We start from the raw sequence: 576,716 nt of genomic DNA on the forward strand, positions 1-576,716 counted from the left end.
GGGGCCATCCCTGCGTAGTGTCTGTGCAGTTCAGTCAGTCCAGACTTTGGGCTCTTATCTGTCTTTCAGGGCAGGAGGGATGATGCACAGTGTTGGATTATCACATTCTGTTTCCATCAGAATCCGTTCTCCTTCAATCTGGATGGTTCTAACTGTCATACTCTTGATAAAGTATATAACAACCATAGAAATGACGGCATGCAGCATTACGTAGCAGTTAACATCCGGCAACTTCAAATATTGACTGTTCTCACCCAGCATAAGATTTTCAGAATTGCTTTGCATGTGGTCAGCCAGGTCATTTCCACCAAAATCGCCCAAACAGAAGGGCCTTGCAGCCGCCTGGGCCGGGGGTACGCACCCGATGCCGCAAGGGTCGGCATTATGCAGATCAGTGCCACTGTGGATTAGGCAAGGAAGGGCTCCCTCTTCACGGAAACGGGGACACGCGATGACACAAGCAGCCCCAGCACCACAATCGACTCCAATGCCACAGGCACCACAGATTTATACGCAAGAACTCGTGATGCCGCCGGAGTGAATCTGGCCACCTCTGAGCCGGTGACCTTACAGTCTATCCAGGTGAGGGCAGTAGCGACGGGAGTCATGGGACCCTTAGGATATGGTTGTAGTGCTTTGTTGATAGGGCGATCTTCTGTTGCGATGCAAGGTCTCTTTGTATTACCAGGGGTCATAGATGCAGATTTCTTAGGGAAGATTAAAATGATGGTGTGGAATCCAACGCCTCCTTGTCAGGTGCCATCAGGCGCCCGTATTGCACAACGGGTACATTTTTATGCGCAACGGGTGCCAGCGATGGACAAAGAGAGGGGGGCTGAGGAGTTTGGCTATACAGGATCCCCACACATACTGTGGGCTCCAAAGGTATCACACATTCAGCCAACCCTGATGTTGTGGTTTTGTGATTTTTTTTGTTGTCGTTATTCCACATCAGAACATCATGTGGGCCAGTGGGAGTTAACGAGTTAATGTTCTGGCTGCGTTTACTGTTGTGGACTCTCTGAGCATCCTGGTGGGACGGGAGGGGGCGGCATCTCCGGAGGAGCTGGCGAGAAGAGGAAGTGGGGTGGAGCTGCGGACCCGGGAGCGGCTGTATCTCCCGGTCTGGCCCGGCTCAGCCGTCTCAGCTCGCCGCAGAGAGCGCACGTGCTTTTCCCTCGTACTATGGTGGTTTGACTCTCATTTTTTGATACTCTTGTCTCTCTCGTTTTGTTTGGTTTAGTTAGATTCAGTAAATTACCCTTCCTGCTCAGATCGTTGCCGTTGTGTTTCCTTTCGTTAACACTATCGGCTTGCTCCCTGCCCCCGGTCCCTCTCCGGAGCGCACGTGGCCCGGGGCCGGCCGGGTCGCGGCAAACCGTTCGTACCTTTTTTTTTTTCCTTCTCTCCTTCGCGGGGCCTGTGCCTCCCTGTCACGGACTTATATCTAAGGATAACCCGTGAGACCTGACTTGCACGCTAGAGTCAGGGACTCCATCCAGAAATTTATGGTGTCTAGCATCATGGACACGGGGGCAGATGTAACAGTAATTGCCCAAAGGACTTTGCCATCACACTGGCCCACCTCACAGGTTCATACCACATCAGTGGGTATAGGAGGCCAGACTGTCCGTGTGCAGAGTGCACACGTGATTCAAGTAGTGGGCCCCAAAGGCATAAGAGCCTGTGTTCGTGTCTCTTTGGGGACGGGACTGCCTCTCTCAGTGGGGACTGAATTTGGGGACAGTTTTATCATAGGGGCCTTTGCGGTGCAGCGTACATTAGTATTCATATGGAAGTCATCAGATCCTGCGTGGGTGGGTCAGTGGCCCCTCAGTAGTGAAAAGCTGCATCACTTGCATGAACTCATTCAGGAACAGTTCCACGTAATTCCTACTGCCAGCCCATGGAGCTCTGCAGTGTTTGTGATTAGGAAGAAGAATGGGAAATGGCGTCTGTTGCAAGATTTACGGCAAGCTAATGCTGTCGTGGAAGAAATGGGACCACTGCAGTCTGGACTACCATCCCCTACAATGATACCAAAAGACTGGTGTTTGACTGCTATTGATTTAAGGGACTGCTTCTTCACCATTCCGCTGGATCCTCAAGATGCACCTAAGTCTGCATTCTCAGTTCCCTCCAGTAATGCGTCTGAACCGGCTAAACGATATCATTGGACGTTGTTACCCCAGGGAATGAAAAATAGTCCCAGTACAGGTCAGTGGTTTGTAGCAAGGGCTCTATTCCCTGCGAAGGAAAGGTTGCCCCACACGACTATTTATCACTATATGAATGACATTCTTGTGGCAACCCAGTCAGGGGAACAGATGCAACATGCAATGACCATAGTTCTTGAATGCATCAGAAATCAGGGCTTAGAAGTGGCTCCTGAGAAAGCTCAGGAGAGCTCACCCTGGACATATTTGGGTTGGCGAAATACGAATCAGAACATAGCCTCACAATGTCTAAAAATAAGCACAGAGGTTCGCATCCTGAATGATATGCAGAAATTATTAGGAGCCATAAATTGGGTCAGAACCATGCTGGCCATAACCTGGGAAACGTTGCATCCATTATTTCAGCTATTCAAAGGGGAGGGACACGGCATTCAATTCAAGGTGAACTTTGACGCCGGAAGCGCAAATCGCCATTAAGGAGGTTGCGACAGCCACGTCAGAACGACAGGTTCAGCGATATGATCCAGCTCTCCCCTTTCAATTGTTAATTATGAATCTGGACTTTCAATGGGACGCAAAATTAAAAGCAGAAACTATCACTACGAGGGTTGAAATGATCGCCACCCTCATCATCAGGGGACGGCAAAGACTATTGTCGCTGAGCGGGTTGGAGCCTTCAGTGCTTATTTTGCCAGTATCTGTAAATATGTTACAGCAGTTGTTTCAAAGTTTGCTGTTTTTCCAGCTGGCCAGGGAAGGCTTCCCTGGAGCAATATCAGTGCATCCGCCAGGGCACAGATTATTAACTGTACAGTGGATGTCCGACATTCACACTGTAGAGGGATCTCCACAGACCGTGGACTTAGCTGCGGTGGTGCGGGTATTTCACAAATGGCCTGACCCTGTTAATATTGTTCTGATTTGTGGGGCAAAAGCTACATGTTGAAAACTTGTGGGTTTAGTTTGATGGGTGGTATCAAGGTTTGAGACCGTGGGTCGGAAAGGTGATGTGGATTATTGTGTTTTTTGGTTTTTGCATGTTTTTTGGCGTATATTCTTTCTATTAATAAGGCAATCAAGCAAGTTCTTGTTGTTCAAACTAAGAAAGAAGGGGGAGAGGTGGGACAAAGAAAGACATTATAAACAAAAGACCTTGCAAATGTGTAAACAGGCTTGGTAGCTACTTGTGCCAGATGTAAACACGCACGAGGTGCCTGCTTGGTACATGTGACCAAGGGGTTGTGCGCGGGTGCAAAAGGTTATAAGCACCTACAATAAAGGTCTTTGTTCTGCACCAGCAACGGAGTCTGTGACTTTCCTGCCACAGAACACGAGAGCACCAAGGCCTAAACAGCTTTAAATATCATCCGGAGCTTGGTATGAAGCTGGTTACAACATCAGCGGGGAAGAGCAACCTCATGGCAGTGCCAGCCACTGTGATGGCTCTGAAGAGAAGGTGGATCCTGTCCCCTGGGCCTGGATGAACTAACAGCAAATCCTCAAGGAACTGCTTCATTGGAGACCGTGGGAGCTCCTGACAGCCTCGGCGAGTGACTTAGCGGTATGTGCAAGAACGCCAGGAGGAAAAAGATGCCGAAACAAAACAAGCTGCCCAATCAAAAAGCCCTGCTCTGAGATACCAACAGTATCTCAGAGGATACTGGGGATCTCAGAGGATACAGGGGAAACACCCTCTGAAAATGTGCACTTGTATCAGTGTGTGAAAGAAAAAAGCAATGGCGACTGGCTCACCCAGTTGCTTGCAGTCACCAGCTGAGTTAGGCTGGCTTCAGCCCTTATACGGGCTGGGAATGAGACCATTTGCTTTGTCAGAAATCTCTGAAATCACGGTACAAATCCACTCCGCTGAAAAATGCCCCTACCCAGCAAGTAAGGCCGCATGTGAAATGCAAGACTTGCACATTGCTTCAATCCCCAGAACCATTAAGCCTACAGGCTTAATGAAAAAAAAGAAAGGGGGATATTTGGATATTTTCTGGATTTCTACGTAGCTTTACTGGACCGGTCGCTCTGTGGCTAAGTTTTGTTTTTAAGAAAGCAAATGTATGTGGACGTGGTTGCAGGTGTGGATTTAACTTTTTGTTCCTGAACACGTTTACTTTCTGTTCCACCTCACACGCCTGGAAAGGAACCCTTTTAAGGAGTACCTTTGCCAGTGGAAAGAGTAGGGGACAATCACTTTATTCGGACTGTATTTTAAAAGCTGTACATACATGGTGGGTTGACCTTCGCTGTTTACCCAGTGCACACCATGCTACTCTCTCTCTCCCCGTCCTCAGCAGGGAGAAAATATGATGAAACAGCTTGTGGGTTGAGATATGGACAGGGAGATCTCTCATCAGTTACCATCGCAGCTTTTGGAAGATGAATTCAATTTATTGCCTGTTAGTGACAGGGTTGAACAGTGAAAACTAAAAGCAAAGCTAAAACGCTTTTCTCCTACAACCTCTACTCTCGAGGCTCAACTTCTCACTTGAAACTTCAACCTCCTCCCCTCAAGATGGGCAGGACGGACTGGGAAGGGGGCTGTGCTCAGTCCTTAATGCTTCATCTCTGCTGCTCCTCCGTGGTCTCTGTCTTCCCCCATGAAGGGTGCTGCTGAAGCCAGAACTGATCCTGCATGAGCTTCCCACAGGCTGCAGCTCTCCCAGCACTGCCCCGACACGGTTTTGACCCGCTGGGTATACCTGTCAGGCACTGCTCCACACAGGTCCCCAGTGGGTGGCCTCCAGCCCCACTGCAGTCTGCTCTCCACGGGCTGCAGCTCCAGCCCAGGGCTGCTCCATGTGCTTTGTCCTCCTCCAGGCCTCATCCATTGCTGCACCGTGGGCTCCTTCATGGCTGTACGTGGAGATCTGCCCTGCGCAGTGCCCGTGGGCTGCAGGGGGACAGCCTGCTCCACCATGTGGAGCAGAAATGGCTGTAGAGACGTTTAATGCCTTCCTCACCACTGTCTTCAACACTGATGATGAGCTCTGGGAAGCCCAGAGACATGAGTTGGAGGACTGTGACTGTGGTAAGAATAAGCCCTCAGACAACCCCAAACTTGTGTAGGATGTGCTGCTGCAGCTGGATGCATACAAATCTACAAGGCCCACACGGGCTCATCCCGTGGAACTCCAAGGAGCTCCACAGGACTCCATTTTAGGGCCAGTTGTCTTCAGTGTTTTCATACCACGTCTTGCAGCACCTCATCCAGACGCCTCTTGAACACCACCAGGGACAGTGACTCCACCACCTCCCTGGGCAGGCCGTTCCAGTGCCTGACCACTCTCTGAGAGAAAAAGTTCTTCCTTATATCTCATCTAAATCTCCCCAGGCGCAACTTGTGGCCATTTCCTGCGGTCCTATTTGTTGCCTGGGAGAAGAGGCCAATCCCTTCTTCATCCCAGCCACCCTTCAGGAAGTTGTAGAGAGCAATGAGGTCTCCCCTGAGCCTCCTCTTCTCCAGACTCAACAATCCCAGCTCCCTCAGCCACTCCTCATAAGACTTGTGCTCCAGACCCCTCGCCAGTTTCCTTGTCCTTCTCCGGACACGCTCCAGGGTTTCGATGTCTTTCTAGTAGGAGGGGCCCAAAACCTAACACAGTATTCGAGGTGCAGCCTCACCAGAGCTGAATAAAGGGGGATGATTACCTCTTGCTCCTGCTGGCCACACTATTTCTAATGCATTGGCCCTCTTGGGCACATGGGCACGCTGTCGGCTCACGTTCAGCCAAGCGTCGACCAACACCCCCAGGTCCCTTTCCTCTTCACAGTCATCCAGCCCCTCTGCCCTAAGCCTATAGCGCTGCACGGCGTTACTGCAGCCAAAGTGCAGGACCCGGCACTTGGCCTTGGTGAACCTCATCCCATTCACCTCAGCACAGCGATCCAGTCTAGCCAGACCCCTCTCAGAGGTCTCCCTACCCTCAGGCAGATCGACACTACCTCCCAACATAAAGATATTAAACAAGATGGGCCCCAGTACTGACCTCTGGGGGACACCACTTGTAACGGGTCACCAGTGGCCTTAACTCCACTAACTACTACCTTCTGGGCACGGGCCTATAGCCAGTTCTTTATGCAGAGAAGAGTACACACGTCCAGGCCACGGGCAGCCAGTTTCCCCAGGAGAATACCGGGAGAGACTGTGTCAAAGGCTTTGCTGAAGTCTAGGGAGGCTGCCCCAACAGCCTTTCCCTCATCTACCAATCATCTCGTCACCCAGATGGTCATAGAAGGAGATGAGGTTGGTCAAGCACGACCTGCCTTTCTTGAACCCGTGCTGGCTGGGCCTGATCCCCTGGACGCCATGCACGTGCCGTGTGATCTCACCAAGAGGATTTGCTCCATAACTTTCCCTGGTACCGAGGTCAGGGAAGAGACTGGAGAGAGGAGAGCAGAGGAGTGCAGCGACGTGGCTGTGTTTGTGACAGCGTGCCGGTGATGTGGCCGTGTTTGTGACATCAGCAGACGAGTCACAATGGAGGGTGGGGTGGGGGGGGCCAGAAGCTGCAGTAGAGGCAGCGCTGGGGCACTTTGCCGTAGGCCTTCAGTGAGTGCGGTACGCACCTGCTAGCGGCTAGCGGCTATGGCTTGGGTGGTCTACATCGCCCTGGCGGTCATTGGAATCATCCTTTTGGGAAATCTCCTCATGCACGGCAATGTGCAGTTCTTTGGCATTGTTTGGATCCTTGCAGCGATCCTTGTCGGCCTCCTGAAGACCTTCATCTTCCTACTGAAAGTGGCTCTGATGGTCTTCGTCCCCCTGGCATTGCTGGGAATCATCCATCCGGGAAGTCTCCTCAGGTATGGCAATATGCACGAGCACGTTTGGCTGCATATGGAGCACCTGAGTCGGGACATGGCTCAGCAACTGCACAACATGGTGCAAGTGAGCCAGTGGCAGAGCTGGGCAGCCAAGGGAGCCCAGCTCTTTGCTGCCCTGCAGCACTGGCCGATCTGGGCCTTTCCTGGAGCCTTCGTCCTCTTCTTCGGCTTCCTCTGGTGCATCAGGAAAACGAAATATTTGCCAGGAACCAGCAGCATTGTTTGGATCTGTGCTGCGATCCTTGTCGCCATCCTGAAGACCTTCATCTTCCTCCTGAAAGTGGCTCTGATGGTCTTCGTCGCCCTGGCATTGCTGGGAATCGTCCTTTTGGGAATTCACCACATGTATGGCGATATGCACGAGCACGTTTGGCTGCATATGGAGCATCTGAGTCGGTACATGGCTCAGCTACTGCACAACATGGTGCAAGTGAGCCAGTGGCAGAGCTGGGCAGCCAAGGGAACCCAGCTCTTTGCTGCCCTACAGCACTGGCCGATCTGGGCCTTTCCTGGATTCTTTGTCCTGTTCTTCGGCTTCCTCTGGTGCATCAGGAAAACGAAATATTTGCCAGGAACCAGCAGCATTGTTTGGATCTGTGCTGCGATCCTTGTCACCATCCTGAAGACCTTCATCTTCCTCCTGAAAGTGGCTTGGAAGGTCTTCGTCCTCCTGGCATTGATGGGAATCATCCTTTTGGGAATTCACCACATGTATGGCGATATGCACGAGCACGTCTGGCTGCATATGGAGCATCTGAGTCGGGACATGGCTCAGCTACTGCACAACATGGTGCAAGTGAGCCAGTGGCAGAGCTGGGCAGCCAAGGGAGCCCAGCTCTTTGCTGCCCTGCAGCACTGGCCAATCTGGGCCTTTCCTGGACTCTTTGTCCTGCTCTTCGGCTTCCTTTGGTGCATCAGGAAAATGAAATATTTGCCAGGAAGCAGCAGCATTACTTGGATCTGTGCTGCGATCCGTGCCGCCTTCCTGAAGACCTTCATCTTCCTCCTGAAAGTGGCTCTGATGGTCTTCGTCGCCCTGGCATTGCTGGGAATCATCCTTCTGGGAATTCACCTCAGGCATGGCGATATGCACGAGCACGTCTGGCTGCATATGGAGCATCAGAGTCGGGACATGGCTCAACTACTGCACAACATGGTGCAAGCGCGCCAGTGGCAGAGCTGGGCGGCCAAGGGAGCCCAGCACTTTGCTGCCCTACAGCACTGGCCGATCTGGGCCTTTCCTGGAGTCTTTGTCCTGTTCTTCGGCTTCCTCTGGTGCATCAGGAAAACGAAATATTTGCCAGGAACCAGCAGCATTGTTTGGATCTGTGCTGCGATCCTTGTCGCCATCCTGAAGACCTTCATCTTCCTCCTGAAAGTGGCTCGGAAGGTCTTCATCCCCCTGGCACTGATGGGAATCATCCTTTTGGGAATTCACCTCAGGCATGGCGATATGCACGAGCACGTTTGGCTGCATATGAAGCATCAGAGTCGGGACATGGCTCAGCTACTGCACAACATGGTGCAGGGGAGCCAGTGGCAGAGCTGGGCGGCCAAGGGAGCCCAGCTCTTTGCTGCCCTGCAGCACTGGCCGATCTGGGCCTTTCCTGGACTCTTTGTCCTGTTCTTCGGCTTCCTCTGGTGCATCAGGAAAACGAAATATTTGCCAGGAACCACCAGCATTGTTTGGATCTGTGCTGCGATCTGTGCCGCCTTCCTTAAGCCCTTCTTCTTCCTCACAAAAGTGGCTCGTATGCCGGCCTGTGGCAGCAGCGGCCAGAAAAGGTCCAGAAATGAGGAGGAGGACGACGATGAGGAAGAGGACAGTGACTCAGACGAGGCATGGGACCTGGGCAGAGTTTGGGCCGACCACACCGAGTGGCCAGCACTGCACGTGGCCAAGAAGTGCCAGCTGGTGGAGGAGCTGGTGGATGACCTTCTGCGCGCCTGCCGAGGACAAACCTGCCACAGCTTCACGCCCAGGCTGCAGCCGGCCATCGGGATCTGCGTCTCTGAAGAATGGATTGCCCACCATGAGAACGTCGTCTACCACCTGCTCGTGCCCGTGAGGCCTCCCCCCGGCCACACCTTCCATGTAGAGCTGGACGACGTGGAGACAGTGACGAGCAATTCCTGTGTGCGCGTGCAGCTGGAGTGCACCTGCACGAGGGAGCGGCTGCTGGGGGACATGCTCTGCTTTGTGCACCACAGTCAGGAGGAGCTGAGAGAAAAACAGGAGCCCAGCTTGCTCGACACCTTCTGCACGGGCCCCTATCTGCACGTGGAGAAAAGCACGCTCTGGCTCCAGGACCAGGTGAAAGCAGCCTGGAGGTGTCTGCCTCAGTCGCGTGACTGCCGCCTGGAGCTGCTGCTTTCCAGCCACTCGTGCAAGATGCAGCTGATCACCCCCTCCAACTACACCTTCAACATCGAGATGACTCTTGGGGTGCAGCTTGACGAACCGGACACATTCCTGAGCATTGAGTAGGATCAGGATATGTTTCTATGTTTTCTCAATTTCGGTCTTTCAAAGTATGTCATTCTCTTACTTAAATAAATTGGCTATATTTTTAACACCAGTGCTCCTTGTGTAAGAGTTTTCTTTTTTGTGTCTATAGGACAAATCAACACCTAAGAGTAGTTTTGCTTTGAACATGGCTTTTTTTCAATCTGTTATTTATCGCTAAGGCTCTTTTCTGCAGCTGCCTTTTGATTTCTGGTTGGTAGGAATGTGTTCAATAGCATCAAGACATGCTCAGTGCCACTGGGATGAGGATTCAGGAGGAGCTGGATGTCTCGGGAACTTTGCTGAGCATCGAGTAGGCTGAAGCCAGCTGCGCCAGCAGCATGGTGCGGCCAGAAAACTGCGCTGAGGCGGACATACAGATTGCCAGGCATACGGCCAGGCACGCCCAGCACCCCAGCTTCTACCTCAACTGTCTGCGGACCTGCAGTTGTCTGCCCGTGGGCACAGCTTTTCACCCCAAGCCCTGAAGATGGTTGTGATTCACCACCTGACAACCGTAGCCCTCTGAAGCCTGGAGCAAGAGAAATTGCCCCTGTGGCTGGATGACCTCCTGTGGCACTTCTGCTGCTGCCTGCAGAAGAAATACCTCAATCGCTTCCTCTTGGGATACGAGAGGGGGATTTTTTTCTATGATTTGCAGCTGTAAAATGGGGAGGAAGTCAACAGGCAATCCTTCAGCGCATCTAGGAATGTCAAGAAATCTTCCTAGACCATTTCTTATTAGCGTCATAGAGCTACCTCTTTCATTCTTGTATTAATTTTTGACTGTGCAGCCCTACAGAATTTCTTTTACAGAATTTTCGGTATGTTATATATATTAATGCTTTAGCCAACTTTATGTAGAAAACATAAGGAATCTTACTGTGAGGTGATTGAGATCATTAAGCAAGACTTTCCCCTCGTGAACCCATGCTGGCTGTGACCAGTGACTGTGCTGTCTTTCAGGAGATTTTCAGAAACTCACAGAACAATCTTTTCCGTAATCTTGCCAGGCGCTGAAGAGAGACCGAGAGGCCTGTAATTACCAGGGTCTTCTTCTTGCCCTCCCTTCTTGAAAACCGGGACAGCGTTTGTTAGCTTACAGTCGACTGGAATCTCTCCAGATTCCCAAGACCATTGAAAAGTAGTTGAGAGAGGTCTCATGATGACGGCAGCCAGTCCTTGGAGTTCTGTGGGATGAATCCCCTTGGCCCCATGCGCTTGTATGTACCCAGCTGTAGCGGCAAATCCCACACAAGTTTGGGCTTGCCTTGGAGTCTACTGTTACCATAGTCACAGTCTTCCAACTCAGAGCTCTGAGGGTCCCAGAGTCAGTCACTAGCTGAACAACAACTGCCACTCTCCACCCGCACCCCAGTGAACACCCCTCAGTTTTGTAGTTTTTTTTCACGTGATGCCGTATGGTGTGGGATATCCCTTTGGCCAGTTTAGGTCAGCTCTCCTTGTTCTATCCCAGCTCCCTGTGCCCCCCAGCCTTCCTCGCAGGCAGGACGGTACTAAGAACCGAGTTACTGGAGTCATGTCCTCGGTTCTCTACAGCGCTGCTCAGCAACACCTGAAAGATCCGTGTGTTATCAACGCGGTTCTTCTCCTAAAGCCAAAACATAGCATCATACCAGGCACCGTGAAGAAAAAACTGTCCCAGCTGAAACTAGGACAGTATCCACTCTTTATTCCAATCACCATTACATCACTCTCATGTCCCACAGTTTACATGCAACCCAACTATTAGCCATCACCTATCTTGCTTTTTGATGTATACACACACCTATCATTCTTGTGAGCTAGGGGCCATCCCTGCGTAGTGTCTGTGCAGTTCAGTCAGTCCAGACTTTGGGCTCTTATCTGTCTTTCAGGGCAGGAGGGATGATGCACAGTGTTGGATTATCACATTCTGTTTCCATCAGAATCCGTTCTCCTTCAATCTGGATGGTTCTAACTGTCATACTCTTGATAAAGTATATAACAACCATAGAAATGACGGCATGCAGCATTACGTAGCAGTTAACATCCGGCAACTTCAAATATTGACTGTTCTCACCCAGCATCAAACCACTTGGAGGTCCACCACCAGACATCCCCATCTTTCCGCATTACCCACTGCGTGCACCCAGGTCCTCGAGCACAAGCAGTCCCACGGAGGAGCTTGCCATTGCCCAAGGCAGGAATAACCCAGAGCGTCTGGCCCAGCATGTTCTTTATGTGCACATCCAGAACTCTCTGGACAGTACATGAGGGGTGTGATCGGGCAGGGCCAGCTCTACTGGCAGATCCCAGCGTGCTGACTAACCAGGTGGCGTTTGCTGAATGCGTGTCCCAGTGTTTGAATGTCTCAGCACCCATTGCTCTCAGTGTAGTCCATTGTACTGTTGGACTTCCCCAGAGGTTGGTGCATGATAGCGCATGTGATATACCCACTCGGTGCCACGCTCCTTGGCTTAAAGTATCTATGAGGTTATTTTGGAAATGAGTCCTGTTGTCTGACTCAACTTTTTCTGGGGTGCCATGTCAACTCATAACACTTGCTTTTCAAGGCCCAGGATAGGAGTTTGGGCGGTTGCATGGAGTATGGGATGCGTTTCCAGCCATCCGCTGGTTGCTTCCACCGTGGTAAGCGCACGGCGTTTGCTATGGCGAGTTTGTGGGAGTGTGATGTCATCCTCCTGCCAGGGCCCCCTGTGTTTCAATGTCCTCCATTCCAAAGAGGCTCTGTCTGCTTGGCGTGCTTACCTGCAGTGCATGCTTCACACACACAGAACAACATGACCTGGTCTTTTTACTCTCCATGGCTAATTATCTGGAGCTTGACTGAAACACAAAACCATTACAGTGATGTTAGAACAGGTGATTCAACTCCCTTCTGAGAGACAAAATACAAATTCAATCCAATCTGAGATTTCACCATTAAATGAACGAGTGAATGAGTGAATGACTGAAAGCACATGACAACTGAAAAGGTTTATTAGTCAAACATCTTATTTCCAGAGCTATCAGTCTATGAACGACCAAGTGATGGACCTGTAACCGGGTGTTGCTGTCCCTGCTGTCTGCAGAGGGTCCTGCGCTGAGGTGCTGGCCCATCAGCTGCACCTGCCATGTGGGAGCTGCAGCTGCACGTCGGGCAGTGCGGGGCTGCCTGGGGCTGCCAGTTGTGCGCTGTCAGCATGGCTGCTGCCATCACGGCCATTGCAAAGGATGGGCTACGGTATGACCGGGCAGCCCGAGGAGCCTGCAGCTCTGGTGCGTCTGGGTGTCAGGGAAGCTCTTGCTGTGGTGGGCCAGGTGTAAATCTGGATGCCACAGAGGGCAGAGTGTTGTAAGGTGGAGCAGCAGAAGTGACATCCAGGGTCTGGCTGCTGCTTGGTAGCAGTGGAGACGGGGCCAGAGGATGGCACCGTTCTTTCCCTGCTGCTGCAGCAGGATCTGGCAGGCTTGGAGTAGCGCTGCCACTGCCGGGCTCGGGTGATGGCTTTCTTGCAGCTCTTGAGCAGCAGGGACCCCTGGGTGCCACTGTCTGTGTGCCAGCTTCTGGATCCACTGACAGCAGGCTCCTTCCTGGCCCAGCAGCCGCTCCTTGCATGGACTGGGCGCCTGGGCTGCTCCTCGGGTGGCTCTCATTCGGGTCTTACTGCAAGGAAGGAACAGCCACATCTCTTCTCTTCTGAGCAAGAGCATCTCTTTTCTTGCAAGGCAGTTCTGGGTGATCTCTCTTGAAAAGTGTGTTAAAAAAGAAGAGTAACTGAAAAAGGCAAAGGAGAAAAGCTAGTTGCTATCAGTTCAGGAGTGCAAGACAGCAAGACAGAGGAGCTAAGACTTTCAACTGCTGAAGACAAACAAAAGCATTAAAAAGCTCCATTGGTCAGTTTAATCCCACAGTTTAGGCTGACTACAACAAGATGTGTTGCAAATATACTGAAATAAATAGACTCATCGTATCCTCGTTTACTTATCTTTCCATTCCATGCATTCAAACTCAACCCGAATATATTTTATTCACATTTTTTCAACTCAGCAATACTACCTCTAAAGGGCTGCCAACAGCCAAAAAAAAACCAAAAACATACAATGAAGATCAGTTCATTTTCATTTCTCCTCATCTCTTCTATTACCAAGGTTTATTTTTTGGACTCTCCATCTCTTGCACCAGAATATAGCAAGAGTTGTTTCATGTGTGAGCAACTGATGTACTTTCCTACAGGCAGCAAATGCCTCTTCCTCTGCCAGAAATCTGAGTAGTGAGGGAGGTCTTCTGAAGTCATGTGGTGTTTTGGTGAATCCATACAGATTATGTTGTTGAACAAAACTTTCAGTCTTCATACTTGCAATCTCAAAAACTTTCCAAGGCCCTATTCTTCCCAGTACTTCCACCTGAAATATTACTTCATTGATTACAACACACTTTCCACTGTGACCCCACCAAGTGCTCTCAAATTGATAACTTTCAGCCAACACCCAAAGTTTCTCTGGAAAGCTGAGGGCAGAAAAGATGCTGGGTTTGTCAACGCTTTCTTCAGAAAAAGTATGAGATAAACATTTGGTTTTGTCTTCATCAATAAATATTTCTGACTGCTTTCCATCCATTATCAATGCTATGGCAGCATCACCAGATGTTCCTTGATCCTGTCTTGGAGGATCAGCAGACGTGCAGCCTTAGAACTCAGCCAGGTTCTCTGAATCAGAAGCAGAAGTTTCTGCACATGGTTCACTTTCTCTTGTCTCCATTTGCCCAAACTTTGCACTTGCAGCCATTTCTGCAATGAGACAGTCTCTGCCCTGCTTTTCAGGAAGTAAAATCCAATGGAACTGTCTGAGGGTTCCACTGGGAGATGCTCAAATGTCACCATGGCAGCCACAAGTCACCACAATGGCATCACCGTGTGGTGCCCCAGAGCCTGGTTGGATGCAGCAGCCTGAACATATGTTGCTGACCTGCACTTATTGTTAGTCCTGCACAGAGCCACAGGTATATTAACTTCAGTCAAGAAGTAAATAAAACTGTACTTAAAGGGTACCACTCCTCACCCAGACCTTGCTTGCCCTTCCCTGCACGGTCCCCTGAGTAGCTCCCTTCTGACATCCTTTTGGTTCTCCAGATGGCAGCAGGAATCAGTTTTCCAAGCAAGGCTAACAAAAGAAAATAGCGATCTCTTCCCAGTTTGCCACCACTTCTTGGAGACGTTCTTTGATTTCAATAGCACTGCTTCTGCAGAGCAGTAGCTGTGTGCACAAGCAATGAGCTGCCATGTCAGCAGTCTCCCAGAGGCTGCTCTGTAGATCCAACTAGAACAAGACACCAAGTATGTTTTGCTGATGGCATAAACAAGAGATGTGCAACCCCGCTTTTCTTTGGTTTGGTTCCAATGCTTTCATTTGATATTTTAGAAATCTAGAAAGCAATCAAACAAAACCAGTGATGTTCCTGAAGCCATTTGAATCACGCCCCTTTCTACAGGATTAAGTGCTTTATCTGAAGGGAAAGGTTTGATGTAGAGATGGTGTCTGGATGCAGGACTGGGATGTATGATAAGTTTGAGGATAGCACTAAACTGACAGGAGCTGTTTGCTCCTTCAGAGGCAGAGAAATCTTGCAGAGAGGTCCTGACAAAATGGGCAATCACCAACAGCATGAAACTGAACAGGAGCAATGTTGGATTCTGTACCTGGGATGGGGCAGCCCTGGATGTATGTACCTCCTGCACTGGGTGCAGCTTTGGCTGCCACGATGTCAGAAGGAAATAAAACTGTTAGAGAGTGTCCAAAGGGGGACTGCACATGGGGAAGGGTCTGGAGAGCAATGCTTTTGAGGAGCAGCTGAGGTCCTGTGGTTTGCTTAGCCCAAAGCAGAGGGGGCCAAGGGGAGGCTTCATGGCAGCAGTATGAATTTTGGGTGGTCCTATGCAGAGCCAGGAGTTGACTCAATAATCCCTGTGGGTGCCTTCCAACTCGGGATATCCTGTGATTCTATGACTGTAGCCTGCTCACTGTACCTACACAGCAACTTTCTCATTTTCTACGATCCACCCCATTTGAAAAAAAAAAAAATAATAATAATAATAAAAATTAATGATCACCCTGGGATACTGATTTTTTGTTTGTTTGTTTGTTTGTTTCACAACACCACGGAAATCGCTCACGTCCAACAGTTAGCAGCTTGGCTAACATTTTACTTGGCCGTGACCGTGCCGGCAAGGTTCACCCGCTCACCACACCAGCCCACGGACCGTTGCATCCCCCTCCTCACGCGCCCGCCATTCAGAGCCCCGGAGGCGCATGCGCGTGGAGGCGGACATGGCGGCGGCGCTCGGGCTGTGGCGGAGCAGTGGCCGCGCCTCAGTCCCGCTGTTGAGGTTGCCGCTGCTGAGCGCGGCCCTGGGGCTCCCGGGTAAGGAGGGGCCCCGGGGCTGCCTTGCTGGCGCTCCTTCGCCGCCAGCCAGGGCGAGATAGGAGTGTCCGGGCACGGCGCCGGTCCCTGGGGTAGGAGTGGGGCCGCTCCGCTTCCTAAGGAAGCGCGAGGAGGAGCGGGCGGATGTGTTCGTGTGGGGTGGCGCTTTTAGCGAGTGCGCGGTCCTGCGCTTTGGTCACAGCAGCCCCAGCGTTGCTGCAGGCTGGGAGCAGGGTGGCTGGAAAGCTGCGCAGGGGGAAAGGAGCTGGGGGTGTTAGCTGATAGCTGAATGTGCGCCGGCAGCGTGACCAGGTGGCCGGGGCCAACGGCGTGTTGGCTCGTATCAGAAATAGTGCAGCCAGCAGGAGTAGGGAGGTGATCGTCCCTCTGTACTCAGCTCTGGTGAGGCTGCATCTCAAGTACTGCGTTCAGCATTGGGCCCCTCACTACAAGAAAAACATCTGGAGCTCTGGAGTGCTCTGGAGCGCGTCCGGAGAAGGACAAGGAAACGGGTGAGAGCTCTGGAGCACAAGTCTTATGAGGAGCAGCTGAGGGAGCTGGGATTGTTGAGTCTGGAGAAGAAGGGGCTCAGGGGAGAACTCACCACATTCTACAACTTCCTGAAAGGAGGTTGTGGTGAGGTGGGATCGGCTTCTTCTCCCTTGTAACAGAGATAGGGTGAGAGGGATGGCCTTAAGTTGCACCAGGGAAGGTTCAGGTTGGATATTAGGAAATACTTCAGAAAAAGTAGTGAGGCAGTGGCACAGGCTGCCCAGGGAGGTGGTGGAGTCACCATCCCTGGATGACATTCAAGAACTGTGTGGATGTGGCATTGAGGAACATGTAGTGGGCATGGTGGGGAGCTGATGTTTGAATAGATGGTCTTAGTGGTCTTTGTGATTATATGTGATGATTCTGTGAAATAAGGAGAAGAAAGTATTGGGTAGCTGTGCAGATAATTTATGTTCTCAGCTGTTGAAAAAGAAGTCCTAGCATGTGACTCCAGGGAAGTATGCATTGTAGTTGGCTGGCTGAGGTGATTTCTTTAGGCTTTTGGATTATTTGAGTTTGAATTGCTGCTGGTGTATGCGGAGTAACTTACAGAATGCATAGGATTCATTCATGGAATTGTTTCGTTCTCTTGTGGCTCAGTTTAAACTTTGCTTTGCCTCAGGCAGCTTGAGGTCAGTTCCAGAATGCTGTAGGATGAAAATGTAATGGCCCAGAAGATGGTTATGAACACATATGGGAGAGACATACTCCTCACTTTTTTCTATGAAGTTTAGCAGTTATTGATACATCTCTTAATGACAGGCAGACAGAAATGATTGCCTTACTGATGGAGACAATGCATAGTGTGAATGTATCTAAACAAATAAACTTCTAGTGCTATATCACTTCCCCTTCACGCATCAGTGGGATGAAGAACTGTCCCATCTTTACATGAGAGATAAAATGGCACTTGTACTTGTGCACATGCAAACTGAAACAAAAGATTTGAATATATCTTTGTTTGTGAAAGGAAGCAGCAGAATAACTAAGTGTTGTGGCACTTTCAAAGCTGGTTTTTGTAGTATGTTGACCAGTGGTTATACCACCAAGGTGTCCTGATGTATTTTTTAGGGTTGGGTAGTTTTTGTGCTCCACTATTGATTAATGGTATTCAAGAACCAGTGCTCCTCTAATCTAAAGATTAAGAATGTCAGAGTCTTATCAGAAGTCCTGCCCAAGCTTTCAGTTTAACACATTATCTTGCTGAGAGGGATAATAGAGTGGATTAATTCCTTGTAACACCTCTCTACAAACCACTTATCTTCATCCACAGTAGAGGTGCAGCTGACTGCCAAGTTCAGATTAAATACAGTAGCAGCTGTTGAAACTCAGCATAGTTTTCATTTGGTAGCATTTCCTTTATCAATCTGTTCCTTGCTCGAAGCCAGCTCCATTTGTGGATGGTTGTTAATGCAAATAACAGCTCAGACCTTAGTGTCTTCTTTCCAAATGTGTCTGGGTTGTTGTCTTCGGCCTTAACAAAAATGAAAAAAATAAGTTCTCTGATGGGAAAACTGCTAAGGTCTGACAGTACATTGCAGGTCACTTTGAAAGAAGTTGAACTAAATTATCTTGCATTTTTTAAATACTTGCAAAATATTTAGCTTCTTGTGGGTAAAGACAGAGCCATTTGAGTGCAGGTAGAATTTATCCTCTCCAGGAAGAATGCATAAGACCACGTGATGGGAGATCTTTGCCTCTTTAGGAAACGCATGAGAAATCCATAGGTCTACAACAGTCAACTCTTTCTCCCTTACGAGTTGTGTTTAATACATTTTTTTTCTGTATTAACAGAAAAGGCAGCTTTATTTTTTAACCTTTTGTGCTTCGCGTTTAAGGAAAAAAGTGCTGTTAAGATGAAACAGTTGTGAGGAATTTGACTCAGAGCTCATCACCCTGCTAGTTTTCAGTGTTACTGAATCGTCTTCAAGTAGCAATAGCTGTGAATGGTATTGTGGGAGATGCTGTGTGTTGTGTGTTTCATCCCACACAGTGCTTTAGGTTCAGAATAGAATTATTTGGTATTCACTTAAAAAAAAAAAAAAAAAAAAAAAAAAAAAAAAAAGCCGATGAAGAAGCTGTCATTTTATGAGAGATAAGTAAATATTCCAGATGATATACAATGTGAGGACAAATGAAGCATAGCATATCTTAGTGCTCAGTTTCTGTCAGCCACTTTGCTCATTGCTGAGTGGACTCCTTACGTGACTGATGCTGCTACTGAGCACCTTCAAATCATTATATTACAGTATTGAAGAGTGTAGAAGACACTTCTGTTTTTCTTGTCTCCTGAGCCTAAATATCTTAATTTCACATAACATACATATATTTTCTGAATTCTCATTTTATAAAATGTTATTATTTCTGCAGAACTGTCTTCGTGGTGGTACTTCATAGCTCTCCTCGTTAGTTTGCAGGTGGAAATCATCAGTCAGTTTTCTTACTCGACCAGATCGACCAAATCTAGCCTACCGGAAGCTGAAAGGCAGGAATCCAGGGGTTATTTTCCTTCCAGGCTTGCGGTCGAATATGAATGGTCAGAAAGCAACTGCCCTTGAAGATTTCTGCAGCTGTCTAGGTCATGCCTTTGTCAGGTATGTAGAAGTGTTGTTCTTGAGAATGTGAAATAGGTACCATGCATAGACCTGGGTGTTTATTTGAGGTGCATGTTACGCTATACGCAAACTGATGAGTGTCTCTCCTGCATTTCAGACATAGAATTTCTATCTGATTGAGGTAGATCAGGACAATGTATTTTGAAAGAAATTTATCTAAATTTCTGTGGTCTAGGTAGTGTTACATGTTAAAGATAAGGGCACAGCAAAGAAAAAGAAAACACTTAGAAATGTTAGTTTTAGCATGTAAAATACTATTTTTTTTTCTAAATTATGACTGTATGCATGATTTTTAACTGCTGAATTGTACTGAGCTGTCCCATGCCTTCTGTAGTTGTAGAGAAACATGCACATTCTTGGTAATATGTTTTGAGTATTCAGGCTGAATGCTGAACTTCATAAGTCTTCCTGATTGCATATAGCATTTAGAAGAGCTTTCGCACTTGTAAAGAGCCTTTAATATTAAAGTATGTTGTTTTTTAGTTGTAAAGGAATTTGTCAAATTTCTTGTTTGGGAAATACCCTGATAAATTTGGATATGGCTATATGAAATGCAACTATTTCATCATATGTATATAAATAAATAGTAATATAAATATAATATAAATAATAGTGATGTGCAGAACCAAGAAAGAAAATATTCAGTGCAGTATATTGTCCTCTGTTTAATTTGTGTTAAACAGTACTGCTTAGTTTTAGTTCCTGTGTTGTTGTAGGTAGGTACCACAACTTTTGATGATTGTTTTTTCAGATTTGATTATACAGGATGTGGAAGTTCACAGGGGAACTTTGAGGAGTGTACGATTGGGAAATGGAGAAAAGATGTTCTGTCTGTACTGGATGAACTTACAGATGGACCACAGGTTGTATTTCATTCTTAAATATAGAACATGTTTTTTCCTCAAGATGGAATATTGTACAATCAAAAATATACTGCAGTAGGTCCTGCGTAGAGTAGCTTCTGTTTAATAGCTTGGACCTGGTAGCTGTCAAGCAGACCCATTTGAAATGACATCATTTGTAGGGCTGCTTTTGCAAACAAGTGGATCACAACTTTATGAAGGTATGGGTTGGCAGGAGATGGTTCAGGCTGAGCTGTCACTGGCACTGGGTTACATCAGCCCTGGCCTGGTCCCAAGAGGTTTGGGAAAGGGAGGAGGTTTCACCTAAAGAGGGATAAGGAGCTCCTCGTGGAAGCTCTCCTCATGGAAGAGTGAGGCTTTGTTCCACTGCTGATGTATTTATTGAGGGATTTGCGGAAATGTTGAAAGTTAATATGTTCTATATGATAAAATAGATTTAAAAAAAAAAAAAAAAAAAGCAGCAGAAACAGTGTTTGGCTTCTTCATTTATTTTTGAAATGAATATGAGAAAGTCAGTCTGCATCCCAGAAAAACCTAGTATTGTATTTGAAAAACATCTTATATTCTGAGTTGCTTTTGCTGACCTTTGTCACTGCACAGAGCCTTTGTGATGTGCATTCATTTTAAGAAGGGAAAAAAATATGCGTGCAATACTGAATTGTTTCAACTCTCATTTTGTTTACAGTGTTTCAGTCTCAGAGACCAATAATCAGCCATGTCAAACAAAAAGAATAATAATATTCCAGATTCTGTGGTGCTTACTCAGGCAAAATTTCCACTGGAGGTGACAACATTTCTGCCTGGGTAAGGACAGCAGGATTATGTCTGAGGTTTAAGCAGTTAAATGAGATGAAAGCTGATGCTTTGTAAAAAGAAAATAAAAGCTGTTTCCTATAAAATAACATCTGATTTCTTCTCTTTTAAGATTCTGGTGGGCTCCAGCTTAGGAGGATGGCTGATGCTCCATGCTGCAATAGCACGCCCAGATAAAGTAGCTGCTCTAGTTGGAGTAGCTGTAGCAGCAGACCATCTTGTGACAGCCTTTAAGAGGCTTCCCATTGAGGTAAAGCCGATCGTTGTTTGTTGTGCAGTCAAAAACTTTGTCAAGCTAAATGCTTGAAAAAAAATCTGTTGTTCAAGCTGTACTTTCCCTTCAAGTCTTTCTGTATTTGTGGTGGAGGTAAGCAGAAAATCTATGATAATCAAAGTTTCTGCAAAATACGGTGCTTCTGGTATGATGCTGGTGTGCACCTGTACTGTGTTTATGTTACTGTGGCATATAGGATGTGAAGTCAAATCCCTGTTCAACAGTCTGTTGGATTTCAGTGTTAAAATACCTCATATTTGCATTAAAATTGGGTTGAATCCTATTCAGCTTACTCTATATAAGTTGAATAGGATTGTGCTTTCAAGGGGCAAAGTTTTAGTGTGTTTAGAACAAAAATAAATTGAAACATTCTAAAAAAACCCACTGTAACATCTGTCTTTTATACTTTGCACTTTTTATAGGTACAAAAAGAAATAGAAGAGAAAGGTGAATGGAAGTTTCCAACAAAGCACAGCGAGGAAGGATATTACTCCTTGACCTACGACTTCATTAGAGAAGCAGAAAACCACTGTCTGCTAAATAGCCCTATCCCTATAATGTGTCCCATCCGTCTTATTCATGGCATGAGGGATGGTGATGTCCCTTGGCAGATTTCTATGCAAGTTGCTGATCGTGTTCTGAGCAAAGATGTGGATGTTATCCTCCGCAAAGCTGGCCAGCATCGAATGAGTGAAAAGGAAGACACAAAACTTCTTGTGAATACCGTTGATGATTTAATTGACAAGTTGGCAACGCTAACGTAATCTGCAGAGTAGCATAAATAGATGAAGCCTACACCTGACTCTTTTCCGTCAGTAGCAGAAATCCTGTTCTCACTGAGATTATTCTAGTGGTGTGACTATCACAGTAGGAACAGAGCTCTACCTGCTGTTTCCTTACCTCTGTTTTGTAAATACGAGTATTTTTTTAATGCTGCATTTGCACAGATAGACCAAAATGTAAGGAAGTGCTGCTGCTGGGTGTAGAACCTCTGCTTTACCTCTTAAATCTTTTTTTTCACGAGCTTCCTACCCTTTTGTACTGAAATGCTCACTCAGTTTTGTTACTGTTTGTACGGTACAACTTCAATTTCCCATGTTTTTGATGCTGTTTCAGTACAGGTGTTTTGCTATAATGTCGTTGTATTTCATCTATCTGTGCAAGGCAATGCACAATTTAAGTGTTTACTGAAATTACTGATACTAGAAATAGTGAACAATATGAAGTAAACAGATTCTTTGTCACTGATGGTAGTGTTCTTAAGCACTGTTTACGTTGTAAAATGAAAGGCACGCCCTGGTTGTGTGCTTGGGGTGATGAATAAGTAGTAAGTTAATTTGGGATTTCCTTATAGTATATGAAGACTATGCTTAACAAAGATGAATGCCCCCACTCCTGTTGCAGAGGCTTTAAGAGCTTAAGGACACGCAGCCTTTAGGTACAGGTAGAGCCCTTTTATCTATGCTCATCAGAAGTACTTACCTATTCATGCCTTCCATAAAAAATTATTTATGGGACTACTGTTAAGGGAATAATACATCATCTTGGTGTAAAGTGAGCAATTTCACATCTTCCTTAAGTTTTGAAGCTTTACAACCTCTTGAAGACATACTTTTGAGGAAAATGAACAAAGACAACATACACAAATTGCTCAGCCCTTTCCATTCCTGAAGGCTCAGTTTGTTTATGTATTGTTGAACACTTGCCGTCTATGTGTAGTCATAGGACTGTTGCACGTAATAAAACCTGAAAAGTTTTGTGAGTTATAAAGACATAGGGAAATCAGAATTAAGTTAATTAAAGACTTTCTGCTCGTAGATTAACCATGATAATTTTTTTAAAATGTATTTCTGTCACATCTTTTGGATTGCTTTGTCTTTTAAGAAGTTGAAAAAGGTGCAGTGCAGGAATTCAGGAATAGCTAATGTCAATTAAGGCTTAAAATTAGCAATTATGGTAGATGTCTTTTAGGGGTTTTTTTGTTTGGTTAGTTTTAATTGAGGCTTATATCTATAAACATTCAGTTCAACTGTAGTAGTTCAGACAGGGAAGTGTCTTTATGTGTGTGCATAATTTGGAGCTGTGTAACTCTCTTGAAAGAATTGCACTATATTCTTCCAAAGCTTTACTGTAGTGTTTATTTAATTATTCATATTTCATGGGTAAGGTCATCTTGTTGCAGTGCTTTTGAGCAACATAGTGGAAAACAGATGTGAGGGGAGCAGTTGTGTGAGTAGTTTGAAGTGTGTGTTTTTGTGTCCCCACTGTTCTAACAACATTTAGGTGAGAGAAGGTAGGTGAGCATAATTGTTGAGGATACAAAACTGCAGCATCAGTTGCCTTAATGTCAGCATTACCAAAGGGTCGTGACAGGGGTATTTTTATGCTAGTTGTTTGGTAGACCTGCCTGTTTCCCTTACTTCTCTCCTTGCTAAGTGGCGGTTAGTGATAGCATTTACATTACAGTTACAGCCCTCGCTTGTTATATATGGTGTAAGTGCAAAGGGAGGCTGTACTTCCTTAATAGAGATAGTATTCCAGACAGCGCATTGAGATTCAGTGAATACTAGTGCCCCTCTCTGTTCTCCCTTGCCACTTTATTAATTCAGTATGTATTCCCTTTAAATATGAAGAGGCAGACTTTTTGTAGACAGATGTTTTTTCTTCTAAATTTACCACTGTAGCTCTGTTCTCATTGCAGGCACAGCATTTTCCTTGTGTTCGTGCTCGAAACTGCCAGCATTTTGATCACTGCCAACTTGTGTTCAGACGCCAGGAAGAAGGGATAGATGATAACCAATAGGCTCCAACATGTTGTCAAAGCTGTGCTGCTAATTGCAGTAACAGAAAGTCTGAAGGAAAACAACATTATGGCACAGCTGTCCCAATTCTGGGTCACTCCTGAAACCAGAGATTTACATCGTACTGATGGCCAGCTCTTCACCTTTCAGGAAATCTTGACAATCTTGAGTAATGAAATATTTGTATGTTAGAGTGTTGTCAGTTTATTTTCTATACTATATTTGTTCCCAGAATTTTTGCATGTGGTATCTCCTTCATCTTTGCCAGTAGATGGTCTGGATAATGAATTGTTTTCAATGTTAATGCTTAAAAATAAGTATAATAAGTTAAAAAATAAGTATAAATAAACTTCTGTGGAAATACTGTATTAAACAAGGGTACCACATGTTTGGAAAGAAGTACAAATTAGAATTTTTTGTAATGAATTGTTAGCCTCTATTTGTTTTCTGCATACATCTAATTTGCTGCCAAGTATAAAGTATATTTTATGAATATGTAACATGCACATTTAAACAGTCTTTCATGTTTTCTGGTTTACCAATATAAGCAGCTCTGTCTTGTGGCTCCTGGAGGATTGGTTTTTCTGAGTACCTTACTCTGTCCTTAATTATTTTTGCTAGTACTTGTAGTTTTGTTGTCAGTGTCTTCATTATCCTTCACTTTTGGCAGGTCTGAAAATGACTTCTGGGCTCGTGTCACTGAGCTGTAGTGCAGACGCTGGGGGTGATACTGCTGCCATGTGGAACGTGGAAGCTCTGGACACAAACAGAGCAACTCAGCATATTCTCTTGATTTTGGTCAAACCACCTGGGGTATTTTTCTTCTATGTAAAACTTAACATACAGATCATTAATTCCTTCAAGGAATCAAGTTCATGAGTAAGTAACAAAAAGCCTTTGTAGCAAGTCATAGAAGCTTGATTACCATATAATACCAGAGAAGCAAGTGATAGATGTCACCAAAAGAAACAGAAGCATTAATCACCTGACTTCAATTGTCTCTGTCCTTAATGATGTTTTTGTTTCCAATTTGCTGCAAAAATCTGTGGAACTACTTGAATCATGTGAAACACATTATTCTGCTTTCTGAAGGGAGAGGAATGGTGGATTCTATTGCATATGTGTGTGATTAAGCTCTGCAGTAGATGGTTATGTACTAAAAAAGTCTTTAAAGCATATTAAACTGGTTTCCTATCAAGCTAGCACTCTTAGCCTCTGAATAGTGAGCTGTGCTAATGTAACTTTTTATACATCAATTTTTATCTTGTCTTATATTCCAGTTGTTCTGTGCCTTCTGTTGTTTGGCTTTGTAGTACATGCAGCAGCCTTTTTTTCTTTCTTGGTTGAGTTCCATGGTATGAAATGTACCATACAGCTTCAGTGTAGGCAGTTTATTTTCTCTTGCACAGACACCGAGTACAAAAACATCCTAGCTGGACAGGCCTGAGAGGAACTGCCTCCTGCTGCTTCTTTCTTATGTTAATTTTGATTACATGCTTTCCCTTGGACATGCTTACTCGACGGAACAAAGAGATTTACAGTACTCTGCTTTTCATATCAAGTAAAAATATGCTATAGAGAAGAAACTTTCAACTAGTGATGTTCACAGCTGCTCTCATGTTTTTAGTGCTTTAGCTGTACTGCAGTACACGGTTGAAGCATTTTCTGAACGAGTGCAAGAGCGGAAGGAGAACTGCCTTGGGGAATACTAAGATGTGAAATTCATTGTTAAGTATTACTCAGTTGTGCTGTTAGAGGTCTGCCTTTCACTTCAGAATTATTTATTAAAAAAAAAAAGGAAACAATTATGTTAAAGCTTTATGACCTCTTAGGTCAGTTCACTCAGTTTAGATTGACTTTGTTGCTGCAGGATCTCATCTCTCTTCGGTATGTATTTATAGAATCATAGAATTGCTCAGGTTGGAAAAGCCCTTAGAGATCGCTAAGTCCAACCACAACCTAACCATACTACCCTAACAACCCTCTGCTAAATCATGTCCCTGAGCACCACATCCAAAAGGTTTTTAAACACATCTAGGGATGGTGACTCAGCTACTTCCCTGGGGAGCCTATTCCAATGCTTGACAACCCTTTCTGTAAAGAAGGTTTTCAGGATACCCAACCTAAATTTACCCTGGCACAACTTGAGGCCATTTCCCCTTGTCCTGTCACCAGTGAGAAGAGACCAACCCCACTCTTGCTGTAAGCACCTTTCAGATATTGGAAGAAAGCAATAAGGTCTCCCCTCAGCCTCCTTTTCTCCAGACTAAACAGTCCCAGTTCCTTCAGTCGCTTCTCATAGGGCATATTCTCCAAGCCTTGTTGCCCATCTCCACAATGTCTTTTCTGTACTGAGGTGCCCAAAACTGAATACAGTACTCGAGGTGAGGCCTCACCAGTGCTGAGTACAGAGGCAGGATGAATTCCCTAATCCTGCTCACCACACTATTCCTGACACAAGCCAGGATGCCGTTGTCCTTTTTGGCCACCTGGGCACACTGCTGGCTCATATTCAGCTGATTGTCGATCAGTATACCCATTTGCCCAGTACATTTGCCCAGAACAACAACAACAAAAAGTTACTTAGAGCCTTGGACATGTTAAGCATAAATCTCAATTACAGGACCTGTTGCAGTCTTGTTGCAGACTTGCCATTGTATTTCTCTTTCAAGCCCTGCATTTCTATGTTACACGGTCCAGTGCTTCTACCTTATTAAAGAGAAATGGTTATCCTCTGTATGATCAATAACTGTGACTTGTGATCTGCTCATGAGGAGGTAAGGAAAAAGCATGTTCCCAGCCTGCTGCAGCATCTTGCTTTCTGTTTGGCAAGGACCTCTGGCTAGCTCTGCATTTATATCTGAAACAAAAAGCAGAAGACAGCTGCTAAAACTTCCAGACACTTTGGTTCTGGAACAAAAGTACAGATTTAAAATGTTTTTAGACTGACACTTCAGAAGTTGTACTCTTCTTGAGCCTTCTGACCTGCACCAAGTGGTCTGGTTGCCTCCCACATGGCAACGTGAGAAGGTCAGCACTGCCTTTTGGTTGGGAGCAGGTGCTGCATCTGGACAAAGGTATGTAGGGAGCAGCATGCCTGAGGGGTGAAGGGATGTACATCGGCCACCTAGGCCTTCTTTCTGGGAGAGCAGTCCCTGGGGGATATGGGCTGTTTTGGAGCAGGTTGGCCTTTAGGACGATCCTTTGCATTGCTTCTGTACTCAGCAAGTTTGTAGGGCAGAACATTTGGCATGGTGTGATCCTCCTTAGATGCTAATTCTTGAAGTCCCTAATAGCAAAGCAAAATCTCTAATAATAAGAAGAGAAGATGTATTTGAGGTTTTTTTTTTAATTTTATTTTTATTTTTGGATATGTCTTGCTCTCTGTTTTAACCAATGTTAGATTAAAATAAAGATGTTGTTTTTCTGTTCTTTTGGTGAATGCATATGACAATGTGATTTTCAAGCCACGATAGTTCTTAGAAGGTATTGGTTTTATTGGTGACAGCAAAAAGGTTACCTTAAAGATAAAAAGGTTATTTTACCAAATATACATGTTGATTTTCTTCCAGGGAGTTTGTAAATCTACAACAAGGTTTAGAAGATTCTGAGAATTAAGACTGCTTCTGGTGTCAAGCGGCCTGGAAGGTGGTGAATGGCATGTTGTCTCCTAGGCTCTGATGTCTCTGCCACCTGGTTTGTGCCGTTAAAAGAAGCAATACTCTAATAGCTTTTTGTATGTTTGTTTTCATGTGTAGAACATATCCAAGTATCTTATGACAAAGAAAGACCATGAACAGACCAGGTCTGCAGAATACTTCTCTGTCCTTGCATTTCTCTGCAAAGGCCCTGGGCTTGCACACAGTTCATTTTTATCCTTAACATTATCTGTGTATCTCTAGAAACTGCAACATCAGCACATAGGTGTTTATATAGGGAGCATCTTTCAGCAGCTCTCCAGAAGAGTTTCCTTGTGAAAGGATGTGCTCAAAGTTGTTCTACAGCTTTGGAAACTTTCCAGTTTTATTTTTTTATTTTTTATTTTTATTTTATAACCTAGTTGTGAAATGCTTGCTGTTGCATAGTGGTTGCTGGGGGAATGGAGCCTGGACTTGACAGTTGTTCTAATTGCTGGATTCCTTTATCTGATGGGAGTTGATCCAGCATGCTTTTGACAGACAGCAAAAGATGGGGATGGCTGAAATAACCAGACTCTTTCTATGGAGTGAATTGACAAACAGCAAATCTAACAAAGGTCAAGGGTTGCTTTGTGGGACAGCAAGGTGTACTTTTCTCTTTGTGTTCCAGTTAGAAGGCATTGAAGGCTGTGGGTCTAAGCATGGAAAATTTACATCAGCTTTACTGTTGCTGGCAGCTGTTCACAGATTTACAAAGATTTTTAAACTTGTAATGTTATGATTATCTATATTATTTGAAGCATAAGATGAGCCACGGCGTTTACAGGCATTAAATCTTAACTTCAAGTCTTCAAGCTTCATCTCCATTTGCTAAAAAGAATTCTATTTTAGCTGTAAGTTCCAGTCTGGGCTTCCAAGAAAAAATAAGACAAAATCTACTGGAAACTGTAAGTGGAATATTCTAATGGTAATACCTTTGCTGCTGAAAGTCTGATCCTTTCTTCCATGTCATGATTCTGACCATCAATCTGCTGTATGCATTTGTCCAAGAGAAGAAACTTGAGTTCTCCTTTGCTTTGAAACTATGTGTGCTTGCCATTTCTTAACTTCCAGTTTTGGTGAGCTAAACAGGTAGTCCTTCTTACTTCCTATTTACTGCAAAGAGTCTGTTTGCAGTCCTCTGGCCACTGGAATGACTATTTGAATTTCCTGTATTCTTTCAGCACTTTTTGTGGAGAGTGAGTGTCAGAACCAGCTGTAGTGTTTCTCCTTGCTGCTGCACCTTCTGCACTTTGGTCAGTGGAGTCCTTTGGTCACAGTGTCTAACCCAGGGCTTGTGCCCACCTGATGATCTTCCATCACCCTCTGGGCTTTACCATCTGCTGCTCTGCAGAACAGTCCTACATTCTATAAAGCATTTTCCTGTCTCTGACTATGGCTAGGTTGAGACACCATTTTACCTGCTTCCAGGTAGACTGTTTTCGAGGAGTTTTCATTATTTTTGTTGTTTGCTCAATGAAGCTTGTAAAGCTTATTTTACTAAGAGTTTAGGCTTCTTTTGTGTTTGCTGATAACACATTAAATAGCTCAGGCCTGGAAACACGTTCCTGTACAAACTCGATGAAAATATACCTGACAATTAATTTCTCAATTACATTCATTACAGTTAGCTTTAATTTCTTTACTGACTTGTGTTGCTTTAGAATCAGTTTAGCTCTCTGATCAATAGTGTGCAGTCGCTAAGCACACTGTATGCTTCTAGCTCTTAGTAAATTGTATCATCACCATCTCTTTTCAAGCCAAACTCGCTCCATTGTTTTTCTCTGGCTTGATGACACAATAGCAGGCTTACAATTTGATTACTCGTGCTTTGAAAATATTGGTATGAGTCTGGTGTTTTTCCAATATTCTGCAGCTTTCCTGGGTTTCAAAGCCTTATTAAAAATTGATATTGAAGGACAAGATGGCTTTTCAGCTTTCTTGGCGTGGAATGATCCCTCGAGAACACATTGCAGAGCCAACATCTGTGAAGGAAGAGACCTCTGCTCTGCAGCTCAGGAGGGTTAAATTACCCACTGCTGCCCCCAAGTCAGAAAGAAGGTCAGAGGCTTGTGCAAGGAGGCATGGCTTTAGTGAAGTCCCATTGCTAGTAAGCACACAGTACCCTGATGTGACCAGAAACAAATGAGCAGTTTTGGGAGCTCTATTTTAGAAGAAGAATAAAAAAGATCTGATAGTACAAAATGTAGTTTCTTTTTTTTTTTTTTTTTTTTTTTCCGTAGCACTGGCCAAAGAGTGTAAGGCCTTTAACCATCTTGTGCTGCATTTTACTGTTGCAGCTGCAGTTTGCTCCTACTCCAATCTTCAGGCTTGGTTTGCACTCTTGGTCCTGCACGTTTGCTTTGCATCCAACAGCGTGTTCTCTGGAATGGAAAGTGTTCAAGTAATGGCCTTGTCACGTAACAGACTCTGAGTTATGTAATCCAATATTTCATGGGGTTTTAAAACTACCAGTGCACAGAAGAGAAAGCACTAAATGAAATGCCCGTGGAAGACAACGGTAAATCAGGTCATCTATTAAATTTTTCATCTCTTGAGTTTTTTCAAGCCCAGGAGCATCCTCAGCAGTGTAAATCTGAGAATTTGTGGTCTTAGAATAAGGAAATACTGGATGAGAAGACAATTATGAGACAGATAAACAAGCAGCTGTACCTCTTTCCCCTTATTTTATTTTTTTTCCAAGGCTATAGAAGAAGGAGTTTTTCTGGTAATGCTGACTGTGAATCCATCTTGGGTTTATCATTCTCCTTTCATATCCAGCTGATCGCAATTCATTTGCCAAATGGGAGCTGTTTCATAGCAGGGCTAATGCAGCTCAGACTGGAGTGCAATGATTTTGTTTAACAAAGAATAAACCTGTGCAAATGACATCTGAAGAAGAGTCTTTTCTCTTTCCTCTCTTCCCTTTTCCTCCCACGAATGCAGTGGTACAATCAAAATTAAACCTCCATACATGGGTGTAGCTCCCTTGCTATTGCTGGAAGTATGCTGACTCACACCAACAGAAAGCACAATTTCTGTGCTTTACAGTAGAGTTACTAATTTTCAGTGATTCTCCCTTGTTTTTAGTGGCTCAAGTTATTTTCTTGGGATGATATCTGGTAGCCTAATATATAGTACAGATAGGATGATGGTAATACTCTGCTGCCTGCTTTCTCTTCCTTGGCTTTCCATCTTATTTTCCCTGTACTGAAACTTTTTTGAGCACTTGGGCGGGCTGAAGGAGAAATTATTTTTCATGCTGTAAACCTGCTAGCATCATGCTGCAGAACAGGGAGAAAAAAGGTTCTGGTTCTGCTTCTGCTTCGCAATTAAAAATAAATGAAACGTGGAGTAATTTGTGTTACCTTTGTGTAACAGGGCATATGATGAAGCCTCTCTGTTTGCATTGCTAACTATCGGGAGCTGGCATGCTTGCTGTAGTTTGGGGTGATGCAGACTAGGTGGAGTAAAGCTGAGTCTGTGGGGTGAATAGCACAGGGCTGAGAAAACACGCCTGAGAGCAGTCTGCAGATGGGCGAAATAAACAGATCCCCCAGCTGCAACGGAGGAGGCAGGCCTCTTTAATGGCTCTTAGCAACGCCCCTGCTCTGACCCTCCTCATATGTGAGGAAAATCAAATCAATACACTGTTCTTCAAACCACGATGCTGCAGCAGCAGCAGGGCATTGTGGCAGCCTCTGTCTCTTAAATCCATTGACGCTTTTCAGGTTGCTGATCTGGATATCCATCCCCGCATCTCTGCTGAAGAAGAACCTGACTGCATCTCAAAAGGATTCCTGGAGCTCCCATGTATAACCTTCTTCTTACTGGCAAGCATTAGGTAGGCAATTTTAAAGCGTTTCTGGATTTGCAGGCAGCTTGTAACATCGACCTGAGAACTCTATTATATTCTCTGTAATCACAGCAGAAGCCGTTCTCTGAAACCTACTCTGTTTAAATCTTCGTTTTCACCATCTGTTTTTGTTGTTGGGGTAGGGGAGGGTATTTCTGTTTTCCTTCTTCTTTTTTAAAAAGCAAGAAACGTTGTGGTTGATGTATGCTTTTGGAAAATGATATTTCCCTGCTGATCCCTTCCCTGCTCTGCAGAACAGCTATAAGCAGTGCCATACAGTGACTTTCAGTGTTGATGAACATCTGCTCAACTGCCTAATGTATAGGGCAGGCTGCTCTCGTCTTTATTCTCTAATTTTCCGGTGTCTACCTGACAGCTGCGCACCAAGACCTTCCCCACTAACTGAGTTCTGCTTTGGTTCCAGAGATGGCTAACAGAGGACCGAGCTATGGCTTAAGCCGAGAAGTTCAGGAAAAGATTGAACAGAAATATGACCCGGAATTAGAGTCTAGGCTGGCGAACTGGATTATCGTGCAGTGCGAGGAACAGATCGAACCCCCTCCTCCTGGAAGGCAGCATTTCCAGACCTGGCTCATGGATGGAACGGTGAGCTTACTGTTTAAATCTGTACTTGAGTATCTTTATGCGTGCAGTGAATTAGTATATATTACTATGTGTCCTTGTTTTCTGTCTCCATCCGGCGAAATTGGTCAGAGCTCATGGCCAGTGCAGAAAGAGGTGTCCTAGCATCTGACTGATTTCCTTTTGCTTGTGAACCCTAATCTCAGAAAAAAATAATTATTCTGCTGGAGTACTGGGATTAGTACAGTGCTTATGATTCTTATGAGTCATGCACATTATATATGGGCATGACTCATTCCTTCAGTGCCTTTCCTCATGCAGTTAAATGAGATCTGCTTTTAAAATTAGATGTATAATTTTCTCTTTAAGAAATAGTATTTACAGAAAAAGAAAAAAGGTGAGCAGGTGTTGAAAAACTGTTTTCTTCTTGTGAATCATTCTGTAGCTATAACATTGTATCCCTTTGGTTTATTGAACAACAGGCAGATGCTGCTGTTTGCAGAGAGCTGTAGAAATACGCTAATCATTGAATCTCTGCCAAAGTGACTTCAACAATATTTCAATTGACGTTGCTTATTTTTTTGGCTCGAGCATGTGGTTTCTTCTCTATCAGTTGTTACATAACTTACCAGTGATTGCTTTGCTGCTTCTAGCAGATGAGGATTTATTCGGTCAGGCTATTGCCATTGGTTAATGAAAGCTCTAATACCTTTCTAATATACTTTGACTATTATCAATCTCTTATTTGTTCCTGATAGAAGAAATTATGTCCCTGACAGAAACTGTCAAGATTGAAAGCATTTTACAGCATCATTTCATGTGCAGAAATTTCTTCTAGTTTGGTGACTGCTTTCTCATTTTGTTTCTGTGTTTCTCTCTCAGCTGTTATGCAAGTTAATAAACAGTTTACATCCAAAGGGAAATGAACCCATTGCAAAGATCTCTGAATCAAAAATGGCTTTCAAGCAGATGGAACAAATTTCTCAGTTCTTAAAAGCTGCTGAAATCTACGGAGTAAGAACAACAGATATTTTCCAGACAGTGGATTTATGGGAAGGTAAAAATAATAAACTGGAAGTCAGCTTGCAGTCTTCATTTCACTCTGCTTTGATGTGTTGTAATAGTGCATTTTGTCTAAGGCATATTCTCTAATGTAATTATCTTTTGTTTCTGTTTGCCTTATCTCATTACCATGTTCTTCCAGCGGTGCATTATCTCCTCTGAGGGATTTATATTACCCTGAGGGCATAATGGAGCTTTTCCAAGCTCATGTGTTATCCAAAAGCCCATCATTTTGACAGAAATCCACAGACCTAATAAAACAACTGCTTTCTATGCTAATTATTTCCGAGTAAATAGCTTCTGAGAGCAAATAGGGGAAACCCTTATTTTGTGATGACGAGCTTTTATTACAGTTTTCAAATTATAAGCAAAGCTTAAATTAGAGCCATAAAGCACATTCCCAGGAGCATACATGCCTTTGTAGAGCAGATGAGGCTCCTTTATGACTAGAGAGAGCAGAGCTCACTGCTAGTGTGTTAGCTGGGTATCTCTGCAACAAAACAGTCTTGCCAGAAAAGTCACTATGGCAACAGCAAAAATCTGAGTGCCCTGTATATTCACCTGGAGGTGAATACTCTCCATCCCGGACATGAAGTGGACATTGTGTGTTGTAGCTGCCAAAGAGCTGAGTCATTTGAGTGTTTGCATGGCTGCTTTTGCCACCTCTGTGGTGATGCACTCTTCTGGTGCTCTTGTGAAATGCACTGTGTATCTTGCATCTCTCAGGACAAAATGCAGGAATTCAAAGCACAGACAGTGCCAGGGTAGTGAAAGGCAGGTGTACAGAGAACTGGAAGGGTCAAAAATCTGTTGTGAGAATGAAATGGTGGAAGGAGAGCAATCTATTGAGAAAGTCCATCAGTATCATTTGTGTAGGAACACAGGTGGAGTGAAAACACTGAGATCTGTGGAAGAGATCACTTCTTTCAAGGACAGCTTGAGGTATGAAACACAGGGGAGATCTTTGCAGATAGGTTAGAATGGGAGGATGTACTGACAGACTGCATTACTAGACTCTCAGGGTACTGGGTTTACTGGACAGATCTCACCTTCGGACGCAAGAGCTGGTTGTTTCTTCCAGGTCATCTTTTCGTAATTTTTCCAATCTACCTTTAAATATTTTAAATGAAAGGGTTTTTACTTCCCTGGTGTAACACCCTCTTCCTCAGCCTAGCAGGCTGTTGAAAGGGAAGCTCCATCAATACTAGAACAGATGATATTAGCTCATTTCAGGTGCTTTTGATTGCAGGCTTCTGCATTTCATAACACTTTTGCATAATGCAAATGAAAGAACAGTATGTCAATCCTTATGATGAAACGGACTTGCTTTTAAAGGCAGAGCTCTTAATCGTGGCTGCAATTTCTTCATTTTCTTTCTTTCACTCATCTCCATTCCTCAGCAGATATAAGGGGAAAAGCTGGTAACTTCCAGATGACAGAAAGTCAAAACACAACTTGCAGCCCAGGGGAGAGATGTACAGCACTTTTCTCCACTTTTATTTTAGGCCTTCCCAAAACTGATCTTTGTCTCTTCACTTCCCCATTCTCTTTCCATCCCTTATGCTGCTCATTAGAGTGCTGAGGTGAAGCAGCATGTGCAGGAGTGATCATGTGAGGGCTTCTTGTGCCTAACCATAGCTCTGATCTTCAGCATCAGTTTTGTTTTGAACCCGAATCATCAGAACTTTGACGCATTGGCTAGGCAGAAAGAACAGAATCTTTCATAATTACGTAACTTCTACACTTCATAAAATACTTCCAGGCCACAGTGTATTTAGACACGCAGTAAGCATCAATGTATGTTTACATGAAAAGAAAATTATGTGTGGCTGATAAAACAGTTTCTCTGTCACTGATTATTTTCCAAGAGCTTTTTTTGTTTTGAGATTCTTAGTAATGATTGATGAAAATGTTTTAGTACGCAATCTGCTGTTGGCTGTTTCAAACTCGCTCAGTCCATCTGGTGCATTTCTCAACAGCATCACCTCTCCTTTGGTCCTTCTTGAAGAGAAAGACTGAGCAACATTCCCTAGTCCATGCCCAAGAGAGCATGTTTGTTGTTTTACAGATAGCTCCCTGCCATATTTCCAGAGGGATAAGAGGCAGACGTAACTCTATAGCCCAGCCTGCACAAAAAATGTCTCGGAAATATGGTTCAGAGCAGTTCTCCCTCTGTGGGTCTCATCCCTTCCTCTCTGGCCCTGAAGCAGAAGGCCTTCTGGCCACACTTACCCAGAAAAAAAGGGAGAGATGTGACTGAGCCCCCCCCCCCCTTCTAATATGCCATTTCAAGACTCTCTACAGGGCTTACTGCAAAAGATAAGAGGGTAGAGACACAAGATGAAGCAGATCTGGGGTCCTCCCTGACTGAGTGGCCAATGTGTGTGTGGGAGCACTGGGCCCCACTTGCAGTTGCCCTGCAGCCTCTCCCCTCGCCACCAAGAAGGGAAGCAGAGCTGAGTGCAGAGCATGGGGGAGGCTGCCAGATGGTTCCACCGGGCCCAGAGGGATATTTTGCAACCCATCTTTTGTTTGTTTTCTTTTTCTGTCTGTGTGTGTGTGCTTGCTGTCGTTATTCAGCTTATTCACTTTTAAATCCTTTTTCCACATCTCTCCTCATCCCCGATTGTTACCTCAACGGGCATCCCAAGGACATTATTTGTGGCATCTGTTGAGGCATATGGTACATCTGCTGCTGCGGGGAGCTCCGAGCGTCCCGCCCCACGCTGCTCCCTGTGTACGTGCCGGTGCAAGGGACCGACCCTCAGCTGCCCTCCCTCAAGTAGGGACCATCTGACACAGTCTGGTTAACAAACACGGGCACAGGAGGATCTTGGATGGCTGACGATTTGTTTTCTGTACAAACGGTCCCCTGCAGAGAAGATTCCTGTAAACTGTAATGGGCTATGTGACAGTCACAGCTGGAAGCCTCTAGTCATTTTCAGCTTTAGGGTGTCTCCTTCACCTCAGCCAGTGCTTTATGCAGTGAGGTCTGTGTGAACCAGAGCCCCGAGCTTCATCCACCTGTAAGCAGGGTGATGCTTATACATTGTGTGCTAAGATCCTTTCCTGTGCACTCCTGCTGGTCTACAGTGCTTTTCATTAACACTATTCCATGGGAGGTATTTCTGGAGTCTGCTATCATAGTCATATCTTGAGCATCACATGATTTTGTGAGTAACTTCTTTCCCTATATGAAGAACTTGCACTCAAAATTAGTTCCTTTAAATAAAAAGGTGATTTTAGGAAAAAGGAAAAAGTGGAACAGAAGGAATGCATGGGAAGATTTCCAGGGCATAGGATGGCTTGTGTTGGAGGAGACCTCAAAGATCATCTAGTTGTGACCTCCTGCTGTGGGCAGCATTGCCAACTGCTGGATCAGATTGCTCAGAGCCCTATCCAGCCTTGCCTTGAACAACTATTTCCATTTTCATTAGAGAAGAAAAAAAGGTATATGAAACAAAATTTCCAAAAACTTAATCACCTCACACCATTGCAAAGACGTATGACAGCTCCTAGTGAAGTAGAGTTCTTGCTAGAGAGTTTTCTAAATATCATTGTGTTTGAGTTGGGTAATCAGATAGAACCTGCCTGTTTCTATTTGTTTGCCTGATGTTCTCTGCTCTTTTCACACCAAGCAGCAAAGTGCAGGAGTACCTTCATTTTTCCAAAAACAAAACAAAAACACACACAAAGAAAACCTCACTTGTTTTTTTATTTTTTTATTTTTTTATTTTTTTTAATTAAGTGGAGAAATAAACAAAAGATGTTGATAAAAAAGGAAAATTTACTTGTTACCTTCATTTTGGAAGGAAAGATCAGAGGAGTGGATACTATTTTTTTAAATAAAAACAAATAGTGACAACAGGAATATCAACATCTTTTGGAAATGAGCCTTATATATCAAGGTGCCATCTTGGAAACTTGGTGAATTCTCAAGCAGGTGGAAAGCGTACATCTAGGCAAGTAATTGACAAGTCCATCACCTCACAGTAAAGATGGGAAATCATCCCCTGAGAAGCTTTTTCTCTCTCTGTTGTTTATGGAAGAACGTTAACAAGCAGTGAAGACCAGGTATGGAAATTTTACTTCACAGGGGAGATGAGCACTGGCATTTTGAAATGAAGAATCAAGTGTGATAAGATAAGGAGGGAAACTGTGGAAGAATAATGTAAGTTAGGACTGGATGACAGCAACTGAAGAGCATCAACTTTTGACAGTCTGTGAAGGGAAGCCAGTAGGAAGGATTTGGGAAGTGATTTGATTGGTAATTTGGGAAAGGGTGATGCTAGTTAATCTGCACGAGTCATTTCCAGCACTGCCAGGAACTCTGTCAGCATGAGGACTGTCTGCAACTGCCAGTGGTTACATGATGGAATCAGTTTACAGGTGAAGTAGCAGAGGCACAGCACAGTTATTTGTCACATTGCTCTCCTTCAGCCATGTTTTACTGAGCACATTATCATTCTTTTTTATGCCAAAGTGTTCTCTTCTTATTACAAAATTTAGAAGGGCTTAAAATAGCGAGGGTGAATGCATTAAAATAGCTTTGAAACTTGAAAAGTCCCAAATAGTTAAATTTTGTTTTAACACTGTTTCTTTGATAATCTTTTTCATAATCTCTTGCATGTCAGCGCTTCAATTTGAGCAACTCTAAAATAGCACTTAAAATGCTTCTAATGTACTTTTTCAGAGTAACCAAGGGAAGCAGTTAATGCATTAGATGAAGGCATTGATCAATGTGCCAAGCTATTTGTTATGTGAGGATTTCTTACACTGGTTTTGCTGTTTGCCTTTCCAGGGAAGGACATGGCGGCAGTGCAGAGAACCTTAATGGCTCTAGGCAGTTTGGCAGTCACCAAGGATGATGGATGCTACAAAGGGGATCCATCCTGGTTTCACAGGTAACACCCAAAGCACAGTTTCCCAGAACTGACTTTCATGGAAAGCTGGTATTATTGTCTGTTCTTGGCCTTTGAAGAAATTTAGTGGGGAAGGAAAGAAAGAATTTTTGCAAAATTTCCTTGTAGTGGAGAGATTTTCTCTTTGGAGTGTAGAGTACAGGATCAAATATCCAACCAGGCAGCAGCACTTTCTGTCCTTCACTGGTTCCCAGCATATCAGCCTCTGCCTAACTACATCTCATCAGCCTGAAGTTACACCAGGGCTGCTGAGGAGGAGCCCTGTAGGAGGGGTGCAGAGTGCTTCCATGCAGCTCCCTTTTCTCAGGTAGTCCTCTTCAGCTAATCTCACATGTCTCTCCTGCCCTGGAGCTGGAAAAGTACTATTGCTGCCAGGACTAAGCAGCACCTCACCCATGGCTGCAGCTCTGAGTTCTGCCTGCAGGCACCCCTTCATACTAAGCTGCCCTGGTTTGGACATCTGCGCATATATAGAGATGCTACTGGATTTCTTTCTTAGCCATTTTTTTTTCTTGTGGAGTAACACTTATCTGCAGAGAATTCTGTCTTGGAAAAGATGTTTATTTGCTCTAAAGCCCCATTTGTTTTGGTTAGGGAGGCTGAGAAGAAGGGCAGAAAAAAAGGAAATCCTCCTAAAGTTACCCCTCTTGTCCCACAGACATAGTGTTGAAATGAGGTTCCTCTACCCAAAAGTATTTCTTATGCTAAAACAGCTGAGGCATGTTAATGAAAAGAGTGCTGCCTGCTGGTCATTGGTTTCCCTGAATTTTCTGATAATTAGTTGAGTATCAGCAAGCAAACTTTGCTTATCTTAAAGTTTGAGGTGGTTTAACAGAGGCTAAAGGAGACCGGAAGTTTAGGTGAGCAAGTGTCAACTCCTATACATTCTTCATGTGGCATTCATTTAAATTTACTTCATACAGTCCTCAAAGAGATTTTTACTTCCTGAATATAATAGGTTTTTAAATTTAAATCCAGTTACATGCTTTAATTTAAACCAGACACGAATTCACCATGACCCAGACAGGCTTACTTGTTTTATGTAACTATAACAAACTATAACAAATGGAAACAAATGAAAAATTAATTTTCATCTCTGCTCTTAATTGTGGATGGAATAGTTTTTGTTGGCATACTTGAAGATCATCTCCCTCCTTCCCTGACTGTCTGGGCTACATGGACAGCCAGCCTGTGTCTACTGCAGTCCCTGAAAGACTGTTTTATAGCTGCTGCCTTCAGGAAAACTGCTATTTCTATAAGGAGATAACATATGGCAGACTGGGAGCTACTTTCTGAGTAGCTTAAGAACCCCTTCAGGCAGACCAAGCCCTCTCCCCATCACCCAGCATTATTCATGAGTCAGAGAATTCAGACTGATTCTTAATCGCTTTAAGTTAAACTGAAAGATGTCAAGATTAAATGGAAAAAGAGTATCCACACAGGGATCAGCAGTGATCAATACATCCCCACATATGGGCAAAGCTGCTTAACTTTCCATTGCCTGTGTCTTGCATGCCTGCTTCCATGGGCCTGGCTCCTCTTTCACTGTGTGTCCTGGTGAGGCTCATGGATCCACTGCTGTTTGTTATCTGTGAGTTGGAAGCCTCTGGCTCTGGTGCAGAGTTGGCATGAAAAGTTAACAAGTCTGCACAGTGACAGAGAGAGTGCTGTTGAGTGATGGCAAACAGGTCAAAGACAACTTGTAGCAGCGTGAGATGCTCTCACCTTCTTTTCTACAGCCTTGGTTATGCCTGTTTCCACCAGCCTAAAAGCAAATCACAAGTACCTGCTGTTATCTATAAGACTATCATATTCTATGGGCAGCATTTATGATTGTAAAAATAACACCATATGATCCAAACAATACAAATAATTAACTTTTATTAGCATATCCTTGGTCTCTTTTTAAATTTTTTCTTTGCAGTTCTCATTTTTCTTTCCTAGTCATACTTACATATCAACTTCCTCTGGATTTACTCCACAGCACAGCTGAAAAGTCCAAGGAGGAAAAAAAAAGGTAGATTGTGTTTCTGAGATTTTAATTAAAATAGAGACCGTCACAGTGAACCGGAGATTCAAATACATAATAGGAGTAGTCCCAAAAACATCCTCTCTCAGAGATACTGACAGCGGTTTGCTGCCCACATAAGGATTCTGGAAAATAAATTTTGCAGCAGTGAGATAGAATTGCTGTAGGAGGTTCACAAAACTCTGTGTGCCTGCCTCCAAAATGGCAGTTGGAAAGATTAGTGCAGTGGAAAAGTACAAGATACAAGAATGAAATGGCAAAAGGGATAAAGAGGAAAAGAACACTCCCTTCCCCCATCTCTAAAGATCTAGGCTTACAGGGAAAACTCCTCAAGGAAAGGATCTCCAACCAGAGATCCTTCCTCAGTGCTGGTCAGCTCTTAAATAAGGTCTAAGAGAGGTGCAGCCAGGCTCCACCCTTTCTGGTCACACAGCTGAATTGCCTTCACTTGTGCTCCCAGGGCTGACATGGTCCTTTCCCCAGATCATCAATCAGTGGTTCAGGATGTGACTCAACAGTTCCCATACACATGCTTTCTGGGAAGAGCCTGTGGTAGGCTACCATAAACCCTCATACTCATCTGTACATTGGCATGGGATCCATTCTTGAAAGATCTGAAGTGCTCTTCTGGACTTGAGCTCAGCCACTGCACAGGATCAGACCCTCACAGAGAATTGTGTTGATGGCTTTCAGTCACAGAAGGCACTCAAACTAACATTCCCATCTTGTGATGGAGTGAGGAGAAAAGCAAATTGTAATGTGATGTTATATTGCTAGATAACCTGATGCCAGGACAAACAGACACAGATGGCAGAGAGATTGTACCTGGATGGGAGCTGGCTGAAAGCCTCCCTCTCTTTGAGATTGTAGGTTCTTGCCATTTATTTGACAGCAACAGATTGATCCTTTTCCCCTCTAAATGACTTGTTTTCCCCTCCTTGTGTAAATGAAAGATTAATCAAGTACAAACTTCTGTGCTTCTTTTTTTCCCCAGTGCTCTTTTCAGGGAAAAGAGGCTCTTTTTAAGGTCCAACAAAGATTAATTGATCTAGATGGCTTTTGAGACTGCTAATGCCAAGCAAAAGTGGTCAGTATGTTTTGGCAGAAGATAAAGGATTATCATACAGTTAAGACACAGTTGCAAAGGCCAAAGTCTATTGCTTTAGAGGAGAGAGATCTGGAAATGGCAACAGGGCAATTGTTCTGTCCTGCAGGCAACCATCATCCACACTTGTGAAAATGAGCAAGCCACTTTGCTGTCCCTTTGGACAATGTACCCCTGGGTACATTGTGCTCACACTGACTCCACTGAGTTGAATGTATACCATTGCTGTAGACAGATATCTATTTGTACTACAGCACGGATAAGTATCTTAGTGATCAGATCCCATAGACTACAGCTTCTAAGAGCTATAGGACAAAATACTAACTCTATCACAAGTGGTATACACAGCTCTACATAAATATTTTACCTATCGTAGTTGCTGGGCAAGCTATGATCCTGAAGGTTGTGAGTAGGTGGTACAGCAAAAGACTGAAGTGCTGTGGGTTTGAAGAGAGCACTTCTAACTGCAGGAAAGCAATTAGCCCAGCCAATATTGTTCACCCAGTAGGATGGTGCAAATTAAATACTGCAGTACATGGGGAGGAGCTGTTAACATGAGCCAATTTCAGATTGCTTTTCACAATCATCTGGACATATGCAGACTGTCTGTATTGTTTTTTTGTATGCACCTGTACAGGAAAGCACAGCAGAATCGACGGGGGTTTTCAGAAGAGCAGCTTCGTCAGGGACAGAACGTAATAGGCCTTCAGATGGGCAGCAACAAAGGAGCCTCACAGTCGGGTATGACGGGCTATGGGATGCCAAGGCAGATTATCTAAAAGCACCTCTGTCTGTAGAGAAAACACTCCTGCAGCATGGTCTGTTCAACAACAACAGAAAAAGAAAAAAAAAAAGCTCATTAGTTCTCTTTCTGCCTGGTTTTAATAGTTAGTGCTCTGAGGTGTGGGGTATTTTTGGTTTGGTTTGTTTTATTTGCAGCTACAAGAGTTCATCTAGGAACTTGGGTTTTGTGGTGTTGTGTGTCAGTTCACAGCACGTGCGCACTGCTGCCTCCTACTTTTCACTTCTGAACTATGCAAAGACAATTATTCTGTATTAATTTATTTGCAAAGTGTTATCTTCCATATTTGTCTCACACTTCTCTTGTATCTCAACCAGTAACCTCGTTCTTCAATTCAGTGATGACATTGTTTGATCCAAGAATAAAGACATTAAAACACATCTTGGTCTCATTTTTTCGAAGGAAAGAAAAGCAATTTGAACCTCATAGCATGGTACAATGTTGAGGGGTGACATGTTTGATGGCTCAGTCTTTCTTGCCTCTAACTCCATCCCAGCCAAAGCTGGTAGAGCCAGCAGTGAGTCTTCATGACAGCAATGCAATCCTCAGAGAGTTCTTCACTTTTAAAGGAAAATCTGTCAAACAGAGGTGAAAACAGCTTTTACTTTGTGATAATTGATGTTACATCAAACAAAACACTGCAAACTAAGGTGTGTTTTAAGCTCACCAGAGCATTCACCTGGCCATTAGTGCACATCATACATATGCTCAGGGGGCATGCTATTTTCTCAGCAAGTTTCTTTCCTATTAAGAATTAACTTGCAAATCCCAATCATTTCCTTCCTCTAAGCAAGTAGGAAGGGAAATGAAATAATCAAACTTTCTGAGCTTTTAAAATTTATAACAGAATTCCAAGAAGGCCTGAAGACATAACATCTGGAAAGCTAATAATCTGTTGTGAGGGGCCTACACAGAAGTAATGATGACTTCTGTTTGCCTCATGCTGCCCTGGGTCTGAACCTAGTGACCCCCAGTGGCAGCTAGTTGCCCACTAACTAGCCCTGGAGCCAGTGGCACACACACTGCTTCAGAAATTTCTACTGGTGTGTAAACTGGAAGGGTAAGTCTCCCATCCCAGGTTAAGCTCTAGCCTACTTGTCAGGAGTGTGGGAAAAATACCTACTCACTTAATTCAAGATTTGGTGAAGCTTGATAAAGCACTGCAAGTGAGAAATGATGTAAAGGTCACCACATGAGCTTGGGGCTGAGCTAATCTATGGTAGCTGCTGCTAAAAAAAATCCTGCCCCCATTTGTAGCTTCTCTTGAACTACCAGGGCAACCTGGTTCTTCCTCTCTGCTCTTGTCGAGCACTTTACTTTGGTGTTTGCTACCTGCTTAGGGCTATCTTCCTATTACTGAGGTGAAATAGCTCAGTACAGAGGAGGTGTTTGTCTGAGATGGTGTATTTAGGGCAAGAACTCAACCTGCAGCTGTAGCAGTTTAGCTTGGTGCAGTTTATAACATATAACCTAACTTGCTCATATATACCACACTGGGCATATTATACCTCCTTTTGATAAGGCACCCTCATCTGGGAGAATACGAAAAGCAGCCACCTTCTCCTAACAGAGACTAGGAAGTTGCAGTTAGTACAAACAAAACAGCATGCATTCTTATCAGATAGCTGGGAGGAGCTGGAAAACCTGCCATGTAGGCAAGAGAGGCTCTTAGCCTGCCCCACACCATTCCTGAAAGTACACAGCCTGCAGAAGCCGGCTCTGAGCTGGCTGATCTTGATCTCTCTGTTTGAGAAAGCACAGGAGCCTGGATGAATTCTGTGATCCTTTATTTTCTGCCTGCATCTACAGTTGTTGCAATAAGGTAAGTTCCAGTGTAAGAAAGACTCTGCCTCTGTGAAATGTTCCTTCACCAAACCTACATTCCCTAGTTAAATGTGCTTTCGTTAGGTTTGGCATTTGAACGGCCTCACTGAGGTTACAGAAAACACTGTATGCTTGTGCAACAGAAACATGGTATGTTTAACATGCTCTGTATAGGTAACAACAGCTTGTGCTATAGGAAAGAAAATCTGTATCCTGTGGTGTATGCATAGTGTGGCAGCATCATTGGAAAGCCGTAGCTGGAATGTCATCCTGGAAGGCTTTCCCCAGCTCACAGAACCCTCTTTCATCACCTGAAGGGCCCTAAAGTTGCACTAGGGAGATTTAGTTTGGATATTAGGAAAAATTTCTTCTTGGAAAGAGTGATGAGGCATTGGAACACATTGCCTAGGGGGTTACTGTCTCTGGGGATGTTCAAGAAAAGGGTTGATGCAGTATTGAGCAGCATGGATTAGTGGGCATGCTGGTGATGGGTTGATGGTTGAACTAGATGATCTTCAAGGTCTTTTCCTACGTTAATGATTCTATGATTCTAAAGCCATCAAGCTAACCTATCTATTAATATCTGGCAGGAGATGCTCCAAAGGTTAACTTTATCCTTTTGTGTTCCCATATGATGATGCCAAAATGCAAGCATTATTATTATTTAAATATTAACATGTTCTGACTTATTTACATCCTTCTATTAAAATGTGCTTCTTAACAAGTTCACAAACATCTTAAGCTAAGAAGTAAATTAGTACAGTGCAAGGTGGTTGAATAACAAAGATGACAGGAAGGAAATATGGCTTTTCTTATACTAACAACAAACTGCTGTAAGCTTGCTTCTGTTGCATTAAAAGCACTTAGGTGGGTCTCCCACAAGCCTCATTAATCTCTATGACAACCTTATGTATTGTTCCTGCTAAAAGGCTGAATATATATTAGAAATGTGTTAGTGTTGTCAGTGGTAGAGATGTACTCAACAAATGTCAAACACTGCACGTGCATTGGATATAATTATGCTTGTGTTCAGTGATTCATGAGTTACAGAGAATGGAAAGTTCTGAGGTGGCATGGTATGGGGCACAGGGGCTGAAATGTGAGCAAAATGTGAATTTTGTTGCACAAAGGGAGGAAGTGCATGAACCTTGAGTAGATACAGTGCGGTGTAATGGTGTGCCTGCCATGTGGGTCTGTGTTTACTGTAAGCTACGGGGCTGAACTGCATCTTGCTTCAGGTGTGGGTTCAGTTTAATGGCAAGTATGAGCTAAGGGAAGCCCACTCCCACGTTGCTAATGGCCCTTCTTGAAGCACAGCCATAGCTTAAACAGTGATCTTAGCTTAAAAGCAATACAAAATATTTCTGTAAGCAAATGCTTATATATCAATGCCCAACAGCAGGCTGGGCCAGAAACACTGTTAGCATTGCCATTCTGTGCTTCAGTTTGCTGCAGCAGTAGAAATGTGAATAGTATGTATCTGCCTTCATGAAGGCTTTATGACCACGAGCTCATTACAGACAACTATTTAGTCATTCCTTTTTAATGGTAAGGTGATCTCTTATGTCCTTATGAAGGGATGTTCTATAGGCATCCACATACCTGAGTGTGGAATCTGAGTTCATCCCCATTTATAATGAGAGATGGAAGAAAGTAAATAAAGTCAATGTTAGGTTCAGTCAGCTCAATTAAGCCAGAGCTTGAGGACTGTTAGGCTAACATAACAGGACACGTTTTAAATTAAAAGGAATGAGGGTGCACATCATGAGGAGACCTCACTCTTCAGTAAATCTGCCTGTGGCGTTGCTTTGCAGCATGCCTCTGCTGAAGATGATCTGTTTTCCTGGCTGCTGAGGTCAAGACAAAGCTACAAGGAAGGAAGGAAGGATAGTGGTTCAGTGGCTTTTGTTTCTGTGTTTTTGTAATCGATCGTATTTGGTTCTGCCTGCATTATCTGAAGTTGTTGCCTGTGTCTGTCTTGTGTGATAGCAAGGCTAATACTTAATAAGGATAGGCACAAGCAGGCCACTCAATTGGCCAAGAAGGCCAGTGGCATGCTGGCTTGTATCAGAAATACTGCAGCCAGCAGGAGCAGAGAGGTGATCGTTCCCCTGTGTTCAACTCTGGTGTGGCTGCATCTCAAGTACTGCATTCAGTTTTGGGTCTGTCACTACAAGAAAGACATCAGTGCCCTGAAGCATGTCCAGAGAAGGACAACAAAGCTGTGAAGGGTCTGGAGCACAAGTCTTAAGGAGAGCAGCTGAAGGAACTGGGATTGTTCAGTCTGGAGAAGAGGAGGCTCAGGAGAGACCTCACTTCCCTCTACAGCTGCCTGAAAGGAGGTTGTGGTGAGGTGGGGGTTGGCCTCTTCTCCCATGTAATGGTGACAGGACAAGAAGAGATCACACCAGGGGAGGTTTAGGTTGGATATTAGGGAAAATTTCTTCTCAGTGGTGAAGCATTGGCACAAGTTGCCCAGGTAGGTGGTGAAGTCACCATCTCTGGAGGTGTTCAAGAACTCTGTGGATGTGGCACTGAGGAAAAAGGTTAGTGGGCATGGTGGGGATGGGCTGATGGTTGGACTAGATGTTCTTAGGTCTTTTTCAACTTTTATCATTCTATGATTCTTGGATTGGTGAAATGGCAATATATCCCAATAGAAATGAGCTTTACATGTGTTGAGAAGGCCAGCAAACACACTGCACTTAGCCTGCCCTGTGGCAACCTTGTTGTTTTCCAAGGCAGGGAGCGAGGGCCTGAGGTGAGCACAGCAGATCCCCAAATGCACAGGGAGATGAACCAACAGTTATGTCGGCATGTATCTCTGGTACTCAGTGTGTTTTTGACAGGCAACCTGTGTTGTTCTTGTCAGGGGGGCTTGCTGCTCTGAAGGAGAGGCCATGGACACAGGTAAAAAACAAGCTACTCCTGGGGAAGTGTGCACAGCAGCCACATCTCCTGCTATTTAAGCAGTTTAATTGCTTAAACTTCACAGAGGTTGTTCCTCTCACCTGAATTCACAAATAAAAACACACCATTCAGTGACTAAGCCCGAGCTATAGAAATTCACGAGGTAAAACAGGAGAAAAGAAAGATATTAACTGTTACAGTGTGGGAAAATCACAGCCTTGGATGGAAGGCAGTTTTCATCCTGCCTTGTTCATGTGACAGTAAAACGCGTGATGCTCTGACATTCACGTGAAGATATTGCACTGTTCCTCAAATACAGAAACAAACACATCTGTCGTTTCATTGGATTTATTAAAGAAATTAGTGTAGTGACCTTTCTCCCCAATGAAATTTCTCTTAAATGGCTCACTTCAGAAGAAATGTTACTTGGTGAGTAAGTCCTGCACTGCCCTGCAGCCTGAAAGGCAGGGTAAAGCCTCACACACCAGGTTGAGGAGTGCTGCTCAGCATACAGAGCAATCCCTGCTCTGCCCTGGTTCATGGAGCTGGTTCACACAGTGAGGGGAGACTGCATCCAAAGAGTGGAGGGCATGGCTGGATGCAGGCCATCAGATACAGGCTGCTGAGCATCTCCAAACCCCACTGTAAGAAAGAGAGCACTCTGTCAATAAAGATGGAAGACGGATGAGAGCTTTTGTGTGTGCACAGTCGGCTAAATATCTTGTTTATCGTATTTTTTTATTATTAACGCACAGAAGGAGAGAAGGAAGAACATGTGTAGAGACTGTTTTCAGGGGTTGATTTTACAGCAGCATCGTGGTGAGTCAACACTGCGTGCTCAGTGTCTTTGGATCAGCTCCCACGCATAACACAGTGTAGGTAAAGGGCAACTCTGCCGCTTCCAGTTCCTTTTGATAGATGTTGTTTCAACCCAGCTATTAAATATATTTGAGTGCCTCAGCCATAGACATACCCTAACACCACAGAGCTACTGTGCACCTGACTGGTCTTTGCAGGTTTGGCCCTTGGTAGAAGTGGGCAGTAGTACTTCCCCAGCATGCAGATACTTTCAGTACCTAAAGGGAGCCTATAAACAGGACGGGAGTAAACTCTTTGAAAGGGTAGATAACAGCAGGACAATGGGAAATGGTTTTAAGTTGAAGGAGGGAAGATTTAGGTTGGATGTCAGGGTGAAATTCTTTACTATGAGAGTGGTGAGGTGCTGGAACAGGCTGCCCAGAGAGGCTGTGGATGCCCCATCCCTGGAGGCGTTCAAGGTCAGGTTGGATGGGGCCCTGGGCAGCCTGGTCTAGTATTAAATGGGGAGGTTGGTGGCCCTGCCTGCGGCGAGGGGGTTGGAGATTCGTGATGCTTGAGGTCCCTTCCAACCCAGGCCATTCTGTAATTCAGTGAAAAGGGCCATGACAATACATGTCTGGCTGTGAAGTGCTTGAATGCCACAGCAATGTTATTTTTCTAGCTGAACAGAAAAACTTTTGATGCAAGGAGAAAAATCAATATTTCAGGAAGAGGTTTCGAAGGCTTAAGTGGGATATCGAAGGAATTTGTGCTGGGAGTGATAGCCATCTCCTGATATCCTCTATAAGAACCTTTTGCCCTCATCTGCCACAGCTGCTCAGATGAATCAAGCAGTATGGCACCATTGTGGTGGGATTATTAAAGCAAATAAGCTTTTCTTGAATCCCCCTTCCTCCGATTAGTGTTTGAGAAAAGGGGATGCAGCTGGGTGCCCAAGCAACCAGCTGGAGAAAGTTGTGCTGGTGAAAAGGCAGAGACTGAGCTGTAGCCAGGTGGATTTGGTTGTAAGATTACATGAAGGAACTGCAGTGAAAGGTTTAGTCGTTGCCTTAGGAAAGATAAGGAAAATTCAGGCTGGTGCACATCACCTGGGGAACATTCTACCATCTTATTGTGGAAGGCTTTGCTCTGAGGCAACATCCCTTCAGCAGCTCAGCGTGGCCAGAAGATGCTGGGAATGCAGAAAAGCAGCTTTTAATCTTCCTTGGCTGCTTGCTAGTAAATGTATCTTATTGCTGGATGGTGATGGAGTAGACATTAGCCAGGAGCAGTGTGGCTGTTGCTGAAAATGGAGCATGTGGGAGTGGGGCTGTGTGAAGGCATCTGTCCCCTGAGCATGGCTAGTCCATGCAGGAGCTGCTGGGGACAGCTGGGCTTTAGGGAAGGCTCATGACCAGCCTGTCTTGCCTGCCTCCACCAAGGCCATGGCAGGAAGCCTTAGGGGTGGATCTGAGGCTCCCAAATCCCAGAGAATATTTTTCAGACCTTTATGCGTTCTCTGTCTCTTCATGCATGCTCTATCTCTCATATATAGGGATGTACTCTTTAGGATGTTTTTCAGAGTAATTAGGAAGTATTTCTGCTTGGGTCTCCAAAAGTGAGTTGCTTAAATCAGTGGTTTTTTGGAAGTGTATTATGCAGTCTTGGAAGTCTTGCTTTCAAAAAAAAGTTACTTTCTTTTCTGCTGTGCAATGTTCAGTTGTGTTCATCCTTCCCTTGGAAGTGTTACCACAGTCTGAGCTGCTTTGTGAGGTGCCAAGTACAAAGAATGGAACATGTATAACATTTTTCATTAGTAAGTCAATTTATTGCCATACCCTGTCTCCGAATGAAGAGAATTATTATGTGAAGGTCATTGTTGTGGTATATTTCTGTGTTTTCTGTATACAAACTCCTGTTAACAGTTGACTCAAAGTAAGTAGAGAAAAAAAATGTAGTACATCTGTTGTGATTGATTATTTTCCTTTTTAAATTACTTCTCTCTGTCATTTTCATTTTATATACTTGGTGTAGGATGAGCACCAAAGCCAAAATTAATGTTTACAACAAGATTCATATGAGTCTGTTTTATAAAATGACACCATGAATAATTAAAGTGTTTTTGTGTTGTTTGCTTTTTTGAAGCAGCATTGTAAAATAAAAGCAAGCCATACAACTGCAGTGTCACTGAAGCAAGCTGTGTATGTGAACTTCACTTTGACAGAATATGTTCTGTATTTAAAATCTCTGCCTCTGTGTAATCTGATGAGTCCCTGAAGAACTACCTTTTGCAGTTGGTCTGTGAATTACACTTCCACCACAGTCAAATACATCCAGGCAAATTGGATTATGAGATGGAGATAAATGGGCCCAGGGAGCATTTAATTGGGGGAGGGATGATATTCATGTCCTTCAGCTGAGTACAAATGCTGTCTCCTATAAAAGTGAGAGGTATGGAAAGAAGTTCAGTTCTAAACGTCCGCTTTCTTTAAGATGCTGTATTCTACCTCTAATGGGGTTGAATTGTAAACCTCAAGGTTCATCTAGAATGACTCTTTAGTTTTGAAGAAAATTGGTTTCAGCAAACGTTCACCACTTCATAGCAATTCTGAAATAAAAGGAACAATTTAACCTTGTGTTTTCAGACAATATTCTCAAAATTGTATTGTTCATTTAATCTGTTTTCAAGGTATAAAATGCACAATTAAGGCCAACTGAGAGTGGTGAGCATGCCTTAATCTCCAACACTTTTTCTTGCAGTGCCATTTTTAGAGTATCGGAATCTGAAAATGGAGGATGGGGGCAGCTGGATTTCTTTTGCTTGCTTGCAGTGCTGAGGTGAGTGGTGTGCTACAGACTATACACTGTGTGGATAGCAAAGCCTGGATAGAACTGCAGGGATTGTGATTCTCATAAATGGGGGATGATGCACGCAGTGCCCAAAACAAGCAAAGAAACCCAAGGTATTTTTGATTTCTGGACTCCTTGTTTCAGGCCTGGAAAGGTGAGAAGAATATGGTTTAATAGGAAACAAAAACCTAAAAGCAAATATTCTATGCCTGCTACTGAAATGCCTGTTTTATGGATGCAGTAGGTCATTAGGAAAATAAATGCAATTAGAAAGTAAATGAATTAGAAGAACAGATAGATTTGAAATAGTCTCTCCAGTGAGGAAGCTTGAAATAGCCTATGAAATACAGGGGAAGATAGGCAGAGGAAAAGATGTTTCGAGGGAAATAGAGCCAGAGTGGAAGGAGAGGGGAATCAGCAGCTGTATTACAAAAAGGAACATCCCTTATCTGTGTCAGGAGGGAGTGAATGACCTTTTCAGACAAACATGAATCAGTCAGATTTAAAGTCATCAACATCACTCCTGCTGTCATCGCAGGTCACCAAGGGTCTTGAATTTTAGTTGTCTCTTTGGTCAGTGCTCATATATTTTCAGATAATATTGATGATTTAAGCCTATGAATAACAAGTGAAGGTGAAAAGTCTGCCATCTTGTCTGAGAATGAGGGAGGGTGGACCATTATGTGCGTTAGTGGGAAGCAGTTCATAGCACAGACTGATAATGTACCTTGCTTGAAGAGAACTGAAACTTGTTTGTTTACTTGGCTGTCTAAAAATAAGACTGAAAGTACAGCAGGATGGAAGTGCTTTTTCCAGAAGCTCACCTCTGTGCAGGCAAAGCTGCTTCACTAGGTGAGCTGTCTCATGTCTGGTGGGAGCTGCTGCTCTAAAAAAAGGGAGGGTGCTATTCTCTCTGAAGTCTTTTTATTCTGAGATTTATCCATCATCGAATGTATATCAATCAAAAAGAAACCAGGATCTCTAAAAGAACAGGATTATTATTACTCTTTTTCTTCTGCTCCTTGGAGTGAGGAAAATTAACTCCAAAAATAGCTTTTCACAGAACATTACTTATGGGCTGGGTGCTTGTAACTACATTTTGTCCTTTGAGATAAAGGTTGTGGCTACTGCTATTTGCTCAGTATTCTGCAGAATGAATCATGCTTCCTCCCTTGGGACTCATTAAGAATGCAAAGCACTTCTGAGACTTACTGTGCTGCCTTGGAGTCCTTTAAAATCCTTAGGAAGAGAGAATGAAATGTATTATGGATAATTCTTGAAAAAAAGTTAATTTCTATACCATGTTAAACTGTAGGAATTGTTATATATATTCCTAATGACCTCCCTCAGGAAACATATGTAAATTGGAGCCTAAATATTCTGTTCGTACAGAAATGTTTCAAGCTTTTGTGGCTATGGAGAAATGTTTGAGAAATGATCAGCCTCAGACGAGTTTAGAAATTTGGTCTCTTGAACAGGAAGCCAACAAGGTCATCAGTTCAGCATGTGAGTGTAGTGAAGCCCTTACAGCTGCCTCCTGGTAGTGGTTTTGGAGACAGTATGTTGACAGACCTGCATGTTACTGGTGAGATGGAGAACCAAGATCCCACTAGGCTGTGGAAGATCCTAAGCTAAGAAAGGATGGGTCCAGGCTGTCTGTGTAAAAACACAGGTGCTTTTTGTCTTGTTTGGATTTTTCAGTGGTCGTGGCAGTAAAAGCTCTTGGGAGGATGGTTTTGTCAGTGTCTTGGCTGATCCAAACTTGGCTCAACCCTTCTTGTAACTTAGTGGAACACCATGAGGAACCCAACTCACCTGTTAAAATAAATTCACTACACATTTGGACAGGCATGAAGTAGGAAGATGACCTGTCAATGTGGAATTGGAGATAGGGAGCTCCGCACATCTGGAAGTCAAGGCATGGAAGTTCAGCTCTGTTTTATAGCAAGGCAAGAAGATCAGAGTCTTGGTGGGTTCTGGCATTATTGTACACAAAGGATACAGCATGGGGGATCTTAGCCTGTGCTTTCCAGATAACAAGATACTGAAGGTAAGTGTAGCTATCTTTACTAGACACCATACTGACATATTGATTAGCTTTTCTTTCCTGTGACCACCTTTTGATCCTCATGTGCTGATCCTTAAACAAATCTCCGGCGACTTCCTGATTTTGGCAAGCTGCCGATCAGATTGATTTCCTGAATGGTCTTGAGTAGCTTCATTTTACGTTTCATGATGCATCAGCTCTAACACTGATTGGGTTGAAACTCATATGAGCGGACTGTTTATCTGAAAGAAGATGGAGAAGGGCTGCTTCTGAAAATGAAAAATAAAGTGTTTAAGTTTCAGGTAGGCATTTTGTCCACAGAGCTGGCTCAAGCGGTGTTGCAAAGAGATGTTGATTGACAGAGATGTATAACACAGCAGTACAGGAGGCAGGCCCACCGCTACCTGAGTTTAAGCTGTATGGAGACCTGAGGGCTGGAAGGATGCTTCCATCTTCTGAAGTTCCACACAGCAGGCACAAGAAGCAAGAACAAAACAAAAAAGCCCAGGGCTGTAGGTAAGCTATGGTAACAATTATTAGTCAGGAACATGTGAGTCAAGTCATATACAGCCAGTAGGGTTCTAGCTCTCTCCATCTAACAGTTCTTTAGTTCTTGCAAATTTGTTATGCACTGGTGAGTGTGTAAATACAGTGTGTGTGTAGATCATGAACAGTTCTGGTCTTTTGAAGCCTTGCCGCTGTAAGCAACACACAAACAGCAATCTCTGTAACACAGAACCTAGAAGGAGAAAGGAGAAAAAAATATGGCTTATATCAAATTCATTAACTATGATTCATATATAAACTTGTTTATTTTTTGTTTCCAACAGTCCAGACCTTCTTCTGCCTGTCTTCACACAGCACTGAGCCCAATGGTATGAGCAGACGTTCAAGCTGGTCAGGCAGAGCAGCTGCTTGCAAATACTCTAAGATGTCAGTGTCAAAGGGGATTGCGCTCATCTAGGTAGAGCAACAGGTGCATCTTTGGGGAAAAATAGTATGAACTGGCAACTGTGGGATTTGGTGAACAAGTCAGTACAGTTCTTGGCCAGGTGTAATTCAAACAATAAAACTACTTCTGTTTAAACTTTCCTAGTCAAATTAGTGATGCGTACTCCTTGCTGTCCCTTCCTGTTAGTTAGAGGACTGAAGAACATACATAGCCTCTGCTGGCCTTTTGAGAGCTCTGTTACTAACCTCTGGTGAACGACTGAGGACAACAGCAGTATCAATGGTCCTATGTCACTTCTTGGGGGTGGTATGTTGAGCAGCCCCATAATCCATGAAAGAAGGAATTGAAACTCCATATTCACCAGACTGAGTGAAACATCTTATTTGAAATTTGAAGTGAAATAATCTGTTTAATAGTATGTTAATTCCCATCACTGCTTTAAAACCAAATGAAGGAAACAATAATAATTTTGTTCTGCTCCTTTTGCTCCTACAGCTTAAGGTTGTGACTGCAAGGAAAGCACAATCACGGAAAGGCATGACAATGTGTTATGTTACTGTTTTATAGGGAAATTTATTTGTGGCTCATGGAGAGATAGGCTGGCAGGAGGATTGTGGGCGTGCTGGATATAGTGCTCACTGGGAGAGAGGCTGCACTCCTACACAAGGGCTGCATCTTTGGTTCACTAACATTAGACACTGTTCTCTTGTCAGTTGGGCATGCATTACAGCAACTGACTGCTATGGAAGTGTGGGAAGAGTGATACTTGCCTTCCATGTGACACTTTGGGTTTGATGATGGAGAATAAGGTACCTGCAAATCATAACTCCTTCTAGAGATCTTATTCTCAAGAACAGATGCTTTTGGAAAGCTCTGCTTAGGAACTGAAGCTGTAAGGAACTTAGAAATATTCTTTTTTTGTTCTCTTTCAGTAGGGCATAAACTAAAGTGTGGTTTGTGAGGGAGAGCACAGATACATTCACTGGTGAGCAAGTGCTTTGTCTTTGCATGGTAAATTCTATTCATGCCTGGCCTATCTCAAGAACAGGTGACTGAGCACTCTGATGGATGAGAGATTGAACATCAGGATTTTCCATCACCTGGAAAGCAACAAACACAGCTTTCACTTGGCTGCAGTACTGCTGCAACTTGACTTCTGTAAAGGGTGATATCGTTGGCTTCAGCACCAAGTGAAACAGGTCAACCTCAATATTGTAGAAAACCTTTATTTTTTAGAAGTACGGCAGATATCCTAACACTGTTATTCTCCTAACAAGCCATATTTAATCGAGTAGAATAATCTTTGTTTTCTGTTTTTTAACAATCCTTGTCTTTCTCACTGCCATACATAGCTGTCTAGTAAAAAGAGAGAAATTGAGAGTAAAATTAGCTCGTGGCTCCAGTAAGAGGCGAGTGGTGCTTGGCCATTAACTGATTGAATAGCTAGGGCTTGTCTATCCTTAAAATGCCACAGGCTGATAAATGCAAGCTGTGGCCAAAAGACGTGCTCAAATAGCCTTTTTTTGCTTTAATTAAAATTGATGAAGACACAAATAATTAAGGTGTACACAGTCTGCATAGACAGAGCAAAATAGTTATATTAATGCTTAGGGAAGCTTGCTGTGCTAGGCAGTTGGCTGCTTCCCTTCAGATGATATGCTCTGTCAGTGCAGTTATAGTCTGTGTCTGAAGCTCTGAAAAGAGATCCGTCACCTGTGACTTCCAAAATGACTTTGTTGGAAAGTATTTGTTGCATCAGAGGCCTCTAGTATGCATACATAAACACTGTCAAGAATGGGAAATTAAGGAAGAGTTTAAGGAGGAGAAAAGCATGTATGAACGCTATGATTTCAAGCTTCTCTTCTAGATGTCAAAGATCTAACAAGTAAGCAGCATGGTATTCATTTAATGGAAGAGGTTAAAATTGATACTGAAACATATGTAAGAAATCAACTATTAATCGCTTAATGTTCAGTAATCAATTGCCACTCACTTCCACACTTTGGTAAAGTCTCATTTCAACTTGATCACAGTATAAACTTCCAAAAACGAGTTAAAGAAACATCAATTCTGTGCGTGCTCACTCTCCTGTGAGGGAAGAGATGTATTCAAAATATAAATGTATGCATGCAGATAGACTGGTTATTATCTGTACAAGTTTTTTTGAAAGTATAGGTATTTGACCTTTCCAGGTTCAAACCTAGCTGAATATGTAATTCATCTTCATGAATTGAAAAGGACAGCCAAAATGTTTTCTTCCTCTGGAGGTAATGTCGGCTGTAATTTGAAGAAATTATGCAAAGGGCAGAATGTGCAGTCGTACAGTATTAGATTGTGTCATGCAATATTGGACCCAAGAAGCTTTATGAATGCCTTCTCAAGTGTTATCAGAAATCATCATTTAAACCCTTGCTTAGTCTTACAGGCATATTAAGACCTCTGTATTGATTAAATAAAAATAGTTACAAGCAATATGCAAGAGAATTCTTGTAGGTACCAAAACCAGGTTTTAGTTGAACTAACTGCTTTTTTCGTGGACTCTTTTTCTTTCCTTGTTTTTCTGCAGTTTGCAAGTCATTGCTACTTAGCAATGAAGAAGGGAGAAAGACTGCTTCTGAACTGATTGTGGCAACTTTGGTCAGAAAGGGACAATTTCTATATAAAGAGAGGATTTTGTAGATGATAAGATTGTTCTAGTCTGAGATAATTGCGTCTTTGCTATTTGTATTCAATGGCTAAAGTGTGATTCATCTTCTGTCTTGAATGTGTCTCTTTCACAACTGACTGCAGTCTGTCTAGAAAACAAAATTAGATTTATACACATAATTTCCAGGCAGACTGTAGTAGGTAAGCTGATTCCTATCTCTCTCCTCTCTTAGCAGTAGGTTGTGTAGTGCAAGATGAGATCTTTGTCCTAGAGACTTCAATCACTGGTATACCAGCTTCCTCTGTGAAATCTGTGCAATAGAGTCAGGCATCTCAGCTGTGGCTTGAGGCTGCTGCATAGACTCTCTGCAGCCTTTCCCTTAATTAAGGACTCAGTGGGCTGAGATGGAGGGGTAGGAAGGGATGTCACAGATTATACCAAGCTGCCCCTGGTTATGTCAGAGTCTTGGAGAGAGGGGAATCCAAGTTAGGTTGTCAAAAAAATGTGAAACAGGAAGTCACAACCCTAAGAGAGAATGATGTGTGTAAAACCACGTGTCATGGTTGGTGCATGAATAAACAGAGAAGTCTATGATTTGTAACAGTGGATTCTGTAGTAGTGGGGAAGAATAAGGAGGTGGAACTGGTCTGGAAGCCATGGTAAAAGCAAGAAAACAGGAGGCTTCTAAAACTAATTGACATGAGTATCATGTTGACTCAGGTCAGAAAGGGGTAACAGGCATATTTTGATATGCATTAATTACAGAAGCTGAAATGAAACTGCTTAATTACCAGTTCATGCATGCAAAGTAATGGCTCAAAACCAATGGCCATTTCTGGTGGATGCATGTGAAAGCACATTTCTCAGAAATACTCGTATTAACCTTTCAAGCTGGCCTGCAATCAGCAGTGTCCATCGGGGAACCCAAAAGTAAGCCTATCATTGTGTGGAGATGGCAGGTTTTTTTAACCTCCAGACTTTCTTATATAGGAAACATGTAATTAATGGCTAAAGAAATGGAAGGAAACAGCAATATTCAGTTTAATAATGTGATTTTATTTCCTATGTGTTTTCTGTCTTTTTTCAGTTTGCTAACCTGTGTTATTTTAAGCAGGGGAAAATACACCAAACTATAATTTCGCTATTTAGAAGTAAAGATGAGTGAAGGAAATAACAGGTACCATACCAGTGTTTGGGTCTTGGCTAGCCATCAGATTCCTACTAGCTCACACGTCTCCAAAGCTGGATGTGTGGAGAGAACAGGAAGAACAGGAAAGAGGAAAAAGCTTGTAGGCTGAGATAAAGGCAGGGAGGTTGTTTTGCCTGCAACAGTAATTGGTAAGCTGATTCTAACTGAGGAAAACTGACTTAATTTTTGCCAACTAAAATAAAAATGCAACTGCTAATTTGGGTAGTGGGAAACAAAAAAGACAAACACTGAAATAACACCTTTCCTCCCCTGCTTTCCCAAGTTCATCTTCGCTCCTGTCTCGTCTGCTTGGTTACTTGAGGGGAAATAACCAAGCAGTATTGTGGGAGTTACAGTCAGCATACAGTGGCTTCTCTCTGCCACTCCTGTCTTCTCCATGGGATGCAGTTCTTTAGGAAAACCCATCTGCTCTGGCATGGTCTCCTCTATGGGCTTTGGCATGGGTATCTGCTCCTACAGTAGGAGCTCCCTTTTCTCCTCCTCTAGCCTTGGTTTTTCATCTGCTTCTTGTTCATTTTATTTCCTGATCTTCTCTCCATCAGGCATTTTTTCTCTTCCTGAAATACATTTTTCCAGCAGTGCCACCAGGCTGGTTGATGTGCTCAGCTGTGCCCTGATGTGGGCAAACTGGAGATGACTGGCACTGGCTATATTCAGCACAGGGCGAACCCTCAGTCTCTTTTCACACAGCTGCATCTCCCTGCTGCCAATTCTTTGCCTCCGACAACCAATACAAACACTCAGTTAGGTGCTGTTTGGATAAATTCTATTTTCTGCTTCATTTATTTCATGCAAATGGCTCAGATATGGCCTAGGTATGAGAAAGGTGCATTATGATGTTATTTACCTCACTGACAGGAATGGAAATAACTTCTGTCTCAGCTTGCCTTTGTAACCTGAAGGAAATGGCATACAATTTTCTTCTCAAGTTTAGAGCATACGTCTAGCACTACAGCCTCTGATTGACTTTTATTACTGTCTTAATAACAAACCATGGTTATTTTTGTCTTCTCAAGGAAAAATATTTGAAGTTAAACCGCTGAGGGAAAAGTGAAGTCTGGAGGTGAAATTTGTGCTTCTCTAGAGTAAGAAGAACTTATTGAACAGGAGTGCAATATATTTTAATACTGACAAAGGTAACAGATTTCTATGTACTCTAATCTGTGCTGTGATCAGTTTGGTGAAAGACTTTTCTGAATTACACAAACAATTTTAAGCACTACAGCCATGTGCTCAGACAGGTGAGAAGCTGGGGAGGTGACTGGAGTGTCTGAGGAGTTTTCAGAGCCCTGGCACTCTTGCACTGCATGCGTGGTGACTGGTGTCACGAGTGGGACTGGCAAACGTTGGACAGAGCTGGCCAACCACACAGCCAGTTCAAAACGCAGGGAGCTGCATACTGTGCAATGATTCCTCAAGTCAAGCAGACAGGGCAGGAGACTGTTTTGGTTCAGTAGGAAACTCTGCCTGGAACAAGGGCAGAAAAAGAAAATATGTGACCTCTGTGAGCAATGTTCACAGGACGTTGCTTAACAGGGACAATAGAGAGCTGCAGTTTGCATCTGCAGGGAGAAAATGGGAAAAGCCAAAGTCCAACTTGCGTTGACAAGGACCACTGTGGTGTCAGACAACAAAAATGGCTTTTTCAAATAATATCAGCAGCAAGAAAAGATCAAAGGAAAGCATTAGACTGATATTTGGAGTAGATGGCCACTTAATAAGTACAGAGGAGAAAAAGGCATAGGCACTTCATGCCTTTTTGCCTCAGTATTTAACAATAGTGACAGGTATTGGGCTACCCTGATCTCAGAGTTGGAAGACTGCAACTGGGGGAACACAGACTTCCCACCTATGATCACTGAAATTGTGAGGGACCAGTTATATCAACTCAACATTTGTAAGACCACAGGACCAGAGATGATTCATCCTAGGGAACTGAAAGAGTTAGCAGATGTTATAGCTGGATTCCTGTCAATGATTTAAGTAAGTTCATAGGGATCTCAGGAGATTCCTGCTAACTGGAATCTAACCAATGTTATATCAATCTACAAAAAAGAGCATGAGAGAAGACCTCGGGAACTACAGACTTACTAATTTAACATCAGTCTCCCTGGAAAAGTTATGGAAAAGATTGTCCTGGGGGATGCTTGAAAGGATATTTAAAGAACGAAGCTGTTATCAGGCTGTATGGGAACTGCTGAGTCATGGCCTGAACCTCTGATTAGTCACCTGAGGTGAGCAATGAGTCAGCCCTGGGAGCACAGGTGAAAGCAATTCACCTGTGCTGCAGGAAGGGGTGGAGCTTGGCTCCAGCTCTCCTGCACCCATTTAAGAGCTGACTACCAGTGGGGAAGGATCTCTCTTTCTTCAGAAGATCTACTCCACTGGAGTTTCCTGAGTGAGCCCACGGCATGGGTAAGCATCCTATTTATTCTCTTTGTCTCGCTGTGCCTAACTCTCTTGCTTATTTCATTATTATAACATCTTAATATTATTTGATTATATAATATTCCTTTATATAACTTTCATTGATTATACACATAATATACACATAATAGGCATAGTAGACGTGAGTTCATGAATGGAAAGTCTTGCTTTAGTAACTTGATCTCCAACCAAGAAATGAGTGACCTTGTGATAAAAGAAGAGAAGGCAGCTGTTAAAGTCTTGCTGGATATCACCAAGGTCTTTGATACAGCCCTTTGTGATATCTTTCATGGACAAACTGTCCAATGTGAGATCAAAAGGTTCACTTTAGGCAGTGTGATGAACTGAGTAGATGGTAGAACTCAAAGGGTTGTAGTAAATGTAGTAAAATCTCTGGCTGGTGGCCACTCACTAGCAGTGTTCCCCAGACTTGAACTCTAGGGCCTGTTCTGTTCAATGCCTTCATCAGTGATCTGAGTGCAGGATTGGAGTGCGTCCTCAGAATACTGGCTAATGATAATAATCTAAGAGGTGCTGTTAACTCCTTGGAAGGACAAGAGGCTTTGCAAAGGGATCCTGACAAATTAGAGCACTGGGTAGTTAGCAACAGCATGAAGTTCATCAAGGGTAAATGCCAGGTACTGCACCTGGAACAGAGCAATGCTGGATGCAGGCACATGGGAGTGGTGGGAGAGCGACTAAGCAGAAAGGAGTCTGAGGGTGCTGTGGACAGCAGACTCAACGTGAGCCAGCAGTGTGCCCTGGTAGCCAGAAGGATAAACAGCATTTTAGTATGCATTAAACACAGAATAGCCAGCAGATGAGAGGTGATTCTCCCGTTATGTTTAGTGTTGGTGCAGCCTCACCTTGAATGCTGTATGCTTTTCTGGTTTTCCTAATTTAAAAAGGATGCTAAGGTCTTTGAAAAAATCCAGATAAGGGCAACCAAACTGGTAACAGGACTGACTGGAAGGCAAGCTCTATGAGGAGAGGCTGACGGCACTCAATCTGCTCCATCTGGAGAAGAGAAGGCTGAGAGACAACCTCACTGCTCACTGCAATGCCCTGAGGAGGGACACAGAGGGAGGTTCCAAGCTCTGCTCCTGGGAACTGATGGCAGGGTGGAAATGGCACAGAGCTGAGCCAGGGTAGGGTCAGTTAGGAAACATCTCTTTACCTTGAAGGTTGGCAAACATTGGAACAGGCTTCTTAAAATGCCTAGTGCCTCATGCCTGCCAGCGCTCAAGAGACATTTGGACAATGCACTCATTAAGGTGTTTTAAGTTTTGGTTAGTTTTGATGTGGTCAGGAAGTTGGACTCAGTGATCTCTGAACGTCCTTTTGATCTGAAGTATCTACATGTTCTACTCTAGTTCTGGCAAAATTAAGTGTAATTTAAATAATAAATAAGTGGGAGATGGGAGCAAGCAATTATACATAGTAATGTGTACCTGTGTATGTGCATATATATATATATATATATATATATATATATATTACTAAAGTGTTAATAAGGCCTGGAGCTTGTGGTGTGAAATTATATGGATAAGATACACTGCAGGTCTAGCAGCAACAACAAAAAGTAGATATTGAAGACACTGACATTGTGCTTCAAGGCATAAGCCAAGACTAACCTATAGACAAAATAATTTACAAACACTTCTGTAACTGTAGGATTTCTTGATCCATAGACTGATATTTGAAGAATTCTATTGCTAGTTACAGCTATGGAGCGTAGATTTTCCTTGGAGATTGGTTATGAGGTCTGACTGCATCTTTTCTATCTATCCTATATCTCTCCGTTATTATGTTGCTAATGTTTTTATGATTTTTAGTGTAGGCTTTATGTATTCAGTGATAAATTCAGAAAATGTGTACTTTTTAAAAATAATAAAGTTGCCCTTTCTCCAGTGCCATTTCCGAACTTGACCCAACGAAGGCATTAAAACTGTTAATCACTTAAAAGCGCAGATAGCTCTATAGTTAGTATTCATTGAAAAAGTACTGTTTTACATCCCCTATAAATATTTAATTACCAAAGAAAATAGGATGCTACTATTATGGTACAAGTGACTTCATGCCTCTCATTACAAAAAAGGAGTCTCAGTTTGAAACTTTATCTATTTTAACAATATAAAATATGCTTATTTCTAGGTTACAGTAAAGTAACTAATTTTGAGTCTTCAAAAGGTACCTTATGAAATTCTGATTCAGAATGCTATTTTTGTTTGTAATGGTCATTTGCTACTTGAAGCACTCTTTACTCAAAGTGCTTGCTTTTTTTTTTTTCCCCTTCTTTGTGCTTGCGTAATTTTTCTTTCCTTTGCATTTTATTTGGTATTGTTTTTATTGTTCATGGCAACTGATTTTGTTAGATTTTAATGATGCATAGATTTCAGCACTCTGATTTGATGTGTTAACAAGCTGGAGTCTATTTCAGCTTAAAAAAAAAAAAAAGACTATGAAAAGCCTGTTATATTCAGACTGACTTTGATGTCTAAAGTAACTTGATAGCATCCTTCTAATATTCACAAATGAGCAACAGGGCAGATGAGATTACAACTGGAAACTCATCAAAGTAAATTGATGCCTCTTTTGGTCCTGGTCATTGCTGTTAGCTGTCTTCAGCCTCAGAAGGAGAAGCAGCGCCTGGGGAAAAGGCTTTCTTAGCTGAGACAAGCAATAAAACTAATTTTGCTGGAATGGATGAAAGAATTGATCACCCAGCAGCTAAGCCTGAAGATGACCTAAGTGTAAGTAGGTTACCTTAAGCATTCTTTATTTCATATACTTCTTGGCACTATTAGATCTGTTATGATCTAATTCTCAAGTACTAACCTTGACATTTCAAGATTTCTTACACCTCTACATTTTATAGCTTAATCTGTAAAAGTCCATGTATGTTTGTATTTCTTCCAATTGTAAATAACATATATTTTCTGACAGCTGAAATAATGGGATTGTTAAAGTAACAATGTGAAAAGCTTACAATAGTTACATGGCAGCATGCTTTTTCCAAAAACAAATCTATTTCTAGACAAGGAAGTAAACATTAGAGTAAGTGAAGTGTTTTGTTTTTTGGGTTTTTTTTCCCCCTGAGGTGATACAGAAGAGGATTACTCATGACAAAGAAGTGAATAAATAATTTAGTGATAGTCAAATTGCAATTTTAGCTGGGAAACACTTCTAGAATACGGAAAGTAAGCTGCAGCAGCAGAGAGATGAATTAATAATTGTGATCCCTGTTCAGAGAAGGTAACAGTTTAACTTTGTTATCTTCCTTCCTACAAACTGTCTATGATAAACTAATTTAACTTAGGGAAATATTTAAAATGTGGAGAACAGCATTCAATACTGCTCTGAATTCTGAAACAGAAAACTCTGCTGTACAAGCCTTGATACATGAAGTGCATCTTTCTAAAGATAAGATTACCATTACAGTAGATGAAGTGAAGATATAAACTGTTCCCAGTGTACACTCATATTCCAGTGACATCAACTCCTTGTAACTTCTATTGATCCTGATGGGGATCTCTGTTTCTGTTTTTTAAAAACAAATCTACCTGGTTAGGTGTACAGATATGAACAAGAATGAAATGTCAAGATTTGAGTATAGATTTTTCTTGGGGAAAACATGGTAAAAGCAGCAAATGACTCTATAAAATGACTCATATTTCAGATCTTAAGTATTGTTGAGCTGTGTTAAGTTGTCCTAGTGAACATCTGAGAATATAACTGAACTTTACAGGACAGAACAAAGCTTAAAACAAAAAACAGGCAAATTGTGTTTATCCTTACATTAAATTGTACTCAGTAAGGCCTTACAAATACAATAGGCAAATTTTGTACTTTTTGAGAACATGGAAAATAAGTACTGGTATTATACTAAATAGAAGATATAGGCCAGGACTCTTTCAGTTAAGTTTTTTCACATTTTGTTTGAGGAAATTGTAAAGTATACAACTGGGTTATTATAATTATTCTAGTATTAAACTTACTCATTTCTTTAACTCACTTCTGTACATTCTCAACTCTGCAATCAAAGGTGGCTAGCTGTTGTGTTCGATTGTGGGCCTGGCAGAACTCTTGTCATGATGAGTCTTTGCTTCTGTCTGTTTGGATATACAGAGTTCTCTCGTCTAAAGCATTGCTAGGGCATAATATCAGAGAATCAGACAAGTGTAGGATGGTGAGAACTTCTGAAGGTGACCTACCAAGTGCTATTTTCAAACAGAACAAAGCAGAACAGGTTTCCCGGAGCCTAGTCTCACTGAGTTTTGACCAACTCTAAGGAAGTGCAGCCTTTAGGGTGAAATACTTTATTTTTGATGTATTCAGATGGAATTTCCCCTGCTTCCACAGGTGATTGTTGCAGCTGTCTCTTCATCATGCATCACAGAAAGAAGTGTGGCTGTGTGTTCTCTGTAAGACACTTTAGACAGGGAAATATATGACTAGCATTACTCAAACTGATTTTACTTACAGCTCTCTGATTTTCACAATACAATACAAGCCCTAGACCCTCACCTATTAGTGGCCATTCTCTGGAGCTGTTCTAGTTTATGGACATATCTCTATTGTACTGATGGGAGCAGTACTTCAGATGTGGCTCTGATAGCATTAGGCAGAAGAAAACAAAGACTTATTTCAGATTATATCACAAATGGCTTTTGCAAATGGCTAGTATTTATGCCTAGCGCTTCCTGGATGTCAAGCTCCAAAGGCATACAGTTTTTGTAATCTCTGAATTCATGTAGCAACCTGTGTTGATAATTGGGAGTGCAGTTCTTGGATAGGTGCCTCCTCCAGTGAAATACAATTGGTAGCGTTGAAGAATGAGGCTTGTGCCTATGTCTTTTATTCTACTATAGGTCACGTATTCTTGTACTGCATCTTTTGAGAGGCCTCTAAGAATTAAATGATGGCAAGTGGCCTAGAAGCTTGTTGCAGTCTGTCTCCTCACTGCCTATTCCTTATAGCCCTGTAGAGGCTATGGAGACCTATTCAGCACTGGGAACAGCTTGATTTGCACAAGACAAGGCCTGTACTGATGTATATGTATCTGTTCTGGTATGGCTGTGAGCTCTCCTATGTACTTGAGTAGTCTACCTCAGCAGAGGTAGTAGCCTATCTGCACCCGAGCAAACAATGTGATGGTTGTCATTGGGTCATGTCAAGACATTCCTGATTTAAATAGTTGGGAGATAATGCAACTCTGACTATGTCCCGGCCCACACACAGCATAAAATTGGCTGAAGAGTGAGGGAAATGCACTTTGAAATGGTCATGAAAATTACGCTGTTCTGAAAGACCAAATCAAAAAATGAGCTTTTTCCTTAAATTTGCAGTGGTTCATCTCTGTATACATGAAATCTTGAACCAGGTCTTTTGATCCCAGATCTGTTATGCACTTCATACAAGTCTTCCCACAAAAAGCTCTTGCTGCTGACTTTTGACAGAAGTTTGTTAACACCTCTCTCAAGGAGATCCCACAGCTTTCCAAGCCATCCTCGTGAGTGCCTCCCTCTCACAAGCACCAACATATTTTTGAGATGTTTCTTGAATCTTCCCTATTTATGTGGCAATATTATGTAACTTATAGTTGTGATCTAAGAAGCAAATGCAAGTTTTTCTATAGTTATAATTCTAGATTTAGCTAGGTATTGTGGCCCTGTCTATGTTCATATACAAATGCACTCAGTTACGAAGGCTTCAAATGGCTCAGGAACTTGCCTACTAATCTCTGTGTAGATAAGACAATGAGTCAACATGGAAAGATAGTTGAACCTTCACCTGATGTTGTTAGGAAATATTTGACTATCACAAGAGCTCTCCAGGCAGGAATTTTATGAAATCCCACAGATTTTCCCTGACAGCTCTTGCTGTGCATGTACCAACTGATAGACAGCATTTGTATGCTTACATGCATTGATTTTTTGTGTGGAGAATCCATTTGTACCAGGCACTCCCTCAGGCATTTTCATCTGAAGAACAGACAAAAGATGAATAAATAATGTAGGGAATAGAAACTGCTCCTGTAAATGCAAATACGGTCACATACTAGTCTTTCAAACCGAGTTAAGACAATCAGGAGATATTCTGAATAGTTTAGGACAACTGAGACTGTATTTGAAAATAATCTTTTAAGGGGCTGCAGATCCAGATAATAACTTTGTTTAGGTTCTATCCCAACAAGAATTCTGTTGTTTCCTCCTCTTCATTGAGGAGAATTTCTTATAGGGAACTGGATATGCAGGAAGAGGCTGCCCAAACCCGTGATTTTTCATACTGAAAGGAAGCTGAGTACACTACTATTGGAGTAGTCATGATCTGAAAAGAGAGTGTGCTTTATTTTCGGAAGAGCAGTGATGCTTTGACCATAGGCTTGGGAGGAAGCAAGGATAGTGTGCATGCACCTGTCTCCTGGTTCCTTAGCAGGGAGTTGACAAGCACAGTACTGGGAAAAGGACAGACTGTCTGAACACCTTACTAACACTTCACTTCTATTTCATGCAAAGGGAGGAAAGAATGACTAAACAAGTACCTGATTTTGCACCAAATCTGCATCACCCTAGTGAATGATTGGGTAGTGAGACCACTTGCTAAGTTATATCAGTAAGTTGCCAGTGGAAAGCTGCTGTTCTGTGGTACTTGTCTGTGTATACACTGTAGCTTAAACCAGTAAAAGATAATTCAAGTTTCCTACCTCTTTAGAAAAAAAGAGGGCTAATTTATGCTAATGAGAGATGCACAAGGTATAAACGTTTGTTCAGATGGTTAACTCTAAATTCCTATTGCATAGTAAGCTGTTATCCTAGGGCCCGTTGTGTTTTTACATGCCCTCTGCAATTGTCTGGAAAAAAAATACCTTGCTTCCTGACTGCAATTTAAACTGCTGCTGCATTAATAATGGTTTTGTATGTGCAGCAACAGATAATTGTGTGTGAGTTTCTGTTCAAGCTTTTTATCAGTCAAATGCTTTTACATTTGCTTGTTGTCTCTCACCTTATTTTAGGTAGCCAACATCTCAGTCCAAATGGTATCTGCGGAAGACAAGTTGGTAAAGAGGATTCTGGCAAGGAAAAAACATGGCAAGCTGAAGAAGAAAGAGAAGATGCTGTGGAATTTTCAAAACCAAATAATTCTTTTTACCCTCATTCTGTTTGTTTTAGGAGTTGTAACCTGGACTTTACTGTGGCTCTTCATTGGTGAGTTGCTGAAAGCTCACACCTCTTTCAAATGTCGCTAATAACAATTGCAGTTTGTAGAATCTCCCTTGTCTTGAAGGCTCTTTCTTAAAGAACAGAACAAACAAACCCTCATGAATCTTATTTAAATGGGACATGGAAGAATTTTGAATATCTTTGTTAGAACTTCATATGATTGCCTGCTGCTATCTTTGTAAATTCACAGCTATTGTTTTAGGTATTGTGCTTGGTCTTTTATCAAGGGTTATACAAAGCATATCTTGTGTGCTAGCTGATTGTGCATATAGTTATGATAATTTGATTCCTCATGAATTGTGACTTCCACTGTGTTTCTTGGCCTGCTGGAGGCCAGGTAAATCTTTTGTTCCTTATGCGGGATAGGTTTAAAGAAGAAGGAGGAAAATATAGAAAGCAAATACTTTTTTCATGATTTGTAAAAACACTAGACAGGACAAGAAAAGAAATGATAGTTCCTGTGAAGTGTTGCCTTCATGCTTGATATGGACAGTGAAAGCCTTGGCACTAGTACTGCCTAAGGTTCCTTAGGGACATTCCAGGATATAGATGTTGACACTGCCTTCATTACGCTTGTTCATTCTTACCATTGTATCTTATACTGTGTGCACAAAAAAGGTTCTTAATTAACCTGCAAATCATAGTACTCATCTAAATGAACTGGCCATGACAATTTAGCGTTGATTTGGTAGTTCTCTCCACTGTAAGGCTGAATGGATGAGCTTGGTTTAGAATTTATGCATTATTTAAAAAATAACTAGAGTTTGTTTTCTTTCTTTCTTGCAGTTCAGGCAGAAAACAAAGATGCGCTGTACTTTGTTGGGTTGTTCCGTGTTGCCAACATAGAGTTTCTACCTGAATATAGGCAGAAGGAGTCAAAAGAATTTCTCTCTGTGGCACAAAATGTCCAGCGTGTGGTAAGATGAGTGGACTGCAACACGTAGCAGGGACTAGAGCTGTAAACAGGAGGTGCAAATTTCAGGTGCCATTGAGTCTGCTGTGGTATTCTGCTGCTTTCTTTTTTTTTTTCCCTCCCTCAAAAGACTGCAAAGGTGGCTGTCTGGAGGCAGAAAGGAACTAGCTGCTTATAGCTTGTTATTGTCAAAATAAACTTTGGAGAGTTCTGTTTGACATTTACATTTACTAAAAAATTTACATATTGTCCCCCACAAATCTGAGTCTATGAACAGAACTCTACACAAACCCTTCAAAACTTAATTGCCACTTTCAAGACATTGATGAGGTCTTTTGCATTCAAATTGGTATCTGCTGCCAGTCTTCTGCCTTAGAGCATCTACAATTACATTAGAACTCTCAAACACATTTCCATTTACATTTCTTTCTGATACCAGATATTCTAAAGAGCATTATTCTTCCCAAATGCCTTGATCATTCACTGCAGAAGGAGAGCACAGTGTTGTAGGTATGCAGTTAGAACTACTTCCCAGCTGGAAAGGGGAGGTGTGCATCTCAATTACAAGCAAATTTGCCTTTGAAGACATGTAGTGTGGGCAGGAAAAAAAAACGCTGCAGTCTAGTAATGCAGCACTGTCCACAAAAGGATTAAAGCACTAGCTTTAAAAAAAAAAAAAAAAAAAAAAAGCTAAAACAAGTAAACAAAAAAGTCAGTGAAAACAAGAGATTTCTGAGTAATTGCTAAGTTTTTGCCATCTTATAATATGAACTCATGATCATGTTTTCTTGTTCTATCTTTGATAAGAGGGATGACATTTTTTCCCCTAGAAGCTGTCATGAAAGACTTTGAAAGGAAGCTTGTTTTCTTATCCTGTATGTCAATGTCTCTTGAAGTGCTTTCAGGCCAGAGAGGGAGCTGTACAGGTATTGCCTTTCCCCACCCGCAAAGGAGCAGCTCCAACCAACTGTGGGCCCTATGTCTTGCTCTTGTCCTGGCTTATCTTGCTGCTATTTCAGCACGGGGAGGTGACAGATAAGAGGTTGAACTGGCAGTGTTACCACTTCTACTTGAACATAACTTGGAAATTATTTCTTGTCTCTAAACTTTGCTTGAACTCACCTATAGAATTTTGCACTACTGATGCAGTGCATCTTGCTCCCTGACTATTGGCTAAAAAGGCTGGTAGAGGTGCAGGGGATTTGAGTTTGTGTGGTTTGTTTGCTTTTTGTCACTGAAACTCCTTTGTTTATGATTCATGGCTCTGAGATTCCCAGAACAGCAGCTGAAGAACCTCTCAAGATAGAATCGTTTCCCCTTTGATAGTAACTGTACTGTATAAAATCCCTTGCTACCTAATCTGCAGAAAGATTGAGCTCCACCTATCTTATTTAGGCCCTTAAAAGAATTGTTTGGTCTTCTTGTGTCAAACACAAAAAGTTAGGAGATAACAGTAATGTGACTTTCACAGGCTTTGCCTTAAAAAAAAATCCATTTTAGTCCCTTGAGTATTAATGTTAATGATTAAGCTGCAGGACAGGGTCTGTACAGCTTGAGGTACATGCCACCTGGTGGTATTAGCAGTGTGCCTCCTTCAACAAGAGGAATGAAGTAACATGGCATCAGGACACTCTTAGCTAAAGAACTGGTAGAACTGGGAGCATACTTTCCCCAATAGCAGTCCCACAGCATGAAATGGCAGTTTTTCCTTCTCCATGTATATTGTACAGTATATTGGAAAGAAATATGTTAATGCTAAGCTGCTAATAGAGAAAATTCCCCATTAATATTGGGATGAGGAACAGAACAACCAAACAAAAAACACTGTTTTCTGGTGAAGATGTTCAGGTTGTCCAGAGAGATTGTGGAGTCTCCATTCTTGTAGATAAAAAACCAACTGATTGTGGTGCTGAGCTGTTGTTGATGCTGCTTTGAGGAGGTTGGACTAGATGATTTTCAGAGGCGCCTTTCAACCTCAACTTCAAACCTCAATCTTCTTGTAATTCTGTAAAATAAATAAATAAATATAATAATAAATAATAATAATAAATAATATCTGTTGTATGCTGTTCACTGCATTTTAGTGGTAACGTGCATGTTATGAGTGCCTGTTATTTTCCTGAAGATTGGCACTAAAGGTTTTGCATTTGGAGAGAGAAGGACTTTGTGTTTGGAATTTTTGGAGCAAAGAATGTGCACTCTTTTCAAAACTCTTTTATTTGGGAAAAGTGTTTGCTGTGCACGTCAGCTGGCCTTGTACAGAAGAAATGATGTTCCTGTTAATACTGGACTCAGTATCAGTGCATTGCAGAGCCAATCTGTCCATGTCTATTGCTATATGTCTGGACGTGTGTTGATTTTTTATTCTTGGTGAAAAAGAGGATATTCCTGGGAAAATCTAGGCCTAGAATGTCTCTAGGTATGTCTGATTTTTTGAAATGCTATATGTTTTTCAGCTTAATATTTTTCTCTTTCAGATGAACTTGGTTTACACGACCTCCTCTTTCTCCAAATTTTATAAGCAGTCCACTGTTACAGAAGTCAGGTAAAACTGTGGTAAATGCATTCGTATTTTTGCTGGATGATATGTGATACAATGAGCCCACAAGAGAAGCCTGTTTTTGGTTGCTGTGATTTAATCATTCTGATAATCACTTATACTGATAGCAAAATAGAAGTATAACCTGCACCAATTCCTTTCATGCAAGTAAGGGCAAACTAAAGTCATTTCAACAGTTTGTTTTCTGCAGGGTAAATGGAAATTTAAGGTTAATTTAAGTTACGCAGAAATAATATCCCTGAAGAAGTATGGTGATATTTTGGCTGATAAGTCATCAATACCCTGATGTTTAGCCACGCTAACATGCTGTTACAACAAAACCCTATATTATTTACATTACAGAGTTTGGTGTATTTTATAGGTGTTATTGATATTAAATTGTTTTGTACTGACTGATGTCTTTGTACGGGAGAAAGGAAAAACCTCTATGCTGTGATAAAGTATGTTTACTTTAGTATTAAAAGTGCAGTTGATGTGAAAGGATTAAGTATCTCAATCCTCATAAACTAAGAACAGTTTTGGAACATGAGTTTCTGGCTTATGTTTGATTTAAGGAATTTTCTTCTCATCTGATGGGCAAAGATTGATGTGACCAGTTTCAGCATCTAAAGCATTACCTAAGTAGTGTAGAAATTGGTTCTTGCACATTACAGTACTCAGTACAGCGTGAGATGCACTGAGATGCAAAGTTCTGCATTTCTGGAGATGGCAATTGTACCATTTCTCTTGCGATATTTAGGAGGTAATCCAGTCCTAACTCAAGTAGTTAGGACGTTTTTGGCAAACCACAAAAGCCAGAAAATCATCCTAATCAAGATCCTCAACTGGGCATAAGACGTGTTTTGGGTCTCCTTTCTTCAAAAAATAAAATATTCATTATATCAAACCAACAAGACGATTTGTAAATGAGCCATATTGTTCAAAAGAAGCATGTGTTAAGTGTCTAGTCTTCAGAAAACTTTCAACGTGACAGTAATCTGTAGGACCTTCTTATTTCAGTAACAACAATAATGGAGGCCTTCTTATTCACTTCTGGATCGTATTTGTGGTACCGCAGGCGAAAGGCCAAGCACTGTGTGAGGACTGTGTGGCTGCCATTTTAAAGGATTCTATTCAGACAAGCATCGTTAACCGGACCTCAGTGGGAACTCTTCAGGACCTTGCAGTTGACATGGACTCTATTGTACTAAGTGGTTAGTATTAGTACATGTCCCTGTCCTTGAAGGGACGCTTTATTTATTTTTTTTTACCCTTGGAGTTAGAGATTCTATAAATATACCAGCATCTCTATTCTGTGCTTCTCATGGGGTGAGAGGGGCTGGTGGTGTAGAAAAGACAAGACTGGAAGTCAAATTAAGGTACAAAAGCAATCCTTCCTGTACTTGTTTCTCTTCTAATTCTGGAGCTAAGCCTGACACCATGCAGCCAACTTAGATTTGACTTAGGCTGTGACTTAGAAGGTGCCAAAAAGTGATGGGTCTCTTTCTATGCAAAGATCAAACTTCAACCCACTCCACTGAAAAGGAGATTCTTTTCACACTTTTATTAGAGTTAATAAATAAACAGTATACATATATATTGTAAAGCTGCCTATTCATTAAACAACTTCTATACGCTATGCCATTCCTGTTTAGGGAAGAAATTAGCAGGGAAGGATTCAAGACCCTGTTTAATGTAATTAGTTACAATGTAGGTTAAGATTTTTAGCTCTGTGAACAAAGGACAGATCAAGCTTTATGTGAATAAACCTCCCCAGCTGGAAGCTGGAAAATAACTTGAGATCAAGGGTGAGGAAATCACTTCCTAGGTACCTATGCCTCAGGCCTTCAATTGAATTGGGTTGCTTAATTGAGATGCAGTCCCTTTGTTCCTCAGGCCCTGAGGTTTTGTCTGCAGCTATGACTGATGCTTCCAAAGCAGCTTGCAGGTTTTGCAGAGATGGAATAGGCTCCAGCAGTTTTCCTCATTGAGACAGCTGTTTCATTCTATGTGCTTAGTACTAGGATTAGCGTGATAGAATCAAACACTGAATTCTATTTTTTGTGCAAGTGGGAAGACTCACGTGACCTTTCTTCTGTGCAGCAGGTCTTCGATCAGATTACTGGTCAACAACAGGAACAGGTAATTCACCATTTTGGCAGCTTCCTGGCAGAGGTAGAGAATGAGTTCTAATTCATGTCTTAAGACTCAAAGGTACTGCTCAGTATTAATTTAAAAGGGTTAAATTCAGCCCTGGCATTTCTTGCTTACTTGCTGTTAAAGTGACCAAGAGTTTTGCATGTGACAAATACAGAAACTATCTGCCTTCATTTTGACTGTTAAACTTTGACAGTATCAGTGGCATGGTGGGGAATAAGCTTAGCAGTTGTTTGCCAATTATTCTATGCTGAAAAGAATATAAACTTGTTCTAATCTGGGTGGTACTGAATTTAAATCTGTTTATTGGCTTTTACCCTGAAAAATAACAAAGCTTTTGTCTATCCTTTATCCTACTTACTCCCTTTTCGCCAAGGTTAATGATGCATTTTTCTTTTAAATGAATTCCCTAGCAGAAGTTAGTCCAAGCAGTTCAATTTAGCCGGGGTAATGGGAGACACTGCTTATTCCTGTCTGATTTAGTGTTTTAAACCTCCCTGTGAGAATCTTTGCTGGTATGCAGAGACTTCACAAGCAGACAAGAGGAGTTCAAAAGTAAGTCACGGCTCTGTTTGTTAGCACGTGCAGTAGATACCTAGAAAAAAACACTGCTAGGCTAAGCATTAATATACTAACCAACTTTGATGAGCTATCTGTTAAGTCTTCGATTTAGTGGCTGTCAGTCAGACAGGGGCTTGCTGGTATCTCTTGCTCCTTGACACAGGCTTATTCTTCTTGTCAAATCACACTCTTTCAATTTTTAAGGTCTTTATTCCCCTCCATATCTATGATTTTTGAGACATTAACTTGTATGAGGGCTGCTCTGAAAGTGACGCTCCCTATTTTATTATACTGGCCCACGAAGTCAGAGGCAGATGTTGGTGGCATGGCAGTAGACGCTGAACCTTCTTGTCAATATTCTCTTACATTCTGTTGCCATGTGACAGATGGCAGCAGAGGGGCAGTCTGACAAAATGCAATCTGGCAGTGAATCATAGAATAGAATGACTTGGGTTGGAAGGGACCTCAAGGATCATCAAGCTCCAACCTCCCTGTTGCAAGTGGGATCACCAGCCTCTGTATCTAATACTAGACCAGGAAGTGAGTATGAAACTAAGGTATGTCACTGAATTCCTCACTTTGAAAAAAGTGGCACTCACTGGTGTTCATCGATGCTAGCTGAATGTTTATGGAGACCAAACAGTAGATGTGAGCACAGTGAGGCAGTAGGTGATACATATGGCGACAGTGAGTCACCTCTGCAGATGCGTACAAGTGCAGCATGCAGGCTCTTGTTCATCGTTGGTAAAAATGCATAGCTAATGGTAGTGACTGTGTTGAAAAACAGTGTTTTGTAGCTGAGAATTTACTCTATCAAATAGTGTCATTGTGCTCTTTGTATCTGTTGTAATTTCCAGGGTAATAAATAGGAAATGTTACTTTCAGAGCAACCTACTTAAATTGTATTGTTGCCTTCTAAAATGGTCTGTCCAAACAACACAATCCCACAGACTATTTTTTTCTTAGTATCCTTTTTCTTAATATTTCCAGATGCTTTCCTGAACACATATAGTTGGGAGTTTACATTTAAGATAATGTCATCAGACAAGATGTAATGAAACTAATCTTTCCAGTTATTCCAGAAAAAAATCTGGTAGTAGATTTCCTGCTATGAGAAATGTAGCATCTGATGATCTTTGGTTTATGTTTTGCCCTTCACAGTCAAGTCATATTAGTGCATTACAGACAATCCTGCAGCTGACTTAAATACTTTTTTAGTAGTTCAAATTCCAAAGCTCACAATTTATTGTAATATTTCTTTTGCACATCTCTTTATGGACATTTTAATTACGAAACAGAATTAAATTTGTTGCTCGCTTGCATTGCAACTTCATTTTCCAGTTCAGTGTTCCAAGGCGGAGGAATAGTTCTTAAAATTTCATTTATTTATTGATTAGGATTTAACCTATTATTTTTCAGATAAAGGGATAAGGATGGCCTGCCATGTTCTAAACATCTTTCAAAGACTAACAGTGCTGTCTGTCACAGCTGACAACTGTTATCTATGAGTAGTGCTTGTATCAGTGAAGTTGCAAGAGAACAACAATATGAATTGCTGTGACAGTTCAGAAAATCATATATTGATGCAGTTTCATTTGCTAGGTTCCCTTGATTATGTCTGCTTAGGTCTGTAGAATATGGTGAAAAGATGGAAGTGGGATTAAGTACATCTTCAGCAAGTTTGTTGATGACATCAGGCTCAGTAGTGCTGTTGATAAAACAGAAGGAAGGGATACCACCCAGAGTGACCTTGAAAAGCTTGAGAAGTGGACTTACGTGAACCTAATGGGGTTCAACAAGGCCAAGTGCAAGGTGCTGCACTTTGGCAAAGGCAATAGCAATATGTGTACTGTCCGGGAGAAGAACTCACTGAGAGCAACCCTGTGGAGAAGGACTTGGGGGTCTTGGTGGATGAGAAGCTTGAGGCAAGCCAACAGTGTGTGCCTGCAGCCTGAAAGGCCATCTGTGTCCTGGGCTGCATCAAAAGAGGGGTGGCCAGCAGGGAGAGGGAGGTGATTTTTCCCTTCTGCCTATGCTTGTGAGGCCCTAGCTGGAATGCTGCATCCAGGTCTGGGACTCTCAGCACAAGAAAGACATAGAGCAGTTGGAGCAGGTCTAGAGGAGGCCACAAAAATGATCAGAGAGCAAGAGAATCTTTCCTATGAAGATATGTTCAAGTAGCTGGGATTGTTCAGTCTGGAGAAGAGAATGTCTGGGGAGACTTCTCTAGGGTCTTCCAGAGCTTGAAGGGAGCTTAGGAGGCATATCAACTTTTTACATGGAAAGATAGTGGTAGGACAGGGAAAAATATTTTTAAACTAAAAATGGGAGATTTAGTTTAAATGTTAAGTGGAAATTCTTCATACAGAGGGCAATGAGGCACAGGCTGCACAGAGAAGCTATAGCTTCCCCATCCCTGGAGGCATTCAAGGCCAGGTTGGATGTGGCCCTGGGCAACCTGATCCGGTGTGTGGAAGCCTTGCCCATGGCAGGGTGGTGGAACTGAATGGTCTTTAAGGTCCCTTCCAACCCAAGCCATTCTATGGTTCAATGACTCTATGATTACTTCTAACACCAGGGCTAGGTCTGAATTCTGTGTGTCATGCCCTTTACCAGCAATGAGCTAGTCAGACTGCAATTCACTTCGTAGCAATAATGACAGTAATAGAATTCTAAGGAATTTCTGTTGATTTAAAACTGGCTGCTTTAGGGGGTGAGAAAATATGCAGAAAGAAGTACTGTTAAAAAAAAAAAAAGTTACTGGAAAGAGTTTAAAAAAAAAAAAAAAGGAAGAAACAATAGTTCAACCAAAGCCCCAAGTAGTTATAACTGTAATTGAACTCAAATGGCATGTGACTCTGACAAAATGTTCTCAAGCATTTATAGCATTAGTTTCAAGATTGTAAGTTAAAAGTGGAAGTTGGGCAAGGCCTGCCTCTTCCTATCTTGAACATCCAGCGATTAAAACACCAGCATTCAATCTGAGTTGATGAGTGAGAGCACTGTGAAAATTTGCCCTAATTGAAGTTCCACTAATGTAACTATTTCAGACACTTGTCTCCTTAGGAGGTAGAGATTCATGCAAATATCTGAGTTTTATTTTTGCTAATTTGCTTGTTTGCTCCTTCTCACCTTTCAAAGTGCTATGTTAAGAGTTCTATGTATGACCAAACAAAAAAATCCCTAAGCATTTTGCTGAATGGGGACTGCCACATTTAATTGAAACAAAGACCTCAATATGTTTGACTTGAAAGCCATGCTTTGTTCAACTTAGTTTGAAAATTTTATGTAAGTAGGGTAACTTTTTGGTGATTTCTTTCTAATATATGATATGTTTTTGTAGTTGTTTTTTAATAAAAACAGTTTGTGTAGGATAGGTTGTACTGTCTATTTTTTATAGCACAGAATCACTTCCAACCTGTTTTAATAGGTGAATCTGAACATTTCCTAGGGAATAATTGTTTGTTATTTATCCTTTTAAGGTCCACAGATCTTTGTTAACTGTGGACATGTGCTGCACAAAATGCAGAACTTTTGTACCAGTTAATAGTTACAGCCATTTATTTACTATACTCTTTGCCATGCTCTTTAGCTTTATGAATAGACTTCTCCTTTATCACAGACTCTTAAGTAGAATAAGAACAGTGAGTGACACAGACTCCTTTGTTTTCCTATTTGGATATTATAGTTAGGCTTTTTTTTTTTTTTGTACTCTGCAAGGATTTAAGAGTTTTCGAGCAGGTTTCCAGCACTGAAAATGTGATGTTTCCACAGGAACAAATTGTATGTATGATCTGCATGCTGATCGTCTACATGAGCATTTTCCTCTGGATATCCATGCTACCTCTGGAGGAACTATCTGCTATCTTAAACTGATAGCATTAGTGGGTCATCTTATTCGTCTTTCAGTAGTATCCCTTCAGATTGAAGCAGATAACTGCATCACTGATTCACTAACTATTTATGACTCTTTGATGCCAATCAAACATAAGATACTGTATCGGTGAGTATATGTTCTCACTGAGAATTCATTGAAAATCTTTTCTGAAGATTTGTTGTATGATTATTATTATTTTTGCTTTGTTTAAAATATCTCTATGCACACAATACCAGAAATACTTTTTTTTTAAATCCCTGTAAAGAAGTGGAAAAGTTAAAGAAACCTTTACATATTCTTCAGATTCTTCTTTTTCAAGTAGAGTGCATCTTCACATGCGTTATGAAATATGAAAAGTTCATGCATTAATGGATGGAATTTTCTCTTTATCAGCGGGAAACAGATGTTAACTGGAAGAAAGTGTCATAATTTCTTCCTGTAAGGGAACTTGTCTTCCACATAAGTTGGGCTTGTTTAGCTTGGAGAAGAGAAGGCTCCAGAGAGACCTCACTGGGGCATTCCAGTATTTGAAGGGAGCTTACAAGCAGAAGGAGGACTGAGTTTTTACACAGTGTGATAGTGATAGGACGACTTTAAACTAAATATTTAGGTTAGATGTTAGGAAGAAACTTTTTACTCTAAGGGTGATAAGGCACTCATACAGCTTGCCTAGGGAGTTTGTGGGTGCCTCATCCCTGAATACATTCAAGGACAGGTTGCATGGGATCCTGGGCTGCCTGATCGAGTGGTTGGCAACCCTGCTTATAGCAGAGGGTTTGGAATGAAATGAGTTTTCAGGTCCTCTCCAGCCTAAGCCATTCTAGGTTTCTGTCAGTAGAGATCAGTGGTGTTTCTAACTGGTCCAATTAGAGGCACTTCTGAGTTTAAATGTATGGATTCTTTTTAACTAAGCTTTAAAGTACACAAGCACTGTAGCAGGGAAAAATTCAAAATGGGAACAATGTGTTACTGATGCAAATTACTCCTTTCTTCCCCCCTCTAGGGCTTGCGAACCCGCTGATTCTTTGGTGTCACTTGTGTCCACGAATAATCTGATGCTGGTAATATTTAAGGCAGCACACATAAAGGAACAGAAGGGATTCCATGGCTATTTTGAGGTCATTACGCAAGAAAGTGAGTTTGTTACATGTGGAAATGCATTTGTTGTATTTCCTACCTAAAAGCCCTAAGTGGCTATCATGTTCCTTACTATGAATAAATGACTCCTTACAATTATGTATCTCAGTATTTCCCTATATTCCTATCCCTCCTTTATCTCCTCTGCATTACTAAGTGGCTCAGGAGTAATTTCAGCTGTTCAGATTAGCAGTCTACCAGAATGTAGAAAGCTGAACCAGCATTGACTGAACTTAGTAGTCAGAGCTGCAGTGTGCCAGTAGGTGGAGTTGTTATTCCAGATGTGGCAGTGCTCGGGCCTTTCTCCTGATTTGGGACTCGGTGATAATGTTAAAGGTGGAAGGACCTCAGCACTGAGAATGACTTTTAGAGAGAAAAGCTTCAGTAGCATTTGATTGTTGATCTCTGCTTCCTCAGTACCACAAAGGAGTCAGTTATGTTTGTTCATTAAGACTCTTCTGCCTTTTATTGAATTAAGCTTGAAGAAATGGGTCACAGTCATAAACAGTATAAGGAACCTCAGCCTTGTAGCATAAAGACAAAAGTATAACACAATCCAGAAGTGGAAATGAAGCTGCAATTAAGCTGCTCAAAAAGGCACTGCTTACTTTCAGTGGTGAGAGTGATTAAGCACACTGAAATACCATCATAAAAGCACGTGATTAATTTTGCATCTTAAGTAACTTTATGTTCAGGGTATGTTGTTACTTGTTTGGTTTTGTTTGCTTTTAAACTGTCTAAATGCATTGATATGTTATAAAAATACATTTTGGCTTCCTGGAGGCTGATAATGCTTCACACTGTTTTCTCCTGGTCCCACAGAGCTAAGACAGAAGTCAACATCCCAGTAAAAGGCTCTCTTTAAGAAGGAAAAAACACTGTCATTCCCAAACCTCTGAGATAAAGCCTAAGTTTGCAGTCATTTCTGACAGCCGTAGAGTATCCAGTGGGCAATATGAGCTTACTCTGTTGCATGTGCCTCTCATTAAGCACAATCTCAGCAAGCATTCTTGGAGTTTAAAACCTTTATCTGTTTGCAACACTGGGAAGGGTAATTCATGACAACTTGAAACCAGATAAACATAACTCCTAAGCTGTCCAGTTTTACAGAGAATTATTGGTAAGATTTGAATGCGTAGCTAACTAAATGCTTTGCTGGAAGTTGTTTTACCATCTTTTGTCTCTCTTTTTTTTTTTTCTCTCTATAGGGTGTGGAAAAGCCATATTAACAAAAGAGAAGATTGGCTATGAAGGGAGAATCACAAGTCCTTATTACCCAAGCTATTACCCTCCAAAATGTCTTTGTGCATGGAACTTCCAGGTAACACAGATTTCTAAGTGCTGTTACTTGTTTTGAGAACACAATGCCTGGAAATATAGCAGAAACAATTGAGAAGAGGGTAATCTTCATCCTCATAGATGTGTCAGTTTCTAGAATGGCACAGCTAAATAGCTGTCTGCACTCACTTGGTTTTGTTTTCAGTGCATTTATTCTTAATGTAGAAAACACTCTTCCTAAGTTAACACTCTTCCTAAGTTGTCTGATTCATTACAAATGTAAAGTGCTGAGAAGAAATAAATTTTGACATTTAGCTTGCAGAATTGCTTCACTGCAGAAAATGTAGAAATTAAATATTTCTTCTCCTCTTTCAAACTTCTCAAATTGGAGGAAAAATGAAGAGGATGAAAAGGAACCTTTTTCCTCTAATCTCACTAGTATTGCTGCTTCTCTGATAACTTCTTTCAGTCTATTTTCATTATGCATAATAAATAGGATTGTTCTCTTCTAAGATGGTCTGTTCAAACAACACAATCCCACAAACTTTCTTAAAATCCTTCTACTTAGCTTTTCAGCCACTTTCCTGAACACAAATCACTTGAAGTTTATTTTGGTTAAGATAATTTTATTACACATTTTCTGATGACATTAGTCTTTCCAGTTACCCAAGAAAATCTGATAGTAAATTTTCTGCTATGAGATGATCTTTGATTTATGTTTTGCCCTTCACAGTCAAGTTAGTGTATTACAATCATCCTGTGATTGACTATGGCAAACTTTAGTCATTTTTAGTAGTTCAAATTCCAAAAGTCACAGTTTGTTTTAATGTTTCTTCTTCATTGACCTTCAAATGCATAAACTTATATTCTGCTTGTTTGGATTTCTGGATGGTTTTGATGACTTGTTCTTTATTTAAGGTGTTGCCCTCCTTCTTTATGAGGGGTGGTGTTTCTAAAGTTATGAATAACATATATTAGTACATCATCTTTTGTAGCAAGATCAGCTGTCCAAATTAGGAAAATAAACAAACTGCAAGATTGAGATTTTGGGGAAATTTTCTGGTACTTGTGAGGGTTGTAAGATTTTTCTGTGAGAACAGGGTAATGGGCAGAGTAAAACACATTTTATCCATCTTCCTACTTTAGTTACTGGTTACCCATGTTGAATTGAACCAGTTTAAATGATGTCTAGCTAGCCAAGATCTGCAGCTTTTTCCTCCTCTAGAAAATTATAGTGATAACCTTTTTGCTAAACTTCAGCCTGGACTTCTGAAGTAAAGTTTGCCAACATAAGTCTTAAGAGTTGTCTGTGGTTTTTTTTTTGTCAAAACAGTTTAATTTCCCTGTAGTTTGATGTTGAAATTTTCCGCGTTATATATTTTCTGTAAGAAAGGAGGAAAAATCTTCATTTCTTGATTCTTGCTGTGACTCAGCCCTTGCTTTTGCAAGAGGCAGCAGTGTTTCCTAAAAAGTTTTGTTTCTTTTAATAAAGGAAGTTACAATTAGCTCTTATGATACTGCTAGGCTTAAAATATTTTCCATAATATTAGCAAGTCCTTGGCTGAACATCTGCTAGAAAAAGCCACCATGTTATTGTCGAAATAACTCCTAGCATTTCAAAGGTGGCACAGGTGCAGTGTCTTTGCTAACAATACACTGTGGCTGTCTGTCCCTGTGCAAGTAAATTTGGATGCATTTGAATGCTTTGATCTTGACACAAAAGCTGCTTTCTATCTATGGACAGTGGCTTTTTGAAGATGAAAGGGCTGTTGGCTAGAGGGGAAGAAAGCCTGCAGCTGTGGTGGCCCTTTGCCAGCCTTTGCTTTGACTGAGGGCTAATAGCTGTCAGGTGTCTCAGGTGCTGGCTGTTGAGTCAGGGAAGTCAGCACAACTCCCAGAGCTTGGCAATGCCAAGCACTGTAATTGCTGAGATAAATCTAAAGGCTGTGATGGGCTATGTTCACAAAAGAAAAAGGAACCTGGTTTGTACTGTCCTTCTTACTTCACAACAGACTCCACAGAAGAACCTTGGTATAGCTCTGAAGTTTCATAACTATACCATCAGTGAGAAGAATATTAAAGGCTGTGAGCGAGGATGGTGGAAAATTAATGAACACATGTAAGTACTTCTGCATACGTTATTAAACAAACACTACCAAAATAAACTTTGTTATCACTACCATGGTTCTCTTTGAGGGTTTACACTGAGACAGAAATACTTCACTTGTGTCTCTTACTATTCTTTTTTCACAATGGTTGACAATGTAACTGAACTTTCATAAATAGTGTGTTTAAAAAAAAAAAATCTGAAAATCTTCAGGAGGCTGAAAATAAAGGCCCCTGGTTTTCATCGGAGAGAAAAAAATGAGAAATGTGGTTGAAGATACAGTCCAGTAGACCCTGACTTAAGTCTTTTGGTGACTGTAGAAACCCTTTTAAGTGTAACTGAACTCCATGATTGCTCATGACACCAAATTTAATTGAGTTATCCGTGAAAGGTACTACAATGAGCTTATTGGAAATAAACTCCTTCCTCATTCCAGTCACTGGCTTTTGAAAGAGAAACCACAGAGGTGGGCTGCCAAGGTATGCCATTTTTAAATGCTTTTTATTTACATTAGTACTGCTATTTTCCACCCACTTCTTCTATAATTTTTAAAATCACTTTTAGGTCAATGAATGATGAGGTAAGGCTAAATTTGGGAGGTTGAATTCTAATTTAAAAAAAAAAAGTTCAAATGGAACCACTGGTAAGATCAGACTTGAAAATGAATTTCTGAACTCATTACTAAAACTACAAGTTGAGAAATAAACATTTCCTTGTTCTTTGATACCACGCTGTACTTCTATAGAGACAATTCAGTTTGCCTGAAGCTACTAACATTATATTTTAATGGGAATTGGTGGCCTGATGACACAGGCAAAAGCTGGTAAAAACAGACAACATGGGGGGTGTTTGTAGGTTTCTCTTGGTCGTCTTTATGACATAAGTGAAAGAAATTGAAGTTTTAGAGATTGCTGAGAGATGGATTAAATAAAGGCAAAATCTGATGATGAGTTCATATTACAAGAATTTTCTCTGTGAAAGACCCACTTTTAAATAAGCCTATTCATTAAACGTTTCTCAGAATCAAATGTCACAGTATGACCCTCAGAAATGTATTCAGGGGTTAGTTTTGAAGAACTACAAAACAGCGCATGCTCCCAATTTTTTGTGAGCAAACAAAAAACAGAACACCAGCTCTTCAGCTCCCTGAAATGGCAGTTTAAAACATAAATCGATATAAACATAAAGACTGGAGTTATGAAGGCGGTGCGGATGAGGTTTCTTCTGACCTCTCGAGTCTGAGCTTCGTGCAACCAGAGACAAGAATTGCATGGTTACATTCAGTCCTTGTCTTTCTTCCAGGGGATATAGAAAAAATGTTGCTTTGCCTAGTTGGAGGATTTGCAGTTAATAAACTGCTTTAGCTAAAATTCTCACTGACAGGTTGCCTGCATTTATTGACATGAAGTGCTGCTCTGAAGAAATGCAATAGTTTCCCTCCATTCTCAGCTATCCCTTTTGCATTGCAAAAATAAACAAGAGAAAAATTTACCTCTGGATAAGACTGCAGCAGTCTATTTAACAATAAAATAACTAATTTTATGTTCAAGTTCACTTTAAAGATACTATGTGATTTCTCACGGCTATCAAGCAAATGTATATGCTAAATGTGCTAAGAACTGTTACGGATGCTTTTGTTTTTCTATCTAGAAAAACTATCTACTTATTAGACTAATAAGTACTTTTTTTGACAGAGACTTGAAGCCATATGGTTTTCTTTTAAGTGATGTATTTGGTGATACTTGTTGATGTTCATACAGAGGAAAAGGAGCTTAGCTCTACTTGTAGTACAGCCTAAACAGTCAATTGCCAAAGTTTTACCACACATAAAATTGTATTCAGTTTTCAAATCTTCATCTAGCAACATCTTCCTTTTAAGAGAGCAGTTATTTTGTTGTTGTTTTTTTTTTTTTTTAATTATTATTATTATTATTACTGTTTTTTCCTCAGCTAGAGTAGCATCTAAATGCCTGCTGCAACATTTTTGTCTGCTTTGATGAAAGTGGCAGTGAATGGATTAAATGTCTCTTGGGATCTGTGAGCTTTTAGGTTTCTCTGAGTAAAGGGGTACCTAAGAAGAAGTCCAAGGAAATTATTTGCCAAATGATATCTTAAGGTTTGATGTGTATCCAGTGGACTTTTTCATCTAGACTAGTATTTGAAGATATGACTTTCAAAAGTTAAATTCTGCAGTCTTACTGATGAATGAAAGATGAGCGGATAAGTAGAAATATTTTCAATTTCTCTACATCTTTTTTGCTTTACCCCCAAAATTGTCAGACCAATTTTATCCTGATAAAACTCTGCACTCTTCTTTAGAGGCATTGCTTAAAATGAGAGCAACTAAACTTGGCTCTCCACTGTGTGATATTTCCCTTCACACCAAACTGCTTGTGTCTTCCCAAGAATTCAAATCTTTTTAAAAGAGTTAGCAGCAGTGGTGATGGAAGTACCGTGTTTGACAATAAATTTCTTTATTACATTTCCAGTGCTCTTGACTTTCTGGAAAACATTCTGCTTGTATGCATAGAGGTTATTATACTGAGAAATTAAGGATCACTAGTTGTATGGGAACTGCTGAATCATGGCCTGAACCTCTGATTAATCACCTGAGGTGAGCAATGAGTCAGCCATGGGAGCACAGGTGAAGGCAATTCACCTGTGCTGCAGGAAGGGGTGGAACCTGGCTCCACCTCTCCTAGACTCATTTAAGAGCTGAGTACCAGTGGGAAAGGATCACTTTTGGAGATCCCTCCTCTGGAGTTTTACAGCAAGCTCAGGACAAGGGTAAGTGCTCTATCTATTCTCTTTTTGGTATAATAACCCCTTAGCCAAAGTCTCTTGCTTATTTCATAATTATAACATCTGTATATTCATTTGCTAGTGTTTAGGGAATTTGGATTCTGTTCCAGATTTTGGTTCTTAATTAAGGAATGCTAGTATGCATTGTTGAATATCAGTGATGCTGATGTTTAAATTGGATGTAAGGCAGTTTTGATGCAGATTGTTATAGAAATCTATTGATCCTTTTTAGGTACTGCGGTTTCTATGTTGATCACCAAACAGTCTTCCACATTGCAAGCTCTGCTGTTAACATTGAGCTTCAGTGCAGTTCAAAGGTGTCAGAGAAGCCCCTTCTGGTGGAGTATGGCAGCTATAACATCAGCCAGCGTAAAATCAATTTTTATCTCTTTCAACCTATCTCTCATTTTTAGCCCTATGAAGTAAAACTTATCATGTTTGGTCAGACTTAATTATGTTTATGCTGGAGACTGTGTTTATATTAATTTTTCACTGCTAATCTTACTAAGTTAAGCAGCCAGCAAACCAAGAGTCTTTTCTAGCTTGTCAAGGCTATGTGGCTAAGGTTTGTGAGCGTGTGCAGCATACTCTGGTTTCCTGTACACGTAGAATGTGTTCTCTTCTGCACAGTCCACAAAGCTTTCTGCATGGCCAGAGCATGCATATGCAGTAAGCTTGGTGAGCTCCCGAAGCCTGCATTTCATTCTGCCTGCACCAGTAGCTCTGCTTGTTGTTTCCTTCCTATTTAATAAAACCTGAAATAATGCGAGGTCATCCACTTTAATTTATTGGATGATGAACATCAGTCAATTGAAGTCTGCTTTTCCTGTTTTCACTGCCAAAGTTCTGTTTGCAATCTTCCTGTTACTACAAAGAGCGCTAGGTAATGAATGCAGTATGATGAATAACCAACCACTTGTTCTAATTGGTGTGTAAGTAGAAATTTTTGCTTTTTTTAACCTCCAGCATGTCCACCTGGATATTTCAAGTGTTCTACTGGCTTATGCATCCAGCAGATGCAGCGCTGTGATGGAATAAACCACTGTTTTGACGAAAGTGATGAACTCTTCTGTGGTTTGTATTCACTTACCAGAGATCTGGACTACAAAACCCACACTGTATTCTCTGGTTCTCTGTTCTTATGAGGCAAACAAAAAAAAAAGTTGAAAATTCTTTTAGGAGAAAGAAAGGTGTTTCCAACTTTGTGTGTCCAGGTTCAGGCCGTCATTTGGTCTCTTGAGAATTTTATGAAAAAACTAGGAATGGAGAAGGTATGTTATTGAAAAGCAAAAGGAAAAAAAATAATATGGAAAAATTGTTGGAAGAGATTGTATTTTAGGTTTTCTTCCTGTGATAAACATGAAGTTCCATTCTATTTCAGGTGTAATTATTTTCATGGCAAATTATGTTGTAGATGAGAGTGATAATAAATGCCTATGGTTGAAAGAGCACGAGCCATTCCACGTGGGGCACTGTGTGAACTAGCATAGGTTACTGAAGTCTTTTGCACTTTATTTTCTCCATGTGTAATGTGGTACTTAAAATCATCCTGGTAGAGTGCAGTGAAGCTATGACAGTGATACCTGGACATGGTCAGAGGTGTAGTGTTAGCATTGTGATAATGCTTCTGTAACTGACTTGACTCATGTTTTAAAGTTGTCCCTGAGTGGAACTGTAACTCCAGCTTTGCGATGCAGGATAACTTGCTTGTCTGCAATGGGGTAAACGATTGTGAGAATGGAGAAGATGAGCAGAACTGCACCAACAGTAAGGCTTCTCTTTTGGTTCTTTTTTTCCTTCTATTATTTACTCCATCCTGATTTGAATACTAGATGCAGTATTTGAAGAGTTAAGAGGCAAATCTAACAGAGGCTTTGTAATTCTGTTCAGTTTTCTGTTATGCTTGTAAACAAGTAGTTATTGATCTAAATTGTTGCGTTGTTTTTGTGAACTCATGAACATCTGTTTCAGTGAAATGAGACATGAGAATTAATTACTGTGGATGCGGGATGTGGATCTAGGGATTTAATTCCCAGACTTTATCTCCTTAAAGTAAAATCTTTGGCAAATTATTTCCTGGACTCGTTTTACCATATGTAAAATATCAAGAAAAAGGATTGTTTCTTTGGAACTGTTTTCAGAGTTATAAGACCAGTGCTTTTAAAATGCTGTGGAAGTTTTGTGTTTGGCAAAACATGAATGGTTTGAGACAGCCATTTCTTTAACTTCTCAGAACAAAATGGACAAACTGGCATGTGAAAGGGAGCCCCACTAGCAAGAGCTGCAAGTAACATTTTTAAAGAGATGTAATATTTATGAGCTGCTTAACTTTGACAATCTGTGTAAATGGTCACAACATATTTCTGTCTATCGTGAAGAAAAATAGATTCCTTGGAGTGACATTCCTTATTGCGAGGCAAGGAGAAAAAAAATCCAAGATGGGGAATGCAGTATTATTGGATACAATTTTCCACTCCAATTTTTTTGTTTGTTTTCTGTGCAATGCTGAGATATAGAGGAAGTTCCAGAGTACTGGATATTTTTCCTTTCTTTGCCTAGTGCTTACTCCATTGGCATGTTTTTGCTAGTATATTTATATTCACTAGTCCTCTGGGAACAGATGAGTAGGAATCTGTGTACAAAGGCACCTCCAGCTTAGTACAGTTACTAGTTTAGATGCAGCTCTACTTGAATAATTTCTTCAACTTAAAGACTGGATTAAGCCATTCTAGGCAAAGTGCTTTTCGCTGTGTTCTTTCTAATCTACTGATACATGCATTAATTTTGTCTATGCAGCTGTATGTATGCATGTAAAGCCATTCCAGTATTCATCGTTCTTTTTCCACACAACTATTTCAGGTATTCCTTGCACCAACCACACATTTAAGTGCAAGAATAACGTATGCATTAAGAAACAAAATGCAAAGTGTGATGGGACTGTGGATTGTACTGATGGAAGTGATGAAAGCAGTTGTAGTAAGTCCCTCCTGCTTTTTTGTACTTCGAACATTTTCCATTTTAAAGCCCTTTATTTCTTCCTCTTTTAGAGTATGTATTACTCATGCAGCATGCAGTGAGGTTTTTACTGTATCTACTTGGTGATAGTAGGATGGCAGTCAGCTGTCAGTTTACATCAGGTCTGGTTGCAGTATCTGTGGGAGGTGTGGTTTACGGGTATTGGAAGTTTCAGCAGAGAAGTTAGGGTAATTGCAGAATGAACTCAGCCAGCTGGTAAGCAGTATTCTTACTGCTGCAGCAGAGTCAAGTATTTCTGTTGGAGTCGAAGTGTACTGAGACTGCAGGAGGTGTAATAGAAACAAAAACAGTGAACTTCCCCGTCTCTTGGTGGGAAAGACCTCAATATTTCACAGCATCAGTCTAGATTCTAGTCTCACAATCTTCCTAAATCTCTGTGCAAGTTTTTTGCTCATATTGCTATAAAATAGACAGGTGATTCTTACTGCTGTAGGAATAAAAATGGGATAGGATTCACTTGTTTTAAATGAATGCCCTGTAGTATTTTGTTTGGCCTTCAGCTGTTCCTGCCACAGCACCTGTATGTCAAACCTGCCAGCGCCTGCCTTGGATGCAGTATAATGTCTTAACCATGTGCCTCCTTTTTGTTGTTGTTGTTGGAATCACTAATGCTGCTTTTGATTCTGTTGTTGGGTGCTGGGAAGTGCTGGTATCAGCTTGTGGGAATGTGGGAATAAAACTGCTGAGCAGAGGCTTTATGTGCACACAAGTGTAGAAGCACAAGGTCCTACAGTAGGGTCTTTCTCTACTGCTCTCTGAATTCATGTGAAGCTTTTTGTGCTGAGGGTTTATCACTTCGGACTTAGTAATATACAACACTTTCAGACCTTCTGTTGTCTCTGAGCGAAGTAATTATTGGACCACTTGATTTCTGAAGTATTAGATGACCAAACTACACGTATGTAGCTATTACTGTAAACACCGTTCCCACTGTTTTTGCTGGAAATAAGTGTGTAGGTGTTACTGAACTTACCACCAGGACTCCTTTCAGGTCAGGACTAATAGTAGGAGAAAGAGATGAAGGATTGTCTGTTTGTGCTGCATATGAATTGTGCTGCTTGTTAAATCAATGGATCCCCTGACATTTCTGACACAAGAAAGACTGAAGCCAACTTTTGTAGCAAATCTAGAAAAGAAACTTACCTTATCCATGCCAGTGCCTTTTTTGTGGTGCCGCCTCTTGTTTCAGGAACAGAGTATTGAATATAGGAGTTTTCTGGTTAAAGCAGGGTAAGAAAATAAACTTCAAATAATGTTATATTTTAATATGTTTTGTAGATACCTGCTTCAGCAGGGGTGTTGGACTTGATGAACTCTTGATGTCTTTTCCCACCCTTGCAGTTCTGTGATTATTTCATACTCTATGTGGGAAGCACTCTCACAGGATAGAGACAATAACTTGAAATACCCCTTGCAGGTTGTGGCAGCAGCAAGAGCAGCAATCTTATCTCTCGGATTGTGGGTGGTACAAACACTAAGGAAGGTGAATGGCCCTGGCAGGTCAGCCTCCATTTTGTGGGAGCTGCATACTGTGGGGCAACAGTGATATCAAAAGAATGGCTTGTATCTGCAGCTCACTGCTTTCAAGGGAGCAAGTAAGCAGTCTTCCCTCCTAACTCTATCCCAGACATTGCTAGTGTCCTGAAACACCTTTAGCTTCCAGTTTGAACTGGACTGAAGGATGATGTACCCCACTGCTGGGGTAGATGGTGCATTTTTGGATCATGTTTTTGAAGTTTTGGCACGTGTTATTGTTTCCAACCAGGCTGGCTGACCCCAGAGCATGGCGTGCTCACTTGGGGATGCGAATACAAGGCCGTGCAAAGTTTGTATCTGCAGTGAGACGAATCATTGTCCACGAGTACTACAACAGTAGGAACTATGACTATGACATTGCGTTGCTGCAGCTGAGCAAGCCATGGCCAGATACAATGAGCCATGTCATTCAGCCAATCTGCGTGCCTCCTTTCTCACACAAAGTTCGCAGTGGTGACAAGTGCTGGATAACAGGCTGGGGCCAAAAGCAGGAAGTGGGTGAGTTTAATACCCTCAGCTGCAGGTTTGCGTGCAGGACACCTGCTTCTGAGGCATGCACAAAATTGTAATGTTTTCAATTTGCTCCCCTCTGGAAGTAGGTTCTGGTATGTACGTACCTTCATTTGCTCAGGAAAATCGGCTACCACTCCTGTGGATCTGGAAGACCTGAGTGCTCCTGCTAGCTAAAACTTAAAGGAAGCTGCACTTCCTCCTTCCTGAGTCATACAGCATCATTTTTCCACTTTGTTACTCTTGGAGGTGCATTAACCTGCCTAAATGGACTTTTCCCTGCCTGCTGCAGGGGAATTAAACTAAGGCCTCCTGCCTTCAGCCTCTGCAGGCTGAACAGTCCTGAAATGACAACCTGCCTGTGAGGCACCAGCTCATCCTCAGGATGTGGTGTGATAAAATTGTCATACTACTGACAGAGTGTGTGCCCCACATAACAGTGAGCTGCTCTATGTCAGAGGAAGGCCTGGCCCTCTCACCACCTTGTCTCAAGCTGCCTTTTCCTTGTCACAAATGCTGGTACCTTTTGTCCCTCTTTGTGGCCATACAATGTCGGAGAGAAGAGTTGAGGGGAAGGATGGGGTGATGGTACGCTGGCTGCATGTACTGGTGGTTAGGCTCCATGGTGGTGACAAGTCTGATTGCAGATCTATCTTATTATAGTCTAAATACTTTTAGAAAGTCCTATTTTCTTTCCAAAGTTTAAAAAAAAAAAAAAAAAAAGAACAAAGCTGGAAATCTTGAGGCTTTTTACAAAAGATATTACAAAAAGCTTTTTGGTCAACCTTGTTAAAAGGCCAAGATCACATTATATAAATGCATGATACTTAGAAGTGGCTTTCCTTACTTTGATAGTTGGCTATTTGGAATCTGGAATAGCTTGGAATTCAAACATATGTGCGGTATTTTCTGAAGTCTTCCTGGCTTTGCTTTCAATAGATAAGTAATATGTTAAGCTCTGTTGAATAATCTTCCTTTCAATTTGTTTTCCAGATGATGAAGGTGCTGCAATTCTTCAGAAAGCAGAGGTAGAAATTATTGACCAAACACTGTGTCATTCCACATATGGAATTATCACAGCTAGAATGTTTTGTGCAGGATTAATGTCTGGAAGGAGAGATGGGTGCAAAGTATGTACTTCAACACACCTCAAGTTCATTTTGTCTTTCGTTGTCTCATGATAAGGCATAAGAACTGACTGGCAAGTTGCCTTGTTTTACTGAAACACAGCTATGTAAAGGAGCTATCAACCAGTCTGCAATTTGGGTATTCTCAGAGATTTGCTGCTTGATGAGCATGAATAAGATCATGACATAACATGACATTCATCCTGAAACAGTGGCATATCTTTTGCTTGAGCTACTGTTCATATTTTTAGGCACTGTGTACCTTTAAATATTATCTACTCACTTATATCTACTATAGGACAATAGTTAGCTGGGGGAAAGGAGGGGAGAAGTTTGTTGTTTTTTTGTAAAGAAAAAGTAAGTATTAATATATTCAGTCAAAATGTTTCATTTGCTTTTAATTTGAAAAAAAGTGATATTGCATATTAAACACAATATTCACAGTTTTATTTAAAAAAAGAAAAGGCTTGATATTTGGTGCTCTGAGGTGTGTAACCTCAAAATGGATATACATATTCAGTAGCAGATTCGGGGTTTAGCTTTAAGTTTGAGACTGGGAAGTTGATTGTGAATTTGAAATATAGATCATAAAAAGTAGCATCCTAATACGTTTAAAGAGTGCCAGCTAGCTCTCTCTGTGAAAGAGTAAACTTTGGTAGAACTGTGCAATCCCATCTGCTTCAAGAAGAGAAAAACAAAGCAAAGAATTATAAAGTTAGAAGTATACAGATGGGCAAATATAATCACTGTTGGAATTATTCAATGGGAGATATTTTTCCTGAACTTTGTCCCATTTTTAATTTTCCAGATTTTAAATGCATACAACTCATGTTTTTCAGGGTGATTCTGGTGGACCATTGTCATGTCAAAGCAATGAAGATGGAAAATGGTTTTTGACTGGAATTGTTAGCTGGGGTTATGGATGTGGAAGACCAAATTTTCCTGGTGTCTACACAAGAGTGTCAAATCTTGCCCCATGGATTTACAGACACGTGCCTTCAGTCATATAACTTGAAAGCTATTTTACTGGAATAAAACCTGTGCTGGATATCTTCATTAAAAAGCATGTTAGACTAAAAACTGTTCAGTGTGGGAATTTCTTTGCACGTCTCTCTGATGTCACAGTATTTGATTCTGGAGTGCACGTATGGCAGTAACAAGCAATGTTACTTGTTTTGTTCTTTGAACTTTTGTTCAAACCTTGGGAAAGGAGAATCAGAGAAAAAGGCTGATCTTGAGATTGTTCTATAGAGATATCTGGGGACACTGGAGAGGTGGGAATAAGCACCTGGTTCTTTTTGCTCTTTTTACATGGCACATGTTATGTGTAATCTATCAGGAAACTAAAGATACTGCTGACTATCTGGTGACAGCTTAAGTCTCACTCACGTTTTTCCTGTCAGCTGTGCATACAGTAATCAAGAGTGACATAGCAGCCACTAGTATGTTTGCTAATCCTAGTTTTCCTGCTTTCTCTCAATAGAGAGAGAGAGAAGGGATTGCAGCAAGTGAGTTTCATCCTCTCAAATTGCAGGGCACTCATTTTTGGAGATCAGAAGTTCTGCAGATAAGCATGGAACAAAGCATTAACAATATACCTTTTCCAGCTTCTGTTTTAATTGTCTTCATGCTTTGAAACTACTAACTTTTTTTTATTTCCTGCCTTTTTTTTTTTTCCCCTAGTCAAGATTTTTCATATATCATCCACCTGAGAATTTGAATTCTTTATCTTCAGGCTACCTTGACAAGATGAGTAAATATGATAATGTTTGTTACTGCAGTGGTCTTGCCCTTGTCCACGTGAGACTGATGCTTCTACTCTCTGAGAGGTGTCTTGAATCACCACAGATTTGGGTTCTCTGAATGTACGTATTGTAAACAAAATAATAGATATTGATTTCACTTTTGGAGATGATGAAAAAGAGATTTTATTTACTCTCAGCTCTTCCTAAGGGTTTCTTTTTGCTGAAGGAGAGGGCAAAATGTCGGTCAGTAAGCAGTTTGTACGCATAGTGGAGGTAGACTTGTAGGAAAAGGAGGATGTGAACAAAGCAGTCTGTCTACAGTTGTATTTTGCTTTCCTGACCTGTAATGATTGCTTTCCCGCTAATCCCTTCTGTAGTCACCATGTGACCTGTGTTTGACTTCAGTTGTTTCATTTTTGTTTTCTGGAGTAGAGTTTCCTTGGACCTCTTCTGGGTTGTTGTTTGTATTTTGCTCCCTCTATCCTGCTTTGTTCTTTGCTATATACACAGGAAAGTATCATATGTAATGCGTAATTTCCCCATGTGAATCCTCAATTTTCTTTGTTAGTTTCTTTTATGTGCTGAAGTTGTTGGCTTGTTGACTTGATGCCATTTTTAAGTCTGAATGGGAAATATGTTAATTGCTTTGCAATTATGTTTGTTCTGCTGCATAGGTTTAAGTCTATCACATTTAAAACTGGGAAATTCAGGTGATCTTTTGAATTGTGTGTTTTCTCTCTTTTATAAATACTTCTGTGGATTCCATCAGGTGTTCTTTAGAAATTACACTATTTATTCTAGATCTGGGATTTTTCTTATGTAAATTGCTTGTGTGTCCTTTCTATTTTCAAATAATGGGATCTACATCTTACTCTAGCAGTTAGGAAAACAAAGAGTTACAGTGATGGCAACTTTTCCTCCCCACCTTCTTTGATTGCAGATGAGCTGGCTCCAGCTTACAGCAGTATGGCAAAGGTGAAACGAGAGAAGCCTGGTGTGCGAGCCAGTGAGCAGTGTGCTATTAGTGGTTTATGTTTAAGGAATGAGGTTCATCTAGGATTTTTGTTATTACGTTTCTCAGAAAGCATTTCTCAAGGCATCATGACAAAGGCTTTTCCCTCCAGACGGGTTTCTGTGTACAGCATACCAGCTCCATACCACCCTGAGCGGGATGATGGGCAGGTAAGAGACAACAGTTGTGCTTTACAGCAGGAGCACAGTAAGCAATCTCTCTGGCATCTTCTGTTGCGCACAGACCTCTGTTGGTGTGCACTGATCTCTGCTCTTCATGTGCAATTGCTTCTAACTAAAGTGACAGCAATTCTTTCCTCTCCCCTACCCTGACCTTTTATCATTTGAAATGCGAAAAAGTGAAATGCATGGGTTTTGTGTGTGACATAATATGAAACGCACTGTCTTAATCTATTAATCTCTGATAAAAACTAAAAGAGCAAATATACTGAAAAATGATACAATGGCTCCCTTTGTGTTTTCTTACAAACTGATGCCACCCTTTATCTTTCTTTAGGAAAATCTGTATATTCACTATTGTACATCCTACCAAAAGGACTTGTGTCAGAAGTACTGTTTCTTCAAATGGATGAGACCGTATTTCTGGAGAAGATGGCTTCTAGGAATATTATCTCTAGTTTCTTTATCAGTTGCAGTAATTGTGCTAGTCCTGCACTATTCGTTCTGTAAGTGTTATTCCCCAGCACGGGCTGGATGGGACGGTGGTTTTGAACTGTGTGAATGGTTAATTCCAAAAGCTCTGCATTAAGCACTTACTGTGTGTGCGGTCATTGAATTTCATTTCTCTTTGAAGTCTTTGCTAAACAACAAAATGCACAAAAATCAGCAGTGTTGATAGTTGCATAAGAAGGCATGTATTTTATTCCTAATTTTTGTCTTTGCTTCTGAATACCATCATTATTTAGCTGTTATCTTTCCCAATAGCCTTGATGAATTAACAGTCTGCCTTCCAGTCACTTTTTCAAAAGAGAGTTCGTTCCTAGTTTTCGTATACCTTTTCACAGACCTCAACTCATAGCCATTACAATCATCTCTCTTTAAGAGAGCCCTGCAAAAAGAAAGAAGTTTGAGAATTAAAGCATTACTGGTAGAAATGCTTATCTGAGCCTATACCTCAGTCCTCTCCTTTCTGTTGGTGTAGCAATGGGAATCAGAACTCATGCATGTGTGCAGGTTTCTCTTCAGAACTAATGATGCCAAAGACAAATACATACTTCTGCAATTGTCTTGTTCTGGAATCTTTTCTGTAATGTTATTAGATGTGCTGATTTTTTGATGCTTTTTTTTTTCCTCAGCTCCAGCTTTCTCTTTAATATATATTGGTGGAAGTGTAGAAATTCCTAATCTGACTTACACAAATGATTTCAATGATCCCAGCTCCCAGAAATTCCTTCTGCAAGCAGAGGCAATCCAAAATTATGTAAGTTCCCACAGAGGTATAGCAATAATTTAATATTTATTGCAGAATCAAATTAAGATTGAGGAGAAGACTCCAGTTTGAGTCACAAATTACTTTTTCAAAAATAATGAGTTTAAAACATGTATTGTGGAGATGTACAGCTGCGTCGTTCTCTCTTACCATTAAGACAGTGTTTCTGAGGTCTTCTTGTTTATGGACAAATTATTGTTCTTGAAGGAGTTTGTTCTTCTGTTTTGCTTTTATATATTTGAAAATTCTTCCTTGCTATCTATTTTCTCTTTGAGCTGCTTTTGTTTGTTTTTAATTATTGCTCACATTTAATGCATAATGGCATATTTAATGCCATTTTGATTTGTTCTGCTGTTCTTCCCTAAACAGTGCTTGCTTTCTTGTACTGCTGATGTGCGTTTGTATTTTTGAGATCTGTAGTTTCTTTGCTACTTGCAGTCAGAAGCTTTAAACACAATGCAGTTCTCTGTTAGCTGGTATTTCCCAAAAGGGCTAATTGAGCGTCTCTGAGTGCATAGCCAATACACTTTGCTTACATCCAGATTATATGACAGAAATTGCCACAAATTTTAGGTAACTAAAATATGTGAAGTCTTATAGCAAAATATAAGCAGATTTGGTAAAAGCTTATTTTTCATGGTTGATTATCAAGAGCTTTTTCAATGTTCTTATAAAAGTGATCACTTTTAATGGGAATGTGTACATCTTTATGATCCCTGTTTGAGACATTTGTTGAAATTGTTTGATAGTGTCTGTCATGTGTATGGGGTTTCGGAAGGAAAGAAATAGGATAAGTACTTCCCAACATGAGACACGTTATTGACACTAAGATATAACACTTCAGAGTTACTTTCACATTTTTTTTTTTCTTGTCAGCTCGCAGAATCCTATGAGTGTTCCACCTTGGGAAAGTATTATTTGAAGTCCATAGTGGCTGCTTTCAGGTAGGTACTTTTCCAGTATGTGGTTTAAATATGAGATCTTTAATTGTGTTAGTCTTGTCTTTTTGGCGGATTTTACATTTGTTACTTTGGGATAATATGCTATGATACTGGGATAATATGCTTCGTAACAGGAAATGGAAGACAAGATAAAAACGTGAACTAAGCACTAAGATAATAGTGTGATCTCAGATTAGTGAGAGAAATGAAACCTGATTAATGGTGCCTTTGCTCTGTAATCTGTTCATCCACTTCTGATTGCTGGCATCATAGCCCAGCATGTTTTTTTTTCATGCATAACTTATTTTGGTTTTCTCTATTCAAATGAAACTCCTTTTTAACCTTCCAAAAACAAAATTTAAAAGCATAATGTTGGGCAAGGCATCTATTTAAGGTCCTGCCGAGAAATGTAAACTCTTTGAGCAGATGGCTGTTACTGTCCCAGGTTATTGAAAACTGGAAGGTCAGTCCATCAGCAGTTTCAAAAGGACAATTGTGATGGACTGTCTCTTTGAATCACTGAAAAAATACTTTGTGTATCTGTACATATCACTTGTATCAACAATTGTGTGGAATGTTGTATCAAAGCACAGGCATAAAATTATACTGTTGTGTGGTATGAAGCCTCAGTTAAAATATATCAAGGAAAATGTGTCTAGAACTGGAATACGATCTTTAAGATGTATAGTGTATACAGCAGATATGAAAGCATCTATTTCCATAGAATTATTTGCAGGATTTTGTTTGAGGAGTAGATTTTTGTCTGAGTGTTAATGTTTAAACAGCTTTTTCTCAGTTTTTCGTGTGTGTGTGTGTGTGTTTGTGTGTTTATATAGACATGTATACATAAATCAATTCTTGAACAAGAGAGTTGTTGCCACCATGTTCAGCTGTAATTTTTTGCATGGCAGTTCAAAGGACTAGCAAACTAGTGCAAGCCAGAAATGCAATGGAAATCATGCTCAAAATACTATCTAGAGTGTATTTACGACACTGGGCTTTTTCCCACACAGTGAAGGAGAGTATGGACTTCGAGCTTACTACTGGAATACATTCTGGGCACCACAGGATATTACTGGCTCTCTTAAAAAGTTAATCCCATTGGAACAAAAAGAAATGAGTAGTAAACAAATACCTCACATATTCAGTGCTTCTGGAGAAGGAGATTTTGATCTTGTTACAATGGAGCTTTTTGGTAACAATGTACCTGTCATTTAATATCTATTCTGTCTGTTTTTCTTTCTCCGATTTTCATCTTTGGTTCGTGTAATTGATAGTTACTAAATTTCAGTTTCAGATTCTACAGAATACGATGTGATGCTAAAATCAGGTAATTATTCTTCAATCCCGTATTACTCATATTACTTTTGGGGAAAAAAAAAAAGAGGAAACAACAGACAAAAACCCTGTAATAGGAAAATGGCTATTTCTCAGTTATCCTTGTATTTGTGGGGTTTATGAATCAAACCAAACTAGAGATCTTCGCTGGCTTGAAAATAGCTTACTGGTTTTATTATGATGTTCTGAGTAGCATGGCTGAAATTGAATACTCTGCACTAAATTGAATTGAGCTGTGTCTTTGGCATCTTAAAACAAAAAACAAAAAAAAAAAACTGCTGCATATAGCTAAACAGAATTTTGTTTTCCTTGTCACTAGTTTATTCATAGTTAGTGATCATTCAAATACAGTAGAACTTCAGTTGACTCTTCACAGTTTTTTGATACCAAGCATGTCTGTCTCAAGCTTGGCTTCCTGTACTTAGTGTTCTCATTGCATGAAGGTAGGTCAAGAAATGGCAAAGGAAGAGGCAGGTTTCTGGCAGAGATTGTAGCTGTTGCAGACAAGTCCCCTCCTGCTTGTTGAGTGTGAAATGAGCCAGTGGTGATGGTGAAGCTCTGTGCTTTGTTGTCCAGAGCAGAAGGAGGTGATGCAACCTGGAAGGGGAAGGGGTAGATTTGTGAAAATAAGTCAAAAGGAGATTAAAATAATCAAGAAACGCAGGTAGGTGTTTATTGCCACCACTTCTGAAATTTTCACCAATTATTTGTTTTTCAACTTCAGTTTTTCAGCCACTAATCTAGATTCTTTTATACAGCAGTATCCTTTGACCTGTATGCAAAGCCAGGTAACAACAGAACTCTAACTCTGATGAATCCCAAGAAGTCTTTTTATCAGTGGAGGTTGCGAGTTCCTTCTAACTGCGTGGTGAGATTGGTAGTTACCTCTTTGCATGTTGTTGCTTCAGAGAGCTGTGCATCACACCGTTTGTCTGCGTATGATTTCCTTCTTCCTCTGCAGAACAAGATCATTACAAGGTATGTTAGTACGGGGCAAAGAGGTTCTTGAGCTGTACAGAAGCTGTCTGAAACTGCTGAGTATGAAATTATCTCAATCAGGCTTCCAAAATGTAAGAAATTCCAAATACAACTTAAATATTCTATAAGGTGTATGGTAAAAAGGTCTTTCATATTATCCACCCTATAATCACTTATAAATTTCAGTGGGTTTAATTTTAGATTATGAATCATTTCTTACTATGTGGGAGTTCATAGAATTGTTGACACGAATATACAGACTTTTTTTTTCTTTAGAGTATTGTAATTTTGTAGTATTGTATTAATTGTAGAAAATGCCTATTTTATAGTAGTTCATTCACAGTCAAACCTCTGTTCATAACAGGCTTAGGTCTATGGAAGGTTTCAACCCCAGAGTTACTCTGAAGTCCACTTGCATAAATGAGATCAAACATTACTGTAATTTTCAGCAGCCACACTAATCCTAATCTTTCAGAGTCAAGTTTTATGTGTGGATGTATTATCTACCATGAACAAAATAGACTAACAAACTTTAGAATGGTTTCAATGACAAACAAAAAATAACAGACCTACTAGGTAGAGAGGTAGACGTTAGATGAGCAATACAGATCCAGTTAGTAGTGTCTGAAATGTATTTATTTAGTTGTGCTTTCAGTTTCTTGAAATCAGGAGATAGTTTTCTTCAACTCTCTTGACAGACTTTTGTCTGTTCTTAAGCAACAAGACAATGGATCTCATCATTGTTGGTAGACTGTCAGAAGGCCAGGTTTATATAGACTAATTCCTTTTGTAATTAATTAAACTCTTATTGTCTCCAAATCAACAGCACCGCACATAGTTAGCATACCATGGAGAATCCCATGCCTGATGCTGGGCTGCATACACTCTACTGTTGACTGTGGGTTATTTTCTGAAATGTTTCTCTGTTGTGTAGTGTCTCAGCCTATTATGATCCAGAAATGGATTGTCAACCATGTGCATGGATAGTCAACTTGTGCAAAACCCACAAGTATATAATGCAACATGTTTAAAAAACACTGATGCAGTAAGTCATAAGTAAAATATCAAGAATATGTAAGTGTATTGATGTCTTTCTATCAAATAATTTGATTTGAGCAGCGGAGAAAAAGAATGCTGTGACTGCAATGGCAGTTCTTGATTACTTCTATTGCCAAAGTAGCAAAGGTGCCTTTTTTCTTATGCCTGTTAGTTTTCTACTTGAAATTTTTCACACACGTAGAATTGTAAAATAATGAAAAGAAATAGTAAACACACTGTAGATTTAAAAATACAATAAATGAAATATTTAATGCATCTCTAAATTAACTAGTAACTCATGTCACAAGGAACAGTAAGTATTCAGGTTTCAGGATATAAATGAACTCATAATTATTTCAAATTAAAGAAGAGTAAAAAGAAATAACTGTCACAGATGGAGCTCTACATCTCTTGTAAAAGCTCTTGGGATGTGAAATCAAATTGAATGCTAAAAGGCTCATTACCTGTTGCATAAATGCTGTGCGACACTGCTGAGCTGAGCACTTTCTGGCTTTTTCATCACTACCCATTGCTTCTTAGTACTACAGCTGTTACTGAAATAACTAATCTGGCTCTGCCTTTCTAATATTTCTACAGGTCTGGAAAGTCCAGCGCACCTCTTAAGCAAGAATATCTGTGATGATTAGTCTAAGATGCTCAGCAATGATGCAGGGAAATTAGCATCTCATGTAGTATCACTGAGGTGGAGCAATTAAGGAAAAATAGTAGCTGGGGAAATACTCCTGAAGCAGCTGGTTGGATCGGTGTCATTTCTGCCCAGTTACTCAAAAGGTGACTGGAATGTCGGAAGCTTTTTCTACGCAATTTTTTTAATATTTCAGGTGGTGCGGCTCTGGAGCCTGGACTCCTCCAGTTATACGTTTAACTTCTTCAAGTAATGTCATGTTACTTACCTTCTCACTGGACCGCAGAGAAGAAAGGAATATACTAAAAGCTCACTTTCAAGCAATCCCTAAAATCAGTAAGTGACTAACATAAACAAATGTGTGATGTAAGTTGCCAGGGCATGCTGCTGCCCTGTGTTCAACTTTCCATCACCCAGAACCCCATGGATTATGCTATTTTCAAATTTGTGTTAGCTTATTACTGTTATTCACTGCATACTTAAAGAAAGGCAATAAGTATAGGGGATGGGCATCTAGGAGAGAAACTAAAACCTCATAGATGCAGTTCAAAAGCGATGTATGTTTTCAGCCTCAGAACCAATACATTCAAACTTTTTGGTTTACATGAAATTAGTCAGAGGTATCATTTCAGAGGACTGAATGCTTTCTAACTTCTGAAAATGTTCACAGGAAGACCAGTGGTAAATTATAAGTAGTAGGAGTATTCCCTACTGTCCATGTTTGTTTCTTCTATTTAATGTCAAAGAACTTTTTTATATTAAAAAACAAACAAACTTCCATCAGAAGTATTCCATCTTTAGTTTCAACTGCAATGTGATATTTATTTATTTATTTATTTTTCCCTAAGAGAGCTTAAGAGTGATTCTCTGTTAATCCAGGCTGAAACTGAGTTCAGTCAGTTCACAACCCATAATTCTAACTCTGCACATAGAGAAGTATCCTAGCAGGAGAAGTAGGCTCTCCACTTTAACCCAACTAAGATAACTGTTTTCCCTGCTGTTATAATTCTCCTCCAGTGTGTGGTGGTCATTATATTTCCTGGAATGGAAGTCTGAGTTCCCCTTACTACCCAAGTTATTACCCACCAAACATTGACTGCAGCTGGATCATCCGAGTAAGTCCTGGGAAGTATTCTGAGTTGTGGTGACTTTGCTTTATGTAATATAGACATAAAACTGGGAGAAATGTCTTCTGATATTGGTGAAATGAAGGGAAAACAATAAGACCACTGCACCTGACTTCTCAGGCACCATGTTTTCTTATGTACAAGTACCAGCTGTGGAAGAGAAGGATTTCCAAAAGATTGTGTTTGCACATGACTGAAATAAAATGGTGGACAAGGTGACAATTCCTAGGAGTTGGAGCAAACTACTCATAGTCCCTGGCTTTATTTCTATATCAGACAAAAGAAGATCACGTAACTCATGTCTCAAACAGTACACATTACACTATTTCCTTGAGCTGTGCATCAGAACCTTCTACATTTTTTATTTGACCTTCTAGGAACATGTGGTGGTGCAAACGTACTGTGAACATCAGATACAGCGTTTTCTGCTTGCTGCAGAACAGCTTACATTTCTTATCTAGCACATTCTGGCCAAAGGTGGGGCTAAAAATGTTTCTGTATATGTTCAAGTAAAAAAATTTTGTTTATTCAAAGGTCCTGCTGTGAATAAAAAAAATAGTCATATTTTCAATCCGTTGATAACTAAAGCATGATTTACATACTATCTCAGCAGCAGACTTTTTAATTTTGCGTTTGTGTTTACTTTATTCTTTGATTTTTAGGCACCCTCGCCTGCCTACAAGCTCTCATTAAAAATCCTTGCAATACAAATTCAAGAGAAGTCTCCAGGGTCCAGTAAATGTGATAAAGACTGGTTAGAAATAGATGGAGTTAGGTAAGTCAATATACTATTTTCTGACATGTTATTTTGCACTTCATTGTTCTACACATCATACTAAGGAAAAAGGTCTCACCAGATTTGTTTCCACTGAATTTCAGCAGAATAATACTTACTCCTACTCTAGTACTAAACGTTTGTCATTATGTTAATTTAAGCATACAACTACTTCTACAGTGATAAATATTTACTTTATTGTTTCTCTTGGGAGCAATGATGAAAACTGCAGGATTTTATGCAGCTGCAGTGGATCTGAGTATTCCTGGCTATGATCTCAACATGGGTGTAGGGCTTGTATAATTTGAAATTCCACTTCCTATGCCAGTTACTCTTTAATGGTTGTAACTGTTTTCAGCAAATAATGCAAATGTTTCTTCAGGGAAAAAAAAAAAGAAGTATTCAGAGTGATCTGTCTCTTGGAAGAATTGCATTGGTATGGTAAAAGATGTTGGTTTTAGTTAAATGATTTCCTTAGTAGATATGTAGCCTTTTGAGTTTGTAGACTCAAATGGAAAATCTGAAGTTAAGCATGCTGAAAAGTGGTTGGTATTTATAAAGCAGACTCTGACAATGATTATCTTGCTCTCACAGAAAAGTTGTGGATATAAGAATAGCTTATCTTTATTGCATTGCTTTAAAGCTTTTTGGCATTTGTACCCTTTAATAATAGGAAAAGCAGCTAGGTGGTAATGCTTAGTTTGGTTGGAAATCAACTCCTTTCAATTTTGCCTTGCCAGATACTGTGAAGATATTTCAGAAAATGGCAGAAACAGAGAATATGGCTATTCTGTTGCTATCAACTTCCATTCTGATGAACTAGTCACCCATAGAGGATTTTATATTGAATACAGAGCCTTCGGTCACACAGACAGTAAGAGAATATATACACAGTTTAAAAGGAGCTTACAGAAACCATTTTGGACAGACAACGTATTTACAAAATCAACTTGCCTTTTCGCTTATTTTTGAGAGTAATATTTAAAATGTTATTGTGCATTTAACTGAACAAATATATCTGAGTTATTAGAGGAATGTTTCTTTTAGAAGCTTTTACTTATTTCCAGAAATACTCTCTTTGTTTCTAAACAGACTAACTTCCTTTTACTAATGAAATTCTAGGGAGTGGAAGTTCTCCATGACTTCAAAAGATCACACTTTGAAACCTCAGATCCTCAGCTTGCATGACTGAGTGTAGTTCTTTTAATTGGTGACTTGGAAGTATTTATGTATCTGAGATAGATTCTTTTCTTACAGAGGAATTCCCTGCTTTGAGCTACTAGTACTGGCTGAGTAGTGTCTTTTTCTCCTATCAAGGCAATAAAGAGAAGAAAACAACTCCAAATTGGAACTGACTACATAAATGTGGAACAAATTAGTTTGGTCCTTTAGCCTTGTTTAGCTGTTAATTTACCTCCAGTGCTAGAGGAACAAAAACTAAAGTTGACCTGATCTGAAGAGAAATGACATGTGCTTGCAGCCCCAAATGCCATCAGTATCCTGGGCTGCATCAAAAGAGAAAGGTGGCCTGCAGAGAGGAGGAGGGGGGGATTGCTCCCTTCTACTCAGCCCTTCTGAGACCCATCTGGAATATTACTCAAGAAAGATGTACAGCTGTTGGAGCAGGTCCAGAGGAGAGCCACAAAGATGATCAGAGGTTTGGAGTCACCTCGCTTATGAAGAAAGGTTGAGGGAGCTGAGCTTGTTCGGTCTGTAGAAGAAAAAGCTCCAGGATGACCTAATTGCAATATTTAAAGGGATTTTATAAGCAGGAATGAGACCAACTTTTTACATGGGTAGACAGTGATAGGACAAGGGGAAATGGTTTTAAACTGAAAAGAAAAAGTGAGATTTAAATTAGATGTTAGGGGAAATTTTTCAGTTTTTCAGTTGTGAGGCCAAGGCCCAGGCTGCTTAGAGAAGCTGTGGATGTCCCATCCCTGGAGGGGGTCAAGGCCAGGTTGGATGGAGCCCTGGGCAGCCTAATCTGGTGAAATGTAACCCTGCCTATGGCAGGGTGGTGGAACTGGATAGTCTATAGGTCCCTTCCTACCCAACCTGCTCTATGATTCTATGATTTTTCTAGTTTGTCCTCGACAGTTTGGATACACAGATACAGCATATATTCCTTCATGTAGTCTGTCTGACTAGTGGAAAGGCTGTTCATATGGTAGTGATTAATTAGATAGTGGTAGGGCAGTTATTTGTGTGCACCTGTAATCAGATTATCTTAGGGAGTTTAGAGATCAACTGATAAAAATTGTAAGGTCATTATCTTTAAGCTCGTGTGAAGTGTATGAGTGATGATTGAAAAGTCTGGAGAAGAGACTGTGCAATGTTTTCCTTTAAAGAGTAGGAAAACAGAAGAAATGTAAATTTTACACCAGTCTTTATAAGTTAAACTTCTAAAAAAAATAAAACAGTGGGTAGTCAAGCTGAACTATTTGTAAATGCTGAAAGAATGGTTAAAAGTAAGCATGGAGTTTTTAGTTTTGATTTGGTTGAATACTGTGAGAATGTAAATATAGGAGAAACTGTACATGCTATATTGAGTGAGCATTTCAGGAAGTGTGGGAACTAAGGTGAGAAAAAGAAGTATAGGAAACTGTTTCCAGAAAATGATTGCCAGTGTCTCACAGCCAAAATGGAAAGATATTTATACTGTTGTTCTGCTAATATATGTTACTGGTCATTCCATAATTTCTGTTAGCGATTTAAATGATGGACTAGAGAATATGTTTGTGAAATAAGAAAAGTGCCCCAAATGGGAGGAGTAATGGATTTATGAAAGGAACAGATGAGCTGCAGAACTTATATAAAGAAAATGATCTTCCACTCAAAAAAGATAAAATCTGGACTTCTGTAATCAAATGCACAGATTGCTTACATCACTTTTCTGCTGAAAAATGTCTGATAATCTGACAGGAAAATCACAAAGTTCTACAGTTGTGTATGCTTTATCTGTTAACAACAAACAAAACAAGAATACCAAACAACAACAAGAAAAAAAATCATACTAGGTTGTAAGACAAATGTTTGAAGGGGTGTTCACAACTGCCTGTGGGAAGGCCTTAGATGGAGTGTGATATACATGTAAAAGAAGATGGGAAACAAAGAGATACTGGAGAAAGCAGCCAGAAGGTAACCCAGGTTCAGAGGGCAGAGCATAAGTTAATTAATGCAGTGAATCTTTTCCTTACTAGAAGCTAACAAAAAGATAGTCTGATAGAAATGGCAGGTAACATCAAGCTGACCTGTAGCAAATGAAGATAACACATGGCCACTAATTAGATATTTGGATAAGCATTTACAGACTTTTCTTTTTCAGGTTGTACTCCAGAGCAGTTGAACCGTGGTGATGGAAAATGTAAGCATCAGTATAAGACCTGTGAAGGTGATGATAGCTGCAGGGAGGACAGCAATGAAAACAACTGTTGTAAGTATGTATTTTTTGCTGTTTTCCAAGAGATGGTGGAAGGCAGAAGCGGAGATGCGTTCAATTTAATTTTGAATGGAAAACTTTCTCATTCAATTTGTGAATCTTCCAGTAGACATGCAGATTAGAAATACAGTTGAATTTTCTACATGTAAGAATCCAAACCAAGGGTTTTTTTTCCTCTTCAAGAAGTACTTTTGTAGTCAATGTCCCTCCCTCACACACACAAAAAAACAACAGGCTTCTTAGAGGGTTCTTTTTTCCCACCATTTTTTTGTGAGTTCAACTTGTTTGACTAAGCATACTGTGTACGTTCACATGAAGTCTTTAGATTCGCCTATCCACAGAGAGAGGGTTGGTGAAGGGGGAAGAATGTTAATGTCATCTCCAAATGCCTATTAGTAATCCAGTTAAGTACACAAAATTGAGATGCTACTTTCTGAACTTAACAGATGAATGCATCTATAGCTACTTTTCTGCCATAGCTTTGCTGCTAAGTATTCCCTTCTCTGTTTTGCAACAGGAATGATTCATGCTGCTGTCACAACTGGTTGTCACTGTTTAAGATAAACAATATGCTCAGTCTCCCAGTAAGGACCTGCTGTATTTTAACCTTTCTTCTCCTACTCATTCCTGTGCAAGTACAACATAAGGCGTAACCACAAGGATTTACCGGCATTAAAAATGAATGTTGAGAGGTCCTCAGGCCTATAATCTCAATGACTAAAAGTAATGACAGTACTGTTATATGAGAAATCTGCTTAATACAATCTAATTTGCAAAAGAACATTAAATTCAATTCCCTTCTGATGTGGACCTGTTTTGGTAGTCATCCTGCTTCACATCACCTATTCATATAAAGTGAATGCAAATGTTCTGAATTATTTACTGAATTTAATATTTCTATCTACTCTTTCTCAGCACCAAGTACAAGTTTTGTAGTAGAAAAAACAACATGCATAGTGTAACTAGTTTATGGGAGAGTCTAGAGCAGAAACTAATAAAGCAAAATCAAGGATAACAGTGATTTTATTTGGAAGATCTAACTGTATCTCACTGTGTGTTTCTGTTAAAACGGCAAATTCTCCTCAAATGCTGCATGATCAGTACCAAGTAATATAAGGGACAGAGGCATAATAGTTTTAGGACTGTTGTCCTTTTACCGCATACATGTCTTTATAACACCATTATGGACATTGCTGGTACTGCTAATGTCTCCTTGCATTTTGCTACTATAACGTTTGCCTTGCTTTGAATCTTAGGTCCTTGACGTAGCCAGCAGAATGTCCTTGTTTGCTGGAAAAATCCTTACTGCTATTTCAAGATTGCTGTAAACAACTGATAATTATAGTGTCATAGAATCATAGAATGGGTTGGGTTGGAAGGGACCTCAAGGATTATCAAGCTCCAACCCCCCCCCTTGCCACAGGTATGATAGCAGTGGATAGGTCAGAATTTCTATATAGCAAACTGTGATAGTTATTAACAAAAAATTTATTGGAAATTGCTCAACTTAAAAACAAAGATGACTTCTGAGTAATATCTGCTCTGTAAATGTGTGATTTATAATGCGAATAGTTCTAGCAGAGGTAAAACAATAGATATGAGAAGCCTAGTTTACTTTCTTTAGAGTTAAAATCAAAATGAGTGCAGCTGAAGGCTGTGGTGTCTTTCTTCAGGGATGGCTGAGATTTAAATTAGTGTGATTATTAATCCTTTTCCACAGAGGGAACTGTTTACACTAGCACAGACTATGACTTCAGACAGATTGGAATGTGTGGCTTTGAACAACGCTTGGAACTTAACTCCTTTCTCAGAGGAACGGAGGGCCCCATATGCAGACCAGACTGGGGCCAAAGGGAAGTGTGCTGCCTTCCTGGGGCTCGTGTCAGGGACATAACTGGGAAACTCCCTAAGCTGGTTAGGTCATCTGACTACTTTCCATTGCTGGTAGTTCAGGTGGGCAGTGATGAAATTGCTCAGACAAATCTACGAACTATGAAAAAAGATCTCAGGCTGCAGGGATAGACGACCGGTGGGAACTACTGTTGAGACTCAGGGAGAAAAAGTGTGTCTACACCCTCTGGAAGAAGGGACAGGCTACTTGGGGAGATTACAAGGAAGTAGCTAAGGTATGCAGGGAAGAAGTTAAGAGGGCAAAAGCCCAACTTGAACTCAGATTGGCTACTGCAGTAAAAGACAACAAAAAATCCTTTTATAAATATATCAACGGCAAAAGAAGAAACAAGGATAATTCTCATCCTTTAATTGATGCAGCAGGGAATGTGGCCACTGAGGACAGGGAGAAGGCTGAGATCCTCAATACCTTCTTTACATCTGCCTTTAATAGCCAGACCAGTTAACCTTTGGGCATTTTATGCCCTGATTTGGAAGTCTGGGATGCTACTCAGAAGACACCCCCAGCGATTAAGGTGGAGAGAGTGAGAGAGCTCCTCCTCCATCTCGACTGTCACAAGTCCATGGGACCAGATGGCCTACACCCTCAGGTGCTGAGGTGATTGCCGAGCCGATCTTGGCCATTTATCAGTGCTCCTGGCTAACTGGAGAGGTCCCAGAGGATTGGAGGCTTGCTGATGTGACTCCTATATTCAAGAAGGGCCGTAAGGGGGATCTGGGGAATTATAGGCCTGTCAGCCTGACCTCGGTACTGGGGAAAATAATGAAGCAAATCCTCTTGGGTGAGATCATGCGGCATGTGCATGGTGTTCAGGGGATCAGGCCCAGCCAGCACGGGTTCATGAAAGGCAGGTCGTGCTTGACCAACCTCATCTCCTTCTACGACTGGGTGACCAGACTGGTAGATGAGGGAAAGGCTGTTGATGTAGTTTCCCTAGACTTCAGCAAAACCTTTGACATGGTCTCTAACAGGCTTCTTCTGGGGAAACTGGCTGCCTGTGGCCTGGACAGGTATACTGTCCTTTGGGTAAGAAACTGGCTAGAGGGCCATGCCCAGCGGGTGGTGGTTAATGGAGTTAAGTCCAGTTGGCGACCTGTTTACTGAGTGTACCCTCAGTAAGTTTGCAGATGACACCAAGTTGGGAGGTGGTGTTGATCTGCCTGAGGGTAGGGAGGCCCTTCAGAGGGACTTAGATAAGCTGGATTCTGGGCTGGGGTGAATGGGATGAGGTTCACCAAGGCCAAGTGCCGGGTCCTGCACTTTGGCCACAACAACCCCATGCAGCGCTACAGGCTTGGGGATGAGTGGCTGGATGACTGTGAAGAGGAAAGGGACCTGGGGGTGTTGGTTGATGCTTGGCTGAATGTGAGCTGACAGTGTGCCCAGGTGGCCAAAAGGGCCAGTGCCATCTTGGCCTGCATTAGAAATAGTGTGGCCAGCAGGAGCAGGGAGGTGATCATCCCCCTGTACTCAGCACTGGTGAGGCCGCACCTCGAGTATTGTGTTCAGTTTTGGGCACCTCGCTACAGGAAAGACATTGAGGCCCTGATATCACAGAATCACAGTGATATCAGGGCCTCAATGTCTTTGAGGCCCTGGAGCGTGTCCAGAGAAGGGCAACGAAGCTGGTGAGGGGTGTGGAGCACAAGTCTTATGAGGAGCGGATGAGGGAGCTGGGATTGTTGAGTCTGGAGAAGAGGAGGCTCAGGGGAGACCTCATTGCACTCTACAACTTCCTGAAGGGAGGTTGTGGTGAAGAGGGGTTTTGCCTCTTCTCCCAGGCAACAAACAGGACCTAGGGTCGCAAGTTGTTCCAAGAGGAGGTTTAGGTTAGACTTAAGGAAGAACTTTTTCTCTCAGAGAGTGGTCAGGCACTGGAATGGCCTGCCAAGGGAGGTGGTGGAGTCGCCATCTCTGGCAGTGTTCAAGAGGCATCTGGATGAGGAGCTGCAAGATCTGGTTTAGTAGCTTGTGGTACCAGTGGTAGTGTGAAGACGGTTGGACTAGATGATCTTATAGGACGTTTCCAACCTTGTGATTCTATGATTCTGTGGGACAGAAGAGTACGTGATACTGTCTTCTCTCTCATTTTAGCCTACAAAAGTTGCTTCCCTTATACTTACAAATGTCTTAATGGAAAATGCTTGCTGAAACCAAATCCTGAGTGTGATGGGAAAAGAGACTGCACAGATGGATCTGATGAAATGAGCTGTGGTGTGGTAACAGTTATTTGAAAATAAGTTAAAGACATCACAAATGGAGTTAGGAATTGGTGCCATTGTCAAGTATTACTATATTAAAAGTTGATAACATCAGATGTGAGTTTTTAAAAAAAATTCCCGGTAACTTTTGCATGAAAACGGACATCTTAAATTTTTGTACCTTCTCATTTTAAACTTACTGATCTATTCTGTCTGTGATTATTTCTTTCAAGCAATGCATGTTTCCAGGTTGTTAAACTGGTAAATCTTGTTGCTTGTTCCATCTGAATGAAATGCAAAGACTCGTGGAGCAGTGTATATAGGTAGGGAAATAATAAGATCTTATTCCAGTAAACTTTTGAAAACAGTCCAGTTTAGGATTGTGTTTAAATGTTTTTTTGGGTTACTAACCTTTTAGGGAATCTGTAAGGGAGGATAAGCAGTGTGTGGTTTATTCCTTACGCACCCATTGAGTGAAAATGGGCAAGTACCTGTATCATTTTTCCAGTCGTAAGAAAATACTTCCCCCCAACTCCCCTTCCCTCCACCCCCCCAAAGGCCTTGTGGTATGTAAGTAAATGTTAGTTTGTGTATTAAGCCTAACCAAGTAAAATGACCTTGTTTTCCTATACTACTTTTTCCTTTTATTTCTATTAGCTTGTGGAAAACGCCAGTTTAAGAAAAACAGGATTGTTGGAGGTGAAGATGCACAATCTGGAAAATGGCCTTGGCAAGCAAGTTTACAAATAGGAGCACATGGCCATGTCTGTGGTGCATCTGTTATTTCCAAGAGGTGGCTTGTGTCTGCTGCCCATTGCTTTCTGGATTCTGATTCCATAAGGTATGGAAAGATTATGCTGTCATAGAGTTCTGCAATTTGAAGTTTGACAATTTTTGCAATATTGCTTTCAAACGTCTGTAGTAGGTATATCATGTTTTGATAAATTGAATCAGGTATAACTGTGACATTAGAAGTTCATGAACTCTCAGTGCATTATGCATGCTTTGGAAGTCCCAAATATCTGAAGTAATTTTTCTGCCTCTGTTCTCCAGTGAATCCTGCATGATAAAACACACTGCTTTATTTTTGATTTAAAATAAATGCCTTTTTTCTTTCTTTTCTTTTTCTTCCCCCAGCGTCAATGGCCCTTTTTTCTCAGGAAAATGATTACTTAAGGAATGTGTAAAACTCATCGGAGTTTAGTTTAGCTAGTATAAATTGAAAAGACATGCTTCCAGTGTGTGACAAGGAAGAGAGTTTAGTAATGCACTTTGTGACTTCCAGAGCTCTGTGGTTACATTTTGAAAAACAGAAAGTGATTGAAAGTATTCAGTTGCTGAGAATGAGACTGTATGCATGACAACACACTAGATATAATTTACAGTAAAGATCTTATAGCTTTTTTGTAAGACAATCTGGTACTTGTGCAACATATGGCACATGTTCAGACAAGACTGAGATCATGTTTTTGCTTGTCAAGCACATCATGGTTCTCTTGATGCAATGTGTACATGAGTTCCAGTAATATGACTGCATATTAGTTTTTGAGTTGGCGACAAACATTTTGTATTCCTGTGCTTTACTTTCAAGGCAAAACAATTCCCTTCATGCTAACCATTTTAATAGCCCACTATTGCCCACAGTGTTGCATGTAATTGTGGAAAATGCATTAATGCCCTAAGGGTAAGAGACCACACTGAATAAAGGCTGTAAATACTGCAGAGATGGATACTGCAGTGCACTGCATGTGTCTGAGATGTAATCTAGCTTTTATTCAGCATGGAGAAGGTTTCTCAGATAATTTCCCTGAGCTGTATATATATCCCAGTTATCCTTAACTGAGTAGATGATCTCTCTTTTCATACACAGAAATGTGTTTGTGTGTGAGGATTTTTCTAGTTCTGTATGCTCTGGCGCATCTTGATTTGACCTGAATTCTAGTATCTGAGGCCTAAGAGTTTTACTCCATTATCAAATGAGTGGCTAAATAGCCACTTCCAAGATAATTATCCAATCTGCACAAAATAGTTTTATAATTAAAACAGATGTTATTTAGCAGAATTTTGACCAAGACCCTGAAGAACCATTGCTAGTATGAGAAGAATATGTGCTTTTGAGGCGTGTATGTCAGAACAGCTGACTTTGGCCTGTTTCCTGGCCCAGGAATGTCAATAGCAGTACTGACTTTTACCTGAGACAAGTGTTGTCCAAAGTATAAATGTGCTGATAACAGAGCTCTGAGAAACCCATTGCTAATAGCTCAGTCTCATTCTGCTTTGTTCATTGCCTGTGGGCAGCATCAGGACCGATGATCTACCTGTCCATCTGTGCCCCTCTTTTTTTCACCTATGATATGTTCTAAGGGTATTTATGCAACAGATTTCTGGTGGATCAGTTGGGGTTGATTTCTGTACTGAAAGAAAACCATGCAGTCAATTGCACTACAAAGAAAAACTGCATGATTTACCACAGCATAGCATATATCAGTGTGTTTTCATCATACCTGAATAAAAGAGTCAGCTTTGAAAGTATTGCAGAATACACAGGGTGCTTTGCTTACTGTAAAGATGGCTGAAAAATGTGCTTTTCCAGGAACTGATCTTATAGCTGTAGGACATTATTCATTTTAATATGGTAATTTAAACTACTACTTATTGTTTTAGGAGGCAGAGACTATAAAACATCTATCTTCATAAGGGTATTCTACTCCATTCATTTTGTTTTGATGAATCTTATCAAATACCATACCGTTCATAAAATGGAGTGAACTGAAACTGCATTGCTTTGCAATGGGTTGTTCTAAAAACATTCTCTTTACAGATACTCTGCTCCATCAAGGTGGAGGGCATATATGGGCTTACGCACTGTTAATGAAAAGAGCAATCATGTAGTTATGAGAGCAATCAAAAGGATTATTGTCCACCCACAGTATGACCAATCTATCTCAGATTATGACATAGCCCTGTTGGAACTGGAGACACCTGTATTCTTCAGCGAGCTGGTACAGCCCATTTGTTTACCAAGCAGCTCTAGAGTATTTCTTTATGGAACTGTCTGCTATGTAACTGGCTGGGGAGCCAAAAAAGAAAATAGTATGTTCATTTCCTGGATATACTTCTTGCAAGTTTGGCTTAACTTTAAACATTAACAATGAAATATTTATAGTCCTAAGAGAAAATACTTCTGGTTTACATAATAGTTCTATAAAAAAAAAAAACCTTGAAAATGTCCTATAGCTAGGCTATAAATTCTGAATATACTTCTACTAGGCAGTAAGTACCAATATACATACTGCGTATGGGGGTCAGAGACGATGTCATTGAAAAACAAATGTATTACATTTACAAAAAGCAAGTCCATTTCCATCTTCATAGTTTCATTTATCCAGTGAATAGATAATAATCTACCTTCTAGTCAAGAAAAAAGGATCTTGGAAATACAGAGGAGAAAGACTTTGTCTCTAAGGCTGTGGTTGAGCATATGGAGCCCCTGAAATAACTGCAAGAATATGGTGGCTTTTGGTTTTGTCTGTCTTTAACCAAGGTAAATTCATGTTTGTCCCAGGAGGAGTGTTGACTGCAGATCAGAGCAATGTGCTGCAGTGAGGAGGCAGGAAAAAAAGCAAGCAGAATTAGAGCCACAGAAGAACAAGTAAAATTTTGGCCCTATCGCACAGGAGCCAGCTTTGAGACTTGAATGTAGACAGCTCCTCAGCATTGCATTAGTCTCCACTGTTGTGCTGAAATCAAATCCTTCACAATTGATCAGAAGCCATCTGCTGTGATAGTGTTGGCTTTCCTAACATGCAGAAAATAAGCGAATAAATCTAAGATAACCACTTAGTAGCCTAATAAGTTGCAAATGTTTTTGTTTTTTTTTAATGACGCTGCCTTCTACTATCTTTTATCAAAATAATTTAGGTAATATTTAAAATCAATATAAATGTATGTGGAAAACAACATATTTTTGTCTTGCCTATTCCATTCCCAACTCACCCAAAGAGCCTAATGAGTAAGCAAACTTCTGTTCATCCAGATTGAAAAGGTTATGCTCACTATTGGGCCAAAACATGACTGAGGATATGTAGTTCACAGCACCACCTTATGCCATTGCTTTAGTATAGAATCAAGTTCCTGGTATGTCTTGTGACTTGTTTGAGTTTCAGTCCCCTTTTGCTTCCAGTTTCATTCCTTAGCTCCTTATGGATAAGTGAAAGTATGGGAAACAACACAGGAATTTTCTTAGCTAGGCCATACACAATGTTTAAAGACAACCATAGTGTAAATAAGAACAAAAAGCTTTGGGCACAATTTGAAATGGCATTCAAAACAAATTACATTCAGTGGTATGTTGTATTATTTTTTTTAATTTAATGACTTTTTACTGCTTTCTGAATAAAGACTGAGGAAATGGAAAGGGAATACTGTTGGTGCATGTGGACTACTTGTCTAAAAATGTCTGTGTAGACAGTGTTCAAAAGCTGAGGGCAGGCCACAATTAAAGAGAGGAGAATTACTCTCCAACGATCACTTGGATAGAGTTTGAGTTTGGAGCAATTCTCCTTTGATTTGGCAAGTGACATCCATTATAGAAATCTGTACTACTGTCATCTCTGCAACATTTGTTTTTTCCTAGGTCATCTTGCCAGAACACTGCAGGAAGCTAAAGTGAGAATAATTAATCAAAGCATTTGCAGCAAGCTGTATGATGATCTCATTACATCGCGCATGCTCTGTGCTGGGAATCTTAATGGTGGCATTGATGCATGCCAGGTAATCTGGGGCTTGTTAAGAAACTGAAAATAAACGTTTACTTTCATTGGAAAACTTCAGAGTTTGGGGTAGTATTTTTGTTGCTTTTTTCCCACTCCTTAGAACTAGGAGAGTGAGTTGTCCTGAATTTATGATAATTTAACACGGCAATTAAGGATCTTCAAAATAAGAAAGGAAAATTAGCATAAATGATATCTAAAACTCTTGAGAAATACTACTTCGCAAGACAAGGAGTAAAATGTGTTGAAAACAGTTTTTTCCTCTCTGACAATTAATTTTATTATATAGTAGCAATGGTGTAAGGATAAAGGGAATGAAGCTAAGTCTACCTGTACTTTTTGCTATTTATGTTGACTTTTTCCTTTTTTGATATCCGGGTGTTGGGATTGTAGCAGTTTGATGAGAAATACACTGTTACTGTTGCAAACAAATATGTAACGCAAAAGGTAAATTTGGTAAATGCAATTGAAGTGCTGCCTCTTTGTTTCATGTGTTTATTCATGCGTATGATGATGAGTTTTGATTACATCATGGTATCGTGAGTTATATGACCTAGTTTATTTGTGCACACAATCAGAAACTGTCCTTTGGACATACTACAACTGTCTTAACTCTTCTTTTTCCTTTCTAGTTGTTAGATTACTTGTGCTATTTATCAGTATTTCAGTTTTTAAGTTTACTATGATGAATATCCGCTTTCTGAATTACAAACACAGTCATTTTTTCAGATACTGTGTAAAGGGAGAAAAACATGTTACTGAATTTAGACAGTGGTAATTTGATAGAACTTTTGTATAATATATAAAGTTCACTGTTTTAATGTGATAGGTTATTTTTTTTTTAAAGTATGTAACTCTTAATGGGTCAAACTTCTTTATACACAATGGACTGTTTTTAGGATCCTCTTGCAGTCTTTAAGTTCTTATTCAGTGAAGCATTATTTTTGTTGACTTAATGTTCCGTTTATGTATAATCTTAAACCTTAGCATTGTTTTGTTTAAACATGTCGTAATACACCTAAGGCTTGAAGTTCCTCCAAAATGTGTTGCATAAAATGTGCCCTTAGATTTTTAGATGGGTATTTTAACTGAATTTGCTGTAGACCGTACTGTTTAATCCAGTTTCCAATAAAATATGCTGTGTTGTGTCCCAGTGTGCTGGCTCTCTGGGTCTTTAACTTCTTCGTCTGTAGCAGATTTATTATTTCTTCTTTCTCAAGCATATTTCCTGTGCAGTGCTAGAGGTAAATGATGTTGAGGTTCAGGAAATTCCCAGAGGACCCTGAAAACCATTGTATTACAATTCAAGCCTTGCTGGCATCCTGATTTGTTTTATTTCTTCATGGGCATATAACCTGTGTAGTCCATTCACAGTTAATGTGAATTTTCCAAACAGCTTTCATCTTTAGCTGATGTGATAGTTACAGTGAGAAATAGTGTATATTCTTTCTGGCTTAGTTATCTTATCACTGTTGAGTGTTTGGTTTTACATGGTTCCTCTTTCCAAGATCCTTCCTCTTTCTACCTTCACACAGCTCCTTCTGTCTTTCACAAGCAGCTGTATAATTGGTTAGAATATATAGACTCCTTTCTCAAATTGCCTCTAGATCAGCCTCTGATAATCCAAATTCCCAGTATTATCAGCACCCTTAGAGAGGGTTAACTGCTCTAGCTGCTTCTTTATCAATAGATAGTTTTGGTTGGTTGGCTTTCTGTCATTGTTCCTTTCTGGTACGTGGCTTTCTTCTGGCCTCTTGCATGTTTTAGCTCCAACTGGAGGCAGCAGAAAAACCCCAGGCTCAATTTGGAGGCTGTTAACTGCCTTGTATACATTAGGAGAATCTGAAGATATGAGCTGCGTTTATAAACTGTTTGGAGTTCTGTGAACTATGTTCACTGAAGGCATGCAGTGAAGGACACAAAACGTTTTTGAGCCCAAATGTGTTCTGATCTTGTGCACTGAACTAAACTGAAATCTTTAATTTTCTATGTTATACAAACCAGAATGTTCCCTTTGAGAAACCAGCTCTTATCTGCATGTCCCTTAGAGTCTGTGTTCCTTTCCCTCACTCTACAAATGTGGCTGCAGACTTGAAAATGAAGCTGCTAATAAGCACATCTTTCTTTGGTATCCTTCTGTTCCTGTTTAACATCATAAAGTGTTTTGCTTTCAATTTGAGAACAGATTATGGTTAAATGGTAGTAGAGTTCCCTCTTTCCATCTCTGTCTTTTCTTCTCCCCATTCAAGCTTACGAAGAGTTGCTTCATGAATCCTGTAACAGGACACCAGTGGGGAGTGATTTTTCACCTTCCTCTTGCCTTTGCATTGTGTTGCATAGTGTGCTAATTCTATAAGTTAAAACAAATTGAATAAATTCAGCATTTTACAGTGCTCTGTGTGCAAATGCTAATGAGTAAACTCCCTTTTTTTCAGGGAGATTCTGGAGGTCCCCTGGCCTGCACAGGAAAGGGGAATAGATGGTATCTTGCTGGCATTGTGAGCTGGGGTGAAGGATGTGCCCGACGCAATCGTCCTGGTGTATACACTAAGGTGACAGCACTTTATGACTGGATTCGTCAGAATACAAACTGATGTGCTGCGAAGAAAATGCAGGTCATCTCTATTACCAAAGCTGCTTCCTGTGTTGTCACGTACATGAAAGTGCTGCTGTTTCACTGTGAAAGAAAGCACTATCTTAATGCAGAAATGATTATTTGTCATTCACCTTTGGATTCAGACCAGCTTCAAATAACTTCATGTTCCTTACGGATTCATATATCAGCAGAAACAGAGTTCCCTTACATATTAGATTTGTATCTGGAAAAAAAAAAGTCCAGCCAAATTGTTCTTATCAGATCATCTTCCCTACTTCCACCTTTGAGATGTACGTGCATCTCTTTTGCTATCTACCTTTGCATAGGGATACATGGATATTCATGCTTACATCCCATATATACTCACATATATTCCCTTACTGATGTTACGAGATTCTAAACGTGAGTAATTCCTTTGATTATTTTCGAACTATAAATAATATGATCATGTATAGTAAACAGATTTGAGATGAATCTGTGCTTTAGTTTTGCTGCCACTTCATGGCTGTTCTTTTCTGGGCTGTCCTCTCCTGTGTTTTTCCTAAGATCACCAAATACTTAGCTCACAACTGTTATGATGAAAAAAAAAACAAAACCAAAAAGTAAAAAAAAAAAAAAATATGGAAGAGCATCATTAGTTTCTTGGAACAGTAAATAAGGGGAAATAAATACTGAATTTTAATTAAATAAATGAAAGAAAACTGCATGTAAAAATGCATTATGAATTATGCTTTTTTTTAAGCTTCTAAGAAAGATCTCATAAGCTATCAGTTAATCAGCAAAATGTCAGGAATTTAGAATACCTATCACTACAGGCTGTTAGTGCGTATTTGTGCGTGTAACTGATTAAGATAAAACTGTATATTTGCCTTCTTTAATAATTGTTAATACCAAGGCTATTTATTAATTGCCTTCTTTGATATTAGGCTGTGATGAAATCACCCAAACCAGAATGATTTCCTTTATAAAGGAACTGGCAATTAGATCTCAATTGTAGCGCACACTGGAGTGTAAGTTGGTTTGTATCCAAGACTTGACTATCATTTTTTTTTCTCCATCTCCAAGCAGCTTGAGGGCTCACTTAGCACCCATGCAGAAAGTGGCAGGTGGCAACTGCAGTGGAACTGCATTGTGTTGTATCAGTCTTCAAACCAGCATGACATTGGTCCCTAGGTCATAGAAGGCCAATCCCCAGAAACTGTACATGCACCTGCCTAAAATGAAAGGCTGGAGCTGCCTGAAGAGACAAGGTACTACATTAGCAAGACTGGACAAAACGCACAGTGGCATTTCTCTGGGATCAGCTTGCAAGCTGTTTCAGGACTACTGCTTTGCCAGGAAGTCTGTCTTGTTGAATCCAGTTTTCTAGTCAAAACAAGCAAATAATCTTGCAGCTCTGAGACTCCCCTGATTAACCTAGACACCTTCCTCAGTCTTTATTGCTTTTTTTTTTTTTTACCTTCTCTTTACACTGAGAAAATGCTTGTAGGGTCTAATGTCTGCAATGTGTAACAGGTTAATTGTCTCATCTGTCTCCAACATGCTCCTTCTATTTTGGCATGCTTCTGGTGGGTTTGTGCTACTTTCATTGATGTCCTTGGTCTGCAGTGAACCAAGTTTCAAGGTCACGTTTTTTGTTTTGTCTCTTTTTCTGGCAAAAGTTGTGCTCATGTGACCACACTGCTCTAAAAGAGATGAAAAAGGAATTAAGAGGTCCTTGATCTCAATGAAAGTGGAGGAGGAAATGACAGCCACACTTCTGTCATAAGATCATTGTTTCAATCTTAGCAGTAAATCTAGCTTTGAAAATGGTGAGCCTATAAACCAAATCTAGCTGATTTAAAGATTCCAAAGCTGTTTATGATATTTAATAACACTGGCATTCAATTTAATAAAAGATCTGTCTGTGTTTTCTAGAAGGTCTTAGAATCATGGTGTGTATTTGGAAGTGTTAAGCTTTTAAAAGAGGTGAAATAGATGAAGCTGGTAACTTGAATATGAGTCCTTGCAGGTCACAGCATGCTGTTTTTCTAAAGTACATAAATATGTGGTTTTTATTTAGCCACTGATCTTTGGGAAAACGTGAGAATGAGCTAGTACTGAAATTTTCACACAGTGTGCTTCCTGTGTCTAGCAGGGATACTGCTGCTTCATCCTTTCTTGCTGTGGTTTTGGGCATTCCCCTCACTGCTACCCCCACAGCAATTCTTGAGTCAAGCTTCCTACCTAAACTGTACTCAAATTATATTCTAGGGGTTTTAGTAACTATAAAGGCTTACGTCATTCACTCCTTTTTCAATAAACACATGATAAAAATGTAAATGTCTATGTTTTCTTCATTTGGTTGTGCCTCTGAAACTCTAATCCCTAGATATGGTCAAAATTGCATTTGTACTTTGGATTTTTTGTAAAGCTGAGCCAAACCTGCCTGCACTACAAAAGCATGTATTTAAGGGCATTTGTTTCTTCTCCTTTTTTAGAAACAACAGTTTTCTTCACTTCAGAATAAAACAGCTTTCCTGCTGTACAGTTTGAGATAAGAACCTAGGCCAGAAGGTTCAGATCAGCTCTTAACTTCCCGTTTTATTTAAGAATTTTGCAGTTCCATGTGTCAGAAGGGTCAGTTGCTTCACTGGCAAAAAAAAAAAAAAAAGACACGAAGTGTGAAAGTTAGATCACTCAGACAACAGAAATTCAGGAGTTCATACAGAGTTCCTTCAGAAGAGTGGAATAAATGGACTTTGGCATTTGCAAGCTGAGATCCATAATCATTAACTCACTTGACTTAGAAAAAAGTTGTTGTTTCAGGCAATTCACCAGGAAGGTACAGTCTTATATATGAGTGGAAATGAAGTAAGTGAACCCAGTTTTCAACAGGAATACTGAGAACCAGCAGGTAAATTCCTTTCTAGTGAAGATACCAAGTGAATTCCTGTGGATTCAGATACCTGTTTTGATCTTGATGGCTGCTCAGCTTCATTCTCAGTACTCCAGTCTTTTAAGGATTCTCCACAACCAGAAGATGAGTCGTGGAACTTGTGTTTCTTTTTATTTGCTGATTTAAACAGAGCCTTATGCTCAGCTTCACAGAGTGTCTTTGCCTGGATGACTGCACCGTGACATCAGCAATCCAAACCTCCTTGGGAATACTCTAAGCTTTAGTAGCCAGAAGAGTTGCACAATGAGAAAATCTGAGGGGAAAAAAGCCCATCCTCAGTGTTTGGCAGGGAAAAAAGGAGTGGTGCTGTGAGTGGATGTTCATCCAGCAGAAAAAGAAGTTGTGGAAAGAGGCTTTGTTCCCTTCTTAATGCACTGTCCTCTCTTCTGAGGCAGGAGTGTGAGCATCCTTTTGATCAAAAGTAAGAGGAGTGCTCTGTGGCAAGGAAGAAGAAACCCCAGGAAGGAGTTAGAGCAGAAGAAATAAGAGGAGGTAGGATGAAGAATAATGCAAGGGTGGGTGGGAGGGAGGGAGAGGGGAAAATCAACCCCTAGCTATAGTAAGCATTTTATTTCTTGTGGCAATCTAGTGCAGAACAAATCTCAATTCACACAATGATTTGCTTTGTAAAACCCTCAAGGGCACAAGATAAAATAGAAGGCCATCCCCCTTCTCTCTTCAGATTTGTTCTTTTTTTACATGAAATTAAATTCTCAACTTCTCAAGTTTACGCTCCACAATATGTGAGTAGATATAAACTCTTTGGCACTTGACATGATTTCAGACTATAGAAGAGCTAGAGCAGGCAATTCCCAGCACAAAGCTGAGTAGTGTTCAGTTCCAAATAGACTATACTGGGAGGTTAAAATTGGAAGCATTAATGGAAGATGTAAACTCCTATTGTAGCTCAGCAGAACCACAAGCGATGTGATACTTTCCTTGGTTTATGCTGTCGAGAACCACATCTGTTTGTCTGTATTTCAGTGTTTCAGCTGAAAGCAGCAGGGAAAGCAATCCAGTTGCTTTCAAAATCACTTCAGCAAATGGCAGCACTGCTGAGGGTTAGTCACCTGCTTGTGCTTGTCGAGGGCTGGTACGGTAAGGTAGACAAACTGGAAAACCTAGTCTTGCACTGTGGAGTTGTGGAGACGACGCAAATCGATACTTCCTCTCCCTCCTTTTCCTGCTTGGCTTGTGCAGATGATGTTATTTGTCTTTCCAAGGATTTCCCCTTACTTACTGACGTTTTGAGATCGCTCCTGTAAAAGCTATCCCAACTCTCTCACTGTTACAGTCTCCAGCTTCATACCAGAACTGCTACTGGCACAATTACAGCTGAAACCAGAAGGAAATGAGCTGGCTCCGTGCTTGCTACAGAGACAGAGGTCCTCACACAGAAACAGAAGCTATGAAAAGGCAAAGCTCTGATGGGGAGCATGAGGTTATTGAATTGCAAGAAGTTAATGGGGAGGAAAGTACAGCTGATCATAAAAAGCCTCTAAATTCTCCAGCACCTGCAACGAGCAAGGTAGGAATTTCAGTTGCTCATCTGATGCTTGTGGAGCTCCCGGGGAAATACCACCCAATGACAGAAGTGGCATTTAATAGAAACTTCGTGTAGGGGTTGTTTAATTTGCTTGAGGGATGGGGAAAGGTTTCTCGCTTGAAAACAAAGACTGAAAGCACGTAAAGTGTATTTATTTTATTTTGCACAATGAAACATTCTAGTTTTTAAGTCAGATATTGAGCATTATTATTTTTCAATGCTGTCTGTGAGCTTTATCTTAGGAAATAAAAGTTGTAGTTGCACTTGGTATTCTAAGTTTTGCTTTCTGTTTTCATGTACTGCCAGTGGGACTTGGCTCGAAACTAGAAGGGAGAAATGTTGAAACACATTAAAAACCAACTTTCTGAAGGAACAAATTAATCTGAAAATGGTGCTGCGAAAGAAAGAATCAGAATGTCCTGCAGTAAAGTTTGTAAATCATGCTGAATTCTCACTCTTTGATCTTTGAGTAATTTGTGGTTGCTAACATTTGGGAATTTATACAAGAGCGCCCCAAAGCCTCAATTAAGAGTAGTGCGTGAGTCCTGGGGTAGCCAGTGCCCAGCATTTAGCTTCAAACTATGGGACAGATTAACACTTCCAGATGAGCAGTACTTACTCATGAATGGCTGTGATACAAAATTCTCATTACTTACTTAAGAGCAGGGGGAAAATCTGTGGCAGAAATTCCACATTTCTGCGTAGGCAGATCTTTTGGAAAGACTGAGCCCACCTGAGATCTCGGCAGCATTAGTCATGCTGTCTCTCCCTTCGTGCTCCTGGCCAAGTTTCGTTGTGTGAGCACCATTTATCGTTTCAGAGTTGATCTGTGCCATTAAATAAACATCCTGATTTCCTATACCATATAGGGGGCCAGTTCCTTCTCCTCTGACCTAGTGAGCTGAACCAGCCTGCTACAGGATCAGGCAACTTCTGCAGAGGTTCAAAGAGGAATAGGAGAAAGGGTGGAGGAGAGAGGCTTAGCTGCCTTGAGAAACTGCCTTGAGTTTCTGTTCAGCCTTCCCCTTCCCAGAAATGTGGGCTCTTTCTGCTGATTCTGGAATTTGATTTCCTATCCCATGAGGAATATTGGAAAATTACTATACTCTGCTTCCTGTCAGGCAGCAGATTAATTGCAATGGCCCTGCCCATTTGGAAGAGATTTTCTTCTGTTGCTTCTTCCTGGAGGCCTTGTGACGTTTATGGGCAATGTCCAAGAGTGTGCTGGCCCAGCTGATGAGACATTGTTGCAGAGCTGAATGTCTACTTGACATCAATCCAGTTTACAGACCTTGATTAGCAATTAATCTTTTGTGATAGCCTGAATATGTAACTTGTATTCTAGGTGGGAGTTTGGGCTTGATAATTGACTAGACTGATGATATAAAGTGATTTCATCAGTGTAATGCTAGACAATAGATACCAATTTGTTTTTTTTCAGATAAAAAACTTATATACTAGTGTCAGGTATTAAACTCAAGGTTGTCTCTTTTAATACAGTTTTTAAAAAATGAAAAGGAATCACCATGTATACACATGACCACTTGAATGTGTGCTGTAAGAGAAACTATATTAAGCCAGTTGCTCTTCATTCCCCACAAAAGTGAAGTTCTCCATGGGGAAGTGTCTGTAGAGGGCACTTTGTCCCCCCCAGCTCCTGGAGAGCTTTAAATAAGCTCTTTCTGGGGATATTTGCTCTCTCCCCCTGTGCAACTGCTGTTCCAATGAAGTTTTAAGCCAGCTGGTGGATGCCAGTTCAATTCATTAAAAAGTTTTCTGTTGTGCTAGGTTCTTAGAAAGTTCAGAAGGTGAAGAAAAGGAAACTAGATTAATGCTGCCAGCTAGCAGCTGGTTCCTGCCAATCTACCAGTGTGTATCTCAGACAACCCGTAACACGTGCTTTGCCTCATTTGATGCCAAAGGCAAAAAGACATGGAGTTCATAGGTTTACAGTAGATTGGAGGAGTATAAATTAAAAGGAAAGTATGCATTCATGCTCTTCCTTCAATTTTCTGTCTGTGGAACAAATTAGTTGGTGTTTATTTGTTTTATTATGTCACCTAAACTTATTTTTTTAATGTTAGTACAGCTGGGTTAGCTAATAAACTTGCTCTTAAATCTTAGTAAAAGTTAAATGAAATGTAGGTATTGTCTTTTCGCTCCTACATGAACGTGCATGCAAACACAATTTGTTTGAATGTCATTTGTTTTCCTTGTCATCTAGAACAAGCGAGATTTGTAATAATCTTTAAGTCTACTCAGTAGCCTCCCAGTATTCAATCTTCTGAAGAAAAAGGGAGTCAGCTTTAAAAGTCTTAATTACTCTAATTTTTTTTTAATGCAATAATATCTAATGAATAGTATCTCACTTGCTTTGAGTGCTGGCATCCAGGAACTATGCAGGCTAACAGCATCAACATCACAGAGGTGAATTGTTTTGCAAGTTCCTCCAGATGTGTTTTTAGCTGGGAGACATGGCACGCTTTAAAAGGACAGCCTGTGGGATATGCACATCAAAATGAAATAGTTGACAAAAATTGGAAGCAGTGAAAGAACCTATGTAGCACTTCAGCTTTCTGAGCATTTCAAAAGTTGGAAACTGAACAAACGGGGAGCACTAAATCTCTCAGATAGATAGGCCTACAGGTCTATCTTCTATCTTGCACCAGTAGTTCAGGATGGGAACCCTTGATACAGAGAATTACGTAGTACAAGACTCTCATTTATGTTGGGCTTTTTTTGAGCGTGTTTCTATATGTGACCATAGAGACATGCTTAAATATTCTTCCCACCTCATTTCACTAATCAAAATTCCCTTTCCTTCTGTAACTAGGAAAGAGATCAGTGGAAATCATGCAGGAAGATAATTTTCTGGAAGTGTAAACTATGGATGGTTTTAACTACAATTTTTGTTATTTTGTTCCTGGTCATTCTCATCAGTCTAGTTCTATATTCTAGTAAGTACTCTTGGCTTGTTCTGTAATAAAAATGAGTGATGTGTACAATCTAATAAAAATATTAATCAAACAGCAGCATCCTTTAAAGTCCTGCTGAAAACTGCATAGGAGACTCGGGTGCCAATTGCAGAAGGTGGTGTGCTGAATAGAATTAGTGAAGGCTTTTAATTGAGCAAGAAACCAGTAACTTGCATCCTGATGGGATGGCAGCTCTTGTAGCTAAGTGAGAGAGGGTTACTAGAGTAGAGTGAGAGCCAGGGTAGAAATAATGCTTGTAACACTGCGGCAAGAGCAGTGGATCATTCACCTCTCCTCATGTGATGTCTCTCAGGCTCCCAGAGCAGATGGCTGTCATTGATGGGGTGGGTCACTGTTCTCTGGGTGCTGTCACTTTTCTTTAGGTGACTCATGCTTTCTTTCTGTCACTCCAACGAGTCATTACCTAGCAAGTTTGTGTGAAAGCCACCTTGGAGAAAACCAGGAGGTTGTTGCTTTTTCTTCAATAATTCTGCTAACTGGATCTTTTCCTACCCTTTCTGTCTTCTTTTGGATACTAGATGTTTACACAGATGAAGATGATTATTGGTATACAGATATGCTGCAGAATCATCACAATTTTTCTGGAAAGTTCAACTTACTGTGTGGTCTTCCACACCTTTTCTCTGAAGACATTACTAAGAGGGTACGTGTTGATGCGCTTCTTGGCAAAACAAATTTTCCTTACATGTGTTTTTCCTTTTAAGTGTTTTCTGTTTCTCTGTGTAGCAACTCAGCCACTTATAAGTCCACATAATTTGTTAAATTCTTGTAAAGTATTGTATGTTGTATTTTTGTAAAGAAAAACTGGCTGCTTTTAAGTACATAAACAGTTGCATTTGCCAAGGGAGAGGAAAAAAAGCAAAAAAAAAAAAAAAGCAAAAAAAAAAAACACCTGTTTTTTATTAATTTCTTTTTACTTCTTATTTGAGTAATAATTGAGACATAATCTTCACTTTTTTTCATTGAACCGTTGAATAGCTTAGATAAGGGGAGGCCTGTAGAGGTCTTCTAGCCCAGTGTCAGATTTGCATTGCGTTCTCCTGTAAGTGCATAATGTCAGTCTGGGTTTATATCTGCCATTTACATTGGGCCATTGCTGACTGAGCTGTGGCTGAAATGAGGCATGGCAGTACTGGTTTAGATGTACTGTGGAATGGGAGTCTCAGTTGGGACACCTTTCCCTCTGCCAAGTTAGAATAGAAGGGCTTTTTGCCACTAATAAGAAACCAAGCCAAACAACATAAATTGCTTCTGGCAACATGAGCACATACTTTTAGTTCACCCTGAATGCCTTCCTTTGTGCTAAGGTAATACAATAATCACTCAAACACACAGATTAACTTGTCTGTCAAGCTTAAATGGAATGTGTACCATTTCCAGGGCAGATATTTGCAGATATTTGACCTTCAGCACCTGTGTTTATGGCCCTTAAAACACCTTTATAAGAATGATTCATTGTACTGTCTTTTGTGAGGAAGGTAGAAATTGGATGGAAGAAATACCTTATTTTAAAATTTATTTATTTTCTTTTTTCTCTCTAAGATAACAGATGTCTACAGCTCATCTCCAGCTCTAGGACGCTACTTTAGGTCTGCTAAAGTGGATGTCAGGTAAGCAATTTTTATTACCAAAATTATCAGAAATTTACAAACTTTGGGTGAGATGTGTACCTATGTAAATATGCATAACATTTGAATCTGTGAAAAATAGAACGTTTTGGTGAGGGTGATAAATATATATAGGTAGTGAAAACTTGACAAAGGATCCTCTGGTGTAAAAGACAAGTCCTATTAGTAGTACACAATGACAGTAGCGTTTTGTTGCTGTTGAGTATCTTCTCTGCTGTCTTTGATCCCAAGTGCAGGCCATAATTAGCTTACTCTTCTTAAGAAGAAAATAAGCTACTGGAATCTATGATAGTTGATTACAGATGACAGAGAAGCTCAGCTCATGGTTCCAGAGGAACAGCAGTGGTGGGAAGAAGGGGAAAAGAACACAGGCTTGCCTTGCAGAGGCAGAAGAAAGCTTCAAACCGGAATAGAGAGGAGATCTTACCCTCAGCAGAAACTGACACTGAAGTAAGGCTGAGGAGTTCATTGTGTTTTAGACACTCATGTTTTAAGCTATGAAAATTCCACAGGAGTGAAACTAAGAAGTTGCAGGAAAAATGAGGCTGGAAAGCTCAGCTGTAGTGTGTCCTCTCATGGAGCAGTAGTGATGTGGCAAATGCAATTGATCCCACAGGACTTCTGAAAATGCAGTGTTGCAAAGTGGATAGGGAAAACAGGAGAATATCATGGGCAGAAGGTTAGCAAAAGCCCCAGATCCTTGAACTGGGCCAAGGGGCAGACCTGAGGGCACTTTGGGGAATGTTTTCCCATGCAGCACTAGCCATGGCCACACTGTTCAGTGAGTGAGTTTTAGCTTCTTGGCCTTTGGGGCATACATAATGATTTAGATTAAGTACAAATCTGTAGTACTGTGTATATATTAGCCAATCTGTCTCTCTGCCTCTTTTTCCCTGTGCAATTTCTTTTTTTTGGTATTCTAAATTGTTTGAATAAAATGGAGCTATTTGTACTTAATGGATTTGGTAGATCACAATTAAATCTCCAGAGAGGGACTATAGTTAACTTCATCCGTTCCAGAGCTCGGGCTAGAAGCACAGCTGGGTTGTGCCAGACTCTGCTGTCAGGAGAGCAAGTTTTTCTGTAGGTCTTTAGCTAAGTTGTGTGCAAGATCTTGCAGCAGCTCTTCCCTTATCATTATGTATTTGTTAGGCACAAATGCTGAAAGCCTCATCCTCACATGTCTAATCGCCCCTTGTGCATTGGATTACAGACATGCCTCAGGTATGTGTCCAATTTTTGTTAATGTCAAGAACTGCTTGGAGAAGAGAGGGGAAAAAAAGAAACAGGATGCTTTGGTGGCAGGTTTTATTTCTATTTTTTTTTTAAAGATGCTTTTCTTTAGAAAAAAGCTTAAAGAAGAAATCTGTGCCAACTTTGTGAGAATTCAGCCTCCTCAAGGAAGAATGGATTCATTGGTGACTCACAGGCATTCATTCTTGGCTTTCTATTTTTCAGTAATGAAAGCTCCACTGTATTTTACCAACTAGAGTTCTTTGTACCGCCATCAACAGAGGGGTTTATGGAGAATGTAATGAACCCAGACTTTATAAGGAATGTTCTACTTCAAAATATTTATGATGAAGAAGATACTTCTAATCCCGAGGTATCTGAATGTACCAGGTTAAAGCTTGACCCAGCTTCTCTCACATCAAAATGTAAGTACTGTACTTTAGAGGAACTGTATACAAAGAGCACAATTATTTACTTGAAAAGAGGGAAATCTTTCTAGAAAGATGTTGAGATTTATTAGCTCATGTTTTGCACAACTTTGTTAAGATAATTATAAAATACTCTGTTTACAAGAAAGTCTTGCTATACCTAGCTTATAAACCAGAATTCTTTATTTGGTCCTGTAATGAGTGATGAAGATGCTTAGCTACAGAATCCAACCAAATTCTTCTGATCCCCTCTTGCATTTAACGCACACAGTTAAAAAGGAAATCTCGTGTGTACCATAACGGGGCAAAAATAACTCAAATTGGTTTTCCTCATTTTTAATTTGTATCTAAATCTTTATAAAACAAATTTAAATCCAAGTGAAAAGGATTAGCGATCTGGGAGTGAACTTCTAATGAATTAACAGTCAACAATGAAAAGAGAGAGAATTTTTGGGGAAAATTCTTGTATACACAAAGATATTTTTTAAATGAACCAAATGTTTCCATTTCCACGTTTTCTAGTGAAAAGGCAGTGATTCCACTGTATTTAGGTTTGTCTTCATTGAAATATCAGTATAAGAGTCATATGAGCTTTGAAGTTTCACTGAAAATAATTCAGGGAGCTGTTGTGGTGTTTTTTTCCCCTGAAATTATGAGACATACTTAAGTGCCTTTAGAATAATCCATAAAGTGATTATGGCACAAGGCCTCCTAGAGTTCAAGAAATGTTTGGACAATGCTTTCAGACATGTAGCCTAATTTTTAGGTAGTCTTGAGGAGCGGGGGGAGGGAACTGGAGTTGGATTCAGTGATCCTTGTGGTTCCCTCACAGATTAAAATATTCTATGAGCCTGGACTAACACATCACAGTACATTATATACAAGTAAGATTTGTGCTTAACTCATTCTTTACTTCTTCAGTAATCTCATGAAGGGACAAGAAATTAACAAATCATAAATTCTAATCCTCAATATTATTTTATTCCTTGTATGTTGGTAATATTTAAAGAAAAAAAAGAGTACAAAAAATCCACTGTAACACTACAAAAGGGGCAGGAAAGAATACTCTGAAATATCTAACAAAAATTTAGTGTTAATAATGTATTGTTTTTATTTTCAGGAAAATAATGGACAGATTCCTCATCTTCCTTACCTCCTAGAAGAGGTGGTCTTCTACTGTCTTAGTGATCTCAGGTTAGGGAGTCATTCAACAGGTGGAAACACTTCTAAAGATGTTGTTCTTTAAATGAAAATGTGGTATTGGTATGAGAGTGCTTTACTCCTAGAACATTGCTACCTCCTTTATTTTTGTGTGGAATTATCGGTAAATTTCAATCTTGTGAAACTAACATTTTGCTTGAATAGGGCTCTGTTGGCTTCCAAACCTCTAATTTTTCTTTTTTCTTTGTTTTTTTGTTATTTTGTTTTTAATGAATATGGATTACTTGAATGATCTGTTAAGGCAAATGACTCATTTCTTCTGCTCTTGGCTTATAAAAAATTATCTGCACAACCTCATTCTTAATGCTTACGTTCACCCATTCTCATGTCTTTTCCTTTTCTTCTCTGCCAGCTTCACCTGCCATATCTCTCTAGTACTCTTCTCTCTCAAAACATTCTAAAACTTAAATATACTTTCTGCTTTCTTTAATTACTTGCAAAACTTTTGCACTTCTTTCTTAGGTGAGTTAGTACTCACATCATCCCCTTGTTCATCCTATAGTCTTCCCAGGGAAGGTGGTGTCTGCTCTGTTTTTCTCATCTGTTATGTGAAATAGAAATGAAGAAGGAAGAAGCATTGGAAAGACTCTAATGCATCTGAATGCTGCAGCAATCTTTCAGGGGTCAAATTAGTTGTGTACTTTGGTAATTAAGTACTGGTTCTTGTGAAAAGACATCTGTTGGATTCACATCTCTAAATTCAAAGGAAAATGAGTCTCTGCTCTACTTATACCTCCTGCTCTGGCAGTGATGGGGGGGGGAAACAGATGCAAAATACTTACCTTAACAGGGCAGTGACAGTTGTTCTTGATGACAAGAGATCATATGGGACAGACAGGTGTCAAGAAGAAGATGCTGAGGCGGCTGATGTAGGCCAGTGTAGTGTGAGAGTTACAGCCAGTAACTGACTATAACATGAAAGCTAAAAGTTGAGCATTAACTTCATGAAGAATGTGATAGATTCACTACCATGTTAGTGAAGTATAACTTTTTCTTATGAACATTTTTAGCCAGTATAAATATTAGTATTGTTGCATAGATAAATTTATTTTAACGAACATTTTGTATTGTGAAAAATATCCTAGGGAAAATAGTTTTTCTGTTTTTCTATTGTTACTAGTTTATTTAAACTAAAAACTATACTATGCATTAAATTATTTATTTTTACTCTAAAAGTGATCATTTTCATTCCTTGACATTCTTTCAGCACTTTCAGTTGAAAAATAGCAATGGGAATTCTGAATGCTGAGAGCAGTATGAAGGATCTGTCTGACACAGCCATGCACTCAAATGATTGTTCTAATTTTATCTGAGCTTGGGGTTGGGGGATGGTCTGGAGCAAATCAGGATGTCACTATGCTCACATCTGTGATTAATTCTGACCCCATCTTGATTTTTAAAATGTAGCACTGCCTATAAGTACCATAATTTCTCTTTTCTTGCCTCGTTTGATAAAATGGTATTGTATATTTCTATATTTCTATATTTATTTCTATACATGTATCTAAAAAACAACAGCAACAACAAAAAGATCTACAGATACAAATGCTGTCCGTTATATAGTATGCAGCATACAATTAAAAAAGATAATCTTATTCTGGGGAAGGACAAAAATTCATAGTTTGCATAGTTTATCCCAAAAGCAGAAGCCTATGGAAATGACAGCAGCAAGAAAATAATTTGCCTTTGAGATGCTGCTTGATATTATTGCTCTTACTGCTTAAGGTGACTGAATATGCCAACGCTTCTTTATCTTGATTCTGTTTCAAAGAACAAAAAAATAATCACTTCTTTCTGAAGACACCTCCATGTGCATTAAGAATTAATGAGGAGAAACAAGAACCTGCAAAGCATTCATTTTTTCCCTGCTGTTCTCCTCTGCTCCAGAACTTTTACCTAGGCAATTCACAGGGAAGAATGCAGTAAAATCATAGCATGATGTAGGGCCACTAAGATGATCAGAGTGCTGGAGCATCTCTCCTATAAAGAAAGCTTGAGGGAACTGGGCTTGTTTAGCTTGGAAAGGAGAAGGCTCCGGGGAGACCTCATTGTGGCCTTCCAGTACTTTAAGGTAGCATATCAACAGGAGGGGGGGATGGCTGTTTACAAGGGCGGATAGTGATAGGACAAGGGGGAATGGTTTTAAACTGAGACGGGAGATTTAGGTTAGATATTAGGAGGAAGTTTTTCCCGTAGAGGGTGGTGACACACTGGAACAGGTTGCCCAAGGAGGTTGTGGATGCCCCATCCCTGGAGGCATTCAAGGCCAGGCTGGATGTGGCTCTGGGCAGCCTGGTCTGGTGGTTGGTGACCCTGCACACAGCAGGGGGGTTGAAACTAGATGATCATTGTGGTCCTTTTCAACCCAGGCCATTCTATAATTCAACAGAAAGTTGAATCTTTACAGCATGTCTCCAGATGTACTTTGAACTCTAATTGAAGGAAATTCCAAAAAAAAAAAAAAAAAAAGACGACAGATAGTTGTATCTGGTTTGCCTCTTAGCAGTAAATTGATAATACAAAAGAAAATAACCAGGTGACATAATAAATACCTTATCCATTAGGATCAGAATAGTGTGAAAACATTTCATCAAGTTAGGTAATTTGGGTACAAAAAAAGTTTTTATATCAGCAAAACTGCACGACGCTTTTTTCAAAATGTTTTAATTCAAAAAAAGGGGGGGGGGAAACATGCGGTAGCAAAAACATTGGCACAGAATCACTTTATGATCTCTGGTTAGCAGATGAATATTCAGTTTCAGTCTGGACACGTGTGATCAGAAATGCTTCTTGCAGCAGCTCAATGGGCTGTAGGGAGATTGTGCATTGCCACTTCAGGGAGCAAAACCTAAGAGTCCAGTAGGAGAGAGCTGAAGGTGTTATGTGCCAAAGGCAGCGTGAGGGAATCCCCTGCTGAGAGGCATGCAGTTTCTGCCTGTGTAACTTTGGGATCTTCAGTGGTTTCATGGTCTTCTAGATGGCAGTGGCTTGGAAGAGCCTAGATTTATTTATTTATTGTGTGCAGTTTGTTGCGTTCTTCATTCTATCCAGTTTTGTTAAGACTTCACTCTGTGACAAGCAGTATTGCATTAAGGGTTGTCGAGGAGAACAACTAGAGAAAGGATGCCTTTATCCAGGTTGTGTCTTTGTGTGTATACTGATATATATGAAGCAGGCCAGAGAAACTCTGGAAGAGCAAGATCACCTAGCACAAAGTTTATAATTTTTTTTTTTTTTAAATTTATGGTTATTATTATTATTGAATTTTTGAGATTTCTAAATCCCTTAAAAAAGGCACTGTAAAAATCCTAAAAATCTGGAAAAATCATGAAGCCTCAATTGCTTCTAGCAAAAAGCACTCTGTTTTCTACAAAGAAACATTGCTTTGCAAGGGTAGCTACTGCTGATTCCTCTTGTTTTAATTGTTAAGTCCTGTATCCTCTCCATGCTTTTTTCTGTGATTCCTTTTTTCAGATTTGTCTCATTTAGACTGACTGGAAGACGTAAGCTTTTATAACATAGGAGAGATGCTCTCCAGCTTGTTTGAAGAGCCAGCACAACAAATGGGATGAGAAGGAAGGCTGCGTGCTGCCAACTTAAATATTCATGTAGCTCTCAGGAATGCCATCAGAGCAGACAGGCTTCCTTTCTAATGGATCAGGACATAATCGTATGCGTTCTGGTCTTCAGAGTAGGTGGTATATTGCTTGCTCTTAGGTATGTTGACAATTGCGTATTCTGTCTGAGTTTTGGTGTTAGTTGCATAGGATTCAGGTTTGACATCGTGGCTGACAGTAGAATACCACATTCCACTGGTATTCATAGAGTCTTTTTTGTCACAGTGTTCCTGAGAGCAGGGAGAGGGAGAGAGAGAGAGAGAGAGATGAATCAGCTTCAGCATGGTAATACCCTCTTGCTGAAGAATTTTGCAGTGCTCCTGCAGTGCTGTTAATGCACGTATGTAATATGAGAAGTGTTTGCAGACCTGCAGCTACTTCCCTTTTGTGTGGACCACAGGTGCACACCAGGAGCACACAGCAACATGTAACTGCTGCATGGCTGGATGGTGATGGCCTGATGTGTTCAGAGGTTGATACTGCCTGCTGGTGGTTTATGTGAGAAAATCTTCATCATACCATGCATGTGGGAACACAGCAGCACGTAGAGGGGAGTTTGAATCATCCTCTGCCCTGGCTGCCCCAGGGACTGGGACTATAGGTTAGCTGGCCCATGTGCTTGGCTGCTGGTGCCTGGAGAGATCCAAGTGCCAGCATCCAGCATGAGCTGGGCTCAGGAGCAAGCAGGAGTGAGCGTGAACATGTGGCTCCTGGAAGGAGCCCAAGTGTTGCAGGGGATGCAAGGACAGCTACCCTCTGCCTGGTGGCCCTCTTCTAGCATGTTGCTTGGAACCAGAGAGAGAAACAAGAACCATTCATTAATGAATGAGAAGGTAACATTGCATGAGTAGCTGCCTTCCCAAACCTGTCGAAACTTGCCCATCCTTTTACCTCCTGAGCATGTCTACTAATGTGTTTTGGGTGACTGCTAATCCAGGTAGGCAGAAGGATGACTCATTAAATCTAAAAGGATGCAGTGAACTGGAGCCAGAAGTTAAAAATTTACTTGCCCCCGATGCTTGATTTGAATTCACAGAGTAATAAAGCTAGTGAGTAAATACAGCTTTTCTGGTGGCATTTGCTACTGTCTGGTGCAGTACCAGTATGTTCAAGTGAATTTTGCTGTGATCGTGCTGACATTTGTAGCAGAGCTACTTTTGTGTTCTGTAAGTGGAACAAAGATATCATTTGCATGAGTTATTAAACCCAAGGGGTTATCTTTTGTTTTTCAAATCTAGGCGAGACAAATTGTCATTGGAATCACAGAATCATAGAATTGCTCAGGTTGGAAAAGACCTTTAAAGATCACAAAGTCCAACCACAGCCTAACCATACTACCCTAACTCTAACAACACTCTGCTAAATCCCTGAGCACCACATCCAAACGGTTTTTAAACACATCCAGGCATGGTGACTTAATCACCTCCCACTGGAGCCTATTCCAGTGCTTAACAACCCTTTCTGTAAAGAATTTTTTCCTGATATCCAACATAAATTTACCCTGGTGCAACTTGGGGCCATTTCCCCTCGTCCTGTCACCAATGAGAAGGGACCAGCCCTGCTCTTGCTGTAAGTACCTTTCAGGTATTTGAAGAGAACAATAAGGTCTCCCCTCAGCCTCCTCTTCTCCATACTAAATGGCCTTTCTTCAGTCACTCCTCGTAGGGCATATTAGAACATAATTTTTGAGGAATCTGTCAGATATTCTCAGTTGTAACCATCATTTTGTCTATTTGGGTTCTGCCTGGTGTGAAAGATCTCACAACGTGAGGGAAACAGCACTTTGAAAATAATTCCTCAGTTTTGAATTGAGGCTTTGCACAATTTTTTGATACTTAGAGATTACGGAAGTTTTAAAGAGTGAAGTGATCAGGGAAGACAAGCTTAAGAAAAGGAATTTACTATCTTTCTGCAGAGGCCAGGCTGTCCCTTTCCCTAGCCACTGTTATAAAGAACTGGAAGGGCAGCAGCATTTCTCTTAATGTACCTGAAAATAAGAATAGTTAGGCAGTTTATTTTCATAACTACCTGGCTCTAAATCCACCAAGTGAAGTCTGGAGTGGTTCTTGTTCCTTCCAACGCACAGGTCTACCCAAAACTTAATTGTAGCCACACATTCCAGTGTGCTTGCAACCTACAAGTTCTGCAAAGCTGTTGTCATCGACTTTCTCTTACCAGTGGTGGGAATTAAGTGTGGAGGTGGGGTGATTTGTCCCACGCATTCACAGCACATGAGGAGCGTGTATGAAGACTCCTGGCGCTTTGGTTGAGTCGTTCATTAGCCACAGACTGAGTTTAATACTTGGAAAGAACAATCCTTATATTCCTTGTAATCCCCGTATCTCCCAAGACTGTCTTCACATCTTGCTCTGTGGATCATACTTGGGGCCAAAAAGTCTCAAAACAAGACAGCTACTTGGCAGGTTCTCCATTAGAGTTCCACCCCGCTCCTCTTGTCTTCCCCCTCTCACCCCACACCCACACAAGCAATGAGCTCATTTCATCACACCCTTTTCTGTCATCTTGCCCACCTTCTTAAAATTTTCTGTTAAACACCCACATATCTACAGGCAACTTTTGCTTTGCTGCTGCCTTAAAGAAAATAAAATAAAAAAATAGAGTGGGTTGCTAAATGGCAGCACCTTTTTTTGCTCTCCACAGCTTTTCTGGTGATTGTTTATGATTGGTGATTTAAAAGACAGCTTCCCTTATCCTCTGTTAAAATAACTTTATAAAGCAGAGGTAGCAGACCACAGGTATTCAGCTGCTGTGTTCCGATGCAATCACAGAATCCTCTGAGTTGGGAGGGACCCTTATGGGCTAGTCCAACTACCCTGAAATGAACAGGGACACCTACAGTTCGATCCAGTTTCTCGGAGTCCCATCCAGCCTGACCTTGAATGTCTCCAGCAACTGGACATCCACCACCTCTCTGGGTAACCTGCTTCCGTGCCTCACCAAAAATAATCTCAGCGAATGAATACAATGCACCAGTTGGATGCCTTGGGCAGAAAGGTTCTGCTCTCCCTCCCCTTCCCTTGGGGGAGATGAGCGTGGGCAGATAAGCAGGCACACACCAATGGGTGGCTACCTCTTCAGCTACCTTAGGATGCCTTACCAGAGCTCCTGGATCTGACCCCAAAACAGGGAAGCAAGATGGACTGGGCAATGTGACATCACACCATCCTCCTGCGTGCTCTGTCATGCAGCACAGGCATTTGATCTCTTGTGTTTTGTAAGAATCTGAATGTTTTACTTGACAGTGCATGCTTTGAGGCTTTTTTCTCCTTCTAGAGGCACGAAGGAATTGGCATCAGAAACCTTGATCTGTTCCAGAAGAGATTTAGCCATTCAACAATATTTTTTATATTGGGAAGATTAACCCAAACCTTTTAACTTCCCAGGTATTAAATCTCTTTTATTCTTTCAACTGGAGACTTCTATTGCTAAAGTGAGTTGGCAACAATCCAGATAAAAGGCTTTTTATTAATGCTGAAACATAAACATTTTTTGCAGAAAGCATGCCAGTTTTGATGAAGCTGCAGGCAGGAGAGGTTATGCTGGCTAGTAGGCAGCCAAGGGGAAATGGCTATGATGGGGAGGAGAGGGCAGTACTCCTTAGAAGCTAACAAGGGAAGGTGATGGACATCTCTTTTTTTTTTTTTTTTTTTTTTTTCTGACAGGAGGATGCCTTGGGTGAGCAGTGAAAGCACATGCTTGAATCATTACCTGGGCAGGGCTCGGCGGGTGACTCTCGGTCTGTGCTGGGAAGAGAGGAAGCAAAGAAGTGACTGCCAGTTCTTGTACAGCCAGAGGGATAGGGGGTGTGGGAAGGGAAAACCCCTGGGGTTCTCTCTGGGTGCTAGAGAAATCTGGTGGGTGGTAAAGATTATTTTTTTCTTTGGTTCAGCACACATACCTTGTCATGTTACTCATTGACTACAATGAAACTCAGACAAATAACCTCATTGGTTCATAACTTTGGGCTTATCTAGTAGTTTATCTCTCTGTCCCTTGACACTGGCACGGAGTTCTTTGCTTCATCCTTTCTCGCAGCTTTATTTTCAGCTGCCTATTGGGTTCTTACTAGGAAGTTGGTTGAGCTGTTCGTTGCTCCTACAACATTTCAGAGCTGAACTTTCACTTCTGCCTAAGATAGCAGACCTTGAAGCATGCCTGCTTTGCAACCTAACTGAAGGAAAGGTATCAACCCCTCAGCATTGCATTAGGGCTGCCATTCAGAGACCTGGCAGCGGTTTCAAATAGCATAGTGCTGCCTCGAGGCTGCCATGAGATTGCCAATATACACAAACAAGAAGCTGCTCCTTTTGAGCAAGTTCTCAACGCATGAGAGCACTGCTACATATTATACCATCAGTGCATGAACTGTTTTACCCACTGACAGAAAAGTCTGAACTGAAACCAAGATCTCCTGGTTTATGTGAATGCATGTGATTCCAACCACGAGTCTTCCCTATTTACTTATTTAATATGCCCAAACTATTTCATTAGCAGAACACCTGATGGAGTCCACAGGCTTGCTCTTCATTTTTAATCTTTCAGCCATTAAATACTAATGAAGGTGCTCTGCTAGATGTGTGTTTAGATGTAAAGCCTGAAGACATTTTTGGGCCAAACAGAAAAACATACATCTAGAACCATAAAATCATGGAATACCCCGAGCTGGAAAAGATAACTCATAAGGATTGCTGAGTCCACCTCCTGGCTCCACGCAGGATCAGCCAAAACCCAAACGCAATGTCTGAGAGTACTGTGCAGGCATTTCCTGAGCTCTGGCAAGCTCAGTGCCATGACCACTTCTCTGGGAAGGCTGTATTTGTGCCTGGGTTTCTAGGAAAAATCCTAAGACAGCAGAGTTACATTGGAGCACCCTATGACTGGAGCTGTAGTGCTTCAGGGTGGTTGAGGGTCCCCATTCCCCGGAGTGTTGGAGGAGCACATTTACTTACTTCCCTTGTCGGAGTATCTCTTCCTCCACACGGGAACGCTCATCTTCCACCTGGAATGCAGGGACAATGGCGGAGGGTCAGTTCGGGTGCTGGTTAGACCTCACACTTCACTGCCAACCCCCAAGAGCTTGTAATTACCTGGGCAGCTCCCTCCTGCTTTGAGACCTGTCCTTTACCTGGCCTTTTGGCCTGCTCAGCCTTTCCCCAGTCCTTTCAGGGAGGCAGTGTGCAGTGAGCATTGGGTATTGCAGTGTCAAGCAGCCTTTCTGGGTTTGTCTGTGTTAAACAACTCCATACGGGTAAGCGAGCAGGAAATGCATGGAAGAAAAATGGGAGACCCAACCCAGCTGGGTCTTGTGCATCATTCACATCAGTCTGCCCTTTGGTGTGTCTCAGTGACAATCGGGAGGAATGGGAAGGAAGTGACTGTGCAGCACAGCTACAGGCACAGGGGTGATAGTAAGGGCAGGCAGGCCTGCTCCTCAAAGACCCAAGCTCTGGCCACTGAGGTACTGTTTGCTCTTCAAGCAGAAGGCGATGCAGCTTTAAGTACTGAAATTATCAGGCATATTTAGCCCTTCAAATTACACCTGTACTGTTAGCAAGGTTTTTTGGTAGTAACAACTAGGTTCAATGGAGCAGTACTGTTGCTTATATTTTACAACTCCATGCATGTAAAATTCCTATAACGTAACTCATGAGCATTTTACAACATTGTGTTGGTATCTAAGTGATATGTTTGCACATATTCTAAAAGCGTTCTCAGGGAATATAAAGCTGCCAAATCAATTTGAGACAGGAAATGCTCTTGAGCAAACGGCTTGCTTGTTCATCTGAATAATGAGTCTCTTTCTAATTGCATATTTGCACTGTACTTTCCTTTTCCAGGACCTGAGGTAAATAGGTGTTGCCACTATTATGCTGCTAGAGACTTTCTTACTAAGGTCTTACTTGTTTCCCATGCCATCTAAATTTGGCAACTAACATGAAATGATTTCTTTGTGCACATCTATGGTGTTCTTATCAGAGCAGCAGAAAGTTTCCAAATATTAGTCAATATCAGTTCCCAACTTCCCATTCAGGGGAGAATTTACTTCTCTTGTTGCAGTTGAGAATAAAGATAAAATTGATCTTGCCCTACTTCAGATGGCCTATCTTATTTTCTTTACAAGTTTTATTAAATGCACTGAGCATGAACTCCTCTAGTTTAGCTGGAGAGACCAGCATGAGCACTTCACACAATTTGCTCCTAGAAGTTCTATAAGGGACGCTTTAAATAAAAATGCATATGTATGTTATGTATATTCATAATATACATAATTCATATTGACTATATTGTAATGCGAGATATCACAAATTTGATACCAGTATTTTTGTCTTCTCATCTGTGTCTGATTTATATTCATTTGGCTTCTGATTTTTCAGTTGCTCACTCAGAATGAGAAGTGATACAGGCCATCAGAATTGTAGAATCATAGAATTATTAAGGCCGGAAAGGACCACTAAGATCATCTAGTCCAACCACCAACACAATGCTACTATGCCCACTTGGATAACTCTTTTCCTTGGATAAGGTTTGGATAAGGCTTGGATAGCTCTTTTCCTGGATGGTTGAAAGAAAAATACCACATTTCTGTAGCAGATTAGACCTTTGTACTGCTGCATAACCCCTAGATAAAGTTGTCTTATTTAGTCAATAATGTGGACTCCTCTGGGAAAATATACCGTGATCTGAGAATTTAAAGTTTCTCAACATCTGTGCTCACACAACAGACATGCAGGCTCCACAGCAGGAAATGTCCAGTTGGAGGACTAGAACTGGACTTGTCTGTGGCTGGAGGGGCTTGGGTATTGGGTGTTGCTTGTTGGGTTTTTTAGTTAGCTCGTTTCCTTAGGTAATTATATGTATAGCTTTATCAACAAAAATTCTGGGAAATAGATCTGGCTTGCAGTTTCAAAACAGAAGGAATGCAATTAAAATAGAAGCAAAACCAAAACTGGTTGTCTTCAGCTTTGTAGTTTTGCTTTGCTCTGTGCAGAGAAGCTGTTTGAACTCTTCTACAGGCTTCAGGGCTGACACATGGGGGAAGCGGTCAGAACAAAAATAACAGTGACACGAAAACCTGAGATCTCCAAACAAATGGGATGAAGTGGTGGACTTGGGAATATGTATGCTACCAGCAAGGTCACATACATATTTGTAAGGAAGGACAGCCAGTCTCATGTTCTTCCACAGATATGATGCTCCTAGTCCTCTGATGTGGTGAAGCATTACTGCATGAGGCTTCAAGAGAGAGGACTTCACTGGGGAGCTGCTGCAGCTCTGCTCTCTGTCTAACTTGCCCTCCTTCAACACGAAGTTATGGTCTGGAAGTAGTTTTGTTCCTGCCTGTTTCTTTAAAACCTTGCTAAAACCTTGCACAAGAAAACCAGGTACTTCATGCAATACTGTGGGTTTGGGTCCACAGTAATACCAAACACTGTGATGGACACAAGGTCAGGATGGGCTGACTGCCAGCAGATGTACGCCAGCCCTGACATTTTTGGAGTTGGTGGGGGCACCCCATGCCACCCTCCCTCTGGAGTGTTGCAGGAGTACCTTTACTTACTTCCCTTGTCACAGTATCTCTTCCTCCACACAGGAGGCTGCGGTCCGGGGTTGGACCTACAGAGCACAATGGAGCTGTACCAGGATGCTGAGTCACTGCACGGGTAGAAGAGTTTTCTGAATTAAAAAAACATCCTGCTGTTTTTTTTCATCCCACTGATTTCTGCAAGGCCTGTGATTTCTCGGAAAGACATCAGCAATCAGGCAACTGTGACGAAGGAGTGATATGGCAGAGCTGAGGGCGGGATGGTGCTGCTGACTGACCCAGTCAGGCATGCCGTAGGCTGCTGATATTACCTGTCCCGAGAGGGTAGCTCATTAGTATTAGTGTTCTACCACCTACATCTTCTGGCAGCAGCTTGTTTCTGGAAAGGAGTCAGGAATGTTAAAAAGCAGGGGGAATCCTGTCCATGTAAGCGTTGCAGGCACTTAAAATCATAGGGATTCAGTAGGCTTGGGAGCCAAGACCCTACAGGCACAGGTTAGGACCAGAGGTTTCACATGGCCTCTCTTGGATTTGACTGCTAGTAAGAGCAGGACTTCAAGTTTTGGGAACTTTAAGCCATTTCCCCTAAAAACCACCTTAAATAGTTGTTCCCTATACCTCTGTCAACATGGAGGTGAGGGATGCCTTCTTTTTGGAAATGAGCAGAACATTTAATTTTGGCAACAGCAAGCCTTATCTGAGCTCCTTAAGGCCAAGCAAGCTGTCAGAGTACAGTAGTTTTCCAGCTGTGTTTACAGAGAGTGGTGTTACCAGAGATATCTGGTGACCATCTTTTGGAAGTGCAAAGGCATAGACTGAGGGGAGAATTTAACATCAGCAAGGCTGACACACACATACTTGACAAAGCAATGGCGAGATGGGCTGGGTGGTTGGGTGGGAGAGTCCTCCAAGTGGGGCTGCCTGTCCCAGGCATCTCTTCCTGCATCTGTGCATGTGGGGTAAGGCATCCTTGGAAATCCCAAGTTGCTTTACGGTAGTGCATGAGCCATCGTTTTCCTAGAGCAAATCTGTTTGCATTAGGGAAAGCCACTGCTACATAAATGCAGTATATTTATATATAGTGTAAATATAATCTGTCTATACATCTATCTATGTAGAAGGACACCCTTATGAGATGCGGTTCAACAGATGAGAGATGCCAAGATCAACCTGTAAATGCAATTTTCCCATCTGGAAGGCCAGGGCAGCTGACAAGGATGCTCTACACCTTGTGTATCATGCTTGTAATATCCTTCCCTGCCTCAGTAGGCTCTGAGTGCTGGAAACCTAGGGGTGTCACCTCCGTAAAGAACAGTCCAAGGCAATACTCAAAACCTTACCGTCCATCTTAGTTTGCTTGCTAAATTATCCTTGTTTATTCAAGAAACTCCATGTGGTGCCCTACCCAGTCCTTTAAAGTTGACTCATTGCAGGTACAGTTTTCTCAAATTCTAGTGAACTCACTCTTTTAGATCTATTCTAATGAAGCATAAAATGATATTGAACCTACCTTATTTTTGGTTGACAGTTTCCCATCCTTCCACTGGATCTTGCACTCTTGAGTAGCCGATTTTCAGTGAGGTTTCCCTGCTTTCCAAATTTGCTGTACTGTATATGTTACCAAATGAATCTCACTGATCAGAGAGGCTCCTAACCTCTTCCACTCAGATACTGTACACCAAATAAAACACTCAACCACAACCACAATGTGTGGAGGTGGGGAAAGTAGGAGGGGAGAATGAATGAGTGACGTGGCTTCCTGAGACACCAAGGCTGGAGTGTGTTGTGCTGGTGGCCTCCCCAAAAAGGATGATGAGCTGCACCGTGGACTCCCTCTAGGATCCCTCATCTGAAATAGCAACAGGGAATGCTCTCAACAAGACGAAACCTGAGTGCCTGGCCACCTTGATCTTCCGAGGAATGATCTGACAAACCAAAAGTTTAAAAAAACAAGGTCTCCAGTCCCCTCAAACAAAACAAAACAAAACAAAACAAAACAAAACAAAACAAAACAAAACAAACACTTTTGTTGCTGAATCCTCTTTTGCCTTTTTTTTTTTCTTTTAATCCCTTTTTCTTCCTCCTGAGATAGATGGAGAAGAAAAATAAGAGTCAGAAATACAGTTTGCCAGGCTGATAATTTAATAATCTTATAATTCATTCACTGTAGTTGTAACATTCTATCTGAAGAAAAAGCCTCTAAGACATGAAGTGCCTGCAGCAATTTTGTCTGAGGTATGTAGTGGAGAGGGGGTGGTTAACCAGACAGTTTCACAGTGTCTGCTGTCCCTCAGTAACATATACTTGTATGGACAAATGTGCTTCACCATGCATCAGAACTCAGCCAAGCATCTTCACTCTGGTGCTTCTCTCCCAGGCAGTCCCATACCAAGTCTCAGCACCCGAGTCTGTAATGGGTAATCCTGTGATGTAACTTTTGGCACTCCAGTAGTGGCAGGACTGAATCTACTTTAAGAAGATACCACAGCCCAAATATATCCAAGACAAACACAGCTGAATTCAAACCATCCTTGTGCCATCTGATCTCAAATTTGTGCCCAAATGTGATGCGTTGCCTGTATGCCTACCCGAATGGCCAGCACCTGGTCAAACTGCATCCCTCAGCTGCTGACTGTTGGTCCTGGCAGCAGCACTGGCTTGACTATAAATCAGTCGTTGGTTGTTGCTTCCACCCCAGCATGCTGCTAGGACCTAGAAGGGTTTGCTTTATATATACTTTATTCATAGGTAGGGTATGAAGCATTAGACCTGTGTGATTGCCCGTGGGAAGCTGCTTCCCTATAGCAACAAGTGCAACTTATGGTGTACTGGTGTTCTGCCCTTCAAAACCACTGAAATTCAGCAGCGGGTGAAGCTGTTTCCCTCTGTTTTGTTCCACTCACAGGTAGCATCTTGAGCAGAGGCATCAAATCTGGTGACAAGATGGGTGGCCCATTTGTTAACCTAGGCTTTCCAGTTTATAAATAAAACAGCCAGCATATGATGGCTTGGGTTGGAAGGGATGCCAAGGATCATCAAGTTCCAACCCCACTGCTACAGGTAGGGCCACCAAGCCCCATATCTGGTATTAGATTTGATATTAGATTTAATTTAAGAGTAATTCTACACCTATGATGCTAGAAACTGTACATTGTTGAATGAATATTCTGATAGGAAACATTTAAGTTTACTAGTAATCACCTTCTGTCATTGTCCAAGTTTTAACAGTGCTCTCAAAAGTCACCCATTTGCTGAACAAAAATTGTTCCTTTCAGTTTTCCTGCAGTGCTCTCATTTTATTGTTATCATGGTTATTGCCATTACAATTAATTCCATTGCTTCTGCTGTTGTGTCATAGTCATGATAAAAATCAGATGCTCTTTAACAATCCCTTTCGTAAAAAAAAAAATCAAAAAAAAAAAAACCAACAATCAACAACCTCAGAAGGATCCCCTTTCTCCTCCTGCTGAACTTCTCTCTATGTATGTATCAGATCCAGACCTCAAGGATACCCTTGACCTTCTACAAACAAATGTCACAGCCTTGGCAGCTAAAGTTAAAAATGATAGATCAAGCTGGTGAAGAATATTGCTGTATCATGAGTTTCTGTCATTTATCTTCTAGCTGATACAATAACCATGCATCACTAGAAAAAATATCTCACAATAGATCTGCTACTCCCAGACATAATTGGTTAGAATTTGATATTCTGTTTAAGATCTGGCTGAAGCAGAAACAAACACATCTGGAAACTGACACATGCCTTGAGAGGCCAGTGTAGGGATCCAGTTATATTATGAACTTAATAGAGTAAGTCCTTTCGTAAAGGTACCTCAGAACGGCATTCACTATGTTGGGGAGCACTGTGGCATGACCTCACGCTGGAGGCAGCTGCTTGGTTAGAGTGATTTCTTTATGAAGTTTGTCTGTATTCTGCTTTGATACATTCCATTCTTTTTCATCATTATGCTTGTTCTAGCAGTAGCAACTTTGCCTTCAAATGATATCATTGCTCTTATGGAGTTGCCTTACATGGAATCCAAAATAATATCAAGCTTTAATAATTAAATTATGAAGTAAGTCAGAGGAGGACAGATTTGTACTCAGAAGAACATAAGAGACTACTTGCTTTGTTTCCCTAATTGCTGCATTTGGAAAAAAAAAAAAAAAAAAAAAAAAAAAAAAAAAAAGATTATGATAGCTGATTAAAAAGGAGCCAGGGAGCTCAGGAGCTTATTCACATTTGTCAAGAGCACACAGCAAATCAAGGTTTATGACTTAAAATCAACTTAATGTTTTGTCCAGATTAAATTGAGAAAGGAGGTTGCCAAAATAAGGAGTTCAGAAGAGCACGTGGGACTGGAAGTATGAGAAATGAACATCAGAACTAAAATGAGAAAGATATAAGGGAGAGAGAAGACATTTTCTGCTCCTACCATTCATTTTTATGAGAGGTTACTGAGCAAAGAGTGAGAGAGGAAACACAAGAGCCAGAAACAAAACCAATCCTTCCTGTAGAGCTGCAACAAAAAATATTCATGAGAAAGTTTCCAGTGATGGGAATCCTTTGGCACACACCTGCCCAGCACTATCTGGGACTGCTGCTGAGTCTAGACACCATTGGGAAGGTCATTTTGCTGCTTGATCAAAGAAAAGATGCCACAAAAACGACAACAAAATTAGATAACTAATACTAGAGGCAATCAACAGTTTCTCCATAATGTACACAGGCATTAAGGGCCTCACTCTATATTCTGTGTTTCCAAAGAAAAAATGATGGAATGTATTATTGATAAACTCCACAGAGCCAGGTCCAGCTCACCGGTGCAGCCTGTTGTGTTCTGTCCCTAAACAGTTTACAGACTCTTGGCACACTGAAATGCTGTATGTCAGGTTATCTTTTTAGGGCTGAGGGGGATAGAGAATTTAATTGAGAGCCTGTCCTACATCAGTCAAACCACACAAGGGATGCTAAAAATCTCTTCCACACTTATATACAGCGCTGGCAGAATATTCACATAATGCCATTAAATAACTTTCACTGTGATTCCTGCTGTGTGGAAGATTTCTTGGGGGAAGACGTAAAGGCATATGAATGCCAACTTGACAGGTTAATGGTCTCCAGTGTAAAGGTACATTTGGAAATGTATCATTTCTTGGTACATTGAGAGTGCAGTAGCATGCTCATCAGCATCTTTATACTTAATAATAAATGCTGTTACAGTTCTCTGCTATCAGACATTTTTCATGGACCTTTCAAAAACCTAGGCTGAATTTTTCAAAGATGTCCATGGGGATTAGCTGTTTCCTAGCAATATGTAATGGAAGATATATTTTCTATTTTTTAATATCCCTGTATGGGACATTTATGCTTAGAACTGTTGAAATTTAATCAAATAAGTGACTTTCTATGTTAAAAATACATATGGAGGAACATTTTTAATGAGTCTTTTCTATTGGTTCATGTGACCTCTGCTGTTTTGTGAAACATGTCCCAACCATTACAAATTCTTTTCACTGGGAGATGGAATCTCGGCCAGAACCCCAAGATTATTACTCACTCTATTGAAAGAGTACCTGGAGGACCTTTAATTTCCAACTGGAGATCTGGCAGAAGGACAGTATATTTAACATTTCCTCTGAAGGATGACACCTCTGAAAGTGCCACACGCTGCTTATTTCTGCAATACTCTGAAAGGGAGCCAAGGTCCTAGTATGAGACACAATCCCTCAAGTAGTTGGCTGTAAGGCAGACATGCTACCCAGAGAGTCACCATGACACCTAGTAGCATCTGAGTTTAACAGACTACTTTTTTTCAGTGGCAGTCTCTTGTCTTGTATTTTTATGGTTTGGATCACTGAAAGTTTGCTTTTCAATTCATAATTCAGTTATGGAGAATGACACTTGCTTTCCTTGCATGTATTGCTGTTGGCAACTATGAATAATATACTATCAGTTATGCTCATTTAAGAGGAAACTACAACTAAACGTTTCAGAACTGGTTTCTCTAAGCTCTCTAAATAACCTTTTAAAAAGTTAGGACAAGAAGAATTCCAACATGTTTTAAAAACAAGCTGAGGAAACATCCGAGCCCACAGAAGGCCTCTGGATCCATGGATAGTCATACTGTTTTCAGGTGTTTCAGTAGATCTGAGAACTGAAAACATCCATTTTCAAACACTAAAGCCAAGTTTTTCCAAACCCAAAGACTTTATTTGCTCTTGTGTTTGAATGTTCTATTTGAAATGCTTTGTAAGTGCTAGCACTTTCTGAAAATCTGATCTCTTTAATGTACCTGTTCGTATAGCATAGAATGGAGGGGCTGAAGCAAGGGCTGGGAGAAACTGGTGATGTGACAGGGACAGGGGACAACTGATGCCAGGTTACCTATTTTTGGATACAAGCTGTTGGGAGCCATGGGGGTAAGTGAGGGCACAGATCTGCTGCATAAACTGAGGGGTGGGTCAGCACTGCAAACACCTGTGGCAGAGCTCCCTGGTCCGTATGAATCGTCTGCCACAAAATCCCAGCTCTGCCGCCAGGGGCTCTTTGTACATTTCATTTTCTTGGCTTTTGGTCTGCAAACCGTTGGGCAGCCCTCACCTAAGCACAGATCCAGATTTGCAAATGTCTGGGAAGGGAGCTGAGTGAGTGCTACCCCAAGCCCTCCCAGGCCCATGCCTCCTCACACTTAAATGAGCTTCGTCGTATTTGAGTGTGTGCATAATCCAGGATTAAACTGTGAGAGCTTTGCAATGTGTTTGCTCTCCAGATCTAAAAGTTTATTTTTGATCACAGCTAATAAATTGTTAATACTCGCATTTGATTAAAATAAACCTTTGCTAAGAAAGAAACAAGCAAACCAAAACTTATAAGCCCCTGAAATATCAGAGGGTTTTTCAAAAAAAAAATAAAAATACATAAATAAAACATTAGTGCAGTCAAGGGAAAATAATGTCATTTTGATCTCAGTTAGAAAATATAATTGTCAGCACTTGAAGAAAAATATAAACAGTTCTGGTGGGTAACTAATAGGATTTTTGTGACTGGTGAAGATGATATCACTTCAAAACTGCTATCACTAATTTTTATTTTCATTTGAAGGCGTCAGTTCAAACATGAAGTGTTCCTACAATAAGAAGTTGGTGGGATTTTTAGCTAGGCCCACAGGGACACGTTCTCTAAACAGTTGATGGACAAAATACCCTTCCAGTGGTGCCAGTCCTTATCTTTGGGGTAAACCCTTTGGTTTCCCCAGCACTAGGCTGCTGTGGAAATTCTCTCTGTAGAGAGTAGCTGGGCTACTGGGGTCATCTGCCCTAAGGCAAGCATCAAAAATTAGTATGAGATAGTTAATATGGTTGCTTTTCACAGGGAAAAAGGGGGGGAAGAGGCATCTCAAGAGAGAAGTTCATCTCATTGTCAGATCCCCGTGATCTGAACCATCCTAGACACCAAAGCCAAGTCTGATGAACTGCTGTCTGATGATGCCTGTTTTTATCCACTGGCCTTAGAGAAGTCACAAGGTCACCAACACTGACTTGGATAGATAACTATAGTTATTTGACAGTAAATAAACCACCCAGTATGAGTTGCTTGAAATATGTATGCTTCCTTAGCAAACTACATTTCTAAAAAGAGAACCCTTATCTTTTAAAACTTCCATTTACTTATTCCTGGCAATAAAACCTGTCATAATAACAACATAATCAAGGGTGATCTACAAAGAAAAAATCAGTAGAGGAAACAAGACGAAAAATTGTCTGTGGTGCTTTCTGCCTTATGGTCTTTTCGTTGACTTGTGATTGAAATTTGGTCTGTAGCAGATATTGGCAAGACCATTAGTAATAACAAATAATGAACATACGTTTTTAGAACTCTTATCCTCCCATTCTTTCCGTAACAGTTTTACGCACTCATCAAAACTCTTCATATTCTCAGCCACATAGCGGGGTCCCTATCTGCAACATGATCAGTATGTCTACTTCTGACAACTAAGTAAGAAGTACATTTGCCAGAAAAAATCATTATTGAGAAGTCACTCAGAGATTCATACAACTGCTAAAAGCAAAATAAGAAAAAGTAATCAAGGAATTAACTGTTGGACAAACATTTACCTCTGAGTCTATTAATTAACTAACCAGGCAGTACAAAAGTAATTCTCAGAACTTTAACATCATAGAATCACAGAATCATAGAATAGCCTGGGTTGAAAAGGACCACAATGATCATCTCGTTTCAACCCCCTTGCTATGTGCGGGGTCACCAACCACCAGACCAGGCTGCCCAGAGCCACATCCAGCCTGGCCCTGAATGCCTCGAGGGATGGGGCATCCAAACCTCCTTGGGCAACCTGTTCCAGTGTGTCACCACCCTCTGCGTGGAAAACTTCCTCCTAATATCTAACCTAAACCTCCCCTGTCTCAGTTTAAAACCATTCCCCCCTTGTCCTATCACTATCTACCCTCATAAACAGCCTTTCCGCCTCTTGTTTATATGCTCCTTTCAAATATTAGAAGGCCACAATGAGGTCTCCTCCTTCTTTTCTCCAAGCTAAACAAGCCCAGTTTCCTCAACCCTTCTTCATAGGAGTTTTGTTTGATTTCCTAATTATTCCGTATTATCTCACATTATTTTTAATAAGTTAGTTTTCTTACCTGAATCAAGTTGGCTTTTTTCCCCTACTTCCTCCCCTTCTCTTGGGGGAAGGGAAGAGTGTTGCAGAATAAATTCTAATTGCAACACTAACATTAGATCCATGTTCACCAATTCTATCTTTCTTCCCTACCTGCTAAACATTGAGAAGAAGCACTACAAATTGTTGAGGATGAAGAATATTTGCTTACACTTTACAAATTCTAGTCAAGGATATCTTTCTTATTCTGGCCTTGAAACATCCTTCCCTCCCTTTCTCCTTTTTGCTCTTTATTCCTATGGGAAAACATTCCTATGCTTTAACTGTTCACTTTGTATTGATTAATACAGAACTTGTCATAAATGAGTTTTGGAAAATACGAGATAGACTTTAGGAAGAGTAGAATGTTTTTGGCAAAAAATAAAATGAAGTGTGATTCTATTTCTGTGAATAGAAAGTTATGTAAACTAGGCATGCTTTCATTCAAAGTGCAGTTCCTTTTGTGATCACTAAGTGGTGAGGTTCAGCCGTGAAGATTTCATCAAAAGGATCTGCAAGTTTCTTGAAGTTCTTCTGTCAATGTTTTGTTTCAAAATCATGATAGAGCTAACGTAAGTACACCAGCAAAGCCTGGAGAGCATCTCCACATCCCTATAGAGATCACTCTCATCCTGCCAGGAGGCTTTGATGCAAAAGAATATAGTTCCAGTAAATCTTCAGTGTTTTTCAGTTTTGAAGCTTCTGAAGGTGAAAATCAGAAATTACGTATTTGTTTGTCAATTGGAGGTCTCCATTTCAAAGCTGTCAGTTTACCCCTCTGACATGGTCCAGGGTCTTGCTTCATATCTCAATGGAGCTATTTCCTGTACAATAGCTGTAGAATGGTCTGGAAAACTTCACAGGAAACATATTTCACAGATTTCATGTTCTTGCTTCATTTGATTAGATCAGAATGCCCTTCCAGAAATACTGAGGTAGAATAAGACAATGGAAATAACTCTAGGAAAGAAAAACAAAGTGATATACCTTAAAGGAGGAAGACTATAGTGTGAGGCAGTCCCAGTTTGCAGAATGAAATGAATGAATCACTGTGCCTACTCAAAAGTGCGTCCAAAATGTTTCTTAAGCGTAACAGGAATACCAAAACTCCAGTTATTGTTTTTTTTAAGGTAATTAATTACCACTTGAAAGGAGGAACTATGCGTGTAAACATGCCTCAGAAGTTTTTGTTGTGTTGTGGCTTGGACCTTTTGGTTTTCCCCAAGCCACTCACATGATTGAAGGCTAGTCCGTGCGGCAATTCAGATAAATGATAAACAAAAACATTTCTAATGCAGTCACAGTTATCAGAGTTGTCAGTGTCATCGTCATTTGCAAATACATAAGCCACCTAATCGGAAAACAGAAACTTCAGACTGAGCGTGCCAGTAACAGTTTGATTAGCAAATGAGGTCTCGCTGACTGGTTTGATGAAGGGTGCAGAAGTGACCCATGGGACAAGATTTGTATTGGTTTCGGAAACATGATCCCAGCTGTGAAAAAAAGAAGCACAGAGATAGACATGACAAAGCAAAAATGGCACAAACACAGTGACTCAGAGCAGCTCGGTGAGCCACCTCAACCTGTGCCTGGACCTTCCTGGGCTCCTGGCCTGGCTGAGGCCTTGAGGCACCAGCAGCTCCTGGTGCTCCAGTGCACATGCAGACCCCAGGCTGCTATTCCTCCTGGAGTGGCCATTCCTTCCAGGATGGCTGTTCCTCCTGGAGTGGTCATTCCTCCTACTTCACATTTGGTGCTGGCTCCAGGACCACCCAGCTGTCTCCCAGACACGTAGCCAAGGTAGAGACCTGGGCTTTAGTTTAAGCCCTTGACAAAACCTCATAAGTAAGGTGCTTCTGAAAAACCCAGCCTTGTAAACCCTGCCTCTCTGGTGGTCTGACTGGGAAACCTAGATTTCCAGCTCTGACACTTGTCAGAATTTTTGTTATTCAGCTGAGTGCACGTGGACCAAGAACAGTTTATGAGGCACCTCTTACCGTATTTGCAGAGACAGCGGAATGTCCCCAGAGAGAGAGCAAAAGCATAAAAAAGGGGAAGCCGTGGTGCAATGGATCAGTCGGTCGCTCGTTGGTCCTGGGGACGCAGCTGGGATGATGGCCACTTGCCTGCTCCTCTCCAGCCTCTGGGCCCTCACCTCAGGTAATCTCCCACTCTCTCCTCCCTTCTTAATCATTGTGATGATGCAGAAGTCTTCAGGGGACAAAGGCAGCATCTGTTCATTGATTTGTTGTCAGTGTGTTTGGAAGCTAATGTATGGCTTTGTTTACAAATTCTGCATCATAAACCAGTGACCCACAGAACTAAAACTGGATTTCAACTCCTGATTTAGATGAGACTGGAGCCAGGGTATGGCACTAATTTTCTTTAGCCAGGACAGAGTTATCTGTAAGAATGATACTTTTCTGTATCTGATCTGTAACATGGTACTTTTGGACAATTAGAAGTTCAGATCATTAGAACTGTGGGCATGTTACATTTCTTTTCATATTTACTAAAGCCTGAATTTGTCCTCAAATAATTTCCATGGCCGTGGCTTGTATTCTGCCCTATTCTGCTCTGCTGAGGTCTGAACTGCAAAATACCTACTGGCTCATGGCTGGCTACTGGGTGTTCTGCACATCTCCGCCTGGATAAGACATGCCAGGAGGTCTAGATATGATCGAGGTGGACTTAAGGCACTGCAGACAGCCTCACTCCTCTTTAAAAACAATACTTCAGGTTCCTGCAAATGGAATACATTTTCAGTGCTGTAAGTGTTTCTGGTGCTATCTCCCTTCCAACACACCACAGAGAGATCTGTGCAGATAAATTTTAAGAGCTATCATCCTGTGAACCAAAGAACTTTGGGTCTGGGCTGTTAAACCTGGAGACATTTAGGCACTTGCCTGTCCCTTTGTATTTTTTTTCCCTATGTGGCAGTGAATTGGAAGAGGAGTGATTATTTTTCCCTTCTCCCTGAAGATCCCTAATCACAGCACAGGTAAAGAGCTGCTGAAATGTTTCATAGGAAGCGGTGTGAGAGGTGCCACCTTCAGCCAAATTCCTGTGGAAACTCCTTTAAGTTGTGTTTTTGGTTTTGGTCTGGTAGCACAGACAGGGAAGCCCTCCAAGGGTGACGACTGGGACGCAAAACATGTGCTGGGGTGGGCTGCAGTGGGAGAGTGGAAGATGCTAAATGTGGTCCCTGCTTCTTCAGCAGGCTCTGTGCAGGTGATGCACAAAAAGGTGCAGTCGGTCCAGGCAGGCGGAAATATTACTTTCTCATGCCAGTCAGTCACGAACGAAGACATAATACAAGTGACCTGGCAGAAGGAAATGGATGGGGCTGAAGACAACATAGCAACTTACAGTACAATGAATGGCCAAAAGATAGCAAAGAGCTACGATGGCCATGTGAGCTTTGCCCACAGCGACCTGCAAGCCTCGGCCATCTCCCTTCACCGAGTCACCCTGCAAGATGAAGGATGCTACAAGTGCATCTTCAACACCTTTCCCTCGGGAGCTGTCACTGGCAGGATGTGCCTCAAGGTTTACGGTAAGACACTCTAATTGCAGAAAGGGTATGACATCTTTCTGAGGATCAAGCCATTCCCTCTGGGGAAAACCTTCCCTGGTCAGTGCTCATTGCTAAATCTCTGTGGGAAAGGTGGCTCTGTTTCTTCCCTGGCTCTGCCTTCCTTGTCATTTTTACTTCTGATGGGAAGGCACTGTTGAACACTTCTCCAATTTTCTTCCCTTTTAAGTCAACAGCAGCTGACAGGTGCCCTACTGCTTCTCTGGAGTTCCTCTGGCCCAATACTGGGTTGGCGGCTGTCCCCACATGTCCCCCTGTTGACCTGAATCTTGTACAGGTCAGCATCAGCGTGTTTCAAAGAGAGAGCCAAAGCATGCAGCCACAAGCATCCTCACACACAAGGAACCTTGTGCTGGAGGAAGAAACAGACAACCTTGGCTTATGAGGAATGATGACATAAGCAACAGGGGAAAGAGAAGGGGAAACGTGGGGGAAAAACAGATCTGAAGCAGAAGTCTTTCTTTCCTCTCTTCTGATAAAGCTCCTAGAGCAGATCACTTGATGCTGAGTCACACAGAGGGTAAATGCTGAATCATGCATTACAGGAATATATGGAAGAGCCTAGCAGAGAGATTTCATTCTTGCTTACTATGAGAATCTAAACATGGAGTTAAATTGGCTTTGATTTATTCTGTCTGTTTTTTATCCAAGTGTGGGAAATGATTCCCAAAATTACCAGTTTTGTGGCTATGATCCACCTCTTAGCAGAGCTCAAGGCATGAAAACAAAAGCAACAAAAGCTGGGTGTTTTTTTTTTTCCATTTTTTCTTTTTTTCTTTTTTTCTTTTTTTTTCTGCTCAATGTACTTTTGTCAGCAGCTCTACCTGCTTCTCTCAAAGACACGTCAGCTAGGGGTTTCACTTCCCTGGCAGCTGGCAGCATGCTGCCCCAGTGCTAGAGTGAGTACATAACCAACTAAGTGCTCGCAGAAAGGGTTCGTTTTAACCTAACTGCAGTAACACATTTGAGATGCTCTTAATTTCCTTGATTTCCCAGCCAAGCCTTTCTGCAGGCTGGGAGGGAGAAGATGGCAGAAATGTCCAGGGGCAAGGGGATCGCAGGCAAAGTAAGCAAGCTGACTAGTGGCAGCACTTGAAGCAAATGAGCTGCTGGCATGTGTCTGCCATCTGACAGGGACAGCCAGGGAGTTTACAGGGTGATTATTGCTCTGTTACATCAGCCTTCAGCAGAAGAGGCTATTCCAGAATGGACACAGTGCTACATAGTGTGATGAAGTGAAACCTTGGTAAGAACCAGAAGTGATGCTGGGAAAAATGAAATAGGTATGGGAGACAGAAATCTCAGACCTATTTAGCTGAAAATAACAATGTGAAGCAGCAGCAGTCTTCTATCCCATAACAAATGATGTCTTGGCACAGAGTATTTTCAGCCTGCTTTGCAGGTTTCTTTAGTGCCTGTTCTTTCACCTCCATTTTCCACTAGAAATGTTTTGCTGACTTTTGTTTCAAAAGACGATGAAAATGGAACCCAGAAAGGGGTAGAGTTTGGAGTATGGAGAGAGGGGCATGTGTCACTTGAGTCTAGGCAAGGTTTTGCTGGGTTGAAGACCTACAGACACCTTCTGCTTGCAAGTAGATGGCCCCATCCACATGGAAGTCTCCAGCACCATGGAGAAAGCCATGACACTGTTGACTCAGATCAGGAAGCTGAGGCTGCGTTGCTGACGAGCATCCACATGGATGGAAAAGGCACATGAGACACACTAATTCCTAAAAATGTTCAGCCGTTAATTTGAGACCAAAGTTCAGCCTTGAAATATTACAAGCACATCATGATCTAGCAGTTGCCCTTAAATAACAGAAGCCCAATTGCAGTCAAAGCTGGCACACATTCACTAGAAAGCCACCTTTTCCAATAGTTAGGAGCACCTTCACAGCTCAAGCCTGGAAATGTTTACATTGCTGCTCTGAAGGGCCTATGAAGTCAGGTACAACATGTCTTGTAAGTAGTTTTTCACATGAAATAAATATTTTGATGAAATAGGAAACCAGCAGTTACTCTAAACGTGCATCAAACACCAACTCAGTGCACATGTTAACAAATAGCACGTGCAAGAGAAAGTGCTCGCATATTTTGACTGTGTATCTTCTACAGACATATGGTAAGGCAAAGAGCAACTGTCCTGTGTTTTTCTTGCCTACAAATAATTCCCTGGATTCCAGTGTGGGAAGGCAGAGAACTGTCTAGTGAGGAGAATGGATTTGGCATACATGTATGTCTGCCAAGATGTGATGCTGAGCATTTTTTCTCTTCTCCTCTGTGTGCCTTTATAAGCCAAGATTCACCTTAATCTTTTGTAATTGGTTAAGATTTTAAGAGATTGCCAGACTGGAGCAGTGGCACCAATCTGCCTTCTGTGCTTTTTAAAACAGGCTCTCCGGTAAAGAGAAGAGTGTGTGGCAGTTTTCCTTTACTGCTTTTGGACATCATAACCTAATGTTTGAAGTTAGCACTGTGGGTGGATGTGCTATTTTTATACATCCCGTGAGTGAAAGAAGAAGTTCAGAAACCATTTATTAATCAAAACATAAAGTGTTTATGACACTTGTCATTTCAAAGATGGGAGATTTTGAGAAGTTCCAACTGAAATCCCCCTAAGCCTTTTTTTTTTTTTAGCTCTCAGAGCAACACAAATGGGGTTTTATCAGCTCTGTTTCTAGGGTCTGAATTTCTATCAGAGGGTGATGCAAACACTGAGAAATATCTATTTTATTCTTTTAAGCAGCATAACCATAGTAAATAGTGAGGCAAAGCCATAGGAAAACAAAACATGATTATGTAAAATGTCTTAGTGGCTGTTATGGCTTGGAAGATCCAGTTTCATGAGGTGCATGTAGGATTTTACCAGAGGCATAGGTGCTGCTATGCAGCTGGCATGTGCTGTTAACCCCCTTTAACAGAAACATTTGGTGTCCTTTATATATCATTCATACAGAAACCTTGTTTTACGCCCCAAAATGAAACATAAAATCATTTTTCTTAGTAAGACTAAACAAAATTTGCTGCTTAAAACCAGGATTACTAAAAAATAGTTATTTGTTTGCTGAAGTTTTGGCAAAAATCAATTTCAGCATAAATATTGTTCTGATTGGGTTTTTTTGCTATGTAAAATAGTAATATATGCATCTAGTACTATTAAATAGTACTATTTCTTAGACACTTTTTAAATCAGAAGGCATTCATATTAACTCAAACTTGAACAAAACCAGAAATGCCACTGCACTTAAATTATTTTAAAAGGCAAAATTATCAGAAGCAGACACCTGGAAGTAGAGTATGATTTGGACCCCTGTACTACCAGCACATGCTGGTAGAGGCCAGGCTGATGAACTGTTCTCTGGAAACTTGGGAGATCTAACTCCCAAATGGAGTTATATGCCTTTATAAGTCTTGGCATGACAGTCTGAGTTTAATTGATTGGTTTGAGGAGGAGCTTGGACTAGGTGACTTTCAGAGGTCCTTTGCAACCCAGATTATTCTATGATTTTATGATTTGATTGATTTTCACAGATACAAAGCGCATCCACTTGTGGTAGTAGTGAATAGCAGCTATTCAGTTCTCATGAAAATCCAGCCACTTGCTTAATTTTCAACACAAAAATTTCAGTTTGGCCATTCCGGAAACAGTGCAAGGTTTGGATACTCTGACAATCATCCTGTTGCCTGCTAATGAGTTTGTAGTGTTAAACTCCAAAAGATTTCCCTCCAGGACCAAACACCTTGGTTTTCCTACCTCGTACAATGGAGAAGAGCTCATCATCTCTGCGTTTTCTTCTGCTTTCTTGAAAACAGATCATCTTGTCCAGGGACATGTGTCCTCAGGTGTTCAGATCTTCCCTGGAGTTCTATCCAAGTTGAAGAAAGCTTCTTGCACTTCTCCCATTTCTTTATTTCCTGAAAATACTGCAAATATAAATAGGAATCAACAAGCAGGTTTCACGTGAATATGTGTCAGTGGTGAGAGGTTCATTGCATCTGCTGTCTAAGACTAAATAAGACTGCAGCTACAAATCTTGTAGTGTGTGGAGGAATTTGGAAAACCAATCTTTAAGAAAACTTTTGGAGGTTACTATGACACCCCAAAATTTGACATTAGGGGAAAGAAAAGATGTATAAATACAAAGCCTTCACATCTGAAATCCTGTGGTGTCACTTCATACACATTCAGTTACTGTCTTGCATAAATAGATGCATTTAGTCCCTAAGTGCTCAAGTTTGCATGTCTTAAAAAGCAATAAAACAAACCTTGCAGATGAGCTTAAGGAATAAGAGCAAGTGCTTTGAGTCACTGAAGCAGTTCAACCTTTTTGAAGAGAGGAGGACATGGTTTCACAGTTCCACTGTCTGTTGTTTTCACTCGCCCGTCATTACCACTCATCAGTAGGGCTGCTTTTAGTAGTGAATTTGAAAGCTGTGCATTTCTACCCTCTTGTCCTCTGATTTTGCCAACCTCTTCGTTTTCATAAAGAACTGTGTGCAGTTTCAGGCACCACAATATAAAAAATAAGATAAAACTATTAGAGAGGATCCTAAGGAGAGCTGTAAAGATGGTGAAGGATCTAGAGGGCATTGTATATGAGGATTGGCTGAGGTCCCTGGCTCTCCCTTGTTTGGCACAGAGCAGAGGAGTTGAGGGGAGGCCTGATGGCGGCTGCAGCTCCTCACAGGGAGCGGAGGGACAGCGCTGAGCTCTGCTCTGAGTGACAGCGACAGGGCCCGAGGGAACGGCATGGAGCTGCAAGTCCCTTCCAGCTTGGGGTATTCTGTGATTCTAAGATAACAGTAAATCCAAGTGTTCTTAACTCAATTGATTTTTCTACTTTATGTTTTACAGCCATCTCAGACCCCAAAGTGGAAGCCAAGCTTATACCCAGTCCTGACAAAGGTGAAGTCTCTGAGGTAGTGGTGGGGATGAGCTGCTCAGCAACAGGGAAGCCAGCTCCAAAAATCACCTGGCACCTTCCCAGCACCCTACTGCAGAAACCAAAGGAGTACCACATCCACCTCAGCAACCAGACCATCACTGTCATCAGCAACTTCACCCATGCCCACTCCAAAATCCTCAAGGACTACCCCATTGCCTGTGTGATCCAGCACCCGTCTCTAAATGTGACCCTGTCCCTGCCCATGGACAGTCTGACACAAGGTCAGTATGCAACCTGACTCCTTCCCTGGAATAAAAGACATGGTAACACCTCCTGGGCTAAATCAGCCTCTAAGGGCTGGAGGGCAGGTGGGAAAGGCACCATGAAGAGCAGCTGGGATGGGGAGGGACAGGAGAAGGTGCTGGGGAACAGCCAGACATCCTAGGCAATGATGCAGGCATTTGGCATCCATTTGGAATGCTGTGGTATGTCTCTGGGCCACCAGACCCCAAAAACAGGTCTGTTAGTTTTACTGCTTGTATGTATGCTTGCATATGCCTCTTTACCTCCTCTGACCCAGGGGATCAGCCAAGGGATGTCCAAAATGGGTTTGGGTGTTCTTTCTTCATGAACAAGCCTGCTTGAACACCTGCTACTTTTCCCACAGGTCAGGACAGTATCATGGCACCAACCATGGCCATTGTTGTGGGGGTGCTGGTCTCTCTGATGTTCCTTCTCCTCTTCGTGTTGCTCCTTTGCTGCTGCCTGAGACACCTTCATGATCCAGAGAGAAACCCAGCCTGGCCTTGCTGGGTAGGTCTGTGTTCCCTCGCTGAGGAACAGCAAAGTTCAGATGGCAACCATACCCTTATACCACTCTTCTGCTTGGCTAGGCCATGCTTTCAAGGATGTTTCTTGAACAGGAGGGGGGCTCTGGAAGAGGAGCATGCCACAGTGCATTGCTCAGGATGGGAAACGCAGCCACATGTGAGCTTACAGGGTTCTGTGAAGGATGCAAGTTCAAAACAGGAACAGACCCAGTTGGATGCCACGTGACTAAGTACTATTTTGTGCTGAAGGCTCCTCAGCCTCTCTACAGAATATGCCTGAGGCATGCACCTTTGCCTTTAATTAATGATGTGGAGAAAAAATAAGGCAGTGGCAGGAAGTACAATGCATTTCTTCCACTGATGCTATTTTTCTAAATCCAAGCTGAGGTCTACTAAAGGGGTTGCAAGGGGAAAGGCTCTGTCTACTGTGCTTGAGCACCGACAGACACAAAGCACTATTTGGTAATGCAGGCAGCCCGAGTCTGAACCCCTGCACTTAAGACATACATATGTTTTTCAAAAAAGTGAAATAAAACATCTCTTCTGCTAGGTCCTTGCTGTATGTGCCAAGGAGAGAGCATGTGGACAGTACATGTTTACTGGCAAGCAGGCTACAGCTGCAGTGCCCAACACGTGAGCTCCTGCATGCCCTACACGTGGACATCTTGGACTGTCATGTAGACCTGCTGTGACATCACACCAAAGGAAATAGAGGGGGGAAAAAAGAACGTTTTATAATACATATTTATTTTCTTAGATAATTTCATTCCGTTTTGTAGAAGAAAAGCTGTGAATTATTTATTTAAGACTCTAAGACTGTTGGCTGTATGGGTCTGTAATGCAACTTGTGGTTGGCATTTTCTATGCTGTATTTATTCTTTTCCCATATTTCAACATCCCAGGCTCCAAGCGGATTGAGGGTTTTCTGAGGCAGTGTGGTATTTTGTGGAGCAGTGATTTAGGAGATTCTGCTTCGGGTAGAGGGAAGCAGCAAGTGTGTGGAATTTCTGACATTACTGAGAGCTGCCAGGAACCTTCTCCCCAGCGGGCATGGGAGATGGAGCATGTCTGCAGCTGGATCAGACTTGTAACCCTGGCGGCAGACTCCAAGCCATCAGACACCAGGAAGTTACCACCCTTTCCTAGAAAGTTATTTAAAGGCAAAGAGAAGTTTCCTTCTCCTTCAATGGTTTCCACAGCCAATTTTTCATTTAATCTAACACAGTTGCCTCCTGTTTCCACGTAATCACACCTGCCTGGGGGGAAGAGGTGAAGAGGTGGGGGAATTTAAGGAGTGTTTGGAAGAGTATTGGGCAGAGCAGCCCTCCCTTTACTCCTGTCCTCCTGGCTCCATGCAGCAAGTGTATGCTATCTGGTTTTCCCTTGCACATCTAATTCATGTGTACTTCCCGGATGAAGCAGGTTGTGTGGAGGCCGAAAAGCTGAGTCAAGTGAAATGAAAGAGAGTGGGTGAGCTGAGAATGAATAAACCCACTTCTTGTCATAAAAAGCTTTTATAGAATCCCTAATGCTTAGTAATAGTGATCTGATGATTGCAAGGAAAGGGGAACCAGCTACATACCAGCAACTCTTGCAATTGGGAATTTTTCTCTTGAGCCCCGTAACTGTCAAAGGAGGAAACCTGATTTTTTCCAAACTTCCCCACAACTGCAATTTAAGTTTCCTCCACACCTGTATGGGAAGGGACAAGGGAGTGAAGCAGACCTTCCCCTGGAGTATTTTGTATCCAATGGGTTGCATGCAAAGGAACACTGCTCCAGGGTTCTTGGGCTGTGTCGTGACAGATCTCTCTGCTCAATAGGGTCCACACTTGGCCTTCGGGTGTTTGGTTGTTTTTTTCTAATAATTGTTAAGGTTGTTTTTAAGAGAAGATACTACAAATATTTGGACTACTGGGCTTTTCTTTCTCTCTTTCTTTCTTTCTTTCTTTCTTTCTTTCTTTCTTTCTTTCTTTCTTTCTTTCTTTCTTTCTTTCTCTCTCTCTCTCTCTCTCTCTCTCTCTCTCTCTCTCTCTTTAATAAAATGAAGAGAAAAAAAGAGAAAAGTCGTCTGCAGAAATGGGGAGTCTGGACATGGGAATAAAAAAAAAATTCAGAAAGATGATGAAAAAGCACAAAGGATTTCTTGAATCCTTATTAAGCATATGGAAATTGTAGAAATATGTTTTTGTTTTTTTACAAGTTGATCTAGAATGGGAAAAAACAGAGTTTGAAGTAAAGAAAAGGCCTGCTTATGTGTGTTTCTGACTTTTGCTCTTTTGCTGAATGTTGAACTGTGAAGGGCTTTTGTATGTTTCTGCAACAGAACTAGAGGCTGAATGAAAAGGGAGGACATGGCAGCATAATACTGTGGAAAAAAAAAACCCATGTTATTCATCTATTTGTTTTTTACAGCATTGGGATGAGAACAGCAAAACGATGTCCAAAGGTAGAGCATTTAAAACCAGTGTGCATATTTGCCTTCATTATATACAAATCCATCAGCTGAAATACAGCACCATAAAATACTGTATACTACTTGTATACTACTGCTATTGTGTTTGGCTTCATGTAGCAAAGAGCTAAATACAGGCATCCAGGCTATGTACAATGAACCAGCTGTCAGATGTGGAAAGGAGTATAAAATAGATAGAAACCACCTTTGTGAGAACAAACAAGCATGTGACTGGGGGGATGAAGGTTTTACTGTGGGTGAATAATATCCTAACTGTTGTTCTGAGGTTTCTTTACGATTATCTTGTGCTTATGTCGTTTGTCAAGTTATCTGTGTGAACAATTTGGTAGTAAAACTCCAGCACTTCAGACAGGTTTATTCATATCTTTAGTATTTGTTTTAACAAACAGCATGTCGAGTATGAAATGCTGCAAATTTCAATTGGTTTAGAGAAACAAAAATAAAGCTCATCAGAACTTGAAGCAGAATGAACTGCTCTATATTTCTGCTCCAAGGAAGCAATGTGGAGCAGCTTAGCTTTGAAAGTAAGTGAAAACATAGTGTACAGGAATGTCCCAGGTTAGTTTTACCACCACTGAAATCCCCCAAAGCATAGGTAAAAGTATAGTTACAGCATGCATCCATACATTGACCAAAATTCCCCCTTGCTGCAGGGCCTCACAATGGGTTTGGTTACAGAGGAGATGACTGAGCTGGAGGAAATGAAGATAAGGACAATTCTAACATAGCTTTGCTGACAGCTGATAGGCTGTAATTGAGCCTGAAGCACGTACTCCCTGTAGAACTTTGTCTTGCATTACGTCTCACAGAGGTTTTGGGAGTTTTTTTGTGTGTGTTTCTATTTTGTTTTGTTTTCCTTTGCTTTTTGTGAATTGGACCATACAAATAGGGTTGCCTTTTTCTCTGGGACTTTGATTTTTAGGGAAGGGTGCAATAGGATTTTTTATTCACCTGGAAAATACAGTCAAGTCAAACCAGAGAAAATCCTATGGCATATTGGTGTACTGGTAGTTCATTGGAATATAAAAATCATAGTATCATTTAGGTTGGAAAAGACCACTAACATCATCTAGTGCAACCGTTGACCAGTCATCACCTTATGCCCACTAACCATGTCCTGCAGTGCCACATCTACACAGTTCTTGAACACCTCCAGGGACTCCTTACCTCCTTGGGCAGCCTGTGCCAATGCCTCACCGTATCAGGGGTGGGGAAAAAGGGAAAACAGTTATTGTTCAACTTTTAAACTACAAGAGCCCTGACAAGAGTTTGGTGACGTAGTGCAAAGCATGATGAATGAGCACAATGTGTTCCGCTATCACCATAATATAATATACACTTGTGTTTAGATACAGTCCTTGAATAAGATGTGAAGCTATGCTTTTTGAACTTATTGTATCAGTATATAAAAAAGAATTCTAAGTTTGTGCAGCTTGCCCATGTTTATGCTTTGTCATGGTGGGTTGCTGCAGGAATCTGCCTGCACTGGTGTTTTTTCTCTCTGGGTGCTGGTTCCTGACTCCACCAGAGCAGTAACGCATAAGGACTGAGGATGTGACTTTGAAATGTAGCTGAAGTGCTGCCCTCAAACATTTGACAAGTCATGGCTGAAGCAGGAAGAATATTATTCTATCAAAACCACTACTGGCAGAGACATGGAACTAAATCCATGCAGTGAAAGGGAACTTTGTTTTGGCGAATGAAGTCTGAAAGCACCATTCATCATTTCATTATTCTGTGATGACCCTGAGGAATTATTCATCAACTAAATATCGCATCAGGGAATTTTCTTATGAATTCATACTTGGAAAAAAATATAGCCTATTGTTGTTCACTCCTTTTTCAGCACTGGGCAACAGTAAACCCACTGAAATGAGAGAATTGCCTTAAATGAGTGCATTTTCTTTTTCATAAAGAGGCTATCAAACCAGACAGATAAAAGTCAGACATACTTTTGTTTTCACTCTTAGGATACCAGAAATCACTCGAACTTTGGAAGCCATACAAAAGACTTCCTCATATCTTCACAGCTTTCATCTTTGCTTACATAAAGCTGTGTGTGAAAGAGGCACTCCACTCTTATCCAAGCAGACAGACTGTGCTGTGGTCTGTTCAGCTTTGGGTAAAAGATCCACATGAAATTTCTGGGAAGACTGAGAGAATCCTCAGTCTAAGACCCCTGTACAGCACAAACATCATTACGACTTCCCGAACTGCAATTTTTAGGATGAATCATCCTCAAGAAAGGGGAAGAAAAAACGGCTTGTCTAGTAGAAGTGTACCAGAGATCACATACAAAAATTAAGATGCGAGGAAAAACTGGGGAGGGGGGGGGAAGGGAGTGGGAAATGAAAAAAAAAACAAAAACCAAACACATTTAGACTAAAAGTTAAAATGTTTCTTTTAATTTGAATATTTTATTTGATATTATCCTTCAAACAGATTATGACGGGATGCTGAAAATTCTGTAAATACCCAGTGTTATAATTTAAGCTTAAAGAAACTAACATTTGCCACAGAGGCGTCAAGGAACTATCTACAGAAATAAAGCTACAGTTCTACAGAAATACAGCCAGTTTCATAAATGAGTTTTTTCACCTTTCCATCGGACAGGGGAAAATTAAGACATTTGTTTGCCATAGGTTTATTTCTAAATATCAGAACCCATATACACATACACAAAGATGAGAAAAGGGAAAATCCAATAATGTTTTAAGAACTTTGCATATCAAGTTCAGAACTATTTCGTTTTGAGGATATAAAACGAAAACGTTTTGAGGGTTGTGTCCTTTCTAGAAAGAATTTGTGAATAGAGGCAATGTGGCCATTTTCAACTCAGTGGTTCAGTATTTGTCCATGTATCTTCAGCAGTTCTTCCTAAGAAACAGATATCTTTACTGTAAAGATTTCTGGCCATGTCAAGATCATTGGAAAAGGGATTCCAGGTCTTGGGCTGCAGGGATAAGCCAAGACCTGACTGTCAGCAGAAAGTGCTGAGCTCTCTGCAGGCTCCTCTAGGGTAGAAGCTTTCTGAGTAAGATGCAGAATGAAGGGGACTGAGGCTGGATCATACATAACGATGTCCCAGCCTGAAGGAAGGATGAAGCTGTGTTCTCTGGTGGGATCTGGCCCAGCAAAAGGCACGTGTGGTGACTGTGTAGTAATAACTCTTCAGTCTTAGGTTCATGATTGTATCACCCAACTGTGGATCTGACAGAGATGGATTTTGAGGCCACCATAGGGGAAAAAAATGAAACCAGAATTCACCAGGAAACAACATCAGTTGTTCTGATGACTGTTCTCCTGAAAGGCAAGTGAGAAGGTCTGAGGATCCTCTAACTTCTAGCTGGTTTTTCCAAGTATGTTCATTGCTGATTCCTCTCCCTGATGATATCCCTACTCATCTGACCTTTGAAGATGCTGCCTTCTTGTCTCCTGCACCTTTTCTTTGCTTTCCTTCTCCCTTCCAGGAGCTGGCTGAGCTGGGAAGAACTCTAACATTGTGTTCCTGTGTCAACACCCCAGGACACAAGGAGCCAACCCCAATCCAAGCCCCAATCCTGTGCCAGTTGTTAGCAAACAACTGTGGCAACTGCATAAGGGAACTTATGAAATGGTGATGGCCCTAAGGAGATGGTCCCTGGCCACTTCTCCAGGCTGGAACCAGAAGCATAGCACCTCTGGGCAAAAATGTGAACCAACAGGGAAGGGGAGAAAATGTTGTTTTAAAAAAAAAACCTGCTGATCACCTGCCTTTCCCTTTGCTAGTCATTCTCCTTTGTGGCATAAGTTGAAAGAGAAAGACTAAAGCCTGAAAATGAGACTGACCCCCAGCAAGTGTTCCTTTCAATTTAATTTTAAGGCAGTTCTGCAGACTTTCTTCCTCTTTTTTTTTTTTTTCTTTTTTTCTTTATTTTTTTATTTTTATATTTTTTAAAGAAGAATTGATTAAGGTCAGGCTCTGCATTTCTTAACAATCCAAACATACTGCCTTATCTAAAAGTTGAAAGCTGCAAGGTCTGCCTAGAAGTAGTCCTCCATGGTGGTTGTTTTAAACCAGAGAGCTGCATTACTCAGAGCCTTTGCTAAATGCTTAGGAAGGGAAAGCTAGCCTCTTTCTTTGTATGTACGTAGTTCAGGAATTATGTAAAATAAAAGTAGGAGGGAAGGGGATCTCAAAAACAATGTCAGGGAAAAAAAACAACAGTGGTGTTCAGGAATGAAATTGTTGCTAAAATAAAATTTCCACTTTGCTTCCTGGAAAATGAGATTGAAGGGGAGAAATGGCGTCAGAATTGAAGATAGTTGGGGCCAAGTGCCTCTCTCGCACAGAAACTAACATGAAGATTTACACACACACACCCAGACCCCGCATACTGCTGCCAACAGGTTCTGGGAGCCTCACCATGAAAGTATGAACTAAGAAAAGCCCTGTGCAAGTGTTCAGCTGCCTGTGGGACATGATACTGACCCTCCTGATGAAGGGAAGCGCTGAGTTCATAAATAGCAGAGATGAACACAGACAGAAATTGTATAGTAACTGCTTTGCATAAAGATACTCTTGTGAGATAGGCTTTTCTCTGTCATAAAGGCAAATCCAGAACAAATTCATCAAGCACAGAGGGCACTCTTCTGCAAATACAACCAGAAACCAGCATGGTGCTTGGTCTCACTGCTGCGTTACTGTGTGGCTAAAAGCTGTGAGGCTGGACAATGAAATCCTTGCACACTGGTCCCCAAGCACAACACCCTATCGTAGTGCTGGCTTTAGGTTTCTGGAACTGCATTGGATACAGACACGCTTGGGGAGGGGAATCTTCAGCCAAACCTGCCCTCTGCAGACACCTTTTATAATGCAGCTTGTGTTCTTGAATTTGGTTTGCAGGTTGGAGTGAAGCAGTGGAGTTTCTGGATGTCTCTATGCTGTCTCTGTGGTGGAGGAGCATCCAACTCCTGGTGAGTCCTTGCTGCTGGGTGAGTGGCACTAGGGTGATCTCTCTGGGCACCATGGGGTTGGCTCCTAGCATGGTACTCAGTGAGCTGCTGGGCAATGATCCACGTGTAGTGCCTCTCAAAACTTCTTCCCAGAGCAGAGAAAAACTGGGAGCTGCTGGTACCTTCTTTTCTTCTCCCTCAGGCCACCAGCTACCTGCATTTACTCAGAAGAGTTACACCTGGCAAGGCATGAGCCCTTTGATGGCACTCAGAGCTGAACTTACTAGGGTGGCCTGCAAGGAACCCCAAGCATTCCTGCTCTATTTTTAGGGGTTTTGGGTTATTTCCAAGCCTGGGAGCCCTTGCAGTCCAGGGAATAAATCCGTGTAGCATGACTCCTGCAGTGAGCAGCAGGAGTAGGATTAATTAATGATTGACAAGGTAGTAGGAAGGAAGTGAAAGTCTGATTGGTCTCCTGGGAGACTTTTGAAAAAAGGCGCAAAAGCCAAAGGCCAGCCTCCATTCCACAGTTGTGGGAGAAGTAGCAAGCTTTGGGATACATACAGCCCCACAATGCTTCTGTTGCTCTGTCCGCTGCTGCTTTTCCAGAGCTGCTGGCTGGAGGCTGCCAGGGGTGAGTAGGAATGCCCTTTCCCCATAGAGGCTTTCTGGAGCATGAGCAGCCTTCCTGGGCACACAGAGCAGCTCTGGGGCTAAGCTGAACTCCTTAGCTCCACGGCCTTGCATTTCCAATTCATGTCTCTGAGCAATGCATGTTTCTTTTGGGACAGGCTGGGGCGGGGAGGGTAGTCTCCTGGCTATGGGCCACTCCCTGCCCTTTCATAGATGCCAACGTGGGGGGGCACAGGGATGTTCTCTGGAACAAGAGCTGTTTTGCTGGGGCTTTACAGGACACCCCAGAGCTGTTTGGAGCAAAGGGGGATTATTTTGACAGCAGTGGGATGTGGGCAGGGAGGTGGCTGAGGCAGGAGGGATAGCACCTCTGTCTCATGCCCAGCTTCAGGGTGGGTGGTGGCCCTAAATGTCTGGGGCTGCATATAGGGACCACACATGGGGAGTGAATAGATGACTCAGGTCTCAACTTCTTGTTGTTTTTTTTCCTCAGACACCTTGCCCAAAATGCATGAATAAGGAAACCCAAATGCATAGAATCATAGAATATCCTGAGTTGAAAGGGACCCATAAGAATCATTGAGTCTAACATTTGGCTCCACACAGGACCACCCCAAATCCAAACCCTTTGTCTGAGAGGAGTGTCCAAATGCTTCATGAACTCCGGCAGCTTGAGGCTGTGCCCTCATGCACTCCTCATATGTTTTGCCCTCCTGACCCTTCACCATCTTTTTAGCCTTCCTTTGGACACTATCTATTAGTTTTAAGCCCTTCCTACATTCTGGCACCCATAGTTGCATGCAATGCTCTAGGTTAGGCCACACATCCTGATGCACTCCAGGGTACAGTTGGCCTTTTTGGCTGCCAGAGTATACTGTTCACTCATGTTAATTTGCTGCTGAACCCCAGGTTCAGGGCTATGTATGGCAGGGCTCACTGGTACATCTTCCCATCAGTTGATCCCATATCTTTTTCTCCTCACCAAAGCATTGCTTCGTGGCTAAGAAATGCACACCATAGACTAATCAAGTGATGGCCACTTGCAAACAAAGGTTTCCAAGAATCTCCAAGCAGGCCTTTGTGGACTCTCATTGGAGTTTCAGCACTCTGCAAGATAGGATGATTCAAGGGACTACAACTTTTCCCAGGTAAATTGTGTTTTTGCTCTCCCTCTGATTTTGTGTTCTGGTTTGTTTCTAGGTTTGGAGGAAGCAGTGAAATGTGAAAGCATTACTGAAGCAAGCCTCGGTGAAGAGGCAAATTTCTCTTGCAAGTTCTTACTCCCAATGGATGTCTTACAAGTCACTTGGCAGAAGATAAATGGATCTTCCTTCCAGAACATAGCCACTTACAGCCAAGCCCATGGGCTGCGACTGATAGGATCATTTCGGAGGAAAGCACGTTTCATTAGAGCAGCCCTGAACACCTCAGCCATCACTCTGCAAAATCTCACATTTGAGGATGTGTCCTGTTACAGATGCATCTTCAATACGTTCCCTTGTGGCTCTTTCAGCAGCAAAGATATATGCCTCAACATCCAGAGTAAGTTTTCCACTGGCAGTTTCTCACTTTCTGGCATGCAGCACAGGTGTGATGGAGTCAGAGGGCAGGTGAATTGTTATCCCCTCCATCCAAGGCAATTTGCTACACAGCAGCATCTGCTCAGCAGATATTCTCCAGAATCACCACACCTGTCTATAGAGGTAGTGAAGGTAAATAAGCCAGGGGATGCATTTGGATAAGAATCCTAGTACAGAAAGCTGACCTGTCCAGCTTTGACCACTGACTCCCCTCTGAGTGTAATAAATGTCTTCTCTCATCAATTTCTGAGCTAAGAGAGGAATTTGAGTACCATTTGTTTACCAAAGGTATCCTCACTTCTGTCTGCTCAGCAACAGGAAAGCTTCCCCCAACATCACCTGGTTGGTTAATGAAGGCCTGAACGAGCCCCGCAAGATACACCACATCCAAAACCCAAATGGAACACTGACAGTGGCAAACAGATGCACCTTCTCTGCTAGCTATCTCTACACCTTGGCTTATTTCCTTGACCACCCACAGAGAAGGAAAATGAAGTCATTTCAGCTCACAATAAAAAGTCAAGGCTGAGTTTGCATGGAGAAGTGCAGCTTGAAGCAGGGAGTGCTTTAGAAATCACAATCAGTAGTGACACTGCTAGCCAGCTCAGGGAAACAAAAATATAACCATGTTGTGTGTGATTGCCCATTGTTTGTCTGCTGTCCAGATAGGCAACTGCATGTGCAGTTGTAGTAGTGCAACTTGTCTTAAAGAGTCTTATTAGAGATCTTTTCCGAGAGCACAGACCTTACATGGAATGAAGATTTCTTACTTTGGAACCATACTGAAGACTCCTTCCTATAGTACTTCTGTGGCTGCACGATGTGTGTGTGTGTACATATGTATTATTTACATAGGAATCACCGAATCACAGAATTGCAGGGGTTGGAAGAGACCTCCAGAGATCATCGAGTCCAACATCCCCTGCCAAAGCAGGCTTCTTACATCAGGTTGCACAGGTGAACATACTTACATGCATCTCTGTATGTTTCTATTTATATATAAGTAATTACTTATGTAGGGATGATATTCTCCAGCATTATCCCCAGCTGGAGTGTACTAGCAGAGTAGGCCCTCACTGTTGAATACTGAGGAGCAGTCTTTCACATAGAGATTCTTACAGGAGGACGCCTCTCAGAAATGATTAAAATCTTCCCTAATTATAAAACTTCTTTTTACAGAAAGTGGAAACACAGACAAACCAGAAGTCAAAATGTTGGATTTGCTTTCCCCGAATGTTACAGGTATTTCTGATATTTATTTAAAATGATTAATGTTTCAGTTTAGTAACAACCTCTGGAAGAGGACAGAAGAAACATACTGACACTCCTCCATGTTTTGTGTCTCTTTATAGGTATTCAGAAGAGAATAAGCCTTGTGGTGGTCTTCATAGGTGCTGTCTTAGCAGTCTTGATACTTCTCATCATGGGGCTAATCAACAGAAAAAGGAGAAGGTAAGAGTGATTTTCATGGCTTACCTGTTTTCACATTGCAATTTGCCTTTCTTTTTTCTGTTGGTGTTTTTATATATTTGCACTGGAAACTCACCCAGGTGGAAACACTAATTTTAAAGCAATAAGATTCAATCTAAATGCTAGATTTCTGAGTATTATGTGATGAGCTGGTGTTTTTTTTTCAGACTGCAGAAACAGAGAGCACATAGCACACCTGAAAAGGAGAAAGGCTTACAGCAGGATGTAAGTGAGCAATCCAAAAGCCTGAACATGCTGGAGGACCAAGACAGTGCTTATCAAAATAAGGTAATGCCAGTGCCCAGCACTTCCAGCAATTCTTCAAATCTTTCAGAAGTCTTGGACAATTACTGCGAGGAACATGACAAAAATCTTTTTCAAGATAGAATCGTAGAATGGCTTGGGTTGAAAGTGTTCTTAAAGACCATCCAGTTCCACCACCCTGTCATGGACAGGGTCACTACCCATTAGACCAAGCTGCCCAGCATCTCATCCAACCCAGCCTTGAATGATTCCATGGATGGGACATCACAACTTCTCTGGGCAACCCATTCCAGCGTCTCTCCACCTTCACAGTGAAAAAATTTACCCCTAACATCTCATCTAAATCTCTCTTTTAGTTTAAAATCATTCCTTCTTGTCCTATCAATATTTATACATGTAAAAAGTTTATTTCTCTCCTTTTATAATATTCATTTAATTTGGAAGGCCTCAGTGAGGTATTGCTGGAGACTGGAGACTTCTCTTCTCCAGGCTGAGCAAGCCCAGCTCCTTCAGCCTATCTTTATAGGAGAGATGCTGCAGCTCTCTGTTAATCTTCATGGCCCTCATCTGGATCCTTTCTTACAGCTCAACTCTTACCTGTGTTGGGGGCCCTAAACATGGATACAGTACTCACCTGGGACTTCACGAGAGCAGAGTAGAGGGGGATAAGCACCTTCTTCCTGCTGACTACTGTTCTTTTGCAGCCCTGGATATTGTTGGACTTCAGGGATACAAGCACACACTGCTTGTTCATGTTAAGTCTTTAATTTACCAGGACTCTTAAGTCCTTCTTGGCAATGCTACTTTCAAGGAGTTCTCCTACTCTGTATACGTATCTGGGATTGTCCTGACCCATAATGTAACACCTTGCACTTTGTTAATCTCATTAGGTTTACATAGGCCCACCTTTTGAGTTTGTCAAGATCCCTTTGGATGGCATCCTTCCTCTGTACATATTAACTGCACCACACAGCTTGATGTTGTCTGCAAATGTGCTGAGGGTGTGCTCAATCCCATCATCTATGTTATTGGTAAAGATGTTAAAGAGCACCAGTCCCAAGACAGGCCCTTGGGAGACAACACCCATCACTGGCCTCCACCTGGACATAGAGTGATTGACCGCAACTCTCTGGCTAGGGTCACCCAACCAATTCTTTACTCACCTAATAATCCACCCTTCAAATTGTTATCTCTCCAATTTAGAGATAAGGATGTGTTGCAGAACCATGTCAAAGGCCTTGCACAAGTCCAGGCAGATGAAATTCTTTGTCTATTGATGCTGTCATTCCAACATAGAAGGCCACCTGATTGGTCAGGCATGATCTGCCCTTGGTGAAGCTGTGATGTCTCAGATCACCTCCGTGTCTCACACGCACCTTAACATCTTTTCTGGGAGGACCTGCTTCATGATCTTCCTAGTCACAGATATGAGGCTCACCAGCCTGTAGTTGCTGGGCCTTCCTTTCCACCTTTCTTGAATATGGGAGTGATGTTTCTCTTTTTCTAGTCACCAGGAACTTCACCTGACAGCTACGACTTTTCAAATACAATGGAGAGTGGCTTGGCAACAATACCAGTCATCTCCCTTAGGGCCCTGGGATGCATGTCTTCTGGCCTCATAAACTTGTACACGTTCAGTCTCATGAGGTGGCCTTGGACTTGTTCTGCTGGGGTCCACTTGTGCAGGGCTCTTTGTAGGGCTGTCATGCTAGCTATTTGAGTGTGAAAGCCAGGATGAGCCCTCAGTGTCAAATCTCCACTACTCCAGATAGCTGCAGGGTAGATGGCAGCATACATGCCCCAGCTATGCTCTAGCAATGCTGGGGAGTGCCTGGAGCTTGAAGGAGGAAAACTGGCATGCAGTTAAATGGAAAGGCAGATGAGGTACTGGAAATGCCCAGCTGTGTGGATGGGACGTCCCTTCTGGACAAAGGTGATGCAGCACTGCAGAGCTCAGGCTCTGTGACTGGCAGTCTTAGACAGATGCTTTCCAGAAAGGTTTGTCCTGCCTTTCTGATCACACAGGCATCAGGGTCTACTGGAGGGCTGGTGGCATCCACAGACACAACTGGTGAGTGACTGTGGCTGCTCTTTGGCACCATTAGCCACTTCTCTTTGACCTGTGGGTTTTCTCTTCTTCAAGCTCTTGCTAGTCCTGTTGTCACAGACTGATTATGATACAATTCTGGTTTTAGCAATAATTTAGGGTTTATTAATACTTTCATGACAAATCACAGGGTTGGATAGGATTACTTAATCATAAGCCAATTTAACAATGATTTAATGGAGCTTAATACAGTCAAATACAGTGACTTAGTTAAAGGTTTGAGAATGACAAGGTTCATCTGAAATTTACAGGCAGAGTATTCTGAGGGAAGGTTTCTAAACTCATTTGGGTGAATTACTTAGCATTCCTTTCATCATCTCTCAGTGAATAATGAGATCTGTCCCAAAAGGAACTCCACTTCTTCAGTGTTGAATCTCAAAAATAACCTATGCTGAGAGGTGTCCCAACTCTTGGGGAGATCAAAGATCACAGCAAACTGAGGTCCTTGAGAACTCAAGGGGCTCTTTGCTTAGGAAACCCTTAACAGCAAGACCTTGAGATAATTGACTTTAGTCAGAAAACTTTCTGTTCTGACCACAATTCACATGAGGCAATCTTGGAATTTTCTCCTAGTTGTGCAGTTCCAGTGTTCCCAGGTTGTACCGTTCTGTTACCTCTCACATCAGGCTACAATTCAAGGAGCAGCAGTTCCAGGTATGTTCAGGGAGTGCCTGAGCATCTCAATACATGATGCTTGAGCAAAACCAAAATTGTGCCAGTGGCTTATGCTGAGATCGCAGAGTAGCTTTGGGGTGGCACTACCACACCAGTGCTGTAAACAGGAGCCCTTCTGTTTTCTTGTCTTCAAGATAATGGTCATGTTATTGTCGTTAATTATTGTGCTGACTTTTTTACAGAGGCAGACACCAGGATCTTCACTTCACAAAAAGCCACTAAATCTGAGGAGAAATTTGGAAGAGAACAAAGGAAGAGAAACCTGGAAGAGAAACAAGAGGCTCGTGTTTTCAGAGGAAGCTGACAGCCAAGACAGTGCCATCCCCAACATGGAGCTCACTGAGTTGTGCAATAATGATCTGGGCTGCACACTCATGAAGAACAACAGTGAGACAGAGGCATGTGAAGAGTCTGAATTACACCCTGCCATGGCTACTCCTTGGCCCAGCTCAGGGGAGCAATCAGCCCACCAAAGGCTGTCTCCACAAGTCCAGAGGAGCACTAAGGGCTTCACACAGGTGGGGAATCCAGGCTAAGGCTTCAGAGGAGGAGATAGCCTATACTGGCCCTCCTGGTGCTGTCTCAGCAGTCCTACAGTCACAGAGTTCAGGTGTGTATCCTGTCAAGATAAGCCACCACTGGAGCATCTTTTGAATTTAAGAGTCACTGTTTTATGAGGGTATGGGACATGGGATGGGAAACAATGTACGTTTTTTTATTAAATGACTTTCCATCTCCTAGTAGCATAACTCTCTATATGTTTGTATGTATGGGGGTCTAGTGCCAGCAGCTAGGCTGAGACCATGGTATTGGGGACTAGAAACACCCACATGAGCCAAACCATCCACCAGATTGACCAGGGTCAGCATCTGTGTGGCGTCTGGGGTGAGTGTGGGTGTGCTGTACGAGAGCCAGCAAACATGGAGGTGGACCGGCTTGTGAGTAGATGACATGTGGCTTGGGAGTCAAGGGTGGGCTGGCTGAATCCCACAGCTGAGGAGAAGATGGCACTGTCCTCCTGTCAGAGGCACCTGGCAGTCAGGGTAAGAGCAATGGGAACAAGAAGTTCCCATTCAGTGTGATAAATGTTTTTTTCTTACTGAGAGGGTAGGACAGATATTGGAACAAGAGCCTGGAGAGGCTGAGGAGGCCCCAGCCTTGGACACAGTCAAAATTCACCTGGACAGGGCTTGGAGCACCCTTATCTTCCTAATCCTGCTTTGTGCATGGTCCTGTACAAGGTGACATCCTAGATTTCCTTTAGACTGACACCGTGATGCCATTTTTGGCACTATGGGTATTTCCTCTATTTGAACTCTTCACTCTGTTCTCACTTTCTAGCAAGGCTGTGAGAGGAGAGATCATGGAAGACTGAGTTTACCATATTATTCAACATGTCGCTGCAAGTTCTCCTTTGGTGTTCCACAAATGATCAGGCAGGAGGATCTGTACTGCAAGTGCATCAAGGCCTGTGGGACATTACCAAGACAGATATTTGGAAAAGAGTTACATGTTTGAGAGCTTAGGATGGGAAGCTTCCTCCATAGTTCTCTATTTTATTACATGAAACTTTACCAGCGTGTCTTGGAAGACTTCTGACAGCTTATGCAGTTGCTGGGCAGAGTGCATTTTTCTCCAGTGGCAGAGTACCCTCTAGTGGAAGAGACCAGGAATTGGAGGTGGAATGGAACGAACGTGGAAAGGCCTCCTGTGAGTGCCTTCATAACTCAATGTTCTTGTTTTTATTTTCTGTTCTGACTTGCAAATGGAATCATAGAATCTCCTATGTTATAAGGGATCCATAAGGATCATCAATTCCAACTCCTGGCTCCACGGAGGACCACCCAAAAGTCAGACCATGTGGCTGAGAGCACTGTGCAAATGCTTCTTGAAGTTTGTCAAGTTAGGTGCCATGACCACTGCCCTAAGGAGCCTGTTCCAAGGCTCACCGACCCTTTATAGTGAGGAACATTTTCCTGATATCCAACGTGAATGTGAAAGCTTTGATATCCTGAACATCCAAGATACAAAGAAGATAGTTAATCCTCCCCCAGGCCAGTGATATCCAGGCAAGTATGGAATCACAAGGAGAAATGTGGTTGCTGGAAGTCTGATGGGACTTGGGAAGACATCTAGGGTGCAAAAAACCTTCTGACAAATTCTGTTGTGGGGGTTGTCAGCCATGGACGAAGCAGATAAATTAATGTGGTAATTCTTGGACATGCTGTAGGTGTAGCTCCAACTGGTCTAGCCATCCATATAGGTATATAGAAGTACACATGCACACACATACAAGAGGACTGTGAGTTTACTTTTTTTCAAAGATATTTTTTCCCAGGAAATTGAAATTCTAGAGAGAACAGTGCAGCCGTGAGTGGCAGTGTGTCATGGTTTTATGACTTTTGTTATTGGTATTCCACATCATAACATCATGTAAAGCACTGGGAGTTAGAGTTAATGCTCCAGTTCTCTGGACCGTGGATAGCTCATGGTACCTGGTTCTCAGAAGAGAACTACATATCCTACAAGATTTTCACTGTTCCATTTCCATTTTCCATTCAGAGGTAAAGATAAAACTGCTCACAAGTCACGAGACTGATCTTTCTTTTGCAGCTTCTCTCTGCAGTGTGTGCTTCCTATCCATCTCACCTACAGCTTCAGAGTAAGGCCTTCAGTTTTGGACACTCTCTCACTCTTTCTATTTGATTTATTTCCCTCAATTCCAATTATATTGTATTATATTGTGTCTTGTATTCCGATATCATATTTGGTTAATTAGTTTTTCTCCCTTATCTTCTTGTCGCTGTTTTGTTTTCAGACCCATCTCCCTACCTATTTACCCTTTTTCCTCTTCCCCCTCTTCCCAGGTGTGGGTCCGTAGGTCCCCCCACTCCATTAGTCATGGAAACGGGTCGAACTGGCCCGTTAACCATTGACACAGTGTGTAGTACAGGATTTATCCTCAGTGCAGAAGTGTAATTTTCCTAAGAGTAAAAAGTTAGCTCTGAGTGATTGAGAAGGAAAAACTGAAAATATGATGAAGCGCACATCAAGGACTCAGAAAACAGGTGGACAGGAATAGTCTCAGCTTTTCTAGGAAGTCTCACATCCAGGATTTTTTTTAAATACTTCAGTACTGGATGTCTGCAAGTACAATTAACATGTTGGGTTTTTTTGTTTTTTTTTTTCCTTCCACTAGTGATCAGGTAGCAGTTTAAAAGCACTCTTTTGATTCTTTCTGCTGAAATGGCATTAATTGTTCCTTTTGGTCTTAGTAATCGCAAAGGGAAGTCCCTTCAGGGGGAAAAACATTACCAAGAAACTGAGACCAAACCCAGCCCCACTTACAAGACGCAGATAAAATGCTCAAGTTATCTTTACTTTTTGTGTACCCTTCTCAGGAGTTGAAGGAGGTTCTGTGGGAGGGCAGAAATCTTAAAAATTTGTAGTAGTGGTCTCACCTTTCTTTTGAGATACCTTTCTCCCCAATGATTACCCTGATTTTCTCCCAGTTACCTGTCCCTAGGAAGCCAGAATTCACACCGTCTGGGTGCAAGAACATTTGTTTGTCTCTCCAATATGTGATGTGCTTCTGAACAGGTCCGTGGAGCAAGTCGTGTCCACAGCCCCTGGCTGCCAGGTAGAGAAAAAGCCGCTACATGAAGATTGTGAGAAAGGTGTGAGAAATCATTGAAGCAGAAAGACCAGTGTGTTGCACTGGGAAATAAGAGACAGGAAGAGTACGCCTGATTAGATACTGATATCTTAGATGTATCAAAGATGAATGGTGTGCAACGGCTCCCACTTCTATGAAGTCCATCTAATGCAAAACATCCTTTTACAGCAATGATTAAACATGTCTATTTTACGCTATGAGAAGGACACTGAGAACCTGGAGTGTGTCCAAAGAAGGGCAAAGAAACTGGTGAAGGGTCTGGAGCACAAATCTTATGGGACGATTGTTTGGTCTGGAGAAGAGGAGACGCAGGGGAGGCCTCATCGCTCCCTACAATTAACCTGAAAGGAGGTTGTGGAGAGGTGCATGTCAGCCTCTTCTCTCAGATAACAACAATAGGTCAAGAGGTAATGGCCTTGAGTTGCACCACGGGAGGTTCAGGTTGGATATTGCAAAATACTCCAAAAGAGTGATGCACAGGCTGCCCATGGAGGTGGTGGAGTCACTGTCCTTGGAGGTGTTCAAGAACCGTGTGGATGTGTTGCTGAGGGACATGGTTAGTGAGCATGGCAGTGGTTGGTGGTTAGACTGGATGATGTTAGCGGTCTTTTCCAACCTTTATGATTCTATGATGACACGCGATAGGTGCTCTGAGACAGGCTGGACCTCCATATAAAGGTATCCAAGTATTTGTGAGTTTTGGTAGCATTACTTGAATTTGATGTTTAAGAGGGATATGTGAATTCACAGAAGCGGAACCAGAGGAATGTTAATCGACAGCCCAATAGTCTTAATGTGACTTCCAGCAGCTGATATGGCCTGTAAAGTTCAGTGTTTTTCCCATAACTGAAATCTCTATCACTACCACTGGCCTTAGTCTAACCCTGTATTTTCTCTTCCTGAAAATGACAGCAGCATGAATCAGCTGTACCGTTTATTTCTTTCTCAAACCTGTAAAAGTTTTGCTGCTTTTGGCACAAATGGTTTCTCTTAGAGGAGGTCATTAGCCTAGAAATCAAGGGAAGAACCAAGAAAGGCATTCACAGCAGAGAGTATCCACTGAGAAGGCAAAGGAAAGACTAAAGACTAGAACTCATTCATGACAGGAGAGATCAGATCTCTTTCACCAGCATACAGGTAGCAATGCAGGTGAAAAAATAAAAGGAGCAGCACAGATAACTTTCCAGATTATAGGACAAGAGGCTTCACCACCTTTGTTCTCATTAACTTCTAAGGCTTTATCACATTGAAGCACTGGTGTTGGCTCAGCTACCACTTGCTTTGGGAAAGGCAACAGAGATTGCTAAACTGAGCTGGGATGCAAAAAGAAACAGTTGAAATGGCAGCACAGAACAGAGCTGAAAGAGACTTTTGTGTCTTCTTGTTCCATGATGAATATGAAAAGTTTCTATTTTCTGAAGTTTCTGGACTGCTTGAAGTACTTTCCATTTGCCTCCGTCTGCCCTAAGGTTACCTTTGCTTTTTACCTACTACTTCAGAAATACCCTCTCCTTGCTCAGCTCTGGGTTTTGCCCTCTCTTCAGAGAAGCAGCTCTTTTACTTTCCAGACCCTTTCATCATTTTCTTCTTTCTTCTCTTTGTTCCGCCAACCCATTGAGGGAACAGAGAAACGTAGACAAATAGAAAATTGTTCCACGTCAGAAGATATGAGTTGATGGGTGATCTAATGGATGACCTAATGAAAAATATTCAAGTCCCTTGAATGTCCCCTTTATCTTCATGAAGGGCAGAAAGATGTCCTTGGGACTTCCCTACTTCTGCTGCTTTGTTGGCACAAAGCGCTTCTGGATAAACTTGTTTTAAGCTGTATAGCCTACAGTTCTCTGAAGTCCCTTCTGAAATCCCCTCAGTTGTGAAGGTAGTAAGTACAGAAGATCCACAAACATGGTTTTCTCATAAGGATCATAGAATCATAGAATCGCTCAGGTTGGAAAAGAACTTAAAGAGTTCAACCACAACCTAACCATACTACCCTAACAACCCTCCACCAAATCATGTCCCTGAGCACCAAATCCAGGTGGTTTTTAAACACATCCAGGGATGGTGACTCAACCACCTCCCTGGGGAAAAGAAGAATCTGTGTGAAGAGTACAAGGACATCAGGTTCAAGCAACAGGCAGCAGAACAGTTGCTGGAGCCCAAGCTTGATTTGGAAATCACTCATTCACTACCTGATAAAAAGAAAAAAAAGGGGGGGGGGGGGGAGGAGGTGGGAAGACTGAGAAGGAATGGCCTCAAGTGGTGCCAGGGGAGGTTCAGGTTGGATATTAGGAAAAATTTCTTCTCCAAAAGATGGCCAGGCTGGCACAGGCTGCACAGGGTGGTAGTGGAGTCACTGTCCCTGGAGGTGTTCAAGAAACATTTAGATGTGGTACTAAGGGACACAGGTTAGTGGGGAAATAGTGGTGGTAGGTGGATGGTTGGAGTAGATGATCTCAGAGATCTTTTCCAACTTCGGAGATTCTATAATGGAAGGAAATCTGAGCGATTCAAGCCCCTCCCATTGGAGATGGAAGAAAATGTTGAAGAAAGCTGATGGCAGAGCCCGGGCTTTGGTCTGTTAATGGAAAAGCATGGACTCCAGTAAATCCAGCATGGTGGTGGAGCTATTTTAATAGTTGCATCCTCCTGGAGGAACCATTGTCTAACCATGTTTATCTGTGTCTTAAAAAAGGATGGGGTTCAATTTTAGCTGGGCTGACGACCACTCAGATGGTCTGATGGAGGCAGCTTTGCAAAGGTATTTTGGGAGAGAGGTGAAACTGTGTTAGGATCAGTGTTTTTCCCATGAACAGAGATGTTTTAAAATAGGAAGCCTTCTAGATTCTTCTAACAGAAATATGTAAATTGGTATGAATGACCTGTCAACAGAAGTGTGAAAGTAACAGAGGTGTGAGCTTGGCAAGGCGTGAAAGCAACAGAAGCAGCAGCAAACAGCAGACACAGGTGGTGACAAAGGATGCTGTTTCTAACTGATCAAACTGAGAAATTAGTTATTTCAGACAAGGTTGGGACAAAGATCTGCTGGGGGAAAGTGCCCCAGTCTAACAGCAGGAGGCCATCGAGAGTGGCTTTTGTGCGTATGGGAACTGTTGAGTCACGACCTGAACCACTGATTGAGCACCTGGGGAAAGGACTGAGTCAGCCTGGGAGCACAGGTGAAGGCAATTCAGCTGTGTGACTGGAAGAAGCCTGGCTGCACCTGTCTTAGACACCATTTAAGGGCTGACTGTGACTGGGGAAGGATCTCTGGTTGGAGATCTCTCCTTTGTGGAGTTTTCCCTACAAGCTTAGCTCTTCAGAGGTGGGTGAGTACTTTACCTTTCCCTTTGTAGCACCTTTCCATCACGTTAGTCCCTTTGTCATTATGCCTCCTGTATCAGTATTCCATCGCATTGATCTTTTTGATTGTTATTTTTTTGCCACTCCTATTAATTGGCAGAGTGATTACAGTGATGACAAAAGCTCACTTCCAACGGCACAGAGACACATCCAGATGTGAGCTTCTAATCACCACCAAGGAAGTACCCAGAAGATGCTGGGTATTAAAATCAACTTGAAATCACGCTTGAAACCCGTAGGAATTGCGCTTTGAGCAAGAAGCGGTTTGCGCTGGCATGCGATCCAGAGGAAGAGGCTCTGCTGCGCAGCCGGACACAGCACAGCAGTGGGCGGTAGCTGCTACCCTGCTGCCTCCTTCCCACCGCCCGCCGCGCCGTGCAGCGGGGCCAGCGCGCTCCCTGCCCGCGGGCGCTTGCGGTGAGTACCCGCTGCGCTCCTGCGGCCGTGTGCGAGGAACGGGGACGGCCGGGGGTGCCGGGGGTGGGGCATCGCAGCGGGGTACGGAGCGGGATTCGGGGAGGTGCGGGTTGTGTGCGGGTGAGGGAACTGTTGACAGGGATCTGTTGGAGAGGGTCCAGAGGAGGGCCACAAAGATGATCAGGGGATTGGAGCACCTCCTCTATGAGGATAGGCTGAGGGAGCTGGGCTTGTTCAGCCTGGAGAAAAGAAGGCTGCGGGGTGACTTCATTGCAGCCTTTCAGTACCTAAAGGGAGCCTACAAACAGGAGGGGAATCAACTGTTGGAAAGGGTAGATAACAGCAGAACGAGGGGAAATGGTTTTGAGTTGAGGGAGGGGAGGTTTAGGTTGGACATCAGGGGGAATTTCTTTTATGGTGAGGTACTGGAACAGGCTGCCTAAAGAGGTTGTGGATGCCGGGTCCCTGGAGGTGTTCAAGGCCAGATTGGATGGGGCCCTGGGAAGCCTGGTCTAGCATTAGGTGGGAAGGTTGGTGGCCCTGCCTGTGGCAGGGGGGTTGGAGATTCGTGATCCTTGAGGTCCCTTCCAACCCTGGCCATTCTGTGATTCTGTGAGTGCGTGATTGCGCGTGGAGCTGAGAGATGGGAATGTTCCCGCTTGCACTTTTGAGGACCGGTATGGCGCCTCAGGCATTGCCAAGAGCGTGGGATTGGTGATTTGTCAGTTATGCAGCTCGTGGGCTGAACGCTGAATGGTTGTTGAAGTTGGTTGGGAAAGGGTATTGAAAGTGCGGGGGGGACCGACAGCTCTGACAGAGCGGCTGTTAGTAACGTGGCTGTGGGGAAACAGGTGCAGGTGGATGTAGTTGGGGTGAGTATGGCTTAAAGATTTGTTCTCTGCTTGCTCTGTCTCACGCGCTAGGATGGACGTGTGACTGAAAGGGACTTTTTGTGACCCAGAAGAGCTGTGCAGTATGCTGGTTCCTCATTGTGTATCTTGTGGTTAGGATAGGAGCCATGGTATTTTAATGATTCTACCAGGTTTCAAAGCAAAGAGATAGGTGACTGTTACTGAAAAAGTGCTTTCCTGCAGGTGCAGTGGTTTTTTTTTTCAGTGCTTATAAATGCTTCTGTAACTTGCAGTGACAGGGCCCAAGGGAACGGTGTGGAGCTGTGTTGGGGAGAGGCAGCTGGGGGTTAGGGACAGGGTCTGCACCAGAGGGCGGTGGGCATAGAACGGGCTGCCCAGGGCAGTGGGTATGGCCCCAGGCTGCTGGAGTTCAAGGAGCGTTTGGACACTGCTCTCAGACATAGGATCTGATTTTTAGGTGGCCCCTGTGTGGACCTGGGAGCTGGATTCATTGATCATAGAATCCTTGGAGTTGGAAGGGACTTTTAAAAGCCACCTAGTCTGACTGTCCTGCCGTGAATTGATTGTTATGAATCTCTTCTGACTTAGGATATTCTGTGATTTTATAAATTTTATCTCTGTTTTGCTTTTTTTTGCATATTTTTAGGTATATCTGAACATCTTAGGGAGGTGCTCAAGAATCTGAATGTGCTCTATCACATGGCAAATGCGTTATTTGAGTTTGCTGCTGATGCAGTTGTCTTGTTTCTGATTTCTTGATTTTTACACAACTTGACATCACTATTCAGACATTCTGACAGACCAAAACTTGGTTTGTTAACACAGTGAGTTTGAAATGCAAAGGCAGGCTTGCACAGAGCAAGTATGTTTATGATAATGTAGAAATGCTTTACAGTTTCTGTTTTCTGTTTTTCTTGCATGTTACTAAAATCTGACAGAAGTTGCAACTTGTTTGTGTTCTTGATAAGAGGCACTTCTAAGAAGCATCAGCTAGTTTTGCAGACATTGTCAGGAAGGTGTACATGATACATGTTGCAGAGAGATTTTTTTGTGAAATAATGTTTGCGTGGCACTAGCTACAGTTCCATGCAGATCTACAGTTCAGTTGTATTGTTCAGTATTGCCTGATGGAAGTAGGAGGAACAAGTCAAAAGCTGTCTGCTAAGAAAAGCAGCAGTGCAACCTTGGTTTTGCCCTTTCTCCCTCCTTGGAAATATGTTTGTCTGTAGGAGGGTGCTATATGCCACGTGGGTTCCCCAGTTCATGTAATTGAAGGTGTTAATGTATGCCGTGATCTCATGAGCTGTCCAGGGCAACTGATGCGTTATGCTCTTAGTCAGGCTGCTGGGCACACTGCACAGCTCTCCTCTCAGCGTAGTACTACAGCATCCTTGGATGGATTGTGTGCTAATGGATAGAACATGGTTATGTGCATAATTGTGGAGCAGAATCATTGCCTGGGAAGGTCTGAAGGGAGACTTTCTGGTTACTTTCTGTCATGAATGATTTTCTTTTTTTTAATAGACCTTTCTATGCAATTACATGCAGTGAATCTTTTAGCTGCACATGTCAGTTCCTGAGCTGCAGGCACCAGGCTTTCAGAAGCATGTCCACGTTGAACATTTTGTTTTACGTGTACCAGTTCATCCATGAGCAAATGCTAAATGAGAGAATAAACTGCTGTTTTCAGTTCTGTCCATAAATGTGGACCTTTGAGGAACAATCCAGAAAGCTAACGCCTTTATATCTTTCACCTGGCAATTTTTTGCACCTTGACTTCAGCTCCATCTCTACTGCACAACAGAACGTGGAAAACTTGTCATCCACCCCAGTAAGTTTGTTTTTCTTAAATGACAAAGCAGTGGTTATCACTCACACCATAAGCTGATCTATGATTAAGTCATACATCTCTCATGATCTTTCTCTAGGTGAAGTAGATGCTCTCTTCCAAAATGTCTTTTCAAGCCCTGTTTTTGAGTCTGGTTTGTGTTGTGCTTGGAAAGGCAAAAGGTAAGTTGAATTTCCTTAAATCTGCCTACAGATGTTTGGAGAGTTGGTTTCTGACTCCTAAACCTTCACCAGTCAGAGTAAAGAGCATAAGAGACGTGAAATACAGATCACTGGCGCCATTTGACATGCATTAGACAGCTGAAGCGTAGGCTCGGAGCTGGCAAGTGTGACGCAAGGTCTCCTGGATTAGTATTTGGAAACTGGGGCATGCAGCATCCCATATCTATGGCACTGTTTGGGAACCTTTGTTCACTAGAGATCAGAGCTTCCCATACTGGATTCTCTCCCCTGGAACAAATTACAAATTTTTTTCTTTCGGTCTCTCTCAAATACACCACAAACTCTGAAGCTATGTAGTCTAGAAATTGCCTTTAGCTAGATCTACCCTTCAGTTCTCTGAGAATGGATTTGCACATGCTTCCTTTGTGTATTTAATCTTTCCTGGCTTTTGGGAAGTAGAAATTGTTCATGACTCCACTAAGACTGGGAAGGCGTGAGTTGGTATAATAAAACTGAGGTGGGAGTAGACAGGGATGGGTATAAAAACAGATATGTCTTTTATGTAGCTTGGAATGCACCAGATCTTCATCTGGTGTAAATCATTGTAACTTGATCTCTGGGATGATTCTGGGCAGAGGAAGCTCACATAGAAATAATGCTTTAGCTGATGGCATTGTTAATTCTGTGGGTAGTCCCAGACTTAGAATAGTGTCAGGCTTCTGCATGCTTGTAATATTTGCCCATTTCATTATTTTATGTTGCTGCAGTGATTACGCATTTTGAGCAAAGAGCGGTGAAGGTGGGCGACAGCGTGACTCTCAGTTGTGCCCTGACAGAGCCTGAGAACATCGTGCAAGTGACATGGCAGAAAGACTCTGTAAAATCACAAAGTAACATAGGTACATACAGCAAGTCAGCAGGATTAAAGATTCAGGAGCCCTACCAAGACCGGATGAATTTCACCAGCTTGATGCTCGACAACACAAGCATCACCTTCTGGAGTGCGAATATAGATGACACAGGGTGTTACTTGTGCTTGTTCAACACTTTCCCTTTAGGCTCCTTTTCGGGACGTTCTTGCCTTGAAGTCTATGGTGAGATTCTCTGCAAGGATATGTCTCCAGTAGAAAGAGAGGGGTTTTCTCATCCACAGCATTTCCTTGAGAGAACTTAGAAACCTGAGTAGTAGGAGTATCCCTTGGCGGGGAATGGTTTAGAAGTAGAGCTCTATTGCTGTGAACAAGGCTTTTTGGTGTTGTATTCAAGCCTCTCATGTTGGCTTTGATGTTGGGCTGTCCCGATTTTGCTACTTTGTGAACAACAGCTTAAAAAGTGAGAAAAGGAATCTTTGTAAGCCCTAAACAGTCCCATCTGGAATGTGAGTAGTCCAACACTGCTGCAGCTTCCTTTATGTATTGGCTACACTCCTAGCACTGCAAGCTGCCCTGAGCATTGGCAGACAGGGGAACAGAATAGGCAAAAAAATTGTTTTTCTTAACAAATCATTGCCAAACCTGGACTTTCAGGTAAGATGAAACTTTTGGGGTATATCACTTCAATGTAAGAGGGGGAGCATTGAGTCTTGGGGGTGATGGCCTAACAGTGTTGCTGTGCCATGGGGCAGTGTGAGAATCCTGTGAGCTTTGATAATGGTTCATCTGCCATTACAGTTGCTGGCCAGGTGCTCTTTGTGATGATGAATTGTCTTGTTTGTGTCTTGGAAGGTCTCAATGGATCTATCCATTACAACATTTCAGAAGGTCATCTGACAGTCACCTGTAATGCTGTTGGCCTACCAGAGCCCACCATCAGCTGGAACAGTGTATTCAATTATACTTCTACACAGGAGAAATTCACGTATGACAATGGGGTTGTATCCATCACCAGTCAACTGAAGGTCTATGACTCTCAGTACATCAGCAAGGAGGACTTGATCTGCAGAGTAAGCAACGAAAATGAAGAAATGGAATTGCCCATAAGTATGAAAAAAAGTAGGTGACTGAGATAAGGCCCTGGTATGCGTTCCCTCAGCCTCTGTGCTTCATATGTGGTTGGATAGGAGTCTGCTGGGAAAGAGAGAGTGAAATGACTGTGTGCTGGAAGAGGAGGAAGGCAGCCCTACTCTGCACTGTGGGTGGCTTAATAAACTTTGAAGTGGAAGTTTTGAAATTAATAACAAATTTTCTGTTAGCAATAATTAACCAGATATTTCAGTTAAGCTTATTACAGGTTTTGTTGATACTGCGTTCACATAACCTGTGCGTTATGATTTAGCTTCTCTGACATTTTTGCTAAAAGACATGTTTGTTGCAGTAATGATCAAGGAGGAATGGTATTCCCAGGCAGATAGGTAGGCGATCAATTGAAGATGCTTATAGTGACGTTATAGGGCAATATTAAATGCAGCAGCATAACTTCTGAATACTTGATAGCACTGGTTTAATTCTTCTTCCAACATTCTGTTCTGCTGGAAAAATTTCAAGTCCAGCTCTGTGGATGAGAAAAGCTGAAGTGCCAGCCTCATTTCACAGAGGGGCGCTAACATAGGTGGTTTAAAATGTGTGCCCAAATCCAGTGCCTCAAAGGGAAGATCGCTTTTCTGTTGTGGAAATTAGAAAAACAGGAAGGCAGACTTGGACTGTGGGTTAGTTCCTGTATTACATGCTTGAGATATGATTGTTATATTGAAAATAGTAAAGAATAGCATAGGACTGACTTTTAATCTTCTCTCTGAAATTTCAAAAGGAAATTAGTTCTTAATTGTGAGTCACCCTAATTGCAAAACATTAATATATTCTTTGTCGTGTCTTGAATGCAGTTATTTTGTTTTGGCCTTTTAAAAATTTGTATCTCTAAAAGCAGGAAACAGATATTGCTGTTATTGTCGCTGGGAGATTGAAAAGCCCAGCAATAGTTTGTTGGTTTAGCAATTTTTCATGGTTTAGAGAAGGAGATATTCAAAAGAATAGCTCACCCTAGCTGTTTTAAAAGACTTGATATTTTTTTTTGCTTGATTTGAATAGCTTTTAGTTCAGTAAATTTTCTCACTATCATCACTGAGCACTGAATTTGGGCTATGTGTTATTTGATCAATAACAATCAGATCATGTGGCTGATACTTAACCAGAGAGGGGCATTTACACTAGAATGTTGCTTAGAACTTCTCACAGGCATTAAAACACATCTGCCTTCTTTTTCGAAAGTTGGTTTATCCTTTGCAGCAGTGTTATATTTTTAATAGTGAAAGAAATATCTTTTATTTTACTAACAAAACTTCCAATTCTGGATGAATAAAGGAACACTTTCTAAAGTGTTGTGTATATATCCCAACTGTTGTATTGATGTTTTCTGGAAAGCAATGGGCAGCATCTTTGAAGATACTCATACTTCTAAGCAATTGCTACTTGCATATAGCTTAGCCACAGCTTTTGCAAAATCTTAATAAAGAACTGTAATTGAACAGGCATTTCTCTTGGCTTTTTCTTTTCCTCATTTTCTTGGATAAATCAGCTTTGTTTCTTGTTTGTTTTCTGCATTTATTTATTTATTTATTTTGTTGTTCGTTGCAGAAGAGGGATTCAGGTTCTTGGGTCTGGCTATTGCTGTGACTCTTTCACTTGTCATCTTGGTCCTGGTTCTCACTGCACTGCGTTGGAGGAAGAAGATATGTAAGAGGAGCTGAAATGGTGAGTTACTGTGGCATGGAAACCAGTGCTTTTCATAGAGCCATTGTAAGGTCTTGCTGTCAGCAGGGAAGACTCAGCTCTTGCTGAGCTATTGTTATGGAGAATGGGCAGTCATAATGCCAAGCTTTACAGTGTGTTTACAGTTGAATCAGATTTGCCTCAGTTGCATGTAATTTCAAGAGCTGTTTTGCACTGTTACCACTGAGGACCAATACAAAACTACAAGATGGGGGGGGAGGATACAGGCAGAGCAAGACATACTGTCTGTGTTTTGCTTTCTAATGGAAGTCTTTTCAAATGCATTTCAACAGTTTTCTTTGTCGTAGAGGGACAACAAAGAATTGAGTGCTTGTCTGCTTAGAGAATTTTTGCAGGACACTGAGAATCCAGCTCATGAAGTGTTCTGAGCTCTCGGGGCATGGCTATTTTCTAATCGCGGCACCTTGATGCATTTTAAGACACAATGTGGGACAATGGAGAAGTTAGCTCAAACTTGATGTGTGAATCTGATTCCTAATGCTGAGTAAAGGAGATACTGCTGTGCCTGTAGGTGTGATCACCTGACAATGAATCAAGTCTAGGCATCATTACTAGTAACAGGATAGCAAGGGAGAAATTACAGAAAGGGGAGAATTCATTCAAAAATCACATGAATGATGGACATCGCTAATTTTGCTTTTGCATCACAAGATCAGAATGCTGTGCTTCACTTTGAATTCTTATGAGTATGTTTAGAAATATTTTCAGAAGCCAGCAGACATTAACTCAGTTTTCCGGAATGTTTAAACATGTGCTTCATGATGATAATGTAGTATAAGTTAAAGAGGTATTTCCAGGGATGTCAGACCTGTGTATTGTGAACCTGAACCTATTGCTTATAATGAGAAGGGGGTAACCTAGTAAATCTGCTACTGCCAGGGACACAACTTTTTTGAGGAAAAAAGGAAAATGAATGCTTTTTAGATCCCTTTTACAACTTCCTAGTTGTGCGTGGTGTTTGAGCTCTACATCATTCCTATAAACAGTTCAGATGAGATTTTCTGACCAATCCAGAAATGAAAGGTCAAAGAGTTGGCTCTGTACTTTGGTTCTGTTTTTAAGAGTTCAGAAAGAAAAGATGGGATGGTTGTAGGAAAGGTGTATCTCTGATCTAGAGACACCCCTTCCAAGCACCAGTGAGCTTGTAATCAAGCAGACCTAGGAGGAGACACCCTGAGGCAGGGTGACCTGACAGAGGTCTGTAGTCATCTTCTGGAGTGGATCTGAGAGTGATGGGGCACAGGGACCACTGTGCCATGTAAGGCCACCTTGTTACATACCTGCACCCTTTTGCTGTGGCTGCAGCAGGTGGCTGAAGCAGGAATGTGTCAGTGAAATATATCTGAGTTGGACCAGGTTGCTTGTGTTTAGATGAAGCTAATGTTGCTAACTTATCTTCTGGTGTGATTTTGGCCCTTAGATATTAGCAGTTCCCTTTGGTTCCACTGGTGACGTGTAAGGGGATCACTGCAGCAGGCAGCATAGTTAGTTTCACCACAGGTTCCCCGTGCCCTACACCATCTGCTGTGCATCAGAGGGGAAACTTACTTCAGCAGCACTTAGCAATGGATGCAAGCTGGTTGTATTAGGGTTTGTCAACTGCAGCGAGATTTGGGATCTTCATTTGTTGGTGTTCCTTCTCATTTATGATGGGTTTGGTTAACTCTAGTGCCAGGATGTGACTTATACAGTGGAACTGGAAGTCTTACATTCTCTGTTCTCTTAATGTACTGTGCCTTGTTTAGTGTCTGTTACCAGTCACAGCTACCAGGTTGTAATGAGGAGATCCATTCCATATCCTTACCTCAGCTCTCACTTCAGACCCTTGTCTGTTTCTACACTGGCTTATTTTTTTTTCTCTGATGGGCTGTGAGGTCTGTGTATGTTCCTAAAGCACGAAGATTCATATGAAAGAAAGTAGCATTTAACAGGTAGTAAGGATTTATCCTCTGTTATCCTCAGATGGTGTTGGAATGAGAAATAGTACCTACACACATACTTCTGAACACACTTCTGATAACAGCCTAGCAGAGAGCTGAAGTCACACTGTCTGCAGGATGCCAGTGTCTGAGGCCATTCTCTGGGGCTTCAATGCTGCTTTTTATTCTGCACTAGCTAAAAAAACAAAGCCTTTCCAGTTTTATTAAGATGCCTTTTTTTTTTTCTTTCCACTAGAACACTGACTTTTTATCTGTGTAGCTGGGGACTCTGTCAAAGCTTCTCCTTTCTCTTTCTGCCTCTGTGAGAAGTTTTCTGCTTTGTTTTTTCTCCCTTCTCTCCATGGCAGACACTTGAGAATAAAGAGCTGAAGCTCGAAGATGATATCCCATCCCTCAGACACTTGCCTTAGGTACCATTTATAAAGTACATATGTGTTTTGGTTTGCTGCAGAAGCATCCTAAATGAAACCCCTTCACAAAGCCTTTTGTGTTTCCAAATAAGTGACTTTTTGACAGACAACGAGCAGCTTTCTGGTAAGAATAAATGCCAGAGCATTGGAGAGCTTCCGTCTTCACCCTTGGCTAAGCACAGTGGCAACTAGATGTGCTCTTTACTCTATGAAGGGTGAAGAACTGGATGTGGTAAATCACCTTTCTACAGATGGAATTCTGCTCACACTTGTGGTTTGTCATTGCTACACCTGTGTTTAAAAAAAAACTGCACCTTTTCCTAATTGATTCAGCTAACTGTAAAGCAGTGCAGTCAACAAACCAGCTCACTGGAGCTGGTATTTTGGTAAGCAAAATATAGACTCTTAGGCTCAATGAATTCCTGTGGCTCACCTACCTCATACATGTCTTAACCTGTATGCTTTCCTCAGCATCCGCTTGTTTTTCCAAGACCTGCAGGATGCTCATATTTCAGCCTGGCCAGCTGAAACTTTACAGTCGGTTCTCAGGACTAGCAGTCTCTGGAGGGGATTAAATTCCATGCAAAGGGTTCTCTGGAGATTTGTGGCTTTCTGGGCGTAGATCTGTTTCACATATGCCTGTAGATACCAGCATTGTTGTTTTTAGTTTTAGCACTGGTATCCATGTAGGAAAATCTCAGCTCCTTTGCGTTACGAATGCGTGTTTTGCCACATACAGAGTTTTAGAAATGGTCAAATAGTATATTTGTGTTTAAAAAGCCATAATAACAGGACAAGAATTCTTGTAGTTTGTTATTGAAAGGTATGATGACCTAAGAGGCTGAGCAGATTAGGAGGGCCTGGAAGAATAAAACGTGAAGGGTCACAGAAGAAAAGGCTAGATCTGATTTAAAAACCTGTTCCATGGAAAACTTTTGCATGGCAGTGACTTTCTCTGGTTTGGAAATTGAAATGTTGAAGTTTCCTTTTGTATGAAAATTCTATGGAATTTGTATTTCATACAGTTATCTACTTTATTAAGTGTTATGATTCTCATTTCAAAAGTAGTACTGGTCCTCCCACTACAAGGAAGACATTGAGGTCCTGCTGTGTGTCCAGGCAAGGGCAGCAAAGCTGATGAGGGGTCTGGAGCACAAGTCTGATGGGGATTAGCTGAGGGAGATGTGATTATTCAGTCTGGAGAAGAGGAGGCTCAGGGGAGACTTTATTGGCCAGTACAATTGCCTGAAAGGAGGTTGTGGTGAGGTGGGAGTTGGCCTCTTTTCCCAGGCGACGGGACAAGAGGTTATGGCCTTAAGTTGTGCCAGGGGAGGTTCAAGTTGGACGTTGGGAAACATTTCAGGAAGAGTGGTGAGGCATTGGCACAGGCTGCCCAGGGAGGTGGAGGAGTCACTGTCACCAGAGATATTCAAGAACTATGGATGCAGCACAGAGAGACATGGTTAGGGAGGTGTGGTGGTGGTGGATTGGTGGTTGGTACCAAACTTGGTAATTGATTCTATGATTCTGTGACAAACATTTGTCAGAATACAGCTAACAGACTTTGAAGAGATGCTTAGGCTTCATATGCCTGGAATGTTACATGAGTACTATGATACATAGTGAAAATTTCTCTGAAGCACCAACTAGAAATTAATACCCTGAATAGGAATTACAGATTCCTTGATTTTTTTTTTTTTTTTTTTTTTTTTTTTTTTGGAGCTGCTGAAAATGATACAGATTCAGCCTTGTATTATTGCAAGTAATATCTTTGCTGGTCAGCTATAATACGCAGTTAATAAAAAATCAAATTTGGGGCTGAAGGTGTCCCAGAAGTCTGGGAAATATGGAAGTTTTGTGCAGTGAATTCCAGTTATTCAGGAAACTTTCCAGCAACAAGCACTTGTACAAACTTGCTATTTTTTCTGCCGTGTTTCTGTTTACAATGAAGAGAATTATTTTTTGAGTACTCTTGAGTACTTATTCATTTTTGGAAAGGCTGTGTTCTGGCTTAAGGATATGCAAGTTCTCATTTGATTGGTATGACTTGTTTGTTCAGTGTGCTTTGACTCACTGCCCTGCTTTTTTTTTTTTTTGTAAGAGTGGCAAACCTGTTATGAACAACGCAGGAACAGGTTGGTCTTAGGAGACTTCTCTGAAGAGTTTTCCTGAAATGACAGCTGAATATCAGCCTTTCAGAGGATGCACAGCCAGCTATGTCCAGGGGAATTGTCTCTGGCTGCTGTGGCATTCCGTGGGGGAGGTTAGTCTATGGTAACATTTGTTCCCTCTCTTGTGGCTTCGCTGTGAGCAAAGGATTCTATTTGCAGCCTCATTCCTTTTCACTTCTTAACACAAAACAAAAAAACACAAAACATAAACAAACCCCCAAAACCACAGCTTAAAAAAAATACAACCAAAATACATCGTAACCAAGAAGACTTAAATAGCCTGAAGAGAAAAACAAAAAGGGCCTATACAAACACTCATCAGCAGAATGATAATTTGGAGGCCATCACATGCAGCTGCCCAGGTTTCATGACATAGCTCCTGTTCGATAGTCATTCTAAAATTGTTCTGTTTACAAAAGCACACCCAGCAGTACCTTCCAGTCTGCTCCATACAGAGAGCAGGGTATGGATGCTCTTTCAGAGCATCCTATCTTTTAATACTCCCTGCTTTCCTCACTGTGGGCAGGAGAGCTGATACTCTCTCTCTTTCCCATCATGCTTTCCTGCAATGTGTTCCTTTTGCTGGAGGAGCACAATTTTCATCCTGCCTTTCATCATGGAGAGCAGTGAGCAAGGAGACCTCTCAAAATTGTCTTGCCTCACCAGAGGAGAGGTGCTTAGGCATATACTGCTAAAAATGGCCTTCCCTCTACAGAGGCCTTTGCTAGGTGTGACTACCAGAGTTTCCATTCCGTGCACCATATCTGCTTTTATTTCCCCATGAAGTTTCCCAGTCCTTCCTCCTTCTTTTATGCAAACAGTAGAGCATTGTGCGTAACCAGAGAATGGTCAGCATCTGAAAAGGCTGATAAATAGCATTCCTGTGAAATGTCATTTGGCTGCTTGAACTACTTGTTCTTGGGGAATCAATTTTAAATTCTGAAATGTTTTTCCTTTAAAAAAAAAAAACAAAAACAACTTTAGCTGTAGACAGTGTTGTTGGACAAGGAGGAGGAAACCTTCTTACTCCTCTACGCAAAAAACAATGATGGCAGGGGTTTTATATTTCATGTCTCTACTAAATTTGTTACCTGTCATTTTCTAAGTGCGTTGCTATGTTGTCTTTTGGATAAATTACTTGTCTCTGAAATGAGAGCAAGTGGTAGGCTAGCCATAAACCCAGCATGTTAAGAACTAAGTAGTTTTACAAGTCTTCTCCATCGTGATTTTTTTCCAAGCATTGTTATATTGCATGGGTTTAATAGAGCTGTCCTCTGATTCATAGTCATAATATGTAGTTCAGATCAGTGTTTTACAAAATCTGCAATATTGTTTGAATGGGTGTTCGTAATCTTAGTTTAACAAAAAGAAAGTGTAATAACTTTACCTATTCCTTTGCAGTCGTATTTGTAGGAAATTAAATAGCATTTTTTTCCCAGTAAATAGTTTTATAATATGAAAATTGATTAATAATAATCCTGGAAATTTGTCATGTTGTACTTCCTGTGTCTTGTTTGGAAATGCTTGCTTATTTATGGTCTTCTGTTTAAACGTGTAGTAAGGCCTTGTGTTCAGGTGCCAGTGTAGTTCATCCAGAAAGGGGTGTGGCAGTTCTCCACTTACTTTCAGAGTGATGCAAGCAAATGAATCTCAAGCCGTACTTGCTATAAGCCTCTCTGGTTTATCCTTTTTCAGCTTTTTCTTTGTTTTTTAGGATTGCAGAGGATTTCCGTTCATCTCCTGGATCGTTACAGCCTAGCATCATGAAGTCAACACTAAAAGCAGAGACTTGCATGACTGGAAGGTAGCAGCAGTAAAAGGGAAACACATCAGGACCAAAGCTCTGAGCTCTCTAGTCAGCGTCTTCGTTGCTGAAAGACTAGCACAATGTTTGATTTCTGATCTAAAGACTACATCAAGAGGAAGAGGACCAGAGGGAATGCTTAGTCCTCTCTTCTGCTGCCAGACAATATCTGCTCTGCTTATGCCATTCCTGGTACAGCTAGTCTGCAAATGTATTTGCCTTCTTCCTATGGAAGCTGTGAGCAATCTGGGGGTCCTCTTCCAATGCATAACTACTCTCAGTAAAGAGCTGGGGGGATTATTTTACTAATAGCTTTCTGCATTGTTATGTTTGCAACTCAGCAATTCATCATTTTCTTCCTGTCATCTCCTTTTCTTCTTTCTTACCTAGCTAATGCAGTTCCTTCCTCTTCGCTGAAAGTGTCAACAGTCAGTATTTCTGAGCTACCTGTAGAGATATCTGCTGCTGGAGGTCTCAAACCACACCAAATCTGCCAAAATTACTGGTAAAAGGTCAGTAGGATTCCCATCAGGTGACGGATTAAAGGCACTGGTTTGGTGCCTTTCATGGTGGGGAAAGAGGTGTTTTCAGTAATTTATTTTATATGGCTTTCTTTCAAATCCTGTTTTGATTTGTTTGTTAGTTATTTGATTATTTAATATGTAAATGAGAAGAAGACTGATATAAAGCTCAGTAGTGGAACTACTGTCATACCCTCCTTTACATCTGCTTTGCTGTCATTCTCTCTCTTCCTACTCGTGCAGTGCTGTTAATACCCCAGCCTGTTCCTTGCTTAGTTGTCAAAAAGCATGGGCTGGCCTTCTAGATCATCCTTGTGGTCATCTGATACACTGTTCCATCCCTTATATCCATCTATTCTTATTGCTTGTATTTGAGCAAAGACAAATTGTTCTGTTGGCCAAAGGCAATTATTTCATACCTAGACTTTGTCATATGCAATCCTATACCCCAAACTCTAACCTTGCTACAGCACTGTGGATTTAGCAGGATCAATGGAAAGTTTTACAGAAGCTGAATTTGCTGCTCTGCTATGATTTTGATGGCAGAAGAAAGCATTGTGCTCCTCTTAGAAACTGAGACCTGACTGTTTCTGATGCAGATAGAATTGGAGCCTCTACAGTTTTTTTCCCTTTTCCCTTCTAATTGTCAACCTGTGTCTGCAGGTCTGATCATTTCCAGGCTTGCTCCCATGTTTGCCTGTCTTGTTTCCTCTCACTGCTGCAGTGTGGCTCTGGGAGCATTTAGCTCCCTGCATTGCCTTGCACCCACCTGATTTGCAGAGTGTCAGCACTTAGGAATGCCTCTGCCTCCCTGGGCCTGTCATGTACCTCTGGCTGTACCAACTTCACGGACCATGTCTCTGAAAGAATGGATAGATGCAGGGACTGCAGGGGTCCTCTGTTAATTTCTGCTCTACTGATGAGCACTGATGTTTAAGGTCTTGCTCAGTCTTTGTTCTGTCTTAATATTTGTCAGCTCCTTGGGATCGCTGCTAGTCTCTTGGGTTTAAGTAGTGTTTGTGCATCTGAAGTGCTCCATCTCATGAAGCACATACAGGTTAGGACTGTGCTTCCTCACATGCGTGTGGAATGGTTGGAGCTGGAAGGCTCTGGAGGTGTCTGGCACAAATCTTACCCAAGCACACAAGCCAGCTAAAAAGTCAACAGAGAAGTTTAGCAGGAGCTAAGTTGTATGTTTCAGAACAGAGTTATTTGTTCTGTAGAAGTCAGCCAGAATAATGACTTACAGAGTGGCTGCCACTCTAGGACCAAAAAAAGGTGTGTGGTTATATCTGTGTGCATGAGTGTTGATGTTGACAAGTTGCTGTGCAGGTGCAGTATGAGTTATTTATCTGTATAAATAACTCCAATAAATGTACTTTTCTTGGTTAAAAAAAAATACTTGATCCAGTTCAAACACCAACTGCTCCATAATTTTCTGCTTATAGATTTGCAGTACCTGAAATGCTTTGTTCTAAATCCTGGATCTGCTCAGGTGTTGCTTGGCTCACCAGTTGGGTTGAGCTGTGCTCATGGTGTGGGGTAGGAACTAAGCAATTGGGGCTGCAGGGTTAAATGATCTTAGGGAAACTAGACTAGCCACCCTGCACTTCACAAAAGTTAACAAATGCAGAACAGCAGCCTTCCTGAGGTGAACCCCAAGGTTGTATATAAGATGCTTTTTATGGCTGACAGTCCATTTCTCAGAACCTTTTGAGACATCTGCTTTTATTCTGAAACCACAATGAATGTAATTCCTCCAGCTGCGTCCTCTCTTTGTGTGCATGCTAAACGATGCTACTATTCTGAGTCTTCAGTTGTGCAAACTGAAGGGACAGGAAGGAGCAGGGCTGTGCCAGAGATAACAGTGTCCGTGTGTGACTGCGATGATGGGAACAGTAAAACCTTAGCAGGCAGAGCTTGGCTCCTAGGAAAGAGAGTTTGTGAAAGGAAAGTATCACATTTGTTGAGAGTACTGGATTTTTATTCTTCTTGTTCTTGCACTGACCACCAGCTCAACATCAGGCCAGCTACTTGAGGTACACCTGCATTTTGCCTGTATCCTAACATCGTTTTTCACCGATCCATGAATTTTTACTTCTGCCTAACATAGTTCCGTTTTCCAAGTCTGAAAATACACGTTCTAAATGCTTCCATGTATCTTCTTCCCTGTACTGTAGTCCCATGTGCTGATTAATTGAAATGCCATTTGCTTTGCTAGTAGCTATCCTTATCGTTGTTCAGCATAACAAGATGTTATGCTGAACAGGAGGAAATGCAGGATAATTTTAGAAGCTAAGAGGATGTGTGGTTGGTGTTGTGTGTGTGTGTCTGGATTTCTTTTTCTTAAGATAGGCTGATGTTAGCAGGAAAATTATGCACATTCTTGCTCAGTGCCATTGATGAGAAGTGCTCAGAAGGGCTGTTGAGCTGAAAGATCTTAATGCGAATTTATAACATTGTATTTAGAGAGCCATGTTCACTTCCTGCGCATGGACAGACAGGCCATGGCTGTCCCCTCTTAGGGACCTTGTGCCACTTTTTATTCTGAGCGAGATGTTACTATTTCCAAGGCTTTAATCTCATGCATCAGTCAAACATCAGTCTTCTGCAGATCTTTCTGTACAGGTAACCACGTAATGACTCACTGGTGTGTTGGAAGAAACTCACTTTGCTGGTTTTCCAGCAGTTGGAAACTCTAGAGTGGTGTTAGTGCCTCCTGGCACCAAGTAGTTCTGCCTGTGAGAAGGAAGCACAACCCCCTGAATGTGCTGAACCAAGGGGTAAAGAGCAGGCTGGTAGCCCACACTGCTAATCAGAGTTTCCTTAAGGAAATGGCGGAGTTGGATTTCCTTGTTAATTGCAGTTTAGTAAATCATTTCTGGAAAACAATGTATTTCAATGCGGTAGTTTGACTTTTTTTTTTTTTTTAAAAAAAAAAAAAAGGAAGTAGGGATTTCCTGCTGCTGACTTACAAGGAGAGTTAAGCAGCGCAGGTCACTTTCTTGCTGTGTGAAGCATCTGCCAGACAGGTTGCAGGCAGACTGGATGGAAGTGGAGGTGACTGTCCCCACCCTGAGCAGCTTGAGCATCCTGTCAGGACTCATGGAAAAGATGTGCTACTGTGGGCCTGTGGAGCACTGTGACCCGTGCTTCACTGGGGAGGAAAAGGGAAGCACGCACTCTCAGCTATTGTACTGACGTTAAGCTTGATTTATGTCAAGCAGTTGGGGATTTCTGCTAACTGATTTTTATTTAGGGTGACATACTGGCACAGTTCTGCCTTCCTTACTGGCAGCACAGAAGATGATTAAAAAGTAAGTACAAAATCCTCTTAGTATGGTTTGTTTCCTTTCTGCACTCACCAACAGGGAGCCAGTGCTCTTTGTGCCCTGCACAAAATGCCAGGAAAATGCACCGAGTTTTGATGGACACATTGCAGAGTATTTTCTCAGACGTCTCAGAAGATATAGCAATGAGAAATGCCTGGATGGGAGGGAAACTTGGCATGTTTTCATGGCAACCCTGAGCATCCTAGCAGGATGGGTTACTCGCCTTTTGCCTATGGCTGTAGCTCACTGTGGTTTTGCAGGTGAGGTGATTCCTGTGTGTTCCCACCCAAAAATTCAGTTTAGCACACAGCTAAGGTAGCAAAATCTGATCCCTCCCACATCAAGCTTTTATAGAAAGGAAGTCAGTGCTAAGTGAGGGAGAACCACTGGCCTTAGCTACTCTGTTCCATGTGAAGTTTGTTGCTCTCGGAGTTTCAGATTGTGCTGTGCAGGATGAATCTGTGTAAGAAACTTCAATCTAATGTTGAATTTGGGCAGGATAAAACTCCCTGCTAAGTTTGGTTCTTAAAAGTCAACATGGATATGTTGTTAAGCATTTATTCTTGTCATGTAAGCAACAGTGTGCAGATAGGCTTCCCATCTATGGAAAAACTACTGTGTTCCACAGTAATGAGAGCTGCATTTCTGCCAGACAAAAATGTATTTTCCTCTGTCCTTTCCAACACAATCGTACGTGTCAATCTATACAGTGCAAACAGTGGAGGGGCGCAACTAGCCATAGAAAGCAACAAGCGCACCCCAGAAAATTGTTATGCTAAGTACAGGGAAAGAGGGTCATTTGAGATCAGGGATGGAAGTCTCAAATGGTATAAGTAACTGACTTCACTGATGAGGGCAGAGTTCTGGTTTCTTGGGAGTACTCCTCAGGATATTTCCTGTTGTCTTTAAAGTTAAGTTTCTGCTGTGAGGTCTCTCTTCCTCAGTCATCTTTTTATTAACTGAAATATCAGATTTTAACAGAAGAAAGGAGATACTCCTAGAAACTGCACAATTGCTCCTTCCTGTCCCCTCATAACCTTCTGGGGGAATAAGTGGTAAATAATAGGCATGAAATATTTGCTGTTGTCTTAATCTGTTTCATATGGATGTTATGATGATTTCTTCAACCCTACAATGATTTCTTGAACCCTTCATTTCTTCTTTTGGGGCCCTGGGCAGCCTGGTGTAGTACTAAATGGGGAGGTTGGTGGCCCTGCATGTGGCAGGGGGGTTGGAGATCCATGATCCTTGAGGTCCCTTCCAACCCTGGCCATCCTGTGATTCAGCAGCAACTTTGACAAGTACTCTGCTGAGTGGATTTATGCCACTTCTGGGATAGTGAAAGTAGACTTAACTCCACGCCGTTGCTTCATTTGTGTCTATCTTGTATAGAAAGGCTGTTTTAATGGTATATGTATAATCCAGTCCATTACAGAATGATTATGGGCGGGTACAGCTTTCATATGTGGTGCTGATATATAATTGTTAATCATTCCTCCTGAAAACTTTGGGAGGGTAGTTTTTCAGCTGTGTTTGGAGTTGTGCTCTTTTGAGGAAATATTTAGGTTGGAGTACTTTCTCACAGAGGAAAAGCTTTCGAACAGGCACTCATGAGAAGTGGAGTTGTTAATGCAGCCAATGTCCCAAAACACTGTCTGTCTTCGTTCAGATGTTGTATGACTTAGACATTTAGAAATCATTCTTCTATTCTGGTATGCACATATATGGTATGTATCAGTGTATTTATTTTCAAAACAAAGCTTATAGTTATCTTCTTACAGTTTAAATAAGGTCAAAAAGGAGTACTTCATCTTTGCTGCCAGAAGTTTGCTTCCAAAAATAGGGTAAAAGAAAATTGCAACTTTTGCCTTTCCCACTGAAATGGTGGAGGGAGCCTTCAGTGCTATTAACAAATATTTTGTGGGAAGAATTTCAAGGTTTGAAGGTCTTTATTTTGAAGTGTTCTGTAATGTTTCAGTTTACCTTTATAAACTACTATGAAAATGTTCTGTGTTAAAGGATAGCTTGCAAACAACACTAAGAGTCAAAATTTTACATTACCATTGTCTGCTTTGTTGTGAAGGAAAGCAATTACAGTGATTAAAATGTCCAACAAACCAAATAAGCTGTGCTGAGATTTCAGGTAGGTGCTGGATTTTATATGAATTTCTTTTTCCATTGGTATTTCCAAACCAGCAACTATTTAGAAATGGAGTTGCTGCAGTTTCTCTTAATTGTTAGGAAGAAGAATGATCTCAAAGGACAAGCAGAGTAGAAAACAGTATCTAATTTTCATTCTTAACTTCAGAGCACTGGGCAATGGGTGGTAGTTCCCTCAGGCATAATAGAGGTATTTAGCCTGCCTTCCATTGCTGAGATGCCAAAAAGTATTGGGCTATTGACAGAGATTACAGGAGTAGCAAGCATGATTACAGGATTAATGAAGGATTATAGGATTACAGGGAGGTGTTTAACTTTGTCAAGAGAAGCTAAAGGGGCTGATTCTTTGTGTGATTTGACAGGAGTGCAGGTCAGAGGCCAGCTGCAATTCAAGGCACTGTAGGAGAGCCTCCATGGAGAGCCCACACTTGCACAGATTTGGCATGGGATCTCACTGGGTTTTGTTGTGTATATGAATTCACCTGTTTCCAGGAGAGCTGAAATTGGACATTAGTGGAGAGGGCTGCCCAGAGAAGCAGATGTCTCCTCATCCTTGGAGGTATTTAAGAGATGTGCTGGTGTGGCACTAAGGGGCATGATTTAGCAATGGGACTCAGGCTCTGGAGCATGTCCAGAGAAGGGTGATGAAGTCAGTGGAAGGTCTGGAGCACATGTCTTATGGGGAGTGACTGAGGGAGCTGGGATTGTTCAGTCTGGAGAAGAGAAGGCTCAGGGGAGACCTTGTTGCTCTCTACAATTAACCTGAAAGGAGGTTGTGATGAGCTGGGGGTCGGCCTCTCCTTTCAGGTAACAGTGATGGGACAAGAGGTAATGGCCTTAAGTTGTGTCAGGGGAGGTTCAGGTTGGATATAATGAAAAACTTTTTCTCTGAAAGTGTGGTGAGGTACTGGAACAGGCTGGTGGAGTCACCATCCTTGGAGGTGCTTAAGAACCATGTCGATGTGGCACTGGAGGACATAGTGGGCATGGTGGTGATGGGTTGATGGTTGTACTGCTTGATCTTAGAGGTCTCTTCCAACCTTGATAATTTTATGGCTCTGTCTAATACTGATGTTCTTGCTGATAAACCTTCAAAGAACTCTGACCTTCAAAGAACTCTGACATAGTGGAACAGTTAACTGTTGCTTTCTCTCTGTGTCCCTGCATGCTGGTTCTTGCCTCTAGTATTGATTCCGGACAAGTTGGTGTTTTTCCGCATTGCAGAAAAATGGCACAGTACCTTCTAGCACATGTAAATTTGTCCTCCTGCTTCTCATCTGCTCTCAGCTCCTTTTAGTGCTCTTATTTGGGACCCTTTCCACATAATAGCTTCTAGGCTGCAGCTTTTATCTCTGAAACAGATACAGTTACTTCTAAAAAGTAGATTTCTCTCCTCCTTCCCAAGTTGTAACTAATGGCTTCCCTTCTAAAGACACATGCTACCTAAGTGAAAACAGAAAACCCTAAAAAGCACAGCAGGAGAAATTTTGCTCCCATTGCATCCATGACATTCATCGGCACTAGCTGAACGTTTCTGGAGATCAAACAGTGGATGTGAGCACAGTGAGGTGATGGGTGGTTTGTTTCAGCAGTGGTGACAGCAACAGCGGTCATCTCCACTGCTGCATGTTTTTATGAGCACTGCATGCAGGCTTTTGCTTATAGATGGTGAAAACACACAGGTAATAGTGGTGTCTGTGTTGAAAAAGTGTTTTGTAGCTAAGAATTTACTCTATCAAACTGTTATTTTGCTTTTTGTATCTGTTGTAATTTCCATGGAAACAAATAAGCAGTTCTTTCAGGGCACCCTACATATGATTGAAGCAGTGTAGAGCAGGAAAAATAAAAAAAACCCTAAGAATCATGTCTCTCTGCCTTAACTCCAAAAATAAACAAACAACTCATTTGTCCCATGTGAATAGGAATTAAAACTTCCCATTGAATCTTAATTTTGAGCCTGTGTTTTCTTTCTGCTTCATAATCTCCACAAAACAATCTGGCAGCAATTCTTGAGCTTTTTAGCTCCACATCCTGAGAAAGTTCAAACCACTTTCTTCACACCGTGTCTTTTTCCCTTTCCAAGCACTCGGGCAGGAAGAGGTGAGACCCACCAAACTACAGTTTGCCTTGCTCCCTGTGAGCAATGCTGTTGATATAATGACCTAGCTCAGACAGGCAGGGTAAAGGCTGAACTGTTTTATTTTAGTAGCAAAATTTATTCTAAATGGATGATTTCCATCCTTTGTTTTTCTTAAGGGTTTCTGGTAGCTGCCACTGATTTCCTACAGGCGGGCACTGCAGGAGGGAGGACAAGAGGTGGTACACATGCGTGTAACTCAGTTGGACAACTGTGTTATTTCTCTTAAGTTCTGCCCTTTACTGCTTGAGTGTCTGAAGATTGTCACGGAAGAGCAAAATGTACAGCCTTGAGTTTTAGCTCACAAGAAACAATTAGGACAGAAAGGAAAAGAAAGCCATAGCGTGCTGCTGTTGTAGGTGGGATGAGAACATACCGCAGCATTAACAGGGCAGACACTCGCTGGTTTTCTCTATTTTCTGTGTATCTTGCATCTCCCATGTTCTTGTGTCTTAACTTTTCTCACTACCCACATACTCATTCTTTTTTTTTTTCCTTTCCATCTCTCGTTTCTTTGCCCTTCTGGCTGTTCACTTTCCATTGCCTTTGTACCCTGTCATGCTCAAAGGTTAGACATGGTGCAGGGGAAAGAACAGCACATTCTGGCTCCAAATTAAATGTATTTTGGCAGTACTACTGGGATGCCTATGGATCTTTATGGGCAGACTTCATACAGCTGTGACTGTGAATGGAAAGCAGTGCTTTGAACTGAAGAGAGGTGTAGAGGGTCAAAGGAAGGCCTCATGCTGTGTTTTCATCAATAGACAAACAGGCTGTGAAGGTGTGTCCTGTAAACATCATTGCTTTTGTGAACTTATCAGCTCACCCTTTAAACGAGGACTTGGGGGAGAGGAAGTGGTCAGAAAATATTTTTGCAATTAAAAACCCCCCAAAATCAAGGGCGTCCTATTTTTCCAGTGCCTATTACTGTAAACATGACAATTTTAAAGGAAACAACTGCAGTCTGTACCTCCTGATATTTCACAGGCAGTTTTGAGTGACTCAAACTAAAAAGCGTGGCATTGCTTATTCATTCCACTGTCAATATCTTAAAGTATTCTACACTCAGTTTTGAGATTAATGTGATAAGCTATGACTCTCCCTGTTATTTTTTCCAGTGTTTTTTTTCTCTTTTAATTTAAAATATATCCGTTTTCTCTTGTACTGAGAGCCATTCAGAGGCTTTGAAGATAAGGGAATATTTTGCACCAGCCCTCACTGAGGTTCATTCTGGAAAATAGTTATAGAAAACCAATTGATTTTTTCAGAAAGATCAAAGTGCTTTCAGAGATGTGCAATAGTATCACATTCTTCTTTCGGTTACGTGAGTGCAGCTGTGCTGAAGACCTGGAGCAGCAGTGATGTGGTGCATGCACTGCAGCTACTCCCTTCCTTATTCTCATAGGAAGCTCCTGCATTGAGATAGGCAGAGGTATTAGGTTTTCCAAAAGTTTCTTGACTTCTGACATTATCATCCATGACCTGGTGTCTGTATTTCAGTAGCCCTCTGCTGCCAGCTGAGGCTGAGTGGTCACTCACCTCAGTGGTGCCATCTGTTCTGCATTATGTGATATAAAATACAGGGTGTTCTGCCTTGCCTGCCTGGAGAAAGTTCTTAGTTCATAATAGTTGGTGATAACACCAATCCTTAGGTTTTGTGCTTCTGTGTACCAAGCCAGATTTTTCAGTTTTGTCCAGGAAGTTATTCAACAAGTTATTCTCAAAAGTAGTCAACGTCTGATCTGGGAGTTATGACTCCAAAAATATCAGGCTGATATTATCAAAGTGATATTTCAGGAAAGAATGTCAAACTGATGGATTACAGGAAACTGCAGAGAGAGCTAGCATTTTACTGGATCTTAAGGAGATGACAGATCCATGAGTCCCTGTTTTGTCAAAGTTACAGACATGTATAACTGTAGCTAAAAGTGGTAGCTGCTTTCCTGTTAATGTTTTTTGTCATCAGATATTGGTTTAGATGAGATGTAAACTTGCTTCTTATTACTCAGAAAATCATCAGCTGCCTTCTTCCAGGAATAGTGACTGACTGACAGTGGGACTGGCCCATGTTGGCCCATAGAGCCTGCTGATAGTGAGTAAAGAGGAGCAGTGGTTGGAAGGAGATCTGCCAGCAGCAATGTAATTAAACCAAATATTAAATGGCAAGAGAGTGACAGGGTCCCTAGGTTAGCTCCGTATTTGCTACAATCCCTCTCTAATCAGCAACAAAAAAGAGAAAGCAGAGTCTTACTTCTCTTGCTGAAAGATGCTGTCTTACTCCATAAGTCAAGTTGCAGAGACATCTGTAGATCCCATGGTTGTGGGAGCATGTACATAACATATTATCAAGTAGTCGCTCAGCTCCAGGGATAAAGGCCTGTGCTGACAATTTAAGCTTTAGCCCTCCTGATGTTTCATTTTGTGTAGAGCTTGTGGTTGCTGGGTTTTAAACTGACATTTTTAGTTCAATGAGATTTCTGGTTGGTTTGTCATTTGTTTGTTTTGTGTTTTTTTTAATGTGGGGGCAAGGCTAAGTTACGTGTTAATTCCTGGCATAAAACAGCCACACTTTTCATTTTGTAGTATTATGTTACCTGGATCTATTGTTCAGCTCATACAAAGATGAGGACAGGCATTGGTGGAGGGACTTCTGTATAGCTGTGCAATGTGGTTCAGACTGGACTTCAGAGGTACTGAGCTGATCCTATGAGACTGTACTCTAATTTGTCTGAGATAAATGATTTTTTTTTTGAAGACTTTCACTATGTCTGCTTGCAGGAACACCTACTGGACATCTAGTGCCTCATAAGCAAATTGATAACATTGACCTGCTTGCAGGACCCACTGTAGTAGGTCTTCCAGTTTGAGGCTAAAGTTCAAAAATATGAAGCTCAAAGCAGGTTAAGTGTCAGTTTTTGGTTACGTCTCCTGTCCATTTGTTACTTACACAAAAATACTTGCATGGAGTTTGCTTATTGTATTACTGCCATACTGCCAAAATAGAAAGTTTTGAAAACTGATCTAATGCAAGAGAGGTAAAAATAAAAATAATAAAAAAAGATAATGCTTTTTAACTCCTGAGATTCATATGCAGGGTGGGCTTCTGTTTTAAAAAGGATCTAAATTCAAACATTTGCTCAAGTTACGGACCCCAAGGAGCACAAGACTTTTATAGCAATGATACAACCTTTTGATGAACAGTGTAGAAATCTTTAGGAGTTTTGTTTAAAAATCTGTGGGGAAAAATGTGCATGTGTGTGATTACACAGATGAAACAGAAGCTCTTTCTGTGCTTGAATGGGAAGATGCAGGGAAGCAAGACCTATTTCTTCACTCCTGCTTTAATTCTTCTGCCAAAGAGAATTTTCTTGCCTGTTGGCTGGAACTATCTTCACTTGAGACACCTCTAGTGTTAAAAAAATTATTCTTGAAATGCTCAGATAAGTGTTAATACATTCAGCCTCGAAGAACCCTAAAGAATGACTTTTTTTTGTATGGAAATGCATACTTGAGCTATCTCGTGCAAAATGCACCATGTTTACATGGTAAGGGTCTCTGACCCACAGAGATGTCATGTCTGTGGTAACACTGACCAAGAGTGTGCAAGAACTGAGTTGCAACGCTTCTCATTAAAATAGAAAAACTTCATTAAAACCAATTTAAACTCATGCATCAGCACTTTCTAAACTGTCCTGTAAGCATTTATGAGCTTTTCTTTGACACATTACTGTCCAGGAAAAAGTGTTCATTTCTTATACACTTAATATTTAGCAAAACCTCTTCTAGTTCCCCCTTCCTAATAATTAGTCACTTAGCATCACTTTTAAGCAAAAAAAAACCCAACAAAACAAAACCCTACACTACATAGATGGTATTTCCCAGTCTGAACTCAAGTCAGCAAGACATCCTCTCTTCTGTATGGTTTAAAGATAGAAATTAGTATTCATAGAAGAGTAGTTAGATGACTTTGGAGTGGGGGCTTCCTGAAAGCCATGTTCAAAATGTCCAAACTGAGGTGCCATGTAGCCAGTAACTGCATTTATGTTTGGTGCTACTTAGTTTCCTGGGTCTTGCTTAGATCAGAATTAGTCTGGTGGCACCACAGAAATATTCAGAGGCGCAACATACAGTCTGGGGAGCTGAAGGGAAGGCCAGCTGCCCTGAGAGTGCTGCGGGGAAGCTATTTGCAGCGGGCAGTGTGAAAGAGGGTGTTTGTCCCATGAAGATGATGTCTGCGCTGAATAGGTTAGCAGCAATTTGGGTTCACTTCTTGGAGAGATTAATAGGAACGGGTAGCATGGAATGCCCTAGCAGGGGGGAGGTCAGTGAGCAACGCATGGGAAAAGGGTGTGTAAAGTCCCCCTGCACTTGAGGGTTTGAACTAATTGCATAGAGGAAGGAAAGGGCTGAGGCATCACCAGTGGCATCTGCCCTTGGTATTAAAAAGCGGAAAGGAGGTCCTAAGAGAAGGAGGCTGCCCAGATAACAGGATGAATAATAGGAAGATCAGCTTTATACCTTTATATAAACAGAGATTAAGAAATAAATAATAGACTCAGTTACAAATGTTATCTATGTCTGGCTTCCTTGGGTATGTGAATGAGCAAAGTCTCAGTCTACTTTTTTCCTCATGAGACTCTCCCTCATTCAAAGTCTAGATGTAGATAGCACTCCTACTTTTGTTTGTTCAGGATGTGGCTTTCAGTCATTTTCACTGCTCCAAATGCTTTGAAAGCCCATGCCTTCCGGTCCCCTGTTCCTCCTCTCCTTCCACCTCCTCCTCTCCGCTTCCTGTCAAGGATAAACACAGATAGGTGTTTGCTGTGCTACTGTGAAGGGCCTGAGGAAATGAGTAACATGCAATCAGATTGAGGGGGCTTCCTACTTTTGTCTTCTCTTTCTCAATGGAGCATGAACAACCATGGAGCAAGTTAGAATTGTTATTATGATACACAAATGGTATTTCTTGCTCACCAAACACAGCCCAATGTGCCCTATCCTTTCCTTCAAGTTCTTGTTTGTTCCTTAACCAAGGCAACCACTCCAAAAATAACAGCTAGCTGACTTCATGGGCTATCTGAGTGCTGATAGGCGTGGAAAAAAGAAAAAAATAGTATGTGAGTTTAAAAAGTAAGTTTTTCAAATGAATTAGTAAAGTATCTATTCAGATAGAGGCAAAATGAATTCCTACAATCTTTCAGAAATATTTTTATACTTAATGACCTAAAGTCTGACTGGAGGAAAAAAAAACCAAAAACTTTTTCATCAGAAAACATTTTTTTCTTCTTTCAACTTTCTGGGAGAAATCTTCCTTCTATGAAAAAAAAAGTCAAAATATCACTTATGATGATCACATTAAATGTTGTAGGTAGATGCCTCTGACCTAAGCATCCCTTCTCCTATGGATTACTTCAGAGCATGAGATTTTCAAGACAGGGCTGCATATGCCTTTTGTGTTTGTTCGGACAAAAATGCTACTTCCATGCAGCAATTACTGTGAGGTGACACACTGTCCCCGATGCTATGATGATTACAGGGCATTGCTTTATGCACATCACGCCCTGAATGCAGCCCTTTCATCTGCCACACATGCACCTTGGAAATAAATATGCATTTATTTAGGGAAAATGTAGGTGAAATGGTAGGAAAAAAAAAAGGGTTTTGGTGTTTGTTTGTTTGTTTGAAACTATGAATGTTAAAACCTCTCTTTGGCACTCAAAAGCTGTGTTGTTCTTGCTTGCCATCCCGAAGACCTTCGCAAGTTCTGGAAAGTCTCAGATGACACTAATGATGTTTATTTCTCCTTACCCTAATTATTCCTCTCTGGGGAAGTTCATAGGGCAGTGAAGACTCTGAGCAGGATTTGTTTGTCTTGGAAGTCCAGACATAGGGCCCAGTAATCCCATGACCCGTTCTCTGCTCTGATACCCTTCCCACTGTGCTCAGCTCTGGTAGTCACTGTATGTTTCATGACCCTTGAGTAAACCTGAAGAAAGTCCAGAGTTGCACCAGTGCTGTGTGCTGGGTTGTGTAATTGAGTGAGAGTTCTTGAGTCTTCCAGAGAGCTCTACTTGCCATTATCCACAGAGGTGCTGCTGGAGGTGGCCATGCCAAGCCCGGGTGCCTTGGCTTCCTGGAGGGCAGCAGGTCTCAGCCAGCAGAGCCCAAATCTTGCATGTGGTCATGGCAGCTTTTCTGCATATGCAATTTGCTCTAAGGTATCTGATGGCTCCCATAATGGAAGATTTGCTGCAGTAATGACATTCAAGCAGTGGTGGAGTAACCAGTAAGAAATCAAGTCCTAATTAAAAAACAGGAGCTTGTTAAAACACTGCCTGTGATGATATACAATTTTGCAACCAATTTTTTCTGCATTTAAGTTAGAGACTAACCCATTAGAGGGCATGTCTATTTTGGAATGACAAAATAGAGAAAGAAAGAGCCAAAAATTAATGATAATCTAATCATGTGGCTGTTAATCAGGAGCACATAAACTGGCAATACTGCCCTCTGTCTGGAGGAGTAGCTAGCAAGATGTCTGTTTATAAAAAAAGAATTATGAGAATGTTAGGAAGATTAATTTTAGACATCTTGTTAAAATATCCAGGCTTAAATTTATAAGCCTTCCTCTTTTGTATTTGGGCAAATTGCAGTTCTCTGAGGCCCTGTCATAAAGTGTATTTATTTTTCTGTTCTTCAGAAGAAAAGTGATAGTTAAATGCCAAAAGTATATTTTCTGCTTATGGAAAATTGTACTTCATTGCAGTGGCTGTCCTCTGAGTAACGCATTTTATGAGAATCAGAGTAGTAACTTCAGGGTGGGATATTTCATGCTGCAGTCTTTCTCGGCTCTCCTGCTGATCTGAAATGCCCACTACAAACCAAAGGCTTGGCCCCTCTTTCCTGTGCTCACACTGATCTGCTTGGTGTACCTTGAGTAAATATTCTTCTCTTCATCTCCTTTCTTCCTTGTTTTTCACCTTCTTCACCTTTATTTCTGTAATTTGTAAAAAAAAAAAAAAAGGACTTGTGTTAAGTGATCTTTTGACTTTGTGGATGTTGCTCTGATGGCTATGGCAGGAGCTCTGTCTATGGCTAAGGAAGGCGAGAAGTCATAGCTCAAGTTTTGGTATGGTTTTCCTTTACTCTTTACACTGATACTTGTGTGTTTCTCATGGTTCTCTTTCAGTGACTGCTCTAACAGTAAATCAGGCCTGGGAATGTAACCTTCCTGTCCACACGTATTATAAAGGAATTGTCCTTTTCCATGATGGAAAGGGGTTAATAGCAGTTGCAATGGCCTGTGTGGTATGTCTGCTCCACTTGCTTCCGCTACCGTGGAGCTCGTTGTTTGGACGAACACAATACCATAAAAATACTCTTTTATCATTAATTTTCTTCCTTTTGGTTTATCCACCAGAAGTTTGTCTCAGGAAAAGTTTATGCTGAAATATGTTGGGGACAAACTGTAACTGAACTGTTTTTCTGCGTGACAGAAGAGAAAGCTGGGATCCAGTTTCTCACCACCACTAACCTCTGTACTCACTTTTATCTGCTACGAAAACTGTTATGTCAGACACATCCTCCTTTTCCCTGTTTGTCTGAAAATCTGTGATCGTGCTACAGAAAACAGCGGAACTGAAGCCTGAGGGCTAGACTGAAGCTTTGCAGTCATACACATCTTTGGTTTCCCTTTACTGCTACCTTCATGCTCAGTGGGAAGAAGGTGACTCTGCTTTATATCACAGAGGGGATTCCTCCACTTTTCATCCTGGCTCCTTCCTCTCATCCATTGTACTCACTGCTGCCTCTGAACACCTGGGCACCACACCACAGCGCAGTTTCACTCCCTTGTGTCTGAGAGGCTGAAACAGATGCTTTGTGCAATGGCTTATGGTAACTGTACTCTCAGTTTTTATTCACTGTTGTAGGAGGATGTCCACAAATTAATGTGAATTGAGGATCTTCAGTCCTGGATCTAGGCTCAAAGGATCAAACTCAGAGCCAGCATATTGATCAGGTGAGCAGATATCCTTCTTAGACCTGCTTTGGTTTATCCAAGTAGATGTACTTAGCTGCAGTTGGAAAGGAGGCTTGTGAGCAGTAGAAAATAAGCGTACAGCAGCAGACCAAAGGAAGTAAAATTCTCCCTGGTGAAACTCGTAGCAAAATCACTGAGTTCCTGTTCTGTGTGGGGGAAAGTTGTCTTCACATTCAAGGAGTAAATTACACTCTTTATGATGTGATTCATCCGATGCCCAGTTAACAATAAGTGAATTGGGATGTGATTCATTTTTCTTTAGTGAGTCTTAAGGAAGCCTGTTACTGATTAGCTTATGTCGTGTTCCACTTCAAGTGTCTGCAATGGTCTGTATGCAGTAGGAAGGGTACAAGCTCTCTTGAGGAGTGCTTAATTATATCCTGTGTGGCAGATATAGATTTTTGTTTTTAATTATTATTATTCATTGCTTTTTTAAGGAGAAAGAAGATGAGTAAAAGTGAGCACATTTTGAAGCCCTGTATTTGTCAGAGATGGATCTGAATGAGAGCAGGGAATACCCTGGACAGAACTGTACTCAGTTTTCCCTTCTAAGAAAACCAAAAGTAAGTCTATTCTGTTAGCAGCCAGTTTGAGACAGCTGAGTGAAAGCATTTCTTGAAGTGAAGGCAGCTCATGGACAGGATAGGGGTTGGGACCTATGGCATCCAGCGAGTCACCAGAATAAAAGATGTGCAGCTCACTTGGCTTCCTGTGGCCAGGCCCAAGCAGGGATAGTGATAGTGATGGTACAGGGGGGGAATTTTTCTTCCTTGTGTGGGAATTCTGTGAGTCAAGAAAGACAGAAGTTAAAAGGGATACTGATAAGAAGAATTTTGCTCTTTTTCTGTTTTGAATATGAATTTTTAGTTGACATGGTCTTTCACTAACACCAGAGTAATTAAAGAACATATACTTTGAGAAAATATTTGAAACTCAATCCATACTGTAAAATGGATTGGTAACCACTGTCTGTATTTGGTGTTCTACTGTATCAAAAATCCAAATATAAATGATACTCCAATATATACTACTAAAAACTGCTCTGAGTAAACTTTCTAGACCAGAAACTTAATAGTTTTTTGGGCTTTTCTCTTTGGACATACAGTCCTGAAGGAGAAGAATGCACAAAAGAGTGAGCAACTGAGGATGTAATTTAAGGAACATGGGTTCTGTTTTGTTCTTAATCAATGAAAGCCACTTTTGGTAGTGGCACGTCATCCTGTCTTCCAAAGAACTGCAAAAAAGCACCCACTCTTCCCCAAAAGATCAGGCTCCGTCCATGCATGGCTGCCATGCCACATTTCAGTGCCACTTCAAGATAAGCGTCATGACTTTTTTGATCAGTATGAGAACTCAACGCCAGACTAAAGAAACACCCAAAATATTTTTCCCACCCACAGCCCCACCAAAAAAAAAAAAAAAAAAAAAAAAGAAAGAGAGAGAGAGAAAGTGGAAATTAATTTTGAGGGTTGCTGGTGTAGTAGGGGTTGCTCCTGTGCTTGGGTGGGAGTTGCAGCCATTGAATTTAGGAAGACAGATGATGGCTGGCAAGCGGGCACGAGGCTGGGAGAGATGGGGATCCAGCTGGACGCAGCTGGTGCTCAATCCCTGCCGCTTCCTGCCACCTAGTGGCTAGTCTTCTGCCAGTCTTCTACCCAGCAGTTTGTGGCATTAGAAAAGATGGTCAGAAGAGAGGCAGGATGCTGTGTACTCTGGGGGGAAAATGGGTGAAGCACTGCAAGCGCTCTGCCCCCTCCTAGCCAAGCGACCCCAAGCGCTCCTGCCCTTTTTAGTGAGGCTGTGCCCTCGTGTAACTATTTGGGGATAACTATTAGTCTAGGATGGTGAACTTGGGTGCTGTTGCATATTACAGAAGAAAAACTGGCTCACAAATGCAGGTGAGCAGGTTGGCCTAACACTTTGGTCTCCTATTTACCCATTCACTGGAACTGAATAAGTTGTTCTTTGTCTACACTTGCAGTACGCTGAATGGGTTTCAAGTATTATTTTTTGTTTTTCTGGAAGGACTTTCATCTGCATTCAGCCACTGACACTCAGTGCTGCCTATTCACTATATACAGAAAGCAATCCAGCCCAGTTTCAGTCTCCAGGGTGTTGTTTTTGCAAGCCATTTCAGATTATCAGGGTTTTTAATGCTGTAAGAATGGTTCCCAGAGGAAATAAAGTGCTTAGACATACTCATCCAAAATTTCCACCCATGCAGAAAATGAAAGACAATTGTGTTCTTTACAAGCCAGGTACTTTCCACCTTACCCTTCATGGTAATGAAATAAAGCAAAAACAGGAGTTTGATGTGTCTTGTTAATTTGTATTGTCTTCTGCTCTCCCTGCCCTCCACTCCCAGCAAAATCAGCACATCTAGCAGCAGAAGTATGGAAAGGCAGGTGGTTCCCCCTGCTCACTTCAAGGCAGCATCTGGCACCTCCCTGGGGACAGGACATCTGTCTGGGAGCAGTTAGCATGCAGGTGTTCAAGGCACAGTGTTTACTTCACCTGCCAGGAAGTGGAGAGGACGTGGCCTGTTATGGCCAGAACAAGGACCTCTTGCCAATAGCAGCTCAGGACTGTCACAAGTCCTGCCAAAATAAATGCATATTCTTTGAAAATTGGCTTTTCTCTGCATAAAGGATTTTCACAACCCATACCTCCACTGATGTTATGGCTTTAAAATTGATCTTATATACTATAGTCAAAGCTTGCTAGCGTAATACCTGCTTTCTGGATCAAGAATGCTGTTTCAAATCTTTGAATTCACAGTCTTTTATCCAGCATGGATAAAATAAATAAGGAATTATTTGAGAGACGTTTGCAGATCCAGAGAAATAGGGTCTTACAAGGTAGCAACTTTGGGTTTTTAGGTAATGTGCCTGAAGAACATAGTCAAACAATCTGAGAGCGCAGAGAACAGAATCAAGATTGTTGGTGGGTCTGAGGACAGGCTGAAAGATCTGGAGTTATTTAGTCTAGAGTGAGATGTAATGTCTTCAAATGCACACCTGTAGAGAAGATAGCAGTAAATATTCTCTGCGCCAGCTTGAAATACAGTAAGAAGTAATGGCTTTAAGTTCTTGGATAAATGACAGGAAAAATCTCTGTTGTCATGATAAGATGCTGAATAGATGAGCTTGAGTGACAAAGGAATGTCCATCACCAAAGGTCTTGAAAAGTAAGTTAGAGAAAGCATTGCTTGCAGTGTCTTCATTATTGGGTCATGTCTTCTTTCCTACATTTTTTACTATTTTCTTTTACTCTATAAAATAAGTGATTTCCTTAATTTTACAGCTGGAGATGTAAAGATGGAGTGTTAAAAAGCACCCAGCCCTGAGCATCCTCGTGTGCTTCTGACTCCAGCTGAAGTGCTGATCAGAGGGTCCTTTGCCACTGAGATGTGAGATCCTAAGCATAGGCCTCAGTGACATTCTCAAGAATAGATGTATCATGTTTAGTGTAAGAGCCAAGAATGTGTGCATATGGCTTTCAGGAAGGCAGTTTTGTTTCATTATTGGAATTGATAGCCAGATATTGTCTAATTTCCAAGCAGTTAATGCTCATATTTCCTATATATGAAATGAGTGCATTTTTGTACATGTCAGGTATGTGTTACAAATGTTACTTCAAGAATGAGCTATGTTTCTTCTCTTTTTTACTAGGGAAAAAGTTCCCAGGGCTTTCTGTGCTGGTGAAAGATGCATCTGTGTTAATTCTGATACCGAGTATTCTCTTACAAACAGATGCTGCAAAGCTTATCAGAAGAGCAGAAAAGGAAGACTTGCACCTCTGTCTGACACAGTTCAAATCTCTCCCTGTGCATTTATCAGCTTGCATATCTATGTGAAACTCTGCGCTTCAGCAAGGGTTTAATCACTAGGCAACTACTGCAAAGAAACATGAGTTCCACAGGATTTCAAGGAAGAATTTTTCCTCTACTTTTGTTCACTTCTATTCTGAGTTTGCTTCCTGGCACCCTCTTCCTTAATGTGAGGTCAGCCAGAGTACTTTCGCAGTTTTTCTTGACTGTTTTGTCGTTTGTTTCTGTTTCACAGGCTTACAGCTCTGAAGTCTTTCCAAGAGAGAAGAGAAACCAAACTGGAAGATGAAAGCATTGCACAGGCACCAAATGCTGTTTCTGTTCAACCTTTGTTTCATCGAGAAAAGTGGGTGTCTAAAATCAAAGCACACATTACTTCCCGTCACATACTTACAGTGTGAGACCAGTGTTTTAGTAGAGTCTGCTGCCAGACTACAGAGAAAAGGAAGCTTGTGGATCACTGGGTTTTTCAGCCTCTGAGCATGATAACCAACCATTTTAGGCAACTGTGACGTCGCCAGCTGGGGTGCTGACAGTGTTACTGTAACCACAGTCTTCATTAGTTGAGTGTTCCTCTTGCTCTCCTACTGTGACAGAGGCTTCATGAATTTCTTCAGAAAACAGAGGATCTACTAAAGTTACCACTTCTTCCAGAAAACCGCGGCAGTCAGTAACTAAGTCATGAACAAAGAAAACTAAAAGCTATTTTTAAATTTTATCTCATGTTATTAAGTGTAAAGGAAATGATATTTCCGTAAGGTTTTAGGCCTTTCTGCAGAATTTTTGAAAATGCGGAAAAATGGTGCTAGATCCCCAATATGAAGTTTAAGTGGGAGATTTCCTAGTAATAAACAGCTTTAAAAAGGAAGAGAGTGATTTAGCAGGTGTAACCTCTGCTTCACCATCCTTCCTGTAATCCAGAAATGCCAAAAAGTAGGTGCGTTGAGTTTCTCAGTGCACGCTGAAAGTCAACAAGCCTAGCATTTTTAAATGATTTTTTATATATATTTTTAAACCAATTTCAAGACTGAAATTGTTCTAGTACAGGTTAGAAGAAAGAAAACAAATGTGATCTGTTAAGCCTCTGAGCAGTGGTTTTATGATTATCCTAAGCTCTGTTTGAGGAACAGCTAACTGTAAGACTTACTCACAGGCAGGTGTCAGATGAAGTAGCTCCACAGATTCTGGCTATGCTGTAGTGAATGGTGCTGAGACCTGATGAAACATGTCACAGTTCCATCCTTCCGTCATTAGATACGTTAGTTCATCTGGCTGCTTGCAGAAATGTTATGCATGCAGTAGATGTGCTTTCCTGTGGATACTACGCCAACTGGGAGAGGCAGTAGTCCACAGAAGATATTATAAGCCACAATTTCAGATAGAAAGAAGTAAAGGATGCTTATTAATAAGAAGCTCTTATCTGCAAAGAAAATCTGGGTTACCTGTGAGTAAAAGCCACTTGGATGTAAACCTACTTGCCACATCACTAACTTAAGGCAGAAATGTTACTCTGGCACAAAACTGGCACACAATGATCACTCCCAGGTGAGGCTGATGACATTTCATGCCCAACATATTTTGTGCTCCGAATTTTAGGTTACCAAGTAAATCTCCTCTCAATAGGAAGACTAAAATCAATCACACAAAACATGTATAATTAACTATGCAAGTTTGTTATAATATGAAGACCTTTGTTTCACAGACCAAGATTCATAATATTTAGAAGCTAAGTCTCTTAATAGTGTTTCCAGTATTGATTTTTTTTCCCATTTATTTAATTCTACTACAATAACTATACAATCATAGATTCAGAGAATATCTTGAGCTGGAAGGAACCCAGAAGGATCACTGAGTCCAACTCCTGACTCCACGTGTGACCATCCAAAATCCAAACCCAGTGTCTGAGAATGATGTCCAGAATGGTGGCAGCTCAGAGCCATTCCCACTGGGCAGCCTGTTCCAGGGCCCCACCACCCTCTGGTGAAGAACTTGTCCCTAACTCCCACCTGACCTTCTCCCAACACAGCTCCATGCCATTATAGCATGGAGATTCCTGGAGATGTGCATACTTATGGGAAGGGGAATAAGAATTTGAAATTAGGGTTCAGGCTAGGTAGTGAGTTGCTGTTATTAGGAATGTAAAAAGGGCATGGGAAGATCACCTATGTGAAACTGAAAAGATATGTATGATGACATGCCGCTACCAACTGACCCTTGCAGTTGGAAATATTCAGCCTGAGGGCTTGGTTCACCTGGTTCCTAAGCATTTTCTTTTTCTTTAGGCTTTTTTTTTTTTTTTTTTCACTGAAAATGGTAGTTCTTCACCTTGCAAATCACTGTCTGTACAGAGGGGCATGACACTGGTTCCATATCAGTCTCTGTAGCCAGCTCTTCTTTCCTCTAGGCTCTCGTGGTCCTCCTTGGGAACCCTTTCTGTATACCCATTCAGATCTGTCTCTCCTGCTTTCCAAGACCACCTCCTGACTCATCCCTGGCACCATCTGAGCACTTCTTCCTATCTCTGGTTCCTGTTATCTCTGGGATGGCATTTTTGATCTGAAATGTGCTACGGAGATCACAGAATGGGGAACCCGCTGCAAGGAGCAGGATGGAGAGCAGGCTGGGCATGGAAATGAATACTTGCCTCTCCCCTCAACCTTCTTGTGCACATGGGCTGGTGGTGTGGGCTGGTTCCAAGGCTCAGCTCTAGGTCTGTGTTCCCTGTTCCTTACAAGGATGTGGGATAGAGGGAGACCCAGGGAACATTAGCACATGTCTGGAAGGTGGGAAGGTCCTAGCTGGCAGCAGTGTCGTGGTGTGGAGCTTGGTTCTGTATCTCAAAACATCACACATTGCCATCAGTCTGTGCAACTCCTCTTCTTCTGGAGGACGCTGCCTTAGTGGTGCCTGCAGTGCAGTCTCAGTAGGCCCTCAGTAGGTAAGTGAGTCAGGACAACCAAGGAACACACACTCTGTACACCAGATTTCTTTGGGTTTTGGGAGGACTCCTACCATTTATAGAATCATAGAATCATAGAATGGCCTGGGTTGAAAAGGACCACAATTATCATCTAGTTTCAACCTCCCTACCACGGACAGGGTTGCCAACCACTAGACCAGGCTGCCCAGAGTCACATCCAGCCTGCACACTATTTTAGGGGGGAAACAGCGGGAAACCAACTGATGCAAGCTGATGCCTTTTTCACAGAATTGCAAACTTCAGTTTTCACATAACTATAGCTGTAACTCTTCTTTCTGCTCTCGCCTCGCTGCCTGCTCACCTTACAATGCAAAATGGGCCTTGGGATATTTGTGGTGATGTGGGTGAAAATATTGCAAAAACAGATAATTAGAGAAGCGGGGCTTGGCAAGCTCTTGTTTGACCTGATAATATGGCAAAGTGTATGGTTTACCAAGAGCAGTCCCATCTGAACAGACTTTAGGGAGGACAAGGAGCTGACAGATGAGTAAGCCTCACATGATCACCTTTATTTTTGCTTTCATAAGCAAGCAAGATTCAGAGGTGGAGGGTATAAACAAAAAAAGTGAAACTAGGAGAGTTTATGTGTTTACGGCCTAAGAGCCCACTCCTTCCATTAAGGCTTGTAAGAGGCTTCTGTGCTGTGCAGGTTACTTTGGGAGGCAGGAACTGGATACCACAGCTGCATCTGCCTCTCATACAAAAAGAATGAAAAGCTGCTGAATCATGATACAGCATAGTAATGTGCATTAACAGACCTTCAGCTCCACAGACTTCACACTTTTCCTTCCCTGTGGGTGTGTGGGTCTAACTGACAGCTGTCCAGCTTTGTATTCTTTGGGCTTCTTGTTTGACTGTACCCATGTAACATATTCAGTATAAAAATAGCAAAAGAGAATCAAGAAGTAGCAAATCACCTGGTAAAAGCTGGAGGTCATCAGACCATGTCTTACAGAGGGTGCACAGGTGTTGTACATCCCCCACAAAGCAAGTCACAGCTATTTGTTTTCTGCAGTGTGCAAAGGCCATCCACTGGGCCTTAACACAACTGCTGTTAGGTGTGATGCCTCATGTGTAACATCACTGAGAGGGGCACTGGGTGATTGGGATGAACATGCAAGTTTCTTTTTTGAAAATACTGAATCATAGAATCATTAAGGTTGGAAAAGACCACTGAGATCATCTTGTCCAACTATCAACCCATTACCACTGTGCCCACTAGCCGAGCTACACAGACCTTCTATCCACTGAGCAGTTTAACTGCACTGGGAGAAATATCAATTCTTCTATTTCTTTCAAAAGAGAATGAAAACTGTAGCTGCACTTGACCTGATTGGATTATTTGTACCTAAAGTAGCAGATGTTGCACCTTAAATGGCAGTTTCAGTCAGCACCTTTTGTTTCCTTCCCTCAAAAGACGTAGACTTTCAGTGGTTTTGATTTAAAAAAAAAAAAAAGAAAAAGAAAAAGTAAGCTCCAGTGCTTTGCTTTTCTATACTGGCACATCTGATGGTGAGGTGGCAGGGTGTTTCCTGTTGATCTACAAAAATCTCATCTTCCAAACCAAACCTTGATCTCTGGGGACCTCTTCTTAAGCCATGGTTTGGCCTTGATCTGAGAGTGGAACACAGCATTTCAGATTTCTCTAGCGTTGCACCTGGTGGCTGTGCAGTACATCTCACAGCTGTGCTCGGCCTCCTTTACTCTCAGTCACATGAGCATAATTCTGGGGCAGAGTGCATGATGGGTGGAAGACAAGTGTGCCACGAGCATAACAAATGATCTACGTTATCAACATAGCAGGGTTAATGTGTATCTGATAAAAACTTTGGTGTCAATTGGAACTATGGCAGCGTAAGAGATGAAGAAGCTTGACTTCCTTCCATTAACTGCAAAGCATCTGGTGCGTTATATGCACACTGAGAACTGATCCTCTCTTCCTTTTCAACTGTGGTCTGAATTTTTAACCATGTTGAAGACTCTCTGTTTGCTTCTGCAAACCTCTTGGTGCAGACATTGCTAAATGTAATTTTTCAGAGTATTGAGCTGCAGGAATAGATGCATGATATCCAAACTATAATGAAATGACTGCTGCAAAAGAAGGGCATGAGCATTCTCCTCTAAATTCAAATGACACTTTGGTCCTCACCTCCTTTTCATCTTCTTTCCCACAAACCTGAGCTTGAAGCGTAAGTGTTCAAGGCCAGATAGGATGGAGCCCTGGGCAGCCTGGTCTGGCATTAAATGAGGAGGTTGGTGGCCCTGCATGTGGCAGGGGGGTTCGAATTTCATGATCCTTGAGGTCCCTTCCAACCCTGGCCATTCTGTGATTCTGTGATGTGTGATTCTTGTGCCAGTGATGGGAGGAAAGCTTGGCCTGGCGCAATTGTGCACAGCTACTCATGAACAGAATGTTTTTATTTTGACTATGGCCAGTCACTACTCAGCATTTGTTATTTCCATAGACTCATCATGGACAAAAGCAGTATGCATTAACTTAGCTAACCAGTTTTCACACCAACGGGAAAAAAGAGAACACTCTATGTATTTTTGCACATTATTTGTATGACTTCTTAATAAAAGGACAACAACCATTTATTTTCGATCTTATTGCCTGTTCCCCAGAAGAAGCAAACAAGCAAAAGTATTTACATGATTTCAGTTAATAAGAGGACTATGTGTTCATGATGTTCAAGGAACTCTGCAAGGAGATAAACTGGAGTGAAAAGCGGGATCTTGGTAAGGGTGTTCTTAGAACCTCAGAGAAAATTTCTCCCCCGCGTATTTTTAGTATTTACTTTGGAGGAATTAATTTGGCTCAGTATCATCTTCCTCATGGATTCCTTTTACAGATTTATGACCTGAGAAAGCCCTCCCTTCTCCTCCCCTTTGCCTCTGTTCAAACCACAACAAAAGGTCAGGCTGGAAGCAGAATCCTGAGCAAAGGAAGAACGGGAAAACTGGCTGTGTTTCCTTTTATTCCTCCATTTAATACACAAATACCCCGTGCAATTACCTACCATCTGCATGACACAGGCTGTGTTTTGAATTCCTGTCCATAGTGGGGGAGGTTCTTCTAAACAAAAGGAAAGTTTTCCCGGGAGAGAAAGGAAAGGTATTCTGGAGGGAAGATAAACCTAAGACTGCACACAAAATGGCTGTTTGGTGAAGTCTGCCATATTTATTTATTTATTTACCTTAATAGAGGCATATTCTATAAATTCATCTTCTATAGAGAGTTTCCTTCTCTGGTATTTATTTGTAGAAGCAGAATGTTTTAGTGAGGCATATATGAGGACATCTTGGCTTTCAAGTGAAGCTGGGGTGGAAGGATCATTACAAGGTGAGTTAGATGCTGTCTCCTGAGCATTACAGTGAGGAACACTGTCATAAATCTTGTTGACAGGCAAGAGCTGAGGTGGGCTAGACATGGAGCAGTAAAGTGAGGAGCTTTCATCTGTTTCTGGAGTTGTCCCAGCAGCGTGGGATGGAAGAGCTGATGGACTTCTGACCTGCAACAGACAGGACAGGGTACAGCTCTGTGCATGTCTGGCTCCTGCTAGATAAGAAGTGGGTAAGATTCTGCTGGTCTTGCTGCATTCCTTTAAAACTGCTTTTAAAGATGGGTATATTGGACTCAACTGATCACTGATTTTCTTTTGATCTTTGAAATAGCTAGAAATCATACTCATGTCTCCAGTCTTCCTCCACTTCCCTTCCCAAACTCAGTCATGTCTTTCCTTGCATGATTTCAACATAAGGCAAAACTGATTTATCCTCTTGAAAGCTCTTTTATGCCACTCATTCAGGCTCTTCTTTCTGAGCCTATTAAATCCTCATTTTCACCTCCAAACCCCAAAGTATCATAGGATCATAGAATCACAAGGTTGGTAATGACCTATAAGATCATCTAGTCCAACCGTCTTCACACTGCCACTGCTACCACAAGCTACTAAACCAGATCTCGCAGCTCCTCGTCCAGACGCCTCTTGCACACTGCCAGAGATGGCAACTCCACCACCTCCCTTGGCAGGCCATTCCAGTATCTTTCTGATTGCCCTTATTCTCCTATTTCCAGATCACTGACCGATTACCTTTTTTTTCTTTTCTTTAAATTATTCTCCAAATAAATCTCTCTTCTTCTCCCAACTCTGCAAGTTTCTCCATAAATCCATCTCTCTCTAAAGAAATCCCCTTTTGGCATCCATTTTTTCCAGCCACTTAGAACATACTACTTTCAGTTTTCTTTCCCCCACTTTGTTTTTCGGGAGCGCTGCAGTCCATTTTGTGCCCTTTGATCCCTATCACAGCCTTTCTTTTGAGTGACTGCTGCCAGCTCCTGTTACATCTTTTGTGTTCTGCCTTCTGCTCATCTAATTTCTTTGGTACCTATTGCAAGAATTGTCTGAATTCATGCTAGCTGCATAGCAAAGCCCTTCTTCTCAATCATTTCCTGACCCTGCGGATGACTTTTTGTCTTGTGCAGTCAGAACCAGGTCAAAAGAGGTGCTTTAGGTGCCTAAACTCCTACTGGAATGTTTTTACAAATTAATGCACTTTAGAAGGAGTTTAGGTGCTTAAAGTACATTTGTGGCAAAAACACTGAGTTCTTTCCCTTCAGCTCAGACAAGGTGATATCTCATGCCAGGAAAGCCATTCTTTCCAGGCACCACAAGTAAATCTGTCTCCAATCCTACTCCACATTTTACACTATCTAAAAATTTATTTTCAGTATGTGGTTATACTGGACATTATCAGGTTTCAGTGGTAGCAGAATTTAAGCATACCCGACTCTCTTGTCTCTGTGGTGTTGTTGGAGTTCTCTTATGCTTTCCTAGGAAGAAAAAAGTAATTAAAAAAGATGTTTAAATCAATCAGCATTGAGAAGATGCCTTTCTGCTCACAGAGGAGTATAGATTACCAAAGCAGCCCTTGCCTTATTGAGTGCCCCTCAAAGAATAAAAATCTATCTCCACACTATATTTGGGAATTGTTTTACTGCCAAAAGATAATCAGCATAAAATGATGTTCTTATAGAATGTGTTTCTGTGTTCCTCAGAGCTTCTCTGAATAGGAGCAGATAAATTCCTGCTGTACTTGTGGCTAGTTGTCTTTCTATGCAGTGAAATGGCAAGAAAAGGTATGGAAAAATCCTTAAGCCATCCCATGAAACAACAAATAATTGATTGCTTCACTTAATAAGATGTGGGGGACTCCAGGATGCCCTCTTGACTTAGAGCATGGCACCTGTGTAAGAGTTCCTGTAAAACAGGAGAGATTAATATTGTAACTATTTGATAGCTCAGAGGGAAAAGTGGGAATATAAAACGCAACTGAATAGAATTTAACAGTACTGATGTGGATAACAGCCTTACTCATTTGTAACTAGATTGTTAAAAAAAAATAATTCAACTATTATAAAATCTGTATATTTTATTTGCTCTTTACTTTCACACTTGTCTCTCTGGAAGGAAACTAAACATGGAATAAATCGAACTTTTTGAAGATTCATTATTTTAATTAGCACACTTGACAAGAACAATTAATTGGGATAATTACTAGCAGATTTTCATTAAGCCTTGAGTGAAACTTTACGCTATGAAATCAAATACAAAGTAAGAAAATATTATATATTAAAACTGCTCACCATAGTACCTCCTTAGACTCCAAAACACGCATATGAAGATGAATGGACAACATAGACCCACGGGTACTGAAGCATAAATAATGTGCCATGTCTTGTTTTTTCCATGTTCTTTTGACTTAGTAGAGGTATCTAAAACTGCATTAACATGCATTAACACAAGTTAATATTTGACTTGAGATTTTAGCATTTATTCTTTTTGATGCAACTGGCTTCTTAATGTAATTAAAACACTCTTTAGCTTGGTACAGCAGGTCATGAGATAACCATCTCCACAGACATATTAGCAAATATGAAGATACTGGAATGAAAACTGTGTGGAAAAGTGTTGCAGAGGAATGGTATATAGCACAAGGCTGACAGAAACAAACAAAGGGTCAGAATTAAAGCATAGCTATAAACTTCCAATGCATTCTAAGATTAAGGTCTTTCTTCCTCTTCTTTTTCTGTAGTATTTGCACAGTAGACAAAAACAATTAAAAACCTTTTCATTGATTTATATGTAATGGACAAGTCTAGAAATGAATGTTGTTATGGCTTATGCACATGGCATCATTAGGAAGATGATCATTTTAGGGGTCTAACTTTAAGACTGAAACTCATAGCAGTACTGGTTGTTTTGTTTCTCTTAAAGAGGAAGTAAGAAATCAGAACTTACTTTTTACAGGAGGTGTGGTGATGTTTGCAGAGTTTTCTGAAAGAGAAAAATAAGACAGGGAAATGAAACTGCAACCTGACATTTTGCACTGCAGTTGTCTTCTCTGCTCCATACACTGAAGTGTCAACAAACCTCACCTTCAACCTGGTGATGGAAGAGGAAACAAAATACAACAAACAAAAACTGCAGTGATTTGTGGGAGGGGGAAATGAAGTATTTGTCTTCCACTGCTGACAAAGTGGTTCTGTGTTTCAGAACTCCTTGGTACTCATATAAATGCATTAATAGAGCACATACACTGAGGTCTACTTCACCATTTATTCATAATATGATATTTGTGAATATACCATTCTGATACTCAAGAATCTCTGTTCTTCTTGCTTCAAATGAAATCTGTATCATGGAAGCTGGGAAAATACTATGCCCTATAGCAGATTATAGCCATAAATTCTGGTTTTTCTATTTCTGCTGCGATTTTTCCTGTGGCAAAAAGTAACAGTGGTTACAAGTCCATTAACTTATAAGGAGAAGAAATGGCAGCAGAGCAGTTTTATAACTACATAGTCTTAGTTGGACATTTCAGATGTGCATACTGCTTTCTACCAGCAGAGCAATGTTGAGGAGGGCAGATGTGGTTCACCATAACCTAGACTTCACAACTGGCTAAGTTAGTATGAAAGTATCACTTGTCCTTTACTCCTTGAGGGTATTTAAAGCACAGTGATCTTTTCTGTTCTTGAACTTCTTAGGTACAAAATTATACTTTCTCTGATCTAGTAGGTGGCAACTCATGGGGGGCTCAAACTAGATCATCCAAGCCAAGCCATTCTATGATTCTATGACTTTCTATCACAAGATCATTCTCAACAAGAGGCTTGAATTGCTTGTTTTCTTTACTGTTGTGTTGCCTCATCAACTATGAATACATGCCTATTGGCATTCTGTCTAGTCATATAGTATATAAAAAGGCTGTCCTCTCATAGTCTGTTTTCATTCCAGATGATAATTTTAAATTATTGAATAATTCACTAAAGGCCATTTGGTGCTTTGTTTTTCAACTCCAGATCCTCCTTTTATTTTTCTCTTTTTCTCTTTCCCCATTACCAAGAGACAGGACAGAAGCATGAAGGTGGTAATTACCCACACAGCTGATTTGGGACTGTTACTATGCTACCAGAAAAACATGCTGGGAGAAGCCATCATCCACCATGAATGGGTTTTCCTGTAAATGGAATTCGCTTGTTTAATAGGGCTCTTTTTGAGACTCATTGGGACTCACTTTAAACAATAACAGAATCACAAAATCACAGAGTTGTAGGAGTTGGAATGGACTTCTGGAGATCATTGAGTCCAACCTCTTCTGCTAAAACAGTTCCATACAGCACGTTGCACAGGAAAGTGTCCAGGTGGGTTTTGAATATCTCCAGAGAAGGAGACTGCACAACCTCTCTGGGCAGCCTGTGTCAGGGCTCCATCACCCTTACAGTAAAGAAGTTCTTCCTCATGTACATATGGAACTTCCTGTGTTCCATTTTGTGCCCATTGCCCTTGTCCTGTCACTGGGCTCTGCCGAAAGAGACTGGCCACATCCACTTGACTCCTGCCCTTCAGATATTTATCAACAGTGAGATCCCTCTCAGTCTTCCCCAGGCTAGATAGTCTCTCAGCCTTTCTTCATAAGAGAGATGCTCCAGGCCCCTAATACTCTTTATGGCCTTTCACTGGACTCTCTCAAGTCTTTCTTGAATGAGGAGCCCAGAACTGGATGCAGTAATCCAGATGTAGCCTCACCATGGCAAAGTAGGTGAGGAAGACCACCTCCCTCAATCTGTTGTCCACACTTTTTAATGAACTCCAACTTTTAGAGTCCAGTGGGTCCCACTATCATTCTGATAATGAGGAAAAGCTCCGGAGTGAAAATATTGGACTCCAATTATGCTTTGCTATCACTCAGCAGCACTCATCCTTCTACCTCTGTCTTGACTGGCCTTTCCTTGCAGTAACAAACTAGACAGTGCATAACCAAGTAGTTACCAATACAAATTTTGTTCTCAGAGTTTCTCTGAACTTTAGTTTCAGCTAGACTATGACTGGCACCAAATCCAAGAGGAGAATAAAAACATGAGAAAAAATCATGATGTGTGGGGATTGATTATATATTCATAAAGCCACTAATCACAGTTTCTTTTCTCTCTCATTTTTGCTAGGCTTTCTTTGTCTACTTTGAGGATTGATCTCTATATGGACACTAATAGCAGATAAATCAAGACTACAGCTTCTTTCATTTTTAGGAGTTTTGTTAAAATTGACTTTCTCCCTCTGATATGAATATCAGTTAATATCTGAACCAAATCTGGATTTGCAGTTTAGAGAGAAAATACATAAAACTTGCATAGAATATTTTCCTATGTCATCCTTCTCACAGACATTTTCTGTTACTTTTAGATTTATTTCAGATTATTGTTTATTTCACAATCATTAATAACTTACAGAAGTAAAGACTTCTGTTTGGTAGTGATTTGTCATAATTGGAATAATGAAAATAATTATATTATATATATCTTATCTCCATTTTTTCAGTTTTGTAAAGTTCTGCTGAACTCAGTGTTCAAGCTCTAATATATCACTTTTACTTTGGGTCTTATCTTTGATGTCCTAACCTTTTAATAAAAATTTTTGTTTCCTATGGTGCTTGATTTCTTTGGCTAAGTGATAAAAAGTATGTGACACTCAAGAGCTTCCAACTTCCCTACCCTCTCTTATAGTACAGTGCTTATGTAGTGAAGAGTGATTGCTTGCAAATCCAGAGAAAGAAATCCTAAGTATGTCTTTATCTTCCAGTTGATGGGTATAGAAAAAACAAATAACCAAATTGTCTGTCATCCTTGTGAAGATAAAGAGAACATAACAGTCTGAATGAATTCATCAGCAACAAATGCCAGTAAACTTGTCTTACTTCCCCCTGTGACCAAGTGACAGACATCATGAAGAGTCAAGCAGCCCTATCTATCTATCTATCTATCTATGGTATATCTTTGAGAATTGTTGCCTAGATATGTTTTGATAACATGCTATAGTTGCACATATAATATTTGCAAAACTCTAAATAATTAGACCATAACAAAGTAAAAATGAAAGGATATGCTATCAGAGGTTACTGAAGTCCAGTTTTGTTCTGAGTCCAGTTTTGAAATTTTTTTTTAACTAAATGATTCAATTGTAGAAAAAGAAAATATCTATTAAATTTACAGACATTAGAAAGCTGGCAGAAATTATATAGGCACTAAGGGACAGGTTTTGACTTATGTATGATCTTGATAAATTGGGTGTTTTGTAGAAAGATAGGCGATAGTTCAAAAAAACAAGTGCTAACTACTAAGCTTCTATGGCAAAGTGATTGGTAATGCAAAGACTGAATAAGAACAACAGCTGTGTACTTAATCCCATTGACATCAGATGAAGATTAGTGGTATAGGTTGTTGGAAGCAAAAATGTCTTATCAGTGTTACTTATTGTTCTAAAAAAATGATTGTCTTGCACTGGTCAGTGTAACCTGGAGTAACATTCAGCAGCAGGCCCTCTCAGAGAGAACAGGTTCTACTGTCTGCACAGAAAGGCTGAGGTTACCTTCTGGCTTTAACTGGGGACTGGAACCACCTATGCATGTTCTTGCATTGATATCACAAGAAATTTCCCTCCTTATGATCTCTTGCACTGCCACCAGTTAAGTTGTAAGATGCTAAGTTCACTGCTGTCAAAGCATTTCCTTGATGACAACGAGACTTTAAAAAAATCTTCCACTGCAATTGAACTTATTTCATATTACTTTTGCTGATATAGTATGTTTTCAAGAGTTCAAATGACATGTGCTAGTCAGTTTCTCAGCTGGGTTAGCTTGATTAACATATCCTCTTTTTTTTTTTTTTTTCCCAAATACCTATGCCAACACGTGCCAAAATTGTGTTCCTTCATCATCTGATGGTGAGCATTCGTCATAATCAGGTTTGTTAAAATTATATTTCCAGAGGAATGTTCCCAGCCACTACTGGGCCTGAATCCAATTTTCTTTTTTCACAAAGTCACCTCTGTAAAACATTTTTTAGTCTTCATTTCCAGCTGCTGCTGCAGGTGAAAGTGTTTAGCAACCTGCTGCCAATTAACCCTAGCAAATGAAGCCTCATCCCCCCTCCTCCTTAGAAGGATAAAACCCAAAGTAGATAGAGGGATGGAAAGAGAGTGTACTGAGAGAGCAGTGTGGTTGTATTCTTAGGAGAAGAGGTTTAGCTTACTATAAATTGATATAATTGTCATAGTTAATATTTGTGAATCCCTTAGAAGTAGCCTGTGAATAGTAGGTAAGCACTACTACTTCATTGAGTGATTATTTTTTTTTTCTGTTAGTCAAAGAGGAATCTTTTGAACTTGTTAACCAAGCTACTGGTTATTTTTAGTGCATATAAGAGTAGGCTGCCCTACAAAAGGGCTCCTCTTCGAAGATGTAAGATGATTGGGCTTTAGATTGCTTTTTTTTTTTTTTCTTCAGTTACAAAGCAACAATTGGAGTATAAAAAATAACTGCTTTTTTTTTTTTTTTGTACTTCTGTGACTTGTTAATGATTGATAGTTGAGCTATTTGGTTTTGTGTGTAATCTTTTACTAGAAACAAACCTAGTACTTTACATATATTATAAGTCATAAATTTGAGGACCTTTTAGGAAAGAATCTTTAAAAAGAAAAGAGAACGCTTGTTCCGCCTTTAGAAAACTTTTAGTTGGAATTGTTCTGAAACTCAATAAAAATTAGGATAGCAAAAGCATTTTCTTATAATCCACCATCAACAATTAACTGTGGGAATTCATAATGAATGTTCCTTAAAATCTTCTGTTAGCTTTTCCTCTCAAGTCATCCCATGGCTAGTTAAAAACAAACAAACAAAAAAAACCCTTCAAGTAGATAAAAAGCAGTGGAGAAAAAATTGTCTAAAACCAAAATTCTTGGGACTCTGTATACAGAATAAGATGTTTAATGCAAACTTTAAAATATCTTTCCTAGATATAGCTCTAAGGAAAATGAACATGTCTCAAGGAAGATCTGTAAGTAAGGGATGTCTTTAACAGGTAGTGGGGGAGGAGGGAGAATCAACAGATTAGCAGATAACCTTTTGTTTTCTGTTTATTGGTTGCTATTAGAAAGAAACACTCAATAAACCTCAGTAAATGAGAGTAAATGTGGCTCTGAATACTCTTCCCCTGACAATGTGATTTTTTTTTTTTTTTTCTATCTTGCTATGGGGTATGAGAAGTCAATCTCGGGGGTTGTAATCTTCCCATTAAAGACTGCATGTGATTTCCAAAATAAATTGAATTGTTCTCTCTGGAACACTGTTACGAGCTGAAAGCAACTAGAAGGTTTGATATCATGTCTGAAATTCTCAGTGTTTTATATACGTGGGAGCTCATGATGAATATTTGAATGGGCAGTTTTTAAGAGGGTAAAAGAATCTGTAATGTGAAAGCTCTATAGATCATTTTCAAGCTTACAGAGGAAAACTTCCTATGTAGTGAACAGCCATGATAATGTGCACTCTAAACTTATATAATAATGAAAGATGTGCGACAATACGGGACTTTTATCAAAAACACTTTTTTTTCTTTTATTCTTATGCTCAAGGGAATGACATAGTAGTCATGTCATGGTATTATTTAATAAGCGAAGAGAACAGGGATAATGGAGACACCTTTCTATTTATCTAACTCAACTCTCAGAGTAAAACAGTAGCTAAAAATTGAGCGTTTGAATCTTTCGTTTCTAAAGGACATTATTCACACCTCATCTAAGAACTTGAAAGAATTCCAGTAAATTAAGAGTTACTAATTGAAATCTTGTTTTCTTCTTTGCCCTTTTAAAGAGGACCAAGAGATGACACAGTATACCATATGTAGGATTTAACAAACAACAACAACAACAACAACAACAACAAACCTGCAATATATTTCAAATGAATTATTTTGTCATTTAGCTAATAGTAACTTAGTTTTGGCCCTTTTTGCTTATTTTTCCCCATGTTCTGAATACAGCCTTGTACTTTTTCTATTCGCTTCGCAAACATTAAAGAGCTGCTCAATTTTGTGAATGTTTCTTTTTCTTAATGGTGATAACATTTGTGAAGCTGACCTGTGTGCCGAGGCAGCCGGCAGAACTGCATCTTTATTCATTTATTTATCCAAAACAGTTCCTTGATGAAAGCTGTTATGTGATGTAAGAGCAGAGAATATGTCTTTATGTTTCAATGACTGAAACTTAAAGATGGCAAATTTCAGTATAGCTGAAATGTTAGAATGTGCCAGCTGTCCTGCATGGAAGGCTAACAGCAAAGGTGATGTTTTAGGAACAGGGAGTTTGTGTGCAGAGACTGGCTGGGCTTCTCAGGGTGGTGGAAGCCTTGCTACGTTTTTTTGTTTGTTTGTTTTCATCAGTATGAAATACTGCATCAACTTTATATGTTCCAGACATCATCAACTAGTGTCAGCTGGATGGGAATAGCCAATGTTGTCATATTTCAAAGGAGGCAGGGTTTGACTGAGCTGAAATTACTGGGGCTGTAGAGAAGAGAAGGTCCATATGTAAACTTACCAAAAAACTTGTGTTTACCTCTTCTCTAATTTAGCAAAGATTTGTTTGTCATTAACTTGGTATACAAAATCTGTCAGCGTCAACTTTTGTTAGGAGTTTAGGAAAGTTTAGATAGATTGGCAGCAAGCAAAGCTTAAATAACTTGCCTTCAACTTTCATCTTAAAAAAAAAAAAAGTAGTTGAACAATCTTGGAAAACTTGTCTAAAATGTAAATACACTAAAAAAAAAAAAAAAAAAAACATCAAGATTCTGTAGAGACTGGTTTTCAAAGTCTTCTGCCTGTAATGCTTTCATAAATGTGATTCTGATACTTATAGTAACGTAAGATTGTAGAAGGAAAAAGTATTGCTCTCAGAGTTCCCCAAATAATTTTGGTGTAGATCAAAGAATAAAACCTGGTGAAATAGATTCTATGTATACAGGATTCATACAGTAAGAAGTATGATAAAATTAGTTTTAAAAACATTATCTAGGAACCTGGCAGATTAGTCTTGGGGTTCACACACATAACAGTGAGGTGGACAATGGAGGAAGGTGTCTGTGAGAACCTGATAGTGCAGGCAGTCATAATGAAGTGAGCAGAAGTAGTAGTTATCTCTTACAAGCTAAGATGACTTTTGCTGAATATGAAGAAGGTTGTTGCTGGATATGCCACCTTTAGAAGCATGTTTACGTTTGATTTTCAAATGTCTGAAGAAATATAGTAGCCTGGCTGAGCTCAGATAACATTCCAATTAAGAAACAGCTGCATCTAATTGACCTGGTGATTCATCTATTCTAAGCCAAGTATTTGAGTCTCCCTTTCCAGGTACTCTGAACAATCACTTAACCTTTCCTGTAAGTATTTTTGATGCATTTTGTTCATAAAAACATTGTCTGATGCTATAGATCTGCAGAATTGGTCATTTGTGTCAACTAAGCTTCACATAGCCCATATTGAATTTGTTATTTTAGCAATGCCTTGTAACAAGTGTTATTTGGATAAATGTGTTGTTTGAAATACCTGAAATATACTAAGAGCAGATGAGAACATCCACTCCTATAGCTATTACCCTTAATGTAAGATTACCTTCCTTTCAATAACAACATTTATGTCTCCTGGATGAGAACAGCATGGAAGATCTAAGAACCAAAATAATGTCTGCAGTAAAATTAATAGTATGGGTGGATTGAGCACATTGTGCTCACATCATTTTGAACTAGGAGGTCTTCTCTGTTTAAAAACTATGGGGGTTCTAAATTGAAAACAGGATGAAAATTAATACTGAAATAAGCTAAATGAAGAAAGATGCATTTATTTATGCAGTAAGGACAATCTGACTGTAAACCAGGTTGCAGCTGGTAGAAATCCTAGATTTCAAGCAGAGGCTTCGAGACTGTCACCCCACTTGAGGACAGAGCCCACAAAGAAAGATGCGTTTAGTCCTCAGCTGCTAGACTAGGTATCTAATATTTCTCAATTGTTGCCAGAATTATCCTATTTAATTACTTTAGGAGTGCCAGACATGGTAATAAAATAAGACATAAGTTATCTAGAAGGGACACTAGGAATTGGTTTCTGGTTTTTTTTTTTTTTCCTTCCCTTTCAGTGTTCATACATACAATAAATAATAAAACCACAACTTACCAGAATCTTGATTGTTGCTCTGAGCCAGCCTTACTAGAAGGCTGTACAACAAGATCCATCTCATCAACATGACTGGAGGAGGCTTTGTTCTCAGGACATGGTAGAGGAGGGGTTCCTGTGGGTTTGAAAAGAGCAGCTCACATGGCTTCTTGCATCCTGTTAGGTTCACATGGGGTACATATCTGAACTGATTTCCTTTTCTAGTTCTTCTGTTAAGACAATGCTGAGAAAAGGGGCAGGGAAGCAAAGTAGTATGCATAAACCTGGAGGGTTATGCCATAGCTTTATTGTAACTGAAATGTGAACTGCTTGATTGTTTTGCGACATGTCAGAACTGCTCTGCAATTCAGGGTAAAACATATTTTATGCTTCTGTGACTCTGCTTACTCTGCAACAGAGCTGCACGCTGTTTTTAGTAAGATCATTCTGTATTTGAGATTTTGATTTTACAAGCAGCAGTACACCAAGAAAAGAATGCAAAGTAGTATTTCAAAATAGTTTAGTTTTTATGTATTATTATAATTCAATCTTAGTTACGTAGAAGATTAAAATTAGGAAGCCAAACAGATAGCTGTTTGCAGGCTGTTAGATATCAGAAAGATCTGTCTCAATTTTCATTAATTCACAATGGGCTGCACAATTTCCAAGTCTTAGCCTTCTTGTGACACAGAGACAAGAAATCCAAGTTTGGATTTGGGCTGGTCTTTTAAAGTACGTATTACTTTTTTTTTCTCTCTCTCTAAATGTTTCTAAAATATCTGCTCCTCAAAACTTCTAACAGATGGAGCGATTCTTCATAAAATTAGAAGCAAACTAGAGTTAAACAGGAATTTTGTGCAGAGCAGCTATCACTTTTGCTTATAATGCAAATACAACAGCTACAAATAGAAACCAGGAAAGAAAAAAATGCAGTTATGAAATTCTTAAAGTGTGTTTATCATAGAATGGTTTAGTTTGGAACTGACCTTTTAGATCACCTCATTCCAGCCCTCCCTCCCACTAGACCAGGTTGCTCAAAGCCCTCTCCAGCCTGTCCTTAAATGCCTCCAGGGAGGGAGCGTTCATAACCTCACTAGGCAACCTGTTCCAGCATCTCACCACCCTCACAGCAAAGAATTTCTTCCTAATATCTAGTCTAAATCTATCCTCTTCGAGTTTAAAGTCATTTCCCCTTGTCCTGTTGCTACATGCCCTTAAAAAAATAGTCTCTCCCCAACTTTCCTGTAGGCCCCCTTTAGGTACTGGAAGGCTGCTATAAGGTCTCCTCGGAGCTGCATTTTCTCCAGGCTAAAGAGCCCCAGCTCTCAGCCTGTCCTTGTAGGGGAGGTGCTCCAGCCCTCTGATCTTCCTCGTGGCTCTCCTCTGCACCCACTCCAACAGCTCCATGTCTTTCTTGTGTTGGGGGTCCCAGAACTGGGTGCAGTACTGCAGGTGGGGTTTCATGGGAGCAGACTATAGGGGTATATTATACTTTAACAAAAATCTAAGTGATATTTTGGAGAAAATAATGGAATAGCTTTCCAAAATTTCACTGTTAGAAGAGCCTAGCACAGTTCATATGATTGGGAGTATCATAGAGATGTTTGTAAGGAGATAGCCTTACAAATATTGTAAACCAGCATAACTGGAAAACAGTTAAGAAAGAAAACTGCTGGAGTGTGACTATCCACCCACACACCGAACTTCCATGAAGACAAAATACTGGGACTGCATGTTGTAATTTTGAGTAGTGAAGACACCTAGTGGCTGAGTCCATAGCCAGCGTAGACAGTAAAACTGATCATTAAAGGGATGTGTTCTGAGCACTGTAATTTCTGCTTGTGCTAATGTTGCCCGAAGTTTATGCCAGGAATGCCATAGTAGTAATTGATACGTAATCTTTGTATCCTCATTATAAAGCTGAAATTTTAATCAGAGAGCAAAACAGTGAGAGAAAACGATCACTCAAAAATAGGTAAATAGAGTTTAAATTTCATGTTTGTTCCTCCTGATTTCATGAGCACAAGGAAGGACCTTGGGAAATAGGGAGGGGTTTTGTTGCTGTGGTCAATATCATCGTCTTATTACAAAGCCCTAAAGCATTTCTAATGTCCTTTGACTCTTGTAAAAAAAAAAAAAAAAATTTGGAGGGAGGGAGTGGTGGTCAATCCTGCTTTAGATGACTGGTGCATGTGATCAGATCCCTCTTTATATTGTTTACATTGTTGGACATTAGGAAATACTACTTTTCTCAGAGAGTGGTCAGGCACTGGAATGGGCTGCCCAGGGAGATGGTGGAGTCACCGTCCCTGAAGGTGTTTGAGGAGTAGTATAGATATGGCACGAAGAGACATAGGTTAGTGGGAAATCGTGGTGGTAGGTGGATGGTTGGACTAAATGATCTCAAGGTCTTTTCCAGCCTCAGAGATTCTATGATTTTATAACAATTTTGAGGGGTTTCCTTGACTTCCTCAAAAAGTGAGAATGTTATGAGTTCATTCCAAGCGAGGTGAAGGGAAGACTGGCAACTGGTTTGGACTGAGCATTTTCCTCAGGACGAGGGGAAATGGTTTTAAGTTGAGGGAGGGGAGATTTAGGTTGGACATCAGGGGGAAATTCTTTACAGAGTGGTGAGGTACTGGAACAGGCTGCCCAGAGAGGTTGTGGATGCCCCATCCCTGGAAGTGTTCAAGGCCAGATTGGATGGGGCCCTGGGCAGCCTGGTCTAGCATTAAATGAGGAGGTTGGTGGCCCTGCGTGTGGCAGGGGGGTTGGAGATTCATGATCCTTGAGGTCCCTTCCAATCCTGGCCATTCTGTGATTCTGTGATTCTCCCTACTGAAGTTTAACAAAAAGTCAAATCTTTGACTGCTCTCTATGACATTTTGATGTTAGCTTTCTAAATGCACAGTTTCTTGTTGGTAACTTTGTGAAAATGTTTGAACTTAAGATAGGAGCTGCCATCTGCAAGTATTATATACAGGGATGGGGAACAGAATAGGCCCTGCATAATCCACAATGAGATGGTTTTGGGCCTGCTCTGAAAGCTCATGCTCACAAGTCCATGTGAGCAAATGGGTTGTACCCTAGAGTGCTGAAGGAGTTGGGGATGTGGTTGCCAAGCCACTCTCCATCATCCTTCGACTGTCCTTGCTATCTGGGAATGTTCTGGTGAACTGGAGACTGGCAGATATGACACCCATTTTCAGAAAAGGCTGGAAAGATGATCCTGGTAGCTACAGACCTATCAGTCTCACCTCGGTGCCGGGGAAGTTTTGGAACAGAAACTGCAGGAGTCATCATGGATTAACTAAAGGTCAGCCAGGGGATCAGGCCGAGTCAGCATGGGTTTATGAATGGTAGATCCTGTTTGACAAACCTGATTTTGTTCTATGACAAGGTGACCTGCTTAGAAGGTAAGGCTGTTGATGCTCAGCTGGGTGAAACACTGGCTGGATGGCTGAACCCAAAGAGTTGTGGTCAATGGAGTTAAATCCAGTTGGCAGCCAGTCACGAGTGGTGTCCCCCAAGCTTCGGCACTGGGGCCACTTCTATTTAACATTTTTATTAATGATCTTGACAAGGGGATTGAGTGCAACCTCAGTAAGTTTGCAGATGACAGCAAGTTGGCAGGGACTGTTGATCTGCCAGAGGGTAGGGAGGCCCTTCAGAGGGATCAAGATTCTCCTCTGTTGGTTCTATTTGTTTATTATATATTCTTTTAAGATCTTAAATGGTAACTTATATCCTAACTTATAAATAAAAATCTGTCCCTGAATTTGAGACTAAAACACAGTGTTTTTTTAAAAAATGTTTTAAAGATTTTGCTGTATATAAAGCACTTCACTAAGTAAATGTAAAATAACTAGAATTTAAATATAAAAGTAAACATGAATACACTATCAATATATTTAAATATAAAATAACTATTTACCAAAGAAGGAAGGCACAGTTCTAAACTGACAGTTACACATCTATTCAAGTCCTTATACATTTAGTTTAGGCTTGAGAGCATTTGAAGATGACAAAAAAGAGATGTCACTAGATGGCACTGACTTCTACTACATGCAGTGTAGTAGCTTCTTCGCTATGTGCAAATCGGGCCTCAGCTGAATCCTTGCAGATACAGATTCTTTAAAGAACTAAGAGTTGAATGCAATACAAAAGCAACAACTAGCATAATTTGGTGCATTGGGAACTATTTTAAGGAAGAGGTTCCAAAAGTATTGGAGTAAAGTTAGAGCAGTCCCAAGAGGAGGCTCAAGGAGACCTTATCGCTCTCTATGACATCCTGAAAGAAGGTTGTGATGAGGTGGAGGTCGGCCTCTTCTCCTGCATAACAGCAATAGGACAAGAGGGAATGGCCTTACATTGTGCTGGGGGACATTCAGGTTGGGTATTAAGAAAATTTTCTTCTCTGAAAGAAAGATGAGGCAATGCAATAAGCTGCCCGGGAAGGTGGTTGAATTACTGTCTCTGGAGGTGTGCACGGGTTGATGTGGCACTGAAGAACATTGGCTATGGGTATGGTGGTGATGGGCTAGGTGATGCTACTGGTCTTTTCCAACCTTGATGATTCTATGATCATCATTACTGTTAACTTTGATGGATATAAATGAGGGAAATATCTATGTAATGCTCCTTCTGTTCTGTCCCAGTTTCTTTCTAATGACAAGACAAAGCTGTGTGTTTTGAGGGCTGTGTTTTCCCTGTTTCCAAGTTCTTAGGCATTGGCCTCTAACTGCATTAAGGTGGGAGGTGATGGGCTCAAGTCTGCTGAAAATTACCTTCCTAACACTATATGTAGCTTTATTGACTTGAATTTATTGAATAATCTAGTCTCTAGGCAAACATCTCTCCTCCAGAGATTTGCCTGTCAGCTGTGATCACACAGCTTGCAGAGTGTGCTGTCCCATGGACTATGGAGTGGTCCCTGCGGCCTGTTCCCATCCTGTATTACTGTAACTCACTGCTAAAGGAAGAGTCAGTTACTTCTTGTCTGTGCAGGCTCTTTCCTTTATCACAGTGAATTTCTCTGCATCTCCCTGCCTTTCCTGAGCAATTTCAGTTTAATCAGATGAGCTGAGTCTTGATAAATCCACAAGCATGTATCTTGCATCTGAAGTGCAGAATGAACAAGGGCCTGTAAGTGCAATGAAGTGTAGGTTAAAAGCCTGCTCAGGGTTTTACTGCGGATAAGCACTTTGCAAAGTGGCTATTCTAATTATTTGATTTGTTTTATGGCAACGATTGGCTTCAGAGATAAGGGGAGGGAGGAAGCAATTTAAGGCTAATTACAGAAGAATTAAGGTAAGGAGGTCTCATTTACTGTAGTGAAATCTAATACTGAATATGGGAGCTGTTTTGTACCCTAAAGGACAGATTGAAAAACAGTTGAGACAAACCAATGTATAAGAAAATCTTAACAGCCTCAGAAGCTTACAGTTATTTTTTTTCTCCAGCTTTGAACAGAATTGTTGAATGTACCCTATCTCCCTTCTGCATTGCTATAGAATACTCTACTAATGAACTGAAAAAAAAGAGAAAAAAAAGATGATTTATTTTCCTCAGAAACACAGTGGTTCTCATTGAAGAGAAAGAATGGACAAGAGAAAAAGTATCTGAAGTGAAAGTAAGAACTTTCTAATGAACATGTGATCATGGAGCACATGATGATATGAGAGTACTGATCACTTCACTGCACTTAATTAATCCTCAGTTTTAATGTCCTCTCCCTGTACACTGCTGAACTGGAGAAGATGCCTCTAAATCATGAATATAAACTGCCTGTACTTGTTTGGGGTTCAGCTGAAGACAAGCTTTGCACACCTGTGATCTTATGTTCTCCTCCAGCTCTAGCAGAAATCTTCTAACCAAACGGATGCTATTTTACAAGACTAGATCTTCATTTTTTTCTGTTTTCTGAAGCTTAAAGTGAGCCATAGAAATGGGAGGCTTAACAGCATATCTCAAAGGGAGAAAAGGCTGAAATAGATATTCAGGAATTGTTTATTTTATACTTTTTCTATTTTACACTCAATATACAACATTTGGAATTGGTCAAGGCCAAGGGACAGTTGCTGTAGCTCTCTGCATCCCATCTTAGTCTGCAAGTTTTACTTCTAAGATGTACTGTCTGCTTCTGAATATGGAAGAAATAGACTTCTAGCATTAGAAAACCCACAGATTCCAAATCCTTTGTGGACTGAGGAAAGTTGAGGGATGAACAGAAAAACTTCCTTAATTGACCTAAGCAGAACTTCCACAGACTGTTTATCCTCCAGCGTCTGCTGTCCAGCCTACGTCATTCACAAATGCCAGACCTAATTAACAGTATAAACGTGGCCTGAAAGCAGTTGCTGTACTTTTAATCCCACTGCATCTTGGATGTGGCTTAAACCATGTGACTAACTTAGGAAGTTAAGATGTCATCGTAAGAATTTAGGATAGCTGCATTATTAAAATTTAAATACATACCCCACCTGATTCTGCAACAGCTTCCACACAGACTCCTACTGATGCTTTCCTATTGCATATATACATAACCTTCTTCCACAGAGGAATGTCCCAGGCAAGAAAATTTTACCAAACGGTATGTTTATTTCTTTTGTGCTTTTCCATTTGCTACAAGGGTAAAAAAAGCAACCTGACTTAGAGAGGTGATGCCAGAACATGGCTATGTGTAGGAAATTAATGACTAATAAATTCATGAATCAAGGGGCTGCAACAGCAGTTTATCACTGATCCATCATGAGATGCCAAGAGACAAGGACTCAGGAAAAGGAACCTGAAAATATTCAAACATACACTGGATTATCTTGACAGTGACTGTTATTGCTTGAATTTCATGTAGTCTGAAAGGGAGACAAGAATCTATTTTTGACCTTTTGGCAGATAGTTCGGAAGAAAAGGATTCTTCCAGGTTACAGAAGCCCTTCCTGAAAAGACCTGAAGCATGAGGCAACTATACGACCCCACATCTACAGATTGCTTTCTGCAGCATCAAAATGCACAAGAATTACTTTGGTCAGCATTCACTTGCAACTGAAGGCATGATTAAGGAACTTCTGACACAATGGAAAGAAAAATCACATACTTGACTGGCAACAGAAATTCAGTATAGTCTTGAAACATACTTCATTGGGATTGTATAGATCTACCAACAGTCAAATAACTTCAAGATACGGTGATATTACTTGAAGGGTTGCCTATTTCACTGCTCTACTTCACATTTTTTTCTGTCACCATCCATTTTCATTGCTTTGCATTAATGTTATACTTCCACTGCCACTTCTTTATTTTCTTGTTGAAATAAGAGATAATGCATAAATTGTATGAAAAAGGAGTTCCTTTATTTTTTTAAGAAAGGATCATTTTTTTCCATTACCAAGTGAAAACTTTACAAAGTAAAGTATTTCTCTTCCAATAGTATTTTAATATAAAAACTTAGATCACTTACTGTGGTCTTACTGTTCTAACAGGAAGTCCTGTGGCTGTGCAGGAAACTGAACCCAGGTAGATTCAGCCTCACTCCAGCATCTGATCGTCATTTTGTCGTCTCAGTGAAACCACTTCTGTGACCATTCACCAGAAGCAAAACATCCTTAATGATAAAACAATTGAAGACTAACAGCATTATTTACAATGAGAATCTTTGTTTAAAAAAAATTTATTTTGAAAGTTAGATACAATCTTAAAATTGTACAAAGACAACAAGCACTCAAATTACACGAGAAGTTAGCAGTGAGTACAGTGTGAACACAACAGTGGTGAGTCTTGCCTCTCTTCATATGTAAATACCAATGGAGATAACCCTTACCAAACTTCCAGCTTTTTTTTTTTTTCTCCTCCCCAAAACCCACATGATGCTGCAAAACTTAGTGGGGAGCACATCACCGTTCAGTTCAACAGAATTGATAAAAAGGGCTCTAACTAAAAATAGTCCTTCTATCATGAGAATATCCCATACTTTGCAGAACCAAGTTTCTCTCTCAGTTGAAAAACCACTTTCTTTTTCATTATATCCTGTGTTTCATTCCCTATAAGGACCTGCCAAATTAAAGGCTTGAAAATGCTCAAAAATACTAGAACTCACATTTTTCAAGAACATGCAAGCTGAAACTAATATGGTTTATATATGTAATTCACAGAACAGAGAATATTCCTTTTGTCCAGTATTTTACTCTTTGAAAGTGTTCTAAAAAATGCATTTCAGAGTCATTTTAGCTGTGAATTGGCTAAGCTAATGTACATACATGATCAAAGTACATTTTTTTTGAAATTACATGTAATTTCAAATATATTACTAAAAAATGCAGTGTTCCTGCAGAAAAAAACAAACAAAACAAACAAACAAAAAACCCCATGGAGACTGTCAAACAACACAACCACAACCCCTGTTCCAGGAATTTGTTATAACTTAGTTTTAGAAATACCAGGAAACCTCTGCTGTAAATCTTCCTTAAAATCAATAGCAATTAAAAACAAGGTTATTTTTGTCCAACTATAGCCACAACAGCAAAATTATGGTACAAACTTGACTGCTTGCAGGACTCGATTCCGAGACTTAGTGGAACCATTTTTACTTTAAAAGAAAACAACTGTAAATGTCTTGTTTGTGATTTGGGCTATGTCCATGAATACAAACATATTATTCTTTCTAGGTACCTGGAAGTGCTTTATTTTTCCACTGTTTTAACTTGTTTTAAGTATCTGTTGCAATGTTGATTTTGATTTCATAAAGTTTCAAAAAACTTTTTTTTTTAAGTTATAAGAATGCTGTTATTAAGACATCATTGTCTTACAAATTGCTGTGTGTTGAAATTCAGCCAGTTCCATTCAAAATCCTGATGGTCAACTTTCTGTTATAAGTTGGTTACAGGTTACAGTATGATTACACTGAAAGGGATCCTCACCAGGCTTATACCTTCTGTAGTAATTCTGCATTAAAAATAAATTGATATTAGATACTTCAGATACAAAAGTCACAGAATTGTATTAATTCTGTGCAAAGAGCCTAAATGTATAGACTGCTTCTTAAGTAGAAAGTAAACTTTCAATAAACTGGGTGATATAATATTGCTTTGCCTTGATGAATGAGTGACTGCTCTTAAACAGAAGCTGTAGCTATCTCTAACTTTCATTTTTAAGGTTTGTTTTGTTGTGCAAGAGTATAGTTAATATTACCATATGTTTTGTTTTTTCATTTCACTGCAAGAAGACAGCAACTGTAAAACAAACAAACACTCTGAAAAAACATGACAAACAAACAAACCCCATATTCTGCTATCGTTAGGACAGAAAAGGTTCTTGGCAGTGTACCTTTCACTTGGCTTTATAAGATTTATAAAACAGTTTTAGCCCAAGGCAGTTTATGAGCTTAAGCAAATGATATCTGCAAGCTCTTGCAATAGCAAATGATATTTGGGAAAGCAAATTTTGATATACAGGATTAGAGGAAAACAAAACCAAACCATTATTATGTTATTTGTCTGAAGTCCTACACCAGCAATTAATATCATTGACAGGATTGCCACACCTGTATGAAATCCCACTGCCTTCAACAGGGACCAATGGTACAGAACTGTACTGAGTACCCAACATACTGGCACAGGCCTTCTGCTTTTCACTTTTGTCCATTTATTCAAGCACTTCCCAATAGCAGAAGGCTAGAAGACACTGTTGTAACACTAACTCCATTTCTGCAGGAATTGCACAAAAAAGCAGTTGTTACCAAGTATGTAAGTCTCTTTTAATCCAGCAAAAGAGACTCCTCTAGAAATTAGCCACAGAAACAAAATAAGTAGGTTACTTAGTCTCTTTTAGCAAATACGTAGTATTGCTGTAAATATCCTGAATCAAAGAAATAATGTGATATTGTCAAACTTTACAGGGAAAGGAAGAGGAACAGAAAACCGGCTCCACTTGAGGGAGTTAAAGCATGCTCGCATCACTACATCCGCTGAGCAGAGCATTTCTATGCAACTTAGAAAATGCTTGACAGCTCCTTAAATTCAGAACATCTAAAGAAAATCAAGCTCTTTTTACAATGCTCCACCATTCCATTAAAAACATTGCAGAGCAAGCACTTGCATCAAGTCGACTGTTTGGCATAACAATTTGGATTAGCTTAGTGACAGTTTACTAGATTTGGGAGAGAGCAACATTACCGAACTTCTTTAACCTATGTTTAAATTTTTGTCAGTTCAATAGCTAGCATCTTGGCATAGAATAAGAAATACACCCCAGGTGTGTAATATTCCATTACAGTTTCAGAGTATACAGGCTTTCCTAGCTGTTTTTAGAAATATTTAATAGCCTTTGCAGTAACTATTTTGAAAAGTATTTTAATCATTTTACCTCCTTTGACTAAAAGGCTGAGGTGAGAAGTAAAGGACCTGCAGGGAGAGACAGAGGAGCCTCTTTCCTTGCACACTGTGAGAAGCTTGCTCAACTCCACTATTTTGTTCCTCCTCCACCCCCAGTTTAAATTCAGCATCTTTTATCTTGCTGTAAGAAATAGGCATTAGTTCCCCCTGCTACTATGATCTTGCTCCAGTGTAAGATTTGTTTGCTAGCAGCTGTGCTGTAAACCACACGTAGTTATTAGTTCGTCCACTTAGCTTTCAAAGTTTGGCACTGAAACTGGAGGGAACATATTAAACCAAGAAAAGGATGTGGAGATCTAAAAAAACAGGCATAGCAAATCTTCAGAACTTTTGGTTTTGTAAGGATAGTGGAGTTCAAAGGTCGGTACAAAAGGCCACCTATTTAGGCTAGGTAATGAGTGCATCCATCCACAGTTGCATCAAATCGGATTAGAGCATTCTAGAAGAAAAATATTTCCTCTTTTAAAACATAAGCCAACTTGATTAGGAAATTGCAATCATCCTCCCCAACAGATCACTTCTGTTAACTAACCATTTTACAACCTCTTCCACTTTTAATGTGCAGTACTTCTTGGTCACTCACGGAAAAGATTCTGGACAAAGCAATCCACTGACACGATGAACAATTCCTACTGCATCCTCTTCTTTGTGTATTCAGATGCACAGTTAAGGTAAGGGAGGTTCTCCACCCAAGTGCCTTTTTCTTAGCGTCAGTTACAGCTGGACTGAACACAGACGGGACGTACGCCAGGCATGTTCCCTGCACTCAGTGTGAGTCCTACATCAAAGTAGCTCTGGAGTCTACAGCAGGGTTAGCAACAGTCGCCGGCATACCACTTAGTTCACAAATAGATTGTCATTTCTACAATACAAAATAGCTTGTAAAACCAATATGTAACACTGTATATATGCATGAATATAAAAATAAACCACACCATCAATATGTAAAACTTCACAACGATGATTAAAACAGTTTTCTTCTCAGCGATCTTCGGTATTGATGAGTTGGTTCTCATTGTCGTACCCATCAGGCAGGTATGCTTTCCTTAGCTGCTCTGACTTAGGTATCGAACTTCCATTCTTGACATAGCGAGACAGGAAGGCTCGCACAGAAGGATGGTCGGCCTTCTCAAGAGGAATATTAGCTTCCAGGCACATTTTCACAAAGTCCTGGATGACGTTGGTTTTCTCTGTCTGAGCAGTGCTGTTGCACTGAAGGGAGGCAGTCAGAGTCCTTTGCTTCTTCCTGACATTCTGTTCTTCAAACTCCGCCTTCCGCTTTGTATGTGTTTTGGACTTGAGATGGTCATTGATTGCCGATTTGCGGACATGATTCAGAACCACATTGCAGGAAGTGCAGAAGAGTTTTCCACCATCTTCATGCAGCTCGCTGCCAAACTCAGTTACCCGATCCTGAGGAGTTACATACAAAGCAGTCTTCGAGCGGTTACGTGACGGAGTGGACTTCACTCCAAACCGTTCCATTGTGGCCTTCAGTGAGCTTTACCTGAAAGCTGAAGAAAAATGCCATTAAGACATGGGAATGATTTCAATCAAACCGTCTTGAGTGCTGACCGTCCAGCATGGTGCTAACTGCCATCTAAAAGCCAATCACATGTCAGATACGTGCACAAAACTATTACTGAACGGTTCTGCATCCTGAAGTTTTCCTTTGAAGAAGGAAGTTCCTCATGAGTCACAGTAAACTACTTTTTAGTTTCTAAGCTGCAAAGCTCAAGTGAACCCTTCAATCCATTCATCACTGCAAGTCACACAAAGTTGTTTTTTTTTTCCCCCACAAATACAGTTTAGTCTTGAAGATAAAGTTTGCCTTCTTAATATTTTAAACATGTTTGACAATTTATTAGTTATGTTGAGTCAGTATTTTTCTTGTTATGTCCTGAAAGTCTGCATTACTTGTTTTAAGAAAAAACCTCAGGCAAGAAGGCCATCACTGTCAATTTATATAGACTTAAAAAATAAAGTGATCTGAGCTTTGCTGGCACTCATCACTCACTTGGAACACCTTTCACTTTTATCCCTGCCTCAAACCTCAGCTATTAGACTTAGAGTCAGAATTTCTTTTGTCATTGCAATGAAAGTGCAACAAAAGCAGTCTGATGTGAACAGAAACCTGCATATAATTGTTTCAATTAAAAATAAAAGCCTGTTTTCTTTTTTTTTCCATGGAGACAACCACTCTGAGAAAGGTAACTGATTACTCAGAGAAGACAGCAGGACTGTCTTTAGCATCACTTTAAAATTACATTACCAAAGCAAGCAATAATCTAGTCAAGCGTACTAAAACCAGTCAGGCTCTATTTCCCTTATTATTGTTACATTTTCAATGTAAAAGACTGAAAAGCTTCCCTATGTTCAAGTTGAGGGTTTTGAGGTGTTTTTCTTGTTTGTTTGTTTTTGAGCAAAATGACAATTCAGAAATATTTTGAGGAAATCTAATAGGTTGCCTGGCTATTTACTTACGGGGATGAATGACTTGCAGGAATATTGCATTACCTCTGCTGACTACTAGACAGAAAGGGAGATCTGTGTAACTGTAGATGTGTCACTATATTTACTTAGTTACATGCAGTTTGCTGTTGTAACTTTAAAAAAATCTGCCTTTAGAAGCCACGGATTTCCCAAGTAGCTGTAAGGCAAGCCTGTCCAACTTTAAGGACTGAACAGAGCTTGTGTTGCCCAGAATGCCTTTAACTTGCTCTGGAAATAGAGCCATCAAACAGAATTCAGTCTTGACAATTTTAATCTTCAAAAAACACACTGCCGCATGAGAAGCCAACATCCTTTTTGAACATAGGAGATGACAATCTTGCCGTTAGATACTTTCCCAGTCTCTTTTCTGAACTATCATCTGCTACTTTCCAAAACTACAGGCTTGAATGATCCTGCACAACCCTATGGAGCGAGGTATTTTCTGTTGGGATCAATGGCACTGTTTGTTACCTAATGGGTTCTCTATCCCCACGAATTTCACAAACAACTGAAAGCCTCCCAAAACCAAACTTTCAACAAGTCTTATCCCAACGTCAACTTGTTGCTCAGGACTTGGAAATATCAAAACGAATCATACACAGCTTCTATCAAGATTGGAGGCAGTTAATTCTGTGAGCTGGACAAGTGCTGAATACACGGGACGTTTTTCTCCTAGTCTCAAAGGTCTGGCAGGGATTGCTCAGAAGCAAGGCCGGCTTGCCGAGCGCGGGGACGAAGCACGGCTCCGGGAGGCTGCGGGAGGGCCGATAAGCGAGCTCCGCTAACAGCTCACGCTGAGGCGGAACCACCGCACGTGCGCAGGATCTGCGGGCGACTCCGAAGGTGAGGAGGAGGAAGGTCTGCAGCGGTCCGATAGGTGTAGCCGCCTCTTTGCCAAGCGAAGCAGCCCGTAAAGTCAGAGACGGGCGCGTCTGCTTCCCGGGGCAGCGTCCCCGTGCCGACGCGGAGCGCCTGCAGCCCGAATACACGACGCGAGCACGCGTGAGCCCTCCGCCCCTCGCCTCAGGAAGGCAGCGAGCCGGGCCTTGCCTCCCGCCTACCCCGGCCCTCTCACGCCCCGTCGGCCCGGGGCCGCCCGCCTCCCGGAGGCCGCTCGGTCCTCCCTCAGCCCGACCAGACGCAGACAGGTGTGGTCGCGCCGCCCCGCCCGGCCCGGAGCGCAGACCCGGAGGCGCCGCCCCCACCGCCGAGCGCCGTTACCCGCTGGGGCCGCGCGGTCTCCCCCTGCTCCGCGCGGCCTGCGCCGGACGCTCCCAGCCACCGCCGCGCCGCAGCCAGACACAGCTACCCACCCTGGCGGCCGCGGTAGGCGGGACCTAGCAACCGGCCTAGCGACCGCCGCCCGACAGCGGCGGACGGGAGGAAAGCCGGTGCCGATTGGCTGCTCCCGAGGCGGCCGCGGGGAGACGGACGGAGAGCTAGCCCAATCGTGAGTTGGGGGCGGGCGTAAATGCCGTGATTGAGGCGTACCGAGACCAATCCGAGCTCGCGAAGGCAACCTCCGCGTTTAGTGGACGGGCGCTTCGGCCAGTAGCTGCGGAGGGCGGTGTGATGAGCGGGAAGAGCAGCCAATGAGAAGGGCTGCGTAAAGTAACGAGGAGACTTTTGCCCCAATCACAAGACGCTCCGGAGGGGCCGGGCGGAAGGGAGGAGCCAAAGGTCAGAGGTCAGCGGCGAGCCGTCTCCGCGCTGGCCGTCGGGCGGCACGCCGGCCGGCCCAATAAGCGCGCGGCGGGGGGGCGTGGCCGGACGTGAGGCGGCGGGGCGGGGGCGGCCCCTTCCGGCGCGGCGGGGCGGGGGCAGGGGGGCGCTCGGTACGCGCAGGGCGGCCGGAGCAGCATGGCGGAAGACGAAAGCGACCAGGAGTCGGAGCGGCTCAGCGAGGAGCTGGAGGCCCTGGCGGCTCCGGGTCCGCCCGCCGGCCTGCCGGCCCTGCTCCACAGCCAGTATTACTGCCGCCGCTTCTGCCAGGTGAGCGCCGCCCCGCCCCCCCGCCGCTCCTCGCCCCTCCCCCCCCGCGGGCGGCGGTGGGGCGGGTGGGGTTCGGGCCCCCGGCGCCTCCCTCTTAGCGGCGGGAACGGGGCTGTGACCGAGCGGTGGCGGGGAGCGGAGCGGAGGTGTCTCTCGGGGAGGGCGGCGGGGCTGGGCCACGTGCGGCGGGAGGAACGACGCCGGGTGGGTGGGGGTGGAGGGGGCTGCCCCGGGGCTGTGTCCTTTAGGATGGCAGAATTGGACCCGCGTACTTCTTTTCTTTTGTTTTCTTTCTTTCTTTCTTTCTTTAATTATTTCACAGAAAGCAGCGTATCTTCACGCAGGGCCAGAGGCAGAAATTAATTCTGCGATTAATTCCGTGCTCTTTGCAACCTCTGTCGGCTTTGCAAAGTAACGAGAGCCAACAGGTTGCTTTCCCTGCCCAGCGGGTGTTGATTGAAGCATGAGTTGTTGTAGGTATATCCCAACCACAGCGCTTGCAGTTCTCAGAAACGCAGCCTAGGCTTTTTTTTTTTTCTTTTTTCTTTTTCTTTTTTCTTTTCTTCAGTGTAATTACTTCATTTTATGAACTTCTTGGCTGCTTACCTCACCACTCTGCTGGTCTTGTTCCATTTACACAGTACTCCATTTCAACAAGAGTTTTCTTAGTGCTTCCTGACACTTGTTTTACGTGTTGTTTATTACAGTATGTGTTTGAAAATAGCTCGAATAGCGCTGCTCAGTGAACCCATAGGTTGCTGCTTGGGTTTATCTACAAGCTTTTGTATTTGCTTCTGTTTGGTAACCTATATAAACTTAGTTTGTCTGTGTAAAGATCTCTGAAGGGAGTCGAAAGATGTGAACAACCTTAGAAGTATGGAATAAACCACAGCTGGAAGAACAGACAGTTATATTTGATTGAATCCTGCTCAAACAAATCTTTCAATCTTCTGTCAAGAGTGGAAGTTTTATCTTTAAAATGTTTTAGCTGCACTTAATATCTGTTGAGCTGATGATAACAAGGGAGTGAAGGTGGAGCGATACTTGACATTAACACCAATCCTCTACCCAATAGAAAGCTAGGAATGAGTAGGGAACAGAACAGGACAAGACCAGGGAAGGAGTTACCCTGCAAAATGATTGTATCACAGCTATCAGTGGTAGAGTGTCTAAATCGTTTGACCTTGACTTCTCCTGGAGTTTCTTTTGTGTAGAAAAATTGCCAAACCTTCTTCCCTTCTTTGCTTTGCTTTTAGTTTATGAACTCTCCACATGGCCGGCCAATGTTTAGAGTTCATAAAGGATTCTGTTTCTTTTCTTCAATATTTTAAAACAATGCATAGTTCAAATAACTCTGTTGAAAGTGAGATAACATATTAACGTTTTGTCTCTAGGCACTTTCCTGGTGTAAATTTGGCCTGTTGATTAGCAGTTGTGTGCTGACTCAAAACACAAACTTCTACATTTTGTTCAAGCATATTTTTAATAAAGAACACTTCTACTGAGTTAATTATACAGACACAAGATGTAGTTGGAGTAACATACTGGTAGAAAGAACTAGTGACCTTTTGTGGTGTGACACCAAATGAAGCTGAGTGCTCTGCAGTAGCTTGTTTACAGTTAGGCCTGTAGTGGTGCAGTTGTCCCAGTGCATCCATACCTGTACAAACAGGGGCTCATGGGCCCACAGCCTTGTCGGTGAAGTGATGAAGCATATTGCCATTTTTTCTTCAGAAAGTATCAGTGTGTACGTAACGTTTAGGTCACCTCTTTCTTGGAACGTCTGTTATAAAAGATAATTTCTTACTTACATACTGTGTCTCTTTGTTAGGCGTGTCATACATTTTTCACATGTGCCTCTATTAGTGTTTTTTTTTTCCTCTCTGTCTCTACTTTTTCTCAGACTGTATTGCTTTCTACTTTTCCATCTAGAGCTTCTGAAGCCAGATCTTCTGGCTGTTGTACAAATCAAACCTCTCCACCTTGTTCCATCCCACACTGATAACATAGCTTTGCTTCTCTTTGTGTTTTTTTTGGCACTTCTGGATGTCCTGGTTTCCCTACCATGTTCCTCTTTTTTTTTTGTGTCAAAAGTTGAACAGCATTTGTAGAAAGAGTTGTTTAACAATAATGCCGTACTTTTGAACTATTGAATGAAACACCTATTTGTCCTTCAGAATAAATATTATAATACAGGGGTATGTTAGATTGCATATAGTTACGTTGCTGTCTGAAGTGTGTGCGCATCCATGTTGTTCAGTAAGAGCTGCAGCAAAAGTGAAGCAAGGCCTAAACCCTTTTTAGCCTGTTGAGCCGTTTACTGCAGATGGAAGCAAAGACCTCTTGGCTGTTTTTAGGGTAAGAGACTGGCAAGGACCTTAAGAAGCATTGATGTGCATGTCTTTTATTCTAGAATTCTGTTAAAAAGTTAAAAGAGGGTTGGAAACAGGGTCAGTACACTGGAGGCCTGGAGTATTGTAGCTGAACTTAGCTTTTAGACAGTAGACTAAAGAATGGTTGCAAAAGATGACTGGGCAGTCATGTCATTTTCTTCAGTTCGTGCATAATCATGATTTAGTGATGTAAGATCAAGTCAGTGTGACGACTGCAAAGCCATGTGTACTTTTTGAGATCTGTTGTGTTATAGTAGCACCATTACACCCTGAACCTTCCAAGGCAAGTTGGAATGAAATATTTTTTTAGATGATTATTTGAGGTTGATAGCATGGGAAAATAAAAGCAAGATTTCTGTGGCTGGGAATGAAAAGAGACAGATGGAAGGTGAAGTAAGTGTCTAGTTTATGTATCTGCATTTCTTTCTAAAATTGCTGATTTGGCATTTCTTCACATTTGTTATGTTCACTGTGCATTGAAGCCACTTATGTGTTGGGAAAGAACAAGTCTACTGTTCCCAGATTTGGCAAGCAGGAGAAAAGGCATCTGTGACTATTTGTAGTTTTAAATTGAAAGATAGTATCTAATAGAACCCCCTCGGTCTAAACATCTGGAAGTGCTTCCTGAGTTTTGGCTTGCTGTGTCACATACAGAATTTGAAATTGTTTTGAGATTTTTCAGGGTGTCCCTGGGAGGTTCCCGTGTGAGTGCATACAAATAATGAGGGGCAGACAAAGTAGTTCAGATTTTAGCTGTAAAGGAAGTGGTTCTATAATTAGAAGGGTAAATTTGATTTGAAAACAAACCTTAACAGGGAGATGAAAAGTGAGCATAGCTTACCTTGTTGCATTTGAAGTGGGTATAGTTTTATCAACTACCTTGAATTTTTTTATTCTTTTCAGTGTTTTCTCGTATCATTAAGTACTATCAAAAATTACAAGTTACATCCAGCATTTCTGTAGTTGTCCACACGGCTGCATAACTGTACTGGCTGTTATTTTTATGTTACTCAGTACAGGCTCAAGCACAGGATAATTCTGATCTAAAGTAATACTGCTAGGGCTAAACACTTCTTGATCTTCTCTTGCTGTGACATCAGTTTATGGCCTTCCAGTGTGATCTGACTTCCTGAAATAATAATTGCCTGCTTGGCTTTTGTTAACCAGTGGTATCTTCAGTCACTGCTAGGAAAATAATTCTTGAGTTTATGTATTAGGAAGCTAAGAAATAAAATTTAGTAACACGCTAGAGGTGATGATGGCTCCTAGATCTATTTCAGTAGACAAAAAATAAAAATAAAAAAAAATCCAGTAGTTTGTGGTTTAGGTGTTAATAATCTGTTCATGCTTTGGTGTATGTATTGCTTTGTATAAATGAAGGTAGAAAAATATACATATCTTTGATAGTTCTTCTCATTTGGGGATTGATGCGTTCTCACGCTTTTGGTGATGTGCACAAATTTGAAACCACTTGTCTTTGATTCTTGCTTAAATCTTCAAATCAGTATTTGTTCAGTTACTTTCATATTCTGTACAAAACAGAGCAACTTTCATGCCAATCTTGTCTTTTATTACTTTTTTGACTACTGGGCTACATGTTTGGTATTCATACACTTTTTTAAAGAGGAGCTACAAAAATCTTGGTCACGGAAGTGCTTCTGTTTGAAGGTCTTTTCTCTCCTGAAAGGAATAATATGTAGTTTTGAACCAACTGTTTTCTCTTGCAATGACTTCTGGTGTTGTAATAGATATGTATATTTGTAGTTTATTGAATGAAAATGCTTGACACTTGTTCATGGCTTTGAGAGCACCTTTTACAGTCTCATTTGCTTTATCTGATTGGCATTTTTTAGGTGTGTGTGGTTTTTTTTTTTTTTAAATGTGAAATTACCAATTAAATGAAAACTTTTAAAGGGAAAGTAATACAGGTAAAGTCATCTATTACAAACTGCAAGTCAAGCAATACTTAGACATTTAAGCTATTTACATTTGCAAATTAGCTTGTTCCTGTGTGGGTGTTTTTGTTTGTTGTTGTTTTTTTTTTTTGCTGGATCTTTCTCCAGTTGTCTAGTGAAAAGAAGCAGATTCAATTTGCTACCAGTTACCGGCACTTAGCTTTGTGCTGCTTGATACTCAAGGTAGATTCAGGCTTGAAAAGAAGTCCTTACAAATTAAGAGCGATAAGCACCATTTCCTGCAAAGCTTAATGGCAATTGCAAGCTTTCAGTTCATGCCTGCAGAGAATGGTACCAAAGGTTTAGTAGTGACACTTTTTCCTTTGACGCTTGATGAGAAACTTGATAAGTCACTGTGGTACCTGTAGGATACCTGGCTGTTTTCTGTCAACTTTTAGGGAGAATTCACAATAGTAGTTGATAAGCAGATTCTTCATTTGCAGACTGTGTTTGTAGACTGAAGGAGTTAGTCAGTGCTCTGGTCTTGCCATTAACATGAAGTCTTTTCTTATTTGCATACTCAGCTCTCTATTCATATTCTGTTCTCTTTAATGTTTGTGTCTGCTTTATCTTGAGAAATCGCATCCTCGCTGTATATATTAACCCCTTCTGTCAGCCTTTGGGAGAAGGTTAGATTTCTGGGATTTTAGTGGTGTTCTCTTGCTTTCATTTCTTTGTATTTGCATACTTTTCAGGTTAGTGGTTGTGTTTTTCTCCTTTCACTTCTCTGGAAATTTGTATGACTTCATTGCAAGCTTATTTATATTGCTGCTTTTTCAGCTCTTAACACCTTGTCTCAAAGTTTAGCTGTTGTATGAAAAATAAGGTTTTGAGTTTTGCATGGAAAAGTCTATCAAGATTCTTGTAACTTTTAAATTGCACCCTCGTACACTTAAAAAGAAGAATGTTGGAAAGATACTTCTGTAGCTTGTGTGTCCGGTAGATTATAGGCTGCATGCTGTTCAGGCCTTTTCAAATAATAAAAAGGGCAGAACATTAGAGAAGTATCATCATCATAAAACACATCTTTTTTGGTTGCATTTCTTCAGATGACAGAATTAAATATTTGTGCTTTATTTGAGTCACCTTAGGTTGTATTTTGCTAATGTCATTTGTAACCTGAACTTAGGTATTCCTGTGTTGAGTTCACATGTAGTCAGTCATCCCTTCCATATATAATAAAACAATTTCTATAAATCAGTTGGTTTTTACTCTAGGGGGGACTCACTGAAAGATATGAATACATGTTACATTTTTCCAATAAAAATATTTCAATCATCAAGTAATATCTTTAACAGGTACATTAACTGCAGTGCCACTAGTGGTCAAATTTACTTTGGTAGGATTAATAGTTTTTCACCATAATGCAAGTAGTAGACTGTAAATACATCTGGAAACTTACTCATTACATTTAGTTAACCAAAGAGTATATGGAGCTCTGCCTTAGGTCTTGTTCATACTCAAAGCAAACTCGGCCAAATACATGAAATTTCAGTAGCTGTGAGTGGGGGAAAGCATTTAGCTTTAAAGACAGAACTTTGGCAGAAACTTGTCTTACAGGATGTGTCATGCTGTTGCTTGGTGATGTTTTTTTCTTTTGCCACAAGTGTGATTATGTTTGGTTATTCCTTATGTAATATTCATGTGAATTGCTGTAAAGCCATTGCTTATATCCATTTTTTAGATACTGATTTGAAATGATTTTCTATGATATTTTAAATAGTGACTTATGTAGCCTTGAAATCTTAAGATCTTTTCTACTCTATTTGAGTAATTGAATCTGGTTTTATAAGGATGCATTTATCTTGATGGTATGTGGGATACGTAACCACATACAGGCCATCAACTGAGTAGAATAAAAAAAATGTTTTGATTATTTCTCTTCTGATGTTTCCAGATAGAACACTAAATCTAGTATTACTTGTGCTTTAATAACACTCTTTTAGAACTGAACTCTCAGTAGATGCCTTTTTTCAGCTCACTTAAGTCACTTTGGAGTAGTGAAGCCACTCTGCACACACAGTATCCCTTTAGAGAAGAGATCCGTAGCTCCATATCAGTGTGAAAAACTCTCTCCTCATACATGGTTCCTGCTTGCCAACCTGATTTGGTTCTTCCCCTGCACTTGTCATTTCTTTACAACTTCAAGTGTCCCAGTTTAATTTTTGATCCTTATGTGGAATTTATTCCACTCTTTAGCATTTGCTGCCTTGCTTCAGAGCTTTTCTGGTCCTTCCTTCTGCACCACCTTTTGAGATGGGAACAGGCAGATACACCAAAACAGCATGGAATGTTAAAGATGTTGTGATGTACTGTGATTCTGAGCAGCTAGCTCTCTGCTTTGATTGTTGTTGGTTTTTTTTTGTTTTTGTTTTTTTGGCTTGTTTTCATTTTTCCCCAATGTATGGGAACTGTTGAGTCACAGCCTGAACCACAGCTTGATCACCTGGGGAAAAGTTCGGGTCAGCCCTGGGAGCACAGGTGAAGGCAATTCAGCTGTGTGATCGGAAGGGCTGGAGCCTGGCTGCATCTCTCCTAGACTGCATTTAAGAGCTGATTGCCACTAGGGAAGGATCTCTTTCTGGAGATCCCTCCTTGGTGATGCTTTCCCCTGCAAAGCTAGGATCTTCTGATACAGGTGAACAATCTTCTTCCCTTACTGCATCTTTCTATTGTGCTGATCCTTCTGTCATTTTGCCTCTGTTGTAATTTCTTTCCCATTGTAGTGATCTGTCCAGTTGCTACATCCAAGAACCACTACACCCTTGTCTAAGCTGAATTTCATCACTCCCTGTCATAAATCCTTTCTATGGTTATTTACAGTTTGTCCTTTATGGTACTGGGGAAAAAGTACTACCATAACCAAATGTGGCTGTCTCGCTGATTGAAATAATTTACAAACATGTCAGTATTATGGCTGTCAGGTTACAGTGCTGTAAAACACCCTGGTGGGAATTGAAACTTTTATTATTATTGTTTTCGTTTACTTCATAGAGGCTAAAACCAGTAGAGTCTGTTTTCTTGGTCTGCTTTGATTTTTTTTATAAGGATTTGTTATTTCTCATGCAAGGGACCTGCTTAGAAGTATTTCAGAGAGATCACAATAGGTGATGTCAGTACAATTTTCTGAACTGCTTATTATTCCTGTAACAGGAAGAGTATTTATCCACGAGTCAGTTAATTCTCTTCCAATTGACCTAGATATTTGCTGCATTAAACTAACTGGTTCTGAAATAGGAATTATTAAAATGGTTTTGGTAGAAAGGCAGAATGCCATTTCAAAATATAAATCAATCTCCAGTGTTGTTAGTGAAAATTAAAATAATAGCAAGAAATAACATTGCTCCCATTGTCAATAGCTACTTTGTTTGGGAGTGGGTATAACCAGACTGTCAGAAATGGGTTGCTGGCCTGTTCATATTTTAGAGCCTTAAATTTAATTAGGTGTGTGGCTTTGGTGCTAAAATCTCAGGCTAATCATCTTGACTTTGAACTCTTTATTTAGCTGAAGGGGCAGTGGACAGGTCTGAGGGAGGGTCACAGACTTCAAGTCTAAAAGAAAACCTGCAGAATGTTACGTTTGATTTTTTGTTTTAAACTGTGCTTTGCTAGCCAGACTGGCTCTTGAGATAAGCTGCCCAGGTGTGTAATGAGGGCTGGCACTTCACAGCTTTCTTGGAGTGTGTTGCTTGTTCCTTGTGTGAAGCACTAAGGAGTGCTTCAGCTTTTTCTCTCTAACTGGATTGATGGCACTTGGTTCCCCACCAGCTTCTCACTTCCTACAAATGTAGGAGATCGGAGTTGAGAAGGTTATGCTGTACCTTAACCTAAAGCTAGTCCACATCCTTCTGTTTCTATTGAAGCTGTGCTGTTGTGATGGGAAAAATGGGAGATCAGTAAATGAGCAAAGGGATCCTGGCTGTAATGCAGTGAGATGAGCAGTGTGCCAAAGTGTGGAAGTAATATGCTTTTTCTGCCTGCTCAGTGTTGCATATGACTTGCATCTTAGCTATTGATTAAGGAGTAGAGAAGACCCAAACCCTTTAACTCCTACTTTCTATAGGGCAGCAGCACAATGACCAGTCTTCAGCCTTTACCAATCTGTGTTTTAATGCTGTGCTGAACTAAATTCTGTCTTCTATACAGAGACTGTGTGAAAGCAGATTGGGTGGAATTTAATGCATTGATAATGCTGTAGAAATTTCAAGTGGTGTTGTCTTAGTTAAGCCACCCGATGTGGGAATAGGTAATGTCAGAAATATGGGGATTCCTGCATTAAATAACACAAGCAAGATCAATTGCATGACCAGTAGATGATTGGATACATGTCTTCCTTAAAGCACCTATTTTCATCATCCTTTTCCTTTCTAAATAGTGTAGTTTCATAACCATAGATGAAGGTATAGTTAGCTTCAAGCTCTGTCATACACATAAAAAGGGCCAAATTTATTTGTTTGGTTGTGTAAGAGAGTATCTCTGCCCTTCTCTGCTAACAGGAGAACAGTCTGGAAGAACTCAGGGTGGTCGTTTTCTTCTCTGTTTGTTTAGAGTAGGCTGTCTGAATTGCTACAGATTCCATAATTTGTATTTGTGTGCAAAATAAAAGCTTATGTTTAAGTGCATCTTCTATGTAGTACTGTGGTAACATAGTAGTAGTACTATAACTACTATGTTACTGTATAAAGTGGATGTTTTTCTTGGCCTTACTCTTTGTAAATGATCCATTAAGTATTCTTAGTGTTATAATCTAAGTAATGAAGTTTCTACTTTTTTAGTTGATGACCAAAGGTGGTCAGGATTCTATTTTTGTGGATTGAGATTTTTTTTTATTTATTAACCCTACTTCTAAGGAAGGAGGGGAGATGAAGCAGGTACAGTACAAACTATTTATAGTTTAATGATTAAAGAGGATGTTTTTGGTTTGTAATATGGCTTTCAATGTTTTTGTCATTAGGTTGTTGAAGACTATGCTGGAAGATGGCAGGTTCCTCTGCCTCAGCTTCAGGTGCTTCAGACAGCTCTCTGTTGTTTCACATCTGCCTGTGTATCATTCCCAGCTGAATGTGAGCACGTACAATACGTATTGAGTAGCCTAGCTTTGTAAGTACATCATATTTTTCTTCATATCTCCCTTACAATGTAGAATGTTAGTGCTGTACTGTTTATAATAGTTAGTAGGGTTTCAGAGATCCTCAGTGCTTTTAAGGTTGATGTAATAAGCTAAGTACTTAAGACAAATTTCTTATACTGTTTAAGAAAGTAATGAATTTTAAAATAGATTTTCATGTTCAAGTTCTGAAAATACCTGTAGGAATGATTTGCTATGATTTTTGGCCTGTTATGTGTATGTTCAATTTGACAGAGAACTGCAGAATGCTAGAACATATATCTTGCTGTGTGGTTTTCTGTATGCAGTGCTGATTTTCCAAAGTGAAGACTGAAAGTGTGGGGGTAATGATAAGTAGAAAAAAAGAAAAAAAAAAAAAAAAAAGAACTTTTCAGATCTCAAAAACTGCAGTGCTGGACAGATGATTAAAAAAAAAAAACTACAACAAAAAAACCTCGATACTTTAAGTGACTTGTACTTAGCTGAGATCCTATATACTTGATTTTTCTCATCAGCAGATGGAGATAAAAATCTGAGTTAGCTCTGTCTGCTGGTTCAATTTGCTTGGATCAAATTTATCTGTCCAGCTTTCTTGTTGAGCAACATCTTCAAATATAGCTCTGTGTCTCAGTTCAAAAATTTATTTGGGAATGTCTCACTCATGCTTTGTCTAGTCTTCAGAGGCAAATGTTTTTGTAGCCTTTATCAGTTTACGTGGTCTGGTGGAACTGTCTACAGTTCTTGACCTATTAGTAATAGTTAAGTAAAACTTAAAGCTTTATTCTGCATGCTGTCAGAATATCTGCTATCTTCATGTGCTGTGAAACTTCACTCAGGAGACTGAGGTTTTTTTGGGGGAACTATTTGACAGTAGATTATTTATGGAATTAAAATATGATTTCTAAAACTGGAATGCTCAGAAAATGACTTAGCAGTTGAATCAAAAGATGTGACCTCTCTTTTTCAATAGTTTTTAGAAAAAACTCATTTCACAAAGGTCAAATTGTGCTTCTAAATACTTTCAGATAGCAGAGTTTGGAGGGAACTGGGAATGAGAAACTCAGATATTTGTTGTATTTTGGATGGTAGCTATTCCTATAATGTCTTGATTTTTTTGGAGCTGGACCTCCATTTCTTTCAACTTTAGAATAACTGAATAATGTCTTTGTGTGGTTTGTTTTCTGAATCTGTGTGACAATATCAGGGATTCTGGGACTTAGTAGTGTGATTAACTGGGAAATCTTAATCTTAGTCAAGTCCTAGGTTTTAGAGAACAAGAATCTGCCTGACTATGTTGTCGTACTCTAGTAAGACTTTGTGGGGGACCAGATGATAAACTCTTAGCATTAGTGACAGTCATTTCTTGTATGTATTAGTCATACACAAATTCATCATAAATTCAACAGTGTCTGTACTTGCAATTTCTAATAATGTTGTTACTGTTCTTAGGCAAACTTCTGATTCCAGTAATATTTAATAAGTGATGAGGTAAAGTAAGAAGCAGCATTATTATGCATATAAATATGGATGTACCATGTTGCAGACTGTGTTTTAAGATAGCAAAGCCAGAATGGAATTGTGTATAGTAATTTTAACAAAATGGAGACTGTTAATTCGGAAACATAAACAGCTTGATAGTTTCCTTTATTAGTTTGGAGCAACCCTGCTACAAAACAAGGATGAGGGAGCTGTGATTATTCTACCTGGACAAGAGAAGGCATTTGTGGAGATCTTACTATGGCCTTTATTCTTTAAAGGGAGCTTATTTAAAAAAAAAAAAAAAGTGGAGAGCAACTTTATATGTGATCTGATAGTGATAAGACAAATGGGAATGGTTTTAAATTAAAATAAGGCAGCACTGAACAGAGACAGAAAAAGCATACTTGCTCCATGCTCTGGCACATTGCTTATCTCACTGCGTTACAGCCAGGCTCCTTTTGTTCATTTACTAGTCTCTTGTTTTTTATTCCATTGTATCAGCAGAGTTTCAATAGAAGCAGAGGAATGTGGACTAGCTTTAGGTTAGGATTTGGAGGACTCCTCTCAACCAAGTGTCCAACAGTCATGCTACTGATATGATTGTAAACTATTTCAGTCAGTGAGACAGCCACATTTGTTTATGGTACTGCTTTTTCCCCAGTATCATAAAGGACAAACTGTAAATACCCATAGAAAGGATTTATGATAGAGAGTGATGAAATTCAACTTAGACAAGGGTGTAGTGATACTTGGGGAAAATGGTACTTGGGGAAAATGAAGAGAAGCATAACAAAAAACAAACAAAAACAAACAAACAAAAAAACCCACACAACAAAACAATCAAAATGTTCAGTGTGGTGGTGGGCTTCAAACTGACAATTACAGCCATGGAGTGAGACTGTTATCACTCTGAATGTTTTCATGAAAATGTCACTTCAGTGTGCATCACAATGCTCAATAATGCAAAGTGTTAGTAAGTAAGATGGAACAAAGCAGAGAGCTAGCTGCTCAGAATCACAGTACATCACGTCTTTAACATTCTGTGCTGTTTTGGTGTATCTGCCTGTTCCCGTCTCAAAAGGTGGTAAAGGTGGTGCAGAAAGAAGGATCAGAAAAGCTCTGAAGCAAGGCAGCAAATGCTAAAGAGTGGAATAAATTCCACATAAGTATCAAGAATTAAACTGGGGCACTTGAAGTTGTAAAGAAATGACAAGTGAGAGACCAGATCAGGTTGGCAAGCAGGAACCATGTATGAGGAGGGAGTTTTTCACACTGATATGGAGCTATGGATCTCTTCTCTGAAGGGATACTGTGTGTGCGGAGTGGCTTCACTACTCCGAAGAGACTTAAGTGAGCTGAAAAAAGACATCCACTGAGAGTTACTAATTACATAAGTAGTAGTATCTGTCTGCTGCTTGTGTAAGTATCTAGACAGATGAATGTTGCAGCATTTGCTCATTTCTTTCCTTGATCAGGCATATATGAACTTCTGATAAGATTCTGGTCCTAATTCTAGCATTGTTCCTTCTACAAATCGTGGAATTGCTTAGGTTGGAGGGGACCTTAAAGATCATCTAGTTCCAATCCCCCTGTCATGAACATGTTTGCCAGCTACAAGGTCATACTGCCCAGTATCCCATCCACCCTGGCCTTAACTGCCTCCAGAGATGGAGCATACACAAACTCTCTGGGCAACATGTTCCAGTGCCTCACTGCCAAGTAAAAATTTTCTTAATAACGTCTAATGTAAATATACTTTTTCTTTTTTAGTTTAAAGTCATTCCGCCTTCTGTCCACTATCAGACCATGTAAAAAGTAGATCCCCTTCCTGCTTGTAAGCTCCCTTCCGAGTACTGGAAGGCCACAATGAGGTCTCCTTGGATCCTTGTCTTCTCCAAGCTAAACAAGCCCAACTCCCTTAATCTTTCTTCATAGGGGAGGTGCTCCAGTCTTTTGATCTCTTTGTGGCCTCCACTGGACCTATTCCAGCAGGCCTACATCCTTCTTGTACTGGAGCTCCAGGCATGGATACTGTGCTCCAGGTCAGGCCCCACAGGGGCAGATAAGGGGGGAAAGTCACCACTCTCTCCCTGCTGGCCGCTCCTCTTTTGATGCAGCCCAGGATACTTAAGGCCTTCTGGACTGCAAGAGCACACTGCTGGCTCATTGTCCAGCTTTTCATTCATCAGGATCCCCAAGTCCTTTTCTATAAGGCTGCTCTCAATGAGTTGTTCTTTCAGTCTCTTATCTGGGATTGCTTTGACCAGTGTGGAACACCTTGCACTTGGACTTGTTAAACCTCATTAGATTTTCATTTGCCCACTTTTTGAGCATGTCCAAATCCCTATGAATGGCATCTCTCCCTTCTGTTGTGTCAACTGCATGACTCAGCTTGGTGTCATCAGCAAACTTGCTGAGGTCATGTTTTATCAGTGAGAAAGACAGTGGAATTAATTTGTTAGAGTATTTTTCCCAAGACAAACCCCTGGGGGATTCTACTTGTCATCAGCTACCACCTGGATATAGAACTGTTGACTGCAGCCCTCTGGCTAGGACTATCCAACCAATTGTTTATCTGCCTAGAAGTCCAGCCTTCTAATCTATATCTCCAATTTAGAGATAAGGATGTGGTGTGGGATCATGTCAAAGGCTTGCACAAGTCCAGGTAGATGACATCAGTTGCCCTTCCTTTGTCCACCAATGCTGTTGCTCCATCATAGAAGGTCACCAGATTGGTCAGGCACAGTTTGCCCTTGGTGAAGCTGTGTTGGCTATCTCGTATTACCTCCACATCTCAAATATGCCTTAACATCTTTTCCAGGAGGATCTGCTCTATGATCTTCCCACAGATGTAAGACTTGCTGGCATGTAGTTTTCCTTCTCCCTTTCATGATGGGAGTGATGCTTCTCTTTTCCCAGTCACCAGGGACTTTGCCTGGCAGTCGTGTTTTTTCAAATATGATAGAGCTGCTTGACAACTGCATCAGCCAGTTCCTTCAGAACTCTGGGATGAGTGACATCTGGCCTTACAGGCTTCTACACGTTCAGCCTCATGAGGTGATCTTGGTCTAAGAATGGAGTGAGTCCAGGATGGATTTTCTTCCCCAGTCCCTGCTTAGAAGTTCAGGGGCATGTGAGGCATGAGAAGCCTGTCTGGCTGTGAAGGAGCTTGTTATGTATTTTATTCTTCTCCATGTCTGAAGAGGCCAGCTCTCCCTTTTTAAGAGGGGTGTATGCTCTCCTTTGCCTGTCCCTTCTGCACAACGTATCTGAAGAATCCCTCTTTGTTTTTCACATCCCTTGCCAAATTCAGTTCCATCTGCACCTTGGCTTTCCCGATTCCATCCCTGCTTCCACTTACACTCCTTTTTTCCTCTCAGTGTGACTAACAGGTCCTTGCTCAACCATGCTGGTTTCCTTCCTTGTCTGCCTGATTTCTTATTCTGGTGGATGGAGAGCTCTTGTGCAATCAAAAAGGCATCCTTAAAGTGCTGCCAGCTCTGTTCTGTTCCTATGTCCCTTAGGATAGTTTCCCAGGGTATCTCATCCAACAGTTCCTTAAAGAACCTGAAGTGTGCTCTCCTGAAGTTTAGGATCCTGACTCCGCTCTTTGCCAGGCCCGTGTTCTTCGAGATCACGAACTCAACCAGGACATGGTTGCTGCAGCCCAGGCAGCCTCTAGTCATAACATCTTTTATGAGCTCTTCTGCAGTGGTGAGCACCGGGTCCAGCAGCGCTTTACCTTTTGTGGATTTATCTAATACTTGAACCAGAAAGTTGTTAATGAGCTCTAGGAGTCTCCTGGATGCTTGCAACTTACGGCATTGTTTTCCCAGCAAATGTCTGAGTAGTTGAAATCCCTCACCAGGATGGGAGCCTGTAAGTGTGACACCTCTTGCAGCTGAAGCAAAAAGGCCATCATCAACAGGCTCCCCTCAATCAGGCTGCTGTAGTAGACCCAAGCACCAGATGCCCTTTATTGGTCCAGTCCCTAAGTTTAACCCCCAAGTTCTCAACCTGTTCATGCCTTTTTCTCAGGGGCAGCTCTTCATAGTCTATCCGCTTCTTTACATAGAAGACAACTCCCCACCTCTTCTACCTCACCTTTCCCTTCTAAAAATCTCATAGCCCTCAATCACAGTATTCCAGTAGTGAGTCATCTCACTGTATTTTTGTGATAATAGCAATAAGATCATAGTTTTCCAATTGCAACATGGTTTCTCTTTCCTCTTGCATTGGCGCAGAGGCACTTCAGCTGGGCTTTTGGCCTCATTATCCTCTTAGAAGAGCCCTGCCAAAAACCTCTGGGAAAAATCGGAGGTTTTCCCTCACTGCTTAAACCAACAGTGTTCTTCCTTGACTCTTCTCTGTTCCTCAGCAGTACATCTTTCCCCACCACATCTAGTTTAAAGCCCTGGTGATGAGCCCCACCAGCTTGCTGCATAGTACATTCATTGTAAAATGCAGTGGGTTGAGGGCTCCTGCTAACACCTTGTCCCTCTAACTTAGCTATGGTAACCTGCACCTTGTTGTGGACAGGCTTGCTGTCAGTTCCTTTCCCCTTCAAACCTGGTTTAAAGCCCTTGTCAGTGAGTCCCGACAGCTTCTGGGTTAGGGTTCTTTTCCCCCTGTGACCTAGATGAATACCACTAGCAGTCATTGGACCAGGTGCCAAGTAAACCAATGGCTGGAAAAACCACAATTCCTACTGTGGCACCAGCCTCTCAGCGATGTATTTATCAGGTGGGTTTTCTTAGTCCTCTCAGTAATCCTCTCTGCCACTGAAGGGATGGAGAAAAGCATCACCTGTACTCCCAATCAGCAGTTGGATTGCTTTTATCCAACAGGGAGTCATGCTGAGGATAAAATTGGACGTGGCAGTCTCTGAACATTGTGCCCGTAGCTTAGGGAAGCTTGTGTGGCCCTACTGGTTGCCTTTGCTGCACCAACAGCAGTCACCAGATCCCAAGCTGGAGGGATAGCATCTTCTCCCAAAAGCCAGTCACTCACTGGGCATTGCTTGTTAACTGTCTCATCACCCTACAATCCTCACCATGCTGTTGAAGTACCAGAGGCAGCAGAGAAAAGAAGACCTTGCCAACAGCTACTTGTATTAGGTAGGCAGTTAGTCTGCAATCCACATGACTTGCATTGATCCTTCCCAGACATGCTTGATTGCAGCTGCTCAGGAAGAATTTAGACCTGTTCATTTAGGTTCAGAGGAGGCCATGAAGATGATTTGAGGCCTGGAGCACCTCTCCTGTAAAGAGGAGGAGAATACAAATCTCCAAGCAGACATCATGGTGGCCTTCCAGGACTATAGGGAAGACAGCCTATTCATCAGTGTCATGTTAGGAAAAGGGGTAGTAGTTTGGAAGTAAAAAAGGGTAGATTTCATCCTAATATCTGATCTAAATTCTCTTCTGTGAGGTTGGTGAGGTGCTGGCACAGCTGCCCAGAGGAGCTGTGGTGCCCCATGCATGAAGGCATTCAGGTCCAGGTTGGATGTGGCCCTGGGCAGACTTAGCTGGTGGCGGGCAGCCCTGCCAATGGCAGGGGGTTGGAACTAAATTATCTTTGAGATCCCTTTCAATTCAAGCCATTATATGATTCTATGACTGTGATGCAGATGTGTCGATACAGAATAAAACTGTACACTGCACTTCTTCAGTATTAGTTTCCCATGGTGTTTTTTTGTCGACTCTTATTCTCTTTAAATCACTTAAAACAATTAAAACAAATTAAACCTGGTGCATATATCATTTGCTATTGGTAGTTTTGTCATAACCAAATATTATTTAAGTTCCAGTTGGCCTACTGTCCTGATCATGACATGACTCAAGTTTGACCTTTCCTAAGAGTCAGTATGCAGCAAAAATGTTATCAATGTGAAATGAGATACTGTGTTTCTAATTAAAGTACTTATTTGGGTATTGATTTTTTTTTTTCCCATTCCATATCTCAACTGAGATTCAAAGACTTGGAGATATGTCCCATCTCTGAACTTAATGAATTTGTTTTTCACATTTTCTAGGTTTGTTTTTGATATGTTTTTTCCTTGCCAGTGATAAACTTTGCTGCAGTACAATCTAAAGGCTGCCTAATTTTGTGACACTTTTCTATTATTTTCATAAAAATTCCCATTGGAGTCTTTTGAAATTTTTAGAATGCTTTTTTTGTGTTAATATTAAGATTCTTTGATCCACAGCATTTCTGAATATGAGTGGAAACTTTGCTTTAAATCTGTTCTTTAACTTCTTTTGGATCTGTCATATTAAAAATGAAAAGTGTTGAGGATATACTTTCAAATGTATTGAAGAGTCACTAAAATTTAGGAATAATTGCAGTGAATTTAATAGTTATGCAAAATAGTTCCTTGTCCAACAGTTTGTGAATATCTTCCTTTTTGTTTGAAGAGATATTGCAGTCAAAAACTGAATGCAGTAGTGAGGAAAGATTTCAACTTTTTAAGTATTTTTCTGTTCTACTGCTGATTCATGTTTGTAAAATAGCTTGTCTTTAGCTGTTAATGTATTATATTGGTGACCTGATGCTTGATGCGGAATGTGTTTGGGATCCGGAATCTTAACTGCTGAAATCCAGTGCAGGGTATCAGACCATTGTGGAGTTATTGAAATATAAGTAGTGTTTAAAAAGTGTAGGTATTACCCAAACATTTTTACAATGATTCTTTAGTGCTGGCAAGGACCCTAAACTTACGAAAATGCTGTTTTGTTTTAGTGCTATGGAAAATAGTAAACTTACACTAGTTTCTTGAATGAACGTTTTTAGTTTGCTTGACTTGTCACTACTTCTGTTTTTTAGGAGTTTTTTTGAATTGCTGCTGTTCTTTGGAAAGGATGAGTTCTATGAAGATCCTTTGAAAGATATTTTAGGTTCAATCCAGGTAGTGTTGCCTACTTTATATAAACTTTTAAAACTATTTTAGTAGCTGTTAAGACAGTTTTTTTTGGTTGGGTGATATTTTTTGGGAATATATGACCTGAAGGAAAAATGCCATGATAGTTAAAAAAAAAAAAATACTTGTGAAAACAAATTAATTAAAAAGATATTTGAAGGAAAAATCACTTAATTTGTTATCGAATTGCTATTTGAACATTTCTGGACTAGGTAGAATGTCTTTCTTTTTAATGCCTGTCTTTTGTTTGCAGACATGTTCTATGCTTTTCTTACATAGAAGGGAACTTGTTTGTGTCGAAGTACACCTTAATGTCATCCAGTGTTTCATGCCAGTCTGTGACTTGAAACCTCGAGGTTCCCTCAGCAGTTTTAAACAGCAAATTTGAAATTGAAGCTGTATTTCGGTGAACTTCTCAGATTAGTGTGTGGCACTGAATAAAATGGCTATATTCTCTATGAGGCTGGGGCAATTTTTTTTTATGGCTACTTAAGCTGTTTAAGAGAAATGTTCCTGGATTTAAAATTTATTCCTCCCAACTCCCCCTTTTTTCCTGCCCGATAAAGTGTTTTTCTCTGGGCCCTGTGCAGACTACAAGAGTTGACTTCAGTGCATGGGGAAGAAAGCACTTGTGCTAATCATGGGAAAATAAATTTAATGATATGGATTGAGAGAGTTGTTTCTTTTGTTAATACAGATCAGGAAATTGTAGTTTGAGAAATAACTATCTTCTTGTAATTTTTATGCTAATGTCTCTTTTTCATTGCTGCTACAAATTAATGCCAGCATTATGTAGCTAAGTTATCAAAACAGCAGCAATTATAAATTATCCTTGATTAGAATTAGTGGAAGAATGGGGTCAAGGAGTGGCTTAGCAGCCCCAGGATTGGACAGGGCTTCTTGCATGAGAGTAATGATGCATTTTGGTAATGCAGTCATAAGTGCTTTTCAAAAACAGTCTATGAACAAGAAAGAATTTAGCAGTGTGATATATAGAAATTTTTGTTGGGCTTCTGTATTATAATTTATGATTTAATTTGAATTTTAAGCAATGAATGTATTAAAATGGATATTTACTTGAAGAATTTTTGAATCTGTTACATATAGGTTGCTCTGAAAGTAATGTCTCCTATTTATTTCCCTGGAAACTACAACAGCTGCAAAGAGCACAATAGCACTAGTTGACAGGGCAAATTCACAGCTACAAAATGCTATCTTTAAATAAGATAGCTATGCATTTTTATCACGGATGAACAGGAGCCTGCATGCTGTGCTTCTGTTTAAAAAAAAAAAATAAAATCTGTGTGGTCATCTGGAATGTGACTTGTCTTTCGTGTTGCTATTACTACTTCTGAAATGCACCATTCGTCACCTCACTGTGATGACATCCACCATTTCGTCTCCATGAATGTTCAACAGGTGTCAATGAATGTTAGTGGGTGCCATTTTTTTTCCTGCCTGGAGGAATTCAGTGACACACTTTTGCTTCATCCATTTTACAGTTTATTGGACTGGTCCTCTGCTGCCATCTGTCGCACAGCAACAAAGTGCAAAGAAATATTGTTGGGAGGGTTCAACCTCCATTGCCATACCACCAACATCCACTGCTGACGTTGTGGGCCAACATAATAAAGATTAAGACATTACTTTTGGAGCAGCCTTTGTATAATCAAATGAGTCATGAAAGCCACTGTTTCAGTTACTTAACTATTCTTATGCAGTTATACATATTCATCTGAATATAAAAGAAAGCAGTGAGGAGAAAAAGAATGTGGAGAAGATAATTGTATAGTTTATAGAAGCTATTCTTCAGTTGCATAATTATAGTCATCTTAGCTCTTGACAAAAAAAAAGACACCTTTTTGCTTTGATTTCAAAATTATATACTTTTTTCGTGTTATTGTTAATGAACAGTAGAATTCTAATCATGTTGACACTTTTACCAGTAAGTAACAATAGGAGGAAATCTTGTTATATGTGTAAATCAAGGATTGTTAAACCAGACCATGTTATTTTTGGCAAGCATGATTTTTCTTACACAGAAATCTGGATAAAAATGGGTGCTTGAGGGCTGATGGTTTCACATATCTTAATTCAATTTTTCTCTTAAAGCCTTAGAATTTATGCTCCATCCCTGTGTCACAGGTGCAGTGTCAGTGTGTCTAAATCTGTGCAGACTAGCATCAGGTGAAGACTTTTCCCACAGCATGCTGATATCTCTAATTCAACAAAAGCAGTTTTCATTTTTATACGAATGGGAGACTCTTGCTTAGTGACATCAGAAAATATTCTGGCTTCCACAGTCTTACAGAATGTAAGTTGTTGTTTTAGGTCTTTGTGTAGACCTCATCAGTATAAGACCTTGTAGACTTTGTCCGAGGAAGTATTGGAACATGATTGGTTTTTCTAGCTTTGTATCTTTTTGGGTGGCCCAATTGTACTTTTAGACAATGCTTTTCATTTTTACAACTGTGTTTTCTTTTTACTTGTAGGAATGTCAGAACCTTCTAAATAAATACAGAAATATAAACCTGGAATTAGTGACTCGAATAATTCGAGATGGTGGACCTTGGGAGGACCCGGTATTACAAGCAATTCTTAAAGCAAAGCCTGTATCACAGGAGTTAGGTACTCAATTTTCCACATATTTTCAAGCACTAAGAAAAAATTGTTAAGTTATGCCTTTTTGGTATTAGGGTTAGATGCTGCCTGCTGGCATCGTGCACAGTTTTTTTTCTGTAGTGAAATCTATCAGTGTCTCTTTGTTTTTTTTTTTTTTTTGAAAGGAAACTAAATTTCTGTGGTAATAGTTTCAGTCTAGTTTAATAGTGTAGAGATCAAATTCATCAGATACAGGAGACTAGTGAGCAGTCACTTATAAAATGTATTTACAAAGCCCAGGTGTGTTCTAACCTTGAAAGCACATAGAGACAAACTTGACTTCAGTTAGGCTTCTGAAGTGTCATGATCGGGGAGATCCTGATGTGTAATTTTGTTTCATGGTTCCCTAACTCATTTAATTTTTCTTTTTAGTTGTAAATACTTGGGTTTAGAGGTTTTCTTGGCTGTATTAGCAGTGGAACTTATGACTACATCTTGTAGCTGTTTTCTGTTTATGGTAGCATATGCAATAGTGTTGGGTTTAGAAGAAAAAATTGTTAGATTTTTTTGTAGCCATAAAGGTAAAAACGGCATAGATCCTGTCTACAGTGAAAGTCTTTACTAGCCACTTAGGTAATGTTTTTGCTAACAAGAGGACCTCTTGAAAGTTGTTTTCATTTAATAGTGATAGAAGATACAGTTCTTCTCTTGTTACTGTGGTGCAATGAATGATTCAAATTAATTGCCTTGTTTATAAAAAACATGTATGTTCCATAGAGTTAAGAAGAGAACTGTAAAGTCAGGGCAGCTCAATGAGCTGTTGTCTTAACCACAGAAAGTGGTTTGATGGCAAATTAATCTGATAAACTGGGCAGTCTTTGATTGTTGTTCTGTCTCTTGTAAAGTAAGCATTTATTTTATTCTGTGTCTCATGACTGATTAGAAGCTTTGGTGGTTAAAATCTGAAGCTAGGTGTCAAGTGGAAGAAAAGGTTGTAATCCTAAGAGATTAACATACATACATAGAACATCTCAGGGAAGAATGAAAGCATGTAAGACTTGATAGCAATTTGAAATATTTTGTTCAATATTCATCTGTCTAGCAAAGAATTATTTTAATCCTTTTTCTTACTGGTTTCCTTGATCAGCATAGCACCTATATATGATGAGTAACAGTTCAAGGATTTTTCCTTAGCTTTGCCTGGCAGAATAAGAATGAGACAGCCTATCATCATTAGATTTTATTTCCTTTTGTTGCAGGCTACATCTCCTTCCCCTCTGCTGAGGTATTCTTTCTCCTTGTATCTTCTGATATCCCCTTCTCATCTGTTATCACAAACACTTTATTTTAGGTATTATCTTTTAAAAGCTTTTTTTTTGGTCTCACTTTCTCTAAAATCTGATTCTCATGAGTTGTTACACAAAGCAAGTACTCTGTGCTGCTTTATAGGCTGGCAGTATTTGATGTATGTTTTGATATTTGGCCATATAATTCCCTAGTGGATCACTGTTTTAAATGAAGAAAGCTGCCAGTTGATGAAAAGGCTGAATCATCAACCATCACTTGTGAAAGTCACGTGGATGAATAAACACATACTGTGTAAACTACATAATCTTGTCCTGGACTTGTTAGGTGCACAAACAAGGTTAGGCTGTAACAAACCTTTCTGTGCCTGTCCTTACATGCGTTGTAGTGTACTTGGAGGTGTTGAAGGTGTTGTACTATATACTGAAATGGCTGCAAAGGAAAGCAATCTTTTGCTTTAAATAAAATTAGCAGGGTTTGATTTCAGTTGTAATTTTTTTGAATCTCGGGAGCAATAAACTTCTGATGGATGAGAGAGAGAATAAGAGAACCTAATGTGAAGTTCTGAAAGAGAATACTGTAGACAGAGGAACGTTCAGATGAAAGCAGTTAATTATTTTCTAAGCTGACGGCTGGCATCTGTTGCTCTAAAGCAAAGTGCTGCACATGCTGCCTGGACAAGAATAGATGTTGTCTTCAAGCTGTTTTTAATGTACTGCAGGCTTGCCTAAATGCTAATATAGTTAACAGTTGTCTTTTGCTTTGGAGAGTTAGAGGCATTGTAAATGTCTTCTTGGAAAAAGAGGGCATTCCACAGCAGGGAGGGAGCAGAGCGCTGTCAGTTGTTTAGTGGGAGCTCAGTTTGTTTAAAAGCAGTGTTAGAGTGTACAGGAGACCTTATTCACTGGGAATTCATGTCAGAAGTGGAATTCTCACTTACAAAGTGGAGGAGCATACTGAGCTAAGGGTTTATCTCATAGAAAGTGAGAGTGATATAACAAACAGTATTGTAGACTGCAGTCTTTACTTATTTGAAGGAAAAGGATGTTATAGTCAGTTATACATACAACGTTTTCTTAAAATTACCAGATAACATGAGTTAAATGTTTCTGGATTAAGCTATTTTGATGTGAATATTCAATAGTATGTGGATAATGTTTGTATATAAAACTGGGAATTGGATTTGTTATCTGAAGTATATGAAGTCCAAAAAAGAGATGCCTTTACATGGCCTTAAGGATTATTCTATGTGATCGCTGTTCCCTGCCGTTATATAACCAGTATTAGACAGTGGCTTTTCTTTCCAGCTTCATCTTTATAATGTTTGTACCCAAAAGTGCTAATGGGTAGTGGGAATAATGTCTATTATGGTAGAGCTTAGAGTTTATCTAGTAAGAAATCTGATCTAAAACCTTGCATTGTATTGGATTGCATACCTTAAATGTTCACTTGCGCTTAGTGGCATCAGCTTTCATAAAATACAAATGGCAGAGAAATCCTGTTTCTGAGCATAAAATGTGTTTTTCAAACCAAGGATCCATTAAAAAATAATTCAGTGTAAATGAAAGCGTGTTGCACAGGTAATATTTTTTGAGGGAAATATCTATATGTATATATAGATAAAAAATATATATATATTTATATATTTAAATCTCTTGTCCCTTTGTCCTTTTAGTTTGCTTATAACTTTCTTCATGCAGGTTCTTTTTAAGGTATAAACTTCCCATGCATACTTTTAGCCTTAAATTACTTGAAACTAATAGGTGGGGTTTCTTTTAGTTATGAAATACTGTAGTAGTACAGGCTACGCACTAAAAATTGACTTTTTTGACTCTTTGATAAGTGGGCTGCTGAGAATGCAAGATAGGCCATAATTTCCAAGATATAAGAATAGCACACATCTCAGAGTGCCTTTGCTTGGGAAGATGCAAACAATTCTCGGAATAAAAACAATATTATAACTTTTGTATGTTTGAGTGGCATTTTAACTTTTAATGCTAGAATCTGTATGATCTTTCAAAATAGGAAACTAAAAGCTGTTGTCTTATTAATTTCTTTATTTTCCAGTTAATTAAATGTTTGTTTCAGTTGACACTGATATTCTAGCTTCAATGTAAGCCTCTAAGTATGAAAAAGCAATTTCTAGAGATCAGGCTATTTAAAAGTATCAGCATTTAGGTGTTAATTAAAACATAATATATATTATTTCAAATTTAATTTTTTTAAAAAGCAGCGTATTTAGAGGAAGGAAGGGTTTATATTCTACTTCTCTAAGTAAAACCAAAGGTCTAAAGCATGTGAATTGCAGATAATTTTTTCCATACTCTAAGCTCCTACATTTTAATGGGTAATGAGTATCCCAAGTGTTTGAAATATTTATAGTTGGTGTTGAAAGTGATGTAGATCCGATATTTCAGAAAATAAGCCAATTCAATGCTGAGAAAGGAAAGAATTTTTTTTCTTGAAAATGTTTGTATCTGCTGCTGGATTGTATGTGTTCTACTAATCAGTGTTAGCAATTTGAGTTATAGTCAAAACAAAAACAATTGTTGTAATAAAAATGATTTCTGCTTCTTGGTAAAAGGATAGATTCTTGATGATGGCATTTACTTCAATATTTGATAGCTTCTTTAACAGAGTTTTTTCTTTATATTATTTAATGACATTGCACTGTTAAAAAGAGTAATAAATATATTTGGTGTTTGCACTTTGTGTTCTAATTACTTTTAAATCTTTCTTTTCTGTACAGTTAACAAATATTTAAGCTCTGAAAATCCACTGTTCTTTGAACTACGTGCCAGATACCTTATTGCCTGTGAACGCATCCCCGAGGCAATGGCTCTTATCAAATCTTGCATAAATCATCCAGATATCAGTAAAGATCTGTATTTCCATCAAGCTCTTTTCACCTGTCTTTATATGTCACCATTAGAAGATCAGCTATTCCAGGAGGTATTGTTTGTTAGTATTTTTTTTTAAATGAAGTGATAGTTGTTATGCACAAAGTGTCAAAAGGAGCATATGGAACTCTTTATTTTTGTAGAAAGAAATGTCGTAAAATCAGCAATTGCACTGGTGTTGCTTATCTTAGAGCTGGTTTAAGCTTCGAGAAGATAAATGTAAGTGCCTAGAAATCTTGTTGACCTAAATGCATTTTTTAGTCAAGTTTACTTATATATATTCCCTATTTATCTTAAGTAACTAACATTATGTAACTTCAGTGTATTGACTGTTATTTTACGGTTGACTCTTATTTTATCAAAACCACTTGAGCATACTCGGCCTGGTGTTCTGTGCACTACACAGCTTTGTTAGCCTTAAAGATTCTTTAATGTTGCCCCAGTATGTAAAACGACACCCTCTAGTTAAACGTGGTTGTACTCATACCACTGAGAGCATTTTCTGGAAAACAGTGTTTATCTTAACTTTTTTTTAAGGGAAAAAAAAAGCAACCTACCATCATGCAAAAAAAGCTTTTGTGTAGTTTTTAATTTCTCTGATAAATTCTGACTTGCATTACTCTAAGAAATATGAAACAGCTCTAAATCTCTCCAAGGTCTCTATTCACAGGCCTAAAGAAAAGCTATTCAAAAAAAAAAAAAAAAAAAAATGCAGCTTTTAATGGCTTCTTTAATATAGCAAGGTCTGATAGGTTTTTTTGTGTTAGCAAACTTATCTAAATTGATTTTATTTTAATTAATATAGCACTTGTTGAGGACTGATTGCAAGAGTGGAATTGAGATCATCTGCAACACTGAAAAAGAAGGGAAGACTACCTTAGCCTTACAACTGTGTGAATCGTTCCTAGTCCCACAGCTCCAAAATGGGGACATGTATTGTATATGGTAAATACTTTATTTCTGGTGAAGCAGCTCAGCAGATAAGTGCTTATTGCCGAAATGAAATTCGTCTGACTTTGATTTATAGCTCAAGTTTAAAATACCAGATAAAAACATTCTAACTTGACATGTAGATATTTCTTGTACTTCTTATTCCTGTTACCTTTTCATGCAGTTCTGTACAATGGTATTCTACCTAGTACGTAACACTTAACTGCTTCAGAAGAACAGAAAGATGAGCCTTCAGATTCTCCTGGCTGCAAATACCTATAAATATGGTGTTTATTATTGGCAAAATGTAGTAGTATTCAGCTTAATGACAATGCAGATATTTTCCCGTCCAGCTAGTTAGATGTCAGTTAATGCTTAAAATAACCAAATTGTAGTATGTCACAACTGTGTCTAAAAAGAGAATATATGATTCTGAAAATGTGCTATGGATTATGTAAACTTTTACCTCAAAAACAAAACCATAATGTAATATAATTCCCTAAGAAAGGCTTAAGGAAGAATGTCTTTGTATTCACTACTATAGCTTGATAGTTGAATCCTTTTGTTGCTACTAAGAGTTTTCTAAAGTAGGGTCAAAACAAATTTTATCATTCCCAGAACTGAAAGATGTCTGGGGAAGTTATTGTTCAAAAGTTAGTTTGAACAATTTTTTTACCTGAAGTAATACCTGTGTGACTTGATAAAGTGTGTTTAATTTTTCTGATTATGTACTTGGAACAAAAAGGCTTAGTCTGCAGATTTCAATCAAAGAAGGTGATTGATTTTCATACAAATTTTAATACGGAGTCTAGAATTTATAAAGAATTTCCATGCTTCAGAGGTAGGGGAACTGAGAAGTAAAATGTGTCTTTTCTTTTTCTAGCAGAAGTAATGACGATCAGATGTGATTAAACAAATGTCACTTCATTAATTTTACTTTAGCTACTGGATAAGTAGCTGATTACATTGAATCAAATCCTTCAGAAATCTGTTAACACAAATTCATAATGTACTGGCAATACCTAGTTATTCTGTGGCATTTTTTGTCCTGTCCAGAAAAAGCTGGCAGTGACTAGCCCTGTAGGACAGATGAATTTAAATTATAATAAGCATGTAGCTTGTCTAAACCCAGCGTTGAAATCTAAAATGTAACCCAGTATTGCTGATTGCTGCCCAAACGCTACATCTTCTGAACTCTTTCTTATTAGGAAATTTTTGAACGTAATTATGAGTTTCATGGTTAATGCTTTCAGTTTCAGGAATTCAGTCTTTTAAGAAATGCACTGTAAATATTGACATTAAACTTGATTTTTATGCCTTCTGCTGTCAGAACAAACATACTGGCCTTGCTCCTGTCTAGCTGATCTTCAGATTTTACAACATCAGTTTTGGAAATTCAAAACAAAATGTTGGTTCTTACTTTGGGTAAAGTGGATATCAATACTGAAATTCCTAACCGGAATAGGCTTCAGTACTGTTCAAGATGTTTATAAAGAAATCAATTCTAGCTTCTTGTAGTATTTTAATCTTCTGTTCAGAATATAAAACATAGTGATCTTACAGTGATTTTTGAGCAGTTATGTCTATTCAGGCAGAATAACTGTTTGGTTCTTTACAGATGTTGAGTCATAATGATTACATGCCAAATAAGAGAAGTCTGCTTAGTGCTTAATGGATAATGTAAAGTGGGACAAAGCTTGAGAAGCAGTTAAGCGTGACTGAATTGTTGTTCAAGTTTTGGAAAAAGTTGGAATCAGGTTAACCCACATTGTGTGTTTTCCTCAGAGAAAGATATTCATGTCTTCAAGCACAGCACAAGTCATTTTACCTCATTTGGAATTGAAGGCCTTGCAGATCTAACAGCAGTCACTGCTAGCAAAGATAGGATACCAAAATAGATTAGAAAGCTGTAAATAGCAGGTATCTGCTGTTGCTTCTTGTGAAGTAATCTGTATGATCTTTGAGCTGAAACCATTAGCTCTCATATTATCTCAGACAAAGATGGACTTTAAACAGCTCTGTATTCTACTGTCTATGTTGAGATTATCTGAATTATCATTCTTTTTCTGAAGTGAAAGCCTACATGTAAGCTGCTCATAAAAAAAAAACAAAACTGGGTTTCTGCTTAGAGTTATTTATATACACGCATATGATTTGTTGATCAGAGATCAGTCTGTAATTGGCTTTCTTGTTTCAAAAAGTGATCTATCTTCAGGAAGACAGAATTTTGTTTGGATAGGAGTAGCAGAATGGCCTGCATTCTCTGCCAAGCAGTCTTTAAATGTTGTTTTGGCTGTTCACAAGTAATTTATGCTCATTAAGTCAAGAAACTCTTTTCCACATATTCATTAAGTCTTTGGCCCTTAGGCAGTTTTAGTGATTTGGATAACTGTTCAGCATATACATTTTGGTAAAATATGCAATTTATACTCAACGGAAGACAGACTTTCCACTTATCATCAGTAGAAAATGTTTTAGATTAGCTGAAGTAGGGCAGGTTCAACCTTCCTCTTACGTCACTATGGGAACACTCAGTGCTTTTGTTATAACATGGTGGGTTGACTATTTGGAATACCCAGTTGCTCTCTGAACTTAAAACAATTGAAATTGCCCTAGGCATATCAATAACAGTTTAGACATGGGCAATAGAACAAACTAGCTTATCTTACCTAGAAGTTTTGAGAATGTCATCAAGTGTTTGTGTTCTATTATGTATGTAGTATACAAACAAAAAAAACCTACCCTTGCCTACTTTGTAACATTATTTGTGTTGTGGTCAGTGCCAAAGAAATATCCACTATGCTGTTGAATTCAGTGTTAATTAAACTTGATATGAAAAGTATATAAGTAGTTGAAATGGAGTCCAATCAGAAGTTCAGGACTGCTTTAATCCGCAACAATAATGAAAGTCAGAAATGTGCCTGAGAAGGAGAAGCCTCCATGTCTACACAGGAATAAGTCTAAAATATTCCTTATCACAATTTAGCCAATGTTAAATTGATATAATGACTTGCTCTTAACCTATGGACCTGTTCCTTCTTTCAGTTTTCTCTGTTCATTTTTCAGTTCTTTTCTTGTGTCAGGCCTTCACACTTGTCTGAACAAATCATATGCCACTTAAACCACTAGTCTATCTGAAAAGCAATTCTGAGTTTTCCCTGGGTTTAATGTTGAAATGGCTTGCTTTTCTCTGTCAAAGCAGAGAAAAGTCAAGAGCAGTATCTGCTATTCTGTTCAACATTAATAAACAGAGAGTTTAATTACTAAACAGCATCCTTAGCAAAAATGTTCTTTCTTTCTTGTACTTACGGTTGAGGCTTAACTGATTTTTTTTTTTCAATGAATGACTTGGTCCACAAATACACTATTTTTAAACTTCTGTATAAAGTTTGGAAAAAGACTAAGAATTTAAATTTCCAGCCAGGTGAAGGCAAAGGTGAACAGCCTATATCTTTAGAAAATCCCTAAGACTAATTTTGTTGTTAGAGCTGTTTGTAGTACTCACTTTTCACTGTTTTCCCCTGTGTAAGCCTTATCTTTTTGACTTCAGTCTTCCTGTTTTCTGATGAAAGAAAGTAGTCAAGATCTCATATCTGGCTCAATTAATGCTTAACATGTCAAACAGAATTATAGACCTGTCCTAAATTTAAAAACAAAGTTAGTGTTCTGACATAGTCAGTTCTGTCACGTCACTTCTCTTCAGGCAGATGCTGACCTCTCTAAGATTAAGTTTATCTTTAAAAAGTGTCTGATTTATATCTGGCATACACTATGGACTCTTGAATATCAGCCAAGGATTTTGTCAGTGACTGTTTGCATCTTTTGAGGTAGGAGGCTGATAGAAGAAAGAAGTTATCTTCCTTCAGAAGATGAAAGTCAGTTGCTCACCTTTTTTCATCATAATGTTACGATGGGAATTTCTGTGTAGTCTTATCTGCATCAGGTCCTGTGTAAAATCTTTGAGGTGCCAATTTCTCATATAACTGAGAGTTAGATTTGATTGTAGAAGTCTCTGAATTAAAGAACATAGAATTTGTTACAGGATGTAGAGTACTGTTTTACATACTGAACACGTTACCTGTGTAAGAGCTCTGCTGCAGAGGTCTAGCACTGTGTTCTTACATTTCCTTTTATCAGTTAGAAATGTTGTTTGACTTGAATGATAGAGATGTGTGAATAGTGTTGGAGCCTGATATTTCTCTGTAGCTGCTATTGGTTAGGAAGACTGATGATGACAGCAGACAAAAGAGAAAGCTTACTGTAAATAACTGAAGAAAGCATTTCTTGTTAACAGTCTATGTTACTGACTACATTTTGACAGTAGTCTTGTTTTCCACATTTTGCATTCCACATGTTTTTCTGGACTCCTGATTGTTGCAGTGAACATAGTTTAATCTGAAAACACAGACTGTGCAGCTTGATGGTTGCTGCTTGTGGTGTTAAGGGCTAGGTACTGTAGCATCTGATTATACTGTGCAGTTCTCTGATACTATACTGAATACATTAATATTTTGTTGCATACTTAATTGACAGAGTGATAGGAGATACCCTGAATGCTTTAACAAAGTAATTAAGTTCCCTTTTCTGTTGTGCACTTTGTATATAGTTCTGTTAATTAGATTGGTTTTAAGTCCTCAAATACAAATTTGGTTGCAGAGTATGCAACTCGCTCTTTGTAACCTGTCATACTTAGTGATAGGCTTTTTTAATACTCAGCATAATCAAAGTATTGTGTTCTGTGCTTATAGGGACCTGATCTTCATTTGGAGTAAACTGCAGCTTAAATCTAACCCCTCAAAACAAGTATTTGTTGACCAGTGCTACCAACTTTTAAGGATTGCTACAAATGTCAGAGTAATTTTCCCTTTCATGAAAGTCATTAAAGATGAAGTAAGTTCAGTTTTTTGTTTACTTCTTTACTCTTTCCCTCCATACTTTGTGTTACAAGTGAACAGAAGTAATATTGATGTTTCTGTAGAATGGGAAGAAGGGGCAGGGAAGGGCATAGAATTAAAAGCTTTGTCAGGTTCTCAAATGTGTCAACATCAATTTTGTCTTTGATCTATTGAGTGTTTTCATGACTTCTTTCTGACTGAATTGTGTCAAGTAATTTTTTCTTCCTTTTTGACTGCAGAAAACTTGAGGAATGGCATTCTATATAAACATATGGGGAAACTGCTTATAAATATATGGAATAAATGTGAAAGATGGGTGGTGGCTGTTTTCTTTCCCACTCTTTTTGTGTGTTTTTTTTCTTTTAGCCAGGAAATAGGACTTCTATGCCATTGTATCTGCCTTTTGCTCTTGTTAAGTTCCAAATCCTTCCACAATTTCTAACCAAATGTGAAGTAATGCTTAACGTAGCAAAAATGAAGGAAGAGCTGGACTAAGATGGGAGAAAACATAATTTTTCTTCAGAAAGATATGCTATATTTCTTGCTTCACATGTTTTCTGCTCTTCTTTATGAACGCCTGCAAAAAAAAAAAAGAGAAAATGTAATATGCAACCCTTTGTGCACAGGAGTGCCAACTGATTCTAAGCATGTTGCTTTTTAACATTTACTTGATTGAACAGAGCTTCTCCATATTCTGTTCCCTAAACATTTGCATAAATGAATTATAAATTATTTTGGCAGGGTTAATGCTCTGCAATTCTGAATGCAATAATTTGCTGTTGTTCAAGACTTTCATCGTAGTATGTGTTCTAAAATACTTCTAGTGACGTGAATAACTTGATGTAATAGTTTTAGAATGTTGCATTTTTTTTAACAGCCAAGATATAAATAAATAATTTTAACACACGTGTATATATGGGTGGATATTAAGCTTTACTGAAACTCTTCTTACTAGTATGCATTGTATGAGGTAGTATGTTTCTAACCATCCCTTGCAATTGTAAGGTTGAGAGGGACCCCTAGCCTAAAGTGTGGAAAGGGAATTCTGCACATTGGAAGGATATCTTGTCAATTCTGAAAATTCAGGCCTGTAAAATGCTTGAGTATGGGCTGTTACAGTTTTCTTGGTGGTCACTGTTGAAAATCAAAGGCAATATTTTACAGCTTACACTCTGCTATTGATATTTGGGCACTGTTTATTCTAGTTCCCCTTCACACTCACAGAGCCATAGGTCAGACTTCTTTAGATTTGACTTTCAATCTGTAGACTTCAATAAGCCCATAAGGAAAATTATGGTGCTATATATAATTGTTTCTTTTCTGCAGGTCGGTGAGGATGGTCTTCAGATATGTGTTGAGATATGTGGATGTGCCCTACAGTTGGACCTCCGCGAAGATCCCACTATGAAAAGTCTTATTTACAAAGCAATTGCTCACTTTCTGCCAAATGACTTGGAGATCCTCAGAATTTGTGCGCTTTCGATCTTTTTTCTTGAGCGCACTTTGGAATCTTACTACACCGTTGAACATTTATACAAATGTGCAGATGAAGAATATAATGAATGCACTAGTTCCGTTCAAAACCGTGTGCGTTTTGAATTGCTTCCTATTTTGAAAAAAGGTTTGTTTTTTGATCCTGAGTTTTGGAATTTCTTAATGATCAAGCAGAATTGTTTAGCATTACTGGAGGATAAAGCTTTTGCTGGCTTAAGTGAAACTACACTGGAAAACTCTACTGCAAATGTAGAGAAGATAACAGAGTATAGGGCTATGAGTGAGGAACGTGTCTGTTCAACAGACATAAGCAATGGGGAGCTTGACCCTGAAGACCTCTCTGAAGCCCAGTCCAAAGGTAATGCCCAAAAGAACCATGAAGCTCTTGAAGCATCTAAAATGTTAGATAATACTGTACCAAGACACCGCTGTGTGATATGCAACAAAGAATTCTTTGGTGATCACATTGTGAAACATGCACAAGCTCACCAGAAAAAGGGCAGTTTTTCCTGTGTACTTTGCAACAGAAAATTCAGGCAAAAAGGACTTATGCTAAAGCACTTAAGGAATCATGTCAGAAAGATAGAAAGGCAACATCTTGCTGCGGTTCGTGAGGCTAGTAAGCAGGCTCCGGTTTGTAATGAACTAGAACGTTCTGATGTTTGTCCCTCTCTTGAAAATGGGAGTTCTGTTGGTTCTAAAGAGGATGAACGAGAGATTGCAGTAGTTCCAAGTGGAGACGTAGAACAGGAGAAGGCTGAACAAGTATTCAGTGCAGTGGAAAACCATCTAAGCGACCAGGATGATGTTACTGAAAATAGTAGTTGTGACAGCTGCTTTAATAATGCTCCTGATGCTTTAAGTACAGAAAGCTTGCCTGAAGATGATGAGAACTCCAGTAAAGAGTCACCTATTTTGCATAAAGTGAATGGAGCTTTCTCTCCTCAAAAATATATAGATGCTATGGATCAAGAAGGAAGCTTGAAGTGCCCTGCTAATGGTTGTGCTAGAGTGTTTAAAAAGATCCGATTTCTCAATAAACATGCAAGAAAAGCTCATCCAACTGATTTGAAGGTTCAGCAACATATAATGAAGTGGAATAAAGGAAAATGTCGGTTCTGTCAGAGAAAATTTGCCGATTCCCAACATTTTATAGACCACCTGAAGAGACATGTGTATCCAAATGTTTACTTTTGTTTACACTTCAATTGTAATCAGAGATTTAAGCTGTCAACTGAGCTAGCAGAGCATACAAAAAGTCATAATGTTTTTAAAGCTCAGTGCAATTTTGCAGAGTGCTGTGAGCTATTTGAGGAGCTCCCTTTGCTGTATGAACATGAGGCTCAGCATTACTTAAGTAAAACATCAGAATGTTCAGAAGATGCCAGTGAAAAGGATTCTTCAGATGACCCTTCAGAACTTGGTAGTTGCCATGATGATGATGAATCTGTTAATGAAAAAGAAACTGTAGATCTACCAATTCCAACTTGGAAGTCAAGGAAGGATTCTACAGAACCAAAGACATATATTCAAAGTATCGAGAAGAAAGCAAATAATGTAATGCAGAATGGAAATGAAAGTTCATCTGAGGGCACTGCAACGGTTTTGATAGACCAAAAGACACCTGTGTTACAGCCAAATTCTGAAAACTGTAGTGTTAGTGACCAACTAGTTAATGGGCACAGTGACCCAAATCAAACATCATCGAAGTCATCAGAAACACCTTTGGACAGAGTGGTAGATGAAACAAGGACAGAGAATGGGTCGGTCTTACCAGTTTTACAGAATTCTCACGATATGCCACAAAATAACGCTGCTGCCTCGCAACTACCTTCTAAACCAAATCAGACAACAGAAAACACTTCATATGGTGTCATCTTAACAAAACCATATGTTAGACCCTTGCCTCCAAGTTATCTTGATGAACGATACATTAGCATGCCAAAACGTAGAAAAATGTTGACTGATAAAGTAGATGCTCATTCAGAACAAGATAAATGTTGTAGTAAAACAACAGAAAGATTTAGATGTGGCAACTGCTTGACCATCTACTGTAATTCAGAAGCACTTGAGGCTCATCTTGCACAAAAGAAATGTCAGACGCTCTTTGGATTCGACTCAGATGATGAAAGTAAGTCTTACAATTCTTCTGGGTCTGTTTGTGTGGAGGCAAATACCAAACAGTGGTTCTTGTAAACAGGCTGTCTGATGGACCTGGAATGACACATACCACTTGTAAGCAATTATAGTATGATAGAATTTAAAGAGAGGAAGGTCACCCACATCAATAGTGACCTGAACTTTGAAACATAATATTGCACTAAATTGGAAGTTCAAATTAGATGTGTTGTCTACAATAAAAAGAGGTGATGAAAATTGGTAGGCATCTCTTATGGAAAAGATTTATTATAAAACAGAGAAGAGTATTTCAGTCTGTCTTTTTTTTTTGCAGGTTTGAAGCCACACATGTAGGAAAATGTGAGCGATGTTCCAAATGGAGCAATTATTTACACTGAGAACGAAATGAGGATTAACTTATCTATTCTGTTTTGCAGGTGCCTGATTCAACATTGTGGGAAAATGTATCAAATGAGGAGTGGTGTAAGAAAACACTACATGAAGAAGCAGGAGTTTGTTTCCCAGTTGGCCTTAAATCATAAAGCATTCTCAAATTACTAAAGAAAACATGACCTTGATAAAGACAAAGCACATTTTCTAGACAGAACTCACAGAGGAATAATGGGAGCTCTGCAGCTTTTGAATCCAGAAAGGTTACTACAAAATCCCCAAAGTACCAGTTATCCAAAAAGCCACATCCATTCCAAATATGTGATTGAAGCTTAGTAGCACGGTCTTTATAGCACAAAGGTCTAAGGAAAACATTGCATGCAGCTGAACAGGCAGAGAAAGCAGAGGCATTAATTGCCTTATTGAAATGAAAACAGCTGGTTCTGTAAGCTGCTTTAGTTATGAAATATGGTTAGAGACTCTTCATCCACTCAGCTTGGAAGAAGTCGTTCAAGAATGTGTCACTTTATGATGAAGTGTATAAGAAATGTATAGAGGAACTAAATGTTCTTTTTTTCAGAGTTTGAGTATGTGATTCCATTATCTGCTAAAAGGTGTGGAGCTTATTTAATAAACTAGTACTTGGAATCCAAAAAGAGTAATGCGGAAAGAAATTAAGATGGATGGAAAGCTCTAACAGCAAAAAGAAAACCCAACTCTTGAAGTACAGAGCACGCAAGCAAGAAGTGTGTTGATGTGGTATTAAGTTCTGCAAAGCGGAAATCAAATGCATGCAGGAGAAGACCTTTACAAGTCTGGTTAAAGTACATGTAGGTTGTCCCATAAAACATCTGTTTTACATACAGGAAGGCCAATATAAACAGTAAACAGACAGGCTGTTTGAATATTAACAGAAGCAGAATGAAACAAATGCAGAGTGTGCAGAGGGGTAGACTTGCACTGCAGAGGAGAGATTAATTGATTTTATGCAAATATAGGGATCTTTCAGTTGTTGATATGACTGGAGAGAACTTGAAAAGTTTTCCTGTTTTTTTTTTTTTTTTAAATTTTATTTCTTTGTTTTAAAAAATAATGACAGATGAAACCAGGGGATGTGTGTCAAGATAGGAAAAAGAACAGGAAGAGCTTATTTCACACGTGTGGTATTACCTAATGGTGGTAGGTCACAACTCAATATTGTAATAAATAGCTTGCTATTTAAAGAAAGGGAGAAAATGTGCATCAACTCAGCCTCAAGATACAGTACAACCGTATCTAGCAGCATCTCTTGAGGAGATAGTCTTTCCCAGAAGTTAGTGAAGGAGCTAAGTTAATGCTAAGCACTTTATCCAGCAACTGACTGTTCATGAAAACAATCACAAAGTTTGTGAAGGTGAAAATTTTGAGTCTTTCATCTATCTAGATCCCAAAGAAAGACAGGATGTTTGGAAGCATGAGTTGGACTGGATGGTCTTTATGTTCCATTCCAAATCAGTTTATTTGATTCTATGAAACCAAAAAGATGCTGTTATAGTTTTTGATCTCCAGAGGTGTGGCAAACATGCACATTGTCTAATTAATGTGTTAATTTATCCTCTAATAACTGTCTTACGATATCTTGCCATAAAAGTTATTTTTGAAGTCATATTCTGTGTTGTTAGCTGAAAATATTTGTGTGATTATAGTCACAGAAAGTCCAATGATGAAAAATGGTGTGTACAAATGAAATCAGCACAGAAATGTAGGACAGTGAAGACCAGCTGTTCCTGCTCAGCTAGTTTGCTTCCTGAATAGTTCATTACAACATCTGTATCATTTAGTAAAATGATCAGCTTGCTTAAATTGAGATGCATAAAAATTAATGAGTAAAAAAACCCAAGAGGTAAATAAAAGATTTGTTCATTGTAGTAATGGCTTACACTTGCAAACTTAAGGGTTTCACTGTAAAATAAGCTGTTATAAATAGTTCTGGAACTTAATAGTTCAGTAATGCCTCTGCTAATAATCCTCTGTGAAGTTGCAGACATATGCATTAATTCTGCTTCCTTTTTCCTTCCTGAGAGGTAAAAAAAAAAAAAAAAAAAAAAAAAAAAAAAAACCACGATCAGATTTTTTTTTTGTAATTTTAGTGATTTTTTTTTTTGCCTTTCCTTTATGTTGGATTAACATAAAAGGGTATAAAATTATGATCACAGATGTGTACATTACATTGATATCAATGGCTGGCCCACTTTGAGAGATCTTTATGACATTTGTGGCACCAAAGAATTTTTTTTGCATTTGCAGAAAAGTGGTTTAAAGTGTCATTCATATATATTGCATACACACAGTCTATATGAATATTTACATATATAAATACATTTAAAAACTTCAAACACAAGGGACTGTTATCAGCAAAATGCACTTTCACATTTCTATTTTTTTGCTTCAAGCTACCAACTACAAGTAATTTTTAAGGACCCAGTTAGCATCTTGAATGTTCCCAGACTCCCCTTTCTTTGCTTAACATCTGTTAAATTTGCTAAAGTGTGTTTGGGGGGGGAAAAAGATGATTTTAAACTATTGCAGTTTTTAAAATCTGGGAACTCAATCAATAGAGGTGACAAATGTTTCTGTAAAGTCCTTGAAGTGTACTTTTAATCTTTGGTGCTTTTTACATTTTCCTGGAGCTCCGTGTGTTTGCATATGCTTTAAAAACATGACTGAAAGTTGTATTTTTTTTCTTTTGGTTTAAAGTGTGTAGATAAATGCATCTATGTACGTGCATAAACTGTGACCATAATTTTTTGTACCTGTATTAAACTCATTTTTGTTCAAAGATGCTTTTCTTGGACACCACCATTTGTTTATACCACGTGTTAAGAATATTCACATGGGAGAACTGGAAGACTGAATTCTTACATAGGTGAGCATTAGCTATCACCTAATGCCTATCAGAAATATCTTAAATTGACTTAAGGTGGCAAGTGGATGGTAAATTTTTTGTTTTAAGTAATGATTTTACTTCAGAAGACACTGTATTTTCTTCAGACTGTTCTCTAATACCTGTTGGTATTCTCAGATAGTTGCAGTATTCAGTTATGAGCAAAAAGATCTTTTAATGTGTGTGGGATTCTACATGCTTCTTTAGGATTCTTTAGTATATTGAGTATTATCCTATACTAAGCCTGCAACTTTTATGACTGAAAAAGGTTCTGAGCCTAGAATTGAAAGGTTTAGTCCCAGGCATTAAACGTATAATGGGAAATAATTCATCAGGATGTATTGCTTTGAGTCAGTAAATGCAGGAGTACATGTGCAATGTTAGCATGGACATTTATGAAAATTGCATCAAGTTACACATGAACGTAGGAGCTTTACTGGGTCAAAGTTTGTGCATTTTAATGCTGATAATCAGGTTTTAATAACGTTCCTTCAGGTGGCTTCAATTTGGATTTAAACTTTCATTGTAAGAAATACAATAACCTGATGACAGTTCACTGTAAAGGTCATGTAAGCTCTAATTCTCAGAGAGTTGCCACTTGGTGGGCACCTTTCACAAAAGATATTATTATTGAAAGTGGTCATATCTGTGGGGGAAAGGTCACTGGTACTTTGGTTATTTAGCCATATTCATTGAAACTATATAAATTGTATAGTTTGGATAATTTATAATATTAAACTCTGTGATTTTTTAATATCACACTGAAGGTTCAGCTGTACTCATTTCTTTTATTGTTTAACACCGGTGGTATGGACAGAAGACTCAAAGGGGGGGTAGTGTTACTATTTTCTTAATTTATTTGGTACTGTATAACACCTTTCTGATTAAATGCAGCGTATGCATTTTGGGACTCTGTTAATTTGTAAAAGCTGTTACAGTTTCAGCAAGAAAGGAAATTTGTGCTTCCTTGTTGAATGTTAAATTATTTTACTTTGCATTTTATATGAGAGTACAAATTAAAAACTGAGCCATCAAACTGCAATAAATCAACAGTAGTGTTTCATTTTAAAAACTTTTTTGTACTGTACATAGATTTGTTCAATAAAACGTTGTCTTTGTTGTTGATAGAAAGCGATCTTGTCTTTTGGGGATCTGCTCTGTAAACACCACTGCGATATCTGGTCGAGCAGCGAAAGCTTCGAGCTCATTCTGAACATTATTAGGCGCTAACCCCGCTGCGAATATGTAAGCCATTTGTTAAGTTCATTGCCGGCGGCTGGCCGAGGAGCCTGAGCTCTGCTTGTGAGCCGGGGCGGAACCTAAGTACCGGCCGCTGTTTCCGTCCGGTTTCTGTGGATGAACGGACGCTGCTCCGCAGGGGGACTGCGTGGAGCGCATTACCGGAAGTCGATGTCGCTAGGGCGCGGCGTTGCTAGAGCTTCGGCCGGGGAGCGGCTCCAGCTGGGCGGCCGGGCCGGACGATGGCATCGCTGGGGCTGAGCGAGCGGGAGCAAGCCGGCTGCCGCGAGATACTGGAGTTGCTCGAGACCGAGGAGCTGATGGCGCTGACGGACACCGTCACTAACCGCCTGATACATCCGGAGAACCGCCAAGGTGTGCGGATTCCCCTGCGGCGGGCAGCCTTCCTGCCCTCTCGCACCCATCCCGGGGCGGGGAAGCGGGCGCCCGGCCCCGTGCCTGAGCGCGGCGGCGGGGGTTGCGGTCCCTGTGCCCGTGCGTTCACTTTGGCCTCTGGTCGGCGGCAGCACCCGACGCAGCGGCGGAGGCGGAACGGGCCCGGGCCCTGCGGAATGCGGCTGCCGCTGGTTCGCTTGGAGCGCCTGGGGGGCTGCGTCCGTGCCAGCAGGTTTTCTCCAACCTTCTTAATTTTTATTATTAATTATTATTTTAATTAGCGATTTTAGATAAAAGAGGCAGTCATTCGGTTCTTCGGCTGTGCTCCGTTTCGTGTTTGAACTTGTTGATATATAAGCTGCTGAGAATCCAATCTCGGTTTGGGTGAGAACTGGCCGCCAGCAACGACTGTAAAAATACATTCCATCTCGAGTTCCTAATTGCCGCAGAACCTTGCAGCTGAGTGTCATTGTATTGCTATGCATGATGCTTTCTTATGAGCGTGAGCTTCCTAATATGGCTTGTATGGAGAGAAAACTGATATAATTCCCTTTTCTTCCAGGCCTTCCTCCCCCCCCAACCCCCCGCCTTTTCTCAGACTACTTTGCAGTGTCTAAAAAGTGTAAATTTCTGGTATAGAATTGTTTTTCAACGTAGGAAAAATCAGAGATGACCTATTTTCTGTCCATTCCCAGGAAGTGTACTTCAAAATAGCAATATTTTCTGGATGGGTCACATAAACTACTCATTAGATGCAGAAATTAAGACTCAAATTGTATGTTCAGAAGAACCTGAAAGGATTTGTCTGGTTCTTCTTTCTCCATGTAATTTTGCTTTCAAGAAGACAGGCTTATTTCAAAATATCCTAAAGCTTTTCAAATGGAAAAAAAGGGGCTTCTGCTGAGTAAAGGTGCAGTATATGCTGGCATGAAGCAGGAAGCCTTAAACACTGCCACATTAGAATCAAATAAACCTATTTTGAAGATATAGTAAGCCATCTCTCTGCGATTGTGGGAGAAAATACATTGTGAACAAGGATCCTTATGCTTCTCAAGGCACCTGGAGTTGAACATCTCAGCCTAGCTGAAAAATATTTGTAGTTTAATTTGGAAGAGAAAGATGCATCATTTTCATCAAACTTAAATAATGCACGGCTCCAAATGGTCACGATAGTGGTAGCAGGGATTAGAAGGTCAGTAGGTCTTCGGTAAAAGCAGTACTGGCTTTTGAACATGTTCCCCAAGGCTTTGGTATCCTTGTGTAACATGACAAAGCAATTCTAGTTGCTTTGGATTTCACTTTACAAACAAATCTATAGCGATTTGTGTTTCACTTAGCGTTAGGATATGTTGGGAGGTACCAATCAAGAGCTTAAGAAATAGCAGAGGTTTGAATTTTAATTGCAAGAGTTTCAAACATTGACCTCCGTTTCTTCACTTTCAGAGGCCATTCAGGCCATCTTGGTTTACAGCCAAAGTGCAGAAGAACTTCTGAAACGAAGAAAAGTATATCGAGAAATAATTTTCAAGTATTTGTCAGTACAAGGAATTGCAGTGCCTCCTTCCTCTGAGAAGCATCAACTCATTGCCTGTGTAAGGCAGTACTGGGGCGGGAAGCTCACATCATGGGTCTCAGAGGCAGGGGACAGAACAACACATGCAGAGGTGAGTGCTACTTTCTGAAAGACCTGAGGATACAGAATGAGAAATACCAGTGCTCTAATGCAGGTCCAAAGTGAGGCTTTTTCATGTATTTGAGAAGGTACTGAATTTCTTTTTTCTGTTTGCTTGTTTGCTCTAATTAAACAATTTAATGTGTCTGTGCCACTGTATCACTTGCAGAGCATAGTATGAGTGCGTTTGAACTGTAACGTGTGGGTTCTTCATAGAATTTGGAATCATAGAATGGCCTGGGTTGAAAAGGACCACAATGATCATCTAGTTTCAACCCCCCTGCTGTGTGCAGGGTCGCCAACCACCAGACCAGGCTGCCCAGAGCCACATCCAGCCTGGCCTTGAATGCCTCCAGGGATGGGGCATCCACAACCTCCTTGGGCAACCTGTTCCAGTGTGTCACCACCCTCTGTGGGAAAAACTTCCTCCTAATATCTAACCTAAACCTCCCCTGTCTCAGTTTAAGACCATCCCCCCTTGTCCTATCACTATCTACCCTTTTAAACATCCGTTGCCCTTCCTGTTTATATGCTCCCTTCAAGTATTCTTCATGCTTTTAAGTTGAACTGCAATTTAAAAACAGGGGACGTTGACAGATAATAGATTCTGTAGTTTTGAGGGTAATAACTCAAAGCAGTGTTAGTGGTGTGGAAACCCTGCACAGTCCCTTGCCAATTTTAATGTGATGGATGTTCTCAGAAGTTTTACTGTGAGCTGGGGATTTTCAGTCTTTTGCCAGTCATTGCAGGGATTAGCATTTGTAAGGGCTTGTTAGAAAGGGCTCTAGACGCAGAGGCAGTGCAATCAAAACAGCATTGTCTGTAAGCAGTGCTTCTTCTTAGGTCTTTCAGTTTATAGAGTGCATTTTTGAGAATTTTGCGTCACTGAAATGTAAAGTTTGTAGCAGTGCCAGTTCTGTGCCAATTTGCCTTCAATTTTAGTAACACTCAAGTTAATTTGAAGTTCAAATTTACCACATTTGCCAAATCTCTGTGGTGTAATGAAATTTCATGGTTTTATTATTCTTAGATCTTTACCATGCAGTTTTCAATAGCCTTGCTCTCTCAAGTGCTGTATGTCAGTGACACAATGAGCAACAGCTCCACCAGCTGGACTGTTGGAGCTCCGTAGCTCTTGATAATTCAATGCAGAGAGCTTCCCTCTGGGTTTAGCTGATTAAAATGAAGATTTAGCTGAGAATTGCTTTTAAAACAATGTTTTATATGCATGTTTGGAAAGAAAATTTTGATTCAGCAAGAACACTTCCAAGTATTCACCCTATGGTAAAGTTTTGTGCTTGAAGGTAGGTAAATGAAATTCTCCAAAGCACTGGAAAACATTCATGAAGAAGGAGAAGTTCAAGCATTTTACTTATTGTATACATATGATAGAATCATAGAAAGGCTTGGGTTGGAATGGACCTGAAACATCTTTGCTTTTTTTTTCCCCTTAATCCATTTGCTCCTCATTGTGTTGAAGATGTGAGTAGCAGAAACTTACATAGCTTAAATTACTTACATAAGTTAAATTATAGTTTCTTGTTTGACAGTTACAGGATTTCTATATAGAAGTCTCCAAACCTTTCATACTTACTTCTAGGAACAGACTGATTGACAACATTACATTTAGTTCTTTTTCACCTTACACTTGGAGGTCATGTGTCTCTACATGACTTTTCTTAAGTAAAAAATGTTGTCTGTTGTAAAAGAGAGAAGAGAGTAAGTGAACTGCATATTTGTAGGAATTAAATAGACTCTTGGAACCGTACTTGAACATCTAATTGTTGCCTTTCCTTTAGAAAGAACAGTTTTTATAACCAACTTAAAACTTAAATATTTTAATTGCTAACCAACTTGTTGCCTATTACTTCATTTTTACTTTTCTACGTGTACTTGTAGACATAAGAAAGAAGGACTGCAAAGAGTATGTTTTTTTAATTTAAGCCTAGCCCATAATGGTGTTAAAAAAAAAAATACACTAAATACTTACTGACAGAACTCTTGGAGCGGTTTGCCGCCCTCTTCTGGTTTGGATTCCTAATTGATACTCAGGTTTGCTACTTGCTGAGAATTTTGCTTTAAAGTTGTACGCCCATTGCTTGACTGTCACTTTCAGCGACTCAACATTAAACTTGGATATTATTATGAAGTATTTTTTTATCCTTATGTCTTAGATGAATTTTAAGAGTGTCGTATTCTGTAAAACAAGGTAAAGGATAGCACACAGCTTGTTCATGATTCTTAGGGAACTGGAAGAAGGTGTATTTTGAGTAGCTTCATACATTCTTTCACTAGTCTGTTCTTCCCTGAGGCTTCTAAGCAAGTCAAGAATCTTTGAACCTTTACAGGTTATTCGTTGAAGGTTTTGCTGTCTACTGGCAATGTTTAAATCACTGCTTTAAAATACTTTCTTAACTCAGTGTCAAACAAAGAATTTTATTACACTTTGAGGGAAGAATTTTATGACAGACTGAATGGAGTTGCCTTAATTCCCAGAGCAGATATATTGTTTGAAAGTCCCTACAGCCCTCCTGTACTGTTTAAGTGATCCATTTTACTATTATAAAAGTAACTGAGGTTCACAAAGACTTTTGCTTTTGTTTGTTTGTTTTTGTTTGCTTTGAAGAGCAGCCATAAAGAGCAGAAAATAAGCCATGGTTTTCTTTGATTCGGGTTTTTTTTCTATTAGAAACATACTGAAGACTACAAACATGACTTATGAAAGTGACCATACACATTTTCGATGATTTTGGCAATCTTAGTACCATGCAAAGCTAAATTCAGGCGTGTGATCTGGTGCTCAGAAAGTTCTGGAACACAATTCTTTGAATTTTGGTTCTTCCTGAATTGTTTGTGTGTTTTGTTAGCAAACTCTGCTGGCCATGCTAAATCAGAAGTATTGCAGCTGGCCACAAATCAGAAGTATTCTGTCAGCTTCACATAGTAGGATGTGCATTTTCAAAACGTGACTTCTCCATAACTATTTGTTCTTATCAGTTGTCTGAAGGTGCAGAGAGCTCCACAATTCACAAACTTGAAAGGTGGGAAGACACAAGAGCTTGAAGGCAGCATGAAAGGAAAAAAAAAAGTCAGCGAAATTGCTAACTTTAGTTTTTAGTAAATTGATATGCTTTAATATGAGATCTGCTTTTAGGGATGGATCTGTATCCTTCTTATTTTTCTGTATCTTTCTTTTCAAAGTGTAAAGGCCAACAAAAAGTTACTTGCCCAAGTACTTTCTGCACTGTGTGAGAATCCTCGTCTCACAGAGGTGGTTCAAAAAAGTTTCTCCCACCCTTTTTTTGGTATCATAGAATCACAGAATGGCCAGGGTTGGAAGGGACCTCAAGGATCATGAAGCTCCAACGCCTTCGCCACATGCAGGGCCACCAACCTCCACATTTAATACTAGTCCAGACTCCCAGGGCCCCATCCAACCTGGCCTTGAACACCTCCAGGGACAGGGCATCTACAGCCTCTCTAAGCAGCCTGTTCCAGCACCTCACCACTTCCTCGTAGAGCCAGGATTTCCCTCTTGGATTATAAATAGCAGACTTATGGAACTACATTTCAAAGAACCTACTCTGATTCTCTATCCGAGAGGTGATTACTATCTTAAGAATTAATTTTCTTTTTCTTTGTTGTTTTCTTCAGCAGCTCTGTCTCAGAGTACTTGAAGATGTATAATGTTTAAAGTAAGAATTTAAATGACTTTGAACTGTTCAAACTGGTAAACTCGCGTGGTAAGACTAAATAGTACTAAGAAAATATTATTCTTAATTGCAGAGTCATGAAAAGAGGCAGAAGTCACAGGATGATGTTCATAATCTCGGAGGAGAATTCTGCCAATGGTTCTTTGAACTCCTGAATTCTCAGCATCCATTGGGAGTAAAATCTGAAGAAACGTGGGGACCACAGCATTTCTGGGAGAATGCCAAAATGAAGTTCTGTTACAACACAGTAGAAAAAAATGTGGAAGAATATGATGGTGCAGAAATGGTGAGCCTTCGTCTGCTCTCATTGGTTAAAGAAGAATATCTTCTATTCAACCCTAACTTGACTGCTGATGGACTGAAATGTGCCATGTCTCGACATGGGTTAGTATTGGTAGCAGTGGCTGGCACAGTACATAGAGGCAATGTCTGTTTGGGTATCTTTGAACAAATTTTTGGACTCATTAGGTGTCCGATTAGAGGGAATACCTGGAAAATAAAAATTGTGGATCTTAAAATAGTTGGACAGAATGCTCTGGAGCCTGGAATGCAGATTGAAAAACCCTCCATCAAATATGAGTCAAATCAACTGCAGGAGTGGTACGATGGGAAAGAACTGGCAGTGCTCGAACCTCACAAATGTGGAACAACACTTTCAAAATTGAGTGACTGACAGTGCTTAGTTGAAGATTGAAATGGTTGCAGCAATATGATTTTGTCTCTTTCTTGAGTCAGATTTGCTGGATGACAAATGAAGTACAGAGCCTAAAGTATTCATACAGGTGATGGTTAAGGTACCTTTCGGACAGCAAACAAATGTTTAAACATATTACTGTAGACTTTGTAACTATAGTTGGGAATGGAGTTACTTACACAACACGGGTACGTTTGATTATGGGAAGTTTTATGTCAAGTTGGATAACCTTGAAATCACAAGCTGCCAGTTGCTTCTTTTCAGGAAACCATTTTAAATTCCTGTCTGAGTTATAAGTGAACATCCTTACTTCTGCCTTTTTGAAATCGAGACTGGTGAATGTCTGAATGGTCTTTTAAAGGTCCCAAGAAAACCATCTGCTGATTTGGGAATTTTTGGAGGGAACAGGCAGAATGAAGCAAATGGAGATGCTGCCTATTCATTCTGAATGTGATTTCTAGCCTGTAGTAGTAGCTCACCGGGACAGTGCAGAGGTTAGCATTGTTGAAATTTGTATCCTTTATTTTCTTTTGCTTTACAGTTCCACTGTTGAGATGGTTTCCCAGGCATCTGTTTCTAGCACTGCCTCTCTTGGATCAAACGGTTGATTTTATGACTTGCAGACTTAGTGTCTGAAGCAAATGCTTTGATAATTATTTTGTATATACTTGCAACAGAGTTTCTAATATAATAATTGTAATTTTTATATGTTTTCTCAAAATTGGAATTTCTGTCTACTCCTAGCTGCTTTATTATATTGTCCAGACAATGGGAATTTACAGCAAATGGTGATATAAAATAAATAAAGAATCTAAATGCTACTGAAATTATTGCCATTGTAGAATTTGACTGCGTTTTACAATTTTTTTTTTTTTTCCTTTTTCTTAAGTGATTAATGGTGAAACTAGATGAAAACTTCTAGCATCTTATTTGGCTTATTTAGGAGTTTTGTTTTTATTTTATAGCTTCACCAGTACAAGTAATGAAAATGGAAATGTTCCGTGTAGCATGAGAACACTTCTTTTGTTTTTGATGTGTTTGTCAAAGAAAACAAGTGGTAAAATTCTGGGTGGATGAGGGGAAGCAGAAAGATTCAGATATGTGATGTACCAAGAAATACCCAGAACTGATTTTTACAAACAGTCTGAATCTAAAGTTGTTTTTAACACCAACAAACAAACAAAAAATCTGAAATGATTTATTTTCTAAGCAAAAGTTCAAATACTGTGTTGGAATGTTCTTTCCCAGTAAACAGCTAAGATATGACTTACTCAGCTACTAGTTTATAATAAAGAAACATCAGCCTAAAATTAAAATTTGTAAGAAATGGTTTCCCCATGTGTTTAGAATTGCGTTCTTTGCAAGGTGAGGACAAAAGCCAACCCAGAGGCCTAAATGGGAACTTTTTCAACATGCAGTATGCAGATCTGTACTACAACAACATGTTTGGTCTTTTGCAGAATTGCAGTTTCTAGCTGGCACAGTAACTGTAGTCAGTATGTTAAATATGAACATGATAAAGAGTCTAGTGTTCATTACAGCTTTAAGTAGATTTGATGTGAGCTGTCCTCTTCAGGGACAGGTAAGTGTCCTTGCTTCCTTCTTCTGTCCGCATTACTGATAGTCCTTCCTCTGAACAAGAGGGAGTACAAACTAGTCCCAGCTAAAACTAGCATCTTCAGCAACTCCTCTGGCTGACCAGCTGCGTGACAAGGCTGGCCACACCAGTGCCCACAGGAAAGGAACAGAGGATTTCCTTTTTTAGTGCCATCCTGAACTCTGGAATTAAATGAGTGATCAGACAACTGTGTAAATTCCTATTCTATAGCAGAGTAGAATAGATGACGTGCAATTTACTGATAACCTGGTGGTAGTACAGCTGAATGCTCTTGTGGTTGTCGATCAAGCTGGTAAGATCATGACTAGACTGCAGCAGTTATCCCTGGTTACTGCCACACAATGCACAGGAAACAGTACAGTGTCTGCTCTTTACAGTCTCACCACCTGAGTATCTGGTAGGCACTGACACTTGGGCAATGTTAAGTAATTGGGGCTTTGCAGTTGTTAACTGGTGTGACTTTTTATTCTATGATACACCTTCCTTTTTTTCTCCCAAGCCTGTTCTTGCTCTTACAAAAGCATACTGTATCCCTCCTAAATGTACTTTGCCTTCACTTGGAAAAAGGATACCAGTTTTGAAATGATGGTTCAGGCTTTCCATTTGAGAAGGAGACACAACTGCATGTAGTATTCAATGTGGAGGTGTAACATCACATAATGTGCAAATGCTGCTGTTTTGCCAGCGTGATATTACTTGGAACTGAACTGTTTTCTTTTATCAGTCTTCAGGCATTGCCTGCTGCAATGTTTTTTAGCTTGTGACTGATTTCCTGATCTTTTCAATCTGAACTGAAGCAGACACTTCATACTGTTACGCATGAAAAACTGGAGAGGTGACCTCTGTAAGGCAATCAAGCTCTGTAAAAAGAGAAATAGGAAACTTTCAGAAAACTAAATAAAAATCCTAAGTTAAATGTGTTATTTCTCCTGCAGCTTAACGTTAACACAAACTGCTGTAAACAAGTTTCTCCAGATAAATTTAATTTTAAACTGTCAGCTCTTGTTTTGAGTCTGATTCTCCAACCCAGAACATGTGATCATCCCACCTTCTGTATAAAACTGACATCATTACAGAGAAGTTGACAACTCTAACGCTGTTAAGAGTAGGGACTGTATATCCAGCAAAAGGTGAGAGGTAAATTCATTTAGTCTGCCCATCAGTAAAGACTGATAGAATGCAGGTAAATAAGGCTATTTATATGGGCCTGTGTCCAGGAAGGCTGGAGGAAAAGAGTCGAACAGCTGTGATGACAGCAGATCTTGGAGTGCCTTGCTAATGGAGAAAGGGAAAACATTAAAGAACAGGATTTTATTTACACTGACAGAATTTCTGGTAGTGTTAAACACCTCAGTTTGAGTTTCAGCTCGTGACTGATGTGGATTTCAGACTCTCTGCAAAGTTTAATAGTGTGTATATTACACAAGTAAATTTGAAATGCGCAGTAATGCCAGTAATTGCAAGGATCCTCTTTTTCAAGCTCATTCACAGCTGCTAGTACTAGAAAGGAATGACGTCTTACAACTGTTAGGTTAATAAACAATTCTGTAATCCTTGCCCTATCTCCAGGAAATCCATAGGCTTGATTCAGTCGGGCTTTTCGCAGCAGGTATAATAGCATTTTGGTGACATCTGGTGGCAGATTCATTGTTTGCCTGTAGTTAGTACATTAAATCTGTGCAACGATGCAGGCACAGCCACTTAAGCCTTGCTGTAGTGAGAGGAGAGGAACTCCTCTCAACAGTGACTGTTTTAACCCTGTGTGTTTTGGTGCTGTAGATGCCGGACATTAGCTGGGACTTTGTTGCCTTGACCAAAGAGAAGGCTTGAAGGCAATTCATTGGCCCTTGATAAAAGGCAGATATTTTAAAGTTTTCAGCTCATCAGCAATTGTCAATTGTGATACTCAGGAAACCTGTTGTTCTAGAGCTGGGGAGGGAAATGTTATGGTGATAAGGCTTCCTGGCAATAAGATTTCAGCTGACTTAACATGCATTTTTTTTCACATCTATTACACTGGTTTTTATTTGTTTGTTTTGTTTTGTTCTATTTTATTTTTTTTTAATGTCTTTCTTGAGTGCCTGGGATCTTGAAGGCAGCATAGCTGCTGTTTCTTAATTTTGCCTGTGACTGCAAATCTTAATCACCTCTTGGATCCAAGGGAAGGAAGATCACTCTCATTCAGAGGTAGTCTGTGAAGATCTTATTTTTGTAGAGAGGTTATGGTTCAAGCTGTATTGGCTTCAGTTGTAAAACTGAAGTAAAAAACACCCAGAAATTCACTGTCGTTAGTTGTTAACGCCGTTTTTCATGTAGGCAGTTGCTGAACTGGCCATGCAGGTTTATATAGTTGCAAGAGAAAGGGAGATTGGAATACAGCCTGAAGACAGATTCCTCTTCTGTATTTTGTCTGGTTGGACTTGGCTCTGGGAGAGGCAGGCATCTGGTGCAAAGAGCAAGAGACATGTAACTCGTGCACACCCGCCAGTTCTCTGCACGGCGAGAGCTTACTTGCAGGGGGAATAGCATCATGGTGCATGTGCAGCAGTAAATCACTCATTTTAAAACCCATAAAAGCCAAAGCTTCTCATCTAGATTAGGTTTTGGTGCTTTGCCAGTTTCCATAAGAGACTAGCAAGAGAAAGGAAATAGCATTTTTTAGTAACTTGACTGCAATTCAACAAAACAAAAGAAAGGCTCATCTCTTATCTCAGAGCTTTCTCCCTCGTGAGCTTATGAACCCCACTACATGCCTGGTGGATTGCCTGAGAACTTCAAAAAGAAAAGCAGTTACAATGTTTAAAAATGGGCAGGAGCAGCCTTCATGTGAGGAATGAGTGAGTAGACTTGTATTTCTTAACCAGGAGAGGTGATCAGTCTCGTGTTTTTCCTCTTCCTTTAACATGTCTTCTACACTTTTCCCACTTACTTTCTTTACCTCTCATTCTTGGTCAGATTGCAGCTGTCCTGACAGACATTTTTGGTCTACGAGTATTTTGCCCAGAGAGGCTGTGGATGTTCCGTCCATGGAGGCATTCAAGACCAGGTTGGATGGGGCCCTGGGCAGCCTGGTCTAGTGCCAGATCTGGAGGTTGGTGGCCCTGCCTGTGGCAGGATAGTTGTAACTTGATGATCCTTGAGGTCCCTTCCAACCAAGCCATTCTGTGATTCTATGATGATTCTATGATTGTGACTAGTTGAAAGCTGAGGATGCTTTCAACTACTGAAATAAATGAGAGGGTAGGTTAGAGAAGAAGCTCCTGTAACAATAGATCATTGACCTACTTATAACAGCCATATTTGCAGCTCCTTCTTCTCTGAAGTTATTCTTCAAATATATGATTAAAGGATGTGGCCAGGTCAATCTCTGACAAGGAACCGTCCTGTGGCCACTGCAGATCCCACCATGATGCAAATCTGTTCTTTGTGTCACTAGTGAGGCACCAAGAAATCCTTCTGTGAAATGCCAGTTGTAATTAAGAAGCAGTGAACACACGATGGAATTTGTTTCAGTCTGCACTGGAAATATATAAAAAAATATTTCAAGCTTGCATTCAAGCATCCTGGCTAACTCCAAGTGAGCAATTAAAATTACCATACTGTAATTCCAAGATAGCAGATCACGTATGTGAACTTTTAACTTAGTGAATTGCAGAAGCTCACAAGCACATAGAAAAATGTTTTTGCATTTTGTCTTGACAGCTATCATGGCCAATTGGTACCTAGAAGGTTATTTTAGATACCCTCCATTTTCCCACAGTCATCTTGATAATGTGGATGAGTTTTACATTTACATTTCTACTGTTTCTCACAGTTGCTATCCTAAAGCAAACCATTTACAGCACTGAATAATTCTACTGTAGGAAGCATTTTAATTCAGGTCAGGTGGCTGATTTAGAAGCAAATATCATGACTGCAGCCACACATGCAATGAGCAAATTTTCGTTCTCATTGCAAAGCATGCTTGAAGCATGTACTCCAGTTCCCTTTTGCACGAAACCAAACTAGAGGCATGCTCCAGCACTGCAACTGAGGTGTGCTGCTCACTGTGAAGCATGGAGTTAGCTGGCAGTAAGCCCCCACATATATGAGTACTTTGTACGCTGCTGGCATCTCAGCAACAGCTGTTTCATGCTCCTATTGCACAGCACTGTTTGCTAATGTAAACACAGCTTAACGGTGTTGAAAATGGTATTATAGCCTTCTTAGGATTAAATTAAATTAGTTTCCAACATATTACATTTTTAAAATGTGCGTGTATGTATATTTAACAAGTCTTTCTCTCACTTTATAACATTCCCTCACTAGAATTACATTTCATATGCAGTAATTGTCAGTTCTTCTTTAACAGCAATAAGCATAAGACATCATGTCAGTTCTTGTTCATCTATTCCCTTTTCTCAGTTCATTAGTATTATTTATTGCATGGCCAGATTTTGGGTATTAATGAATTCTTCTCAAAGTTTGCATTTTTTATTGAAATAAATTGATCCTTTAATATCTCTTCAGCAATTATGGGTTTAGATGTAGTTACATAGTTCTCTAGCTCTAACGAGATTAGTGGTGAGAAAATCCCATTCTGAAGATTAGTGTGATGTATTGAGCTGAACTTTAGGATTTTACTCCGGTGTTTTCATTGTGGAAGTTTATTAAAAGAAAACACTTTGTCTTCAATTACTTGTTAGATGACATGCATCTGAAAAAGCTTAGATGAATAGCTTTTTTTTTTTCTTCTGAAATTAGAAACTGCAAATGCTAGAAATGCTTTAAATGCTCATCTGTGGCACACATTATCATAGCTGGGACAGACTGATAGAGACCAAACTGCAAGGTCTGTAAGTTCTCTTTACTTCCTATTGCAAAGGTAGGTAGAGGCATAGATCCTCATCAGCCCCAGTTTCAGCAAGAATCATGCAATGTGCACACCCTTCAACCCTCAGCTGGGGGGGGGGCAGTGGAGAGTGATATAACTTGCTTTCACCTTGGGCACTGACTACTAAGGTGGCATATAGGAGCATGCTGAAACACTGCAAACCTGCTTTGTCAGCAGCTGTTGTTATGTAGTTCTGTGCCTGTTAGAAGTGCACCTCTGTAAAAGATTCACAAGCAATAGAAGAAAAGAAGCTGGGAGTCTTCCAAGGTGAGGACAAACGTGATTTAGCTTTGTGTTTTGCGGACTGCTTCAATTTGAGGAATTTGTATATAGCTGAATATACTACCAGCTAATGCAAAGTTCAAATCACTTATTTGGATGTTGAGAAGAAAGAAAACAAACAAAAAGCAGGTAAAGGACTCCCTTTCCTCCTCTCTCTTCCTTAGGGTCAGGTTCAGTCAAACACCATTTCCATCCCCTTCCTACTTTCTGCACTCTCTGATTTGGCTGTCTGTCTGTGGGTCATGGTCCCTCAGCTGTGCCCCCTTTGGCATGGAGCTCCTCCTTCTGAGCATGTGTCCAGTGGTGTCCGCAATGATGTCTCTTACAACATCTCCCAGGATGCAGCCAGCCCTGGCAAATTCCACTCTTTTAAGTACATGTGACCTGGGGTGCAGTGGGGGGTGTCCTGGCTGCCTGCAGACCTTACTCTATGTGACAACTGGTGTTGGTGCTGCTGAGCCTGAGACACAAGCTGGTAGATATGTAGAAAGTCTGCACAGCACAAGTGTCCTTAGCTTTCTTGGTATGTGCTGATTCCTGTCAATGTGTACCTTGAAATGCACAAAGAAACACACTGATTTCCTGTGTCCTGAATAGCAGGAGCAATCTGCTCTTTTGGAGGTTTAATCAGTAACTGTGCTGTGCTGCAATTGCATACAGATGGTATGGTCACCTGCGTGGTGTTTTGGGGCAGCTGCGTGTCGTATGCATTTGTGCAGAGTGCCCTAAATCAGTGCTATATTGTAGAAAGCACATCTCATTTTTTTCGCCCCATCAACCACGCTATGGAAGGCCAGAGAGGATCAGAGTGCTTGCATTTTCCTGCCTACTTACACTAAGTAAAGCATTACAAATTAGGAAAAGGCTTAAAAACATGTGGCTTAAAAGAAAATTATCGTTATTGCCATAGTCTTCTTGCTCTCACCCCTTTCACTAGCATACTGTGTGCACTTCCAAGTTTTCTCCCCATAGGGTATATTTTTTTTGTTCAACATCTGAGAAAGCTTTCACTACAAAAGAAGAATGGATTAATCCTTTTGCCTGTAAATCCTGAGCTTTCTGCCTCACTTGCAGACCTTTCTGCTCCCAGAGTCACCATAAGCCAGTGATACATTCCTTGACAAAACTTTAACACCTCCAGTGTGTCCCATGCCCAGTGTTCAGGTGTGTCTGAAGAAACTTTGTGCCTTTCTGAGCTAACTTTGTGCTCCCTGTGAAGGAAGCACAGCTCTGCATCTCCTGCTGATGCACATTGGGTGCATAGGGCAGCACCAGGAGCATGGAATTGCCTTTGTTGCACCACGGGTTGTAGTTCATTTCAGCAAGAAAATGCCTTGGATATCTGTCCTGGATGTGTTTGGGGAAAAAAAAAATTCTTCTCACCTGTAAGGAGTTTTCTTTTGTATGAATGGCAGTAGTTGTTCAAGTCACCTGCTGCTCCTAAGTCTTCGATATCTATTTTTAACCTGCAAATCCTAACTAGGTTAGGTTGACTTGCCAGATACAGAGGTGAGCACTGTAGGTACTGCTGTCTTCAGAGAGTTGCTCTCTACAGTGTTTCAGTTTCTGAACAAAAGTAAAATTAGACCAGAAAGGTACAGCTTCAGATCCCAGAAAGTAAGGGGCTGCTGGGTTGAACTTTGCTTCGTAATTGGTTTGGGTTTTTTTTCAGGGTGTAGTTTGATCTCTACATACAGAAGTTATTAGATGAACTGTGTGCCCCCTAATGTATGGTATTTAATATATTTTAATTTCAAATTCTCGTTTTCTTGAGGTCATTGTTTTATTTAGGTATACATGCAGCCTGCTGTTCTGTCTGTCTTTTGTTTTCTTATGGACTTGCTTGCTGTCTACTTTTCTATCCCTGAGCTTTTGCACTCCATGGAATATTTCAGCTGCTGAGTGCACACGGGGCAATGTCTTCAACAAACTGTGCAAGCTCACTGGGGGATCTTTTACTTTATATTCCCGGAGACAAATAGCACAACCTAAGGTGGACAGAAGAGGAAATAAATTGGCTTTCACATAGGGCTGGTGGTTGCTGGCTTGGCTGTTAAGTCAAATGCTGCATCCAAATGCTTTTCTCCTGATATTTAATGTACAACCAGAAATTCCCCTCCATCTTCTCAAGTGAAAGCCCTGCAAGGGCTTTCCCACTAAAAGGAAGCTGCTTTGCGGGGGAGTGTGCCAACCTACAAATGCTTGTTTGAAAGCTGGAGTGCAATCACTTGGTGCTGTCTGTGTGACCAGGTCTTTCAGAAGATATTACAAGGAGTCCATCCTCACAGGCTGCAGTGGTGAGATTGGGCTGCTGCTGTGCCACTGTTGTGTGCAGGAAACTTAAACCCTGTGCTGTGTGGGTTCTGGTCACCCACAGGAGCAAAGAGCAGTGTATATGTCAGGATGTGTCTTTTTTATGTCTTTACTAGGCGTTGTCTCTTGGTTGGACCCTGTAGAGATGCAGGCTGCACTTGGCTGATGAGCACTGGCGCCTTTGGGCAGCCCTGGCTGGAAGGAGGGGAGGGCTGGACTGTTTTCTGAGGAAATGGGCACTTTTCAGGTGAAGTGCTGTTGGAAGAGCTGTGATCTAGGAGTCCTGAGCTAAAATGGGAGCACTGAGCTCAAATGTTTTGTTCCATTTCAATCTGAAAGGCCAGCCAGAGGAGAGGGCAATTCCCAGCTCCACTGGTGCATAGGGGCAGAGAAGAAAGGTCCCTTCTTCCACAGCTCCAAGTAAAACTGGGATCAGAAGGGCAAAACTGGCTTCTTCTGTAGTTCTCAGCAACAAAGGGCTTTGGCTTTGCTCTGGTCCAGCTTGCTTTCATATTTGTGCAGAGAAGGGAAAAAAAGTGTTTTAATTTGCTGTCAGACTGTAGAGACAAGCTTGCAACAATCCTATTTTGACAGAAAATGTGTGGTGGTGTTGGGAGGAAAGTTTTTATAAAAATCTCATGCCTGAAAAACGAGGTTTGGAAAACCAAAGTGCAATCTGGCATGTGTGACTGCATGGAGGTAGCTGTAACTCATTAAGAAAAGAATTAGTGTGTAGGGTTATTAGGTGATACTAAAACATCTCTGATAATTGGACACGTTCCTCTTGTTGTATTTGCCTGGTAACGCAGATGAATGAATTCTGGTGTGATCAAAGACCTGACACAAAATTTACACTGTAAATTGCCACGAGGGATAAACAGTCTTCCAACCTGCTCCCTTTTGTCAGCAGTTGGTGCGGGTGACAAAAGGATATCAAGAAATAATGTAGCCATTTGCCTGGTGACATCAGGCTTCTTTCTGTTTCTTGAAGCTCATTCTAATGGCTGTGGCTTTGGTGGCATTGAACGTGGCTCCTGGGGTCAAAGTAATTGGGAGCAGAAACATCAGCAGTGGGTTCGTACTGGGGGAGAAAATGATGGTGGAGCTGGAGCCCCCTCCTGTCACCCCATCGTATGGTAGGTGCTGTGCTGGCAGGCAGGAGGGATGGCTTTCTTAAAGAGAGCAACTCCCAGAGATGATTGAAAAAATACTGAGAGGTAAAGACGAGGATCCTGGCCTGTCTTCAGCTAGATACTTTTTCAGAGCCCTGCTTCACAACAGCTGTGGTTATAACACAGTTTCGCAGATCTAACACTTGCAAGATGTGGAAAATAAAATTCAGGATGAATTTTAAGAACGTAATAGAAATAACTAGTGTGACAGATGTAGATTTAGGGTAGTCTGCACATTCTGAGGGATTTGTTTTTAATGTGAAGCATGTACCTTCACACTCCAGAACATGTGCTCCAGTTCACCGACAGATTCGCCTTGCGCGGTCCCGCTGGAACATTGGCACTCATGCCGTCTATAAACAGACAGTCCAGGTTTGTGTCTGTCAGAGCTGCACTCCATTTTATTTACCGCACAGTCTTTTGGGGTGGGAAGGAGGGGAATTAATCAGAAGAAGCATGCGGTTCTCCCTCCCTCCCGCTCTTTATTTATTTATTTTTGGACTTGAAAGCTTTCTGAGCTCTTTATTATTCCCAGAGTTCATTTTTCTTCTTCTTTTTTGACTTGCTTTTCTTTTCTTTTTCTTTTTTTTTTTTTTCCTTTTCTGAAAGCAGATGATCTCAGCAGGTGAGGGACGGGACATAAAGCAGTTCAGAAGGCCATGGGGATGAGGAACCCTTGGGATTCCCCTGGCTGTTAGGCTGGAGTGAGCAGGGTGTGGGGGATCCCAGGGTGTGGGGCACCAAGCCGTCTCCTCACCCAGCCATCTGCTAACTGTGCTGGCACTCTCCTGGGCTGGCTGCTGATGGGAAAAGGCATATGACCTGGACTTGTAGGGTGGTGGGGGGAAACTTGCCTTCATGTGTATCTGAGTGAGGTATGTGTAACTGACTGCCTTCTGTTTGGCAGATATTGTGAGGGCAGAAATCACAGCATATATGATGCGATGGGATCGTTCATCTGCACTAGTTCGTAAGTAAGAGAAAGCCCTACCTACAGGAATCCCTTAGCAAAAAAAAATCTTGATCGTACTTGTTAAATGTAGAATCATGAAATGGTTTGGCTTGGAAGGGACTTTAAAGCTCATCCAACCCCAACCCCCTGCCATGGGCACCACATCAGGCTGTCCAGAGCCCCATCCAGCCTGGCCCTGAATGCCTCCAGGGACCCACAGCTTCTCTGGGCAGCTGTGCCAGGGCCTCACAGCCCTCTGAGTACCCTCCTAACATCTAACCTCGTCTCTTTAACATCTCCCCTCTTTTAGTTAAAAACCATTAAAGCAGAAGTCTGGTCCTTCAGTCCATGTGAGCAATGTAGCTGCTAGGCCAAACCAGCTTCCAAAGAAAGCGCACCTCACAACCTCTCCCATGGTGGGTGAGCTACCATGCACATCCCATCACTACCAGCACAGAATAACGTGCTGCACGGCAGACGTTCGTTCCCAGAGTGGGCACGGAACTACCTGCAGAAAGCTTTCAATAACCCCTTGCACAAGGGGGCAGCTCAGAGCCCGTCAGCAGCAGGCGCTGAGCTGGGGAAGGGAAGCCCTCCTCCGGCTGGCTGCCGGATCATTCCGTGAAGGCACGACGCGGGCAGTGCCGGCAGCGGGCGCCGAGCGGCGGTGTTGTCCCGCGGCCGGGCCGCCATCACCGGGGCTGTGACACCGCAACACCGCCACCGCTGCCATTGCCGCACCGCTCCACGGAAGCTTCCGAAAGAACCCAGCCCCGGTGTGTGAGGTAAGCTCAGGCGAGGAGCTGTGGACAGAAAAATGTAGGAGATGTATAATGTTCTCTCACTCTACGGCAGAAAAAAAAAAAAAAAAAAAAGAATTATTGCAATTAACATATGGAACAATAAATTATATCTGCAATGCAATTACAGCATCCACCACCTATGGTTATTGGTTCAAGTTCTGTTCCATAAATAAGAAGGGCAGGAAATGGCAGTGGGTGTTATCCTTCCCCACGTGAGGGCAGGTGCTCTTAGAGCTGCCCCTGGCTGTGCTGCTTCCCCAAGTTATGGCACAGAGCAGAGGAGGATGCAAGCAGTATCTCCTCCTCATGCAGAACCTGTGACATGGGTCGGGACAAGCCCCCATATCCAACTAATAGCCCAGGCTGTTCACTGCTGATACTGCTGCTGAAACTCTGTCTCAGCAGTGTTGTTCTTTTGAAGAGCTTACCCCATGCAAGGATGTCTGCAGCTCGCTGAGTCTCACTAAGGTCTGTTTTCCCTCTGTGCAGTGACTGGCACAGAGATAGGCAGTGACTCTTCACCTGAGAATTTTAAGCATAACTAACCAAACAAAAAGCCCGGCCCCATCCCTTGGTAGCTCAGTCCAGTGGGTAACTGTTAAAAGTGGATAACCCACTTCACATCTTAACCCTTCTAGACCCGACTCCCAGCTCTGTCATCACATCTTTCCCCACTACTGGGCTGACCCACCCGTGGCTGCCTGGTACTGCCTCCCCTCAAGGACTCCTGTGCTGCAAAGCAACGTGTGCTACACTGCAGAATAGTTATTGCCCGAAGCTTCGGCCCCAAGTTTGTGGGTTTTTTTGTTGTTGTTGTTTGTTTGTTTGTTTGTTTTCCCCAGAGAAACAACACTGGTGCTGTTGGCACTCCACATCCCGCTGCAAAGCCCTGCTGTGAAGATGACAAGCTTCAACCTGGGGCACATCCCTGGGAACGCGGCTGCGGGGCAGAGCCTTGTGCTTTCACACTGGAAAAGGAGCATTTGCCAGAGGAGCAAGGAGCCTTCACCTTGGCTCTAACCCACAGGCTCTCTTCAGAGTATTCCTTTCACATGGAAATTCTTGCCAAGTGAAGATTGCTGGCGCTGACTGGCACGTCAGCCGTGGCAAAAGACACTGGGGTTTTGTGCACCAGTTGGGTGTACGTGACACGTAGAAAAGGAGAGAGCTTCGTTTTGTGTCGGCTGCTGCAGTCGGTCGGCAGCACGCAGGGAGCCTTTGTAGAAGGGGTGATGGAGGGGGGTGTGTGTCAGAAAAGAAAGCTAGATTTATTAGCATTAATTCCAAATAATCAGTTTTCTGCTGAAGGCACAACCACTAATCTCAAATTTCTCTGCCTCGGAGTTGCTACTTGAGTACCTCGCCTGCTCCACGCAAAGCCCTGGCCAAGAAGGAACACCTGCATTACCTCCGCTGCACGTAATTTATTGAGCCAGTCTGACCACAGTACCTTTTTTGTTTACCATCACCAGCAAGACAGAAGTCCTTCTCAGAGTGACGCCTCACGCGTTGGTTTTCAGTTAGTGCTACCATGTGCCACAGGCATCTCCAGATCTCCAGAAATATGTTCTAGTAGAAGACCTGTGCAGAAGAGTGGGAGAGCTTTTGATGTGCTTCTCTGGTACCCTCAGGGAAGGCTTAGACCTCAGACTTTACAGCCAGGCACCAAGCAGTAAGAGCCTGTGCTACGAGCACAAGGAAATGCCTGCCTTATGTGTCTTCAGCACATCACAGAAGCCCTGAATCTTTTTTTGAAAACGCCAACTTATATGTCAAGGGAAGAAATGCAATCTATGCTGGCCCCTGCGCCTGGCCACAGCACACCTGGATGTGTGGAACTGCTGCAGCATAATTAAAGGGAAGCTAAGGGGGACCCACTTCCTTCCAGACCTCCTCAGAGGCTCTGGGGTCTGGTATGGATGGCTGAGCTTTGCTCTCTGTGGATTCCTCTGTTCTATTGTACAGTTCCTTCCATCGGGTTCTCAAATGTGAGCTGGTGCAGCAGAGGCCCCTCCTCATCTTACCTGAAAGACTTTTTGAGAACTTCATTTTTCTGAGAAATTTTCAAAATTTCAAAATTTGTTCATAAGCAATTTATAAAAGTCTGATTTTGTGTATGTTTTGCCTTCAGATTGATTCTTATCTCTCCTTGAAATGTCTGTTTTCTTTTAAACTTGTACTGAAGAGAAAATAAATTCAGCCTTTAAAAAGAAAAAAAAAAAAAGGTATAAATTTTAGAGTTTCCTTTCCTTCCTTCTTGAATGAAAAATGTTCTCATTTAAATTCTCTGGATGTCTGGAAACTGATAGAGAATGCAACCTGAGCTATTGAATTTGGTTGCACTTTAAATGTTTGTCAGCTTCAGTTTCGGGTCTTTGCTACAGGCTCTGAAGTCTCCATGGGCACTGGGTAACAAGAGAACTCACTGCACCTGAAACCTTGGTGATAAGAAAAGGCAAATGCTGTAGGCACAGCTCTTCTCCTCTATTCTCCAAACTCTTTCTTTCCTATAGCTCTCTGTTGTCCTCACTTGCAGGCTGACGGCCTGATCCTATTCTCTGTCATTTGTGTTTCTGTTGCTCGCCTTGTTGCAAGGCTGCAAATATCTCTTTTGCTACTTCTTGCTGTTCACTGGGGGTATTGGGCCTCTTCCAGCTGTTTTTCTTTTCTTTTTTTTTTTTTTTTTTTTTAATTGGAACAAGTTTGCCTGAGGCTAAAAAAAAAGGAAAGGGAGGAAGAGGGAGCAAGTGGGGAGAAAGGTGTAGCTTGTAAGGACATAGTACATCTGGGAGGGAAAAAGTTTCCCTGCAAACCAGGGCAGAGCAAATGAGGAGGGAAAATGGAAAGGAGCTAAAGACAGGTGAAAGAAGTTTAAGAAATACTGATTAGTTAATGCTTGTGAAGCGCAAAGTTACATGCATATGCTAATCTACTAATTATTATTTTGTAGAATGTTTTGGTTTATGCAATCATGTTGTTTTAATCACAGCTGATGTCAATAGCAGTGAATGATGGGGGTATAACACAAAAATTAAGCAGCAGTTAAGGTCAAGTTTTTTTTTTTTCTCACAGAGTAGAAAGTGGTTTTCTGGATACTTACTTGGAGTTCATCAGAAGCTGCCCCGTTTGAACAGAAGGTTAAACAGCGGATGGAGCACGCCTGTCCCCAGCATGCCCTCTGCAATGGTGGAAAGAAGGCTGAAACAGTGAGTGAGGCCCCTTGTGAAGGGCGCCAGGGTTATTTCTGCACTGTTTTATAGCAGAGAATGATGACTGAGGGCATAGGTGAAAATTACAGAGTAGGGGACAATTGTGGGTTGAACTTTCCAACACCCTTGTCCCATGATACATGTCTTACTTCAAGTGGTATAAAAATCTTGTCCTACATGGTTTGCATGAATTGAATCCAGACTGGGGGAAGAAAAGCTTATGGTGGGAATGTTTCTGCAGAGCCCTTGTGCCAATGGTTTACAGGCTGGTTCGACCCAGTTCTGTGACTAGCAGGGTGGAGGGATTTATGAATCCATGCCTCTGGAGAAGAGGAAACAGGGGACCCTGAATAATTAAAAACAGAGGCAACTGAGGAGAAACAAACTAATTTACTAAATAAGATATCAGAATGCAAGATAACACACTATAATACAATATAATTAGAATTGAAGCTAATAAATCAAATATAATGAGAGAGAGTATCCGAAGGCCTTACATTAATGCTGAGGTGAGACTGTGGTGGGGTTGAGGAGCAAGGAGGAGAGACAAAAAGGGGCAAAAGAGAAGGTCTCGTGACCTTGCCAGGAATTATATCTCTTCTCTGAATGAAAAGTCCTCTGAGATATGTAGTTCTTCTGGCACAGGTGCCCGGAACTGGAGTTAATGCACTACATGATGTTATGATGTGGAATACCAATAACCAAAAATGATTAAACTGTGACACCTTGTAACTACTAGTGCAGACTGAACTGACCCCTTTGTACTTCATCTATGCTGATCAGTCTTTTGAGTGTGTGGTGGGTCTGGGTCTGGTGTAGTGGCTGCAGTCATGGCCAGGAAAAAGCACTGACCACATAGGCACTAGAAAGAGCCTATGTGGTCATTTCAGAGGTAGAAAGTCTGATTAGAACTTCTCTGTAGCAAGGAGTTGAAATAAAACTTCAAGGGATGGCTTAGTGAGCTGATGACTGTATTTGTTGGAGTGCTGAATGTGTTTCTTGCTGAGCTGGTCTTCTCTGTCATGGTGAAGCTCTTCCCTTGGGGAAGAGGCCTGATGATGAGCAGATGTAGTAACTTCGTTCTTCCCCTATCTGCAGGGGAAAAAAATGGTATCTGAACAGTGGCTAGTGACACTGAGTTAAGGTGCTCTCAAATTATTAAAAATTACAGGCAGAAAACTTGGTCTTGAAGTCTTACTCAATTCTAATGTATTCTAAATTCAGAATTCTGTGTTTAAAATTGTCTTTAAAATTGTCTGAGTTTGAGACCTTGGGGAGATGCCTACCTGGGAGTAATTGAGGTAGAGGCTGCTGTGGGGCTCTTTAATTCAATAAAGCTCTGCATTTATTAGCTAGCGAATGCTCAGTTTTCTGCTGTTGTCACAATATTGCTGGTATGAGGCATTCTTGGCTATGTGCTTTGTTTGGAAATAAATATAGCCTCTTTTTATGCTTGTGCATTTATACGGCTGCTGACCTTTCTAAAACCTTAATGTCTCTTGTGTGTGATCTATGAGAAGTGCATTTGTAGTGTCTTGGCTCTCTCTCTCCCTATGCTCTCATCCTTTAGTTTCTCTACTCCTTTTGTAACTTTAAATTATTAGTAGTATTGCTCAAGATCAAAACAATCTGTGTTTTAAATAGAAAAAGGACTGGGAAGCACTTCATTGTGCAAGAGAAAGGTGAGAGAAGTCAGAGTTGAATCTTGCACACTAAGAGAAGAGTTAAAATCCTTCATCCACTAGTCTAGTCTTCATCTATTTCTTTTCTGCTTACAACTGTGAAAACAGTGACTGAAGTGCATGTATTTTTTACAGTAGATGGAATATAGCTTTTTTTATACATGACTGAAATCCCCTTCAGGGTAATATGTTGCCCATAAGAGCATTGAGACTGATCATCTTAGCTAGGTTCTGGGCTTTGTTTTTAGTGATATATTATGGCAAGGTGAATTTAGAAGTGTAAAGTAGACATTGGGATAAGGGTGGCATACAAATGGTAATAGGAAAACTGTCTTCTGTTTGTAGCAAACAGACTTAAACAAACCATTTATACAATCATGGAAATCATGGTGTCTTTCCCTGCCCCTAAAGAAAATTTACATCTGTGGGGAAAAATCCTAAATTTGTCAAAGTAAAGCAATGAACCATGCATAACATCGTTTTCAGACGTGCAGTGCTGACGGGAACGTGTTGAGCTTTCATCTCTTCTGGGGGAAAACGTGGATGATTGACACTATTTCCAGGGAGGAGAGATGGAGAATGAAATATTCCTCTTTGGAAAAATCAGATGTGGGACTCCCAAATACAACAAACCTTTCTGCTAGGGAAAGGAGCTTTTCCCACAGCCTCTGTATGTCTTTGTGTTCATGGGCAAAGAAGGGAGTGTGAGGAGTCAAACTAGAAGCACAGAATAGCCTTCCATGTCTGTAAGGGTTACCCTGCTGCAATTCTTGGTCAGAAAACAAGGAGTGAGGTGCGGTTGAGGGAAGTGAGATTATTTAATCTGGAGAAGAGGAGGCTGAGGGAGACCCTACTGTTCTCTACAACTGCCTGAAAGGATGTGATGAAGTACAGGTTGGCTGCTTCTCCCGCATAACTAACAATAGGATGAGAGGTAATGGCTTCAAGTTGTTCTGGGGGGGGGGGGGTCAGGTTGGATGTTAGGAAACCTTTCTTCTGAGAAGGAGTGGTAGGCATTAGCACAGGCTGCACAGGGAAGTGGTGGAGTCGCCATCCGTGGAGGTGTTTAAGAACTCTGTGGATGTGACGCTCTGGGACATGGTTAGTGGGCATGGTGGTGATTGGGCTAGATGGTTATAGAAGTTTTTTCCTACTTTAATGATTCTGTAATTCACTGATATCTTTTTAATCTGCTTAGTTAGGCACTGCGGAGTTGACCCCTCAGTTCTGTCGAATAAACATCAGCTGAACTAAGTGTTTTTATCTTCTTTGACTATAAAATATAATTAGTAAGTGTCCGGTGGCTTAGGCTTCTCAGACACTGATGCAACGGAAAGAGTAACTGAGTTTGGTCTCACTGAGGTAGCAATATGGTGAAATGCCAACACCTGTATCATTTTTGCTATATACTGATACAGGGCGCTGTGGGTTTAGTAGTTGTATTTTGAGTGTTTTGTTCCATGAGAGAGAATTTACATGATCCTAGCTGTTATTGATGGCTGTTAGAGGTCACTAGGTCAGTGCTTGTAGTTTCTTTGGCTGATATCTGAGCCCAAAGCAGAAGAGAATCCACTAACTGAAAATCGCTATTATTGTATTTGAAAGACTCTGTTTTCTTCTGCCCCTCTGCCTCTGTAGCCAAGTCAATATAGGGAAGTGAAGAAGCTGAGCAGAAAAGGCTACTGGGAAATAGGGGGAATACTGGGAAATGTACACCGATACCTGAACAAGTACATTAATGGGAAATGGAGTACAGGAATTTAACCTAAGCAATCTATCAGATACACCTTTGGGATGGGCTCACTGGTGTCACAAGTTACCTGCCCTACATAATATGACCTATATAGTAAAAACCAAACCAACTTAATTATGCACACTTGTGTATATAAGATGTGGAGAAAGGTATGTCTGTATGGTTGCTTTTTTTTTTTTTTTCCCCAACAAATTCTATTTGTGAGAGAAAACCTGGAGTGTTTGTATTGGTATTATTTTGGAAAAGATCTTACATTTCTTTGAGGAACAACTTAAATAAAAAATTAAGAATTTAATTTCTGTGTACTGTTACAGAGAAGAGGCTAATTTATGGTCAGATTTAAGGAAGGTGCAATATGCTTCAAAACATAAAGTTTCATTCTCTTTGCTTACCGTATCTTTTCCTTTCTCCTCCTACCTCTTACCTGCAAAGCTGGTTGGCCTTAGAGCATGGAGTGGCTTCCAGCAAGACATTGCTGCTGAGTCCCAAGGCAGCCATTCTGAGATCCTTCAGGCTGCTGGAACTGAAGTCCGGATGACTCCTGACCTTGAGCAGCACTTTCAAACCTCTCCTAATGAGGACCTAAGATAATGGACTTACGATCTTATGTTCTAAGATAACGGGCTTACAAAGGTAGATGTCAGCTGTGCACGTAAAACTGTGTAGCTCATTCTCTCTGACCATCCTCCCGCTGTTCTTTATGAAAGCTAAATACTGAGGTAACAGCAAAACCTGTAGGATTTCAATTTTGGAGATGGTTTGGATACTATGCTTGGGAATAATACTTTTTTTGACTTCTGTTCTTCCTGTTGTCTTCTAAGAAATTATTCTCCAACTCAAACTATACAATTATAGATAGAAAGACACACCCTGATTCATTTCTAAAATTGAAATGAATGTCCCTAGAGTATGCTTTTGAAAGTATGTGCTCCAGCAATTTTACTTCTGCTTTAATTCTATCGGCAATTTTCAGGAAACACTTATTTAAACAAACAAACAAACTTTTTTTGTTTGTTTTTACTTTTTTTATGTTTTTACATTTTTATGGCAAGATACTTAAAAATACGGGGAAGAGTAAAAGAAAACAGAAGGGCCAAATCTATGGACTTTTTGACAGTTTCACCCCTGGTTTGTTGGAACTGGTGTTTTACCCAAGCATTTCTTCTCAAGTGTAAGGATTCTTTCTCCGAGTATCTTCTTGCTGTAATCACAGAATCATAGAATCATTCAGGTTGGAAAAGACCTTAAAGATCACCAAGTCCAACTACAACCTAACCATACTACCCTAACTCTAACAATCCTTCAATAAATCACGTCCCTGAGCACCACATCCAAACGGTTTTTAAACACAACCAGGGATGGTGACTCAACCACCTCCCTGGGGAGCCTATTCCAGAGCTTAACAACCCTTGCTGTAAAGAAGTTTTTCTGATATCCAACCTAAACTTACCCTGGTGCAACTTGAGGCCATTTCCCTTCATCCTGTCACCAGTGAGAAGGTAAGCACCTTTCAGATATGGGAACAGAGCAATAAGGTCTGCTTTCAAGCCTCCTTTTCCCCAGACTAAACAGCCCCAGTTCCTTCAGTCAATCCTCTGAGGAATGAAGGAAGCAGAATTATTCTGTTTTTAATGGCAGTATAACAATTTCAGCACAAAAAGAAGTGCAGAGTTACTACAGACAGCTGTTTTTTTTTTTCTTTTTTTCCCCTCTTAATATTTCATTCTCAGAATGCATTTTTTTTTAATCAAAAAATACTTAAACCTGAATCAGGCTTCTTTTTAGAGTCTTCCAGTGATCCATGGAGCTGGTCTTTTCTCTTTCTGAGCTGCCAACAAACTCTGTCAGCTCAGACATGCATTTTAACTAATTTCAAGTGATCTGTGTGTTCTGCCTGAACTCATTCTACTTTCTCCACATAGGACAGCAGAAAAGTGAATAACTCAGCACAATCTGCTAGTGCAGAATAAATAAAATAGCATCAGGAGAGGGTGTTTGCCAACAACTGCTGCTCATGAAGCATATAGTGGATTACTTGGATTCATTCTTTTAGCTTAACTTTTTGCAGAGGATTTCATGTACTTGTTCTAGATCCAGCAACAGCAGGACCTGTGAGTTGGCTTCTAATAGGGTTTGAAAGCACTATTTGGAGGCCTTAGGCCTCTTCTAAAAATTTGTTACAAGTGTTAGGGCAGTTTGATTTTATACTAGTAATTATTTTTTTAATTGAAAGTATGTATTTAGTTATGTTGGTATGGTTCTTAATACATGTTTATTACATAATTATCAGAATGGTGCCAGAAAGACATCTAGTCCTGGAGCTGTCTCCATCAAGATCATGTGCACTTGTCCTGTCGTGACAACAAATTTTGCTGTATTTACTTGTTAGTCAAAGCTTTATTTATAATAATTGTCCCATAACTACAGAAAGCCAAATAGCTCTAGTCTCTTGGGTAGGCTCAGTAGATGCTCAGTTCCATGTCTGAGACCTGCCTTAAGGAAGACATGAATCCAAAGGATGCTCAGATATGCACAAAATTCAAGCAAGGCACAAAATACCTCAAACATCTGAGCCTTGTACTTAAATACTTTTTGAAAGAAGGAAACAATCAAGGTCTAAAGCATCCTGAAGGCTGAGCGTGGGTCACTACTGAGAAGTTAATCGTGAAAATCACTATGAGAACTTACAGATAATGAAGCAGGAAGCAGGTTCCTGGCACCAACAAATCCAGCAAGGAGACAAATGTCTGTGCAAATGTCAGGAACTTAGGAAGTATTTTAACAGCTCATGGATATGAGTGCTCAGCTGCTCATCAGTAATTTGTATGATTTACTATGCTTTTTTACTTCCAGTCCATCGCTGTTGCAGGCAACTCTCTCCTAAGCCATTCCTAATATGCCATCTTGTATGCTTAACAAACTTTTTTCTTGTGGCCATATTGCATAAACAGCTCCTGCATAATTTGCTGTATACCTTTATCTTTAGACATGAGCCATGCAGTGCAGCACAAAATAAAAATGTTAACTCGCCCTCACTTTCATAATGAAACAACTTTTTGATCTCCCTAGTGTTAAACATCTTTCTTTTCTATAGGTTTCTTTAATGTGAAAGCTACTTTCTTCTGGAGCAGAACAATGAGGGAGAAGGGATCTTGGGAGTAAGACAAAGAACCCTCAAACCTGCGTGTATCAAATAATAAAGCAAGTTAGTAAATTGGTAAAAGATGCACGTTTTTCAGTCAAAGACTGATTTTACTGTTCACTGCTTAAATCACTGAAGCATCGTCTAGTGATGCTAGATGATGAAAGCCAAGTCAGTGTGGACCTAATCATAAAATTGTAACGTTATTAATGGCTGTAGGATGTTGTTAGTGTTCTGTGAAAAATAGGCAGAATGTCTTTGGATGTGAATGATAGTTCCCTGAGTTTTGATGTAATTAGCTCAAAATTTGGTAGTTTTTGTATGGTACCTATCAGCCTTTCTTGGTTGTGCAGGGAATGAATCTTTGAGCTTTGTGTTTGGAGAGTAATAATAGAATTACTGGCAATTCCTATTCAGGAGTTGCATAGAGAGCCCCAGGCAAACCAGGAATTAAATAGAAATACCAGTAACTTAAAAAAGAGAAAGGGAAAAAAAAAAGAGCACATGCATGAAATAACAATCTCTAACGCCATATGTTCCAGAGCATAAGAATAAGAAAGAAGGTTGCCTAGTGAGGAGAGAAAAATACAAATAATAATAATAGAAAAATCAGGCTCTTCCACAGATCAGATCAGAGGTGAAAGCTGAAGAGGGATCTCATTATTCTCTCTTCTAAAAGAAGAGAAAATTGAGGGACAGCAGCCTTGATCTTATTGAGAAGAAGATTGAAGTGAAAGACAAGGTTGGTTGTTCTCACTTCAGGAGGGTCTGAAAGCTGAAATTGCAAAATCAATTTACTATCGTTACTGTAACAATTAAACTGACGTGATGAAAAGATGGAGGAGGAGGAGGATGGCTCAGATAATCCACCCCCACAAAATATCTGTGCGTGCAGGTGGCAAGTGTTAGAGCTGCCAAGGGTAGAGCTGCCACGACTGTCTTGTCTCTAACGTGACAGGCAGCTGCCTCCTCCCCGCTCTCCATCCTCTCCCTGGCTCCCTGCAGTAGCGACCGTGCTGGCGTCTACGAATGCATGCTGCACTCAGCCTGGCAGCATCTCCTCTTGTGGCAAATCGTGTTTTCTCTTAAACTCACCCCCCCCAGTTCTGTTTTTTTGGGTGTCCCTCAAACCCGAGTGTTTTCGCTGGTTTTGTCTGCCATACTGCTCGTGTTTGTACAATATAATAAGACATCTGCTGCCCACCAGCACTCGTCTGCGCCTCGGTGGAGCGCTGCAGTTGACTGCTATCCTATTTATATTAATTGAACATGCCGTATTCTGCATACGCCGCTGATTACCCTCATTTATTTCGTCTCCTAAAGACCCAAGGATTTCTGCTGCTCGCCCTTACAGCATTGTTTTACTCATTTGGCTCCAATTAGCCTCAGCTAATGAAAATACATTATACTGAACCTCTTGTTAGCTGCTGCTGTTTCTAATGACATAATTTGTGAGTTTTGAGCCATTTCAAGTGGAGACATAAGGAATTACGTTACGTTAGTTTCTTCAGTGGGGTGGAGAAATATTAATTGTAGGCATTTGGGCTCTTTCCTTTAAAGAATACTGGTGATTTTTACTTACCTAATAAATGTTGACATAATCGGGGAGCTATCAGCACCATATGTTGGCCTTTTGTGAGATGCAGATCATATCCCTGCCTGGCTGAGTAAGGAAACACTGCAGTGTTAATGCTGTGTCTTGGTATATTTTTAAAGCATCACTCAGCACAGGCATAGTGCCGTGAGAAAGAGTTGAAACCTGTATTTAAAAACAGGTGGGCTGTTTCCCCAGCCATTCAGGTGAGGTTATCCTTAATGATAAACAGATGCCAAAACCAGAATGTGCAACTGCGCTCAGCAGAGCTCTGCCCTGGGGGCTTCTGCAGTGGGGTGAGGGGAGCTGGGTGGAGCAGCTGTCTGCTTGCTGTGGGTGGGATCTCCTTCCTGCCTTCCTTTTCTGGGGTCAAATATTGGGCCCTACTGATGCTGCCACAATTAATGAGTTCTGAGGTTCAGATTTGAAAGAGAGATATGCTTCTACCCTTCAAAGGGAAGGTGTGACTCTCTGCTCGAAAGCACCGAGGAATTAAATACTAATTTGGGAAAATGTATCGAGATGAGAAATTGACTTCATAGATGTGACACGTGCTGCCAAAAGGCAATGCTTTGGTGTATCTGGCCTAAGCTAGGTTTTGGTGTAGCACGCTTCAGCCCTGAAGGCTATGCATAATCTGCCTAGCTTCTTCAATAGCTGCAACATCAATGGGGAAGTTTTACAAGGTCTCCCTCTGTTTTTAACTTCTTTGGAGGAGATTCTTCAGTTTGGACTTCTCTGACTTTTCTGAGGGTACTTCATGGCTCTGCTTTTGATAGAAAGCACAAATGGCCTAAGGGGATCTGAGGGGTAAGGCTGTCCTGCCTCAGGGGTGTTTTTCCACTGTCAGTCCTCAAAGCGTGGAGAAAAGAAGGTTGTCCAGGGCATAAGTAGCTGTTAAAAAGGAAGGGTGGATTTCAGTGGGGGGCGTATGGGGAGGAATTATAAACTGTGGCATGATTTAAGCAACTGCCTGGTAGTGTTACACATAGGCGTCTTTGTTTGAGGCAGCAGTTGGCTGTCTGACAAGGACTGGGTGGATCAATTCTTCCCCATTAACCACTCCACTTTGCTCAGCACTGGTGCCATGCTGGGCAGGCCTCTACCGCCACAGAGAAAGATCAGTTTCCCCCAACCTGAAGTCTCCTGTTTCCCCCATTAAATGCAATCAATCAGCCCACCCTAGCTCTACGTGCCCAAGGAAGCTGTGCAGGATGGCAGTGGTCTGACAGGCTGAGCACCAGGTTGTGTGGCAGCACCATACTCCTGCCCTGTACGGACTGCAGCTGGCACAAGTGTGTGGGACATGCCTATTGAGTGGACAGGACAGGCAGCCAGCAGGATCAGGTGCTTGGCGTGGCTCTTGTCATTATCTTTTGTCTTTGGATTTTTTTTTATATGTTTCTGAATTTTTTAGAATAGGATTAATGGGTTGGAGAAAGCTGACGTGCTGCTCTCAATCCTTTAAATTTTCTGTGAGTGCTCATAAAAAGTAAGATGGATCCTTCTGCATATATTCTGTTTCTGGATTTGTACCAGCAAAGCGAAGAATGGTTTAGGAAGCTGTTCCCTTTATGTACTCTGAAAGATATTTACTTCATTTGTTAATATTCTTTATGGTGGCTGACGTGGGAAGAAGATGAGCTGGCTGAGGAAATTTTCTGTGCAAGGCTGTTCCTTCCCTGCCAAGTAGCTTAGCCCATTTTTGTACTAACCACTGGTATTTCTCTCACATACATCAGAAACCTAGGGAAATGCAAGTCTGTAGTGTCCCCGAAGGTAAGAAAACAGAGGATGGAAGACTAGTTAGGGAACAGTCCTAACTTCAATCCCTCATGTGGCGTATGCTGTTTTTCAAAAAGAACTTCTAAAGAGAATTAGATGATTTAAACGTTTAACATTTCTTCCTAAATAAGCTTCAGGAGAAAGAGACCTAGACAAAAAAAAAAAAAAAAAAAAAACAACAAAACAACAACAACAAAAAAAACAAAACAAAAAAACCCATAAAAATCACAAAATAACATACAGAACTAAAATATTGAGTATGACAGCAAAATGTCTGTGTTTTAATTAAGCTTTCCATCGGTTGTGGTTATGTCCTGCACCTTATCTAGCTTATTATGGAGCTTACATTTTGTTAATATTCAGCCAATTTCATACTCAGTGAAGACTTGGACTTGTAATCTGCACAGCCCTTCAGCTGCTGCCTTGCCCCAGAGGAGCTTTGCTAAGAAGGCTGTTCCACTGCTCAGCATATTTTGTCCTCAGCCAATACCTCCACCTACAGCTGCTGAGCATGGCAGGGCCCACATGTTGACTGTGAATTGCCTGGTGCAATTCATCCTGCCTCTTCCAGCACAATTAATAGAATGGCCCTACCTGTGATGGCACATAGTGGCCCTGGCCTCGTGTTCTTCCATCATACCTCCCCAGTTTTACTGTGTATTTAAGTGTGTGCTTAGGGAAGGTGCTGAGTGTGTTCCAGCATGCTGATATCTGTTTTCTCTGGTGCTGGACCTGCAGTACTTTGCTCTACTGGGAACTTGTGTTTTCCTGAGAGTTAAAGGAAGGAGTTAAGCTAATCATCTGTCCAGAGTGGCAAGATGGGCTTCAGGGATAACACTACAGTTTGTTCTGTCTTGTGGATCTGTGTCTCCTTGCAGAGGTCTTGGCAGTCAGGGCTGGGGTGCAGGCTGGAGATGCAGACTGGGGTTAAAGACAGGATGAGCAAGAGGAGAGGGTCCTCACTGCCCTGCATGTGGTTCCTGCATACCACAGCATGGTGGAGAGCTCTTGGGGACAGGTCTGGATTCAAGACTATCCAGTGCAGGTGATCTTTTGCTTTTCTGAGATTAAAAAGCAATAAATGACTAGAACCATGAGGAAGAGGGAAGTGAGAAGGTGACTGAGGAGGTTTTTCATGTGGAGGGGGTTGGGAGCCAAAAGGGCTTGTGCTGGCAACACAATTCTGAGCATACAGAGCAAGGAAACCTACTTGAAAAATGACTTTTCAAATGAGAAACGTCCTTTAAATAAGAAAGCTGTAGGTGACTGCTCTTCCCCATTAGGATATGACAAGTTTACCTCATCTTGTAAATACTATTTGGAATGTCCAGAGTTCCACAGCTCAATTTTTTTTTTTTCTTTCTTTTTAAGGAGGGGGAGATAGAGTGCAGTAGGAAAAATAGAAATTATTTGTCAACATTCAACTAATATGTACCTTACTTTTTAAATAAATCCACCCTGCCACAGAGTGGGAGCTGAGTGGGGAGGTTGGTAGGAGGACAGCCTTATTGATCATATTATGAATAGTGTTGTGCTAATCTTGTAGAGGCAATATCCGAAGAGTTATAGTATTTGGCTTGAGGTGAAAGACGTGTGTGTGTAAATTCATGTTTCAGTGAATTGTTCTTGCCGTGTTTTGATGTGAACGTTAAAACATTATGGCCAGGTTAAATCCAAACTGACTGTAGTGCTTTGCTGAGAGGTAGATCCAGCCTTATCAAATCCCACCACTTCTAGTGTTTTAGGTGTTATTTGATTGCCCTTATTGACAACAGAAGGGCGTGATAAACAACTGTGCTACATCTGCCTGAATATGATGGCTGAAGAAGCAGGTTTAAAGTTGACATGAATAAAAGACACAACCAGCTGTGGAAGCTGTAGCTGACATCTGCCCGAGAGCCTGCAGTTTGATGACAGCATGTCCATGCATCTAGGCCATGACCTGATGTCTGTGCAACAGTCCCACACAGCAGTTGATAATTCTGAGTGCAAATCTAAGACAGTGTCCTCTCTCCTCCTTATTAAGGATGATGGCAATATCATTTCCATGTTAATTAGCCAAACTCACAACCAGTGTATCTGGAGGGAAATCGAGGAGTATAGTGGAGTGCTAAAATATGGCCTATAATGGCATTTATTTGAAAGAGGATTGAATAATTTCTGTAAGTTTTAGTGCAAATGTCCTGGGTTTGTCTCCTCAATTAGATGGTTTTACCCCTCCCTGTTTTTAATCGAGGCTCACTCTGAGCATACCTTACATTTGGCATAGGAAGAAAAACTTTTGAAGAGTTTATTTTTTCAGAGCTCTAGTGTCACTGTTCTTACTGGATTGATAATCTTAATGGGATATGCTTGGAATGGTTCCAAATCCTAATTTTGGAAATTGAATTGTTTTAGTGATTAAACAAAGTAACTGAGGGCATCACCCTATTAAATAAGATATTTCATGCATGTGATTAATTGTAATCTCAATATAAATCCTTTTGATTTAGAGATTAATGTTGATTCTTTGCTTTGAATTTACTGTCCATTTGTTTTGTTAATTAAAATTAAAGGTAGAAGACAGATAGCTGAGGAACCTCTTCAGGATGCTGATGTTCACTTTGTTAAATAGAACATTTTTCATTAGGAGTCTCAGAAGTAATAGGCTTGGTATAACCATATTAACCCTCAGACAATAGAGGATAGATTGTATGGGTTTTCTATTGCTGGCTAAGCTTTCCATGCTTCAGATTGCTTTAAAAATATTGGTATCTGATATTCTAGCTTGAATGCAGTCTTTTTCAAAATTAAAAGATAGCATTTGAAAAATAGCTTTCTCTTTTAAGAAACAAAGTTTCTCCATCATACTACTTGAAGAGCATGTATTTTAAATTATATCATGTTCTAAAGTCAAGATAAAGTAGTGTGTGGGGATGTAAGGAGCATCTCCTCCTTGGCACTTCCATTCATGTGGGGCATCTACCACCTGGTCCTGGTCCACCTGGATGCAATATCATATCAAGTTTTATAAATGTTTATCTTTTCATTACTCAGCTGTTAACCTAAATCCACTGGAGTGTGTTAATGTGCTCTGCGTGTGTTATCTCTGAGCTTGGGTATAAAAGCCAGGAACAGGGTGATATTAATGGAATATGTGTGTTTCCACTCAACGTCAGGCAAAATGTTGCCTCAGTGTGTATGCAATGCTTCATAATATACAAAGAAACCGTAGAAAAGATTTGTCTTGCTCATGTGGGGAAAGTATAGAATAGGTCGTTTAACATTATAAGCTTTTTAGTGCAAGGACATTGTGGGCTTTTTGTGGAAACACATATTACTGATAAAGGCACAAAGCTGCTTTGTATTAATGATGTGTGTCATGATACAACGTGATGATCTTAATTCATCTTAATAAGAATGCAAATTATTGCGACAGCACGGCATTATTGAAAATCATTTGAGATCAAATAATGATGAGCAATTCCCATATGTCACCACTCTCATGCCTAATAGTGGCTTACAGCCGTAACATCTCATGCTTGATTTCTAAGTATTGAGACAGACTGATAGAAGTACAAGACTGGAGAGAACCTGGACAAAAAAAAAAAAAAATGTAGTCCACGAGAGTGCAATCAAGTATACTGAAATAATCCTTGATGGATGTTTGATTTGACTTTTTAGCTTTCTCTTGTTTTTATGGTGTTCCATCCCGGCATCTGATTTGTCTGTCTTGTATTGAAGTAGAAAGCTTTTCTGCCCTCAAATGCATAGACCATGTGCCTTGAAAAATCTGTTGAGCGAGGCAACTCTTAGGAGCTGTTCAGAAATGATGCAGTGTTATGTTCATCATGAACTGTTGTACATTCAGAATTGTGCAGATGCTATCCCATAGTAGAAATATGAAAGATAGCCACAACAGGCTTCTCTAAGACTGGTTTGAATGCTGAAATCCACAGCAAAACCTCCCCTAGTCCCAGAGTGATGGAAATATGGCAGAAAGACAGGGGCTGAGGTCTGCTGAATGTTTGTTGTTGTCAACCATGTTGATGTTATGCCACAGCCCTTTAGTGGCCTAAGGGCCTCAGTTCACTGTGACTCACAGCCAGGCTTTATTTGTACCTTCTTCAGTGAAAAAGAATAAATGGCACAAGTTCTTCAGGAGAAGAGCCTTTTATAAATCTTTATCAAGTACAGAAGAAAGGCCAATATTCAATGTAATAATTTTTAATGCATTTTCAAAATAATAAATTCAAGTTAGCATGTTTTAATGAAATATTTTATCTAAAAAGATGGACAATTATAATATGTATAAAGAGACTGAAGCTGCCATTTTGATAGTCAGAGTTTAAAATTTATTAAATTGTGGATGGTTAGAAATTCTGTTCCAGTGCACTTCTGGCATTACTCATGCAGTAAATATTGTTAAGCATACTTAAAGCATAAACTCAGTCCTGTATTTTCTGTCTACTGTCATGAAAGTTTATTTCCCTTATGAAAACTGACTTTAGCTAAAGTTTCCAAACACCAAGTACAGGCAAAACCCACTGTCATTTCCATTTTGCAAAGAGTTTAATGTTTGTTGAAAATTTAAGGAGCGTTTTTAGAAATCCTTACAGGACATTCTCTGGGCATGCAGTGCATAGACACAGTGACAGGTAACTGTTCAGTGAGGCTCACGATTCAAAGCAACTTCTTGCTCTCTTGAACCGTGCTTTCTCACATGTCCCCTATGACCGTAACTTTCTTAAAGAACTGTTGCTGGTTGTAGTTTACCTTCCAGCTCCATTTAAAATTTTCTTCTTTGTTTTCCAGATGTGCACTATACTGTGTGTTTATGAGGCAAGCAGGGCTTGGGCCCCAGTCCTGAGCACAGCCAGGAGATTGCCTGGTGTCCTTTTCAGTTGTGCAAACACAGCTGGATGGGAGATGGCAGTTAAGCATTTCCTCTCTGTGATTTGGTTTCCCAGAGAAGTCAAAGATAATGATAGGGGAATGCTGTCCTAATTTAGGTTTTATTGGAACAAACCTATCACTTCTTCACCACTACAGAAAGAGATGTGCGCTCTTACAGGTCCGAGCAGTATGAAATTTCCTAATTATCCCATGTCAATGGAGAACTTCCTATGGAGATAAAGTAGACGCTGAGGAGCTAGAGAATTACCTATTTATCCTTTTATATGCTTTATATAGGAGCAGAGAGGGAGGAAAGACTGGAAATGAGACTTTTATCCTATTGTCACAATTAATTTAGGAATGCAAGTTGTGCAAAGCCAGTCACCTTATGAATGGTTGGGACAAATGAGCCAGTCGTTCTTTGTCTAAATGATGTGCCTACATGGCAAACAGGAGTCTGCCTGTGGAAACTGGACCCTTTTGATCACATCTCATCCACAAGTTCTGAGAAAGTGAGGTGGTCTTTCCTTACCAAAAGTAGCTGCTGTGCACAACCCCCTGGGCTCTCCCTGTCCTCCTTTGTTTTGTAAAGATTCTCTCACCTGCTCTGGAGATTGCTGCCTGCAGCTTTTAATATATTTGAGGAGAATTTTGTCCAAGTCTGATAGCTTGAGTAAAATTTGGCCAGCCCAGCCATTGTTCTACTGTGGTGTTTGCTCCTCCTCCTATTTGTTACCTCTAGAGCCTGAAGGTGCTGCTTTCACCTTTGGGGAAATCTTTGGCACAAGGGAGCTTCAGTTTTTTTCTCTTTGGGAAGATGTTGCTTTCCTTTGTTATTTCTTGTTAGCTGATGAAGTGGTTCTTGCTGTGTTTTGTCCATTTCTAGTTATCTTTGTATCTTGTCTTTAATGTACTTTGATTGATGTTGGTTCTTTTGTATTCCTTGGTCATGTATACTTGCTTTTGACGTATGATTTATGTTCCTTTCTGTTTTCAAGTGCTTAAATAACTTCTGGCCTGCGTTGGTGGTCTTGCTATGCATTCTGTTCCCCTCTGTATCAGAAGAGATGTTTTGCTTAAAATAATCATGTATGTATATGTGCCTACTTTTTTATTGCTCTAATCTGAAGTGTTATTTATTATCCCCATATGTGAAATTCTCCACTGGTATTCCTGTTAGTCAGGAGAAGAGCTGAAATAGATTCCCTTCAGTATTTCCTCTGCAGTTTTTGGAGGGAGTGAACAGAAGGAGATTCCTTTAAGAGGTTACCCCATGGAATTCCAGTCTGTCTGTGTGGCACTGTGCTGCTTTGCCAACATAACATAGCTGAAGTTCTCTACCCCGTGCACCAGGGAATGGTGGATTCCTTTCTGCTGTGCTTTTTGATCTAATCTCTGAGCTATGCACAATAAGACCACGGCAAAGACATCACAATTCTTTCTCCTTGTTTCACTTTTATATACGTTCTTGGAACTTCTGCATTCTTCCTCAAAAATAATCTGCGCTCAGCTATATAGAGTTTGTCCAAGAATATCTCCTGTAGTACTTGTTCAAATATTAGATTCTAATTCTTCCCTTCTTTGTCACACTTAGAGTTACTATATAGACATTAAATAAGTGTCACAAAGTTACTCACTGCTGCATCATCTGATAGACCCTATTACAGTTTCTTATCACTTCCTTAGATTTCAGCCCTCTGGGCAAGATCATTGCTTTTTGAACATAAGAATTTCGATATCCACTGTTATTCAGTCTGGCTTAAAATCTTTCCCACTTGATAGGCAAGCTGTTATTTCCTATCATATTCTTCTTATCTCTTCAGAAACACTTCTTCATGGGATCACATCCCCTAGTTGAAGAAGCCAAGGATGTCTTGCTGGTGCCATCTGTACAGCTATGCATTTGTTTCCGAGAGGCATCTGTCTCTGTCAGTAGCAACCCATGGGCTTCACGCCTGGCCTCCACCCAGCCTCCATCAGTCGTAGCTGAGAGGGTGACTTGTACCCTCCAGCTCCTCTCTGCTGGGAGTCAACAGGATATTGGGAAAGAAGAGAATGGGCTGTGCATGTGGGAGGGAAGAGCTTTCTGTAAGTGTGGCTTCAGAGACTTCTGTTCAGTATTGAAATTTGTAAATGGAGGCAGTTTGGTATTAGCACAATGTAATTAGAAAAAAGTTTATCAATCGGAACATCAAGTTGGAAAGGAAATTAAACTCTTTTAAGCTGCCTTAATGTGGAATTCCTAATCGCTGAGCAATGCTTATTCAGACCAGAAATCCTTCTTCATGTCACTTTTTTTTATACAGTGGTGGCAGCACATAGAATAGTAAAGCAGCATTTTCAATCAATTAAACACACTGTATTTATTTTACATATGTACATACCTATAGTTTTCCCTATGTTACTGCTTATTAAACTGCAATCTATTATCATAATTTCTCAATGACTTGTAAATTAACCTTATGCTCTATGTAAATACTAAGTTATCCATATAACAATCAGAAGAAAAAAGCTATAAATAATGCAGTATTTAATGCAAAATATGCAGAGGAGATAATTGGTGAAATGACCTTTCATTTGTGGCAGTAACTTTGCACTTCTGCTTGAGTCCTCCCTCTTCCTCCACTCCCTCCCCCCACCAACACACATCTTTTTGAGCTTATTGTTTTGAATACTGACACTGATTGGCAGATATCTCACTTGAAGGAAACCATTTTTAGGAGCTGGGCTATTCCCTGCAAGCACATTTCTGCCTGGAGTAGAAATGCCTGAGACAGCTTGTCAGTCAGTGAGCTGAGGCCGTGATAAACACCTCTGTGATGGCCCAAGCTGACCATTTTGGAGCTGTGACTGCAGCATGAGTGTGCCCTGGGACACTGCTACATCGCTCTTGAATGTTTAAATGTTTCTTTGAGTAGGAACCAATGGTCTTTATGATGTTTTAGGGATTACGATGTACTGTCAGAAACTTGGATTTTCCAGGGCTGTCAGTGAAGTGCCCGCGACAAGGAATCACATCCCAAGTCCAAAGGTTTTGGGGGAAACCTTTAGGCGGGGAAGGTGTCAATTGGGTGAGCTGAACGATGCAAAGTACGTTTGGAGATGGCTTCCAGCCACTGAAGCTCAAGGATTTAGCCTGTCATGTGTACCCTCCTGTGCCAGCTGCTCCATCATGTAATGGTACTTGTGAAAGGGGAAGCAGACAGGTCTGTGCTTGGTGCAGAAGTGGAATGACTTGCCTAGGAGGCAGAGCAGAAGGCCAGGGGGTTGTGTTTGATTTTTCTAGAAGAAAGGAGGGAGCATCCTTCCCTCCCTGGTTAGTTTAGTGCCATCAGCTGGATTCATCATGGTGAGATCTGCCAATTCACAGAACAACTTAATACTGAAATGCTGGATGAGAGGGGTGTTTGTCTGAGGGAAGGCAAATCCATGTACCCCAGTTTTCTTGCAGATGTTCTGCCACAACATCCCCAAGGCCAGCACCCAGGGGGTGATTGCATGGCAGTGCTCCTTGCAGCCTGGCCTGACCTCTCTTGGTGTCAGCCCCAGCTGCTGCTGTTGGAGGAGAGGGGTGCTGTTCTGCACTGTGCTGGCAGCAGTCACTGTGCTTGGACAAATGTGATCCAGCAATGCTTACCGACCAGCTCTAATGAAACGTAGTGAGACTTTTATATAAAAGCATCTCTGTGAACATAAGCTTAGGAAATGGTGCATCTTATAGGCAATTACTGCATTCAAATGAGCTAAGGCTTTGCTTGCCTTTTGTACTCAAGGATGCTGCTTTGGATGCTACGTACTTTTCGTACTGCTTTGGATGCTGCAGCTTGGGCAGTCAGAGCTCAATTACATTGTTTAATTCCTATCTGAATGTGCATTAGTGGAAAACATATTTCTGAGCTGCTTGCACTTCACTTTAGTGCTGTAGGAAGCCGAACTTTAAATAGAATTCTGGAATTCTGGAAATGAATGTCTGAGCACTGAATTCTGTAAGAACTCAGAAGAAGATTACTTGTAAGAAGAGAAATAGGGCTGAACTAATAGAAAACACCTCTGTAAAGGTTTTTCAAATCAGCTCACCTGATATCAGTTCTTTCTTTTATTGGGATGGAAGGTAAAACATTTGTTTGTTTTCAGCACATTCAGATGTATTCCAACATATCTCAGCACCAGACTGCTGTCCTGTTATTGTTCTATTACTTTATACCTATGTGCATTTTTTCTGTATGCTAAAATAATCTGTGCTGAAGAGACAGTTTGTGTTTCATAGTGGATAGGGGAGACCCAAAAGCTTCCTTAAGGTCATTTGCCTGTTTATGTTACATCTAGATTGCTCTTGGAACAGCCTGAGTGACCGCTTGCATTCCAGAAGCAGCAAAACATTAAGGCTTTGGTGCCAGCAAGGGTGTATGGTGCCATGGAGATTTATGTCAACTGCTTATTTGGTCTCAGAAGTGCATTAAATGAGAGTGGAAAGGGATCTTGGCTTACACCGTTTAAAGTAGTCTGGAGCTGAGAACTGTTTGTTCTTGCTTGTGAAACACCACTCACTGGAGTAATCTATCAATTTCTATGCAGGTCTTTGGAGGAGGGGGCTTGTCAGTGATAGACTGAGCTAACACCTAAGGAGTTCTAACTTGGAGAAAATGGGATCTGATAAGGCTATGATATTTCACATTTCTAGCAATGTTGATATGGTGTGCATTCTGCAGGTACAGCCAGGATACTCTTTAGGAAAGCAAGATGGATGAGATTTTTTTTAATCAAGTCTCTGTTCTTAATATTTCTCATTTTGTGAGAATGGTATCAAATTTTTCCTTGTTGTTCTTACACTCTGTAGGTAGCTGAAACAAGCTGAAAAAAAAAAAAACAAGCAGGTTTGTGATCCTTTTCAGCTACACCTCCCTTGAATTATTTGATATTACTGCGGTATGCCTTCTCCAGAGATTTCCAAGACATTCAGGAAACCAGAATGATGAGATTTTAGGGCATTACAATGAAGAAAAGCAGTACTGAACTTCATACCACAGTTACAGAGCCTGTTTCCTGATGATACGTTTGCTGACTCCTAAAACCATTGCAGTGAAGTGAGCCAAAGGCTTATATTCCTATGGATCTAGAAAGCTTTACAAGATGCTCTTTGGAGCCTTTAGGATAGCCCACAGCAGCTCTGTGCCCCAAAGATGCTCCACGGGCTCCTTGCTGTAGCAGTACTCACAGTGGGTACCCAGCAAGCCACAGAGGCTCCATGCTTACAGGAACAGGTGGAGGCTGTGTGTAACTTCATCATGAGCTGGCCTTTACAGTACAATCTTTAACCCACGTACCATTGTGTGTAGGTAAAGTGGTCCTTGCCTTCTGTCTCCATGAGAAAGAGATGGGAGAGGTGATGCAGAAACCATTCAAGCTGTGCAGTGTCACCTGCCTTGTTCCAGTAAATCATGTCTGTCTAGCCTGAGACTTGTTTTTACTTACCATGCTTTTTAGGATCTCTAAAGCTCTGTATGTTGTTTCGTGTGAGAACTGATGTGGAATTAGGTAATCAAGACAGAACTGACCACATGTTCTTGGAATTTGCTGCTTGCATGCCATTTACCCCAGCCTTTTAAAAAAGACAGGCTATATATATGTATCAGGGTTTGTATGATTAATTTTCCATTAGAGGCTAGCTAATTATTACTGTGTCTCAAAACACAAAGGTTCCATAATATATGTAACTTCCATAAAAGTCCTATCAACAATACACAGGTTAAAAGCAACACAAGAAAAAGAAAAACATGAAAAACAAACAAGTGCAAGCAAAAAAAAAAAAAAATGTTTTTTTAAAATATATTTAGAAACTATCTGCATTTTTAAGCTGTAGACCTGCTCACTGAGAACACGTATTTACAGAGAAGAGTGAACCTTGAGAAGGCAGGAAAGGGTGGAGGTTCACTGTTGGGAGTGCTTGAAAGGGATTTTCTTTCTCTGAGACAGCATTTATTATGCATTTTTGGACACTAGTCAATCTTATATAATTAAAATATGTGGGAAAGGCTCAGAGCTTTTTAAGGGAAGAAAATGCAGAGCTAAATGACGTAGGTGAACAGATGTGATACTGGCCTTGTAACTGGTGATCATCTCATAACCAGACTTTCCAGGCTGTTTTATCTGATCAGAGGAGCAATATGTGCTGTAGATATTCAGAAGTGCTAAACAAATGATTGTTGTACGCATGTGCAAAATGGATTTCTGAGTGGTGAATAATGCTGCTTAATGAAGACTACCATATGGACTGGGGAATTCATTATCATCACACCCTGCTAACAGAGTGGGTAACAATTTCAGCGAGATGGTGGGGACAAAAAATCCTAAAAACTGACATAAAGTTCATAGCTGTCTTGTTGAAGAAAAGCAATTTCATCCCAGTTTTTTCTCTCCTTGTTGTAGTTGTGTGGATGCCACTTCCAAAGTAAAGAATAGCTTGCTATTGTATCTGTAGTTTTTCATGAGTAACGTGTAGTTTTTCTTAAGTAACAAGATATATGGATAGAAAGTTTTAGGTTACTGCTATAAAAATGTCATCCTGTATTAAAAAAAAAAACAAACCAATATATATAAAAAATTAATGCATTAGTCTATGATAATGAAGCACTTTGATTAAAAGCATCCAACAGTCAGTGATGTATACAAGCTTGCTGGAAGACCACTGGAGTATAATTAATTATTAGCTGTTCTTTTTTAAGGCCTAGTTGCTCTTCGCAGAATTGATTTTTGAATGGTGTGGAAGAAGCAAGCAGTTGTTTGTGAATGCTACACAATTAAATATATGGATGTTGGCAGGAGCAGGTGGCATGTGATGGGTGATGGAGTACAAAGCCTTTCACCTGTAGGCACTTTCTTTAAACTGAAGCCAGATGAGTTGTTGAGATGACGAAGTTGTTGCTGATGAACAAATTCAATGCCAACAAGCTTAGATGCAGTGGATGTGTAGCTGTACCTTAAAAATCACAAATGTTGCTAAAACTCCTATTGTGTACAGTAAGTCTCTGTGGATGGATGCTGTTTTACTTAATGAGATGCGCACTTAGTATCTTCCACAAGAAAATCATATTGTTTTTGTGTGGAGTTGTGTTTTGGTTACTGAGCCTATTCCTCTGCTCTGTGCCTAAATAAAGGGATTGGGTTAATATAGTTTATCCCCTTTCCTGAGAATGATACATGCTTTAAATTTAGCTTTTCAGAAGATGATAATTCGTATGTCCTGGAAGAGACTCTTGCTAGAAACTAAGAAATTGTTAGACACCAAGGACTTTCAAAATGTTTCATTTCGTTCAGTCATTTGACTTAATGAAAAATCATGAGAAGTTGGAGGTGAGGTAGGTGATATTATGGATAAGATCTCTTTATTCAACAGTGGCTGTTTGGCTAATTTGGTTCCCTGAACTGTCATCTGCTGTTGAGATCAGCTGATATGAGTGAGCTTATAAAGGAGCTGTGTCCTCCTCAACTCCTCTTCCAAGTCCATCACTTGTACTTCTAGTCTAGTTGTCTCTAGAGAATATAGATATGTATTCGTGCAATCACAAGTGGGGAAAAAAATGTTGTTTGCAAGCAGTCTGCTGGCAAAATGTACCAAACCTTTGAAAAAGCATCTCTATTTGTAGAGAAGAAAGTCTGTTGTTGGTATCAACCCAGAAGAACGGGAAGAGGGACCAGAATGATCATGAGGAAAACAGCCTTAACATACTGTAGAATCTCATTTCAAATATGGATGAGAAACTTTCCTTGTAACTTATTATTTTAAACTGAATTCATTTAAAGTTGTCAAATGAATTTTGGATGTTCTTTTGCTGAATACAACTTGGAAAGCCAAATCTGATCTTTCTTACGTAGACATATACACTGCAAATGAATTCTACTGAAAGTAAAAATAATTTTTAAAAATCTAGAAGGACACCTCCCTTCCAAAAATTAAAAAAAGGAATAGGGGGAGAAAACCTCTGTCTAGCCCTAAAAGCATTTAGTGGTCATTTGAAAAGCAGATGAAAAATTTTAATGGATTTGTGGATTGTGATTGTACCAAATTCATGCTAAGTACATGGATATCCCATGAAGGAAGATATGGAAGTTTGAAACGTTAAGATTCTCTGCATGTCCCAGAACTTGCTACCCTTAGCTGAGTCTAAAATCTGTTCTCATATTTTGTTCTGGTCTATATCAAAAGAAGACAATGGTGCAATTAGACTTAAGTGTCGTCCTGTTACTTTTGGATGAGAAATTCTGTATTAGAGCAGTTTTCTTCAAAAGCAATGTTAACTGGAGCGAGGGAGAAAATGATAGGCATTATTTACCCAGACAGTCCTTTGCACAATGAATAATAATAACCTAGGCAGCAGTGGCTGGCAGTCGGGGCTAGGACTTTTTTGTTTTTCTATTTGAGACACATCTATTTGGGGCAGCTGCAAGGACAAGGGTCTGGGGAAGGAGCAAAGCATATAGGGCTGGGAAAAGTTTTTATTAAATATGTAGAGGAACAAAAAACTTAGGACTGTTTGTCTGACAGGTTCCATCCTGTGCTGAGTATATGAGTAGCAGGGCAACTTTTCAGGCTTCTGTTAACAGCCCAGGGTATAGCTTCATGTGTAGACTTATTCCACGTGGCAAGGAGTTTCTCTTCTTTCAGCTGAAACCTGGGCTGCAGATCTCCCACAAAACACAGTGGTTCCTGAAGGCCCAGCCTCAGGGAGGGATGATGCTGGGAGGTGAGGATTTCTTTTCCTTCCTCTGAACGGGAAGGGGATCTGTGCTTGGAGGGAGGTCTCTTCCTTGCTATTCAGCTGGGAAACAACCAGAACCCAGCCATGGTAATAATCATCTGTTCTTCCTGGAGCACAGGGTGTTTTTTTTTTCCCTTTTTCTTTTTTTCTTTTTTTTTTCAGTCAGTGCGGTCTCACTGCCACTTACTACATAGCTTATTTCATACATGAAAATAATAGTTTGTAAATGACATTTGAGGTTAACTTTTGCTTACATGTCATAAAGAGAAATACCTTATAATTATTATGGTCCCCTAGTAAATTCACTATTATTACCTAGTTATTCTGGCCATATGGATTATACCATATTTAAGGTCCCAGTTCAATAAAAGTACATCTGGTTCCTGTGCTGCAAAAACCTATTAAAGACTGAGGAAACCATGCAAATAGATTTATATGGTCTTTTGTTGGATTTTACAGTGTTTAATTGACCTTACTATTGAGAGTAACCATGACAAAATCTAAATTCTGGAAGTAGCTACTATAAGTGATAGTCCTGTAGTTACTACAGAGTTAATGTCTGCTGCTCTTCTGTTGTTACATATTTCAAAGGTCTCATATGGCAGAGTCTCCTTCACTTCCTTTGGGAGAATATTCTACAGTCTAATAGAACTCAATATCAGGAAGTCGTTGACCACAATTTATGTAACTGCATATGTTTCTTATGGATTCCTCCTTTGGCCATGCAAAATTTGTCACGGAGCTTCCCCCAAAATAATAATAATAATAATAATAAAATATAAGTGATGCTAGAAATAATTCTGAATGTCTACAAGGCTGGTTTATTAAATGAAGTTGAAAATGGGTCAAAGTTATGTTTAGAAGGAGAGATTCTGCAGCTAGAATGAGTAGCAGACCTCTTAAAGTTCTGCTCAGGGAGAGAAATGTAATGGGAACTATTTAATAGGTGAAATATTCTGCTTCCTCTATGCTGACAGGCTCTTGGCCAAGTAGACTCTCTATTGCTACCACAGTTTTCTACTGTTCCTGGGCACTTCAACCAAACTTCTGTTATAGAACAGATTTTTCCTCATTCTGTTTTAGTGCACCTACCTTCAGAACTTGCATGACTAAATTTGTTCTGCACATTTACATACAAACAGTTTAAGGGTTTCTCCTACTTTAGGTCAGCGTACCGAGTTCTTGCCCCCTACCAGAAATGCGTGGGCTCCTGTGAACTCCTGCCAATGCCTGTGAAATTGTGTGTGGTCTTTGCTGTCAGATGTAAAATCCATGCTAGAACACAGAACTCGCACTTCTCTTTTAAAGATGGGAGAAAGCCAACGTTTCTCAGGCTTTAAGCTGCTGCCTGGAAGTTTCTTTGAGAAATCACTGCAGCTATATGCCTCAGCTCTTCTCTTTCCCTCCTTCCTCAAAAGTAAATTTTTAATGAGGATCTGGCTGGTTCTGTATCTCTGTTTCCAAAGCGAGGGAGGAAAAGTTTTGCTTATTAAGATATTTGTCTAAGATGGTTCTGGATCATTTTCTCATCAGTATGACAACTTCTTTTTTAGCTTTGGGCTCTTTCAGCTGTTATTGAAGTGTGAAATGATAAATTCTTTTTATCTGAAAAGATTGTGAGACTTAATTCCATGAAGTAGCAAGATGAAGTTAATTTCTACTAACCAGTTTTAAAGAGTGAAAACTGAAACTTCTTAAAGCATTCTTTGCCTCTTTGTAGGAAGAGGAGGAGTAAAAAAACTTCGGAGGAAACATGATCTGGTAACACATGCAGAAAGTAAAATTATAATGCATGAATGCTAACAAGCACACTGCAGCTGAGTTATTATGTGGTCAACTTACTGTAGATGGAGGCAAAATAGGAAGAGTTGTCCATATGATTCATTAGTTCTTTCATTAGGATTTCCTTGGGACTGTCTTCCAGGGACGTGAACTAAGTTATATGCTCAGGAGTATAAACTTATTTCTTCTTCTGGAAAAAAATATTCATACAATGTGCCTCTGACCTTTGACTGTGCTAGTGCCTATAATATGGCTCCTTTGTGCAGTAGGGTATGATATATTTTCTTCTATGTAGCCTGAATACACAGAGTTTTCTGATTTTTTTTTTTTTTTTTTTTTTTTTTTTTTGAGTGAAGTGGTGTCTGAATATGAACTAGTTTTGATGTGTGAAGGAATACTTTGACTGCAGCTGCTGCTGGCAGTACTGTGAGTGAAAAGGTGGAAAAAATGAGAGAAGCCAAACTTGGAAATTTCATGATAACAGGAGGGAAAGGTAGTGTAGGAAGGGAGCTTCTAAAGAAGAAAGCTAGAGGCAGGAGTTCTGGGAGCCAGGCTGTGTGCCTTGCTGTGAGCAAGGGAAAATGGTGGAGGAGCTGACAAGATGCTCCCAGCTTGGGAGCTGTGCCACCGAGAGCAGCTGCTTCTCTCCATTTAGTTTTTGGCTTCAGCTCCATGGCTTTGGCATCAGGACACTGCCAGGGGAAGGAGGTGGGGAGCCTTCAACATACAGCATGCTCCCAGCATCAGTGCTTCCCATGAGCTGTGTTCTGTGGGAACACAGGAATGTTTGCCTCCCCTCTGTGTGGTGGTCAGGACCATAGGAAATGATAATATTCAGTATGACTGGCTGGACCAGAAAATTTATCCCAATGTGTTATTTTCCAAAAATGTGAATGTTTTGCAGAAACAGTGGCCTCCTTCCTGTCCTCCAGCTCCTCAAATATATCTGGAATGAAACATACACGAGATGGGGTGTCTGCACAGTCCTCATAAGAGGAGAGCATAGTACAAGTACAATAAAATTGGCCATTAAAACGAGTATCTAAAATCAATTGTTGTGATGGGATTGTTGCTGAGTTTATGACAACTTCTTTGAAGCATCCAACTTTGAGCAGGATCTGTCGAGTCACTTTACACTTCCCTTCTGTCTCATGTATGAGAAATAGAAGGTTCTAACTATGTTTATTGGTTTGTTTATTTTGTGTAGGATGTGCAGGTATTCCATATTTTACTGAATAAAAGAAAAAATGGTCCCTAGGAAGGCAATATGTTTATGGTCAGAACATCTGTCTTTAATGTAAATTGGACGATCTTCAGGCATTTTCTTATGTGCTGTGTTTGCACGTTTTTGTTTATTATTGTCAGATGAGCTGCCTTTATAGAAAGGACATGATCTATTAACTATTTACATACACACATCTGTCTTATATGGAAATCTACTGGCACAGGAAAATGTGTCATAGCTTATAAGTATGCAGGTTCAACAAGCTGCTGCTCTTGTGAACTGCAAATGACTCCCTTATTAACCAGCTTGTAAGCCGCATGCACTCATCTTTGCAGCTCAGACTCCCATTTGCATTCTGCCAGGCTGTAGTTGTGGTCTTCGCTCCTTCCTAATGTTAACATTAGCCTAGGTATCTCCAAAAATGAAGGAGAAATAAATTCTAAAATGAAATCTTTCCACAGAGGATGCATTAACTTGGTTCAACGATTCCAGTTTGAAAGCCCAGGAATGGCAAAAAGCTCTTTTCTGCTTTTCCTCTATGTAGATTTCTAGCTCTGTTTGGTATGGTTTGGTATGGTTTGATTCATGGTATTCTTTGTAAGAATGCAAACAAATCCAAAACAAACAAACAAGAAAAACCCACCAACCAACCAAACAAAAAAACATTCAAAATCAAAATTGACCCCAGATTATCATATATTTCTACCTGATGCTTTATTATGTTTGAATTTGACAGCAGTAGAAAGACTGAGGTTAGGTGGTTTCTTGTAATAATATGCTTGTTGCCACATACTAGACATCATTTCATGCACAGATACCTACACAGGGCAAGAAGTGTTCGATATATTGGAGAATAACAATGAAGAGAACAGCCTGAAAGTAGAAAGGATGTCAGTGATGCTTGGAGTAAAAGCAGAAACATCAGTGGCACACCTGCTGGTGATCTGTGTAGAAACACCACGAGGCACTGAGGCAGCAGATCTATACGTTCAGCCTCCTTCTTCAGAGTCTTAAGCTCAGAGCTACCCACAAAGGTGGTTTGTGGCTCAAGATCCAAATCTATCCTTGCAGCTTCCTTCAAATTCCAAAACTGCGGGATAAATGTTCACTTTTTTGTTGCGTGGTCACAAAACAGCACTTCTTCTTACTGTGTTCCCCAGAAAGCAGGTAGCTGTGCTGTCATGTCAAAAATATTGCTTATATAAAATCTGTCCTTTTTTTTCTACCCAGCAGCCCTCAGAGCAGCAGCAGATTGCATGCATAGGCTTGCACCAGCCTGCACAGAGACTGAAATTTCTAGCTCTGACTTCTCATCCTCACTTAACCTATAGTTGAAGTGCTGCCAAGAAGAATTTGTGCCCTCTTAGTCTCCAACCTTTTGCTTGTTGGTATCTTGAAAGCAAAATTCAGTTAAGGATGGATTTATTTCTGTAGCAAGCTGTTACTTCACATATACTGTATTTATTCCCTATTAAAAAAACAAATATGAATTATCTAATTATCTGATGCACTTTGGGAGGCAGACTACAAATATTTGAAAAATCAAATGAATTTAGGTCTTGTATATTTTTTGAATGTGGATTGAATGCAGCTGGCTCTGACTGTGCTTTTCTGGCTTGCTGTCAGCCTTTAAGAATACCATTCTTTTAAGCTGAATAAATATCGAACAAGCTGAGAGATAATAAAAACGTTATTTAATATTGTATTCCCAGCGGCTTAGGAAAGGTTGCAAACCCTGATATCTAGTTAGTGGCCTCAGTAGCTTTCTAGCAAGTTATTTAACTATCCATTTATTCATTTAATTTATTGCAGTTAATGAGAGCCACAGGATTCAGGTTCCCAGAAAAACAGACATAAATTATGACCAGGTTTAAAGAGCATGACTTATCAAGCGATCATCCTGGCAGGCACCAGGAGTTTGGTGTCTGTGCCATAGATATTGATGGTTATCCAGGTTCTGCCTCCTCAGATAGAGCCTTCTTTCAATCTTTGCTGCTGCTTTGCCAGTTTACAGTCATCCTTCCTTCCAGACAGGGAAAATTTTCACATTGGGCTTGGAAAGCACTTATGATGTACAATTAAAAATACAGTAGGTCTTTGTAAACAGGAAGGATAGATCTGCATAATGTATTTAATTTCTAATATAGGTTACAGAACTACAGTCAGTTCTGTATGGGTTTTGAAAAGGAGAATGTGGCAAGGTACTTGATTTTTAGCCTATATCAAAGCTAGTTCACAAATATTTTCTTCTTAATAGAATTCTGTCTGATCTTTGCCAGGTTTTAAGGTCCAGATGGCTTAGTCTTGTGTTTATGTTGGAGGAAAGAACACACATTTAGCACGTTATTTTTGTAGTATTCATCAAAAATGTTGTATGATCTTGGCGCTGACTCCCCTGAAGACACATAGATGTGCTAATAGGTGTTTGTGAAAATGAGCTCCTTATGGAGTTGGATCCTCAGAAAGATGGTTGATTTGATGTTTAGTTTTTCAAGGCATGCAGGGATGCAAAGGTTTATATAAGATTATGTATAATGAAGTTAGTGGTATAGAATTATGAACTATTTGATTATATGAGTGCCTAAGTGTTCAAATCCTCGAAATATGAAAACAAGCATTCTTAATGTAAATCATTACAGTTTTGGTAGTGTAACCAAATATATCCATGTCCAGTTGTAGAATAAAATGGAAAGTGAAAATTAAACAGGAAAAAATTTACTGCTGTCTCAATCATGCTGAGTTATTGTAGTCATGTAAGAACACTTAGAAAAGCATGAAGTAATATCATAGAAACTTGGCATACTAGCTATCTGGCAAGCTAAATGCTGCAGTATTATATAAGTTAATATTTCTTGACACATGCTGACTTTCTAAAGATTATAAATTATTTTAGACTTTAATGGGGAATGTGCATACTTTTTTTTCCTACATTCCTGGAAACCCTTTCATATTATTTGGCGTGGAGCTTACTTGGTTGTGACCTATCCTATATGCTTGTAGCTCAGAAATTTTAACTTAAACTGAGGCAATTAGTGGTATGAGCAGAGGTTGAGTGGGAACCTCTGTGACTTGATAGCACTCACAGAATTGCTCTGCCGGGGAGCTGACATAGCCTTGTTTGTAGCCACTCTGATTGTCAGCAGTAGTTCCTGCTGTACAGCATGTATTTCAGTTTCAATTAGTTTATTATTTGTCGATGGCGCTTTCATCTTGAAATGATTACAGTCCCTTTAAACTCCTAGAATAGCCTTTTAGGAAAAGATTCATGCTAAACTTTGGTAGAGAAGTACAGCTCTGGAGGGAATGAAGAAGTTGTTTCACGAAGTAGAATTCAGTGTACTTGCTTTTTGCCTTCCAGTTGTATTTTGGACATAACAGTAACTTCCAGTTGGTTATCTCAGTACTGTGCTTTTAAAGCCTGATTTTAGGAGGATGTTATAATGGTATTTTCAGTGTCCTGATGGCATACCAATAGCCTCAGTGTTAAATGCAGGATGGCTGCAGCAAACTCTGCATGGGATGATATATCCTACTAATACAAGATCCTGCTGAGAAAGAGATGGATAGAGGTCTGTGGATGTGTCTGAGCTAATTTCTCTTTTCAGTATGCCTCAGACTGAGGTGTAGACATCCGTTTTTATGCATCTCTGATAGTCAGGATAACTGAGCAGGGAGCCAACATGCTAACAACTCTCCTGGGCCTTGAGGGGTGTAATGAGACAGGCTTTCCATCTAGCTCTAGGCAGTCTGTTTCGAATGAGATAGGAAATCGTAATCCACTTTCTTCCCTTGCTGTATGTTAATAACAACCAAGGCATCCAGATAAACACAGGATATGAAGCAGAGAACGTGGACAAACACTCAGAGAGCATTCAGATAGCTTTCTCCCCCTTAATTTTCAGAGAAGTTTTCATCTCAGAGGATAGAAGGCTAGATGTTAGCCTTGCCTATGGAACAAGCATGAGCAGTCTCTGCTTCGTATGGTGAAGGGTGTGCTGGAAGATATGCAGTTTGTGTTTGCACTGATAACTGCAGAATGCAGTTGTGTGCAGCTCTGCTTGTGAAGGCCATTGAGCCTTCCATAGCTTGATCCTGATAGAGAAAAATACTCTGGGGAGATTAGTTTTAGAGGATATTCTGCTGCTGCTTGCTAGGATTTTAGGAGGGCATTGAGGGTTCAGTCAAGTGTGGAGTAAATAAACTGAGTCAAGTCCCACAGTGCTTTCATTATAGTCACCTCTTAGTCTGGTGGATACACTCAGCTGGGAGACAGAGTGCTGAACTTTGTTGTAGGAAGTGTTATGTGAGAAAGTGGTATGAGAGTAACTACATATCACAAACACATTCAAATAATGTAATTTGGCCTGTATTTTACATTGTCTTCTGCTGTCCTACTGTCATTATACGCCGCCTGTACTAGCTTTTCATTCTAAATTATTATTTAGTTTTTGTAATCTGATGAGTAGAGTTGGCTTTGGTGCATTGCTTGGTGCTTCATGATACCTAATGGAAAGCCCTACCAAAATAGACAAATATGCATGATAAATTTAGGATAAATTATGGAAGCTGCTCATATATGTATATACATACTACTTGTTTTAGCTGCTTTGGCTATGTGAGATAGGAAATATTAAAAGGAATGATTTACACCTATGTGAGCCTTCCACCACATCCTCCTCCAGTAATAGTGTGTATAGTAATAGAGCAGAGAGAGCTTTTTTAGAACAAAATTCCTATGTCAGGCAGCATTGCTCGCTAAGTCATAAAATGAGCTGAGCCACATGCAGTTGCTGTTGTGAAATCTCTGTGTACCTGTAATGCTGGCTTTCTGAACACCGACATTTAATTGCTTATTCTCACTCAAACTATCAAAAACAACAAAAAAGGAAAATTCAGAATTCCCAAATGCCTTAAATGCCTCTTTCTCCCATCTCAGTGCTTTTTAATCTGCTCTTTGGAATACTCCTACTGGGGGAAAAAAAGGGGGGGAGGAACAATTGAATTATTATAAATCACCACTAGTAAAATTACACTGCCCATCCTTTATCTAGTGTGGAAATATCAAAAGATAGGCTGCTGTCATACCTACTGCTAACTGTACTGCAGATGTGTTCTGCTGGCCATCTTTGTGACTTCAGATTTGATTGCATCTCTACTTAGCCTCTAATTATTTGACCTTGCTTCAGTAGATAAAATGCATCTTCTCTATTTTCTTATTAGCGACCTGACTCCAATACTGTGAAGATAATCCTTGTTTATTTTCTGCTTACTTTTTTAGGAATGTTAATTAACTGTATTCTGAAGCATAAATAAGATACAATTAGTAATATATTTTGCTGTTTTATTTTTGACAGCAGACAGATGATTACCTTCAAAAATAATAACAGATTTTAATCTAAGTAAGTATCTAAATTATAGTTGTCAAGTTGTAGCGGGGAAAAAAATTCAGCTAATCCCTATTTGCATGTGCCAATTAGCTAAGTGTTAATCAATCTCTTATATAAATGAAAATGAGAAGACTCAGCTCCCTGGTAAGATAGTGTTTCTCAATATTTCTCATTAACAAATACACCCTCCTAGCACTATTGTAGGAGAAAAGGCTTCTGATTCTCGTTCCTATCTAAAAAAAAAAACAAAACAAACAAACAAACAAACAAAAAAACGTAAAACATAACTATGAAGTCATTTACGAAACCTCTGCCCTCTGAGGACTTAATGTAGTCAGAATCTGTCAGAAGTTCTTCTAAAAGTCCTCACTTGTCTTTGAAGTGACATTTTTAGTGTTAGTCATACCATGTAGAACAACATGAGGTACGCTTAAAAAGCATACTGGATCTCAACAAAACAAACAGTCTGTAGGATTCATAAATTACAGGAGCATTCAAAGTAGAATAGTTGAGTAGTTTGTGTGCTTTTTTTGTTATAGCAGTAATCTATGACTTAATTTGCCTTATCAAAACCAAATTTTGCATACCTAGGTCTTGAAGATAGTTTGGGTCAAAATATTGATAACTTGTGAATAACCAAAGTGTGTACAGTAATAGTTCAATTATCTGTGCTATTGTTCTGTGCTTTCTCTCCTCAGTGCTTTCTTATGGTTTTGAATTATAAGTTAGTACAGAGACCACTGCCTGGAAAGTATGAGCCTGGTAAACATGAAGATGCCTCTAGAAAAGAGAATACATGAATTCTCGTGGAGATCCGAGGAACAAAAATTAGTGTTTTTTCAGACACATATGTGGGAATGTATTTGTATCTACCATTTTAAGAGAGATTCACAGAAGCCTATATTTCAGACTGCTGTTTGTTGTTTTATCCAGGAGGGAGATGACAGGGAGCTGAAGTAACCTGTCCAAGATCAATGAGGCAGTCCGTCTTCACTTCAGCATCACAACTCATGTTTTCAAATTACTAGCTCTGGTTTGGCTCAGTGAGTTGCTTTGCCACCTCACTTGACAGCCCATCTCTTATCTATCTTTAATGATAGTCTAATATTAGAATAAATCTAAGAGATGTCATAGAATAAGATATACCATCTTATTCTGATAATCTCTGGATATTCTAGAGACTCTGCTGTAAGTGAAATCTGGCTGTATCTGACAAACACAGTAATTTCTGTATACACTAACAATTGCTTGTGTGAATCATATTATATCATGCTTCCTATGCACTGCTTGTCTCATCAATTTCGCTCCTTTGAAATATGTCTGGAAACATATGAGTATCTCCAGGAGTACTTACACCAGTTAGCATGAGAGTATTATTTATCTGTCTCTTGTCATATTCTGTGCATTCAGCTTTTATGTGTATGTATGTGTGTATAGGTGCAAATTGAACTTTTCATATGTTGTGTGTCTCTTCAAAACTGAAAGATGAAACAGCAGACACATGATGTGAGAAAAAAGTGAGTATTTTCAGGAAGGTATGTAGTGATCACAGAGTGCTGTAGCGTGAATAGATGGACGTACTGGCAGACATTAATGTGCTTGTAAATGTGAAATGGCCTTTAGACAGCTGGGTTGTTAGATACCTTTTTCCGCTGAGCTGACTCAACTCCTGTAATTGTATTGTCTGGTAACGGCTTCAGAAATGGATGACAGTTTGCTCATGATTGCTCCAGGTGCTTTGTTCAGGTCTGTTTGCTCAGGTGTCACTTCTGCGGCTGGTCCCAGTGTGGCACTGACATTTGCCAGGCACGTAGGGGTTTGGGCACAGTCACAGTGGGCAGCTGGAATACAGGATGGGCAGGGTGCTCTTCTGGAGGCACCTGAATCTTTAGCACTTCAGTAGATCAAAAGGAAAGAGAGAAAAGATGAAAGTTCCAAAGTGAGAACTTCATTTTTTTTCTTTTGCTTTTTGTTATGCTAGAATATGCTAGAAAGACTAGAATGCTCTAAAAGGCTTCCTAGCAGACCTCTCTAAACCCAGCTATAAGTTATCTCTGAAGATATGTAACTGTAAGCTGTGGAGCCCTCCTGCAAAGGCCAGGGGATATGTCTTGTGTGTACAACTAGAGGTGTGCGTGCTGAACCAGGTCTGCATTCAAAATGCAGCTGAACATACTGGCGTGTTGCTTGAGGGCGTACCAGTTAATGGGACAGCTGGGAAAGCTGTGAGTGGGTAAGAAAGAGCACTTCCCTCACAGACCAGTGTTAGGTGGGAAGGGGCTGTTTTTGGCTGAGCAGCTCTGGTGGGCTCCAGGTGTTCAGAAGCCACGTTCACTGCAGCATTAAATCTAGGTCAGATGTGTGATCTAGCTATTGGTATATAAGAGTTTTCTAAGGTGCTGGGAGGTAGTAAGTTCCAATGTTAAGAGACCAAAGACTTCAAATGTTGCAACCCAGAGTTTCTTGCTCAGAACTCAGGCTAAGTTGGCCTTCCTGACTTTCCTGAGTGCTTCTTGAAAGCTGAACTGCAGGAAGGGCCTGACCTGTGTCAGACTGCCCTGGGCAATGGCAAGATTCTGGCTATCTTCCGGGAGCGCTGGTGAAGCAGATAGGTGGACCTCCAGCCACGGCATTTCATACAATCATAGAATAGTTTGTCTTAGAAGGAACCTTTGAGATCATCTAGTTCTAGCCCTGCTACTAGAAGGAGGTTTCTTTGCAGTGGTGTTGGGTGGGCAGAAGTGCTCTGGTACTGTGGATGCAAAACTTATGTTAAGTGACCCCATTTTCTGTTTCCAGCCCCAGGTATGCATTAAATTGTTCCAGTAAATAAATACATGAAAGTACAAAGAGAAGATAATGTACTTAGAGTGTAACATATGGTATTTTTCCCATGCTAAGGCATTAAAATCTTCTTCCATAACTGTTTGCAAGTCCTCAGACTAGACTATGTTTTCTTCAGATGTCACTGCCAATCTAAAATGATCTGAAATCCTGGAGTTTCTATACAAAATAACAGCACAACCAACTCTCTTCTTGCCTCACAAACAATAACGAAAACTTTCAATGAGAAGTCCTGAAAGCAACTTTGAAAAATGGTGCTCCTTAAGATACATCAATTTTTATATTGTTACTTTATGGGCAAAGGACTGAACTGGAGCCAAGTGTTAAATTTCTGCAAGAAATCACTACCTTTTCCCATCCTGACCTTCTTCCCTAAAAACAAAAGACCCTACAAAAACTCTATTAGTTCTTGAGTTGGTTATTGATCTCACACCAATTTCACCTCAGTCAATTTGACTAAGTTGAACAGAATTGCTCTTGATTGAGAGAGATGGGGAACTAGAGACCAAAGCCATCACCAGTGAGTTAAGTACAATTAGTCATTCTCTTCTCAATGGTCTGCAGTTAATGTTCAAGTTAATCTGATACATGGCACTCCTATCACTTTTACTCCTTCCTCACCTTCCTTTTTTTTTTTTTGTCTGATGGGTTAGAATACTAAAATAATTTCACCATGTATTTCAGAGGAAAGACAGATGTAGCCATTGCAGCAAATTCTCTATGTCTTGGCATGGAGGGTTCTTAGGGAACTGAAATAAGATATTTTTAAAGTATACATATGTCTTCTGAATAAAACCACTGCTGCAAGAACTGAATCCCAGTTAATATCCCATGAAGTAAATTCTTGAGCTGATGGTTCTGCTCATAGAAGCCTTTAGGTTGTCAGAACACAATTAGTTTCATTACTGCACCAAATGGAATGTGGTATGCAGGTAGCCAATAGTCTGGTATGGGTGATTTTCTTCTGATTGGCCATTTCTTTTTTTTGTTTTGTTTTGTTTGCTGTTATTAGAAAAGTGAAAATGTGCAGCAGCCTTCATAAGTTTTTTCAAATGCTGAACTCTGTGAACATCTTTTCACACTCGCTTGAGACTTGGATTTCCACTAATTATTTTTCTAGAGAGCAAGCTGCTTTCAGAAAAATACACGAGGGAATAGGGCAGTTTTTAAAATAATAGAGGAGAAAATGTGTGGAATTTGAACAAGTTTCCATATATAAAACATGGTCATGGTGAAGTATGATTCATTTTTGAAGTTCATGTAGTGTGTCAATGATAGGATTGCAAATACAACTTCACACTTCCATACTAATTAGCAAATACTACATTTTTCAAGTGAGTCACTTAAAACATTGCCTTAGTACCCAAAATAAACAGAAGAAAAAGCAGTAAGCTCTTTTACCATCCTATTTAAATTTAAAATTGATAACTATTTTCATCAGCACCCAAAATACCCTCTTGTTTTCCCTATATCTGGCAAAACCATTTCTTTTTTTCCTTCAATTGTCATCCGTTTCATAATGTGTCTCGTTTACCTCAAAAATAGTTTGATGCATGGAAACAATGTGTTATGAAAAATGAATTTCCGTAAGGAAGCAGCTTTGAAAAACGTATTTTGTTCAAATATAGTTTCACACTATGAATTGTTTGATGTGCACTGGAAAGTGTCTGTTTTTTGTCACATACTGCAAATTTGTATTTGCAGTGATTTGAAGTTATTGAGAAGGGAGCTGTTTCAAGATTCACTTCTGTTCTGTAGCTGGCTGGCTTGGACCTGCTGGTTAGTGAAGAATTAATCAAGAGAAGGACTTCCATATTAGTCTGCATGATTGGAGGCCTTTTTATGATCAGTTCAGTGTTTTGCCTGATATTGGTTATTTCCTTAAACAGTTTTCCAGCTGCAAAGGACCCTACCCATGGACTTGGAGAATGGGAGGTCTATTCTGAAGTTTATTCCATGTGACTTCAGCTCAGAAAGCAGCTGGATGTAAAGTAACTGCTGTGTCTATCAGTTACCTTGTTGCTTTTAGTGATGCTACCAGAAGCAGTACAGTTCTTGATGTCTTTTTTTTTCACAGGATGTGATCTGAAGTTAAGTGAATGATGTGCAGGATGCTACTGATCAATAAGGTGAAGGCACAGCAGAAAGGAGATGTTATTTAGCTTTGTAACAGCTTGACTTTTAACTATACTGTGATTCTTTGTCAGGGATTTTCTTAGGCCTAAGTATTGATGCTGTGCTGAAATGTTTTCAGGTTTTCGTTAAATCCAACAAGCTGAAGCTGGGAATTAATCTTTGGTGTGACAGTGAAAACATGATGGATGTCTCAGTCTTTCAGCAAGTGGGCAGTGTCCAAGCAAGAATGTGTGTATATGTGAAAGGGAAGTAAAGAAGTTGGATCCATCAGATACTTTAAAAAGGGACTTGATCATACAATTTCTTGAGCTTTTTGCTTCTTTAAAATGCCACGTCTAAGAAGGCAGTAGCTTAATTATGATGAGGGCATCTGATATTGCAAATAGAAACAAGGGATCCTGTTTAAAATTTCTTGCATTCTTAAGTCCTTTATGTTATTTTGGCTTATTATTTTTAGCTTCATGTGCTGTGGAGAAGATGGATGAACTTTTAAAACGTTCTTTATATCAACTGGATAAATTAGAAAAGAGCTATTTGTCCATTACAGACCGAGATCTACTGTGTAGGTCATGTATTTGAATTCTTTTCAGTGTTTAATCTCTGTTTATATTTGCATTTGTGGTGAAGGGCTCCCTTCAGGTGAACTGTAAGCATAGAAACGTAACTTGTGGTAGTAACTAGAGCCTGAAAAATCTCTTTGTGCTCTGGCAACACACTGCTCTGTTTAGTAAACAACCTACATTCCTTAGGCGTAGTCTTTCCTGAATTTCACAAACCTCAGTGGGTTCATAGGTGTTATTTATGTGAGGCACACACTTTTCCACACTGGATATGGCCTCTCTTACTTTCTGAAGATTCCCAGTCATCCAGTTTCATTGCTAACAGCAACACTGCCAGTCTAGAAAGAATGCTGGACTCTGGCATTTTTTGTGAGCAGATCATGGCAAGGTAGTAGACAACTTGGCCACTAACACTTTGCACCATTACTTTGAGTGTTTTCACAATGGTTTCTGATGAAAATAGGCTAGGAGGGAGAACAGGTTATTTCTGAAGTCTTCAGATAGCCATGGCGATGCTAAATTTTTGCTGCTGCCACCTCACATCCTTATGGACTAATAGGCTCCGTAGCTGCATTTTACACGTCTGTATATGTTTAAATAAGAAATTCTACATATAGCTATTTAATACACCTCACAATTTCAGAACTAATTTGTTCCTCTGTGTTCTTCAAGATAAAGCAGATTTTAAAAAGATTCGTGAAAGTAAGTTAGTTAGTAAAAAGTTAAATCGGGAGGATTTAAAAAAATGAAAGCTCACTAAGCCCAAGCTCTCACCCATGATCTAGCCCTGTGCCTCCTCTAAAATAGTGACTGCTCAGAAATGGTGATATAAAATAGATAGAATTGGTGATCTCTTTTTTTTTGTTTTTAGAATTTTAATATTGAGATTGTACCTGAATTACATTTTGAAGCTCTTTTAAACAGGTGTGGCTAAAAATGTTATAAACAAACATGATTTTATGCTCTCAAGAGCTGAGGATTTTAGAAAACTTTCATGCTGAGGTCATGTGTCAGCAATGGAAGCAGAACCAAGAAGCTGACTGCTTTCCTTTGGCTTATGCATGTGGATTTACCTCTGTATCTGAAGGTGGACAGTGCAAGATGGCCATGTTTCTGTTTAAGAGAGTCAAATCTTTCATTCAGATGTTGTTATCTGCAAATCAAAATGAGTCATACATACCTAACAGGAAACCTGATCCTAGTTGGAAACAACAATGGTGGCAAGGTTTTCCATTGTCTTTGCTTGGACTCAGGATTTAAATTTGTGGGGTGGAAAAGATACTACTGTATTCAAACTTCTTCTCCATACACGTGTCATGCGTACAATAATGACTACAGAATACATTTGTTGTTGGTAGGGCACACAAGCATGTTGGGGGACAACATCCAACAGTTACAATCATTTTTATTAAACAGATTAGCTGAACCTTTTTGAACATAACCTCTGCTTTTAGTTCAGGTATTACATACAAGTTTTATGCCTGTTAAATAAAGTTGATGGTTGCTGCACCAGTGCCAGCTTTGTGCCTCTGGATATGCAGTCAGAAAAGAATTACTGCTATTACTTCAACAAATTATTTTGAATTATTTTGATGCTATCCTTCTAGTATTATCCAGCAAATCCTTTAGACTAAACAGCATGAGACCCAAGAGGAGTGCTAATCGTCAGTTGAAAAGAAATGTTAAATATATTCCCCACTTTTGATTTTTTTAATGCCATTTCTAATGTAAAAAACGTGAGGAAGGACAGAGAAAGAAGGAGGAACCAACACTTAGTAAACTCTTCAACACTGATATGTCTATCGTGAATTCGATCAATGAAAATTAAGTCATTTCTATAGAAGTAATTTTGTTGCTTAATTTCCTCATCCAGCATGAAGGTGCCTTCTCCCCTGCCTGCCTTCAGAGCTGTAAATAGGTTGAGTTTGCTAGGCAAAACAGTATGCTACTGAGCTTCTTGCTTTTCCAGAATTGCACTGTGATGTATTTCTGTTCAGCTCTCTGAGGCTGAGAGGATCATGTTATCTCAGTGAGTAGAAGGCAATACCTGTTGTGATTCTGTGACCATCTTGGTGCTGATAGCATGTTTCAGAGACTTCCTAACAATTTCTGCTCAGCCAAGAAGAGGCTAATTTTTATTTTTCCTGATGCTGTGAACAGTATTTTGCAAGTGTCACTGATCATTTAAGCCACTGCTCCCTTCTCCAGTCTTGACCCTTCTGGAATGACATGGATTTCTAGCAAGTGTTGTGCCCCTTTGCCAACATGCTAGTAACAAGAGGGAAAAGGGGACATTTTGTGTTGTGATTCACCTGCTGAGCAGTGCAAAGACAACATACTTCGTGTGTTATTGTAACTGCTTTTTATCTAGTCACTGCTTTCTATGTGCTGAAATGACAATGACATCTTGGGGTCAGAATTCTGTATTTTTCAGCTCAGTATGTAGTCTCTTTTCTCTCTAAAATCTTACAATAAGTGTTCAGGGTATGGCTTTTCCTTTAGTATATAGCAGCAAGGGGACAATGATATGTGAATTGCTGAGGTGATGAGATTGCTGCGAAGTAATAAATATTCTTTGTCTGGCCTCACCCCATATTTTACTTAACCTCTCTAAGATTTTCTGAAGGTCTTGTAAGAAATGCTTTTTTTTTTTTTTTTTTTTTTGCTATTAATAAAGTTTGATGAAATCGACCTAATTCCGGAATGTAACTTTGTTGCAGAAGTTTTCTACGCCTAGGAATCTGTACTGCTTTTGTGATCGTGTTCTGTTGCTGCTGTGGTCAGAATGCAGAAAAAAAATGTGCTTCCAAAAAAGTATAACATATATATCACTTCAGAATGTAGCTGATATTGGTTTGCAGAGGCTGTTTGGTAGCTTGGCATCAAATGTTTACTTCCAACCTAGCAAAAACTGTAAGAGCTATGATTAAGTGTTGACATTTCTGTTCCTCAATTACTGTTTACTTCTAAGCTATCTCAGTGTGGTTACCTCAATGTTATTTGGCTATGCTGACCTATAGGGCTTTTTTAACCTTTTTGAAAACTCAACTGCCAATCATGGGGCTGGATATAATTACTGTTTAGTGCTGAAATAGACCTTTTCTCCAACTTCGAAGGCTGAAAGATAGCCTCAGGTATTTAGTTAACTGGCTGAACTTTTTAATTGATACAAACTGTCTATAATAATTTCAGTTTGTCTACCATGCAGCAGCTTTGTTGTTTTAAGTTTACACGCTCATTCTGATGACATTCCCTGATACATGATATCAGGGCATGAGCATCGAAGCACAGTAAGATTCTGAGACATCCCTGGAGGCTGTCAAGCCAGAATTACATAGTAATCCATAACTCAGTATCAATTCATTTAAAGTTTATATGATACATTGGCCAATTTAATGCTTAAAATTGATTTTTGTTGAATTCCCTTTAAATGCCACTGAATTGTTCATTTCACCTTACCAGTTCATATGAAAACCATATTAAGGTTTTCTCTATTAATTGTGGAGTTACTTGATAAAACTGATAAAAGGAAATATCACTAAGATTTTTGAATGAGATACAAAACTGCATCAACACTATCTTACTTAAATAATGCATTTGCTTAAAAATAACAAATTTATTTCAGTTTTAGCGCATACTATTTCAAAAATAAATGATGGTAAACATTTGTTGATTAGTTCCAGTGTACAGAATCAAGTAAGCTTGCAGATTAGCAACTTCTTCCAATTGGACAAATAAAGGGAGAGATGCAGCAGATCTTTAATAAAAATAAAAGAAAGAGCAGGAGATGAGAGATGCATTTTCATGTGGAAACACCAATTCAGTGACAGTATGCTACTATGTTTACTTCATTTTTTGTCATGTTAAATGATTTATTTTTCTCTCTTACGCATGCACAATAAGTGCATGCCCACTGGTCTAAGAAGAGAGACCATAATAATTGGATTTACAGGTTTAGATGTCTAAAGTGTTATTTTGACATATCTGCATTCGATACTGTTATAGTTTCATCTGGGATGGAATTACTTTCTTCAGAGTGTCAGGTATGATGCTATGTTTTGGTTCTAGGAGAAAAACAATGTTGATAACAAACCAATGTTTATAGTTTCTGCTAAGCAGTGTTGTACAGAGCCAAGGCCACTTCCAGTGAAAGGCCTGAGGAGCTGCGAGGGAACAGAATTAGAACAGCTAACTTAAACTGGCCAAAGAGATTTTCCATGCCATATGACATCATGTAGAAGGAGTTTTCAAGGGGATGGGAGTTCATCTGTCTCTTCTGCTGCTTGGTGGGCACTGGTCAGTGGATAGTGAGCAATTGCTTGTGCATCGCTTGATATTTAGACAACTGTATGGTGTTGAGCCACCTGCCAGGTTAAACCACAACAAGTACGTTCTTAGAGAACTTATTTTGCTTTTTTTGAGCAGTTGAATTCTCATTAGAGAGAGCAGTTTCATATGGCCTGTGATCAGAAATGACCCATTCCATAAAATGCATGAGTAATGTTTCTGTTCAGAAAACGTATCATTTCCCCCAAGAAGGATGTGCTTATAGCTGGTTTAATAAGCATTCACTTTTGGGTTTTAGGATTGGATGCTGACATATTCACAGATGAGTTCCAGTGTGGGACAAGCCTCTTAAAATCTATAGTCTTGTTTCCTTTCTGTGACACGGTGATGTACAATATCCCTTCTTTCCCCATTTTTGTTTGAGTTATTTAGGCTCCATTTCTGCTACTGATCTTGTTTTATTTTTGCCTTTCCCCTTCCAAAGTCAGACTGGTTCATCTGAATTTCTGCAATGGACAAATATCTGGGTGAAGAGAGTCAAATGATGGCATGTCATTATGGCAATCTATAATTATGGTTGCTGTTCTTCATGTAGTAACTTCAATAACTTAGATTTCTTTACCTCACGGTAATCCTGTGATGAGCTGGAAAGGAAATGTATTTCTGACTTCAAACTAAGCGTCCCTACAGACTAACTCAGTAATGCAGGTTCCTACGGAATGTAACTAATATGTAGCAGCTTTCTCATAGAAGTTCTTTTTCATTTGAAACACTTGAAAATTAAGCTTTTAGAAATAACCTAAAAAGGTTAAGTCTACGTGATTTATGCAGAAACTAAGAACAGACAGTCCACTCAACTGCCAAAGCTGTTGGGCAGATTTTTAGTTTGTTAAGGCTAAGCTTCACTTTCACATAGAATATTTATATATTGTGCATACTTGTGTTAATATAGTGTAATACAGCACACGTACAAATATTTGTAACCGTTTTGTTCCAAGTAGATTGTAACTTCTTTTGTGAAATTCGCTGTTGTAACAGGAGAGTCAGCCAACGCCTTGAGAGGTAGAGAAACATATTCAGGTGCTGAATTACTTTCATAAGTATTACATGAATTTCAAGAGGATTAAAGACTCAGTCAGAAGGTACAGCTATGCAGTTTTTGACAACACTTGGAGGGGAAGAAAGAAAAACAAAAACCATAGCCCTAATCTATAGCTCAGTATGAAACTATTTTTCAACTTCTATCAAACTAATATTTATCATCAAATGCTTTCTTTGGTCTGATATTTTGGCCAGCCTCACATAGTTAAGTTTATATAAATGCTTTAATATGTTGAACCATTTAAAACTGTAAATTTCATGTAGTGCCTGAATGGTGAGGCAGCTTGACATGAGAGGACTACCTTTTTATAATGCACCTTATGAAATGGCATTTATATGGGAAAATTTATGGATTTGCAATTTCACCCTGGTTCTACACCTGTATTGCTTTTTTTTTTTTTCCCCCTGTCTTCAGTAGATGTAACAAAGGAGTCATCTGAAAGATTGTAACCAAATAGAATGAGAGCAATACTGAAGAAATAAAAACATGCATACAGGAAATAGAAGAAGCTAATAAATAAGGTTATGGAAATGGTTTATGTGTTGATGATAGACTAGAGAAATTAAACTATAGCAGGAATGGATAGTTATAGACCTTAAGAATGCTTTTAATCTGCTAACCTCTAGATCACTGGCTCTGCTTCACCTTTGGCTGTAACAGTAGAAAGTATTTAATGGATGACTAATGAGGTGTTGGCTGTACCAGCCAATTCTTTATAGGGGCGAAAGGGTTTTGTGAATACTGCCATTGCATTAGGCTTTTTTCTTGCTAGATTGCGAGTATTCCTGGAGCAATGAAGCCTGATTTGCTTTCTCATCTATTGCATACTATCCATCAGTTGAACCAGAACTTGCTTGTTTTGCTGTGATCCCAAATATCATGTGCAGGCTGAAGCAAGACAGAGGTCTACCTGCCAGGGAGCAGCAGTGGCAGGTGAGTTGAGACGTGACTCTGGCAAAGGCATAGACAGTGGTGTGGCTGAGGCAGGGTATGGGTCTGCTGCATGCCAGTGAGTGAAGTAGGATGGTTTTGCTGGTAGTAACCACATCTGGACAGCAGGCTGGTGCATCCCAAATGATAGACAGGCCCAAAGCCAGGAGAGACCTACCTACAGCATAGTGCAGCCTAAGATCAGGACAAAAAGTTGGAGCTGAAATTCACTTCTGAGCTGAATGGGCACAAAATATCTGTGTTGCAGTCCTGGCCAGGTTGGGTCAGACTGTTGAGCAATGCAAGTGTCACAGAAAGGCAGTGGGTTATCCAGCATCCATTATTTTATTTTTGAGTGTTAATGAAAACGTTAAAACCCCATAAGAAGCACTCTTAGTGACTTGAAAAAGTTCCACAGTCCAGCAGGTCTGTGGTTACTGCATGCTCCATATATGAATACCTTTGACTCTGTTGCTACCAGGCTCCTCACATTGATTGTTTAGTATCTCCTTCACAATTCAGGATGAGATATCCTTGGTAGAAGGGTGGGATTTATTTTTATCACCTGCTTTTTGTATTTTCCTCTCCACGCTTTTCTCCCTGCCAAGCCCCTCATGCTTGAGTGGAGCTCTTCCTAGTAATTCACACAGCTACTTCATTATTGTCCTTTGAAAATGTCTTTATAACTCCTACGATACTGTGATACTTGACAGTTGTTAGGCAGCACTTTGAAAGCAATTCTGATGAAGTGCTGAAAGCATGGTCTGTCATGCTGACCAGTATTGCCTGTCATCCCGTCATGTATCCAACCCTCTGACAGATGGACACGGTCATTCCTGAGCAGCTCTGCGTGCTCATAGCATACATCACCATGCTCAGTCACATCATCACAAACACCCGTAACCATTTTTGCCACCTCATAATTGAGCTTTCAGTGCGTTTCGTTGGTGTGCCGAGGCTTTTTGGCCAAACGCCACTTCTTTCTTGGCAGTATTGCTGACCAGACAAAGCACATGTTGAGCTATGAGTACCCATACATATTTTTCCTTTTGTAGCCATTGTGAAGTTTTTCTCCTGAATGTACAATGAGGATGTTGGGTGACTGCCTGTTGTTTTCTGTCAGCGTAGCAGAAGGATGAATACCTCTGAACCAAGCTATGTAGGTGAAGCCTGTGCACCAGATCTGGCCTTGCCTTCCCAACTTGTCTCTCGTGAGCTACCAGGTGGCTGTGCAGGGACGCCATATTGATGCACTGAGTGCTGCCTTCTGCCAAAAGAAAGTGAAGGGTAGAGGGGAACGTGGTCAGCTCAGGGTGACATGAGAAGCTCTTCTTGCTCCTTCTGATAAAAAGGGGCATTGCTGGACTGTAACTCCACCAGATATATTCTGTGAAAACAGTAGGGAAAACCACTTATTTGCAAGTCCCAAATGAAAGATGAGAATATTTCCCAGGACAAAGAAATTCCCCTTCAGGAGTGTCAGATAACAAGAAGTGTGTACAGCATTTTCACCAGAGCACACAGGCCAATTCCAAAAACCTTCCACAGTTTGTCTTGCTATAAAGTTAGTCCCTCCCTCAACCTCGAGTAAGTTGTTCAAGTTGGATGAATATTTGCTTTTGTTCTTTGAGGCTGTGCTAGGTGCAAGAGATTGCAATACTTTGCCTGCCTCCTTCCTGGGGGCACAGGACCTCCTGCCAGCTGGGCAGGAGGAAGATCAGGCAGGGGACCCAGAACAGCATGCTAGCTTTGGGGAGAAGAGGTGCTTGGGAGTGCACCTCTTTGGCTGATCACCACTGACAGTTTGTGTTCAGGTCTGGGAAAAAGGACTCAATCCTGTAAGTATCTATAGGAGAGCTAGCTGATTCAGAATAGGGCGTCTCTGCATGGTAGGCTGCTCCCTCAGCTAACATGGGAAGCAGAGGTGGGAGGAAGGCTGGGGGAGTCTTGGTAGAAGGATCGGTAAGTGTGTGACTTGGCTGGTCTTGGACCTAGGGAAACGAGCTGTAGCTCAGGGTTTCTTGCCCTATTAAATCCTCAGTGCCAAGCAGTTAGCACCGTGGACCCAAGCACTACAGTTGGGCTTCTCCCAAAGGAAAAGTGTGGACCTGTCTCAAAAATCTTCTTGTTTCCAGGGCATGGCCATTTTCTGCTCAGGCCACCAGGGGCCAGTGTTAGTTGTCCCATTTCTAAGTGTACGTGCCTGTCTATTTTTTATTTCCATACTGCCTAGGATGAAGAGATCCTGTTTTTTAGTGGAGCATTAGTACAAGATAAATAAGGTGCATGGTAATCCAGTAATGGTTCTTTATTTTCCGAGAGTCTGAGAGACTTTGGTGTGATTTTTCATCCTCTAAGCCTGCATCTAGAGGACGAGTGGTCAAAAAAACTTTGAACACTGTATATAAATGCAGAGCTCAAGAATATGAAGCAGCAGTAGCAGTGGCTTTCTGTGAAGTATCTGCATAATGCGTGTTTTTCTCTTTAAGCAGTGATCTTTCTCCCTTGATCCTTCATATTCCCTGTTGTATGTGATAAGAGCTATTGAAAATAAGCAAGCATGATATAGCTTTTCTTTTTCCATCTTAAAAACTCTAATTGCTGTCTGATAATTTGACTCCAAGTGAACTAAAAAAGCTCCCAGGTTTTAGAGACACGGATAGGAAAGCATGAAAGGATCACTTTCAACTATTTTGATCTGTTCTGACCTAAAATGCTTTTGTATTTAATAACTTTTTGGCCAAGCCCTGCAGGTGATGGTTGAAGTGCAACACCTCTTTTAGGGAGAAAGTTCAGTTTTAAAGTTATGATTTAAAAACTACTGAATGAGAATTTTTACCTCTCTTGAATAATGCTATAATGCTAATTGTGTTACTACTTTTCCCAAAACACAGGAAAATTGAAATGTTCAGAGTACTGTTTCTCGTCCTTTTCAATTACTGAAAGGTTTTCTGATCTTTTTCTTATTATACCCCTTCAAGTTGGTATATTTTGCAGAGGTGTTGAAAACAGTGATTATCTTGAGGTATACACGGTGGATCAGGGCAGCATCCCAGTGTTAGAGGTCTATTAAGGACATGTTATTAAGTTATACTAACAGTTGAATGACCCAGTGAGGGGACTTATGTTGCCTATCTGCCTGTGCCTTTGAGGCTGTTCTAAGGCTGTACAGTGTGGCTCGTGCTCCTACCCCATGTGTTGTAGTCCATTCCTAGGCATGTATGTCTTTCCCCAGCATCTGGATAGGATTAAGATGGAGCCCCAGGCAGGGAGATATTTCCACAGCTTGAACACAGCTGTGGGATTTCCCTTCAGATCTATTCCTGTGCATCATTCCACTCCTTAGCCCTTCCTGCATAGGGACGGGCCCTATGCATCAATCCTATAATCCCAGTCCTGCTTTGTTGTCCTAGTTGAGTCCTGCATACACCAGAAAAAAATAAATCATAGTATCCAAACCCTAAACATAGAAAATGAAAGAATAGAGCAAAGTTTGGTTTTTTTTAAAAAAAAAAAAAAAGCAGAAACTTCTAGAAAATTGACATTCGTCTTCAAGTATTTCATTGCTCATATTCATTACATTAAAGATATTGATGTCATCACTAAAGATCACCTTCAGTCTATGTATCATACTTTCTTAGGATATTGACAGGGAAACCTAATTGAGCAGACATTAGAGGAAGGCATTAAGAGTGGAAGAAAGAGGAACTCTATTGTATGTGGCATGATTCATGAGGGCTCCTTGCCAATCATTAATCTGTGGCATGGCTGCTATAATACATCCATAATTAAATATGGAAGAGATGCATTAGTGCCAAAGGGAAGTTGCTTCTGGACCAGTTAGGAATTAAAACAATCTATTGTTTTGGTTTTGCTTACTTTCTTTTCTATTTAGATGATCATCTTAAGAGAAGGAAATTCTGCAGCGATCTTGATAAATCTCATCCTAAATTGCACCCATCTGGTTTATAACCACTTGAGTTCTCAATTTCAGGAATGTAAATGTTATTTTTCTCACACTTGATCTGTAAGAAACTAAAAGGTTTTATGCTGAGCATTTCTGCAATACTTGGTCATATTAGTAGGTTGAACGTGAAGGTATCAGGACTCCTAAGGAATTTTAATCAGTGCCAATTTTTTTTTTTTTCTAAGAATTTGGTGTTCTCCTTATCGTATCTCCTCAAGGTTCAATCACACAGAATTTTAGTGTTGAAATTTGAGCAGATGGTGATGGATTGCTAAAGGGTCCCTGTCCTACACTTTCAGTTTCTCTTGTCATCATCATATATGATGGCAAACAGGCCATCTTTAGTTTGTCAAATCAGTGTCTATATTTGGGCAGGCAAATGTTTCTCTGCTAGTTTGGGTTTTCTCCTCTTCCCCTCCCACACTTATAAATTTTTTTTTGACAGTGTAGTATGTTTATTTAGGAAAAAAAATAAAAAGGGAGAGGAGAAGAGGAGGGGACAATAAAATGTCCAATAACTCCTTAAACAACAAAAAAGCCAGAAGACCCTGAACAAACTCAATAGGAAAAACATGGAAGCAACTTGCAGTCATTAGCTGTGTATAATAGTCTACTTGATGGTAGCTGTAAATGAAGTAGGATTAAAACCTGTCTCAACACGTATGGCAAGTGATAGGTCAACTCAATTGTGAGAAATGTAATTTCGCATTTCTCATCAGTTTCTCCAGAAATAGGACTATTAAAACTGTTTTTCCTTTTTTTTTTTTTTTTTTTTTTTTTGGTCTCTATCTAGGTAAATCCATTTACTTTGTTGTGCTGTGCATTCTAACGAATGTCTACTGTGAGGTTTTCTTTGTGGTCACCGCTAGGAGACAAAGAGGAATATTGTACTGTTTTCTTTACAGCATAACAAGACTGCAAATGGCAGTACACAAATTCTCTGGGGTCAGTTAATAGTTGGATTAAATAATGGTCTTCATTAGTGAACCAAATGCTTCAAAACTATGTATTTAATAAAAGTTGCTTAACCCAAATCAAGTTCATTAATACTCAAGCCTAATAGGGAGCCTCTAGAGAAACTGAACTGCAGTAACTCCATTTTTGTGAAGGGGGACAAAAATTGAAACACATTCACTGGATTTTTTTAGCTGCTCAGCACATCAGCAGCAAAGAAAATGAAGTGGAATGTGATGGCTTTGCCCGTGCCATTTGGGGCAAGGCAGGGGAGTAGCTCTAGGATTGCTGAACAGTGGGGCTGGAGTCTCCCTGGGTAGCAGTGAGAGGCAAACTTCCTTCCCCCCCTCCCCCCTTCCCCAGAAAATCCCTCTTTTCACACTGTGCACTGACCTGGAGGCTTCCCTGACTGACAAGTTGCTCTCTTCCAACTGCCATCAAATTTCTATTACGCTCAAGGTTCCTCAACTCATTTTCTGTAGCCTGCCTGCTTGAGAGAAAGTCCGAGAGCCTGACAAGCCTCTTTCCCCACAGCTTAGTGAGGGAAGGGGATACATTAGCATACAGTTGTTCTTTGTGTATGGAAAAACATAATAACCCCTTTTTCAGGCCCAGAGCAGCTCAAACATTGAGACCGAGGGGTTTCTTCTGTCATTTGTTTGCCTGAATAATTGCTATTACTAATAATGGAAACAACATACTAGGTGACTAGGTTACCACGCTGATCATGGGAGATTTGTGCAAACTGTTCCTATGGCTCATTTAGTTTGCAAGATTTCACACTCTGTGAGTCTTCTCACACTCAGTAGGAACTGGCACAGCTCTGCAGAACCATATTACAGGCAAACAGGAATGATGCAGATGCATGAATTGGGCATATCTCCCTTAGAGAGGGGCCCAGCCTTTCAGGCAGCTGGAGCTGATGTTTGCATAGATGTTTGAGTTCATGCTGGTAGGCTTTCACCTGATTTCTGCTTAATGTTGATGTTTTTAAAGCTGTTTTGTAAACACTTACCAATGCAGGCTGAATCGTCTGTTTAGCAAAACTGATATTCAAGTACACATTGATGAGAATATGCTTTGAAGCTTTTTACCTCGCAAAGATATTTTTCTTAATATCTATCCTTTTTGTAACAAATCCAGAAACTTACAGCATTTTGGAGCTGTCCAACTGATGAAAGCATTCCCTTTGTCTAATTATTTTTTTTAGACTGGGAGAGAAATGTATTCTTTTAAAACTGAATGTACACATATCATCTAGATCATTTGATGGTGCATCTGCTCTTTTCAGATCTTGCAAATATTTATATGAACCATCATGCTTTCCTGTTCAATGTAAGATTTTACTAGTTTGCCAATCCTGATTGCATCTCTTTCATCCTCTTGTATCTTGCAATTCAACATGTGAAAACATAAATGGGGAAGGAAAAAGCTGCACATTCCAGATTTGTTTCATTATGATTCAAGCAAAAAAAAAAAAAAAAAGTCACTGGCTTTTATTTGTTAGTTCTAAATAGAAAGTGCTTAGAAAGATTTGAATCAAAAGGCTCAGTTAAACCTTTTCCTTTTATTTCTGTATAACGTTAACCGTAGGATATGACAGAAGCATGCTGGCAGCAGATCAACTATCTTTCACTAAATGAGAATTGTTCACTGCAGTACGCAATCTCTTTCTCTATGAGCTGTCATCAGAGTATTTTGGTGGTGGGGTGTGAGTCAGGTTCCCAAAATGAATGCAGTGGGATAGAGTGTACTCCCTTGTAGTTAGGGCACTTTGCTCTCTTCATTTTTAATCACATGAAGTACCGCAGTGCTTTGAGCAGGCAATTACAGCAGTGATAAAAACAAATACACTACTTTTATATCTCTTCCACAAAGAATCCCTTTAGACTGCCTTCATATCCGTTCTCAGTCCCTTAGCTCGTTAAGGTATATGAATACTGTTCTTAAAACCTGAGATCTTATCTTGTTCTCAGGATGAAGGAGGGGTGAGAGAGGTGCAAAGACCATCAATTTATGAAATTCTCTTTAAAACTGGACTTTATTTTTAAGAAAGGGAAACCTTCAGGATGCCATTCTATGATTCTATGAAGTGAGCCTTATGAAACTGTGATCGGAAGAGTTTAAAGTGAGTTGGAGCATGTCAGGCAGTGATTGTGGTGTAATCATTCATGCATTTAAGTAGGTTTACCAAGCACATCACTTCAGGTTTTTATGTAGCAACAGGCGGTATGACTTCTGAATAAATACCTATTCAAATTTCACCTAGGACTTAAGTCATATCCGCTAAATGTGAGTAAGATTGGTTGTTAATGCATATGGTGCCTCAAGATGAATACAGAATACAGAGGTTTTTTTCTGTCCCTGGTCAGAAGCTGGCATGCTGGGTAGGTGCAGCCTACATCAGGAAGGAGCATCAGCTTCGGTAAGGTTGTGTGATGAAAAGGTAGCAAAGAGAAGGCAAGGGTCTTGGTCACCTTACAGAGAAGTACTGCAGTTGAGACAGGAACAGTGGCTCAACTGTTTGCTGTCTCCTCACTACTTGTAAAATGAATGCCAGCATCAGTTTAGATGCTCTTTGATGATCTGTGGTTTTATGAACAATGAGTAGAGGTAAGTACATGCCTTGATTTGAAATGGAAATTTGAAGTGGAAATCTGTTCAAATGATTCTTCCTAAGTGCAAGAATAGATCTAGGGAAAGGGGCTAAAATGAACAAAGAAAGACTAATGTATTACTGGGAACCAAACCAAAATAGGACCCTGGCTGAAAACTGGTTTAAAGTGGTATTTTCTTCTGGTTGGATGAGACCTTTTGATTTCTTTTGATTTCTTAGCATCTGCACTGCAACAGCTAAATTCTTGTAACCAGTCCAGAAAAAAAAAAGTCCAGATATGAGCTGCCTTAAGTCTCAGTAAGATATGCTTTCCCTCTCCTTAGGTCTGCAGAGAAACCTCTGCATCTATCACCTTTTTCTTCTGTGCTACCTTGTTTTGCTTGGCAAATCCACACATGGCCTTTTGGATGTGGAGGGCTCTGGCACATGCCAAAGTGAAGATTCTGGGGGGATATCTTCCATTCCCTTCTCTCAAGGTAGAAATCTGTGCTATATTACTACTAGGTGTTCCTGTAAATTCCTGCTAATTATCTAGTGGTCTTCCATTTTGAAACTTTAAAATGCGTCCCACACTTTCTGTTCTACTTCAATGCTTGGAGGCTTCCCATCCTATCTCAAGTACTTACTAATGCTGTGAATCAGAGATTGTCATGCTGTAAGTGAGCCAGGTGACTCACTTAGGGCACATTCTGACCCTGCAAGATGCAAAAACATACAGAATAAGACACATCTGCGACTGATAGGAGGATTAAGCAAATCTGAACAATCTCACTTTTGCTATTAGCTTACAAAGAAGCATGTACACTTTGCTATTGAGGCTCAGCAGAAGCTTTGATTCTTTGATGTGTTTAAGAGTGGTACAGGAAAGCTACAAATCTTGCTCTGACTGTGGACAGGAGCCTACCAGTACAGATGATGGGTCTGAATTTCTAGCTGAAATTATGCCTGGTCATTCAGAAGGAGAAGAATGCATATTTAGATCTGATTTGGAACTCGTCATTATTCGAGTAAAGCTCCATTGGATAGCACTGTTACTTTCTTGGAATTAAAAAATTTTGTTTTCCTTCTTGTTACAGCTGATATAGTTTGTGGAAAATGGGAAAGTGAATATTTTCTCTGCTGTTAACAGTTTTAATTGAGAGCTCCAGAGTTTTTGTAGCTTATGAAATGGGAGGGAATGTTCAGCACTGAATTATTATTCAATGTTATTCACATTTTTACACATTATGATTGCCTTGTAATGCGTTCACATGATTAACCCAGAATGCCAAGATTTTTCTATCCACATTCCTTGCAATGAGTTTAAAAAAGGTCAGATAGAGAATTCTTGTTCTCAAACCCTGCATATCACTTGAACTCTCTAGGGCATAATTAATATTTCCTCAACATTTGCTTTTTTTATTTTTATTTTTGCATTTTCTGGAAATATTTGAAATTCTATTATCTATGTTTTCAGAAACATTATTTAGCTTCACGTTTCGTATAACTTTACATTAGCAGACAAATGCATGCTTTCGTTGTGGCTAGCATGACTGCATGCCTTATCAATTGCTCGTAATAACAGAGGTCCTTGGAAGAGGACCTGTCTCTGGTGTGATTCCAACTGGACCCATTTTTAATTTGCAGTGATGTTTGAAAATCAGCAGGGGAAAAAATAGCATAGCAGACACCTGCTTGAAGATTCTTATTTGTGTTAAGCTTTTAGGATCTGTTATTTGCATTAGCTCTATGGAAACAGGGAACTGGTTGTGATATGATGTGACAGTGCCACTGAATTCAAAAGTACATGAAATGTAAACAAGTGGAGGGCTGATCTGCTGGTTTTCAGTTGTGCCAGAGCTAACAAGCAGTCCTAGAGCTCTCTCTAGAGAATGCTGATTTTTATGAGATGTGATTATTGTAATTCTTGAAAGCACCTCTATCTTTTAAAAAAGCTCTACAGATCTCAGATGTTTCCTCTGTATACATACAGCTTTTTGAGTACCGTTTGTTTCTGGGGAAGGTAGTGGCAAAGAATGTTGTGTTACTTGGTGTACTAGTTGCTGTTAACTGCTTCAGATTCATCTAATCTAGGGAGATAAGAAATTTATTTAGCTTAGAAAGTTGAAACAATTCTGGACTTCACTTCAACCTCAATTTTTATAGGTATTCCATGCATTCCTCCCAAACTAAACTAAAATTGCAATGCACACTCTTGGTTTCTGTGGGAGTCTTAAAAACCAAAATGAACATAAATATGCACGTAAACACAGGTTTTTAAACTTGAGAGGGAAATCTAGATGATTTTTAAACCAGTCTCATAGGTTGAAAGCTGTCCTTTCTAAAGGTGTCATTTTTGATGATTAGTCTTCTCTTTTGCACAGTTTCCAGTGGAGGAAAGTTTGGTTGCCTCAATTCATTGACAAGTTTCATAGCCCTTAGTATGAAGATTGTTATTAATAGGTCAGTCATTTTTCTTTTCAAAATCCAATTATGAAAAATGTGTAAATATTGTTCTACTTTGCTTTTTGTTGCTTTTCTGCAATAAGGAAGCTTAGAATTGGAAAAACTTCTGTGTGAGTGTGAATGAAGCAGATGAAAAGAGAATCCATTCTAATACTCAGATGAGATTGTATTTATATAACAGGGAAAGGAACAGAAAGGTTTCCATTCTGTTTAATAGAAAAATCAAAGAGGAAATAAACTATCACAATAAAGATATGTTTTACAATATTCGGTAAAATAGTCTTTAAAGTTCCCAAAGTTAGAGTTCTTTCATTTCACCAGTTCCTTGCATTTTGCATGGCGCTGTAGCTGAAAAACATTCTTTTGTTAATGTAACCTCAATGCCGAAGTAAACCATGCCACAAAGCCCTCCGTTTTACTGTAGCTCAGGCAACAAACCCAGAACACACTAGCACTGATTTACCATGGTTCTAATCAGCATTTCGCACATGGAAAACTCACCATGTGTTTCAGAACCCTTTGACACTCATCTCTTTCTAATACAAGTGCCTGTTTCTCCCTCTGCTGGTTTCAGAATAAACGCCTTGTCAAAAAAAGAATTAGATTTTGACAGCTTTTTTCCTATGGTTAATTGAGGTGATAGATACACTTGACATTTATCTCAGTGCAGAAAAGAAGATTAAGACATATTTTTCTACATGCATTCTCTGTATTAGAGGAGGTCACTTTCCAGGGTCTTTTTAATATGCCTGTGCAATTAATAGTGGTGATAATTCCGCTCCATATCACAGCGTCTTTAAAGTTCTCTTTCAAATTGACAGATAAAACTCTCTCTTCTTTATATAGGGCTTGAATTAGACTAATCTTTCTCAAGTTTGCACTCCAGGCCTTCCCCCTCACAGTCCTGAAAATTAATACTATCTGAAAACATACAAAAGATAGTGTGCTAACTCACTTAGTTCAAAGAAAATGAAAAAAAAAGTCTTATTTCAGATTCCTTTAATTATTGCTGCTAAACTTTTGAGGGCATCCCCCTAAATTGTTACTTTTACAGTAATGCGATTTGAATGTTCCACATGTTAAGTGTCCAATCACATTGTGCAGCAGTTTGTTCCTTGTTGTAATGCAGAACGAATCTTCTAATTTTCGGAGAAGGAACTGGGTGAATGTAAAGTTTAGATGCCCTCGCTTATGCAATATAGTTATATAATAGTAATTTCTGAAGAAGAATTAATTAATGCATTTCTGAAGTGCGCTGATTAATTCACGCAGTTAAACCCTCTTAAGCAGAGTTATTTAAAAACATCAAAGCCCACATATCACCCTTTATATCCACAAAAAGAGTGCAAGTGTTCAAAGTCTGCAGTTCATGCACACTTTTGGGTCAAGCACTGCTAGATGTGCTCCCGAAGTAACATTATTATTTTAAGCTTGGTATTTAACAAAGATGTGTTATACACTTGTAGAATAATATTTTTCAAATATGTGTTTATTCTATGTCTGTTGACATTTTCTATCTGCATTCATTACTTGGATTTGACATCATAATTTTTTCATTTATGTTCTCTTTTCCTGTTCTACAAGCGATTTTGTACATGCTAATAAGTACAAAGAGCATGTGAGGTGGGTTATTTCCCATTGTCTTTGGACAATGGTTGAAATTACATCTAGATTAAGCAAAGTAAGATCTTGTATGTTAGATTACAGAGAGTAGACATGGTAACGCTCTTTTAGACAGGAATATATACACATTGGAAATGTATTATACGCCCAAAGTATTCAGACAGCTAAATTTTCAGGTAATTGATGATGTTCTTGATGATGTAAGAGAGAAGTGTTTGAAGGATTAAACATTCAATCTAGATGTGATATCACCCCATTTTTCTGAATTGTATTTTCAGAAAAAAAATCATTGCTTTTTCATTGAGTATTTATAATTGTTGACTGAGACCAGAAATTTGATAAAAAGTATAAGTGTGTGCCTGATTGGTCCCTACTGAAAGAAACAGATGTTTGAAGAGTCTTTAAATGGGAAAAGTATTTAAGTATTTCTGTTTTACATTTTCGATTGAGACCTGTTTTGCTCTAAGTTCTGATTCTGTCAGCAGTCCTATACATACACTAAGTGCAGCCTGCATGACTGTCCATGCTAGGAAGCTGAAGTCCTTAGATTCTTCTTACCAAACACAGCTGTTCTCTGCACAAATTACTTTTGGATAAGCAGTTCCAGACTAACTTTGTCTTCAGACTCCTATTCCTCAATGAGTGTGCTCACAGTAATTTTAGTTTAATCTAGCAATTTAGTCACATTTTCTATAGCTTTTTTTTTTTTTTTTAATAAGTAATATTAAAACGTTGTGTTAAGAAATGTATTTGCATTCCGATTGTCACTCTTTGTAATCTGTGTTCCCAGCAGATGCTCATCCATTCCTTCCTCATGAAGAAATTAACAGAACTTTGACACATAGATGCTTGCTGCTGTTTCCATGGAAATAGAACTTTGAATTAAGGGTTAACAAATGAACTGTGTGTGTGTATATATATATATATATAACACATGTATTATGAAAAACTATTTCCATATTCTGTTGGTGCAAAACTGATATAGCCTCTGGCTGACTTTTGGCTGGTGAACATGGGACAGCCAGAAGCAAACTGCAGGTCTCTCTATTTAAGGTTTTGTTTGCCTTTTTCCGCCCATAAACTGAAAATGAAAGTTTCATTATAAAAACTAAAGATATGCATATCGTTGTTTATTTAGCATATTATACTCAATGTAAAATGCATACTTTTCTTCTGCAGAAAAAAATGTATTTGCTATAGGTGTCTGTCTGGGATTTTCTTTTCCTTAATTTTTCAAACAGATCGGCTAACTTAGTGAGAAAGACTGTATGGGTAGATATTGCATTAGTTGTACCAGACTTCAGGTGCAGCAGATATTTCAACAAAGTGTTGGCTTACCAATGCACCTAGACCCAGGAATAGTAGGGATCTGAAGGGACCCAGCAAAGCTATGAAGGTTACTGCAGTGTCTTCGTGTTTCTTGATAATCTGTCAAACCATTCACTGTGGTCTCTAAGTGTCTGGGAGGTTTTCTCTTTCACCCTAGAATATCTAGACTAAGTTCCATTCTTACTGCCTCTTTTGCCTACAAAATATGCTGGTTTATTTCTGGATTAAATTTTTATTTTTGGAACATGAAAGAAGTTGACATACTACTCAACTGTTGTATGTGTTTTATTTTGTTTTAATCCAAGTGATTTGTCTTTATTGTCTTTTAGTAAACTAACTAAAACACTTGGGAACAAAGCAATCCATGTGCTGTCCTAATGGCTAGTGTTCTGAAATAATTTGGGATCAAAGTTGATTTGAGATAAAACTAAGAATGAAATACATATTTTAGGAAATTTACCATTAGTCTACTTACAGTTCATTTTGGCTTTTGATCTATAGAATTTTTTTTTTTCAATTTATCAATATATTAGTATAAAAAAAAAACAAACAACAATCAATGCAGCTGGCTGTCTTTTCAGGAATACTTTTTGTATCGCATTCTATTGCTAACAGTTACATAGGTCACTCCAAAACGGATGCCTCCCATTTTATATCTGCTGTAGTTTCCAGGAAATTAAGAGCACAATAACATTATTTGATAGAGCGAATTCTCAGCTTCAAAACATTATTTTTCTGCATAGGCACCAGCATTAGCTGCGCACTTTTGCCAGCGATTAATAAGAACCTGCATGTCACACTTGTAAAAATCTGCATGACACTCTGAAACATGGCCTATCTTTGGTCTCCATAAACATTCAGCAAGTGTCGATGAATGCCAATGGGCGCCATTTATTTATTTATTTATTTATTGCTTGAAGGAATTCAATAAACACCCTTTTGCTTCATAAGCACTTCTGTGTCAGACGCCACTTTGTCAAACCGCCCCTCTGCTGCCATCCATTCCTCAGCAAAATAAACGTAAAGGAATATTCGTGGGAAGGTTCAGCTTCTACTGCCGTACCACCAACATTTGGCTTTTGGTGTTGTGGGCCAGCATAATGAGATAGGAGGCATTGCCTTTGGGACAGCCCTCATAATCATCTTTTGAGACAGCCATTTATTTCTGCCTCTGTGATGTCTAGATTTTACAAATGCTGTATTCTCTATTCAGATTGAATGCATGCATTGAATTACTATTAAGAAATGTGAGTAGCTAATGTACAGAGTCCTATATATGTTTATGGCAGTTCTCAGTTCCCAAGTCTGATAAAAATTTGAAATAGAAAACATATGTTTTTCAATGAAGTGTTTTAAGCACAATAAATACTTGAAATTGGTGCACGTCCTGTTCCTTTGAATTTTTACAGCCAACAGGATTCACCTTATTAGTAGATCTTTTTCTCTCTGTGCTCAAATTATGGAACTTTTCAATAATGACTCTATACCTTTCATTATTTTGGATGCCCCTGTCCTTTAGTAAACAAGAAATATAATATTATAGTGCATGTGATGTACTTAAGCATGTACAAAATTTATTGGCTTATTTTCCTTAATGAAAATGTGCTGTTGCAATATGTAGTTTTCTAAATACAAAAATAAATGGGATTCATATTTGATAAACACATAGGAAAGGATTGTCACATCACGTCTGGAAACCACAGCTTCAAACTCTTCTACTGAGCTACTGTGTATGCCTTTGCTCATTTCACTTCATTCTTTTGTTCCTCAATTTACATTCAGAACTGAGGGAATATTGCTTGCAAGAGGTGTAACAAGTTAGAGCATTTTTATATTCTAAGATAGAAGGGACTGTGTAGGAATATGACATTATGCATTCTCTCTCAAAAACAGGTGCCTGTATCTGTGATGCTTTGGAAACATTAATCAACTCCTTGCAATATCTGTAAGAAGCATCTTTAACTTGATAAATGGTAAAAGATTGAAGTAGAAGTAATTTTATTTGAGCTCCTTTTGGAATTAAATAGCCCAGAGATTCAAGGTGTTGTGTGTCTTTCACTTGGGATTTTAAAATACCTAACAGATGTTGTGGGATTCTGTTACCGTTTATTTTCTTGGTTATGTTTAAAATCTGGTTGCTTCAGTTTTTTTGGCCAAATGGGAGTCCATCCACTCAAATTAGTCTGCATGCCATTGTGTCCCTGGGCATCCAGCCACCTCCACAGGGTGTTGTGGAGGAAACAGCTGCCTCAGTTGTACATGATAGGAGAGATTTAAGACTTCGTAGACAACATAAAACTAAATTTCCTGTACCACAGGTAAAGGCAAGATTATACAGTGTTTTGTTACTTTCTTTACAATGACAAAGCATTGCTGTGTGGCTCAGTGTGCCCAAATCAAAGCAGCATTTCAGGGCAGGCAGAATACTGTGGCAGCCTGGCCTAAGTGTTTGAGTTGCCCGTGTGTTTGTTTCCTACTGGCACGTAGGAAGTGCTCTTTTTCTTAAAATCTAAGTAAAACCTGTCATGTATAAACCAGCATGTAGAACTTAATTCTAAGCTTAAATAGGAATGAAATAATGTAGAGTGGGGGGTTTTTGAGCCACTGCTTTTCTGGAATGTGTTATCAGAGAATGGAGGTAGAAACAGTGGACAAAAGAAAAAGCTTCTTGAACCCCTTTCTACCCCCCGGTCTCCTTCAGAAATCTGGTGGGTGTATGTTTGTTTGAGATGAAAAATCTTGTTTTGGCAAAATGTTGGCTGAGCTCTCTCTATTAGTCTGTCATCATGAAAAAACAGATGTTAAGATCTCAAGCTGGCAGATGTTCATCTATCCATTAAAATTCCTTCTGTTGGAATAATAACAAGGAAAGAACAAGTAGGGTGAAGTTTTAACCATCCAGCGCTGGTTAAAGTGGTAAGCTGTGGATGTATATAACATGTTCCATCTTTGATGTGGACACAGATGCTCACAAGGGCTTTGTTTACTTTCTAACGTAGTTTATTTGCTGAGGGGAAAAAAAAAGGCCTTTTTTATTATTATTTACTATCTAATTCAGGGAACAGTTTTATAACTACAGTTTTGCAAAGTCTTTTGTCTTAAAATGCTGTTCACTGTTCAGAATGGGTTGAAACTGAAGGCTTAATCATAGCTGGAAATGAAGTGTTTCAGATCAAGTAAAATGTTATTCTGAGTGAATTTGTTGTTACTGTTCAATTTGGCTTATCAGCGGAAAAATAAATTATTTACATAGCTGTACTTAGGAATCTTTCAGGAGAGTGTAAAATCTCAATGAACTTTACACAAAGAAGTTCATGTCCCTTAAATGAAAGATGCTAAAATTGTAGCATATACCTCCTTAAGGAGTTTTTTGGATTCTAGTCAAGAATCTGTTCATCGTAGTTATAGTTGTCATAATTCTGGACGCCCTATTCACACCATCAAAAGTTGCTTGAAAAGTTTGACACAAGAAGTTGTGCTTTCAAAATAAACTAAAATTCTTTTCTCCCTTCTTGGGAATTTTTTTCAACATGCTTTCAGATGAAATCGTAATTCAAGTAAGATCTTTTGCCATAAAGGGCTAGACTGGCAATTCTTACATTTAGAACTGATGTCAAACACTCTTTTCTGAAAATCTAAATTTTTTGAGCTCTTAGTCTGTAAATACTTTCTGATCTCCGCTGGTGTCCCTTGGCTATTTTTGTCTGTTTCCTTCGTTTATCGGAGTTGTGTTTAATTTCTAGAGAGCTTTGAGCATATCAGGCTGACAATAGAAATGATACCATCTTGTGTAATATAGCAATATCTATGGTTGTTAAAAATGTTCTGTAGCTGTTGCTTATCTTACAAGCAGAACATTACCATTGCTCCAGTTTTGCATACATGTAAATGGAAGCAGCAGTTTGGTTAAAAGACTCGGGCTTATCTCCATAGTATTTTAAGGGCAGGTTTAATGTGCAGCTAAGTCTGTAAGCTTTCATGCATATCCAGACTTTTGACAAATTCATGGAGGACAGTTCAATCTGTTTTATTACCTAGAAACATGCTCCTATAGGCAGCATTAGCCATTGGTATGTCTGTTCCTATTTGGGTCACAAAAATTTGTGGCCAAAGGTTTGGTCTAAGCTGCTTAAAAAGGCTACTGACACGTGAGGCAAGGTTATGTTGTGTAATTGGTGTATTTAGCTCTAGGGTATTAAGTAAGGAATGGCCTTGTACCCAGTTGCAATCTCAGAGGTGCAAGGTGAAGAGTCCTAAATTCTTTCTTCTTTATGCCTAAAGTCAATCTTTTCATTATCTACTTATAAACCAATAGCCTCAATTTATCTCTGTATTTAGAAAAGCATAAACAGTGGTAGTGCACTTCTCATTCAGAAGTGATAGTTGATAAATTTTGTATGTGGTGTTTTAACACTTGGCACCACAGTACCATTTTTCTTGTTGATAAAAGCACGGCGGCATTTAATGTAATGGAAGTCATAAAATGATTATTGAAAAGCTCGATAATGTGATCAGAGAGAGAATCAGTTCTGAATGGTTGCAGGAGAGCCCGGACTTATATCGTACAATTATTTTAGACCACTTAGTTTACTGGATGACAGTATATTATCTTCAATCCTAGATGGGCTTACCTTGAGTATTATTTGAAGGCTCGTGTACTGCATCCTGTGATTGTTAGTCTCAAGCTATAACACATCCTTTAGCAGACAAGCAAGTTTTGATATCGCTGTTATAGATTTAATAGCACTGATCAATAATAACTGAACGTAGCTGGATTTTTGTAAGTCATAATGAAAATATTGTGACTTGATTTTATTTCCAGATGAAATTTACCAGTGAAACTTCACCTAGGAATTCCTTCATTAATGCTCTCAATTTGTGACTACAGAAGACTGTATGCTTCAGAAATTTCTGTAGCTATCTCACTAATGACTGTGGTCAGGTTTAGTGATCAACATGAGCCTATAATTTGTAGAATAAATTTTACATTGCCTATCTTTCATTTTTCTTATTACTGAATGTGAGTACAGATTAATACCAGACAGAATTATACAGACTTCCCCAGAAGTCTATTCCTTTCCGGCTGGAAGTTCAGCTTTGCAGCATGTACCTGCTCTCCTGACTATTCCTTTAAGAACATCAGGGATGTTTCTGAACATGGTCATAGAGAACTGCAGCCTGCATGGGCTCCAAACTACTTGTGGTGGGAGGAAAGGATGCAATTTGTTTTGTTTAGTTGATCTTGACCAGCATGATCAGTTTTTTGGTTTTAAGATTGCCTAGATCTTTCATGGTTTTCTGTTGTTTTTAGCACCTTGGAAACACAGTTTCTCTGTGTATTCTTGTGTTCTCTGTGCTACTTTATCAGAGCTAACTAAAGAGGAAGGCATAGGAAGATTGTTTGTTTGAGAGGCCTGAAATAACGTCAGACAGAAATGGAAAAAGTAAGGGAAGAGCTGCTGGTGTTGTGATGGAATTGGCCACATAGGACTCTGTAATGCAATCATCTAAATGTGAATTTTAAACAGAGAGAAAAGGCAGTCTTTGTAGATCTATATTTACTTTTCTTATATTTCTTTTCTTGGTGGGCCCTTTGTGTGGATTGTTGCAGTATGTTTTGTGCAGGCTGTGCTGTGGTGTGACACAGTATGGAGTGCAGCCATCTCATGCCTGTAGCCCTAGAAGCAGCGAACAAAACTAAGGGGGCTGGGTGAATCCACGTTTCCATGATTATGGGTTTACTTGCTGCTTTTACTCCCATTTTCTATTTGATAATACTATCTTCTAGCATTAATCATTCATTTTGTCTAGTCTTTGTAACTAGTGTCTTTGTAAATATTTCAGAATTATGCTTTATGCACCCTGAACATGGACATGGCAAAATAGAAAGAGAAGCAGGCTTGTTCAGAGCAGGTATTTGAGTCTTTTCCTAACAGCCAAATAACAGAATGCAGAAATCATACTGAAAGTATTTTTTTTACTGTTTATTTTTAAAGCCCTTAAAATTTTTAATTGCTGGGAGATCCTCATATGCATTGTTTAGTGTTAATCCTTATTTAGAAAGCAGGAATCAAACTAAATTCTCTGCAGTTAAGTACACATGTAAAGTATAGGTATGATAGTTTGGAGCCAGGCTCCTCACGTGGTAGAAGGATGAGAGCCAATGGGTAGAAGCTGAAACGGGAGCAGTTCACTGGTTTGATGAAGAAACTTTTCCTCCATGAAGACAGAGAGGCAGTGGGGTGGTATCTCAGTGTAGTTTTGAGCCTTGGAGTGTTTCGAGACCTGTCTGGATCAAGCCCTGAGCAGCCTGGTCTGATTCCATGATGGCCTTGAGGGCAGAGAGGCCTTGCAGAAAGATTCTGACAAATTTGAGGGTTGGACTGTCACCAACCACTTGAAGCTTAACAGGAGCAAGTGCTGGATTCTGTACCTAGGATGGGACAGCCATAAGTATATGTACAAATTGGGGGATGAGAAGTTGGAGAGCAGAATCTGTGGATTCTGGCTGATAGCAAATTGATTGCAATTCACCAGTGTGCCTTGGCAGCCTAAGGGCCAACTGTACCCTGGCATGCATCAGGCCGAGTGCTGCCACGTGGCCTCAATTCCTGCACTGGGTACAGCTATGGGTGCCACAGCATAATAAGGAAATAAAACTGCTAGTGTCCTACAAAGACGGTGAAGGGTCTGGAAAACAAGGTGTATGAGGAGCAGCTGAGGTCCCAAGCTGCTAGAGTTCGTGAAGCACTTGGCTACCATTCTCAGACATAGGGTTTGGAATTTGGGTGTTTCTATGTGGACCCCAGAATTGGACTCAATGATCTTTGTGGATTCTTTCCAACACAGGAGATTCTGTGATTCTGTGAAGTATATCATTGCATTGCTTTTCCTCTGGTAAATACACAAATGTCTGCTATGGACAAATTTCAGTAAGGCGTGCCGTTAAGTTGACTTCCAACTTCTTCAGATGCCATCTTGTATAGGAAGAGTACTCAAGTGATTTTTCTTATTGAGAGTGGGGAAAAAAATGAAACAAAACAAAAAAGAAAGAACAGCAAACCAAACCTGTCATTTCCTGCTTATTTGCGAAATTCAGAGAAACATCTGGGTTATTATACACTTTTTTCTTTGTGTTCTCACAACACTGAAACAAGTGAAATGAAATCCTACACCTATGTCTCTTAAAATCATAGGTGGAAAAGAAATCATCTCCAGAAATATTTACTTATCTTCTATGTTTGCTTTCTTCCCACAGATTCATAAAAAGGAAAAAGAGCTGCAATTGTGGCTTCATAGTTGCAGCAAGTTTTCATTGTTTTAGAGTGATTGTCATATCTCTTTGTAAATTCTAGAGGCATAGCACAGTCTAACAAGGGAACATCTAGTTCCCTTAGCTTTATCAGTACGTTTACTAGAGTTTGTCAGCTTTATGTTAATCATTAGTGTTAAAATAAATAAATAAAACTTTAAAATTATTTTTCAGTTAGGTATTTATTCTTCCAAACCTCTTTGCAAGAACACCTAGTATCAAAATCAGGAATTAAGGATGGAACTCAAATTGGAAGATGCATTAAAGCTTAACACCAAGTTAGAACTCAATGTTATTGACTCTTAGTTCTTGTAAAGGAAACCCTGTTTTCAGAGATACTGCAAGTGTTAAATTTCTCCAAAGTATAATTACTTGCTGGTGTCAACATCTGTAGTAAAGATACAGCGAAAAGAATCTTGAAAAATCTGAGTTTTAATGAATATTTGATTTATGTTTGGACTATCTTGAATATCTTGTGTTTCTCTGAGAACTAGCTGAAAATTCATGTTTGTCTTTTTTTTTTTTCTTAAAGTATTTCATGAAGCAAAGCTATTTTTGAAAATCAGGCTGGGTCTCGTACTTCTTACTATCTTGAAATCAATGTATAAAAGCTATCAAGCAGTTTGTTAATCTGTTCAGTGTGCGGAAACATGTTTTCAGGGTGTGTTCTTTGGGCTTAACAATCCTGTAAATTGAAACTTCTTCTGTAAGAATATTTCAGCTTTCCACAAAGAAGTGTTGAGCTGAGTTCCTGCAGGCTTATCTGCTCCATTTTATTGAGGCTGTCATCTCAGGATGGTAAACTGTTCCTTTATGAATTATCCATCCTCTCAAGGCTATACCCCCAAAGACCAAGCAAAATAATCATACATAAATATATTGAAACTCAAAGCTTACAGTGATGTTAACAGAAAGCAAAACAATCTTGGCAAAATATTTTCATTTATATGAGGTCTGGCAGACTATTGAATTGAGTGATGGCTTCCCTGTGATTGTTTTCTTCTTAGAAACTAATCCATGTTTACTTATACTTTCTCTTAATTGAGAGGCTGAATTTAACTTCTGTGGTACATTAAGTTATGTAATTAAGGGTTGATTAAAGCTTTGGTTTCAGCATAGAAATCTGCCTGAAGAAACCTAAGGTTTTAATAAAATTCATTGTACTGCTCCCCCCCCCCCTTTTTTTTTTTTCTTCTTTCCTTTTTGTTACATTCTCCTGACTGCATTGAATTAAAAATCCAGGGTGTAACTTTGTGGATATTTGAGACTAAGATGTTTGAGACTTCCTGTTAAAATATATTATCCCAGACTTCTGTTTCTGCAGTTGTAGAAACAGATGAGCAAATGGCTCATATGGAAACTAGATAAAGTTTCTAGTAAGGTTTGTTAATGACTGTGCAAACAGTCAAAATTGGCCATCAAGGGACAGAAATATTTTATTATGAAGCCTGAGTAAGAAATTTGTGCAACATAAATGTTTCAGATAATAAATAATAAAACTGAAGGAAAAAAAAATTAGGGGGATGGTCTGGAATTTTCAAAACTGGAGTAAGATTAAGACATAAATAACAACAAAAAGCAAATGGTAGTCTGACATAGATGGATGTATTCAATTGTACACTAAAACTACTTGAAGACTGAAGAACTAGGGAAAAAAGCCTGGAACAATAGGAAAAATACTGTGAGTACTCACTTTTTCAAGGAATTGCTGAGTGAATGAATTGCACCTCTCTTTGCTGAAGGCTGTTTTATTTTCCCAAGCAGTAACAGTGTTTTGCATAACTTCAAGAGTTTTAAAACTTTTTTAAAGTACCTTCAGTTTCCTTAGAAGTAATCTCTATTGACAATGGAATGCAGGACAACTTAAAGCCGTGTGTGCAGAATAGTCTAGTATACCTAAAAATATATTTCTCTGCCCTGAGAATTTAATGTTTTAAATATCGTGTTGGATTTTAGGAAAATTTATTTTCAGAAAGAGTGGTGATGCATTGGAATGAGCTCCCCAGGGATTTGTAGACTTGCAATCCCTGGAAGTGTTCAAGAAATATGCAGTTGTGGTACTGAAGAACATGTTTTAGTGGGGAAATATTGATGATAGGTGGATGATCTTAGAGGTCTTTTCCAACCTTAATGTTTCTATGATTCTTTGATATAAAGACTTTGTTGTAAAGATGATGCTTACAGGTTAAATAGTTACAAAGGCTTTAGGTTCTGTTGGCTCAAAAGAGAGGATGTGCAGACTATGCTAAGGTTTATCTAGATATTGATGATTTTTAAGTTGGTTAAATGGAATTCCAAACGTAATTATGTCAGTGACTCTAAATGGTAATCTTTCATCAAAGTACAGAGGCTGACACAATAGCTGCTGTGGAAGTAACCAAGTGTACCATAGTTAGAACCACTCATAAATGTTTGACTGTGACAGAAATTTTTATAATTTTTAATACAGATTCATCTATAACTGAAATTAGACCTTTCAGTTGCAAGAGATACTATCTGTATCACAAAGTCAAAATACTCTGTTCAGTGAGAAAGGAGAATATCTGTAAATACAAAAATATCTTCATATTTCATGTTTTGAACTTTAGCTGTAGGTTATTTGAAAATGCTGATATTAATGTTGATTTTAGGAGATACTTTTCTGTCAACAGGCGGGTGGGATAAAAAAAAAAATAGTTATCTACTTTTGGCTAATTGCCTTGTTCATTTCTTGCATGTCCTGAAGACTGTCTACATGTAACTCAGTTGTTGATCTTGAACGATGTATAATGAAGGTTCTCAATATTTTTCTTTATATCTGCAAAAACAATTTCCATGTAACAGAAAAAAACTAGTTTGTTTTGTGAAATTATTACATATGAAAATGCCAATGTATGTCCCCACAAAATAGTTATCTATGTATGTGCAGGTGAGTCTTTTAGTCTTAGAAATTACCCAATTCAATTTAACATTCTTTAGGATGGCAGAGATTAAGACACTGGAGACATGTTTTCATTGGTGAAATACTACACTTTTTTTTTTTTCTTTGATATATACTAAAAAAAAATGTTTTGATGTTCTTAAAATGTAAATATTAAATATTATAATGTATTTTTTCCTAAATGCCTTTAAAAACATCTGCCTGGGATATATATTGTTTATTGAGAGTTACATGAAAGTACTAAATCAAAGTTACAGTAGAGTATTACATAGAAATATATTTTTGGCTTTAAGTTTAAGTTTCAGTTAAAGACAAATCAAAAAATAACAAAGCAATTATACTGTAATTCTTAATAAAAAGACACTTTGAACTGTGATTATGAACTGCTATTATGTAGAACATACTGTGCTGATTTGGAACTCCTTCAGACCCTTAGGAAAGGAAATGGGCTACCCTGATGTTTCTTTAAGTTTCTTACTCTCTCAGTTTCTTAAAAATAAAATAAAATAGTTTTTCCCAGATGAAAGCATCCTCATAATACTTTGAAAGATTTATAACTCTAGATATATTTTACAAAAAAATTATACACTACTTTTTTTGAGGATCCATGTTTCTTTTTGATAGGTCTAATGAATTTAGGATTTTTCTTCACTAGGTATGAACTAATACCTAAGTGTTATGACTAAAATACATCAAACTGTCTATTTTCTCATTGTCAAATCTTGCTTAAATAAAACACCATATGCTTTTAGAGTTATCTCTTCTTAAGCATCAGTCATAAGAGTTTTTGAAACCCTATGTCATATTTATTAGCGATAAATTTATATCAAAATTGAATAATAATGATAATAATAGAAACAATAATTAAATAAGCTAGATAAAATTAAATGAATTGTTCTCATCTCATGAAAATCAAAGATATGCAGGTATTTTATTTTAGGGATTCATTTCATATTTTAATAGTTTGTTCCAATGACTATGTTTTCTCCTCAATTTTAGACTTTTAACTGCTGTTATTACAAACAAATCAAAAAAGGAGCAAGAATAACATTTTTACAAAGACAAAAATCTATGCTAAAATGCTAATGTTTTCTAAATTTGAAATGTTTTTTTTTTTTCCCACGTTGTCCTTACATACATATGTAATGCATTTTAATACAGTACGAATCTTAATAATAAAGGTATATTATTCCTTCAATTATAAGTATTTTCAGAACAGTTGCATTTCTGAAAATTCTCCCATTTGTATGAAAAATTTTCCAAAAAGGAAAACTGTTTTTTTTCAAAAGATACTCAATCAGGTCTGCTACCAAGTAGAATTTCAGTGTATCGAGAAAAGGGATATGCTTCTTGGCAATATATTATAACAGTGAACTGCTGAGGTAATCTGAGGCATGAAGGTGTTTTTAAAATAGGCATCTTATATGTAAAAACTGAACCATGCTTTGTATCCGTATTTCTTCTGGTTATGTAGTAAAGATCCTACATAGCTATCATTTCATTGTATCACTACAAAAATTATCATGCAACAGTTTAATGTATGACAGTGTTTATAGTGCATGCACTTGCATATCCTGAAGAATATCAATACAATCGTGTCATAAGACAGCATCATAATAGATATCCTAGTGTTGGATATCACTGCCCATTTTTTGAATGCCATAGGATCATTTTTCCTATACTACAGAAAGAGAGAACTACAGAAGGGAAAAAGCTTCTAACCATTCAGCTCATGTGATTTTTATGCTGTGGGAAGAAAGTGAGTTATTTTGATTTGTAAAAGACAGATGAATTTCAAACATTTGACTGTACCTGGCACGCTGTGGAAATTAATGCTTGTATAAAACACTTCAGGCTGTTGAAATTAATGTTTATACTAAAAAGCGTGGGATGTGATGCCTTTTTTGGTAGCTAAAACATTATTTAAAAAGAAAAGAAGTCACATTCAGTATTTGATTTCAGAAAGCAATTTGCTTACATCTGGATTCGAACTTGCATTTGAATTTGTGGGTAGACTGAATTCCATTTTCCCTTCTTTCACCGACATAAATAGGAATTGTTTGCTGTACTGCCAATTCATACCTTTCAGATATACCCACTAATGTAATTATTCTTTGTATTGGACATATAAGCTACATTGTGGTCAGCTGCTTTTTATATGCAATTGCTGTATGGAGGGAGGTAAATATGCAGCATAGCAAATAAATATTTTGCATCCAAGGAGCAGTTGTCTGCTGGAGCGCTCAAGCACAGCCTTCCTTTTTGAGTGCCATCTAGAGGAGGCCCTTCCCTTTCAGTCTCTCGCTTTAAAGCCCAGGAAACACCAGGAGAAGATGGAGAGGTTTTCCCCCCAGCCCCTGTTGGGCTCGCCGCCCTGCTCCCAGCCCAGGGATTTGAGACGCCGCCTTGTTAGCAGGAGCGCTCCCTTCTGTTTTGATGTTTTGGTGGTTTCGTGATTGCTACCAATTTCCTGCAGCCAAAACATAAATTTGTCATAACTGTAAGCCCGTGAAAACTAATTGAAAGAAATCAGCCGTGACCACTTAGGGCCAATTGTGACGGTTAGAAAAGGGGTAATGGAACATCATAATTAGTTGCTGTTTCATGGTGCTCACCTGAAATTTTTGCACAGATTGGGGCGCGCTGGGTTGCTTAAGTAAGTATTTGCACGCAAACTAGTGATATTTGATCCACCTCAGTGTCAAGTGCTTCCATAACTTTAAAAATTAAAGAAGCGGAGAGTCTCAAGTGGATTCCAGTTGGCAGTTTGATTCAGATTTTATTATCAGCAATGGCTCTATAATAAGCATGAACTGTCCTCTCAGATTAGCTATGCCTCAGCAGCTCCCCGCTCTGCGTCTCCCTCCTCCCCTGCCTTTTGCTGAAAATGGAAGAGGCCATCTGCAGGCTTTAGCTTGCTATTCACGCTGGCTGCTAGGATTCTGGATGAAACAAGGCAATATATGTGCTTGTCTTCCCACGAAATGATCTTTCTTTCAGGCCTGAAAAAATCCTTCGCTGCCCTCCTGCCCTCTGCTTTCTCCTCGATGCGCCCTCGGTTCTCTTAAACATACAAATTGCATAATGGCAAATGTGGCACTAGGTAGACAAACATGAAACTTGGCCTAATGATTGAGCTTTTCAGTTGAAAACTGGTGGGATTTATCTCCTCCATACATAGTGGAATGAATGGAAATAACGCTTTTTAGATATAAACAGACTCCTTAGGCAGCTGCACATACTTGTTTGTTTTGCTGGAATTATACTTCGTACATTGCTTCATCTGCTTTAGAATTTAGCAGCTTGGAATGACATTGATAAACATGAGCAGTATAAAAATTGTAAACATAAGAACCAAAAAAGCATTTCCTTTCTTTTGATACTTTAATACTGAGAGATTAATTACCACGATGATTAATCTCCAGTGATCTCCCTTTGGTAAAATCTAGAGCTTGTTATTAATAGCCTCTCACTATGGGCATTGTGAACTTGCTACATTGCTCAACGAGCATGCAAAAACTCTGGAAGCGAAGGAGAGTAAGTGGAGGCTGACAAAAACATCAACATTATCCAGCTTCTCACAAGACAGATTTCTAGGTTCCCTGAAGCCAAAATCCCTGAGTCACTTCGTTGCATACAAGGACACTTCAGTTGCTGAAGTGATGAACTCCTTCCAAACTGATTAAAACAACACGGGTGTCAAGGAAGAGAAAATTTTGAAGCAACTTACGTAGCATATGGTTTGAAGTGATATCTAGGCATACAATGCGTGCTATTGTTTGCAATTAAACAGAACTTGTAGCAGAGATTTCCATGATGGATGTACTTCAGGTCAGGTGAGGGATCATAAAGTTTGTTTTTCCATGTAGTTGCATTGCAGGGGGAAACTCTCCTGTGGTTCCTGATACCAGCAGTGAAAGTGAAGTTGTACACTTTAAGTTTCTATATCTCTGAAGTCTGTGTTCCTAAAAAGAGATATGGCATGTAAACGTGTGTTCTTTGGTGACATGGAGGAATTCTTTTTTGTATTTTATGCAGTACAAGAAAGTTAATCGAAAGGTTCTGTAACCAGTTTTTGGATTTGAAAAGTTTACATGAAATAAACAAGTCACGTAAAGCAAACTATATTGAATCTAGGAAAACTATAAGCTGATGTTAGTTATTGTTCAAGAGTAAAACATGAGTTACAGAAAAGGGCATAACTGGGAAAAAGAAAACAACAAAAAATCTATAGTACGTGGACTATAGAGCTAATCAACAGACTAACCATAGGGCTGTAAATTGAAGAAGACTAAAATACTCAAAGCCTAGATTTGCAAACTTTTAACATCTGGAGACCTTAAAGCCTACCTGGCTATCTGCTGTGTAAAAGTGAGGCTTTGGCACATGACTCATCAAAAATACATAGTAAATGTGAACACTGGGGAAAGAAATTGAGATCATCTTTAAAATATTCCATAGTTTTCTAAATATTTATCTATAAATACAGAGTTCTTCCTTTTCTTACCAAGGAAAATTAATGTCTCCTGAAAGCAGGGTTTGTATCTGTTTTGTTTAGAGATGCCTAAGCAGAAACACTTGGAAGTGAGGAATGAGTAAGAGGTATATTAAATGCATTAAAAAAAAAAAAAAAAAGGCCAGTAACAAAGTAGGATGCCCTGAAAGTTGATATATTGCTTATGTATATCAGGCTGTTTAAGGAATGAGAAGTCAGAAGATCTGTAATATGTTGTGAAAGCTTTGTACTTGGCATGATGCAATTATTGGTATTCTAAAATGTATTTGCTTTCAAGATACCCCATGCAGCATGCAGAGGAACCATTAGTCATTTATCACACTAATGCTCTACTGCGACTCAGTTCACAGGACTTCTGGACCTGAACAGAATGGACTGGATGCCGATATAAATCCTGTTTCATTACTTTTGATTTTGTTCCTGAAGCCCTTGTTGTATTTTTATTAAAAATACATGACTGGGAAAGCTGATGTTTTATCCTATGAACTACAACCAGACGCATTGTTTAATTTCCAAATTAGGCATTATTTCTTTTTTGTTATGTTGTGCGTGCTAATGGCCCTTAAGTGTGGGGGTTTATTGGGAAAAGCGAGGCGGGCAGGGCAAGTAATGCAGAGTGCCATGCCTGTCTTGCTGAACTCTCCCTGGTTTACTGCATTATTAAATATTGCATAAATTATTCAATGTCCTTTATATCAAACAAATATTTTTTGCAAGCAGTACTGTGTGAACAAATGGGTATTAAGTAAAACCCCCAGACAGAAATAAAATAGTGTTTCTTTTCTGTTCCGTAGAAAAAAGCTCAGGCTTGTATTTTATTTATTTATTTTTTTAATCTCTCTCAGACCCTGGAAGGAAAAATTGTTGACAATTTGTGTGCTGTTCACTTTTTCCATGATATTAAAACACTCCCATTCTGGTACATCACATTACGTTTGGGAGGAAAGGCAAATGCAGCATGATACGGCTGGGCTGCCCATAGTCGCTTGCTGTGGTAGGAGTGTTACCCTCATGATGCATTTTTTTGTGTGTTTGGCAGCAAAAAACCCACTTAGTATGAGAGCAGCCTCATTAGCTGCTCAAAACATGGCCACAAAATCTACTGCAGAAGAGAAAAGGCTTGCTGGGAGATGGAGATTATGCCACACAAAGCATAACCAGCCCTAAGTGTCTGAAAGCCAGAAACTACATTTCTTATTTTATTTTTGAATCTCTTTGTGCAGAGCATGCTGCTCTACATTCTCAAGCACCTCAGGAGCTTTCCTCATGTGAGCAGTCCTGTTATATTCCTGAAGATGACGCTCCTGAGAGGTGCAAAAATATTGCCTGGTTCAGCCCCTCCCCACCTTCCCCCCCAAAAAAAAGACTGCTACTGCTGGAGAGGCTCTTGGAGTGGGGTTGCCTATGCAGGAACAACAAGAACAAAAGACATAATGTGGAATAAAAATGCTTTTAATGTGTACAGAAGTGGAGGTGGGGGGAGGGATGTTTTGTTTTGTTTTGTTTTTCCCTTAAACAAAAGGGGAATGTTCCCTCTACCAGCACTTGTTGTGGATGTTGCGTGGTCAGATTAGCCATGCTGCTCTGAGCAGTTTAAGGAGGTCTGGGAACTTAGTGGTACCTTCCTCTGCTCCCCCGCCACACTCTCCACCCGTAGCAGCAGCGAGATGATGCCCCAGATAGCAGAGAAATAAGGATCCAGGGATGAATAATGGCCCTTAAGTCTAGAATGAGGAATTTTGAGTGCGTTGCGGAGGTTTGTGCATCTTTCCGTTTAAACTAAGTGGAAACGTGTAAGGGGAGTCGGGCTGGGGTGCGAGAGGTCAGGGAACAGAGAAACTCCAGGCTTCATTACTGGGTTTTGTTCTTCACTGCTTCTGTTTGTCACCAGTGGAGGGGTCGGTGGAAGGGATTCCTGTGCCTGATCTGCAGAGAGCTCGAAGGGAAGCAACGGTTCATTAGACCGCTCTTATTGTTGCTTTATATTTTCTTTACAAAGGTGTTGATTTTATCGAGATGTTGGTTTTAGAAAGGCAGACCTTCGGCTTTTGTGGAAAGCAGTTCATAGTTTCAAGGTTTAGTACAATCTGATATTTATAATGCTTTATTTTCGGATAGAATTGGTTTAAGCACATCCCTGTCCTGGTCTGCATGTATTCATTTTGCTGTGGTTTTCCTTGGAGAAAATGACTGACTTCAGAGAGTTCTTAGCATCCGCAGACACGAAGATTTTGTCACTTGGCCTCAGCCTGCCCTGCACCACATGCTGTATTACGAGAACCTTTTGTAGCAGCATCTATATTAGTTGTGCTCAGAGGTGAAAATGAAGTGGTACTGACACGTTAGAGGCTGTGCTAGCAGCCACACTTCTTCCAGTCGCATCTTACTAAAATAAATTCCCAATCGCCACATACTATTTGATCTCTGAAGAAGAGGCTTGCTGTAGTTGCTGTTATCAACAAAGCCATGCTGTACAAAGGGAAGTGTTTATAATTATTTACTGTGCTGCTGCAGCATCCACAGGGTGGGAGCAGGAAGGGGCACCCTCTCTGCTTCGTGTCGTGTAAACAGAGGAAATCACAATCCTGGCTCCTGGAAAGTTTACAACCTTAAAGCTTGTGTTATTTTTTTTTTTTTTCCTTTCACCTTTCACTTTAATCCTACATCATGAGAAATAATCAACCATATGAATCTTTGTCGTCATGAAGACAATAGTGCTTGTATTGCATATGACAGTTAAGCTTAAAATTGCTGAATGAAATGATTTGTTGCATGATACGAGAAATAAATTGAGTATGGTATGACAGAGAGGATAGTGGAGGAATCAGAGGTGGGATTTTAAAACAGACACATAACAAAACACCACTACTTAGGAACATAACGAGGTTTAATTTTCATGGAAACTGTTCAATGTGCAGGAAAATCACATAATTTCTTTTAGACTGCTAAATAGATGCTGTGGACTGCCTCTGTGTACGACTTATTTTCAGAGAACTTTTTTGTTTTGGCCTGTTTCGCCGATCTGAAGTCACTTTGGTCTGGTCCTAAACCTCCATCTCTTCCTAAGGATCTCTAGTGGTGCTCATTGGATTGGAAGAGGGCCAAATTAAAGATCATAGGAGCAGCACAGGGTGTTATTACTATCATTATTACTTTTACTTTTAGACTGAGAAACCTAAATTTTCAATACACTTGATGTTGCAAGTCATTGTTATCTTTTTTTCTTTTTTTGAGCTAGAGGAACTATAAAAGCAAGGAATTCTTTTCTTCGAGAATTAACTATAGCAGTTGCTTTATCTTTTTTTCATATATGAAGTGTATTTTAAAGAATAGACTGTTCTAAGTCATGTGCATTAAGACCTATGATAAAAAATCTTGTTTATTACATTGATAGTTATTGAGAAATGATGAAGGAACTGGCTTTTTTATTTCTGATCTCGTTTTCACTCAATATCTCTTTGATATAGAAAACCTTACTTTACAGGTTTCCTTTTCAAAGGGACCATATTAAATTTCCATAACAACACCTAGCACTTCAAAATCTTTTGTCTCGTAATTTTTTCTTTCATCTGTACCTTACATTTGTGCATTTGCTACATTTTCCTTATTAGAGGGTCTGACAATTCAGTTTTGGATTGTTTTGCCTCATTTTTAAAAGGAATGCATTCTAAATGAGATCATGGTGTAAATCTGTGTTTTTGTGTTGTGCAAGAAGGCAGGGGAAAGAAAAAAGCATGGGTTGGAGGGGGGAGAAAAGAAGGACTCCTAAAAATATAATCTGCCGATAAAGAATCTTGCCCTCCAAATGCTGTGTGGCTTGACCTAACGGATGTTTTGTGGCTTGTGTGTATGCCAAATCACATTCAATGATTTTATGTATGAAGGCCAGTAATTGCACTCCTGGCAAAGCCATTCAATTGATACTCTACTTTTTTTTTTCTTTCTTTTTTTTTTTCCTAACACTTAACAGCATTTTTAAAAGCACTCATAGAAAGTTCCAAAAATCCTTTATCTGCCAGCATTTTATTGGACTGTAAATATTGTTAGATTCCAGGTTGCAAGTAGTGTTTTGGGAGTAGCCCCACATGCACATAGAGAATATTTTGCTCCATTATGTGCTTTAAAAATAAGTCTTTTTTTAATAGGGGAATAGACTGCATTTGTAGTTTAAGACAGTACTCTGAAAGCTTTTATTGCTTTGGGTAATGGGAAGAAAACATGGAAAAATGCATTAGAAATGAATTAGTTTTTATTATACACCACTTTTCGTTTAATAACTTTTACTCATCCTTACTGATATTTATTATTTATTTAATGATCTTAATTTTACCGTAAGTAGTTTTACAGTATGTTTTCATTTACAGAAATTAAGTGTGGTTTCGGTTTGCCTCAAAGACCAGTGGGAGTAAGAAATTATCTTCAGGAATTTGTTATAATTACATTATATCCACATGAGCACCAAAAGAATTTAGCATGATTAATGCTATTATAAGGCATATGAGGGTCAGGAACAATAGTTTGCTTCTGTTACAAAGAGAATTAAGTACCAGCACAAGAAGCAACTCAAAAACTTAAACTACCTTTTTTTTATAGCCAAGAAAATAGAAACAGTGGTTGTTTTATTAACTACTTACGCAGTCGCACAATGAGAAGCATAATAGTAACTACTGACAGCTTTGATTTAGTTGTGTTGTAGATGAAAGCTGACAAGTGGAATAAAGTTGGAGAGAGTTATAGAGCAAGTGTTCTTCTTTCTTTTTATTAGTGCACATTAATTGAAGTGACTCAAAATTTACTACACTTTGTAGCAGAACTTCTCTGTCACTTCTGCGTTCGCCTTATGTTTAAAATAATCTCTTTTTGGTAATATATATTTATTTAAGGTAAAATGTGAGTTTTTGATTGTTTTGGTTCTAAACAAAGAAAAATGGATTTTACTGCTGACTGTGACACGTAAACTGCTGTCGATCGACCCTGCATGCTGCTTCATCCTCTGCTGTTGCATATAGCGGCTCCATCCTGGTGCTGGCAAAGGTAGAATGAAATTCTGCATTACAACGTATTCTGATGTTTCTACATACAAACTAATGGATGATTAATACGAAAACAAAATCTAGTATAAAAAAACAACAAGCAGAAAGCAAAGATGAAAAAATTGCACCCCACCAAATAAAAGCCTAAGGCTCTTGTGGCAGCGATGCACAGCAAAAACAACGTGATGTAAGATGCAGCCATATTTAAGGTAATATGAAGAAATCAGCATTTTTCCCTTGTAAGCTTCCAGCTGTAGCCTGAGGTTTTAGCATAGTTGGATTTTATCCCATTTCCACGTTTTCCTCAGCTGTGTGAGCATACATATAAATGACCATTCTTTATTGTATGAAAGAGTCCTGTTAACTATCTTTTGCAACATTATTTGGTGGAGTATTGCTTTAGTTGTCCATAATCCATCGACTCACTGCAATTATCACCAGGGTTTTTGGTTTTTATGTTTTTTTTTTTTTCCCTTTGGAATAACTGATTTTGTTAGTTATTTTTGTCTTTAAATACAAAGTTTAAATTAGCATTACTGTTATATATATATATGTAGATAAAAGTTATCACTGAAGTAGATTTTGGGTGTTGTTTTTATCTTTCCTTTGTTTTCTTTTTTTTCTTCAAGAGAAAATGCAGAGTGGCATACCTGGCTTTTGTAGTACTGCAAAATGAAATATTGTGACTGAGGTTATATTCTTTGCTGGTTAATTCACTTCATTAATAATTAGAATCTTCATGTAACTCTACTGTTAGTTAAGGAACTGATGGGAGTTGGCTTTGAAATCTGTGGTCATATTCCTTACGTTCTGGTCAATCACTTTACAAGACTATTTTAAAATTAATGATAGTCAAACAGTAGCAATAATTCTGAATTTACTTTCACTGTCTACATGAATAATAGTAGTATTTTTTTTCTGTTTTTTATACTGATATTTCTTTCTTTTCTTTCTTCTACCCTGTATAATACTTTATACTTTTTACTTCATTTTTTCTTCCTCTTCCGCCCACTCTTAGTGACAAAAAATAGCCTGAAAGTACACGATAGATGGCAGTTTGAATTTAAAGGATTGTTGTCACATATCTTGACATTTGTTCAGTAGATCTGTTGTTTTCATAAGTGAATCAATATTTTTATAATTTACTGCTATATGTTTTTTTTTGTTTTTTTTTTGTTTTTTTCTTTTTGTGCATGTTTTCCTACTCAGTAGGTTATGGAAGATGAAAAAAAAAAACAACGAAAAAAAACCAACACCCTTTTTTTCAGAGTGGGGGGGAGAGTACCTTACGAAAATATTTCTCTATTTTCTATTCTCTATTTTTCTATTTTCAGTGCTAAAACATTGTGAAGTGTGTTCATTTGTTTGTGTTAAGTGTACCAATTCTATGTGTGTTACCATTCTCACTTTAAAATGTTCAGGAATCCTAAATCAGGTCATCCCTTTAGATGAACTGAGAAATTTTGAGTGTGAGTGACAGAATCAGAACACAACTAGAGTTAGCAGGGACCTCGGGAGGTCATCTGGTCCAAACCCTGCTCACCTAGAGGAGGCTACTCAATCCAGATCTGGGATTCAGAGCAGCATGAGATATCTGTGGAGCTGTTGGAGCAGGTCCAGCGAAGGAACACAAAGATGATCAGAGGGCTGGAGCACCACTCTCATGAAGAGAGGCTGAGGTAGCTGGGCATCTTTAGCTTGGAGAAGAGAAGGATCTAGGGAGACCTCATTGAGACCTTCCAGTACTTGAGAGCATCTTATAAGCAGGAGGGAAACTGACTTATTACATGGACAGGTAGTGACAGAACAAGGATGAATGGCTTTAAACTAAAAGAGAAGATATTTAGGTTAGATGTTAGGAGAGCATTCTTCACTCGGAGGACAGTGAGGCCCTGGAACGGCTGCCCAGAGAAGCTGTGGATGCTCCATCCCTGGAGGCATTCAGGACCGGGTTGGATGGGCCCAGGGCAACCTGAGCTGGTGGGTGATGGCCCTGGCCATGGCAGGGAGTTGAGGCTGGGTGGGCTTTAAAGACCCTTCCAACCCAAGCCATTCTGTGATTCTTTTGATTTGTCTAATAGCTACTCAGCCTTTTGTATGTACACTTGCAATTTTCCCCATCACTATATAATATTAAAAAAAAAAAAAATCACTTGCCCTTTTAAAAATGAAGCTTATGTGTCTTCCATAAACTCGTTGTTGAAAGCCTGTAGAAAACCCACAGCAGTTCAATAGAAACTTAGGAGAGGCATTTCCTGAAGGTCCAGCAGAGGACAAAGAGAGGTAATAGGCACCTGGAGCTTTGCACATCATCAGAGCTCCATGAGCACACAGCCATGATTTTGTTTGTTCCCTGAGAAATAAATGGGAAAGAAGATAGCTTTAGATTATCATAGCTTAGCATACCACCCGCATGCACAGGTATACTTGCGCTTCTGTTGGCAGAAGTCAAACAGAATACATTTATTATATTTATTAGTAAATGCTCCAGGATGTTGTGCAGCAAGAGTGCTATTGTAGATGTACGGAAGAGAGCCAGAAGAGCGCCAGTTTGCTTTAGATCAGTGTATAAAACTGAATGTTTACATGAGTTGGCAATACCCTTTTCCACCCTCTGCATTTTGAGTGATACATCACCTTAGAACAACATGTTAGTGATGAGGTTTATTTTAAGCATAGAATTTATTTCTTTAAAAGCTGTGTTTCCTGCATGGAGCAATAATTCATTAAATGAGTTTTGCCTGTCAGTTTGAAAAACATTGGTTTGAGATAGAAAAGCTAAACAGTGGTTGTTTTCTCATTTCTGTTTCAAAATCTGTCAAAACAATCATATGTGCAAATAGATGAGGTGTGCATCTACCTTGTGACCTTTGTAACTCAGCTGCTCATCAGAGGAATATGAAAAGGGACAGCCTCCTCACACTGCCAGTTCAGAATGACCGCAAATTATACCTTAATGTTTCTTAGTATTTTTCACCCAAAAGATGGAGAAAGTCTCCCTTAAAATTGTTAAATTTCTGCTTGTATAATAGAAGTTTGAAATAATTTCAAGTCAGGGCCAAGTGGAGTCTCATGCCTTTTGATTCTACACCTCCAATTTGGATAATGCATGCATTTACCTAACTTGCTTCTGCGTGCGTAAGGCTCCTGCATATTTAAAGGCTGGGTATTCAGGGATTATCTGTCATGCTTTTTCCTTTTGTTTTGATCACGCAAGGAGAGGCCACCAGTCCGCATAGCCAGAACAGAAGGGTGGGGCTTTGTTCTGTTGTATTTTTTCCCTTCCCTGAAGCTTTCCTACTGCAATGTATTCTGCCAGATATTGCATTTGGGGGAATGAAAATGTACCGATCTGTGTGCGCGAATTTGTAAATCATGTGTCCGTAGAACACTTGCTTATTAACACACAGAGGCATTTAGCTTAAAGGCGTAATATTCCTTTTCAGTCAGCCCTCAGCAGTGAATCAGGAAATCTTGAAGGAAGGCATATGAAAATCAGATCAGTGTTGTGAACAACTGCCAGCACAGGGAAAGAAAGTATTAGAACTATAATTAACGTTCAAGGAAAACACAATTACTAAGGGCCTTATGAAGCAACAGCAGATTAAAATTTCATGTTTATATATGACAAAATTGGAAATTATATTTATTTTTTTCTAGGGAAAAAAGGGAGTAACACAACAATATGCAGCATCACTTAATTAGCTCTTGATTGTAGATTTGTTGCTTAACTCCTTAAATAATGTTTCAAAAAAGATTCAAACTCATATACAGATGATTAAAGACTGAGATTAGTGGCAGGTGTATTGGTGAATAACTAAACAAGAAATCAGGCTGGTATATCAGAGTAAAGAAATCCTTTGTTACTCAGCTTAATTAAGCCCGAAGTTATGTAAAAACAGGTTCCATGTTCTGACTTTTGTTTTCAGTCTAGGTAGTTTCAATTTTCTTTTTCAAAAGAGTTTAACTGACTTTTATAAGTGTCTCAGTCTTTTTTTCTCCTAAATGTTAAATCCTTAATCCCATTTTAAATACTGGCATCATTAATGGCAGTTAGTAATTAATTACCATGTGTGTACTTTGATTCAGAAAAATCAGAGGTTTAGGGATTGGTATCATGCTACTAGTATTCTCTGTTGCAAATTATTTGCAGATGAAGTTAATTGAGTCTTCTACTCCATGGCTTTTATTCTGACATGTAGGTCACAAATTGAATCATAAACCCATACAGTAATAATCAGCACATACCCTTTAAAGACTATCCTTGGTGAAACTCAGTAGGAAATAAACAGTTACATTTCTCAAAGCCTGCTCTGAATTGGTTACACAGTAGTACAAAAATTAGTTTGAGTCTAAGTATAGGCATATTTTCACATCTACAAATACCACAAACTAATATATCTATTAATAAAGAAGATTAATTTTTTTATTCAGTGCTTCATTATAGCAAATATCTTGAATTGCTGAATCTGAGATTTTTCTTAGAGATGTTTGCATGGCATGACAAAGTTGAAAAACCATGCATGCCAAGGCTTAAATGTTGACCTTATGCTTTGCAGAGCCACACAGTTATCTTCTCTTTATTCAGCAGAAAAAAAAGTATGCATCCCAAAGTCATAGTAATTGTGGCAAGCAGTCTTTAACACAATAGAAAGCAATTGAAGTAAAGCCGATTTTAATAGTTTCTCATCTGCAAGTAGTTTTTGTGCCACTTTCCTTCCATTGCAGCCACTGTGAAAACTTGTATGATATACTTGTGGCTTGAAAGCATGAAAAGTATGTTTCAGTCATTCATCATTTGCAGTGTTTCACTTTAGGAATACTTGCTCACAATATGCAAGTTGCATGGCAAGGTACCAATCAAGTAATGAAATGTATAGACTTTCTAATATTACAGAAAGAAACATATTGCCTAGCACAATTATCTCATTTATTGAATTCTGATGAATAGAACATATAAAGTAGAGGTTATAACCTTTGAAAGAAACCAATACAAAGTACCATGAGTCTATGATTTTGTAATACCTCTGACTTAAGTATTTTAATGCTGTGCAGTCTCTGTGTACAGGAGATACCAGGCATCATGATTTAAATTAGTGAGATTTACTAAGCACTGCAGACAGATTCTCTTTTATGTGGACAAATTTTCATCTCAAAGCATCTAGGATCTTTGTTATCCTACTTAGACACTTTGGCATCATGTCAGTTCAGATATACAAGAAATATGGTGCAGCACTAAATAGTCCAGGAAACATTTGGAGAAAAGAGCTTTTTTAATTTTATGTTACTTTTATAAAAAGAAGTCCTCAAATTAGCAGTAAAAAATGCACAGCATATTATCACATCGTGCTTGCTTTTTTCAGTTGAAGGTCAGAGAAATAAAAAACAACGGATGACACTTTTCAGTATAAAAGCATGAAACATGTGTGGTAGTTTAGCACAAAAGACGCTGGCTAATCAGGTATTCTGCATTTAAATACGGGTTTAAATAAGATTAGGAATCCAGACTGTGCAACAGATTTTCAAGTCCAGAGGTCAGAAAACATGCTAATGAGGTAATAGGAAGTATTCACTATGGTTTATCCATGTTAGGAACACACTTCTCTTTGAAGAAATCCTTCAGCCAAAATACTTTTGGCCGTACATTTTGACTTAATAATACCTAAGTTATGTGAGACTACCTGTTAATTTAGAAATAATCTAAGTCTCTCGTGGAAAAATCTTTTTTATTTTTTTTCTCAGTGGAGGGCTTCAAATAAGTTCTTGATATTTTTTGTGGGACTTGATGTCTTGTATTTCTTAAGACTGATTGTGCTCCCTGGTATGCTAGGATAAAGCAGAACCAGTCTGATTGCTGCAGGGTGTTGGTGATGTATGAATATGTGGAAGCAGCCTTATTCTCAGCTTCCTTGATTCACATGCGGAACTTGTAATGATCATAAAAATAACCATATCTTTTTAACCAGATTGTCACTGCCAGCTACACTGAAAAGGTGTTTTCATGTTCACCTTGTGAACTTTACTTGGAGTTGCTTTGTACATTTCTCTTCTCCTGAAGAAATGGGACTGGGCTGTAGAGTGGATTATGGCAGGTAACTGCTGAGTCTGAGAGATACACAGTCTAAGCCTCTTCCCTCCCTTCTCTCTCTTCTCTAGCCATTCCTAAAAGGGAAACTAATTTCCCATTTGATCTAGCCAAAAGTGAGATGGCTTTATTATTCTTAGAGGTGAAACTTTTTTTTCCAAATTTTCTGCTAAAAATTCTGTGAAAATATTTACTCTTATGGAAGCATATGTATTTTGTAGACAAATAGGAATGTTTTTAGCACACTCAAATACATAACAAGCATTACTGATCAGCACTTTCTAATTTAACTCAATGCCATTTCGTTTGCAATTTTAAAATCTTTTTTTAAATTGATGATTATCTTGATTCAAAGTTAGAGCTTAAAAAAAAAAAAGCTTGAGTTAGCATTTTGAAACAAACCATACTTAACATTTTAAATCAGCCAAAAATCTGTACTGCTTTTTTTTTTTTTTTTTTTAATGAGTCTGTCAGTATGCTCTGTTAATTGTAGAATGCCTGCATAGGATGTCCTACAATGAGGCACAAAAGCAGGTCTGTTAACCATAGTAAAATGAATGTTAGTGCTGAAAATATTTGATGATGGTTGTAATAGAGTTAGGTAGGTACTTTCTCTCAGCCTGGTTTGCTCAAGGGAAACTGATTTATCACCATCATGGAATCATAAATTCTAAGTTTGCTACTTGTCCTTTCAGTTTTTCTGGAAATTAGGTGTTTATTAATACATTGCTCTACACCATTTTAGAGACAGTTATCCCCATCTGCACCCCCCCCCCCCAAAAAAAAAAAATATATATATTCTTCTGTGAAAATATTTGCTTCAGTTCAAAACAGAGATGCTTTTAAAAATCACTTCTGCCAGTGCAGGATATTTCTGTTAATCAGCTTAGATGTACTGCGGTTAAAAATCAGACCAAATGAGAGGTCTGGCAGGACAGTGTATTACATTTTGGATAAACTCATTCAGAATTGTAAACCTGTGGGGAAAAGTAATTACTCCAGGAAATGTATAGCTGCTGCTGATCAGACTTTATTACACATAGTGTAAAAGAATGTTGTTGATGTTTTTGCTTTCTCTTCCTTGACAAGGAAGAAATTTTCCAAATATTTTCCAAAGCCACTCTCCCTCCCCCCATCTTTGTCACGGAAATGAGACGTCATTCATAACTATGTCTGCACCAGTTGTGCTTTTATGAGCAATTAAATAATTAACAATGTTGACATCTGAATTATCTTTGTTTGCCATCTGAGTTAACCCCTTACTGAGACCTCTGGGAAAATTGTACTTCTCAGAGCCAACACTTCAGAGTCAGGCAGACATTTCTGCTTCAGTTCTGTGGTTTTGCACTCATGCTTTCTTTCCTGCTGTTACACTTGGAGATTTAGGAGTTGATTCTGAATTGTATTTAGCACTTTGACGTAATACAGTGAGATACTTCAATAGCAAAGTGAATGAGACCATTAATGCACTTGAACTGAAATATGTCCTTAAAATACTAATTGGAGAACCTTTCTTACTCACATTTTATTTGTTTCTTCCTAAGTGAAATTATGTTAACTTTTTTTTTGCAAGAAACTGTGAATGTTTAAGAAATGCACTTATATTATTTGTTTGTCTCTAGTTTGCACCAGAAAGTTTAACCTTTTAGTATTTTTTGATCTTTTTCACCAGAAATACGTCAGTGCATTTATATTAAACTACAGCAAAGGCAGCATCACTTTGCTAGTTTCCGAGAGTCCTCTTTCTTTCAGCACTTGGATGAATAAAATGAAGCCTGGGAATTAATTGATGGTCATGTATCAGCTCACTTTGGTTTCTTACATCTTATCTGATGAACGTAATTTAGTCTCTATTGTTTCAATACACTTTAAACATTAAAAACTGTGTTTCGATCAAGTCAAATCAAAGCTTGTGCTTTAATGGGAGATTAAAGAAGAGAAATCCTTCCCTCAGCTTCTACTAGCCATTTATCTCAACAGTGCAGGCTATTATCAGGAAATAAACTCAGATCCAATTAGCTTTATCACTTAATTAGAGGCATATTTTTAGATTTATGCATTACTGACCTCAGTGCCATTGAAATGAAAATATTTAACTTGTGAAGAAACTCTGGAGTTTCGCACCTCTCCATTCATTAAACTGTGTTGTTTGCTGCCAGGCTCTACAAATAACATGATAAACATATGAAGGTAGATGCTTCACTTAGCCTGAGGATCTGTGCGTTTGCTCACTGCATGTCTTTCTCACACAGGCACAAATGGGCATCACCAGCACCATCGTCTTTTGAAACATAAAAAGCAATGTGACAAACATTATGAAATACATTATCTGAGGAAAGTCAGTGTGAAACCACAAGGATCCTTGGAGAATCTCCTCTCTGGCTGAACAGAATGAATAGCTGTGCCACTGTTTGTTTTTATATTTTTGTTTCATTTTAAGAATAACTGGCTTTTTAGTTGTGAGGCTTAGGAGGCATTGATACCTTTGTTGTTTTGGTTTTTTTTTTTTCTGCTAAGTTAATGTCAGTTGCTCTGGAGCCCAGACTCCAGCCTTGTGTCAGGAGCCAGCTTCCAGGCAGTGCTTTTCTAGACTTATGTCCCATGGAAATGAAGTTTTCTAGGTTTTCTGTCCCATCCAGTCTGTCTCTTCTCACATCCCAAACAATTTTGAAATCTTAGTACCCAATCTTAACCAAAATTAAAAATGAACCTGACGTCTTGAAAATTATTAGAAGCACAATACATTTCCTTGCAGATATCCATGGACAGAATAATGTAGAATCAGAAATGAGTTGAAAAGGACAGCTAAAGGCTATTTAGTCCAACTCTCCAGCAGTGAACTGGAATATATACAGCTAGATGAAGGTGTTGAGAGCCCAGTCCAGCCTGACCTTGAATATCTCCAGGAATGGGGCTTCCAGTACCCCTCTGGGCAGCCTGTTCTAGTGCTTCATCATCCTTACAGTAAAAAAACCCACTTTTTTCCTTATATCCAATCTAAATCTCCCCCCATTTAGTTTAAAACCAGTTCCCCTTGTCCTATCATCACAGACCATGATAAAGAGTCTGTCCCCCTCTTTCTTATAGCTCCCTTTTGATACTGAAAGTTCTCTATCAGATCTCCCTAGAGCCTCCTCTTCTCCAAGCCAAACAGCCCCAGCTCTCTCAGCCTCCTTGTAGGAGAGGTGTTCTATCCCTTGGATTATTTTTGTGGCCCTCCTCTGTACGTGCTCCAACAGGTCCATGTCTCTCCTGTACTGAGAATAAAAACAACAAAAGTTTTTCTTCATCTGGACACAGTACTCCAGGTGAGATCTCACCAGCATGGAGTAGAGGGGCAGGATCACCTCCCTTGACCTGCTGGCTGCACTGCTTTGGATGCAGCCCCAAACAGTGCTTCAGCTGAGTGAGACTGAACTTAGCATGAGAACTCCGCTCAGAAGCTGTGAGGGCTGTCCCTCCAGAGCAGGAAACAAAGATATTGCATTTTGGAGGAAAAAAAAGTGATGGGCTAATAAAGGGAACTTTATTAAAGGTGTTTCATACCTATTAGTCCTCTAGAAGGAGATAAGATTTTACAGTGCCATTTCCCACTTTGTATTTGATTCTGTAATTTAAATTCTGTCTCTTCCAAAACTTCATTTTTGCTAAAGCCTCTACTCGTTCTTTTTTTTTTAATGGATGTTTTATATAGAACTTATGTGTTTAAGGCATTAGGGTTTTGTCTCTTTACTCATTTTGAATCAAGGAAGTGTTTTCTTTCCAGAAATTGAAAGAAGCACGGTAATAAATGTCTTTTGTTATGTGTTGGTTTCTGGTGTTTGTGGTTATTATTTTGGTTTTGTTTCGTTAGATGAAAATGGGTTGAGATCCAAGTAGCTACAGAGTAGATGGATTGGAAAGTAGTCCTGTGAAAAGTGGGACCCAGTTTCTCTGTTGTTTTCTACTGAGGAGCAGGTTGAAAGGACATAGAAGTGACAATGTGAGTCACTTAGTGTATCTTTGGAGTATTCTTTCATGGAGCTCCTTTTATTGGAGCTCTCTGCTCCCTCATACTGCACCCATTTAGTCTTGCTATGTTTTTACAGTTTTGCTGGGTTATTTTAATCCATCTATATACTCTTTGGCTTTTCTAGATGCAATATGTTTCATGTATTCAATTTTTTTTTTTCATGTATTCATATTGCTTTTTTTCTTGTTTGTTATTGTTTTACTTTTATTTATTTTTTTTAAAGCTAAATTGTTTGCTGAAGGTTTTTAGTATTTTTTATTTATTTATTACCAACGTACAGGGAGGTAGAAAAAAGCAGTAAAACAGAAGGCTGTGCAGAATTCTTCACTTAGAAGCTGCTTTTTTGAGATTTCCATCTGTAATTATCGTGGATGTACTGCAGGGCAGATTAGCATCTGCTAGTGAGAGTTTAGGAGAATTAACCCTGTCATGATTGATTATAGAATGGTCTCTCAAATTCAATCAAATTTGACCAACATTTTTTTTTTCTGTTGTTGTTGGGGCAGTGATTTAAGCATGGATTGAGAACCCGAAATGCCTGCCTTCTAATCCAGGCTTTCATGCTGTCCAGGCCTGACCTATTGCTCCTTCCTGTTGTACTTCTTTTCTCCTCCTTGGCATAGGAATGACACTACTTACCTTTCCTGACATGTGTTGCTACGGTCAATTAAGATTTGTAAGCTCTCAGAAATCTTTTGCTGAAAGGATGTGAGGCATCAAAACTGCTTTTTTCTTTCTTTTTTTCAAACTTAAAAGTACAAAATCTGTGTTTCTTCTGTTTTGAGCAGGGAGTTATAATCAGTATTTCATTGAGTTTTTCTTTCATCCTTTAGACTAACACAAAAAGCTTCTGACTAAATACTATGTTAGGCTTTCAGAACTATTAAGAACATATTTTTAATTTATTTTGCTGAATGCCATGGAAGAAAAGCAATGTTGCTATGTGTCCTCTCCGTTATATGGCAAAAAAGGAGTACTTTCCAAGTGAAGTTAAATTAAGAGCTAATGAGAGTAGTGCTGTGTCAGTTAACCTGCAATTTACTACTGCTGCTCCTCTGTTATTTTGTCCAAAAAACTTTTATATTCAGGCAATTTCAGTTTATTTTCCAGCTTTTAGTAGACTCCCTGCTCTATCAAATGATATTTCATTATTTGCAGTTTTACCCCAATTATTAAAGGAACTTCATTCATCATTTGGAACTTTACCATGTATTTCTGTTCTATTATTTGTGTCTTGTAGCCCACCTCCAGACAGGTCAGTCCTTGATGCCACAGATGCTGTAGCTTTTTGTATTTGTTGCTGTAGGTATTTTAGGTGAAGGATGACAAGTAGATGTTGCATGCAAATGCATGAGCGAGGAAGGTGTTAGAGGAGGGAAGAAGAGAATATCAAGCAGGGGTATATAATTTACTGGGCAATTATGAGATTCCACGAGGGCTGAAAGATGAGTCAACACTGTGCATAATTTTCCTCCACCTTTGAAAGGAGCACCTGGTGCCATTCCTGACCAGGTCATGTTTGTCCGGCTGCTATATCATCCATCTTGCAGTTATTTAATCCAGTTTAAAAAAAAGGAAGTCAAGTGTTTTAACTGGTTTCCTAAGGAAATGAGGCTTAAGCAGTCATTCCACATGACAAATTTGACAGATCTGCAATCAGAAGGGACTAAATTAAAATCCACGCTTGGAAAAAGCAAGGCAGCACCCATTAGGATGATCAGCATGTGGAGGACTGGAGTGATAGCAGCATGTACTGTTCTTAGCCAAGCCGGCCAGCCAGCCCAACATTTTGGGCAGAAGTCATAGAAGGAGAGCAAAGAGTCTTTGAGGTGAAGGGATACACAGGAGAGAGCTAGCATTATGACTATCACAGGTAAGATAGGATGAGGCAGAGAAACTTAAGAGGAGACCTGGAGATATAAAAAGGATATGAAGGTACAGTGGTGGGGATGACATAGAAGACCTGAGACAGAAATCTATAGAAAACTCATTTTATATTGTTTCACTGACTCGGAATCAATGTGCTTTGCTATCCTGAGACATCATGAAAGAAGAGATGAATCAATATTACACAATAATGTTCCCACATTCATAGGAGAAATAAGAGGAAGAATTTCTTTATGGTGATGCTGTGACCATTTACTACTAGAAGAGTGAGTTCACAGTGCTTGAGGTTAGTTCCCAAGTAAGAGTAACACCTAATGCTCTACATATTTGGAAGATTTATCTCAATGTGCAATTTCAGATCTGTCCATCTTAACTGTGCACCTGATCCCCTTTCTCCAAAGCACCATCTGTTGCAGTACCAGCATTTCAAAAAGAAGAATTTGGCATGAAGCAGTGAGAGGAGATTGGAAAAGAATGCAGAAATGCATAGAGGAACATGTGTAAGTCAGATACGATGAAAGTCAGAGCCTTAGTGGTAGTGATGGTGTGAAGAACAAATAAGAAGTCAGGGCTTTAAGTAGAAGAAATCATCAACATGGGATAGGTAAAGAAAAGTTGAGATTTTCTTAGATGGAATGGGAGCAGAAGAGAGAATACTGACAGTGAGAAAGGGCCTAAATGGGTAATTGAAATGTGCTGCCAAACATGGGGAACCAGCTAGGGAGTAAGCTGAAGTCTTCTGTTGTTTTGTTTTCTTATAGGGTGACAGAAACAAATCTATTGTAGCTAGAGAACAGGTTTAAGTGCCTTTTGAGTATTTTCTGTTAATGACTCTCCTGGCAGTCCTTCAAAATCCATAAGCTTGTTAGTTTAAAGAGCTTTTAAAAAAAAATTTATTAACACACTCTCCTTAATCACTTTCTGTTTTTCTCCTTCATAAAGTGAAGAAAAAAATACATGAATAAAAACTTTTTTTTTTTTTTAAGGGAATGTAATTTGCCAATTATGGAGGTGATATATTAATTTTAAACATGAGCTTTCAGATATATATGACAATATTGACCATTTTGGAAGAACTATTCTACTATGCACATTCCTTTTGTAGAAAAATGAGGATTGTTCCTTTCAATTTTGTCACTTTCAAATGAGCAGCACTTTAAGCCATTCACCATAAAAGAAGACAGCCTTTTAAGAAGGGATGTATTGTTAAATAGAAAAGAATGAGTAAACTGGAGGTGAAGTCCATGTGTAACCTATTAAATTATCCATGATTTAGACTATGTTCTCAAGTTTTATACACCAGAATGTCTAACCTTAGACAAGCAATGTAATCAGCAGGTCCCCAAACGTGTAATAATGTTCTTCATAGGGTTCTTCTTCTTGTTTGCACAGCTGCCAGATGGTGTATGGCATATCCCATTTCACCACATTATTATTTTTTCTGTCTAAAGGTTGGTGAGTGCTACAGGCCGGATGGAATATTTCACACTCAAATCTCATCTGTGAGTTTGATCCATATATTAACAAAGACTGAATCTTTGCAAAGTTCCAGGCTATTCAAGAAGTTCTTGCTTATGAAAAATGTAACTTCTTTGGGGCAGATGGTCTTAAACTTGTCCATAAAATTCTTAAGAATCAGTTCCAGTACATATCTTTCTTTTCCCCTGCTCATCCTAACTTCCAATCAAATTTTCTTTTCCTGTAAACACATGCTATGGTCATAGGCATATTAAGCTTGTTCTTGACCCTTGCTATCCAATTTCTCCTTCACCTCTCAGTTCCTTAAATAACCTGTCTGTATTTGCTGTCTATAGCTCTTGCCCTTCAGGTTCTTGTATTTTATCCAAGCTTTTTCAATCTCCTTCACTGAAACTGCCCCATCTGCTACTTCTTCCCGCGTGTTTCTTCAGTGTGTGTTGTAGGGTAGTCCTTTCATTTTGGCTCCATCCATTCTCCTGCTTCTGCAGATTGATTTTCAATCACGGACACCTGTTGCTTAGTTGTCTTCTTTGACACAAACCTTCTTTGTAGGGAGAAAATTAGGAAGGCAAAAGCCCAGCTTGAACTCAACTTGTCCATTGGGGTAAAAGAGAACAAAAAAAAATTTACAAATATATTAACAGTAAGAGGAGGGCTAAGGAGAATCTCCAGCTTATACTAGATGTGTCAGGGAACGTGACCACTGAGGATAAGGAAAAGGCTGAGGTTCTCAGTGCCTTCTTTACATCCGTCTTTAAAAGTCAGACCAGTTATCCGTGGGGTACTCTATCCCTTGACCTGGAAGTCTCAGATGAGGAGCAGAATAAACTGTGGAAACAGTTAGAAACCTACTGCTCTACCTGGACTGCCACAAGTCCATGGAGCTGGATGAGATCCGCCCAAGGGTGCTGAGGGAGCTGGTGGAAGTGATGACCAAGCCACTTTTCATCATCTATCCGTGTTCTTGGTCAACCAGAGAGGTCCTAGAGAATTGGAGGCTTGTCAAGGAGACTCATCTACAAGAAATTTCGTATGGATGATCTGGGGAACTACAGGCCTGTCAACCTGACCTCGGTGTCAGGAAGGGTTACGGAGCAGATCATCTTGAGGGAGATCACGTGGCATGTGCACGACAAATGGGGGATCAGGCCTAGCCAGTAAGGGTTTGTGAAAGGCAAGTCCTGATTGACCAACCTGATCTCATTGTATGATTAAGTGACCCGCCTGGTGGATGAAAGAAATGCTGTTGACCTGAAGTCTATCTATACTTCAGCAAAGCCTTTGGCACTGTCTCCCACAGTATTCTGCTGGAGAAGCTGGCAGCCCAGGACTTGGACGGGGGCATTCTTTGCTGAGTAAAGAACTGGCTGAATGGCAGGGCCAGAGTGTGGTGGTAATGGAGTTAAACCCAGCTGGTGACCGGTCATGAGTGGTGTTCCCCAGGGAACAGCACTGCGGCCTGTCCTCTTCTGTATCTTTATTGATGACCTTGATGAGGGCATCGAGTGCACCCCCAGTAAGTTTGGAGATAACACCAACTTGGGTGTTATCTGCCTGAGCATAGGAAGGCCTATAGAGGGATCTGGACAGGCTGGATAGCTGGACTGAAGTTAGCGTGATGAAATTCAATAAGACCAAGGGCCATGTCCTGCACTTTGGCCTCAACAACCCCAGACAATGCTACAGGCTTGGGATAGAGTGTCTGGAAAACTGTACAGGGGAAGCAGTCTTGGAGGTGTTGGTCAATGCTCGGGTGAACATGAGCCAGCAGTGTGCCCAGGTGGCTGAAAAGATCAATGACATCCTGGCTTGTATCAGAAATAGTGTTTCCAGCAGGAGCAAGGAGGTGATTGTTCTTTACTCAGCACTGGTGAGGCTGCACCTTGAGTACTGTGTTCAGTTTTGGGCCCCTCAGTAGAAGAAAGACATTGATGCCCTGGAGCATGTCCAGAGAAGGGCATGGAAACTGATGAGGTGTCTGGGGCACAGGCCTGATGAAGAGTGGCTGAGAGAACTGACATTATTTAGTCTGGAGAAGAGAGGGCTTAGGGGAGAGCTCTCTGCTACTACTTGAAGGGAGGTTGTGGCAAGGTGAAGGTTGGCCTCTTCTTCCATGTAACTAGTGATATGGCTAGAGGGAATGGCCTCAAGTTGTGCCAGGGGAGATTCTGGTTGGATGTTAGAAAAAACTCCTCCGAAAGAGTGGTCAGGTACTGGGACAGGCTGCCCGGGGAGATGCTGGAGTCACCAACTTTGGAAGCATTCAAGAAACATTTATATGTAATGAGGGACTGGTTGGTCTTGGAGATCTTTTCCAGCATTGATGATTCTATGGTTCTGGACTACACAGTCATAGTGGCTAAATATTTGTTCCTAGGAACACATGCCCATGTCCTGTCATCTCTTCTTTACACTTGATTTCTATGCTTATGCTTGGCTCACCATTGTGAATCAAACTGGTTACATTAATTCTGTCTCTTCCTCCTATCAGTGGTTCTCCTTTTATCTCACAATTGCTCTAGTGTGTGCAAACTTTCTAAAATCAGTCCTTTTTTTTAATATTCTGCATAACTGGAGACATATGTAACAGAAAATGTGTACTGGATTAGAGGCTTGAACCACATAGCTAAATCTGCATTCTACTTCTCCTAGAATTTGGGACAGAATGAATGATTTGTGCTTTGGAAATCAGCATCTGGATATGTACGTCATACCTGCTGTAATTTTTAATGCTGTGGAGCTAATTGTGCTCTCTTTGTTGCTTCCACAGTACTGTTATAACCTCTACTGAAAATCCTGAAAGAAGGAATGAACAGTATTAACAGGTTTTTTGTTGTTTTTTTTTTTTAAGATGATTTTCATAGTCTTTCCCCGGTGTATGGGCATATTTATTTGCACTTGTTTTCATAGTCAAAAACATTCTTGGCAATGGTAATTTGAGTGAATAGAATACCCCAGCTGTTTATCTATTATGGCTTTTATCTCCATGGAGTCAAAAGTTGGACTCGACCAAATTCCATGCAACTGATTGCTTTTTGGTAAATTCTAATGTGAAAGGAAGACAATAGCTATTAAAATATCTATTCAGTAAATTGTATTCTGGGGGGGAAAAAAAAAAAAAAAAAAGTTTTTATAGTATACGTCTCAGTTTTTTTCATGATCAATATTATTTGTCCAGCACCTGAAAAAGAGCAACTCTTTCAAAGAGTTTGAATAGAACAAGATATCTTATCCTGGGCAACCATCTTTCTAGTAGTAAAAGCAGTAAAAGTGGATTTGGTATTAGAATAAAATAATAGAATAAGCTGAAGTTCATCTGTCAGCGTGTAAGGCTGATTTCACTCATCTTCTGCTTCTTTTACAGGTGCACATCACCGCCACTATTAAACTAAGAGCATCTTACTTTATCTGCTTCTTGTCATCAGGTTTCAATAATTCTCCAAAGAGAAGTATCTCATTTGCATCCCACTGGACGAAAGAGCACATGATTTCTTGCAATACAAGTGGTAATTCCTTTTAACAGCATATATACTGACAATGAAAAGAGACCACTGTATAGTACACTCTATTTACAGTTTTAAATTTTGGGATCGTTTTTCATCTGGTGTCAGTTCCATTCACTTCAAAGTCATTCCAATAATTCTCATGGTATTATCATTTAACTTCATATGTTGCATCCTCCTTTGTGTTTATACAACTGACAGAACTGTACAATTTGAGCCTCATAGTATGAGGTAGAATTTAATAACCAAATAATCAAAATTATGGACTTTCCCATCTTCCAAGTACCTTCAATAAAGTCAGAAAATATTCCCAGATTTCTAGTTAAGTGGACCAAGTTATTTAAATATAGTGCTTTAATCTGATTCGTTATTTATCATCCCAAAAAGCTTAGCTTAAGTTTTGAGGAAAATAAATGGTTTTGCGTAAAAGCAAAAGCTTCTGTTGGCACCATGGTTGTTTCATTAGGTGTCTAAGTGCGGATGTGCGTGTTCAGCCCCAGGCACTTTGATAGCTGTATTTGTCTTGGGCAAGGCTAGGAGACAATTTAACCTGTGCAGCAGATGACAATAAATAATGCAGAACATCGTGAAAGAAACAGAGATGGATAAAAGCCTTCAGTATTTTTGTTTATTCCTTGGTCATATCTTAATAACAGATATTCTAATGTCACCCTGCTGGACATACCCATGCCCAACCCACTCCAATATATACCCACTTCAGGACACAGCTGAGCCTATCAGCCAAACTGCTGGCATCTCTGGGAAAATGAATGTAAAAAAGAGGGCAAAATTTTGCCTGAAAACTGAGGCCAAATTCAGAGAGGAAGGAAGAAAGAAATGATGCTGTAGCTTGTGGAGAGGAATGATGCTGTCCTGTTGGGGAGAGGAAGTGAGAGAGTGGCTAGGTCTGTCAGCCAGCTGAGGTCAGCCCATCACAGCTGGAAGAGACAGCTTAGTTCTGCTTTGCCAATGGTCCTTCAGTATCACAAAACTGTGATGTTGTACTAGCAGCAGAAACAAGGGAGGTAGATATCAATAGTGATTGAGCTACTCATGTGTCTTATGCTGTGAATTTCTACTAAACTAAAACTTAACTTCTGGATTAGGCACATTACCACTCACCCCTCCAAAAACAAAAGAAAAACAAAAACAACAGTAAACACAACAGATTAGAAGCAGAAATTATCCCCAAATACCATTTAGATGACTTATCTTGTACTGTGTTAGCAAGGAAATGCATAGTCAGAACAGGCATAAATTAATTCATACTATGTTTTATTTTTCCCCCAGTCAGTATGAGTTGTATTCATTAAAGAAATGTTATGTTGGCTTTCAGATATTTTACAATACGCCTATTTCTTCTGGGCCAGGATAAAGCTTTAATTTAAGATCAGAGGAGGAAGAAAAGAAATTTTATGTTGATGGATCTTTAAAGGAATGTCTGCCTGAATCCCATTCAAAAAAAAATTCATAGACTTACGTGTGTTATTGATCATTTTTTGCATTGTGGGAAAAGCTTGGAGTTGCAGTTGGACCCTTACAAACTGTGTGTGCAAAGTATGTGTGATGGACCTGGTACGTTATCTGTCTGGAGCTTTTTATTCTTTTTTCCTTACAGTTGGATTGTAACTCCTAGTTATAATTTTTGCAGTTATGGCTTTCTATGGATTGCATTCAAATTTGCAAATACGACTTTATGCTTGTATACTTTTAAGTTAATGTGTGTTTCAGTTTGAGAATGTTCTGTCAGTAAGTCAAAGTTCTCTATTGGAATGTGGGTCTCTTGTGGATATGCTGATAGCTACACTGGAAGAGGGAACCCAAAAGCAAAATGTTACGGGCTGAGCATGAGTAACATTATCACCAGTCACATTACACCTAAAGATGGAGTATTGATGTTTCTTTTCTAATACAAATTACTAGTTAGTTCTCTTGTGACTGAATATAATTTAATAATATAACTCTGACCATTCACTTCTGGACTAGGATTGTGAGAAAAATATTTGTGCTTTTTGTTGTTGTTTGTTTTCTTTTTGTTTGTCTTTAAACAAAAGCTATTTCTTCAGTAATGCAGAATTTGGCAAAATTATTGCAGTATGCCATGTAACATAATTAAGGTGTCAGAAAGTTCTCTCTTTTAAGTATGGCTGTGAAGAGTAGTACATACCTTCAAGTTAATGAACGAAGATGATTTAATGAATGGACTGAAAACAAATACACAGAGATTGTTGTATAAAATGCTTCCCTTTGAAGTCATTATTAATGATATGGGATATTCAGTTGGAGTCTCCCCAACTGTTATTCACACAATCAAAGAACAAAATATTTTAGAGTTGAAAAAAACAAGAAAAAGGTTTTAGATTTTTATTAATAACTTGTTTTTACTGGAAAATCTGATATTTCTGATCAATATCTTGCACATGCAGTTTTTAATCTAATTTGCAGCATCAATATTAATGAATACATCCAAACAAAAGGCCTCTTTCCATCATTGGTGGGTTGGTTATTTGATTTTATAACTAGTCTATGATACTAAAATAAGTTAGTCTGTACTTCCACTTTCTGGGAAGACTCAAACACTTTAAAGCTACGCAATTTACCTGTCCAATGCATTTCTTTTTAAGAAAAAAAAGAATTTAAGGAAATCTTACTGCTTAGAGGAAGATATGTTATTTAATTGTTGAAAAATGTTTTCTGAAATTTTTATATGATTTCCTTATTAGAAATATTTCTAACTGATACCATCTGTGAAATAAGTATGGCTTTACAACTTAAAGCTATTGAGAATTTTTACCACTATAGAAAGTGGTAAAAAAAGACAAAAAAAAAAATCCAATGTTTTTAATTATTAATTTATCATTAAGATATCAAAGGCATGGTACTTTTGCTGCACCTTGAATGGTACAGACAAATAGAGTAGAGCTCTAGTCTGATTTGCTGGACAAGAGAATATTCAGAGATAATGTATTTTCTTCTTGTCTATGCCTTCTTCTATGCCTTCTTATCTATTACCTTCTTATAATATTTCAGAGAACCATGGCCAATGAGTGTCTGAAAATAATTAATTCCTGTAGAGTATTCAACACAATTTTGTCTGTGAATACCAGTAATAACACTGTACTTCATTTCTCCACTTCAGGGCACAGTGTGGGATTCTCTTTACCCTTCTTCTGTTTCTACATCTTAAATCACTGCTTATATAAACAGGTAAATTTTCTTTTTCTTTCTTCTTTTCTTCTTTTTCACTTTTTTTTTTTTTTTTTTTTCCTTCTGAAATGTATAATGCTCTGCACTCACTCTTAATAATTTAAATAGCTGTTTTCCAGCCTGGCTGAAGAATGTCTGAAACAGTTTGAAGTTGAAGGGGATGTTTGTGTGTGTTTTGGCGTATGTTAAGAAGTTTTTTTTTTTTTAAAAAAAAAAGAGTGCTGATGTCTTACTAGAGGAAACTTATGTCTTCCAACTGAGAACCTCTTGAGAGTTTATTTGTTGCTGTACATGCTCTGTCTGGTATGGCAATGATACCTTTCACATTTTAGAGATTTCACTTTATGAGCCCTCTCCTCTCCTCTCCTCTCCTCTCCTCTCCTCTCCTCTCCTCTCCTCTCCTCTCCTCTCCTCTCCTCTCCTCTCCTCTCCTCTCCTCTCCTCTCCTCTCCTCTCCTCTCCTCTCCTCTCCTCTCCTCTCCCTTTTCCTTTGTAGGGAAATAAAATTAAAGCAAACTAACCAAACAAGCAAAAAAATAACAACAACAATAAAAACCCAGCTCCCAAAAGTCTGTCTGAAAAGTACCCTGCCAACAGAGAAGAGAAACTATGCTGCAATTCCCTTACTGCATGGTATGCATAATAGTGGTCAATGATCAGTTTCTTAGTTATTATTTTTAACTGTTATTTTTTTCTAAATGTGTTATGAATCTTAGTAACTCCCTCCTAAAAAAAATAATAATTCTAATAACTGTAGCCATTTTTTGTGATTTTATTTTCTGTTTATTTCTAGGAAAGTTCTGGTTAGACTGAGGATGAATTGTCTGAAACAAATTGCGACTTCCTTTTAGAAAAATATTAAATATGCATATTGACTATTCCTATTCTTCTAAAACTCAAAATCTTTGTCTGATTTTTTTGGTGAGAATAGAGTGTAAGTGCCTGCACCTACCTATTCTTCATTGACCTTTCAACTTTCTTACTGTCAAGGGACACAAATTCTGTTATCCTGTCCTCATGCTGTTTCTTTTGTCATTATCTATGATTCATCTTTCCTAGGACTTGTCAAACTTGAGTTATTTTTAATCCTTTTCTGGGCCTCCCTGAAGGCATTATATCATATCTCTTGACACCACACATGATCTCCTACTCCCTATTGTCCTACCCTATTCAGGTTCCCTGTGTTTCTTTGCTACCCCTGACATGGTGCCAACTATTATTCCTCTTTTTTAATAAATCTGCAGACTTGAACAAACTACAGCCATTGTCATTTTTCCAAACAATTTGTATGAACACATTAAACAGAATCAGTCACAGTAACAAATCCTTCAGGGCTTCAGTTGTTATCTTCTCATTTTCAGTAGATTGTTCTGGGACACAATTTTATGGCAAAATATGGTTTGGCTGGTTTACTTTAACCTCTCACTTCATTAGTCAGAGTAATATCTGGAAAAGGTTGCAGCTCTTCTCACTATTTGGATTAACCATTTCTTCATCTTTCAAATGCAGATTGTATTTGAAAACAAAATATTTTTCAATTATTTATTAACTGTATTCAAATTGAGTATCTTGCAGAGGAGCTCCTTTCCCTTTGGAATGCTTCTGTGTTTACTTGAAAAGTATAGTATTTGCAAGGCTTTTCTCTGTTCAGTATAATACCCTTTGCACATTGTTGTGGCTGTAGATTCCAACCCGCATCATTTAAGTGAGATTTAAGCATGTTTGCATTAGTGAAATGAAGCTGGAATTACACTTAATTTTTTCCTCCATAATGTAATAGTTAAACTCTTGCAACTAAAAATTACAAGAATTTTAGCAATTCACCTAAAAGTGATCATTATAAACCTCAGGAATTCAGACTATAATCTTTTAAAGAACCAAAATACTTTAAAAAAAAAAAAAGAAAAAAAAAGCAGGAAACTCACAGTTTAAACAAGCAGTAGTAATTCTGCCATGTCATGACTTTTCAGTTCTTCTCCCATGTAAATTACTGTTTTCAGGATGTAGATAATTATATACAAGTGGTAGATAGTGATGTTGACATTCTTGCATGAGTTTCAGAAATCAATTCCTGTGACATAAATGGTATGCTGATCTCACATGAAAACAGAAAACGGAGCTAAAAAATATAAGCTAGCTTGATGCTTTTGAAGTCTCTATTAGAAATTATATCTTCATTTCTTAATTCTTAGTTGATTTGCAGAATCTTAGAGCAGAATAGTAAATATTTGATTTCAGTAGGGATGGATGTTTAGACAACTGTGGAATGTATATGCAGTCCAACCAAATTTGTATGACTGTGAAGAAATTTGAAGTTCTGAAGTGACCACAAAGAGTCATAGTTAACGTTTGAATATGAGGCTGAACCAGAAAGTGTTTCTAGCTAATGTCATTATGACTCTTAGTCATTATTTTTCCTTGTAATTAATCTCTACAAGACTAGCTAGAGATTTAAATTAATATAATAGTTGTATATTTTTGTTTTTTAGTTTTGGGAAGATAAATTAGAATTCAGTTCATTATGTGATAATTGTGAAATGTGAAGTCAAAATATCTTCATGGTGAGGATAACAATAATGTTACCTTTGAAATGTCAAAAACTGGTTATTCAGAGTTAAAAAGGTATTTCTTCTGGATGTGCATAAACTGTTTTCAATTTCTCATTTTGTCTAACATAGACAACACTGGACAATCCACACTTGATTCTTAATAGTGTCTGATCCTTCTCTTTTGATTGCAAAATGTTCTTCGGGGCATGAAAAAGGCCTGAGACTGTATTATTTTCCTTGCTAATGACTAGATGCATGTCAGCCTCCTAGAAGGGTAATTCAGAAACTGGGGGGCTGCATGACCTTATGTCTTGTCCAAGGACTCAGTCTCAGCCTCCATATCTTCTAGTCAGGTCTACTCAATTGGAAATGCTCAAACTGGTCATCAAACTGCCAAAACTTCCAGCTCTTGTGGACTTCTGTCCAAGAGTGAAAGTCTAGCTCTACAAAGCAAGACAGCTCTAATTATTCTGGATTGGTTTTAGATGCCAAAATTTGAAGTTCAAAATCTAGCAAACGCTTATGTCAGATTCAATGTAGATCTGATGGCATTTACATGCTGGAGGGCTCATCTGACAAAAGATTTTTTTACTTTTGTAGGTGATGTTGTGACAACACATTTTGTGTGGCTGAACAGAAAGATTCATGTTTATCCACCCAATATGCTGTCCATTTTGATAATTCATCCAGCCCATTACAAACACTGGAACAAATTATTTGGCTTTCTAAAACTATTGACGTGACCAGAAAAGGTGAGTTATTATGTTTTCAGGAAAGGTGAATGGAAAAAAAATAATATGGCAATGATATCCATTTACAAGCAGTAAGATTCATAAGCAAAAGAGACAGTTCGGTTTGTGTGTTTGTTGTTGTTTTAAAGATGGGACATTTATGTACATGGATGCATTTACTTATCTCTCCAAATTAACAGATGTGGAAGAAAAATAATGTGAGATACTGAAGATTAAATACTTCCCAAACTTGTGAAAAATGCACGTGTAAACTTGCCAGTGGTAGGTGAGAGATTAATGAATAGATTTCGTGGCACCAGTCAAATAGTAACAAATACTAATAAGTTCCTTTCTGACTTGCAAGAGGCTTCTGGGCAGAATATAGTCTTTTTTTTTTTCTTTTTTTTTCCTTTTTTTTTTTTTTTTTCCCCTCTTTTTTATTTTTCTGGAGTGTTCTTCAATCACATGAATTAACGGATGAGTAAATCCTATTATTTCTGGTTTACATGCCCTGCCAATAGGTATAAGTCTTGCAGCTTGTTTAGACAGTCAGCTGGATTTATCTGTTCCTTATTTGTGCTCTTTTGGAAATCTTGTTCTTCATCTTTCTTAGTTTAGAGCTGATAAGGGCTCAGCTCTGAAACCTTATTAATGATGTCAATGTTTTTAAAGTGTGTCAAAATTGAATACTTCTGATCATTTCACTTTTTCAAAAACTAAACAGGATGTAGTAGATTTTTATTTTTTTTTAATTCCAAAACCTTGTCAGATTAACTGCAAAATAAATTTTATTTTATAATGTTATACAGATATATTTTCCTTGAATAGTAGTGATAAGAAAAGATTGAAAACAAAACCTTTGAAGTGTTGTCCAATTATCTCAGTGTATACTGCATAACAAATGTTTTATTTTCGTGGCTTTGAAAAGTGTCTTCATATTAAGCAAAAGCTGGTGTACTTCTGCACCACATCTAAGTGAGAGAATTTTCAAACATACTATTCCTTTCTTTTACTGAGTGACCACTTTAAGGATGAAAGCGTTGCATTTGTATGTTTACATAGATCTTGGCTCCAGACTAGCAGAGGCCTAAGGGATAGAAGTACTACAAAATAACTGCTGAAGTTTTGGGGAAAAGTATTTAAATCTCACTGTTGTGAAATTGGAATCTCAATCCTTAATTGTAAGAAATAACAAATAATATGTGTCGCTTTTTTACAAAATAGAGGAGAAGATTGGCAGAAAACTGAATATCAGAAAAAAGCAGATAAGATTTCAGAAAAATGAAAAATAGGATATCTGTATATCAGTCCTTTAATTGAACTTGATAGCGGAAGAAAAAGAGAAAGAAAGCTGGATGTGAAATGTAAGTAAATAAGTAAATAAAATGACTTCAGCCATTTAGAAATTTTTATAAAAACAAACAAATGAAAGCTCTATGAGCTTTTAGTTTAAAAAGAAAAGTAATATGTCCTTTAAGATGTCCTTCAAGTTAGAATACATTATACAATACAATAGGCTGATCCTACTGGCATCAGTGAATGTAAAAAGGCCTATCCATCTTGAGATCCATTAGTAGTAGTTCACTAGGTTTCCTACTGGTGTAGTGCAATGGTTATGTTGCCCTGGACTGAAATACCTGCAACATTCCCTTCCAGCAGTCTGCTTTTTTTACCAGCATTTTTAAGGTAGGTAGAGTTTCAGAATGCAAACTGACTACTTCTTTAGCCAACATAAAGTACGTTAGAGGAAAATCACAGATTAATAAATATCCTTTTAATTTAATCAGTCTGGGATAAAAGTAGCAAATAACAGATTGTGACAAAAGCCTTCAGATATTCATCAATTTTTGGTTTGTCCCTGTAGTTGCCATCTTCCTACCTTAAAGATTCTTTTCCTCTCTGTGCGTTTTTATTTCAGCCCTTGAATGGAACAAAATGTTGAAAGCTTTGATTAATATTTTGAAGTATTGTTTTAAGAGATTGTTGAATTTGATGAAAGAAGGGGGATTTTTAATTGAGCTATTGAAATATGACTCAAGTGGTCAGTAAAAAGTTTCATCTTTTTAAAATTTCTTATATTTTTTAGTAGTCACTTTGCTCAAAAGAGAAACAAGCTATTAAGAGAATTTTCGAAGTATAGGATAAAGCTATCATGATGGTAGGAAAAAATATTGCATGTTAGAACAAGAACAGGAACAAAAGTTCTATTATGCTTAAAATTGTTGGATGAACTTTAAAGGAGGGCGTACTATTCCTAGACTATGAATATTCATTAATGAAAAGAATACACATTCTGCACATGGATACTTATATTTACCATTAATAATGTACTTTCTCCCCCACTTTTCAGAGATTTTTTTAAAATAACTTTTTTTAAAAATCCAGGATATTGCTTAGAGATATGATTTAGCAGAGGTTTGTTAGAGTTAGGGTAGTATGGTTAGGCTGTGGTTGGACTTGATCCTTGAGGTCCCTTCCAACCTGAGTAATTCTATGATTCTATGATTGAACAGTATTTTCAGGACTCGTTCACAGTTTTTCTCATTGATTCAATGTAATTTACATATAAAAATACCTAGGTAGCATGGCAGACAGTGTCATATTATCCTCAAGTACTCAAACAATCTCATTAATCTCTCATGAAAGCCGTAGACCATTTCATATACAAATGAAAATGGTAGGCAATATAAAGTAGAGCAGTTGTACCAGAAAGAGAGGCTTTTTATTTTTCCATATCTATTTTCTCATCCTTTTCCAAAAATCCTGAGAGGGTTCTTAATAGCAGTTGACCACTGGAGTTGGAAATTTCAGTGGAATCACATTTTGTAGAGTTACATAGAAACCAGCAGAAAATTAAGTCAAAAGAAAACTTTTGTTAGATTTTGGTGTATTTTTTCAGATTTTTATTTAACCCAGGGACTTTACTGTTCATCAGCAGTAAATCTGGAGAAAAAAAATGTGAGTGCTATTGTAAAATCTGTTGGAATTCAGCTAGTCAATCTGTTTGGAAGTACCAGATTTTCTTTTCCTTGTTTTAGTGGATCTGACATCTTGTCAGCCCTGCAGGCTTTCAGAGAGAGGAGGCATTGACAAGGGTGGCCGCGTACATACAATCCCACTATGCTCTTTTCTGGCCAGTATGTATGGTTTGCTAGAGAAAAATAAGGCAAAAAAAAAAATGATGAGCAGACGAGTCTTCAGAGAAAAGATGAATGGAGTGCAGCATTAGAGGGATATGTCTTCAGAAATACAGATCTTCTCCCATGCCAATCCATGGATGCTCTTGGTAATGAAGGAGTACGGCTGTAGAGTGGAAACGCAATGTGAGGTCTTTGGTCTCTGTCTGGGGTCACAAGAGAAATCTGAAAAAATGCCTCTCTCCAAGAACTGTTGAATTTTAATTATTTGTTGTCTCTTTCCTGTTTCCTAGGCCAACATCTGTGGCTCTCTTGGCTGGGCTCTCCTTCCTTTCTACAGTTAATAGTTTGATGAGACCCAAAGTAAACACTGTGGAACACTATGGCATGTAATCATACAACATAAGATGATGAGATTGTGTTTTTCATCACTGCACTTTTTTGGTGCCTTTTTCTCTGATGAACCCTGTTCTTGGAGAACTAGTTTGGCTTCTAGTTCTTTTTCCAATTTTTAACTCTTCTCATTTGTCAGTGGTTTAGGGGCTGGTTCGGCCCAGTTCTATGACTAGCGGGGGAGGAGGGGACACCCATGCACAGATTCCCACCCTGGAAGGAAAAAAGGAAAAAAAAAAAAAAAAGGGAAAAGAGTAGAGAGATGAGCTCAAAAACAAAACAGCAGCAACGATCTGAGGAGAAAAAGAACTAATTTACTAAATAAGATATCAGAATGTGAGATAACTCACCATAATACAATATAATTAGAATTGAAGCTAATAAATAAAATGTGATCAAGTGTCTGATAACTGAAGGCCTTACTCTAATGCTGCGGTGAGACGTGCAGTCGGGGTGAGCAGAAGGGGAAAGAGAGAAGTCTCATGACTTTGCCAGGTGTTTTATCTCCTCTGTGAACACTAAGTCCTTTGAGGTATGTAGTTGTTCTTCTCTTCTGGGACAAGTACCTGGACCTGCAGCATTAACTGTTTAACTCCCTGTGCACTACATGATGTTATGATGTGGAATACTGATAACCAAAAATCATAAAACCACAACATCATTTCAACTGCTGGATTTCCTTCACTGCAGACTTGTCACTTCTCCCAGGGATCCTCACTCAACTTGCCTGAAACACGCAGTCTCCCTCTCTCACCATCCTTTGAAATATACCTTTTAATTTGAAAAGGATGAGAGGGAGACTTAATTGCCTTTCTATTCAGTCTTTTTTTCTAAGAAGAAAAGAAAAAGGATAGCTATCCCTTTGATTTTGCTGCCTTTGGATGCTTCAAGCAGCTCTGAGAAAGAACATTTGAACTGAGGTATTGACATTTCAGATGGATCACTGATGGCCTTTCACAGCTGCTATTTTCAAAATGTAATTTTATGTAGTGGTCTTCCTAAAGTTGCTTTGTAAAACCTGCAATACATGTGAAATACTTTCCTAATAGTTCATATTTTAAGCAGAAAAAAGTAAGAAGGAGAAGAGTGAGGTTAAAAAAGATGGGTCTGAAGGTGGAGAGGAATGATTAGTCCAAATAGAACATCCTGGTGGCACAAAGCTGGTAGCAGAGCTCCTGCTCCTTCCTGCTCTGTCCCCAGACTGTGTGGTCCCATCCGTCTGGGCAAGACGGGAGGTGTTCAGGAAGTAGTTTGTGTAATTGGCTGAATTGGTGAACTCCTTTCCATCTGTTTCTGAGATTACTTGATTTTAGCCAGGAAAAGGTGTAGCATAACTTTTCTTCTCCCTCATACGGAGAACAATTTGTAACGCGTGCCCAGACCTTATGGTGATGGGTCTTTCAAGTCCTTGGGTGCAGACATACTGCTTCTTTGAGAAGATAGTATGGCTTTCCTGTGAAAATTATCATAGAATCATAATTATCTGAAGGTAGCAACATTTTTCAAGTAGCAGTAGTAGAAAAACCTTTAAAATGGAGAGCATTTGGTTGGCTTTATGACACCACTTATTTTGCCACTTACAATGTGTTTCATTTCTGCTCCTTGTTCTCCTTGTAGGAGAGAATAAATCACTAGATCTGCGTGCTTATATTTTTTTGAAGCAAGTATTGATGTTATGTAGGTATTTTAAATTTTGTGTTATGAGTAGCTTGCAAAACAGCAATGGAACTGAACATTCATAGAAAACTTGGAATGTTCAACTCAAACTAAGTATATTCAGAGAGTGGTTCACCAAGGGCAGAAAAGAATACACGGGACTGACATCATAATGGTAATCTTTTTTTTTTACTGGGATCTGTCAGCTAGTCTTCTCCTGTAACACATGGATAGTCCAGATAAAAGTGGTTGAGTTTTAATGACGGGATGGAGCTCTAAGCAACCTGATCAAATTGTAGGTGTCCCTGTTCATTACTGGGGAGTTGGACTGAGTGACCCTTAAGGGTCCGTTCTAACTCAAACAATTCTGATTCTTTACAAATTCTGTAGTTCTTACCTTAAGGCAAAATAAGTAAGTATTCAAATGTCAGATTAAAGAAATATTCCAATGTATGCAGTGAAGTAAATAATGCTCAGGGTGTGAGTTCTTTCACCTCCCATTAATCTCAGTGTGAATCACAGTGCTGAAATATGAGCATTTCATTTAGATTATGCTTTTGTGCCCAGTGTGATCCCTAACACTTAGATTACATTGCCTAGGTTGGAGAGCTTCTTGTGACTCAAGTGTGAAGTAACATGATACTCAAGTATTTGTGGCAACTGTAATGGTGCTGCTCATGGTAAACCTAAATGACAAACTAATATATTAAACCAATATGGTTTTATTTTTATATATGTGTATGTATAGTTTATTTGTAGGTCACACTGGAAGTGATGTCTCCTATTCATTTCCATATCAAATAGAGCAGATAAAAAAGAGAAAAATAACAATATTTGTTAATGCAAATTTCAGCTACAGAACACTATTTTTTAATAGTAGTCAGCTGTGTGTTTTTACCGGTAATGAATAAGAGCCTGTGTGCTGCACTTATAAAAATATGCACCAGTAAAGAAGGTGAGCACTGTTGCAGTCACTGCTTCTCAAACACACCACCCACTGCCTCACCATGCTCACATCCACTGTTTGGTCTTCAGAAACGTTCAGCAAATATCAATGAATATCAGTGAGTGTCACCTTTTTCCACATGGAGGAATTCAATGGCACATCTTTGCTTCATATACACTTCCATAGTAGACACCATTTTCTCAGGCTGCACCTCTGCTGCCATTTGTCACATGGCAACAAAGCGTAAAGCAGTATTGGTGGAAAGGTTTCAGGCTCTAGTGCCATACCACCATCTTCTTACATCAATGGCCAACATAATAAAATAGGAGGCATTACTTTTGGAGCAGCCCTCATGTATATGTGTACATCTACATGCACCACATAGGCTTACAGTTTTATAAAATTGTTTTAAAAATAGGATAAGATCGCCTTAAAATTTTTCACACTGTAAGTTCTTGTGGTAATATTGTACTCTTACATTTTTTAAAGTTAACAAAATATTTTTGTGTTGATCATATTAGTCCTAAGACTTGCATGAGAAGACTTTTTCTGGAAGGACTCAAATCAAACCATGACATTTTTGTGCACAGGATTATGAATCTTCAAAATCCAAGTGTTCTTCTTCAAAAGAACAAATATAGCCAGCCCAACATAGTTGGACACCTGGCCAAAATTCATTTAGTACTTTAAAACCTTCTCTTTAAGGATGGTTGAAGTAAAGACAAGTAGCCATTTAAACGTGTATGTGAGCATATCAACTTTACCTTCTCAGTGCCTGTGATTCTGGCTCTTTTTAGTTGGTTTTAATGACCTTCTGTTAAGTAGTCTAATACGTTTTCTTGTTTTGTATATTGTGCTATTCTTACCATGCTATGCAAAGACCACAAGAAGAGGTGCCATTATGATATAACTCTTATATACACAGGTATGTATATTAAGTGCTTTGTTTTCCATTCACTTCCAAACAAGATTTTCCCATGATTGATCATAAATCTCCACAGAGCTGCCTTGCAATTTGTGTTAGAGATTCCAGGAAAAGAAGACAAATATCTTACAATTAAAAAAATGAATACAACAAATAAGTGCAAAAAGAAGTAGTTTGTTGAAAAACGTTATCACCTATGATGAAACTGAGACAACAGCTTGATAAGTATGAAAGCAGGAAAGCAGAGAAAATAATGAGATTATGCTAGTCAGTACACCAGGAATAGCTGCCGTGAAAGACTTTTTATTAAAAAATATAATAATAAAATAAATTATTGAAGAGTTCAGCAGCCGGGCAATGCAGACTGGCATCACCAGATAAGAAATTGAAATGAATATGCAGGACCGTTCTGGACACATAATTGAATGAGAGATGATCATAGGGAGAATATACATGAGTGCGAAGGCCTTTGAAGATGAAGGTTAAGAGCACATATCCAATATAACAGCAATTAGAGAGCAAGGGGAAGGGTAGCAAGAGAGAGATAAAAATGACCATCTAGGATGGTCAATGTGCATTAGATACAGATGAGTCTACCCAGAAACAAAACTGTTTTACATCTAGTGATAGCTGAGAAGCCTCTAAGGAATCTAGCTTGGGTCTAAAAGCAGAATGACTATCTTTGTTGAGACTCTTGACCTGGATAATAAATCTTAATGCATAGTATAATTCTGTCGTGGACAGAGCTTGTTTTTTTTTTTTCTTTTCCTGCTTTTTTTTTTTTTTTTTTTTTTTTTGGTGCTATAGGCACAGCACATAGATTTACTTACTTACAAGCAGAATTCTGGCTTCTTGCACTGTGCCTCACTGAACTGTATGGAACTGTCTGTTCTTTTATCAGAATTTGATATGAAAGGGATATTTTTTCTGTAGATCCACAGTTTCAAAAGTAGATTACTTAAAGATTAAGGCTGTATACTATTCCCTTTGCTCTTAAGGCACTGAAAATATTCTATTGAGAGCCTGAAGTGTGTTCAAGATTTTCCCAAGGAATTCAGCAGCACCAGTGAGATGACTGGTTGCAGTGGGAATTTTGGAGTAGTCTAGAAGGGCTGTTTCTTCTTTATGAGAGGTGTCAGGGGCAAGTAGTGCCTTGTTCCAGTAGACTCCATAAGTTGTCATGAACACCTTCAATGGCCAGCGGTAGCAGTGGCTCTCTGCCACTGCCTAAATCCAGCATTTCTTTATCTTCAGAGTGCTGGAGAATTGCAGCTGCACATGGCATGTGTCTGACAGGAAAAAAAAGAAATGAACAACAGAGTAGTGCATTGTGGTTCTTTCTGATAGTAGATTGTTTTGTACGGCCACATTCTCAGCCTTCACCTTCTGTCCTGATACCTCAAGCTGATCAACGCTTCAGCCAGCATCATCTAAATCACTTGAGATCAGAGGCTCCTGGAAATGGCTGCCACTCCATGGAATGTGCCACCAGGTGGTGGGACCTCTGTCCCTCATCAGGGTGTCCTCCTGGGAACATCATCATCCCTAGGGGCAGGAGGAAGAAGAGAGGATAGAGGCAGGCTTCTTCCTCAGGGAGACTGCAATAGGGAATTATGGTGAACCCTGGGGGCAGGAGAGGACAGTAATTGTAGAAAGTCATAGTGTACAGGACACTTTTTTTCCATTGATGTTGTTTATTTGTATTTCTCATGGAATAACTGTTCTGATTTTTAGGGACATGTGAAGACTGCTGACAAAAATGGAAATGGTTCATTTGACTTTTTAATGAAGCTGATTTTACAGCTTTTTCTATTTAATTTAAATGAATATTCTACAGAATATAAGGGGAATATTCACTGGAGCAGTAAATGTTGTGCTAATTCTGTAGGACAAAAGTGAGAAGGGAGTTTGGAATTTGTGAGCATTCACAGTGATAACCTGCTTTTTACAGTAGCCATCCGAAACCATGCTTTGAAGTCAGGGTTTACATGTGTTTCTAGAATTCAGGGTATGTGTACAGCTTATGTGGAGTTAGTATATGAGGAGTGAATATAACATACCAAGCAATACTGTACCTAAGTGAAATATTGCAAATTCTAGAAAATAAATTTTGATTACTAAAATCAATGTGGCTGTACAAATAATGCACTACTCTGTTATTCATTTCTTTTTTTGTATGCACAGTGAGTTGTCTTGATTACATAAAAGTTGTCATTACTTTTGAAATAATCCAATACAGTGGAAAATGTTATTAGGAATTGCAGGAGAAAACAGGAGAAAACGAAGGGAAAAGGTAAAAAAAAAAAAAAAAAAAAAGCTGGAAAAAGGTGAAAGAATCAATGCTTTTTGAGTAAGTGTAAGTACTGAGAGCACTTTTATACAATATCCCTTTTTTTTTTTCCCTCTATACAAATAATGTAATCTTAATGTAACTGAATCAACTTGTATATAATAGTTTTCCTTAGTTTTGTCCATCAGTTTCCAGTTGTCCTCCGTAGATAGCCATAAATCTCTGATAAGTCTGAGAGAGATGGGTATCGCTTACCTGCTCGAGTTGCCTTATTGACTTGCCTAATTTTTGAATTTTTCCTGATTTTATTGAATTGCCTATTTTTCATCAGGTGACAAATAACATGGATAAGGCTTACTCTTTGTAAACCCATTCTGCCTTTTGCTGGTTTAAAATATATATATATATTCTGCTGGTGTATTTTAAAATGTTTAATTTTTCTCTCCTTTAGGTAAGAGAACATTTTTCCAAAAAGTCTGTAACGTGAAGTGTGAGGTAAAAAGCTGTGTGAGTTTGATGCTGAAAGTTTGCCTCTTTCTGATGCTTCCTGCTACCACTGAATTTTCAATAATGTAGCTAGAACTATTTGCAGAATGCTGTTAACCAATTGTTATTTTTCATAATCATTATGATTTATCGTAATCAAACCATTATCTTATAAATAACTATTTTATAATATGTCCTTTTTAATAATTAATTAAAATTAATACTTTAATAATCTAATACTCAGAGGTGTATTTTGGTGCATCTTCAGGACTGACTTAAAGCTATTTTAACTATTGCTTAATCCATTCAGCAAAGCTTTTCCTCTGAGATTTTTTCTGCCCCAAAAGCCTCCCTCAGCACATACAGGTATTCAGACACTGTTGCATACAATAATGTGTGTGCTTTAATTTTAAATTAATGTTGTCTTTTATTTCAATTTAGTTTAAATCTCTTACAAGCATCATCATTTAACATGAATAAGCACTCTGAAATCTGTAATAAATGTCCAGAAAGGATCATTTCAGAATCTGTTACATATACATTTAAATGTATTTTTTTGTGGTATTGAAATGTGTTCCTTTGTAGAAAGAAGAAAGCCTAATATTTACACACTGCAAGTTTTTATTTTACTGCCAATATAGCCCCAGTCTAGAGCCTACAACTAGCAAGACTAACGCATCAAATCTTCAGCACCAAAACAGTTTGATTGTCTTTTTTCTTCCCTTCCAATAAAAATGTAAATCAATATATAGTATTTAATTATTTTGTGTGTATGGCTAAGTTGATTTAGCACTTAATTTTATTTGATATGCATTCTGTGGCTGAAGGGGCAGTTATAAGGCAGTTGATTGATACACTCTCCTTTCACCTTTGAAGACCTCAGTTTAATCCTGGCATAGGTCACACTGAAAATTAGTTTCAATAGGCGTATTTTACTCTTTACTGCATGTTTGTCCACATCATAAAGCTATCAACCAGGATGATGCAGTTAACAGTCATTGCTGTGGACAAGCTTATGACCAGACAAGATTGTGAAGGCAATTTGTGTCCCTTGGCAGAACAGTTACAGGGTAGAGCCAAACTCATTTCTCCTGGATTCCTGATTCTAACTGATCACTCACTTTCTTAGTTTTCATAGACAGCAAATTGTTTACTTGAAAAGTAAGATTATCCCAATTTATATCCCTGAAATTTCTTACTGCAACTTTTAAGGACCTAAGAACACATTTAGATTGGGCACTGTGATGCAATCAGGAAGCATCCATTTGAGAACACCTCTTGTTTGTTCGATCTTTTAAGTTACTTTTGCAAAATAGATCTAATCTTAACATGAGCAGATGTTCGCAGAGGTCATGTTGTCTTTTTATTCCAGTGTTACCTTTGTTCCTTGAGCTGTCGGATGACCTTGTCCCAGTTAAGCATGAATCCTTGAGGTGTACGAGCTCAGCACTGAACACAGAGCTCTGCAATGACAGCAGTGCCCCTCTGTGACTTGAGTGCAGGTAAGAGCTTTATTATTTCTCATGCTCTATGCATGACTTCACCATATGAACTTCCCTCTTTCTCATAAACTCATTGCATGCTGAGCAGCAAAAAGGAAAATCTAAATGGAAACCAATAGGTATCTGTCTGCAAGAGGCACTTGAGCCACTTACACATGCAGGTGCAATAGCTTCATCAACTGTGTTGCCTCTACTTCACACCAAGCATTGGATGAATAAGTTTCTAGAACTAGTTGTGGGTTTTTATTTAGCTTTTTGAGGTATAGCTGCATTTTTGACACAATGGTTTTGTAATCACAGGAAATAATGTTGATGAATAGTAGTATAGGAGAGAGATGCTTTCTGAACCCAGCTGATGCACTTAGAGTCATTTATGTCTTGTCCATAAATATACGAAATATGGGAAGAGACCCCTGGGAGGCCAATGACACTAATGGAAAACTTAAGTGTGGTACTGTACAACTGGACTTAGACGTCTTTTATTCAGAGTTGTTATTAATTTAGACAAAGCAATCCAGAGCTGTCAGGGTTGTAAACTCTGCACTTAGTCTTTATTGTGGATTTATTATCACCTTTCAGATTTGGGTGTTTGTCTTAGAGGTGAGTCTCAATGTACTAGGTAAATTGTGATTTGAACAGAAATGATTCTCTGCTGTCATTTCAGAAGTGTCTTCTTCATTTTGTTAACAATTGATCTTCTTGAAAGTGATAAGAGGTGCAGATTCCAGCTGATAACACATAAAACTAGTTGAGTACTAGGCATAGGGCCTTTTTTCTAACCAGACTGCATTCAGCCATCGGAGGAATACGCTGTATAAGTTTCAAATATTCAGACTGATTTTAGATACTGTGAAGGCTGGCGTTAGCAGTGGTGAATTTTTGTTCTCATTTCCAGTTACACTTGCATACTATCTGTACCATGTGCTTGTTGCAATAGTATTTCTTTAAAAGAGAGCATCCTTCAACCTGATGAGAATTGCAAACTGAAAAGACCATTCTGATTCAGTGGTCCCAACTGTCACCTCCCTGACCTCACAGAATAGACTTTTTAGCTTTTGTATATCACCTCCTGCATTCTCTGTACCCTCTGTGCTCTGATCACCTCCTCCTCTGTGCTGCCATTTGACTCACTGAGCTGGATTCTGACAGTTAAATCTCATATTAGCTTCTCTTCTAGTGAGAGTGATAAAGTCTTTGTAATAGATAAGCTTTATTTCAGAATTTGAAATAGTCTAGTATATGCCTGCATTTTGTGTGTGTTTTTTTTTTTTACCTATTGAGCGAGGCAGAATGTAACTTAAGAAGTAGGGTATCTGTTTCATGATATTTTTAAATCCTGCCATGGAGAGACAGAAGTAATTTCATGTAACATTAAATAACAGCTTGGTCTCTTTCTTTATCGAAGGAAACATAACTCATTCTATGACTGCGTCCCTAATTAGTAACACTTACAAGTCTTGACCCTTCATCAGAGAGCTCAGTTCAACTTCATCTATACAGAATTGCCCCTCTCATGTAGCTGTGCATAATAATAAAAACAATTTTAAATACATTAAAACATTAAAAAAACGAAAACAAAAAAAAAACCCACACTTAAAAGCTTAGACCCAGACTTTTTCGCATTTATTCATGTTGAGCAGTAATTTGCTCTGGTAATAGTCCCAGTGAGACTGTCATGAGATACTATGCGATGTAAGTACGGGAGGCAGAATGGTGGTTAAATAAGCAATTGTGTCCTTCTGCTTTGTTCTCTTCCAGCTCAGTGGTATTTATATCCAGTACATGATTTCTTCCTAGGACCCATCTAGATCCAACAGCCTTTTTCTCGCACCTCACAGGTACATATGAACTTTTGGCTTATTTTTCTGATTATCATTTGTGACTCCAGAAAATAGTAGATGTTAAAGCAGTACCTATGGCTTAATGGTTTAATGTAAAACAGCATCATTGTCTAAGAAGACTAAAAATGATTAAAATGCTTGTTTTCCAAGTGGCAGAGTGCTTACTCTTGTAACAGATTTCTGGCATAGAACTGAGTCTTGACAAGTTGAGTGAAATCAAGTCATTGATGCCATGATCTATCATGCATTTGAGCAACTTCCAAGCTGTGGAGGAATTTATCAGAACATTACTCTTACTCTTTTGCTTCTCTTCTCCAGCTTGTCTTACCTGTATTGCCAACCCCCCAAAAAGAAAGAGAAATAATATTGTGCAAGCATTTAGAAGAATATCTCTTTATGCCCAGAGAGTGGTTGAACTGCCAAGACCATGTGTTACAAAGCTCCAGTTCTCTACTTTAGGTGATGAATGTCTCCTCTGACAAAATAATTTTAAAATATAACCAATTCTTACTTAGAAGCTGTAATTTAATATATTTCTATAATATCTAGTTCAGAAGGTAACAGTACAACAAGAGTCCAAAGCAGTGTTTTGCCTCCAAACTGGGTCTGTGTTCAGAAGAAAACCAATTCAATATGTGACTCCTGTTCCCTGCATGAACCAGAGTGCTTGTCCAGGGACTCCTTGGGCCATGTCTCATCATACTGCAACTTGAATTGTTCCCTTTCTATCCATCACTGAGCAACCAAGCGATAAGAGCTTCACAACTTATACTAGGAGAACTGCTTTTGGTAGTACCTTAAATCTACCTCAGATAGGTTCTCTTATTCTCTTATGTTCACTCAGGCTCATGGAGGAAATAATGACTTTCCATTTCAGAGAAGATCGGAAGGTAAGTCCTTAAGCTCACCGAAGTGTGTTTGATTGCTTCTCTTAATAGGATGAGGAAATAATTTCTTCACCTGGAAGATTTTAGACTTTACAGAAGACAATTTCTGCTTTTAAAGAAAGAGGTTTTACTGTTCCACCAGCAAAATTTGAAACATAATCTGAGTATGCTTTCTCTTTTTTGTGTGTGCATGCAGTTAGTAACTTCTCTTTTTCATTTTCATACAAGATGGTATTGCAATGTTGTTATGCAGTTTCCTACTATATGCTATGAGATCATTAGCAAGGGAGGTGCCAACCTTACTCCCAGACAGAAGGTAATATTTCAAGTCTCAACAACTTGCCATAACCACTGTGCTAATCACGGTGCACTTTCACTGTCTACCTAATCAAATTCTTGCTATACGTCATATAAATGCTGTGCAGTAGTTACCTCAGGTCTTGGGTTTAGAGGAGTATGTTTTCTTAAGGTTAGAAAAAAGTAAGAGCTGGACAGAAAGAGTCCATCCATTATGCAGTGCCCAATGAGATTGCTAGTGGAGGTTGCCATCTACTCTGTATCCAGCCCGGATAGCAGTTATGTTGGTATGAAGTTGTGAAAGACTGCCGAGTTTGTTTTTATCACAACTGTTCTCTATAACTCTCTTCAATAACTCTTCAAAGCTGTTTTTTTCAAGGTGAATACAGAATAGGTATCATTTTACTGTATTGCATCATTGTCATTGAAGAGTAGCAACACCATTTCAAGGGGTTTTTAGTTCTGTAAAAAGCATAAACAGGGATCTGCATGAGAAAGAGTGAAAGCTCTCCAAAAAGGTAAGCTGACAAAGAAATCAAGTATGTAATACAAGAAGTGAGCATCAAATCCACCAAGCCCTTTCTCAAGTGTGCCTTCTTATGCATGTATATCCTATATAGTGCAGTTTATCCTTTCATTGGCTTTTTTTCCCAACATTTCTTTTTTATATTATTTACAAATAAGAACTCACCATTAGTTGATAAATACAGATATTTTTCTTCAGCTAAAGAAATACTACAGTCCTTTGATAATTTGTTTTCTGTAGGTTGTTTAATAACAAAGATGATGCTAAACCTACAATTTAGCATACTTTAAAAAAAATATTATATTATTTCACTTTACATTTAGTAGAATTTTTCAGACTTAAAAATCCTGAAGAGAATGATAGGACTACGTAAAAACAATCCAAACTTCTGGAGTTTGGATGAAAGAAATTTTAAAGAAGAAATCATTGGCAGTGGAGTATATCAGGAATGGTAGTGTGTTTTGGAGGGATGTGTAGCAACAAGGAGTATACAGAGAAGATAGGAAAGTATTTATACATAAGTGCCATTTTAGCAAAATTAGCTAAATTCTCTTATATATATACTAAACTTCCACAGGTATTGACAGAGGAGAATTAGGCCCTGCTATTTAACACATGCAGTTTTCTATGTTTATCTATTAATGTTTTTCTTTTACAAGCACACCTTATACTATTACAAGTGCACTTTCCTGCAGCTATCATGCAAAACAGTACATATTTTATATGGCTGTGATCATACCAACTCATTTCCGTTAAAAGCCACCAATATAATTCCTCCTCCCTGCTACTTGACCTAGACTCCTTCTGAACCATTCAGCTGCGGTAACAACTCAAAAGGAAACAGATAATGATGGTAAACTGGGTGTCATCCTTCTCTTAATGTATAGCCATTGTAATACAGATACAGCAGACCAACAATGACTCAGAACACCAAGCCTGCAATTTTGCTGTGTTTGCAATTTCCAAGAAGAAAAGCAGCTCACAATTACATGTATTAAACTTTCAGATGATGTTGAAATTATGATGTTACATCATTTATATTATCAGTCAACCTACAGGGAGAGAACGATAGGTCTTTATGTGGCCCAGGTGCACATTTCTTATAATTTAATCTGCACAAAGCATCCTCATTTCACAAGAGAACTCTAATTCATGCTGTGAAAAACCACAGCATGCCCACCGTCCTTCCCCTGGTGCAGTCAGTAAATTACAACTAACAGTTCATAACTGTTATCTGCATTTAATCTAGTGCCCTTTGCAGTGAGTTCAGCCAGCTTCACACTACAAGCCAGTGACATTATATAGAATGCCATGAATTACCTTCATGGAGATTATGGATAGCAACAGGGTCTGGTTTAGAAAAAAATAAAAAATAAAAAATAAAAATAATAAAAAAGCACACACAGTTAATAATTGGTTTTAGACAAATGTGTGTAGGAAAAGCACTTGTGTATGGTTTTCTGAGAACCATGTCTCTCAGGTTAAAGAGACATTAGTAGGAGAGAGCCAACTATCATTTGCCTGCCTTCCTCTCTGTTTCTCATTGTCTTCCTTTTGTTTCTCCATATCTTCCTTGCCCAGTCTGTCACAGGCCAAGGATTAGGATGATGGTGGAAACTGAACTTTCCTCTTGGCCAGATCCCACCAACAGCAGCAACTTTGGAAACCCAGGACTACAGTGTTGGAAAAGGGGGATTAACTCCTCTCAGTTAACATCTAAGGCAAGTATGTCCAACCTCTGGTCTGCAAGCCATGGACAGCCCAGGACAGCTAGTGATGTGGCCTCACAAGATCTTAAATTTTTATCATTATTGTGTGACTTTTAGAGATATTTTTCATTTGAGTCAATTGAATGTAGCTCATGTTGTTGCTGAGAGGGTGCAGGGCAGAGATAACTACACCTCTTGTGCCCACCATTCACACTCTGTCACCTTGAAAACTTTGTGTGTAACACATCATACATACTTGTGCCACTTGGTGAGTAAAACACAGTCCATAATAATACTTCAGCCTACTAATGTGTGTGTGCTTTGAAGACACACACACTAGACTGTAGTCAGGCAAACTGAAGAAACAGGAAAATCTATCAAAATAAATCTGGGGAGTAAATTTTCTCATTTCAAATTTTATACTTTGGCAGTAGATGGAAGTACTGATGCTACAGGTATGGTTCAACCTGCCATTTATAATGGAAGTATTGATAACAAATATAATGTCACTGAAGAAATGGCTTCTTTGGTGCCATTAAAAGACACAACTAAGTCTCCTGATTTGTATGAAGCAGTAGAAATTATATTTAAAAGATTTTCTTTAACTTTTGTCAACATATAAGATATAGCTTCTAATGGCTCCCCTGTGATGGTTGGTTAAAAAAAAAAAAAAAAGAAGAAGAAGAAATAAAAGAAAGAGACATATAAATAATAGGAGATGATACAGTTGATGTTAGCAACATTTGATGAAATATCACTGCATTGGATATCAAGAAAATTTATGTGCAAAAGCCTGAAAATTGATAATGTCATGCAAATCGTCATCAGAACTGTGTATTTCATGAAGTCCAAAGGACTGAATCACTACTGATTCAAGGAGTTCCTTAAAAGTATGGATTTTGATTGTGGGAACATAATTTTCTGTTCTGAAGGAAGGTGATTAAATTGAGGTAAAATGCTAAAAACGTTGCAAAATGAAATCAAGATATTTATGGAAGCAAAAGGAAAATTTGAACATGAAAGAAGAAAAATAGCTCACAGATTTAATATTTTTGGTAGATTTGACCACTTGTTTAAATGAATTAAACATGTGTCTTCAAGGTGAAAATGAACTGGTCTGTGCATGTTTCTAACCATAATAGTATTTGAAATGAAACTTAATTATGGCAAGCTGAAGTTATGGTAAATATATATATATATATATATATATATATATATATATATATATATATATATATATATATTTGCATTTTGATACATTAACACTGTCCTGTGAACAGTGAAAAATATTGCAGCCAAGCTTTCTGTTTTGATAAAGGTATTAGAGAAGAGGTTTCAGGATTGCTGAAAAAAATAATCAAGTTTTTGGTATATTTGTGACTCCATTTTTAGTTGGCATAAATAAATTGCCTGACATTTTCAAATAGAATGTATAGAACTGCAATTATTCAAATCAAAGAAAAAATGGATCATGTCTCTTTACTTATTGAAGACCTATCTTACCAAACAAAAATATTCCTAACTTTACAAGCATGTCTTATTCATGTTATCCCTTTTTGACAGTATGTACATTTGTGAACCACAGTTTTCAAGGATGAAGCACAGGAAGAGTAAAATTTAATCAAAAATCTCTGATGAACACCTTGAGAATTCACTAAGGATGGCAAACCACTGCCATCAAATCAGACTGCTGTGTCAGTTTCACAAAAGCAAAATCACATATCCCCTTAGTTTTACATCTTTGTTGACTTCTTTTCTAAGTTTTAATAATAAATATATAAAAACAAGAAGTATTGGTACTAATATATGTTAACTATTTTATATATTTTATATGCAGCTCATGACAATTCCTCTTCACTCAGTGTGGCTGAGGCAAGCCAAAAGATTGGTCACTCATGCTGTAGAGAATTAGGAAGCATTTTCTAAGCATATAAATGTGATACAGGGCTGGGAGGAGGTTTGCTTGTTTTATTATTATTTTTATTAATTTGTTTTTTATATTTGTTCTACCTTAAAGGTATCTGAGCTTGCTGTCAGTGCTAATTCCTTTTGAATTTCTATGAGGAACTTAGGAGAGGGCAGACGACTATGAAAAGCCATCTGTCAGAGTAGTGGGGTGCTTGAGAAAAGCAAGCTTGTGCCTATACACCCAAAATGCCCCTCAGATTGCATCATTCCAGAAAGATCCTTGTATGCTTCTATAGGCGGAAGTGCCTTCTTTATATTACCAAAAAATAATAATAAAAAGATTAAGGATACTATTTTGGAGCCTGTCCAAAGAGGAGTTAGACAGTCATCTCTCGTTAAAAGCTGATGGGAAAATAGGTGCCAACTGGCATTAAAATCATAAATCTACCTGTGCTAAACAAAAGCAAGAGAGAGTTGAGAAAGACAAATGCCTCTTTAGTTGACTGGAACTAGCTGATTCCATGTCAAGTTTGTAGAATTTATTATTCTTTTTATGCCTTCTCATCTTTGCCTAATCTAAAATGAAGGGCAGGAATGGGGAGAAAAAAAAACACCCAGGAAGTGTTGCAGTTACTTTTTTTGTTTATTTGTTTTTTGTTTTTAAATTAGATTCTTCTTTCTATTTAATTCAAGTTCATTTTTTAAAGGAAAAGTTTAAAAAACACTTTTGGATAATGGAACTGCCAGACTTTGTCTCTCCAGCCATTTTACAGATACCCAGAATTCACAAGCAATGATTATCATCAACGAGTTTAAAAAAAAAAAAAAACAGAACAGAAGGAAATCATTGGCAGTGGCTCCTAGGTAACTACAATGGGTTTCATGCAAAAAAAATAATATATCTTAAGTCTTAATGATTTCTGATATCTCTGATCTTCTAAACAATCATACATTGAAAAGTTATAGAACTTCTAAAGAAGTCCTAGAACAACATTTATATTGACACATATAAGGTAGCATTCTTGGAGACAGCATGAGCTCATCAGATAGGCTCTAAAAATTCAAATTTGCATAAATCCAACTAAATGCTGCTGTTTGCCAGCATTAATAATAATTTATCCATGATAGGAATGTGTCTGATAGTATGATTCATTTGTTTTATTGATTGCCCGTGATGTCCCAAGATAATCATATGGTTTTCTGTTTCAGTTGTATACATTAGTTAGTGTTATCACAGTAAAAGATTAGCAGGGCTCACAGCTTTGCTTTGCCTGTAGCATACCTAGCTGCATTGTAAGCCTCCTAACTCTGATTTGTATACATGACAGAAATCATCAGATAAGGAGTTTCATATCCTCTGTATGGCTCATCTTCAGGTTGTAGCTCATCACTAGCATGGTTCTCAACCAAAGGTAAGTCTGATGACTTTTCTTTCCTGATATACTTGGTGGTCTTGGGATTATCCAAATTTGAACTTAACATAGAATGACTAGCTCTATTTGTTTGGAATTGCATATTTTCAAATTTAGATCAGAACATAGTATAAATTACTGAATCCTTACCATTCTGAGAGTTTCTGAGAAAAGACTGTTCATAGAACTGTAAATAAGTCTGAATGCTTCCTACTGTGATGATGACACACAACACTCCATAGGTTTGACGAGGTCTGTCATAGCAGCTGAAGACTGTAAGTTGTTACTGAGGAGAGGTACAGAGGATATTAAAGTGTGTGCAGGTTATGGATTTTGTTCAGTGTTTATAGCTTACCATTTTTATTGTCTTGTATTTTTTATGAGCGGTAAACACTTAAAATTTCAAGTGGGTGCAAGTCCAATGAGTTTCCAGTGCCATGGAAAGTTAGAATTAGCCATTTTCCTTGAGCTTCTTTACTGACACACTTCCACTTACTTATTTTAGAAGGACCGTACATTCCCCAGGCAATTTCTTGGTTTTCCTGTACTTGTCAATGCCAGATACTAGTGCCGGTGATTTTTCTCCAGCCTATTGTGGTTACAGTATTTCTTCTATAGAAATTGTCTGGAGACCACAGACTAATTTTACTAAGTCAGTAGATGGGAATTACATGGCATTGACTCTTGGGCTCTCTCCGTCTGTTTCAGATTATAACTATTGACCTAGAGGTGAAAGGCTCTATATCCCATTACCTATTCCCTGAGTCATACAGTTCCTTATAACAGCACTTTAAACAGATGATGCGGAATGCTAGTTTTCAATAGCATCTCTACTAATAGCACTTGCTCAAATTTGTTGGCAAAAATACCTTGCAGGCTTTTTTTGTTTTCTCATATTTAGCTACACTCATGAACTCCTGGTGGTATCTTGAAGTCCTTATGCATCTCAACTTTTCACTGAAGACAAATATTTTAAAAATGAGTTATAGGCGAGAAGATCTGAGTTCACTTTAAAATTCTGGCATACTATTATTCATAGTAATATACTAGATACAATAAAAGCCTTGGAAAGGAATTCAGGAAATCCCCTGATATCATAATTTCCTATTTTGAACAACAATATAGTTCTTTTCATTTGTGATTGTATCTTAGCACACTTTCTCATTACCACTATCTTAAAAGTTACTAATCTTTGCATTTCTATCCCATTGTTCCCATTGTTTAGTATGTGTGTTAGTATAAAGGCCTGAGGTAAAAAAGAAAGTTAAGGAGGACAACTCTTCTCTCTACTGAATGCAGATGGGAATCTGCACTATGACCAGCTGTTATGTATGTTGGTTGGTAGCTATTATTTTTTTCTCAACTGCATCATGACATCAAGCAACAGTTATTGGCTCCTATCTCCTATGTGTTATCCTCTAACCAGTTTTTGTTACCTCACACAGCACAAATTAAACTGCTAGACATTTCAAAAATTCTTAATAATTTCCTACATTCATACGTAAGCAGTACATAATTAGATCCTTTGAAGACAGTCAAAACGCTGTGCTTTGCTATGGGAGAACCTGTTCTCTTGCTTCAATATAATTTGATCCCTGAGGTCTGATTTATTTTTTTCCTCACATTCTAAAACACCTCCACTTAAATTTTAAAAGGGCTTTATCATGAAAAAAAGCATCAAATAATTCTATTTAGAACATATAGGCAAAATTTACTTGCATAGATCTCAGATAAACTTTTGTAGAAGTATTCTCATACATATTTGCAAAATACATTTTAATAAGCATATAAGTTAAGTTAAGAAGCCAACTTCTGATTTGTGTTGAACTTTGATAAGAATTATATTCTGGAAAGCAAACTGGCTCCTGATACACTTCAGCTGTTCAACTGCTTTCCTGTACTTCAAAGAAGTGTGTGTATTTTGGATACAAAAATTGTAAGTTACCATCATTTCTCGGGCCTCAGTTGTTTTCCATGCTGTTGTGTGGTGTAGACATCTGTTACTTTTCATTTTTTCTTACTTGTGTGGTGATAAATTTGTCATGGATTGGCAATGCCGCAAAGAAATAGCTTTCTGATATTATCCTTAATATATATGGCTAACATGAATTACACATTCTTACAAGTAATTTGAAGTACTGTAGAAAAATATTTGAAGATGTATAAGATGTAAGCAATGTGCTATTGAGCTATTTGTGTATAGCCTAATTATTCTCAATGGCAAGAAAGAAAGCACTGGTAACAAATGAAAAATCTCACACAATTAAAAAGGACATTGTTAAGTATAAAAATGCAAACAGGAAAATGCAATCTAATTTTCTCAGCACTTTTTGAACTGGAAGATGTGTCTGACCATTCTCTTTCTTCTCTGATGCTATACTTGTGGGAATGAAAACACTATCTATTTTTTTTGCTATTGTTTTCTGTATTACCAGAAGGCAAGTGAGTATCAGAAGAACAGATGGGGACTAAATTGGATTAAGTTTTATTTTGTATATCAGTGTGAATTACTTAAATGAGAAAAAGTCAAGATTTGAAGAAGTGAAAAGATTCAGATACTGTAACAAAGGTGGTAGCAAAAAGGTTAAGTAACGAGGAAACAATGAAATAGGAAAAGGCAAGTTATAAGAAGTAAACATTAAAAAGAAGCCTAAAGAAAGGCAGAATATGATACAGTGAATCAGCAAATTCAGAGCAATATTACCAGTAATCATACAATCATAGAATGTCTTGGATTGGAAGGAACCCCAAAGATCATCATGGTCCAACCCCACTGCCGCAGGCAGGGCCAGGTAATGCTTGTGGATATAAAATCCTGAATATAAGAAAAGAAGTCTTATATGTCTACTGCAATACTGAAATCTAGCAAAAAAGAATCTAAAGAGTATTTTTAGGCACCAGAAAATATTTATACTGTTCATTGCATATCGGCATAAGAGATAGAAGACTTTGGTTTGCTTTCTCCTCCTGTCCTTCTAGACACTTTCAAATATGCAAATAGACGACTTAAAATATCTAGAATATGTACTTTGGAAACTCAGTTGAGAATGGTGAGGGTGCAAGTGAAACACCTTTTGCCAAAGGAGAAATGACAAAGATAAAAAAGGAGTAAATTTGAATTTTTTTATAGGTTTCATTGCAATTTACTCATGTTAACTGGAAAGTGGAACAGACTGGAAAGAAACAGATAGATTAAGTATAGCTAAGTCTTTCACATTCCCATCTGCTTTTATGTATCTAAAACACAAAGGGCCACCTGTTAATAAAAAGAGACATGTTCTGTTTAAGAATGCAATTAGTCTTTTTTTAGTTAATGGTCTTAATTAGTTTTGAAATCTTTAATCATACAGGAAAAAAAGAAAAAGATCAGAACAGTTTTACAAATGAAAGTAACAAAAATACGATGAGTAATCAAATGAGTTCAAGATAAAATCATGAAAACTGCTGCATAAACAAAACTGTGGTTAAAAAAATAATTTAAAAAAAGCAGTCAACACAACTAAACAAAACATACGAGGAAAAGGAAGAGGGAGAAAAACAGTAAAAATTATCTCCCCTCCATCTCAGTATCTTTCTTGCCTCAAAAATCATATAGTATAAACACAGGCTGAGAAAAGAAAAACAAAACAAGCTCTGTTTACTGTATTTAAGTGTTCTGCTTAATTGCACAGACCTTTATAGAGACTTCAGCTGGTTCTTTTTAGACTACTAGTTTGACTTCTTCAGTTACTTTCATATAAAAAAATTACGTAGCTACGTATTCATATAAAAAAATTAGCTACCAAATTGAGAAATGACCTCTACCCTTAGAGGGAATGGAAAGTGCACTTCTAGGTTTTCTTGAGACTTTTGTCCATTTTTGTTTACTTTTGTTGATTTGGCTGTAAATGCAACCATGGGATCTGTACAAAACAAAACAAGAATGTTGTGGTTCTGCAATAATTTTCACAGAAGAGCAGACCCCTCAGATGCTTTTTGGGCTGCTGGTAGAAGTGGAGCTCTGTGGTAGGTACAGGACTGGATTTATCTGTCAGTATTTCTTTCAGATTGCTTCTCCTGGCCCTCACCACACCCAGCTCACCCAGTTTCTATCCTGAACCAGCCATCAGTCACAGACAGATGAGTTGCAGAATGTCTGCCTTGAGAGGGAGCGGTCCAAACAGCTCACCGGCTCATTCCTTTCCTCCCAGGAAACTAAGATGCCCACAGATAAGCTATATTTGCATTTTCACTGCCTTTGCAGAAGGCAACCACAGCTCCAGTCCTATGAAGACAACAGTGGAATAGCAGTGTGTGACTCACAGCTGCAGGCTTTTCACTAGCATCAATATGTAATATGCTGTGTGCATTTTCTTAGGAAATGCTGCTTCATGCAGCAGCAGTGCTGACATTTTGCACTTGGGCTTGCTACAAATGTGTTCCCATAATAGAGTTCAAGGTGCGTCTGCGTCATGTATGGGTTCCATTTTGCAACGCTTTTGTGCAATCTAGTTATCTTACAAAAGAGAGCAAACAGATAGTCTGTAAGATGTTGCTGGAGTGTCAGGAATGATAGAAATATTGGCTTTTGTTCTTCTAACATGAAACAGACTTTTGGAATAAAGATGAGGAAGAATGAGTTTTAATTAAAATCCTCTCAGCTTATCTTCTCACTCAAGGGAACGTAATTTTTCAACCATTAAAAGCAACTGAAGCATTGCCGTCCTTTTTCTGGAAGGAAAAATAGATCCTAATAGAGCTAGGTTTACACTGTGCAATTTGGAAATATGCAGATGTGCTACACTTGCTTTGCCTGTGTCGCAGTATGGTGTGCAAGATGGAATTTCTCCACCCTGACACGCTTTCAGAAGTGAGCTGCACACAGTGGTCAGAGCTAGGGTTGTGCACACTGTTGACTTTGCCAAAACAGCCCAGATAATGTGGCGTATTCCTCTCAGACTGGCAGCTGTTTATGGTTTGCTAATAAATAAAAAAAAATTATTTGATCTGAGCTATGTGAGGAAAGCCCTTTTTTTCTCTCCCCTGTGATGATGCTGATCAGAAAGATCAGACAGTTGTGAGTGAATGGAAAATGAAAGGACATTTTGCTCTTCTCAGCATTTGGCTGCAGTGTTGCTCAGGGACATTATAGCTCCTCCATGTGTTTTTACCGTAAATAGTATATGTCTTGTACTGATGCTGTTTCTCTGCCTTGCAGTTATATGAAAAGTGTATTTTAAGGTCTATAGCAGAAAAAAAGTTAACTTGTTTTCATTCTGTATAGATAGTATTTAATATGCAATGGATGAAAAAGGGGAAAAGAGAGGTAAATAACCATACAATTCTAACCTTTATGTCAGTTACTAAGGAAGAGAAAAAGAAAATGAGTAGGTGTTTGAAAAACCTTGTCATACGAGACTTCCACTTTGCTTGGAAAGCAAGAATGTTGAAGTGAATCCATAATCACTGGATTCTTTGAGAAACAGTAACACTGACCTTCCTCTAATCCTTTTGACCTACTGTCGTTAGGCTGCTTATAAACAGAAATAGAAACCACATGCTGTCAGTCAGAGCATCCCTAATTTCTCACCCTGAGTAAAACAAAGCTATATCCTTTGTGAAAGAGCTCATAGTTTTTCTCCTTGTAGCTGCAAAGGAACACGGTGAGAAGTGACATTGGAAAATCACAGGTGGGAAAAAGCTGTGGAAAAATCTCTTAGATCTGAAAAATATCCATAGAAAAGATAAAAGTGTGATTTGGGTTTTTTTTGTTTTTGTTTTTGTTTTTTTGTGTGTGTGCATATACCTCCTACAAACAGCTTCTTACTTACCTATAAGTGGACCATTTCCCCAGCAGGTAATTCCCGAGTCATTCACAAAATACAGAAGAGTTGGTCACATTTGTGGTGAATGTTGGGTACAGCCAATGTAGTTCTCCTTGCCCCTCAGTGTGCAAGGCAGGCTACTGGTGGCCAACATGGGGCGAGGCATGCTTGCGCTAGAGATGGAGGTGCATAGTAGTTTTGGTGAGCTTAGGGGACCAAGCTCATCACATGTTCATCCCAATTCATCCTGTGATGGTTCACTGGGAACCAATTAAAGGGAAAATAACCCATCCCAGGCCCATCTCCCAGGTGCAGGAGAGGAGGGTGTATGTGCCCAGAGCAGCAGCTCTTGTGCAGCCAGCTCTGAGCCATGTGCACAACAGGGTTGTTTACTTAGGGGACCAGACCAACTGTAGGTCAAACACCAAACCCAAACTGTCCGTAGGACAGATGTGTGCACCTCAGACATTTTGTTTCAACAAAATAATTTTTACCTTTTGTGCTTGTTTACTTGATATTGTATATAGAATCCAAAGAAAATTGTAATTTGTAGAACTGGGTATCTTCATAAACAACTTTTAGATATGTAGGTGAATATAATTGTAAAAAATTGAGTTCATTGAACAGGAAGACGGTTTTTAGAACAGTCATGACTGCTTTAGATGTATTGAAAGGCATTATCTAAGTGAAAACAAAATCAGAATACAAGTTGGATATATTAGAAGGGCTGATGTGCCCCGATACTCTACAACATAACCTTATTCCCACCAACAACAAAAATAACAGAAGTTTGTGACTATTACTTTTTGAAAGTTAATTTGTACATCTCATCAGTTTCTTAGTATTTTATCCCTTCTGCTAACCACAGCTGCCTCTGAATCTCTGGTCCTCATTGTGACATTTATGCTAAGGAAGTTTTGAATATGTAAAAGAATGGGTTGTGCAAACAACTCTCAGGACTGGGCTGGGTATCACTGGTCCTGCAGTGGGGTTGGAGGCTGCACTGAATCAGTGTTATTGATCCTATCGGACCTATAGGATCCTATAGGGCTTTGTTTTTTGTTTTTGTATGATTTTGTATCTTCTTGTTAGTGATTCCTGCTAAGATATTGACTGGTATGCTATATATCAAGTAATTGGCTGACAGATTGCTATCACAAAAGTCAAAGTAAATCAGGTGATGGATTTTTATTTCAATGACATGTGAGGATCAATTGGTCTAAGGGTCAAAACAGAACTTACTGAGCCTTGGTTCAGAACAGCACAGAGGTTATAAGAAATGTTTTGTTTCTTTCCCTGAGGTTCCTAATTTGTCCCCAATTTCCTCATATGTAGTAAATAAGTGTGCCTGGATTCTTCAATATTTCTTTCCAGCACAGTACTTGAGTTTAGAAACAGTAATGAAAATTAGATTTGGTTGATTTTTGTTTTTTTAAGCTAATTAAAATTAAATTAATTGCACTACAGACTCATGACTGTGTGCAGTGGTCCTACTGGAGACTCAGACCTGTGTCTGCAGTGCTTCATGCTGAGAACCTACTGCTCAGTGCTTCACCTGCTCACACATGAACCCTTCCCACTTCATTCAGCTATTCCATTGGATCAGAGGTTGACTATAACCCATCTGCCTTGTGTTAATGGTTTAGATTCAATGTCTTGCTTTAAATATTGTGTGTGTATTTGTATCACGTAGAAGGCTGTCACCAAGACCAAAGCATCCTCTGCTAAGAAATGACCTAAGGAAATTCTTTTGGCAGATTATAGTTTGTGTACTTTGACAGAAGACCTTTAATATAGATAAATTCCATATTAAATCATAAACTGATGTTTTTTAACTGAATATGTAACTACAACATCTGCATTTATTTTCTTCTTTGGGTTGTGCTTTAAATTTGTTAAATGTCATCAGTTTGGGGAAAAAAAATCTCTACCAAGGTCATTTTATTTGCTGCATAAACTTACATTTGTTCACTTACATTAAGAGGACCCTGCAGTGCACAGTGGTACCTCGAGATGACAATTATTCTGATTTGGAATTTTGTGTACAATAATTAAACAGTCAGGCACCAGCAGACATGTGTTGCCCTGAGATAACATGCTCCTTGGAAGTATCATGAGGCAGAAGGTGAAATTAGTGCCTCCAATGACCTGGGAAATGCATTATCTCACTGCTGCACAGGCTTGAGGGTGTATTGTTACTGTATACCAACTATTAGTATTATTAGTTGCATTCTGATTGATTGCACCATGTAAAACATATGTTTAAAACATGTTCACCGTTGTGCATCATGCAATAATGATGTCTGACGCTGAAGGACTGATAGATATATCAGGTGTGATTTGATAGGTGCATAGGCTGTTTTTTTCCTCCTCTCCACTGGGATCTCCAAGACTGGCAAGTTATCTTGAAAAGGAATTTAACATCAGAGTCCCACAGCTCCAGCAAAACAGATATCCATATGCATGATAGAGAGTTCTCATGTAATCGACTGAGCATTCACCACTGATAGATATTATTACTGTACAGCACTGTATTATGAACACCTGCATGCAGAAGCATCTTCAGGATGTTTACCTTTAGCTTGCGATTATGTATGCCCCCTCACTGTGCCCAGTGCTGCCCATTGCCTCATTGTCCAGGTACTGGTGGAAGCCCTTTCTGGCCTAGCCCATCCTGTGCGGCCTGGCAGTACCCAGGATGTTGTCTGGTTGATGTGGCCACGACAGACAAAAGCCTTTGTGCTGGTTGCTCCTTTCTCAAAGCCCTGCAGTGAGAGGCAGCATCGGGAAGAGAAGAAGGTCTATCTTTAATCTGAGCTACTCAGGAAATCAAAGGAGGCAGATTAAAACAAGAGTGGTGACTGATTCCTGTAGGAGACCGCTTTCCTGTTCCTTTTGATATAATGAACAGGATAATCAAAGCAAGGTTAGAAACCTCCTGTGCCTTTTCTCCTAGGATTTTTGTGATGTCAGTTCACAAAGTATTACAGTAATTGAACACAAATGTGATAATGATTTAAAAATAGTTTCTTTTCTTTTTTTTTTTTTTTAACCTTAGCATAATTTACACTTAGCAGTTCTGGCGAGGGACGTGTCTTATGAGTCATCAGGCTTGTGGTTAAACATGTTAAACTATGGTACATCTGCAACTGCTTCGTTCTGTGTGTCTTGGTGTCTTTTTCATAGACTCATAGAATAGTTTGGGTTGGAAGGGACCTTTATGCCCACCTGTTTCCAACCATCAGCTCAGGCTGCCCAGGGCCCCATCCAATCTGGTCTTTAAGGGATGGGGCATCCACAGCTTCTCTGGGCAGCCTGAAAAATTAGCCACAGTGCAAAGACTTAATTTCAAAGAGATGGTAGAGTGTTGCTTTTTAAGTTCACATTCAATAATGAAGTAAAATTACATTTAATGATAAGAGAGAAGAGCATATGATGGAAGGCAGATGCTATGGAAAGAGGTATCAGGTTTGCCTGAACTGTAAGGCAGCTGCTTACTGAGTCATAGCGATTGCTCCTCCTTCTCAGAGATGCCATGCTGATTTTTTTTGTCAAGGATCTCCAGAAGAGAGTGAATGAGCAGCTACCCCCATTCTGTTCATGTGTTGTGGCCAGGTGTGCATGCAGTTGGTAAAGATGAGGTGGGTTGTCCCCGAGCTACTCCAGCTCCACGTCAAAGCCTCCCTTTGTGTGCCCTGCTCCACGTGCAGTTGGGGTTGGCCCACAAGCCACCTCCTGTTACATCTGCTGCAGTATCCCCTGGGAATTCAACAGAAGTGTTTCCTGAGATGGCACTAATGCTATGACCCCAGGTCCCCCCTCCAGCTCTCATTGGAGCTGGTAGAACATGAAAGCCCAAGTAGTGCTTTACTGCAAAGGAGATCATTATGTCCTTTACTGGCAATCCCTGTCATATAAGTAAAATGTGCTACTCTAATGTGATTTAGACACATTGGTGAATTTTTTTCTTTTCCTTCTTTCAGTGAGGTTAAGGTGGCAGTGCAGGATCTCAGCTAATTCTGTGCTAGCTTTTTTTGCACTTCAGTTGAATCCACATGGGATAGTGATATTCAGCTCTGCATTACTGCTATTTCTCACTTTAATGACCCTGGTAAATCTTTAATGATTGCCATCACTGTCAGAAGGGTACAAAGGGCCCTCGTCTGTCTTGATGCAACCTCAGAAAATATGCTCACAGATGTCAATTAAAATAATGGCATTGGTGGTAGGTCACTTGTACTTTTATGGGTACCTACCTCTTGCAAAAAGCAACATAAAAATTCCACTCATCATCACTATGTTCACTAAAAAAAAGTAAATGTAAATGTCCTAGGCTTTGTTTTGATTAAGCAGGATAGCACATTCCAGACAAAATGAACTGGGACGGGCACTGATCATTTCAGTAAGCCAGTGTACCTAAGATATAAGCTGTTATTTTAAATTAGGTATTCTGAAGTGTGAAATTTTCATTCTATAATACTTGCTTGAAAATCTCTGTTGGAGAAATTCATCTAACATTAGAACCAAATTTTTTCCACCACTTAAACATTGTTTCATCATGAGTGATTTTTCTATTACAGCATAGCCTTTAAGACATAATTCTCTCAAATTATGGGGTATGTTAGTAGCCCTGTAAGCCAGGAACTGGGTATACAGATCTTCAGTTTTCATTAATAGCAGTTGCATACCTAATTCACTGAGCAGCACAGAAAAAATGTGGCCCCAATGGGTCAACACCAATGCATTCAATGAGGTCTTCAGCCTCTAAAAATGCCATTAGTGGGAGTAATAGCTGGCTGTGGGCACTAGTGTTCACTCCAGCTGCAGCAAACTGGCTCTCTAGAGAACAAAAGTCTGACACAGAGGTGCTTGAGCTCATTTGGGAAAAATCCCATCCATTATTTACTGATAGCCAGCTATCTGGGGTCTCAGTAAGGCTGAAAACCTCTTGAAAGGCTAAACCTTTAGCCTAAAATTAGACTCACCTACGTGAACTGTAGACTGTATTTGACAGGATATGAGTCAAATCTACCCCCTTTCTCCTTCCTCCCACTTGTTCTGTATCACCAACTTATTTGAATGTGTTGATAGACCCTGACCCATTGCCATGTACCATCACCCCTCTCAGAACTAGATTTTCATGCTAAGCCAATCTAGGTCTTGAGCAGTGTGTGTGTGTGTGTGTATGTGTAGAGTAAGTAGGTAGATGGGAAGTTGTTTGGTGGTATTCCATCACCAGGTGCCCTATACAGGTATTCATGCCTAGCTCAGACGCAAGACTGAAGAGTCTGTTGGCAGATTGGGCTGTACACAGTAATCTAAGACAGTAGTATTGCATGCTCAAGTCTAAGTCAAGGACTGAGTGACATTTCAGCCTTGAGGTGGAAGAGTGTGAGATCAGGTAAGTCCATTTTCTGAGTCAAAATTGGAATCAGACTTTTTTCTTCCCATAGTGTCTATTTTAAAATCTAACTTCTTGTAGAAGACGTAATAAACTACCCACAGAAAATTATTTCCATGGAAATTTTAAGATACTATAGCTATAAATATGGTTGCTCTTGTTCTGCATTTCAGTACAAAGAAAACCTGAGAACATTTTTGCAGTATGTTACAGTTGTTAGTATTTCAACCCATGCATGAACCTGAATTGGAGAGCAAGGAAGGGTGGATGACCCACAAAAACACTGCATGGTCTTAATTCATTTAAAACAAATAATTACAAGTTTCAAACATTGATATTGGTAACTATATATTATTTTATTCATAAAGCATACATTCATGGTAGATTCTTATTACATTTATGCAATTGCCTAACTTTGTCATCTCTTTTGATTTTATGGTTTTGTTTTTTTTCTGTAATTATTTTCCACTTCTAAGTCATTTGATCTACATTTTCCTTTAGACCTCTGCCTCTTTGTATAGATTACTAGAAAGGAGTTCAATTACAGTTTTGTCTCTGATGTGGTAGTTCCTTAGTGAAGACTGTACAAAGACATCTCCTTCTTAAGGTTCCATTTCAAACAGGACCTCACATACAAAATAAAAACAAAATTAAAAAATAAAATAACTACTCTAACCTGAACAGTTCAGGACTTTATTTCAGCTTTCCTCAGTTTGTGCTTGATAGAGTAATGTCAACAGCAAATGCTTTGCATTCTTCATTACTCTATAGATTTCAGTAGTCCCAAGTTTACTAATTCTCTCCTTGTGGATTTTACATATGCCTCTCTAAAAAACACAGCAAGCTCTTCAAAAATGAAGGATATTACAAAATTCAGTTATAATTTTAGGATACAAAATTCCTTGGCTAAATATACTTTGTTTATTTGTATATAGGATTTCCTGTCTTGTTTTTTTTGTTTGTTTGTTGTTTTTTTAAAGTATAGCATAGATCATTAAAATAATATTGAGGGAATATATATATATGTAAAACATATTTTAATAAAAACTGAACAATATAGTCTTAGTTAAAATTTTTGGTTAAAGTATTTTAAGCCTCATTGTCAGATCTGACTTATAGAAGAACTGTTCACTCTACACTTACAGCACTTACTTTGATTGCTGAGTTTTGTAAGAATTTATGAATAACGGTATTAATTAGTTTGGGTTATATATTTTTATTAGATATGATATTTCAACAATATAATTTTTGAAATTTGAAAAACGAACATTAACCTACTTGGAATTTATCCTAAAGTCAAAGCTATAGATTTTTCTCTTTTTTATAGGTATATTTTTTAATTTTAAGTGTCATAATTTGTATCCCTTTCCATTCTACATTGTAATATTTTCTTCATATTATTTTTCCTTCAAATCCTTGACAGTAGAGAGACCATGCAGAGAGATCTTGATAAATTAGAGGGCAATCATTAACCATGAAGTTTTAACAAGAAAATGCTGAGTTCTGTATCTGGGATGGGACAGTGATGGGTATGTGTACAGACTGCAGGATGAGAGGCTGGAGAGAAGCCCTGCAGAGGGGTGATATGGGGTTCTGGCTGATGGCAAGTTGAATGTGAGCCAGCAGCATGTCCTGGCAGCACCAAGGGCCAACCATCCCCTGGGGCGCTGCCACCAGGTCCCGGGGGAGGGATTGTCCTGTTCTGTGCTGTGTGGCTTCATCTTCTGCACTGGGTATAGCTCTAGGTGCCACGGTATAAGGAGGACATAAAACTGTTAAGAGTGTCAAAAGGAGGGCAGGAAAGGGTTTAGTTTGGAGGGCAAGATATATGAGTTGAAGCTGAGGTCCCCTGGCTGGTTTAGCGCAGAGTAGAGGAGCTGAGAGGAGGCCTGATGGTGGCTGCAGCCTGGCATGAGGGAAGCAGAGGGACAGCACTGAGCTCTGCTCTGTGTGACAGCAACAGGGCCCGAGAGAATGGCATGGAGCTATGTCAGGGGAGGGGCAGCTGGGGGTTAGGGACTGACAGAGGACAGTGGGGACCTGGAACAGGCTGCCCAGGGCAGTGGGCACGGCCCTAAGCTGCCAGTGTTCATTGTTTGTACAATGCTTTCAGACAGAGAGCTTGTTTTTTGGGTGGTCATATGTGGGACCAAATGTTGGACTTGTTGATCCTCATGGATCCCTTCCAACTTGGGATATCCCGAGATAGCATCCAACTGTGTTTGCTACTTGAGAAGAGAGAGGTGCACAACTCCACTTTCCCCAGTTGACTTAAGAATAAAAACTAAGAATATATTTTCTTAAATAAAACTTGGCCATCCCTCATGGTAGCTAAGCACTGCTTGACATGATGTTAAGCAGTGATTTCAGATATGGTTCCTCTTTGTGTTTAAAGTTGTTGACTACTCTGCATATCCAGAGCCATTTGACTAGTCTTCGAACTTAGAAAGGACAATCTTACTGCTAATCTGTTTTCAAGCAACTCACAGCTGTATCAGCTAGGTTGAATGCAAAACAAAACACTTGCTCTTCACAGCCATTCACTGGTGATGGGAGCTAAGCTGCACTTGCATTTTGTGGGAACAGGAATTTCCATGCTTCCCAGCAAAGGTCTCCTTTTTTCAAAATATCTGAATGCAAATCTGATTGAAAACAACAATATGCTAAATGACTACTGGGGTGAGAGAGAGAATGCTTTAATATAAAATAGATTAAAAAGGAATGAAGTGGCATTTGCAAGCTGAAGACTAACTCCTGGACTCCCAGCTGCCTGATTAGCCCCAGATCCCTCAGAGCCAGGGGGCTCTGTGTACCTTGGGGTAGGACCTGGATTCCTCAGCTTCTATCAAGCAACGATTCCCCCAGGTATCATCTCATGTTCATGCTTCTTCTATAAGTTATACTTGCTTATGTAGCAACAGAATAGGGGAAATGGTTTTAAACTGGAAGAGGGTAGATTTAGACTAGATGTTAGGAAGAAATTCTTTACTGTGAGGGTGGTGAGACACTCAAACAGGTTGCCCATCGAGGTTGTGGATGTCCTCTCCCTGGAAGCATTCAAGGCCAGGCTGGGTGTAGCTTTGAGCAACCTGGTCTGGGAGGTGTCCCTGCCTATAGTAGGGGGTTGGTCCCTTCCAATCCAAACCGTTCTGTGATTCTATGTGTTTTTTAACACATAGATTCTATGTGTATAATTTAGAAGTCTGGGCATTTATAGAAACATATAGGTTTATATGACTGAATTCTAAATTTGCTAATAAGATGTGATTCTCTCTTTGTAGTTTTTGATTTTTGGAGACTGTGTACCTGAACAGTCAACTATGTGTGTAATTTAAAAAAGGGGGGAAAAAAAAGAGCAAAGAAATTGAGGTAACTGACAGGTTTGAACATGTTAGCAAATGTTCACACAAATCCTGACTAATTTATTATTTCTCCTCTGGCAGCCTTTATACACAGGCTACTTACGCAAATATTTACATCTTTTTTTTCTTTCAAAGAAACACATCATGCTGGACTTTGTAGTAGATTTTGAAATATGTATTTCGTATCTTTGTCTATATCCCTGTACGTACTATTCATGCTGTAGAACTCATGGGTAAGTAGTTGAGAACATTTCATCATTTGTTATTGTCTTTCTGAAATAGATTTTCAGTTGAATGTTTGAAAGACATCTAATTACAGGTATTTTATGCTGTAATTCAGGCACATATTAGATCAAAACTGACACCAGAAGAAACAAAGTTACTCTACTTTCTTTCTGTCTTTCTGTTCCAACAAAGTGTCATTGTGCTTTGTTTTTTTTCAGTCTTACTGTGGTCTTTCTGCGAAAAACCCAAACCTGGAGCCTTCAAACAGGCCTGTTGATAACAAAGATGTTTTTTTTCCCTTCTGACACAGTTTACGATGAATTTCAGCCAGAACAGTTCTACTATTGCGAATTGCCATATGGAGATTGGTTGTAGTGTATGAACAAACATTTTTTTTTCACATTGGCATTTGGGAAGGCAGTGGTGAAAATTAATTATATACACCAGTCCTTGGATATTTATTGCAAATGTCTAATAATGAAGCTTGATTTTTATGTTCAGTTTCCAGAAATAAATGAGAATATTTACACTATTTATATGAGTAGATTTTCAAGGATTTTCAAGCTGTCAGTTAAAAAAAGACAGAAAGAAGGAAGTAACATGTTTGAGATCTGCTGGGGTTGCAATTTGTGAAACTGGTTTTTGAAGGGATGAGATGTAAGGGACTTTTTCCAGAGTACACATTTTTTCCTGGGATAGCCCACAGATTTTTACGTACTACCTTTTTCCTTTGCTGACAAAGGTGGTTGGGACAACAGTGAAACCCTTCATATCTTCCAGTATTTCTCTTTCTTTTAGATAGCACCTGGGGCTGTAAACTAGAAGAGGACAGTGAAGTGTGAATTTTGTGTGATAGTGCATGAAGCTGGCACAGTGCCATACTTTCTGGACTAAAACTCTGCTGTTTAAGTGCCTGTGTTCAAGGGAGACCAAATGGATCCAGTAGATCTCATCTTATGTCATGAGAAGTGAACATTTGCCACAGCTGCCATTTTGTTAACTACAGGTGCATTGACTCGTCTTGTAGTCTTACTAATTTTCTCCCACAAGATTATTATCTTATATGTAATTATGTGACACTTCCACCTTCAGCACACACACCTTTTATTTTTGGGTCTGGAATTGGAGATTTGCTAATTGTTTGGTCTTTATGAATATGCAAGAAGCCTTTTCTTTCCTTATCATCACCTTTCCAGCAACCCATACCAAATGAGCATAGACCTCAGGCGTGCATTTTGCATGAAAGCATTGCTAATAGTATTCAGTTTATCTTGGACAATGGGGTCCTGTAGGATCATGACATTTTGCAAAGAAGATCTTCTACACAGGGCATTCCCTCAATTTGTAAGCACCATTACAAAACTATTTCAAGAGTTTGACATCTTCTGCATTAGAGGCTCAGTTAATATGGATAACAATCATTAAAGAAGTAAATGTGTAAAAAGGACATAAATGGCATTGAATTCTTTACATGTAAAATGTGTTTTACTGGGTACTGTCCACTGTTTCACTGGTTAAATGTGCTCTTCATTCCTATGTTAGTATTCTGGGGCTGATGAAATAACGATGAACAAACATCTGCTGTATGTTCATCAGACTGGTTTTATTTCTCATCTGTGCCATAACCTTTTCACATCACTTCTTCAGATACAAGATGAGTTACATTGATAGTATAAACAGAAAAACATCTAATGTAAGTGATGCCACGTATTCCATTTTGGGAGGCTAAGTAAAGTGTATTGGCCTTACATCTATGTGCTAGTGCAAGACTGGCTGGATTAATCTTACAGAACCCACTCTGTCAAAATATTACTGGCTCTACTCTTACTCCATCTCTGCTGGCCTAACAAATCTTGTGAATGATCTCAGATTCAAATGAGCCCAAGGGCTACAAGCATTTGCATGGACAGTTTGTCACTGACTTTATGCAGTTTCTTTAATTTTTGCAGCTATTTTCTATTAAAACCTATTAAGATTGGGTAAGCATCTGATAGTAGAAACTTTGCTTTGGCATACAGCTGCTCTTATTTTCTGTGATGGCATCAAATTCTTATTTTTCTCTCACAAGTAGATGCAGATCCTAAATCCCTCACATAAGTTCCTTTGAGATTTTATTGAAATTATTTTAATTGATTTAAATCATTCAGTGGTTTAATGCTTACCTGCTAATAATTATTATATCATAGTTGTCTCCTAGCACAGCAAGCCTCCAAGATTTTGGATGTGGCTACATGCATCACTACTACAAACACTTCAACATGCTATTTTTACTATTTTTTCTTTTTTTTTTTTTTTATCATCCACCAGCAGTACTTGATATGCTGAGACTTTCTTTCAGTGTAATATCAAAAGTATTAAAGTAGATTATGTGAACTTATTTCAGAGATAACGTTTTGAGCACTTTCTACTCTTTTAATGTTTTCCATGCAGTGCAGCTTTGGAAGAATGAGTTGACACAGACAAGGTAACATTCAAAAACAACAGCTAAATTATACTGCTGCTGGAGAAATGTGAGCCAAAAAGAATTCGTTTTGATATTCTGATCATAAGCTGTGAATGCAGAGTTTGCTGGTAAGAAAAATCTAAAAGCAAAAAGCTGAATTTATACTGTTTAAGGATATATGATGCCAGTGAGAGATGAGCAATGCATTTGTAAGGTAGGACTTCTGGTAAAATGTAAACTTTATAATCTGTTTGAATGCATACAGATAGGACATTTTTGCTCTCTTTTTAAAAAAATTGCTGATAGCTCTTTAATTTTATTGTGTATGTGAGATGCTTGTACACGTGTCTGATAGAAATGTCAGGATCAAAGCAGCTCATGACATGTCACTATAATTTGAACTGGAGATAATAAGGGTTATGCTCACTTACTGTAGAGATGCATTTGGCCTGGTGTTTTTGTAATCATTGTATAGACAAGTCTAAAGAGTGAAATTATCCTAATTGCTTTCTTTATTGTTTGATTTACTAGTGTTCTAAATGAGAGAATAGGTTAAGTCTTCTTCCTTCCCCCACCCAAGATCTTCTTAACGTCTGCTGTTTTTTTTTTTTTTACTCATGAGTGCAGAATCATTGTTAGTGTTATTATTACTTTTATTATTACTACTGTTATTTTTATTACTGTTATCATTATTATTAAAACAAGAAATACTTTTCAGCACCTCACCTTTAAGACAGCTTGTGGATTTTTCCCTTTTGATTTTCACTCCTTTTCTTTTACCCTTATGTAAACTTGGATTTACACTTCATCTCATATTGGCAATCTGCCACGTCCTTCTGTGTTCTCATTTACTTGTCTCTTTGTTTTGCTGCTATCTTCTGGTGCATTTTCCAGTAAAATTAACAAGCTCTTACTACTCTATGACTGAATTTGGTCCACAGACTGATCTAAATATGCTGTTTATGTCTGCATGTCCTTTGTGTCTGGAACAGGTTCTGCTTTAATATTGTAATTACTGTTAGAGCTGGTTGGAAAATCAAATTTTTTTTTAATTAAAGCTCTTTCACAAAAAGCAAGTTTTAAAAAGATACTTCCATTGAACACTGTAGAAGTGTTCTCATTGTCTCTTTGAAAGACTGCAAGCAAGTTTTTGCTTGTTAATATTTTGTTGAGACTGTTATATAAAATTGAAATTACATTAAGTTGTGGCTTTTTAAAAAATCATAATGGTTACACAAATGTGAAAAAATATTTTCCTCTGCTAAAATCTTGGGTCTATATGTATGTGTATAATATAGGAGGATGTTACCAAAGCTTAAAATTCAGCACTGTATTTACTATCACTGACATATCTGTGTACTGCAGACTGATTTTGTTTCTCCTAAGAAATTGTGTCATAAAAATAGCTTGAAGATGAACCATATGGTTTACTTTTATTTTTCAAGTTTGGGCAAGTAATTTTATCTAAATGCTTAAAATAGTTGAGTTTTATTACTATCTAAAATGTTCGTACAGCAGAGTGGTCTATTAATTGCAGAGCACTCAGGAAATTAAACTGCAAACATAGGAGTTGCTCATGATGTAGTCACTTCATTTTATAGTTTATTATTAGAAATCTGGAAAATGCAACCTAGATTTAATAAAACAGATAATTAATTAGGGGGTGTATATCATCAATATATATGGTGCTCTGAATATGTAAATAATACTTGCATTCTTATATTTCATCTTTCCACTGTGAAAGATGGGACCTGTCAGATTTTTAATTTAATGTACTGAAACAGGAGTAATTATTGAGAACACCGACTTCAAAAATTGATTGTGAAAATTGAAATGAAAATGTTTTTGGTGACTTTGATCCATTTGGTGGTTTATCTGAAAGCATGAAAATCACCTGGTGGTCTGGCAGAGGGAATATCTTCTTTGAGAAGGAGCATGGCATCAAATCAGCCTGGTGGTGCCTTGGAAGAGTCAGATGGGGAGGGTCTCAGAGGTTCTGTTCATGTTGCACGTAATTACATTCCTCCAGTTCACGGAAGGGAGAATGGCAAACATTTAGGTTCAAGAACTATTCCAGCATTTTCATTATCTGCAGAGGATAATGCAGTGTATTATTTCTTCAGCTGAAGGAATAAAACATCCCTATGGCTTGTGCTTGCTGTGTGATGTGGTTGTAAGGGTGTTATGACAAACTGTTTATGCCTTCTGTGGAAAGGAAACTAAGCTGGAAAACATTGCACCCCACTTTATCTAACTTTGGGGGATGAAAGCACTGATCTCCATCGTTAATCCAGTCCTGGTGTGTAGATACACTGTGTAAGCTAAAAAAGAACAACAGATGCTTTGTACACTCTCCCTTTCTGTCTCTGATTCAAGCTTACAACTGAATGGAGCACATTTGTGTACATATTACATGATTTGTAATAGAGAAGCTGACAATACAGCCTTACAGATGCTGTTACTGAAGCTAGTGTTTGTAATGTTTATTCTCCATAAAATTTATAGCTCACGGGAGACATCATAACACAAACCCAAGCACTGTCAATCATCAGATGATGCTTTGTTTCTTTCTAGCCTTTATCATGCTCAAAAATAACCTGTCAATATCCATCAGCTCTCACAGCAAAGCTGTGTGAAAGCATGGGGAGGAATTTCTGGCCTGCTTCACAGATGGGAAAATGAGGCAGTGCAAGAAAGGACCTGCTGGAGGTCATATGTCCTATATGTGACAGAAACAGGATCAGAACTCAACACTTGGCTACTAAATTTGCTTCTTTTTTTCTTTTTTTCCCCTCAATATCAGTGTGTCTTTGGGTGGGGTAGGTTGAAGGGACCAATTTATTTTTAGAATAACACAGGTGAACTTGTTATTCATCATCCAATACTGACTCATGTTGGATCATCCTGCTTTGTATACTTTTACAGAAATTTAATAGTATATAGCTGGCATTTATACTGAAACAGAGTTTTGTCACCAATTAGGTAGGAAACCCATTATATTGAACTCTGTGTATGAAGTGGATATTCAAGTGGTGAATAAGTAGTCCATGCCATAAAATATTGCTGCTTCAGCCATAGTGACTGCTCCAAGAAAGATACCACAGTAATTCCTGAGGTTCTGGTCTGGAGCCAGGGAGCCCTGTGTGCCATCATCAGCTCTTCTTACATAGTCTTAGGGAATTCATTTGCTGCTTTTCTATCTCATTTCTCCACATGTAAATAGGGCAATAATGGTTCTCTTCCTTTCAAGGCCTGGATGACAGTCTCAGATGCTGTGAGGAGTAGCTGAGTAATTTGATAAATTTGTTCAGAGTTCTTCAAGGAAAATTAACCAGCAATGAGGGAACATGTTGTGCAAGAAGTAATGCCAGCTTATAGCTGGACTAGCTATTTCTTTTTCACTTTTATATCATCCCATAGAGAGTGTACACTGGGAAGACCTACCTCTACTTCGTGTACCTGGACATTCCATACCTCTGAAGGTGTCCTGCTGAATGTGTGACTGTTTAATGTTGCTGCTAATATTTACTTTAGAACTAAATTCCAGGATTTTATTTTATTTTTTGACTCAGATTGGTGAGATCTGCTTCTGTTGTTCAGCAACAAAAGCAAGGCGATCTGCCAAATTATTCAAAAATAATTAGAACAGATGGCAAAGGATGGCAGCTCAACCCTTCCAGAAAGAAACACCTAACATCCTGATTGCATTTCACAGATTACACGTTGACTGAGATAAATGCAGTAAGGCACTTTTTATAAACTTTTATTGACAGTTTTTATTTCTCACAGACAGAATTTTGATCTAGTTAGATTATTAGACACAAGGTAAGATAACTTTAAGGCAAATTTCACGAACAAAATAAGGCAGTGCAAATGAGTGAATTCTGTGAGAGTTTTTGCATGACTAAGAGAGAAATAATTGGTTACCAGTGCTTTTCTGCTTATTGTACAGTTTTCTTTTTCACTGGTATAATTTTTAGTTCTGTCAGCCCCAAACCTCACAGCAATGTCTGGTGGAGTGAGTTGGCATGTTACGAGAAGACTTGTGAGAAGTGAATCATACCCTGGAATTTGAAGTAGCTCTTTTGACCCTTTCAGCTTGTCAGAACTTCCCAATCTCCTACTGTGAGTTAAAAGTAGGTCAGCACCTGTGAAGAGGCTCTCCATCACCACATGGCCAAAAATGGCCTCTTTAATCACAACTTGGAGGGTATTTCAGTCCCAGAAGAGCCACGAGTTTAAAGCTATGAAATGGTAGGATGAAGGGAAGAAAAAGAAGTTTTTCTGTCATTCTAATGGCTTTCAATCTCACTTGAGGACCATTTTCTGGTTTAGAGGGTGAGATGGAAAGATTTCCAAAGATGAGAGATAAGTAAAGTGAGAAGGAGGAAGGTGAGGTTTTTACTTCATCGCTAGCTTTCAGAAGCTGTAGTTTTAAGAAAAGTAGCAAGTAAGTGCTGGCAGTGTCAGCAATAGACAGATTCCATTGGTTCCAGTATACTTTCAATCAGGTAGTGCAGAGGAAAACCCATTTTATCTGTAAGATAGATGTAGGTGAAAAGATAAATTCTGCTTACAGCTGAAGCTTCCTTAGCTTGTAGAGCTAAGGATATCAGGCCATCACCAGCACTTGTACCCTAGGGACAAGATTTTAATTAGCAAGCCCTGGAGCACTCTCTCAAGGTATAGAAAAAGAAAATAGGCAGAAAGCTGACAGTTCTAAACCAAATGGGGACAAGGGACACCTTTGCTTTCTGTGTGCAGAGTTCTGGATGCTCTTATGTTGTAGAAGTTGCACTGCAGAAAGCTGTGTCTCCATGGAAGGAAACAGTGCTGGAAACACTGAAAATGGAGGTTATAGTGGGGTTTTTTGGAAGGAGTTTTCAGAAGTGTTAATGTTTGCAGATAAACTCAACTTCTAAGCTTAGTAAACTGCTTACTGAATTAACTGCCTCTTGAAGTGAATAGAAAATGGGCCGGAATGGGCCAAAGATTTTGAGTGAATATTATCAGCTTGTGTCTTTGACCTTACACGAGGAAAGAGAAGAAGGCAAGCACCAACTCAGATGCTATAGGAGAGAGAGCAGTAGATGCAAATTTCAACCAACTTCTAGTGCTTCTCTTATTCTGGTGGTACTTGGAGCTCATTTGGGTGGATTAGTAAAACAAAGTGCTGCTGCCTGTGCTACTACCAATGCCAGGTTGTCAGAATGGATTCTGTTGCAGGAACATGTTACTTTGAGTGATATTTTCAGAAAAAAAAAAAAAAAAAAAAAAAAGTGGGTCTTGAACAGAACAAGCAGTGAAATGGCAAGAAGGGAGAGTTAAACCTGTCACATGGGAAAGCAGTTTCAAGGTCCTGCTTTGAACTAAATGTAGCATCCCTGTAACTTCATAGTGAGCACATAGTATATATTGTACTAAATACAGAAGCCCTCTGAGGGGAAGAGCTGCTTACGGAAAATGGAGCAGCAAAGATGACTTCTTGGCAGGGCAGTAAGAACACATTTCCCTGGTACATTTTAGGACCTTATGTTCCAGATTTCTTTGTATCAAGCACAGCTGGAAATGTTACCCAGATCACAGACAGAGGCTTTAGCTCCAGAAACTCAAAAGCATCTGTGTTGGCATAAAATGACCCCTAAATCAAATGTCAAAACTTTGAAATATTTTCCTAAAATGGCTTTTTCTTTTCTTTTTTTTTCTTTCTTTCTTCTGATATTCTGCAAGACATTCAGAAATGATTTGCTTCAGGTTGATTGCTTCACCTGTTGACAGGCTTGGGCTCAATCTGAGATACAGTGAGCAGCTCAGGGAATGAATCAGTTTCAGAAGAAAATGCTTAAATTGAGTGTGTGTAATAACACTTTGTCCTGATTTCTCATCTCTTCTTGGGGCTTGAAGGGGTTACCTCCTAGGGAAATAGGGGTGGGAAAGAGCTGTCTGTTTAGGGTCTCAGTCCCATGTACCTATCGAAATAGAGGGAAAAGTCTGTGGGTTCAGGCTTGCAGATGGGGAAACGGCCAGAAGATGATACCAAATGGCCAGCATCATCTGGAACTACAGAAGGAGGGAGCCCCAGAAGAGATGCAGAAGGTTTTGCATCTTTCCTGTCTAAAGCAAGAAGTAAAGCATCTGGATAGAAGCAAGCCCCTGGGAGGAGAAAGGAAGCATCACTCATTCTCTCTGGCATGCAAACAGGGAGGAGGCCAATGGGAGTAAGAGAAGACTGATGTCCCCAGACAAAGTAGTCCTGAGGTATGGTTTTCTGAAACCTTAAACCATTTGTGTAAAGCTGTAGGGGAATAGCAGTTGATGCACAAGTACCTGTGACAACCAAACTGACTGAGGAATTCACATAGGAGATGCAGGAGCTGTGAGCCAGAGGTTTTGGGGATCCTTCCACTAACTGCAAGGAATGGATGTTCATTTTTTACCTCACTTCTTCATGTTCTGTAGAGCCTCTTGCTTTTGCTCCACATGAGCAATTTCATGAGCCTTGTGCTGAGGACACACAGGGAATATTTTGGGCTCACCAGTGAAATCTCATTGCTGTTGGTGGGAGACTGGAAAGGGAGGACTCCATGCTGAGAACCTTGCTTTGTATTTATTTCTTGGGTTGGTAAAGGCACCTAGGCTAATGCTAGGTGAGACCCAGGGCTAGTTGTAGCAATGAGACTGGAGTGCCACTGACATTGCAGAAAGGTTCAGAAGAGCTGCAGGATCTGGTGGGTACAAAATCTGCATTTATTTTTGGAGGTGGTATAGTTTTAGCTGTGTGAACTAAGTATCATCAGACTATCCTTACGGTTTGTAGCAGATGCTCTTATCTAAGCCTTGCATATGTTGTGGCATTAGACCAGTTAAAAACTTGCATTATTTTTATGACTTAGGCTGGAAGAATCTCAGGTAAAGAGAGGCTTTAGAAGCATTACCTGTGCAAAATTTAGAGCTGACTGTGCCTGGGCCTGAGATACAGAAGAGGAAAAATTACAAACCCAAGGGAGTTGGAGCAAGATGAATCTGACTGCATTTTATCTCTGTGTTATTTAACTCTAGGTGAATAAATTGGTGCTGAAATAATGGTACATGTGACATAGGAGTTCTGATACTGCTAACAGCACTTCCACTTTTCAGTGTAGCAGCTTATCTGAGCTTAGTCCCAGTGGTAAGTTTTAGGCTCAGGAGATAGCATGGTAAATGGTGTGTGGTATACACAAAGAATGCTGCCAGCTTGAGTTTCTTTTTTATGGTGTTTAATTTTTGTATTACCATAATTGAAAACTGCCTGCATTGTTTCCTGAAACCTAGGGAGAGGCAAGACAGTTGCCAAAGTAACATCATCTTTACATTTCACCAAGTCACCGTAATGCAATTGCCTTGCCCTTAACATCTTAAAAGAGTAGCGAAATGGAATTTGACTTCAGAGGAGAAAATAAGTGCAGGTTGCAAATAGAACAGGATTCCGTGCCGTTAAGTGGATTATACTCCTGTCAGGGTACTCCGGATTTTACAGACACAAATCTGAATTTAACATATGGCCCCAGCCCTAGGCCAGGGTCCTGTTTGAATTATTCCAGGCTTGTACGTAGAAAGCTGTGCTCTAAACATGAATCCAATTACCAGCTGTAGTCAGGCAATTGAACGGCCACAGAAGAAATACTTTAATAGATGGGGGGGAAGGAAGGAGGGAGAGGAGAGGGGAGAGGACTATGATTTGTGTGGTAATCAAGAAGAGAAGGTCAATTGTAATAGAACAGGCTGGTTTAGAAGACAAAGCCAATGCAGGATGCCTTCCACTCTGTTGAGGGATGCTATCAATAGATCTACTGCTTTCATTACAAAAAATGTCACTAACTGACAAGATGAATATAGGCGGGGAAAGAAGGGCTTTTGATGGATCAGGTGATTAAAACCTAGACTGCAGACGAGCAATTAACAAATGCTGTACTGATGACCTGTACAGGAACTGAAGAATATGAAGGGAGGAACAGAGAAGGTGCAGCAGTGTGCACGCACATGCGGCTGTTTTTGATTGATGACACTAGATAGGCTTTTAAGCATGTTTCAAACTACTGTGAAGTACTGAATAGAAACACCAAAAATGCCTATTATCCCCTGAAAGTATATGGTTTTGTTAACTGTGTTACTGCAATTTGAGCAGCTAGCATTCTGCTCTTCTGGAGGCGGCAGGACCAGAAATGAATACCTATTGATCACTCTTTGTATGATGACTGTGCACAATAGCTGCTCAGAGCCCGGCTTTGAAGCGTCTGCTGTGTCAGTGCACGAATTATACTTTTCAGCTGCTTATTTACTGACTGCAGGCTGGGCAGCTGACACTCTGACTCCTAGAAAATACATTGTTTCTTTTTCCTCCCCATCTCAAAAGATCAGGATTTCTGAAGAGATCTGAGGATGTACTTTCTGCTAAGTTTGAGAAACGTCAGCTAAACATTCGGTACCCTTCCCTGTGCTACAGATCAGCCTATAAATCAGAAGGACAAAGTTCTTGCTTACTTACATCTTGTTTACTGCTGTTTACATAATGTTATATGTGATTCTTGAGATATGGTAAATGAGCTAAGACTTTCATCAGTTTTAAAATGCTGGCTTTGATCAATGAGAAGAATTGATGGTCAAAAAGCTTCTAGAGCAGTGAACATTCAATTTATGGTTGAAAGAAATGCTATGGATTTCTTGAAACATTTCTGGGATTTTAATTAAGTCTTTCATAGCATGAAGTGCTGAACTACAATATTTAGGGGGAATATAAGAAAACCTAAATGCTTTGCTGGAAACATCTGCATTTTCTTTTCAGGAGAAAACAGCTTTTTTAAAAAGTGGGGCATCAGAAGTTTTAATGAAATGTCGAAAGCTATTTATTCTATAAAAGCATATGGTGTTAATGTATCCATCAGTGCTGATAAATCCATCATGGCTTAATCTGTTGTGCTCAGTGAGGTAACAGGACAAGAAACAGCCATCTGCTTACCATATTTGATTGCTGTTTCTTTGCACAAATACAGTCCTGCTTTCAGCACTTAAGAGTGATTAGCTGTAACTTATGGAGCTTGCTGTGGCTTACCCACTGGGTAATTACTGGAGAAAGCAATCGCAAGAGCATCTGAACATGGGGGCAAATTGTTAGCAACTACATTTGTGACAAGTTTAAGGTCTAAAAAATCTTCCTACAAGCGTGCCATAAGGGAAAGAAAAAAAGGGCAGAGCACAGACTGTAGAGGATAGGGATGTCTATTACAGATATTTTCCAAAGCCTAACCCGCAAAAGCTTGAAAAGCCTGATTTCCTTCCCCTCCAAGCCCCCAAGGCAAAACAGTCCTTGATTAAAAAAAGGGGAAAGATTTTAATTGCTCTTTCTCTCATGTTCCGAGCTGGGTAATTTATTTTTCCGGTAGCTGCGCTGGTTCAGGGATGGGGCTTTATTCTGCATCTCCCTCCCTGTGGAAACCTGGTGCTGGGATGAAGACAGGGGCCAGGACAAAAGCTTCTGTCCCACTGCTTTAAGAGGACATTGTATTTAAGTGCATTAAAAGGAGCTAGTCCTTTTTTTTTTTTTAGAATGGTCATTTTGTAGAGACCTACTCCCCAAACCCAACTTCCATGTATCCCTGTCCTGTCCTGTGATTTCATCAGCCAAACGTTTGTTTATACAGTGGCAAATTAAATCTATAGAAAAAGAGAATTCATTTAGAAGAACATTCTACTCAGATACTCAGAACAAACTCACAGTGCCTCTTCAAACACTGATTTTGTCCTATTTTAAGTTCTTAAGTAGCCTTTGAGGTTTTCTTATAACTACTTATGACACTTAAGGCAATTTTCTTTTTGATTGCCTATAACCCTTCTCCTTTTGCAGTATTATACTACCTTTTCTCCCTGCCACTAACAACCCCAAATCTCTTCCTTTTTTTCCCCCACTATTGCTCTAAGGGAAAATTAATACGAAACTTTATCTTGCCTGTCACTGGGCTTTCCTCCAAAAAAAATCTTAACTGTGACTTTAGAATTGCATTGGCCTGACACAAAAATTAATTTCTCTTAAATGCACGATGTAGCTCTCTGAAGTGCTTTGGGACATGTGCAAGATTTTAGATGTTGTGCAAATAATGTATGTGTATTTTACCTTTCTGATAAGAGTCGTCTCTATCTCAAGATCGTGTTCTCTTTGATCACTGAAACAGACTTCCTTCTAAAGCAAAGGTAACCTTCATCAACCAAACAAAGCTGTTAGACCTGCAGCCATGTTTGAGGGGGCTGCCTTGAGGGATTTTTGAGAGATAAGACAGGTCTTTTGCAGTGCAAGGTGATGCTGAGATCCTGTCTTTTGTGTAGTTCTGCCCACAGAAAGTCACTTAGAACATAGTGGTGAAGATTTTCCCTGGTGCTCTTCAGCTGCCTAGCCAGAGCACATCTCAGCCAAGTTTAGGTGGATGGATGAGAGTGGCCTGAGGTCCATCTGCTGGGATGTTCTCTCTACAAAAGGGTAGTTAAGCTCAAGAAAGACAGAACTGTGATGAAACATTAAAAAAAAAAAAAAAAAAAAAAAGACTGCTTTTTCACATTAGGGTCAATTACAAATAACTGAGTATAGCTGAGAAGGAAGAAAGTCAAAAAAAAAAAAAAAAAAAAAGAAAGAAATTTTAAACAATTCCTCCTTTGCCTGCTTTGTCTTTCCCAGGAGGGTTTGTAATGCCAATTTTCAGCCCATTCAGTTTTAGCAAACTCAGATCAGCCTTCTCTGTTATCCAGGGGTCTTTCTTGCCCCACTGAACAAGAAAGAGGCTCAGCTTCTTTCTATGGCAGCTGCTGCCCCCCAGTCCCTTGCAGAGATCCTTGCTCTCTCCATCCCATGCTCAGTTGCTCCCCAGGAATGAACACAACTTGCCTTTCCCTCCTGAAGGTAGGAACACAAAAAATCTGTGGGCACAGATCTACGAAGAAGTATGCCAGATACCCAAAACTTCATCAATAGGTTTCTTTACTTCCTCTTTCTCAATAGAAAGAGCCCAGCCAGGCTCAAATGTTGGCTACCTCTTGGGTCCAGAAATCAATCAAGTTGTATGCAACCTTCTCCAGAGGTGCAAAAATGCTGTGTCAGTGCAACTCCAGGAGTTCAAAGCTAATACAAAGATGTTCCACATATTCATTTGAAAATAGATCCTAGAGGAAGATGTTTGGTCCTAGCTTAATGTCTCCTGTAGTTAAAAAGATAAGAACAGTTAGAGAAAGAGTTTACTATTGCAGTAAAATGCAGGTCTTGACTGTTCCAGAGTAACCAGATCTCTTTAAACGTACTTAATTCTGTAGCATGTGCTCATTCTAAGTATTTTTTTCTACTTCATACATTTTTTGAGTGAAGGTTTAATCGTCTTTACATATCTGATGACAGAATTCATGTGCAATCTAGAAGAAACGGGAAGATTTTTTCCCCAGGCTAGTCCTCACTTTGACTCATGATAAGCTCTTTTCATTCAAAGCAGCTGAATTTTCTTTCCACGCTATAACATGCTGCAGTACTAATTCCATCTTTGCTTTAAGAGCTGGAGTCACCAGCAGAGAGCGATTGTGTTGTTGCTCTTTACCATCGCTAGGAAGTGGTGACTTTTGTTTGCTGCTGTTGTTGACTGGATTTGTGCCAGAGCCATACAGCAAATTAAATATTATACATCACCCATATAACCCCTGGCTAATTTAGATCCAAAGTAATTGCTTTTAGAGTAATTGATTTACATCTATAGCTGATACTTCTGTGTGTCTTTTGTTGTTTTAATTATCTAATGATCTGATTGTGCAGGCAATACAAAAAAAAATTTTCATGTTTATTTGCTTTTGCATCACAGAAAGTCAACAATTTGAAAAGCAGAGATTTGCAGTCCTAATTACATAGGACCTTTAACCTGGCCATCAATTTGGCCTGCACAAATCAACATGCATTTTTAAGTACATACATTATGCTTAAGTAATATCCTCTACTATGCTGCAAATGTATGCTTAAGTTCCCTGTTTTATTATGTGATCATAGGATTTGCTTTCTGACAAAGAATGAATCTGTGTACTATTTTATTAAGGAAAATGCGAGATTAAGGAAAGGTTGGTGTTTTTTTGGAGGTATTATGATTTGATATTTGAAAGTGGGGATTATTTGATGTATAATCATTGCATTTGTGAAGGTAGGATGCAATCAGTTCTTAGCTGATTGCTTTCACTCGTTCATTATTATTAATTTGTAATTCAGCTTCTTCCAATATAACAAGTTAGTGTCTCAGACATGACTCCAACAGTGAAAAATGTAACAAAAGAGCATGGGATCTGTGGAAGGATGGAAGGTGATATCATTTCATTCCACTGGTGCTGGCTGCAGAATCTGCTTGTGATGACACGTGGAAAGCCTGTCATCAGCAAGGGGCTGGAAGTTGGGACTCCATTTGCGGGCCAGTCTCCAGTAATTATGTGAGTCTGAAGATGAGAAGGCAAAAAGTTGATGATGCTTTTGTGGAAATCAGAGCTGAATGGACTGAAATCCACAGGAAAAATGAAGATATGAAAGAGGACAGCTAGGATGAGAGAAGCAGTGAAGGTAATACCAAAAAAATTCTATGAAGTACATGAACCACGCAGAAAGCAAACTGTTTTGACACTCTGGGATATCAAAAGCATTCAAAAGGGGATGTTCCTTCAAGCACATTGTCAATAATCATATCTGAAATAATCTTTCACTACATTGGAATTCATTGTAATCATGATTTCAACAAACATTTCTGGAGATTGGCAAGACATTTTCTCCGGCAATATTCTAAGTCATATTTTTTTGTTGTTGCTGGGACATGGGATGTACGCGAGCAAAATAAGGCCTATTATTGTCAGAGCCTCTGAATTTGGTCAGATTCCTGCAGATTATGTTCCTGCTACAGAAGAGACCTGGTAGTATTTCCTCTCTTCTTGCTCTACCCCCATGCAGTTTTCTGTTATTTGCACAGAAAGAAGGATGTAATTGTAATTTACACCAACATTGGTCTTTTCACCACAATTTGCTGCAGATTTTCTAGGGATGCTTTTCAGCCCTGCTGCTCTTTAATTTCTTTGGCCTTTTAAGTTGCTGCAAGTAGCTTTATGACCACCAGAACCTTCTCTATCCTGTACAGTGCCCCTTCCAGAAATTGATATGCATATTGCTACTTACATTATTGTAAAATTAGCTATAGCTTATATTATCTTTGTAAATACATTTTATTTTCTGCTACTTCCCATTGCTGTATGCTGTATGTATTGCTTTACAAGGTTTACAAACTGCTTCCATAACTGTAAAATCCATGAAACTAAGAGTTTAAAATAGAGTCACAAAGTGTTTGAAAAAGTTGTTCTCATTTTTTAGTAGTTTGTCAGGTAATCAATTTAAAGGTCTTGTATACTGCCTTTCCAATGTGTAGGTATAATTTCTGTAAGCATTAATAGGAGTTACATTTCCTATTCACTGGAGACCATATTTAATTTGCTTCTCATTCTTACATCACATAGATTACAGTAACCTGATGTAGATTAAAAAAGTACAGTATATTTACAAGTATTTTCAATATTCCATTTTAGCAACCTTGTCTTAAAATTTATTCTAGCCTGAGAAGTGAAAAGTATTGATTTTATCACATCTGTTTCCTAGTAACATGTTCAAAGATAACATAGCACCCTCTCTGGGTTTTATTTCATAACTAATATATTTAGAGGAACATAAATCTGACTCTCTGCATTGATTACCCACCCCAGGGAAAAAGACTCAGTGGATTAAAATTCTGACACAGGAAGCTCCTGAGGGAGCTGCTGTCAGAGCAACTGTCCAGACAAATTAGAGGTGGGTCCAAAGCAGGGTGAGCAAGCAGGGAACTCAGAGATCTGTGGGCATACCAAAACCAAAACCCCAGCAGTTTTAAGAAGAAAAAAGATTTTGAACATAGTCTCGAAAACCCTGGATTAAAGAGATTGAATTTCACCCTGCAGCAAGTAGGCATGTTGCATGTCTCGCTGCTGTCTTGCATCAGTGCTGAAATTGGTCTAGACTTCTGGAGGCTACCACATAATCCAGATTTTCCTAAATTTCATATATATACTATACATAGAGACCTTGTGTTCTTTCATAGTTAGGAAAATCTTTTGTGTTTCAGCTGCACTTTTGCATAGACAGAAGTTTCTTTAGGGAGACTGAAATTTAGACAGATATTTTTGGTATAAGAATATGGAAGAAGACAGCCAAGGGAGTTCAGTTGCTTTTAAAATTGTAAAGAACCAGTATTAAGACTTCAGCAAATCTGCCACATAAGTAACGCTAGTAATTTTAGAGCTTCCTACAGACTCCATTTAGGACAATATGCTTGTAGAGACTGTCAGATCTTACCAATGGAAATTCAATGAAAGCCATAACAATTTTACAGCTTAACAATTCCACAGTCATTTTCAGGCACTTGATATCACATGTGGTTATTTAAGAGTATCTTATTTTTCTTTTGGTTCACAAAGAAAAAATATGCATTTGCTAGCTAACTTTCCATCCCTGCCTTGGAGCTTGACTGATCATTTCTTTCATCAGAGGTCATCTGCGCTTCTAGAAATGAAACCTGTGTGGCCATTGTTTGTTCAGTTGTTGCATATTAGCTCCTCGGTGGTTAAAAAGATCTGAACAAATAAGAGGGCTTACCCTACATTATATTACCCTTTATTAGTAGGAAATTGAAGTCTAGAGATTATTATTAAGCCTCAGCCACTGAAGGCTACCCGTAGTCTGATAAAGACCCCTCAAACTGACCCTTGATCAGGCTGCATTAGGAGGATTTTACCCTTGTTACTAATTAAACAAACAGATCTGATGGTATTATTCTTTTTCATAGCCGTTTCATGACATCAGCTCTCCCTTGCACCCATGGACAAAGAGAATCATGTTCCTCTTTGAGACGCAATGGTATATTGAGGGCCTGACACTGGGCTGTCCAGTGCTCAGTTGCTCTGTTATGTTTAACATAGTGTTATATCAGGTGTCAAAGGGCTTCTCATTGAAGTTCAGGGGAATAAAGACAAAGTTTCCATTAAAATAGAAACTTCACAGACTTTGCTTTTCAGATGAAAGAAAAGCAACCTAATATCTGCCAGAGAATGCAGGAAGGAATAGCTTGCTAAGTCAGAGACATAGGCATAAAGAAAGAGGGTGTTTGGATGATTTGGGTGCCTTTCTGTTACTTTACTCACCTTCTTATTAAGACTGCATATTTGCAGATGAGTTTCTTCACTTACAGGTAGGTATAATGTTAAGGTAATGAACCCTTCAAATTCTGCTGTGTTGTGGATGGAAAATTCATTTTGAAGGGTATAATCTCTTTGCCAATGTGACTTAAAAGTAAATAAATTCCAAGCAGAGTATTTATTATTTTGTGGGAAAAGTCATCTCTACTTTATACAAATAGAGTTCACTGGAAACAAAATAGTGATGGATCTGAGGCTTATTTTGTTCTTCTGGTTTTGACTGCATGAGGGAAACCCAACAGTTTATACAGAGCTACAGTCAGATCAGAAGGTCCAGCCTGGATAACAGAAATCCCTGTTGCTCACTGGATAACGTGAAGAATCATTCTGTCACCCTGCTACGGACTCCACCATCTTCTAGTCCTGATGATGGAAAAGACATTAGCAGAAGACAGAAAATTATATGTGTGTATAATTAAATAAATTATCAGCTCTTCTTCTCAACATTATTAGTTTTGTTTTCTCTCTTTGTTACGATGTGCTCTGGGAGAAAACCTGTGGGCCAGGGGCTTGGTGCTCCTCACATGGGAAGCCTGACTTGGCTTTGATTTACAAAAAAATAAAATTATAAGTAAGAAGAAGCTGTCTTACATATTTCTCTTTAGTTATTTCATATAGCAGAAGCATTATGACTTAAATAACTTAGTTATAACTTAACTTCAAATGAATTAGAAAGCATTTTTTAAAAGGTCAATTGAAATGTTAACATTTCTAGCCAAGAAAAAAATGTGTTTACAATTGCTGACATCTTGCTCTAGTTGCTATTTTTCCTCACTGTTGAGAAGAATGGATTGCATCTTACTTTTTTTGATCCTAATTTCTTGCATTAAGTTTGATCAATAATTTTCCTTATTCTTTCTGTGACCCAGACCGTAAGCATGCCACACAGCCAAACTTCTGATCATAATGAACATAACTGGACTGCCCTGTTACTCATTTTCATGAATGTGTATGTGTAAGCTCCTCTAACAGAAAATCTACACGTGGAGGTCAGTGAAATCCCATGTTGGTATCACCTGTTTTAATGCCTCCTTTACACTAACTGAGGCATAGAGAGGTCAGAGGCTCTCCATTTACTCTCTCTCTTACAACATACCCATCTTAGCCATCACATTTACCAGATCACAGAATGCATTTTTCAAAGCAGGGTGCCCAGCATAGAAGTCGCAACATAAATTTCTGTGGGAAAGATGAATTTGCCAAAAAATTACTAACAATCTATACATCTTTATAAAAATAGAATCAATTCCGAAGAAACTCCATTTATTTTATTGCTCTGATGACGTAGGAACTTGAATTTCAAGGCAAATATTTTTTGTCAAACACTATAAATTGTCATTAGTGCAGCTCAGAAATTTTTCTTTTGAAGTATCTTCTATGAGGAAATTAAATCTTCTGGAAAGCAAAACATTTTGTAGAAAAGTTAACTTAGATCAATCTTTTCTGTAGAGGAATTGATGAAAAGAGTAAATGGTTGAAGATTATGATTTCATTATTTCTGTAACATATTTTTTCTTTGGGTTTTGGATACCATTTATAGTTTTATTAAGACTTCAAAATTGAAAAAGGAAAATTTAATTTTGTAGAAAGAAATTTTTTATTAACCTGAAATGAATGTTAGGGTTTTTTGTTTGTTTGGTTGGTTGTTTTTTTTTTTGTTGTTGTTTTTTGTTTTTTGTTTTTGTTTTTTTTGTTGTTGATTTTTTTTGGTTTTTTTTGTTGTGGTTTTTTTTTTTTTTTTTGCTTGATTGGGCCTCCATATTGCAACAGGAAGATCTAAGAATCACAGAAAATGTTATTTTGGGAAATCTGTATTTGCTTACACTGTTGAGATTTTAACATGTGCTTTTTCTTGAAGCTCTGGTGAGGCTGAGAAACTTTTTTTCACGACCTTCTAACTTGGGAAAATTAGATGCAGGAAGAGAGCTATCTCCAATGTGAGCAGTGTGGACATCAGAGAGGAGTTGCATGAGGCTCAGGGCATGGTGAAACTGAACCTAAGTTCACCCATGGATAGCACTGACATTATGGACCTTCTGCAAGGACTTTTGTGTGATACAGTGTATGTATATAACTGCTTTCTCATGGTTTTCAAGAGACCAAAAGTCTTCAGGTAAGAGAAAAGAAATAATTACTTCCTATGGATGTGATACGAAGAAATTAAGGTTATACTTAATGTCACAGGAAATCTACAGATAGATTCATGATTAACCCGTTTTTCATTTTATTATAGTTCCATTTTTAATTTGATTTACACCTTCTTCTTCAAGGCACATGTACCTACATGTCTTCTGAGGCAAACTTGCTGTTCTCAGTTTTTGTTCATTTACGATCTCTCCCTTGTTCTGCTAGGATAATGATTTCTATAGAAGAATCAACATCCATTCATTCATTATTATAAAACTGTGGTATCTGAGATACTACTGCAATGATTTTTCTGAATATAAGCTGTCCTTTGAATAGCAATGGTCATAATTACATACTAATAAAAAATAAAAGGCTTGAAAATACCTTCTGTAGAGGCATCCCATCTTGACAAGGATCATCAGTGTGTATTTTTTCCTAGCTTAAAACTGAGCACATAGATTACATCAGAATAGAACATAAATTCTTCCTATGTGTTTTACAGTATCGTACTATAATGTTTGTACTTACACATAATAAGTCACAGAGTCACAGAATCAAGTGACTCTGTCCCAAGACAACCTGTACTTTTCTTTTTCATTTGATTGTTTTCCTTCCTCTCACATGGAGAAGAACATCTCCTGAAGATGGTGACCTATCAGCCTCAGTGTTATGTGCGTGTATAACACATCCTGTAAGCTGGCACTGCAACATTAAGTGCTCTCTATGTAAATCTCCTCTTGAAATACAGATGTGCTGTGAGCTGATGTAAAGGATGAAATGTTGTGAAGCCAGAACAAATCAAATCTGTACAAGTGCATCTAGAAGAGGGCCACAAGAATGATCCAAAGAACGGAACCTCTCTGAGAACAGGCTGAGAGAGCTGGGGCTTTTCAGCCTGAAGAAGAGCAGGCTCTGGAGAGACCTGATAGTAGCCTTTCAGTATCTAATAGAGGGCTATAAGTCAGAAAGGGACAGACTCTTTAATAGGGTCTGTTGTGATAGGACAAGGGGAAATGGTTTCAGACTAAAAGAGGGGAAATTTAGATTGGATATAAGGTAAAAGTATTTTACAGTAAGGGTGGTGAGTCATTGGAGCAGGCTGCCCAGAGAGGTGGTTGATGACCCATTCCTGGACACATTCTGGGTAGGACCAGATGGGGATCTGAGCACCCTCATCTAGCTGTAGGTGTCCCTGTTCACTGCAGGGGAATTGGGCTAGATGACCTCTAAGGTTCCCTTCTAACTCAAGCAAAACCTATGATTCTTGTGTAAGATAATAAGATAGTTATAACGCATGGGAGAAAGTAAATAAATCAAAGCAGGTATGTTAAAGCAATTCTTTTATCCATAACATTCCCAGAAAGTGAAAGATGGGGGGAATATTGTTGGCTTTTTTTTTTTTTTTTTTTTTTAATATTCTGTGTGTCAGTTGTGAAACTGTTCTTCAAAAATAACTTGGGCGTTAGGATGTAGTGTTTGAGAGAGATCAGCAGTGCGCTTCTACATCTCTCTTTTGTGTTATGCTCAAACACTTGGTATAGAGAGTATTCACTGCACATCTTAGGAGGGAGAGAAAACATTGTTCTTTTCTGAAGACTTGTTCTTAGGGATGGCACCTACAGGAAAGAAAAATTAATCCTATCTATGTAATTACAGACATTATCAGTAGTGTGAGGAAATGGGTTGTTTGGATCTGAATTCTTTGATTTGAGCCAATCTGTAATCCAGGAGGAAGCTGACTGAACTCCTGAGGAGTGTTTGCTTTGCAATTTTATAATGCTTTGTATTGAGGTCTTCCTTAACTGCAGCCCTTCAGAAAGAACAAGGTATGGAAAGAATGATGGACATGAAACTGCACATGTATAGCAGTTACCCCAATACACTGTTTATTTTACTTGCATGTCTAAAAAGTTCTAAGTCTACAGTCTCGTGTCTCCTCTCTTTTATGCTATGGTTGATCAGTAGCTGTCTTAAATTTCCTTTTTTTTTTTTTTTTTTTTTTTTTGCTTGTTTAAGGTTCAAATTCAGCACACAAAAAATTAAAACTACAGAAGTTTGCTAAACAAGTATGTGTTTGCTTATATGTGTAGATGTGTGTGTATATATAGGTATATATACATATATGCATGCAAATATAGATAAATATATAAATATATATATAAGTATATATATACACACATATATACATATAGGCACACACACAACATATACCTGTAGACAAACATACAGATATGTGTATATGTCTCCCGGGAGCATGTAGTAGGTGGTTGGAAAGGATGTTCCAAAAGCTTTAATAACTAAATCGTTGCTTTCTCTTTATCTTCACATAGTGAACTTTTTTGCTCTTGTTTGTTTCCTTGTATAATTACATTGGCTTTTGCCATGTGTTGATTTGAGTCTGTTCTCAGCTAAATCATTTGGGAAAAGAGTTTGGATCTTCTCATGTTACTTGGATTGCATTAATTCAAGAAATTCATACTTGTAGGATAGATTCAAAGAAAGAGAAATTGCACTAGTTGCCTTGCTGTTTACTTCCCTGCATAACTCTCTTTCTGACTTCTTTATAGGAAGTTTTCAGTGATTCTATTTTTTGTTTTTAGCTCTTTGGAACAGTGGCGAAATAAAATTTTATATTTTGTGAATGCAAATAGTAGACTTTACAGAGAAACTTACTTAGATTTTCTCTCCAATATCAAATATTGTCTTTAGGCCATGACGTTTAAAAGGCTGTGAATTTTATCTCACATTTTTAGGTAATGAGGTTGGATTAACCAGTTGCTTGAAAAATAGGAAAGGGAAAATATCTTCACATATATGAACTATACAAAAAATGAGACATAGTTCGTGATTAAAAAGGAGGTTTTATGTTTTGAATTACTTCAGTTGTGACATTTGTGCTTTATTTGTTTCAAAAAATCATTGTATTGGCCTTAGTGCATTGATATTTCATAGACATATATAGTAAGTGATAACTGAGCAGTGTTTTAAAGCCATAATTCAAGAACATATTTTGCCACATGCTGATGCCTGTTCAGGTAAAAATATAGTAAGTTAAAGCACTGCCTTGAATGGAGTTAAGTGTGAACTCATATGCCTGAGTCGTGGTCAAAGTAATACTCTCTCAAATTAAACCAATTGCATCCCTCATTATTTTAGCACTGAAAAGGGTAGATCTCTAGTCTTAGCCATTTTGTTTCTGAGTGACTTCATTTTAGTCATACAAAAAAAAAAAAAAAAATCCCCGAACTTATCACCACTGGAAGGAGGACAAGTTATTGGTACCAAGCCTTTGACCCATCTGGAACAAAACATGATCAGCAACATCAAGAAAATGACTTTTCCAATGTCGTTGCTATGGAAATGTCAATAAGTAGGGAAGTAAATTAAATGATCTTGTTGCATCCTTTTTTTTCCTATTGTTCTTTTCTAGGTGTGTATGGAAAGGAAGATACTCAGAACATCTTAGTGTTATGCCGATGACTGTCACTTGAATGTCAAAATGGCCATTAGATCACTAGGTGTGACATGGAAGAGTCAGTCTGCCTTGTTTCTTGAAATGAGAGACTGAAAATCAGCAGCGTGCCTTCAGAAACTATGCCAGAGCAGAGGCCTCCCTACCCAAGGGCAAAAAGTGCTGCAGGATGCTCGGCAGCAGCCCTCAGGTTTGGTCTCACCGCTGTGGCAGCAGGCAGCTATTTGGGCCTGCCAGCGATGCCCAGCCTGAAGGGTTTTAATTGCTGGCACTGACTGCCCTTTTGTTTTTATGTATTCCCCCTCTCAGTGTGCCTTCCATTATGGTTTGTTGGCAGCTCTGAAATGCTCATAGTTCCAGCCGTGATTGCTTTCATAAGAGTCATGAGAGAGTGCACCTTTAATATTATCTGCACTGTAGGTAGAAAGCAATAGTTATCGTTGGCAGCATGCCAGTGAATAGAAAGTGACATTTTAAATGGACACTACTGGTGCATCAAGCAGATGAAATTAAAGGGAGGCTGTGACAGCTAATGAAAGGCTGGTATGGGAAATGTCCAGGGTGAATGTGTTGTTTACCAGCAAGTGTACCTGATTGGATGGGGATACAGCTGATTGCAATTCACAGTGGGAATAAGGAGCTATTGCGTGACAAATGCAGCTCTCCTGGGATGGAGTTAGTTAGTCCTTGCCTGTGGAGATTCATAGGTTAAGCAACATCATCTGAAGTGCCATCAGCAGTGACTGGGGTTTCTTTGGCTGAGAAAGGACTTTTTGCTGTTTCACGTGGGGAAAGCAGCCTCTTGCAGCTCTTTCCAGAGAAAATACACAGATGCACAGAGAACAGGTTTTTAAAACAGAAAAAGCAACCTGGTATCTTGCCTTCTCTGAAAAGGTTTAAAAAATAAATATAAAAATGAAAAACCACCATAATAATTGTTAATATCACATAATAAAATAAGAATAGTTAATTGTATTTGCATAACTCATATCACTTGCCAACAACAGCGAAAATGATTTACAAAAAAATGTTTGTGTAAAAACATAAAGGAATCTACATAGGCTTAATAAAGCCTGTGTACCAACTTCTAGTCTCTGTGAAGTAAGGCCTTAAGTGATCAGGAGTAAGGCTTCAGTGTGACCAGGAGCTGGATCACATTGGCTATCCAGTGATACACCACTGCTTTCATCACTGTATTGGATAGCACAATCAGTTTTGAATACTGCTATTTTTACAGGCATTTATGAAATACTGATTTTGAAAAGGTAAAAAAAAAAACAGCCCAACAAAAAATAATATTAAAATTTGAAATAAAACATTTATTGTGGCCTTTCTGCATTTATTTTGAAGATTTTTAAAAGTGAATTATACACTTTAGATTTGTTTTCTTTTGAGCCCATTTTCATTTATATACAATCACAGTTCAGTGTTAAAATTACAACATAAGAGAAAGGCTATATTTTGAAAAAAATCAAGCATTGTTGGCATTCAATAACTGATTTCAAGCCAGAGTTCCCAACACAGAGACCCAAGCTGGATCTGCAGAGGTATTTAGCAAATGTTAGAAATGTGTCCTAGCATACACACCACATGTGTCCTAGTATTTTTGCATGATGAAATAGATGCCATCACATTTTCTGATCTTTCTGAGTACCTGCTAAGAAAGAAGGTGCACGTTAAAAATTGTTCTGCCTGTATTTCAGTATATATATGTATGTGTTTGCTTGTGCTTGCATATGTAAAATATATAAATTATCTCCTATTATCGGTAGCAAAATCCAAAATAATTTTAGATGCACAGCTTTACCATTTCTTTACACGGTGGATTAAGCCAAGTAGTTGATGAAACAGTGGATTTTTTTGTTGGCATAAGGATTTTTCTTCCTTTGTGGAGCTGAGGGGGTGGCAGATATTGAAGCACTGGATTCTGTGAGCTCCTAAGTAATGTTGCTCAAAGAAAATCCATATCCATGTTATCCCAAGAATCCTGCATGGTTCCATCTGCCAGTTGTTCAAGATTCAACTCATCAGTGGCAACTGTAAGAAACTACAAAAAAAAAAAGAGACAGTGTTGTTATAAGCTCATGAAATATAGCTAGAACTAGTAGATAGGATTGTTTCAAGGCATGATGTGAAAGGAATTTGCAGGTGTGTTCTTTTTTTTCAAGCAGCTTTGTTCTTCTCAACAAGGACCTTTTACTAGTCAATTATTTAAGATCAAGTTGTTAGTTGGATTGAATAGAGTTTAAATTCAGAAACAAGGAAACGAGTGAAAATGAGAAACTGGGACTTAGAAGAAATAGGGATTTGAATCTACAATTGAATTCTTATTCTGCCCATTTTCTTTGGTTACCAAACCCATGAGCATGGCTGGCATTCAGAAGGTACTGCTAAGACAAATTGTATGGATTTTCTAGCCTTACAGCTGGCTCACCCTGCAAAGGGCAGATGCTGAGACTAATAGTTTCCACCTACTGCTTATCTGGAACACTAAGAAGAAATCGGCTTTTGATTTCCTGTAACTTCATCTGTTCCTGACTTGATAGGGTGGTTGGATATGATGGTCTTAAAGGTCTTTTCTAACTTAAGAGATATGATGATTCTATGATTCAACTTGGTCCCTGAAGTGAAAGGGGAACAAACAGAATACCCCATGCTGATTTCTGGGTCTGGAAAAGGCAAAGATGTAGATGAGAAAGGGGTCACAGGGCTGCTTTGAAGGCCAGGAAATCCCCACTCTCTGGGAAGGAAAGGCTACAGCAGCAGAGGTGGACTGGAAGACTTGATTTTCTCTAAGTGTTTATGACCATGGGGCATAGGACCAGATAAATCTGTAGATGTGACAATTCAAATTTGAGTTATCTTAACAACTGTGGCTGCAGCATAGACATTAAAACATCCTTGAAAAGGATCAGCGTCCTTTTCTAAGAAATGGACACACAAGTGGGTCACACAGATGAGGAGCTGTGGAGTGTATTTTGATTTGCATCATTGTGCAGAGTACAGCTCTGTTGTGTGGAATTTTTGCTTCAGTCACATGAAAACTGTTGATTTATTCTCAAAAACACATTGATTTCTGTTTGTTTGACATTTTTAACAGAGAACTAAAAGATTCCATTCTTATTAAAGGCAAACAGAATTCTCCCTGATGTGTGGCTTGGGATTTGGGAGCAATGTAGGGTGTTGAAGTGTCACTTGTCTACAGCGTTTCTTCCTGAAGTACTGTATATATAAGCTGACAAAAAATTTGAATGTAAGTATTTTAACTGGTACAAAAATTTCTTTTTACTTTTTCTGAAAAACATGAACTTTGTCTGGAAATTGCCGAGCGTATGTATGAGTCCAAACTTTTGCAGCATACTGCTTCAACCTGAAATTTTAATAGATTAGCTATGTTCCCTAAGGATGTAGGAAATCATAGAATGGTATAGAAAGTTCACATATTGAAAACTTGCAGAGAGATTGTTCAAAGTCAACTCCATTTAATGTAGAAGACAAGGAGCATAAACAATGAACTGAAGATATAAATTTGTTTTCAGGCAAGCCAGGTAAATGTTGTTTCCCTTTGTTTGCATTTTATAGAAACCAGAGATCTTTTCTTAGTATACACAGCAAATTGAAAATATACATGCTTATTTACCATCTGAAAAGATTTATGTTACTATTCTAAGTGCATTAAATGTTTAGGTTGGATGTTGCAGTTGGCAAATGTCTGAGTTGCAGTAGGCAGGTGAATAATTATTTGGGAAAAGTAACTTGAACCATCTACTCAGAGCACTTGAATTGCATTTCCTGCGTTTTCCAGATGTATGTATTTCCTTGTGCATGTTCATTTCTCCTCAAATCAGAAATCATTTAGTTCAGAAGCAGTGCGGCTTTTTTTATGATGACCAAATCTGTGTTTAAAACAAGGCAACAACAACAAAAAAATCTCTTCTCCAAACCAAAATCTGAAGAATTTCCAACTCATAAGCAAGTAGAAATGTTATCTGGAAAAAAATCAGAGCACCTTGATAAGCTTGGATATATGCCTCCTAAGCAATATCTTTGAGTTAGAGAAGTCAAATAGGAACATTCAATCAATCTGAATTTGAAAGCCCGTAAGGACCCTGAAGTATTCATGCTGACTTGTTGAGGAGAAAGGTCTATGGATACTTTCTTTTTGCTCTCTGCTCTACAGATTCCTAGTTTGCCCCATTTCAGTGTGCAAAGCAAAATAAGCATGCTGGGTAGGTGCAAGAGAGGGGGAAAAGGAGCAGGGCCCTGCTGTTTTAAGAAACGACACAACAGAGAGTTCCTGCAGTGTGGCGTGCAAACACAGCAGTGTCTCAGAGGACCTGTGGCAAACAGGCGACCTGTTATTGTAAAATGACAAGCACAGAATTAGCTATTATAGAACAGTTGGCAGTAAAAATCATCAAACAAGAAGCAAGACCCAAATAGAGCAGTTTAAGTTTCTCTTCATTTCTCATTCCTCAGTAGTGTCTTAGATTCATGTGCAGTTTCTATACTTACGTGACTGGAGAAGTCAGTAGGAGAATGTCACTCATAGCCTGATTAGCATGAACTCCTTAAACTAAGGCTTCATCTTTGACAACTGTGATATAAACTTATTCTTCCAAGAGTAACCAAAGGACAGGTACCTACAGACGCCATCCATCACCTTCACATCTACTGACTCACTTGCAACTGCCTTCATAGACTCGCTTTGTATTCCATGACCTTGGTTAGATTTTTCTTTTAAGTTTGAACTCTGTGCTGGTCAAGTTCTGGCCTGAATAAAATTTTCTCATCTTAACAGGATGCTGCAGAGACATAATATTTGAGATAAAATCTTCATCTAGATTTACTGTGTGTGTGCTTAAAAAAAAAAAAAAAAAAAAAAAAAGCGGTAAAAACAGAGAACTACTAATGAATTTGCAAGAGTTCCTCAAATCCCTGAGTATGGAATCAATTTTTTTTGCTTGCTCTGACTGGGTAACGGGCCTCCTTGAAAGCTGAAAAGGGCCATGCTGAGAATGCAGGAAAAGCAATACTGAAGACAAGGATGTTTGTGAAACAAGAAGCAAGGCATACCATAATATTACTTCCATTCTCCTTGGACCGCAGATTTCAAGGATGTTTGAAGCAAGATACAGCTGCCACTCCATAGTCTGTGTAAATATCTGATACTAATCCTATCTTAGACATAGCTGCTATTTTGCAATTGGGAAATGGCCAAGACTATATTCAAGACTAACTAGTTTGCATTGTTTGCCTACTTGCTATTCAGTGACTTAGATTTGGTTTTGGACTGTCTTTATTTCATCTTCAGAGCACTTGGCACTTCTGAAGATCTGGTGATCCACTCTCTGGCTGAAACTGAAAGTGTAAGATATCACAATGACACTGTAGAAATTTGAGCTCACGTGATTAATCTAAATCTCTGAATCAAGTAGGAATCAGAAATGGAACTGCAATTCTGGGATATCCCAGTTTCTTTGTTCAGGACCTGATCTTGTTCTCAGCAAAGTGAATAAAGGAAATATTAGCGTCTCATTTATGAAGGGCTAAAATAGGACCCCTGATACCATAGCCACGACACAGCTCTGAGCACAATGGACTCTGAATTTGTCTTCTAGCATAAGATCTCTGGCACTGAATCCTGACTCGTAATATTCAATCCCTCAGCATTTCCATAAGTTAGTGTGACAAGAAGGTGCAATGCAGAAATGTTGCCAAATACCAGGACATGGATTTGGCTGCTTCCTGCCTGAACCCTGCCAGCTGTTGCTGTGAGCGATGCTCTGCACAGCCATACATGCTCATCTGAATTTCAGAAATTGTTTATCTCGTTGATGAAACAAATGTACAGTCAAAAGTAAAATTATTCATTAACAGCAAGGTGGGACATGAAGACCCCTGCACCAGCATGGTTTTGAAATCCAAGCTCTGTCAGCTGCTCAGACGACTGGTTCCTAAGTCAGTGACAGGCACAGAGTCTCCCTAGGTATGTAAATAGGACTAGGCAATTGTGTCCGCTTTATGAACAGTAAATTACTGTCTTTGTGAATGTTTATTTCACATACAGGCCATGTAATTATTTCCGAAACCCCACGCTTTTGAGTTTGTTTCACCTCTCAACCCCTCTTTTATTTTAAACAACCAAAAAAAAGGTCTGAATGGAAGGAAGGAAAAATCAGTTGGAAAATGAAAATAAGCATCTGCACACAATCATATCCTCCATCAGTGTGAATACAAGGCACTTGAGTCTTATACAAAGCTGTGAACATTATGTGCCAAATTTGTTGCAGGTGTGGGCGCAAACTAGAAAATATTCAAAGTCAGAGAAAAGAGGGTTAAAATGCAGGCGTACAAACATTTATGAAGAAAAGAATAATTCTGAACATGTTCCTTAATATTAAACCTGTTAGCGCTCTTTGAGACAGGGTAACAGATCTTTTTTTTCTCTCTGATTGTGAAATATTTTGCAGCCAATAGATATTTAGTGGAAAAGTAACACAAAGACAGATGGCGCAGATGCCTCCAACAGTACAGCTTTTATCCAGATGTAATTTTTTAGAAGCATATTTGCAGTCATGAAAAGTCTTGGGGACAACTTTTAAGACAAATTAATTTCTCATCGTATTTCAGTTTACTATGAATTATGAGGTTGGTTAATTTGGCCTATTTTTTTTTTCTATGGCTACCATTAAAGTGTTGCTTTATCATAAAATGTGTTGTATATCATATCATCACATAGAGAAATTTATAGAGAAGATTTCATAGCTGTTCGTGCAGTGTTCCAAATAACCTGTCTTCTTTTCTTAATTTTCTTTTAAATAGAAAAGTTAAAAGATAGGACATACTTTATATGGACCTTAGCTTCATAAAAACCAAATTCAGGAAAAACAAGATTTCTCCCTCTTTTTTTTTTCAGTTAGATGTTTTTTATTTCAACAAAGAAGTTTATTAGAGTTGAGCACCAACAAAAAGTGAGGAAATGGATTTTAAATATCAGATCCTGATCCTGTAGTTGATTTTTTTTAACAGACTTGAACAAATAATGATAAAAACTCTAGAAGAGATTAAAATCAAGCATCTTTTACATTTAGAAATTTTCAAAGGCAGTCTTAGCCATTTTTATATCCTAAAGGGATATTTTCTAACACTTCTTTTTTTTTATTTTTAAGACAAAACTTAAAAAAAAAAAATCCTTTGGAAAGAAAGGGCTCTGCTTTTCCCATAGGAAATGTTAAACATTTTGCCTAACAGTTGAATATGGTATGGCTTGTGTCCAAAAACCTGCTAATTATTTAATGCCTGGTGTGATTTGTACTTCGGTACTTCATGAATTCATCTTCCTCTCTGGATCAGACTTTGCATGTCATTCTACAAGAAGGGAGGTGACATTGGAAATACAGCCTGACCTAGATTTCCAGCACTGAAGGGAAAACGGAAACTCTTCAGGCTCTAACTTCTATAAATTGCCATGTTAATATTCACTAAAAAAAAAAACTTTGAGATCTGATTATTTCCATCAAAATGTATATGCTGGTGCATGGAATACAGGGAATGGCATGCATAAGATTTGTTGGGGTTTATTTCTCGCTCTATTTTTTTTTCTTTTTCTTTTTTCAGTATATGCCGTTCATCTAAAAAATGAAACAGGAATGGATGGGGATGGCTGATAATTTCTGAGTGCTGTGTTCTGCAGATTCTCCTAAGAGGACTGAGTATTGTTCTCTTAATAAACTATCTACTGTTATCATTATGGTTTCAGAATCATGAGCTAGCTTGTGATTTCTCATGCATAATAAACTTATCAGTTGTCTTTTTTTTCTGGTGGTTAATTAACACATGTAGCTAATTGGCTTCAACAGTATTAGGCACAGTTGCCTTTATCCAGAGCCTTTACTAAAACAGGTTCTTTTCAGAAAATTTGTATCTAAACTAAGAAAAAAAAGTAATGGCTCCTTTTACCTCTCCCTTATAGGGGCAGCCTCTGGAGGACAGACAAGCGTGGTTTCTGAGCCTGATTATCTTGGTAGAGTTGTACATGTGCAGCCTTCATTGTTTTGATTAGGAACATAACCTCATTTGTTTCATTTTTGTGAAGTATGTTGTATGGTTTGATTTGTAGCTGCCCACATCTATGTAGGCACATACATGTGCAAATCTGCTTTCCAGAATTTCATTTAAAAGTCTGCGTATGTTTGAAGTGGAGTGTCTACACAAGTAACACAGTAAATCCACTTTATTATTAAGATATTTGGTGGTATTATGTTTTCTAAAGGATAGTACCTTTTTATGAGATGCTATTTGTGAGGTAGCTTTCTTTATTCACAGCAGTCAATTGATTTCAATGGGTACTGCTTCTAAACTAGGGAAATGCTCAATGTAATGGATTACTGCATCTGAAGCAGTAATAATCATCCATGTGTCTGTATTCCACTCATTCACACACATGCTATTAGAGAAGAATATTATCAAATAGCAATAGAGGGGATTGAATCAATTAGAAATGTCAGTATTTGACTACTGTGTAATGTATTTTAGCCTGAGCCTTAGACTGACCGTGTTTTCCTGTAGTCCTAGACTGTATTGAAGTACATACTGTTTTGCTTTCCTATTACTTTTCTATAGGCTAAAGATGCCCAACAGACAGCTGTGGAGTATTTTATCCTGTCCTCTGTTTTCTGAATCTAGGTAGAGTCCTTATAGTATAATCTTCAGCACCGGACAGGGAGAAGGTGAAATTTCTTTCTAGACACTTCACCTGAGTTTGTTGACAGAAGAGTTACGTGACTCAGCCTACAGTTTAGATCCAGCACAAATCTGAGGAGTTTGCAACTATGTCTGATAGAAAAAGCCATACCCAGCTTCCTTAGCTTTGGAGATCTAAGCTGTAAAACGTGCACGTGGTGGTTGTTTTATTTTCGAAGTCTTATTTCTTTTTCAGTCTACAGGCATTTAGAAGAAATGGAAAAAAGGAATACTCCTGAGGTGAAGGTCATCTCTGCTAGATCACATTTGCTGCTCTGACTCACTCTCAGGAGGAGCACTGCTGAAGAGAAGGTACCTCCTCATACAGACCTTACTGGATACAACTGGATCAATTGAACTTATGTGAGAGTGAAGTAAATGGAGGTATGTAGATAATTTTCAGGAAAGTTTTAGCCGAAGTAACTAAGGTTTTACTAACATAAAATTAGCTGAAAGTGATGGATTTTCTTCAGGTGTTGGGTAACTTACTAGCTAATAGGCTGGACCGTTTTTCCTGAATCTGTTCAGATCTGTGTAGGTTTTTGAGTCTTCTATTTCTAACAAGAGACAGAGCAAATTTTAAAGGAGAAGGAAGAAAGCAAAACAAAGCACACACGCATGCATACAAAAAATGCAAAAACAAAAACAGCAACAAAAACCTCCATTGGTGGGTTTCAGAACCTCTTAACCCTATTTTTGCTTGTCTCAATACGATGTGCATTTCCTGAAGGGGCTTGTGTGCTGATCTGCACTATTGCCATATGTTCCACATGTGAAAATAATTCAGTGAGAGTAGCTGTCTATATGCCGTGCATATACACAACATACAAACACACACACACACACATTCTTATTTATACTCATAAATCATTTGTTTCAAGAACAGATGCTGTTCTACTGCTCTATACCTCAGTGCTTCTACACTCAAGAGTGCCTTAATTTGGAAAAAATTGCAACTGTCACAGATCTGCTGCAGTAATGGTTTTGTAAGAACCAACTTAATAAAAACATCAAGCCTCTCTGTTCCAAACAATTTTATTATAGTTAACAACTCAGCCAGTTATCAAATATGTTGTCACCAGTGCACTCTGTCTCCGTGAATGATGACATGGATGAGCTCTGGATTTCTGTAGTGCTTTAGATATATACACTGTGCCTCACAGCTCTGTAGCACTGTTTCCTTAAGGAATAAAAGTGCACAGGAAGGAAGGATAGATGTACCCTGCAATAACTTTTTTTGATGAAAAGCTTCTACAGACATCAAATTAGTTTACCTGAACTAATTTAAACAGCAGTAGAAAAATTGCAAAGTCCACTTTGTGGACATTGACTTTTCTAAAATAAGTAAGTATACAATTTTTAATAATCATGACCTTCACCTTCAGCTCTGACCTTTGCCTCTCTAAAGCATACCCCTTTGCTGTATATGCATGGATGTCTTAACACGAATAACCTCTTTAATGTAGATACTTCTATATCTAAACTTCACAGAGACTTTTATTTGCCTTGTGTATAATTTCTATGTAAAGTCTGTGTTCTTATAAGAGCCATAGTCTTTCACTTAATACCCTTTCTTTAAAAAATGTTGATGTCATCTGCACTTTGCCCACTGGTAAATCTCTGGTTGAAATGTACTGCCTTTTTATTGTTATTTTTCAAGAATATGCTACAGAAATGTTCTCTGTGCATCAGATGAATGTGGAACTGGGTATTATGCTACTCAGCCTTGTACTGATATGCAGTTTTCCTCCACTGTTTAAATGTCTGATATTTCAGGGACAAGTTGGTTTAGAAATTGAAGCTAAGAAATGTTGACTTGAGAACTGTGACAAAATGTCAGTTCTGTAGAGTTTTACCTTTAGAAAATACAACTGTGTTTGACTCACTATGGTTTCTGGTAACCAGCGAATAGAAAATGCGTTCTTACTGATTTTATTTTTTTCCTGTCTCCAGGGACACATTCAGTGTATGGTAAACTAAAGCCATTATATTATTCCAGAAAACAGATGTGATAATTAAGAACAGGAATAAGTTTGAAAATTCAATGGAAAAAATAGTTGTCCAGTTTATTTCTGAAGTGAAGCACAAACAAAATGCATGCCAATGTGTGGATGATTAATGGGGGAATGCCAAAGCCTTTCCATTAGATCCTCTATACTGCTGTACACAATCACACATGCTTTGTATGGCCATCAGAATTTTACTTTTCTCAATATTCTGGACCGTAATACCAATCCAGTTTCTCCTGGCAAACAGAAAGTGTTAATAACTCCAATATAAGAAGACTTCTGTTTCAGATGGAATGGTAGAGTCTGTTTGTCATTATTCACTTCCTCCTCAACCTGTTCAGTGTGCATCTAAATTAATTCCTGTTTCTTAGGTGCTCTCTTGATAAATACAGATCTATATTTAATGTCTCTTTATTCTCATTTTATTATACTTGTATGAAAGAAGATAAGTGGCAGAGCAATGTACTACAGCAGAGAATTTGCTATTGCTTCTTTACACTTTTTGGTGGAACAGCTATATGTAGAAACACGGACTGACAGCCACGAATTGCCTACCTATGTGCTTACTTTTTCCAATCCGTGATATAGAATTCTCTGTACTCCATTGATAAATATCGCCACGTTTCAGACATACAGCTATAGTAATTGTTTCCATAGTAACTGATTAATTTACAAATGTTCTGAACTGGAAGATTAATTGGAAGAGGAGCAGAGGCGTAAATCCAGTATAATAGGTGCTTGTGTGGGTGCTGTAAGGCTTTTGTTGCCTGTGCCGTAGGCAGTTCTTTAGTTAAGGAAAATGAGAGGTTGAAACTCAATATTTTAGGTGAGGTGTGATTTACAATTGCAAGCATATAGGAGTGCAGAAGTCAAAATAATAAACCTTTGGTAAATTTGCACAATCCTCCATTTGCTATATATAATTATTTCCTGTGTGTGGTATTAATGCCTTGTGAGTAAAAGTTTCTCATGGCATATCCTGCTGCAGTGTTGCTAAGTTCACCTATTGAATACAGTTGGTTGTGTGGTGTTAGTTGTTTTCCTTTGTTTGTTTGTTTTAAATATGTACTTCGTCTAAAAAGCCATCAAGTTTTTCTGTTATAGGCAAGGAAATTTAAAAGTTCCCATTGTTTTTCAGTGCAGTAAAAATATATTGAGAACTACCAGTGTATGCACATTGCATTTAGCATAAACAGGAATCAGAACACTTGCTCTTTGTGAATGAAAAAGCACTTGAATTTATGGCATTATTTTTTGTTGTTTCTCTTCACGAAGAGGAAGTGTTGCTGACACTACAATCACGGATTTCCTTGCAAGAGTGTCTTTAGGCTCTTAGAGGTCTCATGTTCTCTTCAGTTAATGCAGAGTAGTTATAGGAACTTGCAGCGCAATAATTCACATACCCCACCAAGTTTATTTGTTTGCTAACAAAAGCCTACCTTTTTCCTTTGCAATACTTCTTGAGCATATCATTAGTGAAGTGCTTTTTTTCCAAATCTGAAAAGAAAACCACCAAAACACCAATTTTAAGTTATTTCTGTACGGAAGTAATGATCAGAATATAAATGTTTCACCACATTATGAAACATACAAATAACATGGATTTCAAAACTTGTTTTTACTACCTGTGCTTTCGATATTTATGTGCTTGGGTCTTGTGGCAGCAAAGCACACCTTAACCAAACTGTAGGTGATACAATTGAGCAATGCAGTCCGGCTAAATCTCAGCGACCCCTTCCTGCAGAGCTCAGGCTGGGCACTGTGCAAAAAAAAGTATATCCCTATCTGATACTTTGGTGCTCCAGGAGGATTTCCAAAATCCTTTTTCCTGAGTTGGGTTCCTTGTTGATGTCAAAAGACAATCAATAGAATAGATATATGAGAAAAAGAGGCAGGAATTATGGGCTCGGTTTCAGGTGTTCTAAGATTCATAGAAAAAGATTCATTCTGAAAAGTGAATGCAAAATATGATTGTTTGGAAAAACAATTACTTGGATTCATTGACGTTTAACTGTTCAGAGGGTATCACTTTAGTTTGTGAAAAGTCAGAAAAAGCGCAGGAGATACTAGGATGGATAAAAGTTTGAGGCAAGTGTCTTTGTTTATATTCTGGAAGATGGGAAAATGTTATCTCAATTTTGAAGTTTCTGCTTCAGGCCAACGTTAATGTCCAGGTCATTATGTTGCATAAAACCTTTTTACAGCAATATGCTATTTCTAGTTTTTTTTTTTAATATTGTGCAGTCATAAGGACTAAACGACACAGTGGTTTGTAAATAAAATTGCCACTTTGCCTAATTCAAGACTAACTCAAATAATGTGGAAAACAACATTTCAAAAAGTCTTTCAAATACCCCTTCCTGAAGAATACATGTAATTAATGCTGACTGATCTTGTAGGCAGTTATAGTAGGTGCTGAAGTTATTTTCTTCCCTGACAAAAGGCAGAATGGATGAAATCCTCTCAGAGATTTCCTGATAATGGGGCAGATTGTGTCTTTGAATGAGAGACCCTGAAGTTATACAGCACTGATACTCCAGCTGTTCACCTTCTAATCCCGCAGGTCAGGAATCGTTCTGTGATTCACAGGCTTCTGCTGTCCAGGCATGCACAAAACATACAATCTCTCCCCATTTTGAAATGAGGCTGCCTTTGTACTTGAGAGCTGAGCCTGGTTTCATGCTGCATCTCTTCACAGAACACCTGCAACTCCTTTAGGTTGTTGTAATTCCACAGCACATCACTCTATTTTGCCAGCAAAAATATTGAGTTCAGGCGCAGCTGCATCAATTAGCTCCTCAAGTCTGCAAATAGTGATACTGGCAACATTTTTTTGGATGAGCGAGGGACCTACTGGCAAGTACATAAATGAAATTATCAACCTTCTCTTTCATGTTTCTTTGTGTTTAAACATTCTTTTACCATCGTGTTCTTTGAAAGTGACAGTCTTCTGCCCTTAGCTCATAAAACACTAACAAATATTTTGCATCTGTCACAACCATGCTTCATAGATGCACAGATGTGCATGCTGATTAAATATACAAGGGCTGCTCTGAAAGTAATGCCTCCTACTTTATTATATTGGCCCGTGACATCAGAGATGGATGTTGGTGGTATGGCAGTAAAGGTTGAACCTTCCCAACAATATTCTGTTACATTTTGCTACCATACAACAGGTGGCAGCAGAGGGGCAGTCTAAAAGAATGGCATCTGACATGGAAGGGCATGTGATAAAAAGGGGTGTTATCGAAGTCCTCCATACAGAAAAAATGGCACCCACTGGCACTCATCAACACCTGCTGAACATCAGTGGAGACCAAACAGTGGATGAGAGCACTGTGAGGCAGTGGGTGGTTCGTTTTAACAGTGGTGACAGTTAATGAAAGATAAGTATGGCATGCAAGCTCTTGGCAAAAATGCATAGCTAATAGTGTTGACTATGCTAAAAATAGTGTTTTGTAGCTGAGAATTTTCTCCATCAAATAGTGTTATTGTGCTCTTTGTATCTGTTGTAGTTTCCATAGAAATTAAAAGGAGGCTTTACTTTCAGGGTGACCTACATATATACATATATATTTACCTTGGTCAGAGATAACTGATATTTTGTAATACCAACTACCATATTATACAACTAGCATCTTACGATCAGTGAATTTCATCATGTTATTGTTATCCTGTGTTGTTCCAGATAAAGTTTCTCATCTTGTTGTCTTTCCAATCAAAGCCAAAGGAACTAAAGCTCACTGCATCATTAGGAGGATGAATCCCTCCTCTTGCTTTATTTATTTTTCATTTGTTTGTTTCTGTCTTTTTTATTTTTGTTTGATTGTTTGTTTTTGTTTTTGTCTTTTCTCTTTTTGGTAACCAAAATCCAGATCTACTAGGACACATTCTGAGGAATAATTTGTTGGGATGATGGGGAATATATCCATCAGCAAGATGAGGAAAAGAGGACCAAAGTCCAGGAAAGTGGAAATAACCTGGGAGGACTGTGCAGGTGGATTAGAACTGCAATAGTAATAAACACTAGACCTTAAGGTTTATGACTCACCTCATGGGCCTGTCACTGAGGCTGACAGTTGGAGAATAGTACTTATTTTCAGATGAGTATAAGGTTTTGATGTGTTTTCTTTCTTTCTTTCTTTCTTTTTTTTTTTCTTTCCCAGGTTAACATAGAAATAAAGCAAGTCTTCTGAACATTTGCCCCTAGCTGGAGCCCTGGGAGAGCACACATGCATTAGACATCTACTCTACCCGGCTGATTTCAGGCAATGATTTGGAACAGAAGATATGAAGATATGAGCTTTGCCCTGCTTGGCTTGACACAGAAAAGAGATTTTCTGTTGATATCAGTGTTGGGTAGAACTGGTGCTTGACGTTTTCATTAAAATAACAGATACAGCTCTACTTGCTGCAGTAGCTGCAAGCTCCCTTGTTTATATTGCCTCTGTTTTACTTTCAGGGCAAGAACATCCCCTTGGTCCTCAGACTGTTTAGATTCAGGGAAGCAGTGCATGTCAGTGTGTGTGTACGTATTCAGTTCCCTCTCTGTACATTTAGAAATTGTAAAGAAAAATTTATTGTGAAGAAGAGAAAAATAGAGGACTGGTTTCTGTGCCTGTGCTGATATCATGGTATTAACCATATAACCATATATCCATAACCATATAACCATATATCATGGTGAATTGCTGCTGGTTGATACGAGCCTGGGTTCCAAGAGGACATACTTGCAGCACCTTGAGTGCCTGGGCCACCCCTCTAAGGAGGCTCAGCAGGCAACCCCAGCCTTTCTTGTTTGCTGTTTGTTGTTTCAATTCTCAGCTGGATATTATTTCTCCTTTCTGCCTCCTCTTCCCATGATACATGAATGTGCTGTGTCAGGCTTGTCTTCGGGTCAGTGTTCTGTGCAGGCCTCGCCGCGGTGTCAGCAGTAAGCAGATCTGAGAAGGCCAAAGACAGGGCATCAATGGAAAATGAGCCTAACGAATGGGGAGTCAGGCTGGATGGCCATCCGTAATGTCTTTCCTCTCATGAAACATAACAGAAAGGCACAACAGAAAAGGCTGCTTTTCCTTATCTTTAGCCTTTCGCCTGGGTTTGTTTTTTCCTCTATCCTAATGGTTCCTTGTCAGCTTTTTCTGTGTCCTGACTTCCTTTCCCCTGAGCCTCTCTTGAGAAGCAGAGGAACAGGGTCTGAGCAAGGGAACAGTGGGCAGCAGGCTATAAATATGACAGATTATGAACATGCTTCAGTGTCCTGTGTAATCTGTAAATCAAAATACTCATTTTAAGACCAGCAATGAATCTCTGCACATCAAAAAGCAGGAGATGTTAGAAGAGGCAGTTGCTGTCTCTTACAATAGCTCCTCCAGAAACACATTGTGCAGAGGGTCTTGTATTCATCATTAAAATTGTTTTCTTTCTTCCCTTAGCTGCTATGCAGCATGTATGTATTAGAAGTTCTTGCTAGTATGACTTCATTGATAAAGCTCCATTGTATCCAACATGAAAAGAGAATAAAAGATGTAATATGCTCTGGTATATCATGTGGACTCTCTTTGTATAGCATGGACTTCAAGGGACAGAAATGTCTCTTGTTAGATTTTCTTCTCTGCTACTGAAATCCTGGCAAAATCCAAGTTCACAACCTGAGCTTAAAACTGACAGGGAGTTGAGCACGTCAAAATGCTTCATAAACCAAAGGCACAGTGAAGTTTCGGAGATATCTTTAAAATATGTGTATCTCTTTGATTGATACTTTGTAGTGGGAGACTATCTCTGTGGGCAGACAAAAATTACCCTTCTCTGCTTCAGCAGACCAACCCACATCCTACCTGGTTAAGTTCACTCCCTCAGCAAGGGATGTGGATGGGGACTGCTTCTGACAGCAAGGAGTGGAGGCAGCAGTCTGCATTTCCCCAGCTCCCTTCTCCTCTTCAGACTAAGAACAAGCACTGAAGTTGCGGGAGGTAAATGCAATTGCTATGAAACAAAACTTCAGCTTCTTACATGCTTTTGGTATTACTTGTTCATCTATTTATTTTCCCAAGAAAGCTAAACTATCCAGAGGATGCTCTGAAAGGAGGAACTACCCAGAATTGAATTACCTGATGGGCCTGACCTTGAAACCAAGAGAAACTTGGTCTGGCTATTTACCTGACCAGAGGAAAACTGTTCGGAAAAAAAAAACACTCACCATGGAGACACAAACTACCTAAAAATGCCAGATGCAGACAAGAATACTTGAAATCATAAGACAAGAAGCCAGTTTCTGTTTTAGTGACTCACTGACTACCTAAGAGCACTGTATTAGTGCAGTAACCATCAGAACCAACACAGACATAAGAAGCATTGTAATTCATCGAAGTTTAAATACCAAGAGCTATGCTGAAGGGCATCTAAACCATCTGTAAAAGAAGACTTCAGTCACTGCAAAACAGGTTGCAAAAAATAGCCATTTCCAGAAACCAGAAGATTTTTTAATGGAAAGATTTCAGTATGTCATGATATTGGAGCAGTCTCATACATTCCAGGGCATCAGCATCAAGATCAGATTGAAGATATGAGACAAATGTGTCAATATGATAGTTTGGGCTTTGATACATGTGCCAAATCAGTAAACTATGAGGAAAATAGAAAAATATTCAGATATTCTGAAAGTCATTACTTCTGAGCTGTATCCCGAACCACTTCTCACTCAGGTACCTCTGTGAGGTCTTCCATAAAAAAGAACTCAACAAACACTAGGGTCTTAGCAGTCTCCTCAGGATCAACACATAGAGACAGCCTCTTATTTACAGCTTCCAGGCAAGCGTTGTGTCATGTTCACCTTTTTTTAAGCAGTGCTTTTGTACTTCAGGGAAGTTAGGGATCTCTTTCTATGGGGAGAACACGTCAGGTAAATCTGTAGTTTTTGTCTTCCTTGCTTTCTGAAGGACATTGTTGTAGGACTTTTACTGTGTTTTCCATATGACATAGTTGCAGAGGCAGGCAGACCATGGCCTGTGAGGGATGGAAAAGTATCTGGTACACAATAATTCCTTTGGGATTGTACTGTCTAGAAGATGGAAGAGGGCCAGAAGAGATCAAAGGCGCAGTATCTGCTAAAAAATAGTGATTACAGCTGTGCATATATATGGTTGTGGGGGGTATTCTGTTTTCTGTTTTGATTTACTTATTAGGCTGTTAGGAAATATCATTTCAATTTCAAAACAATTTTTTTAATTAAAAATATTCTTTCTTACTCAAACATAAATGTCTTTCTGTGTGTGTTTACGCTGTTGCAGATGCCTCACATTTTAAAGGTAAACTTGGGTTCGTATGCATTTACATTATGAAAATTTGTGTAAACCTGAAATAGTTTACTGAAAGGGAAACAAAAAGAATTGTATAAAGATTCACGATCTCTTATTGGTCTTATTTTAACAAGGAACTATAAAAGGAAACATTTATTTTCCATGTTAAAAGTAAAGGTCACTGAGTACCTTAAGGTTTTCTTTCCTTTTCTTTTTTTCTCCTTTTCTTGGCAGTAAAGTTGGTTTCTGAAAATATTTCATTCTTTTTTCTTTCATTTCTCTCCTTTCAAGCTCAACGTCTTTCACTCTAACAGCTTCTTTCTTCTGTACTGTTATTTCCCAGCGATCTAATATCCTTAGGGGGTTCTCCTGCCTTTTATTGCAAAGAGTTCATATAATCTGGCCCTATGAACTGGAGGGCAGACAAGAAACTATTTTCAGCACTGTAATGTTCTGGAAAGAATCTGCAAACCAATCCAAACAAGATTTGTTCTTCAGTTATTGCTAAACTTTCTTTTCCGTGAGCTTCTGGCGCATCTCAGACAGATGGCAGAGAACCAGTGGCCACTTCTACAAAATGACTTGGAAGCATCAAAAATTCTGTACCCTTAAAGAAACAGATGCTACAGGCACTTCACTATTTTACTGAAGCATAGGGTGAGCCACCTCTTATTTTTAAGAGGTGAGCTTCTCTGATTAATGGAGTAGTCAGAGAATCTATAGAATAAAGCATAATTTCTCTAACCCTTGGGGTCTCTCATGGGTCTTTAAAAATCTAAGAGTATAAAATATATTAAGCGGCTACTTTTGAACACAGTTGCTTCTGCTTTTCTGGCCAAAATCTATGAAGTCAAGTCCAGGACCATCTAAATAACTTTTCCTTTTAAGTATTAAAATTTCTGATGAATGGAAGTCATGGCATGTGCACAGCCTTTTCAAGGTGCAAGAGTCGACTTTATTGCAGACGTCTGTCTAAAGCACTGTATATTTTTAATGTATTTTGTGCCTTGAAGAAATTCTCATTTAGTTTTCAGCACTATGATTTTTGCTATACAAGCAGTTCATAAGCATAAGAATTTAGTGAGATTACTGATTGATTAGGCATTACAAAATCTTGAAAGTCTAACACTAGTGTGATATTTTTACCCTCTCTGAAGATAGGCTTGTTTTTTTTGCTGGTGTTCTATTCATTATATTTAGTGTTCCTAAATATTCTCAGTGAAGAAAAAAACACATTTCCCAGTCCAGTTCTGGTTCTGAAGTTTATATTTTCCGTGAGAAGTCCTTACTTTAAAGCAATATCAAATGGAACTTTCAAACTTTCCTTTTCTTTCTAGCAACATTCATGTAGTTTGTTTGATGGTGTGTCAAATATGTACTGTGCTTTTGTAAAGTTGCAAACTTCTAGAAGTACTGCACAAGCACATGACACAATTACTTCTTTCTCCGTCTTCCATTTGGAATAGAAAAATGGAAAAGCTCTTCCTTATTTTTAGTTTATTTCATTAATTTCATTCATGATTCATCTAGTTAGCATTCTCGTCGCCACCTTCATTTTGGGTACTCAGGGATAAAACTGTCTCAGTATTATGGAGTTATTTTTACTAATTGATTGGTTTATTGAAGTAGTGCATGGCTTGCTTTTTTTCTCCAGAAAACCTTATAAATGTTCTTCAGTTGTATATCTCTGTCACCACTGGTATACTTGTAAATAATCTCTTCCTGATGAAGGTGATCTACTGGATGAAGGTGATCTACTGGGTTGGCTGTGACTATCCTGGCAATAACTGCAATGCCAACTCTCCCCTCCCCTGGTGGCCAGCACGATTCCTCAATATATCACAAGCACTCACAACACTTATTCATCAGAACCCCCTTCACTGCACTGCCAGCATTGTCTCTCCAGGTTGAGGGTCCTTCCTTCACATTCTCCTTCCTACCCTTCAGTAGGGTACTGAGCCTCCAGAGGGCAAACCTGGGGACAAAAAGCATGGGGATTTCAGTGATTTACACTACTCATTCTTTTGGATAATTTATTTTGGAGAATTTATTTAACAGATATCATTCATGATTGTACTGTTTGCCTCTTTTTCTGGCCATTGTGCTAGCTGCCATCTTAGATACTTTTGGGTCTCTAGCAGGATTGTTTGGAAAGGAGTAACTTGGCCATGACTCTGATGAGAGACTGGTGTGATGGTGTGAGTTGCCCTTTTGATTACAAAAGAGAAATGAAATCACTGGCACATGTTGTTGTTGGCAGTGGTTGTCAGTGCTTTGATGGATGTCAATACATTGGACCTTGCTTCTGTTTTGCATAGAAAATTGCATCTTCTCCCAGAGCTCATTATGATCTGTGTTTAAGGTAACTATGTACGTATTTCAGACAGATTTCACTAAATTAATAGCTGTGATTAATATAAATACTATAGAATTAAGGTTGTGACAACAAAATTTTTTCATGACTCTTTTGGCAGGAGAGTTTTTGCCATGCACACAGCTCTAGATAACCTGCAGGGGTTAGATTTGAATCTTGAAGGCTGTTTATGAAAGATGTACCACCTGCACAACAACAGAAGAGAATTTCCAAGGTGTTAATTTCAAGAAGAATGGTGGTAATACATTTTTCATTACTTGCAAAGAGAAGAAATCTGGCAAATTTTTGGAAGCCTATGGCTCCACTGCATATTACGCCAAGTAATCTGGCCTTAATCAGCTAAAGCAGTGGCTAATCTTTTTAAGCACATTACTCACTATGTCTTTAGCCGTAGTGCCAGAGGATGAATGGACTGCCAAATTGAAAAGGACTCTACAGAGGGTCCTGGGAGCTACATCCTAATTAGTCTGACTTCTATTTGTGACTGACAAGATGATGAAATCTATTATAAACACTGACCACACAGATAAACATTACTTCAATGAAAGATACTTCTATGAAGACAAAAAATTCCACCAGCTCACTGAGGTTATATTAATATGACAATGTGTATGATGGACTAGTGAAAATCATGCACTAGATTTTCAAAGTCTTTGATGAAATTCCATACCAGAAATTGCTAAAGAAATTAAGTGGCCATAACTGGAGGAATGGTCTTTTTATGGACTGACCACTGGAGGATATCTAGGAAGCCAAGAGTAGGGTTTAATGCAATTTTTTAGGGTGGAGGTCAGTCAGCTGAGAGTTCTCTTAGATTGTACAGGGACCACTTTTGTTTATACTTTCATTAATAATATCTAGAAGAAAGGTAAGTAATGAAATCTCCAAGTCTGCAGATGATACTAAGCTGCTTCATCTAGTCAAATATCATGCTGATAACAAGGAATGATGTAAGGGTTTCATGTATCCAAAGGAGTGGTCAAAAGGGTGGCATATATTTCACTGCATGTAAATGAAAGACATTTGGGGAAAGTACTTCGCATCATGCTTCATGCTGAGTTTAGCAAGGGCTATTACAGTTGAGGAAAAAGATCACAGAATCAACACTGGTAGCTCTCCAAAATCATTGTCCTTATCTACAGCAGCTGCCAAAAGAATGGGCATCACTGGGAGAACAAGGCAGAGGGTCTCATTTTGCACTCTATGAAATGTATACTCATTTTATACTGTATGAAGTTCTATTCCCTGTGCCTCAAAAGAGAATTGCTAGAGTTAGAGTAAATAAAGAGAATGATGATTAAGATGCCATGATGAATGGAGTAGCTGTCCTGCAGTGGAACTTCAGAGGTTGGGACTCTCGTTTTGAGAGGAGAAAGCTGAAGAGAGTATTCATAAAGGCAGGAGGTATGCCAAATACAGAACTCTTATCCACTCAGTCACACAATGCAAGAACTCAATGAAAGCAATAAAAACAAATTTAAAAGAGCTAATAAATTTAAAAGAGCTAAAAGAAAGTATTATATTATAATGCACTTATGGAACTCATTGCCACAGGAAGTTGTGCACACCCACAGTATCAGTGGATTAAAAAAAGTTTCAAACAAAACCATGAACAAGAGGTCCATTTAGAGATATTGGAAGGAAGACACCCTACCATCCTAAATCCACTCTTTATGGATGCTGGGGTAGTACCAATGGAAGGGATTGCAGACAGTGGTAGGGTCATGTCTTTCCACATTGCCTCTTATAATTTCTTCTGGGTTGGATGACACAGTGGTCTGATTCAATATTTAATCATCAATTACAGATAAGCCACTCGCATAAAAAAATCTGCTCCTAGATTCAAACCTGTTTAAATATACGTAAATGTTTTGAAGGACTGGGCTTGTTAAAATGCAGGTTAGTGCAAAGTACGAAGTACCTCAAATTTATTTCTCACATCTGTATAATTCTTCAGAAGAGGTACTGTAGAAAACCAAGATACCAACAATTGTGACAAAAAACATTCTTAAGCACTAGTATGGAGAAAATCTGCCCAGCTGAAATGCAACTCCAAACATTTGAGGAAATTGAGTAAGTGCATTGAAGCAGAAAGCACTGACAATTTTGACAACTTGTTCTAAAATGCCACTAAGTAATGCAGAAGAGAGCAGACCAGATTTCTTTTGTGCAGGCATGTCTTCTCTGTTTCTCACAGTTGTCTTTGTCTACTCTTTATGCAAATACCTATACTATATGCCTCATGAGTTTTCTGGCCTTTTGTGCATTTACTAGGTACTTCATTATTCTAGGGAGGTAGTGGAAGTGTTTGTGTATGTTTGTATGCACAGTGAACAACGCCATAGACTATTCACTGGAGTGATAAATTGTGTTCACTCTGATGTTGGGCACCTCTCATTGACTTTAGCTTCTTTCCTACTGGATATGCTTAAGATTAACCAGGCATTAGGCATTAATCATGGAGGTATCTGCAAATAAATTTTTCATCATAATGAGCTGTACAATTGAATTAATAGTATTTGTACTTTCATTATTTGTCATGATGTATTGGTAAGGGACCAAGATAGTGCTTCCATCTTGGCTGTTGTTGTTGCTGTGAACTCAGTAACAAATAAAAAGCTCATGTAACATGTAATGCCATCTTTCAACAACATGAAGAATTTACTTCATTAGGTACTTCACTACAATTTTCTCATACTAGATATATATATTAACTGGTTTATTTCATATTGATAATGTTCTGCATAGTCAAGTAGTGAGCGTAACCTGAGGCAGGTGAAAACTGTTTTTTTTGGAGTTTATGATGTAGAACTTGCAAAACATCTTTTAAACCTACATGTAGTTGTTTTATGCACCTTTAAAGTTTTACTGTTCTCTGATTCTGCAAGTTCTACTATTGGGATGAGTCAACAAAATCTTTTTTGTGATAGAAGTTTAGTTTTTGAACTCTACTGTTAACCTTTTTGGTACTGATTCTCCATGTTTTAATTTATACTGGCTCTGCCTAACAGACTTGCAATGGAGCCAATATTCTTCATGAGATGGGAATTAAAATCTTTTGCAAGAAAATGTCATTCCTCTTTTTTATGCTTTGCTGTGTAATTTACTGTAAGATACCTGCTTTAGCAGGGGGTTGGACTCTATGATCTCCAGAGGTCCTGTCCAACCCCTGTGATTCTGTGAAATGTTTGCAAGGACTTGACAACACTGACAATCTTCATCCTCTGTGAAAACTGCATTTATTCTAGCACAGTCACTGCTGATGTCCTTGTGGATGTGTAAGAGAGTGATATGATTGAGGAGAGGTTGTCCCATGGTACTTTTATGCCAGGATTTCAGTCCCTTTGTGGCACTGAAAAGATCACTCATCTGTTGCAGATGAGGCAGGAATACTCAGCACCAGGCACAGCTAGAGGTGTTCTTTGAAAAGTATCTGGGTGTTAGATTCTTTCAGCAGCATTTGATTCTGACCTACAGCACAGGATAAAGATTGCTTAACATTTCTAATTCATATGCTGAAGCAACTGGTCTCCCCAGAGAAGTATATGGCCTTCACAGGATATTATTGGGTTGTCTTTAAAAGGGAAGTTCTTTCTATGAGCACATAAAGATTAAATCCATTGAAAAGTGCTGTACGATCAAGCTAGCTCAGCAAATACAGCTAGCTACTTTGGGACATAAACCAATCTAAACTTTCATATAGAACAATATGAGCCTTTAAAATTGTGTAAGTTATCTGACTAATCTTTAACTAAATATATAGAATTTGCTTTGCAAATCAGAGATCCCTCTTCTCTCTGCTATCTTATCTCCCTGACTGACTCAAAATGAGGTTGTCCTGTTTGCAATTTTCTCACAGCTCTTTTCTAGTACTGCTACCCAGTCTTTTTTTTTTTTTTTGTAGCACTTGTTAATCGATGACACTTGTACTTGTGACACCTCTCTGCTCATTGCATGTCTTCTCGCTCTGTGTTGTTAGAGCACCATCATGGCCTCTTGTATTCCCTGCAGCAATCTGTGCCATATAGCTGGAGTCTCAAATTCACCCTGTGTGATCTGCCTGCTGGAGAGTCTGGAGCCATGGAACAGCAGGTATGTTTCTGGAAATCTTTGCTTACAGTAGTAAAAGCTACAGTCTACCAAGAGGAATAATAGTCATAATTATCATTGAGGTGTTTTGACATATGTTTCATAAAACTCCTTAAGAATGTACACGGAATGTTTTACTTATTTTAATGAAATTCTGTCTAACTAAAAGTATTACTCATGCTCCCATCTTTGATTTCTGTGAAATGCCATCTCAGAATATGCTCTTAAAGATGAGCCTGGAAAGCTGCTTTGGATTTGCAGACGTGAGCTTCTCCTGGTATGTCTGGGTTTTGATATACTTGACATGACAGAAAACCCTGAATATGGAGGATTGCCAATAGAGAGGAACTCTTGCAGTCATATAGCAGTGTTTTCTTGTAGTGGAAAACCTAAAAATGGGAGTTTACCTGGTACTTGTTGCAACTAAGGGGCACTGTATGTGTGGGAGAAAGAAAATGCAAAAGTCTTTTTAAATCCTTTGGTTGTATCCCTTTGTATCCCTTTGTTACAGTTTGTTGTGTGCTTTGAATCACGGTGTGTGAGTGAGCATAAAATGACAAATATCTCTACGGCTCAATTGCCACAGTGCTCTGTAGACTTTTATTGACAAAAGGACTCCCGCTGTAACAAGTGCATAGCATGCTACAGCCACGTGCACCATGCGGTCCTTCTGCCCAGTACTGCAGGTGATGGGTGTACTGGAGAAACCCTCAGCATCAATGGTGCACAAAATCTTCTTGCCAAGGGTTGGATGCAAAGAGATAAGACTGGGACATCTGGTCCCTAAGCAAAGATATCACCTTGTTGAATGAGATTTAAATCAATGTGAAGTACAAATTCAAGCTCTGATTCGGGTATTTTTAAACCTGACATCTGCATTTCTGTAGAAGGAGCAGTTAACGGGTTGACAGATAGCCAAACTGCTGCAGAAAATGCAGAGGAAGAACATTTGGAGGTCAGATAATATTTAGTCGGGAAACTTTTCAGCACATCTTTGATGTTCCCATTAATTTTATCTTTTTCCCCAATTCATAAATAATATTCCATATGGAGAAACTTAGACACATTTAGTTATGTGTTATTAAGCAGCAAATAATCCTCTGGACACACTTTTTTAGGAAACCACACTCAGCTTTATCTCCTCTTTCCAAGGAGACTAGAATACATACATAGTAAAATCTCCTTCCAGTTATCTCAGCTACAACCACAGATTTTTCTCATTTTGCTTTCTTGTCAGATCACCTGAGAATAAACCCAAGCACCAATAAAATTTTGTGTTTACCCTGGATGTCTTGAAATACCATGGCTCTCAGGAATTACTTTGTTGTTTTATTTAAAGGGTATGTACTACGATTGATTCCAGTGCATCATGACATTTACAAAAGTGCTTTCTGCAAGAAGGCTACTAAGATAGGTGAGAAAATAATGCATCTGTAATTTAAGGTAATTCTTGCCATTTTATGGTAAATTTTATATGTGTCAAAGAAGTAAGCCTTCTGGAAGGCACAGGGAGAGGAGAGCTGGTAACAGAGAACTTGTGATGGTTTGCAATCAGACTCTGGACTTTCCCATGGGACAGGATGGCACACATCTATGTGGATCCCAAGTCACCAATCCCATGGATATCCTACACATCCTCACGGCTGGAATAGTGTAGCACTATCTGTAGGATATAATCTACCACAGCCCTTTTGCCCTTTCAGTGTGTCTTCTATCAAATCTCTTACATTGCACTTCTGTCAAGTAGCAATAAAAAACTTTCCAGGCCTAAGAGGATATGGCAAACCCATGCATGCCTATCATGAATCAGATCAGTCAACTTATCAGGGACCCCTGCCCAGGTTTGTTTTAAGCATACAGGTAGTTATTGTACGGTACAGCATTTATTTTGTTTAAAGAAATAAATGATAAAATTCATTGCTGATGTCCACTTCTTTTACAACTGAATAGGAATTACCTTCTGAAAGATGCACAAACAGTTCTGGACAGTTTGGAATTTGAGGTAATTTTAAAAATAAATCTGAATAGGGATTTTGTTCTTTTAAATGGGGTTTTAAACAAGGTATTTTCCTCTCTTCAATTGGTTGTAGAGGAAAAGAGCTGAGGTTTTTTTTACCTACCTGCCATACAAATGCCACTTAGTGGTCTGTAGTTAAGGCTGAACTAAGCTACTTTTTAAAACTGGAATGGTCTGTCTGACTGGTCAATATGGAGTTTTCTTTCTGCTTTTCTGAATTTTAAATTTAATTATTGTCAATTGAGTATAATTTTAAAATAGATTCTTAAAGACTTGCACCATCCATTGTCATACTACTTTTTTCAATTACAAGTTCAGTTGAAAGTTCAAAATACTAAGCCCTTTTAAAAGAAGTTCCTGTCTTGTAAAAATCTTTGCATGCTACACTGTAAAATTTTGAGAAATTAATAATTTTCAGAAATAATTATTCAAGTGTGAGCTTCTACTTTATCCAAAGTTGAATGATGATACTCTCCTGCTGAGGGCTTCTAAAAAATATTTGTCATTTTCTTTGTAGCGATGAAGACAGGGTTGGAACTTTAGATGGACCTTTAGTGTAAGACCGAAGACTTGTGCTCTAGTCACTGCTAGCAGAGTACATTTGATGAAAAGGAAAATCAATGTCTTACATTTAATATCAAAATACAGGTATTGCAAAAGTTATTAGAAAATTGTGTTATGTGTGGTCTGCTTTCCCATGGCACTTTGGACACATCAACACCAAGCAACCAAGATATTGTTTTAGCCTATCTTTGGAAAGCTGCCTTCCCTCCATCCTTTTACCTCCCAACAGCTTACAGTACATCTGTCCAATTTTTTTATCAGATATTATATAAGCATATCCAGAACATTACATTCTTGTTTCTTGGAGAAACAGGCAGTGTGGCAAGCAGTGAGATTTCAGTAACTTCACAGGCAACAGCATGAGCTCAGCCTTTTTAGACATCAGCAGATCCATAAAGGAGTTCAGACTCCACAGAAAATTATTGGTTCTCATGTCTCGTTTATTCTAGAGACCTGGACTGTTTTTTATTAATGTAGGCTATGTCCACATTAACTAACAGGTTACAGCAGGAGTGAATTACAAGGAAACTTTCAGTGCTGAATCTGCACTGCATGCACTTTGGGGATTTAACCTAAGCCAGCTCTTACCTGATACAGCAGGTACTCCCCCAACGAGTGTGTTTGAGCCTAGGAAACCCCTGGTCTACCTACCCAAGCACATCTTGACCTGAACCAAGGTAAGCTGGGTCAGCCAGGAGACCTCCTCAGAAGTCCTTCAATACAGATGCTGTCCTATATATCCTACATGCTCCTATGGACTCACATCCTTGTGCTTGCCTCGCTCATGGATGATGTAAAAGGTATCAGAATGAGATCATCGATTGCATGGTGCTCAGAGTATTTCAGTGACTGTCACTGTTGGTATTGCATTTCTTACAGTCGAGAAATGGGAAAAAGACTTGGTCAGGGTCACCCAGAAAGAGGCTGATAGGGACAGCTGCATGTGGAACTCTGTCCAAAGAACTGCTTGCAGCAAAATTACTAATATAGGCAAGACTAATTTGCATTTCTATTGTTTGAATGACACATCTGTACAATGTTAGATAAATGATTTGTGGAGGCAGAGCCTCCAGGGTGTACAGGGTGCTCTCACAATGCATAGAATACTTTACATGTATAGATACATAACAAACAGCTTAAGAGAGTAGTTTGGGAAAATTGAACCGTAAGTGATGTTTTTGTCTGACCTCATCCTCTGAGGCACATTTTACATTTATTTATTTTTAAGTGGTAGACGGTTTGTCTGTATTCGCTTTTAGTTTTCCCAAATGATAATTCTCTGCTTCCACCTGACTCTCAGAGTCATTAGTGGGTGACAGCTATCTGAGGCATCCATATAAGTCTTCTGGCCTGTCTGTTTGAGCTGCCATGTTTCAGATGTGTTATCAAGACATTGCTATTGTGCAGATACAGATTAGTTCTTGAGACTGATTTTTCTGCTTCACCAGTTCTTTTGTAGCTGCCAGAACTAATTGCTTACATTACATTACCAGTCTGTGCCTCTATCACTCCTTGGATGATGCCATCCTTCGGAATACAGCTGCACACTTAAATGCACTTTTTCACTACTTCTTGCTATTCCTATGTACACATTTTACAAAATTTAGCCTGATTTTTTCTTTGACCTCCACTACATGCTAGAGATTGTGTAACGGTTGCACTGCTTCATTTGTCTTTTCTACCTCTGAGTTTTTCTGAATTTTCAGTCACTTCCTGGTAATCAAACAGAACTGCCTATAAATTCTGTAAACAGAGTATTTCCTTTCTGAGACAAAGTAAAACTGCTCAGTACCAATACTATAGTTTATTTTGAGGTTATATTTCAGAAATGTAAAATTTTAAAAAAAGTAAAAAAAAAAAAAAAAAAGTAAAAAAAAAAAAAAGAATTATGTCAAAGCTTATCCTGCCTACAGTATAAAGAAGTTTGTTTTTTTTTTTCATTATGGTCCAACTGTATTGCATTTTAATTCAAAGAGATGAAAGCCCAACATTCACATCATAGTGATGTGCCTTGCACAGCAACGGCTGTCAATACAAACTGCTGGGTGATGCCCGCACACCCTCAGCCACTCATGCTAATGTTAGTTGAATGATTCCTTATGTAATGTGAGAAAAATATTTTGTACGATACCCTCTATAAGATCTCCACAGAAGGAAAATTACTGGGCAGAATTAAATGGATGAGTCCGTAGTTTGCATTTGAGGAAGAGAAAGCCACTCTATTCTTTCAATACTTTTAGATCTGCAGAGTTGTTTGGAATTATAAAGAACTCCATTTTGATGGTTTTGTTTTGTTTTTTTTCAGACTGTTGTTCTAAGGTTGAAAATTACTTATTAATAGTAATGTAATAATGGTAGCACTCGCACTCTTTGATACACAGTGAATAAAACACCTATTTAAATGGCATAGGAGTAAGACCATGTTAATTTTTGTGATTGGAGATTTTGCTGCAAGTGTTTAATCTTGACTATACACATCCAGAGTAACTCATGCAAGGATTCTCTTAAAGTTTGTAGCAACTGTATTAACAGTATTCATTTTTAGGATAACATTTTCGATGCTAAAAAGTGGTTTTTTTTCCCCATAAATAGTTATATAGGAAAGCTCTTCAGTGTGAAGTGTTACTTATTTGTAATCCCAGGTTTTATAATTGCAGATCTTATGGACATCACTTACCACTTATGCTAAGGAAGGGCCATCACAGTACTACGTAGTACCTGATGCTTGCTAAATTACCTTATTGTGGCACTCAGAGGACTTTGTTCTAGCATTGACATTTTTAGGAGATATGATGCAGACTCTTCAGTGGCTCAGAGGACACAGCTGGAAGCATTTCACTGATTTGCTTGCTATCTGAGTTACTAGACTCTCACACACATGTTTGCTATGGCAAGCTGAGTTTGTTCTTGGATAAAGATAGAGATTGAAGTGGATGAACATTTTGGTAAACCAGCTGTTTTTGTTCTTACGATACTTAACTTCAAAAGCTTTTGTCTTTCTTCATCAGTACTTCACCTTCTGCACAACTGTCCCTCCCCTTTCCTTGGTTTGTTGACTGCTAATGTGTGGAACTTGGTGCTTTTACGAGTTAATGTTTCAGTATTCCAACCTGAACTATTCTCTACCTTTCACCTAGCTGTGAGATGGAGCAGGGCCCATGCTGGTCAAATGCTGTGCTGAACCTTTTGCCAGCTGGCTCTACGGAATCATCTATGATGATTCCCAAACCTGCAAAAAAGGAACCTCAATTTTCAAGTGTGGGACATTATAAACAAGGTCTCACCTAGACAGTGGGATTCTCAGTCCACAGACCAAAACTACAGAAAGTGGGAGACTGAGCAGAAGGAAGTCTGCTGGTGTCGTGAAATAGCGTGAGCTAGAAAGAGAACACAGCATCACAGCTAAGCTGTACTGTAATTTCCTACAGACTGTATCTGCTCTAAAATCACTGCAGCTATTTCCCCGTGGGAGGTGGGGAGTGAAAATTATTCCAGTAGTTCCAGAATTAGATTTCTTAAAGGGAGAAAGGAGTGGGGAGAAACACAAACTGCTGTGGTTATATTGGATGCTGATTTAATTTACATTTGTGGTGATTGGATTGCAGTAATTTCCCTAGGGAGCAGCTCCTGAGATAATAATTTCAATAGAGAAGCTCGGCAATGGTGAGCTGAGAACTTCCTGAAACAGGATGGTCTGCAGGAGAAAATCTCTTTTTAAAGGCATGTGGGTTCAGCCAAATTGAATAGAACTTCAAAGAAAAAGAGAGCATAAAGGAGTTGTCTTGCAGGCAAAGCCAGTTCATTTGTGGGAAAAGTCTATGATTGTGAAATTGTTTGCTATAAAATTATCTTCCAGGGAATTACATACTGTGCTCTTTAAAAAGGTCTTTGGGAAAGGTCTTTTTTTTTTTTTGGAGGAGAGACTAATAAAGAGCCTCGTATGTTTTCTTTTGTGTGATCCATGTTAAGAATTTAAAAACCTTTGCAGCCATTAAATGCCTAAAGCACAAGTGTGGACAGGGCTTTGCCAGGAACCATACCACATGCCCACAAAGAATGGACCACGTCTTGATTCTAGTTTTGATTTCTGTCACTTTTTTTTTTTGTGCCAGCATTGTCACCTGTCACCCTACAGAGAGGGGTTTAATACTTCTCTAAATCCAGAGGGCTTCAGTTTAGTACAGAGTGATCTATCTCAGCAGTTATTAGACACTACTCTGAATAATAGAGGGAAAGGCTGGAAGTAATTAGGGTTCTAATTAATGCTAGCGCAAACAAGGAATGAAGCCAAACAAAACAAGGAAATATTGTATTGTCTGTCTTTGAGCAGGATACATTAGGGAGCGTGCTTGAGACAGATTTTCAGGTATATTTGGGCTGCCTTTTCCAGCTGGACAACAGAGCAGAACTGCAAAATCTGCCTGCTCTGAAGTCCTGGAGTAATAGTGATTCTGGCTCTGTTACAAAATCACTTTTGGTGTCTCGATTAATTAGTCTGCACGGCTGTCATGCTGACTTAGCCACGATCCATTTGTTAAACTCACTTTTATGCTAAAAATAGTCCCTTCTTGTTAGCCCTAGCTTCTATAGGGTAAGTCTTACTTGATTTGCAACTCCATGTGAATAGACAGAGATGAGCCAATGTGACAACATAGGATGTCAAGCCAGGTAGTCAGATACACATGTAAAAGACAAGGCCGAGAAAATCCTGTGCAGAACGAGAGACAGTCCTCAGAGGGACCTTCCTTCATCTCACAAAGGAAGAAATGCTTCCATCATGATTAGTAAGCTCTCTCTCCATTTCCTCTTTCCCAAAGTCAGTGACAGAAATGCTGTGGTAGATCTGTCCCCACGCAGCACTTCCCTCATCCCACTGGGCCAAGTGCCTGTGTTGGCACTGAGCGAGCCAGTGAGCAGCACACTTTGTACGGATAGGTGAAGTGACAGTCATCTGCTTTGCACACCAGTTTTACACATCACAGAGTGTGTTTTGTGCTCTCCCTACAACTGTTCTCTGCACTTGATCAGTTCATTCCTTTTCTTAATGTTTCTACAAACACGGCAGTGCAATAGAGAAAAAAACTTGTTTTTTTTTTATCATTTGCAAACCCAAATGGAACGGCCCCCTAAACCCAGTCATCCCTCCCTGAAACTACGATCCCACATTATTTTCCTTTTTGAATCTCTTATTTTTCCTCTTCCTTAGTCTCTATCTGGATAACTTGATCTTCAGTTTGCTTACTGGTCTTCAGCTGCTGGTGGCATACAACAAAGATGTGCTGCCAAGGTACTTAATGTTCTCTTGCCTTTTCTTCATATTGCAATGCTAAGGTCTCACAATACTTTAAACATTTATACACCTAGCAAGAGCACAGAAAAGTAATTCTTGTAAAACCAAAATAGTGCCCCCCCTCCCCCCATGGTCATCTTCAAGGAAAATAGATAAATAAATAAATGACACTGATTCACCTTTATGAAAACAAGGAAGGATTCATTTAGAAACACTTGAAAAATTGCAAGAGGGGCGTTCAACTACTGAAGATAATTTCAAGGCCTTAGGGGTTTTAAAAATACATTTGAGCCCTCTGGTAACTCAGTTAGCACAAGTATAAACGCCATCTTCCCTTATTCCTGGGAGCACCCAGAAGTGACATCATGAGAAATCAGCAACCTTACTCAAACATAGCAGGATTGTACCAAGCAAGGATCCAGCCACCATAGTAGTTCTGCTTTGCAGCTGAGAATCTAGGTCATGCTGATTTTTTAGATCTACTGATTTTGAGCACAGACTATGTTTCTATGCCATGAGAGGAGGACTGGGTATTACAGAGTTCTTCTCTTTCAATTTGGCTCAGGATCTGGCCAAAACACAGCATACTTATCACAACTGTGCGGAGACCACCATTATGTGGAGTTCATAAGAACATGCTGGAAACATGAAATTCTGAGTGAAGTCAGGTTTTTTACTGAATGTTGGCTTTGTACACCATGTTACTGTTACAAAGGCAAAGTCAGGCTTAACAGGCAATTGGGTAGCTGTCCTGAAAGAACTCTCTGAAAGCATGAAGCTGGTATAACTGCATCAGCTTGCCTGGCATAGGGGAGTTTCCAGCATAACCGAGATGGCTAATACCATAAGACCAGATTTCTCCTCCTGACCAGCATTCTGGAACATTAGACAGATACAAAGAAGGCCATGAAGAGATGCAGGAGCTGCAACTCAAACAAGCCCAGAGACCTCTCAATTTTGTTCACCCATGGAGTGATGGTATCAGTGGACAAAGGAAGGGCAACTGATGTCATCTACCTGGACTTGTGCAAGTCCTTTGCCGTGGTTCCCCACCACATCCCTATGGAATCATAGAATCATATAATCACAAGGTTGGGAAGGATCTTCAAGATCATCTAGTACAACTGTCCTCCCACTACCTTTTGCTACCACAAGCCTTTAAACCATATCTCGTAGCTCCTCATCCAGACACCTCTTGAACACTGCCAGGAATGGCGACTCCACCACCTCCCTGGGCAGCCATTCCAGTGCCTGACCACTCTCTGAGAGAAAAAGTTCTTCCTTATGTCTAACCTAAGCCTCCTCTGGTACAACTTGTGGCCATTGCCCCGTCCTGTTTGTTGCCTGGGAGAAGAGGCCAAACCCTCCTCATCACAACCCCCTTTCAGGAAATTTTATTCTTGAATTAGAGAGACATGGATCTGAAAGCTGGACTATTCGATGGTAAGGAATTGGTTGGATGAATGTAGCCAGAGTTGTGGTCAACAACTCTATGTCCAAGTGGAGGCTGGTCATGAGTGGTATAGCTCAGGGTTCCACCTTGGGACTGGTGCTCTTCATTAGCTTTATCAGCAACCTAGATAGTGAGATTAAGTGAACATTAGCAAGTTTGCTGACACTGAACTGAGTGCTGCAGCTGATAAAACAGAAGGAAGGGATGCCATCCAGGGGGATGTGGACAGGCTTGAAAAGTGGATCCATGTGAACTTAATGGATTTAAGAAAGTGAAGCACAACGTGTTGCACTTCTATCAGGGCTGTCCCAGATATGTGTACAGGCTGAGTGTAGAATTCATTGAGTGGATCCAGACAAGAGCCACAAAGACAATCAGAGGACTGGAGCACTTCTCCTATGAAGAAAGATTAAGGGAGTTTGGCTTGTTTAGCTTGGAGAAGATAACGGGGAGATATCAGATGCTTGAAAAGAGCTAATGAACAGGAGGGAGACCAATTTTTATAAAGTCTGATAGTGATACGGGATGAATTTATGCTAAAAGAGAGGAGATTTAGATTAGATTTAGGTGAAAATTTTTTCTCTCAGAGAGCGGCAAGGCAGTGGCACAGGCTGCCCAGAGACACTGTGGATGCCCCATCTTTGGAGGCATTCAAAACCAGGTAGGATAGAGCTTTGGGTAGTCTGATTCAGTGTGTGGCAAGCCTGCCATTGCAGGGAGTTGAAACTAGACAGTCTGTGTTTGAGGTCTTTTCCAATGTAAGCCATTTTATGATTGTAATTTCTGTGATGGTCAGGAAAACTGTTGACATTGCATGTGAGAAAAGACAGGAAAAAAAGGGAAGGAAGGAGTAAAGAATAAAAGTGATGCAATGCACTGGTGTTTATCTGTTTCGTTTTAGTGTAGCCATCACAAGATTCTTTCTACCTGACTCATGCAGGTATGATGGCTTTGGAAGAATGCTCTCAATTACACCTTGGTGCTCTAAAGAATTTATGGTAGGAGAACCACAAAAATGCCTTTAGTAATCTCTCATTTTAAGCATGCATTAAATATTTATTGGCTTTGGCATATGTAGCATAGACATTATATACGTAATTTAAAGGAGTTTCTTCATCAGAGCTTTAATCCCAAGTCTCTTATGTGCCCTGGTGATATGATCAATCTAAGTTGTTGAATAGCAGTGCTTAACAATCTCAAAAACATGGGTATGAAGAAGAAAAAATCACATGCGATCAATCTCTTTGCCATCCTGCTGTCTTTTATGCTCTCACTGTCACTAAAAAATCTTAAGATGGAGGTGTGACCCTTACTAATACATTCCCATACGTGTCTAACACTTCTGCTTAACAGCCCCAGACTTCTTCATGCACAGCCATCCCTGGAAGTGTGGATTTATTCTCTTATGAAATCTTAGAAAAAGGTGTAAACTGAAGTGTAAATAACATTCATCTCACCAAATCGATTGGAATATGACTGCTGCTTTTAAGGTGGATCAGAGCCCAGGAGAAAGTTAAAAATTTCTTACTAATGCTGAGACTGGATAAGGGTATGTTAAAGTACAAAGGCCCCGTGTTAACAGAAACTAATTTGGCTCTTTGCTTTATCTGTTGTGTGGTGGATATTATTTGAAGATTAGACTTGGCTATGCACAAGAATATTTCATATTATAGATGCAAAGTGTGTTACTTTTATAACCCTGTTGCTTTTTATTACTAATCAATTGTCATATATACAAAGGAAAACCATTTGGTGAGAGATGAGCCAGAAACATAAACACTAAAATGAGAAACCAACACTGACAGCTCAGAGATAATTTCCTGACATGGAGGAGAATGAAGCAATAGTATCTCTTTTGCCACAGTGTCCTATCAGAGCTTGAATTTATTTTCAGATAGTTTCAGAGCATCTCTCTAGCTGTCAACACATCAAGCCTGTTCCAGAGCCTTTCCATTCACTCTGCCTAGCTTTGATCATACTCTTGAAAAGTTCAGACCACATATGTGCATTTGGGGCTTTTTATGTATAGGACTGGATCTCTTTTATTTCCATATTTATTAGTACTCTTAGAACTCCTGTTTATTAGAACTCTTGTGCCATGGAGTTGTAGCTATCTGTGAAACATATATCTTATTACAAGGAAGATTAATGTCAAAACATTTGATTTCAATTGAAGCCCACCCAAAATTGCTTGAGTTTTTATCATCATTTATGATATAGTATTAAATATCTTCCTGTAATTTGTCATTCTACAATGATGTGCCACTGAGGAAAAATGAACTCAATGTAAAATCTGCTAATTGGCAATTTCCAAAAGGAAATCTGAAACCTCTATGACCCCTTCTGAATTAGCTACTGTACAGACATGCATCCCACATTACAGATATTTTCAAATGAACAGGAAATAGGCCAGTATTTATAGAAACTAAACCTTCCTTCACAGTACTGAAAATCTTTCTTTTCTTCTGCTTGAAGATGTTTAACCATTTCATTTTTGAAAATGGAATTTCTAAGTTGTTGAGTACCAGAGACCTATTTATTTACAAGGAAATTCAGGGAAATTTCAGAAGGCCAAAACAATTTCAAATAGAAGTTACCTGTTGGCAAGACTTCAAATAGCTGTAAAATGGGGGGAAAAAAATCTGTACTGAAAATCAGGTTATCCTCATAAGCAAGATACATTCCATAATTTTATTACTGAGCTGTAGGATGTGTTGTTACTGGAATGTCTGCCCTCCTAACCTTTATCTTACACATATAGACAACTGAACTGTATGCAGATACTATTTTAGCCTTGTAACACCTTTTGCTGACTATCCTAAGCTTAAGTCATAACCTCACCCTTTTAATGAGACCAATAATTTAAATCATTGTCAGCAAGATACAGTTCTAAATCAGTGAATGATTACAATGTGGACAATAGAGTACTTTTCATGAAAATCCGAATCCCTTTCTTCACTGCTTAATTGAGATATGTTGGAGCCAAATACCTACATAGACTGATATGTAGATAAATAGATAAGAAAGGAAGGAAGAGAAATGATTAACATTCTCTTGCTCTGCTATTAAATATTACAGATTCAAATATTACTTGAGGAGTTGGTTTTGAAAGATACCATATCATTGGTATTTAGGTCTTTATGGCAGGTATTCTTTGAAACATTTACAGCTGAAAAATTTTTGGCCGTGAGACAACGTGAAGGTACTATAAAAAGCGAGAGCAGAATAGCATGAACAAGTCATAGCAAGCCTCAGTCAAAAACCCCTGCATGGACTTTTGTCAACGTTCAGTAAGAATTCATGAACTGGAGGTGGCAGAAGAGGAAGGAAACCCAGGTAGATTAACTCAGTGATATGTTTAGATGATGGCAGTGCTGCAAAACAGAGCTATAAAAATTCAAGGATAAATTTTAATAGTGTTCAGGATACCTAAGAGTATATTATATTGGTAAGAAAAGAAAGATCTGTAACACACATAGTTCTTGTCATCAGTGCTGAAGAAAGATAAATGGAATCAACAGAGATGCAGAGAAAACCTCATAGGATGAAGAAGTGAATGGAATTCTCACAAGAGATCTCTCATAAGATCTCTCTTAGTGAGAGGAGAATTTAGTTTATGAAACAAGAAAAAAAACTGACGAAGAGATGTGAATATATATATCTGGGGATGAGGAGAGATTGTCATTATGGAGGAAGAGGCAGGTAAAAAATAACTATCAGATAGTTACAAATAAGTTTAGAGGGAAATTAGAAGGTTTCCAATCACCAGAACAGAGTTCTGAAACTTCACTTATGCTTAGAAGAGAATAAGCTATTTTCAGATGGAATGTTTGAGACTGGATGAGGAAGCTCTGTTGTTAAAATTTGAAGTAGTTGCAGTCACTCACTGCATGCTGTTTGTTTTATACTGGTACTATCTGAAGGCCTTCATCAGTTGCCTACTTTGTCACTTCTCCCCCATTTACATCCTTAGAACCATTCTTTTCCCCACATTCCTTCAACACAATGGAACAGCTGAGAGAAACATGATGAAAGGACAGAGCATCCCAGTATTCCTAAAAGCTGCAGAAATTCATACTATGATCATTATTTTGTATCCAGCTCACAGAGCACAGTTGACAAATCTGGGACTGGAAGAGGATTTTTCCTTCTGCTCATATTACTAGGAAACAGTGTAGGCTTTAGATTTTGTTCTTTTTTCACTCCCTTCTGTGGTATGGAACATAGCAGTCTGCTTAGAGTTAGCTGGGATTTTATTGATTTTTTTTCCCTGTTATGTTGGGAAAGTGGCTTATTGGCTTCTTGGCAATAATTCTAGCTTTTGGGCTTTTATTGTAGGCTTTAAGTTTGTTAAGGAAGTTAAGAAAGTTTTATGGCTTATGTCAAGAAAAATAGATGTTGTAAAGTGTTCTATGACCAAACATCTATGGGCATAGTTGCCAGGGATAAAATCAAGGCTCAAGACTTTGTCTACTCAAATAAATCCAATCCAATAAAACAACCCGTTATTTTCAGTCAGATCTCATAATATCTTCTTCATTTGCTATTCTTCTTTTTTTCTTTTTTTCTTTTTTTTTTTTTTCTCCTAGAGCTTTTAGTTCTTTTGTGTTATTTTGTATTATTTTCTCTGATAGAAATTCATTATATGTGGCTCCATTTCAACATAGAATATGCATCTGGCAAGCCAGTTTAGAGACTTAGAACATTTAATAATAAAGGTCATTGAATAATAAAATTACTCAGTAGGAAAAGTTTTTCAGTTTTGTTTTGTTTCTTTTGAGAAAGTTTTATTTTGTTTATTGTTCTTTGCTGTACATGTGATATTTGCTAATGATGGGATGAAATGTAGACAAAGGGTTTTTTACTCTTATGTATAGAAATTTAAAAGCAGGAAGAAGGAAATAACGTGAAAGTGTAAAGATTCAGTGGCTAAGAACTTTTTCAGTATTTTCTACCCAGAGGTTGTGAAATCTGCCATCAGTTATGAAAGTAGCAACCCTGTGTCTGGGTCAGGTCACTGCCAGGTGCAAGGCTCATGTCAGGGCCAAAGAAATGATCCTCGGAGGTCTCTGGGAAGTGGATCTGTGCTGACTAGAAAGCTGTCTGTAAGAACAGAGTTGCTATAAAGGTAACATTTTTCTTTTCTAGGAAAACAAATATTATCCTGTGGTTACATACTAGCTCACACTAGATTAAAAATAGAAAGTGCTTTTCAATTTTATTTATTGCATTAAGATAGTTCTGCCAAAAGGTAACAAGGCTATGAATTACCAAAGCAAGGTCATCATTCCAGCCATCTGAATACATTAGAAAGCACAATACTCAGATGTTTCTCCATGAGAGCTTTGTAGAAAAAGGAATCTAGCAGTCTCTGAAGCTGAGGTGGTTGGCACTGTTGGGAACTACTACTGTCTGTCCACATATATTGTCTTTAGACCAGCTGTCAGCTGGTCCTCATCCAAGCACTTGAGCTGTCTTCGAGTTTTATCTTGTTGGGTGTCACTGTGCTCTCCCATTAGTCCACCTAAACTTTATATTATAGGTGGCTCAAGAAAAGACAGTGGATCCTTTGATACTCAGTCCCACAATTCAGTAGCAAACTGCGGGAAGCAGCATGCTTGGATGCATCCTTTGAGGAAGAAACAACATTTTTTCCTCTCTTATACAAGACATCAGCATATCATGTCCAGTAGTGCTGAGTGCTCCAGAGTTCCAGAAGAATGACAGCTGCTATCCCTCACTGAAGTGGAGAAAAGAAGATGTCGTCCTTTATTTATCAGCCAGAAAAGACTTCAAAAGTGTTACATTGACTTCATCAAAGTACTGAATTTTTTTTGCTAAGTGAATTTATGTAGATAACTCCAGAAGAAATGCCTCCAACTTAGTTTAGTTACATTTCCATTGAAACTACAACAGATACAAAAAGCACTATTTAATAAAACTATTTGAGAGAGCAAATTATCAGCTAAAGAACATTATTTTTCATAGTCACCATCATAAGCTGTTCATTTTCACCAGCAATGAACTACACCCTGCATGCCATGATCTGAAACTCACCGCCTCAAATGTCTGATCTCTGGAAACATTCAGCAAATGTCAATAAATATCAATGGCTGCCATTTTTTCCACCTGTGAGAATTAAATGACACACCCTTGCTTCATCTGCTCTTCCATACCAGATACCAATTCTGTCAGATTACCCCTCAGCTGCCATATGTCACATAGCAACAACACGTAACTGAGAATTGGTGGGTAGGTTTCCCAACTGCCATACCACCAACATCCACCTTTGACACTGTGGGCCAACAGAATAAAATAGGAGGCATTAGTTTCAGAGCACCTTTTGTATTAAATTTGTGAATGCAGGAAATAATCTTAACCTAACGAATTTTTTCACTTAATTGTCTATTTTTTCCCCTTTGATTATGAAATGAAAATTTTGGAAAGGTATAGCTATCTCTTTTAATACCACCATATACCGTAATGTTTCCTTTTTTTTTCTTTCCTATTTCATGACTTCTGCTCTTCTTTGAAAACAAACTTACCAGTACATGCTGCATGCTTTGAAAAATATGGGTATTTATGTATTTGTATATATAAATGTTCCTGAAAGATTATTGATCTTTCAAACAAATGAAGGATCTGTCAGCATTTTGGGAACCTTCATACTATCATTTTCTGGTGGTCAGTTTGTTCCTGTCAGACCAGTTTGTTAAGAGTACTATAGTTCTCCATTAATCTCATATTCTGATAAGAGTCTTGCTAAGATACTCTGCAGCCAGCAAAGATGTAATCAACTTTGATGTTGTTAGCAATGATTTAAAGAAATAATAATAGTAATGTTAACAGTAGTGATCCAAAAAGCTGCTGGCAGTCTTAGACCCCTTGACATTCACTGTACCATGATTTCACTATTATCCTCATCTGTGATAGTTAAACAAAACCTAGTATTGCACTATATGCACTTCATTCATATTTTCAGTTCACAATAGAGAAGTTTGTTTAGGGAAATTCAGATAGTACCTGCACAGTCCTCAATTCTTGTGGTAAAAATCCCAAATTTCAGCACGTGTATTTCCTCTGAACTAGCATGAGACCACCGACTCATTTCAGGGAGATCTCCAAATAGCCAGGAAAGAGACGAGAATAGATTCCCACTCCTGGATGGTACACAAACATCAAAAGATGACAGGTAGTCTTTGTACTGTTTGTGTCTCTTTCCTTTACTACACACAGCAACTATTTCAGCATCAAATCTTCAAAACAGGACGATGCTATTCTACTGAGATAGCATAAGAGTGCAAGGAAGACGTGGAAAAAGAAGAGTTGCATGCATCTCCTCTGTATGAATCTCAGCTGTCCACTTCCAGAAGAATCAGGCTGTTTATTCAGGCTGATAGATTTTTTTTTTTTTTCTAGCTGGAGATACTTGTATTAATCTGTGTAAACAAGAATTAATCTTGCAGAACATGCCTGGAACAAAGAGTGAGATGAAGACAACACCCAGTCAGGATAGCCCTCGATTAGAGAAGATCTAATTAATAGTCTCATTACTTTTCAATCTAGGCTCCTGAGCCTCTCAGGGGGGGAGCAATGCAGAGGGGAATGTCCTAGATAGTATGACAAAAAAAAAAAGGGCCGAAAGGAAGAGATTTGGCTGTTGTGTATGTTAGTAATGCATCAGCGTGCCTCAAAATTGATGTGGCTGTAGCCAGGAACAGAACCACAGCCTGCTGCCAGAGGTGGCACATTCATAATGAGACCAAATGAAGGGGCTCATTAGTTTCACAAATGGTGAAGAGCTGTCTGTTCCCTCTCTTATTATCTCTCCTCCATCTCCATTATGAGGGTACAAGTGTGAAAGGGTGGGGAAGAAAAGCGAGTGCTACCCGTTCAGGCGGTGAGCTGATCTGCATTGCCCTTCTGGGAAATTAATGAATATCCTCGTGACTCCAGGCTCCTCCCTCCCCTCACCTCAGTGGCAAATTAGAAATAGGGAAATTTAAGGGAGGAAAATATTACAGATGAAGCCTTTCTATTTTTCTGCAATCAGAAAGAAAGAAAAAAAAAAGAGAGAATGAAAATACAAAAACAAGAGCTCTGCAGGAAAACAGAAATAAAAGGCATGATGGAGTTTCTGCTCTTTAATTTAGATGCCTGATGATCTGTGGATCTGAGACAGGTCATAACATGCAACAAAGCCACCCTGTGTGTGATTTACCAAAGCAGAAATGAGTTTTGACCTAGAGGGACTGGAAGGCTGTGCGAATGACCCTTGGATATGTCAGAATGGCACTCAATAAGTAATTGCAAACTTTTTTTTTCTTTTACAGTTTTTGTTCAGAGCCAAGCCAGGCAAATACTCCATACTAATCCTGACACAGAGCAAATAGTAAAAGCAGTCTTTGCTGGTAGTGCTGGGAGAAAACATTCAATTAAGTTGCTGCAGTGGCTTAGTGACAGCAGCCTTTCACCTCTGGAAACCTAGCTGCTAGTTATCTGTCTTGGGTCACCAAGGAAAATGAGTTGATGCTCTCAGGCTAAGCCCTAGGGCACATTTTGCTCAGAATCACCAGACCACAGCATAATTTGGAGCTTTTGTCCATGCGTACTTAGCAAAGGTCTAGGCCTGGAAGAAAGCTGAAATTCAAGATAGGAGTGCACTAAGAATGATGCGTCTTCCCAGAGAATTAAAATACTGACATTCCCAGTGCTTTAATTGACATTAAGTTCACTAACTCATTGAAACCAAAATAAAACTGTGGGCAGAACAGTGATATAGGCATTGTGTAACATTCGTAGGTGCTGGCAACAAAAGGCAGTGTTCATCAATGGAAGGAAAAGCCTTAGCATATGCTCAGGGACCTGAGGCAGCCAGGGAAGTCTGACTGCTCTCATTGCCATAAAGCTGCAGCTCACAGTGCCTGAGCTGGTTTCAGGTGGGGAAGCCCCACACAGCTATCCTGTTTTAGTTCAGAGAAGCATATGTATGACTGATCTCCAAAATCACCAGAGCCCTGGAAAGAGCCTTTCCTTTTAAAGAAATCTTCTTGAGAGCTATCAGGGACTTCCCAACTTTAAAGTCGCATTTGGGGCAAAATAGAATTACCAAGTCCCAGAAAAAGGAAACCCACAAAGCAGGAGTCCAGAACTGCCAGATGAGCAGAGCAAGGCCTGGTTGTGTTCCTGGGGGATGTCTTTCCTCCACGCTCAGTTTTCACCCAGCAGCTCTCAGCACTGCCCTAGTTTGTATATACACAATCCTTGTGGGTCCCTGCAAAAGCCTCCCTCTTCTTGCCATATCTGAGACCTGGTTTTCTGCCTGCCACAAATCAGCCCTCTCCGGGCTCTCCCACTTGCACTGTGGCTGGCCCCAGCACCACACACCTGCCTGCAACTTCATTACATGTGACCTATAAAAGGTAAGGAAGAAACACTCAGCCCCCTTTTCTTGCCAGGTTTGCACCCAGTTCAAATGATAGCTACCATGTGTATAAACCAGGAGCCCTCCCCTCCCATATGTGCAGCCTCTCAAGTGATGAGTGCTGATGCTGGGTGGGTGGACTTGTTTGTCCCCTGTGTCTTGAATGCACAAGAAGTAGAGTGAGCCCTTGCTGTGGCAGAAAGAGAAAGCTCTACCCTGAATATTGCTCAGTGGAGAAAGGCTGGAGTCCCTCATGGTGCCTGGACAGGTCCTTATCCCTCTGCATCCTCCATGTGTCTTGATCCATGCTGGAGGGTGTGCCCAACTGCTTCTGGCTATGATAAGGAGCATCCTGAGGAAAGAGGCAGGGTGAAGCTGTATCACTGTGCAGAGCCTGGTTCCTGCATAGGTGCCTCATCTGTTCCTGCAGCCTCACACAGGGCGGAAAACAGGAGCATGGCCTGAGTGTTCCTCCTGCTTTGGAGGTGTTGGGCCTCAGTGCTCCTGGTCTGGGTGTCAGAAGTACCATTTCTCTGTGTTTTATTCCACTGAAATCTCTCTTTTGGGAGAAAGGGTGATGAAAGTTAGGTTTGGAAGCACTGTGGTGTTCTTTGGACAATAAAGGCTGTAGTGAGCGTTGTCAGGTTAGAGCTGCTGTTATCCATGGTGGACTGCAGAGTAGGGGTCCTGCCATTCATTCTGGCTCCCACTCCATGTGTGTTCATGCTTCCTGTTTCTGCAGACCCAGAATGCAGTCAATTCCCAGGCTGATTAACAAGGCAAGGAAGGAGGGGTCGGAGGCTGTTGAAATGGCGGAAATGTTCTGCTTGTCTAAGTTTACTTGCAATTTAAACTAACCAAATTTTTCTCTCTGTAGAAAGTCCATCAAAAGTCTTGCTTTGTTTATGTTATTTTTCAATAGTAGAAGAAAAATCAGTTTATATGTCTGCATATTGCAGTGTGTAGATATAAGCCAGAAAGCAATATAAAACAATCTCGGGAATGTTTTTTACGATTTAGATTTCAGAATCTTTGTAATTGAATTTTTTTTTCAGTGATATTTTCCTTTCCTTACAGGGTGCAGAGCTCTCTCTCCATGCTGTGCACTGCTTTCACTGAGACTGCTGTTCCTATTACTTGTAAGGCTGAACTTCAGTAGTCTTCAGTAGAAGATCAGGCACAAATGTTTGCTGGCCACTGTAGCAGCTGAATTTACCCTTTCCCATGTGAATGGAAGGCATAGGAAAAAATGGACTATTAATGCAATTTATCTTCAAGAAATTGTAGTAGTAAGGCTTTATGCTTTGCCAGATACCTACACAACATCCCACTTCCAAATGACCTGGTTATGGCATATGATGATTTCTGCAAAGGAAGCACTTTGGCAGAAACCAGCCCTACAGGAAGGAGGGAACCCAACAGGAGAATTGTTATCATCTTCCGTTGCGTTTTGACCATAGGTTGTCAGCAAATAGCCTTTGGAGTTTAATTATATGATCAAGATTGCTGAGGAGTGTGAAAGTCGAAAGAACGAATAAGTAGTGGAAAGCAATTTTTTTCCTCCTCCTTTACTCTGGGGCAGCCATAATTAAAGTTAAAGTGCTGCTGCTTTGCTGGAAACTGAGTTAGGGGAGTGAATTGTAATTGCAAACACTGTTTGCTCAGTCACTCTTGGCAACAGCATCATGTTAACTCAGTCTTTGTGTCTCCTGTGAATCCTCCGGGTTGACGAAAACATCTTTTCTTATCCAATTTGTTATCACTGACTTCAGAAAGTCATTAAAGAATATCAGTAGAGCAGATTGGGATCTGGATTAAGAAATCAATTATTGCCAGGAAGTACCTTTATAGACACTAATTAGCCTTGACTGACATTTACGGTATTCCTTTAATGTACATTTGGTCAGCTTTTAAAGGTACAGGGCAGTTATCAGGACTGCAAACAGCACCCATCTTTTTTTTCTTTTTCCAGATGTCCTGGTGCCAGCTCTTGCTAGATAGATGCATGCCGTGAAATCTATGAAATGTGAATTTTCATGCAAGTAATAGTCATTGACCTATTCATTTAGCCGGAAATTAAATGCTACCCCTGACCCCAGATATCTGGTGTTGGTCACTGTTAGCAGGATGGCTCTGCCATTCACAGCTGTTCTGCAGATTGCTGGTGGCAGATAGATTAGGTCTTCACAGGAAGGGCTTAATAGATATACGACAGGCGTATATAGGTTTAGACATCTGTGCAAGAAAGAAAGGCCACAGGATAAGTAATCTCACCCTGTGAAAGATGGAAAGCGCTACAGAGACTTGTAACAGAAACAGCCCAGACAAGTATAATTTAACAGGGGAAACACAGAGATGGGACAATGTAGGGGGACTGCACCAGAGATGAGGTAGGAGCACGGCTTGTTTCTGCTTGCTTTGATCTCACTGTGGCTGGCTGCAAAACTCCATCAGCTTGTCCTCTGCATGGACGGGCATTGGTTTGCTTTGGCTTCCCTAGCCTCAAAATAAAACATTATTAGTCTCTACTTTAAACTGCACCAGGTTTCTCCCCTTTTTCATAATCCAGAGGAAAAAAATCTCCAGGTATTTTTGTATTTTATGCTCCCAACTGTAATCTTAAAATACAGCTAGTCCGACTGGCTTATAACTACCCCTGGTGTAAGTAAAAACTGATTTGAAGACAACTGCCCCGTCTGCCCTGATAAAACAAATCACCACCACTACCAAGAGCAACAATGATCAGCACCATCAAAACTGTCAGTCGCACACCTGGTAAGAAGCAGAAAGGAATATTCAGTACAGAAATAAGTGAAGCAGTTGTGATTTATATCAGGGTAGATGTAATCAGAAGATTTGCATAAGAGTTAATGAATTTCAGCGTTAGCTCTTTTATTTGACCAGCATGTAGCTCACCTATGATAAATATTTGTGCTACACAAAGATGAGGAATTTTAAAGGAAAGTTTAAATCTATGCTTTCTAGTTCTTTTGGATTTAAGTCCTGAGCTTTTGCATTTGCTTTAGTTACACTAGTGCTAGAGGACCATAAAAGTGTATAAATCACAAGTGCTAGCATAGATTAAATTTTGTCTGTAAACTATCCTAAAAGATAAACTCCTACGTCTTCCTTATTTGAAATATCTTCTAACATAGTGTTATTGCAACTCTTCATATTTGAAGTGTCTATGAGTGCTTCAGAAGATGAAGCTCCCAATATAGTCAACACAAAGACAGAAATGCTTCTTCTGAGAGCAATTCAGGACTCTGAAGGTAGGATCTTTCTCTGTTGATAACACATGGACCTGAAATTTAGCTGTCCAGAGGTAGACTATTCTTCAGCTACATGTCAAATAAAGAAAAAACAACCTAATTTTGGCACTGTAAAATTCTGGAGAAATAAATAGCAGGCCTGTGAACAGTTTTATCTACGTAGTGGTTTCTGTTACCAACTGTGGTGAGTACTGCTAAATGAATAATATAAATATAACTGTGCTGCCTTCATGTAATAGAAATATAAAAGGGATATCACCTTCTTAAAACAAAGGCAGAATATTAATGGAGTGAGTTAGGGATGTAAGATTGAACTCATAAACAGGTGGGTACTGAGATGACAATATGTTATTATTGCAGCATAATTCTGTATGTTCTATATACACTGCCCCATCCCAGGCAGCATCCAAGGCCAGATTGGATGGGGATTTCTTCGGGTAATGGAATGTGCTCCTGCACATGACAGTGGGGCAGGAACCCAGTTGTCTTTAAAGTCCCTTCCAATACAAATCAGTCCGTTATATTGAACTTGCAGTTCTGTGTGAAGTATAGAATTGAGAATGTCAGTTCTGTAAACTGAAGAAGAAGTAGCTCCTATGGGAATTTCTTTCTCCAGTATCTTCAGTGTCTTGCAACTGTCTTCTGGGCTTATTTGTTATATCATCTGTTACCTTAGTGTAAACTTGTTCTATTGTTGTTTGTTAGCTTTCCCCTTGCTTCTTCTACTTAATCCAGAGCAGGTATAATGCTTGTCCATGGAGAAGTTGCAAGGTCAACTGTACCTTTACAGTACTGGTGTGAAATTTGTCTTCCCACAGACTTAATTCTGGAGAGGCGTTTTAGGTCTCTATCTGATAAATTATTAGCAATTATACATAATGGAAAATATGCTACAATACCAATAAATATCCATTCTTGACCTTGCATCAAGGCATCAATATAAATCAAGGCTGGCAATATCTCTGGGCAGCCTGGTCCAGTGGATGGTGGCCCAGCCCATGGCAGGGGGGTTGAGATCATCTGTTTCTTGAGGTCCTTTTTAACCCACACCATTCTATGATTCTATGATTTAAGCGAAGCACTGAATCCTCCAAAACTATCTAATCTGAATCATTGTTCTTCATAAGGTGTTTTTCCTCCAAACTACAAATAGCAACAAGGGATGCAGAACTGTTCTACCCCAGGAAAACCAGAAACTTATCTTTAAGGTAAAATCTGAATTTGGTACCTAGCACTGGCTGCATGATTCTCAGACTTGAGAAGCACTGATAGAGAGGAAAGCTACCTCAGAAAAATGCTACAAAATCCACAGCTCAAAATCACATGAATTTAAATTTATCTTTATATCAACATAAATGACAAAGCATTGTCCAGTTGTAAAGAACAAGTCCTGGTTTTCCATCTCAGAGGAAGAAGAGGTGACTAGAGGGGAGTAGCTACAGCTTCCTGACTCTTCTAAGATAAAATTCTCCAAAAGGGTTGGGTAGGTGAGTGGATGTGTGTTTGAGGCTCTGCCTGTTTGTGCAGGGAAATATTTTAAAGCAGAACTGACAGATAGGAGCCTGTGCAAAGAGGTGTAGTATTTCCACTACCTCTATAAATAGTAGAAAAGAGAAGGTACAGCATTTTCTGGCACGGAATTTTTGGAGTTTATAATCAAAGTCCTTATTCATTTGGCGAGTTTATTAGAGCATGCCATTAGTCTGTGTTTAGGCTGGAAAGCTGAATGATAATCAGTCCTTCAACAAAATGCATTTCTCATGGCATGAGGAGAAAGTGTCTCTAACCCAGCAAGTATGCAGTGTAGGCTGAAGCAGTGAAGCATGGTTTTCTGGGAGCACACGAGAGCTCCTGGCTGCACTGTGTGCCTCTAAAGAATACATTAGAGCTGCACTCCACAAAAGGGGGCACCTCCAGAGATAGCAGCCCTGTTAATTACACTGATGGTTTCTATTGCCTTCATTCCACCGGCGTATGAGGAAACAATGACAGATGGGCAAGCACAAAAGCTGTGAAAAGTCAGCAATGCTTGGGGTTTCTGCAAGTGTGATAATGACCTCGAGACGATCTGATTTTTATTGAGAGGCTTGTTTTGTAATTGTCATCACCATAGTCTCACATCTGAAAAGGCTTGCTTTGTGTATTCATGCATCTTTGCTTCCTCTCTTGTTTTTTGTCAGTCACATTTCCCATATTTGTAAGCAACAGAAATTGCAAAACTAACAATAATTCCCTGTGTGTCTGACAACTGGTGTAGGAAGAGCTGGTAAGAAGTTCTATTTGAGATTCCTCTGCTGATTTGGGGGGATCTTATTTCATGCTTCTCATCTGTAAAACCATTCAATTTCATAGAAACGTTGTGTTTTGTGTTTTTTTAATGAAATGAGATGTGCATGTGGAGGGTAGAAATATGTTTATTATGATCGTACTTAGAAGTTTTATATTTTAATGGTTTAGAATACAATTGGAAGAACTATCCCTCTCTCAAGTAAATTCATTTGATGCATCTGAATCAGTATGGAATACCTTTAAGAACACTAATTTATATAATGAAGTTGCATTTTGTCTGAAAATTGATAAAAAATATTAGTAATGCAAAACATTGTTAATCTGTATATTTGTGTTGATTTTTTGGGGGTGGAGACAATTAAGTTTTATGTGAATGTGCAAACTGAATAACTAGGTTGAATAACTGAATAAGGGTGAACAGTGGACAGTGTTTAAAAATCTGTTCCAAATTTTGATTGTCATACATACAGCAGTTCGAATGAATATATGAGATAAGATTAAGGAGCCATCTATAGTTTAACTAAGGTACAGTAGAGCAAGCAGCTGGCTTGAGGTTGCATGGTTCCTCAGCCTGTGCTGTATTTCAAGTTGAGTTCTTTTGCTTTACTGTAGTCTCACTACAAGCAAAGTTCCTAGAAGTACTAGAATTTCCTAGACTCACTAGATGAGCCCTCCAAGCCTTGCCTTGCTAGAGCCCACATTAATTTCATGCTGTTTTTGATTTATGTCACTTTATGACTCAATACAGTTTGAACAGTTAACAGTTTGAAGTCTGTACACAGGCATAAATCTTTGCAAAAAAAAAAAAATATATATATATATCTTAGAACCCATTTGAGGTCTTAATCTTCTTTTGTCGTTATAAATTAAGGGTGCTGGATTGTGTTCAGAATGACATAGAAATGTTGATACTGAACTACAGTAAGTAAAAAGAAAAAAGCCAGACATATTTGTGTTCCAAACTAATGTCTTGAAGTTGCTAGCATATATTCATGAATTATTTTTGCTGGATACTTCAAGCCTGATCTCTCCAAGTCTTTCAGCTGGTGTGGGTATTTAATCCTATGCAAAGTGAACACTGCACCCTTGTATTTTCACTGGATTGTCTACATTGGAGCAACAATCTCAACTTCCCCAGCTCTGACCAAATCCTTCAATCCCATTTGTTCACACCGCCCCATCAGGACTGTTATGTTGCATGCTTATACATTAGGGAATAATCTAACACCTCTCACGTAAAAGCACATGGGCTTTGGCCTTAGGGTTATTCTGTCATTCATACATAAGGTTGGAAAGAGTATTTAGTAGTAAGGGCTCCCCCAAAAAATCATTAAAATTTAATTTGCTTGTGAGAAGGAAGGCGTAAAGCACAGGAGATTATGTTCAGTTTATGAGCCTTGACCTTTTATGCTTAGCCATTTCTCCAGTTTCATTTTGGTTCATGAAGTACGTATTTCACATAGCTCTGGTTATTATTACGTACTTCTTATTTTATTAATATTACTTGAATGTATATGGGAGGCGATCATTTCCTTTATTGCTGTGGGAGACAGCATCCTGTATCAGTCAGGAAGTACACGGGGGTTACCATTAAATGTTCTTTGTGCTGAGCCTATGGTCAACATTAGAAAAGGGAACTGAACAGATGCTCTACTACTTCAGATGTGTTCCTGCTGTCAGTGCCGAGAGGACATGAAACTTTCTAATAGCAAAACCCCAGGCATGTCTGATCCCCCCCAAGCCCTACTGAATTTCCAGCCACCTGAGCGGATGTTCAGCTGCTGTAGGAGCCACTGCTTACAGACACCGTTGCAGCTGAATGATGTTTCCCTTTTTCCCAACACTTTTGTGGCTGCTCAGTAATGATCATCATGGGTCACTGTTTATTATCCCAGCTTCACAGTAATGTTATTCTTCGCAGCCCCCCACATGACTGTTTTCATTCCCTCTTTCCCTTTGGACTTTGAACACTTCTTAATCTAAGACAGGGAAAAAAGGCAAATAAGTACAAAACCTATAGACAATGCTAAAACAAAAAGCACATCTGGCTAATAGCCAGATCCCTCCAATGGATGGAAAGATGTGCCCTTTTGTACCCATGCACTGAGTTTCTGCAAAACTCTTCCCATCCTGAAGAGCTACAGCCAAGCAAATAAATGTAAACCACCTGATGAAGGATTTTCTTTGTGCAGTCCTCATATCTGAATCCACAGTGAAATCTCCCAAGATCAAGAAGAGTAGAGAGGTCAAGACCAATAAATTGTTCCGAAACATGCAGCTAGTAAAACTCTAAAAAATAAAATTAAAAAACATCCTGGTGCTAAATAATGATAGTGATGCAACTGCACTCTTCTACAGACTGCTCGTTGTGTGTCGTGTAAGTGTGTGTGAGGGAATATTTCATTTAAGTAGGATGGTAAAGGGTAGGGCTGCCGGAAACTGCAGTACTTGCAATAACATCTTTGGACAACAGGCTCTGATCCACCCATTTAGCTTTTCCCAGCAAATTAATGAACGGAGAAAAGGTGAAAGGAGCTCTGTAAATAAGTCTGAAATCAACTGTCACAATGCTTTGTGGAGCTGGAGGCAGGAGATTAAGGCCTCCTTTCACTGATATTTGATTTACACCAGGCATTCTTTATTTTAAGTAACTTCTCTCTGTATCTTGACAGGTGGGTTGGCTGCACAGCAGTCATCAGCATAAAACCTTTCAGTGCTGGAACTGTGCTGGAGTGTGAGTTGGCAAACTACCTCTCTGCATATAGACCCTTGCCCATTCTTTACTATCTTCATTTGCTCATTATATGAATGGCAGCTATGGAGGAGCAGATATTTGGAGTTACAACAGAACAATGTGGGTAATACCTCCTTCTGTGTCAAAATAGCTCATAAAACATGCTTTCTCAGAAACTGCAGTTATCAGGTGCTGAAAAAGACTGAACAAAAATACGTCTTTAGTGAACTTCCGTATGCCTGAGCTAGTCAAGTATGGCAAGAATGTATAGCTTATTGCATTCTGGAGGATATAAATAAAAAATAAGTACAATAGAATAGACAGGACACTGAAAGCTCTACAACCTCTTGAACACAAACCTTTTTTCTTAATATCTCTTTATTCTGAACATTTCAGGAGTCCAGCCTCAATGAAGAAAACATTTAAGTATGATGTAAAATATGGATGTCTATACCACATAACAAAATTATCTGAATTGTGACCTGAAAATTAGTCTTTCAGGTAGCATTTTAAGGGAGGACAGGCAGCTTTTCAGGAAATTTTAAGAAAGTTTTTGTAAACAATTAGCCTTGCTTCTTTACCTTAGATTAATAAATTCAGTATTGTGTTATCAGAATTGCTTCTCATCTTTCTGGACATTTTATTAACATCTGACTCTTGCAATGGATGAGCTTGAAACAACAGTGGCTTATTAACAGTAGGATGGTAGCTAATTTGGAGAGACTCCACAAGACTGTAAACTAGTAACTGATACCCATACACTGAGTAAATTACAGGTGAAACCCAAGGATGATTCTTTCCCACAGTTTTTTGGCTGAGGCTGTCTTGGATTAGGAAGATTATGTGATCTGTTCTTAAAGAAAAGCATTTGTCTGTATAATTCCGTGTTATTGGATTTGACTTTAGTTAAGAGAATCTATCAGGGCCACAAGACCAAGAAAGGAGTTCTTCACTTGTGTTTTCTGCAGTAATGAGAAGGTGCCTCTTCCCTCCACATCAAGTGCAGCTTGGATGTCGATGTCCTCTACAGGCATAAGCAGGTGTCTCTCTGTGCCTTCCTAATCCTCTATCTAATCTATGGCAACTTCATTCACTATTTGCGATGTAGAAACCTTTGCTAATGTAAGCAGTGGAAAGAAGTGCCTAGGAAGTCTGCAAAATCCCCATCACTGAAACTTTTAAGATCAGTTCAAACAAACTTCTGCGAGGAACGGAACAGCTCAGTCTGATTTTACAGATTCCTCTGATTTCTTGGAAATGATCTTATTACTGATGCATTTCAACGAGCAGATATTGTCAAAACTTGTGGTTTCTGTGATACTGTGGTACTGTGATACTGTAAGAGACCCAGACTTTTGGGGGGGTTTAAAATTGTTCTTTTTTCCAACTATTGACCAAAGTAGCACTGACATGAAGTGAGCAAACAGGAAAAAAACTGTGCTTAGAACTTTGTCTCAGTATAGTCTAAATTCTTACCAGTATAGTCTAAATTCTTACCAATGCTTTTAAAGTGCCTCTCATCCTCCAGTGCCAGAGCACTCTGTAGTCTCTGAGGCTGGGTCAATGAAGGGACACAGTGTATATCTTCAAAAGAGATCAATTGCAATCCCCCAAAGACCGTGCTGCATTACCATTACAGAAGATCGCTAATCAGCAACAACTTGCTATATGGCATTGGACACATGTAACCTATCTCCCTACATTATTCTCTTCTGTGTATTTTTTTCTTCCTTTTTAAAATAAATAAATAAATAAATAAATCACCAAACAGACACATGTAGGATTGAATGAGATTATGTTCTTGTCCTGCTGAGCCTACGGTAAACAGAGACTCAGACATAGGAGAAAGCTGGAAAATATCTATCTGTCTGAAAGAAGCAGTTTTTTTGTTTTTGTTTTTTCCTGATGTTTTTTCTGCTTGCTTCTGCATGAACATGAAACAAATAGCGTGAACTTGGGGATGTTTTAGGAACCGCTTGAAAGCATACATTTAAAGTTTGCTGTACACATTTGAAATGTATTCACTGTACACCACCACCCTCCTTTAGATCCTATATATTCCCCTGCATAGGTGCTTAGGGCAACAGAAGGAAAAGTGAGCAGTGAAGACAACGTTGCTTTGGCACAGATTGATATCTCAGAGTCCAGCCCTACATGCCACAACCCCATGTGGCTCTTAATGACTGTGAGTGAGCTGGGGGAGTGAGGAAGAACTTCCATTGTGTTAATTACTATTAACAGCAATGGCTCAAATGTGCCATTTGTTACAGCTGGGAGATACAAGTTGGTCTAAGAAATTTTGGTTGTAAACAGTGCTCTCCAACAACACCTTCACTTAATCCTGTATTAAGAAGCAGGGAATTGTACGAGGAGCAGCTGAGGGAACTGTAATTGTTCAGTCTGAAGAAGAGGATGCTCAGGTGAGACCTTATTTCTTTCTACAACTCCCTGGAAAATGGTTGTGGTGAGGTGGGAGTCAGCTTCTCCCAGGTTACAGCAATAGGATGAGAGAGAATGGCCTCAAGTTGTCCCAGGGGAGGTACAGGTTGGATATCAGGTTAGGAAACTTTTCTTCTCAGAAAGAGTGGTGAGGCATTGGCACAGGTTGCCCAGAGAGGTGACAGTCACTGACCCTGCAGGTATTCAAGGGTAAACATGACACTGAGAGTCACAGTTTAGAGGTTATAAGCATTAGTTGATGGTTGGACTAGATGACCTTAATGATTCTGTGGTTTTAAAGCAATGGCTTCAAGACCTTAAATAGGTGCTTAAGAGGCAGTATCTTGAACTATATATGAAGAAGTATTGTTTTGTTATTTGGGTTTGTATGAGCTTCTGTGTGCTGATGAAGCAAAGAGTTCTGAAAGAGGTCTTTGTTTACTGAGACTACAAATGGCCCTTAGAATAAATCACAATTCCCTTCTGTTTAGTTTTACTTTGTGTGGTGTTGATTTGAGCCTGTGAAGAGTTGACTGACTTTCTCAGATACAGTAGGTATTAGACACTGTTTTGAGGCATAGTAACTAAACAGCAGCAGTCAAAACTTCTCAAACTCACCTTCATTTCATGACACTGGAAAGCAATAAGTTATCAAGCACACTGTTAAAATGGAAGTCTTGAGAGCTTAAGTAGCTGGTATTAGGTATGGAAGTAGATTTGAGTGTTAAGTTTACCTGTTTTCAATGCGTTCTTCATATTAACAATATAGAGATAGCTGTTTCAGATGACTGTGTACTTTAGCTACTGTGCACTGATTTAATTGTTTTGATTTAGTTATTATAGGCCCTGTTTGTCGTAGCATTTTGCTACTTACATACTAACTATATTTACTCTTAGCAATTTATTTATGTTTCTTACAAGGGAAAGGGGGAAAAAATGGGGAAGGTACGAAATTAACTGGCTTTTCAACACTGCTTGACTTAAAACACAAACGTCATTAGTCAGAAGATTTGTTGCAGTTGCAGGGATAACTGCACTCCCAGCTCACCCTGGCACCCTCCAGAATAAATAACTGCAGGCATCCATCACCTCCTTGCTGAATCACAGTCTGTTCCCACTGTGTGTAGGCTGCAGTCCCCTGTGATTCACCACAGCTGCCTCGGCAGCATTAACTCAGCTTTGTTTGTCTCTAGTTTTTTTTACCCCTGGAAACAATATTCACGATAACTAATTACTAAATCACCTTCTTAAAGAAAGATGTTTATTTAGAACCAAACCATACAGTAGTAGATGCACTTCAAAACAGGGAATGATCTTTATCCCTGCTTTTCCACATGGTTTACCACTCCTTGGTAAATTCTTATAGTCTCTTCTCCATGTAGTTTATCTTTTTGATCAAACTGTCCCTGCAAGACACTGTCTGTGTCTTACCAAGTAACTGGAAACCCCTTGAGGTTTATCCTAGGCCCCATTCTGTTATCTCTCCTACCCCCTTTGAGAGAACTTTAAAGTACTGTAGTGATTGCTTCCATCCCTGAGCTGCTGCTCTGGCAAAACAAGGAAACACTGGAAAGAAGTTGCAGGAACAACTGACTGGAAAAAACAGCACCAGAATCAAGACACCATTCCAACAGTTCTTTTTATTTCCTAGTGTGTACTGACATGTTCCAATTCAAAGACCTGCTGCAAGCATTGCTGTTTGCTCTTTAAGCAGTCCCACTAGGGCTGAGCAATACAAGCTTACAGTACCTGTTACAGATAGTAGCCACAGCATTTGTACATAGGCCAAACAGAGTATTCATTAAACAGTTGTGTAGCAACATAGTATTGAACCCAGGTTTAATTTCACTTCCTTCTAGCCTAGTTCCCTTGTTTAATATATATACATATCTTCAGGTACAATTTTGTCTGGAAATGTTATGTTTATTCCTATGCTTTCTGCATTTATCAATTATACAGTAAACAAATGTAATGTTATACTGTCAGGAACTAGAATTTTTTGTCACTATTATAAGTAAGTAAAAGTTACTAGTATGCAAAATCTGCAGGTAGTAATGTCAACTTGCAGCAAATGTATTATAGCCTCTCTACCAGATGTAATGATCGTATTATAATAATTTCCTCAGTTTTCCCAGATGCATAAGAGTGATTATAATACCACTTGTTTCAAAAGCTAAGGAATTTGCTAATAAAAATGAACTTTAGACATTTATTCATAGGTCAAATATGGTGCAGAAAGTGTGATAAGTTTAACCTTTATAGCAACGAGAGAAGCGTGGAAAGTGTTTCTGGCAGAAGATAAATAGGAATAATAAAAAAAAAACACCCACAATTATCTGTTCTCTAAGATATTTCTGTGAGGCAGACACATTTGAAAGTTAAAAGCTTGCTTGTAAAACCTGAAAATAGAAGCCATTTCACTTAGAATTGGAAAGTCCAATCCTGGTCATACTTCATTTAGAGGGGTTTTGCTAATCTTCCTCGAGACCCAGTTTATCTCTGGATTGCAGTGGTAAATTGAGTAATCTAATCATCTGTGTTGGATAAAGGCAGGAAGCAACTCCTCACCTGGAAAAACCAGTTGCCATCTGACATCAGCTAGAAGAAGTGTGGATGTGTTCATCTGCACTTCCAAAGCAGACATCTCTTTGATTATAATAACTACTGAGTGGTGTAATACTTACTGAATGTAGGACATTTGTTCAAAGGTCTTTGGTTGGAAACAAAAAAGGCCTGGTATTGTTCATCTCATGCACAATTGTCTTATTGTAGGGCTAGTCTTTCTTTCCCTCGGTTCAGACCTTGTCTCACAGTAAATATAGAAAATATGCATTTACTCGCATGAATTTTCACAGTGCTGACAAACCACTGAAATCTGTAGAATGAAATAAAAACCAAAATGCTGCCAGGCCATTAAGTTGACACTATGAGCTAGGCAGAAAGGTTATAACATTCAATTTCTGTGCTGTTTGGAATATCTCTTCCAGTTCTTCAGTCTCCATCTTTTGCTTTATATAATCAGTGTAACATTTCCTTGCTTTTGTTTTTTTCATCCAGACACTTGCAACAGTTGATTTAATAGTAGAACATCTGCAGACATGTGCTGAACATGCTATGTCATATCTAGATTGTTCTTTTTTAAACATGGAATCCTTTTTTAAATTTAATTTTAAATTTGAGTTTATGTTGACATTTAAGTAAACGTGCTTTTTTTATCCTGTCCAAGAAAACACTGCTCATTACACACAGCCAAGCAGGAATTTCTGTGAATCCAGATGGAAATGCAGAACTGGAACCTATTTCCCCTTTCTTGGCTCTTATAGATTTGCTTTACTCTGTTTTTAAGAAATTAGTTTTAGTATTTCATTATTATGTCTAGCTAAGAGTTTAAGTGTGTTATGTTTCAGTAGCCTAATGAAAAGTGAGTAGGATAGCCACAAATGTATTACTGACCATTTATTCATTTTTACAAATACAATCTGTTGCAATACACCATACAGCTAGGGCACAGCTTCTTATCAGCTGCTGTATGGTTGTTTTCATGCCTGTTAAAAAGTGAGCTTCTACAGTACCTGAATTGGTCAAAGCAGGACTTGTGTTCAGTCCCTGGACCAATGGAAGGCCCAAAGCAGACATAAAACACGTTTAAATCTCTGTAACATCTGAACACCGTTTCCTGTCTCTAGTTCTCATTTTTATATTTGGCATAAGCTACTATGACCTTTACTCCTATTCTTTAAAGGGATGACTTTTATAGCAGTGGGGGAGATTTGGCCTCAGATGTCTAAACTTCTACTGAATTCCACTTGCACCACATGTGCATATAATGGTGCATGTTGATTTAGTGGTGTGAGTTGTAATCCCATTCTCCCCACCTCCTCATCCCAAAAGAGCTCAGAAATCACTTGCACTAGTTAATTAAAGACTTTATTACACATAGCTGGCTGTAACCAGAGTTGTTAGAGACCTACTCCCTCCCTGTGTCCACTCCAATTTTTGTACCAGCAAATGTTCAGAAGTTTCTATTGCAAATGCATAGAATTAATACTAATACTGAGTATTCTAGATTAATGAAATGTGTAGTTCACACCAATGTCTTTTAAATCTAAATTTAAATATCTAACATCTGGGATATGTGGCCAAACTCTAGTAATAAGGAACTTAGAAAAGCAACTGTATTGTAGTAGTATCACTCAGATGTTATTGGTTTAACTTAACAATTCTTAGGGATCTGCAAAATGAAAAATTTGAGAAACATTGGATTAAAGGCAGGGTCCATAGGAAGAGTATGAGGGATTACTTTTTCTCCATCTGTATTAAAAATGGTCAAAGGAGGTGATGGAACTCTCCTTACAGCATTCCTTCATTTCCATACAGAGTTCCCTGAGCCTTTAAATCTCATTTTAAGACAGATAATTTTGTCTAGCTGGGACAAAAAATAAATAAAAAATAAAAAATCACTTTCACATTTAACTTGCTTGAGATGCATAAATATTTCCTTTCTCTTATAAAGATCAAGACAAGTGTTACTCTTACACTTGGTACTCTCACACCTCTAAAGCACACATTTTAAGTCTCTGGATAATAGTCAGCAATATTTTGAACTCTAGTAATGTCTTGTCACTATAAATTCTGTAATACAAAATTTCTGTCCATTAAATATTCACCTTGTCAATGTATTTTTGGAGCCCAGATCTCCCAGCTGAGCAAACCTAAAACAGTTATATTTAATCTGTTTATCTTCCTTTCCTCTTTCATTATTTGTTGCCTGTAGCCATTTTGTTGCCCTGTATCTGTGAGCTTTCACTGTATTAGGAACATTATTGTTGACACGGACATCAATGAGGCTATTTCCATGAAATAAAAAATATTCATGAAAAGAGATATTGTTCAATGTATAAGATACAGTTTTGTGCTGATCCTCTGTCATAAAGACCAATTTTAAGCATGGACTATGTTGGATTGACCGGTTGCCTTGTTACTTGTTCCCATTTCCCCTGAGCCCCATCAAAATGCCAGGAACGGAGACAGCCAAATATTGCAGCTATCATTTCCAGTTCTGGGAAAACTGAGCTAACAGTCTGAGAACCAGGATGACTGGAAGTTCATCATTGTCAGTCTGCCTCAGATTTGTCTTATCCGGATTCACTTTTACTGTATTTGTGTTTGGTAATATGTTGTGGATCACATGACCTGAGGTGGTCTCAACTGCCTAATGTAGAAGCAGCAAGATTGCCTCTCCTTCTTCTAACAAGTCGCTTCCCATCTTCACCTTCAGATAACATTAAGAACTGACATCTCAGTTAAACTTCATGAGAGACCTTCTGCACCAGTGGCTCCCAATTTCTGTGTGGTTCTCTTTGTGTAGCAGCGATTTTGAAATCTGAAGAAGAACTGAATTCTTTTCTTGTGGTATATTTTTGCATTGCCTTGACTTGCTGTTTATGACATGATTGTCTTTTAATTTATTCCTGTAGTATCCTGCTGGTATAATTTCTGTGTAAGCAAGTGCAGAATTAACCTTTTGGCCTCTGAGAGAGCAGGAATAGTTAACAGTGTGGTAGTGGATATCAGTTTAATATTCAGTTTGTCTCAGCATAGCACTAATATAACAACTCCTAATCCATAATCTGATCCAATTAGTGTATGGACTATTACAAATATTTTCTAAGAAGTCAACACAATAGCTTAAAAGCAATTTGTGAAATGAATTATAAAACATAAAAATATGTCTTGCAATTAGCTTAATCAAAACAGTCTTTTGTCAGCGTTTAAAGATCCATTGTAGAACTTTTACTTATATTTATATTAAATTACCATGCAGAAATATGGTATGAAATTCCACTACTGTTTTCAGCTATGAAAATAAACTGTCTAAAAAAAAAAAAAGCACACACACATACACACACACAAATTGCAATTTGATAAGTAAAAGCTTTAGGTAATAAAGGTCTTGTTTTTATTCTTAAAATGTCACAGAAAAGAAACATCTTCAGTGCTGAATGCATCAAAATAGCAGGCTTACAGAAAGACACTTCCTGGCATCAACGAGCAACTTTCTTTTCTGCACTATTTTTCAACTGTGGTTTAAATGATACACAAATGGTGCAATCTGTATGCTTTCCAATAAACAGCTGGAATTAAACTGTTACAGAGCAAGCCTGTTGGGGCAAAAAGGGTGTAGTACGCCCTGATAAACCCATGCCCCTGTTCATCTCTCATAATTCCAAGGGCTGATGGATTCTATTGCCAAGGGATTTGGGAATGTAAATCTCCCTGACTAAAGCTTTGCTGAATTTTATAAGAACAGAACATTGTCTTTGTATTACTGAACACAATGGTTAGTGAGTCTTGTGACCTTACTCTGTGGGGATTGGATCTTTTTAAAACGTAATGAAAAAAAAAAGCCCCACAATGCACTGTGAAGTACAAATGAGACCCCAGAGATTCCTAAACCAATCTAAGAGTTTACAATAAAAATTTGCAAATGCAAAAGAAATTTTGACAGAGAATGAATAGATGATGACTGGATATGGTTATAAAAGGAGCAGAGTTTCCTAGTGAAGTTTTCATTCATGTGGTAAAGTGATGGAGGTGACAGTTCACGAGCTACACACTGTCTTACCAGGAGATTGCCTCCGACTTAATAGAGTAGTCAGGGCAGGTCAGGGGACTGAAATAGCTGGTTGCTTAAAGGAGTTAATGCAGCAAATGAGTAAGGTCACTCAGGCATGTGGTTGGCTTGTTTCTAAAGCAAGATACAGAATGAGTGACTAATTTCTTTGTACTGCTCTTCCCTTTCGTTTCATAGGCTGAGCTCCCTCATTTCTGAACACATATTGCAGCTTCAGTGCGAGTTAATCTCCAAGTGGCTGCTCAGACACTGGCATTATGTCCTTCATTGGGTTTCCCTTTCCCAAAGGGAGCAAGTCTGAGCACTACTGACTTGCAGAAACCAAATCTTGAAAGTTGTAGCTGGATCTCTATATTTGAAAGGGAGGATAATAATAATTCATATGATATAAATGCAAATTATTATTATAGAAATAAAAATAAGGAAAAATAAAAATATGTAAAATCTAAATTCATTGCTCAGAGAATATGTAACTACTGTAGGCTAAAACTTCAGCTTTTCCTTATTTACACCAGGAAATTTATGTTCCTTTCCAAGAAGGATTATAGATCATCTTTCTTTTTTATTTATTTCTTTCTCCCATGTGTCTTTCAGAAGAGAGAAAGTTGGGAGGTGGGCAGAACTGAGGTCTTTGTCAGCGGATGGCTAAGTTCTAGTCAGAGGCAGAAGGTGATGCAGCTGGAGCAGCTGTCTGCAGATGATTTTTACTCACAGTGCGTGAGAAATATCTAGTTCTTTTACTTTTAAAAGGCTTGAAAACAGGGGTTCTTTTCCTGAAGCTGAGGGCAGAAGAGGCGTTGAGCTAAACTCCTTCCTGCTCCAGTAACTACTGTGGGCTCAGTATTGGATGTATTCTCAAGGAGCACAGTTTTACATAAAACAAAGGTATTTTTTGCAGGAGTGAAGCAAACTTTAAACATTTATCCAAAAAGAAAATATTTAAAATGTATTTGGTTTTTTTTGGTTTTTTTTCTGCTTTTAAAACTCCATCCTCAACTTAGGTGTAAGAAAAAGGAAAAGGAAGGTTTTCTTCCAAATAAACATGTAAAAGAAGATAAAAGATTTGTTTGCAAAAATTGTTGAAAGGAATGGTCCAGACTTTTCATAAAGAGCCAACAAAAACCTTTTGAAAGAACTTCTGACATTTATATTTTTCCTTTAAAAGTTTTGTCATACAAAAAACCGTGCAAGAATATTTCCCTGATATTTGATATTTATTCACTCCAAAGAGGTTCTTTGGATAGAACCCATAGGGAAAAGCAAAAAGCTGTTTATTTTTTAGAACCAGAAAACAAACTTTAAGAAGTGACATGGAGGGAGGAGAAGAGAAAAAAAAAATAGTCTGCTGTCAGAGAGAAGCTTTTTATATTTGAATAGGAAGAGCCTTTTTATCCTGTCTTATGCAGAATCAGTATGCATGCTATTTATACTACTTCCAGTATACCTTGTAGTGAGCCTTTTCATTCTGCGTTTTGGGTAGTACATTGAGGACTAGCCGCTTAACAATGAGAAGAAGGATAATTTGAAGAGGTTCATGCTTACACCTGAATTTTGCTAGGATGTGTGAACAAAAGAGAGATTGCATGAGATTGATTAAGAAGATGAAGAGAGATGTTAAATTACAGAATTACAGAATTGTAGGGGTTGGAAGAGACCTCTAGAGATGGAGTCCAACCCCCCTGCAAAGCAGCCTCCCTACAGCAGGAATTTCTAGAGACATTCTGCTCAATGTGCATCTCTACAGCCATTTTTTCAGAAATTTTCAGCTAAATGCAGCAAATTTACTTGCCTTTTATTTTTATCCCTATTTATAGCAATGTATTAGTATTTATCATGACAAGTTCAGTCATCAGAGTAAATATGTACTCTCTGCCTCATTCTGATTTTGACTTATTTGATTTATGTTTTTGTGGAAACACCAATATAAGCATTCTAACGATTAAAAGAATGTTTCAACTAGGGTAGACAATAACTAGTATTTGAAAAGGTTTTACAGTGATTTATATGATTCATTGAGAACAAAAATTTATTTTTAAATACTTTTATACAGTTCCTATGTCTTCTTAATGGTTAAAATTAAGTTGAGAATATTAGCATATGATTGGCACTACAAAGAAATAAAATATACTGCATGTATACAACACAAAGTGGTGCTGAATGAATAAGTTATATAAATAGTTATTATTCAGAGCAGCTCTTGAATTTTTGTTTAGTGAATGTAAGCCATGGCCCTAGTCCTTTTTTCTACTCTCCCTTAAGAAGTGATGTGATATGGAAATATCTGTATAACTAAATAATATAGTTAATGGGAAAAAAAACACCAGAGGCAATTTTTCTTTTTTTTTTTTTTTTTCCAGCTCCAATGAGTTTGGTCCCAAACTAAGCCATCCTCGAATGATGAAATTTTGTTGGAGCTCTCTCTTGAATCAGATTCTGAGACAAACATTGCCCTCAATTTTCTCTATTAGATTTACACTAACACAAGCAGAAAGAAGTAGGTATAAAGGTATTTGTATGGGAACTGCTGAGTCACGGCCTGAACCTCTGATTAATCACCTGAGGCGAGCAATGAGTCAGCCCTGGGAGCACAGGTGAAAGCAATTCACCTGTGCTGCAGGAAGGGGTGGAGCCTGGCTCTACCTCTCCTAGACCCATTTTAGAGCTGACTACTACGGGGGAAGGATCTCTCTCTCTTCGGAAGATCCACTCTACTGGAGTTTCCTGAGTGAGCCCTCAACATGGGTAAGCATCCTATTTATTCTCTTTGTCTTGCTGTGCCTAACTCTCTTGCTTATTTCATTATAACATTTTAATATTATATTGACTATATAATATTCCTTTATATAATTTTCATTGATTATACAGGTATTGTACACTGTATTTTTCTTAATTTCAAAGTGAGTTTAATATTCATGAACAGTGCCAGATTAACAGAAAAAAAATAGTTTTCTTCTACCCATCAAGCAAAAGTCTTAAATAATTTAATGCAGAGGAAACCAGTATGTCTATATATAAATTTATCAAAAAGCCGCAATTTTAATAGCAGTGAGTAAATTTTTCTATAGCTTTCATGAATCAACCTGTATAATTCAGTAGCTCAAACTGTATGTAAGAAAGCTTTTATCTATTTAGTTTAGTGAAAATTTTCTTGAGGGCCTACCTTTAATCCAGAGTGCTTTTCAAAGTAAAAAACTCTTCCTTGTAGTAGCTGTAGTTGGTAGCTTCTCTGAGGTGTCATGACATGTAAATCACAGTTAGTTCTGGTGATACCCACTGGGGGACACTGAAAAAATTGGCCAGAACCTTTCACTGTTCAGAACTTCAATAAATCTGAATAGATTAATGGTGAAGTCCATAGTTTTTAACTTCCAAGTTGCTAATTACAAAGTGGGATTGAGGTAATTCTAACTAGACTCATAAGCTGATATCAGAAAGAAATATTTTTCAGTCATTAATTTATACCATCTTTTACTTTGCATTCTATTTCCATTACTATTTTTTAAAATAATGTTTTATTAAGAGTTTCACTGTATAGTGAAGGGCTTTATCTTCATCCATTAACCCTATCTTTTTTGTATGTTATGTACCCACACGTGTTGAAAGAGTTATTTATACCGTTAGTTAACTTCATCACTACAGCATCTAAAGACCCTGATCAGGACTGAGCCCGTCCTGTGGTAAATACAGTGCAAATAAAGGCAAGGTCTCCATCCTTGCCCTGAAGATAATAGCTCTAATAATTTTTGTATTTCAGATGTTATCAGTACATTATCTGAACAAATGTTTATCTCTCAGCAACACTGTGAAGCAGTGGAATATAATCCCCCATTCAAAGATAAGGAAATGAAAGATTGTGACTTGTCCAAGGTCATATAAAATCTGTGGAAGAGCTAACGGGCCACAATGTCTGATCCTAGTTTGTTGTGCTAAACACAGTACTGGTGTTTCTTTCTGGTTTCAATTAGAAACAGATTATCTCATGTTGGCTCCGAATTAGGGAACAGTTGAAGCAGCTATTGAAGACTAGCGCATTAAGTGAGCTGGGCATTTGTCCATTACAATTAGCTACTAATTTCTATTTTTCATGGATGTCAGAATCCTTTTCTTTGTCTTGATGTCTACCTTCCGCCACATCATTATTTGGCTTCAGTAAGTGTAACTCCATCCACCTTAACATCTTCCCCTGGAGTTTTTCTTTACTTAATAATCCTAAGCACACTGAAGTTTACCAAACTCACTTTGGAAATGAGTTCTTTGGTCTTGATTCAACTTCGTTAAGGCATCCTTGTGCTGGTAAAATGACCCCAAGCCAATAGATTCACTATACCATGAAACCAGGATATTTAATGTGACACAGTATGACCAGCAACCCTTGGTACTCTGGAGAACTATTGTCCTTTTCACGTCTGGCTAGCCACCTTGAATCATGACTAACCATGTCTGCTTCATCTTTGTTGTATCTTAGTCTGGGGGCCAGATGCTGATCTGACAGAGTGATGGAAGAATTCAGCATAGCTAATTTGCTCAAGATTCTTTTATGTATTTATTTAGGCTAAGTAATGTCTGGTTTTGTTAGATATAATGCAGGGCCCTTTTTAATTGAGCTATGACTGTGCTCTCCTTGTGGCTTTGCTGCACCAACAAAATTAAAATCCCTGTAGCACTTCTGACACCACATTTCAGGTGAGTTTCTTGATGCAGTAGTTAAGACTCCACGAGCACAAGAGTGATAATATAACAGATACTTTAATGTGGGACATTTTATGTCACCAATATAATTTTATTCTTATGCTCATGTGAATAAGACTGGCCATCAAAAGTATTAAGTTTCTTCTGAACCAAAGCAGAAAACAAACAAAAAAAAATCACATATAGGAAGCTCTACCCTTGAGGCAGTACAGGCAGGCAGGTAGGTAGCTTGGTGAAAGGCTCAAATAGCAGCATACAATTCCTACCACTGTGCCTGACCTCATCCATGATGTGACAAAAGTCACTTGCCTTCTCTTTATTGCTATCAGCTTTGATGTGTTCTGCATTCAGGCATATCTGCCAGGCAACCTTGCCTACATCTGTACTATCGTAAACTTCTTGATCATTCTCTAGGCAATTATACAGTAAGTCCACCAGGACTGAAGCATAAAAGAAAAGAAAAATCAGTTTTCAATTTGACAACCAATATAAATGACAAATTCTCACTGGCTTACAATAGAAATAAATTCTACTGAAATTAGGCACTGTATAGATTATGGCCGGACTGATTTTTATTTTTTTTTTTTGTTACCTTGAATGGCAAAAGGTAGAGGTGAGCGGATGAAGCCAGTAGATAGTTTGTCTGGGTGGCTGTGCTGCTGGGTGTTTTCTGGAAGGGAACTCCATTGTTACCCTTCCTGTGCCAACTCCAGGCAGCCTCTGAATGGCAGTGCTGTCTGCTCCCTGGTTTGTGAATTCTGCCACCTCGGCTGGTACCCCTAGTAATTCTGTCTCACCCAAATAACAAAAGTAAGAATTAGCAGATTTCTGTCACTTTCTATTCAGGATATTAACGATATCAGTTGGTTCAGTTGGTTATTAAAGGACCTTGATTTGCTATAGATATGCTATATATGCCATGCTGCTTATGTGGACCACACCTAAAGAAACGTATCCTTCTGCTCTGAAATTTGAAATATTTGTGGCTTACGTTTCTCTAGGGATAGGCATACTTGGAACAGTATTCTTGTTACCTTTTTTTTTTTACATCTGTCCCCCATATGACATTTCCATTATAAGGATAAATGTTTTATTGGTTTAGTTTTAACCCAGTGCTGTTGATTCTTACTGCAGATGATCGTTTTACTGCTCTTTTTTTTTTCTTTTTTTTCTTTTTTTCTGCAAAATATTACAATCCCTCTGTAAACCATGAAATGTATGCTGTGGAAATTCAGTTGTAATTTCCAGACAAATACTTCATGTACTACACAAAATCTAAGTAGCAGCTTGTGGAAAAGTTATCTTCCCAAAGGAAGAACAGAACATACAAATCTGTGTTGTTTGCCTCCAGATTACTAACACTTCTAAGCTACCTGTCTCTTCCATAGCTTTTCTGTCAGTGCCAGATTTTCTAGCAATATTGCTAGTTTTCATATTCATGCCATGAGTAGTTCTTTGCCTTGCAGCCAACAGAAAGATCCCAGGAGCACCAGGATGACACTTTACAAACTCAGGTTCTTTTATATCACAACTTTAAAATTTCTCCATCCTACCACAGAGTAGTGCAAGGGCCATTTAACTTTGTTTGTTTAGATAAATCAATATGAATTATGTTGAAATTAATTTTCTGTCTGTCAGTATTGTCTGTTTTCTGTAAATTTCACTACTCTTCTTGTTATTTGTTAACTCCACAAATGGTCTTCAGCCTTAAATTATTCTTCAGTTTTTAGAAAGATTCTCTATTTTACACTCTCCGTTTTACTTTCTATTATTATAAACTTATTAGCTTGCTTACATGTGTACATGTATGGATATACATATATAGTTACATCTCTGAAAAGCAGAGTTCAAATCTTCATTTTTTGACTGAGATATTATTCACTTCTTGCAGTTATTACAAACTCTCATAATTTAAATATTAAATACTTACTGGTTGTCATGTTTTTCAGGCAGGTGATATCAGAAATATGTTGGGGTTCCAAAGTCCCTCCAAATGTTGTACTTTTGATGCTCACTTTCAGTAGGACATAAAGAGCAAAGTGCTTTTCAGATTTATTCACTGGTCATGAAGGAACTTTTGTCCCAACAATGGTCCAATTATTCTGCTTTGGAGTAGTTCATTTTATACCCAGTTTATACACATTCATACCCAATACCATCTGTTAATCAGTGGCAAAGAAAGTGACAGAATTCTTTTGTTTGGTGTCTGAGATTTAAAGGGGTTGGTATTGCATGAAGTAGGATTTATGGCTCATCCCAAGATCTCAAATATCCCTTCTCTACAGTAGTATGAAAATGATTTCTCCTCAAACTTTGAAAGAAAAACAATAAATATTTTCTGATGTGTTGTAATATAACATAGTAATAAAAAAACCCCTCACCTGCTGGTGCCCACCCAGAAGTGTACCAGTTCATAATTGCTTTGCTACTTAAACTTTGGAATCTGAATTGATATTTTGGTTTTCTCACATGAACAAGGGCACTCTGTACCTTTAACTTCTAGCTTGAGTTTGTAAACTTTGCGAATTGATGTAATCTGTTGCTGTCGCAGTGTGTTTTCCTTAAACTTAGGCATTATTTGAGATGGTTTTGTTTGTGAGTGCTATTCAGTTTTTTCTTCATTTATTAGCGCATTTGATACTGACCTTGCCAATTTACTTGATCTTGTATGTCAGATACCCTTTGTGTACTAAAAAACACATTCCACTTAAATTGCTTATAGGTTAATCCCTTTCTTATAACTCCAGTCACTGACATCTTGTTTTTGAATTAGTTACTATCACTTTGTTGACCTTTTCAATCTCAAGTGTCCTTCCTTCTTCTAAAACAGCAACCAGAATTGAATGCTATAACTTCAGTGTAATCTTGAATGCAACTCAAAACTGAATGATGATAATTCTATTTTCTCTCCAGACTCCAAAATGAATGCCTATGATACCTCAGGCTTTCTTACTGTGCTGCATAGCAAACTGCATATGTCAATTAATTAATCATGAATACTTGTGAGATTTTGAGAGGCAGGAGTAAAGGGATGTAAGTCATGCATAACTTGGTTATAGCATTATGGTTGACCTTCCTATTGCAGAGCTATACAATATAGGAGGAAAGAATTTCCAGGTCTAAGACACCCATTTACTGGGCCAATGAGGACTGTGAATATTATGCATGATGTTCACTTGACCTTAGGGAGGAGGATTGTCTGCTGATGCTTTACTACAGTACCTGATTTCATGAACAGAATTTATTTATAGGAACTGAAAAAGCAATTTTCCCCTCAGCCAGTGACAAGGATTCAAAAGCAAAGAAGAGGATCTCTGCAGGATTCCCAGAGATAAAAAAAAAACAGATCTTTCCTTGCAGAAAGTAAAACATGTTTCAGCTCATGGCTATCCTGCTCAGCACAGCCAACTTGCAATGATTTTCTTACCACTGAAGTCTTAGTTCAAGACCCTGACCCAAAGTCTTACTTTAAGTTTCATGGCTTCAGATGAGGTTTACTGTTTCAATCTCAAAATAATAATAATCATAGTCCTTAGCTTACCACTGTGGAGAGTAACTTAATGCTATGTTGCTAGAAGACAATTTATATTTTTAGAGATTCAACAATATTTTTTATAAGAAACGTTTAGTTGAAAGGGATCTATCTGAAGATATTTGCATCTCTACGTATTTAGCATTAGGCATGACAGTACTGTAGGCTATCTTAGTGTGTTCTGTGCCAGGTTCCATCCAAACCAAAATCGGAATGACACCTGTGAATTTTCTGTCACTGGAATACCATTAATGTGAAAGTTTCAGTTCAGTGACTGCTGCCTCCAAAATCTTAACACATACACACACAGCCCCACACGCACACTGTGCTACCTGCATGATTATCAGGGACATTTACATGTGAGTTTCTGGCAACATCTTTTCAAGTAGAAACAGAAGTTGTGTGTTGTTCTAAAATAAGGCACATGAAAACCTAGCTTATAAAAGAGGTAGAAGAATAAAAGGCCCATGATGTCAAAGGCAGATGTTGGTATTATGGCAGTGGAGGTTGAATCTTCCTGCCAATATTCCATTATATTTTGTTGCATTGTAACAGGCACAGGGGCAGTCTGACAAAATTGTGCCTAATGTGTAAGGGTATATGAAGGAAACAAACAAAAAAATAAAATAGCAAGCAAACAAGCAAAAAATAAAATTAAAAAAAAAAATAAGAGAGAAAACTAACTTGCAACTGAGATGATTTTTTTGCTCACAGTTAGTTCTTCCTCACTGATCTTCCTCACTGATGGACTTGCAGTTGCTGCTCTCTCTGAATTAATCTGTCCCCTTGCAACCTTAGCAGAAGGCCTATTAAATTCTTTCATTACATTGACAACTGGAGGATGATATTCACTTTACATCAACAAATGGCCTAGAGCTTATTACATAGAAATATGCACAACATATGCTCAAGGAGTTGCACAGATCATGATATTTATTGCAAACAAATGTAGCCCATTCTTGTTGTTCACAGATCATCCATGAGTAAGTCTTGCTTTCATACTGAAGATTCCATTTATAAAATATCAGGCGATTGGATAAACAGTTATTCCTTGTTAATCTAAAAAGTCAAGAGCTTGTTTATCATCTTTGTAGCAGTAGTTAATGATTTCTTAACTCTTTATAAAGCCTTTACAAATGCAACACTAATAATAACAAAATGACTAAATCAAAGGTGCACTAAGTTATATTTGGTACCCTGGCTATTAGACCCATCTCACATGGTATTACTCCCATTTCTCAAATAAAACTATGAAGATTTTTTCTTTATTTCTTTTTGTTTTGTTTTCCTTGTTTAAACGTTTTTCATTTTTCCTTTTTCTTCTTTTTCTTTTTCTTTTGTTCTTGATAGAAAATCAAATAATGTCATCAGGAAAGCATTTCACACAGAAAATTTCAGTTTAATTCTTGTTTATCCTATAATTGCTTAAGAGTTCAGTATTTGCAATCATGTTCAGGAATAAAATTGCTGTCAGAATATTTAAACAATGAACCAGACAATCTTTCATTTTGGAAGATCTCTGTGTTTATGCAGAGTTAATTGTAAATCACCTGTTTCACCAGCTTTACATACATTCCTCAGTAGCAATTACAGAAGAGAAAAAGAAACAGTGATTGAGAACAGTATGAGCTCGCAGGCACCTGGTAATTTATGTGCTATGTCTTCCCTTCAGAGCACAGTGTTTATATTATCTTTCCAATTATTTTTGCTTGAGTTTATACATATATACATATAGACAATATAGGGCTAAAGACTGTGATAGACAAAGTGAATAAACTGGAAAATGTCAAGTTAAGAGACCAAGGTTACTGAGACAAGAGGATGACAAGGACAGAATTATAGTCCCACACAGCAGCTCCAAAGGAATTTCCAAAAACCACCTGCCTTACTGTCAAAGATGTTGTTCTCTGCACTGAAAAGAAACCATATTCAAGACACAAGATATTTTCTCTGTAGGACAAGGAGATACATCCATTGCAATCTGCTCAAATATACATCTTGCAGGAGGGATCAGAAAGTAGGAACTGCTTAAGAGCAGAGTTACTGTTTCACAGGATGTTGGTGTGGTGTTCAACACAGAGGAATGTTCATCCTGGAGACAGCAAGTACTGCTTGAAGACAAATGGACAGCACACACACACATCCTCAGTTTTTCAGGAAATGTTTCACTGTGGATAGTATCTCTTGCTGTAAGGAAGACAGCATATTGGGAAATAGAAACAAAGAAGAGCTGAAGATATGGAGTTTAGTACAGATTTTGTTCCTTACTTTTTCAGGCTAACTTAAGAGATTCCATATTAATGTATATTAAATACCTTGGCTTTTACTACTTTTTTTTTTTGAGTTTTGATGCATAACTTTGGTGCTTCTATCTGTGAGCCAGAACTCTAGTCCCACTGCTACAAGGCTGATGTCTAGCTTTTGAACTAAGCTGAGAATGCCTACTCTTTGTCCAGCTGAGTAGGAAAAGTCATTCATTTTCAGTATTGGATGAACTTCACAGCTGGTTAAATATCAATTGTTACATCTAACCACACTTACCACATTTATAAAATTTACTGCTGCTTAAATGTGTTATAGTATCAGTCTCCTGGACTGGATCAGACTAGAACCTCTTGCTCTACCATATTTAATCTGGGAAAGTCTGTTAGTACTAAGGTTACTTTATTTTTATTCTCTAGGGTCCTCTCTCTTTTAGGCAATTTAACAAGCTTCATATGCCAGGGTACAAGAATGAATTCATTTTCCAGATGAAATGTTCCCCAGTAATCCAGTGCTTCCATTCCTGGCTCTGTAACAGTGGAACTCGCTCTTAGATCTCACATTTGCCCAAATGAGATACGGGCCAAAAGAATGGAGCAATTATGGCTTACGTGTATCTCGTTTCTATGACACCATTCCTTGTTGGGTATTGGATATTTCATAGTAACACATTTTGATTTTTGGCAGTGTGAGTTCTTGCCAAAACATCATATCTGGTACAAAATGCATGATGTAAACACTGAGATTTTTAACTTCTAATCTTGAGAATAACATCATATGGCTAACATTCTATCCTCATGGTCTATTACTTCTGGTATTTTACCATCTTACTAGTACTCTACATTGTGATAGAATACGTTTATTGATGTTAATACTTTCAATACTCCTATGTGTGCTACTAGCTAGTAAGGTCAAAGTTCTCTTTTGTGTTTGAGAGGTGTTCATCCTCTGGAGAAAAATTAACTGCCAGTATGATCTCATGTACTATGTATCCATGTTAACATTTTTTCCAACATCCTTATCTCTGCCTCCAAACTGTGTTTATGATGTTCTTTCATTATCCCAAAGCAACTGTAGTGAAAGGTGAAAGAGTTCTTGATGAGACTGAGCACACAGTGCAGCTTGTGTTGAATTGATATGCATGATGCTACACTATTTGCTAAGCAGGACCACAGAGTAATTATTCATGTGAAGTTGTCTGGAAGTAGTAACTTAAGTCTATTAGGAGGCTTATTTTTCACAGTTTTTCTAGGCAAAAGGTTGTGTATCCAGAGACAACTGCAAGGTTGTTTTTCATGTGTTGTTACACCTTCATGAACTGTGAGCTCCTCATCTTTTGCAAGTGACACAGTCACTAAGGTTACTACGTGATGTCAGGATCTTCTGTGCAGAAAAACTCTATTAATAAGCTTTTTATAGTTCTTTCCATATGACTAAAAATTCCCCAGATTTAAACAGTTGCCATCACAATAATAAAAGAATAGCTGAGAATATCTTTTTAGTGTGGCATAATGGGAAAGAAGCAGTAATAATAAACTGAAAGAATACTTTATCATGTTTATTGGAACGGACATGTGATTTGTATAAGGGCTTCTCTACTGGGGACAGTGAGTGAGCAGCCACATGGTGCTGAGCTGCCTGCTGATTTAAACCACAATACAGGGTCTAATTGGCTTTCTGAGGGGAAAACAAACTTTTCTGGTTTCCATCAAGCTTTTCATCCACCAGTACCCCCAAGTCCTCTTCCACAGGACTATTCTCAATCTGTTCATTACTTGGTCTGTGCTGATGTTTGGGGTTGCCCCCTTGTCTTTGGCCTTGTTGGACTTCATGAGGTTTGCATGCCTTAAGGATATGGTTATGTCTTTTGGGTCTCCCAGTGTTCAGGTAAACTAGTATTTCTGTCGATAGAAATACTAGCATTGATAGAAACTTTTTTTTTGTATTGAGTTTCACACTCTAGTATGAATGTTTTAGTTAAAACTGGTTTTCTTTTCTAGAAAAGTCTTTTCTAGATTAGGCTGGGGTCCAGAGCCCCATCTAACTCTCACCTTCAGAGATGAGGCATCCATAGCTTCCCTGGGCAACCTGTACCAGCACCTCACCTTACTGTGAGTAAAAAATTTCTTCCTAACACCTAACCTAAATCTCTCCTTTTCATTTAAAGCCATTTGCCCTTGTCATATCACTTTCGGATTATGTAAGAAGTCAGTCTCCTCCTTGCCTGTAAGCTTGTTTAAAGGTAACAAAAGGCATCTATGAGGTCTCCAAGGAGCCTTCTCAAAGCTAAATCCAACTCCCTCAGTCTTTCTTCATATGAGGGTGTTCCAGCTCTTTGATCATCTTTTTGGTCCTCCTCTGGACTCACTCCAATAGTTCTTTCTATACTGATGGCCCCACGCTTGGACAGAGTGTTCCAGATGGGGCCTCGCAAGGACAGAGTAGCAAGGGAAAATCCTCTCCCTCTCTCCGCTGGCCACCTCTCTTTTGATGCAGCCTAGGATAGTGTTGGCCTTTTGGACTGCAAGAGTACACCACTGGCTCATGTCCATCTTTTTGTCGTCTTCTGAGACTTCCAAGTCTATCTCTGCAGGGCTCAATGAGTTCTTCTCCCAGTATGTGCTTGTATCTGGGATTTCCCTGACCCAAGTGTAACACCTTGCACTTGGTTTTGTTAAACCTCTTCAGATTCTCATGTGCCCACTTCTTGAGTGAATCCAGGTCCCTCCCTTCTATTGTGTCAACTGCAGCATTCAGCTTGGTGTCATCAAACTTGCTGAGGATACTCTAGAATCCCACTGTCTTTGTCATTGATAAAGATATCAAAAAGCACTGGTTCCAAGACAGGCCCCTGGGGAACACAACCCATGACTGACCTCCACGTGGACATAGAGCTGTTCCCAATAACCTCTAGCTGTGACCATCCAAACGATTATATATCCGTCTAATATTCCAGCCTCCAAATCACTCCAATTCAGAGATAAGAATATGGTGCAAGACTGTGTCTAAGACTTTGCACAAATCCAGGTAGACAAAATCTTATAATGCCTTAAACTTAATGTCTTAAAATGTTGCAGTTGTGTTTTCTATGTTTCTCCTCACTCAGCTTTGGTAGAATAGCTTTAAAGGCATAAAAATATTAATGTTTTACAGAGCAGACTCCAAGCAGATGGGAAAGAAGAGTTTATTGACTCTGTGGCCATCTCCTACCCTCTTGTGTGGAAAGTAGATCCATGAATGAAGGCAGAAATGTATGCCATTGGCTGCATGTTGTTCCCAGGAAAAAAGGACAAAAAAAAATGCACTGCTAGCACTCACACATGTTGCAAAACAAATTTATCTTTAAAGTTATGATGCTACTTTTGCTACCTTGCTGTTGAAATCCTATGTAGTTTATCCACTGAATATTTTGCAGATGCCCAAGCACTCTAAGAAAAATTGAACTTGTCACAGCAGCTGATCAACTTCTGCTAAGGGAAACAGAAATCATATAAGAGGTCATCATGAGCTCAGAATGTGTGATCAGACCCTGAGGGAACATAGAGGAATTTTGTTGGAAAGGAAGTGGTTAGTTTTTCTTCCTCTCTCTTGTGGTCCTGTTGAGCTCATGTCATCTGGAACATTCTCACCCTCCTCCATCCTACCTTGACGCACAGCCAAAAGACCAGAGAGGAGATCTCTGTCTTTTCTTGTGCTTTTAAAGCTCTAGCGTGGAGACTTGAGCCAGGGCGAGAGGACCTTGCTCCTGCTGTGGGGAGATGAGTTGTTGGAGAATTAGATGGAGGATACTTCGTCCGTGACAACCAGCAGGGTTGTCATTGTGGACATGGTCCAGGAGCATTTCTGCTCCTAATCTTGGAAATATCTGTCTATGCTGGCTGTAATATTACAGTCCTTTCTCTTTTGTAGCAACAGGATTGCAAACAGGAGGCAAGTTTGAGATGACTAAGGCATAGCAGTTTTTTTCCTTCCTACTTAGAAAAACATGGTGGGTACTGTAGCTGGCATAAACTGCTATGTATTGTGTTTGTATTTTGGTCTGCATTTGAAATCATGTTGTAGAATGGTAGCTTGTGCAAGAGGTCCGTGGAAAATAAATCCTTGTGCTTTTGCACAATTTGTGTAGTGAGAAAAATGCACATTTGTGGTACATCTTTGTAGTGCATAAAAGGAAACACAACATTATTTATTAGTTGTTGTACTCCAGTTCTGCTACTGAGTTTGAGACTACTACTTAGATACTTCCACAAATATCAAAATTCAGTATATACATTACCTGTTAGGCAGCTGCTAGAAGGACTGTCACTGGTCAGAAATAGCATCTCTAATCATGGCATGTCAAATTACTTTCTGCTTCATTTGTAGCTAACCTGTAAATCTTGTTATCAACTGTAACTTGATTTATGTAGTGTGAAACAGAAACTAGACTGAAACATCTGTAAACTTTTGATTTTCCCTTAAGATTTTACACTGCCTATACCATGACCCTACTTAATGAATATCTGGTTATTCATAGTATATCTAAGGTCATCCCATCACAATAAAGGAGTATTGCCAGGCTTCAGTTCTCATTGCCTTGACAAATACTGTAAGACAGTTAGGTGAAAATAGGACAGAAACTGAAATTTGCAAACGGAAAACTTAGTTTCACTAAACCTTTTCTCCCTAATTTAAGACTTGATCACTAATAAATGAAGGTGACAGGAAATCTCTCTGCATCGGAGTACCGTGAGGTGTAATTTTGAAGTGACACATGAAAAATTCTTCCTGTAATAAACTATTGATTTTGTTCACGATCAGGACTTAAAGAACAGGATATGTAAGCATAAGTGTGTCTAAATTTGGGTAATAATAAATGTCTGGTTTAGTGCTTCAGTAATTATATCCATTACAAAAACGCAGGGAAGGTGATGGGGGAGGTGGACAAAAATACAGATGGCTTCTTGAAGGAAGAAAAACAAAATCACATTTCAAGATTTTTTTTGCAGTCCCTGAAATATATTTAGACTTAGATTAGTAAGTAGAGCTAAACATCTGGTGCAAGCAAACCACCTCAAGAGCAATGAGGTGTCACTGTGACAAAAATGCACTTTCAAGCCATTAACATCATCTTGGATGAAGTAAATGGACCAAATGGTTTTAAATACTGGACTGTACAGTTTATCATAAAATATGTGACATCTTAATCATATAGAAAACATTTCATACTGTGTAGAAAGCAGTTTTTTAGAAACCTATTTGCCTTTAAAGAACATTGTTCAGACCTCCATCAGGCCCAGTTACACTGAAATGCAAATAAATTCTCAATGGATACCTATTTATAGTGTTGTTTTATCTAAGTGTTCCTAGAGGTTCTTACAGCAAAACATTAAGAGGATTATCTCTCTTCCTTTGAATGAGCTTACTGTCTTAAGGGGAAAAATCAATAATTAGTTTACATGTTGTTCAGAGCTCCCCAACTTAAGCTTCCAGTATTTACTGAACTTCAAAACTGAACTTTTAGCTTTGAGTACAAGGCTCTTAACTTCAAAATACAAATTAACTGTTTGATTTGTTGATTATTATTTCATTAGTATTATTGTGGATGCTCCAAAAGTAATGCCTCCTATTTTATTATACTGGCCCATGCTGTCAGAGGTAGGTGGTGGTATGGCAGTAGAGGTTGAAGCTTCCCACTCATATTCCCTTACATTGTGTTGCCATGTGCCAGGTGGCAGTAGAGGGTCAGTCTCACAAAATGGCATCTGACATGGAAGCATATATGAAACAAAGACGTGGAATTGAATTCTTTTATGTAGAATAAATGGTACTGACATTCGTCACTGCTTGCTGAATTTTTATGGAGACCAATCAGTAGACATGAGCACAGTGAGGCAGTAGGTGGTGTATTTCAGCAGTGGCAACAGTGGTTCATCTCCACTGGTACAGATGTTTATGATTATGGCATGCAGGCTCTTACTCATTACTGGTAAAAATCAACGGATAATGTTGGTGACTGCACTGAAAAATAGCGTTTTGCAGCTGATAATTTGCTCTATCAAATAGTGTTATCTTGCTGTTTGTATCTGTTGCATTTTCCATGGAAATAAATCAGAGGCATTACTTTCAGAGCAACATATGTATTTTCAGTGTCATGTTTACTGAAAGGTATGCATTTATGCATTCTTATTATATGCCATGTTATCCACAGACCCCTTGACTTCACCCCACCTCCATTCCCCAAAAACCACCCTGCAATGCCAGCTCTGAAACTTCAGCCCTGCAGAGAAGGACCTGGGGGTCCTGGTGGATGAAAAACATAACATGAGCCAGCAGTGTGCTCTTGCACCTCGGAAAGCAAATGGTATCCTGGGCTTCATCAGAAGAGGGATGGCCAGCGGGGATGGGGAGGTGATTGTCCCTCTCTACTCTGCTCTTGAGAGGCCCCATCTGGAGTACTGTGTCCAGGTCTGGTGCCCCCAGTACAAGAAAGACAGAGAGCTGTTGGAGAGGGTCCAGAGGAGAGCCACAAAGATGATCAGGGGACTGGAGCACCTGCCCTACAAGGACAGGCTGCTGAGAGCTCTGGGCTTGTTCAGCCTGGAGAAAAGAAGGCTGTGGGGTGACCTCATTGCAGCCTTTCAGTACCTAAAGGAATCAACTCTTTGAAAGGGTAGATAAGAGCAGGACAAGGGGAAATTGTTTTAAGTTGAGGGAGGGAAGATTTAGGTTGGATGTCAGGGGGAGATTCTTTGCTATGAGTGGTGAAGTGCTAGAAAAGGCTGCCCAGAGAGGCTGTGGATGCCCTGTCCCTAGAGGTGTTCAAGGCCGGATTGGATGGGGCCCTGGGCAGCCTGGTCTAGTATTAAATTAGGAGGTTGGTGGCCCTGCATGTGGCAGAGGGGTTAGAGATTCATGATCCTTGAAGTATCTTTCAACTGGGGCCATTGTGATTCTGTGAAAGTTCCCCTAACTGATAATGTTTTTACTGTGAATAACATTTGAGAAGTGGAGAATTCTGCAATATGGCAAATTAACCTGACTATTTAAGATGGAAGAAAGAGTGGGAGTGACTTTCAAATATAAAAGGAAACATGAATATGAATCGAGACAGGAGAATTAGTTCTTTTTAAGGGTGACAGCAGGATCCATGAGGAGCTAATGCTGGTTGGCAACAAAGTGCATAATACCTGGATTTATCTCAAGATGTGAGAACAACTTAATAAGTAAAATAATGAAAACACACAAAGCACAGGCAATGTAAAGGATTGTATCTGCTGAACTGCCCACAAAATGACTCTTCCTAGACTGGTGTACATCACATCTACCTTGATCTAAGTAGCATTCAAGGATAAAGAATATAGATCCTTATCTCATTACAAAATCCCGGAGTAAGTTGTGTATATAATTATGTTTCTAGAACAAAGTGCCTAATTTTTCTAAGTAACAGAAATGTGATTCTGAACTGGTTCGGTCCCTTTTCGTCAGCTCTCACTTCTTTTTCATTGGGCTCAGCCTAATGTGTTTTCTTGTTCTATTTCAAAAGATAATGTATCAAATGATTATGCAAAAATTAAGACTGGAAGTTGGAAAAAGTGTTCATTCCATTTGAGGGTAAGCAAAAGCATAGAAATGCTGGTAGCAGTTGATACTCTTACAGAATAAGTATAGTAGGCTATGCAATAAATTAGGAAAACTTTTGCAGACGACAGCTTGTGAAACAAAGGATGTATTTGTCCAAAGCACTGCTATATTTAAGGAGATCTGTGTGCTATAGCTATATTCCGCTAATCCCACGATTTATGGTAGAGACGAGGCTTTCTCCCTCGTAATGAATAATTTGCTGTTTAATGGGGTTTTCACTTTTCTCTGAAGCACTAGATGTAAACTGCACCTTAAGCGAAGTTATCGTGTTATTCATAAAGAAATTAAATTCCCCTGGGTTTGGCTTGTGTATCCATGACAAGCTGAAGATTATAAATTGACAACCAGGCTTAAAGAGCGAATAGTCAGGAAAAAAAAAAAAACAAAAAAACCCCAAAACCAAAACAAAAAACAAACAAAAACCCACGCATGAGTCTCCATGGTATTTGCTTGAAAACTGTAAGATATGAAGAATACTTTTATATTTGCCTTGGAGATTAGTGTTCTTGAGATTTTGTTTTTGTGTTTCTTTTTTGATGCGGGGGCAGGTAGTGCAATAGTTTCCCATTCATCTAGATTAGACTAGAAATTTCTGTGTATTAGATTGGTTTTGATTGTCTGTAGTGTTTTGTTTTTACTTTAGCATTTGAAGTACTGATGATTATGCTGGAAAGTCAGAAGATCAATGAATGCTAGAACTAATATAGATCAGAATTAGGAAACCTCTGTTTCAGATAATTGTAGACATGCTTGAAGACTTGGCAGGTTACTCGTTAAGCTTTTCCACTCAAAAGCAAAATACTTTTTACATGCAGTTTAAGTAGTAGCAGTTTACAAAACTCTTCAATTTTCAAAATGTTTGTTTAGTGAATGGTCTTTTGCTGTACTTCTGTTGTTACTTTTTTTAAGGAACAGAAGACAGCTCTTTCCACGTAATTTGGTCAGAAATATTAACAGTGCCTGAGATGATTTTTGGTGTGTCTTCAAGGGCCTGAGTGAAAGTTTCTGTTTTAATAAACATTTCTGTCAATTAAATAAATGCGGATCTCTGATTTCTTAGAGAATATGCTATGGATTTGGTATACAGCTGAACAGGACTGACTTTGTAAAACCTTGCCGTGTTGGAGACTGTGTTAATAAATGCCCTTCTTATCCTAACAGGAAAATATTTTTGAAGTGAGAGATGAAGGAAGTGAGAGAAGAAGGAAGTGTAGGGCTAGAATGATATCAGAAGTGAAAGTGAGCTAGGATAAGGGAACAGAGTTATTTTATGGGCTCTACATAACCACAGTTTGATTATTGTAATGATATCAGGAAAATGTTAGGATGTAATTTAAAATGTAACTCTAATTAGACTTGAAGAAATATGCATCACATCTGGAAGTGAAATTAGGAAAGGTAGCCAGGAGTCTCTGTATTCAGCTAGTGTGTGATACTAGCAGTGTGAAACAGCTGACCATTGGCTTTCTTGGCAATAGATGTTGTTTAATATTTCTGGCTAGAACAGAGGATCATTTATGGAACAATGGAATAACAAAATCTGTGTGAATAGACCTCCTTTTTACCAAAATAAATTAATATAAAACTAATTCAGAAATTCTTTGAAACAGACTTTCACAAAGAGTTCATTCCAGTAATAACCTCTTTGACAAATGCAACAAAGTTGCTGTTAGATAGATAGTTCCATCAGTGTGGGGGCAAGCAAAGCAAACTTCACTTTTACAGCTTGAGTTGTACTGGGGAGGTAGATTGGTTTTGTTTTTAATTTAGTTATGGTTGATGGATACAAATTCTCCAAAAGACATGTAGGCTTCACTTTGTAAATGCAAAACAAAACACAGCAGTAAAGAATAACAGAACTGTCTGAATCAGCCCTGTTTTATATAAAGGCATATCCAGCATTGCAATTCATCTGTTTGCCAGAATTGCACATACAACCATTTAAAAGAGGATTTGGAAAGAGTTGCTCCCCTCAAGTTTCCACATTCCATATACTCAAAAACATCAAAAGAATGTGACACAAAAGGCAATTTTTGTGTCCCTTCAGTTTGTTTTCCATTGTTACATTTGAATTTGTACAAAGTTCTTTATGGAATACCTGTAAAGAAACTGGTGTGACGAACGATTGAGGGAAAGTCAAATAATTGTTATTGTTGATGATAAATATGTATGGGTGTCAAACTGCCTTCTCTTCTATCTTCGTCTTTCTTGTACTTCAGGAACTAGGCTTTGCTACCTCTCTGCTGTAAAGAAAATCTCTTAGCAATGCCCTTTTTGTTCCAAGTGAAATTTAACAATTATATGTATGTGCCTTCAAAGTTTTTGGGAATGACTATTAGTAAATTAAGGAGCTGAATAAATACCTAACTAGGAATCTAAACTTCTGTGCAAAGAATCTCTCAATATTGAATGAAGTTAGAATGAGTATTGAACCTTGTGAATAATCACCAAAGGGTCCTGGATTTTCTGCTAATAATACCCATTTGTGTTCGAAATCTAGGACTAACAGCTGGTAAGGATAAGGATGAAGTAGTATGAATGATGGAAAGTATCTTGAATGGATTTCTGACTGTTAGAATGAAAAAGCAACACTGCACCATGTAGTCAAACATCTCCATGAAAACATCTCTTGTTTCTATCTCTTGACACTTTCAAACTTGATTCTTTTGCTAACTACACTTCATTTTTCAAACATATCTTAATTTTTAGGTTGCACTTTACAGTGGCCATTGACATCTCAGAAATGTTATCATTTCCTTTTGCAGAATGAAACCTATTTTTTATGATGTTCTTCTCTGTAATGAATTAGATAATTTTAGATTCTTTAGATTATTCATATCACTATATGTTATGGGCTGAAATATCCAAATATTCAGCTTTTTGGAAATGTTCATTTCTGACACAAATAAATCTCCATCTTCAAAAAAAAAACAGTACTAAAGATATTATACATTCTCACTATTTAGACCTACGATTTATATTTTTATCCAAAAATCAATGCAGCATATTTAAATTTGGGGTGTTTTGCAAGCTAGAAAAGAAAAGCTTTAATACCTGATTGCTGCAGATTTACCCCTACCCTGTATGGAAAAGAACTTTCATCCTTTGTTTTAATTTACTGTCAATACAAATTTTCTTCTGATTTGAAAACTTTGAAATTAGTGCTTATTATTTCTACTGTTACTTTACCATTTTACAGACTTATTTACTTATCTCTCCTTATTGCATCGTTTTAGTGCCAATTACGCAAAATATGATCCATATGTGGATCATGGTTCACATTTGTAAACTATGTAAACATTGTCAAGCCTTATGAGTTTAAACAGTGGGGCTTACTTCTGCTAAGATGTATTCTAAAGTCCACTATAAACAACATGGTTTTAGAATGATAGTAGTTTGTGCAGACAAAGTATTTTATTTTTTAAAAAGAAATCTTAAATACAATTGAAGTGTAGCTGACAAAACTTGCAGAAAGACATCTAGTTTTTGACTGTGGAATACAAATTGAATTTATAAAAAAACGAAGCTTGTAAGAAGTCTTTTAAAAATGCAGAAGACATTGGGTAGTTCTAGCCCGTGTCAAGTGATGTCTTTTCACATAGAGCCCAACTATTTTCTTAGAAGTGTGCTGCACAGCACGTCGAGACCTGGAAATATGTTGCCTGTGTAATGTCAAGACCTGACTCAATCAGCAGTTTATCTCTTAGCCAAGAACAGTGGGATCAGAACACCAGGGTGGTGTGCCCTGGCACCTCTGGGTTGTTTCAGAGCAACCTCCTACTGAATAAGCTAAATCTGCTTCCCCTCTCCTCTCAGCTGTGTGCATGGCCCACAGAGGCAGGCCCGGAGATGGCATGGGTGCTCACCTCCACCTGTCTTCCTCATAGTAAGGAGGGATGCGATGGGAGAATTGCCACAATTTGTCTGTAGCTGGTATTAAGCTGTCAGCGAATATCTAAATCACTTCCTTTTCTGTCACTTCATCCCTCCACTACATCCTTCGAGACACAACACCATTCAGAGAGAGCCACCAGAAATACCCCCTGAAATTATATGTAAATCCGGCAATTCATCATGCTCTGTGTAGTACAGGTCTAATTCTTCCTGCTAGGCTCCAATCTGCTGAAACATTACTCTGATATACAGTACAAAAGCAGTAACAAAGATGTTCATATTGGCCCATTGTGAGCTGGTGGCAGGGAGAGAAATCAATGAAGCCACGGGGACAATGGCTGCCGTTTAAACAGGCTGCAGAAATTTGCTAAGACTTGGACAAAAGGCCTGTGCTGAAAAGCAGGCTGCTGCAGCATTCCTCAAACCCCATTATGCCGCCGAAACAATCCCCACTCAGAGGGTGGATTTGCATCTTTAATAGGGTTCAAGCCCTGTTTGTGAAAGGCTTTCGCTAGACCTGACCCCGTCTCTCAAGACCACATTGATACCCAGCGCTTGGGCCTGCCCCATCCCGCGCGGCCCGCAGTGGTATCATGGGAAAATGCGCCTGCTTAAAGGCAGCCGAGGAAGGCAAAAAAATTAAAGGCTTGAGGCAGTTTTGGTGGTACTTAGCAGGGAAAATTACTTTGGCAAATAATGGAGCCTACTGCTGGTAATTACTGCTAACAAGCTTCCCCCAACCCAAATGTGACACTTGGACTGATGTGAGAAAAGCTGATATAGGCCAAGCTTATTAAGCCTGAAAGAAAGGAGACTCTTCTCTATGAAAATACAGCACTTGGAACCTGCAAATCCTGTAATCTAGTGTTACCAATTATCCATTAAAACAGAAAATAGAGCTGTAATATTTTAGGTTCTTTCTAATGTGTGCAGTGCCAGATGCTCTAATCTGAAGTGAACTAAAATAGTTTTTTTGTTTTGTTTTTTGTTTTAATTCATGTGCTTCCGTTTAAACTGAACTTGGCTTTATCTATTCCATCTTCTTCTGGAGAAAGACAATATGTCTTTAATGGGGTTGTGTTAATGACATTGTTCTACATTTTCAGAAAACACAGGGTCTTTACTCCCAGAAAAGATATTTTGAATCTGCTGAAAGCCTCTTCAAACCTTCCTGTGTGTGCTTTGTCTCTTGAAGTGTATTTTTTAATGTAAAATAATCTGTTTTTTGGTTTTTCTTTTTTAAAGAAAAAGAACTTGAATTCACAGTGATGTCTTCTATAACTTATCAAGAGTACTTTAAATGGTTATTCAGTTATTTTGAAGAAGACTATCCAGATATAGGACTTAATATCTTATTGACCTCTGCAGACTACATTTATTTATGTTTTTCACTGAGAAGGCAATGAGGGTACAGGCTGCCCTGAGAAGCTGTGGATGCCCCACTGCTGGAGTCATTTGAGTCCATGCCAGATGGCAACCTGGGCAGCCTGATCTAGTGTTTGATCTAGCAGTTTGCAACCCCAACCTGTGGCAGAGAGGTTGGAATTAGATGATCTTTGAAGTCCCTCCCAACCTGAGCCATTCTGTGATTAACATCAGAGGGCCATAAATAGTGTTATTCCCTGTGCCCTTGCCAGTATGTGTTGCATGAGGTGCAAACATTTTTGGACTAAGACCAGCTCATCTGCATGATGCTGACTTTTTTTAGAGGTTCCCTTTTGCTGTGTTGCTCCCACTGAATTGTATTCAGTTAACTCCAACTACTGAAAAGGAAACTGTGGAAAGGGAGGAGACGCATACATCTAGGTAGCACACCAGAGGTGCTAGCAACAAGTTGCCACGGGGGAAATTCAAGTTCAGTGTAAGAGGGAAAGAAAAGTTAAGCCCTGAAACAGACTTGAAGAGGCTGTGAAGAATCTATATCTTTGGAAAGCTTGATAGCTTGGCTATGCTGAATGTTTAACTTTCTGATCTATCTTTGAAGCTGGTCCTTCTAGGAGCAAGAGTTTGGACCAGGTGACCTCCAAAGGATCTTTCCCACCTACGCTTTTCTGTATACCTCTAGAATTTACCTTTCTATAGCTTGCTCATTATTTCCATTTTCTCTCCTTCTGTGCTGTGATGATAACTGAGCAGGGAGGTTACAGGCTGGATGTCATAAAACAGGAATTAGAGTCAATAGATGAGAATTAACAGCACGAAAATTCACACCTGAAACTTTTGCTGAAAACTACCTCTCATGTGTAGTATTCAGCAAAATATGTGAATGTGTAAAATTTGCATTTTTGCTGCTCCAAAGCAATGCTGATCAGCATTCTTTTTTTTGTTTGTTTGTTTTGTTTGTTTTCTTGTTTGTTTTTTTAATTTCAGAAAATTTATTGTAGTCACATATCTTTAGAAGCTTGGATTTCAGAAATTTTCTGAGTCTATGGTATGATGGAAGTTGTACTTGCACTTATGGGCCCTTAATGTATCAAAGAGAGCAAGTTGGGCTTTTAGGAATGTTATGATTATCATTGTTCTGGAAAACTATTCGGGAACACATAATAGTGTGGTCCTTATGAATTTGTGAAGATATAGTCTCTTCTTCGACAAGCATTTTAGATAAAATCAGTCACACTGATGCATCTTTATGAAGTCCAACATTGATTAGAGAATGATAAATGTAGATTGCAGGGCTTTTCTTTTAAATAAAAAAGGCAAAATATACTGTGTCAGAGGATTTCAACATAATTTTGGATTCCTGAATTATTTAAGTCCAAACTAAATAAAATATTTTTGTCTATATAATGTTTCATTTATATCGCTGAATTGCACAGTACATATAACAATGCATTTACTGTTATTTTGTAGAATGTTTTGTCTTCCAAGGCTTAGATTTGGAGACCTGCTCTTTCCCTTTGTGTTTGGGGAAGCTGTTATATAGATATAAGATGGAATCTCATTACTGTGTATAATTGTAATTATGTAAATAAGGTTACTTCTGTCTGTCTCGTGTACAAAAAGCCAAAGGAAAATGTCGATGATCTAGTTAGCGTGGTGAATTCAAAGTGACTGTGAACATATCTGCTGAACTTTTCCATCACATTTCTAAAATTCTTCCTTTTCTAAACATGTGACTAGAATTCACACTGACCAGCTGCTATTCTTGGTTTTATTCACTTTTGCAGAATAGCAATCAGTTTACTCATCTAATTTAAAGAAGAATGATGATCAGAAAAAAAGAGAATCTTTGCAGGAAAGTGAGAACAAGCGCATAGTTTTAGTGGTTTGTTTTTATAATAAAGAGCCAAAAATACCAAAGCTGTGAGAGGAAGTCATGATAACAAAAGTCCCTCCACCATGTGCAGAGGAGGGGGAAGCCCAGCCTCCCGAGCAGCTCGGTGCCAGCAGCCCAGCAGCGTGCCATGGCTTTCTAGGGAGTGGGGAGAAGCAGCAAGGAAGTGGGCCAGGTCTTGGCTGCATGAGCCAGCATGGCTGTCCTTCACCATGGAGCAGGACCACCCCAGGCATCAGGCACTACTCCAGGGCCAGGCAGGACATAGACCCAGCATGTGTGGGCTGTGCAGGGCTGCAGCACAGACAGAGCAAACTCCGGGAGCTGGGTGGCCCTGGGCCCAAATCCAGCCATGGCCCTAATGGAGAAGTTCCTCACCCTATGTGTTAGCATACCTTGCCCTAGCGGGAGAGCTGTGGTAACAGCTACAAGAGGCAAGTACCATCGTGTATGGTCATATACTAACCTATCTTAAGCAAAATTAACTCAAAGCAAATGGCCCTGCACTGTGGCAGCCTAGCAACAGAGGAGTGGGTTGGAGGGAGAGAGCAATGGGACCTGGAGCTGGGTTACCATGCAGCGTGATATATTGGTGGATTCACCCTGTCAGTGGTTATATGTTTGTAGCTTGACTGTTCCTTCCCTCCTTCACGAAGAAAGGTGTCTGACTGGGTGTAAATCTCCTCTGGAAATTTAGTTGATTTTGTGAGGGAAATTTAATGCCTGGGTAAAACATGGAATTGTTTTCCGTTGACACTTGGATTTTAAAGTACATTGTAAGGTGCAGTCAGCATTGTTGTTTGCTTATGCACATGAGAAAATAAAGGCACAAAGAGGGGAATTCACTTCTCAAGGTCATTTGAGTAAAGCTGTAGTTGTGTTTGAGTATAAAATCTTATCTCTTCACTCAGTATCTGTTTTTCCAATCATATTTTTGTATCAGTTATGTCCCTGCTTAAGCAGCGCTGTAAGATTCCTGTGTTTTTCTTCCTGTGGTCTCAAGAAGCCCACCAAATTCTCTCTTCTTTGCCTTTTTACATGAGAAAAATTATATCTTGCATTTATACAGATGGTTTACTTGAACTAGTACAAAATTTTCACTGGTGTTAACTGAACAGAGAAGAAATAAAAGCACAGTTTATTTGGGAATGCTGGTAGATTAAGTTATATTTGCTGATATCCTGAGCCCAGGGAATGTGTGCGTATTTATTGTGAGCTTGTGCAGCATACTGATTTGAAGTTTCACATTTATGCTAATGCTCTGAGTTAACTTTGAATTGTATTATCTGTAGGACAGATCACACATTTATTTAACCTTCCTTCTCCCTGCTGCTCCTCCCTAACACCTCCCGGTATATCTCATGGATAATGCTGAGCTTTTGCATTACTTATGGGAGGAGGAATTCGGAAGGTAGACAGAAAGTGGACTCCCATGTGAAAGCAAAAACTTTTATTCTTTAGATGAATTACAGATTATTAACGTCTCTTAAAAATGTGCAGTAACACAAAATAAAACTGATCACAGATTATTTTAGCACTTTTTCTATCACTGCACAATAGAACAGTGGCTAAAATGTTAAACCTTCTTATTACATCTGCAAGGAAATTGCATATCTATTGTATGTAAGTCATATAAGGTATTGCTTTAATATTCCCATGGCAAAAAGTAATCCAGTACCTTTCCACCTATTTTTCCTAACGTGCAGCAGTACAGTAGCTGACTACTAGCTGAATGCACGAGTCTTCAGTTTTTGATGAAGCCTTTTTAATTGTTCAGGACAATGTTTATTTGAATGACCTAGAATCAATAGCGCTGTCTGGCAATCGCAATTGATATTTAATTCTGCAGTGGAGGGAGGCAGTTCTCCTTCCTTCTAATACAGTTTTTTTTCTGTCATAGATAAATGTATTATTCAGATAACTCTTAAATGAGTTCAATCAAATCTCATGTATCCTTAGAAGCAGACAAAGGGGAAAATAATTATCTTTTGCTATCTTCCACATGCAAGTACATCTTCTCATCTGTTACCTTCTAGCCCATGCTTTTGACAGGACAAGGGTTTTAAACTGAAGGAAGGGAGGTTTAAATTAGGTGTCGGGGAGGTTTTTACTGAGAGAGTGTTGAGGTGCTGGAACAGGTTGCCCAGAAAGGCTGTAGATGCTCCGTCCCTGTAGGTGTTTAAGGCCAGGTTGGATGGTCCCCTGGGCAGTATGATGTAGTACTTGTTCTAGCAGCTGGTAACCCTGCCTGTGGCAGTTGGGTTGGAAATTGCTGATCCCTGAGATCCCTTCTAACTGAAACCATTCTATTATTCTAAGCTTTCCACTGAAGCTGTGAGGTATTAGGAAGAGCCATGATGCATATCTTGTAATTAGCCAGCAGAGTAACTTAACTGTCCTGAAACGGATAACCTGCTATCTGACCACTGAGAGGATGAGTCACAAACCTGCTGAGCAGCTAGTGGCAGAAGCTCTTTTTTTGAGTGAGGGCAGATGCACGCTGATGCCCAAGATGGGGGCTTTTCTGAATTCAGCAAAAGGGGTAGGTATCCTCTGTTTTCATTTCGTCTTTCACAGATCTTTTAGAAATATTTTTAGATTGTTAATTAGATTTGTAATATTACTTCAAGTATTTGCTATTAAAATCTGAATGTGGGAACGTGAGCTTATGTAACTCCTTTCTGACTCAGAGTTGTTTAGGAAATTGTACTTCTGATTCCTCAGGTTTCATTAAAAATTTGGGGTTGTCCTGGCTTACAAAAGTGTTTATGCCTTGTAGGATTGGGTAAGAAGCTAGGTAATATTATAAGTAGGGAACAAAATTAATGCCAGTCATACTTGGGAATATCATTTTCAGCAAGCGTCACCACAGGTATGACCAGTAAAAGAAATGTATTGTTGGGATAAGTAATATTAAATACTAATTTAGGTTACTGCTCTATTAAATGTTTAAACCCTTCTCTTGAATTATTCTTTCACCCAGCACTCTCCCATCACCCTTTTTAATCCCCCACTTTAGAAGTTAGAAATGGCTTCACTTGGTTTAGTTTGTAGCAAACAAGAAAGCCAACATCTACGTATGAACTTGAATTTCAGATCATAATAACATTTCTTCACTTTGAGGATTTTCCTTCTCACAAACTGGACACCTTTGTTGAAGGGAATAAAGGGAGAGGGCTTCATACCGAGAAGGGACTGATATCATTGGAGAACAACACTCTCTACAAACGACATATTGTACAGGCAGACACAAAATGGGCTTTCATGCAGAGTTCTGTCAGTGTCATTCAGCCCTGCCTGAATGGACAACCCTCTTGTGATTTATCTTCCATTCATCAGTCAATACCCAGTACTTTTTCAGCAGTGATGGATAAGATCTCTTGCTAAATTGACTACTGCCCGCTGAGCATTGTTGAGCCTGAGAACTGAAGAGGAAGGCGAAGCTTAACATATCTCACGTGGAGCTGCAGGTTATGAAAGTTGCAGGATGACATTGATGAGCTTAGAAAAGCATCTGCTTAATATTGGATCCCATGGAAAAAAATAAGACTGTCCTGTTCTAGTAATGCTATATAAACTAATTTGCATTTTTGCTGATATTTGTGCAAGAAGGACGTGTCTATGCTTCAAAACTTTTTTTTTTTAAATCCCCTTTCAAAACTGCTATATTTCCAAAATATTCAACATCAACAGTGTAGCCCCTTTTTATTGTATGCTTCACAATACTAAGATATTTTTTAAAAATCATCTACATTATTTTCAGAAGAGGTAGTGATAACAGAAGACAAAAGTAAAAATATTTTTCTAAATAAAGATAGGCTGTATAGTGTCTTTCTGTATGATAATATATTTCATCTAATAGACCATTTGTTCCTCTGTAAATCCTTTTTGAATATATTCAGCTTTAATATTTGACATTGGAACGCCTCTTCCTTCATTGACCTCATTCAGCTTTGCTGTCCTTTCCTACGGCAACAGAGTGCTCAGAAAGCTGCTCATGCTTCACTTCTTTGTACTACCTGGGTTCTGATATGTAGCATTCAGTGCTTTCTGAACCCTAACCATAAAAGAAAGGTCTCCACTTTTTCAGCCAAACTGCTATATCATAAATACTAGTGGCTTCTTCAGCGCAGTATGAGGATACTGGAGGTATCTATGGGGAAGAAATTTTACCTTTTGATTTAGTTTGTGCTTTTAGGTTGAGGTCAAGAATATTTACATGACAGCACAATATAATTAAACTAAACATGTTCTAAGCAACAAACATAACTTCTAGACATATTGCAGGGCATGCATATAGTTGAGCAGGAGTGTCACTGGGTTGAGGTAAATGAGCAGAAAATACTTTGTCTGATCTGCCATAACACTTATTTGCATCTTGAGAGCAACAGCAACCCTTTTCATTATTGAAGTAGAGGGAGTAAGATTTCTGTGGAGGAAAATGACAGTTCAGGTGCAAAACTGTGGAACTCATCCCTTCTATACTGAGGGACCTGATAATGATGGAAAGAGAAAGCAGAATCATTTTAGAAACTACAATTAGACATAGCTGATGATGCACACCAAATCCCACCTTTCCCAAATAACTGGCAATTGTAGTCCTTAATTCTGTGCCTTACCCATTTCTGTTGTTCTTGGACATGTCTGCATTCAGCTCCCTATTGAATACAACAATTTGATGAATATAGAGCTGAGTTTTGTCCACATTAATTCAACTTATGAATAAGTTTCCATACAGGAGAAACTTCCCTATCACAGCAGACAAGGAGATTGAACTGTATTCTAGGTGAATTTATCATTTGTCTTTTTCCAGAAAACTGCTGTATTAGTGTCAGCAATCTTCTAAAAAAAATTCAAGGTAGTTGGTAGAACCTGCTTTGAACACAATTTTAAAGTACGTAACTAATCTGAGAAACTTAAATTCATAGGATATATGTATTTATTGCCAATTTAATAGTTCATTTCTAACATTTTATTGCAGGACATAGGACACTAAAGTAACTCAAATAACCTCTTGTGAGAGAAAGAAGGGGGGAAAGGTTTAAAAAAATTCTGCTGACAGTAATGTCTATTTCAGATACTTAAATATAATGATGCCAGTAGGTGCTGCTTGAATATTACCAGCCATAGTCATTTTGGGAGATGTTCTTTTGTTTTAGGAAGATCATAAGTACAGTGACATGTGATATATTCAGTGCAAATGAGTACTTAAAGCAGCAGCTGTTAAGAGATTAAACTGTTACATAAAAAACTTCTTATGGTTTTATACAAATTAAAGCTGTCTCCAGCTAGTCTAGTTTTATATGCACCTCTTGTGCAATTTTTTGGATTTTTCCTTGGGAAAGTCAGCTAAAAACCTTTAAGAGTAAAGAGTTGACTTTTATTTTCCAGAATATCAAGATGTCCTTTTCAAATCTTCTCTTTTATCATCAACTGGGTGGAAGACTGCCAAAATACACTGCTTGGTTTCTCTCCTGGGCTTAGAGTAGCCTGTGATCAATTCATCAGCTGTGTATATGTATAAAGGGAAGCCTCATCCAGAAGATGGCCTCTGGCCATACTGTAAGGAATTTTTTGTCATGTTTTTATCTAAATTGTCTTCTAGTTCTCTACACTGCCACTTCTAACGATCTTACACTCAAGTTAGTGTACCTTCTGAGATCCTGCTTGGTGGATGGATGAGTACTCTGAGCTTTCGAAGTCTGAACTTCTTTTGGGGTGAATTTCCAGTATTGCCTTTCCAGGCCAGAATTCCAGAAGGCTTCCCACAGAACTGGTGCTCCAAAACTTGTGGCTTTGTAGGTGGGCTGTAGGGACTTTGTAGCTCTAGTGAAAGACGATTCTCTCTGAAACAGCTCTTTCTCAAACAAATTTGCAGTTATTTTGTATGCATAAATGATTTATTTTGAATTATTGAGTCACACATTTATAAAATGTCATATAGAAGAAAGGAGTACTCTCATCTGCTTTTCAAAAGATAAAACTTTTTAAAGCATTAAGAGATGTTTCACTGAAGTTGAGATTCTCAGATGCCAGACACCTTAATGAACAGTGCACTTTTTACAGGCATTACATTTGAATCTTTTCATTTCTCTATGTTATATTCTCATGTTTCCTTTCACGGATGCAGCAAAGAGGTTCTAGCTATTTTTTCTTTTTCACTCTGGATTATCCAGCTGCTTAATTGGATGAGGGGTGTGCATGTTGTTTCAGTTAGTTAATTTCTGGAGTATTAATTATTTGATAAGCTCTCGTGAGGATTTAGGCTTAAGGACTCCCATAAATTTGAATATTAAAAGTTTAATAAAATAAATATAAAAAGTTAGCTTTTTTCTTTTTTTTCTTTTTTCTTTTTTTCTTTTTTTTTTCTTTTGACAGCTTTGGAAATGAGGTGGGTAATTAGGAGGAAAGCACTCCATGTAATTTGCAAGAGAATAGCGTAGACAGAATGAAGGGTGACATGTTTGTCCTCTCCCTTCAGAAATTAAAGTCTATGGGAAGGAAGACAGTGTGGCAAAAAAAGCTACATCTTGGATCTGATTTCTACATTACCCCAGCATAAATGTTAGGGCAAAGGCTTTTTAATTTTGAGTATCTCTGGGGGAATTGCCTGCTGTCTCTTTTGAATTGCTCTATTTCAGTCATTTTCCTGGCATACTTGTGCTGAAGTTGGCATAAAAACCTTCACAGGGCTGAGTAAATAACCATCATCCATTGTTTCAAGATGAACATCTGCACCTTAGTTTTCTATGGCCTTGCTCGAGCATGAACACTGGTCAGGATTTCCACGAATGTGTACTAAACTGGGATGACAAAGAGATTTCAGTACAAAATTTATTGTTTCTAGGTCTCTTATAGGTAGAAGATTGCAGAATTTTTACAGTTATTTTCCTTTGACGTTCTGGGTATTTTCTCTTGAAACAAGGGGAACAGAGAGTTGTAGAATTCCAAGTTATATTAATAAACTCTGCCAAAAATTCAAGAGAAATAGTGTCAAAACATACAAGTTTAAGGAGGGTTCACTTTTGCAGCAGTGAGTTTGTAAATAAAGTTTTATTTCACAGTATTTTCCTGTTTATATAAGTGTTAATAGTTTCAATACTCCTTGGAATGAACAGCTGTGTTGGAACAGTTCCAGCAATTAAGCTCTTCAGAGCTGCTCCTAGGCCTTGATATTGAAATGTTATTAATTTGAATATGGAACAAGATGATTTTTATTTAGTGGCATTGATGTTCCGTGCTTTAATTTAAGGTAAATACCTGCCATTGAGATGGTACATTTTCAGCTATTATTAATAGCTGAATTATTGTTGTTAATGAATTAACAGCATGTTCCATGTTTCTCCGTATTGCTTTTATAATGTTGTATTTTCATATGGGTCATCACCCCAATTATCTGTATAGTTACTCACAAGATATAGATGATAACACTGAATGTTTGCAGATAAACATATCTGGAGATTTAGTTAATTTGCTTCTGTCTCCAGGCAATTGATGATAGCTTTGCAAAACCAGACCACCAGTATCAGGATGCATTGTTAATTACAAAAGTACTGCCATGTTTTTCCAAGAAGAAGTTTACAGAGCTACATCTTTCACTGTCAATGTTAATTTTTCATTTATTTTGGTTGGTCTTTACACATTTGATGTTCAGGGTACAAAATAATTTCAAGATGTAAAAGCTTATCTTTAAACATCTAGTTTTTCATTAATAGGTCAAATAAAGGGAAATTGAACTTTTTTTTTTCCTTTTGAAATTGCATTGCTTTTGTTTTTTAATAGTGTGGGAACTTGAATTTGTTCTCAGTAAAGGTAGCTTATTCCTGTAATTACTAGTAGTTTGGGTTATAATTTTAAAGAATAAAATTAGCATCATCTCCCAATGTAAATAGGTTTCAGCTTTCTTGCTTGACAAGAAATGGGTGCAGAATTATTTTTATTTGCAATTCTTTTAGCTTTTCAGTTGTTTTTTCCAAAGAAGCCGTTAGATATAGGTTATGGAGAGAACAGCTTCTACTGACCTCTTAATCTCAGATTATAGAAATAATTATTGTAAGGAGCTCATACAAAGCATAAATAAATAAAAAGACAACACTACTCTTCATGTTTTCCATTGTATGTTATGAAGCCTTAACATAACTCAACTTTCCTTGTGTCCAAACTAGAGCATAACAGAAACAGGGTAAATGAACAATGGACTTGATGTTTAAGTTTCTGTAATGTTTATTGGTCATAGATGCTTATGAACTTTTCAGTCAAATATTTATGTTCCTCAGGAAACCATACTCATATCTATAGCAGTTATACATTTGGAGTACTCCAAAGGAGTTGCAAAAATAAATATTTATAATAAAATGGAAAAGATTTATTTGCCATTCAAGCGCTTTTTGATACATCTGATCTCCCATACTGAGAAATTCTTTCATTCTCCCTTTTAATATTTCCTCTATTATGACTAATTTCTGCTCTTTGTGTTTGCTTGTTAGCTAGGATCCAGATTGCTTATTCAAAAGTTTTAGTGTTTTGGCAGCAAAATCTACATTTAATCATTTTTCAGTATCAGTCTATAAATACATATTTTTCTTCCTCTATTTAAAAATCATCTCCTTCTGTGACCACATCCATTTTTTCATTCTATTAGAAAATATGTCCTGCAGAAGTCCAAGATTCTTTGCAATATAAGAAATGTAAGGTTGGCAAAAATCTAACCTACTGTTTATGCACAGTGATTCTGAAGGGAGGAAGGACTGTTCTGAGGTATTGATGTACTGTGTGGACTAGATTAGGCTGCTTATGTATCTTCTCTATAAAATCAAATAACTTGTACAGTTGTTTTCTAATTGTGGCCTCAGGTAAAAAGTGTCATTTGCTAAAATATTTTGCAGTTATGATTGGTAAAATTAATTAAATGATAGAAATCTTCCATGAAAATCACTTCAACCTCTACTGCCATACCACCAATATCTGCTTCTGATGTCATGGGTGAACACAAAAAATAGGAGGCATTACTTTCAGAGCATCCCTTGAGCATCCATGCTCAAAGAGACATGAATCTCATTCTGAATCTTTACTACAGTTTAAGTGTGAAAGATTGAATTGAAATGCTAAATATTATGAGCCCTGGAAATTGTTTAGATGCAGACTTGAGAGGCTTTAAATACGGCTTAGACAAACATCTGCATTAAAATTAATAACTTGCTTACTAAAAGGCAAAGGATAGGATATTTGTTACCTCTCAGAATCAAAACCAAGAGCCAAAAAAAAAAAAAAAAAAAACCACCCACACTGAATCTTTAGAAATGTTTATTTCTGCTTTATTATTTTACTTTGGGAGAATGGAGTAAATACAGAATTTGTACATAAAAAAATCATACGGATTTTTTTTCCCCTTGAAGCTCTCCATCAAATGTAAATGTATCTGGGCAAAATTTTCCAGTGGAAAAAGATGTTATCATTGAAACACCTTTTCCCATATGACTATTTTTTCAATATTTATCAATTGCTATATTAAAATTTAACCTTAAATGTTACATTTGGAATTGTGCATGGCTAGAATTCTGTAGAAGTAGCTACTGATTCCCTAATCATTAATTCCATGAGTTTTCTGTAAGAATTGGATTCAATTCCTCCAGGAGTAGATGGTTTCCTTTGCTGCGGTTGTTTGGTTTTTGTATTTATTTTTTATTTTAAGTATAGCTTTCTCGCTCCATTGATAGCAATGAAACTTGTTTAGAGGAAAGGACTATGGAGGAGAAAAGATTTCATTAATCATGAATCATTACATTTGTCAGTTGGCAAAGGGAGACTTCCTCATTTATCCCTTGAATGAAATTAGCTCCAGCCTAGCTTTAGTTAGAAAATCTAAATTACCTTGGCATCTATCTGGTACTGTTTATACATGCACTTAAAATGGCAGATGGCATTTTATTAATAGCAGATGAACTGAGTCTTTCAGGATAATTTTTTTTCTGTATTTGTTTTCTTTGAATTAGAGATGGCACCTACCTGCATAGTTTCATGATGCTTGTGTACTTTTCTTAATTAACAAAGAGTAACATCATAATAACAAAAACTGCCTTAGTGTTATTTTAAGGTGGACTTATCAGTTTCTTCCCATATCTGGTTAACTGAGATTTTCTAGTGATAACCTGTATAAAAATTATGTTCAAGGATTTTTAGCAGAATAATCTACACAAAAATGTGTTGTGTTGTATAAAATGAGCTGATGCTCCAAAACTCATGGAAAAACTTTATTTTCTGGAACACTGGAATAACCACTTAAATATAGTAAGATTAATTGTCTTCTATATATCTGTTAGAGGATGAGTCCAATCCTATCTAGAGATACCTAGAAATCTTCCTGCATTCAGCTTTGGTAGATAAATCATTCTATCTCTAATAAGGACATGGGATAGATCATTTTGTTGTTGCCTTCTAACTCTCCTTCCCCCTTTGTATCCTGAGTAGAAAATTATGGCATCTCACGTAATTATTGAGACAAATATGAACTTTGTCTTTTATCTATGCAAATTCTGTATAGTATATTGATAATAGTATTTTCTGTTTAAATCAGAGAGTTTGCTTGGCTTCATTTTAAAGGATTATGAAAGTTGTTTGAAACTTGAAATATGGCGTTCTGTTTGAACTGTCTGTGTTAGCTTCTTCATGCTGACTAGTGGGTCAAAAGCTCTTGATTGCAAAGTTCCAAGTTCTTGCCCTCCCTGAGTCAGTTCTAAAACTCTTTGCAGTTCCAGTTTCATTGCACTTATTCTATTGCTGTGAATAAGTTTCAGTTCTGAGGAAAAGATATTCCTGATTTTATTAGAAAATTCAGTCCTGATTTGAAGTACGACTCTCAATCTGCCTGTTCATGGCATGTTGGGCTCTAAAAGATCTCAGATCAGGGTCTGAACCATTGAGAGAGATGTGGGAGGGACTGAAGAAGAAAGACTTCCTTGTGAAAGAATGATTTGGATTTGCTTCTGTGGCCTATACTTAGGTACCTCACCTTGTGCCTATATGTTTTTCATTACTTTAAATACTGGTATATTCGTACTAATATGGATTTGAGCATTGACTGAAATTTCCTCTGAGACACCACCAAAGTTTTCAGCACGCAGAATTGCGCCAGTTCCATCCCGTAGGATCAACATTTAAGAGCACAAAGGAAAAGCATTGATTCTAAATAGCTAAAAACTAATAATGAGATAAAGTTCATTTTTCAGTAAGGCTGTACTCTTCCCAGAAAAAAAATCAAAGTACTCATTGGAACTCACTCTGCACTCAGAACTATTTTGTACAAATCCTGAAAGAGATTCTCGGTCTACATTTCACTGTTTAGTAAAATGTAATAACTGTCTGCAAGACAAGTTAGAAGAACAACATAATGAGTAAGCAAAAAGCCCCAAGTGCTAAAGTTAGAAAAAAACAATGAGAAAAAGTGAAAAGAAGACTGATATGTTTATGTAGCTTCATCTGTGTAGCAGAGTTGTTTAATGATAGAGTAAATTCCATTTTTGTAGGAGAAATACCTATGCAGACACAGAGGCATTCACTTTAACTGCAAAGATCCCTAAGACACAAACTGTTAAAAGTTTGCAAAGTATTTTTGGATATAGGCTGTATGCTTTTCTTGAGCTTGTTCCTAGAGATATCCTGTGGGTCACTGGGATGAGATGCTGGTCAAGAATGGCTTTCTATATTACTGTGGCTACTCTACATTCTTAAGAATGTTGGATATTCTTTTAATGCAGGCCAGCAAGTTATGCATTTGAAGACTGATTAATCTAAACACAGCTAAATTATTCAGCAGGAAGCTTTAGATATTGGATAAAAGACTGAAATTTGGATCTGTCACCTAAGGTCCAAATACTGATATTCCTCAGTGCAGATCAGGAAGACAATACAGCAGGAGGAGAAAATTTTGAGAAGAGAATAAACCTTACATAAATTCAAAAAGTAGCAAAATATAAATTCTCTGCTGAAAGATATAAACATAATTTGTGCAAAATTTGCTAACATTTTATGGTCTTGCTTCAATATCTGAGCTCCTTCACAGTGTGATACTTCTTCCTTCTGTCCAGTCAGAACTTCTCCAGTTGCACTTTGTGTCCTGCCTTTTCCCTTGAGTAGCCTTCATTGTGAACCTTTGGTAAGACAATGATTTTTTTCTTCCTTTAAACTCTCTTTAGGTAATGAAAGACTAAAAGTACTTTCTCCCTTAGATGAGCTTCCCCAAGCTCAGTTCTTTGCATCTTCATGATATGTATTCAACTTTGTTAAAAGTTGCTCTCTTTTTGAATTCCTGTAAAGTACAAGAAATAACAAGTCTGTGGAAATATATGATCTTCTTTGTAGCAAAACATGTAACTTCTAGTAAATGAATACTCATCAAATGGAGGATTCCTATTTTACAGTAGGAGTTCTTGAAGCTCCTTTAATTTGATAGTTCCTGATAAAGGCCTACCCTGCTCTAGGGTAGACCAGCCTTCTTGATAATTCTATCATGCCACTGACCCTTCATTGGTGCTGGTTACTTGCTTCATTTACTTGGTTTCCGCTTTCCAAATACACATGGAAAAAAATCTGGGCTCCTATTATATGGGACATCAATATTTTACTGAAATAAAAAGCAGGTTTTATGCATGTTAGTTCTGCAGTGAGCACCAGTGTTCACTTTCTTTGTGTCTTCCTGTCATGGCTTTATTATCTTGCCCACATGTGATATGATGCTGTAAAAAAAAAAAAAAACCTTCTGCTGACTTTCCCTTCTTTCTGGAGGTAGCTGGAAATGGAGAGAATCTGATTTGCAACCTGACTTCTGACTTCATCCAGACCTAGGGGTTGACAAAACTTTGGGGAAATGTAGTGCAAAGCATTTGTTGTAAAATATTATTGACATTTCCACATTATTCTCTTTGGAAATCCTTAATGTCAGCCAGATTATACACATGAAGGAACTCATATCCATAGTACTTGCTTTCTTCTTCTTATCTGCTTTCTTACTACTCTAGGCATATCTCAGATTCTTTCAAAGTAAAGGGCCACACATATAGAATGTTTTCAATGGCAAACCTTTATGGTTTATGCAATGGAAAGTTTGCTACTACTCAAGAAGTGTTACAGTACTTGGATGAAGTCAAATCTGTCCATGTTACTGCCACATCAAAGTCTATAGAAATTAAATTTAGCTTCCATGGGCAACACTAGAAGATTTTACTTCACAGTTTATGCATTGTTAAAATGATGCTAATCAGAAGTCTCAATATTCCCTAGATCTACTCTTGCTGTATTCCTAGTTATAAATTTCATGTTACCATGCATTCTTCCAACATCTGCAGAGTGGTTCTAAAAAGGGAAGATCTCTGTGTTGTGTGAGTGAGCAGTTTTTGTTGACTTTTTCAAATTTGCCTCATCTTGAATATCAGCTTCACTGCTTTGAAACATGAAAAGGAAATTGTGAAAATATCTTTTCCTGTTGTTCCTGTAGCAGTTCAAATATAGCTCATTTATTCTAAAATCTCTAATCATCTTTATTCAAGCACAAGTGTTATGTACTTTTCCAGCTCCTGAAGGATAAGAAAAATTATGACAAAAGAATTTATTAAAAAACTCATAATAAGTGGTTAGACCTAGAAAAAAGAAATTAGTAGTCCAGTGTACTGAACACTATTCAGTACCTGAGGGGTGTGTATGTGTTATGACAGATGGAGTCAGGGCAAATATATGTCAATAATTAACTATTGCAAATGAATGAGTCAATCACTTGTACAAAGTAACCAGGTACAGGAAATATTGGAAATGCTGCTTTCAGATCTGTTGGAATTTCCTAACAATATTGCTGTCTCAAAATCAGTGTCTTCAGACAGTGCTTGGATTTATTTTACTGGAGAAGTCCAGACCATTTTTATTTATCGTGAAATCGGGAAAAAAACTCCCAGCCAACTATCACTTTTCTGAGTGCTATAATGAGATTTTTGTTAAAGGTTTTTATTTCTTCACTACAAATCCTGTTTTTTCCTAGTCTTGTCTGCCAAATAAAAGGGAAACCTGACATCTCAGGCAAGATGAAGTACAAACAATAAAGAGAATGACGTAACTATTCAGGATTCTGTAAAATATTTCCTTATCTTTTGGAGGTCTTGTATTAGTAAAGGAGAAAAACTGTCTGTGCCAATCTTCCCTCATAATACTCTTCTCTTAACTACCATTAACTACTGTTACACCACTGTTTTTTGTGTTTTTTTTTCTTTTCTTTTCTTTTTCTGATCATCTCATTTTCACATTTGGAACACAATCTATTCATAACTGACATATAATTTTGAATTGGTATGCTGCTGTATATGGGTTGCTTTCATAGGCCAATCTTGGCTATCCACCAAAGTTATAAGTTAACATTGTATATCCTAAAGTATGTGAAATCATTGATTTTTGGGGGGTCATTAAAAAGCTAATAGGCAGACAATTTAACATTGATGCTAAATGTAAATTGTCAATGACAGCAGCCAGTGCTATCCTGCTGACAAGTGATAATGTCATTTCAACATGTCCTCAGAGCATGGTAATTACTGCTGTATTCTTGAATGTATATGGCTTGATGTTTACCTGATTTGAATATGAAAGGCTCTCTGAAAAGTTCATACGTGCTCTCTGCATGCTGAATGCATTGCATAAAATATATTATGACTAACTATCCGCAGAAACAACTAATTCAGATTTCTCTGACCTGAGGATTTCTATTATGGTCTCTACATCAACAAAAAAAGCTCTTTCTGGAATGCAGAATTAGACTGCATTATTAAAATATTACACTAAATTCTCTATTTCAAAGATGAAATTAGCGTTTAGTAAGAATGGCAAAACAGATTATATAGTACATGTCTTGTAGAATAACTAATAACAATGTCATTTCTTTTACACTGTATAGAAGCATGTTCTATGTCCTTGATGGTTAAAAACTTGTTTAATATAAAAGTGCCTGAAGTCAGTATTTCTGTTGTTGGTGTTCTATTGAATCAAGAAATAATTAAAAAAAAATTCAAATGCTATATGAATTTGGGCTAAAGTTAGGGAACAGGTATGTCTTTCTTCCAGAGATAAACAAAGAAGAGTGATCAGTTGTCCTCTGAGGCTTTTGTATCTGCAGGAATGAAATGCAGTAAGGCAGTAAGATTTCACTGTTCCTGTATATTGAGGAAAGAATTAAATCTCAATACTTATAAAAAAGTCACATAATTCTGGAGAGGCAAAGTAGTAGAAGTCTTTATAGCCTCTTCATGTTGTTATAGATACTTCAAGTCGTACTCTTGCTTCATGCAGTTTGTACTGTGTTTGATGTGCTTGTGTGTGTGTGTTTTGGAGCTGATGGAGATCAAAATTTAAAAATATTTTAAAATTCTTCCAAAATGCATGTATCTGGTCTTAAGATAAAACCCTTACAGCCTTCCAATGATCAAATAATAATCTCTTTTTGAAAATAAGAAGAAATCAAACCATATCCTATTTTTATCCCTAAAACAAAATAAAGCCTAAGGAAGCAGATTAAGGTCCAGTAAACATCAATTTATTTTTTAATTGCATTTAAAAAGGATGTCCTACAAACAGATCTGATTTGCCTCATTGGAAAACTGTTCAAACTTCATTATATTGTAGTTATACACCTTCTTTTAATTTCTAGTTTACATATACTCATCAATTCCTCTGTTGTAATGCTAACATTCTCCTTTTATGCCCTGGCTTTTTGCTCCTTACTCCATTCTTATTCTATTTATAGAAAACATTTACTCCCTCTGTCAGCTTTTGGCAAAACTGAGCAAAGCACCTCCTTTCACATCTTCATACAAAGTTGCCGCAGACTTATCTTCAACTTTTCCCCTTTTTGTACATGACTGACCATGATTTCTCTCTCACTGGATCTTAGGATTTCATTCAGTGTCTTGTCAAGTTCCACACTCATGGTTCTTAATGTCCTATGATTGAATAGTGTGCACAGGTTTGTCCTCACTTACTGATGACCAAGCTTGTTGGTCCTCAAAGGTATACGTTTTCACTCCATTTTATCCAGTTTTTTTATTCTATTTGTTAAGATCATCCAGAACTTCCTCTAGGCCCCTTGTAGTCAACATTTCCCAGTGCTGCGATATCTGTGTGTGCTCTTTGTTAAGATATTAAAGATCTCAGCAAAATTTGTCCACAGATAGGTCTATGAGAAACCACAGCACAAAGCTCTCTCCCAGTTAGTAGTTCCCCCATTTCACGTTAAATTGGACACAATCCTCCTTTTCTTCTACATGACTAGTAATTTTTACGTGGACTAAGACAAGATGCTTTACTGAATCCCAACAGCATTTCTTTGTTCTCTGCTTCTTTGAGGAAGCCAGATATTATAAAAGAAAGTATACTGGGTCTGTTTGGATCAATCTGTTTCTTGTAAATTTGTTTGTACTTCATCCTTTTTCTTTAACAGCTTGAGCCAGAACTTAACGTATTGTTAAAACTGCAGTTGTACAAAGCATTTCCTTCCCTGCCAAAATTACTGCATTTCTAATTACAAGGCAGTATATACATTGTGATGGATTGCTTAAACATCCTTGGTACTGGACATGTGATTTTGCATGCAGCTTTTTCCAATGGTTGGGAGTAAGTATTTTTCAGTTCCTCTGGCTCATGTGAAAAAATACTGCTGCTAGGTTACAACCTTGCTGTGCTGTTTCCTCTTGATACACTTTGCAAAGCCTGCCAATGATGCTGACCTTGCTTTATGGTTACTTGTTTTGATTTTCAAGACAGTTTGGCCTGTAAATGAGCTTGTTTTCTTCCATTTTTTTGTAGGTTCCCAGTTCATTCCCAACCTTCTTCAAGAGATGGTTGATTTGCTCCATCCTTCCTAAAAGTTTCCTCTCCCTTCCTATTTTTTTTCATTTATTTTCTTTCCTTGGTTCTTGCCCACAGTGCAGATTCCTAATATTTGTAGCAGCTTTCCTGAGAATAATTCAGTTCGCCTCAAGGTTCATACACCTTAATTACTTGATCCAACTGATGTCTTGGTTAACTTCTTAGTCTTCCCTTTTCAAATCAAATTCAGTGAAGCCTACTTTGGTTCCTCTTCTACTTAGGATGAACTAATTTGTGATATTAACTAATTTGTTACTAATTTGGAAAGTGCTCATTTGCTGCTCATGAAAGGAAGATGTATGGTATCATCTCTTCGCACCTCTTTTTTGGCAAAACACTTCCCAAATAAGATCTGCCACCATGGATATGCATCTAGAGGAACTGTAGAATTTCCTCTTGCAATTCAGGTGGAAATATTTGTCTGTGCCAAGTCTTGTCCCTGTTCAAACCTGGCTCTGATGCAATGTATTGTCGAACTACGACTATAGCAAATATTAAAGTAGTTTTAATCCAAATTGATTATTTTATTATTTTTTTTTTCTTTTCCCCCTTCTACTGGACTTTTTCCTTCCTCTTTAGCAACATTCCACTCTTTTCTATCTGTACTGAGTAGGGAGTACAGTTCAGTGTCTGTGGCCTACTGAAGATGATAATTCCAAGATTCCCACTTTTTTATTCCTTGATTTGATATTATTTTTTGAATGTTATGAATAAAATGTATTGTTTCAGTCATTGAGAATTTTTCTGTGAAGGAACCATCAAAGTTTAATCACATCACAGAGACATTTGATCCTTGAGATATTTCATTTGTTTCTGAGGATTTAAAGCTGGCGCTATATACGGCTGCTCTTTTTTTTTTTAATATAAAATAAACTGTTTTTTGGAATATAATAATTTGATTTTGTATCTGTGCAAAATCAAATTTTTGCTTCAGATGTTTTTTCTATTCACTCCTCTCTATCTTATTGCAAACTAACAAATGGGTAAAACACTTAGATTTATGCAAGATTGAGCTACACTTTGTTTATTTATTTCTTTAATACTTCCTTTAGAAATACATTTGTTATAACTGAGTATTTATCAGCAGTTATACCTGAAAACTGTCTCTTTCATATCTTTGTCTCCTTCTCAGAAAGAATGAACTTCTAGTATTCAATGTGTTTGTTGCTTCATGGTATATTTGTGCCAAAACTAGGTGCTGGGAAAAAAACTAAGTTACAGCTTCTTTCTCCAAGGGAGGTCCTCCCTCCCTGTCGCTTCCCTCCACCCTCAAGTCTGGACTCCATCTCTAGGGCAAAGGAAATGCTCCTTTGTACTTTGGTTTAGGTGGATGTCTAATCCATTATAATTAGATCCTATGTGATCAGCGCATCTTCTGAGATTGTCTGTTTCTTCCAGTTGTCAGCTAAGATTTTTGTCCTGGCTCTTTCTTAATACTCTGTCAGTCTTCCTATTATATCAAACTCAATCACAGCTTAAATACTTAATCTTCTGAGAGGAACATCTCCTGCCGTGTGATGTGCTGTCACACTCCAATTACTTAAACAGAGCTGTAAAGATCTATCTCCTCTCAAAATCTATTTATTGTAGGAGATTCAAATAATTATGGGTTGCTTTATTTTTGAGTAAATGCTGGAGAAAGGGGCACTGGAAAATCTTGCAAGCAAAATATCTGATTTCTATATGCAAATGAGGGGAGCAAAAGGAGGAACAGACAATGAGCAAAAAAAAAAAACAACCTTAAGAACAGTGCACAAAGTTTGTTTATGCAAACTTTTTTTTAAAATACTGAACAATGCCTAAATCCAGGTTTTGTTGTTTTAGGCCCATTTTCCAGATACCGTTCTTAAGAATGAGCATACTTCTGGGGAAGGGGGAAAATCCCATAAGGTTCTATCTGGCAAATAGTTTTATAATCCTGTTCATGGTAAAACACAGATGGCCACACGGCAGTGCTCCAGATGCTCCTGCAGGAAGCTTAGTCTCTCTGTGGAGCTCTGTGGAGGGTATCCATGGGTGCTTCTAGCTTGTAACAATACAGCATCTATTCTTCTCTTTTTGAGAGATGATCTGAAAAAGAGGAACTGTATCAATAGGGAAGTAGTTTTTAATGCAAGAAGTAAATGGTGTTTTCACCTGGAGCAATGGTTGTGTCCACTTATTCATAACTAGGATGGTGTACATAGCCTTCCAAATACAACGTTGTGTTACATGCATTCTGCAGCCAAAATGCATGTGTTGAAAAGTAGATGTTATTCTGATATTGTATCAGTTGACAACATGGTATCAAGCAGAATACTACAGGAAAAGTATCAATATGTACTAAATGCAGTAAATTATAATTTTGTGAAGCAAATAATGCTTAAGTTCATAGCATAGACAGCAGGGTGTAGTGGAGGGCAGCACTTTGAAAGCATATTTCCAGTACCTGCTTATTTCACTCTTGATAGTAAAATGCAGAAGGAACTAAAAAGAGCAAGCGAACAGATAACAGAATTCAATATCATTGCTTAAACAAGACTACTAATAGGCATTAAATTGAACATCTGCTCGACTGCATGTCTGAGTTACAGCATAAAGATAGCAATTGTAATTGTACCCTTATGTTTCCATACCACAGAATTGAGTGGGTGATATATAGTATAATGCAAATATAACTGTTATACTGTGGCAGAAGCTGTGCAATTATTTTACCTATGCTTGATAAGAAGAAAAACAAGTGTTTTGCAGTGTTCTTTTCTGAAGGAAATACTTCCAATGCATTAAATAATTGAGGAAATGTTACCATGAACTTAACACTTAGTCTCCATTGTCAAAAGATCTTTTCAAAAAAGAGAAAGTGCTTGGAGCTATTCTTTGGATCCCACAGCAAGTTGGGGGAATGACTTTTGTTTTTTGGTTGTTATTTTTCTTTTTCATAAAAGAAGCATTTCTTACTCTGCCAGTATAGTTTCAGTTTCTGTCAAGAAATAATAGCTAATATATGCTATAAAATAAATGCTAATATAATAAAATACTGCTCTGGATGATGTCCTGGAAAAAAGACTGCAATATCATTATTCAGATGAGCACCCTGTCATGTTAGCTCATTTTATTTATATTAGGAAAACCTGAATTGAAAATAACAATGTTCTGGAAGAAATAGCATTAGGGAAAATGATGTTGGTGATGTAAAGGAATAATATATTGAAGTTCTAAAATCTTTGTCCAACTCCACTATCCAAAACTGTTGCATAGCAATCTCAGATGTGTGGTGTTTCACAGGATGCAAGCAATTTTATGCACATTTGAAGCAGCTGAGATAACTGTGACACAAAAGTGAGCTGGTCAGAGCCTGCATTACCGTGTGGGAGTTAGTGGTGGTATTTCTATGACTACTTAAAATGAGAGTATACAGAGTTTTAGCTTTTGGCAGCAGCTTTCAAGAAGATGCTCATGAAGTTCAAAGATTTAAGCTCGTAGATTCTGATTGACATCTGTGCAATCTGTAGGAGCAGTAAAATTTGGATTTTTAGATTGAAGACAAATCTTGGGGAGTTCTTCCTGGCGAAAACTGCAGTTTTTCTACCAATACATCATAACACTTTCAATTAATTAAATACATCACTGAGTATTGAAATGGCAAAATATTTTTACAGCACCAGTCTCTTCTATTGTGGGCATTTGATTTAGCTATCAGAATTTAGTAACATTAAATCAAAATTAAGTTAAGGTTGAAATTTATTAAACTAATGCAAAGTTTTACCTTTTCTTTCAAGATGTGTGCATAGTTTGCATACAGAAATGTTCTGATTGCAAATACAATAATAAAAAAAATAAGTTTATTAAAAGCCTTTTCCTTTTCTAAGGTAGATGCACTTGAAATGGGAGAGTAAAAATAAACCAAATAATGGCTTTTCAGCAATAGCAATTCAGTAAAAATTTAAATCATGTTAAACTCCGGCGAATGGACAAGAAACTTTATTAACAATGAACCATCTTCAGTAAATTTTTCCCTCTTATACTAATGTTAAAAATATTTTATTGTAGTTCTTGATTGAGAATTGCTCAATAAATCAAAAGAAAATCTCTGTACAGTACAATTTAACAGGTGGTCCTTGGGAAAATAACATTAGCTAGTTAATTATCCATAGTACACAGTAGGAGTGAACAAGATATTCACTGAATGTGAACACATTTCTATTGTACATAGAGAATAACTCCATTTAATTCAATTTTTTTTTTTCTTAATTCACTGAGATAAATATTGAAAGTATAAAGGTAAAAGCTTTTGTCAAAAGAACATACCTGTATTTTAAGAAAAAAAAAATGCACCGAGGGGATGTATTGTCTAATGTTATGAATAAATTCAAGAAATAAAGGTTTAGGATCTCCTGACCATCATCCAAAGGCAGGTTGCTTTGGGGATCATTGCATAGGGATAAACTATGTACCTGCAACTAGATGACTATATTGCCAGGTGTTCCTCTAATTGGTTCCAATTTCTGCTGCTATCCCCACATTTCACTTTACTGAAGGATTTTCTGTGATTACCTTGGCAATTAAGGTAGTGTTAACTTATAAGTGAGTGTATAGACTGACATGCAATATTTAACATTTGATCTCACAGATTTTGGGAACGAAAGTAAACTCCAAGCATATCTTCCTTGCTATCACAAATGTGTGTTTTGTTGTTATAGTTTCCCTTCCATTTTTTTTCCCCCACCCAAGCCTTCCTTTAGCACGTGTCAAAGTGTTTCAGCACTTTATTGGAAATGGATAAGTTTCTCTAGAAACTCCTGCTAATCTTAATTGTGCATGTATCTGAGCTCCATTCGGGATGCTGTTGTGCTCCATGAGGGACAAATTTTGGTCACAGACAGAATATCAAGCATAAAGTTATAAACTTCTTTCATATAACATTCTCTATGACAATATGACAATATTTCCTTATAAATGCCTTGCATAGCTTGTCATCTGCACATGGAAATGAATTGACTCACTGCTCTTTAGCCATGGCTTCGTAATCTGTTATGCTGACTAACTGTCCACTCCTTACAAGCGAATCCAGATGCAAACAAATCCTGGTCAAAATGCAGCTGGTGTTGTGGCTTGAGAAATACCTTGCAGTGGTAACTGGTTTACTTTTAAAACACCAGGGAGACTGTTTTCCTAGTGGCCAACCTTCGTAGATATAGCTGCTTATTTTATGATAGCAGTTAAAGAAGAACCCCAGATGCTCTCTGACCCTTTTACGTGGCTTATGGGTTTTTAATAGGACAGCTGAGAATAAAGTCCTCAGTAATCATCATAGGACATTATGGAGTTAGCTACATGCGTGCTTTCAGGATTGGGCCTTAGGTCAGATCACTACTGCTAATATTTTTCCTTAAGTGTCAGAGATACAATAGGTGTAACATTTAGCAGACTTCAGAGAGATGACTGCATCTGTTCCACAGAAAGCTCTTTGTGGTCAGTGTAATTAGCTTAAATGGCTGAACGCTTGCCCTAGATTAATCCAGTTGTTTCTTTTATTACTTTTTATTTGAGGTTTTTACAGGTTAAATCTAACAAGCAGGTTTCTTGTTTCTTTCAGGAAACTGGCCATAGATATAATGAATGCAGATTCTTTTTATTTACTTATTTGTTCATTTAGGCTTTATAGGGACAGTTACACGTAGAAGTGGCTTTCATACTTCTATCTTGATAAAAGCAAGAGTAAAAACAACTGTGTTACTCATGATGAAATCTTTACCTTCCCTTTGTTGTGTTTATTAAATTCATAATTGAAAGCATGGCAGAACTTTCAAGTTTGCTAATTGTTATTTTTATTATTGAGGATTTATCTATGGTGCAGTTGAGCTGATTAGCTTGATATCTACTACTCTGAAGTTTCTGAAAACAGCAGTGTCTAGAAGGGATGAGTGTTTAATATTTATTGCAGTCCAATGCCAATTGATTGTGGTATGGTTTTACAAAGCCAATTAATGGATATGGATGTCCTTTTTGCAGTAAAATGTCTCTGACTTTTACCTTGTGCTAGAAAACAACTAGAAAATCATTTGCCATAGTTAAGTTTCTTCTAGATTAGACGGCTATGTAATTCAGTCTGCATGGTTCTTCTTAGAATGCTGCAATGGGATGGAATATTGTTGGGAAGGTTCAGCCTCTACTGCCGTACACCAATACCCACCTCTGATGTTACAGGCCAACATAATAAAATAAAATGCATTACTTTCGGAGCAACCCTCAAACTTATCATGGTGAAAGGGGAGAGAAGAGGAAGGGAGGGTATTACCTTTTTTTTTCCTTCCCCATTAACATCTCAAGTCCTTGGTAAATTAGCTGCCCTTTAATCACAGCCTTAACAATCTATGATGAGCTATTAACTGAATATGCATTACATCATTTGCAAAATGCCACTGCACTGTTTTAGCTTTCCCTGCCTTCAAATTATAGTAGCAAGAATTTATCTGGAAATCGTTTCTTTATCAATTCTGGTTTAAACTCCAAAGTTCTACTCCTTTCAGCCTCAGTAATGTCACTTTAAGATTGTGGACTCAAAAAGAAGAGAATTCATTCTATTTTCTATACCTTCCTCAATCCCCACAATAGTGTTTTTCTCTTTCTTCTGAAAACAGAAAGAAATGAAGACAATAGCTGGCAAGGATTTCTGTTCTTTTTCTTGAAATGATCACATTTTGTTTATGGAAAGTGGTATTTATAATGACTGAAAGGATAAAAAATAACATAACCTTATGGAGATTATGGCAATTTCTTATCAATAGAAAATACTTTTCTTTTATAGTTTCATTTGTTCAATGGCAGTTTACTAATAGCAGGCTCCAGTTTTTATTTTTTATTTTCTTCAATTGATGGCTTAGTAATATCCATAGAAGGAATACAGTCAATTTGTATGGGGCACTATTATTTCCACGCTTAATGCTGTTTAATATTGAACTTGATTTTGCTTTTTTTTTTTTTTTCCTGATTTTACTTTCCCAGAATGAGTGAAAGTAGAGAAAAAAAAATCAGTTTGTTTTCTCTTTGGGCAGCTTCTGTACTGCCTTTTTGATGCCATACAGAGCAATGCAAATTTTGTACCTTTTTTTTTTTTTTTAATAATATTTGTTTTCCTAAATACACTACTTGTTTTTTGCCATATATTTTATTCATCCAAAGCATTTTCAGTGTAGAAATCTGTACCATGTGCAGAAGAAAACTTGCCTGTGGTATTGGTATTGATGGTTTCATCGTTGTACTTTCTTGATTATCATGAAAAAACTACAAAAATGCAATAGGAAAAGCATGATGTTGATGATGTGCTGATTTGTAGAAAGACATCCAACAAATATTGTATGTGAGAATTCATTTGATATGCATCAACAATGTGTATGAATGCAAAGGTTGTACTTTGTACACTATTGAAAATAATTTCCTAGTACTGCCTGCTGTGCCCATCAAATTGAATTAGCAGTTAGTGATCTGGTGAAAAATGTTGCCTGGATCAATCATTTGGAGGAAGGCTGTAGGAAAACTGATGTGTATTCTGTCCACACCCAGAAATCGATGTGATGCATCACCAGAGCAACTCAAATTCAGGTCCATATTCAATGTGCAGTGAGGAGTCAGCACAATAACTGCTATTTCTAGCAAGACTAGTTGTTTGCATACCTGCTTCAGCCATACAGGCAGCTCAACTGCTGGGCAATAAGTGTTCACTCAAAACTCATACCCAGAGAAAAAAACATTTAGTAATTATTAATTTGAGACAGTAATATCACATGAAGTTTAGAAGAAAGCTCATCTCATGAGCAACATTGGTATAACCCATGAGAGCAGGATAAGGGAGAGGAAGAGAGAGCTGTAGCATCAAGATAAGAGACAGAATTTACAGAGACGGACAGTATTTGAATATCCAAAGACAAATATATTCTTCAAAGTAAATTTATGCAATTTTTATTTAACATTTCAGCTTCAAATGATGTACCAAATGTGGCAAAATCCCCAGTGCTGTCGTTGCTCTGTGTGTATTGAATGTTCATGCACTGATTTTTAAGAAAAACCAAGATCTTTGCCATTAGAGGAACATGAAACAGCATTTAAGAAATAGGAATTCCTTTTAATCAGAAATTACTACATGAATTTCTTCAGTTTTTGGATCTTCCTATAAACTAAGCGCTCTAAGCTGTAGAAACTGTGGGATTCTCTCCCTGTATCAGGGAAGTTCGTAAGTATAATATTTCCTCAGCAAATGCTCACACTGAGAATTTGTTTTAATGGGAGTGACACAGTTATGCAATTAACTTTGAGGAAAAAGCATTCAAAAACTTCTGCATTACAGGAAATGTGGAAGTGAAATCACTGAGGCAGATAGGTGTATTTACCATATTTAAAAACGTTAAGAAAGCTATTGCAGTTAGGGTTTCTGGGAGGTGTAAAGTCTTATTAGTCACATGACTGTAACAGATAAAAGGTACACATGGCATTCCTCAGCTCTCCTTTTTCACTGATGAGGGAAATACTTTATCATTCAATTGATTAACTGAAAGATGAGACTGTGCATTGAACAACTGTAAAAAAAGTAAAATTATTGTAAGGCCACTTTAGCCAAACTCCATTTGCAAAAAATCCATTCTATCATGAGAAAAACATTTATCACGTTTCATCTTGAGGAAGGATTGATGCTTAATTTCAGAGAAGGTATCCAGCCTGACTGGCTTCCAGAAAATATTCTACAATTGCTTAAGCTGTTGTGCCATGATAATATTGCATGTAAACAGAAACAAATTATGCACATTAATTTCTTAGAGGTGAGAAATTATAACATGCGGTGATGACTGCTTTCTAATGTGTATTTATCTGTTATTCATGTGAGAACATACAAGTGATATCAACAGGTAATAAGATATCATATACCTAAAATCCCAGATTGCTAAGCCAGCCAATACATTTCTATTTCAAAGCTTGTTCCATGACCTACTCTATAAAAACTATTTTTTTTTCTTCAATTATAAAACCTTTAGATACGGATCAAGACTTTGCTCACTAAGATTTCAATGGTTTCTCTAGTGTTTTAATTACATCCAGCATCTTCACCCTGCAGTGAACATCTATATTTTAGTGAGGAGTTGGTAGAGTTTAAAATATATTTCTTGATGATGATTGAAAAATGAATTAATTATGGAAGTCTGAATCATTGATGTTTTGAAACCACTTGATCTTGACGAAATGAGTGCTGAAGTGTTATCAAATCAGAATTATCCTACCCTCTCTGCTCTGTTAAGTGACCAAACAGTGGATAATGCAGAGCCCTGCCCTACACCTTTGTTCATTCACCTACTAAATAAGAAACGAGCAGTTATATCTTTCAAATTTGAATGGCTTTCTTGAAATAAGAAAAGACCTTTCAGACATTAAACAGAGTGCATTTCCCTTCTTTTGAGGCATCTGAGTTGAATGGCTAAGTTTTCACCTCAATTTTCCTTACAGACAGATCCTGAAATAGAAGTTTCTGGTGACAGGTGTGTGGCTGGACCATCATTTTCCCTTCAAAATATTTCTGATTACCTTATACCAAAAAAGGCTAAATATTTATCTTTTCACATCTTCCAAACACTGTTCTCTGATTTTTCAGGGATAGATTCTCCTACATACAGGGTTTATCCAAACCTCAGTGAATGTTATCTCAGAAATTAAATCAAGGGTTATTATTGCCTGGCACCATTCCCTCCCTGCTGCTGGATCAGGGTCTGGCAGGCTTGGAGCAGCACTGCCCTGGACTCAGGTGGTAGCTTTCTTGGGGCGCTTGAGTGGTGAGGTCCCTGTGGGTGCCGTTGTCTGTGTCCCAGCTTCTGGATCCACAGCCAGTTTGGGACTGAAAAACAATGAGATAGATGAGCTAAGACTTTCAATTGCTAAAGACAAGCATGAATATTAAAATATCTAGCAGTCTGCATAAAACACTTAGTTGACTAAAACAAGATATGTTGCAATTATGTTGAAATAAATAGACTCCTCATATCCCCATTTATTTATCTTTCCATTCTACAGGTTCAAATTAATTGGATACAACTCAAATATATTTTATGTACATTTCTAGTACTCAGCAATGCTACCACTAAAATACCTGCAAACAGCCAGAGAAAGAAATTAGGATTAGATTTACTGTCATCCTCATCTCCTCTATTACCAAGGCTTATTTTATCAGATTTTCCATCTCTCCCACCAGAGTTTTGCAAAATTTGGTTCATATGAGGAGCAACGGACATACCTTCCTTTGAGTAGTGAATGCCTCTTCATCCGCCAGAAGTTCAGGAAGTGAAGGAGGTCTTCTGAAGTCATGTGGCATTTTAGTGAATCGAGATTAAGTTCTTGTAAAAAACTTTTCATACTTTCAGTCTCAAAAACTCTCCAAGGTCCTCTCCTTCCCAGTACCTCCTCTTGAAATATTTCTTAATTGATTACAACACACTTTGCAACGTGACCCCACCAAACGCTCTCGAATTGGTAACTTTCAGCCAACACCTAGAGTTGGTGAAGATGCTGGCTTTGCCACTGTTCTGCTGAGAAGACGTATGAGGTACACGTTCGGTTTTGCCTTTATCAGTAATGTTTCTGGATCCTGTTCTTCCATTATTAGTGCTATGGCAGCATCACCAGATGTTCCTTGATCCTATCCTGAGGATCAGTAGAAGGGCAGCCTGAGGACTCAGCCAGATTCTCTGAATCAGAAGCAGAAGTTTCTGCACATGGTTCACTTTCGTTTTCTCTTATCTCCATTTGCCTGTAATTTGCACTTGAAGCCATTTCTGCTATGAGACTGTCTTCGCCCTGTCAGTTTGCAAACAAAATCCAATGGAACTGTGGAATTTGCTCAAGCATCATCATGGCACCCGTGTGTCATTGCACTGACATCACTGTGTGATGCCCAGGGCCTGGGTGACTCCAGCAGCCCAAGTACATGTTGCTGTCCTGCACTTATTGCTGTTCCTGCACAGAACCACTGATAAAAGTGTACTTAAAGGCAATTGCTCCTCACCCAAACCTCGCTTGCCCTTCCCTGTGTGGTTCCCTGAGTAGCTCCCCTCTGGCCTCCTTAGTGTTCCTCTAGTTT

The 576,716-nt window shown here is 39.4% G+C and overlaps 13 protein-coding genes, 3 long non-coding RNA genes and 1 pseudogene across 44 annotated transcripts; 13 read left to right on the forward strand and 4 right to left on the reverse strand.

The window, feature by feature from the left end:
* Positions 1-6,649: 6,649 nt before the first annotated feature.
* LOC149919846 (uncharacterized) lies at positions 6,650-9,606 on the forward strand. The gene has a single exon (XM_090152131.1). It carries the CDS (start codon positions 6,772-6,774, stop codon positions 9,496-9,498), a length of 2,727 nt encoding a protein of 908 aa, XP_090008257.1. The 5' UTR covers positions 6,650-6,771; the 3' UTR covers positions 9,499-9,606.
* A 6,217-nt stretch (positions 9,607-15,823) lies between these two features.
* Positions 15,824-27,768, forward strand: ABHD10 (abhydrolase domain containing 10, depalmitoylase). The gene is made up of 5 exons (XM_031589980.2): positions 15,824-15,919; positions 18,882-19,065; positions 19,838-19,949; positions 20,875-21,012; positions 21,459-27,768. The coding sequence occupies exons 1-5, from the start codon at positions 15,826-15,828 to the stop codon at positions 21,798-21,800; spliced, it is 870 nt and encodes a 289-aa protein (XP_031445840.2). The 5' UTR covers positions 15,824-15,825; the 3' UTR covers positions 21,801-27,768.
* A 3,211-nt stretch (positions 27,769-30,979) lies between these two features.
* Positions 30,980-42,239, forward strand: TAGLN3 (transgelin 3). The gene is made up of 5 exons (XM_031589981.2): positions 30,980-31,358; positions 31,795-31,976; positions 32,835-33,009; positions 37,816-37,918; positions 41,708-42,239. Exons 2-5 carry the CDS (start codon positions 31,797-31,799, stop codon positions 41,847-41,849), a joined length of 600 nt encoding a protein of 199 aa, XP_031445841.1. The 5' UTR covers positions 30,980-31,358; positions 31,795-31,796; the 3' UTR covers positions 41,850-42,239.
* Positions 42,240-48,335: 6,096 nt separating this feature from the next.
* Positions 48,336-54,080, forward strand: LOC116226917 (uncharacterized). Of its 3 annotated transcripts, none has more exons than XR_016463715.1 (5): positions 48,336-48,417; positions 49,125-49,220; positions 50,165-50,242; positions 52,103-52,304; positions 53,132-54,080. It is a non-coding gene; the product is annotated as an uncharacterized LOC116226917 (long non-coding RNA). The 3 variants fall into 3 exon arrangements; XR_004166429.2 differs by lacking the exon at positions 48,336-48,417 and adding an exon at positions 48,425-48,649; XR_016463714.1 differs by lacking the exon at positions 48,336-48,417 and adding an exon at positions 48,425-48,643.
* A 5,330-nt stretch (positions 54,081-59,410) lies between these two features.
* TMPRSS7 (transmembrane serine protease 7) lies at positions 59,411-91,488 on the forward strand. 3 transcript variants are annotated; one of them, XM_031589982.2, is made up of 19 exons: positions 59,411-59,525; positions 62,156-62,290; positions 66,553-66,745; positions 67,547-67,677; positions 70,151-70,218; positions 71,233-71,426; positions 72,316-72,354; positions 76,705-76,933; positions 77,811-77,941; positions 79,153-79,265; positions 81,235-81,341; positions 84,364-84,500; positions 85,098-85,205; positions 85,788-85,898; positions 86,991-87,107; positions 88,585-88,762; positions 88,933-89,201; positions 90,207-90,343; positions 91,180-91,486. In XM_031589982.2, the coding sequence occupies exons 2-19, from the start codon at positions 62,240-62,242 to the stop codon at positions 91,348-91,350; spliced, it is 2,484 nt and encodes an 827-aa protein (XP_031445842.2). In that variant the 5' UTR covers positions 59,411-59,525; positions 62,156-62,239; the 3' UTR covers positions 91,351-91,486. The 3 variants fall into 3 exon arrangements, with proteins under 3 accessions (XP_031445842.2, XP_090008273.1, XP_090008262.1); XM_090152136.1 differs by lacking the exon at positions 59,411-59,525 and having other exon boundaries at positions 62,051-62,290; positions 72,319-72,354; XM_090152147.1 differs by lacking the exons at positions 59,411-59,525; positions 88,585-88,762; positions 88,933-89,201 and having other exon boundaries at positions 62,048-62,290; positions 91,180-91,488.
* Positions 69,045-73,610, reverse strand: LOC116226924 (uncharacterized). Its single transcript, XR_004166431.2, has 3 exons — positions 73,006-73,610; positions 72,301-72,378; positions 69,045-69,678 (listed from the first exon to the last, which is right to left on the reverse strand). It is a non-coding gene; the product is annotated as an uncharacterized LOC116226924 (long non-coding RNA).
* Positions 91,489-92,113: 625 nt separating the features above from the next.
* On the forward strand, positions 92,114-118,799 carry LOC116226916 (suppressor of tumorigenicity 14 protein homolog). The gene is made up of 18 exons (XM_090152159.1): positions 92,114-92,205; positions 93,026-93,267; positions 93,614-93,782; positions 94,413-94,537; positions 95,423-95,490; positions 96,501-96,682; positions 96,779-96,817; positions 97,584-97,803; positions 99,684-99,823; positions 100,505-100,602; positions 101,277-101,389; positions 102,130-102,263; positions 104,718-104,825; positions 108,838-108,957; positions 109,602-109,785; positions 111,766-112,037; positions 113,581-113,717; positions 116,152-118,799. The coding sequence occupies exons 2-18, from the start codon at positions 93,052-93,054 to the stop codon at positions 116,308-116,310; spliced, it is 2,484 nt and encodes an 827-aa protein (XP_090008285.1). The 5' UTR covers positions 92,114-92,205; positions 93,026-93,051; the 3' UTR covers positions 116,311-118,799.
* Positions 118,800-119,005: 206 nt separating this feature from the next.
* Positions 119,006-129,066, forward strand: C1H3orf52 (chromosome 1 C3orf52 homolog). 3 transcript variants are annotated; one of them, XM_090152200.1, is made up of 8 exons: positions 119,006-119,208; positions 119,646-119,742; positions 120,545-120,778; positions 123,630-123,753; positions 124,311-124,435; positions 125,335-125,402; positions 126,879-127,078; positions 128,202-129,066. In XM_090152200.1, coding segments are annotated over exons 3-8 (696 nt in total). In that variant the 5' UTR covers positions 119,006-119,208; positions 119,646-119,742; positions 120,545-120,601; the 3' UTR covers positions 128,204-129,066. The 3 variants fall into 3 exon arrangements, with proteins under 3 accessions (XP_090008326.1, XP_090008323.1, XP_090008334.1); XM_090152197.1 differs by having other exon boundaries at positions 119,006-119,742; XM_090152208.1 differs by lacking the exons at positions 126,879-127,078; positions 128,202-129,066 and adding an exon at positions 126,573-126,850 and having other exon boundaries at positions 119,007-119,742.
* On the forward strand, positions 127,091-162,492 carry LOC116226926 (nectin-3-like). Of its 4 annotated transcripts, XM_031589987.2 has the most exons (6): positions 127,101-128,275; positions 150,167-150,318; positions 151,376-151,714; positions 156,609-156,920; positions 157,307-157,452; positions 158,020-162,492. In XM_031589987.2, exons 1-6 carry the CDS (start codon positions 128,181-128,183, stop codon positions 158,104-158,106), a joined length of 1,131 nt encoding a protein of 376 aa, XP_031445847.2. In that variant the 5' UTR covers positions 127,101-128,180; the 3' UTR covers positions 158,107-162,492. The 4 variants fall into 4 exon arrangements, with proteins under 4 accessions (XP_031445846.2, XP_090008304.1, XP_031445847.2 ...); XM_031589986.2 differs by lacking the exon at positions 158,020-162,492 and having other exon boundaries at positions 127,091-128,275; positions 151,379-151,714; positions 157,307-158,013; XM_090152178.1 differs by lacking the exon at positions 158,020-162,492 and having other exon boundaries at positions 127,093-128,275; positions 157,307-158,013.
* On the reverse strand, positions 130,762-141,183 carry LOC149919847 (uncharacterized). The gene is made up of 4 exons (XM_090152212.1): positions 140,994-141,183; positions 136,890-136,939; positions 135,649-135,683; positions 130,762-132,149 (listed from the first exon to the last, which is right to left on the reverse strand). The coding sequence occupies exons 1-4, from the start codon at positions 141,017-141,019 to the stop codon at positions 131,952-131,954; spliced, it is 309 nt and encodes a 102-aa protein (XP_090008338.1). The 5' UTR covers positions 141,020-141,183; the 3' UTR covers positions 130,762-131,951.
* A 2,730-nt stretch (positions 162,493-165,222) lies between the features above and the next one.
* LOC116226927 (uncharacterized) lies at positions 165,223-173,119 on the forward strand (annotated as a pseudogene). Its single transcript, XR_016463716.1, has 6 exons — positions 165,223-165,513; positions 166,713-167,054; positions 168,272-168,334; positions 168,445-168,544; positions 168,730-168,850; positions 171,791-173,119. The product of XR_016463716.1 is annotated as an uncharacterized LOC116226927 (transcript).
* Positions 173,120-178,134: 5,015 nt separating this feature from the next.
* On the forward strand, positions 178,135-223,775 carry LOC116226928 (OX-2 membrane glycoprotein-like). Of its 13 annotated transcripts, none has more exons than XR_016472003.1 (13): positions 178,135-178,613; positions 178,748-179,064; positions 181,461-181,767; positions 181,865-181,946; positions 182,714-183,040; positions 183,671-183,937; positions 185,516-185,632; positions 190,123-190,284; positions 191,907-192,508; positions 208,078-208,166; positions 208,625-208,750; positions 212,252-212,362; positions 223,506-223,775. XR_016472003.1 is itself a non-coding variant. In XM_090152266.1 (8 exons), the coding sequence occupies exons 4-7, from the start codon at positions 181,874-181,876 to the stop codon at positions 185,626-185,628; spliced, it is 780 nt and encodes a 259-aa protein (XP_090008392.1). In that variant the 5' UTR covers positions 178,138-178,613; positions 178,748-179,064; positions 181,461-181,767; positions 181,865-181,873; the 3' UTR covers positions 185,629-185,632; positions 191,907-195,444. The 13 variants fall into 13 exon arrangements, 1 of the variants encoding a protein (XP_090008392.1); XR_016472005.1 differs by lacking the exon at positions 190,123-190,284 and having other exon boundaries at positions 178,138-178,613; positions 191,907-192,188; positions 192,387-192,508; positions 223,506-223,772; XR_016471995.1 differs by lacking the exon at positions 190,123-190,284 and having other exon boundaries at positions 178,138-178,613; positions 181,627-181,767; positions 223,506-223,771.
* LOC116226930 (uncharacterized) lies at positions 217,455-229,758 on the reverse strand. Its single transcript, XM_031589990.2, has 5 exons — positions 229,560-229,758; positions 221,299-221,334; positions 220,644-220,778; positions 219,784-219,830; positions 217,455-218,508 (listed from the first exon to the last, which is right to left on the reverse strand). Exons 1-5 carry the CDS (start codon positions 229,627-229,629, stop codon positions 218,182-218,184), a joined length of 615 nt encoding a protein of 204 aa, XP_031445850.1. The 5' UTR covers positions 229,630-229,758; the 3' UTR covers positions 217,455-218,181.
* A 7,434-nt stretch (positions 229,759-237,192) lies between these two features.
* Positions 237,193-243,814, reverse strand: CGGBP1 (CGG triplet repeat binding protein 1). 3 transcript variants are annotated; one of them, XM_090152294.1, is made up of 3 exons: positions 243,641-243,726; positions 243,018-243,391; positions 237,193-241,440 (listed from the first exon to the last, which is right to left on the reverse strand). In XM_090152294.1, the coding sequence occupies exon 3, from the start codon at positions 241,409-241,411 to the stop codon at positions 240,908-240,910; it is 504 nt and encodes a 167-aa protein (XP_090008420.1). In that variant the 5' UTR covers positions 241,412-241,440; positions 243,018-243,391; positions 243,641-243,726; the 3' UTR covers positions 237,193-240,907. The 3 variants fall into 3 exon arrangements, with proteins under 3 accessions (XP_090008420.1, XP_090008411.1, XP_031445851.1); XM_090152285.1 differs by lacking the exons at positions 243,018-243,391; positions 243,641-243,726 and adding an exon at positions 243,733-243,814; XM_031589991.2 differs by lacking the exon at positions 243,018-243,391 and having other exon boundaries at positions 243,641-243,752.
* ZNF654 (zinc finger protein 654) lies at positions 243,787-282,866 on the forward strand. 5 transcript variants are annotated; one of them, XM_090152227.1, is made up of 9 exons: positions 243,787-243,869; positions 253,714-253,859; positions 262,171-262,252; positions 264,757-264,892; positions 268,920-269,122; positions 269,876-270,015; positions 274,749-274,890; positions 276,222-278,520; positions 278,945-282,866. In XM_090152227.1, exons 5-9 carry the CDS (start codon positions 269,006-269,008, stop codon positions 278,950-278,952), a joined length of 2,706 nt encoding a protein of 901 aa, XP_090008353.1. In that variant the 5' UTR covers positions 243,787-243,869; positions 253,714-253,859; positions 262,171-262,252; positions 264,757-264,892; positions 268,920-269,005; the 3' UTR covers positions 278,953-282,866. The 5 variants fall into 5 exon arrangements, with proteins under 5 accessions (XP_090008353.1, XP_031445852.2, XP_090008363.1 ...); XM_031589992.2 differs by lacking the exon at positions 243,787-243,869 and adding an exon at positions 244,226-244,411; XM_090152234.1 differs by lacking the exon at positions 243,787-243,869 and adding an exon at positions 244,517-244,557.
* An 82-nt stretch (positions 282,867-282,948) lies between these two features.
* Positions 282,949-290,376, forward strand: C1H3orf38 (chromosome 1 C3orf38 homolog). The gene is made up of 3 exons (XM_031589994.2): positions 282,949-283,434; positions 284,899-285,119; positions 288,914-290,376. The coding sequence occupies exons 1-3, from the start codon at positions 283,302-283,304 to the stop codon at positions 289,511-289,513; spliced, it is 954 nt and encodes a 317-aa protein (XP_031445854.2). The 5' UTR covers positions 282,949-283,301; the 3' UTR covers positions 289,514-290,376.
* Positions 290,377-301,338: 10,962 nt separating this feature from the next.
* LOC149919848 (uncharacterized) lies at positions 301,339-404,737 on the forward strand. The gene is made up of 5 exons (XR_016463717.1): positions 301,339-301,529; positions 304,620-304,753; positions 398,140-398,281; positions 401,418-401,485; positions 404,635-404,737. It is a non-coding gene; the product is annotated as an uncharacterized LOC149919848 (long non-coding RNA).
* Positions 404,738-576,716: the final 171,979 nt, after the last annotated feature.

The sequence above is a fragment of the Phasianus colchicus genome, chromosome 1 (assembly GCF_987193195.1).
Source record: "Phasianus colchicus chromosome 1, bPhaCol1.hap1.1, whole genome shotgun sequence".
NCBI lineage: Eukaryota > Metazoa > Chordata > Aves > Galliformes > Phasianidae > Phasianus > Phasianus colchicus.

What these genes read in the sequence shown, in the direction of transcription:
- LOC116226928 (XM_090152266.1), top strand. Translation starts at nt 181,874, where the DNA reads ATGCTCTCTTCCAAAATGTCTTTTCAAGCCCTGTTTTTGAGTCTGGTT. An exon ending in TTCTTGCCTTGAAGTCTATG is followed by an intron (nt 183,041 to 183,670) that starts GTGAGATTCTCT and finishes GTGTCTTGGAAG; the next exon opens with GTCTCAATGGATCTATCCAT. An exon ending in GCCCATAAGTATGAAAAAAA is followed by an intron (nt 183,938 to 185,515) that starts GTAGGTGACTGA and finishes TGTTCGTTGCAG; the next exon opens with AAGAGGGATTCAGGTTCTTG.
- LOC116226916 (XM_090152159.1), top strand. Translation starts at nt 93,052, where the DNA reads ATGGCAAAGGTGAAACGAGAGAAGCCTGGTGTGCGAGCCAGTGAGCAG. An exon ending in TTAGAAATAGATGGAGTTAG is followed by an intron (nt 101,390 to 102,129) that starts GTAAGTCAATAT and finishes TTGCCTTGCCAG; the next exon opens with ATACTGTGAAGATATTTCAG. An exon ending in GTGGCATTGATGCATGCCAG is followed by an intron (nt 113,718 to 116,151) that starts GTAATCTGGGGC and finishes CCTTTTTTTCAG; the next exon opens with GGAGATTCTGGAGGTCCCCT.
- LOC116226930 (XM_031589990.2), bottom strand. Translation starts at nt 229,629, where the DNA reads ATGTTGATGAGATGGATCTTGTTGTACAGCCTTCTAGTAAGGCTGGCT. An exon ending in GAGCAACAATCAAGATTCTG is followed by an intron (nt 221,335 to 229,559) that starts GTAAGTTGTGGT and finishes TTTCTCTTTCAG; the next exon opens with AAAACTCTGCAAACATCACC. An exon ending in CACCACACCTCCTGTAAAAA is followed by an intron (nt 220,779 to 221,298) that starts GTAAGTTCTGAT and finishes ATGTTAATGCAG; the next exon opens with TTTTAGATACCTCTACTAAG.
- ABHD10 (XM_031589980.2), top strand. Translation starts at nt 15,826, where the DNA reads ATGGCGGCGGCGCTCGGGCTGTGGCGGAGCAGTGGCCGCGCCTCAGTC. An exon ending in AACTTACAGATGGACCACAG is followed by an intron (nt 19,950 to 20,874) that starts GTTGTATTTCAT and finishes TTCTCTTTTAAG; the next exon opens with ATTCTGGTGGGCTCCAGCTT. An exon ending in TTAAGAGGCTTCCCATTGAG is followed by an intron (nt 21,013 to 21,458) that starts GTAAAGCCGATC and finishes CACTTTTTATAG; the next exon opens with GTACAAAAAGAAATAGAAGA.
- C1H3orf52 (XM_090152197.1), top strand. Translation starts at nt 120,602, where the DNA reads ATGAGCTGGCTCCGTGCTTGCTACAGAGACAGAGGTCCTCACACAGAA. An exon ending in CAGCACCTGCAACGAGCAAG is followed by an intron (nt 120,779 to 123,629) that starts GTAGGAATTTCA and finishes TTCTGTAACTAG; the next exon opens with GAAAGAGATCAGTGGAAATC. An exon ending in CAGTCTAGTTCTATATTCTA is followed by an intron (nt 123,754 to 124,310) that starts GTAAGTACTCTT and finishes TTTGGATACTAG; the next exon opens with ATGTTTACACAGATGAAGAT.
- LOC149919846 (XM_090152131.1), top strand. Translation starts at nt 6,772, where the DNA reads ATGGCTTGGGTGGTCTACATCGCCCTGGCGGTCATTGGAATCATCCTT.
- TMPRSS7 (XM_031589982.2), top strand. Translation starts at nt 62,240, where the DNA reads ATGGATGAAAGAATTGATCACCCAGCAGCTAAGCCTGAAGATGACCTA. An exon ending in TGAGGTCATTACGCAAGAAA is followed by an intron (nt 77,942 to 79,152) that starts GTGAGTTTGTTA and finishes TTCTCTCTATAG; the next exon opens with GGTGTGGAAAAGCCATATTA. An exon ending in AAGTGATGAAAGCAGTTGTA is followed by an intron (nt 87,108 to 88,584) that starts GTAAGTCCCTCC and finishes TACCCCTTGCAG; the next exon opens with GTTGTGGCAGCAGCAAGAGC.
- CGGBP1 (XM_090152285.1), bottom strand. Translation starts at nt 241,411, where the DNA reads ATGGAACGGTTTGGAGTGAAGTCCACTCCGTCACGTAACCGCTCGAAG.
- TAGLN3 (XM_031589981.2), top strand. Translation starts at nt 31,797, where the DNA reads ATGGCTAACAGAGGACCGAGCTATGGCTTAAGCCGAGAAGTTCAGGAA. An exon ending in GACAGTGGATTTATGGGAAG is followed by an intron (nt 33,010 to 37,815) that starts GTAAAAATAATA and finishes TTGCCTTTCCAG; the next exon opens with GGAAGGACATGGCGGCAGTG. An exon ending in GATCCATCCTGGTTTCACAG is followed by an intron (nt 37,919 to 41,707) that starts GTAACACCCAAA and finishes GCACCTGTACAG; the next exon opens with GAAAGCACAGCAGAATCGAC.
- C1H3orf38 (XM_031589994.2), top strand. Translation starts at nt 283,302, where the DNA reads ATGGCATCGCTGGGGCTGAGCGAGCGGGAGCAAGCCGGCTGCCGCGAG. An exon ending in ACATCCGGAGAACCGCCAAG is followed by an intron (nt 283,435 to 284,898) that starts GTGTGCGGATTC and finishes CTTCACTTTCAG; the next exon opens with AGGCCATTCAGGCCATCTTG. An exon ending in ACAGAACAACACATGCAGAG is followed by an intron (nt 285,120 to 288,913) that starts GTGAGTGCTACT and finishes TCTTAATTGCAG; the next exon opens with AGTCATGAAAAGAGGCAGAA.
- ZNF654 (XM_031589992.2), top strand. Translation starts at nt 244,280, where the DNA reads ATGGCGGAAGACGAAAGCGACCAGGAGTCGGAGCGGCTCAGCGAGGAG. An exon ending in GCCTGTATCACAGGAGTTAG is followed by an intron (nt 264,893 to 268,919) that starts GTACTCAATTTT and finishes TTTTCTGTACAG; the next exon opens with TTAACAAATATTTAAGCTCT. An exon ending in TGAAAGTCATTAAAGATGAA is followed by an intron (nt 274,891 to 276,221) that starts GTAAGTTCAGTT and finishes TCTTTTCTGCAG; the next exon opens with GTCGGTGAGGATGGTCTTCA.
- LOC149919847 (XM_090152212.1), bottom strand. Translation starts at nt 141,019, where the DNA reads ATGGGAAACTGTCAACCAAAAATAAG. An exon ending in AACTGTCAACCAAAAATAAG is followed by an intron (nt 136,940 to 140,993) that starts GTAGGTTCAATA and finishes CCTGCATTCCAG; the next exon opens with GTGGAAGATGAGCGTTCCCG. An exon ending in ACCCGCCGAGCCCTGCCCAG is followed by an intron (nt 132,150 to 135,648) that starts GTAATGATTCAA and finishes CCCTGCTCTCAG; the next exon opens with GAACACTGTGACAAAAAAGA.
- LOC116226926 (XM_090152178.1), top strand. Translation starts at nt 128,181, where the DNA reads ATGTATTGTTTTTATTTTCAGGAAAATAATGGACAGATTCCTCATCTT. An exon ending in TACTGTCTTAGTGATCTCAG is followed by an intron (nt 128,276 to 150,166) that starts GTTAGGGAGTCA and finishes CCGTATTTGCAG; the next exon opens with AGACAGCGGAATGTCCCCAG. An exon ending in GATGTGCCTCAAGGTTTACG is followed by an intron (nt 151,715 to 156,608) that starts GTAAGACACTCT and finishes TATGTTTTACAG; the next exon opens with CCATCTCAGACCCCAAAGTG.